The sequence below is a fragment of the Diceros bicornis genome, chromosome 6, assembly GCF_020826845.1.
Source record: "Diceros bicornis minor isolate mBicDic1 chromosome 6, mDicBic1.mat.cur, whole genome shotgun sequence".
In the NCBI taxonomy this organism is placed as follows: Eukaryota; Metazoa; Chordata; class Mammalia; order Perissodactyla; family Rhinocerotidae; genus Diceros; species Diceros bicornis.
The window spans coordinates 24,098,434-24,642,967 of record NC_080745.1 but is presented as its reverse complement, the minus strand read 5'-3'; the positions used below and the strand labels follow the sequence as shown (position 1 = coordinate 24,642,967).

The 544,534-nt window shown below is 41.4% G+C and overlaps 2 protein-coding genes, 1 long non-coding RNA gene and 2 other non-coding genes across 5 annotated transcripts; 3 read left to right on the top strand and 2 right to left on the bottom strand.

Annotated features, from left to right (window-relative positions):
• The first annotated feature begins 67,364 nt into the window (after nucleotides 1-67,364).
• Nucleotides 67,365-406,698, top strand: DISC1 (DISC1 scaffold protein). The gene is made up of 14 exons (XM_058543022.1): nucleotides 67,365-67,691; nucleotides 111,990-112,987; nucleotides 120,646-120,715; nucleotides 157,264-157,411; nucleotides 170,497-170,626; nucleotides 173,924-174,159; nucleotides 193,180-193,234; nucleotides 205,260-205,362; nucleotides 218,581-218,769; nucleotides 334,577-334,637; nucleotides 379,697-379,973; nucleotides 395,399-395,516; nucleotides 404,024-404,188; nucleotides 405,720-406,698. The coding sequence occupies exons 1-13, from the start codon at nucleotides 67,421-67,423 to the stop codon at nucleotides 404,161-404,163; spliced, it is 2,796 nt and encodes a 931-aa protein (XP_058399005.1). The 5' UTR covers nucleotides 67,365-67,420; the 3' UTR covers nucleotides 404,164-404,188; nucleotides 405,720-406,698.
• Nucleotides 283,727-284,212, bottom strand: LOC131407028 (low molecular weight phosphotyrosine protein phosphatase-like). Its single transcript, XM_058543021.1, is given in 1 exon segment — nucleotides 283,727-284,212. A coding segment is annotated over 1 exon segment (480 nt). The 5' UTR covers nucleotides 284,207-284,212.
• LOC131407751 (U6 spliceosomal RNA) lies at nucleotides 327,736-327,842 on the bottom strand. The gene has a single exon (XR_009220619.1). It is a non-coding gene; the product is annotated as a U6 spliceosomal RNA (small nuclear RNA).
• Nucleotides 351,205-351,328, top strand: LOC131407766 (small nucleolar RNA SNORA25). Its single transcript, XR_009220631.1, has one exon. It is a non-coding gene; the product is annotated as a small nucleolar RNA SNORA25 (small nucleolar RNA).
• Nucleotides 406,699-429,183: 22,485 nt separating the features above from the next.
• Nucleotides 429,184-446,979, top strand: LOC131406780 (uncharacterized). Its single transcript, XR_009220350.1, has 3 exons — nucleotides 429,184-429,210; nucleotides 443,086-443,161; nucleotides 446,210-446,979. It is a non-coding gene; the product is annotated as an uncharacterized LOC131406780 (long non-coding RNA).
• Nucleotides 446,980-544,534: the final 97,555 nt, after the last annotated feature.

Genomic DNA, 544,534 nt, shown 5'->3' with positions numbered 1-544,534 from the left:
CAGTTTTAAAATGGTTGCTCTGATAGCATCATCTGTTGTAATGTTTTTCATCTTTACTATAAAAAGAAACTGGTTCTAGATCACATGGCAAGTTGCTGACAGAATTCTGAAGTAAAATTGGATTGTTTCCTTCATAAGTAATTCTTGCATGTATTAAGTCAGTGGTTTTCGAAATACACATTGCAGAGCCCTAGGGCATTTCAAAGGTTCCCCCAAGAAAGATGCGATTTATTTATTTATTTTTTGTGAGGAAGATCAGCTCTGTGCTAACATCTGCCAATCCTCCTCTTTTTTTGCTGAGGAAGACTGGCCCTGGGCTAACATCTGTGCGCATCTTCCTCCATTTTATATGGGACGCCGCCGCAGCATGACTTGCCAAGCGGTGCGTCGGTGCGCGCCTGGGATCCAAACTGGCGAACCCCAGGCTGCTGCCGCGGAGCGTGCGCACTTAATTGCTGCGCCACCGGGCCGTCCCCGAAAGATGCTATGTAAATGAGAGATTTGCAGAATGGATTTAAAAACTTGATCCAAACTCTTTGCTGTCTACGAAAGACTCACTTTAGATTCAAAAACACAAATAGATTAAAAGTAAAAGGATGGAAAAAGATATTCCATGCAAACAATAACCAAAAGAGAGCTGGACAAAATAGACTTTTAAAACTAGTTTTTTTGGTGAGAAACAAAGAACAACCTGTAATGGTAAAAGGCTCAATCCATTGAGAATGTATAATAATTATATAGTTAACAACAGAGCCTCAAAATACATGAACCAAAATCTGACAGAATTGAAAGGAGAAATAGACAATTCAGCTGTACTAGTTGGAGACTTAAGTACCCTACTTTCAATAATGAATAGAAGAGCAAGACAGATCTGTAAGGAAATAGAGGACTTGAGCAACACTATGGACATATACAGAACGCTCCACCCAACAGCGACAGAAGACACGTTTTACTCAAGTGCACGTGCAATATTATCCACAAAATGTCAGGCCACAAAACAAGTCTCAATACATTTAAAAAAGATTGAAATGATACAAAAATGTTCTCTGACCACAAATGGAATGAAATTAATAACAAATAAATTGGGAAAATTCACAAATATGTGGAAATTAAGCAACATACTCCTCAATAACCAGTGGGTCAAAGATGAAATCCACAGGGAAATTAGAAAATACTTCAAGAGGAATGAAAAAACAATATACAGCGTAAGAGATGCAGTGAAAGAAGGGCTCAGAGGGGACTTTATAGCTTTAAATCCCTACATTTTAAAAGAATGATATCAAATCAATAATCTAAACTTCTGCCTTTAGAAAAATAATAGCAAACTAAAGCACAAAGCAAGCAGAAAAAAGGAAATAATAAAGATTAGAGAAGAAATAAATGAAATAGAGAATAGAAAGGCAGTCGAAAATATCAGACCAAAAGCTGGCTCTTTGAAAAGATCAACAAAATAACAAACCTTTCCCTAACCAGACCAAGAGAAAGAGATGAATCAAATTACTAAGATCAGGAGTGAAAGAGGAGACATTACTACCAACCTTACAGAAATAAAAAGTTTATAAGGGAACACTATGAATAATTGTATATTAACAAATTACATAACCTAGATGAAATGGACAGATTCCTTGGAACTCACAAACTACCAATCCATCTCAAGAAGACATTGAAGAGCTATATAGAACTGTAACAAAGAGATTGAGTTACTAATCAAAACACTCCCAATGAAGAAAAACCCAGGACCACATGACTTCACTGTTAAGTTCTACCAAACATTTAATTAACACTAGTTCTCAAATTCTTTCAAGAAAAGGAGAGAACACTTCCTAACTCATTCTGAGGCCAGTATTATCATCATACCAAAGCCAAAGACATCACAAGAAAAAACTATAGACCAGTATCCCTCATGAATATAGATGTAAAAGTTCTCAACAATATACTAGCAAACCAAATCCAGTTACATATAAAAATGTGTATACACCATGACCACTTGGAATTTCATCTCAAGAATGCAAGGTTGGTTCAACATGAAAATCAATCAGTGTAATACACCATATTAATAGCATGAAGAGGAAAAATCATAGTTTATCTTAATAGAAACAGAAAAGTCATTTGACAAAATCCAACACCCTCATGATATAAACACTAACAAACTCAGAATAGAAGGGAAATTTCTCATCCTGATAAAGGGCACCTAGGAAAAACACACAGCTAGCATTATACTTAATGGTGAAAGAACTGAAAGCTTTTCGTCTAGCATTGGAAGCAAGGCAAGTCCAATTCTAGTCAACATTGTACTAGCTAAGGCAGTCAGGCAAAAAGACATCAAGCCATCTAGACTGGAAAGGAAGAAGTAAAACTATCTCTATTTGGAGCTAACATGATCTTATATATAAGAAATCCCTAAAGAATCCTCAAAAACCCAGAAACTATTAGAACTAATAAATTCAGCAAGGTTGCAAGATACAAGATCCATATACAAAAATCAATTATATTTCTATAAACTAGCAATGAAAAATCTGAAAAGAAAAGACAATTCCATTTGCAATAGCATTAAAAAATAAAATATATAGGAATGGATTTACCCCAAGAAGTACAAATTATACACTGAAAGGTATAAAAACATTGCAGAAGAAATTCAGACCTAAATAAATGAAAAGGCATCCTGTGTTTATGGAATGGAAGATTTAATATTAAGATAGCAATATTCTGAAAATTGATCTATAAATTCAGTGCAATTCCTATAAAAATTGCAACTTCACTTTGCAGAAATGAACAATCTGAACCTAAAATTCATCTGAAGATTCAAAGGACACAATAGATAATAAAAACTTTGAAATGAAGAACATAGTTGGAGGACTCACATTTCCTGATTTCAAATCTTATGACAAAGCTACAGTAATCAAGATAGTGTGGTACTGGCATAAGGATAGATATATAGATCAATGTAATAAAATTGAAATTCTAGAAACCCATGTATCTATGGTCAATTGATTTTTGAAAGAACCCGTATATCTATGATCAGTTGATTTTTGACAAGAGATTCCAAGACCATTCAATAGGGAAAGAATAAATAGTTTTTTGAACAAAGGGTGCTGGGACAGCTGGGTATCCACATGCAAAAGAATAAAGTTAAACCCTTCAAATCATCTACAAAAATTAAAAATGGATCAAAGACAAATATAAGAGCTAAAACTATAAAATCCTTAGAAACAAGGTGTACCTTTGCTTGATGTTAGATTAGGCAATGGTTTCTTAGATATGACACCAAAAGCACAAGCATCCAAAGAAAAAAAATTGAAACTTCCATCAAAATTAAAAACTTTTGTGCATCAAAGGACCCTAGCAAGAGAGGGAAAAGACAACCCAAAGAATGGGAGAAAATATTTGTAGATTATATATCTAATAAAGGTCTAGTATCTAGAATATGTAAGGAACTCTTAGAACTTAACAATAAAAAGACAACCCAGTTTAAAAATAGGCAAAGGATTTGAATAGACAGTTCTGTAAAGATGTCATACAAATGGCCAATAAGCTCCTGAAAAGATGGGCAACATCACTAGCCATTAGGGAAATGAAAATCAAAATCATGAGATACCACTCTACACCCACTAGGATGGCTATAATAAAAGAGAGAGAGGGAGAGAGAAGGAGAGAAAGAAGGAAAGGGGAAAAAAGAAAAAAGGGAGGGAGAGAGAGGGAGGAAGAAATTCGAATTTGTATATGAATGACTAAAAACTGGCATATGAGTGTTTGCAGCAGCATTATTTATAAGAGCCAAAAAGTGGAAACAACCCAAATGTCCATGAACTGATGAATGGATAAACAAAATGTTATACCCCTACAGTGAAATATTATTCAGCCATAAAAAAGAATTAAATACTGACACTGGCTGCCTCATGGATGAGCCTAGAAAATATTTTGCTAAGTGAAAGAAACTAATAAAAAAGGGTACGTACTGTATGATTCCACTGATGTGAAATATCCAGAATGGTGGTTGGGGGGGGAGATGGAGAGGGAGAATTGGAAGTGACTGCTAACAAGTGTGGGGTTTTTTGTTGAGGTGATGGAAATGTTCTGGCATTAGTGGGAATAATTGCACAACCTTGGGAATATACTAAAAACCACTGAATTGTACACGGTGAAATTTATGTTATGTGAATTATATTTCTATAATAATTTTTTAATGGTTTTTAAAAAGTGGGTTGATTGATTCCTTGAAATTTTGCTAGAAATTGCCTGTGAAACCATTTAGGCCTAGTATTTTGCTTGTGGGAAGATTTTTTAAAAAAAACTATTCAGTTTCTTTAATTGTGTAGGACTATTCAAGCTGTTCATTTTTTGATGGTAAGTTTTGATGTTATATTTTTCTCAGGATTAGTCCATTTTATCTGTTTTCAAATTTTTTGATACAAAGTGTTAGTATTATTTTATTATGTTTATATTCTGGCTATATCTGTATCCATAATATATATTTGTATTGTCTCTCTCTATATACATTTTTTAAGTCAGTTTTGCCAGATGTTTCTGCATTATGTTAGTCTTTTCAGACAATTAACCTTTGTTTTATTTGGCTTTATTTGGTTTTTGATAGTCTGTTTTCTGTCTCATTGATTTATACTCTTATTTATTATTTCCTTTCTTCTTCTTTCTTTGAGTTTATGTTCTAGTATTTTTTATGAAATATATATTTTTTACATTTTTGTTTAGTTCTTTTTAGACTTTTTTCCACTGGATCTTGAACATTGGTTTTATAATTAATTTCAATAATATTTATGGTGTGCTTATTAGCAAGATATTGTCCTGACTAGTCTACTTTCTCTATAGCCCTAGATTGATCCACCTTGATCTCTTATTTTTAGAGAACTGAGAGTCACCCCCCCCCCCGAATTGGGAATTAGTAGGTACCTGATTATCTTCTGTTGGCTGACTTTTATTGTTTTCCTCCCCAATTTAGCTGTTAATTCTATGGTTTCTATTGCTATCTTCTATCTTTTGGCAGTCTTTCCAAAAGTCTAGTCAGAAAAATAACCATTGAATTCTTATAGAAGTACTGTAGTTTGTTTTTGAAGAAACACTTTGATTCTGTCTGTCTTTGCGTGCACAGTTTTTTGCATCCAGAATTACGAAGGTGTTTTTGGCAACTGTTGCAGCCCAGAGGAATATTCATTGCTACCAAACCAGAGATCAGTTGGTCTTCCAGATGATCTTACACATAAGCGCCTGTCAGTTCCTAGTTTGGAGTGGCTCTCCAAACAATAGATAAGATCCTAATTTCCATCAGAGTTGGTAAGGTTTTCAGTATCACTGTTCAGCACACTCATTTTGGGCTCTGGGGATCCCCAGAGGGATTATGGACAGGATCAGTGTCCTGAACCCATTATACTCAGAGCCGCCCAAAAGTCTAGAACGTACCTCATGGTCAACAAACTTGTTCAGTATGATAGGTGTCACATTTGCAACTTGTAATGTTTTTTTTAGCTAAGACTTGAAAAGTTTTTAGATCATTTGTACATTAAATTCCAACCCACAGGTTAACAACAACACTACTTTTTGTCTAAGGGTGCATTTATATAAATTCATTTGATTCTTACAACTCTGAGATAGGCAGGGAATGGTAATATCTCCTCTCATGCACACACCTTCCCCCTGCCACCTTTATAAATAATGTAACTAAGACTTAGAGAGGTAAAGTAACTTGCTCAAGATTATCTACCACGTTAGACAAGGATTTGGGATTAGAAACCACATCTAATGAAACTTAGATTTCAGCTTTTCTGCAATAGCACACTACTTTTTGTGGTTCTTAATATTACATGTGACCTTGAGCAGGTTTCCCTTGAGCCTTAATCTTTCTGAACCTTAGTTTTTCTCATCTGTAGAATACTATCTACTCTACCTTTCTCAGGTGTTTTTTTTTTTTAATGATTAAACAGTATAATCTATGTGAAAATGCATTACAGGGCATGAAGAACCCCGGGATATAATTTATTGCATAGACTGTACCTGCAAAATTTGGCATGTAACTTAAGGAGATTCATGGATCCTCAGAAGTCCATCTATGGATGCTCTAAAACTAAGTCCCTGAAACCTGGATTAAGAAAACATGTCATGAGAGGAATCCAAAAATGTCTTTCACATTGTACCCTTCTATAAGCATATAGCTTTCATGGTGATATTTTGAAAGGGGCAGAACTCAATTTTGTTATGTAAGTTGTGTGAGTGAAATTCTGATATTACGTTGGAGTGTTTCTCTAGCGAGAAATGGCCGTGGTTTCATGTCATTTCTCAAATGGGTCTTTGACCTTAAAAAGCTAAGAATCACTGTCTAGATGATATTTGAAGGTCCCATGCACCATCAAAGGCTTTATCAATCTAAGGATCCTAACTAGATGAAGCAATTCTCAGGATTTATGAAGTAGTGGGATTTTCTTTTGTTCATTTGTTTTTTAAACAATAAATGAAGTTCTGTTGAATGAATGTTTCACAGTTGTAGCTTCCCTTGTCCCCTAATGAAAGTTCTCATTTTGTATAATCACATTGATATTTTAATTTAGGGATTATTACCTGTTGTGATTGTTCCCTATGTATATATAATTTGTGCATCTCAAGAGAAAGGTTTTTTGCCTTTGTAGAATAAAATCAATCTACATAGTTAATCTTCAGTCATACCATCTTCAAATTTGGGGATACAACTGTTCCTTTTTTTTTTTTAACTTTTATTATCATTCAGTATTTTTTTCCAGCTTAATTGAGATGTAATTGACACGTAACATTGTGTAAATTTAAGGTATACAACATGTTTTGATACATTTTTAATTGCACAATTATTACCACCACAGTATCAGCTACCACCTCCATCTGGTCACATAGTTACCATTTCTTTACCTTTTTTTTTTTTTTTAACATCTGTCACCATATGTAGTTACAAACCATTTCTTTTTTGTGGTGAGAACATTTAAGCTCTACTCTTTTAGCAACATTCAAGTATATGATACAGTATTATTAGCTATAATCACTGTGCTGTACATTAGATTCCCAAATTTGTTAATCTTATCACTGAGAGTTTGTACTCTTTGAGCAGTATCTCCCTTTTTTCCCCCACCCCAAACCCCTGGCAACCACCACTCTACTGTTTCTCTGAGTTGGTCCTTTTTAGATTCTACATATAAGTGAAATCATATGGTATTTGTCTTTCTCTGTCTGATTTATTTCACTTAGCATAATGCCCTCAAGGTCATTCCACGTTGTTGCAAATGACAGGATTTTCTTCTTTCTCGTGGCTGAATAATATTCCTATATATATATATATATCTATATACACCACATCGTCTTTATCCATTCATCCATTGACAGACATTTAGGTTGTTTCCATATTTTGGCTGTTGTGAATAATGCTGCAATGAATATGAGAGTGCAAATATCTTTTCAATATCCTGTTTTCATTTCCTTTGGATATATACCCAGAAGTGGGATTGATGGATCACATGGACTTTCTATGTTTAATTTTTTGAGGAACCTCCGTACTGTTTGCCATAGTGGCTGCACCAATTTGTATTCCCACCAACAATGCGCTAGGGTTCGCTTTTCTCCACATCTTCACCAATACTTGGTATCTCTTGTCTTTTTGGTGATAGCCACCCTAACAGGTGCAAGGTGATAGCTCATTGTGGTTTTGATTTGCATTTCCCTGATGATGAGTGATGTTGAACATCTTTTCATGTACCTGTTGGCTGTCTGTATGTCTTCTTTGGAAAACTGTTCAGTTCCCCTGTCCATTTTTAAATCAGGTTGTTAATTTTTTTGCTATCAAGTTGTATGAGTTCTTTATATTTTTTGGATATTAACCTCTTATCAATTATCTGATTTGCAAATATTTTTTCCTAGTCAGTAGGTTGCCTTTTCATTTTGTTGTTTGTTTCTTTTGCTGTGCAGAAGGTTTTTAGTTTGATGTAGTCCCACTTGTTTATTTTTGCTTTTGTTGCTTATGCTTTTTTTTTTTTGTGAGGAGGACCAGCCGTGAGCTAACATCCAATGCCAATCCTCCTCTTTTTTTTTTTTTTTTTTGCTGAGGAAGACTGGCCCTGGGCTAATATCCGTGCCCATCTTCCTCTACTTTATATGGGATGCCACCACAGCATGGCTTAACAAGCAGTGCGTCGGTGCACGTCTGGGATCCGAACTGGCGAACCCCGGGTCGCCACAGTGGAGCGCACGCACTTAACCCCTTGCGCCACAGGGCCGGCCCTATGTTGCTTGTGCTTTTGCTGTTAAAAGTATTTCTTTCTTTTTTTTTTTTTATAATTTTATTTATTTATTTTTTCCCCCCTAAGCCCCAGTAGATAGTTGTTTGTCATAGTTGCACATCCTTCTAGCTGCTGTATGTGGGACACGGCCTCAGCATGGCCGGAGAAGCAGTGCGTCGTTGCGCGCCGGGATCCGAACCCGGGCTGCCAGCAGCGGAGCGCGTGCACTTAACCGCTAAGCCACGGGACCGGCCCCAAAAGTATTTATTTTTTATTGGTCTACTTTTTCTGGAAAAATCCCATTTGTAACCCATCTCAGTGATTTTTAAATAGTATAAACAATTGCATACGCCAAATCACAAGTGTTGCTTTAAGAAACATGACAGAACAGTATCCAGGCAACACAAGAACACAGAACTCCAAGTCCAGAACTTCTTTCCGTATTCATAGTGCAAATAAAAGCCTCCAAAACTGCCTTGTCTACCTAATATAATACACACATGCACATGCATGCACACGTGCACACACACACCCACAGCAGTTTCTCTGAAACACCTCTTAGTACTTCCGTGTGTGGAGGTAAAATGGGTAGAAGGCTATAGCAACCTCAAACAGGCAGAACCCTAATGACACTGACCATTTAGGAATGAAGATTGGGGTCACCCACCAGGTAAAGAATCTCAACTGAGGTTTTGGCTGAAGGCACAGGAAACAGATGAGTAGTAGTAGAAGAAAATTATAAATATCAAGTATCATCTTGGGAGGAGTTGCAGAAACAAGAACTTTAGTGAAAATTCGTATTTTCTCCTTGCTTTGTAATGTGTGTAGTTTATACGTTACTCAGTTGTCGTTTTTTCTTCCTCTCCTTTAAATTTATTTTATGTAGGGTGTGTTATTGTTGGTTAACCTTTTAACTTAGGCTTCAAGTTACAGGATAGCCAAGGCAAGTTGTATTTGAACTAAAAGAGAAATGAACACCAGAAATGGTTAGTGACTGGAGGGACTTCATCTCTCCCCTTTGAGGAAGAAGGGGAATACACCTTGATTGCATGAAGAGTAGTTGCATCAGTTGCTACATGGTATTCTACTTTTAGGGATAAACCAGTTTATCCCTTTTCCTTCTGCTGTAGTCTGCTATTCCCCAGACCACTCCTCCTTGTTTCTTAATGAGTTTAGCTCCTGGTTTACTCTCATTCTAACATTAGACCCATTTTAATTCAATGGCAAGTTCAAGACACATGAATGATAATTCTTCTAACATACTAGCTTCTCACTTATTTGTATTGTATTTCCTCCACTGTACATGATGCTTTTGGAAGTTTAAACCTAGCTGAAAGGGTGTGTGTGAGTGCCAAGTAATCAAAGGAGTGGACTGTGCTGGGCATTGCCTGTTGAAACTCCATATTAGACCTGCTTTTTAAACTCTCTGTATTGTAGGGGCTGGAAGCCTGGAAACCACACTTCCTTGATTCTCTTGCTAAGAGGGTTTTACTTGCAGTCTATCAATGAGGGGCACATGTAATATTTGACAAACAAAAGAGAAACAGAAGCCATTATTGTTCTTCTAGCATCAGAGGGCAGTCGTAAAGGCTTGGTCAGACGGCATACGTGAGGTTTTGCAGGAGCTTCTGCATTCTGTTAATCACCTGCTTCAGTGCTGCAGGCAGCTGAGATCATCAGCTGTGGTTTCCTGCAATTGCTGTGACTTCTTGATTTCCTGAATTCCCTGGCAGCTTTCCCTGACCTTCCTTTCACCCAGCCCTTGCAAGGTTTTGGAAGCACCTGTATGAAATCCTTTCCTGCGTGTAATACCTAGAATGCTTTTTGTTTTTCTGACTGAGTGCTGACTAATAGAGACAGTTTTCAGATATGAAATACAAGTAGTTCTTAAGCATAGGAAGAGATGCCCGATGTCTCATAATAAGAGAAATATCAATTAAAACTACAAGTTATCACTTTTCACTTACCAGATAGGCTGAGATTTGAAGATTGATAACACTGTGTTGATGTGGAGGAAATGAGCACTCATGCTGCTGTGAAAAGTGGACATTGATATCTCCATGGGGGTATTTTGGCAATATCTATCAAGTTTATTCATACATTTGTGAAACGACATGTTCAGAAATACTCACTACAGCATTGTTTCGAATATAAAAAGGTTAAAACCTGAGTGTCCTTCCATGGAGGCCAAGTTAAATTATGGTACAACCATACAGTTAAATGCTAAAAAGCCATTAAAGAGAATGAGACAGACAGCTCTGCATGTGCTGTTATGGAAAGATATCCAAGTTATTTTAACTGAAAATAGCAAAGTGTAAATATGCCATTACTATGTGAAAGAGTTAAAAAATGCACGGAATATCTCTCAGAAAAATATACGCAAAATGACAATAGTGCTTGTTGGGTGTCCTTTCGGATGTGAATCAGTGGGCAAGGCTGAAAAAATAGGTGGCACGTTTGTGAGCTTTCTATGATGTAAAGAGCTCAAAACCAAGGCTAATCTTGGTATTATTATTTTTTTATTAACTTTGTTTCTTTTATTAATTTTGTTTCAGTCTTCTCTAAAGAAGATTTGAGATGTAAAAAGATGTGGGTTTGTGGAAAGTAGACCAGAGAAGCCAGAAGCTTTGTCTTTAGTAAACAGTGAGAACAGCTGCTGGAATCACTTTTTGGTCCTGAGTTTGATAGAGTACACATGAAGTCTTGTTTCCTGAGGGTCCACAGGTAGTTGCTTTAAACTTTTTAAAACCACATTTGCTCTGGACTTTTTTTAAAGAATTAAAATGTTATAGTGTTTCACTCCACCCCCAACATCCCCAGAGGCAGCTACCAACTATAAGATTGGAATATATTCTTCTGATACGTATTTTTATGTTGTTACTACATATGTATTGATCCATAAACAATTTATTTGCTTTTAAAATTTATTTAAATAGTATCATAGTGTACATATCTTTTTGTAACTAGATTTTTAAAATTTAATATTAAGGTTTTGAAATTTATCTTCATTGATACATATTCTAGTTAATTCCTTTTAGTTGCTACATAGTGTTATACTTTTAGGGATAAACAAGTTTATCTGTTTACCTTCTGCTGTAGTCGGTTGTACCCCAGACTAATCCTCCTCATTTCTCAATGAGTTTAGCTCCTAGTTTACTCTTATTCTCTCTAACATTAGTCACATTTTAATTCAACGGCGAATTCAGGATAATTCTTCTAAGGTACTAGCTTCTTGCTTATTTGAACTTCTCTTCCAATTGTGTTTCCTCTACTGTACATCTGCCACACACTCCCATAGTTTTACCCAAAACTTTACTGTTATCCTGTCATTACTAATTCATGTTCTCAATTTTATGCATCCTATTCTTTTCTTGCTGCCTGTCTTTTGATCATTTTGTCCCTTTTTAGTTATCCTAGCTTCAACAGTTCTTAGACCCCACTGGGACCTTCAATTCATTGATCCAATTACCTTTCCACTGCTCATTAACCCCTTGGTAGCCTCTTTTCCTTTATTTCCCAGCTTAAATTTCATTGCTAATTATTACCGCTCCCTTGCATACACCTTCAGCTCTCTCACTCCTCTCTTCATCATACTCATTGGCAAAACTAAAACCCAGATTAAATCCATCTCTAACAACTTCACACCTGCCCCTATGACACTGAAGAAAATACAGGAAAAATAGACAACCATACTGACTGGTCTCAGTTTAAGTTTATAACCGTGAATTTCATGTGGGTCTTAATACTGCCTGGCAATCGTACTATGTTTCGTTAGTCCATTCATTCTTCCTGTCTCATAGATGACTATTTCACATTGTCTCCTCCTTCCTTTAACTCTCATATCACCTCCCTATCCTTCTACTTGGCCAAAGGTTAAGAAAGTTGAAGTAAACAGTTGAAAATTTCCACAGTCTCATAACATTTCTCCACCATCGCTTGCGTTCACATACTCAGCCTTCCTGCCTGCTGCTATCTCTGCTTTTCTCGAAGGTCAGAGGTCAGCTTCTCCACTTGTGTACTAGGTCCCCTCTCATCTATTCAAGGGCTACTCCAGCAATTTTCACCTGTATCCTGAATGATTAATTTTTTCCTTTCTACTAGAGCTTCCCATCAGCATACAAATATACTTTTATTTTGCATATCTTAAAAAAACTCTTTATCCCCACTTCCTGAAAGAAATATATATGCTTTCTGAATCTAGTTCCCCTCCTCTCATTATCTCTCGAGCCCACTCTGACTTTTGTTTCTAATATTTCACCAGAACCGCTCTTCTCCAGATGTCCTGTATATTGTTTAGTTCACTATAAACCTTCTGTCCTCATCTTACTCAACCTGTCACAGCACTTGACACAGGGGATCATTCTCTCCTCCTTGATACCCGTTTTTCCACTTGCTTCCAGTCACCACACAATTGGTCTTCCTCCTGTTTCACTAGCTGTTTCTCAGTCTCCTTTTCTGGTTCCCTCTCATCTCCTTAACCTTCTAACACTGGTGCCTATGGCTCATTCCTTGAACCTCTTCTCTAACTACATTCATCCCCTTAGTGTCTTATGCCGTCTCATGGATTTAAATACTATCTATATGCAGATAATTCCAGCCCACACCACTCTTCTGAACCCACATGCATATGTCAACTCCCAGTTCCACATCTCCACTTGAATGTCTAAGACACATTCAAAGTTAACATGTCCAGGACTTAGCTTGTCTTCTCTCAAACCTGCTCTACGTGTTATCTGCTTCTTCTCAGTTGATGGCAACCTCATCCTTCCAGTTGATCAGGCATAATAATAGTCATCCTTGACTCCTCTCTGACTCACATTCCACATCCAATCTATCAGGAATTCTGTAGGCTCTATATTTAAAATATACCCAGAATCTAACATTTTTTATCATCCTGGTCTGAGCCATCACCATCTCTCACTTGGATAATTGCAATAGCAATTGGAATATGTGGAAAGAAATATTGGATATGGCTTCCATCCTTGCTTCCCTACAGAGTAGCCAGAGTGATCCTTTTTAACATGCAGTCAGATCACTTTGCTTCTCTGCTTAAGTCTCTGCAATGGCTACTAACTCATTCAGACTAAATGCCCAAGTCCTTGCAATGGTCCACAAGACTCTATACAATCTACCCACCCCCCTTCATTTTAGTCTAAGCCTTTCCCTTTTTTTTTTTGTGAGGAAGATCAGCCCTGAGCTAACATCCATGCCAATCCTCCTCTTTTTGCCAAAGAAGACTGGCCCTGAGCTAACATCTGTGCTGATCTTCCTTTACTTTATGTGGGACGCCACCACAGCATGGCCTGACAAGCGGTGCTTCGGTGCGCGCCCAGGATCCGAACCCGGGCCGCCAGGAGCAGAGCGCATGCACTTAACCGCTATGCCATGGAACCAGCCCCTAAGCCTTCCCCTTTGACTCACTTCACCCCAGGCTCACTGGCCTCCGGCTTTTGGATCTTTACAAGGTCTGTTTCTTCTGCCTGGTTTGCTCTTTTTCACCAGATATCTGAGCACTAGTTTTTAATTTGTGCTAATATGCCACCCTACCTTGATCTATTTTAAATTGCCATTTGCCACTTACTCCCAACCCAATACTGTTGCCTTACACAGAATATAATATGAATGGTATCCTTGAAGTTGTGGAAAGTAGCATTCCCTTATTACATAAGTAATACATAACTTATTTATTGTGCGTCTTATTTGCCTCCCTTCACTAGTAGGCAAGCTTCCAAATGAGAAGAATGCTTGTCTCTTTTACTCAGTGTTGTATCCCAAACATATCGAACAATACATGGCACATAATGCGTACTTAGTGAATGTTTGTAGAATCAATAGACAATTAGATTATTTTCATGTTTTTGATATTACAAATAATACTGTAGTGAATATCTGTGATGGTAAATTTTTTGTGTCAACTTGACTGGGCCATGGAACACCCAGACGTTTGATCAAACATTGTTGGGGTATGTCTTTGAGGGTGTTTTTGGATGAGATTAACATTTGAATTGTTAGACTGAGTAAAGCAGATTGCCTTCCCTAATGTGGGTGCACCTCATCCAATCAACTGAGAACCTGAATAGAACGAAAAGACTGAGTAGGAGGGAATTCCTCCTGCCTGTTTGAGAGATTGTTTTTTTCTGGCCTTCGGACTCAGATTGAAATATTAGCTTCTCTTCGTTCTCAAGTCTGCTTGCTTTTGAATTGGAGTTTACACTGTCGGCTCTCCTGGTTCTCCGACCTTCAGACTAGGACTGGAGCTACACATTAGCTCTCCTGGGTCTTCATTTTATTGACTGTGTATTTTGGGATTTCTCAGCCTCCGTGATCACACGAGCCAATTCCTTATAGTAAATCTCTTTATAAACACACACACACCCACCCACACACAACACACACATACACATACACACACGCTATTGGTTCTGTTTTTCTGTAAAACCCTAATATAATATTCTTAGCTTATCTCCTTGTGAGCATGTGTAAGAATTTATCTAGGTAGATTACAGAGGAGCGAAATTGCTTTGTCTTAGAGTATATGGATGTTCAATTTTATTAGATATTACCAAAGTCTTTGTTACCAATCTGTGCTTCCTTCTGCAACTAGAAGAGTTTGTGTTTCCACATAATTTTGCCAATCCTGATGACTAATCTGATGGGTTTTAAATGGTATCTTTTTAAATATTTATATCCCTTACTGCTACTAGATTTACCTATATGAATTACATTTTTTGTAAGCCAAAAACTAGTGAATATTGACAATTTAATGTGGTTTAATCTAGCAGTGAATCTCTACAATTATAACTCTTTGCCATTCAGATTTGTTCTTTTGTAAATTACTTGTTCATGTATTTTTGACATTTTTCTATTAGATTATTTTCTCCCAAACCCCTCGTGGCCTCTCCCCCTTTTTGTAGTTCTTCTTTATAAATACCTTCTCTTGGTCTGTGGTTGGGAGTATGTTGTCTTTTCTCATACAGAAGTGTTTTATTTTGATGCCATATCAGTCTTAATTATTTGTACTTTTATTGTCTTATTTAAGAACTTCCTCAATACCCTGAGGTCATAAATATATTATACTTTATTTTTGTCTAGTATTTAGAAGTTTTAAAGTTTTGCTTTTTCTATTTACATTTGGAATCAATTTGGAATGTATGTATATATATATATGTATATATTTGGTATTCCAGTGTATGGTGTGTGGTATGGAGAAGAAAGTTATCTTATTTTTTCATGTGGATTGAAAACTTTATCCTTTATTCATCAGTTTGCAATGCCATCTCTATTATCTTAAGTTCTCATAAGAAACATTGATTTCTTTCTAGGCTCCCTCTTTCCTATCACATTGGTCTTTTTACCTATCCGTCTACCAATAACACTTGTTAATTACTATAAATTTATAATGAGTTTTGATAAATGAGAGGACAACTACTCCCACCTTGTTTTTCTTCAAAATTGTCTTGATGTTCTTGTATTATTTCTTCTTTCAATATTTGGTAGAATTCTGCATTGTATTTTAAAGTTAATCTGCTAGTCACTTTATTTTTGCTTGAAATATACCTTTTCATAAGGAGGAAAATATCTTTAGTTTTGTTCCTTTTGTACAGGTTGAGTTAGAGTGAACTGCGTGGAATCATAGTGAATTAATTATCACCAAAGTTGGCAAGGAAAAATCAACCTCCCATGACAAATAATGGTTACAACATTAAGTGATCCATTTTCTACAGCAAACATTGTAACTTTCCTATAACTAGCATGTTCCACTAGCAGAGTTATAAATCAACAGTCCCTGGAACAATTAAAATAAATATTAATATTACAGGACAACTCATGATGACTTTATGATGTCAAGGTACAGAGTAAACATAGATTTAACATAAATTTTATGGTCACAGGCCTGTAAGTTTTTATTAACCTTTTCTTTACCTGCCTAACAAGATGTCAGGGCTAATTCAGGGCTTGTCTTTTGAAAGCACCTTTGTCAACAGACTTCCCTGCCCTCCTCTACCCACTCACTGAATTCCTTGTTAACAATTGCTAGCTATTGCTGGCAGCCTCTGATTCTAACAAGCTTTGCTATCCAGGGGTAAAGCAATGAATTTAGGAGCTACACATTTCTTCTTTCCACATATCTTTTATTTTTCTTATCTTGTGCTGGATAGAACCTCCATTATAGAAGCATAATGTGTAAGGATCTTATTTCTGGTTAAGTGGAACACTTCAAAAATTTTACATTTACTATGATGTTTGCTGTAGGTTTTTGATACACTCTTGAAAGAAGTTCCCTTCTCTTCCTAGTTTGATAAGACTTTTTCTTTTTAAAATCATGATTATGTTAATTCTATCAAATCTTTTTCTTGTATCTATTAAGATCATATAGTTTCTATACTTTAATCTGTTTATATGGTGAATTACATTAATAGATTTTCTAATGTTAAACGATTCTTGTATTCCTGGAATAATACGAGGATGTTTTCCTTTCTTTCTTTCTAAGAATATACACATCTGGTTTGGTTTTGCTAATATCTTATTTAGGATTTTTGCATCCATGTTTACAAATGACATTGGCCTATAATTTTTCTTTCTTGTGTTGTCCTTCTCTGGTTTTGTCGTCAGGGTTATACTAGAATTAATCAGTGGGATAGGAAACTTTTCCATTATTATTTATAATAATTTTGGGAGTGGGGTTGTGCCTATGAATCTTCTTTGTTTGGCATTAATTTAGCCATACCACTTTATTGTATTTGCTATTAGATTTGGATTTTTTCCTCTTCTTACTCTGTATTTTCTATTTACCAAGTCTTCCTGTGTAGTTGTTTTTCTTATTGCTTCTTTCCTGTCTTCTATTGGGTTAATAGAGTTTTCTTTCTTTCCCCTTTCCTTCTAGTGGTTTAGAAGTTCTATATTATTCTATTGATAACTCTTACATTTAATATGCATCCTCGACTTAAAGTCTAAGGTTAATTAGTGCTTCTCTCATCCTCCTGAATTATATAAGACCCTAGAATACTTTAACTCTAATAATCTCTCATCTTATGTGTTGTTATTGTTGTCCAGTATTTTAGTTACACTTTGTTCCCTCCCACTCCTGCCATCCCCTATATGTTTTTGTTGTTTAATAGTCAATGTTCATTTAGATTTACACATAGGTCACCAGATTCTTTGTGTACCATTGCTTCTTGCTCTCATTTCTTTCTTCTAGGGTTGATTTCTTACTAAGTTCTGTAAATGTTAAACTGTTTCAGTCTCTTTATCTTAAAGCGCCTTGATTTTGTTCTTCCTCTTCAATAACAGTTTAATTTGATAGTAATTTTCCTGAAGCACTTTGAAAATAATACTCCATTGTCTTCTGGTCTCTAATGTGCTATTTGTGTTTTTCCTTTGTAGAAATTGTCTTTTTTCCCCCAGCTATTTTTAAGATTTTTTTCTTGGTATCCTGCAGTGTCATTACAATGGATTTAAAAATATATTTCTATTTATTTATACTCATTGGGCCTCATTGGGATTCATTGGATATGTGGATTCATGTCTTTCATCCATTCAGGACCCCTCTATGCATACTCTCTTAAAATATTGCTTTTACTCCATCATCTATATTCTCTCCTTTCCCTTTCTGTATGTATCTTTGGACTTTTTAATTTTTTTTTTTTTTTGAGGAGGATTAGCCCTGAACTAACATCTGTTGCCGATCTTCCTCTTTTTTCCTTTTTTTTTTTCCTCCCCAAAGCCCCAGAAGATAGTTGCATGTCATAGTTGTACATCCTTCTAGTTGCTCTATGTGGGACGCCGCCTCAGCATGGCTTGATGAGCGGTGAGTAGGTCCACGCCCAGGATCTGAACCAGCGAACCCCGGGCTGCCAAAGCGGAGTGCATAAACTTACCTGCTTTGCCGCTGGGCTGGCCCCTGGACTTTTTCATTTTATCCATCATGTCTCTTAGCCTCCTTTTCACATTTTTCTTTATCTTCTTGGTAACTTTTCTCAGTGCTATCTTGCAGATCTCTAACAGTCTCCTAATTGGAACTTTATTTAATCCATCTACTAAACTTTTTAGGGGGGAAGAATCTATCTATTGTGTTTTTTGTTTCAATAACTTTTTAATTTCTGTAAGTTTTATCTATTTTTCAAATCCTCCTGTTCTTTTTTCATAGTCTTATTCCTTCCTCATAGTTTCTATTCTTTTAAAAATCTCTCTAATAATTTTAAACATACTTATTTCTTAATCTCTTTCAGACTATTCTGTTACTTATGTTCTTCAGGGGTTAATCCTGCTGCATGAATGGGGTTCATTTTATTGTTCAGGTATGTTATATTTTTTAATTTTGAGTTTACCACTTACCCTAAAGTTTCATCTCCTATCCTTGTGTGGCATTAAAATCTAAGCCCTTGGTGTTTAGTACCTGCTGCTGGGTCCTATCTCTACTGTGCCCTCAACTGTGAGCATTGTCAATTTATGTGGATTCCAGTCTGGATGTCTGGATTTCAGATCCCTCTATGTTTCTGAGGGATTTTTTTTTTTTTTTTTTTTCCTGTTTTCCTTTTATGTGTCATTTTTCTGGGTTTATAGTATGTAGCATTCTACTTTAGGTGCGTCTTCCATGTTGCCAAATCTGATAGTCAAATTTTTGAAAGAGAAAATATTTTTTACATAAGTTTTATATGTACATTGTAGAAAAATCTAGAGGCAAAAAAAATTTTATATTTTACTTAAAGAGATGATTACTATTAGCATTATGTTAACTCTGTATCTTTCTAATTTTTTTTCTCTTTGCATGAGTGTATGTGTGTGCAAGTGTATGTATACGTATATAATTATAGTTAAACTAAAGAGGAAATATGCTCTTTGTAGTATTTTATAACGTGATTTTTTTTCACTAAAGATAATGTCAAGACCTTTACATGTTAATCAATGTATTCTTACCAGGTGCTTTTTAATTGCTACAAAGTATCCCATCATGGCGTTATCATGCAATTTACTCAGCTGATCCTGTTGTTGAATATTTAAGCATTATTTTAAAAACATTTGTGATTATAAACAATACTGACACAAATGTCCTTATAACTGCATCTTTACCTGCGTCTGTGTTTATTTCTTTAGGATAAATTGCTGAAAGTAGAGTAGCTGGGTAATATGAATGTTTTTGTTATTTACTGACAAATTGAGTTGTTTTCTTCTGGAACAATTATTAACCAGACTCCCTTTTGTAAATTCTTGTTCCCCAGATATCTAAGATCTAAATGACATGAACATATATTTGTATGTGTCTCTTGCCAGAGCTGTAGGCATCACACTTATAATTTTCTCCCAAGATTACTCCCTCTTAGTAAGAGGTAGTCTCTGGCATGACTTTCCTACCTAACTCCACCCAATCATAGCTAATAGAAATTCCATGTGTCACACGTGCTCTGAAGTATCAGTACGTGCACTGAAGGAGAAAGGGTTCTCTATGATTACTTTTCAACATGAAAAAAAGTGTATATGCCTCACATTTATCTGGTCCATTTACCAGCATCCAGCACCATCCTGCCTCAGTGAACTTAATGAGATTCACAGATGTTATTTTTTTAATCTTCATCAGAGTACTGACAGGTAACAGCATTGTTCTGGGGTTACTAGAACTGACGCATAGAACAGTGATGAGATGAACTAAAATTTATGGGAAAATATTCCTCAGGTCTTCCAGCTTCCAATTACAGTCTATCTATACTCTTCTATTTTTTTTTTATTTTTATTGCAGTAACATTGGTTTATAACATTGTATAAATTTCAGGTGTACATCATTATACTTCTATTTCTGCATAGATTACATCATGTTCACCACCCAAATACTAATTACAACCTATCACCACACACATGTGCTGAATTATCCCTTTCGCCCTCCTCCCTCCCCCCATCCCTCTGGTAACCACCAATCCAATCTCTGTCTCTATGTGTTTGTTTATTGTTGTTATTATCTACTACTTAATGAAGGAAATCATACGGTATTTGACCTTCTCCCTCTGACTTATTTCACTTTGCATAATACCCTCAATGTCCATCCATGTTGTCACAAATGACTGGATTTCATCGTTTCTTATGGCTGAGTAGTATTCCATTGTGTATATTATCTATACTCTTCTAAAGCCATTTATATAACAGTATGCTATATCAGAAATCTCCAAAATGGAATTGGTTTATTATTCAAATGTTATTTTTGTTAAATTGTAAATTATGTAAAATATTGCCATTATTTGTGCCTAAAAACATTGAAAAGAGACATGATATCCAAAAAATTATTATTAATTTTGCTACGTTCCATAATGGCATTATGATTATGTGAGACTATGCACATATTTTTTAGATATGCATATCAAAGTAGATAGGAGTGAAACAACATGAAGTCTGGGATTTGCTTTAAAATTCAATAGAGAGGGAGGGAGGGAAGGAGAAGGAGAATGGATAGTTGAAGCAAGTATGGCAAAACTTGTTGAATTTGTGTGATGGATTTAATGGGAGCCCATTGTATTATTCTCAATTTGCGAGCATTTGAAATTTTTAATAATTTAATAAAAAGGTGGTTTCTTTAAGTTAGGGGGAGAGAAAGAGTGAGAGAGAGAGATTGATTGAGAATCCTATTGAGTCTCTGAGTTAGAAAAAGCCAAGGGAAACCTGTCTGACCAAGGGAGAAACTTGGCTGAAGCCAACTTTGTTATGAATTAGCTTCCTGCTGCCATCTAATGGCGCAAATATAGATATGGATATGTATGTGTGTATACATAGATACCCCCCCACACACACACATACAGTTTCCCTTGCTGTAAGCCTGTGTCTGTGTTTCAATTAATTATTTTAATTTCTTTGGTTAGGATTTAATACTGGAAGGGATATTAGAGATCACATAGTCTACCCTTTTCATTCTACTGTGAAGAAATTGAGTAAAACACATATATTTCCCTGCGTAAGCATCTTTTTATCTCATCTCATTTACCCTTAGTACATTTTTGAAAGATCAAAAAATGGAGAGGTTCTTCATTTTTATACATGAAACTGAGGTGGGGTGGGGGTGAGGGGTGGCGAGTGGCTTTGCCACTTTTAAAAAGCTAGATTGAAATGACCTCTTTCCTTATATCTAGACCTTTTGACATCCATCCCAGAACTGCTCCTGTTGTATTTTCTACTGTTAGCCCTTAAAACAGAATTAAAAATTATTAATATTACTGATATGTGAGTAGGGAAACTATTCTGAAACCAACTTAATTTTAAAATTTAAGGACTAAATTTTACTTCTGATATCACAGATTCCATTCAATGGTTGTAAAATTGTGAATATTCAAGTTCAAAATTCAGTAGTAAAATATTTAAAGCTGGGTTCAGCAGTTACGTTATACTATATATAGGAAATGAGATTTTATTTATAAGACATGCATAGTGGGGGCCTTATATATAGATTTATAGAAATACTTTCACAATTCAAAATATATTTTTTCAAGCCTGGTATACTCATCCCTGACAAATGACTCCCACCCTACCTCTCTAATACTACCTCTGCCTGCTCCCCTGGACCCTCTCTAGGTTCTAAGCTAATCTCAATTTCCCAAGTACTCTCAATGCTTTTCTGCCTTCTGTTTTTCCTAATGCTCTTTCCTTTTCTTTGAGTACCCTGTCTTTAAGGCTGAGCTTGAATTCTATCTTCTCCATTTTCCATGAAATCTTCCTTAATAGCCTCTAACAAGAAGCCTCCCAGTTTCCTAGGGATGCCATAAAGTACCACAACTGAGAGGCTTAAACAACTGAAATTTATTGTCTCACAGTTCTGGAGGCTAGAAGCCAAAGATCAAGGTGTCGGCAGGGTTGGTTCTTTCTGAGGGCTGTTAGGAAGAATCTGTTCCATATGTCTCCCAGCTTCTGATGGTTTGCTGGCAATCTTTGGTGTTCCTTAGCATGAAGAAGCATCACCCCTAATCTCTGCCTTCATCTTCACATGGCCTTCTCCTTGCCTGCATGTCTGTCTCCAAATTCACCATTTTTATAAGGACTTCAGTCATATTGGATTAGAGCCCACCCTACTCCAGTGTGACCTCATCTTAACTAATTATATCTGCAAAGACCCTATTTCCGAATAAGGCCACATTCTGAGGTACTAGGGGTTAGACCTTCAACATATGAATTTTGCTGAGGGGAGGGGGAACACAATTCAACCCATAAAATTCCTTCTTTTGAATTTTCTTATTACTTTATTTGCATTTTGTTCATGGAATGTATCACATTCTATACAGTTATCTGTCTTGCCTCTCCTTCTAGATTTTAAGATCTTTGAAGTCTGATTCGTCTTTATATAACCTATAGTGCCAAGCACAGAGGATGGATAAATGTTTGCCAGGGGCCTTGAATATTTTTCACTATGGCTACCTCTGGACCCCAGGTTAGACTATACCTCCAAATGGCAAGAGGCAGAATTTTATTAAAATGGAGGCAAATACAGACTTTTTCTGTGTACCTATCTGCATGCAGTTAAGTTTGTGTACCATTGTTGGAGTCAGGACAAAGTGATTGGGATTTGAAAGTCAGGCTGAGAACCCAGGGCTGTGATAGTCCACTTTATGGAGTCAACCAGGATTGAGGAATGGATGAGAGAGAGAGAGGCTATCAGAAAGCCAGGGAAGACTCTGAGTGACTGAATAGGTAGCATGATGCCAGAGAATCAGAAAGATGCGACAAAAGAAGTGAATTAGGGTTACAAGAGCATTCCAAAACCTAATGCTAGTGTTCAGAGGACAGAAATCCTGTAGGAGTTGAAGGCGGAGAGAAAGCATGAAAACAAGACCAAGCACCAGTATCCAGGTCATATGGCAAAGGGGCAGCATATCTGTGTAAGGGTCTATGCCCAGGCCAAGGCTCTGGCCAACACAAGTACGGCTGTCAGAAGCAAGAAACTAATTTGATGATGAGCCAGGCCATCGCCTTTTTCCAGGGAGCTTGCATCACTGTGAAGGCCAGGAATAGATCACTAAATCCAGCCAATCTAGGCTCCACTTGGAGAGAGGAAGGGAAGCACTTGGCTGGAGCAGGGGATCGTAGGCTTGCACAGCCCCTGCAGCCACTACCGACAGTCACAGCACGTGAGTGCCTGTCTCATAGAAGGCCAGCCTTCCTTTGCTGTTCATTCAGTCGAAATACTGAACTAGACAACTAGAAAAAAGAGTACTTTCTCTGTTCTCAAGATATTTACAGATTTGTGGGGAAATAAAGCACATTCAAGAAAAAGTAAATGATCCAAATGCCTGGTAAGTACTGGAAAGTTCCAAAGTGCGTGGGAAAGGAGGCTTCTTTGGAGAGGGAGATTGTATCTCTAAGGCAGTGCTCCTCAAAATGTGGTCCTTGGACTAGCAACATCGGCGTCACCTGGGAGCTTGTTAGAAATGCAGATTCTCAGGCTCCCCTCCAAACTTACTAAATCAGAATCTCTGGAGGTGGGACCAAGGAATCTGTGTTTAACAAGTTCTCCAGGGGATTCTTATGCATATTGAAGTTTAGGAGGCACTGCCCATAGGAGTAGAGGGGAGGATGGGAATCATACCAGGAGGCAGGAAGGAAGGGGGAAATGTCGGTAGGGAGTGAGCGATGTAGGAAAGACTGTGGAGATGGATTATGAATTTATGACTTTCAAAGCCTTTAGTTAGGAACTAGGAGTCTGGAGGTGTGGAGAACAGGGCAAGTAGGGAAGTAGTACATACACCTGGAATGCCAGAATTGACTTTGTCATTTAGACTAGCATTTCCCAAAACTGTATTCCTTAGAGAAGCTCCATGAGAAAAGGATTCCAAGAGCAAATATGTTTAGGAAACATTAGATTCTGTTTACTCCTCTTGGAGATTTACAGTGCACATGAACACATTAAAGGCATTAAAGGTCTTTTTTAAAAATGTATCTATTTAACTTGGACCCTTTGCTAACTCAAGAATGTGGGCCACAGACCAGCAGCATCAGCACCACCTGGTAGCTTGATAGAAATGCAGAATCTCAAGCTTGACCCCAGCATCAGGTTCTTCGTTTAACAAGATCCCAAGGTGATTGATACACACATTGAAGTTTGAGAAGTGCTGGTTTAACCTGTGGACCTCTTTTCATGGAATATAATACAGTCGTTCTGTGGAACTCTGGAAATGTTATTTTAGGCAATGGGAAGCCAGTGATTTTGAGCACCATAATGAAAGGGGACTTACCCTACCACCCTCACTACACAAAGCACTCTCAAAAACCCATAAAGAAATCTTTCCCTGACTCTTTGTGCTTGCTCCCAGAGAAAACTTCCAGTCGTTCTCTTCCACTGCAGGAGGTCTCATTCAGTCACTGAACTCAGGAGAGAGACTATTCTGGCCAGAGCCACAGCAGCAGCCTGTACACCACTGATCCATGAGATCTTTGGTCTCATGGAAACTCAAATACCTGTTTGTTAACATGGGGGCCCAGCCGTTGTTCACACTGATGATCATATTCTAGCACTTCATCCAAGTGTTTATAGTATCTTTGGATCTCTGTTAACTGAAGACCCAGTCATTTAATGGTCTACATTTCCCTGCAGTTTTTAGCTGAGACATACCACAGTATCCTTTTCAAACATGGTTAATTACAATTTATTTTATTTTAAAAATAACTTTAAAAATTATTGTCCTAAAATGTCATTCTGAATTATTCTCTAGTTGTTCTAAGTGTGTGCTAGTCTTTTTGAAAGCGAATATCTTGCTAGTCTTGTTTTGAATCACCCAACAAGAACTTAGGGGTTTACTGATTAACAATAAATGGTGGGAAAGCACAGGATTTCCTGGAGCCATGTGACGTAGAGATTTGGTGGTGGCACTCACAAAAAGCCTGACTGTTATTACATCCCAAAGGTGTGACTGAAGCAAAACCTTTTTGTCACGGGGGTTAACTGAGAAGGTGACAGTTGAACTGTTGAAAGATACTGCGAGGACAGACATTGTGGGCACATGGTAGCCCTCAGGAGAGAGTCCAGAAGATGACTGAGGAGGCACACAACCAGGACTAGGGACACTGCAGACAGGGACTCACAGCAAGGAGAGCAAGGATCAGGTCGAAGGACCAGCACAGGGAGTTGTGTGACAAGTACTGATAAAGGTGACATGGAGTTCAACCTGAGACCAGGAAGTCAAAGACTTCAGTACGTCCCTCCCCTCCAACATCTGCCAGCGACGCCTGCCTTTGTATTAAAAGCAGGCCAGAGCGGGGAGCAAGCTAAAGAATGGGGACCAGTTTCCTCTCTTTGTGCCCCAGTTCCACCGCCCCTCCTTTGTATACACCCTCCATCCTGAATAAACTCTGGTTCTCAGCACTAAAATGGACAGCATTCATCCTGAGGAGAAACAAACACTGCTCAGAAGGGCACAGCCAAAGGACAGCCAGAGAGTCAAGAGGCAAGACCCCCTAGGTAACACTTGGGGGTAGGGAGAAGGTGAAGTCCATATAAAAGAACCTGTGCAATATCAGCCTAATGAGGCCCATACTGAATTTAACAAAGGTTTTTTTTCCCATCATGAGGCAGTACTTTGAAAGACGAGTAAGTCAGTGATAAGGTTTTAGACACTTATGCCGTAGTGGCCACAATCGGATGTTTCCTTCGTTAGGCATTTTTGGAAGCGAGAGTCTGACTGTAAAGATTTCCTGGGAGCTTCTGCCATCTAGTGCCTGGCATGAGAGCTTGTGTCACCATGCCTATTTATCCTTGCTTCCTTTGTAAATGTATGCATATTGATTCAGTGTGAGAAAATTGTAAAATCAGCAGGATGGAGCTGAATATAGCAGATATATGGCAAATTCTATGAAGATTGATGAAAGAGAAGTTGGGAGCATATATATAGTTAAGTAGACCCCAAAGCATGTACATACCAGCTATTCTGTCTCTGCTTTCCCTTCACTGCCCCCCCTTCTTTCTTCCCCTCCACCCCAACCCTCCCTCACCAGAAAGGTGAAGCTAAGGTTTCCCTCTGTTTTCTCTTGTTCTGTCCTTGTAGAGCATGTCGGTTACACTGTAGGAGCAAAGCCAATCTGACTGAAATTCTCTGTAGAATCTAGTAGACATCATGCCTTAATAGAGATACACCTATATTGATGATTTGTCTTTTTTTTTTTTTTTAGGAAGATTGGCCCTGAGCTAACATCTGTTGCCAGTCTTCCTCCTTTTTTCCTTTTTTCTCCCGAAAGCCCCAGTAGATAGCTGTATGTCATAGTTATACATCCTTCTAGTTGCCCTGTGTGGGACGCTGCCTCAGTATGGCTTGATGAGTCCTCCGTAGGTTGGCGCCCAGGATCCAAACCAGCGAACCCTGGCTGCTGAAGCCGAGCGCGGAAATTAAACGCTAGGCCACCAGGCCTGCCCAGGTGATTTGTCTTTTTAAACAGATTTTCATGATGATAAAAATAATGCATGCTTATTGTGGAAACTTTGGAATGGACAGAACACTAAAAAGGCCTCACTGTCTCCGCACCCGGACTATTACCTATCTTAGGGAGTACCTGTTGGAGAGTGGGTTTAGGTAGGAGATGCTGGCATGGGAAGGCAGATTACTGGAAGAAATGATAAAGGAGCTTCTGAAAGAACCCAGTTAGGGATCGCGCAGTCTCCTGCACCCCAGGGCTCTCCTCCAAACGCTGCTCTTGAAGTGCTTAGACTTTCCTTCCACGCGCAGTCGCAGTCAATTCGGCCGCCGACCTGCGATCGCTTGGGGCTGCGAGGATTGGCTGCGCTGAGACGGTGCGCGGGCTGAGCGAGGGCGGCGGGCGCCCGCCCGCCAGGGCATGAACCGGAGGACCGCTGCTCAGGCCGGCTCAGGTGTACGTGCCGCGGCAGCACCCCTGGCTGCGTCTCGTATCGTCTTTGACTACATCTGGCATCTCTGAGACGGGATGTCAAGCATAAAATAATAACCTGTTTAAATAGCAAGTCCATTAAGTTATTTTTAAATACGGAAAAGTGAAAAATAAGAAAACAAAAATGGTTCATAATCCCACTGCCTAGCTAACATCTCTCTGGACATTAAAAAAATTAGAGACAGGCTTAAAAGATGCAAAACAGCATAGGAAGGTTCAAGATGAAAAGTGAATAGCCTTCCTTCCTGGGCGTCCCTCTTTCCAAAGATAATCATTGTTAGGTACCCCCCAAATATATGCATATTTATATACGTATCCTTTTAACATATATACAACATGGATTTTTAGTATTCATTCTTGTGCTCTTTTCTTTTTTCACTTCATATTTCTTAGAGATATTTCCACATTGGCATATCAGATCTAATACTTTTTAAGGGTGCAGAGGATCCCGTTTGTAAGGTAACATAATTTCTGTACTTATTGCCCACTCATGGACATTTAGGTTTCTAGTATTTCACTATTCCAACATTGCAGTGAACATACACTTATATCTGTCTGGGAGTATTTTTGCTGGAATAATCTATAGGGTAAATTCCTATAGATTTTTTAATCAAATGAATACTTTGAGTCATAATACATAAAATAATTTTTTTCATCATCAGATTTTAAAACCAATCAACACTTTTTTGTTTTTACAGCTAAGATATATACAGAAATTCTTTTTTATTTATTTATTTATTTTCCCCCAAAGCCCCAGTAGATAGTTGTACGTCATAGCTGCACATCCTTCTAGTTGCTGTATGTGGGACGCGGCCTCAGCATGGCCGGGGAAGCGGTGCATCTGTGCGCGCCCGGGATCGAACCCGGGCTGCCAGCAGCAGAGCGCGCGTACTCAACCGCTAAGCCACAGGGCCGGCCCCAGAAATTCTTAAATGCCATAATTTTTGTTCAAGTACTTTGTCACTCAACTCACAAATCTTGAACACTATTAATCAACAAATCTAAGTAGTAGTCGCAGTTAGATGGGTGTAGGCTTGGTTCTTAATGATCTAGAAGCAATCCATTTACAAAAGTGCCATCAAAACATATTCATGAAATCATTGAATTTAATGCCACCAAGCATGGACCTGATATACTTTCAGAACAAAAATAACCTTCCTAGGAGTGGAAGTGCTAAGTCATGCAGTGTAGAACTACTCTTAAAAAAGGTATTAGTAGATTTTGTCAAATGGCCCTTTAAAAAGCTCACAGATTTATACCATCACCAAAATGTGAATGACGTTGAACATTTTTTTGTATGTAAAATGGCAGCCAATGTTTCTTTTTCTGTGAATTGCTTGTTCCTATTCTTTGCTCATTTGTCCACTGGGTTCAACTTTTTTCTTACTGATTTGGCTGGGCTTTATAAATAGAGGAAACTAGCCTTTTGTCTATCATTGTGTTTTGCAAATGTTTTCCCCAATTTGTCCTCTGTGTTTTAACTTTGTGTTTAGGTATTGGTTTTATTTTGTTTTGGTTTGTTTTTGTGACAAAGAAATTTTAACATTTTATATGGCCTATTTGGCAGAGTTGCCTTTAGGCTTGTGGGTTTTCTGTCTTATTTTGAAAGGCTCCCCCACTGCCATCAATCATTTAATCAATTTACCCATGCTTTCCGTTTAAGACACATATGTGCACACCACACTTTTTGTTGTTAGGAAAGTCATATGTTCAATGAAGAAAGTTTGTAAAATACATATAAGCCCAAAGGAAAGATCCTATATCTAATTGCCAGAGATAGTCACCGTGACCATTTTGCCATAGGAAGTTTCAGTCATTAATTCTATGCAATAATTAATTAAGACTGTGTTTTGATTATGTCGTGAACTATATTTGTTAAATATTTGAATTATATTTTTCAAAAACAGCTTTATTGAGATATAATTGATATACCATAAAATTCACCTATTTTAAGTAAATGATTTTTGGTAAAATTACAGAGTTGTGCAATCATCACCACAATCTAATTTTAGAACATTTTCATCATCCCTGAAAGAAGCTTTGTGTTTATTTGCAGTCACTCTCCATTCCCACCGCACAGCCCTAGGCAGCCTTTAATCTACTTTCTGTCTCCATGGATTTGCTTTTTCTGGATATTTCATATAAATGGAATCAAACAACATGTGGGCTTTCGTGTTTGGCTTCTTTCACTTAGTATAATGTTTTTGAGGTTCATCTGTATCATAGCTTGTATCAGTACTTCATTGTTTTTATTGTTGATTGGTCATTCATTGACTGAATATACCACATCCAGTCTATCCATCAGTTGATGGACATTTGAGTTTTTCCCACGTTCAGCTATTCTGAATAATGCTGCTGTGAACATTTGTCTACAAGTTTTTGTGTGAACATATGTTTTCATTTCTCCCAGGTATATACCTAAGAGTGGAATTGCTTTGTCACGTGTAAACTCTATGTTAACATTTGGATTACATTTTTTGAGGAGCTGACTGGGACCAATCTGTATGGAAAACTTCTGCTAGAAAATGGAGTCAGAGCCTCCAGAGGCACCTTTCACTCAGGCCCTTTTCCCTGAGAGACAAGACCTGTCTGGAATAATGTCTAAAGTTACAGGACTTTGGATAGAGCCTAAGGTTACCTTTGCGTCTTGCTCTAACAGAGTGTTAAGATGGGTTTCTTCATGAGTTTTGACTGAGGTACTGATGTAATGGACATCAAATACCAAAATGGATGTGAGAATGAGATCCACATAGACAAAATTTAGAAAAGATCAAGGATGTCAAAGAAGAATCAGAGCAGATATTTGTACATCACGTTCATAGCAGCATTATTCACAATAGCCAAAAGGTAGAAGCAAGCCAAGTGTCCAGCAACAGATAAATCGATAAACAAAATGTGGCCTATACATACATTGGAATATTATTCAGCCTTAAAAAGGAAGGAAATTCTGACATATGCTACAACATAGATGAACCTTGAAGATATGCTAAGTGGAATAAGCCAGACACAAAAGGACAAATACCGTATGATACCACTTATAAGAAGTACCTAGAGTAGTCAAATTCATAGAAACAGAAAATAGAACAGTGGTTGCCAGGGGTTAAGGAGCAGAAGGTGGGGAGTTACCGTTTAATGGATACAGAGTTTCAGTTTGAAAGATGAAAAAGTTCTGGAGTTGGGTGGTGGTGAGGGTTGCACAACAATGTGAATGTACTTAATACAATTGAACTGTACATCTAAAAATGGTAAATTTTACGTATGTTACAATAATTTAAAAAATGAAAAGAAGAGAGAATCAGAGTGTAGTGAGAGAAGGGAGATTTATGCCATGCCCTGTCTCCAAACCTGCCCCATCCAAGGCTAGGGAAAGGAGCTTCAATGGGGTCACTCTGAGAGCTCCATATGTGTTTACTGAAGTTGGGGCACATTTGGAATAGGGTCTGACACTAGGAAACGCAGAGGGTTAGGGGCAGGTTCACTAACCAGCGATGGAGTTAGGCGTGTGCTGCCGCCTTGGGAACATCAAGGCCAAGGATCCCTGAGTATTTCCTGTTGACTAGAGTAGGCTGTGCAGGGAGAGAGCTGTCTAGAGTTGTTGACAAGTCCTGCCCGGGAGGACCACCTGGAAAAGCAAAGGATTTGCAATAGCAAAAGGCTGTGCCGAGTGGACAGGCAGGCAAGCAGCCTGGGGGAACAGAGTGCAGTGTTCAAAGCCTGAGAATTAGGTGAGAGGCCTCAGTGACTGGGTAAATAAAACAAAAATTTGTGAAATTGCTTTGTGGAAGAAAGCGTTTGCTTTCACTATATGTCAGGCCCAGAGTACAGGAAGCCGCTGAGCCAAGTAAAATCCACTCCCCTCCCCAGACAGAGCTCCAAACTGCTGCTAGTGAGTGAGGGGGGAGGAAGAGAAGATTATCACACCTTCTCCAAAGGCGGGCAGTCTCTAGGCCTTGCTTGGTTAGCAAGGGAGAAAGGGAGGACTTTGAATGAGGACTGAAGGATTTGTTAGTATCTTGGACTGGACACATACAAATTACTACACTAATGTTGGTTTTGTGATGTAACAAGGTAGAACGATCTATAATGGAAAAGTGAGCAAAGAAGTCGTGGGATCTGCCCAAGCCTGCATTCAAGGACAGGGAAAGTTACCTCCATAAGTATATTTTGAAGGCAAGATGGGAGACAAAGTGAATAAATGAAATAAAGGTGTATATTGACTTTGCTACACATCCTGTTTAGTCAATAGTACTGGTTGTACTCTCAGTCTTTTTTTTCCTCCAAATATATCTTCATATATATATTCTACATATGACCATTTATTCCCATGCCTCTGGAAAGACTTGTATTATAGGCATGAATGTGCTTTAACTTGTATATATGAAGTAATATGGAGCAAGAGTTGGAAATCTTGGATTCTAGTCTGTTTCACAGTCTCAGTCTTTTCATCAAGGAAAAAAAAAGGAATAGCAATACATCTCTTGCCATGTTACAAGGTTATTATAAAGATTGTGTAATATAAGCACCAGAGAGTGGTTTTTGGGGAGAGGTGGTGGGAATAAATGCTATATTCATACTTTAAAAAATTGTTATATTATACTTCTAGTCTTAATGTTTGAGCTTTCTTTCTTTATTTGCTTTGCACATGAAATAGTTCTGAAAAAATGGATCACTGACTACAGTGGCACAACCATCGTCTTTCTTAGTCAAGGTTCAAATAGCAGAACCATCTGGACATATTTTAATCAGAAAAGGGAATTATTAGAAGAATGTTGGGCAAAGATAGCTGGATTCCCAGGGCTGAGACCCAGGGAGCAGAAGGCGGTCATGAACTCTCAGGCCTTACCTTTCATTCTTCCCTTTCAAGATTAAATCATCTTAGTTCCAGCCACACACAGAGAATCACAATTCTGTATTCTCTGAGAAAGAGCTAGGGTCAGAGAGACGGGTCCCTTAATACAGGCAGGGCTGCCAGGGGCTCAGCCAGTGGGTGGGGACGCAGCCAGAGAAAGGATGCCATGGTGGGCTGGATTGACTCTAAAGGAATGTCCGCTATGTAGCTGCTTGGAAATGAAGCTCCAGATAAAACATTCCTGCTTACCCACCCAAATCCCACCAACCCCCACACAAGCCAAAAGCAGTCAATAGAAACTTCAATAATAGCAAAAGCAGTCAAAAGAAAGGTATTACAATTTCTCTCTCCTGAGTTTAGAACAATAGGCTAGAAATTTAGTATGTGGGTGAATTATAATCTAAAGCCTTGCATATGCTCAAGAATGTATTCAGACATAGAACTGAACAAAAAATAAAAATTAAAGAAACTCTGTATTCTAGATAACTCCATGATATGCAATCAAATTCTATAGGCTACCATATTTATCCTCAGAGAGAAACACTCAGAAGCCTAACCAGTTTTTAAAGGGAAGAACTATTTGTACATAAACTTGGAGAAACAAACAATTTAACAGGAGAATTGTCCTGTAGTGCCTTTAGTCGCACCTCATTTAAAATTTTGAGTAAGGAAAGTTCTAGAACCTGTAATGAATATACTTATTCAAATATAAATTCATTTATTCAAGTATATTTAATCTAGGAATATTTTATTTCTACCTTTTCCTTCTATTCTACAACTCTTCAAGGACCTCTCTAGTATTTTGGGATCTTGCATCTCCTGCTGACCGGGGCTCTTAGTTGCACAGAAACATTTTGTTCTTTGTCATGGGGTATAAAATTTATTATTTAGTAGCCAAAGATAAACACAGGTTCAGGATCCTAAACAAATTAGACAGAGGTCTTAAAAAACATAGATATATCCTGCTTATATTTTTATTTCTCCTTTTGCTGGGTGTTCACTGACATCTGCATAGGGAAACTATTGCTGTGTTTTTTTCTTCTTGTGTTCTCGTAGCCAAGTACTGCGTAACCAAAATTCATGATCTGACAGGAAAGAGATGGTGTGACGAATGTGGGTAGGCCCAATGCCAAGGTAAAAGATATAATTCCTGCGGTCCCTGTGATTTTTGGAAATGTTTCCAGAGCATCCAAAGGCAACTGCAATAAGAAACGTCTATCCTAGTAGGGAAATGTATTCCAGCCCAGGAAGAATCCAGCCATGCCAGACTGTTGTGCTTTACACAATTGCGAATGTCAAATCGCAATTAAAATAAGATCCACAAAATGGAAAGATACTCCATGCTCATGGATTGGAAGAAGTAATGTAGTTAAAATATCCATATTACCTAAAGCAATCTATGGATTCAATGCAATCCTTTTTAAAGTCCCAACAACATTTTTCACAAAAATAAAACAAAGAATCCTAAAATGTATAGGGAAGAACAAAGGACTCTGAATAGCCAAAGCAATCCTGAGAAAAAAGGACAAAGCTGGAGGCGTCACACTACCTGATTTCAAAGTATACTACAAAGCTATAGTAATCAATACAGCACGGTACTGGTAGAAAAACAGACACACAGATCAATGGAACAGAATTGAGAGCCCAGAAATAAACCCATACATTCATTTATGGACAACTAATTTTTGACAAAGGAACCAAGAACATATAATGGAGAAAGGAAAGTCTCTTCAATGAATGGTGTTGGGAAAACTGGACAGCCACATGCAGAAGAATGAAAGTAGGCCACTATCTTATATCATACACAAAAATTAACTCAAAGTGGATTAAAGACTTGAATGTAAGACCTGAAACCATAAAACTCCCAGAAGAAAACATGGGCGCTACACTCTTTGACATCGGTCTTAGCGATATCTTTTTGGAAGTGTCTCCTCAGGCAAGGGAAACAGACAGACAAAAATAAACAAATGGGACTACATGAGACTAAAAAGCTTCTGTGCAGCAAAAGAAACCATCAACAAAACAAAAAGATGACCTACTGATTGGGAGAAGATACTTGCAAATCATATATCTGATAAGGGGTTAATATCCAAAATATATAAAGAACTCATACAACTCAACAACAAAAAACCAAACAACTCAATTAAAAAATGGACAGAAGATCTGAATAGACATTTTTCCAAAGATAGACAGATAGCCAACAGGCATGTGAAAAGATGTTCAACATCACTAATTATTAGGGAAATGCTGATCAAAACCACAATGAGATATCATCTTATGCCCATCAACATGGTTATTATTAAAAAGACAAGAAATAACAAGTGTTGGAGAGGATGTGGAGAAAAGGGAACCCTCATACACTGCTGGTAGGAATGTAAATTGGTGCAGCCACTATGGAAAATAGTATGGAGATTTCTCAAAAAATTAAAAGTAGAACTACTATATGATTCAGCTATTCTGTTTCTGGGTATTTATCCAAAGAACACAAAAACAGTAATTTGAAAAGATATATGCACCCATATGTTTAGTGCAGCATTATTTACAACAGCCAAGGCTTGGAAACAACCCAAGTGCCAACTGACAGATGAATGGATAAAGAACATATGGTACATATATACAATGGAGTACTACTCAGCCATAAAAAAGATGAAATCTTGCCATTTGCAATAACATAGATCTACCTTGAGGATATTACGCTAAGCAAAATGAATCAGCTGGAGAAAGCCAAATACCATGATTTCACTCATATGTGGAAGACAAAACAGCAACAGCAACAACAAACAAACATATAGATACAGAGAACAGATGGCTGGTTACCAGAGGGGAAAGAGGTGGCGAGAAGGTGAAAGGGGTAGAGGGGTACATGTGTACGGAGAGGAATGGCAACTAGACTTTTGGTGATGAACACAATGTAGTCTATATAGAGGTTGAAATATAATGATGTACACCTGAAATTTATATAATGTTATAAACCAATGTTACCTCAATAAAAAAAATCTCATAAACAAGGAAAAGAATTTGTAACTACATATGGTGATGTTAACTAGACTTATTGTAGTGATCATTTCACAATATATACAAACATTGAATCATTATGTTGTATACCTGAAACTAATATAATGTTATCTGTCAATTATATCTCAATAAAAATAAAATAAAAAAAAACAATAAGATCCACAAAGTCCATTTCACCTAACATGTTTGAGCCTTGGCCAAACTGCAGCTTTAACAGTGACATATAAACATATAATGTACATGAGCAAATGACCCATAAACTTCAACATCTGTTTTTTATCTTAAGTGTGTTTCTTTGTCTTGTCACTGTGGAAAAAAGTCCCGGAAAAGTCTTGAAAACTAATTAGCTCCAAATTTACTTTAGGAAAGAAGGGCCAAAGAGTTTTGATGACAAATTTTTCTTTGTTCCAGCTACCAAGCTGGTCTTTGACCCTTTAATTTAATGTTGGCGATTATTTATTTACACATAGGTCCTTTGTTTTTCTCAATACAGAAATCTCTTTCCTGGAATAGGCACCTGGCTTCTGATCCGTATTTGCAAAGAATTTGCCATCTCAAATAAGCTTTAAAGTACTGTACTAAATATCTCTTTCAATACACTATATATAATGTAATATATATTTCAATGCACTAAAAATATATATTTCCTTTATTAAATTTCTAGGCATTGTAAGAGGGAAATGTATTATAATAATAATATTTTTTTTTTTTTTTGGTGAGGAAGATTAGTCCTGAGCTAACAACCGATGCCAATCCTCCTCTTTTTGCTGAGGAAGATTTGCCCTGGGCTAACATCTGTGCCCATCTTCCTCTACTTTATATGGGACGCCACCACAGCATGGCTTGACAAGCGGTGCGCTGGTGCATGCCTGGGGGTCCGCGAACCCCGTGCCGCCGAAGCGGAGCATGAACACTTAACCACTGTACCACCAGGCCAGCCCCCTAACATGTGCTGTTTTTTTGACTTTATATTTTCCTCTAAATTAATGCATTTTCTTAAAAAACTCTAATTTCCTGCCCAGTTTACATATTCTTACTACACATACACATACTTTTCTATACTCTTGTCTTTTTCATTGTATTTCAAAATGTTATTTTGATACAGGTGGAGATGAGAAATTAATCATTTAAAATTGAGCTTTTAAGATTATCAATGATGGTCCACTATCTTGGAAGACCAAAATTTGACTCAGTTCCACCTCATTCTATTGTAATCACAAAGCTTCTGATGAGCAAGCTCATTTTTTAAAGCAGATAGCTTTTTATAAATACACACATAGACACACATATATTTGAGAACTATATATATAATATATTGTTATATATACGAAGGAACCCACTGAGCCGCACACATTATATACTTTTCTTTCTCTATATTTTAGAGCAAAAAGTTTTCAGGGGGAAGTGAACAGACTCAAGTGAAAGATTTGGGATCTCAGTGGCCCCTTCAAGGTGCTGATCTGATGATGATCCCTGTCAGCTTTCTGCCCTCGCAGGAAAGCTACAGAGGACCCCTTAGGATTGTTGGCTGATTTCTTCTCAACAGCAACACTGGCCTCCTCCTCCTCCTCTCTGCGCACTGTGACATTTTGTAGGATTCAGAAGGCTGTCTGCGAACCAGCCAGGAAATAGAACTCTCTGCTCGGCTTAATCAACCTCTGCTGCCCTTTGGTCTTTGTGAAGGTCCTGGGATTGCAGGTTCTGGCCCTAGTCCAAGGAAGCTGGGTTTCCTTGCCAAAATCCATGCAAATGACAACTAGAAGACGATCACTTTTCCTTTTTTTTTTTTAAGTATGAATTTGAGTGTCACTCCTTCTCCCACGTAAACATTGGTATAAATAGCTGATTTTCTCCGTGGAGAGCATGCATGCTCTATCCTGTGTCTGCCAAAAGAACCTGGACCCTCTCGTGGGTAAACCAGCGCCTCTTCTTGCCCAGGAAGGACATTTATATGTTCACAGACATTTTATTACAGACTGCAAATTTGAAGCAAAATGTAAACACTGTGGTAGCATTGTTGGCAGTAAATTTGTATTGCTATGCTTTCAAAACAAACAAAAATATACTTTAATTGGTAAAGGAAAACAATAATTCTATTAGAATAAAATTCACTGCTGTGGGAACTGTAAAACACAAAGATAATAAATAAAAGATAATCATAGTGTGACACTGTATCACATTTGTAGGTGACATGTGGGCTGAGAGATTGAATTCTCAGTAATTGTAAAGAAAACACAGTGCTTTGGTCAACTTTTGGATCTCACTATTGGCATCCTGTCATGGAGAAACATTATCTTGCTTAGCCAGCTTTGCCTTTTAGTCAGCCTAGTTATATACATATCTAAAAAACCTGTAAACCTATAAGGCATGACTTTATCATTTTTCATAGTCTTCAAAACGATTTTCACTATAAATAATGATCTAGTAAATTAATATGTTATAATTAACTATTACTCAATCATTGGATATTTAAGTTTGTATTTCCACTTTTTTCTTTTCCTTTTGCAATTTTTTGCCTCTATTGAAATATTTTCTTAGGATAAATTTCTAGAAGTAAAATTCTTCGATTAAAGGGTTGTTCATGCTTATTTATTTTTCTTATTTGAATTTTTTTTTCTTTTACTTGCTTGACTGTTTTTGTTCTCAAATTTTTAGAATCATGAAATATTTTGGTCATACAGAAAGTATAGAGAATGTTCTCATTTAATTTATCTTTAAGCCTTTTTTTTTTTTTCCTGTTGTTTAGGCACTCTTGTTAGCTTAGGGAACATCTGATGAATGAAAAGTTACTCCTTCAGTGTTTTACGAATGTGGTTTTGAGATCAAGTCAAAACAATAGGTCTTTATCGAGCATTTTTTGTGTGTGTGAGGAAGATCAGCCCTGAGCTAACATCGGTGCTAATGCCCCTCTTTTTGCTGAGGAAGACCGGCTCTGAGCTAACATCTATTGTTAATCCTCCTCCTTTTTTTTTTTTTCCCCAAAGCCCCAGTAGATAGTTGTATGTCATAGTTGCACATCCTTCTAGTTGCTGTATGTGGGATGCGGCCTCAACATGGCCGGAGAAACGGTGTGTCGGTGCGCACCCGGGATGGGAACCGGGCCGCCAGTAGCAGAGCGTGTGCACTTAACCGCTAAGCCACTGGGCCAGCCCTGTCGAACATTTAGTATGCACAAAGAACGCAGACCAAAAAGCAAACGAGATTCTGGAAATTTTGACTTAAATTAACTCACTGTCTCCACTAGTCCAGAAGCTGTTGTTCAGAAGTTTCCTTCTTCCTGGGCCAGAGGTGGGCCTGCATCAAGAGCTGGTCTCTTAACTGGCGGCACCATCACCCTGGTAGGATTGAGGGTGGGATGAAGTATCTAAAGCAGAGTGTAAGGCCATCATTTATACAGAAGCACACAGACATCTGAATGTCACGCTGAGTGTGACAGAGTGCCTGTCTTATTCTTTCACTTTGAAAGATCTGCCTTCATAGCATTATCCTGCTCCCAGGGAAAAGTGAGATGTTGGTGCTCTTGTCTCTGTTTGTGTACAGTCTGAAATGGCCACAAGGCAGCCTCAGCAAGGAATCTGGAGGAGAGGATGTTGGATATACCAGGAGAGGACCTGGAAAAATCCTGTCTTTCTCACATGAACTTCTCCCTAAAGGAAAAAAGATAGACGGAGCAATTGTGGTGGAGGAACCTCATATACCATTATTTATCAACTTCTGCCACCTAGTGGCCATTTCTGAGAAGCTTTTTTCCCCTTTATTTATTTATTTTAAAAAGTATTTTTATATATGCAAAGACATTTGTATCTGTCAATCCATGCTTTCTTTAAAATGTTAAGAGCAAAATAACACAGTACCACAAAGGGATGTAACCATTGCAAGCACTAAAACTCAGAGAGGCTCAAAGAGGCTTTCAGTTTGTTTCCTTCTATATTATTTGGGTTTTTATTGTCATGTGTGTATAATACTTTAATAATATGTATTTTAAGTTTTTAAATTTAAAAAGTCTTGTTAAAAATATAAATTGGAAAACTCAACAATAAGAAAACAAACAACCCAATTAAAAAATGGGCCAAAGGCTTTAACAGACACCTCAGCAAAGAAGATATATGGATGGCAAATGAGCATATAGAAGATGCTCCACATAATATGTCAGCAGGGAAGTGCAGATTAAAATAATAATGAGATACTGCTATATACCTATTCGAATGGGGAAAATTTAAAACTCTGACAACACCAAATGCTGCCGAGGAGCAACAGGAACTCTCATTCATTGCTGGTAGGAATGCAAAACAGTGTAGCCACTTTGGTGGTTTCTTACAAAACTAAATATACTCTTACTGTATGACCCAGCAATCGCATTCCTTGGTATTTACCCAAAGGAGTTGAAAGCTATGTTCACATAAAAACCTGCACATGGATGTTTATGGCAGCCTTATGAATTATTTTTAATTGCCAAGACTTGGAAGAAACCTGCACATGGATGTTTATGGCAGCCCTATGAATTATTTTTAATTGCCAAGACTTGGAAGCAACCAACATGTCCTTCAGTAGGTGAACGGATTAATAAACTGTGGTACATCAGACAGTGGAATATTATTCAGCACTAAAAAGAAATGAGCTATCAAGCTATGAAAAGACATGGAGGACTTAAATGCATAGTACTAAGTGAAAAAAGCCAATCTGAAAAGGCTACATGCTGTATATTCCAACTATACGACATTCTGGAAAAGGCAAAACTATGGAGACAGTAATAAGATCAGCAGTTGCCAGGGGTTGGTGGTGTGGGGAGATGAATAGGCAGAGCACAGGAGATTTTTAGGGCAGTGAAACTACTCTGTACCATGCTATAATGGTGAAGACGTGTCATTATGCATTTGTCCAAACCCATAGAATGTACAACACCAAGAGTGAACCCTGCTATAAACTATGGAGTCTGGGTGATCATGATGTGTCAGTGTCAGTTCATCGATTGTAACACTCTGGTGGGGGATGTTGTTAGTGGGGAAGGCTGTGCATGTATGGGGGTAAGGGGTACATGGGAACTCTGTACCTTTCTCTTAATCTTGCTGGGAACCTAAAACTGCTGTAAAAAAATTGTTTTTAAAAAATATATATGAATAGGGGACATTTTGAGGGAGAATTATTTTTGGCAATTAATGCAAAAGGAGTATTAAATATGAATGTGAAAAAAGGCTAAAAAGGAAAATATTTAAAATGATTATTTTTTAAATAGCCTTGTATAACATGAAAAATAAACATTACTTAGAAATTCAAATCACTTCCCCTACTTCAACAAATCAAATTCTTTACATTTTTCAGCCCTTTTCATCAGCTTATCCATATGCAAACATGGTTTTTATCTAACTAATACAACGGTCAATCTGGACAACTTATCTTTATGGGAACATCACCATCTACAAAGGGAACATGAGTGAAATCAGTAGAATTTTCTTTGCTTGAAATATCTGTTGCCAGAAGGGCAAGTTACTTTTGTAAAATTAATTGTATTTTAATTAAGCAGCGTAGCTGATAGTCAGAAGCAGCCTGGGGCAAACCTTATGGTACAGCAGAGGGTCTTTCTCTTCCGGTGTCTCACAGGCTGAGTTCTCAGCTCGGCTCTGACTTGATCTTTGTGATCTTGGACAAGAACTAGGCTCCCCAGCCCCGATTCCCTGGTGTATTAGTCTGCTACGTCTGCCATAACAAGCACCACAGACTGGTTGGCTTAAACGACAGAAATTTATTTCCTCACTGCTGTGTAGGCGGAAAGTCCAAGATCAAGGTGTTAGCAGGGTTGGTTTCTTCTGAGACCTCTTTCCTTGGCTTGTAGATAGCCGTCTTCTTTTTGTGTCTCTTCACATTATCTTCCCTCTGTGTGTCTGTGTCCAAATCTCATCTTCTTAAAGGGACATCATTCATATTGGATATTGGTGTTCTGGGCCCACCTTAATGACCTCATTTTACCTTAATTACCTCCTTACAGGCCCTATCTCCAAATATAGTCACATTCTGAGGTGCTGGGGGTTAGGACTCCAACATACAAATTTTAGGGGATACAATTCAGCCTATAACACATGGTTTGGGAGCATGGCTTATAACCTCTGCCCCGCAGAATTTTGTGGTTTTGAGGTCATGTTTAGAAAGCTCCTGGAGCAACGCCAGGCACACAGTAGATGCTCAATTAGCAAGTTATTATGTCTCCTTCTTAAGTTGGATTTTGAATGTCAGATTTTCTTAAAGTGAGAGGTGCCTATAACAGAATCTATGGGTTTTCTATTTGGATCAAAATGCCATTCAGTCAGTTAGGATCCTTCATCCTCACATTGTCTCTCCTCTGGCCTCAACGCCGTTGCACATGTAACTCGCCTTTAGTAAGATACCCTCCAATAGCCTTTTCCCTGAAATATGCCCTTCTTCACCTTTCACACCACAGCACTGCATGTACTGAACACACCACTTTCAGGAATGCTTCCAGACTGACGTGTCTGGTTCCCATTGCTCTGGTCACTCCAGCTCACCCGAGAGGCAGTAAGCCATTCCAAGCACAGCTGTTATGATCATGGGTTCTGGAGTCCCATGGTGTCCAACTCCATTGCCTACCTCCTGTCCGTGGGTGCAGTATTTAGCTTCTCTAAAGCCTCATTTTCCCCATTTGTAAAATATGTATCCAATGTCGTGAATAAAATGGTCAAAGTAAAGCCATGAACATAATGGCAAGAAACCATAGTTAAGTTCTTCATCTCTGTCAGCTTTTCTTATTCTTTGTCTTTGCCTCCCAGCACCCATTGCTCTCCAGGTATGGAGTTATGAGAGGAACATCCTCTCCGTGTGCCTGTCTAGACTATTGCAGTTAACTGGGCTGTGCCTGCAGTGTTCCTGAGAAAGGCCAGTTGGGTGACTAATGTCACCTCCCCTGCTCCCCACCTCCACCCTGTGAGGGAGGAGCCCAGCAGCCGATGGCACAACTCTCAGCCTGCACACCTTCCCATGTCTCCTCAGCTTCCAGGTCTTCCTCACCTCCAGTGTCCCTCTCCCTGTGCCTCCCCTGGTCATTCCTATCATCCTTCCTATTCCTTCCTTGAACTGCTCTTTGTTTTACCTCTTTGCTTTCTGATTAGTTAAAGCCTGTTTACCTCATTCTGGAAAAACCTCTTTTTCCCATGCTTCCCATTGAAAATTCCTTCCCTAAACTTTCCCTCCTTTCTCTGCAAAAATTCTTGAAAGAGAAGGTTGTATGCTGCACTTTTGTTTCTGTGCCATTCACACCCTCCTTAGTTCCTTAACATTTTGGTCTTACCCTGGAGCTCTATTTGAAACAGCTCCCTCAAAGCCATTCTTCTCATGCTCAACATCCCTAATCATCAGGGAAATGCAAATCAAAACCACAATGAGATATCACCTGTTAGAATGGCTATTCTCAACAAGACAAGAGATAAATACTAGCGAAGATGTGGAGAAGAGGGAACAATTGTGCACTGTTGGTGGCAATGTAAATTGGTGCAGCCACTATGGAAAACAGTATGGAGGTTCTTCAAAAAATTAAAAATAGGGGCGGGGGCCGGCTCCGTGGCTTAGCGGTTAAGTGCGTGCGCTCCGCTGCTGGCGGCCCGGGTTCAGATCCCGGGTGCGCACCAACGCACCGCTTCTCCAGCCATGCTGAGGCCGCGTCCCACATACAGCAACTAGAAGGATGTGCAACTATGACATACAACTATCTACTGGGGCTTTGGGGGGAAAAAAAAAGGAGGAGGACTGGCAATAGATGTTAGCTCAGAGCTGGTCTTCCTCAGCAAAAAGAGGAGGATTAACACGGATGTTAGCTCAGGGCTGATCTTTCTCACAAAAAAAAAAAAAAAAATAGGGGCAGGCCCGGTGGCGCAGTGGTTAGGTGGGCGCGCTCCACATCAGCGGCCTGGGGTTCTCGGGTTCGGATCCTGGGTGCGCACCGACGCACCACTTGTCAAGCCATGCTGTGGTGGCATCCCATATAAAGTAGAGGAAGATGGGCACAGATGTTAGCCCAGGGCCAATCTTCCTCAGCAAAAAAGAGGAGGATTGGCGTCGGAAGTTAGCTTAGGGCTGATCTTCCTCAAAAAAAAAAAAAATTAAAAGTATAACTACCATATGATCCAGCAATTCCACTTCTGAAAATATATCCAAAGGAAATGAAAACACTAACTTGAAAAGATATATGCACCCCCAGGTTCACAGCAGCGTTATTTACAATAGCCAAGACATGGAAACAACCTAAGTATCCATTGATGGATGAATGGATAAAGAAATAGTGGTATATACATACAATGGAATATTATTCAGCTATAAAAAATGAGGAAATATGCCATTGGCAACAACATGGATGGACCTTGAGGACATGCTAAGGGAAATAAATCAGCCAGAGAAAGACAAATACTGTTTTGATCTCACTGATATGTGGAATCTGAAAAACAAACAAAAACCAAACTCATAGAAAAAGAGATCAGATTTGTGGTTACCAGACACAGTTGGATGGGAGAGAGGGGATTGGAGCGATGTGGTCAAAAGGTACAAACTTCCAGTTACAAGATAAATAATTACTAGGGATGTACTGTACAGCATGATGACTATAGTTAACACCGATGTATGGTATATTTGAAAGTTGTTAAGAGAGTAAATCTTTTCAATTCCTTCCATCTTCACATCTCTGTGACTTTGGTCCTCCCACCTCTCTGTCTTCCTCTCCCTGCTGCCTCTTGTTTCCCTCAGGTCCATCCTTCCCAAAAAGTTTGCTTTGCACAGATCACTGTCTACTCCAAAATCTTTAAGGCTCCTTCTTACCAACAGGAAAAAAAAAAAAAAATCAAGAGTCCTTGGTCTGACATTCCAGGCCCTTTACAATCTGGCCTTAATCCCATCTCCTAAGTTTCCTCCTCCGAATCCTCAGCGAGATGAGCCCTCAGCTCCAGGTGGGTGGTTCTATTCAACAAGCTGCCCAGCTTTCTCACTCTCTTCTTGCCTGGGAAGTTCTCCCTCTCCTCTCCCTTCTTTTAGGAAAACTTCCCCAGCCATCTGAGTCCACAGTGCTTCTCTGACTCCCCTGAACTTCTAACTCACTTTTTCTTTCTGTGTCCCTGCATATTCCCCAAAGAGCTAAGACCCCTGCGTGCAGAACCTGGGTCGTATCTGGCTGCAGAAAGTGCTGGACAATCCAGGACTCTTGGATGCGCTACCGTTTACTAACCACAGTGGTGGGCAACTCTCTGCACCACAGTTTCTTTCTTTCTTTGTTTTTATTTTTAAAATAAAATTGGAATGATTCCTTCCTGCTTTCTCATATGGTTGTCGTAATCATTGAAAGAGCTAAAGTATGAGAAAATGCTTTGAAACCCTAGGGATATGCAAGTGTCAGCTGTTGTTCATTACCACTTCAAATCACTTCAGACCCCCTTATTTTGTCTGTCTCTCCATGTCTCTTTCTTGCTATAAACATTCAGGTCTAAACCAGACTGTGCAGCTTTAAGTTTTGCTTGGAAGGAACAATTGCAGGGGGCTATTGCTCCTTAAGCCCCAGGACATAAGAAGATTACCAGCTGGGCACTGGGAGCCAGGCTCCTTCTGCCATGCTGCTCAGATGGCTCGGTGCCCGGGAGGAGTAGGGTCTTCCCAGCTGTCAGGGCTTCTGGCTCAGGCTCAAGGACGCAGCTCGGTTTCTCAGCTGACAACACACATCTTACTCAGGGCATAAACCTGAGGCTCTCAGACTTGCGTGATATAGGATGGTTTGCTTCCCTATGTGGTCCTGTGAGAAGGGCCTAAACCTTACACATTTTCTATCACTATTAGAGGCACCAATGGGATGCGGGTATTCAGTCTCTGCTCACTCCATTTGCCTCCGCTGCCAAATGGTCGGCATTGTTGAAGGCTTTTCTCAAACTGGCAGACGTGTTCTCCTCTTGCTTTCCTCTTATGGCTCTCATTTCCTCCAATTTAGGATTACAAACGACAGACTGATTTTATTTCATTTAGATGTGTACAGTGCTGGATAGCTCTCAAGCCAATTTTATAGGCTTATTCTTAGTTAGTCCTCACTGCTATCAAGCTCATAGTCCTAGAATTTAAAATGCGTAGAATTTCAAGAAGAGGAGGAAATGATTGCACTTGGCGCCTGAAACATGTTGCTTCATACCTACTCACCTACTGCCTTATCACACGTCCTGTTCGTTTTGTGTGGGCCAAGCTTGTCTCTTCAAGCAGCTCGTTAAATTTTTTTAAATTAATGGGCTTCATTTTTGGGGGGGGCCGTTTTAGGTTTGCAGAAAAATTGAATAGAAAGTGTACTCCCCTGCCCCCAACAGTTTCCCCTGTTATTAACATCTTGCACTGCTGTGGTACATTTGTTATAATTGGTGAGCCAATATTGATACATTATTATGAACTGAAGTTCATAGTTCACATGAGGGTTCACTCTTTGTGCCGTCCGTTCTATGGGTTTGCCAAATGCATAATGGCATGTATCCACGATTACAGTATCATACAGAGTAGTTTCACCACCCTAAAATTCTCCTGTGCTCCCCCCTATTCATCCTTATTCCCCTTCTCCCCTCCCTTAGCAGCCTTTTTGTGTCTTCCACAGTGTCTAGCACTGGGCTGTGTATCCAGGAGGTGCTAATTACATACATATTGGCTGGTTTATGGCAACAGTAACCAAATAGATGAAACCATGGATTTAATGTCTTTGTGGATATCAATACACACTCCTGGTGTGTGCTCAGGCTCTGACTGGAACCATGATCTCTAGAAAATCATGGGATATTCTCAGTCAGCTTTTTATGAGCAGGAAGATGGGAAGCGTCTGGATTAAGACAAAATCTTCTGGATGGGTCAAGTGCTTTCGTCACTGTCTCCTAGGAAGGTCTGTGGTTTGATCGTGGAGTGCTGCTTTGCTGTTTCAAGGGCCCAGTGAGGAAACTAGTCAGGTGAGCTCCTGGCATTGGCCATGGGCCAGAGGAGCACCTAGAATTGTCAGTGAGCATGCACTTTTTCAACAAGGGCTACAGCAAGTGCACAGGGCCCTCGAGTGGCTCCTGGCAGATGCTACAGGAGTGAAGCAAAGCCTCTTTCTAAAGCAGCAATGAAATCTAGCAACAATCCCCCAGTGGTGTCATTTTCTGGTAAGTCAGTTAAAGGAAATGGATGATTTTCATTTTTAGGGATGACTTCCTTTGAAGAATGAATGGATTGAAATATCTTGCTGATAAGATGGTAGTCTCCTTGTAATACTTCATGTGAACTACTGGACCATCTTAGTTCTCAGTTGGGGTAAAGAATAACAGCAGAATAGGCAAAAGGAAGGTAGAAACTAGCAATGATTGACAGCTACTACATACCACACACTTCAGATAAATTACAACATTAGAGTCAGTTCTTGCATATATGCATGAATGGAAGGAATCTTTTACACAGGTAATTTTTAAAAATGGCTATTCGGCTATAGAATTCACGTTCAGTTTTTTGTTTTTTAATAGAGGGTGGGCAGCTGCAGATTTACTGCAGAATTCTATGTGGAACTAGAGCGGTAATAGAGTCAATTGTTGATCTCTAAGCAAACCCCAGCAGGTGAGTGGTGGAAGGTGACTCAGGAGCTGGGAAAATCTTGGGAGAAATTGGAAGCTAATCCCAATGATCATCACTAGGTCTCTGGTCTCCCTCTTCCTCCTGAGGACCTTATCTACACTGTGGATTCCAAGGACTGTCACACCATAACACAACCGAAAGCCCCTTTCTCTTCTCATCCTCTCCACCAGGGAAATCCTTGCTGAAGCCTCTGTAATCCTTGGAAAGGTATAATTGCCAATCAAATTATATCTTGAAGGATTTAGAGCCTAGAGGCTAAACAGGTCCCAAGAAATTAAAACAGAAAGTTGCTTAATATTGACTCAAGGTTTTATTAATTTAGCACGGATATTCTCAGACCTTTAAGTTTCCTCATGTACTTCATATACCTACTATGCACACTTCAGCTCAAACTCCGGATGTATGGAAGGGTGGTTGAATTTTAATGGCTAACTGGCCTTTGAGAAAGCACAAAAACCTAACCTGAGTCAGAGCAAGAGAAGCAGAGGTTGTTTTGTAAATGCTTTCTGCTCTTGGGGAAGGAAATGGGAATCATATCCTCGGAAGTTTCAAGCCAGAGACGTGAGATGCCAACCCATTTCTGAGAAGAGAAGTTGAGTAACAAAAGCCCACAAAATCCTACCAAGAGGATCAAAGCAAAAGTTTCTTAGCTACCCCCCCCACAAGAAACAAAAGTTTCTTGTGCTACCCTGTGCACAAGAGAGCTGAGCCTTGGACACCTGAAGGAGAACAGTCGGGAAGCCAGGTAGCTCATAATGCTCCATTTCCCACATTGGTGGGCTCTAAGCTCTGATTGTTCACCCATTAATAAAAAGAATATATCTCCTTAAAAAATTCGTATTTCTTTAAAATAAATTATATACGTTATTTTTTTTTAATTTTATTTATTTATTTTTTTCCCTCAAAGCCCCAGTAGATAGTTGCATGTCATAGTTGCACATCCTTCTAGTTGCTGTATGTGGGACGCGGCCTCAGCATGGCTGGAGAAGCGGTGCGTCGGTGCGTGCCCGGGATCGAAGCCGGGCCTCCAGCAGCGGAGCGCGCGCACTTAACCGCTAAGCCATGGGGCCGGCCCTATACGTTATTTTTCAATTGTACATTTCCTAAAACCAGAAATTTAAAAAGAATGAGATATACATTTTTCAAATAATTTTTGAAAACTTATGGTATATAATAGTTAGATTTAGGTTTGGCTTCATATAAGAAAAAAGAAAACTGATAGTAGCGTAAACAAGATAACAGTTTTTCCTCTGTCATATAAAGGAAATCTTAAGGAAGGCAATCCAGGGATGATATGGCAACTTCACAAAGTCATCAGGGAACCAGACTAATTTCACTTCTCTCCTTTGCCATTTCTAGCCTCTGGCTCTTGTCTTCATGGTCCAAGATGGCTTCTAGAGCTCCAGCCAGCATATCCATAATCCAGGGTGCAGGATGTGTCAAAGAAAGAAAGGTCTTCCCTTCTCTTTTTAGGAGATTTGCTTGAAGTCCCATAAAACACTGCAATATCAGATTGGAAGTTCTTTTAGCCTTCTCATTCCAATCCAGAGCAAGGAGGTCCACCAAGGGTGTCTCTACCCTATGAAACCACCTCCTCCCAATGTTGTCATGAGACCATTCTTGTGTGCTCTTGCTATTGCCAAGACTTAGATGTCATTCCTGGAGGAATGTCTTGCTAAATATTACAACAAGTTTAGTTAGAATTTGGGGAAGTCCACACAATTGAAGAATGTGAATATTGTTGGTGACAGTCTTCAGATTGACAAATAGGCAAACAGTTTTCATAACATAAAGCCTACTTGTAGTCGTGGGTTTATTGTTGTAAAACTGTGCATCACACATAAAAGAGAGGCCCAGTTCCAAAGCTCATGATCTGAGACATCATGTTGCCATTCAGGTAACAGGCTTTCAGAATTGGGAGCACTTTAGTATACTTAGTCTATCTTGTGGCAACAAATGACATCCAAACCTCAATAGCTTAATTCAACGTAAGTTTTTTTTTTCTTGCTCATGCTACATGTTCCATGGTGGTTTACAGGGGAAACTCTAGTCATGGAGTCACTCAGGGATCAAGGCTGACAGAGCTCCATCTCAAGACATGCTTCCACTAGACCAGGGTATCACAGAAGAGTCATGAATCAAGCATTGGCTTCTAAATCTTCCACCTGGATGTGACACATATCACCTCTGCTCATATTCCGTCGACCAAAGCAAGTCACACGGCCTACCCAGCTTCAGAGGGGCTGGGCAGGGCATTCCTACTGGAAGGCAGCGAGTCAGAAATATTTGGTGAATGCCACTATGACTGGTAGTTTAGTTCTAATTCCCAACTATGCTCCAGTTTTGTCCCCTGAAAACCCAAATCCAAGGTTCGAAAACTTATGAACAGTTGTGTACCTGACAAATAGGCAAACAGTTTTCATAACATAAAGCATACTTGTAGTCATGGGTTTATTGTTGTAAAACTGTGCATTACACATAAAAGAGAGGCTCTCTGGGCTCCTGGGCTCAGAGGCTGTCTCATTAGTCGGCCTCTAAGAGCCCTCTGGGAGACTGATCCTACCTACCATGCAGCTTTCACTGGGTCACGGCAAAGTGAGAAAAACAAAACAAAACAGGATAAAGTAAAATTTTTCAAAAAGCAAAAATTTATTCCATTTAAGGGAGTGTCCTTTATTTTGATATCATGTCTTCATTATTTTTTGAGGTCAAAAAGGCTTTTCTTTATGAAATAGTCGTGATGGAAATGGGTGAAAGTTTTTTTCTTTTAAATAAACTTCCTTGGCATAATAAAGTGTTAGTAATGTTATATATCTGACCCTCTTATTTTTTCTTAAATTTTTACCAACGACCTGTGAAATCTGACAGTCTGAGCCACTCATCTGGTTTGCTTCTTGTTTTCACATCCAATTGGAAAAAGAATACTCAATTGATTTTTGGATTCAAATTTCAAATTGGCTAAATGGTGTGAACCTTTTTTCGCAAGGAACAGCCTTATAGAGATGTGACCATTGACAGTGTTTGCCAGAGAAGATTAAAGATCATATTTTCCTTACTCACTGTGAAACACACGGAGAGAAAGGGCTAAGTGGGAAAACATTTTGTCGGTAGCTTAACTGCAGGCACTTTATTAATGAGACTGCCTCAGGCCCTTGGACAATTGTCCACTCAAGTTGTCTGCTTTGGAACTGCCTGTCTGGCTTCCTGAAATTTGCTAGTCTGCGTTCTCCACAAGTGTGACTTTGTTGAACTGGGGCATTTGCAAGCTCCTGATGCAGTGTGCATCAGTTTTGGGGGGTCACCTTTCTCACATTAGGAAAAGGCAAGTCAGGAATGTACGCTGATCAGACAACATGGAAATCACCTGCGAGAGAACTGGAGCAGTAACACAATGAAGAGGGTTGGCCCAAGTTCTCTTCATCACTGAGAGGGAAGATTGAAAATTAGAAAAGGAGGCCTGAGGTTGCTGAGCTTTTTAATGGCAACAAGGTTGCCATGTATTATTATGGTGATTAATGCTGTCCCTTGTGTATGAGAACTGTGAGAGCAACAAAGTGTTGTTATCTGTCAGGGGTGGCACGCGACAGTCAACATGAAAGATGGAAAGAGAGATGAGGGGATGATTCCTATTTCGTGGAAGTGATAGGTGATAAGGCTGAGGGGTTAAACTGGATGAACCAATGAGAGTCAGTGAGAGGGGACAAGTGTCTCTGTCTGGGTGGAAGTTGGAATAAGTGTAGATACTGAATTTCTAATAGAGAACAAAGTCTATTTATTCAGAGCAGAGGGAGCAAGGGCAGGAGCACATCTTGGCTCTCCCACAATGAATAATTTAATTGTGAATGAATCTCTAAGTGGAGAGATTCTTGTCAGTGGTATTAGCTGTCCCTACATTGTATGTGGTAAACCCAGGCAAGAACAGGTAAAAAACATTGAGTGGTGGATCTTAATGCAGAAGAAAAATTAAGGCACCCTTCCTTAATGGCTTTAGCCATTTGATCATATAAATCCATTTTGAATGCCAAATCTCTAGCAGACATGAATCACTGGGGGATAAAGATGTGCCACAAGTTAGGGATGTCTTGGGATTGCATGTCTAGAATGAAAACCCACACCTTCCCATGTGTTATCTCACTATCATATCTCTTAGACAATATGCACTGCAAAAGGAGGATTATTTATATTATATATTTAGCCTAAAACTATGATAACATCCTTTGGCATGGGCATTATCTGATGGTATTTGAAACTGTACCAACTTCCTATTTCCAGGCATTAGCAAATGGGAGTCATCATGTTGTCTGATGTTATTTCCTGAGTTTAAGACAGATTTCTTTTGTCCAATTCATTCAAGTTTTTTTTTTTTTTTAGAGAAAAGATCTCCTTTAGACAATTAAATTTCCCAGAATTGTTTAAGCACTGTTGTTGTTCTCAATAAGAATATTTCCTATTTAACTCTAGCTGTGTAACTTGATGGGAATTCTCGCGAATATCTATCATTGCCATACTCAGAGAATTTGCAGGAGACTTGAGAAATAAATCAACTAGCCCGTCAAGTATCAGAATCCCAGTTTAGAACATTCATTCTAATAAGCCTCTGGCCAGATGATGCAAGGATGAACAAGGCATGACATTTGCCCTCAGAGAGCTTACAATTTAGAAGGGGAGATGAAAAGGTACGTTAATTATATAGAAGTCATGATTGCATATCCTACCTTCTCTCCTCTCACTTTTGGGAATGAAACTAAGGGAAAGTGTGTGTGTGTGTGTGTGGATATTATGCATGAAAATCCATCAGCATGAATGACTTGTTACCTAAGTATAAGTCTCATTATATGAATGGAGAGTGATAGTTTGTACTCAGGCATCAGAAAATGCCATTTTTGTCTAGTGAGAGGAAATATATCACTGTGCTTAGGAATATGGACTCTCCAGCCAGATGGCCTTGTTCAAATCCCTCCTCTGCCACTTACTATCTTTGTGATCTTGGGCAAGTTCTAACCTCTCTGTGCTTCAGTTCTTTAGTTTGAAAATGGGTGTAATATTGGGTTGTTGCAAAGGTGAAATAAGTTTAACAAGTTTAAATTGTGTAGAACGGTGTCTGGCATGCAGTAAGTGCCCAATAAACATTAGCCACTATTAGTAAACTTCTAAGAGATCCTCATATTCTTAAATACAATTTTTGAAATTCACTGTCCTGGCAAAAGGGTTATACATTTTATTCCTCTGAGCTCCTAGCTTCTTGCTGCAAATTTACACCTATAGTACTTAATGTTCATTGTCTGTGTAAATGTAATCTGTAGGTATGCATAGTTTCAATATGGCAGAACTACTGCTGACCCTGCTGGCGATGCAAGGATTCTAAGCTACAACCTCAGATTGCATTGGCATCTATGATGTTACTTCATTTCTGCTCTCATGAAGATCTTAGTAGTATTCATGAGGAAAAGCTTCCCCAAAATTTGAATTAAAAAATATTGATAGAATAATTATCCTTTCATCATTTACTCTTAATTATCTTTTCTGTACACACCTTTTACACATCTCAATATCCAGAACTTAAATCCATGGCAAGCACTGCTAGGTAATAGCCTCAAAGAGAACTATATTAAAAGCAGAGGGAAACTAAAGGTATCACGTGTTTGCTCATAAGCAGCAGGATTCTTGGTGCCTGACCCTCCCATGACATTTAAAGTAGACACATTTTGGGTCAGCTGTCTAACTTTCAATGGTCCCCTACCTGCCTGTTACCCCTGTGTTCCAGGGTGGTTTCCAGGGAGCTGTGTTTATCCTATGTGGCTCCACTTCCTTGGCTACACCTGATGGCATGAGATATGGGCTCCTGAACTACTCTGGTCCAATCAGGATCTCATTCCTAGAGATTTAGAATTGGCTCCATGAGGACCAGGCTTTCCATGTGGCTGGCTTAAAAACATGTAAACTTGGGACCAATGGGAAGCAGATGTGCAGAAAAAAGCAGGAAGAATGAAATTGCCTGGGTCCTACTGGCTTTCCAGAAGGTAGCTCTCCTCTTTCCAGAGGACCAGCTTCATTATGCCTCTGGACACCGTGAAACATCCCCTGTATCTTCACCAAAATTCTTTTTACTTAAGTTAGAGTATATTGCTTTTGGTTAGTTGCAATGAGAAGAGTCCTAATTAGTACAGCATTGTGTTGGAATGAGAAAGCTGTCATAAGACTAAAGGAATACTTCTGTAATATTCATGCCAGAGATTCGGAATCAGTAGGTTTATAAGTGATGGTTTAATTGGAAAGCAGAATCACTATGAGTATTGTGGAATAAAGAATATATTATATCATAGAAATTAGACCCTATACAATTGTGGGAGTTGCTGGAGAAGCAAAAGTCTAAAAGGGAGAGTTAAGGAATCTGAGAAAGGTCTTTAACTGACTCTGGCATGGGTGAATAAGCTGGAGCTTGCAGGAAACCTGGAAGCTCTCTATGTCCAGCTGTTAGAGTCAGACTGCGAAGGGGGCTGATATGGAAGTCTATGGAAGGTTGATGCCTTTTTGTGTCTACTTTCTCTGCGAGTGTGCAGAGAAGCATCTGGTGGTGAGCCTGGGGTTGCTAGTGGTCAGCAGGATTAGTAGTTGGGAAGGATACCTGGGCATTGGGCAAAGAAGAGAAAGGACAAACTGGAACCCACCAGCACCTCCACATCTGTCTCCACTGCCTCTAACCAATGAACACCTTTCAAACAAAATGGCTCCTGCTTCACTGCAACCTCCCAAATATCACACTTTTGGCCAAGTGTAACTGGTAACTATCCAGGGAAGGGGATTCTGCAAAACATGATTCCCAGAACAATTAAGTTGGCAATAGAACAATCATGTACACAGGTCTTTGATAAGACTAGGAATATGCAGTCCAGTACAGTAGGTAAGATATAAGACTAGGAAAAAACTGTAAATTTCCACAAGTGATTATGAAGAACAAACATATTTGGGAACCATAACTTTATGGCATCACCATCTGCTCAGCCTAGTCAACCAAGTTAAAAACTGGAGTCATCTTAGATGCTTTCCTCTCAATTACCCTCAACATCTAGTCACCAAGTGGTTTTATATAATTTTGCTTCCTAAAGTATCTGTTGAACATGGCCCCCTCTTCTCTATCCTCATTACATATGCTTAGATCTCTTACCTGGACTGTTGCCTCTTTCCTAACTGGTCTCTCTGTATCTACCATAAACTCATCCATACTACCACTAATCAGTGGCATTAACCCTGACTGCACTTTAGAATCACCTGGGGGACTTTTAAAGAAACTCAATGCCTATGCCCTACCCCAGACCATACATTAGACCCTCTCACAACAACTTTATATAGTACATACTATTATTAATTGTTTTGCAGATGACCGAATTGAGGCTTAGCTGGGTTAAGTAAGCTGAGAAGTAGTGGAGCTTGGATATGAATGCAATTATCTGAGGGCAGAACCTATGATCCTAATTGTATGGTAGAACGCCTTCCAAACTGTGCTGCAGGGTTGATTAGATGGATGGTGGGGCCAGCAAGTGAGGTGGGGAACACAGTTGGAAGTACAAGATTGAGGGGAAGTTGAAGTGAACGGCTTTGCGCTTTGTTGGTTTGAATGGTTTCTTAGACAACCAAGTGGTGATGTTCAGGCAGCAGTTTAAAATCCAAGGAGGCCCAGTCTAATTCAGGGGTAGCAGGGAAGAAGGGGAGGGGATGGACAGAAAAGGCAATTTTGAGGTAGAATGGACAGGATTCAGTGATTGAATATAAAGGATGAGGTGAAGGAGTACATAGCATTGTCTCCCAGGTTTCCAGCTTGAGGGGAGGGGGACAAGAGGAGAGTAAAGCTATCTTGGAAAAAAGGTTAATACAGAGAAAGCAGCAGTTTTGGGAATGTGTGGGAGAAGACAGTGAGAATCCTTTTGGAGATATTAAGTTTGAGAGACCAACAGCACCTCTAGGTTGGAAATATGAATCTGGAGTTTGAGAGAGAGGTTGCAATCAGAGATACCGATTGAGGTCACATCAGGATAGTTGAAACCTTGGAAGTGGATGAGATAGTCAGGTCTAGTATGAGGGATGCTCCAGAAGAGAATAGGGCCAAGGATGCAATTCTGGGGAAGACTAACATAAGAGATGGGGAGAAGAGGAGAAGCCAATGAAGGAGACCCAACAGAAGGAGCAGACAAGTGGGAGGAGGACAAGAATAGCTAGCTAGCTAGCTAGCTAGATAGACAGAGATGGATAGATAGATAGATGGATAGATAGATAGATAGATAGGTAGATAGATAGATAGATAGATAGATAGATAGATAGATAGATAGATAGATAGGAGAAAGAGATTTGTTTTAAGGAATTGGCTCATGCAATTGTCAGGGCTGACAAGTCTGAGATCTGTAGGGCAGGTGGGCAGGCTGGAAACTCAGGCAGGATTTAAGGCTTCAGTCTTGAGGCAGAATATTTTCCTTCTCCAGGAAACCTCAGTTTTTACTCTTAAGGACTTCAACTAATTGAATGAGACCTATCCACATTATCAAGGGTAATCTCCTTTACTTAAAGTCAACTGACTGTAGGTGCTAACCACATCTACAGAAATATCTTCACAGAAACACTTAGATTAGTGTTTGGTTAAATGTCTGGGTACTATAGCCTAGCCAAGTTAACACGCAAGACCTACATCACAGTCCACCTCTTGTCGATTTAGCCCTTATACACATCACCTCAAACCATCCTTAATCTCCAAATAAAGACTACAACAAAGTACTTCCACTTAACATGAAACAACTATTCTGAGTACAACTGAAAATGCCCTAACCTCCCTAGAAGAAGATGCTTAGTCCTTGGGTGATGTTCACTCTTCTCTTTCAGATCCTATAACTTAAATACTGTGTTCTAAATTTAATTATTATTAACACATCTTATGTTACATGATAAGCAGATAAAGAAGGGAAGAAAATAAAGACAAAATATAAAGAAATATGTCAAATATCTTTGTTTTCTTCCCTTCTTTATCCATACATAAACAGTCATAACAAAATAGGGAAGAAATTCTCTTGACAATTACAGTCCTCAGTTCTGTAGCTGGTCACAAGGTCATAGCTGATATTTGTAACTACCTTCTTCAACTACTCATTCCCTTTGCTCTCAGCAATCATCTCAGCAAGCATGGTTCTTTGCCTGGTGTGGTGAACCAAACCTTCATTCTTGGAGAGTCTGGGTCGTTAGTAGCCCTGCCTGAGTTGGGTTGTTATAGTTTTTCATTCACCTTAATCACAGGGCAGGGTAATACTAAGAGATGCCCTAAGGGGTCTCCTATATTCCTGACATATTCTTCCTTACCTCTGTTGTGGAGTAGCAGCCCAATTTCCACTTGGAAGTCAGGATCAATCACCCCAGCCAACAATATAACTCCCTTCTTTGCCTGTTGATTCAGAGACATGAGGAGGCCAAAGTTGTCAAGTGGCATTCTTAACTTCCAGTTAAATGGAATCACTGTTCTGTCTCTTGATGGAAGCATTCCTCCCTTTGGACTGACATCTGTAGGCCATCAGAGCATAAACTTGTGGGAAGAGGAAGCAAAGCTTTTGCTAGCACATCGCTAGGGCTAATAATGAGTGGTGTCACTACCATTTCCATCCCTTGATTCCTGAACCCATGAATTCTGGCTGTGGGAGAAACAGCATCATATATTGGACACTGATTCAGAGCACATACAGAGAGCCTCCTGGAGAACTTTGCCCCAGCCCTGCAAAGTACTGCCTCCTACCTGGCACTGTAACTGAGTCCTCAAGAGGCTGTTCCATTGTTCTATCAAGCCAGCTGCTTCAGGATGATAGGGGACATGGTAAGTCTAGTGAATTTTGTGAACATGGGTCCATTGCCACACTTAATTCACTGTGAAGTGAGTTCCTTGATCAGAATCAATGCTGCATGGATAAGGCATTCTGTAATTCCACAGATAGTAGTTTTTTTTTTTTTTAATTTTTTGTTTATTGCAGTAACATTGGTTTATAACATTGTATAATTTCAGGTGTACATCATTATACTTCTATTTCTGCATAGATTACATCATGTTCACCGCCAAAATACTAATTACAACCCATCACCACACACGTATGCCGGATTATCCCTTTTGCCCTTCTCCCTTCCCCCTTCCGCTCTGGTAACCACCAATCCAATCTCTGTCTCTATGTGTCTGTTTATTGTTGTTATTATCTACTACTTAATGAAGGAAATCATATGGTATTTGACCTTCTTCCTCTGACTTATTTCACTTTGCATAATACCCTCAATGTCCATCCATGTTGTCACAAATGGCTGGATTTCATCGTTTGTTATGGCTGAGTAGTATTCCATTGTATATATATACCACATCTTCTTTATCCATTTGTCCCTTGTTGGGCACTTAGGTTGCTTCCAAGTCTTGGCTATTGTGAATAACGCTGCAGCGAACACAGGGGTGCAGGTATCTTTATGCATTGGTGTTTTCAAGTTCTTTGGATAAATACCCAGCAGTGGAATAGCTGGATCATATGGTAGTTCCAGCCTTGATTTTTTGAGGAATCTCCATACTGTTTTCCATAGTGGCTGCACCAGTTTGCACTCCCACCAGCAGTGTGTGAGAGTTCCCTTCTCTCCACAGCCTGTCCAACACATGTTGTTTGCTGTCTTGTTAATTATAGCCATTCTGACGGGCGTGAGGTGATATCTCATTGTAGTTTTGATTTGCATTTCCCTGATAGTTAATGATTTTGAACATCTTTTCATGTGTCTGTTGGCCATCTGTGTATCTTCTTTGGCGAAATGTCTGTTCAGGTCTTTTGCCCATTTTTTAATTGGGTTGTTAGTTTTTTTGTTGTTGAGATGCATTTTAAGCCCTTATCAGATGTATGGTTTGCAAAATATCTTCTCCCGATTGTTAGGTTGTCTTTTTGTTTTGTTGATGGTTTCCTTTGCTGTGCAGAAGCTTTTTAGTTTGATGTAGTCCCATTTGTTTATTTTTTCAATTGTTTCTCTTGCCCAGTCAGACATGGTGCTTGAAAATATGTTGCTAAGATCAATGTCGAAGAGCGTACTGCCTATGTTTTCTTCTAGAAGTTTCACAGTTTCAGGTCTTACATTCAAGTCTTTAATCCATTTGGAGTTAATTTTTGTGTATGGTGTAAGATAAGGGTCTACTTTCATTTTTTTGCATATGGCTATCCAGTTTTCCCAACACCATTTGTTGAAGAGACATTCTTTTCCCCATTGTATGTTCTTGGCTCCTTTGTCAAAGATTAGCTGTCCATAGATGTGTGGGTTTATTTCTGGGCTCTCGATTCTATTCCATTGATCTGTGTGTCTGTTTTTGTGCCAGTACCATGCTGTTTTGGTTACTATAGCTTTGTAGTATATTTTGAAATCAGGGAGTGTGATACATCCAGCTTTGTTCTTTTTTCTCAGGATTCCTTTAGCTATTCGGGGTCTTTTGTTGTTCCATATAAATTTTAGGATTCTTTGTTCTATTTCTGTGAAAAATGTTGTTGGAACTTTGATAGGGACTGCATTGAATCTATAGATTGCTTTAGGAAGTATGGACATCTTAACTATGTTAATTCTTCCAATCCAAGAGCACGGAATATCTTTCCATTTCTTTGTGTCTTCTTCAATTTCTTTCAGCAATGTTTTATAGTTTTCCTTGTACAGCTCTTTCACCTCTTTGGTTAAGTTTATTCCTAGGTATTTTATTCTTTTTGCTGCAATTGTAAATGGGATGGTATTCTTAATTTCTCTTTCTGCTACTTCATTGTTAGTGTACAGAAATGCAACTGATTTTTGTATGTTGATTTTGTATCCTGCAACTTTACCATATTCGTTTATTACTTGTAAAAGTTTTCTGGTGGATTCTTTAGGGTTTTCTATATATAAAATCATGTCATCTGCAAATAGTGACAGTTTCACTTCTTCCTTTCCAATTTGGATCCCTTTTATTTCTTTCTCTTGTCTGATTGCTCTGGCTAGGACTTCCAGTACTATGTTAAATAGGAGTGGTGACAGTGGGCATCCTTGTCTGGTTCCTGTTCTTAGAGGGATAGCTTTCAGTTTTTCACCATTGAGGATGATATTAGCTGTGGGTTTCTCATATATGGTCTTTATTATGTTGAGGTACTTTCCTTCTATACCCATTTTATTCAGAGTTTTTATCATAAATGGATGCTGTATCTTGTCAAATGCTTTCTCTGCATCTATTGAGATGATCACGTGATTTTTATTCTTCATTTTGTTAATGTGGTGTATTACGTTGATTGATTTGCGAATGTTAAACCATCCCTGCATCCCTGGGATAAATCCCACTTGATCATGGTGTATAATCTTTTTAACGTATTGTTGCATGCGATTTGCTAGTATTTTGTTGAGGATTTTTGCATCGATGTTCATCAGTGATGTTGGCCTGTAATTTTCTTTTTTTGTGTTGTCCTTGTCTGGTTTTGGTATCAGGGTAATGTTAGCTTTGTAGAATGAGTTAGGGAGCTTCCCCCCCTCCTCAATTTTTTGGAAGAGTTTGAGAAGGATAGGTATTAAGTCTTCTTTGAATGTTTGGTAGAATTCACCAGGGAAGCCGTCTGGTCCTGGACTTTTATTTTTGGGGAGGTTTGTGATTACTGTTTTGATCTCCTTACTGGTGATTGGTCTATTCAAATTCTCTACGTCTTCTTGATCCAGTTTTGGAAGGTTGTATGATTCTAAGAATTTATCCATTTCTTCCAGATTGTCTAATTGGTTGGCATATAGCTTTTCATAGTATTCTCTTATAATCCTTTGTATTTCTGAGGTGTCTGTTGTAACCTCTCCTCTTTCATTTCTGATTTTACTTATTTGTGCCTTCACTCTTTTTTCCTTGGTGAGTCTAGCTAAAGGTTTGTCAATTTTGTTGATCTTTTCAAAGAACCAGCTCTTGGTTTTATTAATTTTTTCTATTGTTTTTTTGGTCTCTATTTCATTTATTTCTGCCTTGATTTTTATTATTTCCCTTCTTCTACTGATTTGGGGCTTGGTTTGTTCTTCTTTTTCCAGTTCCTTTAGGTGCATTGTTAGATTGTTTATTTGAGATTTTTCTTGTTTGTTGGATAGGCCTGTATCGCTATAAACTTCCCTCTTAGAACCGCTTTTGCTGTATCCCATAAATTCTGGCATGTCGTATTTTCATTTTCATTTGTCTCCAGGTATTTTTTGACTTCTTCTTTGATTTCTTCGTTAACCCAGTCGTTGTTCAGTAGCATTTTGTTTAATCTCCACGTATTTGTGGCTTTTCTGATTTTCTTCCTATAGTTGATTTCTAGTTTCATACTGTTGTGGTCAGAAAAGATGCTTGGTATTATTTCAATCTTCTTAAATTTATTGAGACTTGTTTTGTGGCCTAATATGTGATTAATCCTGGAGAATGTTCCATGTGCATTTGAAAAGAACGTGTATTCTTCAGTTTTTGGATGGAATGCTCTGTATATATCTACTAGGTCCATCTGTTCTAGTGTGTCGTTTAAGGCCAATGTTTTCCTTATTGATCTTCTGTTTGGATGATCTATCCGTTGGTGTAAGTGGAGTGTTAAAGTCTCCTACTATTATTGTGTTACTGTCTATTTCTGTTTTTATGTGTGTTATTGCTTTATATATTTAGGCACATCTACATTGGGTGTGTAGATATTTACAAGTGTTATATCCTCTTGTTGGATTGTTCCCTTGATCATTATGTAATGCCCTTCTTTGTCTCTTTTTACAGTTTTTGTTTTAAAGTCTATTTTGTCTGATATGAGTACTGCTACCCTAGCTTTCTTTTCATTGCCATTTGCATGGAGTATCTTTTTCCATCCATTCACTTTCAGTTTGTGAGTGTCTTTAGGTCTGAAGTGTGTCTCTTGTATGCAGCATATATATGGGTCTTGTATTTTTATCCAATCAGCCACCCTATGCCTTTTAATTGGAGCATTTAGTCCATTGATGTTTAAAGTAGCTATTGATAAGTATTTACTTACTGCCATTTTTTAACTTTTTTTCCTCAGTGTTTTAGTAGTCCTTCTCCGTTCCTTTCTTCTTCTATACAGAATTGATGGTCTCTGTAGTTTGACCTCTGTCTGAAAGCTCTACTCTTTAACTCCCCTCCTCCCTCCTTTTATGTTTTTGATACATATCTAACCTCTTTTTTGTGCATTGTATCCATTACCCTCTTATCATGGAAATAGATAATTTTTCCTATTGGTGGTCTTCTCTTTTCCCCTTAAATCAGTCCCTTTAACATTTCTTGTAGCACTGGTTTCTTGGTGACAAACTCCTTTAATTTTTGCTTGTCTGGGAAATTTTTGATCTCTCCTTCCATTTTGAATGATAACCTTGTTGGGTAGAGTATTCTTGGTTGTAAGTTTTTTCCTTTTAGCACTTTAAATATATCATGCCATTCTCTTCTAGCCTGTAAGGTTTCTGCTGAGAAGTCAGCTGATAGCCTTATGGGGTTTCCTTTGTATGTAACTTGACTTTCTCTTGCGGCTTTTAGGATTCTCTCTTTGTCTTTAATTCTGGACATTTTGATTATGATGTGTCTTGGTGTGGGCCTCTTTGGGTTTATCTTGTTTGGGGCTCTCTGTGCTTCCTGTACCTGGATGTCTGTTTCCTTCTTTAGGTTAGGGAAGTTTTCATCTATTATTTCTTGAAATAGATTCTCTGCCCCTTTGTTTCGCTCTTCTCCTTCTGAGACACCTATAACATGGATGTTAGTGCGCTTGATGTTATCCCAGAGGTCCCTTAGACTGTCCTCACTCTTTTTAATTCTTTTCTCTTTTACCTGTTCAGCTTGGGTAATTTCTTCTAGTCTTTCATCCAGCTCACAGATCCGTTCTTCTGTATCTTCTACTCTGCTTTTGAGTCCCTTGAGTCCCTCTAGTGAATTTTTCATTTCCAGTATTGTATTCTTCATTTCTGATTGGTTCTTTTTTATATCTTCCATTTCTTTGTTGACATTCTCACTGAGTTCATCTATTCTTCTCCTCAGATCAGTGAGCATCCTTAACAGTCTTTGTTTGAACTCTCTATCAAGTAGGTTGCTCATTTCTCTTTCACTTAGTTCCTTTTCTGGGGTTTTGTCCTGTTCCCTTACTTGGACTGTATTCCTTTGCCTCCTCATTTTGCCTCTTTCCCTGTGCTTGTGTCTATGTATTAGGTAGGTCAGCTACGTCTCCTGCACTTGGATAGGTGACCTTATGTAAGTGATGGCTTAGGAGGCCTGCAGTGTGCTTCCCTCAGTTCTCAATGTTCCAGGGGTGACCGCTATGTGGGCTACGTGTGTCCTTCTGTTGTGGCCTGTTTGCTCTCCCTGTAGGTGCTCGGGGAGGCCGAGTTATGCTCCTGGCCAGCTGTTGTAATGCTCAGCTGCTTGTAGTTGTTGTGGGCCCTTCAGTCTCTTTATCAGGTGTGGGGAGCCCCAGCACAGTTGGCTGCAAGTTCTAATACCACATTTGCGTTGCAGTATTTCTTTTAAGTGAGTAGGCCCCCATTGTGGCAGGTTGTTAGGCTCAGGGCCTTACAATTGGTATATGCCTCCAGCCTTTAGGTCTCTTGTCAGCTCTCTGAAGATTGCAGCTGGGTGGGGCTGGCCTCAGGCACGGGAGCACTCAATTGTTTCAGGTTTTGGAAGGTGGGGCAAACTCCCTATGTGGGTCTTTGACAAGCACAAGTTTTCTGCAGCTGACAAGCCCTGCCGCCCACAGGTCCACAAACATAGTCAACACAGTCCTGCCCCGTGTGTGTGCCCTGACCTCCCAAAGCGGACCCAGTCTCTCCACAGCGGGAGCCCCACACACTCCACCACCGCCCCACACTCTCCATCCGCTCCTTGTGCACGCCCTGCCCCACCGAAGTTGGCTCAGTTGCCAGGGTGCGGAGAATCCAGTCACCAATCTATGTAGGCCCACAAGTTGCCTGAGGGCTTGTTGTTGGGTGGGGCCAGTGTCTAGGGTGGGCTGCCTGCCCTGGCTGTGCTGGATTAAATCGGTGCTCTGGCGGGTGGGGCAGACCCTGGGCTAGCAGGCCTCAGGGAGAACTCCAATGGTTTCTGTGTCAGCTCGCCCACACCAGGCCACAACAATGGCCGCCGCCAATGTCCCAGTCCCTGGAGAGGTCTCACCTCTCACCGAGACGCACACAGGGCCTATTAGGTCAGTCTCTTTTCACCAAAGCACTGTGCACCTTTCTTTCTGGTGATTTTAGGTTGCTTTCTGAAACGGGTGCGTTTGCGCGTGGGCCCTTTAAGAGCGGGTTTTAGTTTCTTTGTGAACCAGCTTTTCTGGGGGTGCTCCCCAATGTTTTAGTAGCAGGCAAAGTCAGATATTATGCTACTCGTCTCGATTGTGCTGGGTCCACAAAATGCCCACAGCGGGGGCGTTCCCCTGCTCAGGGCCCTGCGCCTCCAGGGAGGGCTGCGGACCTTTGGGCTGCTCCCGGGTGGCCGTGAGGCTCTGTGGCTTGTGAAGGCGGCATTTTTCCTCTCCTGAAGGGAGTGTCTGCCTCTTCCACCTCAGTTAGGATTGTCCGTTGTTGCAGGAGTTCCTCTTATCCAGTTTTCAGTTCTGTCTCAGGGGTAATTTTTCCACGAGTAGTTGTAAATTGGCTGTGTCTGCAGGAGGAGGTGTGTTCAGAGTCTGCCTACGCCGCCATGTTGACTTCCTCTCTCCCACAGATAGTAGTTTTGGCAGAGCATTGTGTGCAGGGATGGGAAATATGTATTCAGTGTGTCAATTCCAGTAAAAACAAAGTGCTGCCCCTTCCATGATGGAAGTGGTTCAATGTAATCAACCTACCATCAAGTAGCAAACTGGCTGATTACCCTGGGGAATGGTGCCATATTTTTGGTCTCTGCTGTTGCAAGATTGGACACTCAGCAGTGGCCATAGTCAGATTGGCCTTGGTGAGTGGAAGTCTATGTTGCTGAGCCCATGCATAACTTGCATCCCTGCCACCATGGCCACTTTGTTCATGAGCCCATTGGGCAATGTCAGGAGTGGCTGGGGCAAGAGATTGACTGGTATCCATAGAATGGGTTATCCTATCCACTTGATGATTAAAATCCTCCTCTGCTGAGGTCACCCTTTGGTGAACAATCACATGGGACACAAATATCTTCAAGTTTTTTGCCCGTTCAGAGAGGTCTCTCCACATACCTCTTCCTCAGATCTCCTTGCCACCAATTTTCCAATCATGTTCCTTTCAAATTCTTGACTATCCAGCCAAACCATTGGCCACAGTCCCCGAATTGTCATACACTTGTACCTCTGGCCATTTCTCCTTTCAAGCAAACTGAAAAACAAGGTTCGCTACTCAAAGTTCTGTCCACTGGGAGGATTTTCCTTCACTGCTGTCTTTCAGGAATGTCCCAGAAAGGAGCTGTAGTGCTATGGCTGTCTACTCTTGGATGGTGCCTGAACATTGTGCAGGAACATCTGTAAACTAGGCCTGAGTTTTCTCTTCCTCAGTCAACTGATCGTAGGGAACTCCCTATGAGGCCATAGCTGCAGGCTGGGAGAGAGAAGGTGATGTAGCAGGAGTGGGGACCATGGGCATTTGGGTCACTTCCTCATGTAACTTACTTGTGCCTTTAGGGTCTGCTCAGGCAGACCAGTCTCATATATACTACTTTCATTTGATGGAGCACTGCTATGTTCGCCCAACTTTGCGGCTTGTGGGTCAGACAACACCCAGTTCATGATGGACAGTTCAGGTTGCAGGGTAACCTGATGGCCCATGGATAAGAGCTCAGTCTCCACTAAGGCCCAGTAGTAACTCAACAGCTGTTTCTCAAAACGAGATTAGTTATCCACAGAGGATGGCAGGACTTTGCTCCAAAATCTTAAGAATCTGTGATGTGATTCAACTATAGGGGCCTGACAAAGCCTCCATCAGCATCTCTATCACCACTGACACTTCAGGTACCATTGGATTGGCCGGATCTTATGGCAGAGAAGTGGCAGAGAAGCTTGCATGGCAGCCTGGACCTGTTGCAGAGAGCCTTTTTTGTTCTGGGCCTACTCAAAACTAGCGACTTTTTAGGTCATTTGGTAAATGGGCTTGAGTAGCAAGCACACCCAAATGAGAAATATGTTGCTTCTAAAACCCAATGAGGACCATTAGGTGTTGAGCCTGTTTTTTGGGTTATAGAAAGGGCCAAATACAACTTATCCTTCACCTTAGAAGGGATGTCTCACACCACTGGACCTCTAGAAAATCCACTGATGGAAGGCCTCTGAATTTTTGTCAGATTTATTTTCCACTCTCTGACATGCAAGTGTCTCACCAATAAGCCTAGAGTAGTTACTACTTCATACTCACTAGGTCCAACCAGCATAACGTCACCAATGTAATGGACCAGTGTCAGAAAGGAAAGGCAATAAGGTCCCTGCTTGACTGAATTATGAGGTAGGGTTGATATATCCCTGAGGTAGGACAGTGAAGGTGTATTGCTGGTCTTGCCAGCTGAAAGAATGCTGCTTCTGGTGGTCTTTACTAACAGATATGAAGAAAAAACATTCACAGATCAACAGCTGCATACTAGGTACTAGGAGATGTGTTAATTGGCTCAAACAATGGAACTACATCCGGTGTAGCAGCTGCAGCTGGAATCACCATCTGGTTAAGTTTATGATAATCCACTGTCATTCTCCAAATCCATCTGTTTTCTGCACAGGCCACATGGACACGCTGAATGGGGAAGTGGTGGGTATCACCACCCCTGCATCTTTCAAGTCCTTGATGGTGGCATTAATCTTTTTTATCTGTCTTCGCATGCAGAATTGCTTTTGGTTAACTCTTTTCCTAGGTGGAGGCAGTTGTAGTGGCTTCCACTTGGCCTTTCCGACCATAATAGCCCTCACTTCACAGGTCAGAAAACCAATGTGGGGATTCTGCCAGTTGCTGAGTATGTCTATTCCAATTATGCATTCCAGAACTAGAGAAATAACCACAGGATGGGTGCAGGAACCCACTGTGAGAGGGAACTGAGCTAAAACTCTGTTGATCACTTGACCTCCATAAGCCCCTACTCTGCCTGGTAGACCATAGTGATGTTTTAGGTCTCCTGGAATTAGTGTCAGTTCAGAGCCGGTGTCCAGTAATTCCTGAAAAGTCTGATTATTTCCTTTTTCCAATGCACAGTCACCCTGGTAAGAGGCCATATGTCCCCTTGGGGAGGGCTAGAAGAAAGAGTAACAGTATACATTTTGGGCAGTGTTGTAGGGTCTTTCCTCCTTCATTCAAGAAGTTCTGGGTTGGTAAACTGCCTCAAGTCTGCCAGTTGATCGAAGGGCTGAGTCTCTCTGTTCTGGTAATTCAAGTTAGGCTTTTGTTCACTTGACCTAGAACTTTTCTGCTTATACAGATCAAATAAGAATTTAGTAGGCCTCCCATCTATTTCACTTCTAGGAACGCCATGATCAACTTGCCGACACCGACACTGTAGGTCTGTGGGAGTCAGACTATTCTGATTGTGCTTTGACTCTGTTGTCCATTACAGAAATCATGCCCACCTTGCCTTGGGTGATTCATTGCCACCATTTGACCCCTGTCAACTATAATCCAATTATCCCCGTTGCATTCAAGGATCCTAGTTCAGTGGCTGCAGTTCCCATTGTAATGTCTGACAGAGAGAAGAGTGACCAAGGATGCTGGGTCACAAGGTTATTTCTGAGTCACAGTGAAAGGTGTGTCCTCTGAACCCTCCTGGAGTGGAAAGCAGGTCTTACATGATAAATCCACTCTGATATTCCAATCCCCCTAAGCCTTTGGGTACTTCCTTAGCAGTATAGCAAGGCAGTTCTCGCATTTCCAGTGTAGGACAGCTCTTGGTCCATGTTTCAATCTAGAACCAAACTGTTAGAGCCTTTTCTAATCTCTCAAACTACAGCTTTGAATCCAGTTCTCTTAGTGGTATATATCATTAAACTCAGCCAGATCCAGCTTTATGCTCCTTCCATCTTCCACACATCCTTAATATCCATTCTCATATTCATTCTGTCCACAACACAACGACTTGGGAGTGCGTTTTCACTCCCAAGATTCTTATCTTTTGAAGGACCTTGGCCCTCCTCTAGTTCTAGTGACATCCTGCCCACTCCTCCAGAAGGTCTCCCTGACTCTTCACAAGACTCCCTCTTACCCTGGAACTTCTGCAACACTTTCCGTGCCAAGACTCTTGTGCCAAGACTCTGGCTCTTGGCATATCCTACCATATGTTGCTATTTAGTTTTATATGCATCTGTTTATCTTCCCGACTGGAGGCGAGCTCCTTAAGGGCAAGAACCATTTCTGGCAGGTGCTACCTAAGGGGGTGCTCCAGTAGCCTTCCTGAATGAGCCAAAGAGAAGAAGTGAAGGAGGTGAGTCAGTAGCCTAGGAGCTCCGCACGGATCACAGCTTGCGTCCAAGATGGGGAGGGGGCTCTGGGACCAGTCCAGTGCTGCCTGAAGATTCAAAAAGTTGGATTCACATTTCATTTTTGAACAACTGCTCCCATTCATCTCTTTCCCAGCGTCATCTGTCGTCTCCCCGCTTTCTCCTCACCCTTTCATCCCCTCCGTCTCCTCACCAACCCTTTGGTCACTTCCCTAATCACGCGTGTGGGAGGCGCCCTCGTAGACCCACCCCTGGTGGCCTCGCCGTCTCTCCTTCCCTGCGCTCCCGTTCGCCCCACCGCACTTCCCCTCTCATTTTCGCCCACAAATGAGCGAGAGTGAAAAGCGAACTTTCAGAGGTCTGGGAGACGGGCTGTGGGCCTGCCGGGCCGCCCGCCCCAGCCGCGTGCGTGCGTGTGTGTGAGTGTGTGTGTGTGTATGTGTGTGCATAAGGGGCCGAGGCTGGAAAGGAAACCGCTCGCCTCGCCGGGGAGAAGGAAGGAGCCTCCCTATTCCTCGCCGGCCCCCTCCCCACTTCCCGTCCGGCTCGGCGCCTCGCTTCCCCCTCCGCGGGCCTCGGGCGCACCGAGCCTGCTGACCGCCGACGAGCTGGAGGCGGCGGAAGCGGAGCGGGAGGAGCCGGCGGGGCGCATGCTGGGCGGGGGTCCCCAGGGCGCCCCGGCCGGTGGCGGCGGGGGCCACCGCGCAGGTAGGGTAGCTGTCACCGCAGGCGGGCGGGGCCGGGGGCATCCGGGCAGGGAGGGCGCGCTCTGCCCCCTGGAAATCGTGTGGGTCTGGGTGTGCCTCTGTTAACAGCTTGGGTTCTGTGCACCCTTTTCGAGGTGAGGGAAACTGAGGCAGGGCGCGTGGCGTGCGGGGTTGGGGGAGGAGTCCGGTCTGGGGCTGCCCGCCTGCGCCGAGCCGGGCCAGGTCTCTCCCCTCCGACTGTACTGAGATCCCGGCGAGCGGCAGTTTTCGAAACAGCGCTGGTAGGACCCGCCCCCGTGGCGGGTCTTGGTGGCCGAGGAAGGCGGCAAGGGCCTGCCTGGGGTTTGGGTCAGTCCCGGGACCCGGCGCCGCCGAGCCTCTCGTCGCTGTGCGCCCTCACCCGCTCACCTGTGGGACAGGGGACGCCCGGCTCGCCCTCGTCCCGAGACCCCGCTGAGAGACGGGTTCCACCCCGTCGGGGACCCGGAGAGAGGAGCTGGGGGTGGGATGAGGAATGTGGTGCTGGCACCTGCCCAAGGGGCTGCTCTGCAAACAATTTCGCCTCCCACTTCCGACTTGGCGACAGCAACGCCCACGGCCGGGCTAAGGAGAGACCGCTCCGTTTCCACTTCCCAGAACACGGGTCACGCTGTCAACTCTCAGTGTTGACACCGAAGCCATTAAGTTGATGGTTGCTTTTCAAGAGTGACAGGACGTGTCCTACCACCTTACTCTTAAAATACCTACAAAGGCATTTGAGACTTTCGGACGAGAATGCGGGTTGGAGTCAGGGAGTGCTGCCGTTGCGTCCTTGCTGGGCCACCAGAGGGCCGGGTAATTTTAGACACAACGCTTAGCATCTGGGAGCCTTGGTTTCCTCAAATGTAAGAGAGAGCACCCATTACCTCGCCTCCTTGTCTCACACGTGTTGTGCATGAAGGCATTTTGCCAACCGAACTGTCAGTTGGACAAATGCAATTTGGGTAGTACCAGAGAACTAAGAGTTGGAATTTGGAGATAGTCTGCCTGCATCTCAGTCTTGGACTTAGCCATGCCTCAGTTTCCCCATTTGTTAAATGGGGACAATGACAGTGCCCACCTCATAGGGTTGTTACGGGGTTTAAATGTGGCAGTGGCTGTGAAGCACTGAGCCCAGGGCCTGAGATGTGGAGTAAGCTCTAAATAACCTTAGTTGCTATTTTTACTAAGCAAAACCTAAATGATTTGGAGAGATGTGGAAATACCAGTTTGATTTGATTAAAGTATGAATAGCAGAGTATTTGAGAAGAAATTTAGTTTTATTCCATTCAGGTACGGCACATAAAGTCTTTTGGGGTTCAGCTGAGAACTGTGTCACTGAGCAAAAAGCGGTCTGGAGTGCTTTGACCCTGAGCCTCGGTTTCCTCATCTGTTTACACAAAAGATAAAAGAAAAGAAAAATGCGGACGGTAATTATGGCTTTTTGTACTGACAGAGCTGCCTGAGGATCAAATGAGGTAAAAAATCTGGAAGCACCTTGAAGAGTCTGAGTCACTGGCTAATATGAGACGTCACTGCTACCAGGAGGGAAGAATAACAGGGGCAATTTTTTGAGAGCTTACAATGTCAGGCCATCTGTTAGGAATTCTTCTGATGAAATCCGCCCCAAACCTTTGTGAGGTAGATATTTATAATCCTCATTTTCCCTGTACAAAGCTGATAATCAAGGTTACTCTGCTTTTGTCCCAAGGTCACATAGCTGTTAAGAGTAGAGCCAGGATTAAAATCCGGTGTGGGTGCCTCTCACAAGTGTGTTCTCAACCGCTGACCAAACTGAAGTTATGGAGATGAGCCATGGTTCAGAGTAGACCAATGTTAGATTACAGTTAATAATGTCTTGCATGTTTACAGACTCTAAAATATGAGTGAATTGTTAGCCCTGGCAGAAGAGACTTTGAAATAATCTTAATTTCTTTCATCTCTATTTTAAAATCCCATTTTAAATTATTTTCTTGCAAAAATAAACAATGAAAATTTGCAATAAAAAAGGTATTAAAATCTTGAAAGAACGTATTACAATAACTCATTGCAAATCTCAGACTAAATGGAATCGGAATTAATTTTATTTTAACGCTTAAATTTGCCAGAAACCTTAGAATGGCACAAGAGGTGTAACTGGGATTGAGGCTTTTGGTGTCATGGTTACCTTGCAGGGCTGGGACCCAGGACATTTCTGTAGGGACCTCACTGCTCACTGAGATGACCTCAGAGGGACGTGGACCTTCAGAGAAAGTCTGTGCACCTGAAGGGGGGTGAATGCCAGGTCTACAGGCTGCAGAAACAATTCCTAAGTCATTTGTTTCCTAAATGAAATTTCTCTTATTCTTTTTTCTTTTTCCAAAAGCAATGCGTGCTCATTACAGGAAGCACAGAAAACTATAAATAAGAAAAAGAACATAAAAAAACAACAGTGATCCTGAGCCACAGAAAGCAAGTGGCCAAAAGGAAGGGGAGTGGAGTGTCAATAGAGACAAATAGCTTGGTGTCTCTGCTCTTGTAATCCATTTCTGTGCTATGTCCATCAATTTATATCTGTTTCAAAAATGGGATGCAAACTATTATTGTTTTAAATGAAAAAAATAATATTTGCTTGTTGCTTGAACATTAAGACATTAATTTAGAAAAAAAGAAGCCAGAATTTATTATGCTCATTAAGCCTTTTCCATTTAAAAATAAACCTTAAACGTTTGATTGGAGGATTAGAGATTAAATTGTTGATGTCTGAATTTTATTGTGGTTTTGGTCAAAGTTTCAGAGCAAAGAGGGGGTACAATGGTGATCTTTAAATACTGAGAGCTAAAGACCAGCACAGAACAAAGTTTCTAGGAAAAATAAGTAGCATTTGTACATTAGGGTCATTAGACTAGAATTAGAACCATTCTTTTGATAATGATGATAGTAATTCAGTTTATATGCTGGGTTCTCATGCAAAGCAAGCAGAGAGCACTGCTGCCAGAGATGCCCTTGGCAGCCACTCTGGGAGTGAAGAGGGTCCCCTTTGGCACAGCTGGGGCCAGCCATTTTTCAGCCAGCACCATTTAGTAATGCAAGACGTTTAGCCTTTGGGAGTCTACCCTTGCTTGTTCTTGACTTTAATGACTGTGTGGTAAAAATTCCTTGGCGAATGTCTTTTGTGCAACAATCAGGCAATTTTTTAAATACCTGCCACAGATGCTTTAACCATTCTGAATCCCTTTTCTCTTTTGAAATGAGAGTTTACCAGGTGCTCCTTGAGCACAGACTTTGCAATCAGCTCCCAATTTTTGACACCTAGTGGAAGTGGGAAAAGAGAACTGTGGCTGACCAATGAATGAAACATTATTTATATTTGGCTTTGGAAGGCAGTCAGGAGCCCACACGATATGCTCATCTGCTGAGATGACCACTGGTTTTGAGACTGCTTCCTTTACCAGCCCTCCCTCCTTTTGGCCACCTGGCTCCCGTCATGGCTCAGAAATGGATAGTAGAGGTAGTGGAGCTTCCTCTAATCGCTAGGGTCGCTGGTCATTGTAAACAGAATTACAGAACTTATTGCTGGATGAAGTTTCAAAAGATCAATTGGTTAAACCCCTTGAGTTCTGGCAGGTGAGGCATCGACAAGTGCATTTACCAAGTGCAGCTGCTGAGAACTCTATATTTAGTCAATATAATGGTAGCCGTAGGTGCAGGAGACCTGGTCTCAAATGAAATAATTGGAATGAATAGCCCTAGATTATCTTTCCCATGTCAACTTCAGGTTAATTTCCCAGCCATGTTGCTCATCCATTTAAAATACGTGGATAAAATTCTACCCCTACTCTGAGAGTTCAAACCCATCTGCAAATAAAGGGTAAAAGTCCTACTGTGAGAGGCTGATGTTTATTTGCAGATGGGTTTGAACTCTCAGAGTAATGCAGTGAAGATAGTAAACTCCTTGAGGTGAGGGACAGCAGTCTCTGAGGATAAATTGTATATCACAGAGTACTGGCAGTTGTAAGTGGCAGTAAAGATCACGGAATCTGGCCTGCTTATTTTTCAGGTGCGAAAAGTGAGGGATAGCAGTAGAGTGAGTATTAGAATCTGGGTTCTCTTCTCTTACTTAGAGCTGTTCCCATTAAGCTGTGCTTCATTCCTTAGTTCTGCATAATTCATCCCTGCTTAAGAAATATTAAGTGAGTTGAACCAAATCCTTATTTTTTTTGAGTCATCATGCTCTTAAAAACTTAAAATTTCAAGCACTTACTTTTGTCATATCATCAATTGATCTTTAAGAATCCATTTGTTCATTTATTCGTTATTCATTCTTTCAACATCGATAGAGTGCCTTCTTGGCCCAGAATTAAAATTGGAGCCACACATTAATAAGGTATCAATTTTTGACTTAATTTAGAGAAAAACTTGCTAAAAATAAAAGTTGTCCATCAATGGAATAGGCCGCCTTGAAAAGCAGTGAGCTCTTTGCCATGGGAAGCGTTTAAGTTAGTGCTGGCTGATTCTGTGGTGAAGGTAATGGGGGAGTCTGCATATGGAGAGGGGGGCCGTATTGGACGACATGTGGGAAAACTTCCAGCTCTGTGATTTTTGTCATGGAGGATTGGGATTGTCCAGGATTTGAGCTACTGTGTCAATTTCCTACTCCTGGCTCATTGGGGTTTCACGTTTTGCCTCCTCCCTCCACCCAGGTGGTTCCATTTCCAGAGGCCTAGCAGGCTCCCTGCAGTCAGCTGGCTGGATGCAGTAGGTAATTTAACTTCCCAGGGTTACACAGATCTGGGATTGATCGTAATCATTAACATGATCATGTTCACCCAGGCGAACAAATCGACCAGGAATAGAAACGTGTATTTGACAGGTGGCCCTGCCTGGAGACTAATTGCTGTCACAGGTTGACAGGTGAAATATCTCAAGTTTAATGAGTGAATTGTGTCCTGAATATGGAATCTGAGTTTAAATTTAGTTTTGTGACATGCACACTGACCTAACTTTTCTTTTTCCTACCTGTCATCTCTTCATTTGTGAGTGGATTGATAAGATGGTTTGGCATAATTCTTAGGCTTTTTTGTTGTTGTTGTTGAGGAAGATTGGCCCTGAGCTAAGATCTGTTGCCAGTCTTCTTCTTTTTGCTGAGGAAGATTGGCCCTGAGCTAGCATGGCTTGACGAGTGGCGTGTAGGTCTGTGCCCAGAATCTGAACCTGCGAATCCTGGGCCGCTGAAGCAGAGCACATGAATTTAATGACTACACCACTGAGCCAGCCCCTAGGCTTTTGTTTCCCACAGGAGAATGTATGTGTTTTGCATTTATAAATGAAAGCATGCCACATCTTAATACTATAGGAAAAGGAGGACATTTTACAGTGGTCAAATGAGAAAAAGTAAATATAGAGATAAATTGAGGTTCTTCTGTTTCTGATGCACTGGAAACTTAGAACTGTGAAAGCTGTTTTGTGGTTATAAAGCCTCTGATGAAGGAAAAAAGTTTGTGTATTTCAGTACGATTCTTTTTTTAAATTGAGGTATAACTGACAATAACATTATATTAGTTTCAGGTGTACAACATAATGATTCAATATTTGTATGCATTGTGAAATGATTACCACAATAAGTCTAGTTAACATCTGTCACCTTACCTAGTTAAAAAAATTTTTTTCTTGTGATGAGAACTTATAAGATCTACTCTCTTAGCAACTCAGTATGATTCTTAATATTTTCCTAATGTTTTTCATTATAGCTACAGGCCAGGCATTATGAAATGTGAGACAGCTGTCTTAGGGCTTAGATAATCTGCATTCAGTTCAAACAGTAGATTTGGGGACCTTAAATTACCTTGACTTTTATCAATCCTTTTGTTTCCCTTTGTCTGGTTATATAATTCTCTTCTAGAGATATTGTTATCTATTTATTCTTTCCATTATATTTATTTGTCCATTCAAGAGTATTTATGTAGCACCTACTGTATACATGGCCCTGTGGTGTGCACAGAAAGGTGTCTAAAGATGTATTAGTTTGTCCTTGAGGACCATCTAGTCTGAAGGGAAGATCTAACGAAGCCTGGTGTTCTTTCCAAGTGATTAAAGGCAACCCTTTGAACTTAACAGCCCCTCTTAGGATGCTTCTTCCGATGGTGTCTCAAGCCTTCCTTATGTCCTCCTGCTCTTGACACTTGATTGAGTTGGTATTTCTCTGCTCAGTCAGGCCTGCACACTGCTGCCAGGATAACTTTCCCAAAGCACGGATCTGATTAGGTAATTGTTCCTCCGTGCAGACTCATTACTGTCCTGAAAGCAAATTCTCGGCATTTCTTTCTAAACCTTCCGTAAATTGGCCCCTAAATCCCTAAAATGGATACTCTGGCTCTTTTATTGCACACGTTATTCTGCCCACCAAGAATATAGTGGAATCTGTCCTTTTTGCCCTCAATCTCTACTCATCAAAATGTTACCCTTCACATAAGATCTAGCCAGTAATACTTCATAGCCTTCCCTGGTCCTCTGGAATCATCTTCTCATTCCCTCTTCCCCTTCTGTTATAGTTCTTTATGTATTTAACCTGCTTTTCCAACTCCAGTGTAAACTCTTTCAGCTCAAGGAAGCTGTGTGGTTTATCTCCTTACCTCTCATCTATGTCGTATGCTTGTGGTTTTCTCCACTCTCACTGAATTGAATTAGACTCTTCATTATGTTTTAGATTGAGTAATCCAGTGTGTAGATTAACCACATCTGTTGTTTTTATGTCTTTCAAAACTGATCAAGAGTTCTAGAAGTTCAGTTCAGTTCAAATGTCTATGGAGATGCACAAACCACATTGCCAGATACCGTGGTAGCTCTTTAAGATAAAAAACAAGTAGACTGTTATCCATACTCTTGAGAAGCCTATAGTTCAGTGGAGAAAAGAGAATTCTTATTAATTTTCTGGAAGTTTCTGGATGTTGTTTCATCAGAATGATTGGGCACATTGGGATACACCAAAATCATTAAGAAGTAACTAGCATCTAATAGATGCCCAGTGAATATTTTATAGGATAGGTGGAGGGAGAGTGGAAGAAGAAAGAAGGAATCCTTGAATTCATAATTTATTTATTGCAGTGTTTACTCCTAGGCATAATAATGTTGGAGATAATTTACTCAAGTATTGACTTCCACACAGGTGTATAAAATGTGCTGCTCTTCATCTACAAAGAGAGATACTAGTTCTCCATCTGTAGGAATTCTGAGTTAATTTCCTGGTTGTGGTGTTGCATTCGCTTAATTTCATTGACGTTCTCTGCTCAGGCAGCTCCGTAGAGCAGGACCCACGTTTCCCAGGCTGGGGGAGGCCTACAGCTGTCTGGGGGCCGTGACGAGGGGACTGCCTTGCACTAATTCCACACTCACGATCTCATCCTCTACCCAGCCCGCTAATTGGCCTTGGGGGCTGTAGGATGAGTTCTGAACTAGTTCCCAACCATGCAGCTTTTGTGTGTCTCTACTTGACTTAAATAGTAATTTGAATGGAAAAAATGGAAAAATTCTATCATTTTAATCCAACTGTTACTTTTTTTGACTCTGATTTGGGATTATCTAAATACATCCATTCAAATATTTATTGTATGTAAATGTTTTGGAAACTTCTTTTTCAAAGCATAAGGTGATATGTAAGAAAAAGTATTGATATGACCCCTGTTTTTCCCATTTTGCTGAGGCAGAATAGGGCTCAGTGAAAATAAAAGGAGATGTCCCAAGGGAGTTACTTTACTTTAGGCTAATCTTGGGATGAATTTATATTGACATTGCTTTTAAAATTTTATGCTGCTTCTTAATGAGCAAAAGATCCCCCCCACCTTTTTGTTTTTTTTTTTACAATATCATATCCAAATTAGAAGACTGGCTTTCAATAAAATGAATAATTATTAGTCATTACAGAGCTGGGAAGGGGTAAGTGGAACAGAAATTTAGTGGAGAGGAACATTCTTCTGGATATGCATTTGCATTAGTCTGGGCTGAATTTCTTGAGGGCAGACCTTGTCTTATTTATCTTCTTATCATTTTTGTTAGACCTGTAGTAAGAATAAAGACTTATTGAATTGAATTGGTTTAAAATAACATGTGTAATAGAGCCACCATGGCACACAGGAGAATTGCTTCCCAACCAGCGGTGGCTCCTGAAACGCTGCCTGCAGAGGCTTAGGCAGCAGTTGGGTTAGGACAGTTGCTTTTGCGTGCAAGCACACTCTTTATATAGACTGCACATTCAAGATCAATACAAGTGGCAAACATTTCTAAAGGAGCTGCCGTTTGCACATTTCATAAGAGAAAAAAGTCAGCTGCCCGTGTCAAAGCACATTCTCCTGATTTTCACTTGGAGTGGCTTTAGTGCACTGTGAAGCAGGTGCGGCGCTGCAGCCCCCCCAGGCCAGCCCTTGGCACTGCTACTGCTCCCGGCACCTCCTACATTCTACCGCTCATGATGTTCATCGCTTGTCATGCTGCACTGTGAATTCCTGAAACATGCGACAAATGCGTCTTCAAGTGGAAGCTCAGAGACACAGTCCAAAGGCAAATTTCATTTAAATTGTGATCAAAATACTTCACCTTACTTGTTATTGTTGTGGGCAAATGATGGTTAACCACGATTGGCTGAGAGGCCATATGGAAAGGACACTGGTCGGGGAGTGAGGACCCTACGAAAATCCTTTAATGTCGCTGGATCTCAGCGTCCTTCCTTGTACAAACGGAGATAATGTCAGCCCTCAATGTCGAATTGTGGTCAAGATCTAATACGATCATTTATGTAAGAGCTCATCATCATCTATAATATTTATGTTAAAGAATTGCTTTTATTATAAGCTTACTGATATTGTCCCTAACATCAGTCCTGCCTGCAATCTCAGTTTGCCTTATAGCTTGTCCCTCACACCCTCAATCTGGGTCCCTGGTCTCTTATCTGAATCACATTCGTGTTTCTGCAGCAAAATAGATGCTGGTTCTCTGAACTCAGTGGCATAAAGACTCTCCGTTGCTTTGCATCTCTGCACGTGAGGTTTTGCCACCACACGAGTTCAGTCAGGTCAGACTGCTGCTAGACGTATGAGGGAAAGCCTGTGGTTCTCAGACAGAGACTTTTGGTGCCCCCTTAAACGCCCACCACCACTGACAACAAGGTGAGCGATTCCTTTGGCACATCTGGTGCTGCCTTGGGCTCTGAGTGTTCTAGTGCTGCTTGTGATGAGCAGGTTTCATGCGATGATTGATACCAGATGCATTGTGGAGAGTGAAGGGGGCTTAACGGGGCACATCTGGGTTGGCTCTGTGACGGGAATTCGGGTTCTAGACCCAGTCAATCTTTCCTTTTTCAAGAGGTAATTTAATTTTGGTTTCGTCTTTATAAAATTTTCATCTGTATGAAATGTAAGCTCTGTAGGATTGTTTATTAGGACACTGTTTGGATTTTGGTTTCTCTTAATCCTCTCTGACAGTTTGCCTCTCCTGTCTCAGAAAATTCACTGCTCTTGCTGGTATCGTTTCATACCCGAAGAGGGCATTCTAACCTTAAAAGAAGTTCAGCGCAGCAGAGCGCCTGCCACTGCCTTTCTCTCTACGCACAGATAGTTTGCCTTCTCCCTTGGCGTCTCAGGTGTTTGGGCTCAAGGGAGGAAATAGTTACAGTTCACATTTATTTAGTAAAACCATTATGAGAATGAACCCAACCTGAGTGCACACTGAGACAGAGGGGGGGCCCAGCTGCTTGCTTTCCCCAAACCTTGCCGGGTCTCTGTACATTTTTGGAGCTGTTACTCATGAGCTGTTTTCACTGAGGGAGAACTTCTGTGAGGTTGGGACTTGGCAGGCCACTTGGCTAATCTTTTGGGTGTTCTTTCAGCATTGTCTGCAGTGACTGTGGGAGTCAAAGACCCTTCAGTGTAAAGATAATGCCAGCTTGTTCCCTGGAACCCCAAGGGAGCCAGAGTCAAAGGGGCTTTTTGTCTCACCAGGAGAAAGACCCACAGGAAATCCCAGCTTCAGATATTCCTCTGCAGTCTCATTGTCCCCTCAGAGCTGACTGTGCTTGGGCTTCCTTTGAGTGAGGCAGTAACTAGTACAGAAACAAAGTAAATGAAAGGATGCTGTTCATGGTGGCTGGGGTCCAGTGCACATGCGGGTGCACCAGCATGCAGGCTGGGCGCGTCCCCAGACCCTGGTGCCTGAGTCCCAGCAGTGAGCACTGGGCTGGTGCCTTGAAGGTAATACCAGCGACTTCATACTGTTAAGAGAATCGATTGTGGTCATCTGAGTGAAGATCCAAGTGCAGCATCTGCCTTATTGTAGGCACTCAGCATTATTATTGAGGGGCTATTCTTAGACTTCAAAACTCTGCTAGCAATTCTGTCACTTACTAGGTCTGTGACTAGGAACAAGTCATCTAATTTCTCTTCATCTGTAAGCTGGGCAATTATAATGCTTATTTCATAGGACTGTTGTGAGGATTACAGAGACAATATATATGCAAAGGCTTAGAAAACAGCAGCACATTAAAACAGGTGGGCTTCGTCCTACAACTCTGGAGGTGATGTCCTGCCGAGGGTCCCGGTCTAGGGGTCAGTGGGGTCGACATCCAGGCTGGGCTCCAGTGCTAAGGAAGGCGTATCTTTTTCTAATTCCTCAGCTCAGAGGGGCCACTTTTTTCTAATTTACCTTCCCAGAGGGGACATCTTTTTATAGTTCATCACCCCAGAGGGGGTACCTTTTAAAAAATTTGCCCAACAGTACCATATGTGCTAGCAGCAGCCTGTCAACAAGAGAAAGATGGCATTATTAGTGTGGAGGACAGAGCTTTCTTGGAGAGAGTGCATGCATGCTTTACCTGGTTCCAACTTGGTCATTTCTCTTTAATTTCAGTGATACCATTACCATAGTCAGAGGAGCAGTTTTGCTATTTCCTCAATTCTAAATTTTCTCTAGGATTTTCCTTGAGGCCAAGGGCTGTAATCCCCTGCCTTCCAGGGGCCCCCTCCTCAGCACTGCCCTGCACGTGTCCTCCAGAATGGACATTTGTTAACACAGGTGGGAAGAGAATGGGTCAGAGGGTAGGCTGGGTGCTGGCTGTTGACTTGGCCTCTCACCACCCTTCTGTGCCTTGCTCTTTACTGTTGGGTCTGAGAGTCAGAGAACGGCACATCCCTGGCTCCCTTGCCAGCTCCCTTCCTGTTAAATTCTGCCGATAGAAGGCACTAGTGGAAGACCAGAGGCAGGAGGAAGAGAAAATCTTTTTGATTCTGGGTTTTTCAGTGGGTGGCTGCAGGCAAGGATGGTTGATTTGGACTCTAGCAGCCCCGACAGGTGGCCCTTTTCCCAGGCTCCAAAGGACACAACCTCTTCAACTGTACCCAGATTGAGCAGGCTCAAGGGCACAGCCCAGGAACATTAATGCCTGATCCTAGCTGTTACCCCGTCTTCCTCTTTGCTTCTGCCCTCTCCTTGCCATTTGTTTTCTTCCAGCTCTTCCCATACCTTTGTGACCAAATCTCTGTATTAAATGTCCTCTGTTTGGCATACCTGGAGTGGTCTCAGTTTTCCTACATTTTGTGTGTGGACTCTGTGGATCTGTTGAGTGCTTTGGGGGCTGGGTACACTCCCCAGGATCTCATGGCACATGGACGCCTCATTTCTGTTTCCATCTTCATCACGCATCTTCATCTGTGATAGCCTTTAAATAGGTTTTCAGCCTCTGGCCTCTTAATCATGGTGGAAATTATGGTCAGATTAATTTTTGTAAAACTCTAGTTCATCTGGCTCACACCTCTGCTTGAAACCTTACGATTTTTCTGGCAGCCGTTTAGCAAAAGTATAGTCACATATGACCTAAACCCTAATGGTGAGAATCATAACCATAGGCACCTCTCCCACAGTCTTCACAACAGAGAGGTCTGTGTAGTCAGAGGGTCATTGTTTCTCCCTGGCTGGGAAGAAGGCATTTAGTTCAGTGACAGGCACACCAGTCCTCATTCGGGTGTGAGAAAGATTTCAAAGCGTGGCTGTGGCTCCCCTCTGCATCTCCTTCCCTCCCCTCACTGGTTCCTCGTTCAAGTCAAACTGGGGCCTTTAGGACGGGGCCCTGCTCTGCATCGGTCCCTCCTCCTCCCCTCGAGGACAATGGTCAGCTTACAAGGCCTGCCCAATGTCCCAGGATTAGGGAGGGCAGAGACTGGGAAGGTTAAATCATGTCACTTATAAATTGATGGAAATCTGTGTACTGTGAAAAGTGCAGATAAGATGTAAGCCTACATAAGATTGTTATCGTCTTGGGAGGGGGGTTTCTCACACATAGGTTTTCTGACTTCCTTGAAGTAACATTTTTAAGAACTTCCATATTGAAGGGGGTGGGGAGAATCTCTTAAGGGAAATGAAATGGACATTACAGGGTCAACTGGAGTAAAAATAATACAGTTAATGTTCAAACATAGCTTTATTGTTTTTATATAAAAATCAAAACATAGGCATTGTGAAAACAAACAAACAAGCTTGAAAAATATATGGTGGAAGAAGAAATGATCACTGAAGTCCCACCTCCCTCACTGTTAATTCTTTTGTGAACATCCTTCTAGAGGGTTCTCAGAGCCTCTGTTAGACACACTAATGATTTTATGGAAGTGGAATTATGTTGCATCTTGTTTTCTAACCTAATTTTTTTTCACCTATTGTTACAGCACAGAAATGTTTTCATGTCAACAAACATTATTTTACATCATTATTTCCAGTGGCTACACAGTATTCCATGTTTGCACCACAGTTTACTATCCAGTCACATTAAATTGGAATGTTTACAATTGTCACCATTTAGAACATGCTAACTTTTATTAAGTTCTTGTATTTAAGGTGATGCTAGTGCTATAACAGTTATTCTGAGAAATCAGTGGCTTAGAACATTAGAAGTTTATTTCTCTCCTAGGTAAAGTTCAGGTGCTCCCTCCATTTACTGGTGAATACCTTGAGGCACCAGGCTTGGATGGAGGAGCTGCTGTACCTTACATGGCCATTCAGGGACTCAGGCTGACAAAGGCCATACCATCTTAATGAAAAGAGAGAGCAGAGGACTTCAAAGGAGGTTTTTATGGATCAGAGCTGGAATTGGCAGATACCACTTCTGCCCACATTCTGTTGTCACATGGCTACACAAAGCTGCAAGGGAAGCTGGGAAATGTTACTTAGCTGTGTATGCAAGAGGAAAAGGAAATAGGCTTGATAAACAGTGGCCAGTCTCTCCCAGAGCTCCTCCTACTGGTCACCAAATTTCTGCTTCATTTTCCCTCTCACATCTAGAACCCAATCACTCCTCGCGGAAGGAGACACAGCTAAGTACCATACAGTCATTGCATCTGGCTCACTCTTCAGGATCTCTGGCTGATGTGCAGTCTTCTCATCATGTCTAAATAAGGATCCTAATGGTTCTGTGACTTAACAAACTAAAAAAGAAAAAGTTATTTGCTTCCTCCCTAGCCTCTCCCAATTTTCTGTGGTGGAGCAAAGCCAGCATAACAACACCAAAAAATTCCATTTAGAACAGAGTAAAATAGAGATGCACAGTAGTTGCAGGTTTAAAGCAATCATGGAAGCCACTGAAGGCCTCCAACCAGGGCTGGGAGAACTTTCTGCACTAGACCTTGATTCTGCTCTTGGAGAGGAAATCTCCTGTCCATTGGTCTCCATGGCCCTTGGCTCTGTCGCGTCCTTTATTCCTCCTTGTAGGAAGTTCCTTGTAGGAAGTTTCTCCTTGTCCTCATTCTCCATGGCAACATTTGAAGTGGTTGCTGGGGAGTCTGCCATCTTTACCAGGACATGCACACTCTGTATGGGGCCTGAGATTTGTTGAAGGCTCATATAGACTTTTCCTTTTTTAAGTCCAGGCTTATGGTTTCTCAGGCCATACACTTCTATTAAAAACTTAGTAGGGTTTGCTTCTCTCTTCCTCCATTATGTTCCTTATACCAACAGCTAATCCCAAAGTTTTTTTCTAGACATTATTATCAAACTTGATTTATTGTATTACTCTATCAACCCATGCCCTTCTTTCTCCATTAAATGGTGGTTACTTGAGGCCCTCAGGCTCAGACGGGAAGGCAATACTCTTAATCAGTTCTTTGCCACAGGGCTGAGTCTTTGGGCCTTTGTCACTCAAAAGCTTTTTCAATCTTATTTCCTACTGTTTCAGATTTAGAAGCAGTCAGCTTTTCCAACCCTTTAAGCACACAAATTTCTGGATTCTATCCCCTTTCATTTATGGCTTCCAAAGTCTCCCAGAGCATCGACATCTAATCAGTAGACAGAGGAAGAGCGAGCGTGGGATGACTGCAAAGAGGTTTTTATAGGCCAGGCCTGGAAGTGGTGGATGTCACTTCTGTCCAGTTTCATTGATTAGGACTCAGTCATGTGGCTACACATAATTTCAAGGGAAGCTGGAAAATGTAGTCCAACTGCATGTGCAGGAGAAAAGGGAAATGGGCTGGTGAACAGTTCTCGGTTTCTGCCTGGGTGCCCGTGTAGCACAGACTCTTCTAAGAGCCTTACAGACACAAACTTCTTTAATTCTATGAGGTAGAAACTGTTGATATCCTCATTTTACATATGGGAAATTGAGGCACAGGGAAGTTAAATAGCTTGCCAAAGGTCACACAACTAGTCGGTGGTGGAGACAGGATTTGAATCCTGACTTCCTCACTTCAGGGTCTGCAGTGATATTCACTACTCTATACTGATAAAATAGAATACCGTTAAAACATAAATGTGAAGTATAAAAAGTGGTGGAGAAGATCACAGATTCAAAGATTAAAAAGTGAGAATTAGAAGTGATAAATTTAAAAACTACATAAAATAAAAGAAATTGAGAAGCAAAGAATACAAACTTAAGAGAATGATGCACAACCTTCCATGTAATATAAGGATAAGTGTGATAAATGAAACACAGTGGGTAAAGATTAAAGAAAATAGAAATTAGGGAAAACCCCAAAAATATTGATATAACACATGTAAACTGAAAAAAGCATAAAGATGAAATCAAAAAGTAGTAAAATATTACAAAAGAATAAAAATATTAAATGAGTGAAAATAAACAGTTAAATAAATGAAAATCAAAATATTAAAAAAGGCAAAGCGAACTCAAGACTCAATGTTCAATAAGACATAATACAGCTAAGATTCAAAACAAGGAAAATAGAAGCTTCCTCTATGCCAAATAAGAAAAAGGTTAAAGTAAACTAAAAACACAAAATTATAAATGGAATTAAAACAATATAAGAATTACAAACAAGACTATGGGATTTTAAAAATAAATTCACGAAACAAGTAAAATAAGTAGCAACAGAAATCCTGTTCTCACAGTGCTCCAATCTGAATCAATGCCTCTGTTTAGGGGTCCCCAGTAGAGATTTTCAGAGCTGAGGGGTATAGAAGGGGACCTTTGATCTCCCCTCCTTTGCAGCCCCTAAAATGCCTGAGTGGCATTTGCTGATGTCAGTGAAATGGTGCAGTAGGAAGCTCCAGGCCCTCATTCCCCCATGGAAATGTTAAAAAAAAAACAAAAACCAAGAAACGATTAGAGACTGGCTAAAATAACTTTACAGGAACTCTGGAAAATAGTCAAAGGTCTACAGCAACTAAGTGAACCCCCAGTTAAGAAACAGCCACATTCAGAATGGTAGGTTCTACAGAATTTAAATGATCAGTGCATAAAAAATAATTATAAATTTATGTTAATGAGTACAGAATGTATAAAGATGTAATTTGTGACATTAATAACATAAAGGGAGGGTAGGGCTGTGTAGAAGTAGAGTTTTTGTATGCTGTTGAAGTTAAGTTGGTATCAATTAGATTATTACTCTAACTTTAGGATACTATGTAATCCTCATGGTAGCCACAAAGAAAATATCTATAGAATACACACAAAAGGAAATCAAAATATGCACTATAAAAAATCAAGTAGAGGGGCTGGCCCAGTGGCGTAGTGGTTAAGTTCACGTGCTCTGCTTTGGTGGCCCGGGGTTCACAGGTTCGGATCCCAGGCACGGACCTATGCACCGCTTATCAAGCCATGATGTGGCAGGCGTCCCACGTATAAAGTAGAGGAAGATGGGCATGGATGTTAGCTCAGGGCCAGTCTTCCTCAGCAAAAAGAGGAGGATTGGCAACAGATGTTAGCTCAGGGCTAATCTTCCTCACCAAAAAAAAAAAAAAATCAACTAGACACAAAGGAAGGCCACAAAGGAGGAAATGAGAGACAAAAAAGCTCTGACATGCAGAAAACAAATAGCAAAAGGGCAAAAGTAAGTCACTCCCATCAGTAATTACTTTAAATGTGAATAGATTAAACTCCCCAGTCAAAAAGCATAGATTGGCAGAATGGATAAAAAAAGAACTGTGATCCGACTACATGGTGTCTACAAGAGACTTACTTTAGCTCTAAGGACATGCATAGGTTGAAAATGAAAAGGTGGAGAAAGACATTCCATGCAAGTAGTAACCAAAAGAGAGCTGGGTAACTATACTAATATCAGACAAAATAGACTTTAGGTAAAAAACTGTTACAAGAAACAAAAAAGGACAGTATATATTGATAAAAGGCTCAATTCACCGAGAAGGTATAACAATTATAAACATATATGTACCAAATATCAGAGCTCCAAAATACATGAAGCAAACACTGACAGAATTGAAGGGAGAAATAGCTCTACAATAAAATGGCTGCGTAATGCAGTGTGAAGGCTAGTCCAGCTTCCTCCATGATTCCCATGTCACGTGATGTGGACATCTGCAGTCTTCAGTAGCTCCCTGTTGTCTGCTGGCATTTAAGACCCTGTACTTCATGTGAATACTGACTTCAGCTACACTGCCCCTACAACTTGGCGATGAGCATCCCCACCTTGGTTGTGTTACCTCCTATCTTCCTGCCTGAAAAGCCTCTCTTTCCTCCAAACTCCATCCTTTCTAGGAAGCCTTTATTTATGAGCCCAGATTAATGACTTGCATCACTTGCCCTTGGCTGATGGCACATATTATCTTTACCACTCATTTGGCATGTCACATTTGATATTTATTTGATACTTGCATTTATATTTTGTCTATTTGTTTGCTCTCCCCAACCAGGTTTTCAGTTTCTTGGGGGCTAATGCTCCTTTCAGTCACTGGCATTTAGCGCCATAACCTAGATGTTGAATCTTATTTTCCTATTGAATCAATAGATATCTCTTTAAATTAGGCTCAAATACTGATTTCAGCCCTAAGGATTAGCTAATGGAAGCATTATAGGTATTAAGTTGGGCAAACATGGCTAAGCTACTTAATTTTGTGAGCTTCAGTTTCTTTATTTTTAGATCTGGGCTCCATTTATTATGCCTCCACTATGTGTCAGGCAATGGGCTAATGCTCACTTAACCATCACAACAACCTAAGGAGGGGCGTACTATTCTTATCCCCATTTTTCAGTTGAGAAAACAGGCCCAGAGACATTAAGTAACTTCCCAAAGTTACCCAACTCATAAATGGAAGAGCTGAAATTGAACCCAGATCTCTCTGACTCCTTTGCTTGTTATCATTTTAAATGTCCACAAATACTGTCCAATCCTTTAACTTCTTCATCTTGCCTGTGATCCAAGTACAAGCCCTTCCTCATTTCTCCCCCTCCCCCAGTGACAGTTGTGGTAGGCAGAATAATGCCCCTTCAAAGATGTCTACATCGTAATCCTGGGAACCTGTGAATATCTTACCTTACATGGCAAAAGAGATTTTACAGATGTGATTAAATCAAGGCTCTTGAGATGAGGAGACTATCTTGGATTATCCCAGTGGTCCCAAAGTACTCACAGGGTCCTTTTAGGTGAAAGAGAGAGGCAGAAGTCCAAGTCAGAGAGAGATTTGAAGATACTAAGTTGCTAGTTTTGAAGACGGAGGAAGGGGCCATAAACTAAGGATTTCAGGCAGCTTCTAGAAGCGGGAAAAGTCAAGAAAACGGATTTTCCCCTAGAGCCTCCATAAGGACAGTAACCCTGCTGACACCTTGATTTTAGCCCAGTGACACCTGTTTTGGACTTCTGACCCAGAACTGTAAAAATAATAAGTTTGTGTTGCTTTAAGCTATTAAGTTTGTGGTAATTTTTTTGCAGCAGCAATAGGAACCTAATACAATAGTTTTTCTGCTTTCCTTACCCTTTTGATGATTTCTAAACTAGAAATTCTAAAATTCCCTCTTTTCCTTCACATCTCTCACTGCCTCTGTCACCATTCCAAGTCATATTCCGGAGCTCTGCTTCACCAGCTAGGGCATCACTCTTGTGGGCGTGGAAAGTTGCTCACCTCTGCTTAAGGCCATGTCATGCCAATTACCTTCCTGGATGCTTTCTCTTAAAAGGTGGTGCCCAGAAAGAAAGAAAGTCCTTATGTGTTCTTAGCAGAACAGGGAGCCATAGGTCTCCTACCCCCCTCAATCTGAATGCTGGGTCTCTTCAGTGCAAGCCAAGATGATGCTTAGTTTTTGGTGCACACATCACATCACACTGGCCACTCAGGTTGAGTTTATTGTTAACTTCAACACCTAAGCTTTTCACATCATATAAAAGCCAAAGACATTATGAATAGTTCTTGTATCTTGTAGAATGTCTGCCATCTTGAGTCATGTAGCTTTTGGCTCAAAGAGGAAAAAAATGTACTGAATTAATCTCTCCAGGGAAAGATTTAAAGACTGGGCTAATGAGGAGAGACAGACGGAATTCGGAGAGAAAGATGGCAAATTCTAGAGCTAATCAAATTAAAGGGCTATGGGAACTTTTCATTGGTGCGTAAATAAAATATGACAACCAGTGTCAGCTAAGAAACCCTCAGCAAATATCTAATCTCATTTTTTTTAGCATCACATAGGTATGTTGTTTTTTAGTAAACAGCATTATGATATGAAAGAAGCTGAGAGAAGCAGAGAGACACAGGGAAGGCCTCTGCCCATCCTCTATGCTTGCTCTCTCCCTACGTCCTCTTTAGAGGGCATAGAATCTCCTAACCATTTCAATCCATGACACATCTGTGACATTGCCAGCTTGAAGGGTAAAGTAAAATGCTCTTAGGTAAAAGAAAAGGCTTTCATCCTCTCCCAAGTCATCCCAGGCTTCTAGGATGACTTGGAACCTGAGAATCTGGAGAGGAGAGTTCAGGGCTGGCTTTAGAGGAGGCTGTTGAGGTTATTGAGAATTGTCAGAGATGGAATAGTTCTTTCCTTTTAAATGCAAAACAGCTGTGCCCCGAACCCTCTGGGCCTCCTAGAATTTGTATTTAAGTGTTTATGCATTCCCAGGCAAATATTTCAAACAATGCACCTAAGATGCAGTGCTTCCAAAGTGGGTCAACCAGCTGGCTCCTCTGCTGTGCTCGCCTTGCACAGCCTGGCCTTGGAGCCAGGAGCCCGTATCCTGAAGGAAGTCCTTACAGAACAGCTACGATTTAGTGCCCCCTAAAAGAAGGAGGAAAGCAATTGCTGAGATTATTTCCATTAACTTTAACGTACCCAAGGGGACCACGGAGGTCTCATTCTCTCTGGTTTGGATAAATCTGGGGCTGTCCAAACGTTGCCAAGGGAAGTAGGAAGAAAGTTTTAATTTGCACACTTGAGCTTTGCAGCCTGTCTGACCCCTTTGGAGTATAGCTCTCTTTAAATGGCAGAGTCAGAGCTTCAGTGCTTCCTTACCTGCAGTGACCCTTCCTCAGCCCTCACGTCCCTGATAAGCTACAGGGAAGTTATTCTGCTCCTGTGATCTGTTGTCAAATTAACACACACAGAGTGATTGCCATTTTAACTCTCCTTGGGTGTGCTTCATCCTTGCTGAGTTCAGATCAAATTGCTTTCTACTTCGGTAAATCCAATTCAGATTTCTTACTGACCATAGGTTAAAGTTTTTTTTTTTTTTTTTTTTTTTTTTTTTTTTTTTTTTTTTTACATTTTTATTGATATTTTAATGGTTTCTAACATTGTGAGATTTTGGGTTGTACATTTTTGTTTGTCCTTCACCCCATATATGACTCCCTTCACCCCTTGTGCCCACCCCCCACCCCCCACCCCCACTTCCCGGGTAACCACAGTCCAGTTTTCTCTGTCCATGTGTTGGTTTATATTCCACATATGAGTGAGATCATACAGTGTTTGTCTTTCTCTTTCTGGCTTATTTCACTTAACATAATACGCTCCAGGCCCATCCATGTTGTTGCAAATGGGACGATTTTGTCTTTTTTTATGGCTGAGTAGTATTCCATTGTATATATATACCACATTTTCTTAATCCAATCGTCAGTCGAGGGACACTTAGGTTGCTTCCACTTCTTGGCTATGGTGAATAATGCTGCAATGAACATAGGGGTGCATAAGCCTCTTTGGATTGTTGATTTCAGGTGCGTTGGATAGATTCCCAGTAGTGGGATGGCTGGATCATAGGGCATCTCTATTTTTAATTCTTTGAGGAATCTCCATACCGTTTTCCATAGAGGCTGCACCAATTTGCATTCCCACCAGCTGTGTATGAGGGTTCCTGTTTCTCCACATCCTCTCCAACATTTGTTGTTTTTTGTCTTGGTGATTATAGCCATTCTAACGGGCGTGAGGTGGTATCTTAGTGTTGTTTTGATTTGCATTTCCCTGATGATTAGTGATGTTGAGCATCTTTTCATGTGCCTATTGGCCATCTGTATATCTTCCTTGGAGAAGTGTCTGTTCATTTCCTCTGCCCATTTTTTGATCGGGTTGTTTGTTTTTTTGTTGTTCAATTGTGTGAGTTCTTTATATATTATGGAGATCAACCCCTTGTCAGATGTATGTTTTGCAAATATTCTCTCCCAGCTGGTTGGTTGGTTGTTCATCTTGATTCTGATTTCATTTGTCTTATAAAAGCTCTTTAGTCTGATAAAGTCCCACTTGTTTATTTTTTCTTTAGTTTCCCTAGTCTGGGTAGGCATGTCATCCGAAAAGATTCCTTTAAACCCAATGTCAAATAGTGTGTTGCCTATATTTTCTTCTATGAGTTTTATAGTTTCAGGTCTCACCTTCAGGTCTTTGATCCATTTTGAGTTAATTTTTGTGTATGGCGATAGCACATGGTCCACTTTCATTCTTTTGCATGTGGATGTCCAGTTTTCCCAACACCATTTATTGAAGAGACTTTCCTTTCTCCATTGCATGTCCTTAGCACCTTTGTCGAAAATTAGCTGTCCGTATATGTGTGGTTTTATTTCTGGGCTTTCAATTCTGTTCCATTGATCTGTGTGTCTGTTTTTGTACCAGTACCATGCTGTTTTGATTACTATTGCTTTGTAGTATGTTTTGAAGTCAGGAATTGTGATGCCTCCTGCTTTGTTCTTTTTCTTTAGGATTTCTTTAGCTATTCGGGGTCTTTTGTTGCCCCATATAAATTTTAGTATTCTTTTTTCTATTTCTGTGAAGAATGTCATTGGGATTCTGATTGGGATTGCATTGAATCTGTAGATTGCTTTAGGTAATATAGACATTTTAACTATGTTTATTCTTCCAATCCACGTGCATGGGATATCTTTCCATTTCTTTATGTCATCGTGGATTTCCCTCAATAATGTCTTGTAGTTCTCATTGTATAGGTCCTTCACCTCCTTGGTAAGATTTATTCCTAGGTATTTTATTCTTTTTGATGCAATTGTAAATGGTATTATCTTTTTGAGCTCTCTTTCTGTTAGTTCATTATTAGCATATAGAAATGCAACTGATTTTTGTAGATTGATTTTGTACCCTGCAACTTTGCTGTAGTTGTTGATTGTTTCTAACAGTTTTCCAACAGATTCTTTAGGGTTTTCTATATATACAATCATGTCATCTGCAAATAGTGAGAGTTTCACTTCTTCGTTACCTATTTGGATTCCTTTTATTCCTTTTTCTTGCCTAATTGCTCTGGCCAAAACCTCCAGTACTATGTTGAACAGGAGTGGTGAGAGTGGGCAGCCCTGCCTCGTTCCTGTTCTCAGAGGAATGGCTTTCAGTCTTTCCCCGTTGAGTATGATGTTAGCTGTGGGTTTGTCATATATGGCCTTTATTATGTTGAGGTACTTTCCTTCTATTCCCATTTTATTGAGAGTTTTTATCATAAATGGATGTTGTATCTTGTCAAATGCCTTCTCTGCGTCTATTGAGACGATCATGTGGTTTTTATTCTTTGTTTTGTTGATGTGATGTATCACGTTGATTGATTTGCGGATGTTGAACCATCCCTGCGTCTCTGGTATAAATCCCACTTGATCATGGTGTATGATCTTTTTAATATATTGTTGTATTCGGTTTGCCAATATTTTGTTGAGGATTTTTGCATCAATGTTCATCAGCGATATTGGCCTGTAATTTTCTTTCTTTGTATTGTCTTTGTCTGGTTTCGGTATCAGGGTGATGTTGGCCTCGTAGAATGATTCAGGAAGTGTTCCATCTTCCTCTATTTTTTGGAATAGTTTGAGGAGGATGGGTATTAAATCTTCTTTGAATGTTTGGTAAAATTCACTGGAGAAGCCATCTGGTCCTGGACTTTTATTTTTTGGGAGGTTTTTGATTACTATTTCAATCTCTTTACTTGTGATTGGTCTATTCAGATTCTCCATTTCTTCTTGGTTCAATTTTGGGAGGTTGTATAAGTCTAAGAATTTATCCATTTCTTCTAGATTGTCCAATTTGTTGGCATATAATTTCTCATAGTATTCTCTTATAATCCTCTGTATTTCCATGGTATCCGTTGTAATTTCTCCTCTTTCATTTCTAATTTTATTTACTTGAGCCTTTTCTCTTTTTTTCTTAGTTAGCCTGGCTAAGGGTTTGTCTATTTTGTTTATCTTCTCGAAGAACCAACTCTTTGTTTCATTAATCCTTTCTACTGTTTTTTTGGTCTCAATATCATTTATTTCTGCTCTGATTTTTATTATTTCTCTCCTTCTGCTGGCTTTGGGCATAGGTTAAAGTTTTAATTTAAAATTGCTTTTCTTTTAAAAGTTAGCAATTCAAACGACAAGGTTGGTAAGGCAGCCCAGACTCTGAGATTGTTGGTATCAGAAGGGGCCTTAGCTGTCATCTGTCCTGAGGGATGCTTTGTCAAATTCTTCTGGGGACAGAAGAGCCATTACTTTAAATAGATTACTTGTAACGATGTAAATGAAAGTGCTTTGTAAACTGTAGAATGTTCAACAATATTAACTATTATTAGCATTTGTAAAGATGCTTTTTCCATTTTTGCCAGCTTTACTTATTATATGTGTTTCCATATTGAACTTCTATCTTGCTTTTTGTGAATATAAGTTAGAATAACTTTATAAATCATTTAGTAACATTTTTTACCCTGTGCACTCATTCGTGTACAGGTGAGGGATGTGTCCTCCAGTGGAACAAGAGATGATTTTCAGAGTCACAAAACGTGACCTGGAATACCGTTGACTTACATTCTTACATTCTTCTTCTGCCAAGGATAAAGTCTCAATTTGCTGCTAGTGTGTCTTTAAAACTCACTTCACGTTGTGATAAAGATGGAGCCGAGCAGGCTTCCGTCTCCCAAATCTTTGGCCAACGACAAAAAATGCTGTTTTGTTTTCATTGTTTTTATTTGTATGGCTGTCTTCTATTTATGGCAAGTGACTGTCATATCCCATTTATGGTAGTAATGACATAAAAATATTCTTTAAAATATATTTATTTAAGCAAAAGGAATGAGCCAATTTAAGCAAAAGTATCAAGAAAATATTATTACAAGTGGTGTTCCACTGTGACAAGCACCATGAAGTGGTGTTGGACCAGCTGATGTTTGGGGGACACAGCTCTCTGTGGCCCTTCAGAGATGGGCCATTGATCAGACTACTGCCCTTTATAACAGACAACACACAATTTACTCTGTTTCACATGGCAGCCTTTTAAATATTTGAAGATGATCCTCATGTTCTCCTTAAGTCTTTCCTTCGTTAGGCCTCACCTTTCCAGTTCTTCCCAGGTTCCATGTATGTTGGCTCCTGCCCTAGGTATGTGTGAGTCTGTCAGATTCTCTCTTGGGGAAGCTCCCTGTTCATCATGTGTCTGGAAGCAGTCCTTGTTCTGATATCAGGGAGCAGTTGCTCAAATCAGATGAGAAAGGGAAATCGGGGACCAAAGGAGGTAATAGGGTTGACATAGAAAGAAGAATCACAGTGAGGGAGACGTCTGGGAATTGTTAGGAGGGACAACTGGGTAGAGATTCAGGGGTGATATTTACATCCTCACATGTATTTATATCACTGCACAAGAGAGAGTTTGTAAGCAAAATGAAATTGAAATATTTATATCAGGCGGTGAATGTGGATAGACTTTTAAGTTTTGGGTTGGAAAGTCTCACACAGAGCGTCTGTGGCTTGCTTCTCTGAGCTTGAAGTTTTCTCATTTCTAAGATTGGTTGGTTGATTTAATGAGAGATTGCATGGAAAAGGCTTTGATAAATCAGGAAGTGCTATACGAATGTCAAAAATGATTGTTTTTTTCATTAGTTATATTATTACTTTATATTGTCACCATTATAACATTTATATTATATTCAGTATTAATACTTTTCATAGTTGTCTGGCCTTAGTGCTTTATTTAAAAGGATCTGATGCTCCCCAGTAATCCTTTCATGAACGGGCTTTACTGTTCCTGAGTCCTGTACCTTGATTTATTGCTTGGTTGTCTGGATTTCACCATCCAGAGATTTTTACCAAGAGGCCCGTGGTTGTTACAAGATCCAAATCCGTGCATATTAAATAATGACTTTTTGTTGTCTTTATAAAGTTTAACAAGTTAGCTGGGTGTAAAATTCTTGAGTGCCCCTATCACTGGCCCCAAACCATATTGACAGTGTCACTTGGCATTGAATGTTACTTTGGAAGCCAGCTTGAGTTTTGCTCTTTATATATGTGACTTGAGTTTTCTCTGAGATTAACACAGGATTCACTCTTTTTTTTTTTTTGGAGTTCAGTGGTTTTACCAGGATATCTTGGTGTTGGTCATAATATTTCAAATTTTTTCCTGAATGCTGTGTATACTTTTTATCTACAGATTTAGACTATTTTTTTATTCCATAGATATTTTCTTCTATTATATCTTTGGTTCACTATTTCTTTTTTCTGGTCGAGGGGCACCTATCATCCATATATTTGTTGCCCTGTATGTATATTATCTTCTCTTTAATTAATTTTTCCTTTACCTTTTCCTTTGCATTTTGACATTTTTTCAAGCTGATATTCCAAGTTATTGACTCTGTTTTCAGATGGAACTGTACTTCTTGCTGCTTCTGAGATGGCTTTGTTTTATGAATGAACTGAATAGAACACCCAGGCAAGCATCAGTGGCCTATGGTAAATCTTCTGAGGTTATTGTTTTCTAAAAATTTTAATGTTAATGTTTTTCAAATTAGCAGTTGGCCAGCAGCTGCCTTCTTCCCAACTCATGCCTGCACTCTTTGTTCTTCTGAGTGAAGTATCTTGGAAAAAAACTTCTTTCCTTCTCAAGTACTGGAGAGGAATGTATTGATTTTGGTGTCTGCTATTAATTTCATCCAAATTTTACAGTATTTGGCAGATAAGCTTCATAGTTTTGAGAAGGAACATAGTGTTGAAGGCACGGCTCTGGAGCACACTGCCTGGGTTTTAATTCTTTTGGCAGTTACTGTTACTGCACAAAATTGGGGTTCTCTGCCTGGTGCACATAAAAAAAACAATTAATTAGGGAATCAGCCTTTGGGAAAAGAGATCAGTTTTATTCTGCAAGATGGATCTTCAGGGAGAACAGGGGGCGTGATCTGTTTCCCCAGTTAAGGAATTGGAGCAAAATTTAACAGGTTAGGGAGAACAGGCTGGCATGTGGAAATGCTGGTGGGATGGGCTTTGATTGGTGGGCTTCAAGCATTTATGGTAAGGTTTTAAACATTTATGACAGGGGCCTAAACATTTATGATGAGGTTCTAAACTGTTATGATGAGGTTTTAAACATTTTTGATGAAGCGAGGAAGGAATTTTAACACTGGATCTTCCTGAATGAGGGACCCCTGCTTCTGATAAGAGTCCAACTTGCAAGTTCCGGTCGTTTCTTGGTCCTTGGGTTCCGTGGGAAGGAGGATCTTTGGTTCCGAGGTCATTTCAGGTCATGATTTCTTCTTTTGCGCATGCCCTGGTTATGTGACTTTGCAATTTTTCTGAAGGACAATCCTTAATCACTTTGTTGATAAGAGATGGGGTCTGTTTGAACTGGCTCTAAGTGGGCCTGTTGTTAACATTACCAGCCATGTGAGGTTGGGCAAATTACTTAACCTCTAGACTACCCAGTTTTCTTCATCTGTAGAAAGAAGCTAGTAATAGGTTTGTTAGGAGAATGGAATGGATTGATAGTTGTAGAATGTTGATAACTGTGCCTGGCACAAATAATAAATAGGCACTTTAGAAGGGCCTATTAAATGAATATGCCATATGATAGTGCATTGTCGGTAAAGTTTTCTCCCCAGCCTCTCACACTCTGTGCCTTTCATTGGGCTTCACGGAGTGCGATTAACTTTCCTTTATTCCATTCTCTTGCCTCAGAGAATGGGGTTGCCTGATGTGTTTTGCTCATACCATGTTTGTTTGAACATTCGTCTAGGAATCGTATCCAGGATATATATCTGGCTGAGTAATCTGAGTTACAGATTACTCTTAGATACTCCTTTTTCCCTTCTTGAAACCAGAACACTTGCCAGTCCTTGGTCTTTGGTGGGTCCATGATTTCTCAGAGCCCACTAAAGATTTCTGCGACCGTGTCTGTGAGTTCCTTTAATACTGGGTCATAATTTATCTGACCTCATTTGGGGGCATGAACTCATTTAGGTATTCTCTTTCTTTTTGCCTCTCTTGGGCTTCAGTTCCTCCTAAATTATGCCACCACTATCCTTTCTAATCTGAAGATCAATTTCTTTAATTGAGATGAAGGCTGAACATTTGAGCTGTGTAATTCTGCCTTGTCTTCTCCCTTATCTGTTACCACTGTGCGGCAACCAGGGGGCTGTCCCTGCCTGCTTGACTTTCTTGTCCTGGCTTGTTTATTTGTTGGCTTCTTGGTCTGTTTGAAGTACCCCTTTTTGCTGTCCTTAGCATATTTACAGAAGGTGTATCTCCTTCTGGCCTTTAGTCTTTTTGACATTTTCCTTATTGCTTTGTGACCCCTTTATCCTTATTCCTTGTTATTTCCCTCTGTTTATCTTCGCACATGCCCTTTGAAAATTTCTGCCTTTCAGACAGATTCCCTTGCAATCTCAGAGGAGCTTGTAGATGCCTTACCCACTTTGCCTGCCTTGGAGTTATTGTGCTAATTAGGTGCCTTGGGTGCTTATGGAAAGCACATGTTCCTTGACTTCCTGCCCTAAGGATTCTGGTTTGGGTGGGCTGGGGACAGGCTCAGAAATCTGCATTTTCACAGGCCTCCTGGGCGATTGTGATGAAAGTGATCCCCAGACCACACTCAAGCCCAGCTATTTTGGAGCAGGAGCTCCCAACCTCTTTCCTTCTCAAGCCAGGAGTGAGGATGACTGGTGAGTGTGGTTCTCCCTGGGGCTTACCCCGGGATCAGGAGCATGGTCTTGGCTTGCCAGCTTTAATTGTGTCCCATATTTTCCATTAAAGAAAGATAACTGAATATGTGTGAGTGAGAGTAGCATGGCTTTAAGTATGAGCTTGAGTCTGTTCTAATTATAATGAATTAAATAGCTCACAGCTTTAGTGCGTTATTACTACTCCCAACCCATCTCTTGTATGTTGTCATCTGATGGTGAGAACCTGACCCACCAAACACCCCCTTTTTGAGCCAATTTCTAACTTCATCTTGACCTGATCACTTTCTCCAGAGCTTTCCTTCCCTTTCATGTAACTGATACATTTTGTGTTGCTGGCAGATGAAATCTGATCCTACTCACTGGGGAAGATCTTTCATTAGGAGCCTCTGCTTCAAACCAAATTGACTTCAGCACATCTTCAGTTTGGAACCTTTTGTGTAAAGGACTTCATAAATCATGCAAGGTGGTTATGTTTGGACATTATTGCTGGGTCATGTTTCTCTAGAGCGCTCCGTAATCTCCTTATTCTGGAATATTTTATAGATAATCAGTAAACATCTGAGTGTTAGCGAATGTGAGAACAGGCCACATAGACTCTGTAGGAGTCTAGTCCCACCATCTAAGACATCTGTACTCATCCCGGACTGTCTTACACAAAGTCAGTGCCTGTTGCTGCAGGATAGGATTGAGGCCGAGCAGGAGGCCAAATTCCTGGGCTCCAGTCCTGGCTCAGAACTAACCAGCTGTGTGACTTTGGACAAATTCCTTGTCTTCCGTAAGCCTCAGTGATCTTTTCTTAAAAGCAGGGTGATAGTAATCCACACCTTAATTGGTTTTGGTGAGGATTAAATGACACAAAACATGTGACGAGCTTCAAATGTGCCTGGTGCTCAGTAGATGCTCAAGTGAGTGTTGGATGAGGAAATGGACATCAGATTGTCAAATTCATCAGGCTAGTTTTTGATGTTTATTTTAAATTCTTGCATTCTGAGTTGTTTTCTAGATCACATCAGTTACATGTATCACAAAGCCTTATAATTTTGGGAAGGAAGCTGGTGGTGGGGACTGAATATTGTGGGAAGTAACCAGGCTGTTACAAATGACAATATTTGATCCATAAGCTATTTGATGACTGGGCTATCAATCTTAAAAAACAGCATTAGTAAAACTTTTCATTTCTATAGTACTTTACAGTTTACAATCTGTTTTCTCATGTCCTGTCTCATGTAAACATAGAGCAAAACTGAAGTGCAGGGAAACAACTGATTTTCTTTACATTCTCCCCTTGGGCTGGGTCTGACCCAGGTGTGCAGTCTCAGATCAGTGGTCTGGGATGCCATCGGAGCCCTTCTTTGTGGTAGATTGGAGCAGTAGTTGGCTATACAGAGTACTCAGCACTATACTAAGCACCCAGGACGTTATAAGGAAAATAGCTTTGTACCTTTGGGGCCACATATATGTAGTTCTGCTTAGGAACATAGTTAAACAAACTTATAGCAAATATAATGACCAAGTCAGAAAACATCCCCCAAATAACCTCAAAACTCCCCTTCTAGATGGAGTGAGCATTTATGTGGTGTCCCTGATGTCCCTTTGTTTCCGGCTCACCCCTCTTCCCATCCAGACTCACCCCCTGAGTTTAATCCTGTCTGGTCCTCTCCCAAGATTAGTTGTATAATTGAAAATGTGCCCACAAGCATAATCTCTGGATTGGTGGATTTAAAACAAAGCTGATTAGAGATTTCCAATTGTAAGTATGTGAAAAGAATATGTCTCTTTAAAAGGTGTTATTGATAATGAAAAGCTGAGAACCTTGATGCTCTGCACACAGCTTGTGTGGACTTTATGTAGAATCATATGCATCTGTGTGTATCCTGCTTATTGGTCATTAGGCTACTCCTGACCACAAGGTATGGCGCTGTCTTGGTGTATCTTGCGAAAATGACACATCTCTTTTTCCTTGGGATGACTGCTGAGCCCTGGGATTCCTCTCCTGCCCTCTTGCCCCATCCTCATCCTATCACGCTTCTCAGTGTGGCCTCACTCTGGTGCCTCTGTGGTTGCTAATGCTCATTCTCAGAGATGGGAGATCTAGGCAAGAAGGAGGATTTTATGTGAACACAGTTGTGGGTTGATTTTTGACCCCAAGAAAATAGTTCATTTTAGAATCAGATATATATGTTCTTTATAAACTTTTCCTTCATACACACGTTTACTCTCAGAATTTCCTCAGCTAGTAGGTCTCTCGAGGTGGCTGAGAGTTCCTAGAAGGTACCTGTTGTGTCATTGCCTGCATCCTTAAAGATGCTGCTGTGAAGGAGGACTGCAGAGAGGCCCATGCGCCATTGGCCCACATCCTTCAGAAGCTAACTATTGAGGTCTTGCTCTGTCTTTGTCTTGTCTTCTATTTTAAGGGCGCTTCCTTGCTCCCTGGATCACTGTGCAATGTCTTTTCCCCATGAGCTGGATTTCCCTGGTCCTGGGAGTTGTGGGTGTTCTGCAGGTATGCTATAGTCCTTCCCACACCCCCATTGTTTAGTTGAATTATTTCTCCTTTGTCGTAATATTTAACAGTCGTATAGGAGTCTTGTCTCTTTCAGAACATTTTTAGGTCTTGATGCTATCATCCATCATATTGAAGAGGACAGGGCAAAGGAAAGAGCCCTGTGCCAGGGAGCGGGGCCCTCCCTCTGGTCAGCTGTCCATTCAAGATTCAGGACCCTTTGTCCTGGAACTGTCATTCGCCAGCTACGAATCCACCTGCCTAACCTACCTGTTCTGCCTCCAGCCTCTACTGGTACACAGGGAAATCGGGAGAGACCTTCTCAAATCCTTTGGGTAAAGTCCAGATAGTTACGTCCATCACCCTTCCCCTGATTTACTGAACCTAACATGTAGTAGAGTTCTCAATATATGCTATTTCTTTTCCCCTTTATTATTTTCTGTTTAAATAAAATGTTAGTTTGACATGATTTATTTTCAATAAACCCATGTAAGCTCTTTCCATTTGTAAGTGCTCACAAGTAACCCTATTATTAATCCTCAGAAACTTACCTGGTGTCTGTGTCATGCTCATTGGTTTGCAATTACTGGACTTCAATTTGCAGGAATGATCTGTTTCCCTTTTTAGAACACAGGAGGGTATTTGTGTGTTTCCAATCTGTTGACATGTCTCCTATTCTCCCAGATTCCTCAAAGACCACCACAGCAATTTACCAATCTCATTTTCACGTTCCTTCAGTGTAATAAGGGAATTAAAGCCCATTTATTACTCAGAATTGCCTCATTTATTTCAAAATAGTCTGTGTGCAAAGGAAGCTCTATTCCCTTAGTGAGAGCTAACTTAAGTTTTAAAGCCCATTCTAGAGAAAAGCCGACTTATCTAGTTTGTTTTAGCTATTAAAAACCTTTTTTTAAAAAAGAAATAGGCCTTTGGATGTTGCCAGAGGGTGAGAAAAGTAGCCTAAAGACTGAAATGGTAAATGAAGAGAAAGGGGAAAAGACCCTAATTTTAAGTGTTTAGAGTATGTGCAATGTCACTTTTTTCCTTAACTGCTCCCCTAAGGACAATGAGGAGTTTTTTTTGGGGGGAGGGGGAGTTCTTTTTTTTTTTTTTTGAGGAAGATTGGCCCTGAGCTAACATCCGTTGCCAATCTTCCTCCTTTTTTTTCCCCAAAGCCTCACTAGATAGTTGTATGTCATAGCTGTACATCCTTCTAGTTGCTCTATGTGGGATGCTGCCTCAGCATGGCTTGATGAGCGGTGCATAGGTCTGTGGCCAGGATCCAAACCAGTGAACCCCAGGCTGCCAAAGCAGAGCGTGCAAACTTGACCGCTACACCACCGGGCCACCCCCTGAAAATGAGGAGATTTTTAAAGCAGTGTCTGGTCATGGCATGTACATGCAGAGGATTTCTGTAGCTCTGGGAGAAAACATAGATCTATTAAAATTTTCATGAGTTTCTTATATTTGTCAGAAATTGCTTATAGGCTGTCTGATATTTTTCTGATAGTTTGGAAATGTCTATGGACTTCTATGCCTTTATGTTCACCCATTCATTCTCTTAGGAAGATAAGAAGACAGAAAAAAAAATCTAAAACAAAACTAACTCTGAAGCAGATCTTTGAATAACATATCTATAACAGATTACCTATGATTAGCAGATCCCCCCCCACCTCCCAAAAGTGGGAAAAGGGAGAAAATTAACAACTCCTCCCTCTTTTTAAAGACTGTCCAGGAAAATTCCAAGTTGTTACCAGAATATAGTGATGACTTCAGGTGCCTGGAAGAACTTGGGGAAAGACTAAAATTTATTCAGCATATATCACCACTTGCCACCAGCTCTTGTGGGCTTTTGAAAGTACATGTTAGTGATTTTATTGTAGCCTCAGAACAGTCCTTCAAGGTTTGGGGGTGATGCCCATTTTATACATGAGCAAACTGAGGCATGGGCGGGCTAAGTAACTTGCTTAAGATACCCAACAGGAATTGACAGAACCAAGATCCAGCTCCTTTGTGCTACACACCCTCTTCTGAATGTGAGGTCAACCTTGTACATAACAGATGAGATTAGTCATCTATAGAGGTAACTCAGGGCTTGTCTGTAAACATCCCCCACTCCAAGGTGACTTTGGTGTAATCTCAGGAAGGCAGGACCTCAAGAAGATCGTAAATAAGAAAACTGACATCTCATACATTGTATTGGTGTTAACTGAAGAAAGATTGCTAACAGAGAGGCCTGGTCAGCATGGAGCTGTAGACAGGAGGGCAAGGAGGAAGAATGTGTTGTGTATGCCCTCCTTGGGCCACCTGGGAAAGGGTGGTGAGAACTGGTAGGAACTCTTCTGTCTGCTGGGCAGGCGGGCAGCTCTACCTCGTGGAGACATTTGCTCTGCTGTGTAGTTGATGTCAGCAGCCATGAGATCACGGATATGCTGAGAGAAGGCAGTGTGGGGAAGTGGCTCAGAGCACAGGCTCTGTAGGGGACCACCTTCAAGGAAGAGATAATTAACATCCCCCAGATGAGAGAACCGAGGCTCGGAGAAGGTATACTTTGACAAATCTAAGGGGCAGAGGTATGTTTAAACCCAGTCTAACTTCAGAACTCTCTTGAGAATGTCATTCTGCCTCCTTAAAGTCTTGTCACCCCTGCGATGCTGAGTGTTAGTTTCTTTTCTAACGGACAGTTGATTGTGAATGCTGGTTCACAAGGGTAACTTGAATTTCTTGGAGCAAGGCAATAAGTCACAGCTTACTGGCCAGTGTGTGCCCACTGGGGGGATTCCATCCCTGATCGACGTGCACTCACCTCTCCGGTAAGCACAGCCTTGGACCGCGTGAGTGACTTCCCCCTGGTTGGTTTCCGATGGACAGGTTGGGTGACCTAGCTCGGTGCTGATCTGTGCCCGGCTGTGACACCTAAAAGTGTGTCATTACCATATCCTGAATTCTAGCCTTTAGGGGAGCAGCCAGCACCTCTGGCTCTTTGCCTCCTCTGGCAGATGGCCCTGATCTGAGAGTTCCTGTGATATCTATCTGATAGTAGTGACTGGTTGAGACACTAGCATCTCATTTTAATAATTTAAAAATCGTAAAATATGCCACTTTGGGAACAAAAGCTTTCAAAAGGAGTTTAGTGAGGATATTCAGTTGCTTTCCACAGTGTGGAAACATATCGATATACCCAAAGCACACTTCAGATATTTAAGCATCAAAGCGTCCATGGAGACTTATTCTTAGCAGTAAAATGTGTTGCTTTGTTCAAGATGATTCCATAGTGAAGGGGCACTATAAAGGCAAGAAGAGACGAGAATTCTTTATAATTAGTTTGCACTGTTTGAATGTAAATGGGTACTTGAAAACAGTTTACTCTCTTAAAACTTCCTAAGTATTCCCCACTGTAATCTTCTGTAAAGTATTAATGTTTAAACAAACCCTTTATGTGTAGGCAGTGCAAAGGTTAGCTTCAGTCCAGCCCTGCGTAGTGATCATCGACTCCAAATGCTAGTGGTGTTTGAATCAATCAGAAAGATTTGCGCTTTCCGGATGTAGTTGTGGCCTCTTAAAACTTGGAAGCTGTATGTAGTATCTCAATATGAAGTGAGACTAGAGACGTTTTATGAAAGAAGGGCCCTCAAGTGTAGACAAAAGACAATCATATTCTATTATAAAATGTTTCCTTACATCTCAGACCCAGTTAAGTTATAGGTCACCCTCAGCATCCACTCCCATGCATACAGCAGCATAGAGTGCGGATCTTTATAACATAGGAATTGTATAATTCTGATTTCTTTCTTATTCCCTCATACTAGTGCAAGTTCCAATACTAGAATGTGGAAAAGAATATTGAATTTCCTCTTGTTTTCTAGTAGGACATTTGCAAAGCTACAATTGTATCATTGTCAAGGTCAGACATTTAAAGTGGCACAAACCTTTGATGTGGGCTTAAATTCTGAGTACTATAAAAATTTAGTGCAAAGTAGGGACTTCTTGAAAGACACTCCAATCTCTAGGGTACTACTTATATGTGAAGTGCGGACAATTTGGGATCATCTTTTAATAAACATATCTCAAATTTGGCATGCAAAGTGGGGCATTTAGAAAGCCATGAAAATAAGCCCATGCATAAAATATGGCATTAAAAAGGTGACTGTGAACTTTATAGATCGACCAGCACGAATGAAAGCTATTTTTTGTTCGGGTGGATGTGAGAGCTTACAGCTCTTTGCTGCAAAAATAAGAGCAGAAACTTAAGTTGTTTAGTTGTTTTGAAATAACAGCTACAGAGAGGGCTCCTTCTGGTTCATCCATATTTCATTAGGGCAGCAGTTAAAAAATTCATTAGAGACACCCATCTGTAGCTAGCAGCACTCTTGAGGGGGATTCAGATGGCAATCAGACTTCTGAGTAGCACTTTACATGAAAAGAAAAAGACAATCGTTTATGAGAATTAATAGCACCGTGGAGAGAGACTGCTCAGAAATTTTGGAGCAAACTCTTTTACGTGGTTTAGGAATCTTTCTCTGCTCAATTCCTCAACTACCTGCTTCAACTGGAGGAAGGATATCCAGGCGTAAAAAGGAAAGAAAACAGAACCCAGAAGATTGAATCAGAGAGTTGGGAAGGTATTGGTGTACAAGAGAGCATAGGTTGAGTGTCCACATGATGCTGTGCTGGGCGCTGTGTGTGTGTGTTTGTATAGATCCCTGCTGGCCCCTAGGAGCCTTGTCAGTACAGAAAAAGTCAGAGCTGGGGCTGCTTTGGTTTATCTTTGCCTTGAACTCTACCTGTGTTCAATGGTATTGTGGCCATGTCCAGGTGCCTTTGCTTCAGGATGATGTTCTTGTCTTTATTCCTAAAATGAAAATAAAAATAGTTTTTGAATGGTTACTCAGTGCTGGCCATGGTCTAGAGCAGTGAAATTCGTAATCTTGTCTATCCTCCCAGCAATTCCATGAGATAGAGCCCCATTTTACAGACCAGCTCTGCAAGCTGCAGAGAGGCAAGTAACTTAGAATTCACTCAGAAGTGGCAGGGCTAAATTTTAAACTCAGGCAATCTGTCCCAGTGCCCATACCCTTTCCTACTGCAAAGTACAGGTCCTTACATTGTGTGTGTGTGTGTGTACATGTTTTTAAAATAAACTTTGAATATGTATAGGTTTATAGAAAAGTTGCAAAGATAGGACGGAGTTCCCTTCACACAGCTTCCGCTGATGCTAACGGCTTATATAATCATGGTACAGTTATTAAAACTCAAAAATAACATTGGTGCCGTGAACTAAACTATGGATCTTATTTGATTTCAGTAGTTTTCCACGGATATCCTTTCTGTGTTCCAGGATCCAATCCAAGATTCCACTCTGCATTTCGCATGCATGGGTTTTGACCCTTCAACACCAAAGTGGGCTAAATGTTGAAGGGCTGTTTGGCCCACTTCTCTTCATTGCAGGCTAGGGAAGTGAGACAGTGCACAGCAGCTGCCTGCCTCCTGCCCGTTCCTCGTGGGAGGTCATGTTGTGGGGCCCAGGACTCCCATTGTCTGACCGAAAGCGGAAACCCTATGTGGGGCAGAAGATTTAGAACAGACGTATAGGAACCAATTTTAAGTACAGACCACATTTTGTCCACATGTAGCAGTTAGCAGAGAACGCCACATTTCAAGAAACAAAAAATGTTGGGGGAGGGAAAAGATTCTGCAAAGAAACAACCTCTGCAGTCTCATGAACGTTATGTTTATGATGCGTTTGAATTCTCAGTGTGCTAGGATGTGAAATAGGACTGAAGCAGAGGTTCCCGGTCCTAGCTGCTCACTGGAATCACCTGGGGAGCTCAAGAGGCACCGGCCTGAGTCCCCCTCTCCAACACTGTGATGTCATCAGTCTGGGGTGTGGCCTGGACTTTGGAATTTTTAAAAGATAACCTGGTGACTAATGTGCAGCCAAGTTTGGGAACCACCTCTGCAGTCTCAGCATTGCAGCTGAAGAGCTAAAGCTGAGGACAATGGGTGACAAGCATCTACACACTTAGAAGAATGGTGCTGGTCACATGCTTGCTGCGTGTGGCGTGACTGGCTCCCACAGCCAACGCCTCCTGGAATCACATATGGTTTCCTTGGGTCATTTCTGGCCACCTCTTTCCCGAGCCCTTCTCTCCTTTCAGAATTCCTCCTTAGGTGGCATCATGGACTCTTCTGGCTTTTCCGCTTGCATAAGTGTGCTTCCAACTCTCTTCTCTCCGGGGCAGGGCCCTGCCTTGGCCTTGTCCTCCGCCCCCACCTGTAAACTCCCTGGGCCTGCTCACAGCCCGCTGTCCACTTCATTCTCCACAGCTGCCTTGCCCTGCCTGGATCCTAGCCATTCTGAACTTCTTCGAGCCGTCACGCCTCCATCCCCATGTACTTGCTAGTCCCTCCACCAATAATGACCTCACCCTCCCTTATGGCCTCTGTAGCCTCATCCTTTCAGTTCAACTTCAGGGTCAGCTCCTCTGTGAGGCCTTCCCTGCCTCCTGTGGTGGAGCTGCTCACAGCCTGGTCTGCATCTGCTTGTTGATGTATCTGCCTTCTCCATGGAGCTGTGAGCTCCTTGAGATTGGCTTTGAAAAATTATCATCGGATATCTCACTGTTATAAAAATTATACATCTAATTACATATTTATTATATAATTATCCGTAGGTTTGCATATACTGTTGAGGATGGTAATGCAATCAGCACCAGCGTAACCACCACCAGGCTTAAGCAACGGAACGTTACCCTTGAAATCCCTCTTGCTCATCATGTCCTCCTCCCTGGACCAGTTTATGCTGTGTTTATCATTCCCTTGCTTTTCTTCATACTTTTAGCACAGGTCTGTCTCCTGTGTTCTAAGCAGAACAGTCTTTCCAGTTTCATTGATTCAGGGCTGACTCTGTGGTCAGTTAAATCACTATTCATTGCCCGATTCATCCCTTCTGACTGTGAGGCTGTTATGAGAAGTGCTGTATGCAGCCCGGGAGTCAAAGCTCTTGCATTTGGGTGACCAGGAGGCTGACGGGAGAACAGACAGAACTTTGCTTTTATGGAACTCTTGGCCGCCAGCTGAGAGGGCCGTGCCCTGCAGACCTGCTGGCATCTATACCTGCAGTGCACACTGCTTTGAAGATTACGGAAATGCTAGATCAGGGTAAAGTGGCTCTGCTGGCCAAGAGCAGCTGGTGAATAATCATATCTAGGGAAACAATCTGCCTTTCAAAGGGGTGGAGAGTGTCAGTTTGTGAATGCGAGATGTCAGCAAGCCCAGTGCAAGGTTCTGTGGCTACTATGTTGGCCTGTTTGGTAGGCAGATTTGAAAGGGAGTGGGAAGGACTGCTTTACTTGTATAACATTCTCTCTCTCTCTGTGCATCTCTCTCTCTGTATGTAGATCTACATTCCGTATAAATGTGTATATGCACACACACTTATGTTCGTATTTTTATGACACTTGGCCATGTGCATGCACGTGTGTGTGCACAGCCCCACACCCACACACCATGCTCCTTCATGCACATAGATGGCACTGTTGAAAATGTACTTCCTGTTGGACTTCCAATTTTAGGCCAGATTTAGGCTTAGATTGTTGAGGATGTTGCTGGCTTGTACTGAGTATGGGGGTATTATATGGGCGTATGTGTAATAGTGGAAGATAAGTAAAAAGAAAGACATTGCAGACTAAGCAATATTTTAAAAAACGTAGATTTGGGTAACTAGTTAGGATGACTTTGGAAGGGGTTCTTTGTAGAGACATTAATTGAGAATATTACTTGTTTGGCCCCAAAGTATTTAGGTGTCTAAATATGGCTTGGGGGAGGGTGGTAGAGGGTGGGAGATGTGTCCAGAATGCTAAGAAGGAACTGTGCTCCTTGCACTTCATCACGTAAAGACCTGGAATCAATATGACGTGTGGAGCAGAGGATGGACCTAGATGTCAGAAGAACAATTTCCTCCTGACGTGGTGACCTCACCTCTGTAAAGTACTGGGATGATCATGTGTGCTACAGGCTTACTTCCCCATTTTCACCCTTGGTTTGGTGCCTCCTGACTGTTCTCCTTGTGCCCTCTCTTGCTTCTGTTTGGTCTGTTCTCCACAGAGTGTTCTCTTGAAACGTGCAGATTGGATCGTGCCTTTCCTCTGCTTAATGTCCTTCAAAGGCTTCCCATCCCTCTTAGGGCAAGGATCCAGCCTTGATACGGCCTATATGCACTGCAGTGTCTGGCTCCCTCCTGTCCCTGCCCATCACCAGTGTCCTCCAGCTGGCCTTGTTCCTTCCTCTTTCAGGCCCTTCCCAGCAACATCCCCTGTGATCACTAAGACTCCCACTCATCTGTTGGATCTCAGACATTTGGCAGGTGCCCTGTCATATGTGGCTCAGCACCACAAATCTGTCCTTCATCACCCATTGGTATTTCTCTGTGTGGTTGCTTGATTACTCTCTCTGCTCCCCCAAAGATGGTAAACCGCCAGAGGGCAGGGCCACCTGTGCTTGCTCGCTGTGCTTTCTCTAGGACAGGGTTTGGGTCCTCTGAGAGGCAGATGCCAAGATGGAATGAGACAGGCAAGAGATTGATTGAGGGAAATGCCTGTGAAGGACAAAGAGGGGAGCAGGAGAAGGCGGGGAGAGCCGCAGAGGAGACAGGGAGGGAAGGAGGTCTCAGGCTATAGTGCAGGTGGAAGAAAGTTTTGGCCAGGCTGATGGGGAGTTCTTGAGCCAAAGTTGCTTGTGAGAACTGTCCTGTGTCCCACGGAATGGGCCTGCATCAGCACCATTCTTCCCTTTAATCCTGTGAGGTGGCGTTTTGGGGTGGCACATAAATGAGGGAGTACTCTGAAGCTCATAGAGTCTTCTGCTTTGCTGAAGGGCAAAGAACCGTTGGGTTAACCAACTGAGCCAACTAGGTTACTCCATTAGTTTAATTTCAAATTGAATTCTCCTTCCTCTGGATTGAAGTAGCACATTCCATCCTGCGACACTTTTGTGTGCATGACTTACAGCCCCGCTAGAGCATAAGAAATGTGGGGGCAGGGATGGGGTCTTGCTTACGTCTGCATCCCCACACATCATCCCGTGTTCAATAAGGAATTGTTTCATTGAGAGGAATTGCACAATTAAAATGGAAACACAGTAAAGGCTGATTTATTCTGCACTAACACTTGCCTTGCTCACTAGATGCTTATGACAGTGACCCTCCGAATCCTCAGGTGCTCTCTGAACTATCGACAAAAGATGAACTCATGCTCAGTCGAGTGTTTGTGCTTAGTTATATTATTCGATTCTGATTCTTTGAAAACAAGTTAATCCACAGGGATGTGTGGTTTCTTTATGATTCTGAATCTTTGGTTAACCTGAATGTTTTATAAAAGTCTTATGCCCAACCATGACAAACAGGATTAAAATTCCTTCCATGCAAAGAATATATTCGTTTATGCTTCCACTCTATATTTGTACCCAAGTCAGGTTCTGTAAAGCCTTTATGTGCCGGTTCTTCTCTATTTATGGGTTCTCAGCCATGGCCTCAAGTCCCTGTATCTCCCCTTCAGGAGGCAGACAGGCTTTCCCCACGAGGCCTGAGAATCATGCGGTACAGGGCAGCCAAGGGACTTGCCCAAGCCCATGTGAGCATTTTGTGTAGATTTTAACTTTGGGTCTTGGTATTAAGATCTTTCAAGTAAATTCATGGGTATCATCTTTTCTTAAATTGCACATTTTAGATTTCCTATTTAAAAATGGATATTATATAGCCAATGTGTATTGGAATGCTTTCTCTGTATACTAGGATTCTTTTGGAGGAATTGTAAGGACTTCAGGCAGCTTATATATAACATAAGTTGGGAACAATTTAGATACACCAAAGAAAATAACTAACAGTGTTGGGTGTTAATAAACAGGAGGAAAGGAGTGATGTGGACAATTGGTGAAGCCCTGTGAACTGGGTGATCAGGACAAGGTAGTTGATGGGGAAGGGAGTTGGAAGCTGAAGGTTGGGAAGGATTTGGATGGATGGAGGGAGAGTATTAGAGGCAAGGCAGACAGGACTCTTGCTGATCTGGCTGGTTAACATTGGCTTCCCCCAATTTTCCCCATAAGTTAGGTAAGCAGATATTTCTGGGCACCTTATCTGGACCTTGTATAGAGGTCCTTTGACATTTGGGTCTACTCTAAGTTACTGTCTTTCACTTCCCTTCAATCTCAGAGCTCACTAGGCTGGATGGGGGTGGAGATGAGGATCCTGTATAACCAGAGAACAGAGGTCTGCATGATGGAGAGGAATCTATTCCTCCCCTCTCTAGAATCTGTTATGGAGTGGGAGGCTGTAAGAGATGAAGAAGGCTGAGTGAGGCTTCCTTTTCCACCTTTCTGGGGCCAGATGGCCGTAACTAAGCCACCCCGGGGTTTTACAAAGAACAGAGGGCACATCTGGTTTCTCGGGCCAGCTCTCCAAGCCTGCCTGCACTTCGGGCCCTCCCTCGCCATGCCACAATCTACTTCCTGCTCGCTCTGATCTCCATTCCCTGAGCTGATTGCAGTTAGATGTCAGGAAGGACACTTTCTCTCTAAGGTCTGAATGCATCATAACCCTTCCTTAACTTCAGGGCACGATGTCAGGGCTTGGATTTTACGCAAATCTGATAGGCAGATTTCAGGCAGAGTACGTAAGTAATAATTGATTTCTGGTCAGAGGGGACATCATAAGCTTCCCCAAAAAATAAAAATAAAAAAAAAGTGAAAATAGGGGACTTTGGTTACAGGGAACAGGGGTCTTCCTTGAGGTTTCAGAGCAGACGTCTGCCCAACATGAGTTCCTTCCAATCCTTCTAGCTCATTCCAGAAGCGCCCTCCAGATCCAGTTCTGTCAGCTCCTCTGCCCTCGCTTGAGGGTTAGGATTAATAGTGTGTGACAGTCTCTACTTCTCGGGCCACGTTCTGGGACGGCCCAAGCCAGGAGTTAGGATGTTTGAGTGCTCAGGTGGGTGCATGGGTTGGGTCCTTGGTTAAATGGCTTTAGAAAAGGCTGCTCAGGCCGAAGTGCCCTTAAGCATTTGAAAAGAAATGAAATTTCAAACAAATATTTTCCACTTAGCATTGTTCTTATAACTTTAGAAGGGTTATTTGGGTGACTGGTACTTGCATAAAAAAATAGTTAAATATCTTTTTAAGTCAAAAGACAATATAGATTTCACAGGACCCCGTTCTCAAGATATGAAGTTGCTGAATTGTTTTCTTTTGGTAATTGAAGCCAGAATTCAATGTTCTCCCTACTTCCTTTTGGATTCACTGTTCTTTAAAAACTATTTTGCCAGTTTTACAGGGCATATGAGAGTTAGTCCTTCTTCCTGGCCTCCCTCTGCTCCCTCTTGAGCTCCCATAGCCCTCTGCAGACTGCTCTCCTTGTAGTCAGGATTCTGACGTGCAGGCTACATCCTCAGATGATGAAGTCTCTGAGGGAAAGTACCGGGTCTCCTTTGGACCAGAAAGCATGTGGATCCAATTTGGTCTATTGAAATTTTTAAAAAAAATTTTAATTGTGGTAAAATACATATAACACAGAATTTACCCTCTTAACCGTTTCTAAGTGTACAGTTCAGTGGCATTAAATACATTCACATTGTTGTGCAACCATCACCACCATCCATCTCCAGAACTTTTTCATCTTCCCAAACTGAAGCTCTGTACCCATTAAACACTTAGTCCCCCTGCCCTCCCCAACCTGCCTGCCTGCCTCCAGCCCCTGGCAACCACCCTTCTACTTTCTGTCTCTATTAATTTGACTCTTCTAGGTACCTCATATGAGTGGAATCAAACAATATTTGTCCTTTTGTGACTGGCTTGTTCCACTTAACATAATGTCCTCAAGGTTCATCTATGTTGTAGCATGTGTCAGAATTTCCTTCCTTTATAAGGCTAAATAACTTTCCATTGTATGTACATCCCGTGTTTTGTTTATCCATCCATCCGTTGATGGATACTTGGGTTGCTTCCATCGTTGGCTATTGTGAATAATGTTGCAATGAACATGAGTGTGCAAATATCTCTTTGAGACCCTGCTTTCAATTCTTTGGTATATACTGAGAAGTGCAATTGCTAGACCATGTAGTAATTCTATTTTTAATTTTTTGAGGAACTGCTATACTGTTTTCAGCTGCACCATTTTACATTCCCACATAGAGTACAACTGGTTCCAATTTTTCCATATTCTCATCAACACTTTTTTTTTATAGTAGCTGTCCTAATGGGTAGTCCAATTTGGCCTATTAATGATATTAATGATTCCTTCTGTACATTTTTATCATGTCCTTTTCTACTGATTCCAACTTTGCATGGCTTTTGCTGTGAAGGAAAAAGAAAAATAAATCTTTCTTCTGATTTCTTGTCATTTCAAGTTATCCTAAGTGATATACTTGGAGGCAAAGGATATAGAAAGAGCATGTGTTTTGGAATCAGGTAGGCCTCAGTTCACCCACCAATCCATCCATCCATCCTTCCATCCATCCTTCCTTCCCTCCATCCATCCATCCTTCCTTCCCTCTGTCCCTCCACGCATCCATTCATTCATTCACGATTTATTAAGCAACTTAAATGTAAGGCATTGTGCTGTTCAGTAATGAGCAAAACAGGCTTTGGTAAACTATGATCAGGGAGTTCTGGGGCAAATTAAAACCTTCTGAGCTTTAATTTTATTATTTATAAAATGAAATGGTACTAAGCTCCTGGGGTTGTAGTGTTACATGCCTCCTTCCCTTCCTTCAGCCTGACTTCCTCTCCCACCCCCTTGCTTGTAGCCCTTGCTTCCGTTCCTCCCTTCACTGCAAGCTTCCAGAATTCTGTGTACGTGGGGTGGTATTAGCCCTTCTTGGGGTCTCAGCAGTTGGCATGCCCGGTTGGCAAGAGCAGGCCACTGGGTAAACACATCTTGGGCTCTCTTGTCCTCAGATGCTCAAATTCAGGGAACAGGTGGCCCATGGGTCATTGTGCTCATTTCCCCAGGGATTATCAATGACACTCATTCCAGAAACTGGTGTGTGCCATGATCATAGCACAGTGGGATCCTAAATGCCTAGTGCCTTATGTTTACCATGACCATCTCTATTCTGGGATGTGGAGGAAGATGTGTGTCAAATCTCTGAGCCTCAGTTTTCTTAACTATAAAAGGAAAGTTATGATTCCTGGTCTGATTGATTCACATGATTTTGGTAGGGAGCAAATGAAATTATGTAGATGAAAACACATTATGAATAACATGGTGCTATGCAATGTAAAAATAATAACTAACACTTTGATCACATTTATTACGTGTGCCAGGCACTGTTCTAAGCTGTCTACATATAGAAACTCATTTGGTTTAATACTCAAAACCACCCTATGAGAGAGGTAGTGTTAATATGTCCATTTTACTGATAAGCAAACTGAGGCATAGAGAGGTTAAGTAACTTGCGGGTGGTCACACAGCCAGCAATGGCACAGTTAGGGTTTGAATCAGGTAATGAGGTGCCAGAGTCTATGCTTTCAACTGCTGTACTATCCTGCCTTTGTGAGGTATCAATATTTTTTATTGTTTCTGTTCCTCTTGCATAGCTGGGAGGAACACAGCTCCTGGTTTGGAGAACACATCAAGCAGGGCCTCCTGTAGTCCACTGTGTGAGATGAATTAATGGGCATAAATTCTGTCACAGCCAGCTCTCCATGGTCCACGGGCATGCAGGGACCCAGATAGTTCAGATAATGAGAACTCACGTATTGTTCGACAAGTACCTAGAATTAGTGACTGGGTCTCATTTTGAGAAGTGCTCTGGCGTTCGGTTTCAAATCATTTGCTTTCCAGGCCCACCCCAGGATGAAAGTGCTGATGTGCCTAAAAGACTAACAGGCAAGATGCTGGAGGGTTCAGAAGGAGCTGCCGAGGTTGTGTCTCCATTGTGCATGCTGATGTGTTGGCATAACTCATAGCAACGCTAGCTGCTCTGCTCATTGAAAGAGTTGAGATGCTGTGTTGTTTCTACACATTCAAGGCAAACACTTCCCAAGGATCATCAGAATTTTCCTAACGGTTGGCCCCGTGAACACTGAGCCAGCATCTCTCTTTGGCAGATGCACTGAGAGATGACCTCTAAGCCGAGGATGTTCTCCAAACGCAGTTCCTGCTAAGCCAGTGAGATCTGTGTGTTTACGGTGCTGTTTTCTCTTTTCTTTCCAGGCAGCTGGGATTGCTTACCACCTGCAGCATCTTCTCGGAAGAAGCGGCTGGCACGGAGGCCAGGCTACATGAGAAGCACAGCTGGGCCCCGGATTGGGTTCCTCTCCCCAGAAGTGGGCACTCCATTCTGGGTCCAGGGAGGGGCGTGTGGTGAGGAGTTCCACCACTCTGAGTCCAGGACTGGACCATGTGGACTTGACCCAGGAGGCCAGTGGCAAGTCTCCTCCGTTGGGAATCCTGTTCCCAAGACAACAGCTGTGACATCTGTGGACCGCCCAGGCCTGCCTCTGACCCCTGTGAGAGGAACCTCAGGGATCTTTGGAATTCAGCTCCGAGCTGGCACCAAACTGCCTGATAGGCTACCCAGGTCTTATGGTCCTAGGGACGCTGGGTGTCAGGGGGAGCTTCCACCCATGGACAGTTCTGAGGCCCTGGGCCCTGGCTGGGATGCAGCCTGTGGTGAAGGAGCAAGGGGCACCTGGACGAAAGGCTGTGTGGCCCCAAAGGAGGTGAATAGCAACAGCTGCAGCCTCCGAAGTGGCCCGAAGATTCCCTCAGCCCCTGCCGGCTCTCAGGATGCCTTCACCTCCAGCTTTAGCTTCATACGGCTCTCACTTGGTTCTGCCGGGGAACGTGGAGAAGCGGAAGGCTGCCCGCCATCCAGAGAGGCCGAGGCCCTTCATCAGAGGACTGAGGAGATGGAACCCAAGGCTGCCAGCTTGGACAGGCCCCACGAACACCCTCGACTTCTCTCTCCCCTCTTCAATCTCAAGGCTACTCAGGGCCTGGCAGACTCTCCCCAGGCTGCAGGGAGCAGCTCCGGGCTGGAGTGTGAGATGGCATCTTTGCCAGACACGGGCACTGCCTCCTCCTGCTCCCCGGATTCCTCATGGATCGAGGGCAGCAGCTCGGCAGACGCTCACCGTTGGGATGAGCTGCTCAGGAAATGTGAGCCCGTGCTGCTGGACTGCCTGCTGAGTGACCGGAGGCAGCTGGAGGTGGGTGTCTCCCCAGCCTCTGGGGCCCCGCAATTGTCACAGCTCAGATTAGCTCTGGGCAGAGGGCAGGAAATGAGTGGTTCTGGGGTTGACTGACATCCCCCCTAGAGGCTGCAGCAGCTCCTTTTGTGGCTGGCTGCAAAAAGATGTTACTGCACAGATTTCTGCACTTCTGTGTCTTCTCTTTCAGTTTGAACACAAATCTGTTCTCATTTTCGTCTTTCGTTTTGTCTCGTTTAGTTGGTCTGATTTGCTCTCTGTGGGGCCCCCGGCTCCTCTGCAGTTCCTGACCTAGGTGATGCGTGGTTAGCTCTGCTTTGAAACAGGAAGTCAGGGCCAGGGAGCAGGGAGATGGAGCTGGCTGGGTGTGGACGGGGTTGAGGGATATAAAGATGGTGATGCCCTACACTGGGGGTGATCCTCAGCCTCATTTGTATTACTGCCCTCATCTCATTTCACCCTGCTGTGGTGGGAACTGCCTGACACAGAGTCTGGAGACTTTGTTTCTGGTCATTCAACCTCTCAGGCCTCAGTTTCCTTATTTAGAGGTATCAACACCACACAGGATTGTCTTTGGCTCAAATGAGTATGACAGTGCTTTGGAAATTGGGGCAGACTGTGTAAATATAAGTCCTAGCATCATAACAGTGCTGTCCACCCAGTAATTGAGAGGTGGGTACAACTGGGAGAAGGCAAGATTGTTCTACTAAAAAGTTCCCAGAGAAACCCAGGTAGAGATGCTTCATGGCTGACCCATTGGGCTGTGTACCCCATCATGTTGAAAGACTGTGTTTTCCTTCTGGGGTGTTGTTTGTGTATGTTTGTGCACATGAGTATGTGTGTATGTGTGTATGTGTGCACGTGTGTACATACGTACATGTAAGTGGGAAAGTAGAGTACCCACTTATCGGCATTTGGTAGAAGTACCTGAAAATGTGAAGTTCACTTTCCTTCCCAGCAATCGCATCTCATTTACTTTCAATGATGTTTGGCCCCTGTTCTGGCCCACAGGGACCTCAGCTCAGCCATCTGATTTATAACTCAAGGAGGCAGCAAAGCCACGCCAGACATGCAGGTCTCTATTCCCAGGTGATGCATGGAATCCTCAAGTTAGACGCGCCCAAAACTGACGCCATTGTCTTCCCCACCAAACCTGTTCTAAGAGCCTCATTCTTGATACATATTTGTTGATTTGAATTAACAGAATCCATCCAGTTCCTTAGAGAGCAATCGTCCTTAATACCTCCATCTCTCTCACTCCCCACATCCAGTCAGTCTCCATGCCCTCTCTGTCCTACAGCTAACCTGCATCTCATGGCCACGGTCACTGCCCTAGTTCAAATCCTTGTTATCTTTCACCTGGGTTTTGTAAGATATTCTTGACATATTTACCTTCCGCCAGTGTCTCTCTTTTCCTATTCGTCTTCTGCGTGGCCTGCACAGCTATCTTTCAAAACACTGGTGGGATAGTGTTATTCCTTGGCTTAAAACCTTTGTGGCTCATTGCTCCTCTCAGGATAGTGTCCAAGCTCCTTATCCTGATCACTGAGACTTTTCCCAACCTTCTCCAGCCTGTCCCAATGCCTTACTCCTGCCGGCTCAACCATCTGGGGCTGCTTCCTCTTCCTGTAGACACCAGAGAGAGCTGTGCTTCAGGCCTTTGCTTAATGTTTCCTCTCTGCCTAGAATGACCTTCCTGCACCCTCCCACCTGCCACACTCCTACTTATCCCTTTTGGTGTGGCTCCAAAGCCTCTTCCTCGTGAACCATTTCCTACCCCTGCTAGAACAAATGAATCCCTCCTTCCATTCATCCCCATAGCACTTTGGACATGCTCCATTATAGCAGTCACCACATGTAATAAAGATTTGTTTGTGGGTCCAAGTTCCACACTTGACCACGAGACCCATAACCATAGGTCACTTCTAGACGTTTTTGAATGCCAGACGCCTAGCATACTTCCTGGCCCTCAGCAGGCGCTCGACTAGTTTTTGTTTTCAGTGAACTAAATCTTGTTAACATGGGCTACAGATATCTAATTGATGGATTTCCTGGATTAACTGTCTAAGGCAGAAGAAGAGAATCTGAGAGGCAGACACACAAAGGACGAAGGCACTAAGTAGAGGTCGGGGTAATCCTACTTTTCTGACTTTAAATACCAGTTTTCAACACTTCATTTCTAAGATCTTTTAAGAACATCTTGGCAACATATCTGCATCTCTCCGTCTCAGAAATCCAAATTTTGACTCAAGTGAAGCAAAACAGACCAGCTTCCCTCCCTCCCGCATAACCAAACAATCAGAAACTTGCCTTAGCAACGATTCCACAGGATTCGGCCTGCTGGGTTTTGGTAGCCACAAGAGTTTTTTTCTTGCTTTTAACTCCTCTTACCTGCACATAGATCACGTCCTCCTGAGAACCTAGAGTTTTTGATAAACTGAAGTCTGTGAAACCCTGAGCAGATGTGGCTTTCTGGGGGCCCCAACATGCACGGGCTCACCGTGCTGTCTCTCTGAACCACTGGGTTGTTGGAGGGCTGGGAGCTGGAATTCCAGGGGCTGTGGCTGCGGAAAGCCACCTTGACTCACCTTTTGGATTTCATGATTTTTTTTTTCTTGTGAGGAAGATCAGCCCTGAGCTAGCATCCAAGCCAGTCCTCCTCTTTTTTTTGCTGAGGAAGACCAGCTCTGAGCTAACATCTATAGCCAATCCTCCTCCTTTTTTTTCCCAAAGCCCCATTAGATAGTTGCATGTCATAGTTGCACATCCTTCTAGTTGCTGTATGTGGGACGCTGCCTCAGCATGGCCGGAGAAGCAGTGCGTCGGTGCGCGCCCTGGATCCGAACCCTGGCCGCCAGTAGCAGAACGTGTGCACTCAACCGCTAAGCCACAGGGCCAGCCCCCTGGATTTCATGATGTTTAGTTTTAAAAAGAAATAAAACCAACCCTAGCTGCATTTCTTCCTTTCTCCTTTATCACCCAAATGCAGCTTTTAAAAATAAATAATTGGTCATAACCTACTAGAGGGTTGTTCTGTGGGGATGAAGGGCATGGTTGCTGCTGGTTCACCCATGGGGTGCCCGGCCTAGTGCCTGGCACGCGCTTCCCGCACTTCCGGAATTCTGGAGGGGTGAGCCCTGCTGCCCATGGGCGCCTGCTGGGGTGGGTGTCTGTTACCCACAGAGCTCTGCAGCATGGCAGGTTAGTGGAACTGCCTGCATGGTAGCCTCGTGCTTTCCCTTTGTGGCTGTGTGACTTTAGGTAATCGGCTTAACTGTTTTGTGCCTCAAGATGCTCTTGCAGAAGGTGGAGATAACCACAGCACCCACCTCATTAGACTCTCTTGAGGATTAAGTGTGCTCCTACATGCAAAGCGCATCAGATGGAGTCTGGCACCGAGCAAGTACCCAGAATATTGCCCATTATTATCATTAGAGAAATAGTTCAGAGTAAGAGAATCTGAGTCAAAGAAAAATAAATTCACCCTTCTCCCCACAGTTCAAATTAAACTCATGTCTTAAATGATAGGATCTGGACATCATTTACCTCTAGTTTAAGTGTCTTTGTTTATGGTAATCTACCTGGACGGGGAGAACATGATGCTATTTTCAGTTATTTGAATGCCTGTTGTGTGGAAGAGGGATTAACTTTATACAGTGTGGTGGGAGTAACGGAAAAGAACTCTGACCAGGACTGATAGAAAGGCAGGCTTTGTTTCAAGACCAGGAAGAGGCTCCTGACACCTGGAGTCATCTACCACGATGGGGGCTGCTGGGGAGCCTCTGCTTTTTCCACTGTGTTTGTGCAGAGGCCCTGGATTGCTCCTTCAGGCTCTTGGGAAGGCCTTCAGGAGTGGGGAGAGGATTGGCCTAAGGATCTTCGAAAAGATTTTTTGAAAGATTGGGATTCCAGTGTTCTGGGGACTTTTAGATATTATATTTCTAATTCCTTAACCTCTCTCCCTTCTCCTTAAGTAAAAATGCAAATCTCAGGGACTTGAGTTTTAGCTCCTTTTAAAAGACAGTCGCTCTTCGGTATTCATGGATTCTATATTTGCAAATTTGCTTACTTGCTAAAATTTATCGATAACTCCCAAGTCAACGCTCACAGTGCTTTCCTGGTCAGTTGTGGACATGCACCAGAGTGGCTAAAAATTTGAGTTACCTGACGTACACTTTCCCAGCTGCAGGTGAACAGGTGATGTTCTGCCATCTTGTTTCAGCTCTCATACTGTAGACAAATGTCCTTTTCATGGTCTATTTAGTGCCTCGTTTTTTGCATTTTTGTTGGTGATTTCTTGTTTTAAAATGGCCCCCAAGCATAATGCTGAAGTGCTGTCTAGCGTTCCCAAGTGCAAGAAGGCGGTGATGTGCCTTTTGGAGAAAATACATGTGTTAGGTAAGCTTCATTCACACATGAGTTGTAGCGCTGTTGGCTATGAGTTCGGTGCTAATGAATCAGCAATATATATTTAATAAGACATCTTTAAACTGAAACTCATATAAAACAAGGTTATATATTGATCAGTTGAGAAAAATGTTGTGACCAGAAGCTCTCAAGAGCCTAACTCTGTATTTCCCCCAGAAGCCAGGGTTCAGTATTTGCTGATTTATGTTCCCAGCAACTTTATAGAACATAACTACCACGGATGAGAATCGACTATATGTGTTTTTTGTGCTGTTTAGAAATAGCCACCCAGGGACTATTGCCAGGGATTGGGTGGGGCTGAGAAAAATGTGATAAAAGGAAATGCTAACTGGATGTGCAGAGGAGGGAAGTAGGCAGAATTCTGCAAGTTAGGCCCCACCTCAGGTTGTGGAAGCCAGAGGAAAAGAAAGAAATTGCCTGCCTCCCATGGGCTGGGTCACTGGATAAGACATACCCATCAGTGGTTGTGCTTGCAGCAAAAATGGACATTCAAACATATCCCAGGGCATCAAGTCAGGGTCTTACAGGGATAATTGGATGAGAGGGGTAAGGTGAGGTGGGCATTGGTTATAGATGTTTTCTTTGACCTTCTTTTCTGTAGTTCTTCTGCTCCTGCTCTAGTAAGTATTTAATAATACCATCATTTGGGTGTGGTGATGGTAATGTTACAGCTTTATATGGCAATTGAACCACCATACAGCCTTTCTTCTGTCTCTAATATATAAGACTAAGTTACCAGTAAAATTTGCACTTGTCATGTGGAGCAACTCAAGGATAAAGGGGTTAAGGTGGTCATTCATTCACTCTTTCATTCATTCAGGAAGTATTTACTGACGATTACTAGTATAACACTTTATGTCTGGTTTTGGAGACTGTATTAGGTGGAATAGGTTAGTAACAGACAGTAACGCAATATCAGAGGCTTAACATAACCAAATTTATGTTTCTGGCTTATGCTTCAAGTTCCACAGAGATGGTAGGGGGCTTCTTTCCATAGAGTCACTTAGGAACCCAGACTGCACCCTCTGAATGTATGGCCCACTCAATCACTGAGACAAGGAAGAGAACATTAAGGGATCCTACAAGAGCAATTAAATGCTTCAGTGCAGAAGTGACCTCTGTCACTTCCAGTCATGCCCCGTTAACCAGAACAAGGTGGAGAGGGAAGTGTAATCCTTCCATGTGCCCAGAGCAGCGGAGAAACAAATAAGGGTGAGTGCTGCCATTTTCTACTTGGATACAAAATAGTTTTTGCCCTCTAGATGCTCAAGAACAAATGGAGTTCACAGACAAAACACAACAAAACGATAGCTATAACATGGTATGATAAGTGTTCAGATAATTCCTTGCAACTTCATTCTTCCAGTGGCTCAGATCAAAAACCTGGCATCATCCTGACTCTTTCTCACCCCCCACATGTGATTTGTTAGCAAATCCTATTGGTTCTATCTGCAAGCAGCCATCTTCTGAATATACCCAGAATCAGATCACTTCCCTCCATCTTCACTGTTCCCATATAATCCAAGCTACCATCACCTCCTTCCTGGATTATTTTCATAGCCTCCTACCTGGCCCCCGTACTTCTGCCCTTATGCACAGCAGTCAGAATGAAACTGTTCAAACATGATCAGATCAAGTACTCTTTTGCTCAAAACCCTCCAGTGGCTCCCCATAACCCTCAGTAAAATCAGAACTTTTCAATGGTTTTTATGTTTATTCATGATGCATTCCTCATCACCTCTCAACTTCATCTTCTACAATTTTGCGCTTAATCAATCCACTCTAGACCCAGTAGCCTTCTTGCTTTTTCTTTGCAATGCCAAGACTGCTTCTGCCTGGAGCCTTTGTGCCAGCTCTTCTGTATTGGAATGTTTTTCTCCCAGAGAGCCTCCTGGTTCGGTCCCTTACCACTTTTAAATCTTTGCTCAAATGTCCCCTCCTCAATGATATCTTACTTAAAATCTCAACCCCACCATCTACCAGCATTCCTATCCCCCTTACTTGGTTCTACTTTTTTCTTCTTTCATTGCACTAATTACTTTCTAAGGCTCCATAAAACTTACGTATGTTTATTTTTTGTCTTCCTACACGAGGATGAAAGTCTAAAGGGCTAAGAATTTTGTGCTGTATCCTTAGCACCTCAAGCAGTGTCTGACACCTAAGAGGCACTCAGTAAATATTTGTTAAATGGATGGTATGAATAGAAGCAAGTAACAGGTCACAATGGCAGTATGAGAGAAGGACATTTAACACAGACTGGAAGAGGTGACACCTGAGCTAGGTGATGAAGGAAATGTAGGTATAAGCCAGGCAAAGGATGGGAGGAAGGTGTTTTTCAGGGAGCAAGCCCAAATCTATCGGTTCATAGTCTAAGAATCCATCTTCAGAAAATCCATGGGCCTCCCGTTGAGAAGAAAAGTACAGTCATGCATCGCTTAATGATGGGGACCCATTCTGAGAGACACGTTGTCAGGTGATTCTGTCATTGTACAAACATCAGAGTGTACTTACACAAACCTAGATGGTATAGCCTACTACACACCTAGGCTATCTGGTACTAATCTCATGAGACCACCATCACATATATGGTCCGTTGTTGACCAAAGCATCATTATGCAGTGCATGACTGTAATTACAAATGAAAATATTGATAATTCTCAGACAAACGATGGGATCAATGATTGTATATGCAGGTTAAATAAGACAGTGCCCTTTTCTATAATGGCAAGTATGTGAACCTGAGGACTTCTTACAAGGGTTTTATGAAGTCCTTCTCGTCATTCTTACCAGCCTTCAGGACAGCCTGCTGAGTTTAAGTTCATGCTCTTCTTCTTTTGGTTTCTCTTCCAATTTTGGTGTGTTTAGCTTCATAATTTTAATGTGATTTTTAGAACAGAGACCATTTGGTCAGGTCAAGAAATTTGTACTACTTTTTATTATGCATTTTTTTCACTCAGATAATGGTACAGTGTGATATTTTTCTTTAAAATAACATTCTAACTCTGTGGATTTGATGCCCAAATTACACTTTTTCTTCATAAAACTTTTTTTTTTTTTTTGAAACTGATGTATCTGGCATTGGAAAAATGTACCCTTGTAGTTCTTTTTTAAGAGGAGAATAAAAAAGTTCAGTTTTGAAATAGTTTCTAAATGTTCTTAGCTTTAACAAAATGTTTGCTTGAATGCTATTGTAATTTGGTTTTCATTTTCTCCCCTTCAAACCAACATAGGTAAAATCCTTAAGATTAAAGCTTCAGAAACTTCAAGAAAAAGCAGTTGAGGATGATGATTATGATAAAGGTGAGTTTTAATTTGTTTATTGATTATTTCCTCTTTTTTCCCACAATGTCCCATTTCTCTTTCCCTCCTTACTCAAATCTATCTTCTACACCCCAAATGAATTGTGCAATCTGCTCTCTGATCATCTCCACTCAGTTTTAGTTGACTATTTTACAGCACTGTTATTTTGTGGATTTCAAAGCACTTTATGAGCATTAATCCTGTGGATTATAAGTATGACTTTATTGATTGTCCAGGAACACTTGGAGTACTTGCATAATTAAAGTCTGTTAACTCACCATCTGGCTGCCCAAGGTGTGATATATCTATAATTTATTCATTCATCAAAAAATATTTGTTGAACACCTATTATGTGCTAGGCTATGTGGCAGGACTGGGAAAGTAAGGTAGACACAGTATCTGACCTTGTGATGCCTGTAACTATAAGACCTCATGGAGATTTTTGACTTTATTCTCTCTGGAACCAGAGATAGGAAATGGGATGAGTCCGAGAGATGCCAGCCTGTGCCAAAGGGGTCAAATGTATCAAATCCCCATGAAAACCACCCAAAATATCCAAGCTAGAAAGGAGAAGTAACAACACAAGACCAGAAGATAGAGGAGTTGGTCAGAGACCAGAAAAAACAGTTAAGATGAGGCACTAAAATAGGAGTCGGACCAGAAACGGATAAGGGCTGATATGGTGGCTGATTGGACACAAGGTAGAGTGTGTCAAAGCAATGATTTCTGGAATGGGTGGCCTGTGAAGAATCTTAAGGACTTTGAATGCTGATTATAAGATTTCACACCCATTTCTGCCTGATGTGGGGAAGAGAAAGGGCTTCCAGGTTCCCCAAGACACTTATGAACTTGATAGATACTCCTGGTGATAACCAAGTTTAGCACAACCAGAATTGGTCTGGAAATAGCATGTAGATTTAAGGATTCTTCTGGAAGCTGGTTAGCCTTGAGGCTTGAGTCTTCAAGCTTACTGACCCATATTCTGGTATTCCCAATTAATACGTCACAGACCATTGCAATTGGGGCACTACAGGAACAGGGTGAGTGATTTCCAAAAGTAGATTGCAAATCCTAATCTAAAAAATACCCAGAACTGATGCTGTCTAGAGTTCTCATTAAATATACCACTGAGATTGGGTTTAGAAAGTGACAGGAGAGTGGGAGGAAGGAGAAGAATTTGGGAATGGAGGTGGAACTCTCTGGACTCGCCCATTCCTCTTTCTACAGGCTGTCTTGATTTCATAATGATGCTAGGTAGAGGATGAGGTATGTGAGAGAGGAGGCAAGTCTGAGGCGAGAGAAGGTACTGTCCTTAATCCTGGGTACAGCTGCAGACAGAAAGCAAATGAGCTATTCCTGGACCAGGATGTGCCCACTGACTTTTGCCTCTAAAAGATAATTAAACCTAGTTTTGAAGCTCCCCACTATTGCACAAATTTATTTTCTCTACCATGGGCTGAGTCTTTGTCCCTTTACCTTTGACAACACATCTCTGCTATAACACACAAAGCTTATGACATAAGTGGAAACCAGGCCCTCTTTTTCCTATCAAGATCTAGGGTGCTTTCTGAACTTGGTTTTCTCAATGGGCTTCATTTAACGAAGGCCTTCCTTCTTTAGTCTTTTCTCCAAATATCTCTGAAACGCCTAAGGGAACAAGGTTGGATAGGATACACCTCATCAGGGAAGCTAAAAGAATAAAGGCAACTCTATTTAGTGTTTCTGTTTCTTTTCTTGTTTGTATGTCATTGTCTACTGAATCAGAAGTTTTGGGGGTAGGCCCAGTGTTTTGTGTTTTCACAAGCCTTCCAGGTAATTAGAATGCGTGACGATGTTTGAGAAAACACTGTTGCAGGGCTTTATACCACGGAGAACCAGGCCATGGTGCAGCAGCCAGCTGAGTCCTGGAGGTGGGCCACGTCCCTGCTGATCCACCAGGAGTTTTTGGAATGGACAAGCACCCTGGTAGCCACTTAACACACCAAGTCACATACCACTCTCATTCTATTTAAACTCCCTAAACCTGGAAACCTAGTTCAGTGTGTTGAGAGGTAAGTGTTCTTATGAAATGTGCAAAGTGCATGGCACATGGTAGGTAAGCACTTAATCAATGTTTCACGAGGGAACGAATAAATGACTTGCTGTGAGAATACATAGGGGCCATGGATGGCAAGCTAGAGTGAAAGCAAGGAGAAATCACTCTTTCCACCTCAAAATGGGATTACTCCCCAGCTCATCTGCAGTCTACAGCATGGGGTGGGTGAGGGGGAAGATTTTTGTGTAGAAATTGGCTTATTATGTAAAAAATACTATTGAGCATCCATTGTATATAACAGTGCTTCTCAAATTAATGCATATCTGAATCACCTAGGTAATGTGTTAAATGCACATTCTGATCAAGTAGTTCTGGGGTGGGGCTGGAGACTCTCCATTCCTAATGAGGTCCCACATGATGCTCATGCTGCTGTCCTGAGAACTACACTTTGAGTGGTGATGGGATGCAAGGAAGTAAACAAAGTAAAAGACTGAGAGCTGTCACGCCCTGACGGCTGACAGCATTGAGTGCTGTCCTCAAGATTTTCATCTCAGGGAATTTATGGCCCAGGAGGGGAGATATCAGTAATGGTAACCAAGTTATACATAATATGTCTCTTAAAATATGGACAAAGAGAATTCTAAAAGAGGAGAAATTACTTCTGCTAGAGGTTGGGGTGTGTGAAGGATCAAAACCTGGTGGAGGAGGTGGTGATTTAGATGGGCCTTAAAGAGTTAGTAGGATGCATCTGGAAGGGCATTTTAGAGAAGGCAAAGAGGTGGGAAAGCCACTTTTACTACTAGCCACCATCCAAAAGTTTGGTCGTCTTGAAAGGACATTTGAAACTGGCTAGTGTCTGCAGTGGACCACTGGGCCCAGTGCGCGGACTAGCACATAGTAAGTGATCAAGAAATTCTCGAGAGTGATGTCAGCATCATGGCAGAGTGAGTTGTTTCCTTTGTCTCTCTCCTCTAAGTTACAATTAAATAGACCTTCATTAACCAGCAAAGGATTCCCTGCATAGCACAACAGAATGTCTGAGAGATCCACATAGCTGTGCATCTGAAGGTGGGTGAACTGGATCCCTGGGAGGCAGTGGAACTAGGTGAGCACATCCGTACCCCTCCCCAGCAGCAGCGAGCCGGGTCGCGGATCCTCACACAGCAGCCGGCGCAACTGTAGGAGGAGGCAGGGGCAGCCTGGCCCACATGAATGCTTTCAGAGTTGTAGTCGGGCCCATGGGAGTGCCCACTGTGCTGCAGTGGCCCCACTGGTGGGAACGTTCTACACTGAGTGGTAACAGCTCAGCTCCTGTGACGGCTCCTGCCCACTGAGCACAGCACAGGGGAGAAGGTGCCCTGCCTGCTCAGAAGGTGCACTGCCTGCGGAGCACAGCAGCCTGCAGGACCCACTGAGTGATGGCTCAGCCCCTGCCTGGGTGCCCCTTCCACCTAGTACAGCAGCTTAGCCGGTCCCCTGCCAAAGGCAGTGGCCCTGCCCATGCGAGAGCCACCTGTCCACCCAGCACAGAGGCCCTGCCCATGTGAGCACAACCTGCAGAGCAGCTGCGGCCAGCCTGTGCAAATGCAGAGCAGTCCTACCTCCACAACTTGTAGCAGGTGACATGGGATCAGAAAACACAGCTCCTGCTGTGGTGGCAGGTGGAATCTGCAACCTGATACTACCACTATGTGCTGGCAAAGGAACAATTCATCAAATACCATGAAGAACTACAGTAACACTTCGGAGCAGAAGGAAAGTGACAAGTCTCCAGAAACCAATCCTGAACTCACAGAAATTTACAATCTAAATGACAGAGAATTCAAAGTAGTTGTCATAAAGAAACCCAGTGAATTACAAGAAAGTTCAGAAACACGGGTCAATGAGCTCAGGAATAAAATTAATAAGCAGAAGGAATACTTCACTAAAGACATTGAAACTCTAAAAAAACCCAAACATAAATTCTGGATATGAAGAACACAATTAATGAGATAAAAAATAATCTAGAAACCATAAAAAATAGAGCTGATGTTATGGAGGACAGAATTAGTGAATTAGAAGACAGAAATATAGAAATGCTTCAGATAGAGAGGGAGAGAGAACTAAGATTTAAAAAAAATGAAGAAATTCTTTGAGAAATATCTGACTCAATTAGGAAAAGCAACATAAGGAAGATAGGTATTCCAGAGGGAGAAGAATGGGAGAAAGGAGCAGAGAGCTTGTTCAAAGAAATAATAGCTGAGAAATTCCCAAACCTGGGGAAAGAACCAGAATTACAAGTACATGAAGCCAGTAGAACTCCCAGTTAATACAAAACTTCTAATCAATACAAAAAGACTTTCTCCAAGGCATATAATAGTAAAACTGGCAAAAGTTAGATAAAGAAAAAATATTAAGGGCAGCAAGGCAGAAGAAAATAACCTACAAAGGAACCCCTATCAGGCTTTCAGCAGATTTCTTAGCGGAAACCTTACCAGAAGAGAATGGAATAATATATTCAAAATACTGAAAGACAAAAACTTTCAGCCAAGAATACTCTATCCAGTGAAGCTATCCTTCAGATACAGTGGAGAAATAAAAGCTTTCCCAGATAAACAAAAGCTGAGGAAGTTCATTGCCACTAGAACTCCCTTACAAGAAATGATGAAGGAAGTCCTCCTACCTGTAACAAAAAGGCAAAGGTTTATAAAGCTTTGAGCAAGGAGATAAATAGACAGAAAAAATCAGAAAATTGCAGCTCTCTAACAGAACAGGTTAACAAACAATTATACCATAAAAGATAAAGAGAAGGACAGCATCAAAAATAATTATAAACACTTCAGTTTAGTCATAAACTCACAACACAAAAAATAATAGTTTGTGATAACAATAACTTAAAAGGGAAAGAGGTATGGGATGGAACCTGCTTAGGCTAGTGGAGATAAGAGGCTATCAGAAAAGGGACTATCTCGTTTATGAGATCTTTTATACAAATCTCATGGTAACCACTAAACAAAAAATCAGAGCAGAGCCACAAATCATAAATAAAGAGAAAACTGAGAAAACCATCACAGAAAAGCACCAACCTGAAATGGAAGTCAGAAATACAAGAGAAAAGAAACAATGGAAATATAGAACAACTGGAAAACAAGAGATAAAATGGCAGTACTGAGCCCTCATATATCAATAATCACTCTAAATATAAATAGATTGAATTCTCCAATCAAAAGACACAGAGTGGCTGGATGGATTAAAAAACAAGACCAATAATATGCTGCCTCTAGGAAACACATCTCAGCTCTAAAGACAAACATAGGTATGTATAGAACATTCCATCCAAAAACAGCAGAATACACATTCTTCTCAATTGCACATGGAACATTCTCAAACATAGACCATATGTTGGGAAACAAGGCAAGCCTCAATAAATTTAAGAAGATTGAAATCATATCAAGCATCTTTTCCAACGACAATGCTATGAAACTAGAAATAAACTACAAGAAAAAAACTGGGAAAGGCACAAATATGTGGAGATTAAACAACATGCTACTGAACAACCATTGGATCAATGAAGAAATCAAGGAGAAATCAAAAAATACCTGGAGACAAATGAAAACACAACATACCAACTCTTATGGGATGCAGCAAAAGTGGTGCTAAGAGGGAAACTTATAGCAATATAGGCCTACCTCAACAAACAAGAAAAATCTCAAATAAATAATCTTAAACTACTCCTAACAGAACTGGAAAAAGAAGAACAAACAAAGCCCAAAATCAACAGAAGGAAGGAAATCATAAAAATTAGAGCAGAAACAAATGAAATAGAGACTAAAAAAATCAATAGAAAGAATCAATGAAACTAAGAGCTGGTTCTTTGAGAAGATAAACAAAACCCTTAGCCAGACTCACTAAGAAAAGAAGAGAGAAGGTGCAAATAAATAAAATTAAAAATGAAAGAGGATAAATTACACTGGATACCTCAGAAATATAAAGGATTACAAGAGAACACTATGGAAAACTATATGCCAACAATTGAATAACCTAGAAGAAATGGATAAATTCTAGACTCATACAACCTCCCAAAACTGAATCAAGAAGAAACAGGGAATCTGAATAGACCAATCACAAGTAAAGAGATTGAAACAGCAATCAAAAACCTCCCCCAAAACAAAAATCCAGGACCAAATGTCTTTTCTAGAGAATTCTACCAAACGTTCAAAGAAGATTTAATACCTATCCTTCTCAAACTATTCCAAAAATTGAAGAAGATGGAATGCTTCCTAACTCATTCTATGAGGCCAACATTACCCTGATACCAAAACCAGACAAGGACAACACAAAGAAGGAAAATTACAGGCCAATATCGCTGATGAACATAGATGCAAAAATCCTCAACAAAATATTGGCAAATCGAATACGGCAATACATTAAAAGGATCACACACCATGACCGAGTGGGATTTGTACCAGGAATGCAGGGATGGTTCAACATCCACAGATCAATTAATGTGACACACTACATTAACAAAATGAGGAAGGAAAATCACATGATCATCTCAATAGATGCAGAGAGAGCATTTGACAAGATCCACCATCCATTTATGATAAAAACCCTCAATAAAATGGGCATAGAAGGAAAGTACCTCAACATAATAAAGGCCATATATGACAAACCCACAGCCGACATCATACTCAATGGGGAAAAACTGAAAGCCATCCCTCTGAGAACAGGAACAAGACAAAGGTGCCCACTCTTGCCACTGTTATTCAATAAAGTACTGTAGGTTTTGGCCAGAGCGATTAGGCAAGAAAAAGAAAGAAAAAGGATCCAAATTGGAAAGAAAGAAATGAAACTCTCACTGTTTGCAGATGACATTATTCTATATATAGAAAACACTAAGCACCTACCAGAAAACTATTAGAAATAATCAAAACTATAGCAAAGTTGCAGGATACAAAATCAACCCTCAAAAATCAGTGGCATTTCTATACACTAATAATGAACTAGCAGAAAGAGAAGTCAAGAATACAATCCCATTTACAATCACAACAAAAAGAATAAAATATCTAGGAATAAATTTAACCAAGGAGGTGAAAGACCTATACACTGAAAACTATAAGACATTATTGAAGGAAATCAAAGAAGATGCAAAGAAATGGAAAGATAGTCCATGCTCATAGATTGTAAGAAAAAACATAGTTAAAATGTCCATATTACCTAAAGCAATCAACAGATTCAATGCAATCCCAATCAGAATCCCAAGGACATTCTTCACAGAAATAGAGCAAAGAATCCTAAAATGCATATGGGGCGACAAAAGACCCCGAATAGCCAAAGCAATCCTGAGAAAAAAGAACAAAGTTGGAGGCATCACAATCTCTGACTTAAAATATACTACAAAGCTATAGTAATCAAAACAGCATGGTACTGGCACAAAAACAGACACACAGATCAATGCAACAGAATCGAGAGCCCAGAAATAAACCCACACATCTATGGACACCTAATCTTCGACAAAGGAGCCAAGAACATACAATGGAGAAAGGGAAATCTCTTCAATAAATGGTGTTGGGAATACCGGACAGCCATGTGCAAAAGAATGAAAGTAAACCATTATTTTATACCATACACAAAAATTAACTCAAAATGGATTAAAGCCTTGAATATAAGACCTTAAACCATAAAACTCCTAGAAGAAAATAAAAGCAGTACACTCTTTGACATCAGTCTTAGCAGCATCTTTTTGAATACCATGTCTACTCAGGCATGGAAAACAAAAGAAAAAAATAAACAAATGGGACTACATCAGACTAAAAAGTTTCTTCAAGGCAAAGGAAACCATGAACAAAATGAAAAGACAACCGGCCGACTGGGAGAAAATATTTGCAAATCATATGTCCAACAAGGGGTTAATTTCCAAAATATATAAAGAACTCATACAACTCAACAACAAACAAACAACCTGATCAAAAAATAGGCAAAGGATATGAACAGACATTTTTACAAAGAAGATATAGATGGCCAACAGGCACATGAAAAGATGTTGAACAGCGCTAATTATTAGGGAAATGCAAATCAAAACTACAATGAGATATCACCTTACACCCATCAGAATGGCTATAATTAATGAGACAAAAAATAACAAATGTTGGAGAGGATGTGGAGAAAAGGGAACCCTCATACACTGCTGGTGGGAATGCAAACTGGTGCATCCTCTATGGAAAACAGTATGGAGATTTCTCAAAAAATTAAAAATAGAAATACCATATGATCCAGCTATCCCACTACTGGATATTTATCCAAAGAACATGAAATCAATAATTCAAAGAGATTTATGGACTCTTATGTTCATTGCAGCATTATTCACAATAGCCAAGATGTGAAAGCAACCCAAGTGCCCTGCTATGAATGAATAGATAAAGAAGATGTGGTATATATATACAGTGGAATACTACTCAGCCATAAAAAAGAAAAAATCATCCCATTTGCAACAACATGAATGGACCTTGAAAGTATCATGTTAAGTGAAATAAGCCAGACAGAGAAAGACAAATACCATATGATTTCACTCATATGTGGAAGATAAACAAACACCGGGATAAAGAGAACAGATTAGTGGTTACCAGAGGGGAAGGGGGTTGGGGGGTGGGTGAAAGGGGTAAAGGAGCACATATATTTGGTGACGGATAAAAACTAGACTATTAGTGGTGAGCACTATTAGTCTATCAGAAACTGATATATAATAATGTACGCCTGAAATTATACAATGTTATAAACCATTATGATCTCAATAAAATAGTTAAAAAAATAATGAAATTCTCATAAATCGATTGCTAAGTCATTAGGGAAGTTTGGGCAACACTGAGGCAGAGAATTTGTTGTAATGAGATTTGTCAAAATAGGATTTGAGTTAAATTTCCTTTCTCATCTAGTTTATCCAGGGTTACTAATAAAAGTTTTAAGAATTATTGAGATTTTCTTTTTACTCAGCTTTTACGTTCTTTATGTGGACTCACTTCTTTTTCTCTGTCAGGAGCAGCTGTGCTTTGTCTCAGAGGAAGCAGTCTGCTGGAGGCCGTGAGGTTTGCCAGGAGAATCTAGAGGGTGACCTTATCTCCCTTGGTTTTTGTTGCTTTTCTCTCTTTCTTTCTAGTTTCACTCATAAAAATGACCTTGTGTTCCAGAGAAAGGAGGAATTGGCACAGAATAGAATGTTCCATGTTTTATCTCATCAAAGTGCTGGCAAATTTACCCACTGATGCCTTGTGGGAAAAACTTCTCGGGGCTCTAATTACATCTCTCCCTCACTCAGGAAGTAAAGTTAATATTTCCTTATATTCTTGCATAAAGCTGGGAGGGCTGAGGAGAAAAAGAATAATACTATTTGGTATTTGCTTAGGGTCTTTCTCCAAGAGGCTTGAAATGCTTCATTGGTTTCATTGCATTATTGCTTGTCCCATGTCTGTGGTCAGTTGAGGGGCAAGTATGAGACCTCACAGTCCGACGGAGGGAGAAACTGCAGCCCAGAGATGGGAGATGAGGGGTCAGGATCTGTGACATGCTGGGAAGGAGAAAAGGAGAGTGTGGGCAACAATTTTCAATATGGTTACTGTTCTAGTTGCTCCTGCATTGATTTGTGGCCTGTAAAGTCCCCCTACGTGCCCACATCCACCAGTGACCATGTCCACCACTTCACTTCTGAAGTGAAGTGAATAGAAAGACGTCCTGTGTTCACAGATGGGAACATTTAATATTGTCAAGCTGTCAGTGCTACCCAAAGTGATCTACAGATTCAATTCAATCTCTATCAAAACTGCAATGCCCTATTTTGGGGAAAAGCTGATCCTCAAATTCATATGGAATTCCAGGGGGTTAGAATAGCAGAAACAATCTTTAAAAAGATGAACAAAATTGGAAGACTAAAACTTCCTGTTTTCAAACCTACTGTAAAGCTACAGCAATGAAAACAGTGTGATACTGGCATACAGATAGATATATAGACCAATGGAATAGAATTGAGAGTTCATAAATACACTCATACATCTATGGCTAATTGATTTTGACAAGAGTGCAAAGTCCATTCAATGGGGGAAAGAATGGTCTCTTCAACAGATGGTGCTGGGAGAACTGGATTTCCACGTCCAAAAGAATAAAGTTGGATCTCTACATCACATCATATATAAAAATTACCTCAAAATGCTTCATTGACCTAAATATAAGGGCTAAAATCATAAAACTCGTAGGAGAAAACATTGGAATAAATCTTCATGACCTTGGGTTTGGCAATGGACTCTTAAATATGACACCAAAAGCACAAATAACAAAAGAAAAAATGATTAAATCATCCTTCATCAAAATTAAAAATTTTTGTATTTCAAAAGACATTGCCAAGAAAGTGAAATGACAATCAATAGAATGGGAGAAAATACTTGGAAATCATATATCTGATAAGGGTTTACTATCTGGAATATACAAAGAACTCCTATAATTCAATGCAAAAAGATAACCCAATTAAAAAAAGGATAAAGAACTTCAATAGACATTTCTCTAAAGAAGATATATGGGTGGCCAATAAACATGACACTCAACATCATAGTCATTAGGGAACTGCAAATCAAAACCAGTATGAGATACCACTTCACACCCAGTAGGATGGCTACTATCAAAGAAATGGAAAATAAAAATTGTTGTTGAGGATGTGGAGAAATTGCAACCCTCATACATTGCTGTAGGACTTTAAAATGGTGCAGTACTATGGAAAACAGTTTGGTATTTCCTCAAGAAACTAAACATAGAATTCCCTTATGACCAAGCAATTCTACTCCTAAGTATGTTCCCAGAGAAATTGAAAGTGGGGACTCAAACAGATATTTTTATGCCAGTGTTCATTGCAGCATTATTCACATTAGCCAAAAGGTGGAAAAAACCCAAATGTCCACCAGTAGATGAATGGCTAAACAAACTGTGATATATACATATGATGGAATATTATTTAGCCACGAAAAGGAATGAAGTTCTGATACCTGCTACATCATAGACAAATCTTAAAAACATTATGTTAAGTGAAATAACCCAGACACAAAAGGACAAATATTGTGTGATTCCACTTATGTGAAATACCTAGAATAGGCAAATTCAGAAACAGAACGTAGATTAGAGGTTAACAGAGGCTGGAGGGAAGGGGAAAGGGGAGTTATTGCTTAGTGGTTACACAGTTTATGTTTGAGATGATAAAAAGTTTTGGAAATGGAAAGTGGTGATGCTTGCACAACATTGTGAATATACTTAATGCCACTGAATTGTACACTTAAAAATGGTTAAAATGGCAAATTTTATGTTATATATATTTCACCACAATTTAAAAAATTAATAATGTAATGTACCAAAACCCTTTGAACTGTACTCGTTGGATGAGTGAATTGTATGGTATGTGAATTATACTCAGTATAGCTGTTTGAGAAAAACAATGACAACATTTATTTTGCTCGTGAACCAGTGATTTGTGTAAGGCTGAGTACAACTTGTCTCTACTCCAGGCATCCACTGGGGCAGCTTGAAGGCTAGAGGTTGGAATCACCTGTGGTCTTGCTCACTCATATGTCTGGTGCTTGATACTGATTGTCTACTGATAATTGTTTGGGGCTGTGGCTGGAACGCTTACCTCTAGCCTTTCCATTTGGCTCCTTGGCTTCCTCATAGTATGGTGATGGCATCCTGAGGGAGAAAGAGGTAGGCAAAAACTGTCACTTATGGACTAAACGTGGAAGTCAGGCAGTGATACTACTGCTGCATTCTATTTGTTGAATGTGGTGACCCATACTCAAGGGCAGGTAATTATACTCCATCTGTTGATGGGAGGAGTGTCTAAAGAATTTGACATTTTCTAAAACCAACACAGACTGCCTTCTATTCTCATATGTGTTTACATTCTTTCCACATGTAAAATATACTCAGCTGCTCTCAAGTTCCCTCAGAAGTCTCATATATTATGGCTTGGGCTTGATGTCTAGGATCACCACATCTAATTCAGGTGCAGGTGCAAATAAGGCTCCTCAGGTGTGATTCCTCGAGCACAGCTTCTTTTTTTTTTTTTAATTTTTTTTAATTTATTTACCTATTTTTTCCCCCAAAGCTCCAGTAGATAGTTGTATGTCATAGCTGCACATCCTTCTAGTTGCTGTATGTGGGACTCGGCCTCAGCATGGCCGGAGAAGCGGTGCGTCAGTGTGCACCCGGGATCCGAACCCAGGCCGCCCGCAGCGGAGCACGCGCACTCAACCGCTAAGCCACAGGGCCAGCCCGAGCACAGCTTCTTGAGTACAGTTTCTCTCGATGATCTGAACACCTGTGTACTAAAGAGACAGGCCATCAACCCCCACAGTCCCAACATATGATGGTGGAAAGGGATAGGATAACTGTTATAGACACTTGCTCAAAAAGCAGAGAAATGGGAGTCACACAGCAGCCGCTGGTGCATAGCAGTTCTGAAATCCAGCTGGACATCTGTTGTCAGTTCCTTGATTAGGGCTTAGCCCCACGGTGTGGAAAGGATTTTTCTGTGGAACTTAGCTCTGACCTATGGGCTCTTGGTTTTATACTCTGGGTCATCCTTCCTTTTCCATAAGAAGTAGCCTGAGTTTGTAGCCAAGTCGTTTTCTCAGCCTACTTTCCATCCATACAAGTTTGGGGGTTCAAATGTCTTTCTTCCTTTTGTACTTTCTCAATTCTTTTCCAATTTAGCATAATTCTTCTTAAAATATTTTGGGTTTCATATGTATTAATTTATAATCTACTCCATCAAACAAAAGCTGTGTCCACAAATCTCTTCAGGATAACCCTCTTTTTCAGGCTTCCTCTATGGCTTGCAGGGGCAGGGGACAATGCTCCTAAGATTCTTAAAGTGCCGTTTGACTATTTGAAAGGGTCTGTATGCACTACTTTAAATTTTTCTGCGATCTTGAAAAGGGTTTTACAGTTTATGTCCTTGGCCTCGTCTTTTGACTGTCTTTTCCTGGCAGTGTTCTGGATTTGATCTTTGCCTGGAAGCCATTTCTTAATCTTAAGTTTGTTTGTCATCTGGGGAGGCTGGGAATAAGAAATAGTTTTAATTTCAGTCCCAGCAAGTCCTGGCTCCTTTGTATGAACTGTTATTTCTTGAGCTTATTTCTCTCTTCTTAGATTATACTATAGGTAATGAGAAGAAGCCAGGTGGTCCCTTCAGTACCCCGCCTGGAAATCTCCTTAGCTTGACCACACAGCTCAATAGGCACAGTTTCTATTTTCCATATCACTTCAGGTGGCAGTGTTGCCAAACTTTCAGCTGCTAAGCAAGGATCCTTTCTTCCAGCTTCCAGTGACATTTTCCTCTTTTTCCTTTAAGTCCTCATGAAGAACATCCTCAAAATCAACCATACTTCTTCTAACTGTTTCTTTAAGGCCCTTCCAACTTCCATGCACCACACAGTCCCAAATCTATTGCCACATGTTATGGGCTTTATTATGGCAGCACCCACCACCCCCTGCCTGTCTTGGCACCAAAATCTGTTCCTGTTATCTATTGCTGCTTAACAAACTACCCCCAAGCTTAGTGGCTTATCAAAATGACAACATTTATTGTGCTCAAAATCTATAGTTTGGGGAAATCTCAGCAGAGATAGCCCTTCTTTGCTCCCTTTGGCATTAGCTGGGTGGCTCGAAGAGCGACATCTGTGATCGTCTGAAGGCTCGCTCTCACGTCAGGTAGTTGATGCTGGCTGTCCACTGGGGCTCAGATGGGGCTATGGCTGGAACACCTATTTGTGGTTTTTCCATGGGGCTGCTTGTCTTCCTCACAGTGTGATAGTGAATGTACTAAGAGAGAGAGAGAGAGACAGAGAGAGAAGAGGAGAGAGAGAGAGAGAGAGAGGAAAGGAAGCTCTATCATCTTTTATGACCTTATCTAAAAAATTATGTAGTGTTAATTCCACCACATTCTGTGCCTTTGAAGCAAATCATCGAAGTTAGCCCATCTTCAAGGGGAGTGGAATTAGACCACTTTTTGATGGAAGAATGTTTTAAAATGATCACACCAGTTTATTCCATGTGGCAATTCAAGACTTTTGTGCTAACATGACTGTGCTATCATGACATGTGCTATCATGACTGGAGAAGAAAAGGGACATCCCTCCTTGGCTCCAGTATGAAAACTTTCAGGGAGGGCTTGGGTCATGTGCCAACTCCTTGGACCAATTACTGTAGCCAAAAGGGTGAGGTATTGTAATTAACCAAGCATGTTTACCTGTCTGTCTCTGTGATGAGGTGGGACATGTCTGTTATGAGAAGATGGAGGAACTGGTGCCGAGCAGATAAAAATAGTAGCCAGTACACTTACTGCCTCGTGAAACATGCACACATGAAGTAATTAAGAATGATTGAGAGCAACATATGAATTTCAAAATGAGGGATGTTAAGAATATACAAGAAGATTAAAATGAAAACACTCTGTGCAGAGTTTATTCATTCAGTCAGGAAACATTTATTGAATGCCTGCTGTTTTCGAGCACTCTGCCAGACGATGGGAAGCCTCAGTGAATTAGACACATTCTTTTCCCTCCCCAAACCTCCTCTCACATGTGGCTTGAAGTTGCCTCTTGTTAGAGATTTTCCAGAGACTTTTGTCCTAATCCTCCCTAGGAAGCAAAGTAAACTTTGATTTGTCTCTGACTGTGGCAGTGTCTAGCAGGCCTTTGTGTGCTAGACTCAGGAAAGTTCAATCCATCAGCTGGTTATTATAAACATATAATATGGGGCTGACTGGCCCACGTCCTGTCACTGAATTGTCTGATGGATGAATTCGATTGGCAGAATTAACTCTTCTATTTCTACATGAAGTGATAATTAGAAATAATTAACTCTTATTCAACCTGAGATAGTCAGTACTTAAAAACACCTTCGTGAGCTGTGAAAAATTTAACAAGTGTTTATTTACATATTTAGTTTTAATTTTCTATATATTTTTAGTTGAGGTATAATTTCTGTACAATGAGCCGTGAAGTGTTTAATAACCCCCTCCCCACCTCTGGGTGAGGACAGCTTGGCAGGCAGAGTGGAGAGCCCCCGGGCTGGGTGAGGAGACCGAGTGACGCAGTGGCAGTGCCCTTTAGTCCTGTTGTCTGTTGTTGAGCACTGGTTTGCTCCTGGATAAACTAGAAATAATAATTTATTTCTACTGTGTGGGTAGAAGGTGAAATGTGATAATGGTGTATGTGAGGTGTCTGCAAGGTGCCTGGCACACAGGTATTAAAGGATTATTTGTTCTCTTTTCTTTCTTTACCTACCCCTCACCTCCATCCCCTATCCGCAGGTACTGCATATTAGAAAACACTTAGAAAGGGTGGCTGCTGCCTCTGAATAATCTCGCTGCCAGCAGTTAGCATCAGTAGCAGGCAGAAAATAAGATCGAACGATTTGGCTTCTTATTTTGTATTTGGCAATAAGAAGCTTATTTGCACATAGTCTGATTTCTTTCAAGGTGCAAAAAAATTCAGAAATGAGGTAAAGCAATATATATTAAAACATGCAAATTATAATGAAGCATTTAAAGCTTGAGTACTCTTCACATCTTCCTATGGGAAACCATTTTTCTTCTCTGCAGTCTAAATTTCATGACCTTGAGTCTCTCCTTCTCTGCCTCAGTCTCTGTTGCATGACATTGGATGACATTGAGAAAATGAAATTGAAACGCTACTTGGGCTTTGAAAGAACTGGTTACCTTGGTGTTGAGGGTGGATGGAAAAAATAGAAAATGAAGAAAATGAGACCTAGATGGAGTGCTAAGACAAGACCAAAGAAGAATAGATTGAAAGACCTTCTGTGTTCTTGTCATTTTTCTGTGGGTCTCTGCTATTTTGTGACCTGTACCTTCATGGGTAGAGAGGGTTAAGGTGCAATTCCCAGGCAACTATTTAATCCATCCATTTAAACTGGTTATTTACAAACATGGTGTCCATTACCTCTGCATAATGGCGATGATATGGTGCCCCTCCTCCTTCGTGGGTCTCCTTACACTGAGTGATGCATCATTGGACAGCTAATTTGTTTTTATAAAGTGTCCAGGCACTTAATTAAATCTTGCATCCTGTCTAATAAGAAATTGACAGCAAATATACTACCAACACATTCTGGATGACAGAAAGTCACACCAGAATAAAACCTTGAGTGGCTGTTCCCTCCAGATTTAACAAGCTCTGCAGCCTGTCTTCTGCTGCTCCCTGTGCCTGTTGCTCCAGCTCCCAAATCAATGAGGGCTGAAAGCAAGGCATGAATATAGCAGTTGCCCTGGAGGCCCTGTCTTTGGGAGATGAATTCTGACCCACTTTTTTTTTAAAGTTATCTAGGGAAATTTGAATAAGTTTCCCATAAGACTCAGAAACAAAAACCTTTATGGTATATAAGTTTTTGAAGTTTTACCGAGATCTTCAGTTGGAAGGAGGAAGACACTCTGCAGAACCAAAGGGCATCTTATGGGTTGTGGGTAGAAAGTTATAGGAGGAATTGCTCACCTCTACCTTGGTGCTGGTGGCTGAGGGTCATGACCTGGAGCCTTGACACAGTTTTGAACCAGCTCCCCCTGCTGCCTCTGTCTCACTGAGCCATTAGTGTGGGATTCTGCATTGTCATTTTGGTCTTATTTATCAATAAGGAAAGGAAGACCAAGTGAGTTAAGGTGGCAAGGCACGTATTTGGAGTAGGGACTGAGTGGAGTCATAAACTAAAGCAGTAAAGAGAGAGACCACTACAGCAATCTTCTGGTTGCCAAAAGTCTCCAAACTCCATAAACCACACACCTTTCAAGTCTATATGTTCTGTGAACATGTTCACCAGACAATTCTGTGACCTCCTTACTTTATTTCCTTGTTCATCCTAGCCTGAGAATTGTTTTCATTGTACATTTGTTTCCTGATTGTCAAATCTCTCCATTAAAAAGAAAAAGGACTTGAATTTGTGACATCACTTTTTTCCCCCAATACTATTGTATGGAATGTCCAACCTAAGACCCAAGGACTGTATTTTTCCTACCATCCCTCCCTCTATAAATTCCTGATCTCAACTGTGTCTCAGCCCAGCTCCTCTGGCTGTGTTTCCACCTGCAATGAATGGCAACTCAAGCAAGAAGAGCTGGGAGTCATGCTGGGCTCTCACCTGTCCCTGGACGTTGAGCCACTATGTCTATTAGATTTTCTCTCCTAAATATCTCTTCCTTCTGTCCTTAGATCTCATCATTTTTTGCCTGGACTAACACATTAGTCTCTTAAAGGGTCCCTGCTTCCATTCTCACTCCCTCCAATTCATCTTTCACATTGTGGCCAGTCTTCTTTCTTAAATGTATATTGGATCACTTTCCCATTCACCTCGCTCCATGATGGACAGTTTAGGATACTAACTTAGCCCAGTAACACCTTCTGGCCCTGGCCCTTGCCTAGTTTTCTAACTTCATTTCTTGCCACTCGTTTTCCACCCCAACCTACTTTCTCTCTAGTTCTTCAGAAGTTCCTGAAGCCATAGCCTTTTCCCGCATGGATTTATACCTCTGCCTGCACTCACGACTCCCTTTTCCATCTTAGATCCTAGTAGGCCGTCAAGACTTGGTTTCAATGTCCCTTCTTTTGGCTACTCTGCACATTTCCCTATCCTCATACACATTATGTCTTAATATAGCTGTTGACTGTCCCCTTGACTGAACTGTAAGCTGCCTGGGTGAAAGAAAGAGACCCTGTCTAATTTTAACTTTTATCCCTAGCACCTAGCATAGTGCCTGGTCAAAGTATACTCTCAAGAAATGGTTCTTGGATGAACAAATGAATGTTCAAAATACATCTTATCTACAAATGATGATTATTATGTTATTAATAATTGGTAATTCGACTAACAATAGAATCATAAAATATTAGTGCCTTTCAGGTCAACCTAGTTAAAAATTTGACAACAAAGTCAGGTTCTGTCATTTACTAGCTGTAAAAGCTTGGACAAATTACTTAGTCTTTCCAAGCTTCAATTTTCCCATCTGTAAAATGGGATAATAGAGTTGTTTTGAGAATTAAATGAGAAGATGTATGCTAAATATTTGGCTTATATATAATGCTGAATGAATGTCAGCTGCTACAATTATAATCATCAGTAAAATACTTAGGTATTATGAGTCTATGTAGTCTTTTAAACCTGCCATCTTTGTGTTTTTCTGCTCAAATTTGTTTGCAAACAGGTTATTGTCATAGCAGCAGCTGGAATCCCTTGGAGTGCCTCATTTAATGCCTTTGGAGAGTAAAGAGAAACCAGAAAGCCCACAGCAGAGGGACTTTTTAATATTTCATAGTAGACAAACAAAGTTGTTTTCCGTTACGGCAATGTATTGGGTGGAATGACCTTTATCAGTTGATGACAGTGATGTAGCAGAAGGGACAGTTTTCCACTTGACCTTTATACAATGTGCCAGCTTGTCTCCTAACACAAAATAAGTTACAATTGACAGGCTTGATAGAACACTAACCTGACAGAAGCGTATTGTTCGGAAGGAGCCAGGCACTGAAGCAGCCCCATTAGCTGTAGAACATGGTAACTTTCGTCTCCCCAAGGGTGGCTTAGAAATGACTACTACCTAAGTCACTGCCCGCACATTTAGTGTAATTAGTTCCTCTGGGAGTTTGTTTTTAAATGAGATTTGTTCATAATGAATTTTTATTGCCATGGACTTGATTACTCTGCACGGACCCAGTAGATTCGTTTGACTTTTCTGTCTTTGTTAGCTCTCTTCCTCGCTTCTTTGCCAGAACATCTGGCAAAGATTTCTTCTCATCTTTTCTTTGCTTCATTTCTGCCATTCCCTGAACTTTGCCACTTCCCTTTAGTTTTCCACCACTGGTGGAAATCACCCGGTGGAAACCACTGGGTGATTTCCCTTGAGGCTTTCCTCCATAAGGGCTAGCAGGTGAACTTTGCAAGTTCGCTCCTTTTCCCAGAAAGCGGTGGGGCAGAAGTGGCTCCGGGAAGCAGGCAGAAAATGTGTTGGGGTTCAGCCTTCCAGGTCTGGTGGAGGAAAGTGTTACTGGGAATCAGTTGACTTGGGTTGTAGCCCTGGTTCTGGCACTAACTGCCTGGATAACTGCAGGTCATGTACTTCCCCTCTTTAGGAAGCCAGTGGGAGGATTACATTTTTATTTGGCGTGAATGGCAACTGTTGGTCCCAATCATGAAAATTAAGAGAGGAAAATGGGCATGTCATTCTGGAACTTTTCCAAGAGCCAGATCTGTTGTGATGTCAGAAATCATGTCTTTATCTGCGAAATGGGTAGAATAACATCTGCCCTATCCACCTCGCTGGGCCAGTGTGAGAAACAAAGGGAATAACAGATACAAAAAGTGTGCTGATTGAAAGAACTCTGCCAACATATTAGCTAGGCCTGTCTTTGCTTGGGGAGCTGTGGAAGTTTTCTGCTTTTTAATCTTTTCCACACTACAAATGAAAAAAACAAAACAATTTTAAGAGAGAAAAAATTAAAAGGAAGTATACAAAAAAAATGCTTTGGAAAGTTAGAAATCTAATAAAAGCCTCAGTATCACAGCTGAGGATTTGGCCTCGTGCTCCAAGTAAGTACATCTCACTAAGATTAATATTTTATGATTATCTATGGAATCAGAAATTCACTCACATCTTTGAAATAGGAGTCTGTCTCCATCAAAACAGTGGATGAAGATATAAATCTTTTGTTTTTCTTAAAGACTTTATACAATGAAATGTTCACTTACGTCCTATGGACTTGAGGCAGCAACAAAAACTTGGCAACTTGGGGCTGGCAATGTTTACCGATCCTCGACATTTTTGAAGCTATGTATTTTCTTCAGAATGCTAGAAGACTGTAATTTTCAAACTGTGTTCTGAGGGGTCACAGGGATGCGCTGGGGGAGGCTGGAAGAGAGTACCATGTGGTTTTCCAGAGAACCTTGGCTTTGATCTGTTGTTAGTATTCCTATAAGATTTCATCTCAAAAAGGGTTCCATTGCTAAAAACACCAAAGCAAAACAAGACAAACAAAAAAACAAGAAGTAAACAAAAATACTTGATAAGCACTGCCATAAGGACTTAAAAATGATACCTCAGAAACCCTGAAACTCTGTTGTAAGGAAGGAAGTGATTCCTTCCAAATCCAGTATTCTTTTTCACCTTTAATGGAAGCTTGACTTTTGTTTTGCTGAGGAAAATTTGTGTTGTGCTAGCATCTGTTGTCAATCTCCCTCTTTTTTTGCTTGAGGAAGATTAGCCCTGCACTAATATCTGTGCCAGTCTTCCTCTACTTTATATGTGGGTTGCCACCACAGCATGGCTGGTGAGTGGTGTAGGTCCATGCCCAGGATCTGAACCTGTGAAACCGGGCCACCGAAGCTGAGTGCACTGAAGTTTAACCACTTTGCCACGGGGCCGGCCCAAGGCTTGACTTTTGAGTGTCCAAAAACACAGTGTGCTAGAGTGCTGAGCCTAGAAGGACGATGGCACTTGACTCTAAATGGGTCCTGAACAGTAAGGACAGAACTGTCTAGCATGCTTTGCCGTGAAACAAATCCTTCTGGTTACCCCACGGGCACAAGTGCTTCTGATTAGCTTATGCGAATGTGGTTTTTCCAGCACAAACAGCAGTGTGCTTCACTCACTGTTAGTCCCAGTCAAGGATGTTATTCTGTGTCCATTCCGCTTAGAGGTATTCATTTTCTTCTTGGCAGCTGGAACCAATTGCTTTGGATCCACTATGTAAGCCTCAACATCCTGAACCAAACTCCTATTAATGAAACTCTCAAAATTTGAATAAAACAAAACAGTTATCCACAGAGCCAACTATTACTTCTTTAGACATAATGGAAAGAAAAAGAGGATTCAAGTGGAAGAATAAGCTCATTTAAGGTAAAAGTGGCATCTTGTTCCTCCCTCTCTCTCTCCCTTTGTTTTTTGGGATAGCAGTTGTTTGGATGCTGGCTGTGGGCTTGGGAAAGTCAACTGGGCATTTCTGTCCACGCTAAGACTTCTCCCACTGATGTCCTCGTCCCCTATCATGGCATGAAAAACCACTATTGTTCAACATCTGTGTTTGAACAATTAGATTTTTGTAGGGAAAAAAAAAACCTACCCAAAAGTGAATGGAAAAAATGCTATGACTAATGTCAGTTATGGGAATTAAACTTTTGGGGCCTTTAGGACTGTAATTAAGCACTCATTCTCCCCTTGGTGGCAGTACGTACTAACTGCAGGCAGAACATCTGGGCAGGAAGTCGCTTGCCCTGCACACTCAAGTCCGTCACATGATGACAGCCTTTCTCTGTCTCTTCCAGAAATGTTGCTGTGAGGTCAGATGCACTGGTTGTGGATTTCCTCTTTTTTACAGAACTTATTTCTGGTCTGGCTTGAGAGAGACTTATTCCCTCTGTGCCATCTCACACTTACATCAAAGGTTAAATTTCTTATAACATGTCTATTGTATCAGACTTTCTGATAATCTGCCCAGAGCAGACATTTTAAAATATTGATCCCATTCTGGTTTATAACTTTATAGTGTATAGTCTGCTCTGGAGATTTTTGTCTCATCAATTTGTTTGTTACTCCCTCAGCCATTGTTCAGTGTTATTCTCAGACTGAGGCTTCCACCTTCCTCCCCTCTCTACCCCCAGCAGATAGACTACTGCAGCCACTGGGACCCACTGGGGTGAGGAAGGGCAAGAACTGATGTTTCATCCTCTCCCTCCCCTCTTCTTCCCTCTTTTGGGGTTGTGGGGTGGGTTACATCTGCTTACCTGAGGAACTCAAGTGCCTGGTGGTGTTTGTTGTACCCAGTGCTGATGTCTGGACAATTAATTCTCTAGGTTGGTGGCTTTCACAGCTTTTGACAGTGACCCACACTAAGAAATACACCATGATCCTATACATACACAGAACAAAAATGCAGCCCACTCTGGCATTGTATTTGTTCTATTCTAGTTCTTGAAAAATGAATATTGGTCTCCATCCTTTAAATTGATATTGCCACCCACTAACGGGTGGGACCAGCATTTTGAAAAATACTGTTCTGGTCCTTCAGATGAGTTTGAAAACTCAGCTGGCACATCCTTTGCTCCTACACTCTGTTTTATCCCCAAGGACTTCTTACCATGTTTGAAGGTGGCACCAGAGTGGCCTGTGGGTTCTAGAACTCGAAACATTTAGCCCCAAACGAGATGCAGTTTACCCTTCGTTCAGACATCCCTCAACTTCAAGGTGGTTTTCCTGAGGCCTTTGACCTAGGGGAGAGAAACAGTGTGCTGTAACTCCTGCCCTGTGGGAGAGGGGAGGGAAGGGAGTCCCTACCAGGCCTTGAGTTCTAGTCTTCCCTCAAAGAGAGTCTTTTCTCTTTGCTTTTCTTCGTTAGTCTTCTGTGTATAGACACAGGGGCAGACTGTCTCAGGAATTCCTTCTCTTAGCAGTCTATGGTAGGACAGCTGGCTCCAGAGTCTGGCCTTAAAGATGAGGCATCTAGTGTCTTTTGTTTTTAACTGTGTCCTGTCTCCACTGTAATTTTGGTGTGAATCTGAACGTTTTCACCTCTCCCCAAGAAGAGAAGGTTCTCGATGATTATTTCACTCTCTCAAGTCTCACTCTTGCTGGGTTTGGCTAGTCGTCAAGGTGACTCTGAGTGCCAAGGGCCTAGCATAGCTTTGCTCTTACAAACAAAATGGCCAACTGTCATTTAACCAGATACAGTTGGTTTTCTGTACAGAATTTGGTCCCCATCCATTATGTTCCTCATTGTCCACTTCACCATAGGAGAAATTCCCAATTACCTATGGGGTCACTGTCTGTTTCTAGAAGCAGTGAGTCATGTCCCTAATGGCCTGTTTTGACTCCAGGCCCTCCACTCATGTTGCTGCTGGTCCTGCTCCCAAGTGACCACAGAGAGGGCTACAGTGGTGCAGAAATGGGGATGGGGAGTCAACCCTAGGTCTGCACCAGCCACGATGAAGTCCCCAATGATCAGGTTCCATGGAGAGGCCACAGTCAAGGGGAACCTAGGTTTTCTCTTGGCTTTTGGTTACAGTAATTCTCATATTTCACATCTGCAAAACACAGCCTAGAATAATGGTGGTGTTTTCCCAGTGTGCTGGAAAAAGTCAAGTGTGCACTGCCTGAGCCGGCTGAGGGTCCCTATATCCATACCACTGAGAAGGTGGCTATGGCCCTTTGGGGCTGATGTCTTTGAGGGGATGAAACTGGTTCTGTGGGTGCTGGAAAAATTACAAACTAGAGTCAACTGAAGCTTCTGAATGAAATACTGTAGCCTAACATTGCTAGGGTGTCACAGACAAGAGCAGGAAGGCAAGAGCTGGGGTCAGATGGGAAGAAGCAAGTCTCTTCCTCCTCCAGCCTTGCAGCCTCTCTCTGTTTAGCAGCCTCTATTGGCAGAGCCTGATAGGAGCCAGCGGCAAAGTCAGAAGTGTGGTTGGTCTGCAGAGGTCCAGCTCTGGCACCACAGAGCAGAAGAAAAAGGATGAAAGCTGAGAGATAATACTTCATAACTGGCACATCCTCAAAATATCATCTTGCTTGTCCACGTTATGAACCAATTAAGAGAAAATATAAAAGGGTAAAGCAGATGGAGATCTCAATATCAGCTCTGTAACTGATAAAGCCGATATTGCAGACTGTGGTTTAGGTATACCCCTCCTAATACCAAACCCCAGAATAGGAATTACCCACCCAGCCACAGGCAGTGATAAGCTGCAGGGTCTTCCTTGTTGGAGGTCTGCCCTTGTAAACCTGAGTTCTTGAAGGAGCAGAGCAGAATGAGTGCTTCCCAAGGTCATCTGGCCTCCAAAAACAAGGGAGGGAGGAAGGGGCTGAGCTCTGCCTGCTCAGTCTTGTTCCCAAACTCAGCAACTAGGAAACTCACTCCATCTCCCTGGGCAAGCATAAGGGATGGGGCGGCAGGGAAAATCCTCCTCATGGACACATAAGGAGTAAGGAAGAAGCATTTCGTCCCTACGTGATGTAAGACAATATCCCCAAAGCAGTCGACTCAGCAGGGGCCAGTGCTTATAGGTTGATGGTATCACCCCAAAATGCTTTTAGCCAAAAACAATTCTGTTGGTGGTCAGCGATATGGTCCCAAGTCATGTTGCTCTGCTGCTCTGTCCTGATTCAGGAGGTAGTTTCAGGATACCAAGAGAAGAGAAATGGATGGACTGCATAATCCTCCTGGAAATACCTCAGACGTATTCTTTCTTAGCCTTTGATAGATAAGGGTCAACAGTGAGATTTTACTCTCCCCTGCAAGAATCTGGTGTGCCACTATTCAGGATTGCTGATTAAAAGAGGATTTGCGTGCTGAATAGAATCAACGTAGGAGTAGAGCTGGCACAAAAATGCAGTCAATACTTGGTAGTTAGTTAATTATATGTAATTTTTTCTTAAAACACCAGTGCATTGGCACCTGCTACCACTTGTTTGCCAGTGTCTACGAGATAATAAAATGGATGAACACGTAGCAAAAGATTATCTGTGGAAAACTCAGCAACTCTTCCTCATGCCCAGTCTCACAGCTTGTTTTTTTTCTCTTTTCTTCATGGATACCCGTGCCCCTCACTGTAATTTTATATTGCATTTCTGTAGATGTTTCCCTTGCTGATATTGTTGCTAATGTGTATGATGGAATTTAGTGGGTCAGCGTGTCACAGTGTTCCTCAAAGGGCTTTATGACTTCCAGGTGGTTCACAACCGCCGGTACCTAGGAAGCTAAAGGTAGCCTATGCTGCCTACATGTGTGAACGGAGGACTGGGAGCGAGGCAGGAGAAGGGACGGGAAGCTGTTGTACATGTTACATTATGTAAAAGGAAGCACAGAGCGAGACTGGCCATAAACTCCTCTGAATTTGACAGTCCTCCAGGTGTTGGGTCACATTGAATATATGCTAAATTTTAAAGAGATGTCATTTAAGTTGCATTAAATCTGAATCAACAAGCTGGGGCCGTCACAACAATCTCTTTGAATTAGTTTTACTTTTTGTAACAACACTGCCACTTGTATTTTTCAAAACCATTCACAGACATTCTTTTCTTACCATTTCACAATAATCCAGTGGCGCAAGTTGGACTAGTATTATTATTCTCATATGTTAGATGAAGAAACTGAATCTTAGAAAGGTTAAATAATCCCAAGATCACAAAGTCGGTCTCAGTGAATCTAGGACTAAAATCTGGGTCTTCTGATCCTTAAGCAAATAAATCATTTAAAAATTTTGATTTTCTTCTTATATTAGAGGATCTTACACACAGAGAGAAGAATCACAGCACTCCTCTTTTCATTATTTACTTGATTATTTTATACATCCTTAGATATTTATCTTTAGGATAACTTCTTATACAATCTATGACGTTTATCTTTAAGATTCTAGTTTTAAGCATTATAAAGCCAAGATTGGTTTTGAGAGCGTGCATCTAGCACTCCTCACTCAGTCCATAAATATTGATTGAGTGCCTTTTATAGCACACACCGCATTAGGTACCGGAGAGTCAGCCATCAATATCGTCTCTGCCTTTGGGAGCCTCTAGCTCAGTCCCCCTGCTCCTGGAAAGCACTTGCCATCCCCAATTCTCCATCTGGGTCCAGGAGTTACGCTTCTCCACCGAGTAAGGGTCATTGAACTGTCAACTATTCTTATTTTTGTAGCTCAGGTGTTTTGGAGCTCTGTCCTCAGAGTTATGCTTAACCGTAGAAGGGCCTAACGGCTGGGGACCGTGACTTCATGCCATATGAAACGACATGGGGAATTTAGTTGGTTCTGCAAAGGACCCGAGGTGTTTCTTGCATCTGCTTTCTATTACTATTGTACTCCTGCTCTGGGAAATGTTCCCGCTAACTCCAGTTTTATTTCTAAAATCTGTATGATATCTAAGGACTCTGGGAAGATACTTCTAAAACTAGTCCTGCAGAGCCTTCTAGATCCTTTAGCTTTTCCTTACTACTCTATAAGTAAGTCTCTTTATTTATAGAGGTGTTGCTTGAAACCAGTACGTATGCAGTTCACAGCGTGCTAAAAGCATTGCTCTTTGTTAGTCTTTCTTATCATTGGTTGCTGTTTTGTGATTTCTCTCTATTAACATCGCCTTTGAATTGAAGGTCACTGTTTTATTTGTATTCTGGTGCTTCAGCCAAAAGAAAACAGCTTAATTCAACTTTGTTCCAAGGAACTAATATTCTAACATGCTTTATTCCTTCTGATTGGATTTCATCCTAACTGGAATGGCTCAGGCTAGTGGAAATAATTTATTTAATCTTAGTTTTTTTGGAATATGCCATTGTATCTAGATCCCTTTATGCCACTCAAAGAATTTAAGCTGTTCGTGCTGCCTTGTCATTAGCCAGAGACCAATTTAGTGCAATCCTCTTGGCGCTGAGTATCACACTGGTGTGTTCCACTTGTCCGCTGCAGAAAGGGATATACACATCAATATGGTTTGCATTATATTTTTTAAAATAATGATGATCGTGGTTGCTCAATAGTGCACTCCTAATATCTGAATTCCATTAGAGATGAATATGTTAAAAGATGTTCTACAGAAAACAATTAAGTCTTAAAAGATTACTGGTAGCAACGATTACCATTAAAAGGGTGAGAGAGCCTGTGGTTTTGAGCACTGACAAGAAGATCTGTCCAGCCAATTTTTTATGAAAACACCAGCAGAGCAAATTACTCATGAAAAGTCTATTCATAGGAACTAATTGAATGCCATGTCCAGTTTAATAGTGAAAACTGAGTGCAACCAAAACCAAGAGAGAAATAATGAATAGGCATTTGAATTCTTTCACTTGTATAATTTCTAAAAATAGCCTTGGTGCCAATAGCATATTTCCATGTCTGAGAGGCACATCCATCTATTAAATGGTCCAAAGCCCTTTAACACACATGGAGAAAGACAAAGGAGCCCATGAAGGAGAGACTCCAAGGTGACCATTTGGATTTTTAATAGAGTCGTTCTACGAGGTTACTGTTGATGTGGAAAAGGCCCAAGAATCACTGGCTGAATCTTTTTGTATTTTTGCTTGCCAGAAATTTCCCATGGCCTGTTGGTATAGTCAGTCTGCTATAAAGAATTGTTCTCGGGGCTGGCTGGTGGTGTAGTGGTTAAGTTCACACGTTCTGCTTCAGCAGCCCGGGGTTTGCAGGTTTGAATCTTGGGCACAGACTGACACACTGCTCATCAAGCCATGCTGTGGTGGCATCCCATATACAAAACAGAGGAAGATGGTCACAGATGTTAGCTCAGAGCCAATCTTCCTTAGCAAAAAGAGGAAGATTGGCAACAGATGTTAGCTCAGGGTCAATCTTCCTTACTGAAAAAAAAAAGAATTGTTCTTTTAATTTCTCTCTTAACTAGACTATACCTAACAAACTTCAATATTCAGTATACAAGGAGTTTCTCTTTCAGAATTTACACATTTTTAAATGGCTGAAAAAAGCATCACACCCAACTGTGTTTGACTCCGTAATCTGTGCTAGTTGACCCCAGGTAGGAACCCCACTTGCTGTTGCCTGAATGTACCAGCTGATAATTGCCTTTTATTTCTAAAAATGGATTTTTTTTTTACTAATTATTAAAGCAATACACGATATTGTAAAAACATTTAGAAAGTTCAGAAATATAAATAAAAGAAAGAAATCACCTTTATTCTCGTGGCACAGAGATAATCACTGTTAATATTTTGGTGTGTGTCCTTTCTGACATTTTTCCTTGTCCTACTGAGTGGCTTTTCCTCCTCTGTCCTTTCTTTTGAGTTTTCTGCATTGTAGCTATTTCAAAGTGATCTAAATAATGTTTATCCTTCTTGGATAAGTGCTTTTAACTCATATCTCCTAATAAACAGCTGGCAAGTTGGATGGGTCTCTTAATGTAATCAGCAGGGGTGATGGCAGTGGTGGTAGGAGTGGTGACAGGGATCGTGCTGGTTCTGGTGGTGGTGATGGTGGTAGTGGAGGAGATGGTGGGAGTAATGTTGGAGGTGGTAGGCGTGACGGTGGGGCACCTTCCGTGGCACTTAAAAAGAAGTGGGCAACTGACAGTTGCCAGTGGGGATTCAGCCACCCCAGAATCTGAATGATGAACATGGACTACATGTTTACAGTGATCCAGTATTCCACAGCATCTGTGAAAACATGCTTTGGAGGAGGTTTTTTATAGTTCTGAAAATCTGAGGCCTTTATAAGAAATAACCAAAATTCAGTTGGCCAGTTACTTCCCTAGGACATTTGGTGATTGATATTGGTGAAAGGAACATTTTCTTCATAATTTAGTTTTAAGAGTTGACGCAAAGAGTATTTTGGAGTGACTGATAACCAAGCCATCCTTTCAGAAGCTCATGATCTTGAGGAATTTTGTATGTCTTCTGACGTGTCTGAATACTGCAACTTGCAGTATTGTTTGCAAGCCTATTGACAGCACCTGTGTGCACCCTCATACACACACTCATTTACACACGCACATGTAGCTTGCTAGTCATGTGACACATCCAAGACCTGGAGAAATACCTAGAAGTTTCATTATTTTTGATATTTTGATCACTCACAATTTATTTTGCTTGCTAAATTTTTGCTGAGAGAAAACAGATGCTCCAACCCAAATATTCTACTGAAATACTTCAGAGCAAATCAACAAATATGTATGAAGAACAAGGTGATCAGCTAAGGGCTCAGTGGGCAAGTATCACAATTAAATTATTGCTTGTCTTCCAAACTTTTTGTATCTCCCCCCAATGTTTGTTTTTCCTTTTATACCACAACCAAAGTGATTTCTCAGTCTTGTCTCCACACATTGGCGAGCTTCAAATATAACATTTCCAGAAATCCTCTTTGGTGTACACTGAAAAGCTCGATGACCCAGGGAACCAAGCTTACCCTAAGCAGTTTAGCATTAAGAATTGGAGGAAACCAAATCTCCATTTTTATGCAGAAATCAAAGAGAAGCATAAGTAATCAGTAGACTGTTTAAAAAATATAATACTTTTCTAAATGATAAACAGCTCAAAATTTTACAGTTGATTTTGTAAGAAGAGAAATTGAGAAAAAGTCACCCACAATCACACTGACTGATGCCAAAACTCTTAGTTCGTTCCAGGTTTTTTTGGTCTTTGCTTTAAAATATGTTTGTAATCATAAAGTACAGATAATAGGTATATGTATCCTGTTCATATTCCCCACATTTTTTCTCATTGTTTTTTGGCTTGCAACATACCATTCTCTGAGTGGATATACCATAATTTATTTAACCATTCCCCTAGAATTGTATCCAAGCTGTTTCCACTTTTGCAAATTTTTTTGCTTGTTTGTTTTGGCTACTGAATGCTTTCTATGAGAAAGGAGTGGATGAAGTGGAAAATGGGTTAGTAGAATAGTTTGCATTTGTATAATGCATTCAGGCGTGTATTTCAGGATATGGTGTACACTCTAGGATGTGATCTTCCTGTAGAACACAGTGGTTAAGAATACAGATTTTGGAGTCAGACAGACGTTGGCTTTATTTCTATATCCACATAGCTGTGTGACTAACCTAGAAAAAGTTCTTAAGCTTTCCATGAGCTTCAGTCTTTTGGTCTGCAATGTGGGAATAACTACATCTCCCTCATGAGGTCATTGTGAGGATAAAATGATTGATATATAGCAAGGTGCTTGCCGCGTAGCAGTGCTCATAACATGGTTGCTATTTTTCTGTCTACAGTACACCTTGTCCAAATAGAAACAGCCGTTCCTTTATTCAGTGTTTACCCAGTGCCCACTGTGTGTCTAGGCCTGAGCTAGACAGTGGATCTACAGTCTCCAGGGACTTAGACAAATAAAGAGACAGACAGATCCCTGCGTCACTGGGGAGACGATAGGAGCAGGGATGGCTCCTGGGAAGTGTAATAGAAAAAGCCCAGTTTGGCACCAGAAAAGATCAAGGTTCAAATTCTGACTTTGCTACTTACTTATTTTGAGGCCTGGGGCAAATTATTTAAATTCTGTGAATTTAAGTTTCTGCATTTGTATTCCTATTCTACAAGTTGTTGTGAAGCTCAAAAATAATGTATATATAATGTTGGGCATGTAGTAGATGCTCGAAAAAGATTATTATGCTTGAAGTGTTCAGTGCCCCAATAGTGGCTGATTTTTATGATAATAAATCCAAGAAATTCCAGTATTCTGAAATGTCAAAGACTGGCTCAGTTGTGCTCAGGTTAGTCTGAAATACATTTTATTACAGTCTAATTCTTTGTAAACTGGTCACCTACACATGATGTATATGGTAATGTGGAATTATTAGAATATTCAGCTCTCAATGAATAGCACATCTTGGCCATTATGTAAAAACCAAGGAAAATGACTTATGAAGACATTGATTGCTTCTTAACTGTAAAGGGCCTCCTTAGGATGTTGAATGGTTGCATGGCCAAGAAAATGGTTCACACCATATATTCTGTCATCCCGTAGATGGAACAAGGCAGTGGGAATCAAATCTATTTAGCAGAATGTCTTTATGTGTGAAGATTTCTTGCTGCTCTGTAAATGCTTATTTGCTTCTTTATTCATAGATGTAGAAAGTACTTTTCCTTCACTCTGTTTCCATATTGTAGCCCAAGTAGCAGGCACTTAGTATGGTTGCACAGAGGAATAACAGATGAGCACTGACCCTCAATTAAACATTAATAAATGTGTTGTAGTAGCATCAGAAAATACATTTACTTGATCCAAAATGGAATGAGATGATGGTTAGAATTTATATTGCTGAAGTCCTACAGGCAAGCGTGTTAGATCCAGAAATTGAATATATAATACCAATTAGAACATATTATTCAGTGCATCGTTTTACTTAGTGCCTGGTAATACCCTCCATGTTAAATTGGAGTTTGTTTATTTGTTTTTACTATTCACCTATGTCTACAAAACGCAACCAAAATTTCTAATATTATTGCTGCCAGTCAGGTGGTCAGTCAACCACGTTTATTCAGCACCTGCTGTGTGCAGCACTCTCTACAATTCTGGCTTTAAATCTTGAGCTACAAACTGAAATCAGATAAACAATGCCTACAGGAAGCTTCCAAAGGTTTAAAAGAAATAAAAGCCAGAGAAAGTGAGTTGTGTTTCCTCAAGCACTGGGATGAATAGAGAGAACGATAGGAGAGATTTTCTTACAGGCACAGCAGGATTCACACAAATAAAGGGACAAAAAAGTCACAAATACAGCATTTAGCAGTGCTGTGGTTATCTGTTATGATTTAAAAAAATAATTTATTTTGAAATAATTTTCTACTTACAGAAAAGTTGCAAAGATAGTACAAAGAACTTGCATATCTCCCTTGCTTCGATTCTACAACTGGATACACATATCCGTTATCACTAGCCTTTTTCTCACCGCTGGAGAGCGAGCTGCAGACATGATGCCCATCAGCCCTACATACCCCATTGTGTATTTCCCCAAACAAGGACACTCTCACATGCCACCAACCTGCAACTCTCCCCATAAAGAAATCAACATTGATACACCACTCCTACCCAGTCTACAGACTCTGTTCACATTTTACCAATGATCCCAATGTTATTCTTTGCTCCTTTCCCGTTCAGGAGACACATTGTATGTAGCTGTCATGTCTCTTTAGTCTCCTCCATCTTAGAACGATTCTTCAGTACTCAGTCTTTCTCTGTCTTTCATGTCCTTGAAAGTTTTAAGGAGTGCAGACCTTATACTTTGTCGGACGACCTTCAGTCTGGGTGCATTGATGTTTTCTCATGGCTAGATTCAGGTCACGCAGCCCTGACAGGAACGTTATGGAAATGATACTGTGTGCTTCTCGGTGCATCTCATCAGGTGTCACACAATGTAGACCTGTGCCACTACTGCTGATGTTAACCTTGACCCTCTGGTTATGCTGGTGGTTTCCAGGTTCTTCCACCACAAAGTTACCATTTTTCCTTTGGAAATTGACTAGTATACTGTGAGGGAGATATTCGAAGATTACACTGGTATCCTGCGCCCCACCAAACCTCTATTCCATTATTCCTTTTTATTAGTCGGCATCTTATTAGCATGGATGCTTGGGTTTTAATACTATTCAATGGGTTGTACTTCATTAATAGTATTATTTATTTGATTCTCAAGTTATCCCAGATTTGGCCCATGGAAGCTCCTTCAAGATGGCTCCTGTTGTTCTACTGACATGTCCCCACCAGTCTTTGAGCATGTCCTCATTTTTAAAAATTTTTTTTTAGTGAGGAAGATTAGCCTTGAGCTAACTTCCGTTGCCGATCCTCTTCTTTTTGCTGAGGAAGATTGGCCCTGGGCTAACATCCGTGCCCATCTTCCTCTGCTCTATATGTGGGACGCCTGCCACAGCATGGCTTGATAAGTGGTGCGTAGGTCTGCACCTGGGATCCAAACCTGCGCACCCCGGGCCGCCGAAGTGGAGCACGCCAACTTAACCACCATGCCACCGGGCTGGCCCCTCATCCTAATTTTTCTGTACGAGATATTCCAGACTCATCTTGTAGTGGCCCTGCCTCAGGCCTAGAGTCAGCCATTCCTCCAAGGGGCTCCAATTCCTTTCACGGAAGATGGTGTTCAGAAGTCAGGATCCGTGTGATTGGTGTGCTCATTGCTACTGGGATATTGTTGCTTCTAGGCTTTCGCGGTGGATAAAGATAAGAAAATATACATAAACGCACACATAAACACACACACACATATATCTATGTTTTCATATCTATCTGTGAGTATCTGTACTAAAACCCATTCGTTTATACCAGCACTTCCAGTTCCTTTATAGCACACCTAAGTTCTTTCTGCCTCTACCCCTTTCCACAGTTGTAAGTAAATTCCCCAATACTGAGAAACTGGGCTCTCTTTATCCTCCATATATTTACTTACTTGTTCCATCAATTTAATTATTTAATTATTTGCTTATTTCTCAGTGTAACCTATCTCCCACCCTCCTGGCTGTCTGCTGCACCTGCTGCCCCTTTCCCCTCAGCGTGCCTCATCCTCTGGCACTGGTGGGCACATCACCAAGCATGCCCCCATATGCCTCTTTGTGGCTTCCTCAGCATCCTGGGTGCTGGCGGGCAGAGGGGGCTCCTTCATGCCCCCCCTCTAGCAACAAGGCACAGGAAGACAAGAGAAGGCCTGTTTACAATTTTGATCCCTGTCCCCAGTCACTGAGTTTATTAAGAACCAGGAATGTGTCTTGTTCATCTGTGCAGCCCTACAGCCTAGCAATATTGAGTTACCGGAAGTATTTGTTAATTGAATAAATACATGAAATAATAAATAAGCATGACATTTAGAAAGTGAAAAATACTATTTTCAATCATTTTTCAAACACTCATCCTTCCCAGAGGAACCATTTTTCTGCACCATCTATATTAATGGATAAAGTGGGCCACTCTGGTTGAAACTTCCCCCTGCCCCCTTTGAGGTGGGCAATGGACTGAATGTTTGTGTCCCCCAAAATTTGTATGTTGAAACCCTAATCCCAATATGATGGCATTAGGAAGTGGGGCCTTTGGGAGGTGATTTTTATGAGCTGGACCCCTCGTAATGGGATTGGTGCCCTTATAAGAAGAGGCCAGCTTCCTATAAGCAAGAAGACAACAGCAAGAAGCTGGCTGTCTGCAGTTTTCTCTCATTCCCTGTGTCCAATCTGTCAGAGAATATCCAAAATCTGAGCACCTTTCACCATCCCCACTTGCACTTCTCGGTGGCCACCATTAGGTCTTGTCTAGGGGATTGCAGTAACATTGTGACTGGTCTCTGGGCTTCTGCCCTTTATGGTCTCTTCCCAACAGAGCATCGGGGTTTTCCTGTTAAACGTTAAGTTGATCATGTCCCTCCACTGCTCAAAACCCTCCAGTGGCTCCCATCTCCCTCAAGGTAAACACCGAAGTCCTTACAATTATGCGGCCCTGATGATCAATCCTCCATTGCCCTCTCTCACCTCATCTCCTACTACTCTCCCGTTTGTTGGCCACCTCAGGGCCTTTGCCCTGGCTGGGAGCTCCCACTGCCTGGGATATCTAATTAGTGAATAGGGCTGTAATTTGGAGGAACCAGTAGAATGTACCCTAATGCCAACCAGAGGTGATGCTGGCATGTGAAATGGAACCCCCTGTAGCTGATAGCCATTTGGGAGGCTGGAGTAGGAGATCATTTAGAAATTAGAGATAATGATAAGCTATAAAATTGATGATCACCATCCTAGTTCACTTTTCTAATCATAAAATAGAAGTACCTTTAGATATCCACAATTTTGAAGGTGAGTGGCAGCATAGAACATAGCTAATCAGAGGTATTTCCTGGGATAATTCATATTTTCCTTTGGGATTTATTGTGAATGAGATTTTTGGTAGCTGATTTACCATTTCTGGGGTTTTATTTTGCTGGATCAGCTTGCGTTCTCTGAGGCCTTTTCACCTGGCGGTGGGAGGGTATGATTTAAAATATGGTGGATGCAGGGGGAGGCCAGACTGGGTTTCTAACTTTCTTATGAACACTCGACGGCCAGTCCCTCATGGAGCTACTAATAATAGCCAATCCTTTTGGACACAAGCTAGGTGCCAGCCTTGGTGCTAAATGCTTTGCATAGATTATCTCATTTAATCCTCAGAAAACCGTACGATGTAAATACTATTATTAGCCCCATTTCTACAGATTAGGAAACTGAAGCTTAGAAAGGTTAAGTAACTGGAAGGTCAGACAGCTAGAAATGGCAGAGTTGAGGTAAAAACTCAGGTTTTCTTCTAATCCCCATGTAATGGTGTCTTGACACATCTTTACCACGACATTAGGACTGCATCAATATGTTGTTTTAAAGCACATAAAGTAAGAACTTGATTGCTTTTCTCTGATGTTTTGATGTTATATAGCAAGAAGTAAGTAAACAACTACATAACAAAATAAATAAATTAATAAAAAACAAAAATATTAATTAAAATAAAATGAAATAAATTAAAAAAAAAATTGAAGCATGGTGTTAGGGAATAGGTACTTTTTGGCGTTATCCTAGAAGACCTGTCAGGCCACACTCCACTGTCTATTGTAAGTGTGGTGTCAGAATTAGCTCCAGCTTGTTGATTTGAAGAAAGCTGTATAAACCGAGAGCCCTTGTTATTAGTGACTTGGTTTTGAACAGTAAATAAATGACCCTTTTTGGTATCGTTAGAATGAATCCTTGGCAAATTCTCTTAGCAAGTTTCTGGCTGTTGGTCCCAATGCATATGGCAAGTTTATGGGGAGGTCTCTCGATTGACATCCCCAGAGACACGAATTTGCTGCCCATGGCACCTGAGGCCCGCCTTTCCTCCACCCAAGTGTGTGTCCTGGGAGTGGGCTAGCATGAGAGAAGTGTCATGTGAGGAGTGTGCTGCTATTAGTTTTGACCTCTGCTGGTATGTGATAAAAGTTTTTGTTCAAAGTGCTTTAAAAATAACAATCTTGTTGAAATAGTGTTTTAATTTAAAATTGAGTCTTATAGAAATGGCCTACTTGGAAAATGGCCTGTAGGGCCATACAGATGTCAAGGAGTTTTTGTGATCTAGGGTAGAGCCTCCAAAACATCTTCTCCTCATGGCACACATAGAAAAAGATAATATTTGCATTGCACACGTGGGTAAGCAGTGGGCACTCAAGGCCAGAGGTGGCTGCCTGGGACCTTGGGTGGACCCAGGACCCACCTACTACCCAAAGGTGGAGGGGATCAAGGTTTCCGCCCACCTGCCTGGCAAAGACCGGCAGGAGGGAAATTTTGATGGATGGTATTTTTAAACCCAGTCCTTACATTTCTGCAAAGATACCTTTATGGGAAACTTCCCAATTCTTTAAGGTGTTTGATTATGAAGGTAAGTTCTCATTTGAGGGAATTCCAATTTCTGCAGTTTAATTTTTTAAAGAAAAATTGTTTACAGGGGTTCTATATTTATATCTGTCTTAGGAGACTTAAGATCATTAAAAAAATTAATAGGACCCCTACTTTCTAACAGAAGTGGATGTATGGTCATCTATAACATGATAGAATCTGAACATCACTTCTATGACTTTGGTAACTGTGACTGGTTCTATCTTGATGGGCAATTTCTAAGGAAGCATTTTTAAAGTCAACACTTGGGCATTGATTATATAGAACTCCTCAAAATTAGCAGATTTTCTCCCAAATGATCACCATCGTTTTAAAAATAATTAAGTATCCTTCTATGTGATGATCATAATTATGACCATGATGTAAATACATAAACTGCACCCCCTGATAGTTGGAAGAATGACAGATAGGAGGGCTGTATTGTCAGTAAAAAGACAGAAGATTCTTAAAAGCAACAACTGAGAGATGAAAGTGCTGGCCTGGAAACCACTAACCTTTGTACTGTGTCGTTAAGGTGAACACTGTCTGGGAGTGGAGCTAAGAGGCACTGGATCATCTATTTTGAGTTTCATGGTTCTTTATTCCTCTCTCTCATCATTTTGTGTTTCCAGCTGAGATGTTAAAACAGAGATTAGAAGACCTGGAGCAAGAGAAAAGCAGCCTGCACTTTCAGCTTCCTTCAAGGCAGCCGGCCCTTAGCAGCCTCCTGGGCCACCTGGGAGCACAGGCCCAGGCTGCCTTGCGCCGGGCCACTCAACAGTAAGTACCAGGGATTTCCACCACCTTCCTCTCTTCGGGGCTCTTCCTCTCTTGGCTCCCATGTAGTGAAGAGCTGGGAGGGGCTTAGCTGGAGAGACCCTCAGCTGCTTTTTCCTGGGAAGCATGCTTTAGTTGGTTGGGCAGGGGGGATTCCTTCCAGAGTGAGAGACCAGTGTGGCTCATGCTCTCCTAAGAAGCCGTTTCTGTTAGTTGACAGAGAGACCCTCCACAGGCACAGCCACGGCCTGGGTGTTAAGCTTCCCCTGGGAATCCAACCTTCTGAGGAGGTGGGGGTGGATTTCCTCTTGTCAAGGGCAGCTCAGTCTTCTGTCATTGCGTTAGCCTGTAAGATCCACAGATGATCCCCTCTGACTGAGGGATGAAAACACATCCTCCTCCTGACTCTACCTCCAGTTCTTGAACAGCTTTTCCGGTTTCTGCTACCTGAGGGTCTCCTGGGATGGATAATATATAGAGAGCAATCCTGTTTCTAATCCAGTGGCTCTCAATCTTGGCTGTGTGTTTGAATCCTGTGGAGAGTTTTTAAATGTCCAGGTTCTACCCCAGACCAACTAAGTCAGGCTCTCTGAGGCTGTGTCCCATGTGCTGGCATATTTGAAAAGTCTGAGAAGCACTGCTCTCATCTGTCTGCTTGCAACCTCTCTCCTTCGGTGAGGGCTTGAGAAGAACAGGTTTTTGATGAATACTATCAGCCTAATCACAATTCAGGTCTGCTTCTACTTAGGGGTAAACACAGCCATAGCAATTATACTTCATTTCCAGCTTCCAGTTGGCCCTGACAGTACAAGATTGTCTGGCCTATTCCTGTTAAGTATACACGGCATTATACATTTGGTTTATCCTGGTGTCTCCCCACAGCGTGTCTTAACAGTGAGGCCAATTCTTTTCTCATGTGCTGGCTCTGCAGATCTGCTGGGAGCACGCAGCATGGTGCCTGGCACCTGGTAGGTGCTTTCTTATAAACGTTTGTTGAATGAACTTTTATGCGGTCTTCTTAAAGAGCAGGTGACTTCCACCTCGCCATTTCTATTCTTTTTTCATCTGACATTGAGGTATCACCTCATTTCCTCTCCTTTTCTCACAATGGGATCCTTCCCAAATTGACTTTTCATGTAATTCTTTCTTTCTTTCGTTCTTTGGGGTTATTCTTGTCCTCCGCTCCAGTCTTGGCACATTTTTAGCATCTGCTAGTGTATTCTGTTTCTATTTACTTAACAAGTGCTTGCATAACAGTTACTAAGTGCTTTAACAAGTAACTCATTTTTTTTATTTTCATAAAATGTACCATTTCAACCATTAAGTGTACAGTTAAGTGGCATTAAGTATATCCACATTATTGTGCATCTATCACCACCATCCATTTCCAGAACTTTTTTTTATCTTCCCAAACTGAAGCTCTGTCTCCATTAAATACTAACTCTGCATCCCCCCCAGCCCCTGGCAACCACCATTCTACTTTCTGTCTCTATGAATTTGTCTCCTGTAGGTACCTCATATAAGTCGAATCATACAGTATTTGTCCTTTTCTGATGGGCTTATTTCACTTAGCATAATGTCCTCAATGTTCATCCATGTTGTGGCATGTGTCAGAATTTCCTTCCTTTTTAAGGCTGAATAATATTCCATTGCATGGATGTACCACAATTTGCTTATCTGTTCTTCCTTTGATGGCCAGGTAGTAACTCATTTAATCCTCAAGACAATTCTAGGGGGTAGTACTATTTTATATGTTGATATCCGTGTCTATATGGAAATCTACATCATCATCCTCTATATCTATATCTGTACTTAAAGATGGGGAAACGAGGCCCAGGAGAGGTGAAGGGCCTTACGCAGACCACCCAGTGGTGGGTACTAAGCCCAGGCACAAACCCGGCCATCTGGCTTGAAGTCCCTGCTTGGAAGTAGCACACTGCACTGCCTTTCTAAGTCTGAGCTGGCAAAGGCTTTTCAGTTATTGTCTCTTTAGTCTATATGTGATTTGGATGGAGAGCGATGCTTTTGTTATGGTCTTGGCTGAGTTTCTCATAGAACACGATGAGCAAAAATAAAGGCAATATCATGCATTCTCACTCAATTAGGTTACACCATCTGACATTTCTTATATTTGACTGTTTGTGACCTATCAAGATAGCAGTTTCATAGGGCTCAACCTAATAGGGTCAACCTAATAGTACAGGTCTTTGTTAACCATTTGTGAAGCCAATGTAAACTGTTAGCTCACCTTGTTAACTATTCTCCTCTCTCCTTTTCCTCACAGGAGGTACCTGTACAACATGTTTTTAGTTCCCATTCACTTTTTGAGCCCACTGTGATCTGCTTTCTATCTCTATCACTACCAAAGTCAGCAATGATTTTCTAGTTGTTACATTTAAAAGGCATTTTTCAATTCTTGTTCTGCTCTACATCACTGCATTGTCTAGAACTTTTAATCACTCAAATTCATTCCTAAAACTCTCTCTCTCCTTAGGTTCATGATTCAGCCTTTCCTGGTCTTCTTGCTACCTTGCTGGCCAGTCTTCTCAATCTCTTACAAGCTCCTCTTCTTCTCCCTGTCTCCTTAATATTTATGTTCCTCTGTCTTCTGTTCCAGCCTATCCTCTCTTTTCACTTTATGTACTCTTTCCGGATGATCTCAAATACTCCCATGCTTCAGATACCATTAATGTACTAATTTCCCTCTGATTTCTGTCTCTAACCCTGATCTCTCTCCAGAGTTCCAACCTACAATTTAGCTTTCTATTGAACATTTCCCTGACCTTTACTAAGTTCACTATTTTTATCCTTATTTTTTCCTAAAAAGTTTACCATCTTTTCATCCTTGCCTTTATACTATTTTCAGAAACTATTTATTAAATTTACTATCATTCTCCCCAGTCAGCCCCGTCTTCTATGTCCCAATCTCAGTGACTTATGCCACCATCAACCCAGTGACCCAGGCAAGAACTTTGAGACATCCTTGGCTCCTTCCTTTGCCTTACTCCCCGATGTCATTGGTTACCAAGTCCTGTTGGTTCTACTGTCTACCTCTATCTCATTCCCACTCAGTGTGCTCACCTCAGGTCAATGCCTTTGTTCTGCTTTAAAATTTGTAATCTGGATTATTGCAGTAGTCTCCTTGCTGGTATTCCTGACTCCAATATTATTCCCTCTAATTCATCTTCCACAATGCCACAGATGGAAATATCATGTCATGCTCAATGGCCCTCTCTTCTTTCAGGATAAAATCCATTCTGCTTAGTATGACAAGCAAAGATTGTCCAATCCAGCTCCTGCCCAGCTTCCCAGCAGCCCAGAATTCAACTAGCTGTTACCAGCACCTGCAAGCCACACATACTAGAGTATTAGATGTTACCTAAATGGTCTGAATATTTTCTAAATTCTATGATCTTGCACATGCCCCACTGTTGTCACCTAACTGTTGCTCATTCTTCAAGACTCAGCTCAGCTACCATCCTTGTGAAGCCTTGCCCATAAGTCACACCGTCTCCCCCTTGAATTACTGGAGCACCTAGAATGGCCTCACCCCTGTCTTGGCTCTTAAATCTGTTTCCTTCAATATCTGTCTGCTCTGACAGACGAGAGCTTCTTGAGGACAAAACTGTACTGTATTTATCTTTTTATTCCTAGAGACTAGAACAGTGGCTGACCCATAATAAGTATTCCATAAATATTCACTGAATAAATGAATGTGATACATATGATACATATGTGTATATATCCATCTGTGGGTTCACTTTTGTGAATATCTATTGAGAGAGAGAGAGAGAGAGAGAGAGAGAGAGAGAGAGAGAGAGAACATTCACTCTAATGTGGTTCAGTTGCCCTAGAGAAAATCCTCCTTCAGCCTTTCTTCTGACACCCCAGTGAGAAGGACTTTCAAGTATCTTGATAGAACCCTGGACTGGAGGTCAGGAAACCTGGGTTCTGGTCCTGTCTCTTCCACTGACCAGCTGCATATGACCTGGCGTAGTTTCCTAACTTCTCCACACTTCACTCTCCTCATCAGAAAACGAGAGGATTGAATTGATCACTGTTTTCCAAACTCCAGTTATTTATTGTTATCTTAGCTTTTCTTTTGCCAAATCCACCTGTCCTATTATTAACACAATTAGAAAATAATGACTCAAAATCAACTTCCTTCTTATATTTTTCTAATGTGTGTTAACATAATTATACAGTTATTAATAATTTTTGAAGAATTGTCTTTCACTGTGCCAACTGCCCATCTAGCCTATGACATTTGTCATCAACAGGGTTATCTGGACTTGCAGGTCTCCCCTGAATCAGGGGCTGTGGCTACAGGTCTCACAGCGGCCAGCAGGGGAACATGTGCCGGGCTAGAGCTCACAGCCCAGAGCTTGGACAAAAAGGTTTCTCACGGGCCAGGGGCTCTCTCTGACTCAAGGGGGAAATAGAATACTTTCTAATGAACTGTACTTTTCCTATAGAAATAAAATGGCTGTATTGACATGGAAAATTTTCATTAGTAATTTATAACACAAATAAGTGCCTCCTAACCTTTTTGGGATCAAATATTTCTTTGAGAATCTGATAAAAGCTATAGACTTCTTCCATCCCCAAACCACATGTGTACAAACATACAAACCATCGCATGCAGTTTCAGGAGCCTCACAGATCTTCTGAGGCTTATCCATTTGCTCTTTAGGGGGTCTTTGTATCTCAGGTTAAGAAAATTTGGTTTAGAATAAGATTTAAGGAAGTGGAAACACCCAAGTACAACCAGGAACTTCATTTTTAATTTTTACCGCCACTTTCTTCTTAATAATCCCTGTTTAATTCAGCTTTTATAAAAGATGTTTAATTCTCTGAGTCTTGTGTAGAATACCACCCTGAATCACACTTGACTTGTCCAGGTCCTTCTGGCAGCCAGATTGTTTAACTGCTACCTTCAAGGGCTAACCGGGCTCCTCTAATAGCAGATATGGTTACTCTAATGGTTTGGCACCCCATCCCTCTCTGTTTTTGAGTTCCCCACTGCACAGTAATATAACTGATTCACTGGGGTGTCTCCTCCCAGTGGGGGCACCATGATTTTATTATTTTCCAATCTCTGTTGTGCTCTGTTGAACACATCTTTCCATTTATTTTTGATGTCTTGGGCAGATAACACAAACATCTGGGTCATTTTTGGTTACTGATGTTCATCCAGTCTAGTTTGAAACTTCAATTATACATCCAATTCAAATCTTTCCCTCACCAGTGTTTGTGATCCTCTCCTTGTTGGTCATCACTGCCTCCCTGGCTAATAGAGGCTGGGATACGCCCTGTATATAGATGTTGACACGCTCAGTCTCCTGTGGGACTCACGTTTGAGTTCCCCAGAGGGCACCGCAGGGCCTCCCCACTGCCCAGATCCTGTTGTGGACACAACCTCCTCCACCTGACCTGGGCAACTACCACTTTTCACATATCACTCAGCCTCTTTCTGTGGGGTCCTCTTGCTCAATGGGCACACTTTTTGGGAGGATAACTTTTGTGATATCCACTTGATTAACTGGAAACTCACATGTCTTTGCCACACTGAATGGTGGGCATTCAGGCTGCCCGTTACAGATGTTCTCTGCCCTGCCTGGCTCTCCAATTCCTTTATCCCTGCTCGAGGGGCTGTGATACATCAGAAAGCTGATTGCATAAGCAGATGTTGCAGCAGACACTTGATGCCCTGTGTCCCAATCCCTTGGCCTTCCTCTGATTTCCACTCCAGCCGTGGACAGTTTTGTGCTCACTGATAACTTTCCACCTCAGGCTCCCAACAGGTTCATTTGCCACAGGGCCTTCTCTGAAGCTTGTGAGGAAGGGGATGGATAATCAACACTCAGCCACTGGGTTGGGAGTTGGTGGATAAATGCCCAGCCTATCCAGCTGCTAGGGGGACAATTCCAAGGCCTCTTCCACACATTCTTTCCAGAAGGTTCCTAGTAGGATTGAGCCCCAGTTGCCCATGTGGTGATCAGCTCAGTAATGCACCGTTGATTGACTTTTCCTCCTTCTCACTCCCTCACTCCAGTTTCTTGGGAATCACTTCTCCAAAAACCAGCCCAAACTCAGATCCTTGTCTCAGACTCTGCTATTAGACAGATATCCATGTTGGAGGATCAGATGTCAGTCTTTCCTCCTTCAGGGCACTCCCAATCTTTACAAGTGAGTCTAGTGGGTTTCCTTTTTTTTTTCACTTGGTTTGAATGGGAGAGTTTACTCCTTTTTTGCCGCATGTGGGGCTGGGGGAAGGGGAAGGAAAAGCATCTCTCATGAAGATTCCATTTCCTACTCGGGCAACGGGTGTGTGTGTGTTGAGAGTGGTGGTTGATTGTGGTAGCATTGCTTGTGCAGCCCCTAGGGTGGGGCCTCCTACCCCCTGTTGGAGGTTTAGAATGGAGGGCATTTAGGCCTGTGTCCTTCAGCTTGAGCTTCTAATTCTGGAGCAACCAGAAAATTCCAACTCAATATCCTGTCACAGCCATGATCAGAAGAGAACAGAAAGGCATCTCTTCTTGCTGTGTCTTTCACCCCGTCAAGAGAAAGTTGTTTTTTCCTTTCTCATAAGAGAGGAATTTATCCAATTATTGTACATATGACTGATAATTTTCTCATTAACACTTTGCATTTCTCTGATTATATGGTTTTTCCCATTGGACCTTCACCAATATGTACATTAAAACCGATCATGTTTACAACCTAAATTGTGTGTGTGCAAAGTGTCCTTTATCAAAGGCCCTTTCCCAATGGATAACTTAAAACACAAGTAAACAAAATACAACAAAGTTTAGAAACAAAGATATATAATAGTCTACCAGTGGGGCTTGTCAAGGCAGAGCTCTGGTTTGCCTGTCACATGTTTCCTGCTCCTGTCCTTCCTTTCCTATGGGGACAGAAGAGGGGACTGTCTTGTGGCTCGTGATGCTTCTGGATGGAGTCATTTTTCTTCTGACTTCCTCTCTTCTCTTTGAAACATGTGTTTCTTTATTTCCATTTAATTGTCGCGTTGGGACCATCACACCCTAGAATTCAGTGACAGTCAGCTCTAAGTTCACAGATTGGTGTGAAGATACACTGCATAAGGCTAGGAAATAACTATTACAGACACATTTTACCAGAGTCGTAAAAGGAGATGGCTACGTTACGGTACAGCATAAAAATGATCAGAATTACCAACGTGCCAGAATATGTTTCTGAACCCTGCGTCAGAGCTTGAGTTGAGGAGGCAAACAGGAACTAGCATGGCATGTGTCCCACTCCCAGGAGACCCACTGCTGACCCTTGTCATTGCCTCAAGAGGAGAAGGGAGGAAGGAAGAGAGAGAAAAATAAGTTGAGGTGACCCACAGAGGACTCCTCAGAACTTGTTAGAATTAGAAGATTATAAATAAAAGCTTCCAAATAAAGGTCTTCCATGTCATCCTCTCTGCTCAAATTCACCTGAAGTCTGTCTTGAAGTCAGTTGCATCGGCACAGCTATTATAAACCCAAATTAAACTCAAATAAATATTCGTGTGTCCCTTTTGCAGAGCAGTCATTGCTATGAGTGGGATAAGACTAAAACAATGATGTTCAGTTTCCTGAGGAATATGACTTTTACTCCATTCTCCTTACTTTCTAGACCCAAATCGTACATATAAAGGAAGAACTATAAAGCTACCTGTATTGTGCCTGGCAATTGTACAATATTCGATTATGCTATCAGACTGGCTTCGATAATTTATGACACTGTTGGATGAGGAAGCTATTTCTAGATTTAAAGCACACTTCAATGATTATATGACTGGCCAAAACCGCTTCTTTTTCAGCATCTTCCCAGAGAGGGAGAGAGGGAACACATAAGTGATGTGACATAAATTTGGTAGACTAGTCATCCATAGAGAGCAGCGATTAGCAATGGTTTGCAGAAGGGCCGCACTTAACTCTTGTTGCCAGAAAGTCATCTCAACTGAGGTTTTCCCAACTGTGACAATGAGAGCATTGGCCTTGATAAATTTTGGTCCTTTCCTTGACTGAAATTCTACAATTCCAGCAGTGGCACAAAACAGCAATTTTTCTGGCACCGTGAAGACTGGCATTCCCGTCTGGGAAAGGGACCCTCTGTGTTACACATACGACTGTGTAAACCACAGCAATTGCCATGAGCCATTCTGGCATGGGATGTCCTAGCAGGGGGATTGTCTGGCCTCTCCTCTGCCCTATTGGTATTCTCACTCCAGACACTTCTGAGGTGGCCCCGTGAGCAGAGGGAAGGCTCCGGAGGGCCCAGGACCCTGGGGTGCTGGCTGGGGAGGAAGGTGGTGACGTGGGTGCTTCACAGGCAGACATTCATTAACCACCTGGCTCAGGAAACGTCGACACCCAGAAGGTGTTTCATTCTTTTCTCAATATTGCTAGACTAGGGCACTCACAAAAGTCACGTGATGAGTATTATCACTGGGATGAAAATGTTCTGCTGTGTAATTTGGAGCTAAACTTTTCAATGGTGTAGAATCTCATTTTACAAATATGTTTTATCCTTCTTTAAATGATGGATGGGAAAGACAAAAGTAGAAAGGCCAGGACTTTTCCAGCACTGGACAGCCCCAGATGGGGGCCTGCAGGAAACCTCGGGGCCGAGGGTGGGGTCTTAGACCCCTGAGTCCCTATTGGCACTGTGTACTGTTCTAACTTACCAACCCTTGTGTTTTTAATTCTTGCCCCTGAGGGATTTGCTCATTTTACATACTGATTAGTTTATAGCAGCAATGCTAATTTGCACTGACATTAGGGATTACACATTGAGAATTATTAAATGTAAAGGGAACAACATTGTAGAAGGAAGAGGGAGCATGGCTCAGAGGAATGAAGATTTGAAAGATGGAAACCTGTCCCTTGCTTCATTGCTGAGCACAGTGTGTCCTGGGGCGATCACTCAGCTGTCTGTGATGGCTTTCTATACCCAGAGTCAAAGTCTGAGACAGAGAGAGGAGTTTCGGTTAATCACACAGGCTTTTCTTATGGATTAAGTAATGAGTGTGATTAACAATAATGTGGAGAATTCCCAGTTACCCACCTGTAGCTCCTCTGTAGCTAATTTTCAATTCTATGTTGATTTCCTTCAATAACTTCCATCCTGACCCAGATGGTATCTATTTAGGAAATTCAGGAAACTCTTAATATTTGCATAAGCAGAGCAAATTGGGAAATAAATTAGTGCAAAGCAATGATCTAATGCAATAGAAAGCTGAATATAAACGACTTCTGGATTTCCTAGGCCACAGACTCATTAGATCATTTAACAAATATTTGCTAAGCCCCTACTCAGTGCTGGGCACTGGGGACAACAACATGAGATGAGCTTGGTCTCTCTCCTCTGAGGCTCACTGTCTAGAAGGAGCGGCTGTGTGAACAGGCTGAGCCTCTGAAGCCCATAAGAGGAAGCGTGTCCCGTTCCCACAGACGTCAATAGCTGATGATGGTTTCATTCCAGAGACTTCCTCTTCCAATACATGTAAAGATCCTCCGAAACATTTCTTCTTCAATTTCTGTTACTCTGTATAGGACAGTGTGTCCACAGGACATGAGCACAGCGTTCATTTTCCTGATGCAAACTTTGAGACACGAGGGATGGTAAACCAAGCTCCCGGAGGACAGAGGTCTTCTGTCTCCTTCCCTCTATGACCCCAGAGAGAGGGTGGGGAATTCGGTGCTGCCCAGTGGTCATTTGTTGAATAAATTTGATCCCATAACCAGCCATATACGGAAGGCATTGTCATCATCATTCTCATTTTAAAAATGAGGAAGTAAGGTTCAGAGAGGTTAGGTAAGTCCAAGGACACACAGCTAGGAAAAGACAGAACTAAGGCTCAAATCATGGTCGTCTGCCTCCAGGTGCTGAGCCCTCCCTGTCATTCTCAGCTGCCCTTGTTGAATAGTGAGCAAGGGGGCTTAATCAGTGGATGTGGGTGGCACATGACTAGATGCAAGGAGGAAACAGGAATGTATAATCTTGCTGTGAGCCTAAACGGTGTATGTGTCCAGGAAAGGGCTAGAAAGTGGGAATCAGCTTGATGCATCACTGACTCCTCAACTCTGCTTCTTGCTGCTATGTGACCAAGAGCAAATCACTTAATCTCCCTGACACTCTGCTTCCTCACTGACAAAACTGTAATAATATCTTCCTCTCAGGTCTGTAATGAAAAGTGAGTGTGATAAAAATGGTAATGTCTGGTGTACAGTAAATTCTCAATACGTACTAGTTTTATTTTACTATTATCAGTTTAAAAATTTTTATTAGTGCTACTCTTATTATTTGCCTTTAAGCACATGAAACAGAGAGAGTAACAGGTCTTAAAATGTTACAAAATTGTGTGGTATGTTACAACAAGTAAGCATTTTCCAGGATTATTCAGAGAATTCCAGGAATAGAAGCAAGGCCACTTTTCCCATAGCTGCTGTTCTAACTCAGAAAAGCTGAGATGACACATTTTCTACCATTGTCTCTAAAAATATTAGGGCTGCTTCAATGCAGGGCTCAGTTGCTCACTTATTTCATAAGTGCCGCGTTAAGATTTGGGAAGTGGGAGAGTCGCTTCTGCCTTTCAGCTCCTTCGGTAATTGGTTGGAGCCTTGGGCTGAGCGTTTATCCACTGCCTTGTATTTTCCTGTCAGTGAGTTTGTCTCCCCTGTTCTGTGCAGGAACCAGGCCTTCTTACTGCTGGGTCCCCAGCACCCAAGCACAAGCCATGGCACATTGTAAGGGGGCTTAGTGATGACTTTTCTTTTTCTGAATGAAATGGGGTAGGAGTGAAAGGAAATGAACAGAGCACAACACGTATTAGGATCAGTTACTCATTTTCTTTTCTAGGAAACGTGGAGGGAGTGAGACCCTGTGCGAATGTACAAATTAGAACATGCAGCTTCATGCTTCTGCTTGATGAGCCCTGGAGTCAACACACATGTGGCAGCCAAGTTCTAGCTGTGTGGAAGGAGAGGAGGGGACAGGTTTAGTTTATGCCACAAACTGTCAGCAGCTATAGATACCTGTGTCTCTGCAGGGGAAGATGCCCTTGATCATTAACGTATGAGTGAGATTCATTTCCGACACAGACATGTCCATTTTGTCCAAGGGCTATAACAGGTTGGCTATGTTAAAATATTTAATAGTATAGCTACTTAGTGTATGTAGTAGAAAATATTTTTATTATAGTTATAAAAATAATACATGCTCACTATAGAAAACTTAGAAAATAAAAGATGGGCCAAAAGAAGTAAGCCCAGCACCCAGAGATAAGAGCTGATAGCATTTTGGTGGGTATTTTCATATCTTTTATTTTATATGTGTGTTATTTTTATAATAGTTGTTCATATTACCATAATACCCGCTTTAAAAAACAGCACTGTATGGTGAACATTTTCTATGCAGTTATGTCTTCTTTGGTGACCTAATTTCAGCGGCTGCATGGCTCTCCTGACGGTTGGCTGTGCCATGGTTTATTACTCTAGTCCTCATTTGGGGCTGCAATTACTGTGTTTTCAGTTTTTGGATACTAAGAAAAAATGTGGTATTTTCGTAGCTAATCTTTGTGTGCATCTCTGATTATTTATGTACAATGAATTCTTAGATGTGGGAATGTAAGATCCAAAGTTATGTTACATTCTAAGTCTAGTTCCTATCCTCTACGCTCATCAAGGAATTATGGTTTATGAAAACTTTTGCCAGTTTGCTAGGTGAAAAACGATATTTTATATGTTTTGAATTTGCATTTAAAACCATTTTTGATGATAAAACATTTTCCTTAACCTTTTGTAATTCCTTTTTATGAATTTCTGATAGGTGTGCTTATCTTTTTCTTCTTAGTTTGATGGAACTCTTGAAATTAGCAATATTTTTCTCTTTTCCTGACCCATAAGTGGCAATATTTTTCCCACCTTGTCGTTTGCCTTGTGATTTTAATTGATGCTGTTTTCTTAGACGTAGTTTCCTTGAATTGTTGACGTAGTTTTCTTAGGGTAAATTTTTTTCTGGCCACTGCATTGAATTAGAAATTGAGTACCTTAGGGAGGAATGTATCAACCTTTAATGATCAAACCTGCAAGTTTACAAAGACAACTCACCAGCATGAGGCTCCAGCCTGCGCTGCATTTTCACCAGCACGGCTTTCACCAAATATGCCATCTCCTGCAAGAGTAAGAGGAAGCCAAACAGGTGTTCAGTGGTTTTTCACTGTCTTTTAGCAAAACCTTTGCTGAGAAGCTTAGACCCACGCATCTGCAAATCTGCAAAAGTCAGACCTCCTTTTAATCTCCACAGCCAAGGTCAACTCTGGAATTTCGCTCTCTCTGGGTGGTCAAGGCAGTGCTGTCTAATAACATTATTTTATTTAATTTATTTATTTTTTTGCTGAGGAAGATTGGCCTTGAGCTAACATCTGTTGCCAATCTTCCTCTTTTTGCTTGAGGAAGATTCGCCCTAAGCTAACATCTGTGCGCATCTTCCTCTATCTGGTATGTGGCATAGCCACTGATGAGTGGTGTGTGTTCATGCCCAGGAACCAAACCTGGGCTACTGAAGCAGAGTGTGCTGAAGTTAACCACTAGGCCACGGGGCTGGCTCCCAATAACATGATTTTAAATTATTTAGTAGCCACATTTAAAAAAAGTAAGAAGAAACAGGTGAAATTAATTTAAAAATTATATTTAATTCAACCTAGTATATCAAAAATATCATTCCAACATATAGCGATCATGAATATCATTAATGAGATATTTTGCACTCCTTATTTTCATACGAAGTCTTTCAGATCTGGTGTGTATTGTATACTTTCAGCACGTATAGCTACGTGTGGCTACAGTACTGGACAGTGCAGGCCCAACAATAGCAAGTTGGCTATGGGAAAAAGCAAAAGCCTCCACAGACTGTCATTAAAACAGAAACTTACATTAGGGACCTCATGCCTATGATCCTCCTAAGGATAAGAACAGCTGGGGGCCCCTTTGTGAAATTTCTTTCTCTTAACATTCTTGTACACCTGAGGATTTCGCTTCTCCGTATCTGTACCAATAGGTATGTTTTATTTTAAGCGCTGGCAGTGACGAGCCCCAAACCCCACGCAGAATGGAGCCGAACACGTTAGAACCCACTGCTCAGGACAACCTGCGTGTGTCCATCACCAGAAGAGACTGGCTTCTTCAAGAAAAGCAGCAGTTGCAGGTAAGCAGGTGAAGAATCTTCAAGAAATAGGACAGCATTTTTCTTACCCATTTTAGCCAAATGCAGCAAAGTGGGTCTTGGCTTTGCCTGAGTGTAGCAGTTAGAGCTTTGGCTGTCCAGCCATGCGGTACAAAGTGGAGACATGGGTGGAGATGACTAGAGGGCTTGTAGGAATCTCATGACAAACGAGGGCTGGAAAGCTCAGCAGCATTTGCTCCTGCTTTCGATATCCCTCATTACCTTTGAATATGCTTTTCTTGTCTGCCAGGCCAATTTGTCACCTCTTATTATTTTGACCTTTAGAAGGTTCTTTTGCAAGGCTGAAAGAAATCTGTGCCTTGAAAATTCTTTATGGAAATTCCTATCAAGTCAGACTGTGAGTAGCAGTTGTTGGGGGCAGAGCTGAAAATACAGACTGGGTGAGGCAGGCGCATCTGGGAGTGACCAGCAGGCATCGCATGGGAGCTCCAGACTGGCCCAGAGCAGTGGATGAAAATTGGCCAAGAATCATCGAGGGGCTAGAAATCTAGGTGCAGCCCCGAGTTGAAGCCAGGAGGCAATTAGGATCTCCAGAAGTCAGCAGGACCCCTGAGGCAGGGAACCTTGAAGCAGCTCCACACCTGCTTGAGCCTGGAGGCCTGAGGTGGGAACAAGGAACAGTAAGGAAGCACTGACGGAGGCAACAGGACTTCTGGAAAGACCAAAGGTCTTTAACACCCAAGTCCAAATCCTGGCTTAGGTTCTAAATAGCTGAACGAATAGACAAGTCTACCGGGGCTTGGACAAGGTACTGGAACCACCCCCTATCCCCACCCCCTCATTCAAGTATTCTTGTTATCTGAGTGTGTCCATCCAAGTCCCTACAATAGCAAAGTGGCAAAGGGAAGCGAAAGTTATCACAATTTGAAAATATTCTCCAATAAGCTGAGCACTTATATATTCAATGAGGATCATTGTAAAGTTTAGATAGCTGACAATATGAAATCTGGTTTTTGGTTTTGGACGATATTCACCAATTAAAGATCTACACAATTCCTGGTGATGTCAGAGCATAAAGAAAATAATTTTAGCCCAGGGTACTTACTGTTTGAAGGGCGCTCTGGGGGAACTCTGGGGGAAGGTGGATATTCGTTTGTTCAGCAGGGATTTATTGAGGGCCTACCATGTGCCAGATACTGTTTGAGTTGCTGAGGATTCCTGTGGAGTTTATGCTCTAGTGAGGGTGGGAGTGGGGAGGTAGACAAGATGTGACAAACGTAATAAATACCTAAATCATAGACCTACTATGTTGTAGGGTGGTAAGAACTAGAAAGCATAGACTAAGGTTGTGGGGTAATGGGGTCAACTAATTGAGAAGCGAGGTTGAAGCAAACACTGAAGGAGGAGAGGGAGTAGGCCTCAAAGAAATCCCTGGTCAGAGCGTAGCCAGCAGAGGGAGCAGCCGTGTGAAGGCCTGCAGTGGGAGTGTGCCTCACGTGTTCACAGGGCAGCCAGGAGGCCAGGGTCAGGAGAATAGTAGAGGAGAAGGTCAGAGATAAACGGGGCCTTGTAAGGACATGGGCTTTTCTCTGATTGGAATGGGGAGCCATTGGAGGGTTTTAAGCAGTAAAGTGACATAATCTGAGCATATTTTAAAGAATCACTTTGACTTCTGTGTTAAGAATACAGTGTAGGGCCACTGTGGAAAACAGTACGGTGATTCTTCAAAAAATTAAAAATAGAGTTACCACATGATCCAGCAATTCCACTTCTGGGTGTATGCCCCAAAGAACTGAAAGCAGGGCCTCAAAGAGATGTGTTCATAGCAGCATTATTTGCAATAGCTAAAAGGTAGAAGCAAGCCAAGTGTCCATCAGCTGGCAAATGGATAAACAAAATGTGGTCTATCTATACAATGGAATGTCATTCAGCCTTAAAAAGGAAGGAAATTCTGACACATGCTACAACATGGGTGAAACTTGAAGACATTATGCTAAGTGAAATAAGCCAGTCATGAAAGGACAAATACTGTATGATTCCACTTATATGAGGTCCCTAGAGTAGTCAAATTCATAGAGACAGAAAGTAGAATGGTGGTTGCCAGGGGCTAGGGGAAGAGGGGTAATGGGGAGGTGGAGTTTAATGGGGACAGAGTTTTAGTTTTGCAAGATGAGTTTTGTGTATGGATAGTGGTGATGGTTGCACAACAATGTGAATGTACTTAAAGCCACTGAACTGTACACTCAAAAATGATTAAGATGATAAATTTTATGTTATGTGTATTTTACTATGGTGAAAAATAACTGAAAAAAAAAAAGAAAACAAAGGAACAAGGTGTGGGAAGTCAAAGGTGGAGGTAGGGAGGTTAGTTGGGAGACAATGTCAATAATACTGTAATCTTGGACCAATGGGAGACACATGCCATTTTCTTCTTACAGTGTCTTAGCAGTGGGTCTTCAGTACTTCCTCAGTCTCCTCCCTCCCCTGCTAAAAGTTGTAGGTGATGTGTACCTTGGGGTTGAGAGAACATGAGAGATGAGGAGACACCCAGGATTAGAGCTGTGCTCTTATCAGCCAGAAACCAATGCACGGAACATGGGGGTATGTTAATTAAAAGAGTCTCATTTTAAATTCAGAATCCTATGGGCAGTGAGATGATTATCTGCTAAAACACTGTGCACACAATGGGTGTTCAATTACTGCTGCTTGTTTTATTCATTGACCTCAATTTGATGATTCTCTATGGATTCTTTGGATTTTGGTTTGCTATGTTAGTGGAAATTAATTTATTTAATATTTTTATGAACTTTAGACTGCATAATACTATCTGCAACATCTCCTTGTTCTTTCAATCCTGTAGACTTAAGAGGTTATGATTTTTAATCTTTCTCTACACGCTAAATTTTCATGTTTGGGGACAGACCAACCAAGGATTGTTCCCTTTTCTTTTTTGGTCTGTGGCTAGTGTTACCTGCAGGCCTAATATCTCAAGGACATGATGTTTGCTGCCCTGTATTCTAGCTCTTCCACCTGAAATGATGTAAGTCATTTATATATTTGCTGGGTTCTTCCAAGTCAGATTCTTGGCTCACCCACCATAGTTATTCAATGCTTGGGAAGGAGTGTTTTTCCTTAAGCCAACTGATCAGAAATATAAAGCTGACATGATTTTTCCAGTTCAGCAAACCTCCCAAAATCTGCCTGCCTCAGAAGGGGAACTTCATGGCTCGCGGTACACATGGCCGACTCTCATTTAAAGGACTCAGTATCAGCAGAGCAGGGTTAATTTATAACATCTTGTCTCTCTGTTCTCTACAGAAAGAAGTTGAAGCCCTCCAAGCAAGGATGTCTGTGCTGGAAGCAAAAGATCACCAGCTGAGAAGGGAAATAGAAGCTCAAGAGCAACTCCTTCCATGGCAGGGCTGCGACCTGACTCCCCTGATGGGCAGGCTGTCCCTGGGTGAGCTGCAGGAGGTCAGCAAGGCTGTGCATGACACCCTGGTCTTAGCCAATCAGATTCCCCTCCGTGCAGAACCACCTGAAACCATAAGGAGGTACTGGTGATTTCCTAACTGATTTTGGATTGCTCACCTCTTTTACCTGTTTATGGGATTGATTTTGTCTGCTGTCCCTCATATATAAATATTTTCCAAGCAGTGCTGTATTTTTTCAATGGAAGTACTATCATTATTTTGAGTGAGGAGGTTCTTCATTATGTGGGGCACTCTTGAGCATTGCAAGATATTTTATATCTTGGCCAACCAACCGACTAAAGACCAGTATTTCTCTCCATTCTAATAGGCACCCTGCCCATTTCCAAACACCCCTTTGAGATCCATTGGGGCTCAGTTGGTTAGAGATTCTGGTGCCCACCTTTGCTGAGGATGGTCATCTGGAGAGAGGTGAACTATACCTCTTGCCAAGGAAGGGAAGAAACCATTAAGAGAGGGAGATTCAGTCGATGACAGGGTTTCTACCTGGAAGAAGGAATTCTTGTTAATGATAGCTAACATTTATTGAGTGCTTCCTATGTGCCAGCTCTACTATATGAGTTGCCTCTGTTATTATATCCATTTTACAGATGAGAAAAAGGAAGTTAAAAAGGTTAATAATTTGCTTAAATTCACAATTAATAAGAGGCAAAACTGATCCTTAAACTCCTGCTCATTAATTCAAAGCATAGTTTCTTAGCCACTTATCATGGAGTGAGACTCTTCCCTGCTTTCTGTGTTGTGGAATATCCACAAAACACACTTCGGCCTCCTGCCCCTCGGGAGATCATAATCTTATTTTGGTGAAATAAAGAGCCCACACTTACATACGTTAGACAGAAAGTGAGTAGCACCCGAATGACTATGCGGATGGGTAGGAAGGATGCAAGTGCTGTGGGTGTAGAGCAGTGAGAGGGATTCGCGTTCGGCTCATGTATTATCCGGAGGAAAATACTTCATAAAACTCACCACCTGTGCTGGTTGAGACTGTGGATTCTGCCACCTGATTATCTAGGGTTGAATCCTCACTCAACCATTTGTTAGCTGGGAACCACTTATTATTTGGGAGAGGGATGGTGATAATAATGCCTACCTTACAGGGCTGTTCTGCAGATGAACAGAGTTGATACACATAGAGCTCTCATAGCAGTGCCTGGACGGGAGCACGCACTTGACTCTCCTTACTGCTTGTCATTTTTGTCACGGGGATTTCAGTCTCCTGAAGGCCTTCAAACTGCCCGTCCAAATGTGTCTTAGACTACTTAGTGAATAGCTGTCCCCTCTTACACATGTGTTACATCTATCCAGCCTATAAAACAAGGCACAGACGGTGTTCTAGGGAGTTGCTGAGGAGTTCCTCTCATTCCCCTCCCAGGCCTAATATTTCCCTGCAGAAATCTAACACCATGGCTCATGCCCATGGTGAAGGGGAAGAGATTTGGAGTGCTGCCAAATTTCAGCCAAAGGAAAGTGATCATTGCATCTGCCTTGTGCTCTCCCCCCTGCTCCTTCATATGTGTCCTTATGCTACTGCCTCAGCCTCTCAGGATCTTTCGGGCTCCTGCTCCCTTCTTCTCCTGTGGAAGTCATTCTCTCTCTCTCTATGCATACATATTTATAAGTACATATAATATGTATATTACACATCATATATCATGTAATTATACATACATATAATATATGCATTATGTTATACATTATATGCATATATGTAATGTGTATAATATATAAGATGAAATATACATGTAAATTTATTTTTTATAAATGTATATATTTACATATGAGGCTTAAAATGAGGCTTTTGTGGTCTCACCATCCAGATGTGTCTTACTTATTTCTCCTTTTGCTTTTAACAGCAGAGGATTGTTATACTCCCCTCATCTCTCCACAGGCTGATGGCTCGTTGAAGGAAAAACCTAGGGCATGCTTAACTGAGAATCGACTGCAGTATTTAACAAAGCCTCTATGTTTCGAGCTGGATTTCTGGGAAATGTCCCTGCAGGTGTGCCCTGTACCTGTACAGAGACGTGCAGGTTGCAGAGTGAGTGCTTTCTCACACGCTGAGTCATGGTGTTCGGAGCAGCCGGTGCGGGAGGCAGGATCTTCTTGTTATCCTCATCTGAGAGATGAAGAAACAAGAACTCAGAGGTTTCCCTGGTGATGCTGCTAGTAAGAGAACTTCTTATACACATCTGTAGCTGCCTTTGGGTCTGAACCAATAAAAGCTAGTTTCTGCCTGGAGATCCAAGGAAGTTATTTCTCTTAGTCTAAAACAAAGAACTCCATAGTGTGGTTGGCTGATAGAGCTGGGCCCTGAACTTGGGTCTTATTATTCTAGTCTATTATTCTGCCCGTGTGTTCCAACTTGCCTTTTCATCAGGATGAGATGCAGACAGGCAGTAAAAGTGTGACTTTTTCCCTGTAATCCAGTGCTCTAATCAATGGACTGAGCTTTTGAAAGACTTTTCAAAGTTTGTGGCCATCTGATTTTATGATGCTGTTGGGGAAATTGGACATGAAGATGGCTCTTGGGCACAGCACAGTGCTGTTGGGGGGCTCCTTGGGGGGGATCCATCATCCCCAAATCTAATTGCTCCCACTGAGGTTACAGAGTTCAGGTCAAGAGCAGGCTCTCATGTTTTGTGCTGAGATGACCTTGGGAAAACCTGGGTGTCTCAATGACTCAGAACTCCTGGGGCCCTGTGTGGGAGGAAATCTTAGGAATGTAAGGACTGAGAGTTGCATGGGGAGGGTGGAAGGAGGAAGGAAAATACAGGAGTGGTTCAACGATAAAAAGAAACACTGGCAATTGGATGGCTAGTTTATAGTGTGGCCTTCCCTTGTGGTGAGGTCATTGTGGGTGCAATCAGCGTGTGACGCTCTTTGTGAGCACACCTGGGAGGATCTTGTGCTGCTGGAGAGCTACCACCTTGAGACATCCTCACGATCTGGGTGACCTTGCAAACCGCAACCCTTGGCATCTTCTTTATTTACTTGCTGGTGCAGGGAGGCAGCTCCCTTCCTTGGGCAGTTTGGGGTGTGTAGGTGCAGGTTCTGAGTGGTCAGCTTCCTTTCTTCTACCTGGGAGTTGAGGCATCGTGCATTCCCTGCCATAAATATAAATTGGAAAAACCATCCTTGTTATGTGGGCTTTCCATTTAAGAAGGAGGACACACCTTTTCCAAGCTGACAGACTGTAGCACAGACTCCCAGAAACAGAGCATTTGAAAGAAGCCGACGTGGAGTCTTAGGGCTCAACAGATCAGAGATTGCTTGGTCTGGTATTTTTAACTAATTGTACATGATCATGTTAACTTAGTTTTTGATATGAGATATTGGTTGTCTTTTAGAAAATGCTGACTTGGGGTGTATATCCCATAAGTGCCCCAGCCAGAAGAATGCATCTTATATACATCAATAACTGTCTTTGTTGTTAGGTCAGGTGGAGAGATCTAGACAAATTGTGAAACAGGAAAATCTTGAAGTCTTATGGACAGTGGTTGCAGAGACTAGTATTGTTACAAAAATCTGGAGAAACAGACTGCTCAACATCGTAACTATTATTATCATCATCTATAGAGATTTTTCATAGAGGCCAGTTATAAACTCAGGGTGCTGTCTGGGGAGAAGCTGCTTCTGATTTACTCAACTCAATAACGTGTAAGTTCAAAGGGAAGGCTATGCTTCTTTCCCAAGGTAAATCACACGTTGAGTTTGAAAAGGAACTTCCTAATAGGACTTGGCATTTCTGAGCAAATCACTGGTGCAGACTCTCTACTTGCCTGGGTGCCATCATTTCTGACCATAGCTTGTTGGGAATTCTCTGGCTGATATTAGACCGGGGCTGGAGGTAGAAGGGCCTGTGTGGGGACAAGAGACCCAGTGGCTCTTTACTTGGATATTATAAGAGAAATCAAAGCAGTGGTTTGAATTTTCAAATTTGGATCAAATATCTTAGCAGGGTGGAATGAAGAGGTGCCTTCTCAGAGACATCATAGCTGCCTTTTGATTAGAGCCAACAAGAATGGTTTTCTTCCACTGAACAAGAGGAGAATATTTTTAAGCACCTGGGGAATCAGGAACTCCACAGCGTGGAAGCTGACAGAGCAGGGATTTGCGATGGACAGGAGCCACTTGAAAGAGATGTTCATTTGAATTTCCCTTATCCCTAGGATTCCAATCCCTTGTCTTTAAAACAAACTCCTGGTTTTCTCCTGCAAGTCTTCCTTCGATGGAAGAGATCTAGAAGGATGGCTTTCATCCAGTGAGCTTGGTTCTCCCCCAACATTAACCGATCCTTCTCCTTCCATCCCACACGGACTCCACTCCCATTCTCAGTAATGGGATTGGAGTGTGGAGGTGAAGAGGGGAAGGGTGGGGACACAGGGAGGAAAGAGGTGACAGTTTCTGGGGTTTTCTGTGGGCCATATCCCTGCATGTGGGGCATGAGATTTCATCTGTTAATTTGGTGTAAGACGAGGAGGGGAGTGATTTGTAGCTCATCTCTCTCCAGTGCCATTAGCTCATCTCCCCCAGCTGTGTGCCTTGAACATCAGCAGAGGGCTGGGCTGTGACCGTGTCCAGCATGTGTGGCTAACTGTAAAGTGAAGTAGGAATAATCACGGTAATAACAACAGTGATGATGTGAGGGCTACGCACGATACTTTCCAACATTCTTTAGAACCACTTGACTGGTTTGTATTAGTCTGTGGTTGAGTTCTTCATTCCTCAGCTCCTGGAATTTTTCATGCTTTGGGTGAAATGTGTTCTGGCAGCTCATGGATGAATTGTCTCTTATTGTGCATTTGGAAGAAACATGTCACATCTTTTTACAAACCACTGGCACAAACTGTGAAACAAACTCAACCGTTGCTTACAGTAAGGCTGGCTGGATCTTGGTTGGTGCATCTGGGACCTCGGTCAGCATGCCTGGGCTGCTGTGGGGGGCAGTGGGCGGCAAGCCAGGACCGCTCCCCTCTCCCTGTTAGCTTAACTGCCCAGGGCTCCCCAGCAAGGGTGGCTGACTGTTCAGGGCACTCAGTCCACAATGAGCAGTCCAGGCTGATGTTAGGGCTCCTCTCAAGTGAGATTTGAAATAATAGAATTCAGTAGTTCACAATCAACTGGAAAAAAATCAATGGTCCCACTTTGCCCTCAGATACATGTCTTAGAGTAAGAAGAGACAGAGAAACAGCAAGGCCTGGTTGGCCAAACAGACTCCTGAGTCTGGGAGGAGCATGGCAGAATCTCGGGGAGTGTGTGTGGGAAGGAGGCTGTGTGCGTCCTGTTAACACGCCTGGGGTGACTGAGCAACGTGGTGCCGCATTGGGACAATGCAGGGATTCAAGAGAAACGCCTCCTGACTCCAAGGCTTCTCCTCCATTTGTGGTGATTGTGCTCTTTAGTCTTCATGCTGGTCTTTGATTTTTTTCCTTCTCTGTCTTTGTCTTTCACTGGCTTGGTTTGTCAAAAACAATGGCTTTATGGGACTAAGGGCATTAGAAATCATCTGAAGGAGGAGGAGAGCCTTGTGCTGCTAAAACTGCTATTCAAGGAGATTTTGACTTTTCTTTCTTCCTTTATTTTAAAGGATTCACCTTGCTTTTCCTGGGAATTCACGAGGCAGACAGATATTTGCCCCGAACGTCAGTGCAGTGAGGCAGTAGCTATGAGCATTGCGAGAGTGATGCATCCTGGCAGGCAGGCTCCATCGTGTAGACGGTCTCCTCGGTGTTCGGGACCCTCTGCAGATCTGCCCTCTCAATTCTCACGTTCATCATGTCTGTTTTTCTCATTTAGATTTGTAATAATAATAATACATTAATTTTAATCACTATTGTTTACAAAATGCTTATTTTTGCTTACAATGACCCTATAAGGTATATTGGACAATATATTGGTTTTATGCCCATTTTGCAGATGAGGCTGCTGAGGGGTCCAAATTCATGCAGCAGTAAGTGTCCTGACATCTTTGGCCAATTTTTGATACGTAGGGAGAGATGGTTAACAGTGACAGCCTGGGAGAGACCAAGGCTTGGAACCAAGTGCTCAGGCAAGCAATGGAAGGAAGTCCAGCAAGGCAGAGTGTGGATCCCTGTGTCCAAGCAAAAGAGAACAGATGTCACTCCAGGCCAGTGATGGGTGTCTCTGTGCCCCACATATTGCCTGGTGTCGCCTGAGAGGTGTTGGAGCAAATGGGTCTCTAAACACAGGCAGCTGGGGAAGACCAGGCAGGCAACTGGTTCAGGTTAGAGAGGTCTGCGAGCAATTCCAAAGGAATGAATGCAGGAGGAAGAGAAACTGAACGAGCAAGGCCTGGTGCTAGAGAAAGTTCATAAAATCAAGGTTTGAACTAGATGATGTTGTAGGTCGCTTCTGGATCTAGAATACTTTGTATTTTCAGATTTTGAGAAATAAGTTGAAATAAACTGCCCCAGTAATTCTGTTCCTAATAGCCCCCAAATAAGTTCCCCTGCAAAGTTCCCTGGGGAGACTATGACCAACCATGGGCCACAGGGCTCGAGTTCTTTCTTTTCTAAATTCATTGCTGTGACTAGCATGTCACTACACGGATCAGAACGGAAACTTGCACTGCGAGACTGTTCAGAGTTTGGAACTCGCCCCACCATTATATCCTCCCATTTCCTTTGGAAGGTCATCATTACAGGCAACAAGAAAAGTTTACCAAACCACAGCTTGGAAAAAAAAGAAAAGGGTTGGAAAAGAGGGAAGGGATTTGAAACTACCGCCTACCTGGGTGGGTACAGATGCCACTTGCCCCAAGAAAATAGGACGCTGACTTTTGTTTTTTGTTGAATGTGTTTGAGAAATTCGAGGGAGAAATCTCATCTTACTTACAGGTTAAAAAAACCAGACTTTATTTTGTGCTAGAGTAAATTTACTTTGATTTAAAAAAAAAAAAAGTAGTACAAAGGAGGAAGAAAAAGTGGCTATATATTTTAAAATATTGCATTTTAATATTTTTACAAATTCTCTGTGCTTTGTTTTCTTCAAGGAGTTTACAATATGGGTCTATTCTTCTTCTTATTATTATTTAGGTAGTTCGTCTTGGGAGACTTGCAATTTGCAGATTTTTCCATTCTTCTTTTATAACTTAGATATCAGGTTAATTATTTTCAGCTAGAGCCCCATGGATCATCAAAGATGGGAGATAATCATCTTAAAATGATTGTAGCTAGTTCCCCTAATATTGCGACTGCAAGTCAACTCTCGGCATACGTGAATGCACGTGGCCTATTTTTAAAAGTTTTTCTTCTAGTCAATTTCAATTTTTGTTTTCCATTATTTTTCACCTTGAGAACTGTTCTGTACTTAATTTCTTTGTAATTTGGGTGTCTTCTACAGTCCTCTATTTCCTTTCATCAAATTTTCTTCTTGACATATCCCAAGAATGTTTTCCTGTCTATTAGGTTGTATGTTCCTATTCCCTGTTTTAACTCTGGATGTTAATTTAATACATCAGACTAAACTGTTCTTCAGACCTTGAGCTGAAAGTTGAAAGCTCTTCCAGCAGAAGGTAATTCAGCTCTGCTCAGACAGAGCCTTTTCAAGTGACTGCAGGGAATGCCAGCTCATTGCTTGCTGGGAATGTAGTCATTGAAGACCCACTTCTTTTCCGAGCTGCTGAAGGGGTGATTCATCTCTCCTGTGCTGGTTCCTAGGCTGCTGGGAGGACGTGAGCCAGAACCTCAAAGTTTCCTTTAGATGCTGGCAGGGGCCCTGTGCCTTCTACTTGGGGTCGTTTTTGTTAAGGTGTTCATCTTGGCGGCCACTATCATTACTACTTTGTACTTCTTTGTTGGCAAATGTCCTCAGCCTCCTTTTTGAGTCGTGCTGCTATTGGTGTTTGATTTCTTATTCAATTACTTGTTGAGTCAACTGGATTTTTTCCTGCTGTTCATTCATTTTGTTCATCCACGGTCTATTTTTGCAATCTTTATCCAATAAAATGTGTAAATCTTAAGTTTACCCACTAAAACATTTTAGGAAATGAAATTGGTAATATTCCCCACTTTCAGGAATCTGACTGATCTGTTGCTTTGTCAACAGATTTTGAAAGAGCCTGAGAGACATGTAAGGTTTAAACTGTTTCTGCAGGCCTTAGCTGTGCACGTGCTTGTTCTTAACCAGACGGCAGGTAATTAAAGATGATTCAGAAAAGCATGATAAACCCCAAACAGAAAGTAAAACCTTTCGGGCAAGCTTCATAGTTATGGAAAGTATACATGTTTAGAAATTTAGGAGAAACAGCATACATTTAAAAAAATTGTATTGGGCCAGCCCCAGTGGGCTAGTGGTTAAGTTCAGCATGCTCTGCTTTGGGGGCCTGGGGTTTGGTTCCCAGGTGCAGACCTACACCTCTCGTCTGTCAGTGGCCATGCTGTGGTGGTGGCTCACGTGCAAAAAGAGGAGGATGGGCAGCAGATGTTAGTTCAGTGTGAATCTTCCTCAGAAAAAACACATTAGTATTAAATGGAAATGCAAGCAGTTCAGGGTAGTTAGTTTTAATTAAAGTATTAGTGTTAAAGAAGTTTAAAAAACTCTGGGAACAATGGGACATTACTTATTAAATAGTCAAAAATAGAGGAAGAGTGATTGAAATGGAAATCTGAAGTTGCCTTTGGATCACTTCCTAGAATAAACGCAGAGGCAGGATCATATCCTCCTTGGATCAAACTGTAGTATTTTAAGAATTGAACTCATAGGATTTTTGTGGAGAAAAACTCTAGAGCCCAAGAATTGAAATTTTGTTTGAATTTTTAAATACATTTGGGTTGTGACAATAGTTGAAAATGTGGAGCCAGCTTGGTTACCAGTCTTCCAAAAATAAGAGGCCAGCAATTTTCCTTATTGTGTGTTAAAAGGTATCATTAAACACCTCGGGAGGAAGGGGTGGAAGAGAGAGCAATTATGATCCGAACATGAGGCTGTTCATATTTTTGACTCCTGCTCTCATTTCTTCTTTATTAAACGACTAAAATCTCTTACAGACAAACGTCTGTAAGTCAAAATGTTTTTGGCACATGAATTTTCATTTCAGTTCGGAATAAGTTTGTTCGAGAGGCAGTGAGAAAGATCTGGTTGAATTAACACTTGGAGTATTTGGGCAAGCCAAACACCAAGTTAATCAGTTGAAAATAAAGCTGTGATTTTTGATGGAACTGGACTGAGATGCAAGCCGTGACTCTAATGTCAGGCAGAGTTTCCCCGCGGGGATGGAAATTGGCAAGAGATGGCATGAGGCAAGGATGTGTGTGTATGCTTGCGCACACCAGCAAATTCATACCAGCAAATCTGGAAAATTCTGCAAATCCAGTAAATTCAGTTTTAGAGTTATTTTCCTCTGCTCAGTATCTTCCTGTTAGCACCTCGACCCCAGGAAGTCTTTTCTAAGAAATTGGAAATTCTTGTGTTCCCCCCACCCCCACTGCTATTCCTTTTAGGAGTACTTATATAAGTTACATAGATGGATTTTATTACACAGAGTTTATAGTCTTATGAAATATGACATCTCAATCTCAGTTGGCTGAGGTAGGTGGAGAGGTGGACTTTACCACAAAGACTCAAGAGTGACAGAGTATAGTATCCTAGTTAAAGTTTGGCCACAGGATCCCTGAAATTCAGAGAAAGGTTCAGTAAGGATATGAGTCACTAATGTGATCCATATCCAGAGAAAGAATCAAAGGGCTATAAGTCGGAATATTTCGCTGCCCTATTTTGCTTTGGTTCTTTCATTTAATCTCCTTTGATTGAGCTAGAGAAGAAAATGTCAAATATATTTACTTCACCCTAGTTGAAAATTCATGTGCTCAATTTCTGTCAGATTACTCTAAAATATTTTCTTATTCTAATAAAGATATGGTTATTTGTATGAATGATTTATTAAAAATTTTTCTATACTTCATTTTGCCCAAGATCTTCCACAGATGAGCTAGCTGTTTGACCAGCACAAATGTAAGTGTCTGTCATGTGTGCAGCTCTACTGTCATGCTCCCATCCCGCCACTGGACAGGAAAGAGATTGCGTGCTGTGCCGAAGGTGGCGAGGGTGGCCAGTGGAGGTGCCGGAGCTTCCGCCTCTTGGTATAAGTCTCTCTCCATTGCACCATGCAGCCTTTCCCAGGAGTGACTGTCTCAGATAACCAGCTCGATAGCTTTTATAGGCATGTGGAATGGCTTGCTCCTGATGAATATATGTGCCCCCTGTGAGATCATCTGAAGAGGAGGAATTCTTGGCATTTTTGTGTTCTGTGCCTCATGTATGTCCCACCAGTGACATGTGACATTATCAACTGTGAGGAGAGAAGGGTCCAAGGAAGGAGAAAGGCCAAGTAGATAAAATCCTGCATTTCCTAAAGCTGTTTTGTTTTTTTTTTTTCGTGAGGGAGATCAGCCCTGAGCTAACATCCGTGCTAATCCTCCTCTTTTTGCTGAGGAAGACCGGCTCTGAGCTAACATCTATTGCCAATCCTCCTCCTTTTTTTCCCCCCAAAGCCCCAGTAGATAGTTGTATGTCACAGTTGCACATCCTTCTAGTTGATGTATGTGGGACGTGGCCTCAGCACGGCCGGAGAAGCGGTGCGTCGGTGCGTGCCCGGGATCTGGACCCGGGCCGCCAGTAGCCGAGTGTGCACGCTTAAGCACTAAGCCACTGGGCCGGCCCCTAAAGCTGTTTTTGCTGTCATTTTCTTAACCACTTGCCCCTGACAGAAGGTTAGAGCACTGAGCAGTAATTGGCAAGGTTGTTAATGTCAACGGATTCCTGTATTTTTAAAATTTTTTATTTCAAGACCTAAGTAGCGCCTATGCTAGGGTAGCTGTCATTTTGCCCTTTATATTATTTCTGGTTTGCTTTAGTAATAGTCTCTCATTCTTAAACTTATTTTTACTAAACAAGACAGAGGGGAGGGAATTGAGAATGGGGAGAGAGAAGGGGCAGGGAGAAGGCTGTTTGGAGACGAAATTGATATTCCTCTGCACCCATAGCTTTTTGCTAACATGGGACTTCAGCGTAAGGCTACGTATGTGCAGGCAGGGAGACGGATGAGCAACTACCAGCAGATAGCAGACTTTCTGCACCACTCGTTCTGAGGGCTGAAAAACTCGTTCCTTCCTTGCTTAGTAAAAATGAGAGATCTGGCCTATATGTCAGCCTTGGTCACTAATGTTATCTAGCACTTTATATAACCTATGTGTTTTTTAGATTCTCTAAATCTCTACAAATAAAATGATATTAGCAAAAGAATCTTGATTGGTAGAACAGTAAAAGAATCTTGGATGGTAGGACTGGAACGTTCATAGAAATAATGTGGTCCAACTTCCTCACTTTGCAGGTGAGGAAATAGAGCCCTGGAATAAAGGGACTTGTTTAAAGTCTTGCAGAAAGTTCATGGGATGGTGGTGGAATTCTCTGAGTGTCATTAATATTCTTGTGCAGCAAAGGTCCACATAAGAGTAGAGACAGAGTTTTTTCTTCAAAGGCTCGTCTTTGGGACGGGTGCATGGTTGGCACCCTGGGTGTGAGTCTACTGCCAAGGGCCAAGGCTAGTGCTAAGGGCAGTTGTGGCTGGGTTAGTGGTGGCAGGAGGAAGCATAATAAACACGTAGGGTAAGACGTAGTTTCTCTAGGTCATGACCACAAAAGTGTCCTTCCAGGCCTGCCTGACATCTGACCTTGTCTTTCCACCTGGGATCTGTCCTGCACCTTGATGGGTTTTTACATGTGGACACCTCTCCTGCATGTCCAAGAAATATCCACACCTTCAAAGTAGCCGCTGCTTGACCACTGCTCACTGGAAGTATGCTCACTGCAGCGTGGTCCACCCTTGGGCAGAATGTCCTGAGAAGAGGCCCTGGCAGGAAGCAGGCTCTCGGCTCTTTGGGAAGGCACTTCTGGTGTGGGCTGTTGGGACCAGCTCTGGGTGGGCATGGACCTTTGGCCCTGAAGATGCTTCATCCAAGAGTAAGGAAGATCTAATCCCTGGATCTATGGGAAGATTGAAAGTATTACTAAGAGAGGGTGCAGATTCAAGTTTGTCATAAGGCTCTTAAGTTATGCCTCCCTAAGTGACAGCATGTGGAGAAACAGGGAGTAAAGTGTTGTTAGTTGCTATTTGACTGGTGTGTGGGATTCTTTAACTAAATAGATGCCTAATCTAGCTATAGGTTTTTGAAAAGGGTTAGCAAGATGCTCTAAGCACAATCACTCTGAGTTTTATAGAGTGACCCTCGGGCCTTGGCACCTTGTTGGCAGTGAGGACTCATTTGGCACTGGCTGGAGGCAGGCTCCAGGCTGAGACTTCCGGGTGCCCTTCGTGCAGTCCTGGACCTCACTGCCAACCTTCTAGCTCTCCACATGCCTCCCTTCCCCTGCCAGTCTGTATTGGTTTTTTAGGGCTGCATTACAAAGAACCACAGGTGGGTGGCTTCAGCACAGAAATTTGTGGTGGTTAAGATGTCCAAGACCAAGGTGTTGGCAGGGTTGGTTCCTTCTGAGGGCTTTGAGGGAAGGATCTGTTCCAAGTCTGTCTCCTTGGCTTGTAAACAACCATCTTCTCCCTATGTCTCTTCACACTGTCTTACCTCCATGTGTGTTTCTGAGTCCAAATTTCTCCTTTTTATAAGGACATCAGTTATATTGGAGTAGGGCCTACCCTAACATCCTCAACTTATCTAATTACATTTGCAATGACCCTATTTCCAAATAAGGTCACCTTCTGAGATATGGGCGGTTAGGGCTTCAACATATGAATTTTAGGGGGATACAATTCAACCCATACACCGTCTGTGAAAAGAAACCATCCAAAAGAGATACATCAAAGAGAGCAAGACTTCTAAGAGATGGAATTTAGAAAAAGGAGAGGAGATTTTACTGAGGAGACTGTAAGTTTTTCACCTCTTCTTTCCCACATGAAGCTCCACCTATAGCAGATGGTAAAGAGCAGTCCTGGCCTTTCGTCCCCACTCATGCTGGGGCAGTGGAGGAAGGGGACAAGGATGGAGCCTCTCATCATCCTGTGGTTTGAGCGTGCCTCTAAGAGAGGTGAGAATGTTGCCACCATGCCCCACCTGTTCCTTAGACAGAAGACAAGAAGGTGAGCATCCTCATTAAGGAAGTGTTAACTAAGTACTGACTATGTGCCAGGTACTTCTCCATGAATGATCCTTGCTCTTGTGGAGCTTTCTTCCTAGTGGGAAAAGGCAGAAATAAACAATAAACAACAAATAAGTAAATATACAGTAGGTTAGTAGGTAGTGAATGCAATGGGGGAAAAATGTAGAAGAGGATGTGAAATTTGCAGTTTTAAATAGAGCAGTCAGGCTGGGCTCCCTGAGAGGGTCAAGTCAGAGTCAGGACTGGAAGGTAGGAGGGAGTTGGCCCAGTGTGTGTCTTGGGGAGAGAGCATCCAGGCCGAAGGGCCTGCACCAACCCAGGAAGATTTGGGGAGCTGTCAGGAGGCCCATATGGCAGGGCAGAGTGAGCGAAGGAGGGCATTGTAGGAGAGGAGGTCAGAGATGTGATGGGAGACCGGCCGTGTTGATCTCTGTGGAGGCTTCACCTGGGTGTATTGGAGCAGGGATTTGAGCTGAGCAGTGACATTTTATCTGATGTGCTTGAGAAGGCTCACTCTGGTTACAGTCTTGAGAATAGACTGGAGAGGGGTGAGGCCAAAAGTAGGGGACCAGTTCAGAGGCCACTCAGCATTTGAGAGGACGGTGCCATGGCTTGGAACAGAGTGGTGGCAGCAGACGTGGTTCTTCCTTAGAACTGTTTCTCACCCCAAGTCATTGAACCCAAATTGCCTGGCTGTTATTCTCTTGGATAAATGTCTCATTCTGGCCCTTGACCAAGTCTTGGGTTGTACTATTTAGATTAGTTACTGGGATTAACTTCAGCTCCATTTTCCCTTCTAATTATTGCTGAAAAGCAATCTGTCCCTCCCCAAATGGAATTTTGTATTACTGATATTTTTTTTTTTTTTTTTTTTTTTGTGAGGAGATCAGCCCTGTGCTAACATCCGCCAATCCTCCTCTTTTTTTTTTTTTTGCTGAGGAAGACAGCCCTGGGCTAACATCTGTGCCCATCTTCCTCCACTTTATATGGGACGCCGCCACAGCATGGCTTGCCAAGCAGTGCGTCGGTGCGCGCCCGGGATCCGAACCAGCGAACCCCGGGCCACCGCAGTGGAGCGCGCGCACTTAACCGCTTGCGCCACCGGGCCGGCCCCTGTATTACTGATATTTTTGACATCAGTGGGAGCATTCTTCTTGATGTTTCAGGGGTATTTAAGGGAGCCGCTTTTCATTCCTGACATGAAGCTAAGGCGTTTGTGAGCTCCTATACTAACCCAAGGGTCCCATAATCTTTTTTTTAAAGATCAAAGACATTTTCACGTAAACTTTTCTTATAGCCACCCCTCAGAATCCTTAGCTCCTACACTACAGACAAGAATGTTTACATTCTGCACGGATCTATTGTCATGGCTGCTCTCAGTCTCCCATTTGGGGGGGTTGAAAATGAAACCGTGTGTAAGTTGAAGCAAATACAAGAGCTGTCGTGTCTCCCCTTGTCTGCCGGCTGCCACATAGAGTAGTGACTTTTTTTTTCTTGGACCCTGGAGCACCAGTACATATGATTAATCATACTATTAAAAATTGAAAATCCCGCATGTATTAGTTTGCTAAGGCTGCCATTACAAAGTACCACAGACTGGGTGGCTTGAACAACAGAAATCTATTGTCTCACAGTTCTGGAGGCTCGAAGTCCAAGATCAAGGTGTCAGCAGGGTTGGTTGCTTCTGAGGGCTTGAGGGAAGGATCTGTTCCAGGCCTCTCTCTTTGGCTTGTAGATAGTGGTCTTCTCCTTGTGTCTCTTTACATTGTTTTCCTTCTGTGTGCCTGTCTTTGTCTCCAAATTTCCTTTTTTCATAAGGACACAGGTCATATTGGATTAGGGCCCACCCTAATGACCTCACGTTAACTTGATTGCCTCTGTAAAGACACTATCTCCAAATAAGGTCCCATTCTGAGGACACCAGCATAATGCATTGGGGTGGGGGGACATGGTCAATCCGTAATGACCCCTTTGTACTTGACTTCCTTTCACGACTGCCAGCCCCAGTCCCATCTGCCACTGATGGGCTTTCTCTGCAGCACTTTCTTGTCCGTAGTCTCCACTTTTCTAAGGCTTCATTTGTCAAGGGTGAATTTTGGTCATATAATTTAAACACCAGTTTGTGAGTAAAGAATAATATGCATTTACAAATAATGACATTGATTGTATTGTAAATTTAACATAATTCTAAAAATAAGTCTGGTCAATGACAGCATATTTGGAATAAGTACATAGCTTCTAGCAGAGGTAGTATAGTTCAGTAGTTAGGAGAACAGACAGCTAGACTGCCTGGATTATCATTAACCATTTGCCAGCCGATTAATCCCAGGAAAGTTACTTAAATCTCTCTTTGACTGAGTTTTCTTGTCTGCAAATGTAGATATTATAGTACCTACTTCATAGAGTTATGAGAATTTCAAAGGCTAATCTATGTAAGGAATATAGAAGAGTGCCTAGTACACAGTAAGTACTCAATAAATGTTTGACACTACTTTTCCTGGGGTAGCTGCTTTGAATGAAGATACTTGAGTAAATTAGGTCTGGTGTGTTTGTTAAAACATTATCTGGTAATTGCGGAGACAACTTATGTGTTTCCAGGGTATAGTATAATTTGATCTGAGAGGACAGTTCTTCTTTGTCATTAACAATATGCAAGCTTCAAAGAAACATGAGGGTTAGTTTTATCTATTGGAGTACACGTAACTCCTGTTTATAAACATTTAACTCATCTAATTTGGTGGTTTTCAATGTATATTCCTGTTCCTGGAGTCATCGTTCAGGGACCACAGTGTGATGGTGGTGGCATTAAGTGTGTGGGGTCAATGTAACATCAATTGTACCCCAGGCCAGATGCCCCACCTCAATCAGAACAAATCCCCTATTATCTATTTTATAGATTATAGTTCTGTATAAAATTTTCTTTGAGAGTTCTACTACTAAAAATAGCTTGAAAACCACTAGCATGGTATATAGATTATTCATATTCTTTTGCCCCCTGTTGCTTTCATTCTGTGTATACCCTAGGGATGCAACTAATGTTAATATTAGCCTGAGCAAAACATAATTAGGAAGATAAATCTACTGCAAAAAGTAATATAGCATAAATTAAATAAATTAAATATAAATCAAATCAAATATAAAACAATGCATTCAATTATCTGCATCACTGCCTCCCTGCTCTAACATGGATGTTGGAGAGGAGACTAATTTTTTTTCTGGGATAGGGCCAGAGCTGAGCCAAGACCAGTGAATTGTGTCAACCCTTGGGAGGATGGCGCTTGACCTATTGGGCGTTAGCTAAAGGTACTGCCGTTTTTGTCAGCTAATTTTCAGTGTCAGTAAGTGGACCCACTACCTATCTATCTTAATTGTTAATGCATGAACTAGTCTTTGTGTGTGGCTCGGAACACCTCTTTATAAGATACTATTAAATGGTCATAGGATCAATTTTGTGGTGAACCATTTATTGAAAAGTTATTGGTTGAATGGACTCCCATGAGCCTAGAAAGAGAAAGTGCATTTCTGCTCAAGGAAGGTTTTAAGTCTGGAGAGCAGACATTAGCAGCACAAACTGGTGCTGCTGCTAGAATCAGAGGCAAAACCAACAAACCCGTCTTTGACACCCTCTGCCCTTCTCTCCCCAACATCTCAAGTCTGCTCCCCACTCTTCAAAAGATCCGGTCTCCATCCAGCCAGTGTCTAGAATTCTCTAGGCAGGATTCCGTGTGCTGTTTCCCACTGTTCCCATCGAGCACACTGATTTTTTTCATATTGTGACTCCTGAATTCAGAAAAATCTGCTGCCACATGCCCTGCCGTTCGTCACCTCTCATCTCCTCCATCTGGGCTGATCTCAGCTCAGCTGGGACACCCTCCTCTGTTGAATGTAGGTCTAAAGTGGGGATGGTTTTGTTTAGAACGTACCTGCACCAGCTCCGGGGTATTTTTAATGGAAACGAGCTCACTGTACTCAGAAATCACAGATTGGCGGAGGTGATCACATTCAAAACCAGTTCTTACAGTTGAAGAGCAACAATAATCAGCAAATTGGCGACCTTGCTCTGAGACTTTGCAACCCCTGCTGTGGAAGCTTTTGCTGACCCCCTCCCCCACATACCCCAGAAACCTAACCCTCCCCCTTTGCAGCTCACCATTTAACCAAGTGACCACTTCTCTTCTAGTACTTGTAACTTTTTTTTTTTTGGCATTTTGGGCTGCTGTCTAGCAGCAGTGAGCTGTTGAGGGCAAGAACCGTGTCTTTATGCTCCAAGTTCCTAACTTACTAGGTGCCCAATAGATACTGGAAGAATTAATGAGATTGTGAATGAATGAATAGATGAAAAGCTCTAGAGCAGATGCCCTTGCTGCTTTTTAGCTTCAGCATCATCAAAGGACCTCCCCCCCGTCTTTTCCTTTCTGACTTCTGTCACTCTGTGCAGGCCCTTGGACCTCACAGCTGGGTTTGTGCTGAAGGTGTCTGCCTGGTTTGTCACGTTCAGTGTTTCCTCCGCAAAATCATCTCTCATAGTGCTGCCCAATTGATTTTCCAGGAAAAAACCCATTTCTTTCATATTGTTCTCCTGCTCAAAAATGGAATGATTTCCCATTGCCTGTTGGATAAAGCTCAGAACTCCTTAGCCTGGCACTCAATACTGACTATAGCTTGTCCTTGACATTCCTTTAAAAATTGTTTTAATTGTAAAGATTCCAAACACATTGAAAAATATAACAGATACTCATTTTCCTGCCACTGAGATTAAAGAAATATTAGCATTTTTGCCATTTATTTTCTTACATAAATAAACAAACATTACAAATACAGGTAGACCTCCCACTCCTATCCTCTCCACTCTCTCTGTATTAAAAATAATCATTCCCCTTTTTAACTTTCTCTCTCGCAATTCACCGTGTGAACCATTTGGTCCAGTTGGATTCATCTTCTGCCTGAAATTGCATTCTTCCTCCTTTTTTCTTTGAGGCCCAGTTCGTTTTCCACCTCTTTCAGTAAGCTTTCCCACCAATCCCCTGGTTTCTTAATTGCTGTGAAGTTATTGTCTCCATTGCTCACCTGGAGACAATATTCTGCCTGTGACAGTTTTTATGCAGCAGTTTGATCCTGGCGTTGGGTTTTTATTCCCCTTATATTAATTTTTTCATCTTGCTCTATATTATAGTTGGTTGTCTGCATGAACTTCTTCTCCATTAGATAACAATGTTGAGAATAAGATCTGAGTCTTAGTTTCGTTCTTTCATTCACTCTGCAGATACTGACTGAGGGCCTAAGCTCCAGGAATTGTTTTAAGCACTGAAGATACAGGAGTGAACACAATAGACACTTGCTGCAATTGTGGAACTTATATTCCAATGGGGGGAGAGAGAAATTATGTGAATAAATGAATATGCCAAGGTGAATAATGCTAAAGAGAAAAAAGAAGCAGGGGAAAGCCTCAAGAGTAAGGGAATTCTATTTTAGACGTGCTGTAAATATATGTGTCTCCTATATGCTTCACCTCGTTGCCAAGCACAGAAAGTGCGCAGGACATATTGGTTGAATTGCACAGTAGACCCAAATAGGTAATATTTGATTATTGCCTGTGAAACACCACTCTGTGTAGACCATCCTTATTGAAAGGTAGTTACAGGAGTCTAAATTTTCATCCTTTGCTGCCAGGGAGCACATCTGTGTTGTTCCTTCACCCTATCCGTAGATGTCTGGAAATGATAACAGATTTTAATACTACCTAAGTAGAGCATAATTAGGGAGGGGAAATCTGCTTCCCAGTAGCATATTGATTTCACTGTCAAATGCAACCAATTTGGCATCATCTTTCCTGCTGTTCTTCTTTAGCCATTGGGCTGATGGAAGGTTCATGTTTCGCGGTGTTCCTATATGTGGTGGTATTGAACTATGATACCAAGAAGACCAATGTCCTCTTTCTAATTCTTCTAGCCTCCAGGAAAGGATAAAATCCCTCAACTTGTCACTTAAAGAAATCACGGCTAAGGTAAGTACCTTTATATGCTCATTTTCTATCTCTGATGTTTTCTTTTGACTTAATTTCATGTCTAGCTCACAGAACACCTGGGCTCTGGAAGCAATGTAGACTTTGCAAGGCTATTCTACAGGCCAAGCAAAGAGCCAAAGAGCCAGGGCGAGGACTGCTCCTATGGTGGAGGTCCCAACTTGTGGTCCCCCAGGAATTGATTGGTTTGGCCTTTGCTTCTGAAGGAGCTGTCGATGTGGGGTGGAGATGACTGTGCTGTGCACAACCAAATGTCTTTGCTTAAAAAGGCTTTCAGGTTGGGAGTAATCTGAGAAATTAATTACTTTTCTTCCTAAGAGGGCAGGGTTCAGGTTCAAACATACGGAAATGGTACAATAGCTGTTTTATTTATTTATTTATTTATTTAATTTTTATTTATTTTTTTGTGAGGGAGATTGGCCCTGAGCTAACATCTGTGCCCATCTTCCTCATATTTTGTATGTGGGACACTACCACAGCATGGCTTGATGAGCAGTGTGTAGGTCCGCACCCAGTATCCAAACCCACGAACCCCAGGCTGCCGAAGCAGAGCATGTAAACTTAACCACTATGCCACCTGGCCGGCCCCAGGTGATGGTTTTTTGTGTTTTAAAGTTGACTTTGGAATGATTTTGCCTATTTTATCTGTCATTTATACTTGGTATCAGGACCTTGGTTTGTGTAGAGATAGAGCACTCTTTCAATATTCCCTGGAAGCACATAGTCAATTCAATTAAATAGGCAATGTCGTAGTTAATTAGGATAACCACAGTTTACAAAATAAAACCACTCCCTACAGAGATAGTTCTACCTGACCAAGTTATTGACAAACTGTGTAGTAGGATCCATTACTCTGAGAATTATTACTAAATGTGTGGCAGAGAACTAGGTATGAATCATTAATTATTTGCGTTAGGTCTGGGAACCAGGGGTGGTTATAAAATGATCAAAATGTAAAAAGAACAGGTTTCTGAGCAGAAAGCAAAGCAGAGGAGAGTCCATTGGCCTGGAAGGAATCTTTTCTTGTTCTCAGTGTCCAGGGAAAGAGATCAGGAAGACCTGCTGTGGTCTTACGGATCACCACAGCTAAGCTTAGACTGGAGATGTGTTGTTGGCAAAAATGTCCACAGTTCCTCTGACCTTTTTTCCAGTTTTTGTGTCTAATTCATTTCTGAAAACAACGTTAAATGATTTTGCTAAAAATCACACGGCAGCAGTTTGATGGGCAATAATGCCCTGCATAAAAGGAGAGCTTCCTGTTAGGATTAAGTCTTGCTCATAAGATGGCATGGAGGCCAGGGACCCAGGAATGCTTGAAACCTCCTCTGCCTTCCTGGAGAACTTCCCACAAACGTTCACCTGAAGAAGAAGAGCAGGATGAGACGCAAGGTGCTGCTTTACTTGGAGCAGTGTGAGGACCTGAGTCCCAGGAGGGACTCTGGTAAAGGACTTTTATCTTAGGCTCCCATGCAGGGCAGGGCTGAGACCTTTCCCTTGCCCAACTGTAGGGACAGGGGAGATGGATTTGGTTTACCAGTTTTGTTATACGAATCAGGAGAGGGAGTGTTAGAGAGGAGATGTGAATTTCTTTCTTGTAAGTCACAGTGATGTCGCCCAGTAGTATCCATGGCCCTATCCATGTCTGCACTGTGACCTCCAGGCGGAGCCACTAGGGAGGTGAGGAGAGGCCAAAGCGTCCTGGATGGGGGAGGTGGTAGAAGTATTCCTTCTCCTGTATTTTCTACTGTAAATATGTGCCATTTATCAGTGTGTCCTAATTTCTGTATAGAACTAAAAGGTGGAAAGACTTTTGAGTTTGGGTTTATTGAGTATCAGAAATACTGTGTGTGTCGTATGAATGAGTTTGTATCCCAGAAGTGAGTATGCAGGTGTCCATATTACATAATACAGATGGTGTTTTTATGTGTGTGTTTTATATGACATTTAATATTGTGTACACACATATACACTTATCCACATGACACTGGGATTTGCTGATAATCTCCAGCTACTGTTAAAGCTGTTGGATTTGCCCAAATGCCAAAAGTGGTTAGCTTTGTTTGCATACCTTCTCTAATACATTTACAAAAACTTATAATTCCCTTCTTTTTCCATGAGATTAAGGAATTCATAGCTAAGATTTTAAAATGTAAATGTAAAAGCTCCATTTGATAATGAGTTCCTTAGGGTCTAATTTTATTTGAAAATAAAAAGGAGATGCAGATTTTCTGGGGCGTGTGTGTGTGTGTATAGATGGGTATGTATGTGTGCACATCCATGAATGTGTGTGTATATGGGGGGCACATATTAGTCTACAAAGGATTAAAGCGAAACTGGCCAGTCACAAAAAACAACTTTCTGCTTTGGACTTGATTGACTGGTGACCTTGAGGTAAAAGTTGCAGCTTGGCAGTTTTCTTTCTTTAGTGTATTAGATATATAGATCTGATATTCTTTCCACTCCTCCCTCAAAGAGAGATGGAACCTTCCTTCTACTCATTACATTTCTTTGACTCTTATGGGGTTACCCAAACCAAAGGTAATTGAGGGATAAATGAAATGGAAGAAATAGTTGGAAATAAATGGGATATCTGGAGATTGGTAGATATTAGATTACATCCAGCGATGCCTGAAAGAATGTACGTTGCAATTTAATAAGAAGATTTAGAGAGGTTGTTTCATATTAATAGTGACAGCTTGAACGATAGATTTGCTCAACAAAGGAGAAACTGACCCAATTATGATTAAGAGATACTGTTAACTGATATCAGAAATACAGGACATGCATTGGTTGAGACATAAGAATTATGGCTGGTGTTATGGAGTTAACAGAAGTGTTCTCAGACTTCCGATGACATTCTTAGATGAATGGGAGGGGACATGCCAGTCATCGGGCATTAAGCCAACTTGAGACAGTGCTAGTGGGAAGGTGTCCAGAGTCTCTTCCTTCTAACTCCCAGTTCTGACTTCCTGACAAACATCACGACTGTTGAAAGGGTCTTGGAATTAATCACTTTGGACGTGTAGCTGCTCAGCAATGCTGGTGTAAGCTTTGGTTTAGAGGCCACCACACTGTCACCTTCATCCAGAGAGTGAGTTTTATAAAGAGATTTGGGAAATTACAGCTGCTTAATGGAAAAGAACATGTTTAAGGCCCTGGAAGAAACGGCATAGCATTTTAGGCAGGATGGGTGAGGTCTGCTTTGATTCTAAAAACAATCTCAATTTCAGTGTGAGATAAGCAAAACATTTCAAGCTGATGGTAGCTAGCAAGATCTAGATTCTTCAGGGGAAATTAAAGTTTATATATTTTCTTGGCTAGGTGAACCCATCTGGAATCTTAGACTTTTAGCAAAAAAAGAGGGATGCTTCCAGGTAACATGCTTTGTGGATCACTCCAAAATGTTTCCACAGATATATTCATTCTTATTCAACTGTGCTGTATGCTTTTGTTGAACTGGAAGGTTTTCTAGGTAGCCCGTTAATCTGAGTATAGATATCAACTGAATATGTGGTTTTAGCTTTAAACAAAAGAAAAAATTTGTGATGTTTTAGCTTCAAAGTGAAAGATATCCTAAGACAATTGAAAAAAAGAAACTGAAATTTAAGATTTTTGCTATTTTTGTAAAAGCGAAGAAAAATGTAAGAAGTGTTTGGAATATCCTGGAAAAATGAATGATAAAACTTGCAAACCTCACTGAGATCTACTTGTCTATTTTTCAAATCTGACTTGCCAGCAAGTGTTTACCCTCAAAGTTTCATTAGACAGCATCCAGGAGTAATTCAACCTCATCTGCTGCTCTACCTTTGATCTCAGCGGCTGTGCACCTTATTTACTGCCTATTACATACCAGACACAGAGCCAAGTCCCTGCTCACATTGAGCTTGTGTCCTAGTGGAGACAGACAACAGAAAAGCAAAGGAATAAAAACAAATAGTGTAGAGTGACGTCAGCATCATGGCGGAGTGAGCTTCCCCCATTGAACTCTCCCCCTCTAAGACACAACAAAAAGGACATTCATATTCCAACAGAAGCTATTCACACAACCCAGGGGACGTCTGAGGCACACAGGCAGCCATACACCCGAGGAGAGAGGTGCTGGTATCCCCAGAGGAAGTGGAAGGAGGTAAGAGGAGCTCCTTTCCTTCCCCAAGGACTGTGACCCAGAGACTGAGACTACGCGGCTCCCAGAGGAGGGGGAGGGGTGGCTGGCCACGTGAAAACCGGCGCTCTCCAAGACCCCTCACAGCCTGAGGGGATCCCCCTATGGAGGGAGCGGAACTGTTGCGAGGGTAGTTTCAACAAAGCTAGCCCCTCAAGAGAGCAGAGAGTGACAGCGAGGTGAGAAACCTCTGAGATTGGGGAGGTGAAAGTAAGCGCCCCTCCCCCACCCGGCCCGCCCTACTGGTGCCTCAGCTCAGCCCCGTCCCCAGAGGCAGCGGCCCCCAGGTGCCCAGGCCGACGAGCACCGAGGCGAGCCTTTGCCCCCGCACCAGAGGCAGCAGCAGCTCAGGCCCCACCGCGCCACAGCCCCAGCTGCTCAGGCTGGACCAACCCACGGCCCCAGCTTCCCCAGTTCGCCTGTGTCACGGCCCCAGCTCCTTTGGCTGGACCATGCCCCACCCCCAGCTCCTTCAGCTTGACCCCCCCCCGCCCCCCGGCTCCAGTGGCTTCAGCTTGGCCTGTGCTCAGGCTCAGCTGACTTGGCACCAGCAACTTCAGCCCACCGCACTCCAGTTCCAGCCTCTTTGGCCCAGAGGTGCTCCAGCTCCTCCTTCTTTGGCCCAGCGCACTCCAGCTCCTCATTCTGCGGCCCAGTGCACTCCAGTTCCAGCTTCTTTGGCCCAGTGGTGCTCTAGCTCTTCCTTCTTCGGCCCAGTGCACTCCAGTTCCAGCCTCTTTGGCCCAGTGGCGCTCTAGCTCTTCCTTCTTTGGCTCAGCACACTCCAGTTCCAGCTTCTTTGGCCCAGCTGCACTCCAGCTCCTCCTCCTTCTTCGGCTCAGCGCACTCAAGTTCCAGCTTCTTCTGCCCAGTGGCACTCCAGGCCCTGCTTCTTTGGCCCAGTGGCACTTCAGCTGCAGCTGCTTCAACCCACCCACACCTGAGCCCCAGCTGCTTTGGCCTAGCTGTGCTCCAGTCTCAGCTGTTCCCGTGCTCCAGCTCCAGCTGTTCCCACACTTCCCCCCTAGCAGCCTCCACTCAGCCACACCTCACATCAGCCAGGGACAGATGAGGTGCCCACGGATTGAGGCGGGCCAGAATACACAGCCCTTGACCCCCACCCACCGGCAGCAAGAGGAAACTGTGACCATATATTTTCACAATGAGGAAAAGTAAGCCAACACCGACAGGCACCATGCAAAAATATATTAAATCTCCAGACCAAAAGGAAAATGACAAGCACCCAGAAGTCAACCCGGAAAGCACACAATGTATAACCTTAATGACAGAGAATTCAAAATAGCCATCATAAAAAAGCTTAATGAAATACAAGAAAACACAGACAGACAATTCAATGAAATCAGGAGTTTCTTCACAAAAGAGATTGAAACTGTAAAAAAAAACCAACCAAAAATCTTAGAGATGAAAAACACAATAGAGGAGACAAAGGCAAATCTGGAAGCCTTAAGCATCAGAGCCAACAATATGGAGGAAAGAATTAGCAATATTGAGGGCAGCAATGCAGAAATGCTCCACATGGAAGAGGAAGGAGAACTAAGACTAAAAAGAAATGAAGAAACTCTCCGAGAAATATCTGACTCAATTAGGAAATCCAACATAAGGATTATAGGTATTCCAGAGGGAGAAGAGAGGGAAAAAGGAGCAGAGAACTTGTTCAAAGAAATAATATCTGAGAACTTCCCAAACCTGGGGAAGGAGGTGGAAATACCAGTGAATGAAATAAATGGATGTCCTAAATATATCAACATGAAAAGACCCTCTCCAAGGCATATAGTAGTAAAGCCGGCAAAAGTCAACAACAAAGAGAAAATATTAACAGCAGCTAGACAAAAAAAAAAATAACATACAAAGGATTTCCTATCAGGCTGTCAGCCGATTTCTTGACAGAAACTGTACAGGCTAGGAGAGAGTGGAACAATATATTTAAAATTCTGAAGGACAAAATCTTTCAGCCAAGAATACTCTATCCAGGAAAAATATCCTTCAGATATGATGGAGAAATAAATTATCCCAGATAAACAAAAGCTAAGGGAGTTCATTGCCACAAGACCCCCACTACGAGAAGTGCTCAAGAAGGCCCTCATCCCTGAGGAAAAAAAGAGAAAGGGGATTCAAAGTTTTGAACAAGGAGGAAAATAGGTCAATAAAACCAGAAAAATTGCAGTCCTCTACCAAAATAGATTAGCAAACACTTAAATATAAAACCAAAGATCAAGGGAAGGTAAGCACCAAGCATAAATATAACCTCATCATGTTAAACACGAACTCACAACACAAGAAGGAATAAGATGTGACAACAATAACTTAGAAGGGGAAGAGGAAAGGGATTGAATCGACTTAGTCTAAGGGAATAAGAGGCCATGAAAAAATGGACTATCACATCCACGAGATTTTTTATACAAACTTCATGGTAACCACTAACCAAATAATCAGAACAGAATCACACACAATAAAGAAAGAGAAAACTAAGAGAACCCCCATACAGAACTACTAAACTAAATTGGTAGTCCGAAACACATGGGACGAGAAACAAAAGAAATGCAAAAAAAGTGGAAAAAGAGCAATAAAATAACAACAACAAGCCCCCATATATCAATAATTATCCTAAATGTAAATGGACTGAACTCTCCAATCAAAAGACACAGATTGGTGGGATGGATTAAAAAACAAGACCCAACAATATGTGTTTCCTCCAGGGAACACGTCTCAGCTCTAAAGACAAACACAGGCTCAGAGTGAAAGGATGGAAGATAATACTCCAAGCTAATGGCAAACAAAAGAAAGCAGGTGTTGCCATACTTATATCAGACAAAGTGGACTTCAAGATAAAACAGGTAATGAGGGACAAAGAGGGGCAATATATAATGATAAAAGGGACACTCCACCAAGAAGACATATCACTTTTAAATATATATGCACCCACTACAGAAGCCCCAAGGTACATAAAACAACTGTTAACAAACCTAAAAGGAGATATTAACAACAGCACAATAGTAGTAGGGTTAACACCCCACTTTCATCAATGGACAGATCATCCAGACAGAAAATAAATAAGGAAATAATCAACCTAAATGAACAACTAGATGAGATGGACTTAATAGACATATACAGAGCACTCCATCCAAACACAGCAGATTACATGTTCTTCTCAAGTGCTCATGGAACATTCTCAAGAATAGACCATATGTTGGGAAACAAGGCATGCTTATATAAATTTAAGAAGATTTAAATCATAACAAGCATCTTCTCAGACCATAATGCTGTGAAGTTGGAAATCAACGACAAGGAAAAAAACCAGGAAGTGACAAAGCTGTGGAGACTCAACAACATGCTACTAAACAACCAATGGATCATTGATGAAATTAAAGGAGAAATCAAAGCATATAGGGAGACAAATGAAAATGAAAATACACCGTACCAACTCATATGGGATGCAGCAAAAGCGGTCCTGAGAGGGAAACTCAGTAATACAGGCCCAGCTTAACAAACAAGAAAAAGCCCAAATAAGCAACCTCAAACTACACCTAACAGAATTAGAAAAAGAAGAACAAACAAAGCTTAAAGTCAGCAGAAGGAGAGAAATAATAAAAATCAGAGCAGAAATAAATGAAATTGAAATTAAAAAAAAAAAAACAGTAGAAAGGATCAATGAAACAAAGAGCTGGTTCTTTGAGAAGATAAACAAAATTGACAAACTCTTAGCCAGACTCACCAAGAAAAAAAGAGAGAAGGCTCAAATAAATAAAATTAGAAATGAGAAAGGAGAAATTACAACAGATAGCACAGAAATACAAAAGATTGTAAGAGAATACTATGAAAAACTATATGCCAACAAATTGGACAATCTAGAAGAAATGGATAAATTCCTAGACTCATACAATCTCTCGAAACTGAATCAAGAAGAAATAGTTAAGCCGAATAGACCAATCACAAGTAAAGAGATTGAAACAGTAATCAAAAACCTCCCAAAAAATAAAAGTCCAGGACCAGATGGCTTCTCTGGAGAATTTTACCAAACATTCAAAGAAGACTTAATATGTATCCTTCTCAAACTATTCCAAAAAATAAAGGAAGATGGAACACTTCCCAACACATTCTACGAGGCCAACATCACTCTGATACCAAAGCCAGGCAAAGACAATACTAAGAAGGAAAACTACAGACCAATATCCCTGATGAACATAGATGCAAAAATGCTCAACAAAATATTGGCAAACCAAATACAGCAATACATTAAAAAGATCATACACCCTGATCAAGTGGGATTTATACCAGGGACGTAGGGATGGTTCAACATCTCCAGATCAATGTGATACACCACATTAATAAACCGAGGCATAAAAACCATATGATCATCTCAATAGATGCGGAGAAGGCTTTTGACAAGATCCACCATCCATTTATGATAAAAACTCTCAACAAAATGGGTATGGAAGGAAAGTACCTTAACATAATAAAGGCCATATATGACAAACCCACAGCCAGCATCATACTCAATGGGGAAAAATTGAAATCCATCCCTCTGAGAACAGGGACAAGACAAGGGTGCCCACTTTCATCACTCTTATTTAACACAGTACTGGAGGTTCTGGCCAGAGCAATTTGGCAAGAAAAAGGAATAAAAGGAATCCAAATAGGCAATGAAGAAGTGAAACTCTCGCTGTTTGCAGATGACATGATCTTATATATAGAAAACCCTAAAGAATCCATTGGAAAACTATTAGAAATAATCAACAACTACAGCCACGTGGCAGGGTACAAAATCAATTTACAGAAATCAGTCGCATTTCTATATACCAACAACGAACTAACAGAAAGAGAACTCAAGAATACAAACCCATTTACAATTGCAACAATAAGAATAAAATATCTAGGAGTAAATTTAACCAAGCAAGTGAAAGACCTATACAATGAAAACTATAAGACATTACTGAGTGAAATCAATGACGACATAAAGAAATGGAAAAAGATTCCATGCACTTGGATTGGAAGAATAAACATTGTTAAAATGTCCATACTACCTAAAGCAATCTACAGATTCAATGCAATCCCAATCAGAATCCTAAGGACGTTCTTCACAGAAATAGAACAAAGAATACTAGCATTTATATGGGGCACCAAAACACCCCGTATAGCTAAAGCAATCCCGAAAAAGAAGAACAAGCCTGAAGGAATTATAATCCCTGACTTCAAAACATACTATAAAGCAATGGTAATTAAAACAGCATGGTACTGGTACAAAAACAGACACACAGATCAATGGAAAAGAATTGAAAGTCCAGAAATAAAACCTCGTATCTATGGGCAGCTAATCTTTGACAAAGAAGATAAAGACATACAGTGGAGAAAGGAAAGTCTCTTCAATAAATGGTTCTGGGTAAACTGAACAGCCACATGCAAAAGAATGAAAGTAGACCATCTTCTTTCGCCATACACAAAAATTAACTCAAAATGGATCAAAGACCTGAAGGTGAGACCTGAAACTATAAAACTCCTGGAGGAAAGTATAGGTAGTACACTACTCGTCATCGGCCATAAAGGGATCTTTTTGAATTCCATGTCTACTCAGACAAGGGAAACAAAAGAAAAAATAAACAAGTGGGACTTCATCAGGTTAAAGAGCTTCTACAAGGCAAATGAAACCAGGATCAAAATGAATAGGGAACCCACCAGCTGGGAAAAAATATTTGCAAACCGTATGTCTGACAAGGGATTAATCTCCATAATATATAAGGAACTCACACAACTGGATAACAAAAAAACAAACAACCCAATCCAAAAATGGGCAGAGGAAATGAACAGACACTTCTCCAAAGAAGATATACAGATGGCCAATTGACACATGAAAAGATGCTCAACATCGCTAATTATCAGGGAAATGCAAATCAAAACCACACTAAGATATCATCTTACACCCGTTAGAATGGCTATAATCACCAAGACAAAAAGCAGCAAATGCTGGAGAGGCTGTAGAGAAAGGGGAACCCTAATCCACTGCTGGTGGGAATGCAAACTGGTGCAGCCTCTATGGAAAACAGGATGGAGATTCCTCAAAAAATTTAAAGTAGAAATACCTTATGATCCAGCTATCTCACTACTGGGTATCTACGCAACGAACCTGAAATCAACAATCCAAAGAGGCTTATGCACCCCTATGTTCATTGCAGCATTATTCGCTATAGCCAAGACATGGAAGCAACCCAAGTGTCCCTCGACTGATGATTGGATAAAGAAGATGTGGTATATATATACCACGGAATACTACTCAGCCATAAAAAAAGACAAAATCGTCCCATTTGCAACAACATGGATGGACCTGGAGGGTATTATGTTAAGTGAAATAAGCCAGAGAGAGAAAGACAAACAGTGCATGATTTCACTCATATGTGGAAGATAAACCAACACATGGACAGATAGAACTGTTTGGTGGTTACCAGGGACTAGGGGGGTGGGGGTGGGCACAAGGGGTGGAGGGATGCACTCGTATAGTGACTGATAAATAATAATGTACAACAAAAATAAAAGAAAAAAAATCACGTACTACCTAAAATATACAATTTTTATTTGTCAATTATACCTCAATAAAGCTGGAAAAAAATAAATGCACCAATTAAAAGATAATAGATAAATAGCATGAAATGAAAAAAAAATAACAATTCCTAGGCCCCACCCCAAATCAGTCAAATTAGAATCTCTGGCAGTGGGACCCAGGCCCTAGAATTTTTAAAGTTTCCTAGATGGTTCCAATGTGACCCACAGTTGAGACTTCCTGGTCTAAATGAAGAGTCTTCAGATTTTTGCTCGTATTTCCGATAAAACAATTTTTTAAAACTATGTGCCTCAATTCATATTTTTAAATTGGCATCCAAAATTTTTCATCATAACTTTAAATAGTTGCAATGACATAATTTCTTGCAAGGAGTAAATATTGACATTTAAAATAAAACTGTTGTATCACTCATTTATCGCCCACTATCATCCGTTTTTAAAAGTACATGAATAAATTCTTAAACCTCAAAACAAACAAGCAAACAAACAGTGTATCAGCTGGAGAGGACGCGATGGAAGAACATTGAGCAGGGTAAAGGCAGAAGGGGAGAGTGGGCCGAGGGGGTTGCTACTGTACGTACGTGATCAGCAGGCCTTTCTGCCCAAGTGACGTTTGAGCAGAGCCCTGAGGGGGTGAGTGGGCTAAGCCACCTGGGGCAAGAGTGTTTCAGAAGAAGGGAGTCAGAGTGCAAAGGTGGGAGCAGGCACAGTGCTAATGTTGTTTTAGTTTGTGGTTGTGCCCCTTTGTGTTAGCTCCTGTCCGTTTCGTGTTTGGGTGTGGGGGAATGCATAGGACCAATGCTTGGAATATGCCAATGTCACTTTATTGGTCCTTCGTTCCTTCTTTCTTTTTCGTCTTTCTTTTTGCATTGTTTGCTTCTTAAGAACTCCCCTCCACTTACTCTTTATCACCCCTCTTAATTCCTTATAAACCCAGAAATCTCTGACCTGGCTGCTCTGTTGCCTTCCAATTTTTTTTTTTTTTTAGGTGAGGAAGATCGGCCCTGAGCTAACATCTGCCAATCCTCCTCTTTTTGCTGAGGAAGACTGGCCCTGGGCTAACATCCGTGCCCATCTTCCTCCACTTTATATGGGACGCTGCCACAGCGTGGCTTGCCAAGTGGTGCGTCGGTGCGCGCCCAGGATCTGAACCGGCGAACCCTGGGCCGCCACAGAGAAGCGCGTGCACTTAACCACTTGCTCCACTGGGCCGGCCCCTGCCTTCCAATTTTTACCTGAATAAATGAGGATTTGTGGCTGTTTCTCTCCCTCTAGGTGGGTGTCAGTGAGAGACTCTGCAGCACTCTGAGGAAGAAAGTTAACGATATCGAAACCCAACTCCCAGCACTGCTTGAAGCCAAAATGCTTGCAGCATCAGGTAACTGGAAATAGAGGAGACATTGAAGCAGTTGGAGTGGACTGATGACAACCACCACCACATCCATGTTCTCTCCTTGATGAACATTCAACTATTCCTTATGTCATACTCAGACATCTCAGAGCTTTCCTGGGGACTTTCACTAAAACCCATGGAATAAATGGGCAGTGTCTCCTTATAAAGTGATGGATAAGGCTTTTAAAAATACCTATGTACACACAATATAAAATAAATTATTTTTGTAGGTACCTTATTTTGGACTTACAGTTCCTATTTCTTTAAGAGTTTAGAGGTTAGATGTACTCTGTATGCCGTATAATTCTAGCCGATATTTATATAGCATTGTGTATCTGTAGATGCTCAAGGAGGATTATTGGATGTGACCAACCCTTCCTCCAGGGGGAAGGAATGATAGCATGAGACAAGCTGGTGTACTCATTTTAGCAATCTAGTCATAGGTTATAGATTTTTGAAGCATTTTCCATGGATCATAATCCCTCCTTAATCTGGTAATTATTAAGGGGTATATTTTTCCATTAATCTGTAGGTTGAAAATATGAGTCTCTGAAAATAGTATCTTATTCTTCATTTGAACAGTGCTTTTAAACATTCCTCAGCATTTGTTACTTTATTTTATTTTCACAACAGCTATATTAGGAAGGTGGGAGAGCTGCTGTGATCCCACGAACGGATGGGGAGATCGAGGCCCTGGGGTACGTCCTTTGGTTGAGTTCACTCAGTTAGCTGAGTGGTGGCAGGTCGGGGTGTGACAGAGTCCAGGTGTGGTACCTGGATTTTTAGCTCAGTTATGAGATGACATCCTCGAAGATTCTCTGAGTTTTATGGGTTGAACAAGCCCACAGCTCATCAGCTTCAGAAGAATAATAAAAATTTAACAAAAAGGTATAATAATTACATGAATGGGTTTTAAATGGCATTTTAAGAAGGAATACAATAATTGGCAGCTTCTGCTCTTCAGATCATTAAACAACTAATGTTCGCAGCTAACGAGCAATTTGGTTCCTGGTGCAGTCAGGCATGTTATTTACAACCAGTAGAACATCGACATGTGAATGTGGGGCTTGGCTCTTAACAGCTTCACATGCCATTTACTTGGAATTATGGCCCTATTTACTGAGAGAAAAAAAGAAGATTGAACATCATATTACTTCTGAGTTAGGGTTTTTGCATTTCTTAATCAATATATCTTTCCTAGGAATACAGGTGGATGTGTCTCTATTAAGCTCAGGGGAGGAGATGTATCATTCAGGCAACAGAGAGATCCCTCTCTGAGATGTGAATAATCTGTTTTTAGAATCCCAGGGAAAATTTTTAAGACAGTATATTGCGTATGGGGCCTGGGTATTCTGTTTAGTTTTTTGATCTGCTGAGAAAATCAGTGAGGCCTGATCAGTGAGGGATGACCTGAATTAACTGAGATGGGAACTCACCTCCTGACCTCCTGTTTCCTGATTCCTCTTTAGGCACCTGGTGAAGGGCCTTTCAGTCACTGGGCTATCCCCGTGGGTTGTGCTCATGGCAGGGGGTCATCCTTCTGCAACTTCTGCACATGATGTGATTTCTGTTTCCTTTTGAGCCATACTCCACAGCAAGGAGGGCCTGAGGAGAGAAAAGGTTCTGCCATTAGGAAGGATCCTGATGGGCCGATTTGAGTACATTCAGAATGGCAAGCCCTCACTCCTTTAGACAAAAGCCACAGGACAAACCTCTCCAAGAGAAGCCTTTCTCTATTTTGGGCTCCCTGGGAGGATGCTCAGGGACAACGCCCTTGAGATTCTGAGAAGCCCTATTGAATGGGGAGGATCTTAAGGGATGCCCTTAAGATTCTTAGAGGGCCTTTTGTCTGTCTGGAAGTTTCTGTGATTCACTGTCTTAGATCTCCCATTCTAGGTTTGATCTGTGGACTGGGGCCCTTTCTTAATTTGAGAGTCATTTGCTAGCTACAGAGGCTGGGAATAAGAAATAGTTTTATTTTCAAACTCAGCAAGTCCTAGCTACTTTATATTTAATAGTCTATTCTTTAACTCATCTCTCTTTTCTTGCATTTTATCATGGGCAGTGGCAAGAAGCCAGTGGGCACTTCTGTATTCTGCTTGGAATCTCCGTGGCTATGTGATTAACTTCATGAGGAACTCTTTTCTACCTTATTTCAATTGATAAGGTTACCAGACTTTCTGTCACTACGTTACAAGGGTGCCCTTTCCTCCAACTTCCAATATTTTTCTTCTTCTTTTTTAGCCTTCACTGAGGCCTGTTAGGCTTCTGCCCGCCACCTGGTCCCAATGGCGATGCCTCAGATTTTAGGGGTTTGATACAAGCGACACTCCACTTTCAGATGCCAAAATCTGTTCTCATTATTGATTGCTGCGTAATAAACCACCTAAGACTTAGTGACTTAAAATATCAGCAATCGTTTATTCTGTCCATGAATCTGCAATTTGGGTAGGGCTTGGCAGGGACAGCTGGGGTGACTCAACTGGGGCTGGAGAATCCACTTGCAAGATGGACGCTTGTATGACTAGCAGGTTGCTCTGTCTGTTGGTTCCTGTCTGTGTGAGCCTCGCTGTAGCCGCCTTGGCTTCTTTACAACCTGGCTGCTAGGTTCTAAGAGTGAGTGTTCCAAGAGACAGGAAATGGAAGTTTCTTATTTTTTAAGGCCTGGTCTCAGAAACTGGCATGTGTCTCCATTAATGTGTGATAAATTACCCCAAAACTTAGTAGCTTAAAACAATAAACATTTATTATATCACAGAGTTTCTGGGTGTTAGGAATCCAGAAGCAGTTTAGCTGGGTGGTTCTTGCTCAAGATCTCTCATGAGCTGCTGTCAAGTTGTAGGGCAGGAATGGAGTCATCTGAAGGCTTGATGGGGGCCAAAAGATCTGCTTCCAAGCTCATTCACAAGGCTGTTGGAAGAAGGCCTTGGTTCCTTACCACATGGGCCATGCCATAGGGCCACTCATCATATGGAAGCTGAATTCTCCCAAAGTAAGTGATCTGAGAGCAAAAGCAAACAAGGCAGAAGCCACAGTGCCTTGTTAGGACTTAGCTTCCAAAGTCACACACTGTCTCTTTTGCTTTAGTGACTAAGTCCAGCTCACACTCAAGGGCAGGGAAAGTGGTTTCCACCCCAAGGGAGGAGTGTTAAACAATTTGATGGGCACAACCATAAGAGTGTCACTTCTGTTGTATTTATTGGCCTAGCTGTCCTGGGGTCCGATTCAAGGGAAAAGGGACACAGATGACGACTCTCAATGGGAGGTATGCCAAAGATTTTTGGGGCCATGTTTTAAAAAGTGCCACTGCAACTAAGGAGCCAGTAGGATTTTGTGAACTGAAGATGTGGACAGAGAGTTTTTCAGGCATGAGTAATGGCATCCAGCACCTACTATGTGCCAGGTGGCTCTCTGTACTGAGGGTGCAGTATTGGACAGGATAAGATCCATTCCCCTATCATAGTGATGTTCTGGGCTGGCCACAGTGGAGTGGAGCTAGATATGCCTGACTGTGGATGACAAGCATGACTGTGTTTTGAGGAAGAGGAGTAGTCTGGACTAGACTAGAGTGTAGGGTCAGTATTATGGTAGGAATAAGCTTGCCAATATTGAGCCCAGATGTGCAGGGCTCTGAATTGCAGGCTGAGGATAAAAGCAATGGGGAGCCATTACAATTTGTTTTTTAAGCAAGGTATTGACGTGACCAAAGCCAGACTTTAGGAGGCCGAATCTGGCAGTGGGGTACATGATGGGATAGAGGGGGAAATGTCTGGAGACTGGGAGTCACTGACTTAACCAGTATGCAAGCAATAAAAAAGGAAAAAAAGAATACTAGTATATAAAATCTTCTACAGATCCTTGGAAGAGCCATGGTGGTATTAATATGTCCAGCTGAGTGTGGTGTAATGTACACTAAGAAAAATAGCCTAGGAAACCCACCATTTCTTCTTAAGTATAGGTCATATGAGATAAGAAAGTAGACAACGGTTATACATCAAAAGCAACAATCCCTCCGATTTTATTTTGCCATGCACAGTGGATTCTTTAAATAACCATCAGTCCATTCCTTAGCTACTGCTCCTGTGGCTTTCAAATATTCCATAATATAAATATATATTTCTCCCGTCTTGACCGACCTATACCATCTTGACTTAACTGTATCTTATTCATCTCTTTTATTTCTGCCTTAACTCTTGTGATGTTTGGCAGAGAATGATTTGGTTTAAAGCACACACTCATCTTTCATCACTGTGTACAGCTAGGTTCTGTTTGTCCCTGTCCTTTCTAGAGAAGGAAAGTGCATCCCTCTAGCTCTGTGCATAGTGGCTTGTCATGAGAAACTGAGAGGGGAAGACAGACATCTTGGTTTTTGAGAGCAGAGGCCATACTGTGTAGTAGATAGAAGCTTAGGCTTTGGAAGCTGAGAGGTCTGTGTTCAAGTCCAGCTTAATCACCACCTGGCTGGGTGACCTTGGACAAATTATTAAACCTTTTAAAGTCTTGTTTCCTCATGTATAAAATGAGGACTATAGTAACACTTGTTACATTAGTTTGTTGTTAAGAATTAAATGAGGTCGTGAATTAGAATAATGTGGTGTATTAGCATACTAATACGTGAATCAGAAACATGAGTGTGATGTCTCCTTGCGTAAAGTGAGTATATACTTGCCTAGCAATGGTTAGCCATGTGTCTGAGTGGGAGGTGAGTGGGCCAGGAGCTGACTCCTTGACCAGCTGTCACTCACTGATGCAGGTTCCTGGCTAGTGTACCTGTAGGTAAAGCGCTGTGGTGGCGTCTAAACCCCTTATTGCAAGGTGGCTCTGGTCCCAAATGTCTGTGCAGTCTCCTGCCTACTGAACTAGGCTGGGCCACTCACTGATGGTGAGGATTGTTTGTCCGTTTGGTTTTCAGTGCTGAGTTCAAAAGCATGGAGCCTTGCTGGGGACTCTCCCCAGGCCGTGTATTAACCTTAGCCCTGGAGGTCTGGTCACTGTCATGGCTGGATCCCGCCCGGTAAGATGAGCCAAGGAGAAGAGTGTCTCCCTGCCACCTGGAGCAGGTCTGATTGAACTGCCCACTTCAGGCCTCTTTCCCTCAGGCCTCACCAAGGTTTTTCTGGGTCAAAGTTGAGAGGCCTCTTTCCACAGGCGGCAACCCCAGACCTACCTTGTTGAACTGGCTGTCTGGAGAGCAAATGAGAACAAAGATCTCGAAAGGTGCTCCATAAAAGGGAACCCAACCTGGACAAGGGCTCCTTAACCTCTTTGCTGCCCTCACTGAAAGCTCTACCCTCACCAGGCTGTTGGCTCTCTGGGGGCAAAGTGAGGGGACTGCCCCGGGGCCCTCTAGAGACTGTGTGGTAGGTATGGCTGACAGAAGCTCTGTGGTTAAGATGTCAGCATTGGAAGTACAGGCCTATCTCTGCCCGAGAACCATTCTGGGCCTTGCTCAACCATTGACCTCTAGTGGTGAGCACTTGTGTCTTGAGTTCAAGTTTGGTTCCACCCTCTGCGTGCCATGCCCTCCTTCTCACAGCTGTGTCCTCCTCAACCCTTCTCCAGTTCCCAGGACTTTTCCTGCCCCGAAACAGAAGATATTTATGTGGTGGTAACTGGCATCTATGGCTCAGCAACAAGCATCCCTCCTGCATATCGTTGGCCATCCATCTTGAACTCTGGGTCTGCATTGTTGTGGACACAGTCCTGAATGGGGCCCCAGCTCCTGAAACTGGCTTCTACCTCCGTCTGTGCTCTGTAACCTGGCTAATATCCCAGTATTCATCTGGCCTGGGGCCTGCCATTCTCTGGCCATTTCCTCTCCTCTAGGATCAAGGCCCAGCTCTCTGACGCCTGGCCTCTGATATTTTTCTGATATTGACATTGTGCATGCATTTCTGGCTCCAGCTTTCCCTGCTTGAATCATCTACCGTTATTGATCTGGTCCATCTGTTGAGTTACTCTGCTATTTTTTTCTTGGGCTTTGCCTAATGCCTGGCACTCAGGAAATAGTCAACGAAAGTAATTGTTTTTTTTTTTTCAAGAAATGGACCCTCATTTGTTGATTGCTGATCCCCAGAATCTGTTATTTCCATACCTCCTTTGGGTCTCCCCTCGGTTTGTGGTATATTTTCTTTCTCACCTGTCTCCCATTATCTGTTTCCAAGGAACAAACAGTTCAGATAATCATTTACTCTTAAATAGCATATCAAGATGTCTCTGGTACTCCAAGCCAATTCTTTTTTAAAGATGGTTGTATCCTATTTGACTTTTTCTTTATAGAGAATAAAAATTATCTACACTTAAAGTACATTAGTTACAGACAAATGTGTCTAAATGGCAGCCTGAATCTTTTTTCTTAGCTTATGATTGGGGGGAAATAAGAACATTCTAGAAATAAGCTACATTTTCTAGATAAGCACAAAATGTTTCCTTCTCTCTAAAAAAAAAAAGACTATGATTTAGATCAATGGCTGGGGGAGATGATAGGCCCAGTAAAGATTTTTCAAAGATGATGTCTATCCAGTGTGGAAATAAAGACCCACCCATGAGAAGAAGCAAAGGCTTTTTATTCAGAGTTTACTATAGCGAAGGAGTTCAGCCACCATCACTGTGTTTTGGCAGAAAATGAAAGGCAGGCAGAGGAGTGTGAAAGCTTTGTAGTGGAGGAAAGGAAGGCTTCAGATATGACTGGAGGCTGCTGGCCTGGGGAAGCTGGAGGAGGGCTGACTAGAGCATCTGATGTGATTGCTTAGGGGAGCATTTTGGCTTTCTCTATTTGGTCCTAAGTTGGAAGGAGGGACAAAAATCAGGGAAGCTGTCTGTTATTAATCAAGTCCTGGCTATTTTGGGCCAATTGTTACAGAAGTTATTGTTTAGCTTCCTGGATTGTCACTAGAGACAGCAATCTGGCTTCCTACAAGTCTGCCTTATAGCCTGGCCTCCTGGGCTGGTTATTGTGGATATGCGGGTTGGTTTCCTAGGCAGGTTGTGGCTCAGGGTTCTATTCTGTATATGATCTGGCCATTGTCTGTTTGTGCATTTAGTCTCTTTCCAGGCACCACATTTTCTCAAGCTGTTAGAAGCCGTCTATGTCTTATGTAAAATCCGTGGGTGCCAGTGCTGCGTTTCTCCTTGCCTTCTCTAGGAAATGCGTGGACGTCTAAAATGTTTGATGTGCAAAACCAGTCATGGGGCCCTGCTCACAGAAAATGCTTTCGCTATCTCAAAAAATCATGGTGACTGGAAGAAATAAACAAAACTGACAGAAAATGGCAAATTCCAGCTGCAGGAGCTTCCGTGGAGAGGTGGGGGGCAGTTGGCTGTGCTCGTCTGTTGCCTGTGTTCAGCTGCCCCAGCTCCCAGCAGGTGGCCCTGACAGCACTGAGGGGAGGCTTTGAATGCAGTCTTGCCCAACCATGTGGACTTGAGCTTGGAGTTCCTCAAAAGATCTGGTGTCATGCCAGGAAAAAGATGCAGGACTCTTATTTTTGGAGTTGGATGGTTTTCAGCACTGGCTTTATTTCTTTTTTCCCAGTAAAGAAGTATGGATAATTTTGGATATAGATATGGATCTATAAATATAGATCCATATAAATATGGATAATTAAAGAAATGTATAATTTTAGGAGGATCGCTACAAATGAAAATGTCTGTGGGCCCAGGCAGGTACCATATGGATGAGTGTCCCCCTAGGCAAAAGGCATGGTGAGGCCTGGGGACTGACCGGGTGAAACAGCCCACCTGAGCACAGCATCCATTCTCCCAACCCCTTTGTGCTCCCTCCCTTTATGGATGTTTGTGGCCACGTTTCAACCAGGTCACTGATGGAGCTGTATGTGGTGGAGTAGGCACCTAACATGAGGTTGGAAGAACCAAGTTCAGGTCAGTGACCTCACATGGGATCACAGAACTCCAAAACGTTGTGACCTTGGGAAGGTCCCTTTCTGGGTCTTAGTTTCTTCACCTGGAAACCAACCACAATCATAAGACCCCCTTCCTGGACTGTTGGGAAGACTAAATGAGACAATTCATACAATGAGAGCCTTGTAATCTATAAAATCAGACTCTCAAATAATGACTTCAAAAAATGTAGCGGGGGAAGGATATTGAAATTCAGAGATGCTGAAGATAAAGTTAGAAAGAGCAGAGTGGGTAAAATCAGCTTCGGCTTTGGCATATACCTAGAGGTTTTTAACTGTGTTATTTGTAGAATAAAATATTTTGACAGGTGCTTTAAAAAACCGATGTGAACGCTCAAGTACGATTCCCTTGCTGCAGAGAGGCAGCAGATGTGCAGCACGATGGCAAAGGGATATTCATCTCTCCGCAAATCCTCCCGTGGCATTTAGGGAAGGGCCCATTAGAGTTACGGAGATTGGGGTCACTGATGGGACTTCCTTCAGGGATCAGCATTTACTTTTCTGAATTTTCATCACAGAGCTCTTGGCCGGTTTCAGCAATCAGGGAGGGCTGCATCAAGCAAGATTTACCTCATGGGCTTGGATCTGAGGCCAAAATGCTTATAAAATATTAACCGAGGGTAGTGTAGCATTTTATCATGGCTTGAGTTTTGATATTAACTGTCTCTTTGGGAATTCACGCTCATTCTGCATATATAACACTTCCACATTTATCACTGTGCATTTTCCCAAGCTGTATGCCTTAGCATCAAGGAAGGGGCCCAGGTTTTATTTAATGATCTCTCTCATGTTTTATTTAGGGCCCTGATCTCTAGAGCTTGAGATGAGTTGCAGGAGGGTCTGAGGATGTATTTGCAGGAAATCTTCTGTACAGGCACTTGCTCTGCATATGTAGTCTCTTCCAATTTGTTTTTAGAGGTCTTTTCTCTCTGAACTATTCTCAGGAGGAGAGTGTACACTGTGGCATATTTTGCCTGGTGTCTGTGGGGGCACAGTTGGTGCCTACCCCAGTTTTTGTTAAATCTCTTGCTTGAAAACATGGTCCAGCAGAAAGGTGGGGGCTCCCTAAGCCCAGCCTGAGAAGGGACATTTGAAGGCACCAGGTTGTGCCCGTGGCTGCTCTGCCCAGAGGCAGTCACACCTCTGCGGCTGGGCCTCCTACAAGCTCCCGAGAGCATGGAGTGTCCCTTGAGCTTCTTTGTGGCGCTACATAGGCAGCTCCACCAACAGCGGCCTTGGTCATTGTTCAGGTTGGAAATCACAGATCTGGGAAATATTTCAGTTGTGTTTCTATTTACAACTCAAAGCTTATGGAAGTCCAGTCTGTTCTACTTGTTAAGACTTTGTTTTTCCTAAATGGGTCCAAACCCACTAGCTTGGCATTTTGGGCCCTCTGCCATTTGGATCCGACTTTGTCAGTCTAGTCTCCACCTCAGCCTCATGCGTCCTACCATCCACTGAAGACAGGGCCCTTTGCTCTCTAACCAGGTTTCCCATTTCTTCTTTTGGAAACTTTACATTCTTTCCTCATGTAACCTGCCTCTGTCTCCCTTTCTGGAACTCTCTCTCTTCTCTGAGCTCACCTAGTGCATGTTTGCCTATTTCTTACGAGACATCTTATCTCCTTTATTTAATGGGAACCTCCTGGAGAGCAGGGCCGGTGCCTCATTCCTTTCTGTATTTACCTGCTACAGTGATAGATGGTAAATAGAGTCTCAAAAGATGTTTGTCCAATAATGGAATTGAAAACTATGGATTTCAGTGACAGAGATGATATGTGCTGGGTGCTCAGAATGCCTTTAAAGTGGGAAAACATTTTGTAACCTCGCTCGTGTTTATTTCAGGTTGAAATCTGCCTATTAAATAATAATAATAAAGAAGTAAACAGCACAGTTTAGTACTTAAGAGGCGAGATTCTGGAGTTATGTCCGAGTTGGAAACTTGCCCTGTATTTCATTCTAGGTAGTCTTCAGTGGGAGATTTAATTTTCTTAGTTGTAAAGTAGAGATAACATCATGTATTTCAGTGAACACAAGATGCACTATTATTTTATATGCTACTAAGAAAGAAAAATTGCTATCAATTAAACAATGATACAATGCTTTCTGTGACTTAGAATTTTTATTTTGTACTTATTGCAATAGCTCTTTTAGATATATTTAGGCTTTTGAAAAATCACGTATCACTCTTTAAAAAGGAAAATATAAGGAAAATGAATTGGTCATTTTCTGAAAATGTCTTCATATTCAGAGTCTGAGTGTTCTGAAACACACGAAGTAGTCGAGGATCATGTTTTTCCACACATTATCATCCTCTGCATCAGTGAAGCTATTGGTGATGTAACTCTTTTTTTTATTTTCCTCCAAGAATGTACTACTGTTTTCTGTAGAATTTTCTGCCAAGCTGCTAACACTGTTCTTCAAGTTTTAAATTCTGGTGCTTTCCTGATCCTACAAATCCATATCACCGTAAGGTTTTCAGGCAACAGCCAGGACTCAAATGGTCCTTAAATGGTTTGTACATTGAAAGACCAGGAGGTTGCAGATGGTCAGTTAGGCCCCCAAGAATAACAATCACCTAATAACAACTTCATCCAAGATACATCCTGGCTAATAGCGAGTGTAGATACATCCCCATTTCAGAGATGTTAACACGTAAAAAAAGTACATGTTAGAATAGATAAGACAGGGTATAACCTCTGTCTCAGGGTTGCGGTGAGGTTTAAAGGAGAGAAGGTTTATAGCTATTATCGTGATTATGGTTATAATAAAGTCTTAGGAAACAATATGGAGCCCTCTAGTAACAATAACTATTTATGGAGCACTCATTAATGTGATATATTTATTAATTTATGGTATAATTTTCATATTTAAATTTTCTCTAATATGTTTTTTACTTTATTGAGGTATGATTTACATTTAATGAAATGCACAGATATTAAGTGTATAGTTCTATGAATTTTGACACTTTTGTTATCAGCAGCCCTATCAAGATATTTTCATCACCCCAGAATCATCACCCTTATGGCCCTTCCCATTCATCATCCTCCCTTCCTTAGACAGCCTCTGTTCTGATATCTTTTTACCATGGATTAGTTTGACCTGTTCTAGAACTTAATATCAATGGGATCATGTGGTATGCACTCTTTTGTGTCTTGTTTTTTTTGAGATACTTCCATGTCACTGTGTGTATGAAGAGTTTGTGCCTTGTTCTTGCTGAGTAGTCTGCCACTGCGTAGACATACCATTGCTTCTGCATTCTCCTCCTGATGGACATTCAGGTTGTCTCCAGTTTTGGGCTATCATGAGTAAAGCCACAGTGAACATTCGAGTACAAGTATTTTTGATTGCATGTTTTCATTTCTTGGGTAAATATCTAGAAGTAGAATACACATAAAAGGTGTATGTTTAACTTTATGAGACACTGGCAGAACTTTTTTCAAAGTGGTTGTACCATTTTACACTCCCACTATGTATAAGAGTTCTGGTTGCTCCACATCCTTGCCAACGTAGACAGTTTCACTGTAGTTAATTCGAGCCGTTTGAATGGTTTTGTAGTGGAGTCTATATGGCTTTAATTTGCATTTTTCTGGAGACTAATGATCATCAACACTTTTTCATATACTTATGGGACACTGGTATATCTTATTTTGTAAAGTGCCTGTGGAGTCATTTGCTCACTTTTCAATAAGGTCATTTGTGTTTTAATTTTTGAGTTGTAGGATTCAAGTCCTTGTCAGATATACGTATTCTAAAACATTTTCTCCCAGTCTGTGGCTTGCCTATTCCTTTTCTTAATGGTATTTTGTTGATGTGTAGAGGTTTTTAATTTTGGTGAAGTCCATTTATCCATTTTTTTCTTTTATAGTTAGTTTTATATATAGTTTTCTGTGTCCTATCTAAAGTTTTTGTCTACTCCAAAGTCATATATTCCCCTATATTTTCTTTTAGAAGCTTTATAGTTTTCACTTCTACGTTTAGGTCTGTTATGTTTAGGTCTCCATCTCTAATTAAATTTTGTGTATGGTTTGAGGTATGTATCAAGGTTAATGTTTTCCCCATATAGGTAGCTAGTTGTTCCAGTACCGTTTGTTGAAAATACTCTCTTTTCCTTATTGACTTGCTTTGGCACTTTGGTTGAAGATCAACTGGCTGTGTGAGTGTGGGTCTACTTCCGGACTGTCTATTCTAGTCCATTGATCTGTTTGTTTATCTATTCATATGCCAATGCCATACTGGCTTGATTTACTGTAGCTTCAGTGTTGGTTTGAAATCAAGTAGTATATGTCCTCTAACTTTGTTCTACTTTTTAAGGATTGTTTTGGTTTATCTAGGCCTTTGTATTTTCTTTTACATTTTAGAATAAGCTTGTCAATTTCTACAAAAGACCCTCATGTGATTTTGATTGGAATTGTATTGAATCAATAGATCAATTTGAGGAAAATGTAAATCTTAGCAATATTCAGTTTTCCAATGTAGGTATATATAGTATATCTTTTTAATTATTTAGGTCGTCTTTATAATTTCTCTCAGAAGTTTTAAAAGTGGTTTTCTGTGTAGAGGTCTTGCACATGTTTCTTTATCTAAGCATTTTGAGTTTTAAAATATCTTGCACATGGTATTTTTTTTTAATTCATCTTTCAATTGTTTGTTGCTAATGTTTAGAAATACAATTGATTTTTGTATATTGACCTTGTATCCTGCAACTGTTCAATGTGCCAAATATTTTGCTCAGTGCTCTACAGAATTTCATGTTTATTCTTGCAGCCATCTATGATGCAGGTGTTAGCATGATCATATTTATAAGAAATTTGGCCTGAAATTGCATATGATAAGTTCTTTGCTCAAAGTTAGGCAGTTCGAATAACAGGGAGCTAGGATTGAGTTTACATCTAGTCTGACTTCAAGGCCCAGTCCCTTTCCACCTTACTATAATATTTCACCTCTGTGACATTTAGATATTTGAATAGAGTGATGCCACATGGCTTCCCTGGGTTTCACTGGGACATGTTTGTGTCATCAAGGACATGATTTGGCCAATGGAACTCTTAAAACAGAACATAACAAGAATAAGGTGAAGAGACGGGTGGTTTCCTAGCTTAAGGAGGACAGTCAGTGTTTTTCCAGATTCCCCCACAGAAGACTGTTGTTGCAGTTGGATGTAGTTGCAAAGTTCAGTCCCCTTTACCCACACTGTTAGTGCATGTTAGCTGTTGCTAAATCTTCCATGTGTGGGGGTGCTGTAAAGCTTACTTTCCCTCCTTCTCTCCCACAATGTGCTGCAGGAAACCATTTCTGTACAGCGAAGGAGCTCACAGAGGAGATTAGATCATTAACTTCAGAGAGGGACGGGCTGGAGGGACTCCTCAGCAAGCTGTTGGTGCTGAGTTCCAGGAATGTCAAAAAGTTGGGACGTGTTAAAGAAGATTACAACAGCCTGAGAAGAGAACTGGAACACGGGGAAACTGCCTACAGTAAGTAGTCACAACTGTGGCCTGGTAAAATATTTATTGTATTGTGTGGCCGGGCAGGACGTTCTGTACTTTGTGTGAACATCACTATGAAGGGCGTCCTGGAGCACACAACGGTTTTCCTGGAGGACTTTTTTGGCAGGAGCCTTGGCAAATGGGGTAGAATTTCTTGTCAGCTTTTGTTTTGCTATCACATGTGATATCTTTTCTTTTTCTGTCTTTTTCCCCCTCCTCTACCCTGAATTTGCTAATGGCCTTGTGATTCTTTAGAGCAATCTCTCCCTTGGCACAGGTCTTGAGAATTTTCTGTTTGACAATTGTCTTCCTTTAGTTTGTTGGCTCAGTCTTCTGGCTTGCACAATCACAAATGAAAGCAGGCTGACTCTGAGAAAACTGAGAAAAGACCATGAAGTGGCTTTTCTGTGTGTGAGCTTTTCTGAGAGCTTCTTTCCCCAGGAAGAATGATGTAGAGATGCCAATGCTGCCTTAGCCCAAGTATCTGCTTGTCAGAGGAGTTCAAGTATTCTTGTGTTCTTTTCCTGTCCAGTTAAGATAGCTGAGGTCACCTTGAGGTTTGCTCCTCGAGGGATAGTCTCAGAAGATGCCAGTTCAGTTCAAATTGATAAAGTGAAAACTTATTTCTTAAAAAAAAATGTAAAGAATTTCTGATGATTCAGTTTCTAGTATGCGGAATGAAATCATAAGAAACAAATTCAGATTTAAAATATATTAGACGCTGGAACCTGTTTCTTTACCAGTAAAAGCAGAAGAAAAATATCCATATCATAGGCCGATTAAGTGGTACAGGTTAAATGAGGTAACTTACAAATATTCTGAGGGTGTGTGTGTGTGTGTGTGTGTGTGTGCATATTTGCCCTTGCATTTCCCCTAGGAACTAGATGTTGCTGGAGGGCAGAGGTCATACATGAGTATCTCATGGTCCCTAAATAAATCTTGTTTACTAGGAAAATGAAAGACAGATGTACTAATAAATGACTATATGTACAAAGTATGCTTATTTAAAAAGAAAGAAGAAAAAATGGGGATATTAGGTAGCCAGATTTGAAATAGGGCTATTTGAAAATACTCTACAAACTGAAGTAAATGAATGTTAATATTTAAAACCAAATAAATATGAAATCAGCTGGCAGAAATAGGTGTGTCATTTCACTGAATACATTTTGTTTTAAAGGCTTACTAAATTGTGTAGAGAGAGGTTTCTCCCCAGAGTTATTTGAATCACAGACGGGATATTCATTTGCTCTTGTGTCTTCTTAGTAATGGATACCTCTAAGTTGGCTCAACAACTCAGAGCATCTTATCTTTTGTTTTTTCACTTTTGCAGGTCAAGCTTTGTTTTTGCCAAATATGTAACTAGAGACTGTGCATTTGAGCCTTAAAATATAACTATAGTACTGAGCAGTGACAAGTTCCCCCAAGATGTAACAGTGTGGGTGATTCAGTTACAATGGGAATGAACATTACATGTTTTAAATGAATTTTTGCTATTGAGTTTTTTTTGTGTGTGTGTGAGGAAGATCGGCCCTGAGCTAACATCTGCCAATCCTCCTCTTTTTGCTGAGGAAGACTGGCCGTGGGCTAATATCCATGCCCATCTTCCTCCACTTTATATTGGGACGCCGCCACAGCATGGCTTGCCAAGCGGTGCGTCGGTGCACGACCAGGATCCGAACTGGCAAACCCCGGGCCGCCGCAGCGGAGGGCGCGCACTTAACCACTTGTGCCACTGGGCCAGCCCCGCTATTGATTTTTTAAATGTATAAACAGTGAAAACTATGAAATTTCTCATGTTATCACCACATAATTTTTGGCACAAAATGGGGAATCTATTATATCTAATAATGAAGATGTGAACAAATTTTGACAAATGTAGTCCAGCAATATTTTCATTTGAACAGTTGAGCTCTTGAAAGCCATTAATATCTCTTTAAAAAAAAAAAGCTGTACAATATTTTTTGAATCTCATCTTTGTCACTCCACTAAGTGTTTTCAAACCAATGAATAAAACATAAACAAATGGAACGAGAGATTGTTACCATGAATGATTCTAAACTGCAGACGGCTCATTACTGTTGTGAAGGTGATCTTTATGTTTTATGCTTTGATTTTTCTGGATCAGCTGCCCTTTTCCCTAGGCTTTAGGCTGAAGATAGTTTTTAACCAATCTGAGATGATTTGGCTTCAGGTGAACCAAATTAATAATCTTGGGTTGGTGAGAGTGTGGAAGAAAATAAATAAATAATGAATTCCTTAGTAAATTGAAACTTATATATTGAAATGTAATAAAACTAGGCCCAAACCCATATTCTGTCATTTGCTGGATTTTGAGAGTTAAAAATTCAGGAGAAGCTCTGTGCTCAAGTTTAACTGTAGAGCAAATACAAAGGAATAGCATGCATATGCATGTATGTACTATGAGCTGACGCCTTTTACTCTTTGATAAAACATTTTAAAATAAGAATTTTTAAGAAATGAGCAATATGTAGTGTTATTAAAAACAAATTTTGATTTCCAGCAATGGTTACAGAATGAAACATTCAGGGGAAAAAGCAATTCAGGGATGGACGAGCAACTCCATAATGATAGGGACCCAGCCTCTTCTATTTTGTTCTTCTGTGCCCCTCAACATGTGATGTTTGGTCCAAGATGGCTGACCCAGCCACGTGTAAGTCCAAGTCCAGCCAGGGACTCTGTTTCTATAGCAGAAGGGGAGATGTGCAGTCTTAGTAAACAATTAGCAATCTCTCTCATACAGAGAACTCATTGACAGGAAGTGAGTATGTCATGACTCATCACAGATGAAGTTGCTTTGCTGATCACTTACAATATCATTACATCTTGTGTCTCTCGCTAGATTGTAAGTGCACTGAGGTCTAAGAACTGTGCTTATGTTTCATTTGTATTGTTGCAGGCTCCAGCGTGGTGTCTTTAAAAATTGTAAATATACTATAAATATTTGTCCGTTTGCTGGGGCCAGATGTTACAATGAAACGTTAGTCCTTTCTTCCTTTATTTTGAATTACAGACCCAGACCTTGGATCTCCTTTTTAAAAAATTTTTAAACTTATTTTCCAATTTAATGAGAGCAGCGATAAGTTTGATAGACTTTTATGGAAGATGCTTGAGTATCTGAGTCGGATATTCAGATTGGCAGACAGAACAATATGATGAAAAGGGACTGAAATATGCCAAAGTACTCAAGGGTGAAAGGAGACAGAAATCACCGAATCCATTGACTTTTGTCACAGTGACACAGTGTCTATGAAGAGGCGAGAAAGGGGTGTGTTTTAAGCCCTATTGGCTGTTCTTAAGACTTCAGGAGAACACGTTTGAATTCTGAGCAATTTTAAGTGCAGTGAAATAGGATGAAAAGCTAAATCTATCTTTCGACCCCTGAATACTTATGGAAATTAACTATAAACGTTTAATTATTGTGGATTTCAATGTTTTTTTAAAGAGAGAGTAGGATGAAAAAAATCAGTAACTTTTTTACAGTTTGCTACATCTGTTTTTCAGAAAAAAGACAACCCTGAGATTTACATAACTGTTTTTCCATCCCTTGTGTATAAGTTGGTAATCTGTATTGTACTTTATTAATATTGTCGATTTCGCACTGTAACTCAGATATAAAGGAAGCAGACGTCAAGGGGAGAGATTTAATCACAGAATAATCAGGGCTGGAATTTTAAATAGGACATCATTAGCATGTTAATGAATTTTCCCAAGTTATGCCAGCTGCCTAAGTAGAAAAGATACTGCAGATGTAGCTCAAAAATCCTGCCGGGGCTGTGGCCCAGTGAGCTGTCAGGAATCCGTGTTGAGGCTCTGTAAGATGTGTACAAAGATTCTCAGGCCGAATGTCAAATGGCAGGATTTTGTGTTTTCTGGGAGTGATGGCTGGCTGTGTCCAGTTCAAGCTCATTTGCCTTTCAATGAGTATGGAGGAAGTGGAAAGCAGAGAAGGGGCAGTTTCTAAGGGTAATAATGTTGGAGTGGAGTCAACTTTTCAAGTATGGTTTGGGGCTAGCACCTACCTTTTCCTTTAGATTAGAAAGGCCATATGTCCACGCTGACAGGATCCTGCCCTTATTTTTGGACGACCTCCTAATTTTTGAGTTTGAAATAGCTAATAAAAGGAAGTATGACGTCCTTTAGTGAGAGTTTAATTTCTTTAACTCTGAAGTCCACGGGTGAAGCTTCTTTTGTCAGTCACTTCACATCTATTAAGAAAAGGTTTTCAATTTAGACATCCTGTGCTTTACAAGTTCTGCATTTATGGGCAGTAATTCCCCTTCTACCTTTTTCAGGTATATTTAGAAGAAATTTTCAAGAAAAATTAGAACAGAAGAATAAAATCTGTGTCTTTTTTTTGTGTAGGGGGAGGAAGGAGAACTGGAAAAAAAGCATAACAGATCTAAACAACAAAATTAACAAATAAAAATAAAATTTAAAAGTTGAGATAGAAGAAAACGCTAATGACAAGTGTTAATTATTTTGGTTGAGCCTAGAAGCCAGAGCAAAAAAGACAGTTGAAACATCATCCCTCTTCCTCAAAAGCAACTTAAAGCACCAAGTTTTCAGGAGTGTGGAGTGGTGTTAAATTCAAAAAGATAATTTTTTTGAGAGCATAATGGAAAGTCCTCATGAACAGATTTATAACAAATGCAAAAGCACTTTTCATATGGCTGTTACCCACCACGTGTGGGGAAAAAGGAATTAAAGGATGCGTTCGAAGGAGGGGTTCATAGATAGATTGTGAAACTATACACAAATTTCAGATCTGTGGGTATGTACATTTTTTTCCACAAAAAAATCCAGATTAAGAATCAGTAGATTCTTAAAGGAGTCATTCTAAGTTCTCCCAAATTTTAAGAAACATCGTGTTAAAGTATAATGCCAGTGACGTCAATTCACCGATGGAAGTGAATTAATAAGAGCTCAGACTAATTAAGCTAAAATGTGGAATCTTCCAGTGATCTAATATGATTCAAAACTGAGACTTAGAACCTAAAAGGGTGGCTAGAGATCATTTCTGTAGACTCACCAAATGTCACTTCTCTCCTCTGAGCTCTGACTAAGATCTGCATTGTAGGCAACTTTGCTCTTTGGGTCAGAACGGTGATAGAGTTCCTGGTAACTGAGAACCAAGCGATTTGTCTTGGAACCAGGTGAGTGTTGCAGGTTCTGTATGTGGAGGAGCTTAGATTGTTATGGGAAATATCTTATTTGTGTCTGCCTCTCTAAACTGGAAATTCATGTTTGTTTAGATTTTAAAATGTATATAATATAAACCTTTGGAGGAAAACTTATTTTAAAATATTCAAAATCTTTTTTTCTCAGGTTTTTCCATGGGCTGAGTTTTCACATCTCTAATCATTCATCTTTGATTCAGCTTATTAATTTATTATTTTATCAGGATCCCAGTTAATTATATATTTGCATTTTTAATTTCCCTCCATGGCTTTTCTTTTCTTTGTATCCTTGCATCACTATTAGTATGGTTATTTCTCTTCAGCCACTTTTGCCTGTGAGTTTGTGAGCTTGAAATTTGCAAATATCTTCCTTCCTTTTTTTTATTAACTAATTGAGATAATTCTTTTGGGAGGCAGGCATCTTTACAACAGCATAAAAAGCCTATATGAGGATGTAGGAGGCCTCAGTTTTAATTTCAGTTTTGTTTTTGCTAATCATCTGCATAGCACCTGGCATATAAAGGCATCACAATATGAGGTCTGATGATGAATGATCTTTAGCAAGTCACTGAATTTTCTCTGCTTCTCAGCCGCTTCATGTATGACACAGTAGAACCAGATATCTACGTTTCATCTTCATCCATCAAGCCATCCCTTCAATAAGCATTTATTGAGCACTTACAGTATGCCAAGCATCATGCTAGCCTGCGTGATCCAGAATAAATCAGACAGTCCCTGAGGCTGCTGAAGTCACCGTTCACTGTAGTTCCTTCTGGTCTTAAATTCCCATTAATTCAATTCCCATAATTCTATCTAACTGTGTTCATTTTCTTCTTGCTCTCAACTATTTCTGATCTCCTTCTCCTTCTCTATTTTTATCCACGTAATTTTTTTAGAAGTCTTTGTTACCTCCTTTATTGTTACCTCCTTTTCCACCTGTCTATTTGCTTTCTATACTCCCTTAACAATACTTCAGTCACGCATCCCCTGGGTGGGACTGCAATGATGATTTTAATTGTGTTTCATACCCAGGTGCAATGAACAGGTTTTTGGCATGCTAATTTGTTTGGAGCAGGAACTTGATTCTTTATAATAGGGTGGGTACGCGTGACTCTTAAGTATCTGACAGACATTCCGCTTTGTAGATCATTCTTGGCAACCAGTGCCTTTCCTAGTCTCTTTTTACAGTTCATTTGGACTCTGGGCTTTTGATAACTTTGGTGTGTACACACACTTACTCATACACTCTCTCTTGAAGATTAAGGGAAGAATGGTGGTGAGCGAAACTCCTTGATTCCTAGAGGAGAGCCCCTTGGCCATGGTCTGGATGAGGGAATTATTTCTTGCATGGGACTGTACCATGTATTACAGAACGTTTCACCCCCCTGATCATTGTTTTTGTGCAACTCTTCCTCCCACCCCCACTTTTAACTCTGCCTGGGTGGGAGCAGTACCACTCTCAGTTAACTGAACAACTTCAGTGTTATGTTATGATTAGAAAATATATCATTAATATGATTATTAGAACTTAATTGGAATTAGTAGAACTTAATTTTCTTATTCTTATTATCTTTTATATAGACCCTCACAGGTTTAAAAATGAGTTAAGACTTCTTCTTCCTTTGCTCTTTATGGTATATATTCAGCGTGTATTTATTGGGCCCCTTGCTGTGTGCACAGATTAGCTATGGCTATAGTGGATTTAATATGTTCTTTGAAAGGAAGGCATGATCTCCTGTATGTTGTCACTTTCTCTTCAGTAACAAAAGTTGGTTGTGTCCTTTTTGTTCTTAAGCCCTTTCTCTGGGCCGGGCACTGTGCTAAGGCTCGACATAGGTTAGTCATCTAATCCTCGGGACACTGTGTGGCCAGCCCCAGCGCAGTCTCCATTTTACAGAGGAAGATGCTGAATCTTAGAGTGGATCAGCACCTTGTCCAAAGTCACATGGACACGAGCGGTCAGGGCCAGGATTTGAATCCTTTATTTCTGCAATTTTACCTTTTATGTTGTTTTATGTGGTTTATGAACTTGATTCCTAGCACAAACTTCTCCACCCATCCCTCAGCTGCACTACCATACCTACAGGCTACACCCATGGAGTCATGATTATGAAAGAAAAGTCCACTAAAAATCGTCTCTGGACGACGTTGAGTGCCCTGAAAAGAGAGATTTTTTTTTTTTCATTTTTGAAATTTCTAAGTACACTCTCTCTATTTCATGCCTGAAATGATGACCCCACTATCTGCAATTTTACGATACCAGATGCGTCATCTAACTCGATAGGAGGTTCTATAGGTTACCATCCTTATGACAATCACATATTTTATATTAAAACACAAATTCTTTATTGTTGAAGGGTGACTAAGAGAGACTTAGCATACTACAACAAATGAGAAAAAAGCTGAACTATAACAATTTAATTGGATACATATTTGTTAACTTCAAACCACTTTTTGATATTTTTTTCAAAGAACTGTTGATAGTTCTGCTTCCTGTTCTAAAATGCTTAAATGTCAATGTTTTCCTTTGTATTCCTATAAGTATAGACATTAATAAGTAGATTGATTCATTATCCAGAGTTTTTGGTAGAGGACTATTACAAGCCCTGTTTACCTATAAGAATTTACTAATATGTCATCCTATTGATTACAAGGAATTCAACTTGCAAAATGTGATGGCTGTGTTTCTAGGCTTCTTTTGCGTGAGTTTTTGAACTTTAAGTAAAACAACATTTAAAAAAATTTATAATTCAGGGCTTTGAGGAATTGACTGATTTTTTTTTTTATTGAGTCCACTTTTGTGAGGTTTTGCAGAATTCAATTGTATTGGTTCTAACTATTATGATATCTTTTATGCTGTCACAGTTTTTTCAGTGATTAATTTTGTAAGAAATATTTTGTTTTCCTCTTTGGCATTGCCATGAGTGATGGCTTCCTGCCATTTTTGCCATGCACTTCTTCTTCTTTGAAGCTGCCATGTGTTTAGCAATCCAAGAGAGACAATACTTATTTGAGAGCACCATTTGTTGCTAATCTGATTTTTCAGATTTTCTTAGCTCTTGTAGAGGAGAGAGGGTATGCTGATAAATGTTTTCCTGCCCTGACAGCCTTACTGCACCAATTTTTGCTTCTCTGGGCCCACCGCACTTTGGTATTTGGGGATCGCCATCCTGCTTCATCCACCTTCCTTCCAGATTTTTATTAATTGGGGAAGGTTGGGTCACTGTAGGGGTGGATAATTCTAAGCCAATGCACTACAGTTTAATATTTGTAGCATGGCAGAAACCATCAAGAGTTGCTTAAAGATCTACTGACTTGACATCATCAAAAATTTATAAACCAGGTATGCTTGTATTTCACATGCTCACAACGTTATAGAATGCAATTTTTTCTTTTGACATTATACTTTCCAAAGTCTTTATAACTCGTTAACAACTGATTGCATATGTTGCTTTTAGATTTAATTATAACCAAACTTTTTTTTTCTCTTTTCATTTGCCAAAATGATAAACTTTTGGCTATTTTAGCCTATTTTGAACATCTCTCTTTTCTAATGTGTTACTGTGGCTGCTTTGCCCTTCATGCATCCCCAAATATTATATTACCTTCCTTAAGAAATAATCTTATGAAAATATAGGTTGATTTCAGAGTATACTTAATGAAAGGAAACCTGGTCTTGCTCAGACAAGGTGACTGGGGTTTTGAGCTTCTTTTTAACTGTATCTGACCCAGCATTTGATGTTAGTCCCTATGTCCCAATTGCATTGGCAAATAGAATTTGGCAAATGTTTGCCCTTCACTCAACCCCATTTTTTTTTTCAGACACTGTAGGGGCTGTCAGTAGGGGCTGAATACCAAATTCTGTGTCTGCCCTGGGAAGATCACCAAACACTGAAATTCCCCAGTGGTTTAGAATCCTAAGAATGCATCAACTTTTAGAGGCAAAGTAATTTCCTGTATGGATTATACAGGAATCCTCTGAAGTTGAAGCTTATGAAATTCCTGGAGTTACTTGTGGTTTTTTTTTTTTTTTTCAATTTCTAATATATTCCACAAAATATCATAAGAATAAAACACATTTTTAGAACTGAACAAAAAATGTCCATCATACAGCTTCCATAACAGAGCTCCTGGTTTCATTTTTAGTGCTCCTCTCAGTGCCTGGAGCACATGCAGACCTTTTACACACTTGTACTCAGGGCGTGGACTCAACTGTACATAGTCTCTCCTCCCATAGCCTTACACGACAATAATGAAAGCATTACATCACTTTATCATCCCCATTCCACAGATGCTGAAACTGAGGCTTAGTGAGCTGGGAGTTGTAGGTGGGGAGTAAGGAGCTGGAACATGGCTCAGACCTATCTGGCTCCAGAGCCATGCCCCCCCTCACACACTTACATCTCCCTGTCTCAGCATAGTCTTCCAATTTATTATTTATGATCTTTATGACATTCCAAGAGCCATTATACCATGATTTATTTAACTATCCTCTTATTTTGATGTGTCTAATGATCATTTTGTGAAATCCTTTCTGAAGATAAAGTGCAGATTTTAGATTACTGGGCCAAAGAGTGGAATCAATTTTATGGTGTGGTACATGCTGCAAATTGACTTTCAAAAAGATTATACCAGTTTAATTGATACTACCAGTCCATCCTTTCCAATACTGGCTGTTATTTCTTAAAAAATGACTAGTATAATAACAGTAATAAAATGGTATTTAATTCATGACTTCTTTTTGCCTGCATTTGACAAATAATGAGGTTGAATTTGCTCCTTTTTGTGCTTTTATAATTTTTTTCATTGTGTATTGTTCATGTCCTTTGCCCATTTTTGGGTGGGGGAGGGGAACTTGATGGTTTCTTCATCTTTACATGATATGGTTATTATCATTTTTTTTCCTGTGTGTGTGTGTGTGTGTGTGTGTGTATGTGTGTGTGAGTGAAATTAACCCCTTATCATGGTTAATAATGGACCAAAAAAAGAAATCTTTATAAACAGTGATAACAAGTTGAGATAACAGTTTAGAATGAATTCTGAAGCTTCTGAAGGCATTAGGGTGCCAATGATTTAACAAACAACAACATAGGCAGGTCTTTCTAGTAAAAGCGTTCTGTTTCCATCTGTGCATTAATATTCGTCGGGCCTGGCCTTTCAGACAAATGCCACAGATAGGGAACTGCTGCCTTTGGGACCCTAATAAACCCATTTTGTCTTTTACAATAAGTCTGGGAAAGGTATTATTTTACATTGTCATGACTGTTAAAATCCAGAGGCTGAGAAAGGTGTGCAGCATCAGACCCATTGCCTTATTTTTCTGCATGATCCATCTCAGGTTTAGTACTTCACCGTCTTTTTGGCCTTCTTTTTAAAAAACTTTCCCATTTTCTTAAATAGATCCATTAAAAAAACAGCTCCTGCCCATAGGAATTTTTTTTTTTCCAAAGCAGGCTGTTCTTTCATGGATGGGAGGAGAGTGCCTATTTATGGTGCGTGAGGCCGCTGAAGCTGCAGTTTGAGGGAGAGCGTTAAAGGACTCGGTAGATGAGAGGCGTCCCTGTCCTGGAAGAATGCCCAACGGAGTGACCTTTTAAACTGTCACCAGCTTTTCATGGAGAACAGTTGGGTTTCCAATAGCTCCCTCCCCTTCTTTTAATAGACAATAAGCAGTGTTGGGTATTAAGGCAAAGATCCCTTTCCATCGATGGTGTGTAATCATAATAAATTACTATGATTTGGGCTTCATAAAGGCACCTTCTTGCCTGTTGACAGCTCCTGGGTATCAGATTCTCCCACCACTCCGACCACGTCTTCCCATGGCTTTTTGCTGCTCCCCATTGGCTTCTGTATTCTTTTCTGCTTTTTTCCCTCCACCTTTGGAATATCCCGTAACTTATCCACCCGTGTGCCCACTCCCTACATTCTTTCTGAGCTTCACCCTGACTGCTCCCTCTGACCTTCTAAACTTCCCACCATCTCTGTGTGCTCTGGATGAAGTATATGAAGCCTCCCCCACATCTCTCCAGGAGTGGCTCCCCGTGAGGTCTACGTCAGGACGAACCCACTGACTCCCTGTATGTGCATTCTGTGTCCTCCTCATACCCATATTTATAGTCCAAGTCTTTTTGTTCTTGCCCTGCCTGGAGCTTGGCTTGATACTGTGAGAGTGATTGTTATCCTCCCTTAACGTTCTAGGATTATTCATTCCATTGTGATATGTTTAATGGGATATTTAATGGCATCTATGAAGAAGCCTGAATACTATAAATGAATGCTCTCTTTGGTATTGAAAGGTTTTATACAATATAAAATTTAGAGCACATTTTTCTCAGGAGCTCTGACATTAATATTCATCATGGGCTCTAAAGTAGAAGCTATTATATTTTAGCATAATGAAGTTTACCATATGTTTCAAAGTCACTTGCAATTGTGCTTCTCATAATGACAATTAGAAAGGTCATCTTGTCTTTCCAGGCCCTGTTAGATATGTCAACCAGCTCATGGCTGTCAGTGTGAAGTGTATGAGTGCACTTGTGTGCTCATACAAGGAGAAGACATGATACTTCTTATCCCAAAGTGTAGCTGTTTACATCTAATTACCAAACACGGAACATGCCTATTGTTTAGCCTTAGATGATATTTGGACATAGAAGTCGAAACTTCTAAAGTAAATTCTCCTCTGTGTTTTCAATGACTACATTGTATGAAGTTTTTTTTCCCACCCATGAGGCATGATGTGATAGGGCCCATAAAATATTGGATAGAGAAATTTGACAATAAGAACACTGGTTTGTTTCTGATCTATCTTTTTGTCTGCCTTAGTTAAAAAATTGATTATCTGCATTAAAGTATGGGAACAGTATTGTATTTAATACTCCATGTATGAACTTTGATGAAAGGATGGGGAGAAGGTGAGGAGGTGGCCATACCTCAGGGTAATGAGGCTTCTTATGGGGCTTGTAGAGGGAAAATTCTACATTAGAACTAAATCAGGTAATTCTTGGGAACCTGAAACATGCCATTGGAGGAGTGGGTCCTGGGAGCTGATGCAACATGAAAGAGGTGCCTATATCTGCCTTGGGAACAGCAAATTAGGTTGCTGTAGTTGAAATATTAATATATTTCTATTTATGAATACCCCTTCATTTTCTTTCTTTCTTTTTTTTTTGTTCCCTAGGCTGCTGTGCTCTGAATTAGGAGAGGCTAACCTTCTATATTCAAGCCTTTAGACTTTACAAAATTTATCGATAGATGGGATAAATAAGAAAGTCTAGGGTTCATTAGTGCATGCACATGATCTCCATAGTTTTCAAATTCCTTGCTTGGGAGAATACTGGAGAAGATTCTGTGGCCCATGAAACATCGAACTGTTGCCATTTGATACTCTTAAATGCCTCAATTTAAAGAATAATCTGTTAATTCAACATACATTCATGGAATGCAGACACTGCAGAGAGTTGCCTCTTCCAGGCCTTCTTTGGGTTTGAGCTGTGCTCTGGTGGCTGAATCTCCATCTGTCTGCAATGGTTTGTGGTCAGATTTGCCAGAGGCAAAGAATTAGTCCCCATCCCTAGAGGTGCTTTCTGGGCTAGTGAATTGATTTGAATTATTTTTACTATTAAAAATGATCTTTCTTAGTTGAGAGTGATGAAAAGAGAGGAATAAAAATTTTGGTAGCCCTGCTACACATAAATGGAGGAAAAAAAGCCACAATGCTTATGTAAATAGGGAAGAAAACAGCTGTAGCATGAATATGAAAAAGGGCTTCTTCCTTCTTTCTTCCACTTTTTTTTCCCCTTTGGCCTAAAGCTGTTAACATTGGGTGAGTGTCCCTGTTGTCATCTCCTATTATATCCCAAATTCTGTTTGATGCTGATAGGGATGGATATCTGAGTCTATCTCAAGAGTTATGCATGAGTTTGTTTAATGGCCTTTCTTTTTGTAAGTTTTTACTCAATATATAATGCTCTTATATGGATGTATTTTGAAGGACTATCAGCTTATGTTTAAGATTCCTGTGCAGCAATCGTTCTTGTAGGACCTGCCTAGTCTCATTCAGAAGACTTAAGGGGCACTTGACACCTGTAACAGGTGTTGAGCACCTCCTAGGTACCAGGCACTGGGGAAAGAAGGATGAAAAGATCTGATTCCTGGCCTTGAGGGGCTTGCAATGGTTGGTGGGGGTGGCAAACATGCTTAGCAAATAGAATACCATGTGGTGAAGATGAAATAAAAAGCAAACAAAGGGTGATGAGAGCAGAGATGAGGACAGCTAAGTGTGCCTTGAAAGAGCCAGAGAGAACTTCACGGAGAGGGCCAAGCAGGGGCTGTGGCTTGAAGGTAGATGAGAGTGGACATACTCTAGGACTCTAGCAAGAGGCGAGTACGGACTCAGAGGTCTGGGGGACCTGGCACATTGGGGCATGATGAGACCAGAGGTTGAATCCCAGCCCTGCCATGTAGCAGCTGTGTAACTCCGGATAAGTTTCTCAATCTCTCTGAGTATTGGTTTCCGTAACATGGAAATACGATGACTACTAATATGGGCCTTACAGGGCTGTGAGAGGATGAAATGAAATAATACGTGTGACAGGCTCGGCTCAGTTCCCTGGCCATGATAAGAACTCAGTCAATCTTACTTAACATTATTATTGATGTGGCAGGATTGAAGGATCCAAGAGTGAGGGTGATAGGAGATGAAGCTCAAGAAGTGGGGAAGAACCAGATCGTGAGATGCCTTTTTGCCATGCTGGGGTACTCAAGATTTTTCAAAGGTGGTGGTTAGCTGTTAAAGAAACTTGATTTCTGTGACCTCAGCCACCCCTGAACATTCTTATCTTATAAAGTAGATGATTAGATACAATCTCATACAGATGTTTCTATCTTAAAAAATAACTAACATTACATGCCTATTATGGCTAAGATAAGTACTGACAATGCCAAGTGTTGGTGAGAATGGGGAGCAGCTAGATTTCTCATCCATTGCTGGTGGGATGTAAAATGGTAGAGCCACTCTGGAAAACAGTTTGGGAGTTTCTTATAAAGTTAAACGCTGCGCTTGCCATGTGACCCAGCAGTTCCATTTCCAGATATTTATTTATCCTATAGAAATAAATAGTTATGTCCACACAAAAAAACATAATGAATGTTTATAGCAGCATTATTCATGATCATCCATAACTGAAAACAAGCCAGTTGTCCTTCAGTGGATGGATGGAGTAACAGGCTGTGGTATATCCACACAATAGAATGCTACTCAGGAATAAAGAGGAACAAGCTATTAATACACACAACTTGGGTGCACCTCAAGTACATTATATTGAATCAAAGAAGCCATACTCAAAACCCTTTATCCTGTGGGACTCCATTTATGTGGCACTCTGGAAAAGACAGACCTCCAGGGACAGGGTTAAGGGGTTGGGGAGGGTCTGACCACAAAGGGGCTGCAGGAGGGAATTCTTTGGGGTGTCGGGATTGTTCTTTATCCTGTTTGTGGTGATGATTACAAGAATTCACCCATGGATTAAAATCCATAGAACTGTACACCAAAAAAAAAAAAAAAAGTAAATTTTATTGTATGTAAATGAAAAAAAATTTAAAATCTCTGAAATGTAAAGTTCATTTACTGCATGCATTACGTTTTTTATTTTGTTGGGGAAGAGGGAAAATCCCCCCTGCCCTTTCCCTTAAGGTTCTTATGGCTGGCCAAATAATTAACAAGACAGGTTAGCAGGAGAAATAACACCAAGTTTAATAACACGTATACATGGGAGACACCAGGGGACACTGAGTTTCTCAACACAATAGCGGCGATTCTCATCTTAAATACTATCTTCAGCTAAAGACAAAGGAGGAGGATGGGGGTGGGTGGTGGTTTGGGATTTCAGAGGGGAAGAAGACAATTTACATGAAGAGGGAAATGTAAATGTTTGTCAGACAATGCTTTGCAGGGCCACCTATAGAGCATGTGGCCAGAGAGACAGGAATTATAGTAATCAAGAGTATGTAGATTTAAGTCTTCTACCGTCCTGATAAGAGTTTTCACAGATAAGGTCGTCCCCCCCTCTTCCCACTACACAGAGGGAGATACCTTTACAAATGTAAATATTTGGTAAATAGAACTTTGAAAAGCCTGGGCTTAGTGAGGACCCTGCCAGTCTGTCCATACCCAGAGTTAAATTCCTTTAGGCAGTTAGTGGGGGAGGTCAAATGTTCATCAGAGAAAATAAAGTGAAGAGACATATTTCAGAGTGGCCAAATTTTGATCTCCCACAATTTCATTTAATCCTCCAACAGCCCAATGATGTTGATGTTATTATCATCTCTATTATTATATTATCTGCCATTATTACTATTGACTGAGATGAGGCTTTGTGAGGTTCGGCCCAAGGTCACATACTTCCAGAAGGCAGAGCCTGGCACAAGTCAGGTTTGTGTCACTGTCTAGGCCCACAGGACTGCACGCTACCCTCAAGGAGTTAGAGAGGGGGCGGGAGCCCCGCGTCCAGGCTGCACCCCAGTTATCCAGCTGACCGATCAGTCTGTTGCTCTGTATGTCCTGCTGGTTCTACAGTTCAGATTTTGCAAAAAAATGGGCAAAAGTTTTAAATGACTTTCCTAAATGCTTAGTCACAGAGAGGGAGTTGGCTATTGAATATTTTATCCTAACTTCCTTACTTGTACTGTTGGCTAAGTTAAATTTGGCTTCTTTTCAAGGAACTACTACCTCCCTGTAGGGTTTTTATGGTGACACCAGTGAAAACCTTGTTCAATTCACAGCATTAACTTAGTTTCCTTAAATATCATCCAGGTTGTAACCCAAGGCAGCTCTGAGACTGAGTAGAGCTGTTAATTAACTAACATAGTCAACCTCAGACCAGAGAGTAGGAGATAATAACTCCTTAGAGAGAGACAGAAAAAGCAAAATATTAAATAAAGGGAAATAGTAAAAAAGATGAAAATATTTAATTCTTTTTACATATTTTATAGTTATTTGTTTAAATATCTATTTCCACAACCTCTGTGATAGGTTTTTGAGGTCATTAGTCTTCTGCCAGCCCCCCAATCTCCCCCACCCCCCCAACCCCCCTGTGTCTATGCTCTGCTTATGGAATGGGGATTTGGTAAAGGCTCACTAAATTAGATGGATACTGAATTTGAGAACCGAATGAAATTTGTGATGTGTGGTATTTCAAAGTATTATTCACCCTTCAGTCCTATATTCACATTCATTCATGTGCCACCTCCTGGGTAGGAGCTTTTAGAGATGTTATATGAATTATTTCTTGTAAAATCCTGTGACACATATGTTCTTCCTGAATGAGGAAACTGAGGCTGGAGTGAGGAGCTGACTTTCTCAGTGTGCACACTGGACAGAGCGTGAGCTGTGTGGTCAGACACACGCACATTCAGATCTCAGGGTGCTGTGTTATGAAGCGGAACATGAAATGGGGAGTCATATAACTTCTGTGAGCTTCAGTTTCTGCCTCACTGATTCATGTAACCAGCAGTGGGTCCAGGTCTTGTGGGCCCTGAAACTTATACAATTTGGAGGTAGGTCTTATTTAACAAAAAGCATATAAAATTATTAATCAAAATTAGTTATAGGTCTTGGAAGGGGCTCATGAAGGTGAGGGGGCCTGAGGCATATGTGTCATTAGATTCGTGGTGAATCTGCCCTTGCTTTCAGCTAATCTTTCTAGCTGGCCACTATGTACCCAGCCCTCAGAGGCGGGAAAATGGCGAGGAGACACCATCAGGAGCAGACAATTGCAGTGCAGGGTGAGAAGTGCTGTGATGGGGAAGCACAGGTGCCAGGGAAAGATTTCTGGAATAAATGATAGCCAAGCTGTGACTTAGGACATAGAAAAGTTAAAACAGAGGAAAGTGTGGAAAGCACAATTGAGGCAGGAGAAAGAGCAGGGCTTGGAGGTGAGAAAGGAGGCGCTTCGTGTAGGGACTGTGAGAAGTTCAGTGTGGCCGGTTGTTTAATGTGATGGAGGAGTGGGGAGAGCTTAAGCTCCAGAATAAGGCAGGGCCAATCGACCTTGTGTACTGTTTAAGGAGCTTGAAAATTCTCGTAAGAGCAAAATAGAGCAATTGAACAGATTTAATCAAGGAGAGATTTGATCAGATCTGCATTAAAAACAAAAACCAAAGACCATGCTGGATCTGGCTGCAGGCTGCAGGGGATCCATGCTGGGCACGAGGCCACCCTCCTGTGGGAGACTAGTGGGGGCTGGTGCAGCATCCTGGAGAGAGAGGAAGGCGACTGGAAATGGGACTGTGGTCATGAGGACTGAGAGGGGTAGGCGGATTGCAGAGATGTTTAGCAGTTAGAACCAACAGGACTTGATATTGGCTATTTAAAGATAATGAGGAAGGAGTTGAGATGGGAGGTCAGGTTCCTGGCCTGGCCCGCAGGTGGGTGGTGTCATTGGAATCAAGACTGTAAGAACAACAGATCTGGAAGAGGTTGTACATTTCCTTTTAGCCAGTTGAGTTTGCAGTGCTTGTGTGACATCCAGGTAGAGACGTTCAACGGACAGCTGGTGGTGAGAAGCTGAGGAAGGAGAGTTGGATTGACCATGTGGTTTATCGGCACATGGATGATAATTACAGCCGTGGAAATAGCTGAGAGTGCACGGGAAAAGCGAGTGCAAAAAAAAGAAGACATAAGGGAGGATTCTAAATAGCACTAACATTTAGGGGACAGTCAGAGGGGAAAGGGAGCCACAAAGAAGCATGAAGGACTGTGATCAGAGAAGAGAGAGGACAGGCAAGAGGGGGACATCCCAGAAGCTCTGAGGGGCACAGGTTGCTCTGTTTGTTGGGTTCCCCTTCCATTAAGGACTCACTCTTGCCATTTCCTGCAGTCCCAGTGAGCTTGACCATAGTGATCAACCCTGTGGCCATCAATGTGGCCCAGCATGGGCCATCATAGAACTCTCACCACTGCAGAGATTGTTTGAGCGGTAGAACTTTGACCTGAGCAGGGCCCTTCAGAGCCCCCTCCTGGTTTGACACACAAACACCAGAGTAAGGAAGGCTAAGAGGATGGAGATCCGGGTTGGATGTGGTCATTTTCTCACCTTGTAGAAAGGTCATGTGCCCCCTGAAACCATGAGGGAACAAGCAGAGATGAGAGATGGATGGGAGGGGAGATGGAGAGTCCTTGCATCTGCAAAGCTCTCGTTCCTTTTTTCCAAGAGTCTGGGCCCTAAACCCTTTCCTACCTCTGGTCCTGGAATGACCCTATTATCCTTCCCAGTTAGATAAACCAGTAGATTCATTTTTGCTTAAGCAGGTTTGAGCTGGGCTGTGATATTTCTTTTTTAGCCTCTACAGGGTAATGAAGGAATTTTGACTAGTAGAGAAGCGAAGGGAAGACATTATTTTGGAAAAGGAGGGTGGTGGTGGCAAATGTTGCAGAGGGAGCAGGTGTAGTGGAGCTTGGGTGTGTCCACTGGCGTCAGGAACATGCAGGTCCAGAGAGAGAGAGAGGGATGGAATCCGGTTCACTGGCTGGTGAGTGAGGAGGAAAGATGGAGAGACAGTGAGTAGAGAGCTCATTCCACAAGTTCATTGTGAAGGGAAAGGAAAAGAGAATGGGGTGAGGAATTTCTCCTCTCTTTCTTTTCTTTCCTTCCTTCCTTCCTTCCTTCCTTCCTTCCTTCCTTCCTTCCTTCCTTCCTTCCCTCCCTCCCTCCCTCGCTCCCTTTCTTCCTTCCTTTTCCTTCCTTCCTTCCTCCCTCCCTCCCTCCCTCCTTCCCTCCCCTCCCTCCCTCCCTCCCTTCCTTCCTTCCTTCCTTTCTTCCTTCCTTCCTTCCTTCCTTCCTTCTTTCCTTCCTTCCTTCCTTCCTTCCTTTTCTTTTCTTTCTCTCTTTCTTTCAGATGGTGAAGATGGGGTACATTTGAATACCACTGGGAGGGAGCTAGTGCAAAGTTGAAGAGAAAGCAGAGAAAGGAGATAACTGGCTGAGCAGGGTCACTGGTGCCAGCCCTAGGCTGGGCTCAGTGTTCTGTTCTCTATGAACATTTTTGAAGGAATACGTGAGTGAGTGAATGAATGAGGAGGAAGGCCATGGGGTAGAGTTTTGAAGCAAATGGAGAAGATTTGCAATGGCCGCTTTGGAGACTGGAGAGACTTGGAGTGTGAAACAGTAGAATTGCCAGGTGTAGTCGGGGGTGCCCATTTAGGATCTGACCCAATGACCAGCGTCTTGGATTGTGGCATTTTCTCCAGCCATGCACAGCAGCCTGGCTTTAGGGAGTGAGAACGTGGTCAGCAGGCTTGCCAGGCTGGACCTTTCCAGGCAGGCAGAGGAGAAGGGCAGCTAGATTCAGGAATGGAAGATAGTAACAGGAGGGTGGGTGAAGTGATGAACCATGGAGTCTAAGTTTGAGGCTGATAAAGGGGGGAAAGTGAAGGGATCAAGGGACAGATGGCCTGATGCAGCCATAAAATTGGGGCAGAAATAACTGAGGTGGAAGAAGGAGGTGGCTGGAAGGGAACGAGCTCATAAGTGGCAGAGTCCAGGAGTGGCTGGGAGCTGGGTGGCTCATTGTGGGTGGAGGCAAATGTCACTGGGAGATGAGGCCAAGGAACTGAGAAGCCAAGGTGTTGACCTGTTGATCCGAGGATGACATCAGGGCTTGGGGTAGGGCAGAAGCTGGTGATGCAGGATCAAAGTCTCCAGAGAAAGAGGCTGGATGCTCTGAGCCTCAAAGGAGCCCAGATTGTACATGACATAGAGCCACACTAGGAACCTGGGGGACACTGACCTCTTAGGAGGGGTGTGGTGGTGGGATGAGGGGCCTGTACTTGAGTAAGCTGCCAGAGCCGTGAGACAACCTGGGACAAGCAGGTCACTGTGAGGGTAAAGAGGAAGGGGAAGCCTCAGGAAGGGCCTGAGTATGCAGACTTGGTAACCAAGGGATGGAGATCCCAGACAGCTCAGCAGAGCCCTGGAGGGAGGGGCCCACATAACAGGATGGCTGTGGGGACACTGCCCAGCCCCACCCCAGTCCCTGCCCTAGAAGGGTTCGAACCCTGGCCTTCTGAATCAAAATCTATACTTTTTCCATGATCCCTGCTACTACATTGCTGCCAAAATTTGGAAAGGAAAAAGGGCCTCTGTACTGACTGGCTTTTCATTGACCTTTTCAAAAGAAACAGAACATTACTGCATCCTTTTACTTCCACGATGCTGGCAATTGTAGGATGCACCACGGATCTGACCATGGCTTTCGGGGGGATGGACACTAAGGCTGCACGTTCACTTTAATTCTAGATTGCCTCTTGATTTTTAAAAATGTTAAAAAGTGAAGAAAAGGTACATCTTAGAATGTAAGCAATAATCACTAAATTGATGAGTGAATTTTAACTGAAATCAGAGGGAAAAGCATGAGTGTTTTTTAGCTGAGCGAAACTCAGGTAGGAAAACTTGAGAGGAAAACTCAAGCATCCCCTGTGATTAGTTTAGGAACTGTTGGGAGAGGCCTCTGGGAATCACGCAGGACTAGGAGTTTAGATCATTGGCCTGAGGGACTTTTAAGGCCAATTTAAGATTCACAGAGAGTTATGAAGGTTAATAAGAATATTTATAAGAACATTCACCAATTAGAGAAGTTCAGGAGACTTTGCTGTTTCCTTTGTGTTATTATAAAGGTCATTGTTCTTAAATTTACACTGGGTGTGTATTAGTTCGCTTGGGCTGCCATAACAATATACCACAGATGGGGGGTGTAAACAACGGAAATTCATTTTCTCTCAGATCTGGAGGCTGAAAGTCCAAGATTAAGGGGCTGGCAGAGTTGGCCTCTCTCCTTGGGGTGTAGATGGCATCTTTTCCCTGTGTCTTCACATGGTCTTCCCTCTGGGTGCATCTGTGTTCTCATTTCCTCTTATAAAGACACCAGTCTTATTGGATTATGACCTACCCAAATGACCTCATTTAACCTTCATTACCTCTCTAAAGACCCTATTTCTAAATATAGTCTCATTCTGATGTGGAGGAGGGGATGAGGACTTCAACATAGAATATGGGGGGACACAATTCAGGCCATAACGGGTTACTCAATACGTTTTATAATAAGAGAATTTAAAGATCAGATCGTTGCCTACCATTCTCCTGGGTTTCTGGTTACACAAAGCAATAATCCAGATCCTTGCCTTGGCTCATTCTCCGGTGGCTGGGCCCTCCCACACTGTTAGACCACACCTCATGTTTCTCCCTCCTTTCTCCTCCACCCGCCCAGAACCTTGCTGACATCTTACATGCCTGGATGCACCAAGCTCGTTGCACCGTCAGGGTCTGTCTCTTCATCCTGAAATGGTTTCCCCTGTTTTACACAGCTCTCTCTTTTTGCCATTCGGGTTTCGGGTCAAATCCTGCCCCTCTGAGAGGCCTCCCTGACCATCCCGCTGGAGCAGCTGCCAGAGACACCAGATCTCATTACCTGTTCCAGTTCTCGGCATGGCACTTATTGCTAGCTAGTAGGGCCTCGTTACCTTGTCACCAGTGTATTCCCAGCACAGAGGTAGTCCCCAGCACAGAGTGCCATTCAATTATTTACTGAATGAATGAATAAAGTCAGATAAGTTAGGAAAAAACTGAGAAAGCTGTGCAGAATTGGAAAGTTCCTGAAGTTCAAGACTCCTTTTTCATAGGGGACCCATCACAGGGAGGCAACTTGCCCAAGATCCCATCCCTGGGGATAGACAGCACCAGGGCTGGTCTGACTCAGGTGATAGGCCTTTCTGTGACCTTGATTATTTTAACTAGCAGATGACATTTTTGTACCCAGGTGCGACTTGGAGACATGTATGAATGCCCCGTTTCTCCCCTGTCCCCTGCATGTCATGCCTGGTATCTTGGATGAGATTTTGGGCAGCATCGAGCTACAGCCACTAGACTATGTTCTGTGATGCAGGGAATATGTTGTTTTCATACCCTGCAGTGTCTCGCACATAGCAGGCTTACCATAAATGTTTGCAGAGTGAAACAATGAATAAGTGAGAATATTTAATGATAAGAGCTGACAGTCTTTTGAAAGTCCCCCAGGGCAGTTGCTTCTCAAACTTTGACATATATCTGAATCATCTGGTGAGCTTGTTAGAATGCTGATTCTGATTCAGGAAAGCATAAGGGGCCTGAGAGTCTGCATTTCTAACATCTTCTAGATGCTGCTGCTGCTGCTGCTGGTCCTGGCACCTTCCTTTGCATGCCAGGCTCTGGTATGTGTGCTGGATGCTCTGCCTGCAGGATCAGAGACAATCTTGTGAGTTGACTGGTGCTATCCTAGTTTGTCCGAAAATGACATATGCAACTTTCGACCTCTCTTGACCTCGGTGACTGCTTCTGAGAAACCTTGTCTAGATATCAACCCATATTACTTGTTGAGCACATACCACTTGTTGGGCTCTTGATGCGTGTTACGTCCACTTCTCACAACAATCCTGCAGGGAGGAATCATTGTCCTCATTTTACAGAAGAGGAAACTGATACTCAGAGAGGCTAAACAACATGTCCGAGATGCCCAAGTCAACAACCCACAAGGCTCCAATGATGTGTGTGTGTGTTTTCCTCCTGTCACTTTGTCAAATAACCATTTGGGTTCTTTCCTGTGTATGATTTTAAGTCAAAAACAAAGTATGTGGCTAACTATGAGCTTGCAAAGGAGTCCAGATACTTTTTTGATCCCCAGTGTAATCCTTATCTTTTAACCACCATAGCCCATTGACCTTCTCTTCAGGTGCTAATTCATATGCACATATGCAGTTTTCTCCTATAGGCTGGAGGCTATTTGAGAGCAAGGACTCAGTCTCATTTTCCATTTTATTCTCTCCAGTACTCAATCATTATTTTTCTGATGTGGTTTAAATTGAGTAGAATTGGGCAAGCGCGGGGCAGGCTCTATACCTAAAAGACCTCCCCCAGCGCTCTGATGGTATTCAAAGGTTATCAACTCTCTGGATGCTCAAGTTTTCTCTATCTTGCTTAATTTTGATTTACGGAATTTTTTATGAAAAACTAAATGCCAGTGGGAGGGCCAGGCCCAACGTGCAGAGGACTCTGGCAATTTGCTCAGAGCAGGAGTTGCTAGGACTGGATTGGTGCATGCTGTGTGCTCCAGGCAGGGTACGGAGGGACAGGGTAGGGGTGGGGGTGGGGCAGAATCCAGGGGTAACTGTCAGGTGCTTCAAGGCAATGAGGGCCTTTCCTGCTGCTGTGTTTATTCTATCCCCACTGACATCACCGATGGCTAAATCAGGGGACAGACAGAGGCATCAGGTAAGATCCTATGACAGACAGCCCTTACGGAGTCAGGAATGATGGCAAAGTTTACCATCAAGTAAATCCATTGCCTTTTGAAAGATTTGCCTATCTGTGAAATGTGTGTCCCAAACAAGGTTGGGCTTGAGTTATTTAAAATTCCAGTAAACAATAAATTTCTCTCATATGTTTTGGGGTGAGGAAAATCTTCTACAGTTGTGCAGAGCACAAAATTGAATCCCTGCTTTGACCCTGACTGGGAAGATTCTGAAAAAACTGTGTTACCACCAAAACGGGTCTTTTCTACTCACTGCAAGACAAGCCAACAGTTGAGAGGCAAGGTGGTAGGAGAGAAAGGGCATTTATTAAGCAATAAACTGACAGATTGGAAAATAGGGGGACTAATGTCCAAAAGAACCGTGTTACAGAGCAAAGACTACAGGCCAGTTATATAGGGGCTGGTCTCTGGGTGGGGCAGACATCTGGTCTTAGTTCTTGATAATCTTTTGTTTTACTGGATATGCATCAGAGACTGGAGCAACGCTGTATACCCTGATTTAGTTTAAAGATAATAAGAACAAAATCTTTAATACGTATGATAAAGATTACTATTTACGTGAGTGGCACCAACAACTCCCCACTGTCAGTTGTAACCCAGCATAATCATATGCTGGTAACAGGTACAGGGTTGTCATTGTCTGTCTGGCTACTTCCTGCTGAAAGGGGTTGTCGTACGGGTACCGTTGACTGAAACAGAGTCACTTGTGTTTTGCCACTGTGACGCTGGAGAGGGAGTTGTTGAGTCACTAATGCAGACAATTTAGAGACTAGTTTACAAACACATTTGATCCCCAGTTTAACTATAAGGAATAGCCAGAGTCGCCACACTAGATCTTTCAGTTGTCATTGATGGTGGCTATCAGCAGACTCTCTGCCCAGGGGTCATCACATTCCTAAGGAACTCTAAAGAACAAAGTTATCAACTTATCGCAGCTGGGAGGGGCCATAAAATCTACACATCGTGTATGTCTCCTGGAGGGTGCACATCCAGCTGGGTTAGTTAATCAGAGGTCATTGAAAGTTACAATATGGTTTCTTTTCTACAATATGGCTTCCCTTGTGTCAACTTTGTGTTGAGCCAGTATCAACTGTGTGGACAGTGACAGGCGAAAAAAATAAATGGTACATATATTGATACTATATGAATGCAAAGTACATTTTCACTCTATTAGGAAATACACTAAAAAGAAAAAAGAAAAAAAGATCTTTCTCTGTCTTTTATGAAGTTGCAAAGGACTAATATATCAGAATTGTTTTAAATATGGTACAAGTAGGGAAACTTCTATTTAAAGGGAGCATGTTTGGTTTATTTTTTATTTTGAATTGTTCTGATATCTTTCCCTTTTGGAAAAATTCGAGGCCCGGGCTTTTTGCTCTATTTCAGTCAGTCATCAGTAGGAGCGGGAACCACAAATAGCTCATTGTTTTAACTTTAGATCTCCTTAGGCTATTACTGTCACCTAGTCATCTCAGACACCCTTAGAGGGAAACCAGTGTTAGTTGTGTGTGAAGGTCATAGCAAGGGCAACAGTGCTTCCCAAGAAGGGAAGCACTCACGTGCTGGTGAGGTCTGTGTATCCGCTGACTTTCCAAGGGGCCCTGCATTCAGTAGGGTAAGACTTCCTGAGTGCTTCTTCTGCACCTTCCATATATTTCACTACATACGTTTAGTAGTTGTTACTGTAAATTTCCTTACATGTCTATGGTGTTTTGGATTACAAGAGCCTCTGAGTATATTTTTGAACTATATTTTTTTGAGACAAATTTAAGTGCATAAGAATTCACTTGCATGTGGGTGGCTATCTACTTTTAGATCCTCAAGTCTTCTGAGTGAATAGTTCTCTGCTTTTCCTCAATTCTGTGTCCTTGAGAAATGGTGAACACGCAGATGACTCCCCTTGCCTACTGAGCTTCCTCTCAGATCTGGAAGATAAATATGCTGCAAAACTTGGTATCAAAGGGAGGCAGCCCTGAGCAGCAAGCACCTGAATCTAGTCCCTCACATGGCAAACCCAGGCTGCGGGAGACCTTCAACTCTGTTTGAAGTGGGCAGAAATGTGACCCTTTTATACCTCCAATGGAACTCCAAACCTGGAAGAAGAGTAGGGTCTCGCCCAGCACAGTTATGCCTGCGTTATAGGTTTTAAAGGACATGGGGAAGAGGGAGACTGTGAAAGGAGAACAGAGCAATAAAGGCAGCTGGCCTTAAGGCAGACTGGGTTGCGTGGGAGAGCAGGGTCAGGGTGAAGGAACACACACACCTTCAGACCATCATTTGAGGAGAGTGAATCCTCTAGTCTGCTGAGCCCCCTTTTACAAAAGGCATAGAATATAAAATTGGGCATTACATTTGAAGAGGGAGCAACAAAATTTTAACCTGGGGAAAGACTGATGACAGGCAGCTTGGGAGGACAAGATTAAAACATTACCAGGGGCCCGCCGCGTTCTCCTATGTAGGAAAGGGTGCCTGGGAGGAGATCTTGCCCTGTAAGATGTGTGGCCTGTCCAGAATGTCCTATTGGTGTAGTAGCAGCAGCACGATGAGGGAGAGGGAGGGATGATAGTTATTCCTATTTACAGTAGTGAAAACTGAGGCTTAGGGAGGTTCAGTAACTTGCTCAAGATCATACGGCTCATAAGTGGTAGACCCTCCAAAGGCTGGACAGACAAAACCATTCCAATGATTTTCCGTTTCTTCTGTAATAGGCTAGGGATGTCTCATTTCATAGTATCCAAAGATTACGTTTGGAATTGATCATTTATCCAGTTATTCCAAATCTTTATTTCTGAGCTTTATTTATCTTAGGTTTTAGAGTTGGAAGGCTCTAAAAAGCTGTTGATTGGTTTTACTTTCGTTTGCATAAGTCAAAGAAAAGTAAGAGAATTACGCACAGGGATGAACGCAGCAAGAGTTCAAGGATAGAAAACCAGATGCACCTTTAAATGCAGCTTCCTTAGACACATTAGCTTTAACCAAAAACAGTATCATCATTAATTTTTCTAGTATTTTATAAAGCATCAAATCCTGACATTTGGGGAAATGAGATGCTCTTGGTCTTGTTTAAGTCAGGGGCAAGGCTGGTAAGAGAGGCCACTTCTTCTAACTCCCCAGGCTTCCGAGTTGAACCAGTCATCTTTGCTTTTCAATTTAGGTTTCCTCTCTGCCTGCTCCGGCATTAGCATCACGGGCTGCATTTAGCCCATCAGCTTGGTAATAATGAAGATAGCCGCCAATTCTGCCTCTCATATGGGATGAAGTCAGGAGCAAGATTATAGAGGAGAATGCATTTGTCAGACTATCAATGATAATGAGTAGGAAGAAGTTGGGGACTTTTTTTTTTCAATGTGAAAGGGAAATAGAATTGTAACTAAGTTTAAGTTTCTCTGCTGTGCAAATCCCATCTTAAATGACAAGGGATTATGCCAGATAGTTTTGGATTTGGGCCCAATATTTGACCTTAGAGCAACTCTAAAAGATTAGACTGCAGTTCAGTGGAGAATGCCCTCTGGATTTGGTTTTTAAACAGAACCAAATTAATTCCACTCTTTTCTGCTTTTCAGAGTCACGCTGTTTGGGGATGCATGAAAGCTGTGCTAGACATCTTTGCTGATGTTTGCCTTCAGCATTCTTTCTGGAGGTATTTAGACTTCTTTAATATAATGCTGCTGTCCTTGGAAAAAGGACTGGAGAGAAAAATATTTGTCAGAGACAAAATAATCAAACACTAGTATTGAAATGCTTCTGAACAGACAGGGTGGAGAGGAAACAGGCACAGCTTCATGTTTTAAAGGCGACTGAATGGGGACGGGCTGGTCATGCAGAGCCAGGCTGGACATGGGCTACCGTTGGGCTCTGGGCTTGACGAGGGGCCAATACAGCAGCTGCCCTGACTAGCTACATGCTGGCTCTCTGTCTTCTTGGCCTGCATCCCTGAATTTATGGTTGAGCTTGAAGTTTGGGGAGCCTAGTGGCCCTGATGGGACTAGAGAGGCCTCCCTTAACAACCTCTTTAGGCTGCTAAATTGACAATATAATCTGCTGTCTGTTGCAAAGCATTGGGATGAGTGTAGCAACATTCCAGAAAAGGAGCCAAGCTGCCAACCCACATGTTTAGGGTGGCAGGCCTGGGGTGGTGGTGCTTGACACAAAGGCCCAAGCAGCCTCGTGAGGTAATTACCTTGGGGCTGACAATCAACCCAGAAGCTAACAAATAAATTTAAAAATGAGGCCAGCTTCTGCTTTGTTGCTTGGTGGACCCAAGTTTTAATCCTGGCTGGCCTCTTACTGGTTGTTTGATGGTGTGTAAGTCATTTAACTTCTTTCTCTCTGAGCCTCAGATGCCGCACCTATAAAATGAGGATAAATCAGATTATAATCATTGTGAAGGACATCTGAGGTAATGTCTGCGATAATATAAAATATAATAGAGGTGATAATATAAAATGTGTAAAACTTTTCGGAAAATGCCTGTTAAATTGCAAAATATGTGTATGACTCTTGGCATATGTAGCTACTAATGTCCATGTTACATATAGTACTACATATATGTAATATACACATAATATGTAAATTACACGTGTATATTACATATACTACTACATATAATTCTGTTATGTAACATATAGAGTAATATATATAAACTTCTAATAAAATACCTGGTTACAATTATGAATTTTCACACACCCTTCCTGCTCCCAGTCTCCCATCATTTTGTCAATCTTTGCAGGAGTGTGCTATATTTGTTTGTACTGAAAATGTTCGGCTTAGTATCCTAGACTTCAAAGTTGTTTCTATAATTCCATGTGGTACGTAGTATATCACCATATACTTGGCCATATGTGATGTAAGAGTCTAAGGAAATTTGCTAGATAAAGAAATTTATTGAGTAGGTTTTAAAATGTTGGAGATAATTGTGGTTTTTGATGTCAATGCAGCTTGCTTGGCAAATTCTTAAATTTGTGAATGACACATCTGAAAACTTACACCTTATTCTAGGCTTCTTCATTAATTTTATACTATAGTGTAAAGAATCACAAAAGAATGTCATACATTTAAATAATACTTTTCTATTAATGAGCTCAAGTCACCCATGGTGATAAGATGTGCCCCATTTGATACAAGCAAACTTAATTTTCATCAAAATGAACAAATAATTTTCTCTCCAAAACTTGAAATTCCACTTCTCCTTTTGCTCTCTCTTCATAAAGAAGTCCCTTCTCTTGTTTCATATTGTAAAACTTAAGCCACAAGTGTTGGAGGGCAGGGATTGGGATAGAAATATAATTGAGACGTTATTCGTATCCTTAAACCAAAACTCTTGTATGCCCTCTATTTCCTGAGTATGATTTATTTTGCTAACTGGGAGATTACTTTGTGGATGAATGTATCCAAAGGGAAGTGCCCCCTTTCCTTCTTTTTCTTCAATTGGTCCATTTCACAGTCCACAAAAGTGAGCCTCCAATTTGGAACTTGATTTAAAGTCTAACAAACCCTGGGTACATCTTTCTTCACTGGGTGTGTTTACGTGCATATTCTAAGAAGGCTTCTCGTTGCCAGGTCAGCAGTTAGTTTGATGTAATAACTAAATCAGCCACCCTACTGTTTAAACTCAAATCCTAAAATTGCCCTTAGAATGTGAATGTTGTGAAACTTAGGCTGTAACTCTCCTTTGATTATCCAGCTATTATGCTCATAGCTTTGTTTTTGGCTGGGCGGGTGTGTGAAAAGATTTGGAGAACATAACTTCATACAAGTGTTTGTCAAGCTGTGTGAGCCTAAACAGTTCATTAGCTGCTGGAATTATTGGGTGGGAGATGCGTTGCCCAATTTGGATAGTGACCTTTATGAGCTCTTAGCTGGATTGCATATTTATGTGCCACAGTGTATTGAAATTTAATGAATCCTGTGACATGTGGGATGGTAAAAGGCAGGGCAGAAACTCCACGCAGTGAAGAGGGAGGAAGATGGTGGCAAGTCTGGGAGCCTGAGAGCAGTTAAACATTCCCTTTCCCTACTCTGCATTCCCCTCTGCTTCTGGGGTTACCTCTGCCGTTGACAATGCAAAAACTGTTTCAAAAGCAAAGTTGTTCAAATAACTTTGTGGAAATCTGTCCTTATTTTAATGATGAATTTACTTACATGTTCTTTTAGCAGCTGCAAGCCCAGTTAGTTCCCATGCACTGATTTTCTCCCATGTTCCTGCTCTGGGTTAATTCCCCTGTGCTCAGAAGCAGGACCCTCTGGTTGAAAACCTGCCCACAAAGGCTGCGGGGTCCTCGTATAGACACGGCCCGGAGGCTTGCCTAACCCTTTGTGAGCAGGTTGTGGTAGAAGTTCCTAGTTCTGCTCAGTGGGGAACTGAAGACAGGCTATTTCTCTTCAGACATCCTCTCGGAGCTTTATTTCCTGACTTAGGGACTCCAGTGTCAGCCACAGCTTTTCAAGCACAAATCCAGAATTTCATTTCAGAACTGAAAATGCTACTCTTACTATTTTACAGTTTTCAAACAGTCATTTGTTGAGCAAATGAAACAGTTGCTAGACTCAGCCTGTCTAGCACGGGAACACTCTGATCTATTTAATTGATTTTAAAATTTTATATTTGATTACCTGGATTGTTGTCATTGAATCCACTGAATCTGGGAAATGGGAACTCAAGGCGTCAATTCCCCTGATGTGTGGAGAGGCCACCAGCTTGGGAACTGTGACCCGTGGGTTTTGTCCCAGGTCTTTCCTCAGCTGAGTAGCATTGGCCCTGTCATTTAAACACCCTGGGCCTCGGTGTCCCCATGGCAAAGTAAAGGTTTATGTTAGATATTCTGCAGGGACCTTGGCAGTATTCTTTTGTGATGCTGTGAATTTATAACTAACATGGGCAAACTAACTAGGATTGTAAGCTAGAATCTTGACGTCAGCTGAAGTCTGTTTACTTTCTTCTGGAACAGGCACAGCCCAAATGCAGCAGTGGTATCTCCTTGTCAGAACTAGATGGGCCACACCGAGAAAGGGTGCTGCAAGCAGGGCTGCGGGGAGGGTCGCCTCACACGTTCAAGAATGCCACTTGGTTTCTGTGGTTGTATTTTCCAAGCACTCTCTAAAAGGTGTATGAAGAGAAACCTAAGTGCCCTGTGCCTGCCACCAGCCCACTTTGAAGTCACATTCTTCCTACAGCAGTTGAGCAGAGTGAGGGAGAATGTCAACTGCTCACTCAGCTATAGGCCCAGGTCAAATCCCAAGGGGAAATTCATTCTTGTGGCCTACCGTGCTCCAGGCAATTTTAGGTTGAGCCCGCAGGAACCACTTACGTCAATTCAGATGTTGCAACAAAAAGTGAAACAAAACAGATTTTGCTAACTCAATCAGTAATTCAGTTGCCCCGTAAAATAGAGCCTAACTGACTTTCCTGCCTTGTTCTTCCGAGCCATGGGGTCAGTGCTCTCTGTGGCCATGGCTCTCTCCCTGGCTGTGCATCAGAGCTGCCTTCCAGGCCCTGGGTCTGTGATGGTGGGGGCCCGGACTCAGCATTTTTTTCAGAGCTCTCCAGGTAACTGTAATGTTTAGTCAGTTTAGAATTAATTTATAACTGATCACCAAACTTCAGATGGATAAAACCAATTCACTTTCTTTGGATTCTTTTTGAACGGAAAATCTTGGTCAGAGGGCGGAGTACTGTTTTGAATATAAGCAGTGTGTTGTGCTTGCCTCTGGTTACCAAGAGTCGCTCCATTCTCGTCTGTTTGCACGCTGTCTTCCTGCTTCTCTCCATTCTTTTCCCAGCCTTCCTACTTACTATTCCACTCACCCTCTGTTTTAGAGTTTTTTGTTGCTGTTCAACTGAAGGTTATAATTTGGAGTCAGTTTCTGTCCTTTCCCTTTTTCTATTTACTTTCAAAACGATGTTGCAAAGTCTAGGTTTCCTCCTCATGTTCAGCCTCTCTGGGGAATGCTGTAGGAGTGACCTTACTCTCATGCTTCCGGCCTTTTCATATCTCCTGCTTGCTTCTTCGGGATGTTCTTGTGCTGGGTATCTGGGGAAGTGGAAATGTCAGCAAAGGAGCCCTGGACGTAAGACGTTAATGAGCTGAGGAGTGACCTTGACAAATGGTATTGATCGGTCAGTGGTATTCAGGCAGTCTTCTAAATCCAGAAGATACTTCCTATTTTAAAATACATTCTATAACTCTTGAGCGCTGCTCGCTCACCATCACGTGGCCCTGGGGAATGGTGTCTGAACTCACTGTCTCGTCTATGGAAGCTGCATCTCTTTACCTGAGACATTTGGGAAACCAGCATACTTCTGGGAACTCAGCTTCTGTTTCAATCTTCTGTTTCCTCTACAGTATTTTCCTCCAAGATTTTTGCAACATGTGCTATGTCTACCTGACATATTTTCACTTGTTTCTTCATCAATTATTGAGATCTGTCTTCCCTGTGGTATTTCTTTTTTGTTTATCTCCATTTTATGCCAACTTCAAAATTTTTTGTTGTTGCATCAAAATCACTTTTGGCTCATTCTGAAAGCAGATTTCTATGTAACTGTTATTTCTCTTTTCTTTTGCATTTTGCTTGAGTTTTTTTTCCTTCTTTTTTTTTGTGAGGAAGATCAGCCCTGTGCTAACATCTGCCAATCCTACTCTTTTTTTTTTTTTTTTTGCTGAGGAAGACTGGTCCTGGGCTAACATCCATGCCCATCTTCCTCCACTTTATATGGGATGCCGCCAGAGCATGGCTTGCCAAGCAGTGTGTCGGTGCGCACCCGGGATCTGAACCGGCGAACCCGGGGTCCCTGCAGCAGAGCACACGCACTTAACCGCCTGCGCCACCAGGCTGGCCCCATTTCTTCTTCTTAAGAAAACAAAAAACACCATTAGATGTTGGAGTGCTCTGAGCAATGGGGAGCCAGGAAGTGGGCTCTCCTGCCAATTCTGAGTTAGTCAAAGACTGAGGATCCAGAAGGGACATGAGCCGAGCTCCTTGTCGGGGCTCCTCCCTCCTTCTATCCATCCATTGCCTCCACAGTGGATAGTATTTCAGTCAGAGCATGTGTGGGATTGCATGGCAAGGTGACTGCCTGCTTTCATAACCTGGAGCAGGCTTGGTGATCAAGGAGCTTAAATTTAGTGCTTTAACCTGGATTTAGGTAGAAGTCTTTTATCTGTACCACAGAAATTTGGAAATCAAGGGTGAAATGTAATGGTGTCTTTGAGAAATTGTCAAAAACAATGACAGGAAAGATTCTTACAGAACCTAAAAATGTAAGTGCTTACATTAAGAAAGGTAGTGGTGTCTTTTACTTCCAGACTATTTCATATTTGCAAACTAGATTAATTTTAAATAGTTTAAGGTTTTATTACGGATTAATTTATAAAGCTAACAAACTTTAAGGATTCTGGGATCTGATTTATTTTTCTAGTTTATGAAAAACTGATAGTCCTCTAAGCCAAAGACACATTCAATGTAATAACATTCGAAAAAAGATTTTTTTGGTAATGTCTCTGTGGTGTGTGTGTATGTGTGTGTGTGTGAGAGAGAGAGAGAGAGAGAGAGAGAGAGAGAGGTAGGGGCATCTTTGGAACCTCCTCAGAGTCAAGCAGGTATGAAAAGTCCACATTCTGAGGAAAAAAAGAGCCAGTTTTCTTCCCCTCCTTGCTCTAAAGTCATAACATTTTTGCCCACTGAGCACGGTATACTCGTTTCTGTCTTCAGACTTATCACTACTAGGCATTTTATATTCCTCATTTTTGTTATCTTTGTGTATACTTATAAAAACTGAAATTTGGCTTGAATGAGACTCATTTTTCTAGCCCTTATCTCTCATCAGTTAATTTCTGGAATTGAGGCAAATCTTTCTAATCATAGTTTCCTGCCCCATGCCATAGACAGTGGAGTCACCTGTGCCTGGTGAAGAGCTAGTAGGAACAAAGTCTGGCCTCCGTAGAGGGCAGACCACAGGATGCGGGATGTCTGGCAGAATTCTAGATGGCATTCTTGGACCAAGCATCTGAAAACGGTTCTGTACATTGTCAACATTTTTTTTTTTTTTTTTTGGTAAGGAAGATTAGCCCTGAGCGAACATCTGTTGTCAATCCTCCTCTTTTTGCTGAGGAAGATTGGCCCTGGGTTAACATCCATGCCCATCTTCCTCTGCTTTATATGTGGGATGCCTGCTACGGCATGGCTTCACAAGGGGTGCCTAGGTCTGCACTGAGGATCTGAACCTGTGAACCCCGGGCCACTGAAGTGGAGTGCGCGAACTTAACCACTACACCACCAGTCCGGCCCCTCATCAACGTTTTTTAAGGGGCATTTTTGCCTTTGAATGATGTTAGTAAAAACAACCTTTTCCTGTTTTCTGTATCTTAGGAAAGTCTTCACCTTCATTTTCTTCTGTTCCTGTAAATATCTGCACTTGAAGTCCAGAACTGCAACGTTAGCAGTAGGTGTTTCATCCGGGCTCTCTGGGGAAACCCCTGTGTGAATCAAGATCCTTCAGGGTGGAGATTGGCTATGTGTCTAACAAAGATCCAATGACCCATGATGAGATTGTCTTTCAGGTGGAGTGTCTGTTACATTTTTGGGTTCTTTAAGATCCTTTCCTGTCATTGTTTCAGACAGGTTTTTTGTTGTTGCTGTTTGGGAAGCTTCTCTCTCAGAAAGGGCATACCTACTGAATTTTTCTCAGAGCCTAATTATTATTTACTTCTTTGCATTTATTTTTTCCTGATTTCACAACAGTAGCCTCTACATCTTGTATAATATTGACCTATCTTTTAAATTGTTTTACATTTTGGTAGATCTTTAATGATTATGCAGCATGATGATGCCACTCGAAATCAAGTTCAGACTACAGGATGTACAAAAGATTGCAGTAATTTGTGTTATTTTTCCATTTTCGTCCCCTAGTATGCTCTTATATTGCTTGCATTGTTAATAAAGTGAATATTCTTCTCTCATCTTTTAACTCGGCATGTCTAATTGTGTGCTACCCTATGTCCATTCTCTCTGAATACAATGCTTCTTTAACAGATATATCACCTCACAATAGATTCCTTTTCCCTGAACTTTTGTTCACTCATCTGTAGAGTTAGGAAACTTCATATATATTTACAATATTGACCAGAACCAGTGATGTTCTGGTAAATGTTTAATAACCAGCTCTCCAAAAACAGAAAAAAGCACTGATTTTCAATGTCTGCCCATTTCCATGGTGTAAATGCTCCCATCATAGCTGATTTCAAGACACCAATGGTTTAACACGTAGCTTTAAAAATTCTTGAAAATTTATCACTTGGCTCCCTTGCCAGGTGGTATTAGCTGGCCACAAAACTCTCTTACTGGCAACGGTTATATCACTTTATAGATTATCAAAAGCTTTACAGTTGTGATTTCATTTCTGATTTACAAAATAACCCTGTAGTGTAGGTAGTAGTATGAGGGAGGAATCTGAGCCTCAGAGACCTAAAGGCTGGGAACAGCTCTGACAGCTATTATTAGGCAGGGCAGGGATGGAATTCTGCCCTTGAGCTTAGCATTCTTGGTGTTCGTGTCACTCATGGCAACTGCTTCCCATTATGAGGATTCTCTGAGAGGTGTCATATTTTAACCCTAAAGATACATCTCTTTAGATATACTCAAGAAATATCTATTTAGTTTTCCATTGTTTTAGTAGATTATTCATTTTTTAGTTATTTGAGTATAACCTTCAAGAAAAATAGCCTGTTTATAAAAAAGCTTGGTGAATTTTTTCCCTCTGATCTTTGGGCATCATTTTTGTCTTCAAATAAAGTGTTTTGGGTATGATTGCTTTATCGTATTTTATTACTTAAGGGCAGTATTCAGGCAACTCTTAGTTAATGTTGTAGAAGCAGGACCAGGACCTCTTCATTCCTCTTTTCTTATAGAGGATTTAATAAATGTCTCTGAGCCATTGCAGGTGACCCAGGAAACATTTGGACATCTTTGTTGCATTTGGAAAAGCATTTAGTATGGCAATATTTTCACGTCATGAATGTGACCCTCTTAAAATGACTTGCGCTGTGGCATGATGATGGCAGCAACTGTCATTTATTGGACATTACTTCTTGTGTGCCAGACACTGTTGGGAGTACTTGATAAATATTATTTAGTTTGCTTCTCACCATGAAGGTGGACACTAATGTTTTCAATTTGCTGAAACTGAGACTCGTGTAGGTAAAATGTGCCCACATTCGCATAGCAAGTAAATGACAGAGCTAGTATTTAAAGCAGTTTTGCCTGACTCCCAAAGACAGATGTGGTTTTCATATGATAAAGCTGGTCACCCCATTTTGATAAGGAATAATAACAAACATGTCTTCATTAGCTTGTAGACAAGCACCAAGCAGCAGCATGTACAAAGTTTGTAATGATGTCCCCTTGGGGCCTGCAACCTCATTGCCACGAAAATATTGGATTAATAAGATTTTGGTTATGATTGACATAGTTATAAAATGTTCTTTTCACGCAAGTATAGTTTCATGTCAAATTCAGATAAATTTGACCCATTACTTTTAATAAGACAATATGGTTTCTTTCAGACCCTTTGTATAGATTAAACTCATAAAACTGTCAAGAGACAGATCGCAACTTCTTTTCAATAGCAGAATCTTTAGACTAGTTCATCTGTTTCTTTGTCCTGAACTTTTTAAGAAAGTAGGGTAATGAGTCCCTTGTTTCCACTCTCCGTAAGAATAAAAAGATACTGCTGCCAATGTCTAGTCTATTCCCAGTCCCCCGAGGCAAAATGGAGAGGGAGAGAACCACTCTAGATCAGAAGTCCATGAGAGGAAACTCAGAATCAAAGAGGGTATTCAATTCTTCCTCTTCTTGGGGAAATCACTGTCCCCCCTGCAGAGAAGAATGCCCTTTGCTCTTGCACAGGGGAATTCTGCTTTAGTACCTGTCCTCACAAAAGGGCTGCAATGGCTGATACTGTAGATGTTTTTTAATGAAAATCTTTTTCATACATTCTTTTGCAGAGTAGAGCCAGCTAGCAATATATGAACATCTGAGCTTAAACATAGTTTTTGTTATAGAAAATTAAAATATAAAACGCATGCAACTCACCATGCTTATAAAACGATACTCATAATTTTTCATTAATTTCATCTCTGGGGGGAAATTTTCAGATGAAAGCAGGAAGAAATTTTGGAAGTCTTCATTTTTTCCCCCCTGCATCATGCTCTTATATATTTAGTCTAGATTTCAAGAAAGTCTTGTTCTTCCGTGTATATAGCTAGTCAGAGTTGCCTTTATTTTCTACATATTGGTATTGTCATCAGAAAATCTAAGGGGATGTGACACCATTTTCGGTACTGGACTGCACTGCATGAGTGTTTAAAAAGAATGGGTGGATGTTAAGAAGAATATCTTAAACAACAATCTTGTACATTATTCCTCCAACTTTCTTTTGTTTTGAAAGAAAGAAATTTTATTTTGTTTTGTTTGACATCCTATGTACCATCTTTCATTCTACATTTGCAGATTCCACAAAGAGAAGGTAGAATTTTTTTTTATTTGGTGCATAATACTGTAATCTTAGCACAGTTGAGAGTTTTTTGGAAGTTTTTCAATTACATAGCTGTGGATAGTACCCTACACTATTGCCATAGTAGACTCAAGACCAGTTTTTGGCCCAGATCGCAGAATGATGGCTGAAAGCCTTTAAAGACCTAGTGAGTCCATTGCAGAGGAGCAAGCTGAGGGTCAGAGAAGTCATGCCACTTGCCAAGGTTCTACAGCTAGTGAGTGGGTGAGCTGTGACAAAAACCTGGTCTTCTAATCTCTGTTCTAGAGATTTGTTTTAATACAAATGTGCTGACATGGTGAATCTGGTAACTGCCATATGCTGATATTTCATATTTGAAGTCCGCATGTCAACTTTGTCTGCTTTGGAAGAGAGTTTTCCAGTATCATTCATTAATGGGCACTCGTTATGCTTGCCAAAGACCACCAATACATTGACCAGTAATTGTGCTTACACCTGTTGGTTTATACATCAGCACTATGTGTTGTCAGGAAATCAAAGGGGCTAAGAAATCTCAGAAGTTCACCCACAAGGGGAGGTTGTATTTCCTCGTTAAGCCTTTGTTGTACTATGAGTCTTAATCCAAGATAAAATAATCTTTGGCACAGAAAAGTAAACATTAGGTTGAGATTTAAAATTGTAAGAACTAACCAATCCACAGATTAGCATACATTTCCTTGGCAATATTGTCCATATCCATTAAACAATAACTCTTCATTCCGCTGTCCTAGCCTCCGGTAACCTCTGTTCTACTTTCTGTCTCTATGGATTTGCCTATTCCAGGTACCCCATATAAGTGGAATCATACAACATTTCTCCTTTGTGGTACAGTATCTTTGTTAAAGGAAAATGAACAGAACCTTTCGTAGAGAGAAGACAGTTCCATAGCCAATGTGCCTCTTGGTTCCACATTTGTACAAGGCCCTCTGGAACCTTGGCCGTTGGAATCAGATATTATCTCGAAAGATGTGGAAGGTTGGGACTCTAGTACTCTGGAAACAGATTTACAGGTAGTAGATTTTAATTTTTGTGTATGGTCATTTTAGGCTTCCTGCAAGTGTGTGAGCCAGTACTTGTAGTTAGATTAGTTCACATCATCCTGTTCTTTCTCAGTCTCAGATGATAGATCTTATCATCTTGACATTCTCCTAATAAAAAATGGACGCAGATTACTTATTACACCCATGCCCAGACCTCTGGCTAGTATTTGAGGCTCATTACTGATCTGTCAGTGTCCCACGTGCCCCCAGCAGCCCTGCTCCAGCAATCCACACCCTGCGCACTCAGAGCAAAAGGAGCACTTCCTAAGGGGGCCATTCTGCAGGGGGCCAGGGACCTGGATCTTGTCGAGCCAGAATTGAATTCTCGTTTCAGCTCTGCCGTTGAATCTAGGTGACTGTGGGCAGGTCACTTTTCTCCTTTGGACTGGAGATTTTTCACTGGTAAAATGAGGAGATTAGACTTAATTATCTCTGAAGTCACTTCAAGCACAAATGTAGCAATTCTCTGATTTATTAAAAAAATAATGACAACAATAACAACAACAACCAACAGCTAACATTTATGACAGGGTCCCAGGCACTTTCAAAGCCCTTTACATTTACTGTTACATCTACCTTAGGAGACAGATACTGGACACACAGAAGTTAGTAACTTGCCCAAGGTCAGCCTGCCAGACAGAGAACTGTGACTTGAACCCTGAGGGTTTGACTCCAGAGCCCAATTCCCAACTACTACTAAATAGAAAGAGCATCGAAAAGAAATGATGTCACAATAAGAAGAGAAAAAGCAAAAAGCACGTCTTCTACTCTCTAGCCGTCATGCTTTGTACGGATTTGTCTTCTAACCTTGATGAAAGGGTGTAATTAATCTGTAATTAAAGTAATAATAGGGTTTCTTAGGGAGGGGATTAGGGAATAGCGTCATTGCAGTTCTTTGGACACAAGAGGGCGCCCTGGCAAAGCTTACTGTCTGTGCATCTTCTGTGGTGTAGGAGGGCCCAACTTCCTGGGAGGAACTTCGGAAGAAATAGGGCATTTCTAGGACTTCATTTATCAACATGGGTTAACCAGGCATTATTCCTGTAAAATTCAGAATAAAAATAACATATAAATCAACACAATCACACTCCTCCTTGATAACATCACCAGGCTTCTGAAGGCCTGCCTTCAAATCTCTGGCTCTGTGTTACGTTGTGGGGTGCGTGGCTCCTTAGAGGCCACCTTGCTGTAACGCTCCAGATGGCTGTCTTCTTAGCAGTAGATAGACTTAAGCCCGATAATGAGGACTATTTTATTTAAATCTGTTTTTTTCCCCTAATCTTCATTACTTGTTCACATGTATGGTTAGCCTCACACTGCCTTTCCACGTGATTGGAAATGAGACAGATTTAAAGAAAGTAATTGTTTAATATTCAGCTGATAGACCTATTTTGCTTCAGATGAGAACAGGCAGCACTGAAGAGCTGGGGCTGCTTCGTGCAAGGCGGCCCGTGGTAGACGCTGGAGGTGGTGAAGGGCAGTTTGGAACTGCGTTTAACAAACAATAATAGAGGGAACAGCAAGGTACCCAGGAGAAGCTGCGAGCGCCTGTTCAAGCCAGGGGAGCGTCTCCGTCAGATATATAGATGCTTTTAATTAGTTGGGCTGCTAGTAAACCCTCCTGAGTGTGCAGGCCAGGAAGAATTCATTTTCAAGCCTTGAGAAAAGATGAGGCTCCGGCACACAGCCCTGTGGCCATATGGTATTGTCGTGTTAGCCATCAGTCAGCAGTTCTCCTTGCCGACTGTGTTGATACGTAAAACAGATCTTGCCATACAGTTATATTTGTTTAGGAAAAAAAAATGTAAGTCCCTGCAAGTGATTATAAACGGGTAAACTGGAAACCCTGGTTAGTAAACAATCAGAGTACTGTGTTTGGCTTAATACCAGGACCCAGGCTCTTTACCCCACTAAGCTTGAGTCACTCGTTTGGTTAAGGCCATCTCTAGTAAGTGAGCAGGGACTTGAAACCGCACTGTTGGGAAGGGAGAGAAAGAAGCCTCGACCCTCGTCTTAGGATTCCTGTGCAGATACCCCACTTGTTTGCAACGAGTGTGTTTCGGTACTGAGTGAACTTAAAGCTCCTGCTTAGCTGGCTAGCAGATGAGGGGGAAAAAAAAACACGCTCAGAGGACAGTTGTCTCTGGAGGAATAAAAAATAGTTATTTCTGCTTTTGAAAAAGCCGTGTGCATGTGGCCGGGATTCAGGGTGGGCAAGGGGGAGCTCTGATGAGAGCCTGGCTCCAAACCCTCCACTCTTCTCTCTGTAGATCCTACTGTTCTGCTTCCCTCCCGTCTCTCTCATTGTTACCTGTTTTCTCTTTTCTCCTTCTCCTTTTCCACCCCTTCCTTTATTCCTCTTTTCCCTTTCATCCCTTTTATCCTCCTTTTATTTAAAGAATAAATTTTTTCCCCAAAGTTATCTTATTTTTTGAATATCATGACTTTAATTTGCTCTCGTAATCCAGTTTCCTAGAATAAACCTAAATCTGATGTTTTGTGATATGAATCCAGCATTTTTCTTCTGATTGCTATTGGGGAGGTGCGCTGTGGGGGATGGGGTGCGGGCCATGCCTGAGTGGACCAGAGCCGACGCCCCTTTTCAGAGGCTGTCAGAGCTGACTTTCTCGTTGATGCAGCAAGCCCAGAGCCTGCCCAGCTTCCGTTTCTTGATGGGTGGTGCCTGAAAGTCCAGAGTCTTAGATTCCCTTTACATTAGGCTATACAGTAGCCCCCCGGTTATGTGAGGTTTCATTTACCCGAGGTCAACCATGGTTCGAAAATATTAAATGGAAAATTCCAGAAATAAACAATCGTAAGTTTTAAATTGCTTGCCCTTTTGAGAAGCGTGATGAAATCTTGCGCTATTCCACTCGATCCCTCCCAGGACGTGCATCATCCCTTTGTCCGGCATTTCCACACTGTGTAAGCTGCCTGTTAGTCACTTAGTAGCCGTCTCCGTTATCAGATCGCCTGTTGAGGTATCTCAGTCTTGTGTTCAAGTCACTCTTATTTTATTTAATAACAGCCCTAAAGCACAAGAGTGGTGATGCTGGCAATTCGGATATGCCAAAGAGAAGCCGCAAAGTGCTTCCTTTAAGTGAAAAGGTGCAAGTTCTCGACTTGATTAGGAAAGAGAAAAATTGTACACTGAGGTTGCTAAGATCTACAGTAGTTTTTATTACAGTATATTGTGATAATTGTTCTATTTTATTATTGGTTATTGTTGTTAATCTCTTACTGTGCCTAATTTATAAATTAAACTTTATCATAGGTATGTAAGTACAGGAAAAAACATAGTATATTTAGGGTTTGGTACCATCCGAGGTTTCAGGCCCCCACTGGGGGTCTTGGAAAATATACCCCGCAGATAAGAGGAGACTACTGTATATGCTTTGCAGAGTGTTGCCAGTTAGTTGTCATTTTCTCCTCAGAGTTTTGCTAGGTTCTGAAGATAGCACTTGGTAGGGGTAAGAGAAGAATAGAAAGTTCTGGGCCTTTCTAGAGAGAGGAGATCCAGTCTTCTGCCCACAGTGGTGAGGTGGTTCTCTCTTTGACCAGAATCATGCCATTCGTGGAGAAGTACAGTTGAGTTCAAACAGTTTGTGGCTGCTGGTACCTTCCTGTTGGTGAGTTCTACTGCAGTTAGTCAACTGTGTTTTAATCTCCACCTCTCTGCCTGATGGACTGCCCCATTTCTGTCTTAAAAGAAATCAGCCCACCCTAAATTGCAAGCTTTGCAAGTCTACCTGTCCTCTCCTGGTGTAAATTTCTAGCAGCCTCTGGATCTGCCATAAGATTTGACTTTGCTTTCAGAGTGTCCTTCACGTCTTTCTCATGTCCAATATAATTAACTCACCTCCAGTCTTTATTTTGATCTCTGGTTGTTGACGATCTCGCTTCCTTGTCAGGCTGTGCTATAACAGGATTTTGCTTCTGAGTTGTGGGGCTGACTGTATTTGAGGACTCATGTAACTGAAGGTCATCTCGTACATTTTTTTTCTCTCTTCCTTTTTAACCAATAGATTTGTTTTTAGGTAACAGAGGCGTAGTCTTCTGAGTCCAGATTGAATGAATGTACACCAAGATTCATACACTAGTTGGATGATACCACACACTGACAGCTCACCAGGGCCACCTCTTCCTCCTGCTGGTCTCCCCACAGGTGCCCTGGCTTTCCTGTTTCATTTTGAATCCTTTGTTCTTGAGGTTGAATACTAACTCAGTGACTGATGAAAACTTTGTGTATCGTGTACTACCTGAAACACGCAGCACGTGACGTAAGCCTTCTACAAGCATGTTGGTGTAGAATATTATTTTGATCTGGAGAAATAGCCCGTAATATTCTTCATGACTCAGAGTGCACACCAGCAGAGCATTCCCTCCATATCAGGCGATCCCTTTCTGCCTACACCCTGCTCAGCAACTGCAGTTTCCTTGTGGCCCAGGCCCTGAGACGATGAGGATGGGCCTAGCATTTGCCTCCGTTGTTGAGTAGGGTCTAAAATAGTCTTATATCTGGGGTCACGTGCTTGGTGAACTAGCCCCAGATGCCTAAGTCAGCGCTGACTCATAGACTACCAATCTCTCATCCTGTTGGAATGATTTTCCATCCATTTCTCTTGTTTTAGGGGCCCGATTTTGTGCCCCCTGGGAGTGGGCAAGCCCTCAACTGTGGCTGAGTCTCCTGAACAAGGAATGTCACATACCATTGTACTGGCTGGTCATTGTCAAAGGCTCCGACCAAGAGGGTGAGTGGGGACTAAATTCAGCCTGTAGCCTGGCTCAGGACCACCTCTGCCCGCTTTGCCATCAGGTCCCTAAGCCTTCACCCTCAGGGTGGCATTGTGAGAGGGAGAGCCTGTTTCCTAATTGGTCCTGAGCCCGACTCCTCACAGGGTTCCTGCCAGACTCTTTCTCCAGGGACTGACTCCATTGATTCCCAGCCTCTTCTCTCTCAGTTGATCAGACGTAATTGACTTGTAACCTCGGCCCCCTAACCGACATGGGTGGAACACGGTTGTGCTGCCGTGGCCAGCCTTGCTCTTGTAAGATCAGACACCATCCCGGTTGATGCTGGCTTTGCCAGCTCTGAACGATAGACTAACTGTGGTTTCTTAGACTTGAAATTTGGGGCTGCTGGGGGATCTGACCTGGCCATTGTCCTGTACCACACCCCTGGCCTGAACTCCAGCATTTAGTCAGGAAATATCAAGTGTGACATAGTCACAAAGACTTTTGGTATTAATAGCTAACGGAGTTGAACAAAATGTCTCTCCTATACCACCCTCTTCCGAAAAAGCAGCTTTTTTAGTATCGAGTATATGAACATAGAACATGTGAGCAATTCCTTACTAGATTTCTGTATCGATCATGCCTACCTCCTATTTATGTTTAATAACAGGGCTGGTCTTAATGAATCTCTATTTCATAATTGATTTAAATATCACCTTATTAGGATAGCCAGATTGACCTTTAGGAGTTTTATCTTCCTTCAGAGCAGGGCGTCTGGACGCTGCTTAGGGGGCGGCCACCCTGGACTCCAACTTTCTCCAGACGCACGTCTGTATACTGAGAGCAAGACTCAGGTCATCTCCCAACCTGATGACATCAACAGGACCAACTGGTGCCTATGAGGATTGTCCACAGTCTAGAAGTCCATTTGGGGTGGGGGAAGGCAAGAGGTGGTGACAAGAGAGAAAAAGAGAGTAGAGGCAGTGAGAAGATAATTAGAGCTGGAAGAGGAAATTAAGTGTGTGTGCGTGTGTGTGCATGTCTATGGTGTATGTGTGTGTGGTGGGCGTGTATATGTGTGTGGTATGTATGCACATGTATGTGCACCCCAGTATGTAGTATGTGTCTGATGTATGTGTGTGGTGTGTGTGCATGTGTGTGTGTTGCGTGGGGTCGGGGGGCACGAGAGCAGCTCTGAATTGATTTCAGGGCCCCTCAGTGGCACCCTGGCTAAACTCTGCACACGGCATCTGCCAGCAGCTCTTTGTGGTCTCCCTCTTCTGTACCACCTGTTGTAATCCAAAAGGAGAACCGATGGTTGTTTGTAGTAGATTCTCTTTCAGAGGTTTGTGATGTCCTGTTTCACGACCAAAGGGGAAACCTGGGCTTTCCCTGGTTCTCCTGTGGGATTGTGCTGTGCCGAGGCCCTCACCCGTGTAGCAGGAGAGTTGTGTGGGTGGTGTTTTGGAAGCCTCCTCCAGACCCCTGATTACAGCATGAAGACAGCCTGATTGATGCGATACGTGCAGACGTTATTGTCTGGGCAGATCAATCATGTCTCAAAAATGAGAATTTTGCTTTGGTACTTGATCATCTACTCTATTGAATTATGTAGACATTTTACTCCTTTTAACATTGGCTTTCTTTCATTCTTTAAAAAAAATTCCCCATTTTAGTAATGAAAAAAAATGTATGTGTCATACCGGTTCTTGCTGTAAGGTTATTTCTCTCTATTTGCTTGAAAATTCTTTCTTATTACTCCCAGCACCTTTTATTGATTTAGCTATTCAAAAAGCTCCTGAAATTCTGACTCTGGGCTCCTGGTTCCCACATGTTGGGCCCTGAGACCCCCCTCTCTCCCGAACAGACCCGCAGTCTGAGACGTTGCCCGAAGACAGAGGAACAGAGATTCTTCATCTTGAAAGTGTCTACATAATAGGTTGGAAAATGTCTTTCTAGGACTGAAGTTGTAGCTCTCTCCTAGACTTATGTTTATTTTTCATTTCTTTACCCACTACTGTTTGAAATTCTGCTGTTGTTTGCATACTGTTCGCCTTTGTGTCCCTCGTTCCATCTGTTCTTAAAAAAAAACCAAAAAACCAAGTGAGTTTTATTTTAAACCAATCCAGATGACAGGAGCACAATCTTGACAATGTTTTGGATACCAGTAGAAGAGAATTCTCATTAAATTACTCATCTACTCAACTCATTTTCCATATACAACCAATTGTTGGGATTACTGCATATTTCAAGATAAGTGCGTATTTCTGAGGCAGGTTCCTTGTACCCTAGATAAGCAATTATTTAAGGAATTGGTTTTGACATATGCTTTCGGTTTTAATATTTCCTTTTACATTCTAAAATAATCTCCCTTTGCATGTAATTTCCCACTGCCACATATAAAGACGTATTCCAGTCATCCCCTCATGAGCTTCAGTTTATTTCATGCAGAGATGGTTGTGGAAGAAGATCGTGAGAGGGGCCCTGGCATCCTCCACATGTGGCTGTGGAAGGGATGTCACACCCAGGGCCCAATCCCACAACTGCCTTTCTGTGCCCAGATCCTGATAAGATTTCCTGCCATAAATTATGATTTTAAGGAGACTTAGGAGGAAAAGCTCATTATCTACTGAGTCACCGTGAAAGATTTGGGAGTCCTTTCTCATCAGGGCCTGATGAGAGAGGGAGAAGGACGATCAGCTGTGGTTACTGATTATGATTTAAAGCCAAGAACAGGTAAGCAATTTATAATAGGGCTGCAGACGGGAAGCAAAGCTGAATTAAGCCTGATGAACAGTCAAAGGACTGGGGTCTCAGCACCTTTCTGTGATGTCCCTGTCCAGAGCCCTGCCCTGCGTCCCTCTTCAGTGCCCCATAGCGTCAGGTCTTAGACAACAGTCCATTAATGATTTGAAAACTCGAGTGAATAGAGTATCATAAAATTTAATGGGGCATTCATGTAAGGAACCAAATTGAAAGGGTTTTGAGTTATAAGGACCAGTTTTGCCAATGAAAAAGCATGTTAGGAAACCCATTAAGGAAAATTCAAATAATAGATTTCAAGCTATCAAGGAAAACAGGTTCACCCTCACAATCAGGTCTTTCCTGCAGAGGTCCTCTCTGCGTGGCAGATGGACTCCCAGACAGAAAGTCAGAAAAGGGGTTCTGTGGGCAAAATGTAACTGAAATGTCAAAATTCCAATTTCTACAACCGGACAAGGGCATCTTAAATCATCTTAACCAGCGATGCTCAAATGTGCTTTGGCCTGGCCAAGGCCTTAGTAGCTAAGTCACTTCCATTGATTTTGTCTCTTCCACTCAAAAACTTTGTTTTTCATAGCCCTCCAATTCAAAAAATTAAACACAATTCATCCCTTTAGTAACAATCTGAATTATTAAGAATATTCTAGTTTGAAATGAGGTATTAATGAAGGCACTAAAACTATTTCCTTCGGAATTTAGAGCACAGATGTCATAAGCCCTCAGGACCCATACAAAGCATCCTCTGGATGTGACCACAGGAGCTTAGCTCTCTCTGACCCCACTTTGACCTCAAACTTATCTAATAGCTGGATATAAACACTGATAGAGAAATCAATGTACCCTATCTGGTGGCAAGCTGAATTTTCCTGAAGGCTGTGGCAAACTGTTACAGCTGCAATATTTGGAGGAGATGATCCAGAATGCTGCTAGTGGTAGGGAGAGGAGTCGCTGCAGCTGAGCCTGGGGGGCAGCAAGCCACCAGGCAGCCGTGGGCCTTGGTGACTGAAGACCACCTGTCATTGAGTGTCTGCCATCCTAGGACTCCTCACACTGGAGCCCAGGTGCACTGGCTGAGTGTGTCGGCCTGTATGGTGATGGCCAGCTGCCTACCCAGGCTGCAGCTTTGAAATTGTGAACAGAATTAACCACTCAAGGGCTCTTGTGCAGTTCGCTTTCTTGGTCTTGACCTCACTGTTTTCTCGTTTGTGAATGAGCAGAATAGCTGAGAGGATCAGTTAATTCCCCTCTAGCTCATCTGGGTCTGTCATGATCCAAACACATCGGTTTGATGTAACCAGACTGTTCTCACTCTGAACTGCAAAGGAGAAGATACCACAGTCATTCCTCCTCCCCTTTGACACCGGAAAGTGCTGCTTGGCTTTGCTCTTCTTCCTTCTACTTTTCTCTTAAGGTCCTTAGTGGAGAATTTAGGTAGTTCGTGGTTCTCTAGTACAGTTTGGCTTTGGAAATGGAATCACAAATAAATAGAACCAAAGAAGAAAAAAGAATAGAGCAAACTACACCAGAAGATATGTAAACGGCTAGGTCACATTGGCTAATAGGACCCTTTTGTAGTCCATTAGTTGCATTTCCCAAGCATGCTCCTGAACTGGTTCCTGGTTGAAAATGATGTGAAATGTGGGCTGAAAAAGCCCTGTGAGTCCTGGCGTGTAGTGGCATACTCTGAAGGACCTTCTCCCATCTCATAGTTCTTTTAGTGCCTTGAGTTCCTAACTATATGTAGCAATAGTGGTAGCACCTAACTGTCCCGGCAGTCATGAAGAGCAACCATGCCTTTTGCAGAAACTATAGCTGTCACTGACCCACAGCAGGTGCAATCTGGGTTTTAAAGCTTTGTGTCTGAACGTCCCCCCTGGTTTCAGCATTCCAGAGTCCAGAATTCTGTGCAGCAAATGAATGTCTAGAGGACTCGTGGTTTTCAGGGGCCATAGCAAGCTGTTTCTGAAGCCCAGTCAGGGGTACACAGGTAGCTGTGGTGAGTCATGACGCTGTGATTCTTTTCTGCCTGCTGCTGCCTCAGACCAGTGTGTGGACTTCTTTTGTCCCTCCCACCTCCCTTTGTTCCCCTAATGTTAATGGTGAAGTGTGAAGCCTTGGGACATTGTGGGGTGTGTACATGGCGCCCACAGCTTAGGAGAGATGGTTCCACCTGAATGGAGAATGGTCCCAATGGGAGCCATAGAACAGGTCCCGACAGTATTCCCAGCTGAAGGGCCACTCTGGAAGGAGAGTGGACTCGGGGTTACGTGATCAAAAGACCATGTCAGCAGTCACAAGGCAATCTCCCCCACAGGTGATGAATTGAAAATAAGAGAGGGAACATTTAGTTTAATATGAGGATGCCCTTTCTCATCCAGAGGTCTGTAATACCCACATTCTGGGGAATGGCTAAAATGAGTCTGATTGCAGAGCCCAAACTTATACAGCCAGGAGGATTAATTGGATGATTCCAGATGTCTTTTTCATTTACAATATTCCTGATCTAGGTTATGGACAAGCTATGTTATAGCTCTGAGTACTAAGGGCATAAGATCATGTTCTACTTAGTGAATCATCATGAATTTAATGGCTAAATTTGATGTTTGATGGGCCTATAGCTTATCTCTATTACTGTTTAAAGGAAAGTTTTGCATTTTTATAGCTCATTTGTTGGCAGAGGGAAAATAATAAGTATTACTGTCTTCTTACTGAGTAAAGGTTAAGATGCTCATGCTAGGCGGCTTGTGTTCCAGTCCCGTCTCTGGTTCTTAGTAGCTAGGTCACTTTCAACATGTTACTTGAGTGCTCTGAGTTTCTGGTTCCTCATCCAGTTGGTGCTCAATGGACGTTAGGTGTGAATGTTATTTCAGCAATGTTCTACGAGGTTGTGTGATGCAGCTGTCACTGGTGAAATATGTATCTTCAGATCCACTTTTTCTCTCCATGTAACTTTGCATGGCTGAGTTTACATTTAAACAAAACACAATTAGAGAATGGAAATGATTAACTGATCTGCATGGATTAGCTTATTTTGACTGAACAGATGAAAATCAAAAGTGACTTAATAGCTAACTTCAAAGATGTAAGAAGAGTGCGTGGAAAATGGAAATTCAGTGGTAAGTATCTCAATTCATTTTCACTGAGGGCAAGATGACGATAAATGAACTCAAATTGCAGTAGAAAGGAATTAGACATTAAGAAGGAAACTTCAAAACTTTGGAGGGTAGTCTTTTGAGTTTTCTGCTGCAAAGAGATGGCACTGCTGTCTTATAACGGCTCACTCTTGCATCCCATAAATATTTATTGAGCATATACCGCAGAGCAGGTGCTGGGCTTGCTGCTACAGATACAGCAATGAACAGGCAGATCTGCACCCTGACTGCACGGCCCTTAAATCTAGTGGGGGAGACAGACATCACTCAAAGACACAAACACATAATTATAAATGGTGACAAGTACCATGAAGGAAAGTACAAGAGTGTACAATGGGCACCTGACAGGTCTGGGGACAGGAGACAGAAGAAGGTCTTTCCAAGGAAGTGAAGTTTGAGTTGAGATCTGAAGGATGAGTAGAAAGTAACAGGTAAAGGGAAGGGAAGGAGAGCCCAGGGAAGCTGAGCAAGCAGCCTGTGCAAAGGCCCTGCGGCCAGAGGGAGCTGGTGGCTTCAAGGGATGAAGAGAAGGTCAGTGAGGCTAGTATAGTTGAAGCTCAGGGATGAAGAGAGGAGAGTGGGGACCCCTGGGCTCAAAATGTAGACACTAACCAGACCAAGAAGGTTTTTGAAGCAAGTGAAGGACTTTGATCTTTATATAAAGAGCAACGGAAAGTTGTCGGTGTTGTCGCTTTTTACTTTTTTTTTTTTAACTGAAGTATAACATGCCGTCCTAGTCCATTTGGGCTGCTGTAATAAAGTAACACAGACTGGGTGGCTTATAAACAACAGACATTCATTTCGCACAGTTTTTGAGGCTGGAAGTCTGAGATAAGGATGCCAGCATGGTTGGGCTCTGGTGGGAGCCCTCTTCCTGGTTGCAGACCAGCACCTCCTCATTGTGTCTTCACGTGCCTGAGAGCAGAGAGCAGCTAGTGCTCCCTCAACTCTCATAAGGGCACTAATCCCCTTTGTGAGGGCTATTCCCTCATGACCTCGTCTAATCCTAATCACCTCCTAATACCATCACATTGCAGGGTAGAGTTCAACATACGAATTTGGGAGGGACACATACATTTAGTCCGTAACACACGCACACAGAAAAGTGCCCGTACGGGTCAGCTTATTGATTTTCACAGTGTGGCCAGCACCCAGGTCAATAAGTAGAACATTATTAACACCCCAGAAGTTCCTCTGTATCCTTCCCAGTCACTAGCATGCTCCCAAGGTAACCCCGTTCCTAACTTGGCACACTGCAGATTCATTTTGACCATTTTGAACTTCACGCGGATGGAGTATTCTTTATTTGCCTTCTTTCATTTAACAGTATGAGACTCATCCACTTGCTGCTTGTAGCAATAGTTTTCTGTGTGAATACAACATAATTTACTTATCAGTTCTGCTGTTGATGGACAGTTGGGTAGTTTCCCGTGTTTGGCTATTTGGAATAGTATACTACTGTGAACTACTTGGTGATTCCATTTCACCTTTCTTTTGGGTGTTTTCCTAAGAGTAGAATTTCTGGGGCTTAAGGTCTACATATGTTTGACCTAAATGGATCCTGCCAAGCAGTTTTCTAATGTGGCTTTTCCGATTTGCACCCCCACCAGCAGTGCGTGGGAGTTCCCATAGATTTCCTGCAGACAGTAAAAGATCAGAAGTGTGCTTTTCAAAGACCATGTGGGCTGCTATGAGGAGAATGGACTGCAGAGGCAGGAGTGCCTGGAAAGACCTGTGGGGGGCTGTTACAGTGGGTCAGGCGAGGGGCAGGTGGGGAGAGGGTGAAGTCGGCTGGGATGGAGAGATTCCTGAGAGTCTGGCGGGGAAAATGTTGATGGTCCCAGGGGATATATTGGGTGAGGGAGCAGGGAGAGGAGACAGGAAAGACCTTATATTGTTGTCTTGCAAGACTGGTTAGATGGTGGTGTATGTCTGAACTCTGGTGATGGACCAGGGGTGGCGAGGTATGGATCATAATTCTAGTTTTGGACACGTTGATGTCCCGGTGGGAATCAAGGAGGCCATTAGACATAGACGCCTGGACCCAGGGGAAGTCCGGTGGACATGGAACGTTGAGAGTCGTCACAGCAGCGTGGGCGAGGGAAGCTCACCTATGAGAGTAGTGAGAGAAGAAGGTCCAATTCAATTCTGCTACTTCTTAGTTTGAGAGCAGTTTTTGAATTGAAACTTTTGAACACTTGAAAAAAAATTTTTGCCGTCAATTTTATTTCAAGTTGAGGATCATTGGACAATGGTTTATTTGGTAGAGATGGTAACACCATGTTGTGGCCAGGAGAAGAGTGGGAGACGGTTGTATATCCTGTAGGACACCACAGTGGCCAAGGGTGGAGGTTCTCTGGCAGGGGGATCCATTTACCCTCTGTATTAGTTTCCTGGGACTGCTGTAACAAAGTACCACAGATCGGGGGCTTCAACAACAGAAATTAATTTTCTCACAGTTCTGGAGGCCAGAAGTCCGAGATCAAGGTGTTGGCAGGTTTGGTTCCTTCTGAGGCCTCTCTCCTTGGCTTGTCGATGGCTGTCTTCTCCCTGTGTCTTCACATCATCATCCCTCTGTGTGTGTCTATGTCCCAGTCTCCTCTTCTTATAAGGATCCCAGTCATATTGGACTAGGGCCCATCCTCATGACCTCATTTTCACTTGAGTACCTCTTTAAAGACCCTATCTCCAAATACAATCACAGTCTGAGGTGCTGGGGGTTAAAGACTCCAACATATCTCTCAGGGGAACGCAGTTTAACCTGTAACACCCTCTCAGCCTCAGTCCTGCTTCCAGGCAGTAGCTTCCCTGTCCCTCCCTATGTGCACGATCAGAGAACTCTAACTGATACCCACTTTGTGTCTTGTCCTGGCAACCAAGCTAGTCACTTAAAATTTTCTTATCATATGAGGCCCCCAAACAACCAGAAATTTTGAAGCAAAACCACAATAATAACAATCACTCCCGTTTTTTAACTCCCAGGCTTTTTAACTCATATCCTTGCAATTCACGTTTAACCCTCACAAAGCCCTGTGAAGTGCGTATTGTTTTCCACCCCATTGAATTGATGAGCAACCTGGGACTCAGGTCACACCCTCAGGTCAGTAGAGACTCTGCACCCAGGCCTGCTGGCCCATCTCCTCTCCTCCCTGCTGCAGGGTCGGGCCACAGTGGACAGAAGGGGACTTTGCTCTTCCCTCCAATTTTACAAATACAGTTTAGCAGGACAGAGCAAATACTGACATAGTGATTTTAATAGTTACCTTTTGGGTGAATGTCTTCTTCTCCTCAGCTCAGGCTGATTGATTTGCAGGGCTCGCAGTCAGGGTCCCCACAGCTGGGAAAAGAGATAATCTCTAAATACCCCCCAGAGCCGTGAGAAACGAGCAGATAAAGGAACATCTTTCTTTCAGGGTGGCACATGGTGATACCTCCTTTCCCGTCATCTCAAAATAAGTGATCTCCGGATTCCCCAAATCCTGTCTCATTCATTCATGAAAAAGAGAGAAATGGACTTGACTAGAATTAGATTTGGATATCGTTCAGAGAAAATGTGTTTGATTTTTCTGTTCTATGCCTCAAAGCAGTTTATTTCACACTGCTCTCATCAGTCTATTTGTCTCACTTTCTCCATATACAAATCTTTTGTTTGAATAAAGAAAACATATTAGACAGGAAATATAATGTTTATCATGTCCTAGCTCACTATAGTACCTGTGCATTGTGATTTGTACATTACTTGTTGTCTGCACCATGAGGTGGCTTTACATTTCTGAGTGAGAAAGGTTCAATCCCTGTCCCTCCTCAGATTTGCACCATGGAACTGATGGATGGTGTGTATTTGAATGTGTCCTTGATAACATTAACCCATGAATTAGCTAGGAAGAAAGATTCCTTATCTACGTGTGAATGTGGAATGGCCAAAATGAATGGATAGCCCATTAAGTATTTGTCACTGTGCTTAATGATGGGCCTACAGAGATGCTTATAACACCCAGGATACAGGGCCCAGTACCTGGTTGTTTGTATCAGATGTGCAGGAGAAGATGGATTGGGGTGAGAGAGAGAGAGAGTGGGGAGAGAGGGAGAGACAGTGATAGAGAGAGAGAACACTAGAGCAAAAAGACAGCTCTGCTCCCAAGAAGCCACGCGTAGTACTGAAGACACAGGGGACACTGAGCAGTCAGAATAGAGCAACAGATGCTATGAGACAGGTACCTGCAGGATGATGTGGGCAGAAAGAGACACACAAGTGAAGGATAACAGATTTGGTTGTTGAGATTAGGAAGAGGCACCAAGAAATGCTCCCAAGAGAAAATGATCCTTACTCTGAGTCTGGAATAACTGTTTGTTCATTCTTTCAACAATATTCATTAGGTATCTGCTAATATGTACCAGACACTGCTCTAGGTACAGAACATAGAGCAATGAATGAAAAAGACATCTCCATCTACTCCTTGTCCTCGGGAACTCACATCCTTGGTAGGTAGGTGGTAGCCAGGCAGCCGGGCAGGGAAGGGTTGGCATAGTGCAGAGATAGGCCTTGTAGTGAGGTTGGTGTGAGTGGGTGTGGGTGGGTCAGAGGGGAGGGAGGTAGGGGCCAGGGGCCAGGTCACAAATGAGGAGTCTGTGTGCCAGTCAAGGAACTTGAACTTTCTTCTGAAGGCGGCTAAGAGCCACTGCTGGTTTCAGCGGGGGTCACGTCGTCAGTGTTAGATGGAACACTCAGCAGAGGGGGCAAGGCTGCAGGTAGGGAACCCACTTAGGACACAAGCAGAGGCCTGATGAGAGCTGAGGGGACCCAGCCTAAGGAGGGAGAAAGGCAGTGTGGACGCACTCAGCAGACGCCAGGGAAGGAGAATCCATAGCTCTGACGATCACTTCCACAGTGGGTGAGGGTAGGAATGAGGATTCTAAGATGACTCCTTCTTCCTGGCTTTCAACTTGGTGACAGTGCCACTGACTGAAGGATCGCGTAGAGGAAGAGAGGCAGGTCTTGGGGAAATGGACAAGATCAGGTTTGGCCACCTTGCTTGTGAATTCCAGAATTCTGCAGGCTTTCCCTGAGGGCACATCAGAAGTAAGAGTGTCTTCCTACTATGGAGGAAGGATGAACCCAGACCAGAGGGCTTCAGGTGTTTGTGCAAGCTTGCTTCCAAAGTGGATTAACCAAAAACGTCGAATGTCTACAGTGTGCGAGGTGCTCACTATGAACATCTCCACTGTGAGGAAAGGAAACCAAGACTCACGCTTGTTAGGCAACACTGTGTGGAGAACCGGAGCTGGAACCCAGGGTTAGTGCTCTCCCATTAAGGTCCACCTAGGGCTGCACCAGGGTGGCCCAAGCCCAGGACTGGAATGGTTGGTCATACCAGCTCCCGCCCTCCTGTTGTAACACGGCTTCAGAATGCCGATGGCAGAGGGTCAGCCAAATAAATGACAACACCTGGTGACCTAACACATAAAATTCTGAGGGTCCCTTGTCTAGGAAGGGTGGCAGGGGTAGGGCAGTTCCGGATTCAATATCAGAGTTTCGACGGGTGAGAAATAGTCTCTCTTCTAGAGTGGGGATGCTGCGTTCCGCATATGGTGTCCCAGCCGCTCAGTGAGTGAGCTGGTGACTGAGTTGATAGGTTCTCTGTTCCTGCTCTGTGCAAAGAGCCTCTAAGTGTGAGAGAACCTGAGTCTTTTCTGGGATGTTTTGTGTCTGACATGTACGGTGTTGGTGTTTGATAACATATGTTATGATAATATAACAAATATGGTAATAGGAAAATTGGAATGCTATTCTGGGATGTCTTTGTGTGATCCAGGTTTATGGAAGGAATTGGTCCAGGGTGGGGGACAAAGTGTATCTAAGACAGGAATATGTGACTTTTGAGCCTCCACGCTGTCTCTTCCTCTCCTCTGTCTCCCAGAGTTCCTGCCATCCACCTGGCCCACAGCAGACCAGCTTTAGAAGTTGTTATTAATAGTTTATGGTGCTCATCTTCATGAAACAGAGAGAATTACAGGCTCTTCAGTTGATGCCTAGTTAGCAAACCAACAGTTTGACACCAGCTGGCTGTAACAGGCGTTTTTAATAAAATTTACCTCTGAGTTAAAATAAAAATGCCGCCGCAGAGATTTTGTACTGAAACATATGAAAAACTGACAGGTGGGATCTTTCATGCAAAACTTCTGCTAGGGCTAAAGGAAAATCTCTGCTAAGGTTGTTTGCCCCTGGGGAAGGATTAATTGGATTTTCTCTCTTGCTCCCTCGAGTCTAGCCTGCTGTTATTATGACAGGACCACAGAAGTTTTCAAAGCTGAATCATAGTTAATATTTTTAGCATTTTTGGACTACTGAGATAAGACTGAGGGAAGGAGTACAGTGGGGGGAGTGAGTTTCTGTAACGTTCCTGTGATAATTATTATCTCTCTGAAAATGAGAGGCCAGATATTTAAGCCTGATTGAGCCTGTCCAAGCAACCCAGCGGGAAGCGAAGCCTCAGCTGAAGATCACAGGATTAATTCCAGGCTCCCCTCTCTCCAAAGCTTAGAACAGTCTTTCTCACACTACTGTGTGGGGATGGGCTGGGATTATGTATGTGGTCTGTTTCACTGTTTTCTGGGTCTCTCTTGAACAAGTCAGTCTATGTGTCGATCCTGTGGAAATGCATTTAGTGACTGAATGAGGCTCTGAGGAATTTTCTTTCTCATGGAGTGTATGGTGGCCTCGGAAAAGGAGGAGGAGAGAGCAAGGGGAAGAACTGTGGGAGCTTGAGCTAAAAGCAGAGGAACGGAGACTGTATAGTCAAATTATTGTTACGCAGCTGTCGCACTCCTTGTAGCAATGAGTAATAACCTCATGGTGATCTCACTTGTTAAACAATATTGTCAAGGCTCACTCTTTATGGTTTGCTTGTGGTATGTCTTCAAAACCCTTGGGTAATTTCTGTGGGTTAAAAGTTCCAGGTGAGGTTGGTGATTAAGGAAAGAATTTTCTTGAAGGAAAGGTGTGTCTGAGTTTTCAAGAAAAGAACACAAACATGAGGACAACTGAAATGTCCTTTTCTCCCCCTTCCTTCCTCAAGGTGCCAAATGCTGTAGCTGAGTCAGTCCAGTTTGCACGTGTTATTTCCAGACATGTGTCTTATGAAATACAAATAATATAGATTTCTCAAGATTTCTGGCCATTTATTCCCTTTAGCTAAATTTTGCAAAATGATTTAACATACCCAGTACTAAGCTCCAAAAGCCAATAAAACAGGATGAAGACATTGGATGTGATTCGGAAACAAGCAAAACAGAACAGACTTGTCTACTCTCTAATATAATTTTATTTTAAATGCAAGTTATTATTCTACTTTCCCCAATATCAGACAGCTGGTTCCTTCTTGAAGCAACTCTTAAAGACAGATGGACCAACCATTTCTTCACATTGTTGGCTTCTTCTGTGGCTGCCATTTTCCATTCCTCTCAGCACCTCAGCTTCTTCACATGCCAACCTCAGTTCTCCCTGGCACCAAGCAGTTGTCTAGAGTTGACTTTTTCTTTTCCATTTGATGATGGAAAGATGAACATAAGGTGCCAGACTGGATTATTGTATTCATTGACAGATGGACTTGCTCCATTCATGTGGAGAGCTCCTTTTGCAGAATATCTGAGCCTTGTACATCTTTAGAAGGATGTGTAATCCTCCCCACAGCTGTTCTCTCAAACTTGTGTGTTGTGAGCTATGCATTAAATCCACAGGACCAGGTAGTTATTACCTGGCCATTGGTCCCATTTTTCTGTATTCGACTACAAATACCTATTTCTGTTATTTAAAACATGGGATTATTTGTAAGTAATCACTTTAGAAGTAAAAATAACTGAAGTTGCTTAGCATTTAAATTAATTATAGATATCAAATTGATGTGAGGGGGTGGGGAAAATAAAGCAGAGACTGACGACTACTCTCTGTCCCGCTCTAATGTTAGGACTCTTCACATGTAAAGGTGAGCTACTCCTTGCTTTATAGTTGGAGTATTTCTTTTATGAATAAGTGACTTACATAACAAAATACTATACAGTTGTGACAGAGAATGGACTATAGCCACACATATCAACATGGATGAATCTCACATACATAATCTCAGTGAGAAAAGCAAGTTCCAGAAGAATGCATACAGTACAATACCAATTGTTTAGTTTAATAATACAAAAAACAACATTCTATATGTTTTAAGGATACATACATATGAAGGAGAAGGATAAATCCGTGCTTGGGAATGATAAACACCTAAAGATCTTCACCTCTGGGGACGGCATTGGAACACAACACAATCTGGGGGCCTTCAACAGTTTCAGTAAAATTTTCTTTTATAAACTGGATGCTTGGCCCATGGTGCTTATTTTACAATCTTCATCCTTGTGTATTTTCAGTATTGCATAACACATTTAAAGAAGAGGAGAAAAGCTGTGGCAATGGACGCGGTCTGGGAATGGTCAGGGGTGCATTTATGAGTCAGGAAGAGCAGTTCCAAAGCATGCAAAAGGCGTGCTAGCCCAGGCTCCCAGGCACACAGGCAGGTGCCACAGACAGGAAGGCATGGGTGCTAGAGCAGGCAAGACAAGAGGGAAGATTCCTGGTGGAGAAGGAGATGAGGGATGCTAGGAAGCCCTTCTCTCGTGGGGAGGTGGCAATCCACACGGAGGCAGCTTTGCCTTGGCCCAGGACGCCTGGAGAAAAGTGTCTCCCTAGGTCCCCAAACTACTTAGCTACTGTGCATCCTCACCCTGGGCGGCCCACTCAGGGGCCTGGAGGGTGTTTTCTTCCTTCTTCCGTGGTCCAGCTGTGTGATGAGTTTTGGTTTAGAAAACAGAATTCCAGTTGACAACAGGGTGTGGCAGCCCTGCAACCTCACATCCCTGTATGGGATCCTCTGGGAGAGGCTGAGCAGCCTCACATCTCTGAACGTGGGAAGTGTCTCCACCGTGCCTCGGGGCCCCGGGGCCGTGTTCCTGGTATCTTGAGCATCTCGCTGCAGAAGGGGGCCCTGTTAGATGGCAGGTTTTGAGGACTTCAGTGAGTAGAGGCCTCCAAGCTTCAGATGTAATGCACCTGAGTTGCCAGCAAGGGCTCAGAGTTCTGGGTCTGCCTCTGGTGGCTGCTTTGTCTCTCCCAGCCTCAGTGTCCTCATGTGCAAGGTGGGATGATGTGGGCATGTGGGCAGGACAAGCCACCCTTGTATGGAACGTGAGGTACACGCCACCAAGACTGAGGCTGAAGCCTGGGCAACCCTGAGAGTGTTTGCGAGTGCAGAGAAACATGACAAATCGAAGGGAAGAAAGAGAGAGATGCGAAATCAAAGCCAGAGAACAAAGCATTGTGTATATAGTCTATCATTTTCAAATCACCTTGAGCGTGGTAAAATGTCAAAACTCATTGCTTATGAAAGGGTGCTAGGCAGTGTGTTTGGTGAATGGATGATGAGTTTTCCTTTTAGATGAGGAGAATTTCTCCCTGTTTCTGGAATCTTAAGGAGCACCACTCCCTGTTTTGCAGCTGAGGGAATGGAGGCCCTGCGAGGTGAAGGGGCATGGCGGAGCCGCAGAGAAAGTGACAGAGCTGCCTCGGAAACACTGGGTTTCTGATGCTCTACCTCAAGTTCCTCTTACTGTGCACATGCACACTTCACTATCAGCAGTTTATCCTCTTTTTCTTCCATCTTTTGTCGCGTCTACTGCCCTTAATGTCTCTCTGTAAAGCACGCAGGGGCCGTCATGAAGACATGACGTGAACCGAACTGATTATGAGAAATATCAGCAGCTCCTTTTGAAAATTACCTTCTCAAAAGCTTTTTGGAAGATCAGTGTTGCTTATCATGTGTAGTCCATAATTCAGGTTGGGCTCAAAAGACTGAAATTGGTTAATCCTAAAGGGAGCTGTGGTTTTGTTCTGTATTTATTGTTCTAGTACTTTTTGGTTTTTGGAACTGTTGTTATGAGAAATTGTTTCTCCTAGATGCCCGAATTTGCTTAGGGAGTGTTTTTCTCTTTGATTTACTAAAAATTTCATTTCCTCTCACGGATTTTTCAAGGTGTGCCATGGCTTGTATATTTGCTCTTCTGTTGTGCAAAGCTTTATTTAGGCTGCGCGTATTTTAACTTTGTACATGTGAGTCATCTGTGCCTTCGGTGGCTCTGATCTTGTGTAAGCAAAAAGCCTAGTGACTGCTGAAATGTAGTGATGGAAATTTCTTTTTCAGCAAAGTCCCTATGAAATTATGTATTGAACACACACAAAATATGGAATTATCTGTACAGCATTCATTAGGCACAAAGCTACCTTCACAAAGCAAAAATAAAAATCAAAGAAAGAAGTCATGTCAGTTGCGTATTTTTATTTTTAAATAATATCACGCAGTGCTTGGAATTCCTTAAAAATGACTCTCTCTATATAAATTCCACTTATATGAGGTACTAGAGTAGTCAAATTCATAGAGACTGAAAGTAGGATGGTGGTTGCCAGGGGTTGGAGGGAGGGAAGAATGGGGAGTTAGTGTTTAATGGGTACAGAGTTTCAGTTTGGGATGATGAAAAAAGTTCTGGAGATGGATGGTGGTTATGGTTGCGCAACAATGTAAATGTAGTTAATGCTACTGAACCATACACTTAAAAATGGATGAAATGGTAAATTTTATGTTATATTTTACCACAGTAAAAAAAACATTAAAAATGACACTATATTCTTGTAATTTCAGACAAATCTCCTATTTACTCCTAATTCCCCCTGAGAATGTATTCTCTTTCCATACTGAATGCATTTTTCATTCTTTTCCTTTAGGTGCTATGTTCAGCATTTGTAATTTTTTCAATAGCTAGAGCTATGCTCACATTTTCCCCCCATGACAAGAGTGGGAATAAGTGCAGTGCGTTTGTCTCTCACCATCTGTTTGATGGCCTCACCAGAGCCTTATGAAGATCGAAGGGTAGAGATGCTCACATAAGTTATCTCAGGGCTGCTGCTCCCTTGTCCCCTGGCTCAGGGGAAACCTGCCTTCTATTGTTTTAAAATCTAGTCTATTAGTAGAAAATTTGAGGTAGATTTAAGGCAACAGATCAGGAGATGACTGCCATTGAAGAGAGAGTTTGTTACTCATAGACTCCAAGAGGAGGGGACTTGCCGTGCCGTGGGGGGCCACATGGAGAAGCTCCAGGGTCAGTCGGGAGGCAGAGAGAGGGAGGAAACTGTGGGCAAGAGCCTTTACTGTGGTTTCTGTGGGAAGGCACTGGAGAGGCAGGGTCAGCAGGCTTATGATTGGCTAGTTTGAGTAATTTCAGAGCTCTGGGGCATAAGGGCTGTCCCTGATTGTCTGGTACCTGGTTCTGGGTGATGAGGGTAGGAGGATAGTGGCCCCGAGTATGAGAGCCAAATAGGGGAGGTGGGAGGTGTCTAGACTTAATTGGCTGCTCAAGAAGGGGAACTGGCCAGCCTCCAGCCAGGACTTCAAAATTAGGTCAAAAGAACATTTTAAAAAACTATATTACATCTACCAAGCCATCTCTTCCCAGCAAAAATTCGTCATTTCTGGGTGTTACAGCACCACAAATCCGCATGGACTTGAGTGTTCCACGTTTGTGAAGTGGCTGTAACCTATGGCCTCCCCTTTCTACAATGCAGACTCAAGCCTCAGCTCAACAGAGATTTCCCACCTATCTTTAAAGGGGTTTCCCTGAGCCAGCTGATCCAGGTGAGTTGTTTGACCCAACTGCCACGAATGTTTCTGGCTAGAGGTTCCATACATCATAAGAGGAAGTCCCTGTTAGAAAGAGACCTCCCTTACCTCACCTCAGAGCATTTTCTAGGCTTAGTTGCTTTACACAGAGAAAAATGCTGACGTTTGATAGAATATTTACACTCCTGGGAATGACCACCCAAAGGTAAACAGTATTAATGCCTCGCGTGGAGGACACAGATGTCAGAAACAAGAAGCAGGACTGTATTGTTCAACAGAAGTAATTTCAGTTTATCAATTTCCGTCTCTTCTCCCCAAATGATTCTTCAATAACATTGATTCCATTAGAAATGATTTTTTCTGTTAAACATGAAACAAAGAATTCTTGGTTGATCTGTTCATTTGCAAACATTTCCATGGGAGGCAGCATGTATGATGGTTAAGGGAATGGAATGTGAAGTCAAAATGGTGTATCAGTGGCTCTCCTTACTTACACACTGTGTCCTTGAGGAAATTCTAAACCTCGCAGTGCCTTGGTATCCTTACCTTTAAAATAAAGACAATAATACCAAGCTCATAGATTTCTTGTGAGGACTAAAGGAGAACACTTGTAGATAGACTAGAACTATAAATGTTAGAGAGGATGCTGGTGATGGTAAGTTATTATGTAATCTGTCTTAAAACAAGTGAGACTTGGGGCCGGCCCCATGGCTTGGTGGTTAAGTGCGCGCCCTCCGCTGCTGGTGGCCCAGGTTCGGATCCAGGGTGCGCACCGAGGCACCACTTCTCCGGCCATCCTGAGGCCGAGTCCCACATACAGCAACTAGAAGGATGTGCAGCTATGACATACAACTATCTACTGGGGCTTTGGGGGGAAAAATAAATAAATAAAATCTTAAAAAAAAAAAACAACGACAGGTGAGACTTGGTCCCCACTCTTGTGTGACCCACTGAGAAAATGAGTACAAAAACTGGCAATTAGAGAACAACGTGATGAGTTTGCTCACGTGGAGCAGAAACAAGGAATCCTCTCACTTTTTGGAGCCAGAGGAAACATATAATAGTGATCAGAGACTTCACTCCCTGAACATATTCATATCTAATTTATTTCATTACACTTAATTGTTAACTTTTAATATGAAATATTTCAAAAATATAGAAAGGTACAGAAAATGACATAATAGACACCCATTTATTGTAGATGTTAACATTTTACTACATTTGATTCAAATCGACCTCTGTTTTTATCTTTCAGTTTTTTTTAATTAAGAAAATATTATAAAAAAACTAATGTCACGTATCTTGCTCTGTGGATAGTCTGGTTTTTATTCCCAGTGTCTTCATCACATAGATTCTTAAATTTTAAATTAGACAACTTTATCTTTTCCTTTATGGTTTGTTCCTTCTATTTCTTGTTTAATAAATTCTTTCCTACCCCAATATCATACAATATCTTCTATATTTTCTTCTAATTTTTAAAGTTTTGCTCTATACTTTTATTTATTTTTTTAAATATATATTTTTATTTCCATCTGGAGCTTAATTGTTGTGTTTGGCGTGAAGTAGGGATCTAATATTGTCTTTTTGCATATGAATACCCAATAGCATCCTGATCTCCACTGATTTGTGTGCCATTTCGAAGTGTGTGTGTGCACATCTTTTTACAGGTCGTTACACTATTCTATTGATCTGTTTGTCTTTCTCTGCACTAATACCACACTGTTTAATTGCTATAGCTTTATGGTTTATATATGTTTTGGTATGTGGTAGGACGTAACTCCCCCCCTCACCCCCACCCCACATACACGGCTAAGCATCCTCTGCCTTCAAAATTGTCTAGGCTATTCATGGCTCTTTAGGATCAACTTGTCAAATAGAGATTTTAACTTGGTTGCATTGGACTTATATATTCAGTTTTTTTGAGGAAAGCCAAATTTATATGATTGACCTTTCCATTCATGAACATTTCATATGGCTACCCTCATATATTGTTTATTATTTATACAATTTTGTCATGGTTGTTACATTTATACTATGTACAGTTCAAAGTTTTTTTCTGTTATAAATGGTAACTTAAAAAAAGCTTCTCCCATTTAGTTTATGTTGCTTTACACTGTGTCTTGTTTCCAGCAACTTTGCTGCAATTGTCTTGTTTTTTATAGATTCTCTTTGATGTTCCATGTAGGAATCATACCCTTTGTAAATAATGGTATTTCATTCTTTTCTTTCTATTCTTTATTCTTTTCATTGCTTTCCCCACTTGTCTTATTTTGAATAGATGTAGTAATACCTGACGTTCTTGGTTTTTATCTGATATTAAAAGGTAAAATTCTAAGGTTTCACTATTATGAATGATATTTGCAGTTCCGAAAGATACCTTATTAGGTTAAGGATGTTTTCTTTAATTCTTTTTTATGCTAAGAGCTTTTTGGGTATTGGATTTTTATCAAATGCTTTTATTCATCTTTAAGATGAATATATATATTTTTCCATTTAATACATTGAAATGATGAATTAAAGCCATAATTTAAATTTTTGTTTTATATTCACAATATAATCTACACACAGTAAAATCTGAAGTGTACAGTTTGGTGAGCTTTGAAAAATGCCTATATCTGTGTAACTTATACCCTGTGAAACTATAGAACATCTCCTCCACCCAGGAAGATCTCTGGTGTCCTTCACAGTTAATTCTCTCCACTCCCTGGCCCAGACAAATATTAGTCTGATTTCTATTAATACAGGTAAGTATTGCCTATTCTAGAAACTCTTATAAATGGAATCATGCTGTATACATTCTTTTCTCTCTGTCATCTTTTATCCAGCATAATATTTTAAGGGTTCATCCATGTTGTGGTTATCAGTAGTTTATTTCTTTTTTATTGCTGAGTAGTATTTCATTATATGAATGCACTATAATTAGTTTATTCATTTTCCTGCTAATGGACATTGGAGTTGTTTCTAGTTTTTGACTAATATGACTAAAGCTTCTATGAACATTCTTGTCATAAGTCTGTTTGTGTTTTCATTTTACTTGGGTAAGTATCTAAAAGTGTACTTACTGGGTCATTGTGTAGGCATATGTTTAACTTGATGAGAAACTTCCAGAATTGTACCATTTTATATTTCTACTAACAATGTTGGAGAATTCTAATTGTTCTATATCATTATCAACATTAGATGTTGTCTGTCCTTTTTATTTTAGCCGTCCTAGTGGCTATGTACTGATGACTAATGATATTGAGCACTTTTTCATGTGTTTATTAACCATTCATATACCTTTCTTTGAGAAGTACCTGTTTAAATCTTTTGCTCAGTTTTTTGTTGGGTTGTCTTTTAACTATTAAGTTGTGGGGGAACTATTTATATATTTTGGAATCAAGTCTTTTGTCAGGTATGTTTATTACAGATATTTTCTCCTACTTTGGGGACTTACCTCTTCATTTTCTTTTTTCTTTTTATAATTTCTCCAGTTTATTTTGAAAATAATCTTTTCTGATATATATTCATATGAATTTTAGATTATTATCTCAAAGTACACAAAAATTACCTATATTTGCCTATAAATTAAGGACTGATGAATGAATATTTATTAACATGTCAATATTTTAGCATTCCAACATAAAAGAACTTTTCCCAACTTTTTAATTATTTTTTCCCACCTAAGCTAATTTATATTTGACATTTGCATTATGTATGCATATAAAAGGAGACATATTCCTCAAACTGACCATGAGATAAATCAGCATACAAGTATCCTTCTTTCTGGATATAATTAAATTTCCAGAGGCAAAGTGGATCAGATGGGAACAAATAAACTTGCCTCCTTATGAGATAAATTAGATACACAACAACTAGGAACTAGTTAAAGATTAGTTCCATAAGTGTTTCTCTTTTTCCTGTCTTTTAAATATACAACTTTGCACTATGAATTAACACTGTGTGAATTAACACTTCTCATCTAGTTGTGAGCTCCTGTGGATGGGGTATTGTTATTCGATGAAAGGCACTGGTGTAGAGAGTTAGTGCTGGGGAACAGAGGGCATGCGTCCTCATCAAGCCGTCCACAAACTTAGGGAAGAGGTAAAGCAGATTACTTAGAAGACTCCATGGGCTCAGATATTGACCTGGGCCTTAAAGTGATGTTTTACTTCATTATGTTCTATTTTGTTGTTCTACTGCTTTGTTTGTTCGCCTATTTTTGTAACTGGAGCAAAGTGGGAGGTTCAACTAGTCCAGGAACTCTTAATGTACCCTGTAAACTGAATCAAAAATTTTTATTTATTCCTCTGTGAAACACAGCAACTGATTTCCATCTACAATTATTTTTTTAAGATAAGAACAGTCAACTGAAGAGACAGCTGTGGCCTTGAGCCATGGAACGTCATTACACTTGGACACATGGACTGAGAAATGCGGAGCCTGTGGGGACTAGCCCCGTTGGCTGCAGCGAGGAGTAGACACAGCATTAGCGAACCTTGTCCAAGAAGGTTCTGCAGCACCTCACACACTGCTGGTAGATGGTCTCAAAGTCGGAGTCATTCCCATAATAGAGATCTTCAATAATATGTTGTTTCTGTGGATCATAGCGCCCAAGTAGTTCAATTTTAGCTTTGCAGTGTTTAACTTGATTACATTTTCTATTCAGATTTCTCAGATCACTTTCGTCTATACATAGTATATAATTAAATGTGGAAAAGTCTTCTTTGGTAATCTGCTGGGCAATGTGATTCGTAGGAATACTGTGCTTCTTCATGTAGTTCTGCCCTCAATAATGGGGGGGGGTGGGTTCTTATTTCATATGTGATGTCACTGCACTGTCTTTCCTCCAATTATCTGAAACATTTTGACCCGTTACAAGTTTTATGAACACTACTTCTGCACTGGGTGATCGATAGCTGTTACCCAGACACGTTAACAGCACCAACTTGGGTATCTGCTTGTCCATCTCCCCACGCGCACACAAACACATCCACTGACCACATCCAAACTTTTCTGCTGTTCATTTTCTTAGTAGTGTCTTTTGATGAGTAATAGTTTCTAATTTTGGTAAAGTCCATTTTGTCTATTTTTTTCCTTTATTATGTTAATATGGTTAATTACTTGGATTGATTTTCAAATGTTAAATAACATTGTTTCCTGCATAAACCGTACTTGATCATGAAATATTATGTTTTTTACATATTGCTGGATTTGATTTGGTTAAGGATTTTTATGCTTATGTTCATGAGAGAAATGGGTCTGTATTTTAGATCAGTGTTATGCTGCCCTAGTAAAATTATTTGAGAAGTATTCTCTTCTTCTGAAAGTTTCTGTAAGATTGGCATTTTTTCTTCCTTAAATGTTTGATAATTAACAGTAAAGCCACTTGACTTTCGAGTTTTTGAAAGAAGCTTTTAAATTACAAATTCAATTTCTTTAATAGATATAGGACTATTCAGATTTTCTATTTCTTTTGTCATTATTATTTTTTTTGGTAATTTGCCCCTTCAAGAAACTTCTCTATTTCATTTAAGCTATTGAATTTATTGGAGTAAAGTTGTTCATAATATTCCCTTATTATTCTTTTAATGTCTTTAGGATCAATAGTAACATGTCTACTCTTTTTTTTTTTTTTTTTTTTTTTTGCTGATGCTGTTTTCTTTAATTTTTTGTGTTTTCTCTAATTTTTGCTTGATCAATCTAGCTAGGATTTTAACAACTTTATTGATCTTTTTAAAGAACCAGTTTTTTGGTTTCATTAATTTTTCTCTGTTGTTTCTCCATTTTATATTTCGTTGACTTCTGTTCCTGTCTTTATTATTTCCTTACTTCTAGTGACTTTGGGTTTAATTTTCTCTTCTTTTTCTATCTTCTTAAGGTCAACACTTATATCAGTGATTTTAAACTTTCTTTTCTAAAACTACAAATTTCCCTCTAAGCACTGCTTTAGTTAAGGCCTACAAATTTTATGTTTTTATTATCATTAAAGTCAAATTTTTTTCTAATTTACCTCGTGATTTATTCTTTGCTCTATGAATTATTTGAAACTAGATTGCTTAATTTCCAAATGTCTGGGAATTTCCCAGATATCTTTCTGTTATTGCTTTCTAATTTAATTCTGTTGTGTTAAAAAAATATTCTTGGTATGATTTATGATTTTAATCTTTTTGAAGTTATTGAGACTTGATTTATGGACTAACATATAGTCTATTTGGGTAATGTTTTATGTGCACATGAAAAGAATGTAAATTCTGTGATTATTGGGTGTAGTGTTCTATAAATGTTGATTAGGTTATCTTGGTTGACAGCGTTCAAATCTTTATCCTTACTGATTTAATGTCTACTTGACCTATTAATTATTGAGAGAAGTGTGTTGGAATCTCCAACTATAATTGTGGATATGTCTGTTTCTCCTTTCAGTTCTTTCAAATAATATATTTCAATGCTCTATTATTCAAGTATTTTGATGCAAGTATTTTCATGCTGTTCTAAAATATATATTTAGGATTAAGTCTTCTTGACAAATTTCCCACTTTTTTATGATTAGTGTTAGCATGATATATCTTTTTCCATTTACTTACTTTCAACCTATCTGTGTCTATAGTTAAAGTGAATTTCTTGGAAACATAGTATAGTTTGATATTACTTTTTTAACCAGATTGACAGTTTCCTCTTTTAACAGGGATCTTTAATCCATTTGTAGTTAATGTAATTATTAATATGCTTGAGTATAAGTCTACTGTAACTGTATGTAATTTTTTATTTTTTATAATTTTCTGCCTTCCTTTAGAATTGAGTATATTTTAGTATTCCATTTTTTCTCTTCTCTTGGATTAGTACTATTCCACTTTGTTTTATTTTCTTCAATGGTTGCTTTAGGGTTCACACTATACATCTTTAACTTATCACAGTCTGCATGCAAGCAATATTATACCACTTTATATGTATAAATATACATGTTTATATATATAATACCACTTTATATATATATATTTTATATATGTATAGTAAGAGTTTTACTGCAGTTTACTTATATATGTCCCCTCTTGTCCTTTGTGCTATTGTTGTCATTCTTTTACTTCTACATTTGTTATAAACCCAAATCAATAAGTTTTTGAAATGAAGTTATTGTTCCCTTTCCTGGGATAAACTCTATTATTTTTAATATTGTGCTGGATTCTTACTAATTTTTAAAGCATTTTTGCATCTATATTAATAACTGAAATTATCTATAACTTTGCTTCTTCATACTACCTTTCCAGTCTTGGTATTGACCAAGTCTCATGAAATGACTGGGAAGCTGTCCATCTTTTTATATTCTCTGGGCGTCATTCTCCTCTACCTGGACTACTGCAGCAGTCTGAGAGCTGGTCTTTACCCGTTCACTCTTGCCTTTCATACACCTCTGCTCTCAAGTTCATTTCCCACAGTGCAGTGATTCTTCTAAAATACACAATCCTTGCCTAAAACATGAAATAGTTTATGGCTCATTTTAACAATTCAATAATAATTTGTTTTCTGGGGTTTCTCTACCATCATACAGGCTGAAATGGTGTCATGTGACCAAAAGTCTGGAACTGGGTCACAGCAACTTTTCTACCACCCTATTCCCACTTCCTATGGAGTTTCAGCTGTACCGATGGTGCCTATTAACAGCTAACTCCCCATCATCATTTTTCATGCAATTACTTGTGTGGTGTGACCTGGGGTCTAGTTACATGGAAAACATTTAGGGAATGGTCATGAGTGTGGCATTGCAGAAGCAGTGACCTGACATTCTGTGCATTTTCCCTGAATCTGGGGACTTGGGCAGGCTTTTACAACAGGGATATAGTGTTTAAATAATTGGTATAAAAATCTGCCCATTTTAAAGCTGTCTCTTCATAAAGTTCAGGACAAACCTCTAAGGTATAGTTTCTACTGAGAGCTATTCCTTCAGGAAATGCAGATTAGGTGCCATTTCTGAAACTTTTGGAAAAGAAATATGTCAAGGGCAATATTTTTTTCATTTTAGTTTTTGCTTTTCCTTGTTCTCCCTTCTTCAGTACATTCAGTAGAACATGAGCTAAAGCACTAAAATATAATCATTCCAGTTTTGTAGAGGAAGACTTTGAGGCTAACAGAGGTTAGAGGTTGTATAAGTGGCCTGGGGCACATGTGGCCATACAGCAGAGCGGGGACGAAAAATATGCCCACGGTCAGACTTGGTTTGGAGCTCGGTGTCGTGGTTTCCTCACCTCTCTGAGCACCACTTCCTCGTAGGATTGACGTGAGGATTAAAGAACATGATACGTAAAGCACCAACATAGTGTCCCATGCTGAGTTGTTCAAGAAATATTACACCTGTAATATACATCAAATAAAGTTTCCAGCCCTGGGAGTTGAAGTACTCTCTATAATTCAGTTTAACAATTCAACAGAAGATTTTTTGAGGACTGACTTGCGAGGTGCCAGGCCCTTTGTCAGGTTCTGTGGGCAAAACGAAGGTGATCGAGGCATAGTTCCCACCCTTCTGGCATCACTGACTGATGTGGGATCCAGAATCACAATGCTACGCCAGGAGCGCAGTGGGAGCAGGAAGCGGGAGGTGATTGCTTTTGCCTGGCAGGGTTTCACTAGACTTCAGAGAGGAAGTGATATGGGAAGTAAATCTTGAAGGATGTGTGGAATTTCATCAGACAGAGGCTGTGGGGCAGGGCACTTGTGATAGACGGAGGGCGTATTGCAGCCAGACCTTGGTGAACTGACCTGGGCATGCTGCTGCCAGAATCACAGAAGGTCTTGGATTAATAGTCAACCCTGCTGTAGTTTCTTTGTCACTGTTTCTTTTCTTTGAGATGAATGGAGCTTTTTCATGTTTTATCCTTATTTTTCTCCTCTCTGGGTTGCAGTGGCAGGCTGTTTTATTTTCTCCTGATAAATTGACTGGTCCAGATAGTATTTCAGTTATCATTTATGGAACAAGGCCAAAATATTTCTTTCATATAGCACTGACTAAATTGTCCTTTTCTTTGCCTTTTCCTTTTTCTGCAACAACCTTCAGCCTATTTGTAACATCTGAAAAACTGCTTTGCAGTGACATTTTGCAGTTAGTTATTGTAGAGTCTGCCGCCTTGGGCTGCTGTCAGTGCTTGAAAGCAAAGTTATTGGCTGATTTTGAGCTGGTCGCCGTGTGCTGGTGTAATAACCCGGCCCCCCGTGCGTTGTAACACCCTGTTTACTTCACACCCGATCACTGGCATGTTCAGGAACAGATACAGCTGTATTTGTCAGTTGCTCCTTTAGGGTTATCTTAAGCCAAGGGTGTTTTATTTTTTGTTTTTTTCCTAAGATCAGAGAAAATCTAGTTTCTAGTGGTAAACCACCGAAGTAGGGTTTTATAGGCTCATTCCTGGGGCAAGGGGGAGAGGGGGCACTTGATAAGCAAATGTTTGTTGACTCTCATTACAGGGGCATTTCTATCTCCAGAGAAGTGGGAGGTGTGGTTGCTGCCCTCAAGGAACTTCTAATAGAATCATGGAGAAATGTATATATACATTAGATAAAATAGCAAGATGTCACCAATTAAAGTAGTATAAAATGTACACAGGAGTATGAGCAGAGAAAAGGTTAAATCTATATATACTTGACTAGGTCAGTCACGACTTTGACCTCCAGCAAATGTTAAATAATGGTAATAATAAGATTTCTTACAGTCACACATAATAATCCAACCATATACATGTCTATGTACTTAGGATCAAAAAAGAAAATAACATACTGATTCTAGAAAAAAAGAATTGCATGTTCTTGTTTTTCCACTGTTTCCTTGTTCAGGAGGAACTGCCATCCACTCAACTGGACAGCTTATCCAGAAGACGAGGCATGCTTGGCCAAGAAGGGCAGGGTGACTGGTGGGAAGGATATTTTGACTGAACACAGATTTTCTGCAGCTGAATTGCAAGGGAGGGCAAAGAAGAGAAAAACCTGGACTCTTACTCCTTTACTGTGGAAAGTTTTGGAGTAAATAAAACAGCTTAAAACAAAACAAAATTTGTGGATTGATGTTGAAAGTCAACAAGAAAAGTTGGAAATAGTTGCCGACCATTCTACATCAATAAATAACTAGACTAGATGGAAGGGCAGGTGACAAATATTACGAAAAAAATTCTCGTAGCACTGGCTATACAGCGTGGGCTTTCCCAATCAGGAAGCCACAAGCAGCCAACTGCTTGTATGTCCTGAGGATTTTCAGACTAGTTTCCAAGGAGTCAGGAAAAAGATAGAATTCTGCTGTATGCTCCCCATCTGAACCTCTTGGGCAATGGTTCTCAAACTCCAGTGTGCATTGGAATTACCTGATAGGCATGTTAAAAACACAGATTGCTTGGCCCTCGGAGCTTCTGATTTCATAGGTGTAGGGTAAGGCCTAAGAATGTACGTTTCTAAGAAATTCTCAGGAGATACTGATGGTACTGGTCTGGGGACGACATTCTGAGAACTGCTACTTTCTCAGTAGTGAGTGTGACCCCTGACAGATTTTGAGGTTCCTTGCATTGGCCCCTTGCTTCTTATCAACAGTGAGATAACTTTGGGAAAATCAAACTGTGCAGGAGGATCTTGGTCTACTACTTGATCGATGCCTTTCTTTTGTTATTCAGTGTGGCTATAAGTTTTCCCTTTAAAATGCTGCATCTGGTTTTGGATAGTTTGATTAATTTTGAGGATGAAATTACTCTTATAGCAATAAGTATTTATTTAGAGCTTTGCTCCCTTAGCTATTAAAGCCTGAAGTTTCATTTCTTTATACATTATTTAATAATCATCATCACTAGTGCTGAAATAAGAGACAAAAAGTCCCAATTACCTCAGTGTATTTTTAGTATCTAAGCATGAGCATTTGACTATTGTTTTCTGTTGAGTTTGTCATATGTTCCAGTAATTGCCAATAAAAGAGAAATGTACTTTTTTTTGTACATATAGCACCAAATAGGTTTGTCCACAGTGACCAAACGTAGAGACTTTCTATGTTATTTTATACAACTTACTCCTCTGCTGCTTCCGAAAATAGACACGTACTGTATAAGACTAGATTTATTGGATTTTCATAGTTTATACAGGAATGTATAAGTGATTTTAGTGTATCTAGGATAAAGATTTTGTTCCCAGAGTAAAAGCTTCTGAAGTTGTGCAATGAAAATAAAATTATTTTATTTATTACAGCATTAACACAAGATGCATTCTTCCGAATAGTCCAGGCTGTGTTTGGGATTTAAATTTCTCCTGCCCCCTGCTGCCTTTCATGTCTGTTTTTGGCAGGAGCTATAGTGTAATCTTCTTCTTCCTCTTGGTCCCTCAACAGGGGATGACATTGAAACTCCTAAAAATCCTAGCTCACATTCTCTTTGTCCATAGGCAGGCTGGCAAACATTCTCCAGTCAGGGAAAAATACCATCACTGGTCTGCTGGAAATGAGTTTTATCTCAAGCACCAGTAGGTGCAGTCAAATAACTGAAAGAAGTCTATAAATAGTACTTTTAATTGGCCTAAGTGCTTCAGTAATAGAAGACCTTTATTTACGTCCTTCAGAAATAAGACTGGGGCATGAGTTTGCTGAATGACTTGCCCAAGGTCACCCGGTAATATGACCAGGTAAAGAATTATGGCTTTGTGATCCATTCTTTTCCTTATAGAGCCACATCCTTTAGCTACTTTGTTAGGAACAGAATCAATGGTTTGTTCATAAGCCTTGCAAAGAGCCACTCACTCTTCTGCAAAAATTGCAAAAATGGCTCATGCCAGAAGAGTTTATTTTGTTCATTTTTAAAGAGTTCTTCAATGTTATTGCTGGTCTCTTGGGGTGAGAGTTGGAGGGCAAGGAGATTAGACAAGGAAACTGGTAATCTTCTAGTGCCTACAGTAATTAAGGATAATATTCAGAGCAATTTTAGTTTCATTTACCAAAGTGTTTAAGTTGAAGAATTTTAAAAATAGATATATTTTCTTAGATGCAGGCAACACAGTGTACTCCAGCTCATTGAGAAAGATTTCTCAGAGATATTAGTTAGCTACAAAATTTCTGCGAGGTCCGGAGAACCAAACTTGGATGCTTCATGGCCGGAAGTGACATAGCCAGGAGGAATGCCCATCCTCCCCATGCAGAGAGTGCTGCTGCCCTCTGCTAGTTGAACCTCGCAGACCCAGGCACCAGACAGAGAATATCGCGCCCCAGCAGCTTCAGAAATGCCCGATGCCTCTGACCATGCTCCTGGAAGAGCCTGGGGCAGCTGCCTCTGGATGTCGGTTATCGCCTTCTTGGTCTCACCTGGGAGTGGCAGCAAGGTGGAGGTCAACCACAGGCAGAACCTTAATGGCAAGGGGGTATGGGAAATGTAGTTCTTTGCTTTAACTCTCTAGTGTAGAGGAAAATATGTTTCAGGGGAGCTGGAGTGGTTTTGAGTGAATCAACTGTGGTAACTGCCACAGATAGTTCTAAAACTGTGTTACTTACAATTGTGTATATTAAGTCATGCAGCAAATGGCCGGCCTATCTTCAAACTGGCTATGAGATAAAAACTAATTTCAGAATTTAGTTAGATATAGTATATGTGGGTAATTAGTAGATGGAAAAGTGCCATATACCTGCTATTTTTCTTCTTTAGAACTGAAGTTTGAGTACATTTAATTTGGAAAAAACTCCATTTCACTGACTTTACTTGCTTCTGGTTTCCTTAAAATTTGCTCAAAGATGGCAGCATGACATATGACAAGTGTGGGCTTTATAGCCAGGTAGATCCAGGTTATATGTCAGTGTTGCCACTTCCTAGCTCCCTTATCTTGGGCAGGTTACTACACCTGACTGCTCTTCACTGCAGGGAGCCCTGGAGCCCAGGAGCCCAGGAGTGTTGTGAGCCTCAGTCCACAGAGCTCTGTGTACCTTCAGCGGAGCGAGGTTTGTCTGGCACATGGCGGACACCGATGAGTAGTAGTTCTTCTTCTGACCTAAATGCAATGATGCCCTCGTCTTCTGATCCTTTGTTCTTGTTCACCTGCACATTTACTTTCCAAACTCTATCATGTATTTAATCGTGCTGTGTATTGCTTTCATATTGTTCTTAGGTTATTCCATGTTTATTTTCTCCCTTAGAGTGACTGGAGAAGAAAGGGTGTGGCTTGCTGTTGCCTTTGCCCTACATCTTATACCTGAATTCTGATTCCTACCTAAGTACTTGAATGAATGGAGATTGACCTATATCAGGGCCACTGTGTATGGCTGTGCAGGCTGTACAGTGAACAAGAGTCCCACATCTCATGGGATGCCAGTCACATTGAATATTTGTTATCCTTATCATGTATATTATCATTATTAATCATATTATATTTATTATCTATATTAAGTCCCATCCTAATAAAATCAGTATGTATGGAAACTTTTCAACAAAAATAAGTGAAGTGTCTTGAAGAAGGGCACCTCTTTCTAATTTGCATAAATGCAGGATGTAGGTACCATGTAGGCTAGCAGTAGCCCTAGATAAATTGATGATATCGATGGGTGACAAGATAGTTTTGAAAGTTGTTCACTTATGCATACAACAATTATATTTTTACTGCCTAGTGTGTAGCAGGCACTGTTCTAAGCAGTTGGAGACATAATAGTGATAAAATATGGACAGTCATATTAGTTTCCTAGGGCTGCCCTAACAAATTACCACAAAGAGAAATTTATTCTCTCACAGTTCTGGAGGCTAGAATTCTGAAAGCAAGGTGTCAGCATGGCCATGCTCCCTCCGAAGGCAGTATGGAAAAATCTTTCCCTGCCTCATCCTACTTTCTGGTGGTTGCAGGCAATCCTTGGCATTCCTTGGCTTGTAGACATACTGCTTTAATCTCTGTTTCCATCGTCACATGGTCTTCTTCCTTGTGAATCTCTGTGTCTTTGCATATCCTCTCCTCTTCTTATGAAGACACTGATCATTGGATTAGGGTACACCCTAATCTAGTATGGCTTCATCGGAACTTGACTAATTACATGTGCAAAGACTTTATTTCCAAATGAGGTCACCTTCACAGATCCTGGGGGTTAGGACTTCAACATATCTTTTTTGGGGACACAATTCAATCAGTTATAGTCCTGGAGCCTATAAGATTATAGCCAGATATGGAGGAAGACAGACAAACAAATGAACAATAAATACATAATATGTGAGTGGTGTTAAGTACCAAGAAGAAAAATCAGCCTCAGGGCATAGGAGTGGTGTGTGTGTGTGTGTACACGTGTGTGCGTGTAGTTCTATTTTAGATTGTTTGGTCAGGGAAGGCCTTTCTGATAAGGTGACATTTGAGCAGAGACTTGAATGAAAGGAGTAGGCAAACAGTGTGGATTCTGTGGAGGCATTTTCCAGACAGAGGAAACAGCAAAAACCTTGAGACCAGAGTATGTTTGGCATCTGAGGAGCTGCCAGGAGGCCTGTGTGGGAGAAACTCAATGAGGGGAGGGCAGTGGGAGGTGAGAACAGGGAGGAAAAAGGGGACAGTTCATATAGGGTTGTGTATAATAGTATGTTAAAACTTTTCTGATTAAGATGGGAAACCGTTTCAGAGTTTTCAACAGAAGAGTGACATGATCTGATTCAGGTTTTAAAAGACTGTTGCTGTCATGAATACCAGACTATAGAGAGTCAAGCTGGGGGTAGAAAGGGCTACAGATGCAGTTACTGCAATAGTGCAGGCAAGAGGGGATGGTCATTCAGGCCGTGTGGGGTGAGGACTCTGGCCCCTGCAAGGAGGGAATTCCCGGGTACTCTTTCCTCCTCGATCATTGGTTCTGCCCAATCTTTTACCATCTATGGCAGCATTGAGGTAGGTATTGGATTGGAGGCTTTGCTTGTCCTGTGGGTACAAGTTTGGGGCTCAAAAATGATTTTAGGGATTAACAGTCACACGTTGTTGCAGGCTGGACTTTAACATTATATTTTCCTCAAATATTCATTGGAGGTCTTCCTCTTTCTTTTCCCTCCCTTCCCTTCTTGAAAAATTTGGTCCTAAAGACATTTGAAGAGGTGGAGCAAGCAGGCATCCCTGATGGGGAAGCTACAGTGTTCCTTCTGTGATGTCCCTTCTAGAAGCTCAGTCTCTCGTTGTTGAAGAAGGGAGTTACAAATACGGATAGGGAGAAAACTAGAAGAAACCTTGTGGTATTGGAGCAAAACTGGAGGAATCATTGTGAACTGAGTTTTCAATCTGCATAGATAGACACAGAAATTCCAAGGTAAATGTGTGTGTATACACATGCATTCCTCTAGAGATCTTTCAGCTCTGTCACTGAGAAAGCCTGGGAGCGTTGACACCCTGACAGCAGGAAACATATCCAGAATCCAGCTCTTGGCTTCTAAATACCTTTTTACGCTGAGAGGAAGCAGGTCTCTTTGGAGCAATTGCTAAGTACAGTCAGGGAAAGCCAGAAGGTGGGCCTGGAACATGCTAGCAATGGAAAGCAAGGAAGAAGTCAAAGAATGGTGGGACATGGCAACAGGACCCAGAATTCAGCTTGAATGGGCTCCCATTGGCCAAACTGAGTGTAATTTGAGCATCAAAATAAGTGAAGATGATATAAGTGGATTATAACCCAAGAATAAAATAGAAAAGAGAGATTCCACATACATACAAATAAAGACACTGAAAGCTTCATGAGGAATGGGATGTTTATGTAGTTTCAATTACATTCCTTCTAAATACTTAATAAATACAAAGATGAAAAGAGTGGCTTTAGGGTAGAGGTGTCCAGCAGAGCCCATCACAATCATGTGGTCAAAGTTGACATAATCAGTAACTGCCAAATTGAAATCCTGTGCCACCTGATAGGAAGCAATGAGACGGACCTGACATAGAATCTGTGATATTCCCACCAAAAAGCAAACCTGAATCTAATCATGAGGGAACAACTGACAAACTCAAATGGAGGAACATTTTACAAAATAACTGGCCTGTCATCTTCAGAAGTGCCCAGGACATGAGAGTCAAGGGAAGACCAAAGAACCGTGCCATCCTGAAAGAGGCTAAAGAGACCTGAGAACTCTATGCAGCTGTGATTCTGAAGGGCGTGGGGAATCCTTTTGTTATAAAAGACATTACTGGGACATTTGGCAAAATTTCCTGAGAATTAGATGGTCATAATGTATCAGTATTAATTTCCTGATTTTGGTGATTGTCTTGTGGTTATGTTCTTGTTTGTAAGAAATATCCACTGAAGTATTTAGGAATGAAGGGGCATCAGGTCACCAACTCTCAAATGGTTCAGGAAACAAAAAAGCTGTTTGTACTGTATTTGCAACTTTTCTGAAGCTTGTGATTGTTTAAAATAAAATAAATTCATTGAGGGCATGAATTTTGATCTGGGAATCAGTGGAGACACAGGTACAATGTCCAATTATTTGGCCTGATCTTGAGGTTAGCATCTCTACCAGTACTGAATGCTCTTACACGTGCATGGGTTTGGAGATGGTAAAATATTCTAGGTTCCTGATGCTTCCTGCAAGTGGGATGTGGGGTGAGTTCAAGATGAACACATGCCCTCCCCAGTGAAGTTGCAATGGTATGTGAAAACAAGGACTAAAACGAAACAAAACAATATAAACGCTGACTCTGGTCTGCCAGAGAGCCATAGCCGAGCTCCGAGAGGGAGCTGTGCCTCCTAAAGCTTAGTGGTAGATTAAGCAGAATCTCTAAGCTGTTCAGGCGAGATGGTGTCTTGACGTTTTTCCACTGTGCTTTTTGGCCGATATTGCGGTTGTGTTTATTAACTATATTTGACTCCCTGAAGGCAAAACATGAGCCGCGTATGTATTGGGGAAGAAAAAAGGAAGCACAAATAGAAAAAAAATGAGTGAGCTTCTGTTTTATTTCTTTCTAGTCTATCCCATGAGTGAATAACTGCATTCAAACATTCTGTCTGGATGCAGTTTTTTAAGCTGAAGAGTGTTGTCTTTTACTTCTGTGATTTGCCCCTCCCCCAGGGCAATATCTGTAGTCCCATCTTTGCCAGAGAACTTTTCCCTGTGGCTGGTTGGTGGGGCACCAGTTTATCTCTTGTTAAGGCTGCCATTTTATGGCTTATGCTTATTAATGCTTAACTTTGGGTTAGAGAAGAAACTGGACCTTTCAAAAGGCTCCAATTATGGGACTCTCAATTTGTATTGCAAGCTTTTGGCAGAGGGCCTCTCCTAGAAGGGCTGCATTTCCTTCCTTTCTTCTCTGCTTGCAGCATGGCAGGCCAGGACTAGGGGTGGTGTGTGAGACCCCCTAGGACATAGAATTTAAGGAGGTGTCACTCTCAGGGGTGTGCAAGGGCGAGGTCAGCACCTGACAGTGGGCACCTTCTTAAAGGTGTTACAGACGCGTTTCCAGACAAGTAGCATTTCCAGAGTAAAGTAGGTGACAGGTGACAATTTCATCACACTTTTGCCACCACACAACACAAGATACCAGATTTCTAGCCACACACCCAAAGCTCCACCATCTGCACTTGGCCAATTTCCATTTTGGTTCTGTTTCTTGCAGCATCCTGCTTCCAGGTAACAAATTCTGTATCGGTTAGGAATTTCACACAGCTGTAAGTGACAGAAGCCTCCACACAGTGGCTCAAATGAATTTGAGGATTTACACTTGTCTTGTAACAAGAAGCCTGGAGACCAGCAGCTCAGGGCTGGCAAGGTGACTTCCTGAGACTCAGGATCCTTCTATCTTTCCACTCAGCCATCTCTAGCATTGCTTGCGTCCTTGTATCCACAATATAGCTGCCCCTCCTCCAGTATTACATCTGTATTCCAGGCAGAGAGAAGACAGTGAGCTAGATGAGTCTACTTCTATAGTATGTAGCTTTCTCACGAGGCTGGCCAGTAGCTCATGCTTCTATTCCACTGGTCACTATTGTGTCCTCTAGCAACCTCTCTGAAGACAAGCTGGAATCTAGTTGTTATTGTTTTTTATTTTTTTTTAGTTTTTTAAATTTTATCTAAGCACACTGCTCCCCAATGATGGTTATATACGGAGAATAACTTTTGAGTGGGTAACTGGTAGTCATGTTACAGCTCTGCTTGGCTTCTTTTGCAAACATGTTACACCATGCGACAGGGAAAATGGCCGTCAGGATGGCCCTTGGCAGCCTCCAACTTGTATCCCCTGCCTTATCATCCCTACCACAGAAAGGAAAATTTTTCATTTCCATTCCTGTATGTCAATCTCAGGGAAGACTCTGGTTCATCTTGGGTGGCATGTCCATCCCTGGGATCACCGGGGACGTGAGCCATGCTCGTCATCTGCTCCTTGTCACACCTGGCAGGGGGTAGCTTCCCCGAGAATGGGACAATAACAGATGAAAACAAGTGACTGCAGGTACACTACATCTCTGTCCCAAGTTTTGAAAGATCCGATCAATATGTATTGGCAAAGACAAAAGGAGAGGCCTGTCTATGTGGAGAGAAAACAATATTCAAGGCAGGAGTGTGAGAATCGTGTACACTGCTCTATAGCGGTCGGGAGCCTGGCTTAACCACAGAAAACCGGTAGTGAAGGATGGAATAGGTAAGGCACCAAGGGGTGGGTAGTTGAGAACATTTATGTTCTCTCTAGTAAGGTTGTTTAGATTCTTCTGCCTAAAGAGGCCACGTGTTACACTGACCAAATACCCACCTCAAGCTGTCTCTTCAATCCTACTTGTTTTTAACATTACATAAGCATTAGGTTCTACTGTGACAGAAAATCTAAAATAATCATTACTTGTAGTTGCTTAAAATAGTCATGATTTTTTTTTTGCTCTCACATGAAAGTACAGGTAGGCAGTGCAGGCTGGCATGGTGCCCCGCGGTTTCAGGGACCCAAGCTGCTGCTACCTTGCTTCTTCGTGTGTGGCTTCAACCTCATGGCCTATAGAAACTGGATAATCTAGGCAGCAGGATGGAGGCAGGGACAAGGCATAAGGTGCATATGCATGCTGTCCCTTAAGGAGGGACCCCAGAAACTTCCCAATGACACTTCCACTTATGGCCCTTTGTCCAGGTCTTAGTCACGTGGCCACATCTAGCTGCAAGGGAGGCCAAGAAATGTATTCCAGGAAGCCCAGCTCAAAGCTCTATTCTAGATGGAGAGGAGAATGGATACTGGGAGGCACTTAACAGTCTCTGCCCAGGCACAACCCTCTTCTCAGCCACTCTATCTGAAGGTCACTGTAGCGATTACCCAGCCGCGGATCCTGGCAGGACCCGTTGGCATGAATCTGTACTTGCCCCTCACAGCAGCCCACAGGCATTTCCTACAAGGGGGGGATTGTACCACTGAAAACCGCCTGGGGGAGCTTCATCAGCAGCTTTTACAGAGTTATAAAGAATAGCTCTTCTTCACGAAAAAATTTAGAATCTCTGCAGCAAGAGGAAGTTTCATGAATTTTTAGTTGAGGGAGAAAAGAGTAGTAGAAAGTTTTTCAATGGAAGTTACCTAACTGAATTCTTCAACGGGGCATCATAGTTTCAACAGGTCGCAATTTCTTAGAAGGATTCTGAGTTCTTAGATCTCAAATCTCTGCCATGTCTCCCACGTGGTATTTGCACGGCACAGCATGCTTTCTGTGACCCACAGAAGCATATTTCCTCTAACCTGAGGCCTCTTATTTGATGCTACATTCTTCTTTTCTTTGGACATCTGCAATATTTCCTGTGTCTAGACAAGTTGCCAGAGCTATGTTTAATCCATTGCTCTTATTAACGATGCAAATACTGTGGACGATGAATTTATTCTCTTTGAGAAGATAAATTCAGTTTGGTTGTAGTGGCTGAACACTGTCAGACAGGTTGATTACCAGGGGACACCCACCCGGTGAGCATTTGAACTGGTAGGTAGGTTTCTGTGTACTTGCTCTCTACCTACTGGCATCTTCACAGGATTTGTCTTTGTATATTGATTCCATTGTGCCAGAAATCCATTGTGCCTTTTCTCAATGACTAGTGGGGTTATCCACACCCTCTTTTGGTGTGTGACATAGAAATGGAAATGGATAATCTATAAGGAATTATCATAATGTTAAAATGCAAATACTTGTTCATTAAATCATTGAAAACAAGGGTAAAAAAAAAAGCTGCAAGAGTTGGAAGTATTAGGGTTCACAGGATCCTTCCACGTCACGAAGGACACCTCTCTCTGTTATGCCTGATAAAGGATCATCCCATCTTTATCCTGCAGCTTTACTGAACAATTCTAATTGTTTGAAAGGCTTCTGTTCTACTGAGATTAAATTGAATTTGAAAAGGGGCGTATTTCATTCTCACTGAATACAATATATCTTACTATCCCTAAAGAAAGTACAGGTATGTATTACTGCCTTATGCCTCGGATAACACGAATCAGAGGGATCTCTCTTACATTTGACGAGTGTTTTAGAGCTTCCAAGATGCTTCATGTAGTACTGTGGGCTCCAAAGAAGATAATGGACAATTAAGAATCACATAGGCAGCCACGTTTATACTGAGGAAAATTGAAGTTAAGAGCTTTGTTCGCTTCCCTTAGGTTACACAGGAAGATGGAGACCAGGACCGCACATGTTCCTTCCTACTCCTCTTCTTGTAGCTTCCTCCTCTAGCAGGCTGCAAGCTGGAGGAAGCCTGGGACAGCACAGGAGTGGGGGTGGGAGGGGTTGGGGCTGGAGGAGCACAGGGGCTGCCCCAGGAGAGATGAGCGGAGATTCTACCCTCTACCCTTCCTGCGCGGCTGCAAAAAATAAGTATTTGCTTTCCAGACGCAGACTATAATTTAACCTCTTCTTGATGACTTAGGATTAATATTACGTATACTAATTATTAATTAAATAATATTCTTCGGCTGTATATATTATCACACTATAATTCTTAGACTGTTTTCATACTCAAAATGAAGATCAGGAAGGGCAGCGTGATTATCTTCATTTTGTGATTGAGAAAGCTAAGATTCAAAGAGGCTAAATTACTTGTGCTTATACTTGTAACAGCAAAAATTAGAATTAGAACTGAAACATCTGATTCCAAGTTTGTGACTTTGTCTGCACAGTAATGTCCTCAGGGTCTGTGGAGTGGAGCATGGCCGTGGGCCCCGTCATTAAGTGGCCACGGGGATGGCTGGGTTTTGAGCTGTGCATTCTCTTCGTCATTTTCCTTTTTCTGCCCTCTCCCCCCATCCAGCCTATGAGCTATGTTTGTGCTAGTAATGTTCCTGTCTTTTTCAGCTCTTTCCTCTTTTGTTTGTTTTCATCTGATAGGACCTAAGAAATGAGAGAACCAAGTGGATTTAGAACCTTATGTGTGGTGAGAGAGAACAGACAGCTGCATGGGAGCCTGTCAACAAAGTTCACAAACTCTCTAAAGTCCCCACTGTTTCCTAAGTGACCGTTCAGATTTAATTCCTAGTTCTGGGTTGTGTTCCAGGTACCAGGAGCTTGTTGATGGTTGCATTCCCATGCAGTGAGGTCATGGCCCTCATGGTGCTCTGTGCATGCACGTATGTGTTCTATGTGTATTTGTAAATACTGATACAGAGCTGGTGTTACATTTGTAAAATCCAAGGATGGTTTTAAAGTTCGATTTTTACCTACAATTATCTTGTAGGACCCTCAGTTAGGAGAAATACATCTGTCTTACTCTGAGGGTTCCTTGGTATTTTTAATGGCTCTTTGAATGCTTGCAAGGGCTGTGAGACTCAGGCCAGCAGGAAGGAAGAGACGTTTGGGGAAGGAAGGAAAGAGATGGGAGCAGCAAGAAAGAAACAAATGCGAAGTTCCTTTCCCGGGAGAGAGGCGGTGCAGCAACGCGCCTCCGGAAACCTCGGGAGCAGCTGTCCTATTGTGACCTAATTTTGGTTATAGATTTCCTTTCTTATTTACATGTTTTCTACATTCCATTCTCTACACAGTTTTTTCCTTGTATAACTTTTCATAAAGCCCCTCAATTTTAAAGAATTTATGATTTTCCACTCCTAGTGCTTAACTTGTCCAACATCTATTTTCCTTCAGATTTTACCCTTTTGGTTGCACTAACAAAGTCTTTGTTGATGGATGAATCTTGATGGTTTTTAAGAAGCAGGAAATACCGTTTTTGCTCCTCACTGATTGATTTTCTTGATGGATCATGGATATAATTTATACAAAGCTCCGTGGCACTAATCTTGTTTTGTTGTTGTTAAGACAGCTTTCACAATAAGCTGCTACTTTGTCTTTGATTCTTAATTTAGCATTAATAAAACACCATTTGTTTGTGTTTTCATCAGTAACAGTGAAAAATATGCTTAAGACTTCACCATGCTTGTTTTCAAATTCTTGGAGGATTTCCTTTTCTTCTTATGCTTAAAGGTTTAGCAAGTGAATTTAGTCAATGGGACAGCTAAGCTTCTCTCTGGCACACAGGCCTTCCAGTGGGTGTTTTCATCAGTGGCCGAAGTGCAAATTTCTGGCTAAAGTACAAACTTTGCTATGGGGATTTCGTTTAAATTCATCCTTAGCTAGTCTCCTAATTTTATTTTTGTGGCTAAAGTACCTCACCAAGCATATTGACACTAAGACTAGACAGAAAGACCTTTTCTGATAAGCTCTTAATCTTCGTTGGAATGAGTCAAAATGAGTTTTGTGAGGGCGACTATTTTTGGCTATGTGTAATAGCTATTGCAGTCTCTGTCACAAACAATTTTGTGTAAAAAGGAATGTGCGAAGAAATTAAAAATAATTTTTAGGTGGGCCTAATACAAATAGGATTTGTGTACTTTAATTTTCCTGTGGGAATCTATTGTTTGTAATCAGTGGCTAAAGTTTTAATTTCCAGTCCCTAGGCAAAATCTTGTGAGGGTTCCCTGCCATCCCCTAGGGCGGGATTCCTCAACATCGGCACTATTGACATTTTGGACCAGATAATTCTTGTTGTTAGAGGCTGTCCGGTGCATTGAACGATGTTTAGCAGCATCTCTGGCCTCTACCTGTTAGATGTCAGTAGCGATGTCTCCAGCGATGACCATCAAAAATGTCTCCAGACCTTGCTAACTGTCCCCCGGAGATAGGGCTGCCAGAGTTTAGCAAATGAAAATGGGGGCACCCGGTTAAATTTGAATTTCAGATAAACTGTCAATTTTTTTTTTTACTGTGGTTAAATATATGTAACATAAAATTTACCATTTTAACGATTTTTAAACATACCATTCAGTGGCATTAAGTGCATTCACTTTTTATGCAACCATCACCACCATCCATCTCCAGAAAATTTTCATCTTCCCAAACTGAAACTCTGTCCCTATTAAACACTGACTCCCCATTCCTCCCATTTCTTACCTCCCCAGCCCCTGGCAACCACCATTCTGCTTTCTGTCTCTATGAATTTGACTACTCTAGGGACCTCATATAAGTAGAACCATACAGTATTTGTCCTTTTGTGCCTGGCTTATTTCACTTAGCATAATGTTTTCAAGCTTCATCCATGTTGTAGCATGTGTCAGAATTTCCTTCCTTTTAAGGCTGAATAGTGTTCCATTGTATAGATATACCACAGTTTGTTTATCTATTGGTCTGTTGATGGACATTTGGGTTGTTTCCACCTTTTGGCTATTGTGTGTAATTCTGCTGTGTATGCTGGTGCTTATGAATGATTTTTTAGTATAAGTATGTCCTATGCAATTTTGGAATATACTATATTAAATTATTTATTACTTTTATGATATTCAAATTAACGGGGCATTCTGTATTTTGTTTTATTGGATAATGCTACCCAGTTGAGAACCGCCCCATAGGTGCTGCCTTCCTTCCCTGGGCCCTGGCTTGGGGCTGCATGGATGGCAGTTGTGCCTGGGATTGTCACGTACCACTTGCATGTCAAATCCCTGATACCCCAAGACTTCCAGTATAGTAGAGCACACACAGAACGATGTGGGCACTGTCACATCTACGTTCCTTAAACTGTGAGTCAACAACCATTTGTTTGCAATTTGGGAAAGGTGATAGATCTGTTGACCTTTCGTTTCGATCTACTTCTCACCCAGTTTATTCTGGTAAATTAATATTTATTAAGGTGTTTGTAGAGAAAATAATATCATGATTGGATTCTTCAAAAAGTCTACTTAAAGAAACAAGTTGGGATCCTCAATGCCTACTCGTCTCCATTTCAAATGATTTCTCTTTTCCCATTTGGCTTTTTCTACCACCCAGAGAAAGCTACTTAATAGATTATTTCTACCTGGTTGAAGACAGTCCAGTGTGGCTGTCTAGAAGTTTGCCTCTGAGGCACAGGGGCTTGGGTGAATCCTGGCTCTGCCATCCACTTTGGACAAGTCACTTACCCCCCTCAGTTTCCTCATCTGTGATAAAGGAATGACACAAATTCCCTGCTCTATGGGGTCACCCTGAGAGGTAAAGGAAATAGTGCAGGTACAGCTCCTGCCATGGGAATACCCGGCACATGGCAGGTGCTCAACTAGACTTAGCTATTGAGCCTGGGTGAGGTTTTGATGGCACAAAGAGCGATAGTCGCTAATGTTTATTAAGTGCTTACTGTGTTCTGTGTATAAGCCTAAAATTTTTACATGTATTGTGGCATGTATTGATCCCAGAGGCTTGTACCATTATAATTCTCTTTCCTGGATGAAGAACGTGAGGCACAGAGAAGTTTAGTTTACCCAAAAGCAAATCTAGTGGGTGGCAGAGCTGAGACTGGCATTGGGGCATCCTGTTACCAGAGTGAATAGTCGTCCTAACTACTTAGCTACACTGCTGCCTGGGGGATGGTGCTTCTGGAAGGAACACAAGGTGCATAAGTGACACATGTGGGGAGCACTGAGGTAGGAGGTGACACCAGCCAGCCCACCAGGTCAGCCGGGACAGCCCTGGAGGTCCCTCCCTTTATGGTTCCAGGAGAGATGCTTTACAGCCCCTCAAGCCCAGCCCACAGGGAGGATGTTCCAGAACACCTTCTGTGCTTCCAACCTACTCCTTCTCAGAAAATCCAACTTGCAAAACATCCAAGTGGACTCAGGACTCAAGTCACCAACCCCCAACTTGAGAAAATGCAATGTTTATTTTTTACAAAAACCAAAATGGTTTTAATTCTCCTATACTGACTCAAATACGAAGTCAGTCGGTTACCACTTAGCTCTCCTGCAAAGTGGGAAACCTTGGACTTGGGCTCCTGGGGCTCCTGCACATTTGCTCTCCTGAGGATTCCTTCTTCCCAACTCACTCGTTCACCAGGTGTTCAGAGGTGTCGACAGTTTAAATGTTTGATTGAAAATTTGGTCTCGTCTTTTTTTTCTTCTGCAGTGTGTTGCTTCGGGGCCTAGAGAGGACCCTTTAGTCCCTGACTGCTGCAGACAGACATCACCTCACCGGGTATGGTTTTCTTTGCCGGAAAACCTCGCACCAATGCATGCACACTTGCAGACTCACCCTGTCGGGTGCACGTCAGCCTGTTTCGTAGGGCTCAGCCCGAGAAAGCATCTCTGCCGGGGTGTGGATTTGGTCAATATGTGTTTCCAGTGTTACATCACGCGGACAGGATGTTGGCAGTTAGCTCTGTGGCTTTCGAGATCCTCCTAATACGACTTTATATAGGGTGTCAGGTGCTGAAAACCAGAGCAGCCTGAGAACTGGAAAGCAGAATTCTGCTTCTGAGCAGCTCCGTCTTCTGGCTAGAGCACTGTTTCCACGAAGAGGAGGCCTGCCGGGACCTCAGGGGACACGTGCGTGGTTCTGAGGTTATAAAACTGAGCAATCGTTTGTATTTACTGGATGGGTCCTGCTGTGTCCCTTTACTTGTTCTTTCCTGGATTATAGGCTTATGGATTGCTTATTTCAATGTCGCTTTATTTTCCCCCAAAGCTCAATAATGATTTAATCATGGAATTTAAGGAGCTTGTCACATAATACATATAAAGTGAAAAAGATGAACTTTTTTCCCCCATAAGTAAGGGCAACAATCAGTCAAAGCATGAGAAAGGCAGAGGGAAAGGCCTGTGTCCCTCACTGTTCCATCCATCCCTGGGAAGACAGCCCACACGGGGTGTTCGGGGACCCTTCACAGCAGAGCACACACAGCTGTGCATACAAGGGAGGCTATGTATTAGCTCACATGTTGGGGCCAGGAGGGAAAGGAGCGTTCTCGTCAAAGAAGGTGCATGTGAGCACCATAGTTACAGGACGGAAATATTTCTCCTGGAAAATCTATTGAAACGTTTGTGATGTGCAGCAGAGTGTGTTGGGTGGGTGTGAATATATCTGCGTAGGTGAAATGAGGATAAAGTGGTCACATGAATAATCCAAGGGAAGAAGAGAAGGGGTGACATTGGGAGTCCTGATTCTCCTTAGAGATGCACGTGAAGGTGTGCGCTGGCCAAGCAGAAGAGTCAAGCAACTGCTCTGTTGATACCACAGAAGGACATTTGCAAAGGTTTTTTTGGCTTTTTTAAAAATGATTCATTTGTTCTGATTGTTGGCCTGGTACCAGTTGGTTCAACATTTGTCTTATGGATGAGGTGAGGTTGGGATGGCATTATGTATGGCAAGGTTATTCTGGCACTTTGAGGTTCATCTTTATAGTGCTATTGAGGGCCTTTAGAACCCATCTGCAGACTTTGCCTCCTCCCCTGCACTCTCCCTGCAGAATCAGAACGGTGTACGCTTAAGAGCATGCGGGACCTAGATCCTGGCTCGCTATTTGTGTGACCTTAGCCAAGTCACATACTACTGGCCTCAGTTTCTTCATCTAAAAAATGGTAATAATAGAATTTCCCACTCCACAGTGAAGTTGTGTGCCCAGGAAATCTTTAGAACTCCTAGAGCAGTCAGAAGCTGGCATGGCTTCCATCCCGGAGTCGGAGTTCCCTCCTACTGGAGCCGGTCATGTTGCAGCTAAATGGCTGCTCTCACAGGATGTTCACAGGGGGAATGTTCATGGAGGTAGGGGACAGGATGACCTCACAGGTTCCCTCCACCAGTGAGATAACAAGCAAAGTGCCTCCTTTTACACCTGAAACGGAATGAATTGTGTCCCTCTCAAAAGATTATGTCCATGTTCTAATACCTGGTACCTGTGAATGTGAACTTACCTGGAAATAGGGTCTTTGCAGATATAATTCATTTAAGGATCTCGAGATGAGATCATCCTGGATTTAGGGTGGGCCCTGAATCCAATGACTGGTGTTCTTTTAAGTGAAAGGAGAGGGAGATTTGAGGCACAGAGATACACAGAGGGGAAAGCCATGTTAAGGTGGAGGCAGAGATTGGAGTGATGGATGCATCTGCCAGCCAAGGAAGGCCAAGGGTTGCTGGCGACCACAAGAGCTAGGAGACAGGCCTAGAATGGATTCTTCCTCAGAGCCTCCAGAAGGAAGTAACCCTACCACACCGTGATTTTGGACTTTTGGCTACTGGCACTGTCAGACAATAAGTTTCTGTTGTTTTAAGCTACCCAGTTTGTGGTATGTTGCTATGGCAGCCCCAGGAAACTAATACAATGCCTTATCCGTAAAAGCACTCATGATTCTTAGCTTGATTATGAATTACAACCGCCACTGGTGGCTACCAGCATTGGGACTACGTGTTCCTGCAGAGAATCAGTTACCCCACTTCCAGGAATATTCCCAACCCTAGATTGTTCCTGTCAGCTAACTTATTAAAAGTAATAGCTCTTCCCCATATCCTGTCTGTGTATGGACTTAAAAGAACGGGATACTTATTTAGGAATAAGCAATTTAATACCTTTTGGATCAATAGAATGTCTCTACAGTCCAAACCCATATCAAAAGTAGGTTTATATCAAGAGCACTAGTGTGTTATCTACATTAGGTATAGAATATAAAATTCAAGATAGTGAAATTCAGAACACTAGATCAAGTGTTACAGCACCAGCTATGGCAGGGGCAGGGGCAGGGGCAGCGGCTCTGACCAGAAGTCTGTTTTAACTATGCATTCCTTCGTCCCTATAGCTTGCTGTACTCGTGGTACAGGACAGCTGGATCTGGAGATTTAGCTGTTGCGACTCAAAATTTCTATAAACTTGGGGATTGGTCTCAGGCTCTCGTATCTGTACATGACCCAGTGTCAGGGCTACCTTTGAGTCTGTATGTTAAGAGATCAGGCTGACAGGAGGGCTGGGGGAGTAATAACACTTTTACACACAGTAGGAGAAGAGCCAAGGGGAACAAAAGGGAGAGGAAGCTCCTTGGATCTAAAGACAGGGCAGAGATTTATCCTCCACTAAATCTGGGGACTGAAAGCCTGGATGGAGCAAGGGTTCAAATGTGAATTCAGTTCTCATGCTCCCTTCATGACCTCCTTTAAGGAAGGCCAGATTTGAGGAATGAGGCTTTCCCTAGGGGATGATACATTGTCTTCATCACTTCATGTACTTTTCTCAGAAGTCCATTGGTTTCCTGGAATTTTTACTTAGAATTCCAGATAGTCCAACAATGGTTTTTAAGTACTAAGTTTTCACCAATAACACTAATGGTGACTGTTTTTGCTGCAGTGTGTTTCTATAATCTCATCACAAAGCCCTTGGGGGTGGTGATAGAATATGGATTGTCCTTCCAACTCAATGTTCTCCAACTGCAAAAGAGAATCCTCTTTTCTTTGAGACACAGAGGATTGGAAGGCTCAGCATCCTCATTTGCTGTCTGGATTTCCACCCCACTGTAGTTGGGGCCACCTGAGCTCTATTTATAGCCTTTGTTGGCCTATAAGTCCAAGACTAATCCTGATCCAAAGCATGAGCTATGTATGCACACTTCTAGGTCAGGAACATTAAAATACACAATCATCAGGGTTTTTTTACTGTTGATATATCTCTCCATAACTTGACACTTCAACTTCCCAAGACCTAGTTTCTACCCAAGGTAGTTGAGGGAGTTGGAACCTTATCACGTTCTGGATATCAAATCCTATCTTGGGAACATGTCTGGTGCCCCAAGAATTAGGGAATCCATATCACTCTTGCTGTATTGCCATCCTGCATCTTGTGGGAGCCTGGCTTCCTGGAGACTCTCCACCCGCCTGTCTGCATTGCCAGCATCCCTGCTCCCAGGTTGCCCTTCCTTGTGCTCCACCGCTGGGTCACCATTCTGTGCCAAAAACTGTGTCAAACGTGTAGAATGGGAAGGAGGTATAAGTGATGGAGAGGACGTACAAGTAAGTAGACAGCCCTAATAAAATATGATGAGAGTTATGTAGGTAGATTTCTGTGGGAACAGATAGGATGGGCAAGTAGCTTAGTAGCTTGTTTCCAAATGCTGGACCCCTGTGGTAATGGGCTCTGATGAGCAGACTCAAGTTCCTCCCTGCCCCTTCCAGGCCACTCCATCCTTTACAGTCCCATGCTGGTGCCTGCATTACCTCCTGGGCCCTAGGGACTCCCTGCAGCAGTTCTCTCATGGGTCTGTATACAAACCACCCTACATGGGAGCAGGTGCTCTGGTTTAGGGAACTTTTTTGGGAGGAGATTTATTCTATCATCTCTGTAATATCCCATTCTTGTGTTTATTCAGTTAAGTTGGGGACAGCACCTAGTAAGTGAAGGCGTCTGAAAGACATAGAAAAGTGTGAAGAATAAGACTTCCTTCTGCTCTCAGGATATTGAAACTGGAGAGGCAAAGCACATGCAAAGAAGGGGATGATATGATGACACAAAGCTTCTCGAGATACAGGGAAAGTAAATGGTGTCATGGAAAGGACAGCGGCATTCGGAGATGATCCTTTGGTTGTTTTCGGCATGGGTGTCCTCAGTATGGAAGGCTGTACCCTCCTGTGCTTGCAACGTGCTAGCCTTTCACAGAGCCACTCTCGAGTAACGTTATTGTTCTCTTCATCCTTCCTCTCCTATTCGCCTCCCCCACTCCTGACAAAATATGGAAATCCTGTCCCCAAGTAATCTTGATCACAATACACAATCTCACAGCCAAAAGAATGTATTTTTAACCCCAAGACTTCGAAAATGGCTTAAATCATTCGTGCTGTCGTCTATTAGTCTGCTGCTGTGTTGTTATTTTTCCCAGGCTTAATGAGCCCTCGTGGTGCCCGCTGCCAAGGAGCACACCATGGGCTTCAAGCAAACACAAGCCCACTCTAAAAATGTGCAAGTCATCAACCTTTCGCAGAACATGCTACAGGGAAGGTGCTCAGGACCAGCGAACGGATGCTTTCTGCAGATGGTTCTTTAGCTGATCTGGGTTATGAGGCCCAGTGTGGCTTAAGGAGTTCAGGGGCCAGAAAATGGGCTTTTCTTAAAACCAGAGAGGAAGAAAAAAACAAATGAAGAATAAGCCTGGTTTCCTCTGGAGACTGATGGAAGAAAGTTGTTTTAAAAGAGGGCACTCTACCATTGTCTTTTCCATAAGGAGAACTACTTCTGATTTTCCCCAGGTCTTGTATTTAAGGGGCTCTGGGTGAGGGAGTGGTGGGGGCAGGGGCTGCTCAGACCTGACTGCTAATACAGAGCCAGGAGCCTGGTGACAGGGTGGCCTGTGGAGCCGGCTGCAGGCTCTGGGCGTCAAGCCTGGAGTGAGAGGTTGCCTGGAAACCTCTGGGACCCATCACAAGCAGGGCAATTGGAGATCAACCAGACTCGCACTATCAGCATCACTGAAAAAGAAAAGATAATTTTTTTTAAATAAGGAATTTCTGAAAACAAATTGAGAAAATGTTCCCAATATTATTATTCTTATTTTTTTTTCATTTTTTAATTGAAAGGACCTCAGAGAGCATATAATTTAACCCTTCTGATTTACCGATTAGAGATGTGAGGTCAGAGAAGTTTAGGTCATGGGGTTTGAGTTCACAGGGAGCCCACGGCCACGTGGACTCTTCTAGCTGCTGCTCCGTTGTTCTTTTCCCTCTAACATTTTCTGAGTGTTTACGTGTGGCAGGCATCGCTGTAAGTGTTTTACATGTTAATCTTCACCATAACAGTGTGAGGTTACTGCCAGTCTTTTGATCTAGATTTAGACAGCCTGAGGCACAGCAAAGTTTAGTCTGTCCCAGAGTCCCACAGCCAGGAAGTAAGTGACAGTCGGGATTCCCACTGAGCGGTGAGCCTCCGGAGCAGCGCCCTGAGCCACTACCCCACGCAGGCAACTCAGCCTTAAATAGGTTTTGGTAGCTGGTCTGATCCTAAACAGCATTTATAACATTGTATCCCTAGGGGAAAAATGTGTTCTAGGGTACTGAGAGAGAAGGGACCCATCAGCACAGACGGGCGCTGAGGGGACACGGGAACTCAGGGCTGTTGCTCCCTGCAGCTGTTTAGCAGAAAGAAAACAGAATGATGTCACATGTAGTGCTGAAGGCGTGGGAATTGAACGTAGGAGATTGTGAGCCTGATGCAAGTCTAGTTGCAGGGTCCACTGGTGAGCAGAAGTCTGGATGGAGGCCCAGAAATCTGGCTGCTACTCAGATTTACTCCTAGTTCTCTACATGCTGCTTGAGTGGCCGGCCATCACCCTTCCTGCACCTCACCTGGTAAACTCCAGGCGCGGCAAGTGTTTTCCCTTTAGTCATTCTGATTTTGGTCTACTTCTGAATATTGGTTCCCAAACTAGGCTATGCTGCTGAGTCCTGGGGTTGTGTTTTGTCCTGGGGGCAACCTGGAGATTGAGGTAGTTCTTGGTTGCCAGAGTGGAGCTGGACCACCCCTGCCCACTTTAAGGTAGTCCTGATTTCCTGGTAGTCCCTTACATGAAAGAATCCAGAACCAGCCTGGACTCCTCACGATGTTGAGAGCCCGCGTTAGGAATCGTCCTAATCTCAGGCAGAGGAGTAGGTGAATTCGCACAGCATCTCTCTGTTCGGATGCATGTGTGTCTGCCTGCAGATCTATAGAAGATGCCTTGCGGACTTGCTCATGACAGAGTGACCAAGAGAGAGTTTGTTTACAAACCTTTAACTGGATGCAGCAGATCCTGGCGGGGTCAATAAATGATTGTTGATTCAGTGAATGAATGAGTGAATGAAAGAATGAACCATAGTCTGCTAAGAAGTGTTTCCAGAGCAATAGGATGTCTGTGCTGTTCTGACACATGATGACCCTACCATCTACTGAGGACCCACTGTATAGCTCAGTTTCAGCATTAACCTGTGTATCTATTGCTCCTGGTGGTGGGATGCCAGACTATCTGTACTGTGTGGTTATTGCTCAGCACTGACACCAGATGGCAATGGCCTTAATTGCAAGCACAGTGCCTATTTAATCAGTGGCAGTGTCATGGCAGGGTATTTGGTGAGACTGATGCCCTTGGAGTTATGCAGAGTGATAGCCCTACCTGGGAAGATGTAACCTTGCAAAAAAACATACCAAATGACAATGAGCCTCTTGTCTTCCCTTAGGGCTGCATAATCAGAACCATCTGATTAAATGGTAAGAGGAAAGATGCTGGCAGGAAATGCCATTATTTAAAAATCCTTGGAAACTACTGATCTAGACTAAGACTAATGTTTGCCCTGCATTTAGTATTAGAAATAATAGAGTGACAGAAGTAATAGCTATGGTAATATTAATAGCTGCTCTGTATTGAACACCTGTTGAACACACAGCTAGGGCCAGTATATTTATTATTTCTAATTCTAATAGTAGCCTAACAAATAGGATTAATTTTTCTCATTTTACATGTGAAGAAGTGAATCTGAGTTTCAGTAAGATGCCTGAGTTCATGGCAGGGGCTGGATTTGAATCCCATTTTGTCTGACCTTAAAGTCTATGCTCTTTTTCTGAGCCTCAGTGGCACCACCTACCTCCAGGGGCACCGTTCGCATGAGAGTTCGTGAGCACGGTGCTTCTGGAGCTGTGCAACACGCAGCTGTTGTCTTTCTGCTGTGCTCTACTGCCTCTCCAGGAGCCGATGCTATGTCTGTTCAGTCTAAGCTCAATAGGTAACTGAGATAATGAAATAATCCTAAATTTATCCTGTACTAGATGTGTTTAATATTTACTTAATATTATAATTCAAAATTTCTATTCTTCTTGAAACCTGTGAAAAATCACATCATGCCTCTGATTCTCAGTCTTGAAGGGTACCAATCAGACTGTGAAGCTCTTTAAAAATTATGATATTTTTGTTGTAGCAGCCTGAATGGAAGTGGGGAAGACTTGGTGTCATAAAGTAAGAAGGCATATAGTTACAATCTGAAAGTTTAGGACAAAATTGAGAAGTTCCCTCTTTGGCCAGAGTTCTCTCCTTGGCTCGGCCTCCCATCCTCCCCAAATCTGAGTGAGTGTGGATCACCGAGAACCTCCCCTGGGACATATACCACTTTGAAGAGTCACTCGCCATTTCCTCTACAGCCTCCGCTGTCCAGGCTCCACAAAATTCTAGTTGTGAAAATGAGACTTGAGGAGGAAGCAGAAGGCAGGAAGCCAGTGTTAACCTACCTTTTCAACTTTCAACACAGCTGAGGTTTATCCCATGATATCTCTGGGGGGAAAGATGGAGGAAAGAGACAGAAGAGAAAATTGTCGGGGAGGAGAGAGAAAGGAGGAGGAAAGGAAGTTACAGCGTGTAGCAATGGCTGTGAGTGCCACCCAGTTGCAGTCAGGCACACCCTCTGGTCTGGATGCATTTTTGTCTCCATCCTCTTCGTCTCCCTTTACCTAGCCTCTAATTCTACCTTGCTTGGTAAAGAGTGAAATAAACTCCTTTAAAAATGTAGTGGAGGGCCGGCCCTGTGGCTTAGCGGTTAAGTGCGCGCGCTCGGCTACTGGCGGCCTGGGTTCGGATCCCGGGCGCACACTGTCGCACCGCTTCTCCGGCTATGCTGAGGCCGCACCCCACATACAGCAACTAGAAGGATGTGCAACTATGACGTACAACTATCTACTGAGGCTTTGGGGGAAGAAATAGGAGGAGGATTGGCAACAGATATTAGCTCAGAGCTGGTCTTCCTCAGCAAAAAGAGGAGGATTAGCATGGATGTTAGCTCAGGGCTGATCTCCCTCACAAAAAAATAAATAAATAAATAAAAAATAAATAAATAAAAATGTAGCGGAAGTCTTAGCCACTCAGCTCATGTTTTATGGGCATAGTTTTCAATCTCATTATATATCCATGGCCTGGAGGCCATGCTGGCAGAAACAGTGTCTTCTTACTTTTGTAGTCAAGGACAGGTCCTCTTAGAGTGTCTGTGCTGAGTTTTAATGGGCACCACATAGCACAGATAAATGAAAGTAAAAGGGAATGATTTTTTCAAAGTAACACAAATCCCATTAGAAATATTAAACTTATAAGGTGAAATCTTTTTAGTGTTGATTTTTCTTACATATACACTCCTTTGTAGCCGTAAGATGTGTATTTTATGTGTTGTTACCCAATTAGATGAAAAACAGCTAAATCAATTATTGTTGTGTCTTATGTGAATGATCTGATAATATTACTGGAATATGTAGTTCTTTATTTTGATCAGATGGGAAATTGTTCAATTTCATAATTGAAGCTTGCCTGCTATTTCTGAGGAGGTGATTCGAAGGTTTCTGGTGGTGAAGGAGGTGTCCCAGGCCTCACCATCTGAGGGGCAGAGCTTACGCTGGGATGTGCGTCTTCCAGTGGAGTTGATTTAGAGAGAGGTTTGGTGAAACCCGAGGAAAGGGTTTATCTCAGAGCCTCCTGCTCTTGTTTGAACAGCCTGCAGGGATTAACTTGTGGTTGGGTCTGAGCCAGAGAGGTAAATGACACAGCCCTTGTGTGCTCACATTCAGAGGGAGCTCTTGCCAAAATGGGACAAGGAAGGATTGTGTTAAAGAGACTTCAGGACATCTTAATACAGCAGGATGATCCAGTCTGCTCCCTGGACTTTACGGGAGCACTGAGCTGAGCCTCAGGGGACTGCAGCTTATCCTGAGTGTTTAATATGCATGTGGCATCTACCAGGGGAAGCCAAGCCACTTGGGAACAATGGTGGGTGGGTCCCCTCTTTTCCCAATGCTTTTTTTTTTTTCAACAACTTCATGAATACAAAGGAAATAAATCCACAAAAGGGTATGGGGAGGGGGAATCATTAAATGTTATTAAAGTGGTTCTCAAAATTCAGATCCTGAATTATCCAAAGCAGGAAACTTTAGATTGAAAGTTGGGAATGTCTCCCAAAAGTACATATTGTCCTTCATGTGCAATATAAGCTTGCTCAACAATACCTGATTGCAGAGAACAGAATGAGTGTAAAGCCTTTTAAGAGGAAAACCAGTAAAACACCTTTCAAACAACTTGCATCCCTGAATAATCCTGGTGTTCACTGGGCAGCCTTTAAAGCCAGTTCAGTTAGTAGAAGGACTCTTACCTTACATGGGGGTTGGGCTCTAAAGGTAACACTTAAGGCAAAGATTAGGCACGTTTAAAACTGCCCTTGAAAATCTCTTAAATTGCCCATAAAATAAAATGTACTAGGTTTTATATATATGGGTTTTTTCACGAATTTGAGTATGTATATGTGTATAGTGCACAACGTTTAATAGAATATGCATGCAAAATATAATTTTCCAGTATGTTTATTGCATCACACAGTCACACACAGTTGAATGTATGGAAGTTACATGTATCACCTTCAACTCGCAGCCCATCTGCCCTCTGCTCCCTCCACTTCTTCCACGCAGACTACCTGTGTTCATCCTGCCAGTGCTCTCCCGGCATCCAGCCCCACCTAGCCCCAATGTTTAGTTCTGCAACCCACTCGGAGCGGCTCCTTATGCATTGTTGTCACTCCCCAGCTGAGAGGGGATGAGGTGGGGGTGTCGCAGAAGGGAGAGCAACGCACTCTGTCCAGGCGTCCAGCCACTCATTTCTGGGCACCATGCAGCCACATGCGATTATGTGGGGTAGATCTTGTCCGTCTGCGCCCTTCCACCCAAACCATGAAAAGCAGTGAAAGGATAGCATTGCATTCTTCATTTTGAGTGAGTTTTTTTAAGGTATTTATTGGTGGAAGGTCAATGGCAAAAAGAATTACGTAGTTAAAATGGTGGAGATGAGAAAACCTGCAGGGCTGGGTTTATGCAAAGGCTGACAAACGTGTCTCAAAAAATTTGGCAACTGTTGTCATCCTGGAGGCTGAGGCCACTCTCCTTTATGTCTCTGTGTCTCAATACCTGTAATTAGGAACAAGCCAATAGGAGTTTCACCCACATCATTTTCTGACACGTAAACAAAACAAATCTATTTTTACAATCCCTTAAAACTAACTCCCTGTTAAAACTTTAATGGGATTCTGAGATGATAATGGGGGCTTTCTGATATTATCTGTAAAATCAAAAATAAAGCTTAGACTTCCTAATTTTTTCTTTTTCATTTCAAGAGGTCACCATCCAACTCACATATTTATAACGTGGCCCTGTGGTAAGGAGAAACTCCACTTCTCTCTGAGTCCGTGACAGCAAGAGTATCCGAAAAAAGACACCACAATCCTTCAACCACACAGCAGTGTGAGACTAAAATTACACTTTAATCTGCGGTCTAACAGGTTCTGTCTTCCATTAAACCTGTATCTCCGTTTTATTATATAGTTGAGCCAGTTATATATGACTCACTGGGAAAGTGCATTTTATGATCTTGTCAGAAGAAATGGTTTCACTGGGATCGTTTTAAGCCAATAATTTTATACCTACCTCCTCCTAAATATCTAGGACATTAACTTATTAACTATTCTAGTGTCAAGCCTAATGCATTTTAAATACTTAAAACAAATACCAGGAAACTATGGGGATTGGAGACTAGATCTTCCGTCAGCATTTAGTGCTTTCACGTGTCAAGGATCAGTCTCAGCGGATTTAGTAGGAAAGGGCTCTATTCTTTGCTTCCTCCGCACACGGAGCTTTCATATTGTTCCACGGGAGGGAGTGTGCATGTGGGATGAAAGTCAGGCTGATTATTTCAAAACCAGGCTCATGTCTATTTGACTGACAAGGTCCTGGCACCCAGCCCGGGTGACAACATGGAAACGTTGTCCCCACCACACAGCTCTGCCGGCTGGTCCTGAGTGGATATGGGTGGACTGCAGGATGTCCAGGCTGCGGTTGGTGGGCACTCAGGAGATCATTGAGGGAAGGAAAGGCTTTGGGACTGAAGGGAAACTGGTTCCAATATGGCGGAGAAGCTGCGAGGGGCTGGGGTACACAGCAGCCTGGTAGGAAGCAGTGTGAAAGAGGAATTTCTGCGTGTGTGTGTGTGTGTGTGTGTATGTGTGTGTGTGTGTGTGTGTGTGTGTGTGTGTGTGTGAAGGCAGCGGCAGATCACTAAGAATCCTTTCTATTACAAAACCCAGATGATCCTTTCCACCCCTCTTGGCATCATCTAGTCCTGTTGACCACTTTGGGAACACTTTATTCTTCATTTGCTTCTGCAGGCCCTACCCTTCTGGGGTCCTGCTACTTCTCCTCCACTCCATCTCTGTTGTCTTTGCCAGCTCCTCTTTCTCTGCCCATCTTTTTAAGGTTTTGTTCCTTGGAGTCTGTCCCTAGCCACCTTTCCTTTTTTATTTTTTGTGCGGAAGACCAGCCCTAAGCTAACATCCAATGCCAATCCTCCTCTTTTTTGCTGAGGAAGACTGGCCCTGGGCTAACATCCATGCCCATCTGCCTCTATATGGGACGCTGCCACAGCATGGCTTAACAAGCGGTGTGTCGATGTGCGCCCAGGATTCGAACTGGCGAACCCCGGGCCGCTACAGCGGAGTGTGCACACTTAACTGCTTGTGCCACCGGGCCAGCCCCTAGCCACCTTTCCTTTTCACAGTACATGGCCAGTGTGTTGGGTGGAATAGTGGCCCCCAAAGATATCCACACCTTGATCCCCAGAACCCGTGAATATGTTATGTTACATGGCCAAAGGGACTTTGCAGACATGATTAAGGTTAAGGATCTTGAGGTGAGGAGAGCATACTGGATTATAAAGGTGGGCCCAATCTAATCAGAAGAGCCCTTAAAAGCAGAGAACTTTCTCAGGCTGGAAGCAGGGGAGAGATGAGGCAGAAGAGGAATCAGAGAGATTTGAAGGATGAGAAGGACCTGAAATGCAATTTCTCGCTTTGAAGATTGGGGCGGAGGGGATGAGCCAGGGAATGTGGGTGCCTCTAGAAGCTGAGAATGACTCCTGGCTGACAACCAATAGGGAAGCAGGGACCTCAGTGCCAAGGACCCGGATTCTACTGACAACCTGAATGAATTTGGGAGCTGATTCAACCTCTGAGCTTCCGGAAAGGAACATGGTCCTGTGTACACCTTGATTTCAGCCTGTGAGACTGTGAGGAGAGAACCAGCTGAGCCATGCTGTGCTGGACTTTCCACCTGCAGAGCTGTGAGATGCTACGTTTGTGTTGTTTTAAGCTGCAAAGTCTGTAATACTTTGTTACAGCAGCAATAGGAAATGACTACATCCATCCTGAATGATTTCATCTACCCTCACAGCTTCAATGAACCATGTAAACAATGGTGAATCCTTGATCTCCACCTTGCTGAATTCCTTCCCCTCATGACCACGTCCTATTGGGCAACTGTACTTGGATATCTTAAAGACGTGTCCAACTCTACGTGGTAGAAAGTGAACTCATTTTCTTTCCTCCCAAATTTTTCTTCTCTGGTATTCTCCATTGACAATTGACCAAGCCAGGAACCTGGCATCAGGCTGGATTCTTTCCTCTCTGTTTTACTCCTTGTGTAGTCTCACCTCTAGCGGGTCTTTGTTGAACCGAAAGGTCTCCTCTCACCACCCTATTTAGATGGCAGCCCTCCCCTGATACACACATGGTCCCTTTTTGCTTATCAGCCTCTGGTGTATTATACTTACTTCTTTGTTTGTCTGTCTCTTGCTTGGAATGTAAGCTCCATGTTGTTTTATTTTATTCGTTCTATTTAGCAAGCAGTAACCCAATAATTCCCAAACATCAGGCACTGCTCTAAGCACTTTTATAAGTATCGACTTATTTAACACTCTTTTTCACTGCTGCATTTCTAGCTTCTAGAATAGTGCCCAGCACATAGTAGCTGCTCAATATGTCGTTGAATGAACGAACGAATAAATTCAACCTAGCATTAAATCCTGTCAATTCTGTTTCCTTAATATCTTTTATATCAACCCACCTTTATCCATCCCACAAGTACTTTCTGATTCCAGGCCTTGTGCATCACAGCGACAATATTCAATTAATCCTCTTACATCAAATCCCATTCCCCTCACAGTCCACTCTCTACATTGCAAGGAAGTATTCTAATGGACTAGGAGCCTGGCCACGTCCCGCTTCTTTGTAGAACCCTTGAATGGCTTCCCTTTGTTTGTAAGATAAGGTCCACATTCCCACAGGGACTTATAATGCGCTTGTTGACATGCTTTCTCTCTCCACCCTCATTTTTCACCACTGTCCTCTCACCCCCTCTACCCTTCCTTATACTTTAATCTTCAGTTGGCCTGAGTGTTCAGTTTCCCAAATAGGCCCTTTCTCCCTTTACTTCCAAGCCTTTGCATATCATTCCTCGCTCCTGCTCACTCCTTCTTGCAACCTGCCCTGTTCCCTGCTCAGTCCTCATATTTCAGTTTAGTTGTTCCCCTCCCCCAGGATATCTCCACTGTGTGAACTGCTGTCTTTGTGCTCACTAGCTCTTCTGTCTTCGCGTCTCTCCTTCCCCATCTCTGTGTGTTGTAAAGACCTCTCTTTACCTGTGCAATTCCCTCGGTAGTTCACAAGGTTCTTGAGGCCACCGGCTGTGGAGTGCACTATACTTCAGCACCTCGCTCACCAGCTGGCACCTAGCAGGGGCTCAGTAAATACCCGCCCAGCGAGTGAATTGGCTTCCTCAGGCGTGGTGAGCCCAGGCCAGGCCATCTCACCAGCCAAAGGGACACTTGTTCTGCCAGTATTGATTTGCAGGCACAATTATATGTGTAAATGCATTTTCACTGTTCTGCCTTAGGACGCAGTTTTTGAAAATTAGATTTTAAAGGTCCCATCCTCCTCACTTACATCTTATGCTTCTAGACATTTAGCGCATAATTTAAAATGAAAGGCATAGAAAATTGGACTCATTTAGTTTACTCTACTTGAAATCCATGTTAGGCTATTTTTAACTTCTCATGGATCTTGTGCTCTTTAGGGTGTGTTTGAGAGGGAGGGAGGAAGGCAGGAAGGAGGACACTCGTTGCGAGCTGTTAGAGATGCTGCATGTTATTGCACTTTGTTCTAATCCATTCAGTTTTCGCGTTAGCATTACCCCAAATACAATTTCCAACGTCAAAGACTGAAAATGAGATGCAGCCTCAACATTTGCTACATTATGTTCTCAAATGGGACGAGGGGCCATGGCCAGCTTGCACCCTGAGTTGTAGTGGGGAGTTTCGACATTCTTTCTTCTCCTTTCCAGTTGACATGTTCCCCTGCCTCCGCCATGCCCACTGCAGATAGCAGATGGGGAGCAGATTAAAACATGGGCATTAGCAGGGAGTACAGACCCCCTGACTTACAAACACTGCTCTCACAGGCACCCATGTGAACAGGTGGGTGGAGGGGTTTCTCCTTCACCTACAGTCCTGAATCCTCGCTCTCAGGTTAGGAGTTGGTACAAAACCTTCCGATCTCGCATATATTCCTCCATCGAGCTGCTCTGCACACCAGGGGTGTGAGTTTGAGGGCTCCTTGCAGCCAGGAGGTGCTGAGTGTTCACAGCCAGGAAGCTGAGCGTATGAGGCACCAATGACCCCTGTGTCTCCTAGTGCATCGCACACAGCTGCCCTCACACTTTCCCCAGGGATGCCCGAGTGCCCACTGCCTGTGCTCATCACTAAGATGTTTCCCCACGAGCCATTCTCTGCTTTATGAAGTGATAGTGAGACTTACCAGCAAGGCCAGGAAAGTGAAATCAGGGACACTTTGTTAGAGAGCTTATTAATAAATAATCTAGCAAACGCATGTGGAGACTCTACTGTGGGGTGCTGTCCTCCTGAAACGTGAACTCTAATGGGAGAGACAGAAAAATAAAAACAGAAAACAAGGACAACATGTAAAGGAACCCATAAGTAAAAAAATTACAAGATTTATAAGGCCTACGGAGGATCAAGGATCAGAGAGAAAATAATCTGGATGGCAGGCAGCCAATGACTGTAGGGGGAAGTGCCCTCTAAGGAGGTCATATTTAAGCTTAGGCTTAAAGGATAAGAACCCACCCTTGCAAGGTGTGGCAGGGGAGGAGGATGCCAGGCAGAGGATGGGAAAGGGCCCGGTGTGGTGAAGATGAGGCCAGACCAGGGTGCGAGGGAAAGTGGCTGCGACTCAGGTGGGGAGACCAATGAGGCCGACCATGCAGTGCCTGCGGGCTTTGTGGAGGGGTTTGGACTTTGCTCCAAGTGCAGAGGGAAGCCAGCGCAGGGTGTTAAGCAGGTTTTTGTGGGCTGTCTCTCCAATGAGAGGGGCCAGTGTAGAAAGGTTGGGCCTCGCGTCTCCTCCCCCGCCTGGAGAAGACAGCGCTAATAGCTTCCATCAGAGTTCTGCATTCAGCCTTCTCTGCCTCCCAGCTCTGCTGAGGGGAAATAGAAAACACAATGGCCAGACGTGCCGAACCTCAGTTCAAGGCGCCCTGTCGGAACCCTCAGCAGGGCAGCCAGGTGGGCACTCTCGGCCCCCAGCTAACTAACTTTGTGCTAAGCACCCAACACAGCCTGCATTCCTGATGCTCATCCCAGGACGGTGCCTGCTGGGAGTCTCCTAACACACATCCTTGCCCGGCTGTGGAAGATTGAGGATTATGTCCCCTGTCAGCTGTTCTGATAAGACTGAAATTCAGCTCTTTCATAATGTTGTGTTCATTGCTGATAAGGCTTGTCTCTTTCTCTTCCCTCGTCCGTTATGGAATTAACTGCAGGCGTTGCTGAGAGCAAGCTCATCACTGATACACGTGGGGCTAGGCAAAGATACAGCACGAGGCCCACATACCGTGTCTCTGAATGTTTAAAGTTATAAGTCAGTCTCGCAAATGGCTAAATATAGCATGTTCTATCGTCCTAACTTGGGGTTTTAAAATGTAGGTTTTAATGTTATTCAGGTAGGGAGGCCAACAGATCAGGAGACAAGTGCCATAGAAAAGAGTTTGTTATTCACAGCTCCCAAGTGGAGGGGCATGCCGTGTCATATGGGGCCACAGAGGGAAGCACCAGGGTCAGTCAGGAGGCAGAGACAGGGAGGAAAACTGTGGACACGAGCCTCTATTGTGCTTTCCATGGGAAAGAATGGGAGAGGCAGGGTCAGCAGGCTCAGGATTGGCTAGTTTGAATAATTTCAGGGCTCTGGGGAAAAGGGGCTGTCCCTGGTTGTCTGCTACCTGCCCTGGCTGATTAGGGCAGGGGGATAGTGGCCCTGAGTGTGGTTGGGGTGTGGGCTCTGCATTGGTTGGTTTTCATATGAAAGACTTGCTCTCAGGAGAGTTGTTTGCTCTCTCTAGGAATTGGCTAGCCCTGGCCAGTTCCTCCCAGGTCAGCAAGGCCCAGATGTCAAGGCACCATAAAATACAGAAAATAAAAAATACGATTAATACACTCGACGAGGATAACTTCTTAATGGCTAGGAGATCATGTATGAATTTAGGATTCTTGGATCCCTTGGATTCTGTGCCAGAAATCAGAGGAACAGGAGAGTTGACCTTGGCCCCCAGCCTCTTCCTCAAGGGCTGCCTCCCTCCTCTGCCTGTCTCTGTCTGCCCTCACCGTGAGTGTCTCACATACAAGCCTGTGGACACCCCAGCTTGTGTGTCCAAGCTCTGTCCACCCCTCTGTTCTGAGGCTTGAATGTACTACCCAGATCCCCTTCTGGAAGGAGGGACCTGCTTCCTCTGGATGAGACAGCTGCATCTGGGCCCCCTCGGGCCTAGGGGCGCACACGCTGGCAGCGCTGTGCTGCCTCAAGCTGGGGAAGAGGATTGCTTGAGTTTAAGAAGTGGGCCTGGGGACATTTGGGTGTGGAATTTCACCATCCTGGGTCCCAAGAACATGGACTAGAATGGAGCAGGCAGGTGCTAGCAGGGCAAGTCTCTTCACCTTGTGGATCCCTCACCCTGTGGGAAGGGGCAGTCTAGAGGGGCCCAGAATGGGGCCACTATAGTGTGAGGCCAAGGGCAGGGGCCCCCCTTGCGTAGGTCGGTCGTTGGGCAATCCTGGATTAAAGAGTTTTGGAGGATGAATCGCTTTGGGCAGAAGCAAGAGGCTTCGTTCAGGCTGCTTTCCTCTAAGGTTTTGTATTGCGTGGTCCTTTCCCATCTGGCATATATTTGTCCTGATGAAGCAGTTATGCAATGATTCATATTTTTCCTCTGTTAATTTTTTAAAGATATTTGTTTTGTCGCCCATGTATCACCTGCATGTTGCAGGAAAATACGGGCACGTTGGTTTGGCATCCGGTCTCTAACAAGACTTGGTCTACAAGCAAGAGGTGCCCAGCTATGTGTGGCCCAGTTGTGGGGCCACGTGGGGGTGATGGCAAGTACCTGGATGTGGGCACAGTGTGCGTGTGCCTGGGGGCGGGTGTCACTAGTGGTGGAAGGAACTTCATAGCTGACTAAAACCTATACTTTTATGAATGGCCAAATGGAAAATTGGTCCTGTCTCACTATGTGCCTCAATGTGGCCAATTTGGTCTTTTTTCCCACTTCTTCTGTAAAAGGCTTGAGAAAATAAGTCAATGAGAAAACTTTCCAAAGTGCATGTTTATCAGTCTAATCGTTGCATTTTACCATGACTTACATTTCAATTCACAGATAGTTTGTCTTCTTGGGGATGTCTTATTGATATGCCGCTGTCTACTTGCCCATTTGGGCTCATGAGCATAGAGGGAAAGCCTGGGGATACTGTGAGCTGGATCTTCTGGGCTGAGTTTGCTGTTTTCACACCGTGGAGGTAGGTAACATCTACTGGTTGGGAAAGGCATGCCCTTTGTTCAGAGCCTTGAATGAACCCAAACTCTGGGTTCTTCACCTCAGGTGGGGGGACCATTTTGAAGTGGTGGCCTCTGTTTGGATCTTATCAAAAAAATAAGAAAAGCCAATTCACTTTTGGACTTTGTCATAGCCTGTAAGAGGTTGGGAAACTCTGTGTAGGCCACATGTAAACCAGTTTCATCTGGATTTGCACTGTTTGGGGGCCACCAAAGAACATCAGAAGCAGGGACGAGCAGGAGGCCATCAGCTCTGTGATGCTGGTGGCATTCTTGATCACTTAGTGTTTAAAGATGGGAATTTTGAAATCTCCTTATTTCATTCCTATCATACCTCTTCCTCCTTTTCCTTACACTTCGCTTTGTTTGTAATAGAAACTGAAATATATCCCTGTATTCATTTCCTTCTCAGGTCATAGGCCCTCTTCTCCAGGGAGCCCACAAGGTCCCCTCTCTCCTCCTCAGGCCGGGTGGCATTTGTGTCTCTCCTCTACCCTCCAGTAATTCATTCTTTGATGACCTCAGTTATTTGGCATCCTGGTAATCTGTTCTGATTTCTTTCTCCTCATCAGGTTGTCAATTCCTTGAGAACATGAACCATGTCTTCTTCATTGTGGCTTCCCCAGTGGCTGGCATAGTACCTGGCCTGCAGCTGGTGTTGCACAAAGTACTATATACTCGGGTACCTTCTCTTAGTCCAGGACTGTGCTAGGCACTAAGGGTTCAAAGAATATTTGAGCAGAGAGGATAAGCCCTGCGCTAAATGAACTTGATGGCTAGAAAGGTCTGAAAGGTCTGTAGAAGCGTAGAAGAGAGGAAGCACCATGGGTAGAGGGGCTGCAGGGCAAGAAAGCAGGGTCTTGTAGCCTGGAGAGCATCTGGGTGGCAGAAAGGCGGAAGACATTTAAGGAGGGAATTCCAGGTGGAGGGAGGAGTAGGAGCAAAGGCTCAGAACTGGAAAAGGCACTGGACTGGCTCAAGTGCCCACCCTGGAGGCAGAGGTGTGACTGGCAGCGGGAAGCTAAGCCGGGGACCTTGGAAGCTGTCAGGACTCTCTCTCCTTCCTTCTTCTCTGTTTACCTTGGGGTGTCAGCTTCATTCTCACACTGTGACTGGACTGTGGCTGCAGGCAGGCAACTCCCAGACCTCCTTTTCCAGGGCTTGCACTGGAGAGGGAAGGGCTTCTTCAGTTAGTGCAAATCTGAAAGCTCCGGGGCAAGGAGCCTGATTGATTCTATCCGTGCCCACTCAATCTAGGACAGACTCAGCTAGGATATGCTGGCAAATGGCAGGGTTGAGGACGATCAGCACCCCAAAAGGGAGGGGTGTTGGGCAGATAATCCCTGTGTTAGAAGTGGTGAACATGGGTGTGATATACTATGGGACTGATAAGTAGAGCAGTTGGTGATGTTGAAATCTTTCCCTCCCCCTCCTTAGAGCCACCCTGCCAAAACCTGCTGGGTGCCAGGAGCAGGCTGTAACTGGGCTGGCTGCTTAGTTACTTCCCAAGATGGTTCAGGAGGCACCTCCAACATGAGAGAGACCACGTAGTGAGGGATCTCATTAGCTTAAAATGCTTGCCATTCCTTGCCCTTGAGCACATTCTGAGTGTTCCTGCCAGCATTCCAGGATCTCTCTTCCAAGGACAATGGCTCAGACAGACAATCACACCTAGGATGCTTTTGTGTCAAGTGGAGAGATTCCAGTTTCAAACCTTTAACAGTTACATATGTAAAGCCTCTGCTTTAAGGGAAAAGTAAATCCTTTCCTTCTGTGAAATATAGAATTCCTTCAGTGAAATTCTGAAATTATGTTTCATAACAGTTGGGCAGCAGTGTTGTGTATTTGAAAAAACATAGACTTTGGCATGAAACCGAACTAGGTCTGAATTTTTTATTTACTCCTTGAATTAACTTCCCTGAGCCTCAGTCTCCTTATCCTCAGAAGGGATTTAGAGAGTTATTGTGAGAATTAGACGTGCTCATGTACACACAGGACAGCATCCTGCCGGCACGTAGCACGAGCTCTCTTTCCTTAGCTTAAGTAGATCAAGTGTGGATTTGGGCATTTTTTTTTTTTTTAACACAAATTGTTTAAGGAAATAGTATTGCACTTTAAAAACAAAGTCCTAAGTTCTATTTTTTGTTCTGTCTATCAAAAAGAATGAGGAGAAGTAAAGTGTGTGTGTATGTGTGCACGTGTATGTGTGCATGTGTATGTGCGCATGTGTGTGCGCTTGTGTGTTTGAGGAAAGTAAGGACAAAGAATCAGAGGATGACAGTATGTGTTCTCAAATGTACACTACTAGGCAAGACAAATAAATAGACACTGAGCAATTTTTAAAATATTATAAATGAATCTCCAGGTCACAGCTCTTTCAATTACATGTTCTAGAAAGCAAGAAAGCAAACCAGAGCCTGCTGCTGTCAGCAGGGAGAGCTGGGGGGATCAGCCTATCTTCTCATTTAGTAGACACATTGGGCTGGCGAGGACGCCTGAGTGGGGGGCTGCGGAGTGAGGCTGCTCGGAACTGAGCGCGTTAGCTTTCTTTCTGACCTGCTTCCCGTACCATGAGCACTTGGTTTTCTCTTTGTCATTGAATAGTGCTGATTTATTAGGCTGTGCGCTTCAAGGGCACGGGGAGACTGCATGTAGGAGCAGGTCTGAACTGGGAAAGTGAGAATTACTGTATCAGATGATACCCAATTAACTCGTGATAAGCACAGCGGGTGAAATTGGAACTCTAGCTTTATCTGTTATGTAGCGTAAGCATTCACTCCATATCAGACGTTTTTAAACCCGGTAGAGCTTACTACTCATTTCTCCTTCCTTTCCTCCTGCCCACTATCTCTTCCCATCGAAGCAGGCGTGGTGTCTACTGACAGGAATGTCAAGACAATCCCTGAGATGCACTCTGGGTTCAAGGGCACTGGGGCAGGGCTGGTGCAGGGCGGCTGCAGCCACGCACCGTGCGGCAGGGCAAAACGGTGGAAGCGGAAGCGGAAGCGTAAACGCGGTTCAGAATAATTAGTTTTACTTTCTTCATCAGGGACAACTGAATCCTATGATGATGCTCCAGTTCTGAAAAAGCTTTCCCACTCTCTGCCCTTTGGGTGCCTCTGCCAGCGTGAAGTTACCATCACACAACATTCTCTCTCACTTCACCCAAAGGAGAAAGCCGGCATGAACGAGTTAATCTCCACATCCGCTTCCAGTGTGGCCATGACAGTGGTGATGGAAGCTCAGGGCCTGGGTTTTGGACCAGACCATTTCCTGTAGCGCCCTGTCCTCCCTTGGTGTGAAGTCATGCACTACATCAAGTAATCTTAATGTAAGCTTAGGGAAAAAATGATTTGGAAATTATTGGGAAGGTAAAATGATATGACATTAAATACTGATATTCTAAAACACAAATCTTATTTTATGTGCAACTGCTGTTTTGGATTATCCATGCCTCCTCTGGCTTCAGCCAGCATGGAAAATCCTTTAAGATCTCTACTTCAGTCACTGCCTCTGGAAGTCATTTTTTAACCTCCTCAAGCTGGGCTGAATCTCCTTCCATGATGCTCCCAGAATGACTGCTGCTTTAAGTTTCTGTCACTGAACTAAACTCATTGCTTTTATTAGTCATCCCTTTATGTAACTGTCTCTGTCACCACACTTAGTTCTATGGGCTAAGGGCAGCATCATGTTTATCTCTGCAGCCCCAGTGCCCAGTGCACAACCAGGCACATGGCGGGCATTTAAGAAACGTTAGATGGATGTAAGAATGAGGGTCAGATACAACCCCAGAAAGAAACCTGCTCTTTGTCACCGTTTATTAATTCTGTAGGATCCATATCTGATCATTTTTCGTCTCTACAAATCTCTTATCAACGTCAGAGGAAAAGAGAGAATTAACAACAACACAATGAATTATGTCCTGCCAATGAGAAGTGAATCCATTGCTAATTTAGCGACGGCATATTTATTTGGTTCTGACCCTAGAGAATTTACAATGACCTGTCTAAAGCCTACGAAGGATTGTATCCTGTTTAACTCAGGAACCCTCTCTTGAGAGATCTGTCTAAATGACCGCCTCGTATAGTGGTAGCAGAAAAATGCTGTAAATAAACAAATCTATAGATGCAAATATAAATCTGTAAAACTGCATGAATTTGATGTCTTCTTATGTGGAGGAGTGAACCAACATGAACATAACTCTTAGAAAATTATTAATCATTTTCTTGTTGCAACCAACTTTGAAATCACCTTGGCCCATACCCTTTATATATATATATATATATATATATATATATATATATATATATATATTACACACATATATATTTATATATTACACATATATATGTGTGTATATGATATCTATATGTATATATCACGCAGGGGTAATTTATTTTATGCTGATTTGTTAGCAACATTCTTTCCTATAGTTTGCATATGATTCAGTTTTCATTTGTTAATGGCTTTTCTTTGCAATTGCCAGTGTTCTTTGTAACTGACTTTTTTTTTTGCCAATCCTCCTCTTTTTTTTTCTTTTTTGTGCTGAGGAAGACTGGCCCTGGGCTAACATCCATGCCCATCTTCCTCCACTGTATATGGGATGCCGCCACAGCATGGCTTTGCGTGTCATCCTTGCACAGGGGCCATGCTAATCTTCTCTGTATCGTTCCAATTTTAGTATATGTGCTGCCGAAGCGAGCACTGTAACTGACTTTTTATAGCACAGTCTTTGGCTTCTGAATTTATGCTTTGAACACCTGCATCGTTTTGTTGGTGGCTGACATGTCACATGCATTTATTCAATGTGCATTTCCTAAGTTCCTATTGTGTTATTTAACACTGAAGTCATGTGTTCTGTAACAATGGACTCTGGGACTGTCCTTTCCTAGCTAGGTGACTTTGATCCTTGCTGCCCCTCCATTTCTCCAACTGTAAAATGGGTATAATAACAGAGCTACTTCCTAGGTGCTATTGTTGTTTGGTGTTTAGAACAAGGTGTTTAGAACAGTTTCTGACGCATTGGAAGTGCTCAGTAAAAAGTTAGCTAAGTTGTTATAATTGTCTTGGTATCATGTATTTCCACACATTGGGTTTCCAAGGTGACAGTCAAGATCTCTTTGGTACCAGCAAGGGTTCATGGCTGGTGTTTCCATCTTGCCCCTCAGTGTAAAATTTGACTTGTGTGGCACTTCATATCATGGATTCTGCCAGCTTTCAAGGTCCTACGCAATCTTATTCCATCCCTCCTATCAAGACAATCTAACTGCAAGTCCATTTTTCTGAATCCCTGACTTCCCTGGCTCTCTGTTAGCACTCTGTTACCACTTCATCTCCACGCGTGGCTCAATCACCCAAATACACACAAGTTCTTTCATTACTTCAGACAGAAGAATAATGCTATAGATGTTCGAAAATTTCTCAGAATTCTAAAATTTCTCCTTTGCTATCACATCTTCCTTCTGGAAGATTTTACTAATGGGAGTTAATCTTGTCTAAATTGATCCTTGAATAATGATCTTTCAAATCTGATGACTTATTTTTGTAAAATAAGGCCAGGCCTCACTTGGTACTTATTTTAGAAAATTCCAGTAAAATGGTTCATGTTAGCCAAAATTTTTAATTGATGCTAAACTGATGAGATCCCTTTGGCTTCTGTTTTCAAATTTGAGATCAGGTACTGATCTGATGATGCCCTCCTTATTAATTGAGGGTAGTGGGACTGAAGTTCCTTGGAATCACTGCTTCATTCAATCTGATAGCAAGTCTGCCTGGGTGTTACTCATTTCCTGTACTATTATCATGACAAATACTGCTGTCCTTTTATTATGCAAACAAAGGATATAATGCAGTGAAACCTAGTTAGACTTGCTTCCACTTAACATTCTCTTACCTTTCTTGTTTATGCTGAAAAGAATATTGTTGGGTAGCTTGGTAATTTTTTTCATCAGACTCATAGAGACATTTCTGGATTATCAGTTGTCATGAATATTTATGGAAAATGTTGCTGTGTGCTCCAGTGAGAAATCAGTGTTAGAGTCTATCCCCACCGCTCTCTCTGTGTCCCTTGAAGCCAAGTCTCATCTATACTTAAATAGTGCCTAGTATAGTGCCTTGCATGAAATAGGACCCAGGTTAAATTCCTGTAACACTGATTTGTGTTTGTGCCGTGCACTCTTGCTAAATGTTTTCACAGACTTACTGCCTTTAATTATCAATCAGATTTTTTAAATTGGATTAATAAGACTAATTATATGAATTCCATTCTGATATTATGGCCCAAATCTGGATATCAGATTCCCTTAGCAAATGGGGAGGAGAGGAAGTATTGTTACTGCACAAGGATGAGGTTCTCCTATCCAACGCGCATAAGAAAAAGCCAATTATTACGGCATCAGCTTTTGGGAAAAGGAAACAGCTTTATCGCTAGATCAGTCTGCAAGGAGACAGGAGGCATATGCTCTCAGATCTGTCTCCCAGATCTAGAGCATGAGGCAAAATTTATGGGATGAAGGGCAAGGCAGTCTGGGGTGAGGAGATAGAAGATTGGAGATAAGGAGACGTAAGGTAATTGATGATTTGTGCAAGTGTAGTCAAGCTTCATGGCCCTTCATAGGAAGCATGTTCACAAAATGGTGGTGTTAGCATGATCTGAGTGTGGAGTTGTCAGCCATTTGACGTCAAAAAGTTCACTTATTGGACATTTGTGTGGGCCCAGTTGATGGGTTTGTTACCGGTGCCCTGGGTTCTTGTTGTCCCCCAGGATAGAAATCAAGAGAGACAATGAGCAGGAGTGAGGAGATAGAAAGTTTATTAGCTTGTGCACAAGGGAGCCAGTCATGAAAAAGAGAAGAAGAGAGAGAGAAGTGAGCGGCTCCCTGAATAACTACATGGTGGGGTTTTTATCAGGCTGGGGCTGGGGATGTCTTCCATCGTGGTGTGTAGAGGTGGGGCTGTGCTTGCGCCTGCACTGTTGCGCAGCATGCTACTGCATGCCTCATGTTTATTGCTAGCATGCTAGCTCTCCACCCCTGGGTGTGATTTTTAGTATGGTAATGAGACAAAGGTCACTTTCAGCCAACTCCTGGGTGCTAGGACGCATGCGTAAGCCCACGAAAGTCCTGAGGCTGCGGAATGTGGCTCTTGGTGGCCTCTACCTGATTCTCCTAGCTTGTGGATTGGTTAGGGGCCTTATATGGTTAGGCCAGGGGCCTTGCGGCTTCAACGGTGGATGACCCTATCTGGTTAGGCTGGTTCCTGTCTCAGGTTAGTGGTCTCAACTGGCCTGAACTGGACAGGGTGTCTTAGCTTCTGAAAAACCACTCTTAATTACTCTGTTGATAGGATGGGGTCAGTTGAACTGGTCCTAGAGGGCCTGTGGTTACAGTATTCCTGCCTTTTCCCAATCAGGAGGCCTGGTGACCCCTGATCTCCTTTTTCCTTTAGTATTCAGCTTCCTTCAGCACCATCCTTGGTTCTTGGAACCTTGCCTCACTACCACCACCCTTCTCTTGGTCTCTGCTTTAAGATGGTGGGAAAGGGAAAGCAGAGGAGGGAGGGTGAGAAGAGAAGAAAGATGAGCTCTACTCTCAATCACTGTGTCTGTGGGCAGATTACTTAGGACGTTAGAAACCTCAACTCCCTTTTGGCAGTCCTGGCCTCTCTGGAAGGTTGTGAGTCAACCCCACGAATATGTGCAAGGCATTTTAGGCTGCCTGACTAGGAAAGGGGTCAGGATCCAGTGAAGACAATATTTCAACACAGCATCCTCTTCAGATGGCAGCCTCCAGGCAAGTGGGAAAGCACATGCAATGGCCTGGATGTTCCTGTGTAGGTCCAGCACGTCCCTGACGGGAGCTCCAAGTGCTTACCTTCATCAAGTATCTAGCATTGGATTTCTGAACAAAATCGTTAAGATGGTATACATCTGAATTATTTTTAAACATAAGAATATGGCTTTCTTTTCCTCAGGGGCGGTGCTACGCATTTTTGTCCTTTGAATGAAAGTGGCTATCATAACATAATCATAGTTCTACGTGATCACCAAGGGCTTCCTAGTTCCTCTCACTCCCTTAGTGATATCATCTAGTCTCATTGCTTCAATGCCAGTGTCTTCCAAATGTCCCTCTGCACTCTAGACCTTTCCTAGACTCAGATATCCAACTTCATGCTTGACTTCCCCGCTGGATGTCCAATAAACTCAATTTTGTCAGATCCAGAATTGGACTCTTTTTTTTTTTTAAGCTTCTCAATTGCTTTTATTTTTTCTGGTTTTGCTGAGGTATAATTGACAGATAAATTATAAGATATTTAAAGTGTACAATGTGATGATTTGATATATACATATGTTATGAAAGAATTTCCCCCCATTGGGTTAATTAACACATCCATCACCTCATATATTTACCTTTTTGTGTGTGTGTAAGAACATTTAAGTTCTACTCGCATAGCAAATTTCAATCCAAAATTGAACTCTTGCTTGTCGCCCCAGACTAGTTTCATCTACATTCTTCCCATCTCTGTTGATGGTAAGTCGATTTTTTCAGTGGCTCAGGGCAAAAACCTTGTAGTCTTTCTTGACTTGTCTCTTTTTCACACACCTGAATTCAGTCCATCAGGAACTCCTGTTGTCTCTTTCTTTAAAATGTATCTAAAATCTGCCTCTTATCACCATCTCCTGCTGTCACCCTCGTCTCAGTCCCATTACCTTGTCCAGGATGATTGCTCTAACCTCCCTATGTTTCTGCTTCTCTCATGTCCTGCTACAGTCTATCTCAACACAGCAGCCACAAACCAGTTTGTGGTCAATCTTCTGCAATGTTTTCCCATTTCACTCAGAACACTCAAAATCCTGACATGGCTTTCCAGTTACTACAGCTGTATAACAAATCATCCCCAAACTTATTGACTTACAACCATTTATTATGTGCACAAATTCTGTGATTCAGGAATTGAGACAGGGAACAGTGGGGATGGCTTGTCTCTGTTCCATGATGTCTGGGTCCCTCAGACTGCAAGGCCCAAATCATCAGAAAGCTCACTCACTCACATATCTGATGGTTGATGTAGGCTGTAGGCTGAGACCTTTGCCTGGGCTGTCATCCAGAACACTTACACATGGCCTTTCCATGTAGCTTGGGCTTCCTCACAACATGGTGGCTGGATTCCCAGGAGAAAGAGCCAGGCAGAAACTGGACCCTAGCCTCAAAAGTTATATGGCCTCCTTCCTGTCATACTCAACTAGTTGAAACAGCCATAGCTTGTGCAGATGCAAGGGGAGGGAAATAGATTTTATCACTTGAGGGAGAGTGGCCAAGTTCTGGAAGAGTATATAGGACCGGAAATATCACTATGGCCATGTTTTGGAAATACAGTCTGCCACAGTGGCATACATGATTGGACCTGTGCTATTTCTCTGCCTTTGTCTCTTCTCCCCAGAGAATGTTCTGCTCCAGCCACACATTGCTGGAGCACTCAGGCATGCTCTTGCCCTAGGGCCTTTAGACTGGTTGGTCCTTCTGCCTGCTCTGCTCTTCCCAGCATGCCTGCTTGCACTCCCCTTAACCTCTCCATGCTTTTACTCAGATGTCACCTTCTCCATGGTGCCTACCCTGACCACTCTGCAGCCCTATTCTGATCCCCTTCTCTTGTTTTATAATACTTACCAGCTTCTAGTATTCTATGGAACTTTTATGTTTATTATTTATTATCTGCCCCTACCAGAATTAAGCACTACATATGCAGGAATCTTTATCTCTTCGGTTCACTGGTTCATCCCAAGGGCTAAGAACAGTATGTGGCACATAAATATTTATAGGATGTGAAGTAGAGCATGTCTGGTTGGGACATTCTGAATTTGCAGGACTTGCTCCAGATGCTCTAGTGAGCAGATCTCTGCTTTCTGGAACCGTATCACCACAACTAACTCCCTGTGCTAGCATAGTACCTGCCACATAGTGGGGGCTGAGAACAAATATTTAACTAATTTATTTGGAGGAAAAACTTAGCACAACTTAATTTGTAGGTTAGGCCAGAATAAATCGATAAAAGAGACAAACTTAAACAGTTGCTTTCATTGTGTAAATTTCTGTTTTTGTCTATGATAAATGAAGGAACCAGAACTTTTGTTCTAATTTCCATCTAAATATTTGGTTTCTTTATGAGGAATTTCAAGGTCTTTTTTCAAATTTCGAATACACCTCCCTGCCCCTCACCCCAAAGCATACATGTTGACAAAAATAGGGTCCTAAGAGTGCCCCGGGGAGAGACCCTGGTTGAGAGTCAGGCAGCATGGCTTCTGCTTTCCATGTATCCCAAGTTGAGAGTGTTAATGTGCCCTTTGGCATAAATTACCTTTGAGAACAAAGGTTGGAATAAAAATGATAAATACCACAATAACATTAATAATAGTGAGGATAGGAATGGCAAAACATCAATCATGACAACCACCATTTGATGGAAATTTCTCTGCTGCCTCCTGCTCCTCTGGGCACTTCACATTCACATCTCCGTCAGCGATCACCTTGAGAAGAAGGCACTTTCATTGCTCAGAGGAGGAAACAGAGGGTATCAGAGTTTGCCCAAAATGCACCAAATCTTTTTTTTTGTTAGTAAAGTAACTCTTTGATTTGTTGAACCGTAAAATCATCTACAATCATGCCCTGCATAACGATGTTTTGGTCAACAATGGAACACATATCCGACGGTGGGCCCATAAGATCGGTACCGTGTAGCCTAGGTGTGTAGTAGGCTATACCATCTTGGTTTGTGTAAGTACGCTCTACGATGTTTGCACAATGACGAAATCGCCTAACAACGCCTTTCTCAGAATGTATCCCCCTTGTTAAGCTATGCGTGACTGTACTCCTTCAACGTTTGGTGATTATGGGGCACTGAGTTTATTATCTCTACTGTAGAAGTAGCTGATCTCGCAGCCTTGGAAGCTGAGCAATTGATGTCTACTTACTGGCAGGATCATGTTTTCATTTGTTTTTCAATTAAAGGATCTGCAATCCCCTACTACCACTGGTGAGGTTCCTCTGGTTCATCATAGGGTGGGAGTTGTTCCTCTCTCTGGTTCTCTTTCCCATACTCTACAACCAAGCTCTTGGCTACCAGGTGGGAAGGGTGAGAGGCACAGAGCACAGTAGGGCCCATGCCAGACACCCAATGAGCTGCCTTTGAGAGCACAGAACAGGGGCAGCGTAGTGCTCTGTTCCTTGGCTCCAACTCCTGCAGAGACACCGGAGGCATCAGAGCCTTCCAAAGCGTCACTCCAGGCAGCCACCCCAAAGGTTTCGAGTGTTTTCCAAACACTGGATGTTATCGTTATTAGCAACTTGACGGTGATTCTTTGATTTTTGGCTTTTAGTTGAGCAGTTCTGGGTTTTGTTCAGCCTTTGACTACAATTGCATCAACTTTGGGTTTTTGTTTTGCAGAAACAAGTGTGAAGGAGAATACTGTGAAGTACATGGAAGTGCTTGAAGATAAACTGCTCAGGTAAAGATGACAGTTTCTTCACTATAGACTCCACAGCACATCTGGATTCTTTATCATAACACAATTTAGTGAAAGCAAAGAAAAAGGCTAATTAATTTCTGTAATAAATTAACAAAGAAAAACACAAAAAGAAGTCCTTTGAATCCTGTAACGAAAGAAGCAGGTGCCACACAAACATCTCCTAACCCTTTTCTCCTCTTATAAAAAGTAAATAGATTAAGATGTTTAAAAGTGTCTGGGGCAGATCACAGGATAGTTTTTATGTTCCAGAAGAAGAATCTTCTTTGGTATGTTAAATTCAGAATTCATGCCTTGGTCTGTTTTTCTTTTCTTTTTAATGTCTGAAAGGAGTCTTACAGATTTTGACCCAGCTTATATATGTTTTAGAACAGTATAAAAATGTACATCTTAGGTTCTGTTTTGAATCCTGAATCAAAACCAGCGTGAAAATTCCTGGGTGCTTTTGTTTTTTTTTTTTTAAAGCCAATTAGGAATTCAGATTTGAGAAACACTAGGGATGCTGCAGCATGTCAAGATGTTTCTGGTTTTTGTGGATGTGTACTCATGAAAATAAATCCCAGCCACCAGGATCTGTGCCTAATTAAGGAAACAAGTACGAGAATGTAATATGTGCTTTCTTCCCTGGAAGTCATTTAGCTTTATGAAGACTGTTTTGCTACTATTTTGGAAATTGTTAAATAGCTTTAAATAGGCCATGCCTTAAACCTTCATCTGCTAAGATAATGCCATCAGCTAAAATACTGCTTCTCCCTTAAGAGATGTTATGGGGGCTGCCTTGCCAAACTCTACTCTGCAGAGCAAGCAAGGTACAACAGGATTTATTCTAGTGCAAGGAAAGCAAGTTCTTCCAAGCACTGACTGATATTTCCCTGCTCCCCCATGCCCCAGACTTGGCGCGGGACTATGTTGAAGGTTGTCAGTAGAGTGTGGGGTAAGGAGTGCATGCAGGTAAGAGGCATCCTCTAAGGAAATGCCTCTCTTTAGAAAGTAGGATACTCGTCTGGGTCAGGTGTGCTGCTCTGAGTGGGGCCTCCTCCTCTCCCATGTGTTCCGAGGCAGGTTTCAGCATATACCTCTTGATCTTAACTCCAGCTATCATTTTTTAGTGATAAGGACCACACACATCATACGTTCCAATAGATTATTAGGCAGTTGGAGTTTTAAGAGCATGGATATTGATAGAGAGATGCTCATGTAAATTGTAGCTCTATCTCTTATCAACTACCTAACATCAGGTAAATGTTCACCTTCAGTTTCTTTAGTTATAAAACTGAAGGAAGGATACCTACCTTCCAGGGTCACTGTGTGGATTTTATTAAACACTGGATGTAAAGCACTCACATCATTGGCAGTCAGCAAATGTTAGTTCCCTTCAATTCCTGCTTTCTCTGATCTTTGCTCTCCTTATCATCAGACTGATGGAACAGTTATGCCCAGAACTCATCCTTTTCCCTCCAAGCCAGCTCTTCCTGCTGTGTATCCAGCCCAATGAATGGCCCATCACCCACCTGGTCAGGCCCTCTCACTGGCTGCCTGTGCAGAACCATGGACTCAGGCTCACTCCCCTTTCCCTCATCTCCCACTTAGGGTGAGTTACTGAGTCCTGCCAATTCTCCATCTTTAATAACCTCCAGCCCACCTGATTTCGCCATGCTAGTGTGGGTCTGTCTTCTCTCACTGAACGACCATAATAGCTGCTTTTTATGTTTTCCTGTCTCCAGTGTTGCCCTTTCACTCCATTCTTGAAGTAGTCTTAGTGAGCATCTTCAAATCAAATCTGGTCATTGTGAGTCCCTATCGTCCTAAGGATAAAGCCTAAACATCTTAGCATGGCTCTTGGCATTCTTCCATGTGACCTCTGTGTGTCCTTGAGCATCATCCATCACCACACTGTCACTGCCCTTCTCCAGTCTTACTGATGCTCTTATGTTTCCCAATGCTACTGTGTTTTTTTCTGGAGAGAAACTAATTTAGGAGGGGAAATGGTCAAGGGATATTTTTCAGGAAAGTATTAGGTTGAACCATATGAAATTACTGATATTAGACCTTTTTTGTGTGTGTGTGTGTGAGGAAGATCAGCCCTGTGCTAACATCTGCCAATCCTCCTCTTTTTGCTGAGGAAGACTGGCCCTGGGCTAACCTCCGTGCCCATTGTCTTCCACGTTATATGGGATGCCGCCACAGTACGGTTTGCACGTCGATACGTGCCCAGGATCCGAACCGGCGAACCCCAGGCTGCCACAGAAGAGCGCACGCACTTAACCGCTTGCGCCACTGGGCCGGCCTGGATATTAGACCATTTTTGACAGGAAAATGGTCTGTCATTTTGTAGGAAAATGACAATTTCTTATGGTTCAACCCAATACTTGGAGATTTGAAGTAATCTTCAGGAGGGGCAGATGGTTTGGCCTGAGACTGGCCAATCTCCTTCCCCGTGCACACTGACATATGCCCTAGATGCCCGCTCTCACCTCTCCCTTTGTGTCTGCTCCAGTGGGCCTCTCCCAGTTCCCACCAGCCCTTGATCTAAGCCTTTTTCATCCTTCAAGTTTTAAATGTCTGCTATTTGAAGTCTTCCACAAGACTGAGTAATGTGCTCGCACTGAAATATTCTTCTCACTTTCAAAGTGCTTAATATCAGGTATTGAAGGTTATGTGTGTCTTGTTCAGAATGTATCCTCAGTGATTTGATAGTACTGAACAGTGTAGGGGTGCCCTAAAAATATTTGTTGAATGAATCGTTGAGTAAATGAATGCAGCTAGTTTATAGATATCCCAGTCTCATCTTACAGCACCTTCCACCTCTCTCCCTTCTCTCCAGCTACACAGATGCATGACCCACACGCATTTATTACTTAGGATCTTCAACAGTCTCAGATGATCAGAATGGTAACTGGCCTATCCTACAGCCTACTTCCTGAGGGCTCTTTCCATTGCTATTTCAAGCTGTTAGGGGGCCTGGCTCAGATTTGTTTGAACCCGTAGGGCAGAAACAATGAAATAGAGGGGAGGAAAAAGCAGCTAAGGGTCTGTAGCCCCCCTGGCAGTAGGCAGAGTGGCAGCGAGGGTGGGAACTGGTACATCTTGAGGTACGTGCAGATAGTTTTATTGCTGCCTCAGAGCAGGGGGTCAGACTGAATACTGTGGAAAGTGTGGTAATGGTCAGGCTCTCCCTCCTGTGACAGGACTGCCCTCCCCACCATGCCTGAAGAGTGATGGTTGGATTATCCCATTACAGTCACGGTTCTTTCCAAGAGAATCAACATCTCAAAACACAAAAACAGTTTTTACCACCTGGTACAGTTTGCATCATAGTGGCTGCTGAATTAATATTGCAAGATATTGACTAAATCCAGGTGATAGATGCTGATGAAAATCTTTGTTATTTATACCCACTGTCTGTAGCATCTCTTGGTCTTCCAGGGGTTTAGAAAGAAAGTAGCTGAGAACTGAATAGATTGCCCATTGCCCAATAGAATGTTGTAGGACACACTTGATGATCAGAGAAACAGCGAGATTTGGATCTAGCCAGTCATGATTTTGGAGACAAATGTAAATGGCAACAACATCTGTGTTCCTATCTCAATGTACACTGAGATCTGGAGACCCAAAAACTGAGACACACTAGGGCGGGCTCAACATCCCACTCTCTATCAAGAAAGTCAAATGAATTGGAAAGTTAGGAAGTAACTGATGCTGTCAGCAGTTCAAAGGGATATCCTGCATCGGACAAAATAAAAAATGGGAAAATTTTAAATGGGGGCTTTTAGTATATATTTAAACAAAGTTTTGCCTTTTAATAACCTGAGTTATAAGTTAGATGTGAGTATCAGGAATGTCCCTCCTTCCCCTCATCTATAGTCAAATAGCCGGGAGGACGGCTGCAATCAGAGTTCCATGGTCATTCCACAGACCCACTCCCTTGCTGCTTTCCTTTCGTCTCCATCCCCACTGCTGCTACTTTTGACTTGGCTTGTTAAATAATCTAACAGCCTCGCTCCCTCTGGCCTCAGCCATTTCCGTCTACTTTTCTCCCACAGCCAGAGGTACTTTATTACTGTCATACTTACAATCCTTTTAGGCTCCCTTTGCATCCAGCATAAATTCCACAGTCCTTATCATCCTCCGGGGGCTCTCCATAGGTGGCTCCAGCCTACTGCTCCAACCTCATCGCTGTAATCTCACCTGCACCCAGTGCCCAATGCTCCACACTAGCCAGATGCTTGCAGTTCCCACAATGCACCTCCCGAGCAGCCAAGCAGCACCTTTGAGGAGCCCTGCCCCTACCTATCCCCTGGATGCACACTCACCCTCACCACTCAGCACAATATTCCTTCTCTATAAAGCCTTTCTTGTCTCTTCCTGCTTCCTTCTTGGTACCCACAGTGGGAGACACTTACAACCGTTTGTTGCAATGACTTCAATCTGATTTCATTAGACTGTGAGCTCCTTGAGGACAGGTTCCAGGCTTTACTTGCTTTGTATTCCAAGTAGCTGCCTGCTGTTTGGCATGTGGTAAACATTCAATAAAATTGTGTTGGATGCAAGAATGATGGATAAGTAATAATTGTATCTTGAAACCTTATTCTCAACTATTAGATTCAAATAGTCAAGGCAGCCTAAGAAGATATAATGCCCCAGAACTCCATTTGTCTTGCCATCAAATCTTAGTGGTATATAATAGAATAGAAAAAAAATCTACTCTTAAAGATCTTTCCCCACTTATTCTTACTCCTTCAGGTTTATTGCATGATATTTTGGCCTAGCTCATTTTCTCTTATGGCCGAACCTTGCTTTAATTTCCATTTTCTCAATTATTATTCTCTGTTAGCTGTCTTTCTCAAAGAGTCTAAAGAAATATTCAGAAGTCTTGTATATGGGCTACATTTGTTATTGATCATATTATATCTTATATCTCTAACAATTGTACAGGAGAAATTCATTATTGTCCAATGGCAAACTCATGTCTCTGGCTCATGTGCACCCAGCCCTCCACCCTAAGGCTATGAGTAGTGGTTCCATTTAAACTCATGGACTCTCTTGTTTGCATGACTAATGGGAAAATATCTCTTCTTTCTAGCACCTCTCTGTCTATCTCTACTCTTTTTTTTTCCTGAAGTTGAATATAAAAACTTTGCTGCAAACTATAGGTACAGTTTAGTGGATTGTAGGTTGATTTTGTTTCCTTGTGCTCTTCTGTGTTTCTCAAGTGTTTTTTTTGAATGGGCATCATACTTTTATAATCAGAAAAATCATTAAAATCTGTTTTGAATACAGAAAGTAGTTAGATACCTTCTTAGAGGCCCTTTTTAGCTTTAGTAAGAACTATCAAGAACTCCTTGGTTTTGTTTGAAAGTTACTTTGAAATTTAGAAACTGACGTATTTTTCTAAAGGTGACTTGGTTTTTTTTGAAAAATTAATGTTTAGTTTCTAATTACCTTGAAATTTCAATGTGGACAGCCTGATAGGAAATGGTAGCTGGGAGAACTCACTCTGCTAATGAACATCCAGAGGTGGCCCTCAGGGGTGAGCAGGGAGGGAAAAGTCATGGTGGCTTCTGCCTGGGCCCCTACCACCTTCTCAGCTTGTCTATCTGGATAGCTCTGCCTTCATTCCAGAAATCTGTAAAACCTGAGAGTTAGACAGCTTACCTGAGTTGGAAAGTACTCATTTGGTAAAATTGTATTGACCTTCTATCTAAGCCAGCACAGTGCTAGACATGAAGGACATAAGAAGACCAAGGCAATGTCCCTGTGCCCAAAGGACATGCCATCTAGTGGAGAAGCAGTACCGCCCACAGACCTGTGCCAGGTGAGGGGACACTCCCAAGTGCCTCTGAGACCAAGGTCTGTCCCTCACCCACTGCTCCCAGAGCCTGTCAGTCATGGCCAAAAGCAATTGTGCTGATGACCAGCTGCCCACAATCTAAGGAAGATGGGAATTAGGGCTGAAGATGGGGTCTCTAGAGCACTTGTTTCCAAAGCAGCTGCACACAGGATGCTCCACTAGGATATGGGAAGAACATTTTAGAATTTCTGTTTTACTTTTTTGTTTCACTCATTTAAAATTTCTTTTTGAAAATGCTTTAGATGTATATAGTACTACAATTTATGAAACAAATATTAGATTAATGTTCATAATTTTTTTCCTGATGAGTGTACACAAATAAAAAATATCAGAGACAGTGCTGGAGATAATATTCACTTACTTACTTTCTAATACCGAATCAGATATCACATTCAGCCATGACCACACCATCTAGCAGCTGTCTTTGTCTTCACATCCACAAAGAAAAAAAGGAGTTAATTCTATAACAGAAGAGTCAGCGTTCAGACCACACAAAGGAGATGAAGGAGACAGAAACATGAAGACTGAAAGGGCAGGATTACAAAAGGCAGAGGAGAGGGAATTTAAAATGTGGGACTGTCGGTGACTTCAGGCAGGAATTCATGAGCCTTATTCAGGTGTGTGGCCCTTTACAGCATAATAACTGAAAGCCTGGGAGTCTGCTTTTCCTCGGAGTACTTTCCAGACTTGACTGAGCAGTGCTAGCTTTCGTGGCGGGCACGGAGGCTGCCCACTCACTTCCTAGCAGGAGTTTAACAATGAATGGAATTCTTAGAGGTCCCACATATAATGCTCTTTATTCTAAATTATGCAAGGTAATTTTGAAGCTCCTGTGGACCTGGAACAATCCATTTTCAATCCACATTGAACTTATTTCAAAAGCTGTTGAGGGAAATGAATATAAGAAATGGCAGACAGCAAATAAGCAACTGGCTGCCATGGGAACCCCGTTCCCCCTTGGTACATAGAAAAGGAAAGCAGACACACTTGGACACCTCCGTTTGTTTCTCGTACTTTTATTTTATTGTTTTGTCGCCGACACTTGCCTTCCTCCTCTCCCTCTCAACAAGCACAAGTCACACATGTCATTGCTCTCGCGAGGCCTCAGTTCTTCACGGAGAGCTTCAGTGCCTTTGTCTCTGCTTCTTCATGACCTTGACCCCTTTTTGTTTTTCTTCTGCAGTCTCAGAAAGACAGAGATGCTCAGCTTCTTTCTTTCCCCTCCTCGATTTGGCGTGACCTTCATGCGTCCACCTCCATTCCCAGCTGGGGGCGATTTGTATCAGCTCCGTCTCGCTCTCATTAGCAGGAGACATTCAGGATGCAGAGACTGGGAAGTGCACGGCTCCTTTTCGTCCCTGCCTGATAAGCGGTCTCTCTACTGAGTTGAATCCTGTCTATCCTTTCAAATTCTATTTAAGTGGATGTGGCCCACGGAGATTTCTCCCTCTTCTGGCTCCTGTCTTGCCTCGTGTCTACCTCTCACTTGCTCTTTGATCGCACAGCCTTGGGACATGAGTTTTCCTTTTATCTGTCCGTGTTTTGCCTTCTCACCTCAAATGCCCACTCAGGGCTGAGTCCTCACACATAGGAAATACTTGTGACTTCATCCATTGGTTGATAGAGACATTTGTAGCAAGCCCACATTTCCCCTCTAAAACCAGATAAATTGATCCTACACATCATATACATGAAAGCCTTTGTGAAAATATTCGTTGTTAGATTTGCCCACTTTTGAATATTGAAACAATTTGGCTATATTGTCTACTTTTCTCGGAGACACTGATCTAAAATACCTTATTATTTTGAAATTCAAATTGATAAGAAAATGTAAAGCACTTAATTCTACAAAGATCTACATAATCATTAATTTAATGTTTAATCATTGATTGTTTACATGGAATTTTTAGCCTTATTTCATCTCCTACCAGAAAAACCTTAAGTATACTTAATAATGCTTAAGTACATAAAGACACATTCCTACAGAAAAAATAATACATAAAATATAACAAAATGGCATGAATTAACAAAGAGTAGGGAAAAAAGAAGGAAAAACAAGGGTAGGGAAAATACTGGTAACATTTATATGGGGATTAGGGTCACCATCATAGTAGTTTACTATTCTAGACACTGAATTAAGGATGACTGATATGTATATAAAACTAAGTAACATTTTTAAAAGTATATGTAAATGGTATGATTTATAATAAACTTTGTAGGTCTGCATTTGCCTCATGATTCACTACAATACTTTCCATTCTCTAAGAACTTTTTCCCTTGAAATGTTCAGTTATGATGACTTTAGTTTCCAGAATACTCAGCTCAATTACAAAAGGCCTACATGCAGTTCTTCAGCAAGAGAAAGCAGAGCTCTTGCCCTTAGAACCCCACCCAACTCCCCCAATTAGGCAAGTCTTTGCTTCAGGGCAAGAAAAGAAGCCGCCACTCCCTGAATCCCATCTGCCTCTACAGCTGGTCCACAAACGGGAGACGGAGTCCAATCTTTTCTTCTAGGTATGCTGAGCAGCAGCGCCTGGACACAGGAATTACTATAAAGGGTCTCTCTCCCCTCAAGGTATTACTATTTTTAAAAAAAAACAAACTCTCAGACATATAATCTCTTTTCTGACGATCATGGAGAAACTGAGACATTTAGATAAAGTGCAGGCTCTGGAATCAGATTGTCTAGATTCGTGTGCGGCCACTTCTGAACCGTGGGGCATCACTAGGTTAATAAGTCTCTTCAAGACTCAATTTCCCATCATTAAAATGGGCCAATAATAAAGAACGTTTCTTGTATACAAAGAGGGCTTAATAAATGCTAGCTATTATGACCTTAGTAGCAGCTGTGACACCATGAAAATTGTGGAACCAAAAAATCTACGTTAGGGGGCCGTCCCGGTGGCGTAGTGGCTAAGTTCATGCGCTCTGCTTCGGCAGCCCGGGGTTCGCAGGTTCAGATCCCGGGCACAAACCTACGCACCACTTATCAAGCCATACTGTGGCAGGTGTCCCACATATAAAGTAAAGGAAGATGGGCATGGGTGTTACCCCAGGGCCAATCTTCCTCAGCAAAAAGAGGAGGACTGGCAACAGATGTTAGCTCAGGGCTAATCCTCCTCACAGAAAAAAAAAAAAATCTACATTTAAAAAAAAAAAAACCTTATTTTATAAAACCAGAAGAGAATCTCTTATCTTCTTGGTGAAATTATGGGGACAGAAGAGATGTTTGTTTGTAATTAATAGCCTCCATTAAGGGTCTGCCAAACCTTGTTGATTATCCAAACTCTTAGCTTTTTCTGCTGCGTGCCCTTTGGCCAGCTGTTAGCATCTCCCGCAGAGGGTGGAAAGGGAAAGAAATGAGGTAATTGCGTTCTTGTTAATGGCTGTGACAAGGTTTAGAGCTTCCCAGGGTTTCTATGACCAAATGGCTACGATCCTAGAACAAACTGCTGCCTTTAGAACCAATCTTTAGAGTGTTTGAGAGAGACCTGAGAGAGAGAAAGACCTGAGCTCCCAGGCTCCAGAGCTCAGGCGCTGGGAAGAGTTTATCATCTCTTCTGTGGTTCACAGATCTCTAAGGCCACTCACGTTGACCTTCTGTGGAGCTCAGCGTACAATCACCTCAACCTCAGAGAAAGCATTTTCAGGGGGAAAGTAACTCCGATATACTTGCTTCTCTCCCTCTGACATCTTCCTTTGAGAAAGCAAAAATGTTGCCCTGGAGAAGAGGGTGGCGAAGGAAAGAAGAAGAAAGACTAGATGGAAGCCAGCTGGGTTTGTCTGGGAGGGGCTTCAAAGAGGAGGGAGCTCTTCTTCCCAGTACGAAGTGCAGTGGAAGACTCTGGGTAGCATAAGGGGTGTGGTACAAGGAGAAGACAGAGTTTTGATTACCACGTCAGTACTAACAGGTTGCAGTACATGTGAGGAGGAGGTCTTACTCGCTTGTCATCATTTTCTGTATCACTGATACTTCAACATTTAGTTGGATGTGCTGCTGGGTTTTGTGTGTGTGTGTGTGAGGAAGAATCAGCCCTGAGCTAACATCCATGCCAATCCTCCTCTTTTTGCTGGGGAAGACTGGCCCTCAGCTAACATCTGTGCCCATCTTCCTCCACTTTTATATGGGACGCCACCTCAGCATGGCCTGACAAGTGGTACGTCGGTGCGCGCCCAGGATCTGAACCCGGGCCACCAGCAGCGGAGGGAGCGCGCGTACTTAACCGCTATGCCACGGGGCTGGCCCCTGGATATGCTGCTGTTTGTAAAAGATAGCTCGAAAAAGAAGAAAGATAACTGTGATTTGGGCTAATAGAATAGAAAATAGACGGGAGATTGGCTACAATTTAGAACGGAAGGCTCTGTTTGCTGACTCTGCTGTGGTTTGTGCAGTTCAACCCAAAGTTTCTCTGCTTTAAAGCAGTGAAATGATCATTCTCCCCACTGAGATCAATTAAGAAATCAACCAATATTTAAGGAGGCCTGAGGCGTGGCAAGATGCCCAGTGATTCTTCCTTCTTTATTCTGTTGTGTGTAGGTGGCAGAAAGACATTCAGTTGTGATTGCATTAGACTGAACTAAGGAAGGCAGCCGAGTGGGGGTTATGTCCACTGTGCTCCATGAGCCTGTGTGCCCATTGTCCCTCCACATATGCCAGTGTGCTGCAGAGTGTGCACATTTCAAGGTGCCTGTCACATTTTGAAAAAGGCAATTGTAATTAATCAATAGAGAATGTCCAAACTAAGGTGATTTTTACGAACTCAAGAGAAGCCATTACAGCTTGAGTGTTTTTGATGCATTTTGGCAGGGAGTTGAGAAATTGTAAAGAAAAATTAATTGCTGTATCAATGGAAACCCCAGTAGGTAGATATCCAATTTGTCATTAATTAAAATGAGAAGACTTTTAACGATTCAAGGAAGCGTTGTCAAGATTGTGTGATAGTTTAATTTGCTAACATGGTATGAACCTGTTAGCTTCAGATGCATGATTAATACAAGTAAAACTCCTCTTGGAATTTCTCAGACGCTCACTTCTAGCATGCAGTCATTTTTAAGACTCTGCTCAATGCCCTTATCTCACGTAAAGCGAGATGACAGCTCTGCGGCAGCCTTGGCAAACATAGGTTAGACAAAATATTACACACAACATGTTCTGTGACTCATTTTGCTCCTTTCTTCCTCCCCACCCCAGTGCCACCCCCACCATCTGAGTCATACAACAGCTGTATGAACCTTGGCTACAAAGCAGTGAGCTGCAGACACTGTGTGCTGGGCTGCATCGCATTACATCTGGTAGCTCACACCAGGATGGGTTCTAAATCCCTTATCACAACCGCCTCAGGCGGAAAACAGTTTTTTTCCTTCTGTTGCTGCTGATGTAAAGATGACATTTCTTGAGCTGGGAGAATTTTATGGGATTGTATTGTATGCTAAATCTCAAAAGATAATTCTGTAGCTCCCATTCATCAAAAAAAAAAGGGCATTTTAGTTTTGCTTCTTAAAAATAAAATCCCCAAAAGAAATCATAAAATTATTTAATGGACTAAAGAAGAGAAGAGAATCACCAAGACGATGACTTGTGACAATTACACAAAGCAATTGGACTGAGTTATTTCCTCTATTATTCTGTAAATGGGACAATAAGCGAACACCCTGGTTAGAAGCTGCAGTTTTTCGATAGATGTGTTCCGTGGGCACAGATGGGCTGCTGCACTATCCCACTTTTTAAGTGATTTCAAGCCTGTCGTTTTTAATTGACACCCTGTCTCTAGAATTTTCTTGATTTATTGCTATTTAGTGGAACTTATTTTTGTTTTGATGATGGCGTTTGTCAACTCTTGTAGTTACAGAATGGACATTGTTCTAGAGTGTTGCTTTGGTGCCAGTGTGCTCATTTGTGAGGCTTATTGGAGTGTGAAGGCAAGATGTGTTTCTGTAAGTTGTCTTGCCCTCCTGCTTGCCAAAGGGGCAGAGTGTCACCTGGAATATGTTTCATCTGATTCTGTCCATCTATAAGTGACTATGGATCCTTTCACTAGAAGGGTTTCATCAAGTGTAATTGTACGACTTCAGAATGAATTTGGTCCCATCTTTGTTTTCTGGGTTGTCAGCATTTAGACCTTTATATAGCAGCTGAGACAAGGGAGCTTGGCTTCTCGTCTCAAGCTACTTTAGTCCATCTAAGAGGAAGGATTCTTCTCTAAGATTCAGTGGGACAATATCCAGAGATTCAAATCCTGAGAGATGGACTCATGAAAGCAAATCAGCTAGTCATGTGGCTTCAGACTCTGCGCTTCCCTCTCTAAGTTTGACTCTTATTAACAGCCACCATACCTCATGACATGAGGATTTTGGAAATAGATGAAGAAAACGGCAAATGATATATCAGCCTGTTGCTACCATAGTCTATGCTGCGATGTCAGCACTGCCTGAACTCAAGGGTAAGAAAGGAATGAGACCGGCTCCAAGGTTTAGGCAAAAACAAACAAGCCGCTCCAGAGAGCAGTGACCATACGTTGCTTATGGGGCGTGCGGGCCCTAGTTCCGGTGTGAGGCCTGTGATACTGGGCTCTGTCTCCTCCTCATGTGCCTTTATGGTACCATCAACAACCTGCCCCCACTCGCCTCATTTGATGCATCCTGTCTATTGTAACTTTGGGGATTGTGATGCTAACCCGGTCAATGTCTTCCTCTTTCAAGGAAGAATAAATAAACATTATGGAGATGGCCACAACTTTGTTCAAAGGTCTAGAGGCAGGAATTCCTGGGACAAGGATTGCTGGTCCAGGAGTAATTTCAATCAGGATAGGCTTTTCAGTGTCCTTCAAATCCACCACATCAGGTGGATCATGGACACTGCTGTTCTAGTTTCCACACATAGGAGCAGGCATCTTTCAGGATGTGATTTACAAACGTCGTCAACAACCCCTCAACACCTCAGCCGATTGCTCTTGCCTCCTGACGTCCTGAATTCTGGTCTGGGTTAACTGTGTAATCACACGCATCTTTCCCAGCCCCACAGCTGCCCTCCCCCACGCCCCAAATGGTGGAGTTAGCATTTCCTTACCAACAGAGACTGTTGGTTTCAGGTGGAAAGCCAGGCATCTGTTTTAAAAAAAATAGCTGTATTAATAACAATAAGAATGAGACACTCTTGACAGTACTCAGTATTTTCAGGGCTCAGAGGTCAAAAGCTAGAAAAGCCAGCTGTTAATCATTAGCAGGCAAGTTCTGAGGTGGAGGACCCTCGTCACTCCCACCCCAAGCTAACATTATTTTTCTCTGAACCTATGGCTGTTCCTGTGGTTCTGAGTTAGTACTGATTTTTTTTATCTTACAAGCATAGATATTGACGTCTGCAACATGGTATTTCCTGCAGCTGTGCCCCCCAAGCTGCCATCTTCACAGCTCACAAACCAAGTGGAGTGACAGCAGGAGAGAAGCATGACTCAGGGGTCTGTAGGGCAGGATCGGGAGGTGGCAGGTTTGCATGCACTGGGCTGGCCTGCCTCCCCGTGGTCTCAGACTGGCACAGGCCAGCCTCTCTCTGCATGGTGAGCCTCTGCATCTCCTCAGAGTTTGACTGAACAACAGCAGCAAAATAGACACTCCAATCATGACAGCCCCATGAAATAAACTTAACCACCTTTAAAATCAACGTTATTGTTCATTTTTTTATTGGACCATTTTATTGGTCTTTTTTCGTAAGTCATGAGGATAAATACCATCCCTATTGTTCAGGTCCTCAAAAAATGTGAAAAATGAGTCTAACGAACACTTGGTAACAGGCATTACTTTACCCACCCCCTCACATCTACGTGGATGGAGGGAGGCACTTGTACCTGCAGTTTGGTGGATACTTCTGTCCTCGTAACTTCCTTAATAAGAAGCCCAAGAAAGATCTAGAGAGAATTAGAAGGGTGGCAGCATTGATTTAAAGTCTCATAGCCATACTTCGTTTGGCAACCAGTGATTTTTCTGCCAGCAATTTTAAGTCCTATAATAAAATGAACCAATAATACTAATCCACATAGTAATTTTCTTCAAGAAATTCAAAAGCCTACAGAGTAATTTGAAAAATATTTTAGGCTTTGCTCATTAGTGTACTTATTAAGTGTCTAAATAACCCTCCTTGGCTCACTGCACGTCCCTCCTAAGTTCTGTGGCTTCTGAAACAGGAGACCAGGCCAGGCTGCAGGGGACTCTGCATCCCCCTTCTCTCCCATGTTTCTCAGGAGCAAACGTTCTATTTTGCTGCAAAGTGTGTAGTGGGCCTGCAAGTCCCATCTCCAACTGGTCTGACTTCAGGGCCCTAGGTGAACTTGAGACATCACAGTGTACAGGAAAAGGGTGTTTTACAAATGCTGATTATTTCCTAGCCTCTGGGTGTCAACCTTGACTCTAGCTTTAAGCCCCACGGGGAGGACTGTTGTCACCAGTTAGCAGAAAACAGTCTTCTTAAAAGGAGCAGGGCACAGAGTAGCTGCTGCAAGTTTGTTCATGAAAGAGCTGGTCTGCCCTTTCTTGCAGCTGCTCCAGAGGAAGATGTAACTTTGGGACAGGACAAGGAAGATCTCCCTTCAGTGTACGCAGGATAAGAGTTCTAATTCTTAGTGCCAGGTTGAGGAATAAACCCAGGAACATAGACACTCACTGGGAGAAAGGACTGTCGAATATTTGGAACCTGAGAGGCCAGCCAGTTATTTTTCCAGGAGAAGGATGTCTTTACAGCCTCCCTGCTCCGCTTCCCCGTTAGCTTTGGTTCTGAGTTGCTCATTATCTCGGGAGACCGTCAAGACAAAATAATCAAACAAAAACAAGAGCTTTTTAAAACACAATATTGGTGATTTAAATAGACTCTAAATACTTATGTCGCAAATACATTTTGGAGGATTGCGATAATCATGATAGAGACTGATTTGAGACATTTTTCAAATGTTTGTTGGAAAGCTGGAAATGGCATGGAATGATAATATCAATAGCTAACCTTTATTAAGAGATGCTGTGTGTCAGATAATTCACTGAACATTTTAAATGAATTATTTCACTTAAGCCTCCTAACAACCCAATGAGATGCAAGCTCTGTTATTAACCCAAATATATAAGGCAGTTGAGGCTCAGAGAGAGAAAGCCCCTTTCACAGGGTCCCTCAGGGATTGCTCAGTGGGTGTGGTAGTCTGTCTGTCCCAACCTCCCTTAAAGCCTGGTTCTCCAAGACTGATGTTGGCACAACATTCTGGAGTTGGGTATGGGACAGACTTATGAAAGTTGATAATTGTACCTTAAAAATGGACTTTTTGATTTAAATTCCCTTAGTAAGACTTTTTTTTTAAAAAAACAAATTACTATGGACATTTTCAAACATACACAAAATAGAAAAATTATAATGAACCCCCATGTACACATCACACAAATTCAACAATTTTCAACACATGGCCAAACTGATTTCCGCTATACTCCCATCCACTTTCCCACTGTAGTAGTTTCCTATTGCTGCTGAAACGAATGACCACAAACTTAATAGCTTGAAACAACACAAATTTATTCTCTTCCAGTTCTGGAGTTCAGAAGTCCATAATCAGTTTCACTGGGCTAAAGTCCAAGTAATGGCAGCCTGGCTCCTTCTGGAGGCTGTGAGTGGAGAATCTGTTTCATTACCTTTTCCAGCTGCTGTGGCCGACTATATTCCGCTGTGTTCCTTGGCTTGTGGCCCCTTCCTCCATCTTCAAAGCACATCCCTCCAATCTCTGCTTCTGTCATCGTGTCGCCTTCTCTGACTCTGACCCTTCTGTCTCCCTCTTATAAGGACCACTGTGATTACATCATTGGGCTCACCAGATAATCCGAAATAATCTGCTCATTCCAAAGTCCTTAATTCAATCACATCTGCAAAGTTTCCTTTGCCATATGAGGTAACATTCACAGGTTCTGCAGTTTAGAACATGAGCATCTTTGGGGAGCCATTGTTCAGTCTACCACACCCACTCTACCCTCAACAGGAATATTTTGAAGCAAATCTTAGACATTTTATTTAATCCATAAATATGTCATTACATATCTTCAGAAAGATAAAGACTTTAAAAAAATAACTATAATACTATTATCACACCTAAAAACTTACCTTCACAATATCATCAGGTGTCCAGTCGGTGTTCCAATTTTCCCTAATTGTCTCATAATTTTATTTTAACAGGTGGCTTATTCAAACTAAGAAATGTGTTTTAGGTCTCTTTTAATCTGCAGGTTCCCTCTCCTTCTACTTTATTTGCTTGTTGTTGAAGAAACCAAGTTGTTTTTCCTATGTAACTTGGCTAATTGTATCCTTGTGGTCACTAACATGTTTTTCCCCCCCATGTATGTCCCATAAACTGGTAGTTAGACCTAGAGATTTGATTATATTGAAGTTTGATTTATTGTCAAGAGTGCTTCATTGATAGTGTTGTAACTTTCTGCTGAATCACGTAAGGAAGCCAATAATATCTGTTATGTCTCTCCTGTGGAGTTAAGATTGATCATTGGGTTCAGGTATTGGGAGTGCTCCCCTTTTTGTATCGAATTCCCCATCAGCTTTTTACCTACATTGGTGATTATTGACTAGATTTGTTATTTCATTAGTGGGTTGCAAAACAGTAATGTTCTAATTCCATCACTGTCCTCATTTTTTACCTAGAATTCCTCTATAAAAAAAGAAATTTCTTTAGGTCATTTCAAAGAGGGCTTGTGAGTCTGTGAAACCAGAGGTCTTAACACTATGACCAAAGAAATTCTCCATAGGATGACACAGTCACTCAATAGTGCTATCTTTCCCTGAAGAGATGCAAGATGCGGCCACTCAGTTCATTCATAATAATCCATGACTGGTGATGTGGGAAAGTAAATAAATATCTCAAATTTTAAAAAATAAAAAAATATAAATTTCTTTCAATGTCTGTTGATTGTCCTGAGCTACAATTTATGAAAGAAAGACAGGATAAATGCTTGATTCTTTTTCTTTATGCACCAATAAATGCATAAAGAGTTTTCAGAATAAGAATTGGTTTTCTAGCATCCTCCAAAGGTGAACAAAACGTCTGTGGGTGTGTGTGCGTGTGTGTGTATATCATTAGGAAATCATGGATTTTTAACATATTTGTTATGTTTCAATTCTTTATAGAAACTATTCTTTTTCAAATTCTCCTATCTTTGGCTGAGAGCCCTTTCAAATTGGCTCCTGAATCTTTTAACATCAACCCAGAATCTTCCTTGTTTTCTGATGTCACAAGATGTTTCAGGCTCATCTTGGACATTTCCTGGTCCAGATTTGGAATCGGCATTTTCTGCAAGCAGCCGTTGTTACTTTTAGTAGGAAATGGGATTTAGAGACCAAAGTCTGGGCCCTGGGGGTCCTCATAGCTACTGGGTTGGTTATTATTTCTTGGCCTTTTCAGTAGACAGAGCTAGTATAATTTTAGACAAAGAAATTATATCACAAATTTATATTGTTATTTCTAGTTCAAATTTAGGATTCCATGGTTTTACTTAACTTCTTTGATTTTATATTTGTATTTCTTTTCTCTTATGCTGAAAATTTTCGTTCCTAGCATCATTAGTATAATTTCTTATATACATGTCTATCTCTATATATGAAATAGTATATTTGACTACACATATATAGTGTACCATACTATATATATAATATATCTCTATATGTATAGTATATCTATATATAATAGTATATTTGATATATATAGCTGCAGAATAATAATACTGATATTATTATTAATAATGTAATAACTAAAAACAACTTAAGACTTCTTTGCAGTTCTGTTTGTTCTTAGGATATGTCCACTAGGGATGCACAGTTAAATTATAGAGTTTTAAAGTCACTTTAATTAATTCCCCTTGGTGTAGCACAACCATCAACCCAATGCATAGCTAGCTCAATGCACAATGGGCTTATCTATTTTATTTTGACTTCTATTTTAGTAGTTGTTGTTTTTAGAAATATATAACACAAACCTTATGGTTCAAAGTCAAATGTACAGAACAAGGTATATTCAGAGAAGTGTGGCTGTCATTTCCTCTCTCCAACCTGTTCCTGACTTCTTACAGGAAACCATTTTTATTCAATTTTGGTTTATCCATCCACTGCTTTTTTATAATGTACCCATATATATTTATAGTCCTCCCTTAGACGAAAGGTTCTGTACCTGGCAATACAACTTTTGAATGTAAAATTTCTTAGGCATAGGAAATAGAACCCATTGTATTGTTACTTACCTTCTTATTGCAGGCCCATCAGTCCATTTAATCAGAAAAGCGTCAAGTCCTAAAGAACTGGGAGCCAGAATCTTAGATTTAGATTTTGCAGAGCGCAGTGACCCATTCTGTGCTGACAATTATATTTTACTCCTCACACTTAGAGTATACCGCCCCAAGATCTCCCAGGACTGACAACAGTTATAATTAATTATATGTACTGATTTTGGAAATACTGCTTTTTTCAACCAGGTGGTTTGTAAAAAAATATTTTTCCTGTGTTACTATATGATAATTATAGCCATAATTTTAATAGTAATTAATGTTCCAATAAGTGCACACACTACACTTTACTAAACTGTATTTCATTGAAGGGCATTTCACTGGTTTCTAACTTTTGTTATATAGTAATTTAAAAAATTAATTTCTCTTTGCTCAAGAGTCTCGAGGCCTTGAACTGAGGGGGACTGACATCATGTAACTAAGAGTCACCAGTCTTCTTTCCTCCAGTCCTTTGTCCCCAGGGCTGGAAGTGGGGGGAAAGATGTAGCTCGTCCTGAAGAAAGTCTTTTTTCTTAACAATTTCAAAAGCAGGAAAATATGGAAAGTACAAGGGATGAAGATAGACAGGAGGAAGCCCTTTTAAAAAACAAAAGCCTCTGTGAATAATTCTTATTTCTAATTGTTTTTCTAAAATAAGTTTTCCATACAAGGTACACACAAAACGTGTCATATCAGATTTAATGTTTGAATAATGAGAAAGACTGTAATTTTGGTCAGACAACTGTCTTGGAGCATTCTAGTGGAACAGGATCTTAGATTGCCACAGGCACGTCCTCTGGGACCTAGAACTCATATTGATCCTCTACGAGGAGGCTATCAATTGCTTATCATTATTTATCTCCTCCTGCTTGTTCAACACACTACCTGAAATCACAGAGAACTATGGAGCATGCACATTTTTTTGATAAGATGAGGAAAAGACAACATACATTTGTAAAAAAAAAAAATTCCAGGTGTTTTCTGGAGCATAGGAGTTGAGAGAAGCTGATCAGTGAAGGCAGTGGTTGCTTTGTGGGGCGGAGAGTTTGAGATTCCCCCTTCCAGAATACCAGGAGGCAGAGAGCCCCTGTGAGTGAATGGGGATGGCATGGCTCGTTCATCGGTCTGGGAGAACCAGTTTGACCAGACAGAACGGATTATTGTGGCTCTATGGGCAGTGCAGCTTGTTAGGTAACATGTGGCCCGTGTAGGAGGGCCTTAGAAGGTTGATGGATGTGTTTAGTCTGGATGAAAGAAGTAACAATTGGTCTGTAAAGGAGAAGTGGAGAAAGGTTTGATGAAAAGCAGTGTTTTGGAAAAATTGGTTGACAACGCTATTCAGAACAAATTAAAAAGGAGAAGGAACTTATAATTAAAGAGGCCAGTAAGGAGGCGATTAAGATAATAAAGTCATGATTCCATGGAGACATGACTGATGTCTATGGAGAATGATGAACACCACTAAGAAGCAATTTAAAGGAAAAAAATCTATGGGTCTTGGTGACTGTGTGTGGAATGAAACAGAGTGGTGATTCCAGGATTTTAAATATCAGGGAGTAGAAGAATGGGTAATGACAGCAATTGATTAAATTAGGGGCATTAGGATTGGGAACTAGATTAGAATAGGGGGAGATGACATGATTAATTCCTTCCTCCATCTCTCCCTTCCTCCTTTCTCGCCTTCCTCCCTCTTCTTTTTACCTTTCTTCTTCCTTCTCGTCTTGTTTATCCCACTATCTATCAAGTCCTTTCTTACCTGACAGCTGTTCCCTGTAGCTCTAGTAGTAAACAATATAGGCACCATCTTGGCTCTCATAGAATTTGCATTTAGTTGGGGAGGGAGGCAGATGAAAGAAGAAGATAATTTGGGCAATAATAAGTGCTGTGGAGAAAGTAAAACAGGGCTATATGCTAGGTGGTGGTTGAGGTTGTAGGGACTGGGCAGGATGACTTTGGATTGGAAATTCTGGAAAGTGACTCAGAGGAAATGCCCAAGGAATCAGCCATGTGAATATTTGGTTGCATTTCAGTACATTCTGGGCAGGAAAAAACAAATATCCTAAGACAAGAATAGACTTGGAGTGTGTGGAGAACAAAAAGAAGGCAGAGGGTACTGGAGGGTTCATAACAAGGGGTACAGAGATGAGAGCAGAAAGCATCACAGTCAAGGTCTCATCAGGAGATGGAATCCAAGCAGTGATTTGAACAGGGACAGTATAATACAAAGAATTATTCATTATGCTAGAGGACTGGAGGAATGAGGGAATTCACCAGTAAGAAGTAAAGAGAGGGCCGGCCCCGTGGCTTAGCGGTTAAGTGCGTGTGCTCCGCTACTGGCGGCCCAGGTTTGGATCCCAGGAGTGCACCGACGCACCGCTTGTCCAGCCATGCTGAGGCCGGCATGTTGCATGTGTACAGCAACTAGAAGGATGTGCAACTATGACATACAACTATCTAGTGGGGCTTTGGGGAAAAAAAGGAGGAGGATTGGCAATAGATGTTAGCTCAGCACGGGTCTTCCTCAGCAAAAAGAGGAGGGTTAGCATGGATGTTAGCTCAGGGCTGATCTTCCTCACAAAAATAAATAAATAAATAAATAAATAAAGAAGTAAAGAGAACTCTAAAGAATATAGGAGTAGTTAAGGCAGAGCACCCCCGCCTCCAGGCTGAGATGTAGACCTTGTTAGAAAGGGATGACCATGGCAATCTGGGTAGCCAAGAAGTTGCTGTGGTGCCACACCAGTGTAACTTACTTGAAGTCCTCTCTCTGGAACTTTCTGGAATCCACCTTCCAGGGTGTCAAAGAAGACTGTTCACAAGGAGTTGTCTCACCAGAGGCAGTCTGCTAGAAAACTGCTTGAGGGGGTTTTTGGGGGAACTGTTGGCTTCTGGGAGCTGCTGACATCCAGGTACTCGAGCAGCTGTGCATGCTGCAGAGGCGTGGGGCTAGAGATGCTGCCTGCACAGCAGGAGCCAGACACTGGGGAGCCTGTGTGCCTGAAGGAGCCCGGTGCTGGAGAAGGCGCAGAAGCTGCAGAAGCTGAGCATTGCAGAGACCAGCCACACTGCAGGAGTTGGGAAAACCACGTGTGCTTCAGGAGCTAGGTGCTGGAGAGGCTGTGCATGCCGTGGGGGCAGGGTCTAGAGAAAAGCCACCCACTTTTCAGGAGCCTGCTGAGAGCGCTCTGGAACCAGGAAGGAAACCTCCTCCTCTTGTAGTGTCTGTCCAGCTTCCTCTACTGACAAAACTTAATCTTGTGCCAGCTGGCAAAGGAAAAATATTTAAACAGCCCAGCTAAATTTTTGTAAAGCAGGCAAGGAGGGATAAATTTGGAGCTGAGAGGCAATAAACTCATAATTGGCATATAGAGATAGTCAGGGTCCTGATCCTGGAGGGCCTTGTAGTAGTAGTGATGATGGGGGTGACACTAGAAGTATTGATGGTGGTATCTATCATGTGCAGGCACTGTTCTTAGTGCTTTACATATTAACTCATTTTTATCTTCACAATCGAATGAGGTAGATACTATCATTATCCCTACTTGACAGATGAGGTAACTGAGGCACAGAGAGGTTAAGTCACTTGCCCACAGTCACCTGCTAGTGGGGAGGGAACCAGAATTCAAACCTGAGCAGTCTGACTCTAGATCTGCCTGCCAGACTCCATCAAGTCCTTACTGCTCTTTGAACAGACAAATAAATATATCAGGAAAGATAAGTCCTTAGAAGAACTTTGCAGTCAACCCTTTTAAACCAGACACTGCTATTCTAATGTTTTGTAAATTCAGAAATTTTAGTTACTTTTAAAATAAGTACAAATGTACCAAGAAACATAAATTAGAATAGAACATGTGGGACAGGTGAAGAAATTGGATGACTGTAGTGATGAAAATACTGGAAAATATTATTTTGAGTATGGCTTGGTGGACTTTGGGCTTCTTTAGCTTAACAATAACAGAGAAGAGGGGAAAGTTCAAAATTATTATCATAGGTATGAAGGGATGTCACTCAGAAGATCTTGATAAAATGTTCCTCATTGCTAATGGGTGGGGAGGGGGCACAAAAAACATGGACCCAGTGAATTAGTTTGTAGGCAATTCTATATGGGGCATTTACCGTGCATCAGACACCGTGCTGGGCAGCATGGGAAAAGGAAGTGTAAGGCACCTGGCTTCCCTTAAGGAGCTCGCTGTCTCATGGCAAAGACGTGGCTTCTTCTGTATATGTCTAAGGCAAGGTGGTAAGTAGCAACCAGTTCTGCCTGAGGAGGATGTCAAGGGAAGGTGCCAAGAAAAGCTAGGATTTGAGCTGGATGAAGAGCTGGCCAAGACAGCTGGTGAAAAGAAGACATTGTAGGTTCGGGGCCAGCCCCAGCAGGGGCCAGTGATTGGACGGACCTGGCCTGATGGGACTGATGGGAAAAAGTGTAACACAAGGCCAAGAATATTGGTTCTGGGGTCAGATGATCTAATCCGGGCCTCCTCTATGCTTTCTGATTTTGAGACCTTGGGCAAATTATTTAATCTAAGTTTCAGTTTTCCTGTCTATAAAAGGAAATGTAATAGTATCCTCCTCACAGAGCTATTATGCAGATTAGAAGAGATACGTAAAGCATGTTTTCACGAATAATGGCACATGCTCTGTAAAGGTTTGCTGCCATTATTATTATTATTATCATCATCATCATCATTGAAAAAGGCTGAAGATTAGAGTCCTGGGAAGAATAGTAAAGATTAGATATAAAGTGTGTCACGAAATGTGTGTGTGTGTGAGTGTGTGTGTACATAGAATTTTGAAATAGTTTTCAGTTGAAACCTTTGTTTTTGTAATAAGCAGCCTAGGGAAATGTTCAGTTTTGCACATAATAATGAATGCCTGTTTTGTCTATTACTGTTTATGACTACTGCTGTTTCTGTCATCTCAAGAGAAATTTTCCTATATTTGCACAAAAATGAGCAAGATCTACCATAAAAAAATTATCAGGTAAGGGTGGCTTTATGGGTCTCATGCTGTGTATTTGAGATCAGTCGCATGAGTTCCTAAGAGTTTGGTTTGGTTTTAGTACAGAATAGGAAATTGTGTTTCCCAGGTGGAGAAGACGACTAAGTATTTCTCATAAAATGAGTGAAAATCTGGCGCCATCAGATCATGGTTTTGTCATTGGGATGGGATTCAATATCTCAGCTCCAGCAACTAGCTAGCTAGGTAACTCTGAGCAAACACCAGAATCTCATGAGCCTATGTCCTCATCTGTAAAGTTGACATCATCATCGTAATTATACTCACCTCACAGTGAAATTATATGGTAGAATGGGATGACGCGTGAAAAGTGCCTACTACCCCACCGGACACATACAGCATGATGCACATCAGTTTCCTCACCCAGCGTCTTCTAATTCTGCCCTCCCTGTTCCCAGCCTGCGCCTCTGGGGATCTCCAGCGCTAATGGGCAACTTTGGATGAAGCTACCACGTTTATGTGGACCTTGGGGCAGACAGTAATTGGAAATTCAGTGGGCAGGTAGACAGTATAGGAGAACTGGTTTTCAGGGTGCGATATATAGTCAGAGAAATCACACACTCTCCTCTCTACCTACCTCCCTCATGGTCTCTCATATTCTTTTATGACAAGTATACTTCAAGCTGCAGTAGTGTTTTCTCCAGGGGCTGAAGGAATTGATGGCATTGTTTTCTTTAGAATGAGCCATAACATCCCTTTGTTCACAGAGCTTGTAAATCCAGCATCCTCCAGATTAGATAATGTGCGTTCAATATCAGTAGGAAAGAAACAGAGAAGTAAATATTTGCTACAAAATGTCTTTCTGATGTCTTGAAAATTAGTTAATTTCCTGCATCTGACAAGTCAGTTCCCTGCTACATCCGCCTCACGTTTAGAGGCAAAAGGAAAACAATCCTCCACAGCAAGGAGCCTGTCACTTGAGTATCCAGGGGAGATAATGTGACCATAGTGCAGTGTCATTGAATATTGATAAGGATGTGACAGGCCATGCTTAAAGTTTGGTGTCACATTCGAATGACTGGCTGAGAGATGAAAAGAAAACAAAAAATTAATCCCCCTCTTGGAATCTCATGCAGATTCACTTACTGGTTGGTTGCTGCTCAGCGGTCTCTCTCTTTTTCTCCCCATTAATAATCATAATCAAATATCCATTATTGGTTTTCAGCAACAGTGTAATTGCCTCCCCTCCTTGATTTTCTGGGGCAGTCGATCTGCAGGCCAGAAAGGGCAGTTGTGTAATCGTTCCCTCCCCGGAAACCTGGAGAAGTCGGTTGTGCCCTGCAGATATTGATGTCAGCCAGCTGGCTCTCTAGTGGAATGAAAGAAGGAAATAATTTTATCGTGCTATTTTTAGACTTCAATTTAGATTTCAGCCTTTATGATACTTTATGTGCTGGGGATAGAGCTGTTGATGCACCATGTAGCTGTAAGCCAGTCCACTTTCCACCTGCCGCTGACTGACTTCCTCTCTCAGGACCGGATCTCAGCACTGCACAGTCACAGTGCTCTCCTTGGCTGCCAAAGCCAAGAGGGCGGAGAGGGCTAAGATGCACTGTGCATTGATAGTGTTTGCCGGTGCCTTGCTGCCAGCAACTGCCGGGTCTTCAATCTGCTTGTGAAGGTTTAATCTGATCTTTCACGTGCATAAATATTCAGCGCCATGTAAATTCTCTGTAAACAAAATGAGTTCACTTGACCATCTTTGCTTTTCTAGCCAGTTTCCCAGGGGTGGTAAATGAAAGCCAGAAGGAGGAAAAACTCTTTCTTTGCTGGATTTCCTTCTGAACAAACATGAAGGGCCCAGATGCCTGGGACTTCAGGTTATCTTTCTTGCAGCAGTGATGGAAAGCAGTCTTCCTAGCTCTTCTGTTAGTAATGAGCTCGTCCTAAACTCCAAAGGATCTTAGAAAGTGCCAGTAATACTTGCCTGAGCTTGTCTTGTGTCATGTGTATCTTGTCACATGTACTAAAATTCAGATTAGTTTGTGTTGCACTGAATCCCTTGGGTGCATGTGACTTGGCAATACAGAGGCTATCGGTTTTAGTATGTAAGGCCCACCGCTTGGTCCTTGCTACTCAAAGTGTGGACTGCGGACCAGCAACATTGACATCACCTGGATGTGATTAGAGCACAGAGTCCCAGGCCCTACCCTGGCTTATGAACCACAACCTGCATTTTAACAAGATCTTCAAGCGATTGATATGCACATTAATCACCTTTTCTTATCTTTTTTTAAAATCACAAGCCTTTTTTAGAATCTCCCGAAATTTGTGGACCTTATTCCTGTAAAAATGCACCTACACATGAGATTTTGCATATAATTGCAATGAATGCAGGTTCCATGGACTTCAGTAAGACTCTTCACTTATGGGAATCTGAGGACATGCATGGTGGAGCCCCCAAATGCCGTGGGCCCCCCGCCTTGCTGACCCATGTTGCTGCTTGGTTGTTGTATGGAACTAGTCTTCACTTTGATGCCTGGATCTTGTACGTTTAAGGAGCACCAGCCCCAGGGGTCATCACCTGTCGGCCTCTCCAGTCCCTGTCATCCCTGAGGGTCTCATTGACCAGTCTTTGCTATCATTTCCCTCACTTGACTACTCTGCCCTTTTGCTTTCTCCTTCCTCAATTTAGAGATGGGGGAGGGGGTACCTGGTGTTTTAGAATGACGGTGTGGCGAGAATGGTGTCAGCACCAAGTTCTCCACTCCCATCAGGCTCCTGAGAGGAAATGAAGGGCCTAGGTCTGCCTGCTCCTTCTGCTGACAGCACTTCCATTCTGTAGGTCCTGCTGGCAGCTCACCTCCACGTTCTGCGCTTTGATTTCTTGTAAGTCTCGGTGGTGGCCTGAGGAGACACAAGGCCGACTGAAGCAAACCCTATGAGAAATCCGTTCACTCACTGACTAATTTATTTGTTTATCGAGGGCATGCTTCAGCCTTGAAGAGTCCTTACTTTGGTGGGGAGCAAATACACACGGATGATTACAGTAGATGATACACGTTGAAGTAGAGGTGCAGAGAAAATGCTATGGCACTAGAAGGGAGGAATAACTGACCTTTCCAGGAGGAGTGAGAGAGAGCATCAAAGAGAAGACGTCTTTTGAGCTGGGTTTTGAGGGATGAATAGGACAGTGCCTGAGATGAGGGCTAAAGGATTGATTACTGTGAGAAACGACAGAGTTGGGAAGATCAAGTGGAGAGAGTCATATGATCAGAGGTGAGAAAGCGGGTAGAAATAGTAGCTCGCCCTTAGATGCTGCTTGCTGTGGGACAGGCCCAGTGCTGAGTCCTACACATATAGGACCCTCTATAGGGTCCTACTGAGAGGACATATAGTCCTCTCAACCCAACAATCCTTCCTTGACGGGTGAGGAAACAGATGCACAGTCAAGTTAAGTAACTTGCCTAGGATTGCACAGCCGTATGCGGCAGAGCGGGGCTTTGAATCTACCCAGTGGCTCCTGCACTGGACTCCCTCACAGAGAGCGCCTCCCTTTGCTTAGAGGATGGAACTTTCAGCACAGCCCCGCCTAGGACTCAGGACGCACTGTTTTCTCCTCCCCCACTCTCCTACTGTGCTCCCTTCGTCAATGAACAATATCCATCCTCAATCACTATGTGTCCGTGTAAAACTTAGGGCCCGCGAGTTATGGGGGAAAAGAGAAACGAATATTTCTAGTAGTTCTATGCTCTCACATTTGTGGGAATCTGATCACACCACACACAGCCATTCCCTTTGTGTCTCTGAGGGGCCTGCCACTCCACTGCAGACGAGGGGGCCCTGGCCGCCAGCGAGGTCCTTGAAAGATGCCGAAAGGAGAGCCAATGTGTGGGCAGCCTGACAACTTCTCCTTCTTGTCAGCTGAAGCCCACTGTGCCCTGTACCCCTCCCAACACCACTGTCCAACCCGGGACGGTGTTTCTACCGCAGGAATCGTTGGGGGGTGAATAGGAGACAAGGCTGCTTGGGAGGGAAATGTGATTGGTGTTCCCGGCTCCTTAGTACTGTCGTCACAGTCCTCCCCGTGCCTCACCACCTCTGAGCACATGCTGTCAGGTGGGGCGCTGGTGTCTCCCTTCTGCACCTCTCTTCTTGCACCTGTGGCCTATCGTTCGTAAAGAAGTTGTGTTTGAGCTCCCTTTGCCAGGGGTAGACACTGGCCACGTCCTTTTTCTCGGGCCCTGGAAATAGCACTGCTGCAGCACTCAGCCCGCGGACACACCCTCATGAAGGAGCAGCTCACTTACCGGGCTCCTTTTTCAAAGTTAGAAACAGGCTCTGCCTCTGCAAGCAGGCTGCTCGCTGTCTCCTGGGCTGTGATGATTGTCTGTTTGGAGGTAACGTTACCACCTTCCACAGTTTGTGCATAGGAATGGCCAGACCCCAGAGAAAGCACAGCTAAGACGTTCAGAATGACAGCACCCCACAGCAGTTACATGCCGCCCCAGTTTTCTGCAGTTCTCACACTGAGCTCCCAGCCTCACCGGGCTGGACGCAAGCGCAGAACAGCGTCGCTCATTCCTAAGGAGCTTTCACTGTTCTCACAAAATCGTTTGGGGACATTTCTACATATTTTTTTCCAACCACCAGATATACGTGTCCACTTAGCTGCAAGGCATCCCTGCTCCTGAACTCTTTGGCCTGCACGTTTGTCAGGTAAAACACCTGGCGTGTGAGGTCTTAGCGGGTCATCTTCCATTCCATTCTCTTGGCATTCGTCAGTGAGCTTTCTTTGGAAAGCCGCATGTTCTGAGAAGTGAGGAGAATACTGCGTTTCACCTGCAGTGCCCGGTCTGGCCAGCACCTTTTCTTTCCGAGTTGAGCTACTGGAATGTGCCCAGGAGATGAGCTGTGAGGCAATTTACGAGGAGCGCGCGCTCTCTCTCGTCTTGCTCCTGTTTTCCCTTAAAATTCCTTGGCTGCCCTCTGTGTGGGCATGTGTTTCCATTTATCCTATAGCTCTCAGGACTAAATGTAGCTCTTGTACTTCTGAAGAGCTCTGATTAGGAAGCCATTTCCCTGACTTCCAGCTTGCACTGATTAAAATGTGGCTGCACAAACCACGACAAGGACTTTGTGCAAAGGGGAAAGTTTAGCACCAAGGTTAAGGACTGTGCAAATTTTGGCAAAATGGCAAAAGCAAAAGAAGTGGACACATTTAAAAATTTTTAAGTTTCTTTCTTGTTATAAAAGTAAAAGATGCATGTGGTTTATTGAAGGAAAAAAATACAACAGAAAGAGGTAAAATGTAAAGTAAAAGCCCCTTGTCCCTCCCCCAACATGAGGAAACAGTTTCAACTATATCCTTCCAGAAATATTTCACTCATGCATGGGCATGTGTGGATACATGTGCCTGCCCTTTTGTTATATTTTAAAAATCCAAATGAGATCAACAGAATACTATCTGTTCTGTGTTTTACCTGTTTTCACTTAGTTTTTCTTGGAGGTCTTTCCACTTTAAGAGATACAGCTTAGCCTTCTGTTGTAAATGGTTGCAGGGTGTGTAACAATGAATTCCGTGTTTCCAGTTGTGTTTTATTGTTCTTTTACACATATTTCTTTTTCCTTGTCTGAATATATCTGGAGAGTAAATGCTTGGAAGTGGAACAGCTAGCTCAAAGAGCATTTGCATTTTTAATTTAGACAAATATTTCCAAGTTACTTTTCTAAAGAGCAGTACTGATTTATTTCCCTCCTCCTCAAACAGTGAATTATGCGACTTTTAGTCTTTCATTTCCCAATTTGTACGTGTTTACTTTGAATGTGGCTGATCACCTTGTCATGTATTTATTGGCCGTTTGTATTTCTTCTTCTACACAGTCTGCTTATTTTCTCTTGGGATGTTTGATTTTTTTCTTATTGATTTTCAAAACTCTTTGAAGGTTAAGGAATTTGACTCTTGGACTGTGCTACATGTTAGGAATACCTTTTCCTAATAGGTCATTCATATTTTGACTTTCATTTATGGCATTTTTGCCATGTAGAAGTTGAAATTTATATGTATCCAGATTTATCACTTTTTTTCTTTTTTGACTTCCGGGTTTTGCGTCTTGCTTATAAAGGTCTCCCTCCTTCAAAATTGTGGTCAAAGAATTTAAAATTTCCACCTAGTCATTGGACAGCTTAGAAGCCAATACAGCACAGGGGAAGTAGAGTGGCATATTGAGATTTACTCTGAGATTCTAATTTTTAATGTAGTCAATTCACTGGGATCACTTATCAGGAAAGCTTTTCCCCTATTAACCTTCGTTAGGATGGATATTTTTTAAACTTAATTGTTTTCTTTGCTTCAAACTGGAGGAGTCCTTTAAATATGACTTTCCTGAAAGTTTATTCAGTTAATTAAATACTGAGTTTCTATCATGGTTAATACCTTGCTAGACTATATGCTTCATAGAATTAAAAAAAAATGTGTATGAAATATTCTCAAATCTCATTAAGTACAGGGAGTAGAAGAAGGTATATGTACACAAAACCCAGATATTAAGGCAGAATGTAATAACTGTCATAAGAGTACTATAAAATGCCATGTGAGTTCAGAGAAAGGAGACATTTTATATGGGATCAGGAAAGAGTTCTTTATTAGGGGATCAGGAAAGAGTTCTTTATTAAAGTGACATTTGAGATGGGCTATGATGAACTGGTTGGCTTTTAATGGGTGGGCATTTTAGAGAAGAAAGGACATGAGAAGTAGTCTTTTGTTATTAGAAACTTATGCACTTGTCCTGGGAAGAGTGAGTGGCCCACTTTGCTGGCATCTAGGAACACACAGGAGAGCAATGGGGAGGAGTCCAGAGCAGGTCTGGGTCATCTTGGGAAAGGCCTTGAAGGACTTTGCTTTCCTTTTGGCAAGCAATGGGAGCCACTAACATTTTTGGAACAATAATAGATAGGCTAGATAGGAAGAGTGAAATATTTGAAGGCAGAGAGGCCCATCATTAATTGCAGTTTTCCAGGGGTAAAGAAATGAAATGCTTAATTTGGGGTAGCACTTGAAAAGAGGAAAAATAGACCTGAACAATATTCTCAATTTATAATCTATAGTTGGATATGGGAGTTGAGGGAAAGATATTAAAAGTGACCATGATTTCTGGCCCTTGTTTAATTCACTCTCTTAACACGTGTTGAGTGCCTAGTATGTGTTGCACTGTGCTTGGCGCTGGGAATGGAGCAGTTTGTGTGACAGACAGGGTTCCTGCTCTCAAGGGATTGAATTCCAATGGAGTGAGAACACTGAACAAGCCAGGATGAGGCAGGATTAAAGAGACCATGAATATAAATAGAGAAATTAAGAGGAGGAGCTGGTTTGATGGGGATCCCTGGTGACTTTGATTCTATGTCCTAAATCAGAGTGTTCAATTGTTGTTCCAGATAATTATCTATCTAATTATTTCTGGTGGCATTCTCTTTCCTTCTTCACTTGATGTTTACCGCTGAGTGATACAGGGGAAAAAAACTAACTGGTTACTTAGAGTTTTAAATAGGCTGCAAAGATGTAGGCATATTATGGAAACTTCATTTAAAAATTAATAAATGTGTAAAAAAATAAAATAAATAGGCTGCAAAGTTGAAAAAGACTTCTAAGATGATTGGCTTATCCACAATAGGAAAGAGAGGCTTCTGATCAGAATACATCTCTGATTTCTGAGGATACCTTAATTTTCTCACCTGTAAAATAGAGGTCTGTCTCAGCACAGTCATTTTACTTTGCTCACAATTTTGTGGGTCTAACTCGGGAAGGGCTTGGCTAGGCTGTTGTTGCTTGGAGTTGCAGTCATGAGGTGGAGGTTGCACTCATGTCAGCTCAGCTGGGCTGGACAGGCCAGATGGCTCACTTACATGGTTGGCAGCTGATGGTGGCCATCAGCTGAGATCACAGCTGGTGCCATTGACCAAGCGACTGCATGTCATCTCTCCAGCATGGCGGTCTCAGGACAGACTTCTTGCATGGCAGCTGGCTTCCCTGAGATCAATTGTCCTAAAACACCCAGTGGAAACTGCATTGCCTTTTCTGACCTAGCCTTGGAAGTTAAGTCATCACTCCCTCTGTGATCTACTGGTTACAAGAAAGTCACTAAGGCCAGCCCAGGTTCAAGGGGAGAGAACCTAGACTCCACCTCTCTATGGTAGGAATGGTAAAGAATTTGAATTATGTTTTAAAACTGCCACAATGTAGCAATACTACCTATATCATAGAGTTTTAAGGATTAACAACTCTTAGAACAGCTCCTGACTAATAACTGTTAAGAATAGTTATGATGGTGGTGGTGGTAGTGATGGGAATGATGAGAACGATGATGATGATGATGATGAATAACTTGCATTACCCTTCTGAAAAATGCCTTTTATTCTTGCTGGCAAGTTGAATCTTGGGTGGAATTAATCATTGGTCTCACCCAATCTATATCTCTTACCTAATAATAGGAGAGTCATAAACGAATACAGACAACAATGGTGACATCTTGCCCACCATGCATGCGTATTTAAGACTGATTTTCATTTCATCAGTGCCTCCTACTGTTTAAGATTTTAGAAGTTATGTACTTTTTCCACTACTACTGCTCTTTCATATATTGTATATATCATTTTGTGTCTTCCTTTTTACAATTCATCCTCTGAGATAGGCATGAGATATTATATTACAAATGTAGAAACTCAAATTGAGATAGATATTTTCCAAAGGTCACCAAACTTTGTAGTAGAGGCTAAACTCCAATCAAAGGCATCTGATTTCGCTGAATCAGCTTTGTGTTCAGCCACAAATAACGGGAACACCAGCTCTAACTAGCTTAAACAAGAGTGAGACGGGCACTGAGGTTGGTTGATTCAGCGACTCAAACTTGTCATTAAAAACCTGGATTCTTTCCATTTCTCTTTGCAGCCATTTCCATTCATAATGCATCAGCTTTGGCTCCATTAGGGTCTCAAGATAGATGCAGTGGTTTCTTTGTTCATTTCCGTTGGGTGAGAAAGTAAAAACTACTCCCCACCCATCACGACCCCAGCATGGAACACCAGACCTGGTCTGATTGAGTTTAGTTTGGTTATCTGGAGTTGCTAAACCCTGGACTATAAAGGCTTGTCCAGTGGAATGTCATATGTTGATCGCTTTCATCTGATCTCAATCTACCTGAGGAGCTAGGAACTGGTTACCATCCAATATGTCCCAAGGAGGGAGAATTGGTTACCTGACTGAATACTACCTGAGTTCAGTTAGGAAGGATGAAAAGAGTAAAGGATGCTGGCTCAGCAAACAACAGTGTCCACTACAGTTTCCTAGTCAAAGACTCTTTCCTGTACTACTTTTCCTCTTGTCATATTATCAGATGGCATTTTGGGAAAGAGTTTAAAATGTCCAAAAGTCTTTGTTCAGTGTAGAATTGTGTTAATTTTTCTTTCTTGACAATTAAAAGACAAAGGAATAAAATTTAAATATTTCTAATGACAACAATTTTTTTGAATTGGAGATTAAGTCATTGTTGCACAAGGAATGAAGTGCTTTCAGAAACATGAGGACATTAGTGTTTAAGCAATTTGCAGTCGAAGGTTTAGTACCATGGGCATTCACATATTGCTTTGATGTTTCGCTCCATCATGGTTCTATAAAAACACCTGGTTATCATCATAGTTTCTAAAGCATGAGGTAGAATGCTAATCCCCTTTAAGTGAAAATGTTAACAAGTCAGGTAAGAGAGTTTGGTGACAGAGCTGAAATGATAGGTATCTGTGTTAGAATTCCGTATTTCCATTTCTAAAATAGATAGAAGCTTGCCTTCAAACTTCCTGCCTACTTTCTCTCTTACCACCATTCCCTGTAAATAACACACACATGTCTCAGTTCCATGAGGATTCAAGCCATAATCACATGGTCTCTTAGAACTCATTTTACTTCCAACTGGCAGGAGTAACAGAAATGATGAATCTCAATTCCCTTTTCAAGAACTTTCCCCCAAACACCGAAATTGTATCTTCAAATTGCCTCATTACTGGTTGTAAAACATCACCAACGATCGCACATAGCTCAAGTAGCTTTGAGTCATTCATTTAAGGAATTATTACTAATGACCTAATTACTCTCCTGTGCAAGAATAGCAAAGCATCTCAAGACCTTGAAATCAACCACTGCTCTCTTTAGTACAAATGGATTCAATAAGAGGATATTTTAAAAATCTAAAGCTTGATGAAATTATTATGTGGCCCGTAATGAAGCACTGCAATTTTACACTTACATGATTTACTCACCATTCAGCATGCGTCTCTAAAATTGGCTTCCGGGCTTTGACAAGTGCATTCTAAAAGATATTTCAGGACAAGCCCCACTTTCACTCAAAGACTGCACATACTATATTTTTCAAATAGCAAGCAGACACAAAGTTATAGTATTCAAATCACTATAGTGTAGAAAATTGTCTACAGAAGCAGCAAACTTTTTTCCGTTAGGCAAGTTGTGAGAGCTGGGCTGCTGGCTCTTTCTCTTGACTCCAGCCCTGCACTCACCATTAGAAGCCAGAGAGATGCTGATGGATCTGTCAAGTTAATAACAAAAAATAACCAAGAACCCCTCAGGCAGCTGAAGGTGATTTGGTCCCCATGTGGGGAAGAAACAGGTGATAAAGTGGAGGAGAAGTGTTCAGGCATGCCCTTTTCTTCCTCCCACATTGCCTGGGAAGGCCAGTGCCCACCACATTGCCTCTAGAAACAGACAAGCACTTGCTTGCCAGTAGGTCAGAGGAGAAAGGACTAGAAAACCAGCATCAGAGGAGCACTGCCATGGGAGGGTATTAAGCAGACAGCTTGGATCTGGAGCATCCTCCAGGCCTCCCTGTTCTCTGAGGGGTAGATGATTACAACTGAGGGAGTCTATGTATTTCTGCAAGCACATAAGTACAGATTATTCCACCAGAGGCTCTCTTCCCTGAGATGGTACCCCACCCTCCCACTACCTAAACCTAATAAGATGGGCATAAGTTAGGGCTTTGGCATTATCTCTCCTCCAAGGACCCATCAGCAGCCAAAGTAGTCAATATGCCCAAGGAAATATGAACTCACATGGAAAATAAATGAGGCTTCTTAGGAGGACAGCTGCTATAAACAACAACAACAAACAGAAAGACGTATAGTTGATGAAGCATAATTACTGAATTAGATACAACAAGATGTTCAATAAACATATCAAATACTTCCCAAAGATAAAGGAGGATATGGAGACATGAAGTCATAAAGAAATCCAAGTGAAAATTGAAAGAATGCAAAATATAAAAATTGAAAATAAAAAGTCTCAGTAAATGGATTGAATAGCCAAATGGATTCAGCTGAAGAACCAATTAGTGAGCCAGAAGATCATGTCAAAAAATTCCGAGGGCATCAGGAGTAGACAGAAGGAAAACATAAAACATAACTTAAGTAACATACAGAAAAAAATTGTTTGATCAAGGTTCATATGAAAAGAATCCCAGAAGGAAAGAAAACAATTAATAGAGGAGAAGGAGGAAATATTTGAGAGCCTAATGACTGAAAATTGCCCAGAAAAATGAAAAGATGTAAGACCTTAGACTGATGGGCTTAATGGAGTACAAAACAAGATATAAAAATGGGAGGGACCTCGATAGTTTGTAATTAAAATTTATATGTAACAAAGATAAAAAGAAAATACTAAGAGCAGATCAGCTATAAAAGAATTAGATTGATCTCAGACTCTTCAATAGCAACATAGAATGCAAGAAGGCCATGGAGTAGTATATTCAAAGTGTTGAAATCAGATTAAGCTAAACTATTATTTAGTGTTTGAGCATGAAATAAAGATGTTCTCAGACCTGTATGTCCTTAAAAGTTTTACCACCCATGATCTTCTTTGAAGCATTCTTAGAGGAAGTGTTTCATAAAACTAGATTCAGGACTACAGATATGTGAGAGAGTACGTGAAAAAACCTTAGTAAATTTTAGTGTTGATGAAATAGAGAACTTACAAATAAAACAAAAATGTATCTTGGTAAAAATATAGAACAAAAATATAGGCTCAAAATATATATAAATATATTACCTTGGAGATGGGGTGGGGGTAGAATGAGAGGAGGTGAAAGTACGCTAAGGTGAAGCCCAGGTAGGCTCATTCCTCCCCTGGATCTAAGGGAGTCCCTCAAACAACACCAGGTGACCCTGGCACCACCCACAAAGGGGTAGCCTGCTAACAATGAGCACCCCAAGGAGTGCTCTCCCTCCCTGCTGGCCTGAGACTCCCCTCTCCTCCCAGAGACCCCCAGTGGCCTGGCCTGGGGAAACGTTTTTGCCCCTCAGGCAATCCAGCTGGGACCAGTGGAAGCCCTTATGGGAACAGATAAATAAAGCAGAACAAAAACAAACAAAACAAAACAAAACAACCCTCCTCCCACAAACAAACAGACTCACTGCAAAGCCTTCTAAAATTAAAATGTCATTGGAGCCATAGCCCATAAAAGTAGAACAGGACCTGTGTGATAAACCTAAACAGAGTTATTGCCTCCTAAAATAAAACACTTAAATAGGACTCAGAATCCCTAACATAATTGCCAAAATATCCAGGTTCCAATTGAGAATCACTCATCATAATAAAAACCAAGGAAATCACAGCCTGAGTGAGAAAAAACAATCAACTGGCACCAACATGGAGCAGAATCAGATGTTGGAATCATGTGACAAGAATGTTAAAGCAACCATCATAAAAATGCTTCAATAAGCAATTGCAAATTCTATTGAAATAAACGAAAAAAATAGAAAATGTCAGCAAAGATGTACAAGTTATAAAAAAAGAAACAAATGGAAATTTAGAACTGAAAATACAAAAACAGAAATAAAGATCTCACTGGAGAGACTCAGTAGCAGAGTGAAGGTGACAAAGGATAGAATTAATGGACTTGAGAACACATCAATAGAATTTACCCAATCTGAACAAGAGAAAATAGACTAAAAAGAAAAATGAACAGAGCCTCAGAGACCTGTGGGACAACAACAAATGATCCAACACTTAAATTACTGGACCAAGAAGGAGAAGAGAGAGGGGGACTGGAACATCATTTGAAGAAATAATGGCCAACACCTTCCAAATTTTGGTGAAAGACACAAACAGAAGTTTAGCAAATCCTCAACAGAATAAATCCAAACAAATACAGACCAAAACATATCAGAATAAAATTTCTGAAAACTTAGAAGACAAAGGAAAAACTTTGAAATCACCCAGGGAGAAATGATGCATTATCTATAGGGGAACATCAATTTGAATAACAGTGGATTTCTCATCTGAAATCATGAAAGCCAGAAAGAAGTGGCACATTTTTCAAGTGACAGAAGAAAACAATCAACCTGGAATTCTATATCCAGCTAAACTATCCTTCAAGAATAAGGGGAAATAAATTCTCAGATGAAGGAAACTAAATGCATTTGTTGATAGTAGATTAAAGATTAGCTAAAAGAAGTTCTCGAAACAGAAAGGAAATGATAAAAGAAAGAATCTTGGAACTTCAGGAAAGAAGACAGAACAATGGAAAGAGCAGAAATATAGTAGACTATCTCTTTTCTCATGAGTTTTATAAAACATATTTGATTATTAAAACAAAAATTATAACACCATTATACTTAAGACAATGATATTTAAAAATGGGGAAGGTAAAGAGACTTAAATGGAAGTGAGGTTTACACATATTCTTAAAATAGTAAAATGTTGATGCCAGTAGATTGTAATAAGTCACATATGTATATTGTAATATACATAGCAACTATTATGAAAACTATGCAAAGAGATATAATTAAAAATGTTATAAATACATTAAGATGGAATGCTAAAACGTAGGTCCTCACAAATATGTCAAGTGATTTTTGACAAAGGTATAAAAGCAATTCAGTGGAGGAAAGATAGAGTTTTTAAGAGATGATGCTGGAGTGATTGGATGTGCATAGGCAAAAAAATGAACCTCAACCTAATCTCACACTTTATACAAAAATTAACTTAAAATGGACCATGGACTTAACTGTAAAACATAAAAGTAAAAAACTTTTTGGAAAAAAAGTATGAATAAGTCTAAGATTAAAGAAAGGTTTCTAAGATTTGACACTAAAAGCACGATTCATTAAAAGGAACCATTGATAAACTGGAGTTCATTCAAGTAAAAAACTTTTGCTCTGCAAAATCCCATGTGAAGAGGATGAAAAGACAAGCCACAGACTGTGAGAAAATATTTGCCAACCACATGTCTGACAAAGGACCATTGTCTAGAATATATGAAGAATACTTAAATGGTAAAGAAAAATCAAAACAACTAGAAAATTGGCAAAAGACATGAACAGACATCTCACTGAAGAGGATATACAGATGACAAACACTTAAAAAGATATTCAACATCATTATATATGAGGGAAATGCAACTTAAAACCACAATGAGCTATGACTACACACCTATCAGAATGGCTAAAAAAAAAAAAGTAATAACACCAAATATTAGTGAGGATGCAAAGTAACTAGATCATTCATACATTGCAGGTGGGGAATGTAAAATGGTATGGTCACTCTGGAAAACAGTTCAGCAGTTTTTTACAAAACTAAATATGCAATTACCATACAACCCAGCAATTGTGCTCTTGGACATTCCAGAGAAATGAAAATTTGATTTCATGCAAAAACTTGTACACAGGTATTCATAGCAGCTTTACTCATAATATCCCCAAACTCGGAACATCACAGATGTCCTTCAGCAGGTGAATGGTTAAACAAACTGTGGTCCAAACATGACATGGAATACTCCTCAGGAGTAAAAAGGAGTAATAAACTATTGGTACATGAATCTCCAGGGAACTATGCTGAATGAAAAAGGCCAATTCCAAAAGCTGCATGCTTTCCAATTCCATTTATATAACACTTCTGATATGACAAAATTTTAGAAATGGAGAACATTAGTGGCTCCCAGAGGCTAGGGATGGGGGGCAGGGTGGGAAGTAGGTGAGTAAGTTTATAAAATGGGACATAGGGATCCTTGTGGTGGTGGAATCGTTCTGTATTTGAATGAGGTGGTGGATACATGAACTTACACAAGTGATAAAATTGAATAGAACATAGACACACACACACACACATAAATGAGAGGAAATCTGAATAACATCAGTGGATTGTATCAATGTCAATTCCCTGGTTGTGATATTGAACTATAGTTTTACAAAGTGTTACTGTTGAGGGAAGTTGGGTAAAGAATACATGGGATCTGTCTGTATTCTTTCTCACACTTGTATGTGAATTTAATAAAAAGAAAAAGGAAGGTAGGAAAAATGAAATAAAGACACAAAACTTTTAAAAAATTAAAAATCTTTGCTGTAATAAATCAGAAAAATGGCAACAATTACACAATAATTACAGTAATTGTAAATACATTGGTTAAATCTGCCAATCCCAAAGACAAAAATCCCAGAATAGAGTTTTATAACATTCATCAAAATGTTTTGTATCAGATTCATTTTTGAAAAAAAGTTGAAAATAAAAGGTGGTAAAAATATAAGCCAGGAAAAATTGGACTAAAAAGAATATTGGAGTAACAATAATAATATCAGACAAAATAGGTTTGAAAGCTAAAATAATCATATCAACAAAGAAGATCATCGTATACTGAAAAGATGCAGTCAAAAATGTAATGATTGGGGGGCCGGCCCCGTGGCTTAGCGGTTGGGTGCGTGCGCTCTGATGCTGGCGGCCCTGGTTCTGATCCCGGGCGCGCACCGACGCACCGCTTCTCTGGCCATGCTGGGGCTGCATCCCACATACAGCAGCTGGAGGGATGTGCAGCTATGACATACAACTATCTACTGGGGCTTTGGGGAAATAAATAAAATTATTAAAAAAAAAAAAAAAAAAAAATGTAATGATTGGAACTCACGCATCTAGCATCATAATCTGAATACATAAAACAACCAATAAAACTGTGCGAGGAAATAGATGCATCAAGACTTGTAGCTGGAAATTTAAAACACTCATCTCAGAAACTGGTATACAAAGCAGACAAAAAACAAGGAAATATATAAAAATTTTAATAACGTAATATGCTTTAACTTTAGACTCAATGAGCAGAACGCTCATTCCTTTTGGACACATATGGAACATTTACAAAGAGCAATCAACTCAGGTGATAGAGGAAGCCTCCATTAATTTTATAAAGTATATTCTCGACCATTATGCAATAAAATTAGATATTAACCTAACATAAAGGGAGCTGAAAAATTATCTTCTATCTAGAAATTGAAAAAAATTCTGCTAAATAGCCCTTGAGTTAAAGAGGTAACCATGAGGAAAGACAATGAAAACACCATAAAATTAGTGGGACGATAATGTTGTAAATTCTCTAAATAAATCTGATGCAATTACAGGAAAATATTAAAAATTGATAAGTTTGATGGTAGGTATACAAGTGTTTGTTAAATTAATTCCCATATTTTTCTGTGTATTTTAAATATTTAAGAATTTAAAAACAAACATATTTTATAATAAATAAACATAAAAATATTAGACATGGTTAAAATATTACTCAGACAAAAATTGAGAGCTTTAAATACATTTATTAGAAAATTAAAATAGCAAGAGAGGAAACTAAAAGAAAGGAAACAAATGAGTTCAGTGTTTAACAGAAGGAGTTAGTAAAAAGATAATAAGTCCAAAGAAATGAGAAAAAGGGAATAAAAAGATAAGATCAGAAATCAAGGAAATAGAGAACAAAAATCAATATCAAAGATAAACAAAGCAAAACTTGGTTCTTTGAAAAGATTAATAAGATAGCAAACCTCTGATAAGACTGAACAACATAAATCAGAAAAGAGGTAAATAAATAGAACAATGAAAAGGAGAAATATCTATCAACACAAGTGATTTTAAAAATAATTTTTAAAATTGTGAACAAAAGTTACAACATATATGAAACCCATGAGAAAATGGATTGATTTCTTTGAAATATATAAAGTGTTAAACAGGACACAAGAAGAAATAGAAAATTGAGTAGACTATAAAAATTAAAGATATTAAAGTGGCAATAAAATATTTTCTTCACCAAAAGCCCAACAGGACGATGGGGCACCCAAGAAAGGAATAATCAGGCAATGGATATGAAGAGACAATTCGCAGAAGAAAATCTGAGTGGCTGTGGAGCGATCCTAGTGGAGAAATGCAACCTCAGATAACAGGATGCCACTTTACACCTATCAGATTGGCTACAATTAGGAAGCTGGAAAATACGAGACCAGTGTTCCTCACTAACGATTATTGCTGCTCATGTTACCAGACCCCATTCCCTGCTCTCCTTTTCCAGGATGTGGCGTAGAAAACGTGTCTTCTCTCTTTCTCTCTTTTTATTATTTTAGACCAGCATATAACGTAACCAGAAGGTGCACACATCATGAATGTACTGCTTGATGAATTTTCACACAATGAGCATACTCATAACCACCACCATTGAGAAATAAAACACTTCTAGTACACTAGCAGCCCTCCTTATGCCTCTCTCTGTCATTACCCCCCTTCTCCACTAACCTGATTTCTAACACCATGGATTAGTTTTGCATATTTTAAAATATTAAGTAAATGGAATCATGGTGCCTCCTCTTTGTCTTTTTGTTTTTGCCCAACCTTATGTTTATGAAATTCATCCATATTGTTGCAGATTGTACTAATTGGCTCATCTTCTTTGAAGTATAATATTCCAAGGAATGAATATTCCACAATTTATCTATTCTTCTATTTCTGGACGTTTGTTTTCCCTCCCAGCTTTTGGCTGTTACAAATAATGCTATATGATCATACTTACAGTTGATCTTCATTATTTCTGGATTCTGTATTTGTGAATTGGCCTACTCATTAAAATTTATTTGTAACCCCCAAATCAATACCTGCAGAACTTTCTCTGTCATTCATGGACATGCACAGAGTGGCTAAAAATTTGAGTCACCTATGTGCATGTTCCCAGCTGAGGTTGGTCAAGGCAATGCTCTGCCTTCTCATCACAGTTCTTGTTCTGTAAACAAGTGCCCTTTTTGCTATTTAGTGCCACGTTTTTTGCATTTTTGTGCTTTTTCTTGGTGATTTTGCTGTTTAAAATGGCCCGCAAGTGTAGTGCTGAAGTGCTGTCTAGTGCTCCTAAGTGCAAGAATGATGTGATGTACCCTGTGGAGAATATACGTACGTTAGATAGGCTTCATTCAGGCATAAATTACAGTGCTGTTAGCCATGGGTTCAGTGTTCATGAATCTACAATATATATTGAATAAGGTGCCTTTAAACAGAAACACACGTAAAACAAGATTATATATTGATTGGTTGATGGAAATATTGTGACCAGAGGCTCATGGGAACCTGATCCTATATTTCCTTTGGGATTGTTCAGTATTCACTAATTCAGTGCTTGTGGTGACTTTATGGAATATAACTACTGTGAATAATGAGAATTGACTGTCTATGCATTTCACTGAGTATGTAATAGGCATACTTCAGAGATGTTGCGGGTTTGGTTCCAGACCACTGCAATAAAGCAAATATCACAATAAAACGAGTCACACGAATTTTTTGGTTTCTATAAGCCAACATATATATAAAAGTGCATATAAAAGTATGTTTACACTGTACTGTAGTCTATTAAGTGTGCAATGGCATTACGTCTAATAAAACAATGTACATACCTTAATTTAAAAATACTTTATTGCTAAAAAATGCTAACCATCATCTGACCCTTCAGGGAATGATCACCTTTTTGCTGATGGTGGGTCTTGTGAAAAACACAGTATCTGCATAATAAAATGAGGCATGCCTGTACCTAGGAGTTGTGTTGCTGGGTCATATGATTGACATATTTCTGACATTAGTACAATGTCAAAGAGATTTCAAGACATTGCATTCGTGTACACTCCCACCAGCAGTATGTGAGAGTGCGAATAGCTCCATATCTTTTCTGACACTTAGTATCATCGAGCTTTTACATTTTAGCCATCTTGTTGATGTATAGTACATCACACTGTGGTTTAATATGCATTTTCCTGATGATTAATGGTGTTAAGCATCTTTTCATACGTTACTTATTGGCCATTTAGAGGCCCTCTTTTCAAAGTGCCTGGTCGTGTCTTTGCCCTTTTTTAAAACTGGTGTCTGTCTCTTTCTCACTAACTTGTATGAGTTCTGTTTATATTCTGGAATCAGTCCTTTGTTGGTTACATGTTTTACAAATAATTTCTCCCACTCTGTGGCTTACCATTTCATACTCTCAATGGTGTTTTATTGATGAATATAGTTCTTAATGTTAATGCAGTCAAAGCTATAATTTGTTTTCTTTATGGTTAGTATTTTTTATATCCTGTTTAAGAGATCTTTCCTTACTACAAAGTCATAAAGATATTATCTTGTATTAATTCTGAAGTTTTATTGTTTTATCTTTCACATTTTGATCTACAATCCATCTGAAATGTGTGAGCCAGTAGTCATGATTTGATTTTTTTTCTTATAGTGACATCCAATTAACATAGCACCATATGTTGAAAAGACTGTCCTTTCCCCACTGCACTTTATCTCTAATAATGCTTTCATGACATGTCATTGCATCCTTTTACTTGCAACCTGTTTGTATCCTTATATTTCATGTATGTCTCTTGTAAACAACATGTAATTGGATTTCCATTTTTTATTCTAGTCTAAAATCTCTGCCTTTTAAATACAATATTTATCTATTGATATTTAATGTAATTCCTAATATATTTGGGTATAAATATTTCCATTTTACCATTTTCCCATCTCTGTCATGTTCATTTGTGTCTCCTTTATTGCTTTAATTAAAGCAATACTTAACTACTTTTGATTTTTAAAATTTCTCCCATATTTTCTTGTCAGCTATACATTCTTTTAACCTCTCTGTTTTATGATTGCCATAAGGGATTCAATATGAATACTTAATGTATTATGGTCTACTATAAATGAACACTTTTACTACTTTATGGACAACACAAGGACCTAAGACTATTTTAATTTTTTTTTTTTTTTTTTTTTTTGTGAGGAAGTTTAGCCCTGAGCTAACATCTGATGCCAATCCTCCTCTTTTTGCTGAGGAAGATTGGCCCTGGGCTAAGATCCGTGCCCATCTTCCTCTACGTTATATGGGACGCCGCCACAGCATGGCCTGACAAGTGGTGCGTCTGTCCAAGCCTGGGATCCGAACCTGTGAACTCCGGGCCGCGGAAGCGGAGCGTGTGAACTTAGCCTCTACACCACCGGGCCGGCACCTACTTTAATTCTTTTCCCTCCCTCCTTCTTGTGCTGGTTGTCATGTATTTTAATTTTATATTATTTATAAATAAATATATTTATATTTATTTTCTATTTATATTTATTTACTGTAAATAAATATATAAATATATTTTAGACTTCAAAGGAAATTATTATTTAATATTCATATTCACTTAGATTTACCCACATATTTGCTCTTCCCACTGTTTTTCATTCCTTTATGCATGTCCTTGCTTCCAGCTGGGATCATTTTCTTTATTATGGATATGCTGCCAAGGAATTATTTCAGTTTTTATTTATCTGAAAATATTTTTATTTTACTTTTATTTTTGAAGGCTATTAAAAATGAATGTATAATTTCAAGATTGGCAGTTATTTTCTTTCAGCATTTTTAAGATGTTGTTTTATTGTCTTCTAGCTTCCACTGTTTTTGTCACCCATATTATTGTTCCTTTGAAGTTACTGTGTTTTTTTCCTCTGACTGGTTTTAAAAGTTTTGTTCTGTCTTTGGTGTTCAGCAGTTTTGCTATGGTGAACCTAGGTATGTTTTTTCCTTTGATTTTTCCTGCTTTGAGATTGTAGTGCTTCCTGGGTGTGTAGTTTGATGTCCTTTGTCAATATTTGAAATTTCTTAGATAATGTCTCTTCTAATATTGCTTCTCTCTCATTTTTTCTTTTTCCTTCTGTATTCATCATTTATAGACACAGGCTTTAAATAATTATAAGTATGTTCAAGAAAATAGAGGACATGATAGATAATTTCAGCAGAGAACTGAAATATAGAAAAGAAAATCAAATAAAACTTATAGAACTGAAAAATAAAGTAACTAAAACTTAGAACACAGTAGATAAATTGAACAGCAGATTAGAAACAGTAGAAGAAAAGATTATTGAATGGAAGGTAGATGTGTAAAAATATCCAGCCTGAAGCTGAATGGATAGATGAAAAATACATATTTTCATTTAAAATCCCAGATTTTTGGCTTCCATGAAAAATGAAAATTTTTGTCAACATTGAATCTATATTTCTTTAGTTGAATTTGAAGCTTTAGTTGACTTGAGCTTATGGACTCCCCTGTAGAGGGATACATCCTTCCTGCTAGCCAGAGTCTGCTCCTCTCTATTGCTTTCTGCCACTGAGGCTGAATGTCAGCTGTTATGGTTTATATTACCCCCGCACTGCTTCATTCATTTACATTACATGGGTGAGTGCGTGTTGGTAAGGGGAAATGGCGGAGGAGGGACAGTCTCAGCAGATGAAACAGCACACAAAAAAGTATTTAGCCAGGGAGAGTTAGGTAGGTCTGGGGACTCAAAGAAAGCCAGCAGGGCTGCAGAACAGACCTGAGTGGGAGCTGTGTTATATTGGCCCACTGAGTCTGGAAAAATACACAGGATCTTGGACGTCCTTGTAGAACAAGTAGCTAGAAGGACCAATACTTATTTCATTGTTATTTGATGGTATACAAATTTGACCCCTCTGAAACTTCTGGTTGAAATAATCCATAACTATGTAAAATTAAGTAGTTAACTAGCTAACTTTTAGCCAGGTAAACAAGCTATTGACTTGGTACGATGAAACGTCAATGAATTAACTTTTATGCTTTTGTTTCCCCTTTGTCTTAGCTGCAAGTGTCCACTGCTTGGGAAAGTGTGGGAAGCTGACTTGGAAGCTTGTCAGTTGCTTATCCAGAGCCTGCAGCTCCAGGAGGCCAGGGGCAGCCTGTCTGCAGAAGATGAGAGGCAGACAGATGACTCAGGAGGAACTGCCTGTACAACCGTTCCTGCTGTCCCCTCCAGGGCCCACTCTGAAGATGAGAGGAAGACCCCTTTGCAGGCATTCGAAGAGTGGAAGGCTCACCTGACCCTGTCTCCTCACTGTGCTGGCAGTGAACAGAAAGAGGTCTGTCCATCCTGATAGCCTCAGCAGGGCCCTACTCTGATGGGAACTTTGGGGTCACATTCCAAATGGGGGCAGTGAATATTGGGAGGGCTTTGCATTGAGTCATACAAACTTTCAAATGTTTTAATAACTCTTGAATATGATTACAAAATAATGTAGAATTTTTGTAGAAGAAGTTGAAAATATAGAAGAGCAAAGACAAAAACTTTTGGCATATTTAGTTCTACTTTTGTTCTGATTTAGTGGCTAGAGTTAGAGTATATAGTCTAATATATAATTACTATATATAGCATACACTATATATGTCATATGTAACATAGAGTTATTGCATATACTATGTATTATGTGTCATATATGATATTTAATTATATATTTAGACTCTATATTACAATATATCATTATTTATTGGAATCAAACATTCAAATATATATATCTCCCATTAATTGTTTTTGCTAAAACAAGATCATAATGGATGTTTGTAATCTGCTTTTTTCATTTTACAAGAACTTAAAATTTGGCTTGTGATATATATATATATTTTATATATATATATATATATATAATATATATATATATATTAAAAATTCAAATGTGGGTTTTATTTAATGCTTTACCCCAAGGCTTATCTAGATTAAAAGAAAAGAACTCCCCTGCCCTCCCCTACCCTGCTCTCCTCCACTCTCTTCCTCTCCCTTTCCCTGCTCTCTGATCCCCTCCCTGGTTCATCTCTCCCCTCTCCCCTCACCCCTCCCCTCTCACTCACTTTTCTCTCTAACCCTAACAAGACTCCTTTTAGTGAAAGGGCTCTAGGAATTTTTTCCCAATTTCAGTGCCATGATAGGAGGCTTTGGAGCTTTTTTTCTGGCCAGGTTCCCAGGTATTCTGAATATTAAAAGAAAATAAAAGCGTGGTGAGGCTGGAGGAACCTGTCACACGTTTGACGTTAGATGTGCCCTCTCCCAGGGCCTCTACCTCCCGCCCTGTCTGCAGGACCATGGTCTTTACAGAGCAGGCACTCGCTGACAACATGTGCTTACAGTCTCTGCCTTCTGAACCACTTAGAACATGGATACTTGATCCTATATTTGAGTTGAATAATCTTATTCAAAGCAGGCTGTTGTCACTCTCTGGAATGCCACTGGCCTCCTGAAATCAGGCTCTAAATTGAGCTGTGATGACCTCACCCCTTCGTCAGCAGAGGTGCTGCGGGTGGAATCCCCCCTGACAGCCTGGCTGCTGCCAGCGCTCTGGGTAGAGCTGTTGAAGCCTTGCCACCTGTTGCAGCTGGCCTTGAAAGAATATCCTGGTGTGGAGGGAAGCTCCCCCTAAGCAAGGGGATGGGAGCCCTCGGTGGAAGAAACTGCGGGCTGTGGGGCTGAGTCTTTGAAGGTAGGGCTGGCTCTCCCAAGTTGGCTCCCGCGAGCTCAGTGCCAGGACAGGCAGGAGCCGAGCTAGGTATGTAGTGGGGTGTGCTGTGACAATGGACACCTCTGGAGGTCAGGACTGATTCGGCAGATTCCACTGTGTGGGAGAAGTCTCCTTCCTCCTTCCCTCCCTCCCTCTCTTCCTTCCTTCCTCACTGTGCCCATGTGTCCCTCCAGGCCCTCTGGGGGATGACTTTCCTAGGTTTAGGAGGATTATTCTTCCTCCATAAAATTAGAAGCACCTGCCAATTTGCATAATATAATAAGGACCTTCCAACCTGGCTATAGGAAAACAGCTATGTTTGCCTAAAAGTAGGAAATTCAGAGTCAAGGGTGAATAGAGTAAAGCCTTATCATAGAATGATACTTGAAGTTTCTGGGGAGGAGGAGGCCCAGGCTGTGACCAAGAGAGCAGAAGAGCTACAGTGACTGCTGCTCTGAGCTCCGGGACTTCCCGCTGAGCCCCACAGCTCCTGGCCGCCAACTGAAATGCTGAGGACATCCTGTAGTTTTTTGTTGCTCTCTTGGGGGTTGGGGAGAGCAGAGGGGACTTTAAAGCTTTGCTAGCTTTCAGGACCATCTTCCTGCCCTGTGCCCCATCAGTCCTGTGTGTGGTTCCTGCGTTGCTGTTCTGGGTTTACATCCATGGAGGAGAGTGGGCATCTTTTGAATTCCTGAGTGGCAGGAATGTTAAGATGGTAGATATTTTCTATAAAGGGCAAAATTATGGGAACAGAAAACAGATCAGTTGTTGCCAGGAATTGGGGTTCAGTGAAGGGATTGATCACAAAGAGCATTATGAAGGAATTTGGGGAGGGGGGTAGAACTCCTCTGTATCTTGATTGTGGTGGTAGTTACATGACTGTGTGCGTATGTCTAAATCTATAACTTTACACCAAAAAGAGTGAATTTTACTGTATATAACTTTACAAAAATGACTAAAATCTGTGAAATACCATCTACCTATTTAAAAGCAAGGCTATAGATGTTGGAATCAGTTGCAGTTGGTTCAGGGCTATCAGAAGCCAGCAAACCATGATGAAAGGAGCCTGAGTCTCCGAGGCCAGATACAGGCTGCATTTTCTCATCTGCCAAAAAACCCCAGAAAACAAAAAATGAGCATGATGAAAACTATCTCGTGAGGTTGTTGTGAAGATTTAAATAAAATAATACATCTAAAAGTGAGTGACACATACATAGTGGAGGCTTTCAAATTTTTTGTATGTATGTTTATCGCTCTTTCGGGCAGTCATAAGTATCTCTAAGAACTTTTTTTAGTAATATGCCTGGCTTCCTTTATCAAGAAGCAGAAGCAAGCAATGAATTAGTGGAATTAGTGGAAGATAGCCAAGAAAAGGAGGGTTTGATAAAGGAAAAATCTTTTTTGTATCTGGATGGAGGATTTCAGACTACTGAAGGCACAGAGAAATGAGAACCAAAGGTCTCATCAGGAAGGTGTTTTTGTTTTCCTGCCTAGGTTTTCAGGGAGTCGCTGAAGTCTGGGTCCTTATGTGTTTATCCTGTGGCTAAAATGTCTCTTTGCGTTGCAGCTCTGAGTGGGTTCTGGTTTGGAGCTCCCTGGTGGGCCTGGCCATCCCACGCGGTTCTCTATTGAAACGTGCTGCCCTGAAGGGAGTCAATTTCTTTTTAACCCAAATCTTCCATGAAAAATTGCTGACTTCTTGTGGAGGTCCACAGGGAGATGGATTTTCAAAGCCTCCGCTGTGCTTGTGGGGTCCACGTGGTTCCGTGATTTGGGTTGTACTTGGTTATAACAAGTGCTTTGTCATTAATTAAAGCTTTCGCTGTGGTTATGGTCCCGCCAGGCAGTTGAACATCATTTCCCCCATTTTACAGCTGGGCCCATTAAGGCAAAGTAATTTGCTTTGGGCTTTGTTACAGAGGAAGTCAGCAACAGGGCGAAGGGCCAATTTTAGCACGAGCTTCCTCAAATTGTAAGAGCCCTCTTCTTTTTCAGTTTCATTACAGCTCTCCTGCAAGCCTTTCCTCGGACTCTGGAAACAATCAGCTGCTGTTGGCCCTGGTTTATAGTCATTACAGAAATTGCACGGGGGCCAGACAGGAGCTGGGGAAATCAGTGAGCCAGCTTCCTCCGCTGTGAAGTTGCTCCTTTGTACTTGCTGTTCTGGCCACAATACCTGCGTAATTCTTTCTTTCCTGTCTGCAGCCTGTCCTGCTGGAATGCTTTCTGTTTTTACTACAAGAGGGCTCCCCTCCCACGGAGCTCCCTGGACATGTCACTCTCCCCTGACTTCTCACCCCAGCTGCTTTCCTTTGGAGCCAGTAGCTGCCACCAAAGAGGTTTTAGGGGCCAAAAAAAGCACCAGCACCTTTGAGCCACCTCCTGCAGTACTTGAGTAGCCAGTGTGTTAAGATGTCTGTGATGAAAGGAATGAGCAACAAGACATAAGCAGACAGTGTAGCTTTGTTTATTATGTTACATAGGTCTCCAAAAATTGTTGTCGATATCTCCCAATTCCTTTTTACTCAATTTCATGTGAAAAGAAAGCTGGAGAAAGGGAGCTATGGTGAAGACGTGTGTCCTCACCGTCTTAAACTGATTTCTAATTCTAGAAACATCTGTAGTGGTCAAAAGGGCTTCCTCTTCAGTATTGGCAGATGCAGACTTGATTCTTGCTTTTCTCTATCACTTCCTGGCTCCCTCGAACACTCAGAGGATCAGTTGCCTCACCAGTGAAAAGGGGTAAAAAGAGTGAGTCCTGAACCACTTGATGTCTTGATGGTTCTTCCACCTCTGAGTTTGTAAGACGAAACCCCGGGAAAATGCTCACTTACCTGTCAGCTGCTTTTACTCTTCTTGTCTAATGCCTTTGGAGAGAAAGCAAAGAGCTAGGGCGTGATGAGAAGTTCTATCTGTATTCCAATTTAGTATTTCGTACCACAGACCCGGTGGTCTTACCCCAAGAGCAGAGCAGTAGAAGTAATCAGGATACAATCAGGATTGGTGTCTGGTTAATTAATTAAAAAGCCAGAGAATCATAAAAATTGATACATGTGCAATTTAAACTTTTTTTGTTTAACTGAACACATGCATTCATTTACTAATCATTTGCTAGCGGACCGAGGCTTTTTGTTTGTATAGGTCTGCTGAATGGCTTTTCACATGGCCCTTCTGGCATAAACCTCAGCAATACTGCGTCATCTACAAGTTCCAGGTTGGGTTTCTTGAAAGTGGACTGGAAATTTAAAGAGCGGTTGCAAAGCAATCCTCAGTCTCCTCCTCTCCTCTTCAATGTTATTGAATTTTTCTAAGGTTTTCACCTTGGTTCTGTGGAGATAAGAACTCTCTTTTCACACTAATATTTCTTTGCTTTACACAGTATTTATTTGAATTATGTAATTAGAATTTTAAGTACAACTGGCATAAGTAGGTTTAGAAACAATGGTGACTCAACCAATAGGAGGGGAAGTGTGCAGGCTCTGCCCAGCCCCTGCTCCGTCTGGTCCCTGAGTCAGTCTGAGAGGGAGCAGAGCCACAGGACAACCTGGCAGGCTGTAAAAAGAGGCATCTCCTGTCATCAGTGAGCTGGCTCCTGCTGGTTCTCTCAGTTAATTAATGTTGTCAGCTTGTCAGCCTCCTTCACCTGCCCGAGGGAAGGAAGTAGACTCCTCTGATCTGCCTGCTGTCCCTCCTTTTGGAAAATTAGGGATCAACTTTCTGTGCTCCAGGGCATCACCGTGCCACTTCTTCCCCTAATTAAAAATAGTTCAGTGCTTCTGACGAAAACAACCTTAGAGATCTTGGAGTCTCTTTCACCTTGGAATTTCCTTGTCATTCTCTGAAGAACACTAAGGGATCGATAGAGAATAGAGGATGGTCACTGCCTGGACGGCAAGGAGTAACTTACGGCATTTGTGACATAGGAGGCTCATCTAAAGAATATGCAGAGGTTTCCTTTGAGTAGTTAAGAGATTTTTAATCCTGGGTTTCACATTTCTGGAAAATGAACTAACATTCTGCCCCCTTGTTATACCGAGGCTGCATCTGATTCCCTCACCTCTTGGGGGCTAGGGCCGTTAAAGTCAGGAACTTCTTGTCCCCCAAAAAGCTGGTTGTCAGATCTTCCTGCCCATTTTAGCTTGGAGCAGGCGGGAGGCCTGCAATGAAGTTCTTTGAACCTCCTCGTAGAGGGTCAGCATGCTCTACTGGTAAAGGGTAACATCCAGAACCGGGGTTAAACGTGGGCATTTAAAAACAATAATTCTAATAGTCTCATAGTTGCACAGTTTACAAAAGACATTTAGAAATTCAAAATTTCTTTAATTTAAAATGAACACAGACGAAAGTTGGCATTTGGTTCTGTTTTCATAGTCCCTCTTTACTCTTTGTAGTTCAGTATTTCTTACAACAGGCAGCTTGCAGAGCACATTCCCCTTAAATGGAATCCTCCCAACTGAGTTCTATTTTCATTTTCCTATACAAAAGAGTCTTACGGTTTGATGTCACTATCCCAAGAATCTGAATCCTTGTGTTAAGCAGAGAATATTTAGGTACTTGTTGATGCTCTGAATCTCATTTACAAATAGATTTTTCCTCAAAGGTTCTAATAGAGTTCAGCCTTATTCAACTTTGATGTGCTAAAAGGAAAGCAATCCAGATTCCCTTGAATGATCATGTAATATAGAATATAGCCTTCAGATTGCCCTTCATGTAAACTAGAAACCATAGGCCAATTAACATACATGAATTATCAGGCAAGTTCTTTTATCAATTTTTTTGGTCTGTTAATTGGTTATGTTTAGAACTTGTTTCTCAGTGCCTTCTTGGTAACGAGCATGCAGATACTTGAAGACAATTCACACTGGCTCTGACCTAAAGACGTCTCAATATTTCAGATGCTTTCCTTAGCCCTTACGACATCTGGATGCTTTTAAATGAAATACCCACTTACTTAGGGTGTGGCAATATAATTTGGATATTTGGATGAATACTTCATGATGTAATAAAGATCTACCTTTAGTGTCAGAATTTGTGCCTTTCTGCTTGTTGACATTTGCACAATGACTGTAGAACAGTGTTTATGTGGAAAGACGAATACTTATAAAATCTACTTCAAGTAGATGTGAAAGATATTCTTTGTGGTGTGGACAGGAGTTTGTCTGAGGTAAATATTCTTTATGTGGACAATAAAAAAAAAGAAAACCATATAGCATTCCTGGAATGTATTTACCAAGCAAATATTTTGGAAAACAGCCCAAAGGAACACATTTAAGGCTGTGATTTTAATACCAAGAGAAGGAAATGCTTTAATGCATCAGCTAAGCTCACGGATGCTGGAAGTCACATCTGGTTTACCTCAAGCTGTAGGAGAGGGAATGAAGCTTAACAGCAGAACAGACATCATGAGGCTCAAGCCACATTTTCCCTTTGTAACTATGTGTATACGCGGTACAGGGTTTTAATTTTTTTTTTAAACTTAAATACTACTATGGCTCAGCAATCCGTAAACGCAAATGGCTTGACAACCATAAGGGAAGGCTGCTCTGTCATCTATCCTGTCTTTGTTGTGTAGCCTTCAACTCTCACTGCAGAAATGAAATATTTTTATAAATAGGCAACTGTTGCTGATGCCTTATTATGTGTCCAAGGAAAATAGGGATCTGGATAAGCTGAGTTAGAGCAAAGGGTAGAATATTCAAGATGGGGGCTCCTTCCCACCCACCACCGATCCTTAGCAAGGGTGGAAGCAATGGATGACTAAATCACAGCACCCAGCACAAGTCGTTTCCCGCATCAAGTATAAACCTGAAAGGTCCTTGTTGATCTTCTCAGATTAATTTTTAAATCAGAGCGATACTTCTTATTTTCTTGTTCTATTACTTGGTACCATTTCAGATCTCATACTGCCTCTCCCTTTAGAATGACTTTTGACAGCATTTTAAAAAGTCAGCTATTTCAATATTCTTGATCTAGTGACTTAACCCAAGGAGTAGGCCATCTGCTCAAATTTGTGGCAGATCATCACTGATGAAAAACATTTCTGAAAATGTATGCTCTGTGAAGTGTGGAAACCTTTCATAAGTAAAATTGGCAGCTACAGCAGTACTCGCCTAACTAGCAATTTAACCTGAACCATTTCCTGTTCCAAATACATATTCTATTCAGAATAAAAAGAATCAATATGATTTCCCCATCACTCTAGATGTAACCTGATGAGATTTTGGTACCAGATACTTGCTTTTATCAGAACAATTATTGTTATTATATAATGTATCTCCTACCCTTTGAATATGAGCTCTAGTTTTAAAACTTTAAATGTCGATATTTTCCAAATTTCATAGGAAAGGACTTAGCCTTGGTTAAGGGAAATATCACTGAGTAAAAAAGTCTTGGGAGACTCTGGCCATGGAGTTTGTAACAGTGTTTTTCACCAGTGTGTGAGGTTTAGGCATCTGCTCAGGGTAGCAACTGAAATGCAGTTTTGGACCTGAGTCTAAACTTTCACGGATAAATGTTTGTAGAAAGTCATCTTAATGGGAAGATCCTGCCCAACAAAGGAAATCCTATTTTCTGTTTTAAATCACACTTCCCAAGTTTGGTGAGTAGGACAGAAATTTGACATCAGCTCTAATTCTGCACAGCTGAAAATTTCTGCCCAGACACTCAAGTCTACAGGTTCTGATCACGAGGTGAGTTACTCAAATTGCATTTGAAATATCGCCTGGCTGAGCTGGTGCTACCAAATCACACCTGTGTGGAGGGACAGTAGGAAGATTTAGGGCTTCATCTGAGGCTGATAAAAGACACGTTTGTATGGAAGTGCAATGGCAGGCACACAGGATCCACTGGCTGTCCTGGCAGCAGGAGAATTATCCCAAGCAAGGCTGTTCTTGGCTGCATCGAGGCAAAGGAGCTGTGTTCAGATAGGTCTTCTCATCGGTCTTCTGCCTGGTTCTTCACACGCTGGATGAGAGGATGCCTTGGATAATGAAGCCGGAGAAACAGCGTAGCTTCCTCAAGACCTGGTGAGAAAGAAGAGTCTCCATTCGTTGCTTCAACAAACATTTACTGAGTGCCTTTTAAATGCTAGGCAGGTTGTTAGTCACTGGGGCTGCGGGGATGGCAGGAGAACATTCTGCTACCGTCTGGTAGGGGAGACAGACGGGTATATGCCCAGTGAAGTGCTGTGCTCGAGGGAAACACACAGTGCTGGAGGAACACCCCCAACCAAGAGTCGAAGTGGGGTAGGAGCTTCAGGGATCCAGAAGAATTCCTGGATAAGTGGAATCTGCAGGGTTTTGAAGAAAGGAGGGTTGGTATTAGTTAAGCAGAGAAGGGAAAAGTCTCAGTAATAAGGCCATTTATCTGGTGCAGTTCCTTTCATTCTGGCCCATGGGGAAAATAGTGACTCCTAGGGCTAAATGATGGGATGGATGTATAGAAAGAAAAAGTCATAATTTGAATTGCTGAAAAGACTGCCTGATGGGGCAAATTACTGGAGAGTTTTCAAAGACACTTTGAAATGCCAAACAACCTGTACTTTACCCATTCAGAATTGCAAATCCTACAAAACTCCATTGCAGCTAGGAATACCAGTGACTTTGTAGTGGGTGATATTTTAATTATCAAGTATCAATCGTGTAGTCATGTAGGGTTTTTTTTTTTTTTTTGCCACATTTAATTTAATAATAAAAATGGAAGCCAATGTTACAAATTTCACATGGAGAGAAGCCCAGTGCATGAAGAGCTACTAGACATGGTTCAGGGAATGTTCACTTGGAATCTACCAAGGTGATGGGAGAGATGGGAGATCAAGGCTCTCATATTCTAGACAGAAACTCTTGCTGTCCTTCCCATGTGACTCACCTGGTGTCCTTTGCTTCCAGCCTTGTGTTTTATGGACATGGGGACTAAAGATCCCTAGCTCACCATTGCATCCCAGGTTATCCTGGTTGCCATCATCTCCACCTCCAGTTAATAGGTGTCTGAGTCCTAGAGAGAGTACTCCTCGCCCCCGTTTAATGAGGATGAGCCCTCTAGGAATCAGAACAGACTTTGCAGAGTTCCAAGGGTGGAAGGGAAGAGAGGTGACATCTTTAGGTGCTGTTTGCTTCCCTGATTTATTTCTGTCACCACTTTGTAGCCGTGTCAATCCCACTCCCTTTCTGTGTTTTCTGTCAGCGTGGCTAAGTCAGATCCAGAGGAAAGAACTGGCTAAATATGAGGAGACCTGCATCTTACACCCTAACCTACCACTTTCTCATTGTGTGACCTTCAGCAAGTCACAGGACTCTTTGTGAGTCTTTCCGTGTGTGTAAAAGGAGGAATTGAACTAGATGATTCTTAAGACCCTTGCCAGCTCCAATGTTTTCTTCTTCTAGTATTAAGATCCTCAGGAAAGGGCTCATGACATTCTTAGCAGCCCTGACTGAGGTGGCCCTTTGGAAATGCTTGCATTTGATGTCCTGGGAAAGAAGGTGGGTGTTAGATGAGGGGCTCCACTGCTCACACAGTTATAGCCCAAGCTGGGGCCTCCTGAACAGCACACCTGACTCACAGTTCACTATTTTGGCTTAAACAGAAATGTCAGTGCTTCCAAAACTTTTATTGAAGGACAACTTTGAAAAGAAGTTTCCTTTCTTTTAAGACAGACAAGCAAACAAAACCACTTCAATAGCTCCTATTCCCTTATTTGTTTTTCACTTTCCACCAAGATTAGACAAATACAACGGATAAAATTAGGAATTGGGGTAGAGTTGACAGTAGAGCCCCTGCTCTCCTGCCATGGGATCTCTGCAGAGTGAAGCCTAAAACCCACTGGCTTAAAAGAACACTTATCTCTTACCCTCTGCCTCCCGCCATGGGAGCACCTTACTATGCTGAGTGTCCACTAAAGAAAGAGCCATTTTTCCCAAAGCTAGAAGGAAATGAGGCCCTGTTGGTTGTATTATGAGCAAATATGTTGCTCAGAATACATGCCTGCACTGTTTAATAGCCTGCACATTCGACCAGGAGCCAGGGATCATCTGGGGACCAGTGATCAGCGGCAGCAGTGGCCACTCATTGACATCTCTTTCTTGCACTTCTCAGCCTCATAACCACAGTTCCCAGCATGGCTAGGAGCTCCCCACCCTGAGACAAGTCTGGGCATTAGCACTTCAATGAGCTTCAAGATACAATCAGTCTTGGAAATCTCTCTTTAGCTCGGGACCAATGAGGGTGCACTTCCCGCTAGCATTTGGCAACAGTCCTGTCCACCCACGCAGGATCCTGTGTAGGGTATAACCAGTGTAGCCTGCTGTTTTAGCTACTATGGCTGCAACGAATCACCCTCAACTTGGTGATTTAAAACAACCATTTAATATGTGAATGGATCTGTGGGTCAGGTATCCAGACAGAGCACTGTGGAGAGGACTGTCTCTGCCCCACTGTGTTTGGGTGTTAGCTGGATGACTGGAAGGTGGACCTTGGAATCATCTGAAGGCTCAGTCCCTTCTGTGTCTGGCTGTTGGCAGGGGCCCTAGCTGGGGGTCTCGACCACACACCCACACATGGCCTGTCTGTGTGGCTTGGCTTCCTCACAACATGGAGGCCAGGTTCCAGGGCAAGTGATATGAGAAGACCTATCACCTATTGTAATTGGGCTTTGGAAGTCAGGCATGTCAGCTTTGCTGTGTTCTGTTCATTGAAGGATCCTCAAAGGCCCACCCAGGTTCAAGGGGAAGAAATAATAAATTGTCTCTTGAGAGCAGAGAGGCAAGGTTCTGGAAAGCCATATTGCTGTGGCCATACATACACTCTGCCTTACCTGGGCACAGCATGGAGATGGACAGGGACATTCTGCCTGACCCCTCAAGTGTAGGGTTAACAAGCAGGACCTCTGCAACTTTGTCCAGCTGATACCCATGACTCTGGTCCTGCCCTGCCCTCTCTGGGCAAGTAGGATTCCTTTGGACAGAGCAGAATTTTTCATCAGATTGCTAGAAATGTGTAAATCTGCCCTTTCCTTAGCTGTCACTTCGCAGTTTAGGTCTTAAACCAATTCTATTCCCAGGATTGCAAATGTGAGCATTATAGGAAAGCCATAAACCCCTCAAATAATACTCACCCAGGTCACACTCAGCATCTTTTCAGTTCAAGATCAGAATCTGTCAGGCCAACAAGTAGTGGTTTGTTCAGGAGCCTGGTAGGGGTTCTATAACTTGGAGAAACAGCCTGTGAGAGAATGCCAGTCAGATCTTCTATTACAGATCGTAGAACCTGGAGCTCTCTGAGGTCGTTTCCTTATGCCTCTTTGTCTTTTTAATCTTTAAAGTTGTATTTTAAATATTTAGGTGTATTTCTTCCATACTTTTCCATTATGGTTTGAATTAGTGTTCTTGGTAATTTTTTTTCTTTACTATATTTTAGAGGTGTGGAAAATACAACAAAGTGTAGAGAAGAAAATAAAAATTTGCTATAATACTGCTCCTCCAAATAGTAATGGTTAATATTTTAGTGCTTTGCCTATTTGAGTGTTTCCTCACCATTAAATATTCTTGTATTAAGATGAGTTAATGGCTAAATATGAATTGAATACGCCAGAACTTATTTTAACTATGCCTTTTATTGGACATTTAAGTTATTTATTTATTTAGATTTATATATGTTTATTTCCTCTTTCTCATACTTTTAATGCAATTACTTTTGCATTATTGAAATATTATATTTCTATTTAACATATATGATAAACATTTTTCCTACTTAAGAGGCTTGATAAAAATTATTTAAATTTAAATATATAAATTTTCTTTTTGATGTATTCCAGGAAGTGGAATTACTGGATCATAGACTATGAACAATTTAAAGTTTTTGCTACATGGTCTGAAATTGCTTTCCGAAATTCACACAATCAAAGTGTGCTATCAATCTATACTTAATTTTAAAAGGAAAATAGGCGGGGATTATATATTTGGGGGGAAATGTAAAGTCATATTTTGAATGGATTTAATTTAGCTTTGATTTATAGTTATTTTAGGCTTAAGATGAAGATCGAATCATTTGATTCCATCTCAGAGTGCTTTAAATTCCTTGGTTCCACGTTCTGATTCTGTGTTTTCTCTCTTTAAGTGTATTCTCAGTCATACATATTTCCCCACTAACACCGTATTTTTCTCCTTCGTATATGACTTGTGGTTTCCCCACTGTCAATCATTTTTCTCCAGATGTTCTTTTTCTTACTGTCTCATTTATTTTATGCATGACTACAGCGTTACTCATTGCCCATTGTCTCAACTTCCATGTAATTTGCCTACTCTGTAATTCTACATCTTTGAATGATAATGTTACTATTTTTAGGATCAGTAAAATATATAAGTATATGTGATTTTTACGTATTTGCTGTCTTCTCATCATCACTGCTATGGTCAATTAGGAGCAAACCTTCACGCATGCTTCACATACCTTCTTGTTTAATTGTGTCCCTTTGTCCTCAAAGCTGTATGTTGTTGTCACTGGATTTCTTTTGTATGTACATTTACTTGCAGCATATTAGACTTGTGCAATATTTACAATAGTTATTTATAGTTCCTATTAGCACTGTTTTATTCTAAGATGGCTGACCATTTGGGATTTAAACTTTAAAGCGTTCTGGAGTTAATACAGTGAATGTTAAATTGTATGTCTGGATTTAATGGTTATTCATGGACTCCAATTATTATATAACTCATGATCTCTAGAGACTTTTTAACAGTAAATATCACCACACCTGGGCATTTTGGGTTTTTTTAGGTATTAATTATAGCTTTTGTAGTAACCCTGTGGTGTAATCCGAATATATGTCTTAATTCTTTCCCTTATGCAAAATTCTTTTTAGTATCCCTTCTAAGACTTTCACTATGAGTTGGGAAAATATTACTTTTACCTTTGGTTAAGTTTTAATTCTGAGCTCACTTTTTGCTGCTTCTTTATTTAGTATGTTTTTTATTGAGATATAAGTGACATATAACATTGTGTAAGTTTAAAGTGTACAACGTGTTGATTTGATACGTTTATATATTGCAGTACAATTACCACTATAGCTTTACCTAACACCTCTATCACCTCACATAATTATCATTTCTTTGTTGTGGTGAGAACATTTAAGATCTAGTCTCTTAGCTACTGTGAAGCATATAATACAGTATTGTTGCCTACAATCACTCTGCTGTGCTTAGGTCTCCAGATTTTATTTACCTTCTAGTTGCAAGTTTGTACCTTTTAACAACATCTCCCCAATTCCCTACCCCTTCAGGCTCTAGTAACCACCGTTTTACTTTCTGTTTCTACAAGTTCGGCTTTTTTAGATTCCTCATGTAAGTGATAGCATACAGTATTTGTCTTTCTCTGTCTGACTTCTGTCACTAAGCATAATGCTGCTTTTTTCCTTATCCTTTATTCTAAGATTCCTGTTTTCTTTCCTCATTTTCTTGACCTTGTTTATTCTTTTCTTTTAAAAATCGGTGGCCTTCTGTCTGCCAGGCATTACACTTGAGGCCCTGGGTTGAATGAGTCACCGTGGCCATGCCCAGAGGGAGTTTACATTCACTTGAGAGGACATAACACATATCAGACTGCTGCACTACCAGGTGGAAACATTGTTTTGGGGCCTTGAAGGAAAGGTTGGGTTTCAGAGAAGGATGGAGGAGAGGGGACGGGCAAGAAGAACAGTGCGACAGAAGGCAACAGGGTCAGTCCAGTTGGCAAAGGTTAGGTTGCATATAAGAGACTAGCACACAGTCTCTTAGTTGTGGGGACACAGCTGAAGTGCGGACCTAGTGCCATGCTGTGGAAGGGCAGAGTTTGGACTCTGCTCCGTGGTGGTTTTGTGCAGGAAAGTGACATGAAGAGGGCATTTTTTCTGGCCCATGTCTGGGATATAAGTTTGAAGGGGAAACATTTGAGAAGGAAGGAGCTCCAAGACTCAGTTATTCCTTCATGGAACCAATGAATGTCATGTGTCTGCCATGTGTCTGACACTGCCAGGAGCTCTGGACCCAGCAGCGAGCAAGACATCATTGTCCCTCCACTAAGGGCTTGACATTCATCATCCCTGCTCTTATGGGTCTTATGCTTCGGTGAAGGAGAGAGAAAACTAACATCTATGGTGGTGGCTGCAGTTGTTTACATAACACACACCTCATGGCATTTCAAGTCTCCATAATACTCTAGCTTTCAGGGATTGTGACCAGCATGTAAACAAATGTTCAGTGCCCTGTTACATTCCTGTACCCGTAAGGGAATATCTCTTTGTTCTTACAAGTCAGCCTAGTTGCTCCTGTGACTGGCCCCAGACTCTCTGGTTAGAATTCCTGTTATATTGTGACTTTGCCCATGGATGCAGCTGGAAGACTCAGGCTTCCCCTTTGATAAACCCACTTTAGGAATTGACATACTAGAAATAGCACTTTAAAATGACCAGATAAGGGAGGTAACCTGTAGAGCTGTGTAGATACAGCTCACCATTGAGTAATAACCTGAAATCAGTTCATGTCTTCTCAAGAATGACCTCCAGGGCTGGCCCTGTGGCTTAGCAGTTAAGTGCGCGTGCTCCGCTACTGGTGGCCCGGGTTCGGATCCCGGGCACACACCGACGCACCGCTTGTGCGGTCATGCTGAGGCGACGTCCCACATACAGCAACTAGAAGGTTGTGTAACTATGACATACAACTATCTACTGGGGCTTTGGGGAGAAAAAGGGAAAAAAAAAGGAGGAGGATTGGCCATAGATGTTAGCTCAGGGTCAGTCTTTCTCAGCAAAAAAGAGGAGGATTGGCATGTATGTTAGTTCAGGGCTGATCTTCCTCACAAAAAAAAAAAAAAAAAAAGAATGACCTCCAGGGCAGACGAAGGTTCTGGTGTGACTCTACTGAGCTGCAGAAGCTGGGAGAGCTCTGTTGGGAAATCTTCCGTTTGTGTACCGCTGGGTAAATTACAGATGTGTTCGTGGCCCTGAAAAAGCCTATAGCTCACAAGTAATCTTTTTCTTTTTCTCCGGGCAGGAATCTTACATCTTTTCTGCAGAACTTGGAGAAAAATGTGAAGCCATAGGCAAGAAGTTATTGTACTTAGAAGATCAACTTCACACAGCGATTCAGAGTCATGATGAAGAGCTCATTCATATCCTTTTCATCTTGCAGATTAAGCACCTGCTAGGTTGTTTTGTAAAAGTCTTTAAAAAATATACATCTTTTCCATGCCTCAGCAGATGAAAACAAATAGATACTGCTGTTATTTGTAATACAGCACACCTCAGATCTCTGAGATTATCCAATATGCAATGTTTTCTCTCTAGGTTTTGGTGAGTAATTCATCATTTTTTCTTATTAAACCTGACCACTAAAAGTTACCCCTGACATTTAGGCATGCATACAATGACATAACACAGTTTTCAGGGGATGTGAAGCGGGGTTTGTGTGGCTCAGACAGTTATGGATCTGACTGGCTCCGTTTTCTGGGGACTTTCTCCATACCAAGAAACCCAAATCCATCTTTGGTTTTCTTTACCATGCAGTTCTGCAGTGTAACTGGTGGTGGAGTACCATAACTAACAAGTCTTGGATCACTCCTTTTCAATTTCTTCTCGCACAAGGCAATACACTTGGTGTCACATCTGCAAATATCTTCACCAAAATGAGCTGCCAGTGAGCAAGATGCATGAGAACATGTTGGCTTAGGTCTGCATCCATAGGAAAGCACTGTGTCCCATGTTGATCTGTGGATGCTGTCAGCTTGTCCCTGGTTAGTTCTGTTGAGGGCAAGCGGATGGATGCACAGATGGATGAAGGGATATGCAGCCCCGTCCTGTATCTTTTCAGTTATTTAATCGCAAGTTGACGCTTCCCTAGATGAGAGCACTTCTCTGTTCATTCATTCTTTCTATTTAGTAGGATGACTTTTATTAGATGTATTTGTGGGAAATGTAGCTATTTTGGTCTTTGCTTCTCATTGCTGTCTTACTTTTCAGAATTTTAGTTCTTACAGACTTTATCTTGAGTGTGTGTTTGCGTGTGTGTGTGTGTGTGTGTGTGTGTGTGTAAGTAGCTTTCAATGGTCAAGGATTAATCTTGATCACAAGTATTCAGATCCACAGTTTGATGAAGGATTCAACACTATGTTTCTTTTCTCATTCTAACCTTAAATCTTTGACCTTGCTTGTTAAACTTAGCAGGAAATTTCTTCAACTTAATCAGCAGATATTTTCACATTGCTCAAGGTAGATTTTTAAAAGTAGACATTCTGTTCTTCATAATTTCCTGCCTCTTGCAAAACTAGTGTTCAAGCTATTATTAGCCAGTTGGCCAAAGAAGCAGTAGAAGAAATTTTGTTTTGCATTTTTGTTTATTCGATGTTCATGGGTTGCACAGATTTGAGCATTTATAAGGGGGCTTGGCCTCCAGCCAACGGGCAAGTAACTGTTTGTGGCTGCACTTGGGGACAACGCTGTGCATAGAGGCAATGCATATAGAGGGGTTCCCCAGCAGGTGGGGTCATTCTTCAGTGGGACATACCTCAGGCTTGTGGTGGGTTCAGGTAGCAGTTCTGAGAGCTGCTGTCAGGGTCTGTGTTGATCTCTTGTTACAAATTTTCTAGAAGGTTAGTTTGATTCTAGGGTATTGGGTTTTCTCCTTAATAAGGTTGGGTGGTGGGGAGGAGGCTGGGAGGGGGCAGAGCTGTGTGTAAATAAGACCCTTTTAGTTTTCCCACAGCCAATCCAAGCCAGATTCAGTAGCAACGAGATCACAGACTGTTGATAAAGCCCCTGTAAGCATCAGCTTCCTTGTCTGTAACATCAGATAATAACATGTACGTCTAAGGTTTCCCTGGGGGCTAAATGGAGCTTTATTCAGAAAGTACGTTTAGCATGGTTCTTATGTGTGGTAAGTGGTTGGTTTTAGGTAGAAAACTATATTCTTCGAGTCCGTTTGCCTCACCATTCTCAGTGTCTGTGTCACAAGCTCAAACCACATCCCATTTACACATAAGAGGTTTCGAGGTCAGTTGATTCAACTATTCTGTAATAACTGCTTGAAGGACTTGATCAATAACCACACAATGGCTTATATGAAAAGTCATTTAATTCTAATAAAACTGCTATAGATGGATAGAGATTACTATCCCTACTTGACAGGTGAGAAACTGAGGCCTAGCAAGTACATGGCTGGTCCAAGGTCATTTCTAATGAGTGGCGGAATCTTCCAGCCACAAGCCCTGTGGTCCTTCTTTGCTAATCAGGAGGCAACTATGCCTATAAGTCAATGGACAGGCCTGTTCTGTGGAACATAGAGTTACTATAAAAATTTTATGCTATAATAAAAGTGTTTCATTGAAATTATGTTTTTTGAGAATTTTGCTGATCCCTGCTGAGGTAAATGGAGACATCCTGGGGACATGTAAACAGGGAGTTGGGAAGCACCTGTTTAGGTACTGAATTCAACCCCCTATCCCTCAAATAAAATCTACATCACAATATGGATTTTAACCCAGGCTTTCCTCTGAAGCCCAGGCTTTGTTCTGTGTCTCTGATTGAGGGTAAACACACAGAGGTAGCTTTAAACTCCTACAAAGCGGCACTTAGATTTGAGTGGAACGTGGTGCCCTGAGATAGAAAGACGTATTTACAAGCCTCTGCGGAGGCTCCCTACACAAACCAAAGCCCTTGTTTCAAATTAGAACTTATCTAGAGATTCAAAGAGGCTGCCAGAATCCTCCAGCCAAACTCTGACTGGTGTGTGTTTCCATCCTTGATCAAAGATACAAAGCTGAGTGTGGATGAAAGAAACAGCTTGCCAGCAACAACATGAATGTAATGTTTTTGAGTCCATAAAGCACTCTGCCAGAGCCTACTGTGCATATGATATGGAGACAACATGATTAATGTGAGTCCACATCCAGAAGATTCAAGGCTTGGATGCTATGGATGCTCATTCTTTGTGTGGAGTGCACTGAGCTTCTGCATAAGCCATGTGTGTGGGAAAGCATTGTTTATGTGGAATCAACAGAGGATTGGGCCAGTGACCTATAGTGGGATTGAGTTTCCAAACAGGGCCTCTGGGCATCCTGACTTCATATCAGTGCAACGGGCAGCCTGCTGGGAGTTGCCTGCTTTTATGAAGAAGACACTTGATTGACAGATTGGAAGAGGGGGAGAAAACTGACCATGTCTCTTCATCATCCGGACAGGCTCACTAAATTACACGTAGCATGACCAAAAAACACAAACCTGTCAGCTACCATGGCGGCGAGTCTGGAGTCTGCACCATTAATTGGAAGAGCCGGCGTCAGAGAGGTGACTCACGCCCAGTGTCTGAGGAGAGGACAGGAGGTGTGACTTCACTGCCAGCCAAGTCGGGATTTCCAGGAGCGTTAGTCTGAGTCTCTAGTACAATTTCACAGTTATTTTGGGTCCTAATTAGCAGTTGTGTTTTGAAAAACGTTTTGGGTGTATATAATGGTTCCTCCAAGTTCAAAATGCTTTAACTGAAAACCATCTAGGTTGGGTGAATTTTTAAGCAGGTATTTTTCTCATTTTTTCCTCCTTCAACTTCTATAACACACTTTCAAAGGAAAAGAAGTACACCCAGGATCAGAACACTTTTGCATGTTTCAAAGCCCCCAGGGCAGTTCTGCCTTCCTCTGAGTCATAGATGAGATGGGGACAGACTGATTCTATTTGCGATTCTATTTACATCCATGTCCAGGAAACCCTCATGGAATTCTATTCTCTCTGCTTATTTGGAATGCATGGTTCCCAATCAATTAGTTTTGGTGGTGCTAGGTGGCATGCAAATACTCTAAATACATCCAGGCACATGCGCAAACATCACATCTCTTTACGAACCCTTGTTTGGTTCAGCTTTCAAATTTGTAGCTTGAACAGAGAAAAGTAACAGGAGATTTGGGAGATTGATCCATCTCCATGGAAGTGTTTTCTGCTTCTAGAGCTAAAGAGCTGGAAGAGGGATTATGAGGATCAGGGAGCTCCACTCACAAGTTTTATAGATAAGAAAACTGAGACCCTAAGAGGTTGTGGTTTAAAGTATTGTGTATGCAGAGCTGATGCAGGTATGGTGGCCAGGGCTTTTCCCTTTGGCTCCCACCAAAGGGAGTAGGGTGGGAAGAGGGAGAGTTGGAGCACCACAGTGGAGGAGAAGAGGAAGCCTAGGAGAGGGTGTGGACGCCAGGCTGTCCTGCTGCTGGGTTAGGACCAGGTAGGCACCAGCAGGAGTACCCTGTACAAGCATCAAATCCACTGAAGCAGAACATGTGTGGGGGCGAGGCTTTCCTCTTTACTCTTTAACAACTGTGTTCCTCACCTTTGGCTTTTCCGGGAAGGTAGATTTCCCAGTACTGGAGACCGTAGTGGCTGCAGTGGAACACTGTTGATATGAAGAAATACTTTAGCAAATGAGAAGCAGTTTCAAAGGATCTGCTGTAGTTTCTTTCTGAACCAAAGTAGGTCAGATGAACTGAAGACCTACTTTTGATGCAGCTGCTAAGATGATCACTTGGAATCCCAATTGACTATAAAACACTCAATTGTTTTCATACATAAACAGAAGACTCCTTTGAAAAAAATTTGAGGATCTTTGCAAATGGCTGCCCTAAATGACAATATTGCCTTACCACTGTGTTCCTCATCGATATCTGTGAAAGGTGTCTTGCTGTCTTACCACTGCACTAATTGTAAACACAGTTTGCACAATTTTACTATCAAGAAGTTATACACTTGCTTGATATGCGTGTAGTTTGTTTCAAGGTGGTAAAGAATGGTCTTGGGTTCCAAAGGTGTTTTTAAGATGTTGGCATGTCACTCCTTGTGCCATTATTGTGATTAATCTGCTGATTTTCTTAGATGCCACAGATATCTGGTGGCACATCTGTTGCAGGGGAACTTTATACTTAGTTTTGATGGCACAGCATCACAAGAATCATTCTGCTCTTTTGAGACCTTTTCTTGTACTTAGATGTAGTGAGCACCTCTATCATACATAGCTAAAATTCCAATACTGGAGTTTTACTTTATTTGCTCAGCCCTTTGACAAAAAGTCAAGGTCAAATATGTCAATGGGCTTCATCTATGAGCCCATTGGACTAGCAATCAGAAAATCTGATTCTGGTCCTGCTCTACTACTTGGTAGCCTTAAGATCTTGGTTAGATGTATCAAATGGGATACAGTGAGAAAATGTTGTAAAAATATTTTTAAAACGTATTTTTCAATATAACCTCCAAGTACATATCTGCAGCCTGGATCTCTCCCTGAACCTCAGACTCATGTCTACTTCCTACTCAACATCTCCACTTGGCTGACAAATAGGCTTTTCCAACTTAACTTGTCCAAAATCAAATTCCTCCCCACCCTCAAAAAACCTGACTCATTCCCAGTCTGCTCCTTCTTGATAAGTTGCAAGTCTGTTTTTTCCAGTTCATTCCTTAGATAAAAAACCTGGGAGTCATTCTCAATGCCTTTTGCTTCTTTCGCATTCCACTTCTAGTCCATCACCATATGCTGTTGGCTCTATCTTCAAAACATATCCAGAATCTGACCACCTCTCACCACCTCCACTGCCACTGCCCAGGTCCAAGCCATGATCTTTTCTTGCCTGAATTATTGCAATGGCCTCCTCTCATCCCCACACTTCTGTCCTTGCCCCCTTTAATTTATTAAGAGTTAAAGCAGCCAGAGTGATCATGTCGCTCTCCTGCTCCGGACCTTCCCATGGCTCCCATTTCACGGTCTATGTATGCGCCTGTGTGTGTATTTTCTGCTCCACTCACTGGCACTTAAGCTCCGTGGCAGCACTAATGTAGTTCGGTTCACTCCTGTACATCTGACATCCAGAACATTTCTTGCACGTGGGAGGAGCTCGAGAAATATTTGAATATTTGAATGAGTGAAGGAAAGAATGAGGATTTCTATCTATACTTTCATTTCCCCAGTTGCTTAATGGGGAAATGTTTCAAGTGGTTTCTTCTATAAACACATCGATTTAAATACGAAAGTATGCATGTCCATTGTGAATATTACAGAAGTATGAAAAAAAGGCTCCATCTCCCTCTCAGTACCAATCCTAGAAGTCTACCACTGTGTCCTCCTAAAGCACTTTTCTAGCTAGAAATGGCTTATCTCTGTAGTCTTTTTTTTTCTTTTTTCTTTTTTTTTTTTTGAAAATTAGGATCTTTCCATACAAGTTGTTCTGCAATTTGCTTTTCTTCCCCCCACTCCACATTTTATCCTTGACTGTCTTCCATTTCAATACATTCAAAATGTTTTGGAACTCATATTAAATAAGGAATCATACAGGCAGGTTGGCTAGAGAGAGGTATTTTATAAATAAAAACATGGTTTTAATCATATTGGGGATTATTGCCCCACAGGCTTACTAAATGAGGTTTCCAGGATTTCTAATGTCTAGCCCTGCTTAGAGCCTAAGGTATTTGCTACATCTGCTATATTAGTAAATAAACTTTAAATCTCATAGTGCCTCACAAAAGGCACTGTACTCTCACAAGAAAAGAGTATTTCTTTTAACTCCAGCCCTGTGAAGAAGGTATGAGAATCTGCATTTTTACCTGTGAAAGAATTAAAGCCTTAAATGATTTGCCAGCTTCCCATAGCTGTTGATTACATCCTCAAATCCCGCCTTCTGACTCCTCCATGTGTCAGAGGAGATTGTCATGTGAAGGGCTGATGTGTTATTTTAGTTACATAACTTAGTCTTTTTCCTTTGGGGCTTCTCAATCACTCTCTTCTTAAAAACCTGTTCAGTGTGTCCTGCCAGAAATTTTACGAGTTCTTTCAGAAGCATCTCATTTTGGTTCAGTTTCTCTCTCTAAAAACCTTTGTCATCATTTAGCATGTTACAAATAGGGGCGTGTAGTCCCAGGCTGCATATCAAAGGTAATTAAATCTCAGGAGTTGGTCAGGATTCATAAACTGCTTAAGCTCCATGCTTACTCTTTATAAATGTAGCATAACTTGTGATTAAATTGCAGCTTGATATTCGATCTGGGACCACTTATGCTTTTGCTTGTATAAAGTCATATGTGTTTTCACTAAAGATTAGCAGAGCTGTCCAGAGAAATGGAGAAAAACAAAGCCCCTTAGGAAAAAAAAGACAAATATTGGATTCTCTTTTCCCTTGCACCCACCAACCGCACCCTCATTCCCTCGAGTTCAAGCGCAAGGAGTGAACCATCATAGAAAATGTATGTAAATTACAGAAATGATGAAGTCTGGTGAAGCTTCAAGACGATGAAAAGCTGCCAAAATCTTTCCAGGGTGGTTCAACATTTTTGCTCAAGAGAGGTTCATTTGTATGATTCCCAGGATCCTCCAGAGTTCCTTATTTGAAAAAGAAAGAGAAAGCTTTCTACAGTCATAACCTAAGGGTGTCTTTTTCTCTTGACATTGCATTGACATTGTACTGCAATAATACAACATTGTAGCATAGACAGACTGTGAGTGGTAAGATCTCTGTGAGCTACTTTCCCCAAAACTTTCTGTTTTCTCCATATCTGATCTAGTAATATTCAAGTGGTCCAACCTCATGTGATGATTTTTAGTGGTATTTAAGTAGTGTTGACATATTTCTTGTTTCGCCTTCGTTCCTGTTGGATGAGGTTAGTTTCCCTGTTAAATTAAGAGAATTCAACCCATCACTCATCCTGTGTTTACCTTAGAGTTGTTCTGACTACAAATACAAAAGGAAAGAGCAGTGGGACCTGACTATGGATAGACAGAAGACCATTACTGGGTAAACGTTCTGCAGCTCAAACACCCAGAAGAGAGCCCATTTCTTGAGAATGACAGTCTTATTTATCCCATATAATTAAATGCTAAGTTCTCTATGATTGTTGTCTCTATGTGAGAAGCAACTTTACAGATTAGGAAACTAAGAACCCAACAATTTAAGGAAAAACAAACAAACAAACCCAGAAAAGGCAAGCTCTCTGCACTCTGTCAAATCTTCAGTCCTTTGAATGGCTGTTCTACAAGTACCTGGGACTATACCACATGACAGCAGATTAGGACCTACAGGGGTTCAGAAGTCATTGTTTGATAAGAAAACTGAGGTTCAGAGTGATTTGCACAAGGTGATAAGTCCAGCTAATGACAAACAGGGACCATAACTCATGACTCTGAGTCTGGGCCAGAGTACCCCTCTGCACCTGTGGTGGCCCCCAAATCCTAGATGGCTCTGATTTCCAGAGGAGGCTCTGATTTCCAGCCTTTTGCCCTTTGTGCTGTCGGAGCAGTGGGATGTGACAGTTTCCCCGCCCCAGCTTGGGGCTTAGCAGGAATTACAGTCACACTGCCCATGTATCATGGAGCCTCCCAGTTGGCCATCTGTCTCAGTCTAAGAGCTGACTCTTTCCTTTTCCTTTCTAAAACCTTACTTGAGATAGTTAATAACCTCAGGCCTCGTAGAAATTGCAATCGCTCTTAAAAGAAGTGTAAAATTAGTATTAATATTTAATTCCTACAATTTGGAAGAACTTGAAACTGCAATTAGATGGCAGTGCCCATCTGCTTCCAGCAGGCATGCGTGCTCTTATTAGATCCCTCGGAGGCTGCAGAGGGCCGCCCATCACCTTTGCATGTGTTCCTTAACAATGTGCGCACAGTCTCTCAAGAGGGAGCTCCAGATGGTGAAGGAAACTCTGCAGGCCATGATCCTGCAGCTCCAGCCAGCAAAGGAGGCGGGAGAAAGGGAGGCTGCAGCTTCCTGTGTGACAGCTGGTGTCCGGGAAGCACAGGCCTGAGGCATGACAGGATGGGGGAAGGCGGGTGAGTGACCACATCATCAATATGGATGCTCAGGGGGCCCCGCTCACCTCCCCCGCATAACCAATGTGCCTGAATCGATTACGGAGACACAGAGCTTCAAGGTCTCCTGGTAGAAAGGTGGATCACGTTTGCTCTCCTGAGGCTGAATCGGAAGTCTGCACGTTGGAACACGGAGCGGGAAAGGATCTGCTGAATCTCCTTCTAAACGTCAGTCAGAGGCAACTTTACTGTGTCATTAACAGGAGCATCCTGCTCAGGACTTGAAAATCTTTTCATCTCAGCCCCCATTAGAGAGAAGCTGGTGTGAATTCTGCTAGAAAAATGTCGCTTTTCCTGTACCATCTTGCTTTTTGCTGCAATTAAAGTATTTCCTGATTCAAGAATCTATAAAAAGGGAACCTAACATAAGTCTCTCTCACCATACCTATTACACTTTCCTACAGACGTGTGGTATAAAGGAGCTAATTAACCCTAGAATCTGGAATTAACAGCTTTTCACCTTGCTTCTCCTGTGATTCACTATAATCTCAGAAGAATTAATATGAAAAATTCCAAAAGATATTTTTTAAAGTAACAGCCTATCGGTGATATGCACCTTTTGGTTTTCCTATAGTGGCAATGCCTGTCTCCGCAGAAAGGGTCCCTGATGTTCCATTGGGATATTCTGAAATTCACCTACAAAGAGAGTGGGCAGTGGGTAGGGGGCATGAATGGATCAGGTGACATGTTTAAACTTTTGAACCTCTGTTATGTTCTCCCAAACCTGTTCCACTCAGTGTCAGGGAGGACATGGATGTGGAAACCCCAGTGCAGTACGGTATTCAGCAAGGCAGTACATACTCAATGAGGCAGTGCAGTACTCAGAAGGTAGTACTTAGTGAAGCAGTGCAGTACTCAGTAAGGCCGTACAGTACTCACTAAGACAATGTGGTACTCAGTAAGGTATTGCATACTCAATAAGGCATTACAGCCTCAGCAAGGCAGTGCGTACTCAGTACAGCAACGCAGTACTCAGTAACGTGGGGCATTGCAGGCCCCTCCCTGCTGAGGCAGCTGTGAAACAGGCTGAGTTCAATTAGGCAGCACTTCCCAAAGTGCACTGAGGAAGGCAGCCTCCTAGAGATGCTCCACCAACAAAGGGGTCCCACGTAGGTCAAGTACGTTGGGAAATATGCCACGGCATAATTTCCGCTTGGAGATCCATGGTGCACATTAGCATATTAGCCTGTGAGAGAGCTTATAGTGAAGAAACCTGCTTAATTTTCTCTGACTGCAAACTTCCTAACTTTAGTGGATCAGAGATTTTTTTTTCACTTAAATCCTACCAGTATTCCACCAATCTAGTGTTGTGCGGCACTGCACTTCTGGGGAAGTTGTGGTCCCAATCCTGGTTTATGTCACTTGTATATGTGTGTTAGAGAGCAAACCCCAACTTTTGCAGAGCGTTGAGATTAATGACTACGTGCCGCGGTTTGTTGAGCTTACTGATTACTTGCTCTTTTTGAGCTTCTGTTTTCATTTATACTTACAGAAAGAGTGCTGCTCCCGCCTTCGTTAGGATCCATGGATGTGAGACAATTTTTGCCATTTCCTGAAGTCATGCTGTCATTTTCAGAAGACAGCTGGCGCTTCGCTGAGGCTCCCGTGCTGTGCAGTACTGCTGTCCTCAGTCAAGGAGATGCCCCAGCTTAAGCCAGCCGTTGGCCAGGGTCCAGGAAACAGAGTGAAGCACAGTGTTTGAATTGGCTGGTTGTGTTCGCTACAGTTTTATCTTGAGCATTTTTGAAAATATACTATACATATTTTAATAATAAGTATTAGTTTGTTCCAGGAATTCTTGGTTTCTTAATGATGGACCAAATTCCTGAATTATTTATAATCATAGCTAAAAATTATTATATACTAGTCATAAGGCACTTGAAATCCTTGAATCCTTAGATTAATTCCAGTAAAGCAAAACTTGGGAAGAGTCAGAATTGATCATACAGTCAATAAGACCTCCCTACTTTGATGCGTGTCATTTTAAAAAGCCCCCCAGACACGAGACATGTTAACAGTCACTGACCCAAGTGTTTTGTATTACTCAGACATCATCATGAATAATTCTGTGAGGTCATGATGTATTTGAAAATCCTGGAGGCTAATAACTGCTCTGAGTGGGCCCCCAAATAAGGGTTCTCTGGTACCTCCCCTAGGCGCTGTGTTCATTTCCTCGTTGAGAAGCCTGGCTAAGTTTAAGTACTAGGGCAGGTGAATGATGCTTTAGCCACGTGCTGCAACTCACCTCTGGTCTATGCGGTTGTCAGAGTCAGCCAGGAAGGCTGCTAAAGGCCAGGGGACTTCCTCTGGCCACAATGCCTTCTCAGGACAAACCCCCTCCTTGGCCACTGTGACCCTGGAAGACCCAGGACCATTTATCTCAAACCATAATTTAGGGCAGTTTTTGTCAGGGCAACAAAAAAAGAAATTAGGGCTTGAATTTAAAAGCAATAAAACAACAACAATAAAATTTTAAGAAGACCATGAGCCAAAGGGCAGATTGAAAATCATGAGTTAGAGGCTGACTTCACTGTGACACAGTGTGAGAGAATAAATAATATATTACACTGCCCACTGTGCTGAGATGCTGGCATTCAAATGGCTGCCCATTTATCTTTCAGCAGCCTGAGTGAGGGCATGTTCTCAGTTTGGAACAGTCTCAGTTCCTTCCAACTTCCTAAATTTCAAGATCAAAATGATCCTTCCCCAAATCAAATTAATATTGGGAACTTGTCTTCCTCTGCAATCAGGATGGTTTCCCTATCCCAGGAACATGTAAGGGCTGTCGTGTATGTGCTGGGACCGTCCTAAGACCTTTGTAATCATTATCACCTTTAATTCCCATATCAACCTTATGAGGTAGGTGTTTGTAGATGCCAAAACTGAGCCTTAGGAGACTAATTAACTTCACCAAGGCACAGAGCTGGTAAGCAGTGGCATGACAGTAGCACTTAGAGACAGGTGGAATACTCTTAAATGGTGCTCTTCCTAAAGTGCCTTTAATGTCTTTTTGGGACTTTGAGTCTTGGAACTTATTAGTTCACTTAAGAATGCATGGTAGCCTTGGGAGTCCTGCCTGAAGAGTCAGAGAAACTGAGCCTAGGGAACCTTGGCTTCCCTCTCCCCCAGGTGAGCTCCACAGTTCTTCGGCCATTGAGTCTAGGCTCAGACAGGCTGAAGCACACCTGCCCACCCACCACCGTCCTAACCAACCATTCATTCCCAATCCACCACAAAAGCCACGCCAGGGACAACCACTTACTGCCTCACACTGGGCACATTTTCTTGAAAATCCCCATCCAGTTGGTGTTTTTCAGAAAGCATTCGAGAAAGCAACCTTACACTCATTGGTCAATGCCTTTTTGTGTAAGTGATTCAATAGTTTTATTTTTAATATCCTCACCTTATCTAATCTTTGAATTTTGTCATATAATTTATTGCTTCATGAAGTTTACTTTTTGTTACATGAAATTAAAACTGATATCTAAAACATGGTGCATCTTTAACATTTTTTGTGTGTCTTCTGGAGTATGGATGATAGGAAAAATTTATCAGGTTTGTACATCTCATCTTTTAGTTACAGGATGATTAATTGTATAGTTGCATCACACAAAACATTTATAATAAAACAATGCTTTAAAATTGTGTATGTATTTACTTTCAGGTATCAACCAATCAGAAAACAATAGAATTTTCTATTCCAGACCCCTTGGTTGAGGACATTGAAAATAACATTACCACTAAACAAGACAAAAGTGCCACCAACACCACTGGAAATATTTTCATGAAGACACTGGCTAATTCAGTTAGGCAAGAAAAATAAGTGAGGGTTACAATTTGGAAAGGAGGAGATATAGCATTAATATGGTATAGTGATAGACAGATGGTATAATGATAAGATAGAAAACCTAAGAGAATTAAGAGAAAAATTTTTACACAATTAACATACCAAAATAAACAGGCTTTACATATCCAAACAATAATCAGAAAAGAAAGTATAAGAAAAGACCACATTTTCAATAGCAACAAAAATAAAGAGAAAACAGGTAGGAATAAAATTAAATAAGAAATGTATAAGTCATAGATGAAGGAAATTTTAAGATGGACATAAGAGGAGAACTGAATAACTAGACACATTATACTTTTGGATAGGAAATCCTCATAAATTGTCAACTCTCTATACATTATGTAATTTATGAATATTCCCTGATCCCAGTTGAGTCATAGGTGTCCACTCCCCGCTTCACCCTTCTAGCAGTTCCTCATCTAGGTATTTAAACTACAGACATACACACGCATGTGCAGAAATGTACGCTTGTACCATTAAATTAATTAAACAAGGAGGCCGTTAGACAGAGGTGGCTCTAATGCCGTGGAGGCCGACATAAGCAAACCTAAACCTAAGCCTGTAAACGCTTCAAGGTTATGAAATCAATACCTAAGGACAATCAGTCACAAATAGCCAACTAGGCTTTAAGCCATAGCCAATCAATAGTGCCCTTGCTTTGCTTCCACCTCTTCTCTATAAAAGTCTCCCCGAACTCCTGTCAGTGGAGCGCTCCTAACCACTTTCAGTTTGGCACTGCCCGATTCGAATCGATTTTTCCTCAAATAAACTCTTAAAATGTTTAATATGCCTCAGTTTATTTTTTAACAGTACCATTATTTGTAAAAGCAAAAATGAGAAACAACCTAAGTTTTCGTCCATAGTAAACTGTTTAAATAAATTATGGTATATCCACCCTATGGAATGCTTTGAATTTCCAAAAAAGCTTTCGATATATATATGCTTGTATTTGCAGAGATATCACTAGAAAGGGGCGCAGTGACTTAGGGAAAAGGGGACGGGAAGGAGACGGGAAGGAGATTTACTTTTCCTGTATGCTGTTCTTCTTTTAAAAATTTTCTAACAAGTGCTTATGTCTACTTATTCAAAAAATAAAATAATTTCTTTAAGAAAAAAAGCCAGATTCATGGAGACTGAGAGTGGGCCCTGGGGTAGAGGGGAGCACACAGGCCGGGTCACCTTGGTGCAAGGGCAGGATTTGTTCACTTCAGCACCCATTCTGTGCCGAGCGCAGTACTAGAGAGTGTGCCAGGTACTGGTGATAAAAGACAACTGTGACATATTATGATCCAATGATTTGAAGGAAAGTAATTACCATTGTCATTGTAATTATTATTTTAAAGACAAGAAAAGAATTTTGTTCTGACACTTTCTTGAACTATGTCGAGTGGTTTAGTACCCAAAATTCAACCCCCTCTGGAATCCCAGTTCTCGTCTGGCTTAGGTAGTTCCATAAATCCTCCTTCCTTCGAACACTGGGCCAAAGAGACCCATGTGTTGGTTGTGTGGGCAGAGTAGGGAGTGCGGGCATGGAGTCACATCGGTCCCCCATTGTCCCTTAGGAGCTAATTATGCAATCAATGTTTTATTCAAATAGGTATGCTTTTAAATGTACATACGACACACACTTTCACACTGTAGAGAGGAAGTTGTGACAGGCGCCAGAGTGAAGGACAGTCCAGAAAATATCCTTACCTCCCCTCATTGTTACGATAACACAAAAGAACTTCCTGACATTGCTGCTCCCTTTTTCAGGAGTTTGAAAAGCGTGTGTTAGAAACAAGGCTCCTGTCCATCACAGGGATCTGATCTCTTCCCATTGCTTATGTATTCATTCACTCAGGAAACATTTATTGAATGCCTGCTATAAAAATCGTTCTTCTATAGATGGATGAATTTACGACTACAGAGGTTAAAAAGCTTAGTAATGAAAATGTTGAGTGTTGACTCTCAGGAATCTTGGCTTTAAATTTACCTGATAAATTGTTAGACTACACACACACACACACACACATACAGAGACACATACAACAGCAGTTCAGTTAATGTTGAACAACAGTTATTATTTTGTGTTTTCTGTACGATTTTTATTTGTGAGAGCAATATTTAAAAGAAATTGTTTAAAAAGATTCATGTATAACTCACTATCCTTATTTTTTCAGTCTTGGTCCTTGCAAAAACATACTTTCACCAAACTATAGCCAGCGTATTTTTTCTTCTTCTTTTTATGTTTAGTATTATGGTCTTTTGATTTTTGCTATATAATTGTTATAACCCTTGTATTTATTGTTGCATAATATTCTATCAAATCAATCTAGCATAACTTAAATATTCCATGTAATTGGGCATTAAATCTTTCCAATATTTTGCTGTTATAGATAAAGCTGCAATGACATCTTCATGCATATAGCTTTTTCTTCCCTTTGAATTATGTTCCTAGGAGAAATTCCCAGGAATGAGAAGAGTAGAAGAAAAGGTAAGAAAGAGCGCCACAGTTGAAATGAAACTGGCATTAGGGGGTGAGTTGAAGATAATAACCAGCCCTGCCAGCTGCCATTCCTCTGCTGGGGGAATTCCCAACCAGGTATTGATTGGCTAAATCGATTCTGTGGTGTCCCCTCTCATCATGAACATATCTGAAATAACCACATCAGGCAAATCAGTCAGACAATTCCTACCATTTAAAATGAGCAGTGTCAACTCTGCAGCCGTATTTCACCCATCTCCTTTGATACTGCTCTTGTTGGTCTATGTCCATGCTACTTTGTCTTCAGATAAAAGGTGTGGGGTTGTGCAAGAATCCAGCATTTAAAGACCAAAGGTCCGGGCTGAAGTTGTTTTCCACTTGCCTGCTGTGTGGAGGCTGGCCTCTTGTCTTCTTGATTCTTCATTTGAACATCTGCAAAATGAAGTTGCTAATAATAAAACCTGTCTTTCAGGGTTGTGGAAAAACTCAAAGAAGTCAATATATAGGAAAGGTTTTTTAAAAATAAAGCAACATATAAAGTCATTTAAAAATAAGGAAAACTTTTAGCATAGGGAGCGAACAGAATCAATCTAAAGGGGCATGCAATCCAGTCAAGACCACTGTGCCCATCCTAAAGAGACTAACTCCTGAGATGTACTGGGCAATTCACGTGGTGGTGGTGGTTGCTGCTGTATCAAAAGGAGTGTTTCTAATTTGTGGGTCTGTCCACTCTCCTTCCCCACCCCCCATGGTGGTCTCAGACACTCGGGAGAACGTGAAAGTTTGAAAGAGAAAGTGCTTTGGATAACTTTTATTTAATCTACTCAGCCCAGCATAGCTGAGGGGTAAATACTCATAAACACCGAAGGATTTTTCCAAAGCATCCTCCCCAGCATGCAGAGTTGCACACCCACCTGAACTTAGCTTAGGATGACTATATCCAGAGCACTGTCTCCATGGCCCGTCCCCGACCCCCCCACATTTCACATCTTTGGCCTCTGAGCAATGTGGGAATGCAGATTCCAGGCCCCTGTAGGTTACCCCAGCTTTTACTCTCCTTCCCAAAGGTGCACTCTGACATTTTTTTTATTGAAATATATTTGACATATAACATTGTGCAAATTTAAGGTGTACAACATGTTAATTTAATACATTTATATATTGTACCATGATTGCCATTGTAGTGATAATTAGCACCTCTATTACATTACATAATTATCCTTTCTTTTTAGTGGTTGGAATCATTAAGTTCTAGTTTCTTAGCAAGTTTGATGATTATAATACATTATTGTCTATATTCACTATACTGTGCACTAGAGCTCTAGGACTTATTTACTACCCCTTACAAGTTTGTACTCTTTAACAACATCTGTCCCAAAGGGGCATTTCAATACCTGTCCCCTTGATTTGCCTGCCATTCTCTTTTACCTCCACCCAACTTCAATGACCTATTTCCTTAATTTTTACCAATACTTCCCACTTGGGGCTTTTATTATTTAGATCTCTTTTTCTGACCTCATTTATTTGCATTTCCTCTTGCAAGAAGAAAGGAAAAGTGGCAGTTCCTGATTACTGAGAGCTCCAGGGTGAACTCATAGTCATTCTAAAGCACTCTCTTCCTTTGCTAACACTGAACCAAGGCTGGACTGGGGCATTTATCTCCACGGTCAGTGGGGGCTCCAGCTCTCAGCAGGACAATAACACCTGTAACAACCACACAGCTGGGGACACTGGGAATAGAGGCTTTACTCTGCTTTCGTGTAAGCTTTCAGTAAATAAAAACCCCATGCCGCAGTCTTTCTTCACTAGGATGGAAGCGTCTGATGCTTTGTGTGGGCCCAGAGAGTTCTGTTCTTTACAAGTAGGATGAGTAAGAACTCCTTGACAGAGGAACACGAGGAGAACTGGAGAGCAGTTGATAATACACTCTGTGGGCAGAGACACTAGTGGAGGTATGACGAGGATGTTTAAAATAATGGAGATGACAATAAAACAATGCACTCTTACAAAACATAGGAAATGATAAAAAAAATAATCACGAAGTCCAAGAGAGGTAAATGACATGTTGCAACCTATGGGAAAAAAAGAAAATGAAAAAGACCTTTGTGCAATGGCAAGTACCACACAATGCACAGAAAATAATCTCTGATTTATTACTTTTCACACAAGGCAAGTCGGAAAGGCAGAGGGCATGTGCCGAGCAGTGTCCTGCTAAGTTTTGATTTTTATGGGCGAGCATAGAAAGGCATCTTCTCCAGGCTTGAGGAGCTGGCAGTTACCATGGAGACGCTTAACCTCGAGGGATTTGAATGGAATAAGACTTCTGGGTATTTTGTGCTACGAAGATCCTGAGTCCTTTACATAATGACACAGATGTACCACGGGTATGTCTCAGCTGTGAGGAACATTCTCAGCTAGTCGACAAAGTCACAGTGAAACTGTTTATTTGGTGTTCCAGTGTACCTTTCAGGTTTCTGTTCCACTAGGGAGCAGTAGGCCTGGGCAGCGCAGTGTAGAGGCATCAGGCCTGGTCCTTGCCCTCAGCATCTGTGCTATGCCAGGAGGCCAGGGTAGAATTCCAAAGGCAGGCAGGGCACAGGCCAGTGGAAGGATTGACCTAAAGCAAGTGTCCTTGGGGGTGATATTAGAGTAGCCACATGGGGATCTGAAGGTGACTCAGTCAAGGAGGATGGAGGCCAACACTGAATCACTTACTTGCTCTCCCCACTGCACCCCCACCCCCATTCTCTCTTTCTCTCTCTTGTTAAACCTCTTTCTTGTTAAATATCTCTTCATTCTTGATAGTTATGGCAAATCTGAAGTGATAGTCACTAAGAAGATTGCTATAATCTCTCTCAACTTGCTTAGTTCTTATTTTCATTTTGTTATGCTATCAAGAGAATATGATTCACTCTCCCATGATGTTTTTCTTCAATCATAAAGAGATCCCTCTCTCCTGTAGAGGAAGTAAAGGATTTTCTTGAACTACTGAAAGACTTCCCAAATTAGGAAAAACATTTATAAAGGCACACAGAATGAAAGCTTTTATTCCCCAGACATTTCCTGGGGCAAACATGTGATTCCCCCAAGACAGCCAAACAATGTTGTTCGGGTAAAATTTATGCTTTGGTTTTGAACCATGATGGAAAGCTGAATAGAACTGTCATAATGTGCATATTTCACATGCTCATAACAAATGGTTATATGCTTGGACAGAAGGACTAAAAGAGTCATTAATGCCCATACAACTACCAGAGAGCTATGAAATTTGACCATGGAAACATTGGTGATATTTTACAAAGAATCAGTACTATCCAGTATTTCTGCATCATTGTGCTCTCATATCACACACTCACTCTGTAGCCCCTGTGGTGCGGTTTCTGTTCCCACCACTTCATTAAAACTCTTTTTGCACGTGATCTGCCAAATTCAACGGCATTTTCTCAGCCCTCATTCTACTCTACATTTTGGTAGCTAATGTCCAGTGTGAAAACAAACCTCTTCCTTGTTTAACCTCCCTTCTCTCTTGGGCACTATGACACTACATTCCCCAATGGTCTCATCCTACATCAGTCTTCCTACATGATTGTTCTTTCTCATACTTAAAAGATAGATACCCACTGGAGCTAGCCGGGTGTTAAGTCCACGTACCCAGGGTTCACGGGTTTGGCTCCCAGGTGGGGACCTACACACCGCTCAACAAGCCATGCTGTGGCAGTGTCCCATGTACAAAATAGAGGAAGATTGGCACAGATGTTAGCTAAGGGACGATCTTCCTCAAGCAAAAGGAAAAAAAGATACCCCCAGGCCCTGTCCTCAGATCTCCTTTCTCACTGGGCAATTTTATCTACTACAACAATTTTAACATCATCTTTATAGTGATTATTCCCAATGGTATAAGATTCAATTGACAATATTTATTGAGCACCCACTATATGTTAGGTACAGGGTTAGGCCCAAAATTCAACATTGTGTATAGTTCAGTACCCTCAAATCATTCTCTGGTTTTGCCTTCTTTTCTGAGCTTTAGATTCTGCTAGACATTTCCATCACTACAATCCAGACAATTCAAAGTCAACATGTCTAGAACCAAACTCCCTTTTTTCCCCTTCTAAAAATCTGCCTACCATTCAGCTGTTCTTTGCCTCAGTTCCTAGCACTTCCATCTTCCAAGAAACACTGACTAAAACTCTCACAATTACCTATGCTTCTCCTTCTTCCTCATCCCATATCTAATCAGGCAAGTCTTATTGCTTTTAGCATTGTGAGTTTTTATATCTGTCTCATTCTCCCTATCTACTGTCTAGTTCAGATTCTCGTCATACTTACTTGAACTATTGCTATAGGTTTCTACTTGGTTTCTTTGTCTTTAATTTCTCATAAATTAAATTCATGGTCAAAGTTATCTTCCTAATCCAATGGTCAGATCAGGCTCAAAATCCTTCAATGATTTGCTGTTGTCCAAAGAATAAAGTTTTTATTCAAGGATGAACATTGTCTGTTACCAAACTATCCTTGCAAACTCATCCTGAGCTACCTCCTTCCAATTGCTCTGGTTTACTCACCATTTCTCAACTGTCCATCTGTTTTCACATGGGCCTTTGCTCATGGCTGTGCTCTTAACCTTGAATCATGGTCTTTACTTACATAACTTATACTCACTTGGGTGAGGGAGGAAAAGCAATCAAATATGAACCCTAGGTTTTGGGCCTGAGCCACTGGGTAAATGGTAATATCATTTATTGAGAGAGAGAAGGCCTTGGAGAAGAGAGGATATGTTGTGGGGAGTGGGGGTGAGGAAGGGGATAGGATGTCAGTAGTTTGGACATGTTGAGTTGAGATGTTTACTAGACATGGAAGTGGAGAGGTTGAGTAGGCAGTATGAGTTTAAATTGGATTGAGGCCTGATATCACATAGATCGTATTTAAAGCCACAGAACTGTGTAAGACCAAGTATGACTGGAGAAATATTTAAGAGACGTCTAAGAGGAGAAGAGGAGAGGAAGTCACGAGAAACTGCAAGAATTAACTCCCCTCAGGAGGAGTTTTGATGTGAAGAACAGCAGAGACATGGTGCAGTAGATGGCAGAAAACTTAAGGTCAGGAACCTTCCAAATGATTTGTATACATAATCTTAATCCTAATAACAACCCTGAAGTTAGTTACTATTATCTCTCTTCTACAGCTGAAGAAACTTAAACATACGGATCGCTACATAAAAGGAGGATATATTGGATTCCCTCAGTCCAGACATCAAACAGTGATGTTAACAGAAAATAAAAACACCTTTCTTCCCTTTTCACTTTGTCTTATGATCAAAATAGAGCAACTTTTAGCTAACACACAAGCAAATCTGTTTCTCTTCTTATTGCATGTTATATAGTATTTATGTAGATGCAGAACTAATATAGCAACAGCTTGTAATTTACATGACCAAATTATCTCAGGCAATCCTTGAAACAGTAGGGGCTGATGAGCACCCCACCGTTAACTGGTAAATAGTTTAATTGGTACTTGGCAGCAGAGTCCATCTTCAACAAGATTGCAACTTCCTCGAAGCTTGTACTTAGTGTCCTCCTTCTTCTTTCTACGTTATTTTCTCTCCCTTTAGGCCTTTTTATTCCTCAGCCCAGGTACTCGGTCATTTGTTGGAATCAGCTTCTCTGGTACTCCACATTTATGGATATATCACAGCCTATTCTGCCCTTAATGAGGCCAACTCTACTCCCCAACTCCTTTCCTTGTTGTCTAGGAAGACTGAATACCCACATCAAATAGAAGAACGTAAATCCCTTCCCAAGATGCAAGTAATGGCTGGGTTTTTGTCTGGTGTTGTCGAGTCTAAGGACAATAATTATGGTAAATAATTATAATTATAAGGTGTTGTTCGATTCAATTCTTCCCTGTACCTGGGGATTGAGGAGGAGGAGAAGCGCTAGAAATGACAGTGGTAGGAGCTTCTCTTCTTCCCCTGGCTCACACCCCTTATATTCCCTGGCACAGAAGGGAGATCTGAGCAGAATACTCCAAAGCGTGGTTAAAAATTAATGAATTTTATAACAACCAATATATCTAAACTTATCCATCCAAGTGACTATTGTTCTTTATAAAGTAGGGTTTCCAGAAGATGATAGTTTTACTTTAGTGAGTCTAATTCCTCTTTTGGAATTGTCTTCAGATCCACTTTCTACACCATGTGTGAAAACCAATTTCACCTAGATAGCCACACCTGTTTTTTGACTTAAGGGCATATTACACATTTTGATCACCTTCCTAATCGTAATAATACCTCTGGCATATTTTGGGGCACCGTCTTAAGCATTTTTAAATATATTATCTCATTTAATTTATTCAGCAATCCTATGACAAATCAGTTAGTGTTCAGTCAGAAAAACAGAAACCTTGTTAAGTATTCTAAGCAGTTTGGGAATTAATATAAGAAATTAGTCATTGGAAGGGCTAGAGGAGAAAAAGTTACAGAAGGTCACCACTAGCTTTCAGCTTCACCACCATGGTTCAGAAAATTGCTGCTACAGTCCACGTTAGGAGACTACAAGAAACCTCCACAATGTCATAGTCCACCTACAGCACAAAGGTGAGTGAGTACAGAGATGCCTGGGGGCCACTGCAGAATCTCATAGTGCCCGGGCACACATGTCTGTGCACTATTCCCCATCACCAGAGAAGTAATGTGGATTCAGCCTCCCTGTCTAAATTTCACATGAGAATATCTCATTCCGTTAAGATGCCTGGAGGCGAGATAGCCTGGGAAACGTATTTCTCTCCTGTGATACAGTAAAGAGATTAGAAGGGAGTGGGAATGAATGCTGGTTACCAAAAATATCCAGCATTAGTATTGTTCCCATTTACAGAGGATTATCCAAGTAAACTGCCACAGAAACTAAAGAGCAGAGCTCTGATTTGAGTACAGATTTATCCTAATCTAAACTCACACTCTTAACCATTCCAATGTACTTGGCTGTGGATGACTTTAGGTTGTTCTCAAAGAGTAAATATGCCTTAAAAAAATGAAGATCTGACACTGTTAAAGATTTTCAAAGACGACTCTGATGGCAATTCCAAAAGAGGAGTTTCAAAAATGTTTTGCGTTATAGCAGTATCAGAAAAAAGTAAAAGCTTCCCAAGGAGTCAATACCATTTTGATGGTTATATAAATTCTGAAATTCACAATGACTCTTAAAGTTTCTGCTCAAACATGGCATATATCACCTCTGCTTACAATCAATTGGACAAAGCACATCATATGGCCAAGTCCGACATCAGTGCGGTGGGATGGACACTCCTCTCATTGGAGGCATGCAGGTCCTGTAGCAGTGGGCAGTACAGCAAAGGGGGAAGTAAATATTTGGCAAAAATAATCTACCTTATACCAGCACCTAAAGGGAGGAAAACATTGTACATTATCACTTAATTCATTTTTTAAAATTTATTTTAGTGTTATGGATAAATTTACATAGTAAAACCCGTCTGAATGTTTGTTCCAGAAAAATATATGACCATGGAATAGTTCCAAGAAAACGTAATAATACATTTTGGTCAAGTGGGATTTACTCCAGGAATGCAAGTATGGTTAAATAGCTGTAAATCCATAACGTGAATCCAACATACTGCTAGATCTGAGGGAAAAAATCATGTGAACTTCTCCATAGATGCTGGAAAGGCATTTGACAAAATTCATACCCATTTATGATTAAACACCCTGAAAAAGTAAAAGTCAGATAGTTCCTATATATAAAAAATATACAAGTATCTCAATGTCTGTCTATCTCAGCCCCCAAACTAGCATCTTATTTATTGAGGAAGCACTGCCAATCCTGCTAAAGTCAATGGCACTGAAGTCACTACTATTTCATGCTGTATTTGAAGTATTAGCCAACAGTCTAACATAGAGAACTTTAACAGTCTTTATACACAGAAATAGGATACAGAGAAATAGACTAGAATAGAATAGGACACCAATTAGAAGATATGATGAAAACAAAGACTTCATCTACAATAATGATAAAACATTTAAAATACTTAGGGATATTTTAACAAGAAATGTCTAAGAACTATGTATGGGAAACACTCCTGAAATACATGAAGATCAAATCAAACAATTGGAAAAGCATACCACGTTCTTGGATAGAAAGACTCCACATCAATAGAACTCTGGGAGGGAGACCAACCCTGCAGTGAGGTGATGAGGGAGGACAGAATTCCTTTACTGCCCTTCATTAAGTCCTGTGACTCCACCTGTGCAAGTCTTCACATGTAAGTGTAGGGTTAGGGATAAGGGATGGAAATACTAGCAAAAAGTTATCTGGATGTTAAATATGACTATTCCTGGAGTCTAAGAGAGAAGATAAAGAAGTTAACATTTTTATGTGGGTGCCCGTGTATTGAAATCTGCCCTCTTTCCTCTCCTTAGAAAGAGAACCACTTTCCTCTATCAAGTAATATAAATTACATTCTCCTTTTGGAAAAATCCCACTACATTCTCACAGGATTAGGATCCTACCAACTTCTACTCTCAGGGTTACAATGCATTCTACTCCCAAATTTTGAACTATTCAGTCAAGAGACTGCCATGGGAGGTGAGTAGGGATGGCAAGACTTTCGGGAAAATACTTGGGTTTTGTTACCTCAAGTTCAGCATTGCCTCTCAATGAGGTCCCTCATCTGCTGTGAGGTGTACATATGTCTCTCTCTTCCTGTGACCCTTCAGTGGCTATCTATTGGACAAAACATACAGGCTTGCAACTCAGAGTCCACAATTTAAATCCACAGCAAGGAAGAGAGACGGGTTTTTTTCACTGTAACATAATCTCTCAAAGTTCCCTTGCCCACAAAGGAGATAATGCTCATGCAGAGGAATGTATCAGTTCTACCTTGTTCAGCCTCCTGCTTTCAGACGCTGCCAAAGCTCTCTTGGTGCTCAAGAAACAGTATCCAACACAATGTCTTTTCTAGCAACAGAGCCATCCACATTGGACCACACATAGATGGGGCCAAACTTTGAAATGAAATGACCCTGAGCTGGATTAACTCTTGGCAGGATATAGGCCCCCACTCATTTCTGTAAATTGACAATAACCAGCATAAAGATATATAATCCCTTACTCCTGGTAAGGGAAAGATATATATATCTTTAGCCCCTTCGGCCTGAGTTAGAGACATTTTGCTCCTCCAGTTACGCATTACAAAAGGTGTAAAAGTAGATTCACCAAAATGTTTATACTGTTTATTGCTGGGTGGCAGAAAAAAGAACAATTTTCCTTTCTTCTTTTTGTTGATATTTTCTGCAATGGACTTGACTTATCTTGCAATTAAAAATAAGTTTTAAAAGGATAAAATGAGGAAAAATTAAGCTAGGAAATAGAGAAATGCCTCACTGTGTATAAGAATAGCTCCTGTATAATCATAATCAAAGAATTTGCACAAACCAGTGAATTAAACAGCATTCAACAGTAAAGTCCTAAGGATAAAAAATTAGCTGTAATACTAGCCCTATATTTTAGGTTTTTCAGCTTACCAAATGTTTATTGAGCTCCTACGAGGTACGAGGTACTAGAGATAGAAAAATAATTAAGACATAAGCTTGGGTCCCAGGGAATTATGGCTTGGTAGACTACCTCTGTGGTCTCTACTCTTTTCTCTTGATGGCCTTGTATGGAAAGATCCACACCATGAGACATTCCCTTCATATGTCATCATAACTCCTTAGTTATGATTTAACAGTGCACAAGATGGTCAAGGCAGTGCTCAGAGCTGGTGTGTCTAGACTTCTCTGGGTCCAGGCACTCTGACATTGATAGGCTCCACCCACATCACTAGGCAATTATACCCCAGACTGAATATTGTTTTATATTTGCAAGAATTTTTTCACAGGGGCAAGGACTTTGTCTTTTCAAGATTGAATCCCCAGCACCTAAAACAATGCCTGGCATGTAGGTGATCAATCAATGCTTGTTGAATGGAAGAATGGCTAGCTATAAGTAATGCCTTCAGTTTATGCTTGACTGTTTTATCCAGTATCATTGGGGTTACTTAGGAACTTGTAAAGTTAGAAATTGTAACCTGCAAATTATTTTTAAATGTATATTTTTAAGACTAACAACCTAAGTGTGTAATTGAATTGACCTCATGTCACGTGAATAATCCTTTGTTAATTCTGACATTGTTGGAAGTATTTTCTGTGCAATCTGGAATCAATTTCTTTTCATATTTTAGATACTTTTATAACCTAAAAGTTTGTCGTGTGTGCACTCTCTCTAAAGAGTCTGATGATACAGTGGCCCTGCAGCAGTGTTGGGTGTAGAGAGGCAGTGAAGGTAGACTACGCGGAGGATGAGGAAGGGAAGCAACTTCTTCTTGATGCTACGATCCAGCCAGTCTGAAGTGCCGAGTCCTGATGGGCTGGGTCCCACTCTGCGGTGACGGCCTGACACTGGTTTCAAGCCTGCCACACGAGTTGCTCATGAATCTTTTGTTCACAACCCAGATCAGCGGAGAGAGGAAGTCCTCTTTCAGCTCCCCTCCAGGATCCCCGTGGGCGGCTTCCTTCTACCGCATGTCCCCCTGAAACTGTGCTGCTGAGCTGCTTGCTTTGGGACTCCTTGCAAACACATCTCTGAAGGAGCGTGCTGGGGAGGGCGGAAGTGCTGTTTCCAGATGGCACCAAATTAGCCTTTGGAGATCAGCATTTGCGAGGAATTTGCTCATAAACAGAGAAAACAAAGGAGATTTTAAAGGGGATTTTAAACAGTCTAGGGCCTTGGATGGGAAATGGGGAGGTTCCCCAAGAAGGGGCTGTAGGAAGGCGGTGGGTCAGGAGAGGAGGCAGGCAGAGGGACAGTTAGAATCTTGGCCAGTAGAGGTCATCCATCCCAACCCCGCCCACAGCCGACTCTCCATCCTCCTGGCCATAAGGAAGCCAATCTCATCACGAGACAGTATAAATTATTAGGATGATTTAAAAATGAGGATCACACCTGATTAATTTACACCTGAATCTGACTGCCTTTAATGTTTAAACATTGTCTCTAGCAATGCCTTCAAGCGCCAAAAAAGACATGTTATTTTTCTTAGATATAGCTAGTGTTGATTTTGCACTTCCTGTGAATCAGGCATTCATCATATTTAATTCAGAAAGTTACACTAAGAGGTAGACACTATTACAATTCCTTTTTTATGGAAAAGGATATTAAGGTTTAGAGAAGTTAAAAAAAAAAATTAAAAACTCATCCAAGATCTCACATCTAGCAGGTGGCAGATCTAACCTGTATACCAAGGATTGTGAAACCAAAGTCAACGCTTATAATCTCAGTGACAAACTACCTTCATACCATTGAAGATCTGCCCTCTCTATTTTCCAGACTCAATGCCTTGTTTTATCTGAGCCCTTCATTTTTGGCTGAGAGACACCAAACCCTTCACAATCCTGGTCTCTGTCTTCAGGTTTTGTCCTGTTCTGTCAGTGATCTGGTGCTCAATACTCTACTCTATTGGGTCACCTGACTGGTGCTGGGGTCAATATTATTTTCTTTGTTCTATCAGGATGGCAAATATGTAGCTGTCTTAGATGAGCTTCCCCGGAAGCAAATCCTGAGATAAGGATTTGAGTGCAAGTGGTTTATTTGGGAGGTGATTCCAGGAAGCACCTGTAGAGGGTGAGGAGGTGAGACAGACAAGAAAGGAATCTAGGCAAGGGTACACTACTGAGCAGGTTACTGCTGTGGACAACTGAGACTTGATCCTGCTGGCCAACTCTGGGAGAGGGTATAGAGCACACTCAGAATATTCCCCTCCAAGGGGCACAGAAGTGAGACATATTTATCCTTCAGCTCTCATCTATCATCTATCAGAGGAATTTACCCCATGGCACTCCAGACTGCCCCAGGTGGAGATCAAGAGGAAATGCCCAAGCAGAGATTGTAGGTGCTTGCAGCAGGTCACGATGAAGCACATACAGGAGTGGTGAGCTCCACGGTGCTGAGGAAGTAGGTGCCAACAGTGTCTGCATCAGCAGCCCTTGGGCCTCTCTGCAGACTGGAGCAGAGTCACTCAACTATCATAGCCCTCCTTGCTGCTGAACCTAGACAAGGATTCAGAATCCTTCTCAAAATCAGCTCTCCAGGCAGTTACTGGAGAGACCCATTGATTAGAGTTGATACCCAAGATGGAACCCATCATATGTCCTTTCTATCTAGTCTTCTACATAACCTCTAAAGACTTCAGTTCCATGATGAAATGAAGAAGGTGTATCAGATGACCTCTAATGTCACCAGTAATAATTTTCTATAACTACATGACCATATATGTCCATGAACATGGCTTTGGTCACATTAGCTTTATTGGAAGTTTTTCTATAAACTTTGGAGCCAACTAAACACTCCAGGTGATTTTCATGGAGATTGCTGTTACTGGTGTCTTATGTCATGTATCAGTGCGGTTGACATTGCGGTTGACATTCTCTTTTTTTAATTTTTTGTTTATTGCAGTAACATTGGTTTATAACATTGTATAAATTTCAGGTGTACATCATTATACTTCTATTTCTGCATAGATTACATCATGTTCACCACCCAAATACTAATTACAACCCATCACCACACACATGTGCCGAATTATCCCTTTCGCCCTCCTCCCTCCCGCTTTCCCCTCTGGTAACCACCAATCCAATCTCTGTCTCTATGTGTTTGTTTATTGTTGTTATTATCTACTACTTAATGAAGGAAATCATACGGTATTTGACCTTCTCCCTCTGACTTATTTCACTTTGCATATTACCCTCAATGTCCATCCATGTTGTCACAAATGTCTGGATTTCATTGTTTCTTATGGCTGAGTAGTATTCCATTGTGTATATATACCACATCTTCTTTATCCATTCATCCCTTGATGGGCACTTAGGTTGCTTGCAAGTCTTGGCTATTGTGAGTAACGCTGCAATGAACACAGGGGTGCATGTATCTTTATGCACTGGTGTTTTCAAGTTCTTTGGATAAATACCCAGCAGTGGAATAGCTGGATCATAAGGTAGTTCTATCCTTGATTTTTTGAGGAATCTCCATACTGTTTTCCATAGTGGCTGCACCAGTTTGAACTCCCAACCAGCAGTGTATGAGAGTTCCCTTCTCTCCACATCCTCTCCAACACATGTTCTTTCCTGTCTTGTTAATTATAGCCATTCTGACGGGCGTGAGGTGATATCTCATTGTAGTTTTGATTTGCATTTCCCTGATAGTTAATGATTTTGAACATCTTTTCATGTGTCTGTTGGCCATCTGTATATCTTCTTTGGAGAAATGTCTGTTCAGGTCTTTTGCCCATTTTTTAATTGGGTTGGTAGTTTTTTTGTTGTTGAGATGCATGAGTTCTTTATATATTTTGGAAATTAAGCCCTCATCAGATGTATGGTTTGCAAATATCTTCTCCCAATTGTTAGATTGTCTTTTCGTTTTGTTGATGGTTTCCTTTGCTGTGCAGAAACTTTTTAGTTTGATGTAGTCCCATTTGTTTATTTTTTCTATTGTTTCTCTTGCCCAGTCAGACCTGGTGCTTGAAAATATGTTGCTAAGACCGATGTCAAAGAGCATACTGCCTATGTTTTCTTCTAGAAGTTTCATAGTTTCAGGTCTTACGTTCAAGTCGTTAATCCATTTGGAGTTAATTTTTGTGTATGCTGTAAGGTAAGGGTCTACTTTCATTTTTTTGCATGTGGCTATCCAGTTTTCCCAACACCATTTGTTGAAGAGATTTTCTTTTCTCCATTGTATGTTCTTGGCTCCTTTGTCAAAGATTAGCTGTCCATAGATGTGTGGGTTTATTTCTGGGCTTTTGATTCTATTCCATTGATCTGTGTGTCTGTTTTTGTGCCAGTACCATGCTGTTTTGGTTACTATAGCTTTGTAGTATATTTTGAAATCAGGGAGTGTGATACCTCCAGCTTTGTTCTTTTTTCTCAGGATTCCTTTACCTATTTGGGGTCTTGGTTGTTGTTCCATATAAATTTTAGGATTCTTTGTTCTATTTCTGTGAAAAATGTTGTTGGAACTTTGATAGGGATTGCATTGAATCTATAGATTGCTTTAGGAAGTATGGACATCTTAACTATGTTAATTCTTCCAATCCAAGAGCACAGAATATCTTTCCATTTCTTTGTGTATTCTTCAATTTCTTTCAGCAATGTTTTATAGTTTTCCGTGTACAGCTCTTTCACTTCTTTGGTTAAGTTTATTCCTAGGTATTTTATTCTTTTGTTGCAATTGTAAATGGGATGGTATTCTTAATTTCTCTTCCTGCTACTTTGTTGTTAGTGTATAGAAATGCAACTGATTTTTGTATGTTGATTTTGTATCCTGCAATTTTACCATATTCGTTTATTACTTCTAAAAGTTTTCTGGTGGATTCTTTAGGGTTTTCTATATATAAAATCATGTCATCTGCAAATAGTGACAGTTTCACTTCTTCCTTTCCAATTTGGATCCCTTTTATTTCTTTCTCTTGTCTGATTGCTCTGGCTAGGACTTCCAGTACTATGTTAAATAGGAGTGGTGACAGTGGGCATCCTTGTCTGGTTCCCATTCTTAGAGGGATAGCTTTCAGTTTTTCACCATTGAGGATGATATTAGCTGTGGGTTTGTCATATATGGTCTTTATTATGTTGAGGTACTTTCCCTCTATACCCATTTTATTCAGAGTTTTTATCATAAATGGATGCTGTATCTTGTCAAATGCTTTCTCTGCATCTATTGAGATGATCATGTGATTTTTATTCTTCATTTTATTAATGTGGTGTATCACGTTGATTGATTTGCGAATGTTAAACCATCCCTGCATCCCTGGGATAAATCCCACTTGATCATGGTGTATAATCTTTTTAACGTATTGTTGTATGCGATTTGCTAGTATTTTGTTGAGGATTTTTGCATCGATGTTCATCAGTGATATTGGCCTGTAATTTTCTTTTTTTGTGTTGTCCTTGTCTGGTTTTGGTATCAGGGTAATGTTGGCTTCGTAGAATGAGTTAGGGAGCTTCCCCCCCCTCCTCAATTTTTTGGAAGAGTTTGAGAAGGATAGGTATTAAGTCTTTTTTGAATGTTTGGTAGAATTCACCAGGGAAGCCGTCTGGTCCTGGACTTTTATTTTTGGGGAGGTTTTTGATTACTGTTTCGATCTCCTTACTGGTGATTGGTCTATTCAAATTCTCTACTTCTTCTTGATCCAGTTTTGGAAGGTTGTATGATTCTAAGAATTTATCCATTTCTTCCAGATTGTCGAATTGGTTGGCATATACCTTTTCATAGGATTCTCTTATAATCTTTTGTATTTCTGAGGTGTCTGTTGTAATTTCTCCTCTTTCATTTCTGATTTTACTTGTTTGAGCCTTCACTCTTTTTTTCTTGGTGAGTCTAGCTAAAGGTTTGTCAATTTTGTTGATCTTTTCAAAGAACCGGCCCTTGGTTTTATTAATTTTTTCTATTGTTTTTTTGGTCTCTATTTCATTTATTTCTGCTCTGATTTTTATTATCCCTTCTTCTACTGATTTTGGGCTTTGTTTGTTCTTCTTTTTCCAGTTCCTTTAGGTGCATTGTTAGATTGTTTATTTGAGATTTTTCTTGTTTGTTGAGATAGGCCTGTATCGCTATAAACTTCCCTCTTAGAACCGCTTTTGCTGTATCCCATAAATTCTGGCATGTCGTATTTTCATTTTCATTTATCTCCAGGTATTTTTTGATTTCTTCATTGACCCAGTCGTTGTTCAGTAGCATTTTCTTTAATCTCCACGTATTTGTGGCTTTTCTGATTTTCTTCCTGTAGTTGATTTCTAGTTTCATACCGTTGTGGTCAGAAAAGATGCTTGGTATTATTTCAATCTTCTTAAATTTATGGAGACTTGTTTTGTGGCCTAATATGTGATCAATCCTGGAGAATGTTCCATGTGCATTTGAAAAGAATGTGTATAGTTTGGTTTTTGGATGGAATGCTCTGTATATATCTACTAGGTCCATCTGTTCTAGTGTGTCGTTTAAGGCCAATGTTTCCTTATTGATCTTCTGTTTGGATGATCTATCCATTGGTGTAAGTGGAGTGTTAAAGTCCCCTACTATTATTGTGTTACTGTCTGTTTCTGTTTTTATGTCTGTTAATAATTGCTTTATATATTTAGGTGCACCTACATTGGGTGCGTAGATATTTACATGTGTTATATCCTCTTGTTGGATTGTTCCCTTGATCATTATGTAATGCCCCTCTTTGTCTCTTTTTACAGTTTTTGTTTTAAAGTCTATTTTGTCTGATATGAGTACTGCTACCCCAGCTTTCTTTTCATTGCCATTTGCATGGAGTATCTTTTTCCATCCATTCACTTTCAGTTTGTGAGTGTCTTTAGGTCTGAAGTGTGTCTCTTGTATGCAGCATATATATAGGTCTTGTTTTTTTATCCAATCAGCCACCATATGCCTTTTAATTGGAGCATTTAGTCCATTGACGTTTAAAGTAGCTATTGATAAGTATGTACTTACTGCCATTTTTTAACGTTTTTTTTTCTCAGTGTTTTAGTAGTCCTTCTCTGTTCCTTTCTTCTTCTATAGAGAATTGATGGTCGCTTTAGTTTGACCTCTGTCTGAAAGCTCTACTCTTTAACTCCCCTGCTCCCTCCTTTTATGTTTTTGATATCACATCTAACCTCTTTTTTGTGCATTTGTATCCATTACCTTCTTATCATGGAAATAGATAATTTTTCCTATTGGTGGTCTTCTCTTTTCCCCTTAAATCAGTCCCTTTAACATTTCTTGTAGCACTGGTTTCTTGGTGACAAGCTCTAATTTTTGCTTGTCTGGGAAATTTTTGATCTCTCCTTCCATTTTGAACGATAACCTTGCTGGGTAGAAAAACTTGCTTGCAAGTTTTTTCCTTTTAGCACTTTAAATATATCATGCCACTCTCCTCTAGCCTGTTAGGTTTCTGCTGAGAAGTCAGCTGATCGCCTTATGGGGTTTCCTTTGTATGTAACTTGACATTCTCTTGCGGCTTTTAGGATTCTCTCTTTATCTTTAATTCTGGACATTTTGATTATGATGTGTCTTGGTGTGGGCCTCTTTGGGTTTATCTTGTTTGGGGCTCTCTGTGCTTCCTGTACCTGGATGTCTGTTTCCTTCCTTAGGTTAGGGAAGTTTTCATCTATTATTTCTTGAAGTAGATTCTCTGACCCTTTGTCTCACTCTTCTCCTTCTGGGACACCTATAACACGGATGTTTGTGCACTTGATGTTGTCCCAGAGGTCCCTTAGACCATCCTCACTCTTTTTAATTCTTTTCTCTTTTACCTGTTCAGCTTGGGTAATTTCTTCTAGTCTTTTGTACAGCTCACAGATTCATTCTTCTGTATCCTCTACTCTGCTTTTGAGTCCCTCTAGTGAATTTTTCTTTTCCAGTATTGTATTCTTCATTTCTGATTGGTTCTTTTTATATCTTCCATTTCTTTGTTGACATTCTCACTGAGTTCATCTATTCTTCTTCCCAGATCAGTGAGCATCCTTAACACTCTTTGTTTGAACTCTCTGTCAGGCAGGTTGCTCATTTCTGTTTCACTTAGTTCCTTTTCTGGGGTTTTGTCCTGTTGCCTTACTTGGAATGTATTCCTTTACCTCCTCATTTTGCCTCTTTCCCTGTGCTTGTGTCTACGTATTAGGTAGGTCAGCTACATCTCCTGCTCTTGGATAGGTGACCTTATGTAAGTGACGGCTTAGGAGGCCTACAATGTACTTCCCTCAGTTCTCAATGTTCCAGGGGTCACCGCTATGTGGGCTACGTGTGTCCTTCTGTTGTGGCCTGTTTGCTCTTCCTGTAGTCGCCCAGGGAGGCCGAGTTATGCTCCTGGCCAGCTGTTGTAATGCTCAGCTGCTTGTAGTTGTTGTGGGCCCTTCAGTCTCTTTATCAGGTGCGGGGAGCCCCAGCACAGTTGGCTGCAAGTTCTAATACCACATTTGTGTTGCAGTATTTCTTTTAAGTGAGTAGGCCCCCAGCGTGGCAGGTTGTTAGGCTCAGGGCCTTACAATTGCTATAAGCCTCCAGACTTTAGGTTTCTTGTCAGCTCTCTGAAGATTGCAGCTCGGTGGGGCTGGTCTCAGGCATGGGAGCACCCATTGTTTCAGGCTTTGGAAGGTGGGGCAAACACCCTATGTGGGTTTTGAGAAGCACAGGTCTTCTGCAGCTGACAAGCCCTGCTGCCCACAGGTCCACACACACAGTCAACACAGTCCTGCCCCGTGTGTGCGCCCCGACCTCCCCAAGCGGACCCAGTCTCTCCACGGCGGGAGCCCCACACACTCCACCCGCTCCTTGTGCACGCTCTGCCTCACTGAAGTCGGCTCAGTTGCCAGGGTGCAGAGAATCCAGTCACCAATCTATGCAGGCCCACAAGTTGCCTGAGGGCTTGTTGTTGGGTGGGGCCAGTCTCTAGGGTGGGCTGCCAGCCCTGGCTGAGCTGGATTAAATCAGTGCTCTAGCAGGTGGGGCAGACCCTGGGCTAGCAGGCCCCAGGGAGAACTCCAATGGCGTCTGTGCCAGCACGCCCACACCAGGCCACCACAATGGCCGCCGCCAATGTCCCAGTCCCTGGAGAGATCCCACCTCTCACCGAGATGCACCCAGGGCCTATTAGGTGAGTCTCTGTTCACCAAAGCACTGTGCACCTTTCTTTCTGGTGATTTTAGGTTGCTTTCTGAAACGGGTGAGTTTGCGCGTGGGCCCTTTAAGAGCCGGTTTTAATGTCTTTGTGAACCAGCTTTTCTGGGGGTGCTCCCCAATGTTTTAGTAGCAGGCAAAGTCAGATGTTATGCCACTCGTCTGGATTGTGCTGGGTCCACAAAATGCCCACAGCGGGGGTGCTCCCCGGCTCAGGGCCCCGCTCCTCCAGGGAGGGCTGCGGACCTGTGCGCTGCTCCTGGGCAGCCGTCAGGCGCTGCGGCTTGTGAAGGCGGCGTTTTTCCTCTCCAGAAGGGAGTTTCTGCCTCTTCTACCTCAGTTAGGATTGTCCGTTGTTGCAGGAGTTCCTCTTATCCAGTTTTCAGTTCTGTCTCACTGGTAATTTTTCCACACGTAGTTGTAAATTGGCTGTGTCCGCGGGAGGAGGTGAGTTCAGAGTCTGCCTACGCCGCCATCTTGACTTCTTCCTCCCCCCGGTTGACATTCTGAACCCAACTCTAGGATTTCCCATTGATTTCTTTTAAATTTTAGTTTTTGGGTCCATCATTCCAGCTTTCAAAAAGTTGTTCAAAATGCAATTATGTTATCCAAGAAATGAATCATCTCTCCTATAGCTTTTGGCAGCTGCAAATTTGATAATCAGGTGGGTTTTGTTTTACAAAAATTCTTAGTAATGTTTAGCAGCATGGGCCGAAGACAAAGCCTTGACTAGGGACCTCCCTTCCTGTGGCATGTGATTCATTATTAATGGAACATAAAGTCCTGCAACCTGGGGTCACTGGGGGTGTCCAGGTAGGGAAGCTTGGGGTCACTATGCAGTCTGGGTTCCCAGCTATTTCAACCAATCAGTGGAGAGGGCGCCAGAGCAAGGGCTCTGGGCACTTTCCCCATCAGGATTGCTCAATGCCCTTGGTCAAATGGACCTGGTTCTTTTCCTTTAATGCATTCCCATAGCCAAATGGAGGTGACAGCTCCTCTCCAACGATGCTAATAAAGCCCTCTGAGATCTGTGGCTCAAAGCTGGCATATAACCCAGATTCAGGTACCACTTCATGATTGCTGCTACAGTTTCTAAAGCATCTTCCTCCCCCCTCTCTGGCTAGGCATGTCCTTCTGTGATTCTCCTTCAGCATTTTCCTGTGGCTAGCATCTGCTCTGTTCTATTCTGACTCTCCCTCCTGAGAGCTAGCCAGCTGTCCACACCAGGTGAGTCTTTGGGAGGACACGAAGCCTGAAAGTGTTTGCATGTGTGTGTGTATCTGTGAGTGTGTCTATGTGTCTCTGGGCTTGTTTGTGGAAGGGGGTGAGGTGAAGAAGAGGGTGTAAGGTGGCTCCAGCTGACCTGTTCCGCATGAGGGTGTAAGGTGGCTCCAGCTGACCTGTTCTGCATGAGAAGCATATTTGTGCACAATCGACAAATTTCCAACAAGTGCTATCCACGTCAGTCCGAGCAAGAGGGGCCCGGCCCCTCCTGCCTGCACACTCTGGGCCGTCGTTCCATGCGGCACTCTTTGTGCCTCTTCTGAGGTCAGCAGCGCCCTCCAGACTGCCCTGTTCCTCTTTGCAGCATCTGAAATGCTGTCCCATCCTCAGCAGCCCTTCTCAGAGAGCGGTGCCCACCCCTTCAGGGGAGGGTAGAGGCTGCAGTGGGTTGGGGGAAGAAGCAGCAGCAGGAGGAGGGAGTCCTTCTCGGGTCTGATGGCCGTTTCAAGACAGACTAGGTTCCTTTAGCTAGTGCTTGTGACCTGAGACCTCAGATACCTATGCGTTCCCTTGCCCAACCCCACAGACTTATGATGTTCATCAAAATGCATAATTTATGAAAGAACACATAAGAAAGAGCTTTGAAAATTTTAAGTCTTTGTAAAACATATAAAGTATTCTTGGTGTGATTTGTGAAGCTTTTACATACCCCATACATATTTCATGTACATTTACACACACACACGCAGTCACATTTTCTTCACTTCACATCTGTTGTGCTGGTCCTGAAGGACACAATCTAATTACCTGCTATAACGAATAAATAATGTTAGCAGAACAACAAAGAAGAATGGGAAAACACCACGTGTCTGTGCACATGATACTCGGGATCTCTTTTCATAGTCTCTTCAGTCTCCTTCCATTTACCTGTCCGAGCACCAGAGGACTAAGCGATGGACGTGAGGCCACATCTCTCTGTGCCCATGCACGCCACTCTAGAATGGACCTACTCTGGTGGGCTGACCTTCCTAGAGTGAGACGAGAATATTAGATATGATTACATTCTCATCCATAAAGTGTGATGCTGCTACATATAACTATTTTGTTCTTTCTGAGTAATGCAACCTGTAATAGGTCTGTTTATGTGCAGTTCTTCCAATTCTTCCAAAGCTACTTGACGTGGAAGAGGACTGTGCTTTCCCTGTCCAGCCACATGGGCTGACAGTGCTCACTGTCACAAGCGGTTATTTTAAATACAAAGAAAATAAGAGTGACTCCGGCCAATGACGGTGCCTGCAGCCGGCCAGGAAAGCATCCACCTGCTGTTTCCGTATCCCCTGTCTCTTTTCTTCTTCTGCCAGGTACCACCCAAATTTTGTACAACGTGTTTACGTATCAAGAGCTTTTTAGCATCTCTTAACTCATTTAATCCTCACAGCAACCTTGTAAATTCTGTAAGGCAAGGGTTTTATTATTCCCACTTTAGAGATAATGGTACTGGTGTTCCCTGGCACCTGGAACATAGCTCCTACACTCCCTTTTATGACAGGATAAGTTACTAAAAAATTAATAGTCATGCTGTCATTTTTGCTGTTTTGACTTATCAGCAAAAAAGAGAGAGTATAGAATTGCTTACTTCACCCTCACAGGAAGAATTGCCGGGCCACTGTGAGCTGGGTTCTGGATTCTGAATGCACCCCCTGGGAAAGTCGACAGCTACAGTGCGTGTAAAATGTTTAATTTGTTGCCAACTTAAAATATTAGAGAGATTTTCTATAAATTAGAGATTTCTGGTTTCTCTTGGAAATGGTGGAAGATTTCCCACCCTGGAGACAGCAGAGCTTCAAGGCGGATGGTTGCTACAGGGGGCAGGAGGCAGCACATGTCCCCATGGCGGAGTCTGATGACAGGAGAGAGGCGGGAGGGAGAGGACACGAGCGGGCTCTGCCTCCCAGCTGCACATCACCCAGCTAGCCCGAGCACTGGCCGCGCAGTCTCCAAAGAATGAATACCAGAAGGCCTTCTGTAATGTCATGGGCTGCGTTAGCCATGAGGATTTTATAAAACCCCAAGGTGGCCAGAAGCAGGGAGGAGTCCCTGAATATGGCCGAGATTGAATCTTTTACCGAAGTTGATGAATTGAAGGCTTAGAGCCAGATAAAACTTGATTGAAAATGAAAAAAATTAAATAACATGCCAACATAGAACTATTGGTACATTGTAATAGCCTAGCTTTCCTATGAAGAGAATTTTTCCTGTAGTGACTCCTCTGGGATCTCTACTCACAGAGAGAAAGTCTCTCCACTCCTAACACAGTCTCCCTACTTGAAAATGCAACACTTCCTGAGGATTCATTTTTCTAATCAGTAATTTTCTAATTTGATTTATATATTCTTCTTTTTAAAGTAATACCTTTTCATTGCACATAATTTAGAAGATTCAGAGCAAAAAAAAAAAAAAGGGAGAAAAAAACCCACATCTAATTTCCTATTATCTCAGGGATACTGTTAACATTTTGGTACATAGACTTATAAAGAAGCTATGGAGAAACTAAATAGTTTCTCTTTCTCTCTCTGTCATACACACACACACACACACATACACATAAATATATACACATAATTATATTCATGTGTACATATATCTATGTACAACCAAATAGACATAGTTTTCTAAAACCAAAATCTTCCTTACTTTTAAAGTATAGCTGAAGGCCTCCTTCCTCCAGGGAATCTTAGAATCAGTTTTCCGGCACATTCTTTGTCCTTCCTCTTTACCTCAAGATATTCCTTCGCACTGATTACTTCTTTTTGAACCTGGACTTGCTTCCCATGCCTCTCCTATTTGTATATGCTTCAAATGAAGATGGTAATGTTTAAGACACAGCATGTAATTACAAAGGGACTTCAAATACTGCACAGTCAACTTCTAAGCAATGTGAAAAGCAATGCCCTCAGCTGTCCCAGGTCACATCCACAGAAAATGAGACCCTTCGAGGTGTGGTATTGCAAACACGGTTATCTGCCAGCCAGTGGTTCCATTTGGGCCACTTTGCCATCTTTGCTCATTGGTCTTGGCTCATGCAATTATTTATTTATTTATTTTTTGCATTTTGCCATTTTTTATTTATAAAGTAGGTAGAAAATGGACAGATAAAAGCGGTGATATTCCAGAGATAAGAAGGCTAATTGAACTGACACAAAACTGGAGCATTTAGATGGGCCCAAAGTATCATATCTTCAGCCTCAGTGAGATATTTATGGGACGTAAGCCAGTCAATAGCATGTTCAGTTAGGAAAGAAAGGAACAAAAGCGATTGTGTTAGATACTAGATAAAGTACCAATCACTAGACCTCAAGTGTATGCTGTAAGTAGGGATTTCAAAATATTTTTTAGCTCTCTGTGAGTGAAACATTTACTGGCACCTGCTATATATAGCAGGCACAAAAAGTCACTTCCAATTCTAAAATACCTCAAAATTCAAAGTTACATTTTTATGAAGTTACTATTCTGACTGTACCTAGAGGTTTGTGATTCTCAAATTCCAAATTATTCTCCTCTCCTTCACCCATCATTTCATCTCCCTGACCAAAAAAATATTCCTTCTTTAGTGATTTAATTTTTCAAATTAGGTGATTTATATTTCAGGGAAACAGAAGCAATGAACAATGCTAGACCTTTGGAACTTTCAACCTTTGACAGACTTTTTATTCAAATGCAAACGAATAGGAAATAATATGAACAAAGACATCTAATAATAATCCACTGAACTCATTTTGGTGGTTTGTAACCAACTCGTTAGCTAAATCTTCAACTCTAAGTAGATAGAATGAGTCTATCTCAACAAACCTGTACATATATGGACACTTGATTTATGACAAAGATGTTCCTGCAGAGCAAGGGGAAAGGATGGTCTTTTCAATACATATGCGTGTGTGTGTGTGAGGGGGTGTTAAATGAATACCTGTATAAAAAAAAAATAAAATTTGAATCCTACCTCACACCATACACAAAACTGAATTCCAGGTGGATTGTGGATCTAAATGTGCAAGGTAAAACAATAAATTTCTAGAAGATAACATAGAATGACCCTGAGGAAAACAAAGATTTTTTTAAGAAGGACACATACACAATAATAGCACAAAAGACTGATAAATTAGACTTCATTAAAATTTAGATCAGCTCTTGATCAAAAGATACCAATAAGAGAGGGAAAAGGGAACTTCATTTGGTGAGAGAACGATATTCACAATATACGTAACTGACAAAGGACTTATAGCCACAATACTTTTTAAAACTCCTACAAATCATTAAGAAAAAGACAGTCAACCAATTAATAAATGAGCCAAAAGATTCAACGGATACTTCACAAAAGATGACACCAAGCAGTTCAACATCACTATTAATTGAGGAAACAGAAAATAAACCCACAAAATATTACAATACCCCTGTCTCTCTGCCCTCCCACCCACAAACCTTGAATGACTGAAAAAAGGTGGCAGGAATACCAAGTATAAAATATGGAACAATGAGAACACTCATACCCTGTTTGATGCATATTCCCAAGCAGATCATATATATTCCCTATAAACCACTAATTCTACCCTACATGTATACCGCAGAAGTACATGCATATATGCATCAAAAAGCATGTCTGAAAATATTTATAGCAGCATTATTTTTAGTTCACTAAAGTTGCAAATAATAGAATGAATACTATCCAGCCATTGAAATGAATGAGTTACTGCTATATGTAATAACGTGGAGGAATTTCACAAATTTCAAAAATAATGTTGAAATGAATGAAATAAGTCGTTCACAAACTAATATATACTATATGATTTCATGTACATAAAGTTCAAAAATAGTCAAACTTAATCTGTGGTATTAGAAGTTGGAATATAGGTTACTTTTAAGTAGAAGTTAACAACTGCTCACTTATGATTTGTGCACCTTTCTGTATAAACATTATACTTCAATTCAAATTAAAATTTTATTTTAAAATAATCTTTTCCAGGGGGCCACCCTGGTGGCATAGTGGTTAAGTTCACGTGCTCTGCTCCAGTGGCCCAGAGTCCACAGGTTTAGATCCTAGGCGTGGACCTACGCACCGCTTATCAAGCCATGCTGTGGCAGGCTTCCCACATATAAAGTAGAGGAAGATGGGCACCGATGTTAGTCCAGGGCCAATCTTCCTCAGCAAAGAAGAGGAGGATTGGCAACGGATGTTAGCTCAGGGCTAATCTTCACCAAAATAAAAAAAACGCTTTTCCATGGCAAAACCTGCCTCTTGCTATCATCTTTGAATTTATGATCAATCAGCAGAAGCTCCTCATAATCTAACAAATCAAGAATTCTACATCTATTTCTTTCCTTGAAGATGTTTTTCAACTGCTTCTGTGCCTAGAATGTTAACCCTAGATATTTCATTTGTATTTGATACTGTTTTCTTCTAGTTTTCTGTACTTGTAAATATTTATATCTAATCTTTATCCTAGTGGATGGTGTGGTGAGGGATCTAAATAGATGTTTTTCCCCCAAATTACTTACTTGTTATCCCAATACCATTTATTAACTAATAGTCTGCATCTTTTTTAAAACTCTATATACAAAGGAGGTATCTATTCTGTCCCAATAAGTTGTTTGTATATTCTTGCACCAATACACTTTAATTGTAATTACATTGTAATGTATTTATAACTTATTGTCCTCTGTAAATTTTTAAAATCTTCTCCCAGAATTGTCTCCATATTCTTTCATATCGAATGTTCTGATAAAATTCAGAATTACTTGTTTGTGAGGCAAGAAGAAAAGAAAAATTCTGAGTTACATAACCATGTAATTCATTTTGAAAGAATCATTATTATTATAATACTTAGACTTCTCATGCCCTTAAATGGTTTTAGCATTTGCTGACATCAATCATCATTCCCTTGATCAAATATAAAAGGAATCAGGAGATCTAAATTTTAGTCCTTGTTCTTCCCCTAAATTCTTGTGTGACTTTGAGACAGTCACTTCACCATACGGATATTGTATTTCTCCTTTTGTGGATTGATTTCTCATATCTTCTACTCATTTTTTATTTGAAAGAGTTTGCTTTTATTGATTAACTTTGATACATCATTATTTCGTTGTTTGCTTTTTGTGTAGAGAGTGTTGAATTTCCTTTTTTCTAGTTTTATTATTTTACTGGAGTTTAATTACATATAACGACATGTACAGGTCTCAATGATTTCTGAGAAACCACATACTTCCTTGTATCACACACACCATCAGAATACAAAACACTTCCACCATCCCAAAAAGATCCTTGATGACACTTCCTAGCCAATCTTTGGTCCCCATCCCATCAGAAGCAACTACTGTCTGCTTCTTTCACCATAGAATAGAGTTGCCTTTCCTAGAACATTATATATATAGAATCATATATAGTCAATCCTCATTTTTCACAGATTCTGTATTTGTGAATTTGCCTACTCCGTAACATTTATTTGTAACTCTAAGTACTGGATTCTTGTTTGCTTTTATGGTCGTTTATGGACATGTGCAGAGCAGCAAAAAATCTGAGTCGAGTTGATGTGCACATTCACAGCTGAGTCAGAACAAGTCAATGCTCACCTTCTTGTTTCAGCTCCCCTACTGTAAACAAGTGTCCTTCATGTGACTTTCATTTTGTGCTTTGCATTAGTGATTTTGTTTAAAATAGCCCCCAAGTGTAATGCTGAAGTGCTGTCTAGTGTTCCTAAGTGTAAGAAGGCTGTGATGTGCCTTAGGGAGAAAACATGTGCATTAGATAAGCTTCTTTCATGAGTTAGAGTTGAGTTCTGTTGGCCATGAGTTCAATGTTAATGAATCAACAATATACTATATTAAATAAGGTGTCTTTAAACAGAAATACATGTAAAACAAGGTTAGGTATTAATAGATTGATGAAAATGTTGTGACCATATACTCTTGGGGACCTAACCCTGTATTTCCCTCAGGAGTAATGGTTCAGTATTTGCTAATTCAGTGTTCACAGCGACTTTACAGAACGTAAGTACTGCGAATAACAAGAGCTGACTGCTGTGAGGTTCAAGTTGTTGTGTATCAGTAGTTTGTTTCCATTTAGCGCTAAGAAGCTTTACATTGTAGAGAGATATAACACAAGTGGTTTTTTCATTCTTTTGTTAATAGAAATTTGTGTTGTTTCCAGTTTGGGGCAATTTTGAATAAAGTTTCCAGGAACATTCTCATATAAGTCTTTTTGTAAACATCATATGTTTTCAGTTATCTTAGGTAAACACCTAGAAGTGGAATTGCTGAATCATAGGGTAAATATACACTTAAATTTAGGAGAAACTGCCAGAAAAATTTCCAAAGTTGGTCAAAGTGCTTTACTCTCCCATCAGCAAGTTATCAAAATTCTAGTTGCCCCACATCTTGGCCAACATTTAGTGGTTGTTTAGCAAATCTAACAATTTGTCTAGCAAATCTAAATTGTGGTTTTAATTCGTATTTTCCTGATGAAAAATGATGTTGAGCGCTTTTTCGTGTGCATAGTAGCCATTTATATATCTCTCTTTGTGAAATCCCTCTTTAAGATTTTTGACAATTTTTTTTTAATTGAACGTTTGTCTTTTTATTATTGAGTCACTGGAGTTGTTAATATATTCTAGATACAAGTTCTTTGTCAGGCAAACATATCACAAACATTATCTTCTTGTCTGTGGCTTGCCTATTCATTTTTAATAGGGTTTTTTCATGGGTAAAAGCATTTAATTAAACTCCATTTTTATGAGTTTCTTCTTTCTGAGTTCTATTTAAGAAATCTTTGCTTATCTTCATGTTGTGAAGATATTCTAATATGTATTTTCTGAAGCATTATTGTTTTAGCTTTTACCTTTAAGTCTCTGATCCATTTTTAAATTAACTTCTGTATGGAGTGAGGTAAAAGTTGAGTTTTTTTCTCTTATAGAGATGACCAGTTGTTTCAGAATCATTTATTGAAAATCCTTTCTCCACTGCATTGTTTTGGTAGTTTGATCTAAAACCAATTGACTGTATAAGTGTGTATCTATTTCACACTTTTTTCTGTTGTTCCATTTGTCCATTTTTATGCCAATAAAACATTTACCTCATTATCATAAATTTATATGTCTTGAAAACAGGTAGTGTAAGTTCTTCAACTTTGTTTTTTCTTTTCAAGATTGTTTGGTCTATTTGAGGCCCTTTTCACGTACGTGTAAATTTTGCAAGTAGCTTATCACTTTCTGCAAAACAGCCTACTAGGATTTGAGTAAAAGTGATTTGATACATAGATTGATTTGGAAAAATTTTTTGGTATTATTTCTTCTTTAAATGATTGATAGAATCCTTAGTGAGGCCACCTGGTCCTAAATTCTTCGTGGGAAGATTTTTCAAACTATAAATTTGATTTTTAAATAAGTATCGGGCTACTCAGATTTTCTGTCTTTTCTTGTCACTTTTGTTGTGTTTTTTGAGAAATCTAATTTAAATTATTCAATTTATTGTCATAGAATTGTTTATAATGTCTGTGAGATCTGTAGTAATATCCCCTCTTTCATACCGATATTAATTATTTGTGCTTTATTTCTTTGTCTTCTTGTCCATTCTAGCTAGGAGATTATCAGTCACTTCATTTAATAATTTCAGAGAAGAAACTTTGGTTTTCTTACTTTTTCTCTATTAGTTTTCTGTTTTCTATTTCATTGATTTCTTCTTTTAAATTTCCTTCCTTCTGCTTACTTTGGTTTAATTTGCTCTTTTTCTTGCATCTAAAGATGGCTTTTAAACTTTGCTTTTTTTTCTAATATAAGCATTTAGAGTTATAAATTTCCCTCCAGCTGCATCCTACAAATTTTTATATGTGATATTTTTATTATTATTAAGTTTAAAATAGTTTCTAATTCCCTTTTAATTTTTTTCTTTGACATTAGTTGTTTAGATGTGGGTTGTTTAATTTCCAAATATTTGAAGACTTTCTGGTCTTCTTTTTGTTAATGGTTTCTTATTTAATTTCCTTGTGGTTGGAGAATGTACTCTGCTTAATTTCAATCCTTTTAGGCTTGTTCAGACTGGTTTCATGGCCCAACGTATGCCCTATCTTGGTGTTTGTTCCATGTGCACTTGAAAAGAATGTGTTTTCTACAGTTGCTGTATGTAGTGTTTCTTATTAAACATCAGTTAAGTAAAGTTGGTTGTTCAGTAATTGTTCTGGATGATGGTAAAAGGTCTGGCTTTCCATTTGGCCTCCTCTGACACTGCTCCAGGCAAGAATGATAAAGGTGGAGCACTTTATTACTACTAAATGAGGGTCCAGGTCTTTACTAACACCATGTGTGGGGATGTGTCATTACTAATCTGCTATTAGGCCCATGAAGTAAATTTTTTATTTTAAATATTGTATCATTCAGTCCTAAAATTTCCATCTTTATAGATCCTAGTTCTCTATTGAAAGTTCTTATTTGTTTCCTCATTATGTTTATGTTTATGTCTAAATCTTTTAACATATTTGTAACAACAGTTTTAAAGTACATGTCTGTTAATTCCATCATATCTGTCATTTCAGGATAATTTTTGTTATCAGATTTTTCTCCTGGTTATTTTTCACATTTGTCTGCTTTTGCAAAAATCTGGTGGTTTTTTTGTTATATTCTGGGCATTATAAATGCTCTGGTGTTTGGTGTCTAGATATTTTTTTCTTCCCTGATAGAATGTCAACTTTTGTTCTGGAAGGCTATTAATTTACTTCCAGATAAGCTTCATTCTATTAAGGAGCATTTTAAAAGCTTTGTTAGAGTGGGTCTAAAGTAGCTTTTTCTCTAGGGCTAGATTAGCCTACTCCTATGGCATGGTCTTGCTGGGGTCTCTGTTGAAAGCTCAAAGTATTCAATGAGGTATCTACGCTTTGGCTGGAGGTCTTGAGTGTCTTCTTGCTTGTGCAAACTCTGATAGCTTCCAGGTAGCTGCTCTTTCTCCAGTAATTGTTCTACTGCCATTGGTTGTTATTTGCTAGTGTTTTCTTGCTCTGTATAAGAAAGCTTAGTATTTGGCCAAAGCTTCAGGAGTGCTCTTATGCAGGTTTCTAGAGCCCATTCTTTTCACAGCTCCCTTCTCTCTGCATCCTGCTCTGCAAATTCCAGCTGGAATTTAGTACCCCAACTCCAATGTGCATCTTCTCAGTGCAGTGAAATCACTGTGCTCTGTTTGGGCTTTTTTTCCATTTACCACCATCTAGAAAGTGCCTCCCAGAAGAAAATCAAGGTGATTGTGGGACTCACCTCACTTTTTTCACTTCTATTAGAAATCACAGACCTGTGCTTCCTATTGTCCAATGTCTGAAAACAGGAATTTTGTATTTCTGTCAGTTATAAATTTATAAATGACATGAGGGATAATCTCATTTTAGTTACTCATCATGGCTTATGGTACAATCATTTTAGAAAAGTTTTGCAATGTCTATCAAAGCAACAAAAACATTCCTCTCTTCTGAACCAATAAAATACTATTTCTAAGAATGTATCTTAAATAAATCATCCAAATATAGAAAAAGTATATATGTGCCAAGATATTATTATAGCATTATTGATAATAGCAAATAAAAATTAGGAGCAACCCGAATAACTAAAATTCAAGAGTAGTTACATAAGTTAACTAGCTTAACGGAATATTAATATGAATACAGAATATTACAAATTATGATTTACAAACTTTGAAATAACATCAAAATGTTAATTATAAAATATTAAATGAAAAAAGAAATACTATTTGTACACTATGATTATAATTATAAATATATCTACATATGAAAACTGTCTCAATGTGTACAAATTGAAGTCACTGTACTAAGATGATGAGGTTTAGAAAATTTTCTCCCATCTGATTTCAAATATTTTATTAAGATGAACAGATCTTTTTCTATACCCTTTTAAGCTGTAGAAGTTGAGATGGGGTTTAGTGAGCATCTGGGTTCAACACTGAAGAGATTCAAGGTTCTGAATTTCTAGAAACATTGTCAGGTAAGTAAATAAAAAGAAGGAATTACAAAATTTCATTCATAAGGATAAATCATGTGCAAATTTGAGGATGGGTCATTAAAGCTTAAGAGTTTTAAGAAGGATAAATACTGGATAGAGACCAGGTGTATTGCTGAATGTGCATTCATCAGAGACTAGTCAAACTTTTCTACAGAGCTATTTTGTTGTTGGTGTTTGGTTTATTTGTTTTCTTTTTACTCAGAATTCAAAATGAGGAAGAAGGGATACGGGAGGCATATCAAAAGGAAGTTATAAAGCCTTAAAGAATACGTTAAGAGTTAAAACCAGCCAGGGACTAAGAGGAAAAAGTGGCTGTGATAGCTTCAGTGGAAGGTAGCCCTGGAGGGAATCCATCTGTAGGACCACGTGATCCCAGAAAAAGTGTTAGCAGGATATGTTCAATAATACCTAATATAAAGAAAAACATTTGTACGTCCACACCCACGTGTTGCTCTATGATTCACTTTCCATGTAAATACAAAAGGTGCTGCATTATGAGTTCCTATGGCTTTTCAGTAGCCCATTGGAATTATTTAATCATTTCCTACTGTTTTTCCAATAAGGGCTCAAGAGAGCACTGCCTTTTAACAGAGTTTTATGATTATGGGTAATATTACAAAGTTCCAGGAAGAAAAGGGATCCTAGAGAAAATAGGCTGAATAATCAATGAGGAGGATGGGTGTTAATGCACCAAATCAAATCTTCTAGAGCGTAAATGAAATAATTTTGCCATTTAGAGAGTAATACAGACAGTGGAGTAAAGTTTGTGTTAATTTTGAACTTAAGTAAACTGTGCTTGCATGAAGTAGCCTATTGTAACTATTTTGAGGCGACTCATTGTCCAATTGTTAAGATTAGCTGAACTCAGAATCATGAGCCAAGATCTTTCTGCAGAAGTGGTGGGGGTGATCCTCCCAGCAATCTTTATCTCCTATATTTCAGATTTTTATTCCCATCAGAGTATGCCAATCCAGTATCCCATTCTCTTTTAAGTAACTGTCAGTAGGATAATTCTTGTTATTAAATATCTTATAAGCATGTAACCTATAAGTAATGACAATTAGATGACTTGCATTTAAAAATTAAATATTTTAAAGTACAAAATCAATCTTTGTTTGTAATAGAATAATTGGAAAGTACAATAAGCAAAAAGAAAAAAAAACAGAATTCAGTTGTAAATTTTCAGATCTACGTAATTTGAAGACTTTTCAAGCAAAGGTGGGGTCATGCTTCTGAAACTTTTTTTTGACAATATTCCCTGAATATCTCTCCATGTCAATAAATATAGATATCCATTGTCATCATCTTTAATGCTTATGTAGTATACTAGTGAGTGGACACACCATACTTTATATAACCAATGTGCTACTGTGAGTCATTAAGCTGCGCCTCTTTTATCTTCTATACGGACAACTCGATGCATGCTTTTTAACAAATCTTTCTAACTGATGATAAAACTTTAACTCAAAGAATAAATCCCTAGTGCTGGGATTTCAGATACCAATGCAGGTGGGAGAGAGAACACAATCTGGGTGGGAGTTTTTCAGTGACTTTAACCCCCCTCCACGTTTGCCTTTGAAAACCAGGTCCTCTCTGGCTCTCTTCTGTGGGTCCTTCTCAGAGCCTCGGACTGCCCGCAAAAAAGGACTGACCTGTTGGCAGGTATGTCCACACTTATGTCATTGCCCCTGGTTCTCCTCCTTCATTACCCTGTCTTCTTCCATGCTGCCTCCACTCGCATTGCTATACTTACCCTTCTAAAGCACAGCAAAGGTTGCTTTCTCTGAAATGTTGCTGCACAGGTTTAGTGTTGTGGGGCTTCCACTCTTTGGAGAGGCCCTACTTAGAAGGAGTCTCTAAGAAACGCGCTGAAAGGCAGGCTCTTGCCTTCTTCGTCCTGGATCCTCCACGGAGAGGGGTAACATAATGGACCTGCTGACGCACTGAAAAGACTAGCGACTTTGAGCTGACTTATTAGAGGTAAAGTAAACTAATGACGGGACCAAAAGCCATGATACACTTGGCATGGGCTCTCACAAAACTGGGTTCCAGCTTTCCAGGGAGAGAGAATAAAAAAAGAAAGGGGGGTGCAGCAGGTACTGTATACAAACCCTTGAACAAAAGAGAAAACTGAACCAAGAGAAGCCATCTGACTTACACACAGCGGGTACCTGGGGCAGCTGCGATTTTGCCCCAGGCCGCCTGACTCTCGAGTCCTTGGACTTGACCTTCCCACTCCGCGTGATAAGGCACCTCATGCAGGGCTACATACGTAGGAGAGACTAAGAGACTGAGCTCCCTTTCTCTTCTAGTGCAGTCATCTTTCAAATCCGCATTGGCTTCTGATGTCAGGACCATATTCCGATTGTCTGCTGAGGGAAAGGGAAACTGAGAAGAAGGAAGTCTCGTGGGACCACTGCATTCTCCTCTCATATTCTTGTCACCCTTCCACAAAAAACTTATCCTCCTTTGATTAGTTTTCTATCAGTTTGAAAACATAGCCTCCCCCATTCCTGAATTTCTCTATATATTAGGGTCTTTCTCCTGCTTAGGAAATTCCAATAGCTCTCTACTGGCACTTTTCTCTGCTTGTATACGGAAGTTCTTTCCACTTAGATTCCACTAAAATTATCCAAATTCATCTCCTTTCATGCTGGAGCATCAGTGGTCTCCCAGTGGTCTCTGCATCATGCATTATCATTTCATCTGTCCCCCGGTGGTCCCTGTCCCCTGGTGGTCCCTGTGTCACGCGTCCTCATTTCATCTCTAGGCCAGCACTGCCGATAGAAACAGGCGGCAAGCTGTGAACGTAATTTTAAATGTTCTAATAGACACATTTAACAAAAGTAAAAGGAAATGGATGGGACTAACTGGAAGAATCTATTTTATTTAACCCAATATATATTATCTTTTCAAGATGTAATCATATAAAATTATTAATAAGATATTTCACATTGTTGTTTCATAGTAAGTCTTTGAAACTTGGTGTATATTTTGCACTTCCAGTGCATCTCGATTTGAACCAGGCACATATCAAGAGCCCTATAGCCTCATGTGGCTGTGGCTACCACACTGCAGAGTGTAGGTCTGGGCTCTAGTTCAGGCTCATTTCCCAGTGAAAAGTCTCTCCCCTCTCCTCCAGCTGATTTAATCCTAACCATGGCCCACAGCCCAGCTCAGGCTGTGCTTTTTAAGGAACCTTCTCCGTCTCCCTTGGCTCACGCTCTCCCCTTGACTGTGAGCAGGCATGCGGATTATACTTCTGCCCCTTCATAGCCAGCACTCTTTAAGAGTTGCCTCTACCTCCTCTCCTCATGCAGCCCAGCTTCCCACACTGCACTCTCTGAGGCCGCTCTCACCAAGGTCATTATCACTGCTCTGGGCTTACCTTGCTTAGCTCCCAGGGTCCCCACACCTGACCTTCTCTCCTCAATATTCCTTTGCCTTCACCCACATGATACCACATTCTCTTGATATTCTTTCTTCTACTCTGACCACTTCATAGTATCACGTAGGGTCTTCTATTCTTCCGCCAGCCCTTAAAGATTTTCCGTAGGATTTTGATCTCTACTCTTCTCTTTCTACTCCTCACTCCTCAGTCTCTGCTTGGACAATTTCATCCACTCCTAGGGTCTCAGCTATGATAAATAAGCCAAACGTATCTCCATCTTTAGCTCCAGTCTGAATTTCTCGCTTTAGCTTCAGGTCAGAAAATACAATTGCATACTTGACATCTCCTGGGATTAATCAATCCAACCCCAATACACACACGCACATATGCACAGAGCAAACCTATTCTTCCATTCGTCTTCCCTCTCTCAATACGTGGCACAAACATTCACACTGTTGCTTTATCAAAAATCCTATTCAGGTGCCGGCCTGGTAGCGCAAGTGGTTAAGTGCGCTGTGGCGGCCCTGGGTTCGCCGGTTTGGATCCCGGGGGTGCACTGAGGCACCGCTTGACAAGCCGTGCTGTGGCAGCGTCCCATATAAAGTGGAGGAAGACGGGCATGGATGTTAGCCCAGGGCCAGTGTTCCTCAGCAAAAAGAGGAGGATTGGCAGATGTTAGCTCAGGGCCGATCTTCCTAAAAAAAAATACCCTAGTCACCCCTAATTCCTTCTTCTCTCTCATTTCCCATACCCAATCCATCAACATGCTCACTCTTGAATCTGGCCTCTTCTCTCCATCTCCTGGTGGCCACCTTGGTGCAAACCAATACTTCCCCTGGACTTTTACCTCTGACTGCTCCCTTTGTTTCAAGTTCAAAGTCTTGACCATGGTCCTTGTAATCCAGCCCCTGAGCCCCTCTCCAACCTCATCTCCTGCCTTTCTTCTTCTGTTTCAGAACACTCCAAACCTGTAGACCTTCTGTTATTAAAGCAATTGGTTGTAGCACAATTTATGATAAACAAGAATCTTCTTAATTTCAAAATGGTGGAAATTCATTGCTTCCTAGAAAATCAAAGTGCTAGTCCTCAGAATTGGCAACAGAGCCCTGGGCAGCCTCAGATTTGTTTTTATGTGCTCCTGGGTGAGACACTGGGGGTAGAAATAAAAGAGTGAAAGAGATTTTAAATGCATTTATAGTGTTTTGGCCTGGATTACAATTTATTCTATTCCCTAGAATAAACTAAGTTTTTTTTTCCCCAAATCTCTAGAGAAGGATACTCCATAGCCACTTTTAAGATCTTTTCACTTTTTCTGCCAGGAAATGCTGTCTAATTCCTAACTCGAGTCCCTTCAGTCTTAGTTCAACGTTAGCAGAAGCTGAGGTCACATGAAGCCCTGCTGACTCTGTCCTTCTCTGAGCCCCCACTACCCCGACCCATCTTCAGACAAGCTCTGGCAGGCACGCTCGGTCCCAGGAGGAATCTTGCATCTGGTAAGCGCTGTGCCAAAGCAGGAGGACCTCGGCGGTGGCAAGTAACTTGAAGGCTTCTTCGTGTCCTCCTCCTGGACTCGACAGCTGGACAAGAGGCTCTCAGTATGCTGTGGCTTCCGAGGGGGTCCCATCCCTGCATTGCTCGGCTGGACATGGAAGATGCTCAGTGTCGCCAACTCTCCCGCCAAAGCAAGCCCTGCAGGGCCGCACACTGACTCAGGGTCAGCACTCCAGACCCTCCTGGGACAGCTTCTGAGAGCAACGAATGAGAAGTACGGGGATTCCTGCTACCTCCCAGACAGAGCCCAAAGGCTGCCTGGTGCAGAAGCGTCTTTCTCTCTCTCCCCAAGGCAGTGGGCTCTGCAGATGTTTCCCAATAATGACTACCTTAATCTCTGGATCTCTGACATCAACATGTAGCCATGTAGAATCTTATCCGACCTGTCTTTGCCCGTAAAAGAGAACAATAGAAGAGCATAGATGTGCAAGTGCGTGTGTCTGTGAGTGTGTGCGTGTATGTCTGTGTGTGTGTGTATGTGTGTGTGTGTGCAGGGGAGGTGGGATACCTAAATCTACCTTCATGGATTTAATTTAAATACTGCCCTTCATGTTGTGTATAAAAATAATCAGCAAGTTAATATAAATTTGCAAGATTTTTTTCTCAACAAATAAAAAAATGCTTCTAATATTTCTTGGAAATACAGAAACTTTTTGTTCCTGGCAAATAATAGAGGCTCGATAGATATTATCAAGTGAGAAAACATTATAAAATTCAAAAATGAAAGCAATTCCTTCTCCTGTTTTCCTACAGTAAGGAGTACTCATCACTCCCAAGCCACTTACATCTGGGGTTCAGAGTGAGTGTTTGTCAGGATGAGTCTGGACCCATGGCCATCTTGGGAAACATTTATAAACTTTGGAGATTCTCCTTTCACTCACGTAATGAATTTTTATTTACCTGAATTTTTACAGACAACTGTGGGAATTTTGATTGTTATATGGATTTATTCTAATTCTCCTTTAGTGGTATTTAGGACAAAGGGATTTCCAGCCCTGGTGGTCTAGTGGTTAAGATTCACTGCTCTCACCACCATGGCCCGGGGTTCGTGTCTGGTCAGGGAACCACACCACCCATCTGTCGGTTGTCACTCTGTGGCGGCTGCATGTTGCTGTGATGCTGAAAGCTATGCCACCTGGAATTCAAATACCATGATGGACAGGTTTCAGCAGAGCTTCCAGACTAGGAAGAAGGACCTAGCCATCCACTTTTGAAAAAACTGGCCATGAAAACCCTGTGAATAGCAATGGAGCCTTGTTGGCACGGAAAGGTGAGAGGATGGTGCAAAAAGACTGGGCAGAGTCTGCACGCAGGGTTGCTAATTGCAGGCACTAACAACTAAGAACAAAGGATTACCTAAACCTGCATTTTTCAAACTACAGCATGGAGACTTGAGGGGGATCTGCCAGAGTATCTGGGGAAATCAAATTAGCAGCATGGATATACTACGTCCTCCTGGGGTTTCAATTTTGCTCAAAGATTAGGGGGACTATTTTAATTTTGTGCAAACAAAAAACATTTCAAAGACATGGCGGGTGCCTCTTCAGGCAACCCCCAATGAGGAGGCGGATGCTATAAAAGTGTGAGGAGAGGTCTTAAGGAGAACCTTGAAATTTTGGGTGTATTTGAGAGAGTGTGGGGGGGTGGTGGTGAGGAGGACTGGGTTTGAAGGACAGACATTATAGTTTGGGTTTTATTTCCCTTGAAGTTTGAGACTTGCAGATTAGTGGCTATAATTGTAGACTTACTTTAAATACCTTTAGGAAAATAAGAATTACTTAAGAAGCGAAAACATATAAGAATTACCTGTAGGACCTCATGGTAAACATTTGATTCACGAGAAGATCCAGAAAGGTCAAATAATGTATATGCCTTTTTCCATTTTCCCTATCCAACCCCAAATTTGTGTCAGAAAATACCAGAGGCGGAATCACAGAAGGGTAGGGATTCATATTTTATATCCATAAACCAGCGCCTCTTGTCTGCGCCCTGCCACCGTATGACCTCCCCAGGGGTAAGGAGCAGGAAGCCGCCTCCATTTGGTTGGCTGGGCTTCCATTCCGCCATCTGCAAGACAGTGCCCATTCTTCCTGGGGATGACATTGTATGATTATAAATTTCCATTAATCAACAAAGTCAGTTGGAGTTTTGTATTTCTCCACTCCAGGATAGAAGCTTCATCCTGAAGACAAAGTTTAAAAGATCATTTTGAGGGCCGGCCCCGTGGCTTGGCGGTTAAGTGCGCGCGCTCCGCTGCTGGCGGCCCGGGTTCGGATCCCAGGCGCGCACCGACGCACTGCTTCTCCGGCCATGCTGAGGCCGTGTCCCACATACAGCAACTAGAAGGATGTGCAGCCATGACATACAACTATCTACTGGGGCTTTGGGGGAAAAAACCAAATAAATAAAATTATAAAAAAAAAAAAAAGATCATTTTGATGTCTTTTTACTTCCACTATTTTTCAAAAATAACAATTGTCCACAAATGTACCAGTTTCCAGCTGTTCTCTTTCAGTCTCATTCACAGCCACACAGCATTAAAAATGCAAGTTCAATAAAGATGGTTTCACAGCATTGTCCTGTCTCCGTATTTTAACAAGGATAAAATATGAAGTTTGAGCTGGGAGCAATATTACAATTTGATATCAGCTACTCTGCACATGTGGTTTTACCTCCCACGTCCTTCCCTTCCTCCAGAGGAAGTTTTCTTAAAGATTTTTCAGGAGGCAGATTTATTACTTGTCATGATTCTGGGATTATCTGTTGTACAGTTCTGCTATTTTCTCTGATACCAGCAACTAAAAAGAGCAGATAATTTGGCTTTAGGGGACATATATTGCATTGTAATCACTTCCATACTGTGAACCAATCCGCAGTAACACACGTGTAATTCCTGTCACTAATTGAAAGACTTTCTTTTCATGGAGCTAATATAGAAGTATCAGATTGTTGTCTGTCTTTTGAGGCTATTTTTCACCAGATGCTTTGTGGATGTGAGGAGATTAGTGAGGTTCTCTAGTCCAATAAACTGTTATCTCAAAGGAATATTTCTGATGGGGCATCACAGTGACATGCGTCATGTTTTAATTTAATACAAAGGGCATTCTGAAAAGTGCAGTCTGTCACATGGAGGAAGATCAGAACCCTAATGCCAGAGAGAATTTGGCACCTTTATCATCATTTTTCAATTACGTGCTTGTCCCTCCCCCTCTCTCTCCCCTCCCTTCACCATTTTCTCCATTTTTTAAAATTCTGTTTCTCCTTCCAGTTCTCTTTCCCTCCATTCTTTCATTTAGTCCTATTTCTAATTCTCTTCATATTTTCCATCCCTCTTTTGTTCTATCCTCTGTGAAAGCCTTAGTTAGACTGCCCATAAGAACCTAGCATTGCTTGATCTCACAGAAAGTAGGATCTGAAATAATGGGATAGTGCCACATTTTAATAATCATTATTTCTATTGTAGGACATTGCATTGCAGTGGTTATGTCTGGATATGAAATAATTCTAGCAAGATCCTAGTTAAAGCTCCAAGGACAGTAAAAACAAAGCTTTGTTAAGCACATAGTATTTACAAGTTTAAGAAAAATACCTACCCATTAGGAGAGCAAGCTTTTTAAAAACCCTATACAAACCAGAGATAGGCTGATTACCTTGCATTCTTACTTTTCACTAAGGCAAGTCTCATTATAACATTTTATGGTTGATTCATAATTATTATTGAAAAAAATGAAACAAATTAAACTATGCAAAATTCTTTACAATTTAGTATATTAACTATGTAATTTCCCTTACTATGTATTTCCCTTAAAATAGTACAAGTACAAACAGTACAATTTTGGGTTTTTACTGTGTTAGTTTGCTGCTTTGCTATCCCATCCCTCAGAGTAATGAAGAATGAAATCTTGATTCAGAGAAACCAAATGGTTGAAGATAAACTCAATAGGAAAGAATAAAAGTAGTGTCACTTTGTGCACAGAAAAAGTCTATGAAATATCTTAATGTCAGGTTCAATTCAGCAAATATTTATTGAGAATCTACCTTGAGTTTGGGCTGTGCCCAGCCCATGGATACACCAGTGAACTGGATTCAGTATTCATCCTTGAGAAGTCACAGCCAAAGGAGGTGTTATGGCCTGAATTGTGTCCCCCAAAAAATCATGTTGAAGTCCTAACCCCCAGCACCCCAGAAGGCAACCATATTTGGAGACATTGTCTTTAAGGAGGTGAGTAAATTAAAATGAGGTCATTAGGGTGAGTACTAATCCAATATGACTGATATCCTTGCAGGAAGAGGAGATTAGGACACAGACAAGTACAGAGGGAGAATGACGTGAAGAAACAGGGAGAAGACGGCCATGGACAAGTCAAGGACAGAGGCCTCAGAAGGAATCAACCCTGTTGACAACTTGATCTTGGACTTCCAGAATCTAGAACTATGAGGAAATAAATTTCTGTCGTTTAAGCCACCCAGTCTGTGGCACTTTGTTACAGCAGCCCTAGAATGTTACTACAAGGGGGAGCCAGAGCCAGAGATTAAGAGAAGACATGAAGGTGACCATAAGCTGTTTGCTCTGGGCTTGAAGTTTTCCATGGCTTTCCTGACTATGCGGGCTTTGAGAAACTGGAAGTAGATGCCAAGTACGACTATAGATTTACATTTCTAGAAATTTTAAAGTAAACACATATTCAGTGAGCTGGGCTGGCAGCAGCTGTATACACGGTGTCTTGGTACAATACCTACTCCTCCTCCACGGGGTCAGTAGTAGCTTAGATTTGGCAGGCCTTGCTACCTTTTCTAACCTGGATGATCTCTTTTTTACTCTGAATGGCCCATCGAGCCATCAAATTCCACTGTTTGGCCTACACAGCCTGTTGAAGATGGCAGGGATGAGTCTGGGCTAACCAGAAAGTCCTATGCCTGCTTGCAGATGCCCAGCGGTCTGTGCTGGCTAGCAGGAGTTCCTGGAGTCAGGGTCAAAGAGAAGAGCATCTCTTACCTCAAACTGCTGTATTGGGAACTGCAGCAAACTGCCAAATCATGTCCAGATGGCAGTGTCCCGAGTTACAGCCAGAGACACGTCATAAAAGATGCTTCAGAGCAACGTGTGTATGGGAGTGGGAGGGAAGGGAGTCAAGGGTATATGTTTATCCAAGAGACTCAGAGAGCAAGGTAAGATGACACAATGTAATAGTAGACCAGAACGAGAGCATGAGAGATAGTTTAGAAAAATCCCTGAGGCTGGATGATGAGTCTTTTCATGTTCAGATTGCACTTGTGTGAGTGAACTAGGTTCATTCAAAGGAGATGGGATTAAGTAGGCAGCCCCCGTCCAGTTGTGTCCATTGTCCATACTCCTCTGGTAATTTCATCTAGGATTTCATTATGGGTTGAATTGTGTCCCCCCCAAAATTCATATACTGAAGTCCTAACCCCCAGTACCTCAGAATGTGAACTTATTTGGAAATAGGGCTTTTGCAGATGAGGTCATACTGGAGTGGAGTATGTCCCTAAGTCCAATATGACTAATGTTCTTGAAGAAAGGGATATTTGGACATAGATGTGCACACAAGGAGAAAGCCACATGAAGATGAAGGCAGAGATGGGGGTGATGTGTCTACAAGCCAAGAAATGACAAAAATTGCCAGCAAACCATCAGAAGCTAGGGAAATGGCATTGACTAGATTATCCCTCACAGCCCTCAGAAGGAACCATCCCTGCCAACACCTAGCTTCTTTAGCTGCCTATAATAAAATGAGAGAAGAGACAGATGAACTAAAGAATGAATTCATCAGTTTTTGAATGGAATTTGGGGAAAATATAAAGGGCCCAGATCAGTCCTTTCAACCAGCAGAGTTGACAAATTTAAAAAAGTTCTCAGAGGGGCCTGCCCTGGGGTGTAGTGGTTAAGTTTGGTGTGTTCCACTTTAGTGGCTCAGGTTCACAGGTTTGGATCCCGGGCACTGACCTACACCACTTGTCAGCCACGCTGTGGCAGCAATTCACATATAGCATAGATGAAGATTGGCACAGATGTTCGCTCAGGGCTAATCTTCCTTAGGAAAAAAAAAAAGTCCTCAGGCCAAAGACCAAATCCAGAATGGTACTATAAGATACTTTGTAAGGACCATGGAAAGTATAAAGGAAGATAAAGAAAGGGTGAACTTTCAGACAGAAAAAGCCTTCTAGGATTTTAACAGTGTGGCTGGCAGATCTTCTTCATTAAACAATTGGCCTTTAAAGAATCTTAAGACTATTGTCTCAGGGAGCCTCACAGGTATCCCAAGACAGTGAAGGGCTTATCTTAAAGAAATTTGTCTAATGGAGTGAACCACCAAAATCTTTATAGACAACCCATACAGTGTTTAAGAGAATTTTTCTCACAGAAACAGTGCCAGCTTGAACTAAAAGAGACAAAGAGTTCAAAATGAAAGAGACCTTCAGAGCTCTAAAAGTCACAGGCATGAAACAGGCTGGGAAGCCACTTGGTCACACATTCCATTTTCTTATGGAAAAAGAAGGATAATTCAAGGGGCAGAACCGAAAGCTCAGAGAGCAGACTGAAAAGCCACAGAGAGTAACTCCTAGGGAGAAAGACTGAACTTCAGTCAGGAACTGGCAACAGGAATCCAGCAGGATTTCGGAATTGCTGTGGACCAGTGACTTCCGTGTCCTTCCATTTTCCCGCGTTTTTGAGCAGGAGTATCTCTAATGGTTATCTTATGCCTGTCCAGTCATTGAAAGTTGGGTGTGTCCAGGCCGACGGCTTGACTGGTCAGTTCACAGGTCTTCAGATTTAAGAGGAACCCAACACAAGCAGCTCAGCCTAAGAAAGTGCACCTTCAGGATCCTCATTTGCGAAAGGACCTGACTTGGATGATAAGACATCCAACCACAAGCCCGAGCCTGGGGCCACATAGATGAGACTTTCTGGAAGGTTTGGGAAGGGTTAAGTATCTTTTGCATGTGGGAGGAATGTAAATAATTACTGTCCAGAGAATAGACTTTGCTGATTTTAAAGCATGTTTCCAAACTATTTGGGACTCCTCCCACTGAGAAGAGGGATCTATGTCCCTTTCCCTTAAATATGGGCTGAACTCAATGGCACCAAGTGAATGCCATATTAAGTGATGCTACAAAACTGAGACTAGGTCAGAAGAAGCCATGAAGCTTCTATGTGTTTCTCTTGGGACACACAGTTTTGAAACCCTGATCCACCATGTGAGAAGTCTGACTACCCTGAAAACACCATGCTATAAAGAAGCCCAAGCCCCGGGGAGAGGCCATGTGTATATGTTGACAGCCACCACTGGAGGACCTGGCTGACTGCCAGCATCACCTACAGACATGTGAGTGAAAACATCTCCATGTGATTCCAGCTCCAGCCACTGAAGCAACCCTAGCCTTCGAGTCTTCCATGTTGAGACCCCAGGCATCACAGAGCAGAGACAAGACATCTTTGTTGTGCCTCGTCCGTATTTTGACCCACAAAAATCTGTGATAGTGATAATTGTTTTTTGGGCAGCAATATTAATAGGGACACATGATATTATTGTGTGAGAGTATAGGGAATTGGTTTTATTGTGAAAAGTTAAAAAGATACAGAAAGCTATAGAAAATTATGAAATGAAAATCTTACAGCTACCATCTAACTTGATCTGCCATATTTACTTTAGTTTTTTTTAAATAATAAATTATTATAAACACAGTTGAAGCCCCTTCTTTACTCTTTGCAGATATCATGCCCCATCTTTCTCCCTAGAGGCAATTGAATTTGCTCTTTGTCATTTCCATGCAGTTTTTATGTTATTATTACATAGAAAATTATCAAAAATAATTTGGAATGTTTTGCTTTATTTTAAACTTTATATAAATGGTATCATACAGTGTTCGACATTTTGAAACTAGCTTTTCACACTCAACATCATCTTTTTTGGAGTTATGTTTACATCTTTAGCTCTTGTTTATTAATTTTCATTGCCGAGTAGTATTCCATTGTATGCATATATGATAGTTTGTTTATGCAATCTATAGAAGATGGACATTTAGGTTGTTTGCAATGTTTTTCTGTTAGAAACAATGCTGCAAAAAATAGTTTTGTGCATGTCCCTTTGCACATATGTGCAAACACTTACCTCAGTCATATACATAGAAGTGGAACTGCTGAGTTGAAGGATACTCACATTTCAGCTTCACTAACTTTATCCCAATTCACGGGCTGTGGCCAATGGTTTGACTGGATGGTCAGAAATTTGGAAGGAACATGACTGGATAATTTGTGACAAGAAAATTTGGGGAAGTGTATGGATAGACCTCTCTGAATGGTCAAAAAATGTGAAGATATTTGTGTCCTATGTGAATCTTACCAAAGGGTGACCTCAACAGAGGAGGATTTTAATAATCAAGTGAGCAGGATGACCTGTTCTATGGATATAGACAGCCTCTTTCCACAGCCACCCCCTCATCGCCCAGTGAGCTCATGAACAAAGTGGTCATTGTGGCAGGGGTGGAGACTATGCACAGGCTCAGTAACATGGACTTCCATTCCCCAAGGCTGAGCTGGCTATGGCCACTGCTGAGTGCCCAATCTGCCAGCAGAAGAGACCAACACTGAGCCCCCAATATGATGTCATTCTCCAGGGTGATCAGCCAGCTACCTGATGGCAGGTTGATTATATTGGACTGCTTCCATCATGGAAGGGGCAGCATTTTGTTCTTACTGGATGGACACTTACTCTGGGTACAGATTTTCCTTCCCTGCATGCAATGCTTTTGCCAGAACTACCATCTGTGGACTTACAGAAGGTTTTATCCACCATCATGGTATTCCACACAGCATTGCTTCTGATCAAGAAACTCACTTGAGAGCAAAAGAAGTGTGGCAACGCAACCATGCTCATGGAATTCACTGATTTTGCCATGTTCTCCACCATCCTAAAGCAATTGGTTTGATAGAATGGTGGAATGGGCATTTGAAGACTCAGTTACAGTGCCAGCTAGATGGCAGTACATTGCAGAGCTGGGGCAAGGTTCTCCAGAATCTATATATTCTCTGAATCAGCGTCTAATACATGCTGCTGTTCCTCCTATAGCCAGGATTCGTGGGTCCAAGAACCAGCGGTTGGAAATGGAAGTGACATTACTCACAATTACCCCTAGTGACCCACCAGCAAATTTTCTGCTTCCTGTCTCCATGACATTATGCTCTGCTGGCGTAGAGGTCTTAGCTCGAAAAGGAGGAATGCTTCCAGCAAAGATACACAACAATAATTCCATTCAACTGGAAGTTAAGATTGGAAGTATCACCTGGCCACTTTAGGCTCTTGATGCCTCTGAATCAACAGGCAAAGAAGGGGGTTATTGTGTTGGCTGGGGTGATTGATCTTGACTACCAAGGGGAAATTGGACTACTATTCCACAATAGAGGTAAGAAAGAGTATGTCTGGAGTACAGGAGATCCCTTAGGGTGTCTCTTAGTATTACCATGTCTTGTGGTTATGGTCAACGGAAAATTACAACAACCCCACCCAGGCAGGACTACTAATGGCCCAGACCCTTCAGGAATGAAGGTTTGGGTCACCCACCAGTTAAATAACCAGGACCAGCTGAGGTACTTTGCTGAAGGCAAAGGGAATCCAGAAAGGGTAGTGGAAGAAGGTGGTTATAAATACCAGCTGTAACTACATGACCAGTTACGGAAATGAGGACTGCAATTATCCTGAGTATTCCTTCTTGTTTTGTTATGAATGTTTGTGTGTGTGTATTATATATTATATCTTATATATTATTTATGTATATTTATATATAATAGCCTTGTTTTCTTCACTCTCTTATTCCCTTATCATGTAACATAAGATATACTAGATTTATATCATAGTATTTAAGTTATGGGATATCAAGGAGAACAGTAAACATCACACAAGGACTTTACCTCCTCTTCTGGGGAAGGGGTTAGTGTGTTTCCAGTTGTACGTAGGATAGTTGTAGCATGTGTGGTGGAATTATGACCTTGTTGTATTTATTTGGAGATTAAGTACGGTTGCAAATTGACAAGAGATTGACTTGTGATGGTTAATTTTAAGCGTTAACTTGACTGGGCCACAGGGTGCTCAGATATTTGGTAATATATTATTCTAGGTGTGTCTGTGAGGATGTTTCTGGATGAGATTAACATGTGAATCAGTAGAATGAGTAAAGCAGATTGTCCTCTTCAATGTAGGTGGGCCTCATCTAATTGAAGGTCTGACTAGAACAAAAGGCTGAGTGAGAAAGAATTCTCTCTCTCTGGCTGTCTTCAAGCTGGGATACATATCTTTTCCTGCCTTCAGACTAGAAATTACACCATCAGCTTTCCTGGTCTTAAGGTCTTCGGACTTGGACTAGAACTCTACCATCGCTCTCCTGGGCCTCCAGCTTGACAGCTGTAGGTCTTGGACTTCTCAGCCTTCATAATCACATGAACCAGTTCCTTTATAGTAAATCTCTCTCTCTCTTCCTCTCTCTTTCTTTTTCTTCATGTATGTGTATCCTTATTGTTCTGGTTCTCCAGAGAATCCAGACAAATGCACTAGATATTGCCAAATTACTCTCCAAAGTAGTATTGTGCCAATTTACAGGTCTACCTGCATGAGAATTCCTATTTTTTTACATCCTCATTGACGTTCAGGCTTTCTCCCTCTGTGAAGCATTTGTTTTGTCCTTTTTTTTCTATTAGATTTGTTCATTTCTTATTGAACATACACATACAAACATACATCTTAAACTAATTTTATATTTGCTTAATACCTTACTTATATACTTTGTATATCTTAAATTTTATGTATATATCTTAGGTTATACATGTGTGCATAGATACATAGAGGTATATGTGTATACCTCTATGTATATGTATATCTTAAATACTAATCTTTTGCCAGTTGTATGACTGACAATATCTTCTTACAGAATTTGGCCTATCTTTTTACTTTAATTATGAAGCTTTGTAATGTCAATAAATTTGAACTCTTTAGTGTGGTCAAATATCTCATTTTTTTTCATTTTGTTTTAAGAAACACTTCCTTACGCAGAAGTGACAAAAATGTTCCCCCATATTTTCTTCAAAAGTTTGAAGTAAATGTTTCATATTTGGTCTTTCATATATTTAGATATGCATAGTGTGAGATAGGAAATCTAAATTTATTTTAGTCCACAAGGATAACCAATTGTCACAGCACCTTTTTTGAAAAACTCATTCTTCACCTATAAATTATAATGCTACCTTTATCTTATATTGTGTTTCAATGTATGTTTAGGTCAGTTTCTGGGGCCCCTGCTGTGTGACATAGGACTATTTGTATGTAACCATGTTACTGGACTCATACTAATTTGCACAAACTGTCTAATGTTTCTTTAGATTGTCTATGTAGATGTTTTACCTGAAAATAAGGATAATATTTTTCTTTCTGTCCAATTCTTACTTCCTATTTCTTTTTCTTTTCTAACCATAACCATCAGATCCTCTTAAGGACAAGGCTCGTTAGAGGTGGTGGTAAAGGAGTATGTGTTCTCCTGGCCTCTAAAGTCCAACAATTCTGCATGATGGTTTTATAGATTTTTGATGGATATAATTTATCATAGTAAGACAGTTCTCTTCTACTTTGCCAAAAATTTTTGTAATGAATGAGTTTTGAATTTTATCTAACACTTTTTCCATATTCTTGAGATAATTATATTGTTTTTCTCCTTTAATCTACCTAGAGCAGGGACTTAGTTTTGTTCACCACTTCATATCCAGCACCTATTAACGGTGATAACACATAGTAGCTACTCAATAAACATTGGTTTAATAAATGAATAAAAACATGAAAACTTATACTCTCGTGATTGACAAGGGAAGTAAAATGTCTTTGTGGGGATGGTCATGTGAATTATGTCACTCATTTCTAGTCTGAGATGCACTTTCCCCTTCTGACCTCTCACCCATTATCCCTCCACCATCCTGATGGCCTCGGGGAGGACACTACACCTCCTTCAATGTTGTTCTCAAATAGGAGGAGAGGAAAAGCTGCTCTCCCCTTTAGCACTTAGTGCCCGGCATGAAATGCATACTACCCTTAATTCCCTGCAGTGCAACTACAAGTATATTTTAAAAACTCTGCCAGGCACCTATGTAGGGAATTGTAGGATAATGAGTGACTTGCAATGAAAGCCCCCAACTTTCTATCCTCCTTGAGTTCTCTTGTGACAGCAGACTTTCTCCTGGAACCTTGGTCTGGGCTTCTGAATGTCAGTTGCTTTGTGGAATTGTTTGCACAAATTTATGTGCACATCTCCACATTTCTAATGTCAACATCCAATGCCAAAGGATGATCAAAAGGACCCTCTTTCCCTACTATTCATGATTTGCTGAAAATTATGCCATATTTGGACCATATCTTTCTTTTACAGTTTGTCATCATTGTTTCCTGTAGTTTTTGATGCCGATCTGATTCTGTCCAATATCTTTTAACAAATATCAACTTGATTCTCATTTCTTTGTAAGTGGTCTATTTTTTCCCTCTTTCTTTCTCAAAGCTTTTATGATCTTATCTTTATCCCTTGTGTCCTAGAATTTCACAATGATGTTTGTAGATGTGGGTCTTTTTCATTTATATGGCTTTCATTTGGGAGATTTATGTCTCTCTTCAGATCAAGGACTTTTCTTATACAGTTGTGTGTCACTTAACAATGGGGATATGTTCTGAGAAATGTGTCTTTAGGCTATTTCCTTGTTGTGCGAACATCATAAAGTGCACTTACACAAATCTAGATGGTATAGCCTACTACACACCTAGGCTATGTGGCACTAATCTTATGGGATCACGGTCGTGCATATGGTCTGTGTTGACTGAAACATCGTTATGCAGAACATGACTGTGTTATTTTCTTGAAAATGTATCTGTTTTCTTGGTTATCTCTTTCTATCTGGAGTGTTGGGCCATCTCCAAATCTCTTAATCTTTTCTCTTATTTGTCCCATCTCTTGATATTTTGGGTCTCTATTCTGGCAGATTACTTTGAGTTTATCTTCCATCCTTTGTACTGATTTTTTCTTATGGTAGCAATCATTTTTTGTTAAATGTTAAGACCTTTTTCCTACTCTTTGGTTGTTTTTTTCTCCTCATTTTATAGATGCAGTAATTTATTGAATCTCCAGAAATTATATTTATTTTGAAGTTATTTTCTATTTTCTCCATTGACATATTCTTTCAAAGTCAGTTTTTTGTTGTCATTGTTGTTTGCTTGGCTGTTTTGATTCTCTTATTGTCTAGGCTTTCCTTGACTATCTCATGATGCTAAGTCATCTGGTATTTCTGTCCTTCTCAAGAATGAAGCAAGAGAAATGCTGACTAGTGGCTGTGTGCATGCAGCAGGCTTGTCAACAGTGCCAAAACCTCAATGCCCGAATGCCTGAATGCCAAAGGCTTTCGTCTTGGCTGCCAGCGCTCCCAGGCTGTGCTCCCTCTGCAGTGAGTCCTTCCTTCCTTTCCTTCCATCTTCGGTTGGGTCCTCCCAGAAGCAGACTCTGAGGCAAGGGTTTGTGATGATGCTACTGTTTTATGAAGAAAGTGCTCCCAGGAGAAACCTGCAAGAGAGTGGGGGAGTAGGGCCGGGAGGAGGAAGAGGCCAAGCACAGGTTGCTCTCAGTTAAGCCCCAAAGTCTGCCTGAGTCCTTATGGAGCTCTGGTGGGCAAATGATACCTCAAGGTTTGTCCCTCATCAAGGTGCTCCCCACATAAAACTCCCAGGCACTTGCAGGCCTCTGGAGAGCAAGGCTGCCCCAGTGCCCAACAGGACCCTCTTAAGTTACAGTGCTGCCTGTAGCAGCAAAGCAGACAGAAACGGGGGTTTGTGGGGCATGCAGCTGTGCAAAGGATCCAAGGGGATCTGGGCAGAGAGAGCAGCAAGTGTGCCCGTGCCAAGCCTTCATGATGCAGCAATCCACCCTGTAGCTCTGATGGCCTTTTCTCAAGCTCGCTGAATTTCCATTTCCTCATGGACAAGTCAGGCATAAGGAGGATATAAAGGTTAGTTTAATTTATTTTTGTAACATAGTGAGACAAGAGAATTATCTGAATGACTGACTTCAGCATCTACTTTGGGGGAGAGTGTCTTCAAGAGCACTCATTGGGTGTTAGGGAGGGATTAGATGCTGAGTAAACCTATGTCAGTAAGCCCCAAACCTCCAGAGGGTAAAGGGACTCTGCATGGGAAAGGGGTAAATTACTTGATATTTTGTTACTAAGAACGAACTGAATAACAAGGATGTTTGCAGCAGCTTTATTCATCATTGCCAAAACTTGGAAGCAATGTAGATGTCCTTCAGTAGGTGAATGGATAAACAAACTGTGGTATGTCCTGACAATGGAGTAATATTCAGCACTAAAAAGAAATGAGCTATCAAGCCATGAAAAGACATGGAGGATCCTTAAATGCATATTACTAAGTGAAAGAATCCCATCTGAAAAGGCAAAACACTGTATGATTCCAACTATATGGCATTTTGGAAAAGGCAAAACTATGGAGACAGTAAAAAAGATCATTGGTTGCCAGGGGTTAGAAGGAGAGAGGGATGAATAGGCAGAGCACAGAGGATTTTTAGGGCAGCGAAATTATTCTGTAGGAGACTATAACAGTGGATATATGTTGTGCATTTGTCAAAACTCATAGAATGTACAACACCAAGAGCGAACTCTAATGTAAACTATTGACTTTATCAATAATGATGTGTCAATGTAGATTCATAGATTGTAACAAACATACCACTCTGGTGGGGGACGTGTAGTGAGGGAGGCTGTGCAGGTATTAGGGCAGGAGATATACGGGAAATCTCTGTACTTTGCTGAATTTTGCTATGAACCTAAAACTACTTTTTTTAAAAGTCTGTTTTAAATAAATAAATGAATAAAAGTGGAACTGAATGGAGGAGAGAAGGGGCGATGTGAAGAGAGGAGCTTGTAAGATGAATGAGATGGAGACTAGATAAGGGGGGGCGAATCTGCACAGTGATGGGGTGGCCCAGGGCACAGAGACCTGATTCCTCTGAAGTGTTGTTGCTGTGACGTCAACTTCTCTTCCTCCCAGAACTCAGTTACTCCAGTCTACACTTGGGTGCTCTGGGTGTGTCAGAGAGAAGGAGTTTGGGTTCCAAATCTGAGTTGAAAAGATGCCAGTGGAGGCAATGTGCTGGCAAACAGAATCCAACATAGTCCAGTGTAGCCACAAGAACAAAAGCTGCTGGAGAAGAGGAAGAACATTTGGTGAGGGCTTGGGGAGTTTCAAGCCAGTGTTATCCAGCCCCTCAAGAGGCACTGAGAGTCCCCCAGGGACTTTCATGTGGTAGATGTAAGAACACATTGTAAACCAGAAGGGGCATGCAGAAACGACCGTCAGGATTAGAAGCTTTACGAGGTGGCAGTGATCTTGAGAGTCTGATACCCTCCATCCTTCTTCTGTACCCCAGAGGAGTGACTAAAAGGGAGCCAATCCACCCTCATTGATCCCCCCAAACTTCAAGGAAACAGGGTTAAGTAGGGCCTGGGTCAATTTGGCCCGTAACAGAGATGTCTACTACCATCTTTGAGGTGGCTGGTTAGGCCACCTGGCAGTCATCCTTTCCATAATCTGCACCACCATGCCTGGAAAAGAACAAAAAAGCCATTGAGAAAATATCTCGTTTTTGTAATCCAATCTCTTTTCTTCAAAAGTCTCAAGTTGCATGTCTCTTATTTGATCTTTGATATATCTAGAATTGCATGGTGTAAGATAGGAAATCTAAATTTATTTTAGATTTGGATGGATTTTAGATTATTTTAGATTTAGATTTGGATGGACAACATGGATAACCAGTTGTCACAACAGCTTTATTGAAAACTTCATTCTTCACCTATAAATTATAATGCTACCTTTATCCTACATCACTTCAATGTATATTTAGGTCAGTTTCTGGGTTTTCTACTGTGTGACATTGGACTATCCATTAGACTATGCTTACTTCTATTTCCCCTTACTAAAGCTCCTTGGTGGGTGCCTGGTAGGTGAGAGAAGGTAACTGAGAAGTGGACAGAAAAGATTTTGGAAAGAGCACCGGAGGCACAGGGACAAAGTTTGGATCCTTGCCCCCCAGGTACTAACCCCATGACCTTGAACAAGTTAGGTGACATCCTGCGCTTCAGTGTGAACTAGAGAATGGAATAATAATACCTACCTTGTGGAACTCTCGCGAGGATAAAAACACAGTGCCAAGAACAGACTAGCATAGTAGGAAATGTTTCCATAATGGAGACACATCAGTTGTTCTACTTATACTCTTAGTATTGTTTAGGCAGGAGAATTCCAAAGGAGACTTAAGCCTGGGACCTTGTAACGAAGATTTCTCTGTAGAAGAGAATTTGTCCCTTGGTCTTTTGTTCCAACTGTAGCCATAAAGCCAAGCGCATTGTAGCAATGATAGTCACGTATGTGTTTATGTCCTCTGACTTCTGATTTCTCTCATTTTACCAGTTCCTTCAGTTGATATTGTGCCTTGATACATCCATAATTATTCCAAACAGAGCTGTAACTAACATCGGACCCAAAGGGAAATGCAGCTGTCGGGGTCCAGAGCTGCAGAGCGGAGATGGGTTAGTGGCAGGCCTTCGATCTGTACTTGAAAGCAGAGGCCAATTGTTTTCTTTCAGGGACCTGGTAAATTCAAAGAGTTCTTTTCTAAATTACCAGGACATAACAAGAGAATTTTCATGGTAAGTCTAGGATATTGGGATAAAGGGCTTTCTTCTTCAGTATTTATTATTTACTTATTTGTTTGTAGAATAGACCTAGTAAGGTGGACCTAAAACAGTATGAAGAACGTCTACCCTTATGGAACTTATAAACCAGTAAGGAAGATAAGATCAAATGCGTGAAACAATTATTAAAGAATGTGGTACAGTACCTAAGTTCTAATTAGCTTTGGTAGCATTTACCAAAATTATTCACCATAAGCTCTATTAAGACTCTCTCTTATTACTAACTCTAAATAATGTCTTCATCTCAGTTGGTATTTGTTATGTATCAGGTATCATACATGTTTTTTTGAGACAATCAGAAAAGCACATGACAGGCTTCCTGGAATCAAGAGGCAATTATTGGGGACTATATTGGGGACTATAAAATTATACTTATAAAGTAGGTCAATAAACTCTTCAAGTTGGAGTGCTCAGTTTGGAGGGAGATAGTAAGTAAAGACAGAGGCCTAGGAAGATTGTGGTTTTATTGCTACTGTAACAGTGTACATGTTTAGTGAAGAGCTTTTTCTGACAAGTGGTGGAAACTGTTATAGCTTTACTTTATTTCAGTGAACTTTCTAAATAATAATAAAAGGAGAGCCAATATTTACTGAGCATTCTTTTGTGGGTTCTTGACTGCTGTGGGAACTCCTTGGCTAGTTGGACAAATGTGGGTGGGTGGGGTGACTTTTCTCCAAGGTTAAATATCCAGGCATAAATTTCTGTCTTTTGTGTGTAAAATACTGGAAATTACATTTTAAAGGAATGAAGATTTACAATCTTCCACATAAGGTGTATGAATAAAAGCCCATGAGAAGGAGAGCATTCTTCTGGGACATTGTTCTGGATCAGCTGTCTAATGTCTAACTGAGCACAGCTCTCCTACCTGGTAGATGAGACACTGCAAGGCCTAGGTCCTCTGAGTCTTGCCCCTGGGTATAAGGATAGCAATGCTTGAGAAAATAAGCTGTGGGTCTGTGTTTTCTTTAAAGTATTCTTTTTTTTTCCAGACCTGAAATTACAATGAAGTTGTCACTGGAAATATTTAAATATCATTCGCACATCTCTAACAAGAGGTGTTAAGAGATTTCTGGGAGTAGTTCCTAGGTTATATCCACTCTGTTCCCTTTTGATGTTTTGGTGGACTCCAAATTCCAACAAAGGCTCCTCTGTCTGAAGTTAAAGTGGTTCACTGATTTCAGAAGAAAACTTTTTCAATCAACATAGTCCTCTGGAATATGGCTCTTCTTTTAACCGATCTATAGTGTGTATCAGCAATCTTTCATTCTTGGAGGAAGCCTGTGAGTCAAAATTAACTTAAATTTAAAGCTCATCTGACCTCTACTACATCCCCCTGACCCATCAAACTTTGACCAAAAACAAAGAAGAAAACTGAGCCTTGGAGAGATGGATGGACTTTCCCAGAGGCACACAGATGGTGGCAGATCCCAGGATCAAGTCCAGGTGAGACTGACCTTTAGATGTCCTAGCCATCAAAAAGCTTGTGTGCCACCTACCAGTGCTCCACTACCGAGCGCACAAATAAGCATAAATGCAATGCAAAAACCTTAAAGTAAGCGTGAGGAAGTACAACACAATTTTTATTTTTTCCGTGGCAATAACTTTGATTCTTTCATTTTTTGAGATTTCAACTATCAAATTCTTAACATTCTTTGAGTGATCTTGCTTTGCAGGTGTATTTAGCCAACCCAGGGACTGCTGAGCACCAAGTAAAATTCAGGTCTTTTGTCTCTTAGTCCGTTGTTATTCTTACTGCAATCCGCCACCTCTCACCCTCCATACCTGGGGTACCCTTCATTATTCCTGGTCGTGGCGCTGGGGCTGACAGCAAGGGTGTGTCTCACTGTGAAGTGTCCTGCAAATGGTGGTTGGGTTGCCTTTCCTTCCTCCATTGTAATACTCCAAAGCATGCGTCCTGGGGGCAGTCCTCCCAGGCTTCAGATGTCCTTATAGTAAAATATTGTGGCCCTCTACCTGTCACCGGACTCCCTAATTAGCAGAAATAGCATAAGATCTCCATTTTTATTGGAAAAATTGTTTGTCCCCCTAAGTTTCTTTATGGTTGTTCCCCTTCTCTCCTCCTTGAATGTAACTTTGTGGAGGATGGAAGAGACAAGTATCATGGGGGACATAGAGACCCTGAAGAATTGGCTTCTTAACAGTTCTGTATCGCTGTCTGTCAAAATAAAAATAATGAGCAAGAAAGAGGTAAATAAAAATATTTAAATCCCTAGAAATTTTGTACAGTATTTTTCTTTCCTTCTACTGAGGCCTACATGGGGCTAGTTTGATCTGGGGCAGGTGCTGAACACTAAGATTGCCCGGGCCTGCAAGATCAGGCAGTCCACCGTCGTGGGGGAGAAAAGATAATCCACCTAACCCTCCAGGATGTTAAGCAACCAGAGAAAGAGCAGGCGAAAAGAAGCTTGAAGTCCAGTCTTCTGAGATGATGTCACCCTTTGAAGATCCTTTCAAATACAAAGCACAGGGTCTTAAATGATTCTGACATAGGCAAGGAAATAAATATCTACAAACACACACATCGGGCAGAGCTGCGCACGTGAAGCGCCCAGCAGAGTGAGATTTTCGAGGCTTAAGTTCGTCTATTCCTCAAGTCCAAAGCACTGAACCATAAAAATCCAAATAAATAATCCCACTCTAGCTTTGTGTGTGACTTCCGGACACTCTTTTGTCACTCGGTAACAAAAGAAAATGAGACAGCACAGCAAATGTGGTCTAACTAATGATTTGCTGTTGATGGAGGGCCCAGTGAAGGTTTTAGACTCCTTTTCTGCTCTTCACCTGGAGGGCAGGTGGGGCAATGGAGCCATGTGCCTCCACCAAGAGCTGTGTCCTGCAGCATTTTTCAAGCAGTTAGCAATAGTAGTAGAGTATAATGGTTAAGCATGAGGCTCATATTCTGGCCCGGTCACTACCTGGATAATCTTGGGCAAGATGCACAACTTTTCTCAACTGTTTCATCTTGTGTAAGGTACAGATAATAAGGGGGCCTACCTCACAGGTGAGGATGTGTGAGGATGGAAGGGAATCTGATGAGGCATGAGGACTACAGGACACACAATAAGCACTCAAATGCTCACTGCTTAAATGTTGGCTGCTATTGTCTGCCTTCTTTCCTCCAAATCAAACTGCATTGATTCAATCAGTGTCAACACAATGACTTAACAACCTATTGATCTAGTCAGGTCAGTAAAAACAATCAGTCAAGCTGGTGGCTTGACATTTAGTAGATGAAAATTGACCTTTTCCCTCCCACATTTCAAGTCATGATGTCATCTAGCTACAGATTTCAAATCCATGATTTTGGCTGAGATCAGATGGAATGATTCATCTGAAAACACCTTGGGGGTGGTAAGGGGGGGGCTGGACAAGCAGAGCGTATAGCCGTGTGTACCAGGGGCAGTGCCTGGAGAAGACGCTCAGAAGCAATGGTCCAGCTGAGGGAGTGTGCTTGGTAAGACCCCACTTCACAGACATCTTCCCAGGCCAGAGGGTCAAGGCTTCAAAGGCCAGGCTGCTAATAAAGTTAGAATGTGTTTTCCTTTAAATATAGCACCAAATTTTTGGTTTCTGCTTCAGATGACCAGTCTGCACTACTTTTAGACACATCTCTGTGTAGCAGGCAAAACTGTGGGAAAAACTCTGAAGGGAATTTGTGAGATTGATAAAGCCTTTGCAGGCTAGACGGAGGGCTGGGAGAGGCTGTGCTCTACACTGGTCACTGGCTGCCTAAGTTAGGGCAAAATTGCTTTACAAAGGAAGGCAAGACACAAAAGGTCTGAATCCCGATTTATAAAGAGCCTTGCCCATCTGATAGAACTTCCAGGTGGGAATGAATTATAGGACTATAAATTATTTTCCAGCTACAGGATTCCATGAGTGTTTATGCCAAATGTTAATCCAATGGGCTCAGCTTGAAAGTCATATGTGTATTGCATTGAAATCTGGCTTGTAACTCTATGGCTTTAAGCAAGGGAGTTATTCCACTAAACCTTAGTTTCCACATCTATTAAATGGAGATAACAGCACCTACCACACAAAGTTATTGTCAAGTTGCTATATGACAAAATTAGTTAAGGCTATCTTAGACTGCATTCTAGTACAGTTATAGTCAAAACAATAAATATAGGTATAAATGCTTAAAAAATCATAAGATACCTGAATGTGATTTAGGGAACTTGTTAAATGTATTAGGTACACCAGAGAATGGAATATAGTGCAGTCATTAAGGGTGAGATTGGGGTTTATCTACATAGATTGACATGAAAAAATGTTTAAGATATATTAACTGAAAGAAAAGTAGGTTACAAAATAATGTGTTTAGTATGTGACCTCTATGAAGCGTTTGATTCTTGACCACTAGGCTCAAGACCCTTACATACAATGACCATACCATTACAGCAGCCTTCCATCTTCATTCCCCCTCCTCCAACCTCTCTTGACATAGTAGTCTATCCGAGAAATTTAAGTATGATCACATCACTGTCCTGCTTAAAATCAAATCAGGGGCTTCCATGAGTGGCCTCAGCTCATTCTCTACCAAATGCTTACCTTTCCCATCCCACCCCTTACTCCTCCTCTATGGGACCTCTATGCCTTTGCCTAGGATGTCATCCTTCTTTGTCAACCTATGGATTCTTACCCATCTTTCCAATCACAACTGATAAATTTCCTCTGTGAAGTCTTCTTGAATTGGTTCTTCTCTCCACCCCCATCCCCAACTTTCTAGCTCTCATATCTCACTCCAAAAGAGTTAGGGACTCATTTCTCTGAATCTATATACACCTCTCTCTATAATACCTACCTCAATGTCCTTCACTTATTGGTTTACAAGTCTGTTTCTCTAGGAATCATTCTTATTAAACTAGGAATTTCTTGATATTAGAGAATCTATTGCATTTACTTTTTTTGTATTGCTAGCATTTAGTGAATGCTCAATAAATGTTTAATGAATGGATGAATTGGTGCATGAATGAATTTTAATTGACTTCCAGAGCTGAAAGAAATTTTTGAGGTCATCCATTTTATTTTCTCCATTACTTTTGTAAAAAGGGAGAATTACAAACTTTCAAAGAGTTGAGATTTTCAAAAGATGACCACTTATCAATTTATTCAGCAAATATTTATTGAGTCCCTCCAGTGTGGTAGCACTGTTTCAGCTGCTTAGGATATAACAATGAACATGACAGACAACAAAAGTCTCTGCCCTCATGGATTGGACATTTTAGTAGAGGACACAGACAACACACATTAGTAAGTCACTTGCATGGTAGATTAGCGGTGAGTGCTGCGGGAAAAGAAGAGCAGGTTAAGGGCAATCAGGAGTGCTGTGAGCTAAGGCAGATGCTATTTTAAAGAAGGTGGTCAGGGTAGGTCTTTTGACAAAGTGACATTTGAGCAAAAGTGTGAAAGAGGTATGGGAATGAGCCATGCAGATCTGGGTGGGGGGTGACCCAGGGAGAGAAACAAGCCAATGCTAAGTCCTGCTGTGAAACAGGCCTGAGGAATAGCCAGGAGGCTCAGGGTTCATGGCCAAGCGAGTGGAGGGAGGGTAGTGAGAAGTGTGGTCAGAGATCAGAGAAGTCAGGTGTACGGGCAGGGGAGGGGAGGGCAGGAGGTGGGTTAGGCTGGCCCGTGTAGGCCACTTTAAGGATTTTTGTTTTCACTCTGAGTGAAGTAGGGACCTTTGGAATGCTCTAGGCAGAGGCGTGGCATGGTTTGAATTAAGTTTTAAAGTGTTATGCTAGACACCAAGTTAAGTAAGGAAGACAGTCATATATATATGTATATGTATACATATACATGTATACCTATAAGTATAGGTCAGGGAACAAACAAGGATCCTAGTTTGGAGGCTATAGTCAGTAATCTGGGCCAGAGATGGTGTGTCTTAGATCAGATGTAGCAGTGGGAATGGTGAGAAGGGGTTAGAATGTACAGTAGTCACCCCTTATCCATGGGAGAACATTCCAAGATCCCCAGTGGGGCCTGAAATTGCAGATAGTACCAAACTGTGTATATGCTATGTTTTTTCCAGTACATACATACCTATAATAAAGTTTAAATTGTAAATTAGGCACAGTGACAGATTAACAACATCTAATAATAAAATAGAATAATAATGTTATACTGTAATAAAAGTTATGTGAATGTGGTCTCTCTCTCAAAATATCTTATTGCCTTGTACTCACCCTTATTCTTGTGATGATGTGAGATGATACAGTGCCTCTGTGATGAGACGAACTGAGGTAAATAACATAGGCATTGTGACATAGTGTTATTTTCAGACTGCAGTTGACTGGAGTCAACTATGGAAAGCAAAACTGTAGATAAGAGGGGATTACTGTATATATTTATATGTATATATATATATACACACATATGAATATATATAAATATATACAAATATATAAACTATTGGGGTTGGGGGAAATTTCCTCCTACCCCTCTTTGTTCTTTTGGCTGATCTAATAATTAAATTGATACAAGACAGATTAACAGGAGAAAAATAGATTTAATTTCATACATATGGAAGATCATAGAAATATGAGGCTCCAAGAAGTGACCAATGCAGACAGCTTTTATACCTTTTACACAAAGCAACAATAAGTTTGTGAAGAACTGACAAGACAAAGAAACTTGGGCTTGGGTACTAATTAGTGAGGAAACCAGGCAGAGTTAGTTTACATATCGTTCTTGGCCATGAATTCCCTATCTCTGGTGATAAAGATGTCTCTCTACATCCTGGTGCAGAGAGGATACCTTTAATGTGGGAGATTTATCTTCTGCTTTTAGGGGGACAGAGAGGAGGATCAGAGTGTTGTTGCACCAACGATTTCTCAAGTAACTTTAATTTAAAATAATCAATATGCCACTTTGGCATATTTTGGGGCCACTGCCCCGAGCCCCATCAATGCATATGAATATATATATACACACACGAATGTATCTAGGTGGTAGAGCCAACACAATTTCTATCCAACTGAATGTGGAATAAGAAGGAAAGAAAGCTTAGAGATTGTATATTTGATATACAGTCACGCACTGCATGACGACATTTCAGTCAACAACGGACTGCATATATGCCGGTAGTCCCATAAGATTAGTACCGTATAGCCTAGGTGTGTAGTAGGCTATACCACCTAGGTTTGCGTAAGTACACTCTATAATGTTCGCACAATGACAGAATCACTTGACACATTTCTCAGAAGGTATCTCCGTTGTTAAGCAATGCGTGACTGTTCTAGACACTATGCTAAGTACTTTATGTGAATTATCTCAATTAATTTTCTAAACATTTTAAGAGCTAGGACAAATCAGAGTCTCTTTGCTCCACGCCGTCGTGCATTCTATTATACTGCAATGTTTCTTTGAGCACATTTTGTTTTAATTTGCGGGCTTGGGGACAACGGATCTCAGTAAGCAATTTCGGTTTGGAGTACAGAGTTGTAAGTGACATTAGATAAACTTCCTCAAACATAAAATGGGGTTAGAAACTAATAGCTACCTTTTTTTGAGTGCTAATGCATGTCTCTTTTAAGCCTTCCAACAAAAATGTGGAATGCACATTGTTTTCCTCCATTTAGAGAGAAGAAAACTGAGAATAGTCAGAATTAAGTAATTTGCCTTAAATCACACAGGGAGCAAGTAACGAAGAGCAGATGTGGGCCAAGGTCTGTCTGATTCTCAGCCGTTGCCTTCTGTTCCTTTTCTATGAGCCCAAAGATCTTTCTGAGCCCTGGATGGGGATGGAGGACTGAAGATGGTAAATGAGATAATGCATATGAAAGCCTATAGAAACAAGGGAGAAAAGACCCCTTAAAAGTGGGAGTTCTGAGAAAATGTTTATTGCTATCACTCATGTTACTGTCGTTGCCATTGTCCACAGTGGGGAGAAGATGACTGATGATTGTGCTTACAAGCTGATTGAGTTCTCTTGAGTCAATTAAAATATTTTTTTTCCCATCTTCCTATTGAGTTGATCACACAAACAGCGGACCAAACCAAGGCTCTTACCAATTCAACCCTCAGTTATTTCCTACTTGTCTTTGTCTACTCTCTGTGAAGCCCTCAGAAATATTTTCAGTCTCTCTTTTTTTTTTTTTTCTTCACTATTTGACTTGAGTCAGCTCAACTCCTTTACAAACTCTACTCCCAATTCCCAGGACACTCGTACATTATCATGAAGTGCTAAAGAATGCATATAAATAACCTGGAATCTGAAGTAATTTTTCTATCCCAAAGTCTATAGAAAAAAAATTTCCTTTGGCCATGTACATCTGGGCCCTACATGGGCTGAAAGAATGATGCCCACAGTTCAGGTGTAGCAGCATGAAACACAACTAAAGAAATCACTTGGCCCCAGGACTGAAGACTCACCATTGCCCCGTACCATTAATTTAGCTTGAGTAAGGGACTCAGTCCCACAGCTGTGGTCTCTTCCTTAGCATCAATACCATACCCTCTCCCCTCCTAAGGGGAGAATGCCAATACTCTTCCCCATCACCCACCAGCTGCTCCTCTCATAACTGCACCTCTGAGCAGTTGGGCAGTGTGGTCACCCATCTGCAGTAAATGCAGACTCTAGTCAGTGGCAATCACCAGTGGAGTCTAGTGTTGGCAACAGACCCCAGAGGAGTGGAGCAGGAGGAGTGTAATGGGACATGGGACATCTGGGAACCCTCCACAGACACTACTCTGCCCTTTTCCCTCTTGGCCATCTGAGCAATTTGTAACCCCAGCTCCCAGCTGTGAATCTCTCCAGCCTGCTGCAGAGTGCTGTGCATAAAGAGCCAGAAACCTAGCAGGGGGGTGAGAAAGGAAAGACACTTTGTCAACTCCACAACTCCACATCACTCTGTGTCTGTGTTTATGAAAGGAGGAAATAAGCACTAACACTCAGGGTGACCTAATGATTGGGGTTGTGGGGCCTCAGAAGGGGCTGAAATTCTGCCCCACGCCTTTCATGGACTCATTACAAGAAATTTCACCCAGCAGAACCACTTCAGATAAGTTCAGTTGTCAATAAAGCAGTGAAAATGATCAACTAAATAAACGCAACTGTTCTGCTAGGAGGTCAGGCCAGAATGGGTGATTATTATGGCGGCAGAGGAGTTGGGTGTGCTTAACGCATGACTTGCTTCCTTTTTGAGTTTCTAGGGGGCCGTTTAGCCAAGTAGACTATACAGAAGGCAGTAAGCACTACCAGAGACTCTGGAAGGTGAATAGAGAAAGTGGGCTTCACTTCTAGGGGGAAAAAGCTAAGAGGCTGGCCTTCTTCCTGTCTCAACTCTTTGATGTATACCTGCACGATTAAAACTCAAACCCTTTCTTCTCCAAGGCAGATTGGAGCGAAAGGAACTTTAATTGTTAGCAAACTTGTTAACACTTGAGTTGATGATTGATATTTGCTGTCGTGGAAGATCATTCTAAGTTTTTCCTGCACAGTTTTTTTTCAGGTTGAAATTTTTTTCTGTTACCTTAAGAAAGAAATCTTGAAACCATGTAGGCTGCTCACTTGAGACACCCTCAGTTGCCAATTTAACTTATAAAGTCAGAGACTGTTTATCCCAGTGAAAGCTTTGGCTTCTCTACTAGTCCTAATTGTCGATATAAAGCTGGTAAGTGGTAATGAGGCAGGAAGCTGTGGACGAGCTGTAACATCCCAGGAGGGTATCACCCTGTCCGCCAAATATTTGGATCAACAACCAGCCATCAGCCGCAGTGTGATGTAATTATGTTGGAAGAGCTTCGTACAGATGGCTGAGATGTTTCTGTTTACAGTGTAATTCTTTCCCCCCAAAATATATATTTATTTGACATCAGGCTGAGCATACTGAGATGAATAGCCTGCTCATCTTTTTTTCTTTTTCTCTTCTGGATTTTTTTTTAATCCATTTTTTCCCCTGAGTTTCTGTTACAAGAACATGCAAAGATGAAAAGGCCTGGAAATTAGTTTTGAAACCTGCCAGTAAACCCTATAAGCCAACCAACATAAAGAGAGAGGGCACGAGAGCATTGCCAACTGTGACAAGATAATCTCAGAAGCAGATCCCACTCAAGTACAAATTCAATACAGACAGAGATTTTAAAAATAAAGTGGGGTGGGAAGTAGAACAATTTTAATTGACCTAACTCCAAAGCAAGAGGCATGATCTGGCCCAAATTTTAAAAATAGAGAACTTTCCAAGAATAATAATAGTATCTTGCTGGGAAACACTTTTTATCTTGGCTTAGTTGGAAAAAATAGAATGTAAAAGTTTTCCCAGTCTCTCCAGCCCCATATTGGGAGCCCAGGGACTTGACTAGTCTGTTCCTAAGCCACTAGTAGGTATGAATGGCCGTGGGTAAACTATGCCCAGGAGGGAGTGTGGGTAGATGGAGACACAGATGCAGTGGAGAGTAGACCAAAATTGAGGCCACAGGGATGGGTTAGGACCATGTGAACGAGATCTTTTCCAGAAATACTTATAGTTTCCTCAACAGCCCTGCTATGTCTCAGCACTATGTTCTTTCTTTTGACCACGCCATTGCCTCCGACAAGCATTGTCTCCTTGTCCATCTATGAAGTCTGACATCCCACAAAACTCAGTTCAGTGAGGGCCTTCTCTGGAAATCCCTACTTTTTTCCTGGTTGAATCAACAACCACTCTTTCCTTTGTGTACCCTGCCTCTGTCTTAGCTTCTGTCTCCCAGAGTGGTCTTTGTGTTCTCATGTCTTGGACACTTGCCTGTGAGTTCTTTAAGAACAGGGTCTTCTTTCTTATTATATCTGTGTCCCACATGAAGTCAAACTCTGGTAGGCACACAGTGAATGTCTACTGAATTGGATTGGATTAGAGTGGAGTTGAATTGAATTAAGAATTAGATCCCCCTTTTCAGTGGCTTCCATAAAAAAATGCTATAGTGATATGTTGATGTTAAAGTTGTTCTTTGTCCTGCCTGAGTTAGCCAGGGAGCGAGATGACTTCAGGCTATACCTAAAACCCCAAATTAAAGTGAACCTCTTTCCTTTCAACCAACTGAGATGGTAGAGCCATGTATCCCAAACTGGAAGGTGGTGGTTCAAAATTGACTGGAAATAAAGCACATGGATATATCAAGGCCAAACTTTTGATGAATGAGAGACTCAATTACCAGTATGTGTTAAAGATTTTGTTTTTCCCTGCATTCACACTTTGTCAGGAGCTTGGTGAGTAATCTTAGAGGTATTTTAAAAGTTCTAGCTAGTTGCAGAGAGTACCCTTTCAGTTCCCAGTGATCTTTCATTAAATCAAAGTGAAACTGGCCAAAGAGAAATCTCACTCCATTTCACACTGGACCTCTCTGGGGACTCAGAGCAACATTGTGGTTTGAGAGGCTCTGGACCATGGTGATAGTAAAGCATTCAGACTATGGAGTCAGACTGACCTGGGTTCAAATCCTGGATCTGCCATATAAAAGTAAAGCATTTAACCTTTCTGTTTCTTTCTTTGTAAAATGTAACATGTGGAATAAATCATTCAGCCTAGGGCCTGGTACAAAGAAAGACTTTAATAAATGGTCATTATTGTTATTATTATCTACGACCAGATACTCCAATCCAAGTTGGTGAGCTCTGGCAATTTGCTGAGCATTTTCATTCATCACCATCTTCTAAGTAAATTCTAGCCTTTTGACTTCTAACATAATACTTTCAGTGCGCTAATAATAAAACATGAACTTAGCGTCTTGGCTACCAAGTCTGGTTTTTTTTTTTTCCCCACCATCTTGAATTTGATTATGACATTTAATAGGGAAACAATTGGAGAAGACCAGTTGTTTCATAAAGAGATTAAAGAACTATCATTTAAAAAGATCGAATTCATGATTGGCTTGGCAACAGCATTAACTCAACTCTCAATACAAACAGCAGAGCAGGTTCAGAATGAGAAGACAAGATGCCAAAGATCTGAGTATCTATTTACATGTCAAGGTTTCCCTACATAAGTCATTCTGCTTTGTGTTATACAGTTATAATAAAGTTAGGATATCTCTCTGCTGATAATATGTAGCAAACATTCATTTTTATACCATACAGTCTAGAGAGAACATACAAGATGAAAATGATGGCTAAATTCACAAAAGATTTCACCAGAAATGAAAAGGCACATGGCTAATGGATTTTCCTGGTTTTGGATAATTATTTTGAGACACAGATTATGATACTCTGTGCCTGGCCTAGACCTAATGGATTATGAAATAAATAGAAGACATGATGGGGCGCCTGCTGTCTAAATAACACTGTGAAACCACTGTAAGTATCAGCAAAACTCATTACATATGGAAATGCTTGATTAATGGCAAGATTTAGCTACCATCTAAATGGTACCATCTACCATTTAATGGCAAGATTAAAACTATCATTTAGTTACCAGATGACCGTAACCAGGGTTATCTGGTTAATCAAAATTATTAACTAGAGTCCCAAATAATATTAAGAAAATATATTCCCCAAATAACCAAATAATGTCCTCTTTGACTAAATAGATAGTGAAGCACAAATACATATACTTGTTTGAGTACCCATTTTCAATTTTTGGGGGGATATATATGTAGGAGTCGAATAGTGGGGTCATATGGTAACGCTATATTCAACTTTTTGAGGAAACACCAAACTGTTCACATTAACCAGCTAAATGTGAAATTATTGATTTCTTTTTATAGATTGGTTAGAAACAAAAGTACAACTGATTTTAAAATGAGGTATTAGGAAGAGTGAAAATTTTTTTTTGACTAATTTATTGAGGTAGAATTTAATAACATAAAATGAACCATTTTATAGTGAACAATTCGGTGGCATTTTATACATTCACAATGTTGTGTAACCACCACCTCTATCTAGGTTCCAGAACATTTCCATCACTCAAAGTAAAATGTAACCAACGAGCAGTTTCTCCCCATTCTCTCCTTCTTCTACCCCCTGGCAACCACCAATCTACATTGGTGATTTATCTATTCTGGATATTTGATACATAAATGGAATTAAATAATCATGCAATATGTATGATCATACAATTAGTGTCTGGCTTCTTTCACTTAGCATAATAGTCATCCAAGTTGTCACATGTATCAGTACTTCATTCCTTTTTATGGACAAATAATATTCCATTGTATATACCTACCGCAAGTTCTTGATTCATCCCTTGGCGGGCATTTGGGCTGTTTCCACTTTTTGGCTATTGTGAATAGTGCTGCTATGAACATGTGTGCACATGTACTTGTTAGAGGACCGGTTTTCAATTCTTTCGGGTATATACCTAGGATTGGAATAGTGAGTCATACGGTAATTCTATGTGTACCTTTTCGAGGAAACACCAAACTGTTTTCCACAGCAGCTGCACTAGTTTACATTCCCATCAGCAATATATGAGGGTTCCGATTTCTCCACATCCTTGCCAACACTTATTAATTTCTTTTTATTTATTTGTTTGTTTGTTGTTATAGCCATTCTAGTTGGTGTGAAGTGGTACCTCATTGTGGTTTTGAGTTGCATATCCAACTAACGATGCTGAGCATTTTTTGTGTGTACTTATTGGCCATTTGTGTATCTTCCTTGGAGAAATGTCTACTCGAATCCTTTGCTAGATTTTTAATTGGTTGTTTTTTTGCTGCTGAGTTGTAGGAATTCTTTAGATATTCTGGATATTAAATCCTCATCGATATGTGATTTTCAAATATTCTCTCCCATTGTGTAGATTGTCTTTTCACTTTCTTGATATTACAAAAGTATTTTGATGCAGTCCAATTTACCTAGTTTTTCTTTTGTAGCTTGTGCTTTGGGTGCCATACTTAAGAATCCATTGCCAAATCCAAGGCCATGAAGACTTAACCCTATGTTTTCTTCTAAGAGTTTTACAGTTTTAGCTCTTATATTTAGGTCATTAATCCACTTTGAGTTAAAATTTGTATATGGCCTAAGGCAGAAATTCAAATTCACGCTCTTGCATATGGATAAGCAGATCAAGCATCATTTGTCAGAGACTATTCTTTCCCCATTTAATGGTTTTGGCACACTTGTTGAAAAGCAAATGGTCATAGACGCGTGGGTTTGTTTCTGGACTCTCAATTCTATTTCATTGGTCTATATGTCGATCCTTATGCCATTACTTATGCCATTACTGTTTTGATTACTGTAGCTTCATGGTAAGTTTGGAAACCAGGAAATGTAAGTCTTACAACTTTGTTATTCTTTTTCAAAATTGTTTTCACTATTCCAAGCCCCTTGCAATTCCCTATGAATTTGAGGATTATCTTTTCCATTTCTGTGAACAATGCAGCTGGAATTTTGATATCATTGCATTGACTCTGTCTTTGGGTAATATCGATATCTTAAAAATATGAAGTATTCCATGAACACAAGATATCTTTCCATTTGTTTAGGTCTTCTTAAATTTCAATAATATTTTGTAGTTTTCAGTATATGTCTTTCACCTCCTTGGTTACATTTATTCTTAGGTATTTTATTCTTTTTGATGCTATTGCCAATAGAATTTTTTCTTAATTTCCTTTTCAGATTGTTCATTGCAGGTATACAGAACACAGCTGACTTTGTGTGTTGATGTCTTTCCCTGAAACTTTGCTGAATTCATTCACTAGCTCCAGTAGCCTTTTTATGGATTCTCTGGGAATTTTTACATAACAGATCATGTCATCTGTAAAAAGAGATAGTTTTACTTCTTTCTTTCCAATTTGGATGTCTTTTATTTATTTTTTTCTTGCCTAATTGCTCTGGCTAGAACTTGTCTTGTTCCTGATCTTAGGGTAAAAGGTTTCAGTCTTTAACCATTGAGCATGATGTTAGCTGTAGGTTTTTCATAAATATCCTTTATCGTGTGGAGAAAGTTCCCTTCTATTCCTAGTTTTCTAAGTGTTTTTATGAGGAGAAAGTGTTAACTTTATCAAATGCTTTTTTCTGCATCAATTGAGATGACCCTGTGCTTTTTTCCCCTTCATCCTATTAATGTGATATATTACATTCATTGGTTTCTTATGTTGAACCACACTTGCATTCCTCGGATAAACCCCACTTGGTCATGGTGAATAATCCCTTCAATATGCAGTTAGACTCAGTTTGCAAGTATTTTGTTAAGGATTTTTGTATCTATATTTATAAAGGATATTGGTCTGTCAATTTATTTTTTTGTTATATATATCTCTGGCTTTGGTATCAGATTCATATTGACCTCATAGAATGAGTCAGGAAGTGTTCTCTCATCTTCTATTTCCTGGAAGAGTTTGAGAAAGACTGGTGTTAATTCTTTAAATATTTGGTAGAATTCACCAGTGAAGCCATCTGGTCCTGAATTAGTCTTTGTTGGGAGTTCTTTTTTTTGTTTTTTTTTTTTTTTTGATTCAATCTCTTCATTTGTTTTTGGTCTGTTCAGATTTTATATTTTTTCTTGAGTCAGTTTTGATAATTTATATGTTTCAAAGAAATTGTCCACTTCATGTATATTATCTAATTATTGGCTTATAATTGTTCATGGTATTTACTTAAATCCTTTTTATTTCTGTAATGTCAGAAATTCTGACCTTTGCACTGCAAAAAAATAAATAATCACAAATAATACCAGGATAATAAAAGAATTTAAACAACAAGAAGACAGCTTATGATAGTTGTTGGGATATGGAAGAGTATGAAAAACTCAAGAAATGATGGGTGGTTAGTAATGAATCCAGAGCCGTAGGACCTCATTCCAATTCTTCCTTTAACCATCTGGGTAACCTGAAGCACAACCCAGTGACCTCTCCCTGGCTGTTTCCTTGTCTGGCAAATGAATGAGATGGACCTCACCAGTGGTTTCCAAACTGAGTTCCAAGGATGTTGGAAAAAATTCATGGGGAGAAAGGGGGAATTAAACAGATTTCCAGGCACCCTATGCCAATCTGAGGTGCTCCACTTTTAAACTTTTTGTATATTTGAGTCCTATGTAAGATTTTATTTGACAATATGATTCTGCAACTTTAAAAGTTTGAAACCACTGGGCTGGCCCTGTGGCTTAGCAGTTAAGTGCGCGCGCTCCACTACTGACAACCCGGGTTCGGATCCCAGGCGCGCACCGACACACCACTTCTCCGGCCATGCTGAGGCTATGTCCCACATACAGCAACTAGAGGGATGTGCAACTGTGACGTGCAACTATCTACCGGGGCTTTGGGGGAAAAAAAAGGAGGAGGATTGGCAATAGATGTTAGCTCAGAGCCGGTCTTCCTCAGCAAAAGGAGGAGCATTGGCACGGATGTTAGCTCGGGCTGATCTTCCTCACCAAAAAAAAAAAAAAAAAGTTTGAAACCATTGAATTACATAATCTCTAGGCTTTTTCAAATGAAAAAATCTTTTCTGGACTTCTGTGAAGTGCATAGCCTAATTTAGGAGAGAAGTAGGAATTATAAAACAGATTCTAGGTTGGCTCTTTTGTTTATAGCCCTGAGATTTTAATAATGTTTATCGTCATCTCTTCTTCATTTTCTTCACCTACAAAAAGGAGGGAATAACAATTCTCTATGCACTTCCTGGAGCTATACAACAAATAATAGAAGAAAATAGACATAAAGTACCGTGAGAAGTTAAAAGTGTTAGGCAAATGTAAGATATTACCAAATGTTGTTAAAACTCTTGACTATCTCAACCACAATAAGTCTGAAATCTTGAAAGATTAGGCAGAGTTTCATAGGAAACAACAAGAAATAAATTCTCAGTTTCCAAGAATGAATCAATAGAATGTACCATATCAAGCTAGCTCTAGTGTATAATTTCCCAGTGACCTTCTTTTGCCATGTCAGCCCACCTGGCTTAGCCATTCAAGCTGTTTGAGAGCATGTCTGTAGGTAAGGGAAGAAAGAAAGAAGGAAAAGCAAAAGAAAAACCTTGCCATGCAAGTGTTTAATGCCATCTTTCACTAGTGGGACTCTGCTGACATCTTGGGCACACCTGGCTCACATCTGATCTTGACTCTCATTCCCTCTTTGTCTTGACAAATTACTCCCCAGTCTTTCTGATCTTTCATTGGACCTTACAACCAAACTACTTTCCTCACTCAGCAGCTGAGTGTCCCCATGAGATCCCCATCACCAGCTACTCTCTTACATCCTCTTCTGGTTGAGCTTTCTCTGATCTTGGCAACAAACTTTCTAATTGTATTTGTAACCATATAAATGGAATAACCAACTCATTCTGGTTTATCTAGGACTTTCTCAGTTTTAAAACTGGAAATCCTGTGTCCTGGGAACCTCTTTAGTCCCAGGCAAACCAGGAAAGTTGGTCACCCTACTTGTAAAGATATTTTTTAAAAACTATTAGTTCTATTCTTGATTTCTTGAGGAGTGTCCATACTGTTTTCCATAGTGGCTGCACCAGTTTGCACTCCCACCAGCAGTGTATGAGAGTTCCCTTCTCTCCACATCCTCTCCAACACATGTTGTTTCCTGTCTTGTTAATTATAGCCATTCTGACGGGCGTGAGGTGATATCTCATTGTAGTTTTGATTTGCATTTCCCTGATAGTTAATGATTTTGAACATCTTTTCATGTGTCTGTTGGCCATCTGTATATCTTCTTTGGAGAAATGTCTGTTCAGGTCTTTTGCCCATTTTTTAATTGGGTTGTTAGTTTTTTTGTTGTTGAGATTCATGAGTTCTTTGTATATTTTGGAGATTAAGCCCTTATCAGATGTACAGTTTGCAAATATCTTCTCCCAATTGTTAGGTTGTCTTTTCGTTTTGTTGATGGTTTCCTTTGCTGTGCAGAAGCTACCATATGATCCAGCTATTCCACTGCTGGGTATTTATCCAAAGAACTTGAAAATGCCAATGCATAAAGATACATGCACCCCTGTGTTCATTGCAGCGTTATTCACAATAGCCAAGACTTGAAAGCAACCTAAGTGCCCATCAAGGGACGAATGGATAAAGAAGCTGTGGTATATATACACAATGGAATACTACTCAGCCATAAGAAACGATGAAATCCAGCCATTTGTGACAACATGGATGGACATTGAGGGTATTATAAAAGTGAAATAAGTCAGAGGGAGAAGGTCAAATATCATATGATTTCCTTCATTAAGTAGTAGATAACAACAACAATAAACAAACACATAGAGACAGAGATTGGATTGGTGGTTACCAGAGGGGAAGGGGGGAGGGAGGAGGGCGAAAGGGATAATTTGGCACATGTGTGTGGTGATGGGTTGTAATTAGTATTTGGGTGGTGAACATGATGTAATCTATGCAGAAATAGAAGTATAATGATGTACACCTGAAATTTATACAATGTTATAAACCAATGTTACTGCAATAAACAAAAAATGAAAAAAATAAAAAATAATAAAAAACTATTAAAACGAGAGATAGAAGTCTAAAGATCAAAGTCTTCTAGCCCTTGTTATGAAGATTCTGCTTTTTAATAAAAACTCTCTGGTTGGATCTAATTGATGTAGACATATGTACCGAAAAAAGTCATTGCCTGATTCACTCCTAATATTACACTTGTTTCCTTGAGTGGCCAGGAGCTAGAATAACAAATACATACCATTGTTTGGGGAGTGCCCTTTCTTGGCTGTGGTATACCATACCCACAGCACTTCTCAACACACATTTGAGCCTGCTGTGCATAGAACACACGTTAGAATGCTTTGTGGATTTCCTATATAATAAGTTGTAAGAACTTGAAGAATCTCAAATCTATTAATTTTTTCTTGGGCTTTCTTTTTCTGAGAGCCTCATGGATGATTTAATGAATAAAAAGTACAAATTAAATTTAAAATTGAGGTAAATTACATGTTCAGAAAATTTAAGAAAAACTTTAAAAACTATTTTTAAAATGGATATATTTTGTTTAATTCAAATGAATTTTGAAATCCTCCACTACAATAGGAAAAATTGAATTTAAGAGTGAGGAAAATTATATAAGAGTGAAGTTAAAACTTTGAAATGTTTAAACCAAAAAGTAAACCATGTGTATTTATTATTTTCTAATTGCCCTAACTTTTTGTTTCAATGAGTACTGAGGGAGTGATCAACAGGCAAAAGTCCCATTAAATCTTTTTTCTGATTGGAAAGAGAGTATCTTAGGGATTAATATAATTTTCTTTTTTAAAAAGAACCTAAATATTTTTGTCCTTCAAGTTTGCCTTAACCATTAGGGTAAGAATAAACTAGAAAATCTCAAAGGGTAATTTAAGGGTGAGGATGAGGAGTGAAACAAACTATGCAGTGAGAGCTCATGAAGACACAATGTCTCAAAGCTCAAAGTGGCCACAGTGGCTAAAACTATAGAATGAGGTGTTGACAGAAGCTTCTAGAAGTGAATCACTAAAGGGCTGTGTATAGTTGTGAGAACTAGGAACTGCAAATGCCATATGTGACGTAGAGAATGGAAAAGTAAGGATTTTTCCTTAAAGCAGAAAGGATGGAAAACCAAATGTTAGTGACATGGTTGTGGATAAGAGTTGAGGGCAATGGCAGGTACAATACCAAGCTTTTGTACAGCTTCAGACCCCACAGGGCGCTGTATCTTGACATAATTTTATGCAGTAAAAGGTACTGATAATAACTTGTTAATGTTTTGTGTCATTATTTAGTAAAACTTTGGAGTTTAACAAACTTATCTGCTTTTCTCTCCTACTTTTCTAAAAACTTTGGAGGCTAACAGGCTGCTTCAAATAGACATTTATCTTGCAGCAATTTCATGGAGAAAGAAAAGACTAGCACAACCCCTTTGGAGAGAAATTTGACAGTATCCATGTAAATTTAAAATGTGCATAATTTCAGACCCAGCAAACTCAAGTTCTATGAATATACCAAGAGAAACTCTGCCATGTCTGCCTGAGAGACACCTAAAAGAATTTTCCCTGCAGAATCAGTAGAGAATTGCTAAATAAATGTGACAATTCATATGATGGAATACAATATACTCATCAAAACACTACTGAGAGATGATATAGACAAGTAGATCTTTAAAAACGAAACAATACTGCTGACAGCGTGAAACCATTTACGTAAAAGTTTAAAGCACAATGCTTCTCTTGTACAGGGATTCATGTGTGGCAATGTAAAATTATAAAAAGTAGACTAGAAAAACATACATAAAATTGATAACAGTAGTTAGTTTTAGGAAGAAGGGAGGTGACTGACCTGGGAATAGGAGACAAAGGAATCTGAAGTTTTACTTGTAAATGTTTCATTTCTTTTATTTTTTTAAAAAGACAAACATGACAAATAATTAGCAATTATTATTGTTAATCTAGGAAGTAGACTTACATGTTTATTTTAAGATTTTCTATACTTTCTAAAATTTTTCAAGTTTGCAAAATTAAAAAAATCTTGGAAAGAAAGTAAAGAAAAAGTAAAGGAAGGAAGAAGGAAAGAAGACAACCTCCATGGAGCTGGTTTTATAAATCTAAAGATCAAACTAAGGAAGCCACGGTAAACATACCAGGCGGCCCAAGTTCACTTAAAAACACCCAAAGTGGGGCTGGTCCCGTGGCGTAGTGGTTAAGTGCGCAGGTGCTGCTGGCGGTGCGGGCTCGTATCCCGGGTGTGCACCGATGTACCGCTTGTCAGGCCATGCTGTGGCGGCGTCCCACATAAAGTGGAGGAAGATCGGCACAGATGTTAGCTCAGGGCCAGTCTTCCTCAGCAAAAAGAGGAGGATTGGGGGGCCGGCACGGTGGCACAAGCAGTTAAGTACGCGCGCTCCTCTGCCGCGGCCCGGGGTTCGCCGGTTCAGATCCTGGGTGCGCACCAACGCACTGCTTGGCAAGCCATGCTGTGGCGGTGTCCCATATAAAGTGGAGGAAGATGGGCATAGATGTTAGCCCAGGGCCAGTCTTCCTCAGCAGAAAAAGAGGAGGATTGGCAGATGTTAGCACAGGGCTGGTCTCCTCACCAAAAAAAAAAAAAAAAAAGAGGAGGATTGGCATGGATGTTAGCTCAGGGCTGATCTTTCTCAAACAAAGAAAAAAAAACACCCAAAGCAACAACAGTAAACCAAACAGCAAATTCATATAAATAAATTTGAAAATAATAATTAAAAGCCTTTTTATTAATAATAATAAAAACTTTTTGAAATATTTTGCTTGGGAGCCTGGGGCCATCAAGGGTAGGTTGGGCCCCATGAATAAAACATGGGTCCTGCAGCAGAGACAGAACACCCACCACAGAACTGGACCCTGATGTGCAGACTGGCTGGTGCTGGGCCCCTTCTGGGTGCTGGGCCCTGATTACTGGCCCTCGTTTCCTTCTCCCAGTACTGGCCATCCAGAGGCCCAGATTTTAAACCTAAGGCACACTGAGACTAGACCCAGCTCTGCCGAAACACTGCAGCAGTCCTCAGGGATATACTTTGGCTGATATTCATTCTAAAATATAGTGTATTAATAAAAAAAATTGAGGTACAGTAAGGCCAACAGATGAGGAGAACTGTTACTCACAGTTCCCAAGAGGAGGGAGCATGCTATGCCATATGGGCCACACGGGGAAGCACCAGGGTCAGTCAGGAGGCAGAATGAGTGAGGGGAGCATGGACAAGAGACTTTACTGTGGTTTCCATGGGAAGGAACTGGCGAGGCAAGGTAAGCAGGCTCAGGATTGGCTAGTTTGAATAATTTCAGTAGACTGTGAGTTTAAGGGCTGTCCCTAGTTGTCTGGTACCTGGTCCTGGGTGATCAGGGCAGGGGGATAGTGGCCCAGAGAGTGAGAGCCCCATAGAGGAGGTGGTTGGGGTGTGGACTGTTGGATTTGTTTACTATCTCCAGGAATTGACTAACTTTGGGAGGGACAATCTCTCCAGGGTCAACAAGGCCCCAGATGTCAAATCATCAGAATACATAAAATAAAAGGCATGGTTAATACAATATTCTTCTGAGATGCAAGTAAAATCCTGAAAGAAAAACTTAATAAAAATGATCATCAAGATCTCTGTTATCCTTGCTTGGCACCTGGGCATCCACACGAAGCCAGTTTCGGGGACTTGAGGTCCCATTGCCCCACACTGTCAGTCACTGCAGGAGGACCTGCAGGCTGCTGTTATGCAGTGGGAGGTGAGCTCTCTGGGGGCCCACCAAGGCAGAGCCTTTGTTCCTCCTGTTCTACCAAACCCAACTCTTGTTGGCTGGCACACATCTGCAAGGAATGCACGAGGTCCTGTGTGCTGAGATGTATTACCAGTGCTGAATGAAATCATTTTCTATTATCTTGGGAGAAAGAGGAGGATAGGGAGGCAGGCCGATGACTTGCCGTGCCAGCAACTTAGATTAGCCACACTCTCCCTCCAAGGAACTTAGCCGTAATTACTGTCTCTGGGGTTGCCATGCTGCATTTTCAGGCCCGCCTCTCTCCCTCTTGTGTGGGCTCTTGCCTCCCAAACCTGCAATTTTCAGCTATTGCCATTGAAAGTGGTGTCTAATCACTATGATTTGATCACTGGCTGCACAGAAGTGCCACCATGTTTATTTTCCCTTGGGCTGGCCTGGAAGGGAGAAGGCCTTTTGTTTAATTCTGTTGTTCCTCCATCTCCTGGTGAGCATAATCCTAAGCAAAGTCTAAAGATGAAAAGAGGGAAGCAAAACCCACATCCAAGCATAAGTATGCACGGGACACTGGAGGGTTTAAGAAAACAAACACTTCTTCCTCCTTGCTAAGACGCAGCTGAAGTCTTCACATTGGAAGAACTGGAGAGAGAGCCGAAAGTTAAAACTATGACAGTGAAGGACTCGTAAAGTGAGACGAGAGCGTTCTACATGCAGTGTGTCCACTCACAGCCTTCTGCCTAACATTTTCTGTAGGATATTACATGTTTTCTTTGTGGATTATGGTTTCCCAAAGATTCTCATTATAGAGATAAAAGAAGACCTGCCTGTTTAATTTCATTTAATTTCTTCTTTTTGTCTTGAGTAATACCTTGATAATCTATCTGTGATGTACAGAAAAATAAGCCTATGAGTCAAGTTTACATAATTGCACCTAGCGTTTACTTGGGAAAATGTTAATTGCTCTACAATGGGGGCAGAATGAAACGGATATAGAAGCTGGCAGCACCTTCTCTGTTTCTTTTATTTCATTGCTCTGGTGCTGAGTCAGTTGCCATCAAAAATCAGCTGACTGGGGGCCGGCCCGATGGCGTAGCGGTTAAGTTCATGTGCTCTGGGGTTTGCAGGGTTGGATCCTGGGTGCGGACCTACACACCACTCCTCAAGCCATGCTGAGGTGGCGTCCCACAAAGAGCAACTAGAAGGATGTACAACTATGACATACAACTATCCACTGGGGCTTTGGAGAGAAAAAAGGAAAAAAGGAGGAAGACTGCCAACAGATGTTAGCTCAGGACCCACCTTCCTCAAAAAATAAATAAATAAATAAATAAAATAAAAATCAGCTGGCTGCGCTGTCTAGTTGTTCTGTTTTCAGCACTTGACTTGCAGGAGCAATTTCATAGAATCCCTGTTCCCCGTGTCCTGCCTGCTCCCCGCTCCTGCCTCTGCTGGGTGTTTCAGGGCCCCTGTCTTTGGGACTTCTGTGTAAAATCGTCCGCAGTATGGAAGTCCTAGAGGGAGTGTGTATGGGTACCTGTTTGCAGACCCAGCTGAGGGAGGGATGGGCGTCTGCTGATGCCCGCTGTGTTGGTGGTCCTGGCCAGACTCATATCCAGTAGTTTTGTTTGCTTTCTGCCTAACTCACATTGGCCGACCTCAGAACACTCGTGGACCTTGAAATTTCTTCACAATTTCTAGATTTCTTTTCTATCCATGTATCTAAATAAATACTTCTAATTTCATCCAGGAAGTTCTTAATTTCCTTTCCTACATTCTTTAAACAAAAAAAAGTTATACTTTGTTCATTTCCCTGAAATAAAGGCCATCGTATTTTCTAAGAAAACTTTATAATAAAGGATTAAAATGGTAACTAAAAAAATTTTAGAAAGAACAGGAAACCCTCTGTGAGGAAATGGGGTGTAATTGTATACCATTTTTGGCACTAGATACGTTTCTGAAAAAAAGCAGTATGTAAACTATATGAAGTAACGTTCTTAATGCGCCGAGAGGCTCTTTTCTATAAACATCCTTTGTAAATTGGTTTTAATAAAACAGTATAACTTCGTCCAAGTGTTTTGTTTTGGCAAAGTATATGTGTAGAAAAGCCCGTGGCTTTAAATACGGAGATTCTTACAGAGTGGCAGAATAAATAACGTCCGTGGTTTGTAACATGACTTGCTATGCATTTCGTTTTTTTCTTCAGCAGATGGTTATCTAGTGCCTGCCTACTCTATGCCAGGTGTTGCTCAATGCCTCGATTGTTCTCTCAGCCTAATGGACCTTATCTCTGTCAGGGTGCTGTTAACAAGACTTACGAGGCAGCACCTGTAAAAAAGCTTGAGATTTAAGGACAGCAAAAAGAGTGTAAATAGACCTCCATTTCTATTCAGTTATCTCTAAAAAACAATTTTCTTTGCTTTATTTAAAAATTAGATTTATTGGTTTCCCTCATGCAGCAGCTGGAATACATTTGCAATTTGTTTTCCATCTCACTTTTGCCATTTATTAGTCTGATAATGAGGTGGAGTTGGCAGTTTGGGAGGCAGTAAGTAAGAAGGAATCAAGACTCTCTGTTTTATAACTATCTGGGAAGGAAAGCTTTATTTAAAAAGAAATCAATAGAAGTTATTCAGACAAAATCCTGCAGGAATTTTGACAAAATGAGTTCCCCAAATCTAACCCGACAAAGTCATGTGGTAGCTTAAGCCCCAGCATCTCTCTGAAGACAGGTAAAGGGCTCAAAATTTAACTGCATGTACTTCGACAGCATTCTTAAATTTCTCTGCAAAGTTTCAAAAAAAATAAAAAAGAAATTCACAAAGGTATAATGCCAGAATAATCACACTGTTCAATGATCTCTTCTTGAGTCTCAGCAATGCCCCTGATGTGTTTCTCTGACTGGGTGATGCGCGTACTACGTGGGCCTGGGGTGAAGGCAGAGTCCTCCAGTTCAGTGAGGAGGGTGGTGATGGCACCTCCCATGCGAAGGAGTCTTCCAGAGTTACTTGTGTGGGAAAAGGGCAGAGCTTAGGCACCTCCTCACGTATAAGGGGAGGCAAGGGGACTATAGACCTACGATTACATTGTATATGTTTTTCTCAAATTTCTCCACTTTAAAGTAGACTGTTGAAGTCTCAGAAAATTTGCAACTAAGCGAGTGTTAAAATAAACATGAGTCCATCGATGGATGAATGGATAAATGAATGTGTCATATCCATATAATTGAATATTATTCAGATTTAGAAAAGAAATTCTGACACATGCTACAATGTGTATGAACCTTGAGGACATCATGCAAAGTGAAATAAGCCAGTGACAAAAGGACAAATACTGTATGATTCCACTCATATGAGGTCCCTAGAGGAGTCAGATTCATAGACAGAAGGTAGAACGGTGGTTGTCTGCAGCAGTGACAAGAGGGGATGGGGAGTTAGTGTTTACTAGGTATAGTTTGAGTTTGCAAAATAAAAAGAGTTCTGTGGATGGATGGTCGTGATGGTTGCACAACAATGTGAATGCACTTAATGCCACTGAACTGTACATTTAAAACAAGTTAAGAAGGTAAATTTTATGTTATGTGTATTTAACCACAATTTTAAAAAATTAAAAGTACATTAAACATAATTCTCAGTGCTGACAGGGATGATGATTGGTGGGAAGGTTAAGGTGAAGTTTTCTCCAAATGCATTTGGGTGACGTTTAGTCAATTTACAACTCGCATACTAATGATCCCATGGCTAGAGATTTACCAATTTGCTAAGATTGCTAAGTATGAAGATGTTTACTGAACCACACCGTCATAGAAAAAACCTGGAACAACCAGAATTTCCATTAATATGAGGCAATTCAATAAATTATGGTGCTTCCATAAAACAAATGCTGTGCAATCATTAGAAAGGCAATTGTGCCAATGTGGAAATAAATGCAAAGTTGAATGTGCAAAGTAGAAAATGCAGATCAGTATACATAATAAAATCCCACTAAAAATGGAAAAACATAAATAAATACAATAAATATGTAAATATATGTGAATGTATGTATATGCTTGGGAGATTTCTGGAAGCATATCTAACAAAATAGTAGTAGTGGTTACCTCATCTGTCTTAAGTATGACATAATAAACTAACATAAAAAGAGAAATAAGACAAATCAAAGCAGTGATTAACTCTAAAATATGTGAGTGTGGAAGGTGTCGTTGGTTGGGAGACTTTTACTTTCCATTTTCCGTGCTTTTGCATTATTTAAAATTTTTCATACTGAACATGAAAAGCAAATAAAAATAATTAAAACATTCAAAAACCAAAATTTTACACATACCTTATTATTTTCTAAAATATATATACATGATAACAATAAAAGAAAGAAAAAAGTAATACAAGCAAATGTGAAAACAAGTGTCTGCCAGGGAACAGCCCATGAGAAAATGACTCCAGCCAGACCACAGGGAACGGAATCAAAGACCTCAGTGGTTTCCGTGCTAATGTCTGTGATGCCGACGGATCCTGTGCAAATCAAGAGGGTTTGACCAACAACCAATTGAATACTGGCTCTTGTTTCCCATTGTCATGGAATTTGCCGACTCTCACTCTTGGCCTTACAGAGGACTTTGTGAACTCTGCGCATGAAAAGTGACATTTATAACTCCCGCTGGAATTTCCATGTACCCAGGACCTTGCCAGGCCGAAGAGTGAATCACAGCTTCTTAGAATTGTGGAGACCATTTTGGGAACAGCTGCCAAGTAACTAATGCTATTAAAAATAGCTCTCACTCCCTACAAAAATGAATTGCTTATTTTAAGAAGACAAGAGTGGCTTGAATCTGTCCTGCTTGCATTTTTCATCTACTGGGCATAGTGCCAGTGGGTTGAAGAAAGCCCTGCTTGTCAGTTGGGAATGCCATCTGTACCATGATGCCCTGCCCGTGAAAGAGCCTGGCATTTCTGGGCTAGGGGGCTAACTGGGGTAAAGTCTGAATCACCCTGTGTAGAATCCATTTCTATGAGGTGTGGACTGTGGGGCATGAATTTTAATTCAACGTCCCTGCACAGAAGTTTACTCTTCAGATCAGTGGTCCTGAAAATGCTGTGTGTGCACTGGGGGATGGGCAAGATAGTCCACTGGAGTGCAGAAGGAAAATACTAGAAGATCAATCTACATTTATTTTTTAGTCTAACGAAAACAAGAAGGAAATTAAGCTTTACTGATATTTAATATGCAGATCAGCATTGGCATCTTGATGCAGTCTGTATCAGGCAATTATTTTTCCCAGGAAGGTCCACATGGCAGCAGGATCGACGGCGGCAACATCTGTGTTTATTTTTTTCTGTGTTGTGATCTACTGCAGTTAACCTATTTTTGGCTTAAATAGTGTCAAAGGTAATTAAAGCTGGACAATAAAGTGGCAAGGACAGATTTTGATCAGTAATATATTACAGTGGTAGTGAACTGAGCTCAACTTCGATTTGCACAGAGGTGACTGGGCGTTCTAAGGGGAAAATGAGGGAATAGGGATGGGGACGGGCAGGGGCCAGGCAGAGTCAGGGAAGGGGGAAATTACAAAAAACAAGAAGGAGGGGACTGGATCCATACGAAAACCACTGGATTTGCTAACTGGCACCTATCAAGTTAAGCTTTTACCCTCCCACAGAGGCTGGAAGGCAGGAGCCTGTCATCAGGTGTTTGCCGGAACAGTCAATTCTTTTGGTAGGCTTTAGCTTTCTCAGGCAGACACTCTAAGAGGGGCTAGGGTCATCCTAGGGATGTGGCCTTGAGCTGTTAGAAACTATGTTAGCATTTTGTTCAAGTCTTTATAGGCCAAGGTTGAAGTCTAATTGAGAAGAGAGTTCGGAGGATTCTGGCGAGAGTTTGGTTGAGGAGAGAATCTTTGTCAATAGTCCTACAGATACTATCTTAGAAAAGAGAATCGTTGTAATATTTTGTAATGAGATGGGAGAATGACCATGAAAATAATTTATGCTTAGAGATTTATAAGTAATCTCAGGATAAATAAATTGGAGTTGTGAAATTTAATAATGAATTAGACATTTTTGATTTACAAAAGACAAGTGGTCCAAATTTGGAGAGTATTTGGTGATGACATCTTTGTCAGTAGGATGCTGATGTTTTTGAAAACAAAACAAAACGTGCACACAGGAGTGCACATCCACACACAATGTGGAGGTGACAAATTAACTGTGAGAAAGGAAATGCTTGTCAGGAGTAACATGGTAGAGAGAGGGCAGTTTGCAAATATTTCTGTTGGTTTTGTGATTTATTTTTCCAAAAATTATATGTCTCTCTCCCAAAACTCCATTATCTGTGATGACCCCAAATGCATCTTCCTCGAGGCATTCAGCACACGCCTCAGGTCTTGCTCTGTGGAGGGCCCTGGCAGCCCCCTGCCCCCATTCCCAACACTCCTTGCTGTCCCTCTGACCCCAGGGTGCGGGTGCCAGGCTCTGGACAGCCTCGCCCCAGCACAGTGGGAGCTGTGGCAGAGCCCAGGTCCAGCCCAATGGTTCCCCCAAAACATATGGCCTCCATGGTCTCTGCCTGCAGCTGGGGAACATAACCCAGAAGATAGGGGAGTTGAAATGGTTCGTTTCATCTTTTCCCATCTGTTCCATTTTACATTTTTGAGCAAATATACATAATGTAATATATTTGTTTCTATTTGTAATAATACATGCTCAAATGTGTTTCACTAGTAGGGCTGCACAATCAGAAAAGTTGGGAGTCCACTACTTTAGGCTGTGCCCCGAAATATACTCACCCCTTTGGGTGGAGGCAGGGAAAGGGAGGCATGGCCCACCTGCCATACCCCTGTGGGTAAGAGGGCAGATTCTTCGGGCCTAGAAGGAAAGGATGGGATGGTCTTGTCTAGATGTCAAGTCTTTGAGGATTCAACTCATAATATTACCCAGAATATTATCTGATGGAGATCTTCCCTTTAGATGTGACACCATAGTAACACAGAGCATGCTCAGTGCCTTAATAAATGTCCTTTTGGAGCAATAATAATCTAAGTATTCACCCAAACCTAGGCCATCGCTTGCCTTGCTCTGCCATTCCATTCACTCTGGCGTTCTTTTCATTCTCCCTGGGGCCATAATAAGCCTCCATAGGTTGTACACTTAGAAAATAAGGTGGCAAACTACCCTATCCCTCAATTGTAATTAAAATACAGTGCAAAAAATTGAACACAATTCTATTTGGTGACTTTGAGGTTGTTGATTTTTTGAATATTTCGCATCAAATTTTCCTCCAAAAATATTGACTCACTTTGTTTTGGTGTCCCTGATTTGCTATAAACCTTGTTTAGTCCGCCCAGGGTTAATCTAGCACAGGTTCTTCTCAGACTGTTGTAGCTTTAGAAAGTAAGCAAGAAGCAAGGCTGATGAGCTGGGGAGCGCTCGTGAGATCAGGGCACCACGGCCTCCATATTTCTCCTTTTCTGCTCACTGTTTTTACTCTACTTTTCCCATGCATTAATCGGTGATGCTGTGCTTCCTGCAAAGTTTTTCTCCCCCATGTGCACTCTACTCTATTTATTGCCATGGATACCCATCTACTTGTGTCCAGTGATGACAATGCCTTGACATTGAGAAGATTAATGGCTCAAAAATTGCCAAGACAAGATAAACGTGAGGTTAAACGGCTTCTCCCAATTGCTTCTTTGAGAGCTGGAGGAGCATCTTGCTACACTTCACCCTGGTGTGGACACCTTAGGTGATTGCATAGGGGTGGTCCAGAGTCCCATTATGTTTATAGTCATTGGCACATTAACACGGTTTCTTCTTTTCCCTGAATATTGTTTCTAAGATGTAAACCAAAAAATAATTCTTTTAGATTACTGGAACCAACGGTTAATGAATGAGTTATTAAGGAGTTACAAATGACGTATCTGTTCGTCTAATGATCATATGGTCACTCTCTGCTTACAGAGCCATTCAAAGATTTCAACCACATATTTCTCTGACTCTATGAATGGAGTAAATTACTCCTCACCAGGGAAATGTGCTGTGTGATATTTTTAATTGAGTGGAACTTTGGTAGAAAATACATTTCAACTTTGGAGCAAAAAAGTAAAACATGATAAGGAAAAGGTGATCCAAAGGAGAGCAATAGAAATGTGTATCTGTGTCTAAGTAAGTTACAGAGATATGCAGAATTCTGAATCCAAGCTTCTCTCTCAAAGAGGATTCCATGCACGCAGAAGCAGTGGAGAGAACAAGATTTAGAGAGAGAAGACACAGCTCCTTGATCTAATTCTGTTCTTTGCTACCCCAGCCAGTTCACTTAAGTGGGCAGCCCGTTTCTCCCCCTCCAGCAGTGATGATGATGTGCTCTTTACAGTGTAACTGGCCCTGCCCCCATTTAATCCTCACAATAACCAGAGGAGGCAAAAATACCTGTTTGGAGCATCTGGACTAAACTGAGGCCCAGAGAAGTTAAATGCTGTACCTGAGATCACACAGTTGATAATCGGAGGAGGCAGGACTTGAACTAAGCAGTTGGGCCCCAAGAACTATCTGTAGTCAGTGTCCTATGCATTTTGCTATTAAAGCAAGTGTTTTAAAATATTTTATCCTTCCTTTATATCTCTTCTGTTTTAAAAGTCCCCCACCTCACTTCCAAATATCTCCAACTGAAGAAGAAAAAGGAGGGATTAAAGATCTTTCACTGCTGAAGTGGGGCAATGGAGAGAGAAGAAATAACGTCAAGGAAACTGAGAAATCTTATTCATCCAAAGAACTCCCTCAAGATTTTTATGCCTCACCTCTTGGCCTGTCTGCATAATCTCTTGTAGGCCATTTTTGAAATATTTTGGGTGAGAAAATAGAAGTTGAATATTTTCAAGTAGGAAAAAAGTACTAAAACACCATATCCTTGAAAAAAATATAAGAAAAGAGAAAATGATGGAAAGAGAAAGAGAAACAGAAAGAATGAAGAAGGAAGGGAGGGGGGAGGGAGAGAGGGAAGGAAGAAGAGAGGAAGAGAGGAAGGAATGGAGGAAGAAATGAAGGAAGGAAGGCAGGAAGGTAGAGGGATCCTTTGGGCATTTGTTCAAGTTTAGGAAAGCTAATAAGGGGCAGATGGAAGAAAGAGTTGGCCTAGTTTACATTTGTAGGCACTCAATAAATACTTGTCAAACAAACAACTCCCCCGAAAGCCAAGTTTTGTACATTTAACGATTTAATGTATTTTTTACTGGAGATGAATAGACACCTTTGCAGGTGTATAATTTTGGTTATTCTTTTGATTATTCAAAAGCTTTGCATTTGTTTTCATACACCTATTGGCCCAACTTAGGAATTTTTCTTACAAAATCTGAAATTTCAGATGGAAATGATTCCAGTCTTGGGACTGTGTCCTCTCTCCCTCCTCAGTTAAATGTGACCTTCTTCCTTCACCTAGGACTTTGGCACTCCTCCTTGCTCTCTGTGAAGGCTAAAGTGTAAAGAAGAAAAACACTCTTGAGGCCAGTTTTCTTGACCGGGGGGTGGGGGGCGGGATGAGGTGGAGAAGTCAAGCCCAAGAAAAGCTGGGGAGCTTTCCAATTGTTTCATCTGTCTTAAAAAATAAACACACGAGGACATGGCTGTGAGAAACAGTGATATTATTCAACGAGTCATGATAGGCATGATGGACTCCTGAATGTTCCAGTGCATGGACATACAGGCTACTCACTAAAAGAAGTTATGTGAACTGTGAGCTCTGTTTGAACTTTCTGCGAGACAGCATTCATGACACTTCTGGTGAGAGTCAGGTCTAACTCTGTCTGGGAGCTCCTGCTTGCCTTCCAGCTGTGCCCCCTTCCTGCTGTCCCAAGGTGGGTTCTGTTCCTCTTTTACTCTCCCTCATTTGTCTCGATTTCTTCTCATCTCTATTGACCCCCAAAGTTGCAAACACATATTTCTACAGTTTGTCTACTTTAGATCAACTTCCTACATCGACTCTCAGCCATCTTCAATCCATTCTCCACACTGCAGTAAGAAAGATCTTGTTAAAATGCAATTTGAGCATGTTTCTCCCCCTATTAAAACTACTGTTGTGGCAATGAAACAATTCTGCATGGTACTATCATGGTGGATACATGTCATATGTTTATCAAACCTGTAGAACGTACAACACCAAGAGTGAACTCTAACGTAAACTATGGACTCTGGGTAATGATGATGCGTCAAGGTAGGTTTATCAGTTGTAACAAATGTACCACTCTGGTAGAGGATATCGATAGTGGGGGAGGCTGTGTGTGTGTGTTGTGGAGGAGTATATGGAAACTTTCTGTACTTTCCACTTAGATTTGCTGTGAACCTAGAACTGCTCTAAAAAATAAAATCTATCAAAACAACAACACTCAGAGGCTTCCCACTGCATTTGGGATAAGTGCATTATCGTTGCCATTACCATGGAGGGCCAGGCACTGGGCCCTTGGACACGCTGCTTTCTCTACTTGAAATGCTCTCCTCCCTCCTCCCACTTCCACCTCTAATTCCTACTCATCAGCATGCACCCACTCAAGAAAGTTTTCTCTGACTCTCCGGATGGGGCCAGGTTAGGTCTCTTGGTAAAGGCTTGTTGTTCAATATCTGTCTTCTACCAGAAGGAAAGTCCATCAGGGCAGGACAATTTCTGACCCATTCACAGCTGTGTCCCCAGCATTTAATGCAGAGGCACTCAATACATACTTAGGGAATGCCTGAATAAAGCAATTTAGTATTTACAAACAGTGGCTGCATTCATTTCCTATTTAAGCCACTGAAACTTGGAAGATAGGCATATTTACCTCATTTTATAAATAAAGAAAACTGAGACTCAGGAAAGTTAGATGACTCTTTAGAAAGTGGTAGAGCTAGGATTAGAATTTGTATATTTTAAGTTCAAGTTCAATATTCCTTCCACTATTCCATAGTGCCAATCTCCAACATTTAAAATTTATCAGTCACTTAAATGTATTATACACATTTGTTCAAAGCTTGTGTGAGCGTTAAGGATTTTACTACTCATATTATTAACTAAGACACTATGATTTCAGTGAAGTGTCAACTTCATCCATGCAAGCTTCAACCACTTTATTCCTAGTTGTATGCATATAAACATCCAGAATTTCACACATAGTGTACATATGTGTGAGTAAATACACATGGTATATCAGCTACATGGTTTATAATATACAAAAATATCTTAAACATCCTGTGTATATTCTACAGATTAACAGTTGGCTTGCAGAACGTGTTAAGTATACTTAACATGGCAGAGGGCCCATTTTTTACAAGGTAAAAAATGATAGTCTGAGTATGTTTAGACATACTGGAGAAAGAGGGAATGTCTGGAACTCTGGCCCCATCCAGAAGAGTTCAAGGAGAGACCAGAGAAGCAGGACCTCACCCTGGGTCCCTCCCTGGAGGTTGTTGTAACTGAAAACTATCAAAAGTAAAAAACAAGACTGTTGGACTCAGATTTAAAAATAAGCTAGTATTCAAAGAAGACTGACTCCTAATGATGGTGACTTATATATTTGTTCCAAAAGGTATGACACAAACCAAGGCAGGTGTAAAACCAAAAACAAAGTCAATGTATAGGCAAATACTCCAAAACAAACGATCTTTGAAGGTAAACAGATAATAAATCATTAAAAAATCTATTTGAGAACCTATTATGAGTCTAGTTCTGTGCTAGATATCTTTGGTAAAGTATGAGTCATTAAAATCCACTCAGGAATTTTATAAATATATTACCATTTCACTAATTTTACATTTTATTACAAGCCTTTGAACTCAAAAAACATTTTCTCATGCTGAAATAAGTGCTTGTTCTTCATGATGTCAATCTAACCTATGCAGATTTCTAAAACTCCCTTACTCCAGATATGACCAAGCGTTCAGATCAGAGCAGCTAAGTTGCAAAAAACAAAAATAAACAATGGAGAGCTCATCAAAATAGCTGCACTGATTGCACTTTTCAATAGAACCTCAAAATATAAAATGTCATAGGATGTTTTCTGGTAGCTGAAGATGGCATTAAAAACTTTTTAGTATAGAACTTCAAAAACTGCATTTCAAACAAAAAAGGACTTTCTTTTCTAATGTAGATACCCCCTAGGGTACTCTTAGGATGTGTAAAAATCTTCCCCTACCTGGTCTTCTGAAAGGTCTAGCCTCCAGATTCTATGATCGTGCAGGGGTTGGCCTATCGCTGCTAATACATGGAACCTGCGGGAATGAGTAAGAACGAAGGTCAGTCGTGACCGCTCACAGCTCGGAGCTGATCTCCCCTGGTCTCTGTGAGAGCCGCCATCAACCCTGTAGCCAGTGATGCTTCCTCACCAGGCATTTGGTTCCTCTTGTATAGCTCTTTCCGGTTATGCTTTTTAAAAATACTTCTAAATTTTAGTTTTTCATTTAAAATGATTTCAGATTTAGACAAAACTTGGCCAAAATAGTAAAAGAATTTTTGGTATAGCCTTCACCCAGATTCCCCAAATGTTAATGTTTTACTTGATCACAGGATAATTCTCAAAATCAGGAAGTTGAGATTGCTCCAATATTGTTATCTAATCAACAGAAATTCAAATTTCACCAATCGTCCTATGAGATTTTTCTAATCCAGGTTCCAACTCAGGATCCCATGTTGCATTTAATTGTCATTTTTCCTTAGTCGCCTTTACTCTGGGATAGTCCTTCAGTCTTTCTTTTGTCTGTCATGATCTTGACACTTTTCAAGATACTGGCCAGTTATTTTGGATAATATTCCTCATTTTGGATTTGCCTGACGTTTCCTCATGATTAGATTCCGATTATGAGTTTTGGGTAGACACACCGTGGAAGTAATGTGTGCTCTTCTCAGTGTATCACTTGAAGAAGCACACATCAATGTGTCTGTCCACCCCCCATGGATGGTACCTTTGATCACATGGTTAAGTTGTGTATCTGCCACCTGCTTCACTGTAAATAGATTATTTTTCTCTTTGTAAGTACTAAGCGTCTTGTGGGGAGATACCTTGAGACTATGTATCTTGTTTCTCATCATATTTTGCCCATTAATTTTAGCCTCCATTGATGATTCTTGCTTGAAAGAATTATCTCTGTGGTGTTTGCCAAATAGTTATTTTCCATTTCTTCTTTTCTTCTACATTTATTAGTTGAAAATCTACTGAACAAAGAGCTTCCCCTTCTCCACTGATTTCTTTATTCAATTATATGTTTATACCTATATGGAATCATGGATGTATGCCTAGTTCCATTCACTGAGAGAGCCTAGAAGCAAAATGGCACCCCAATACCAATGAACATATCTAGTGCCTAAAACTTCTGCCCCATTCTGATTCCAGGTCTGGGGCAGGGAAGGTAGCAGAGAAGCCTAGAACATCTTGAAGTGACAGAAAGTAAAGAAGATCTCAAAAAATGTTGGGGACATATCAAAAGTACATAGACCCAACTTGAAGGTGCTCCTAAGAGCCAAATCTGGGACAATCTGCAAAAACTAAAAAATAGCAATGAATCATAACCAATAATAAAATAAGATTCCCAAAGTAATATAAAAATTGGACGTGCTGTTAAGTGACATATCTCACTAATTCATATTTTCAGTAGCCATGGCATTTTAATGATAAAATATTTGTATTCTGGGAAAGTTTATCTTCTCAATGACACTAGCAAAAAGCTACTTATGATTCTTCTAGTATAAGATGGCAGATGGATCTCATCCGTCTCCCCATCTTTGTAAGGTTCGTCTTAATAATGATGGAATGTAGGGTTGTTTTTTTTTAATTAAACATAACAATGCTAGAAAACACAAAAAGTCCCAGTAGTGGACTAGAAACTTTGAGGAATTACTGACGATATTAGAGCAGATGTGAGATGGCTTAAATGTGGTGGAGGTAGCTGAGAAAATCATACTCCTTATCTTCTGAATTTTAAGTTGAAACAAACATCACATTTACATTATATACTTATAGTGGTATGAGTCTATCAAACTATGTTAAGTACTTTAAATATTTAGACAAATCTTAATTGTAATAATTCCCTTAGCATTTAACTTAGTCTTATGTAATCCCTATAAGAAACATACCTAAATTTAATTGCATCTAATATTTCTAAATGTGGAATCATACATCCAATAAAGAAATTGGTGCCCAGATGGAGAACGAAAACTCTTGATTTTCTAGTTCTCATATCATGCCTTGAACTAAGAATTTAAAACGCTGTGTTTATTTCCTTTCATTAAGCTTTCCAGCAGAGTGAGAATAGCCAGACCGTCCCACGGTGCTAAGATTCCTCCTGCCATCGTGCTGGTCTGTAGCATAGCCTTACCTTCAATAAGCTCTTAATTTCAGATAAGCATAAATAATAATTTAAATGTGATGCAATGAAAAGAATACAGGATCTGAATCCACAAATTTCTGTTTGAACCTAGTGTCTATCACTTACAGTTTTGGCTATGGATAAATCTTTTAATCTCTCTGAGCATCTATTTTTTCATGTCTTTCTCTTACCCTCACACTTCTTACCCTTTGTCCTCCACTCCTGCTCTGCTAGATTCATAGAGGCAACATAACAAAAAGGACAGTAATATGGGCTTTGGAGTTAAACTACTTCAATTTAAATCCTGCCTTCCTGCTTGGGGATCTTGAGCTACTCTGTACCTCTATATCTTCATCTGTAAAATGACAGCAATGATAAAGAACCTTCTTCACAGGGTCACTATGAGGAATAGTTTGAATGGAATAGGGCTCTTAGTTGTTACCCATTCTAACTAGTTTTAGCATAAAATTGGTTTGTTAAAAGATGTTAGGATTCCCATAGAATTTCTCAGAGAGCCATCCAGGGAACCAGGCTTAGAAGTTACAGAGTGCAAGCAGAGCATCCAGAGAATATTCCCAATCATATCATATGCATAAACACCACTGCTGTACTAGGGATTGGATACCCAAAACTGCATTATAATTGCCACCATGCATGTCAGGTGATCAAGTCTCTCCACGCACCATCTTAGGTTGCAAGATTTCTTGGAAAGCCTAGGTCACAGGTGAAATTTTAGCTGCAAGAGAGTCTGGAAATGTGTTTTGTAAGCTTTCCTGTCTCTAAATTATAAGTAGATAAATTAGAAGGGGGTCATAACGATTGCCAAGTGAGCAGTATCTGCCACAATTCGTACTTTTGGGTTCTTAATATTAATGCTCATACTCTCCTTCACATACTTAAGATTACAGACCAATATGCTCCCACTTGACCATCCCTAATATGAATGAAAAATCTCTCAACCTTTCCCTCAAAAAAGGAACCCAATGTATCCATAGTCATTGTATCCATATCTGGATGATGTTCATTAGTTCTCTAATGTAGCCATGATCCCTACTTGATATCTTGTAACTATGGGCAAAATTGATAACTGAATCACTGCTGACATACCACTAGGATACAGTAGGGGGAAATGGGAGGAAAAAAGCATGAAAGAAAAGGGGGGTAGTTTTTACAGTCCTCATTTCTGTAACTGGTGGCAAGCCTCTCTTTGGAATTTACAACTTCTTCCTCTGCTATTCATTCCATTTTCTCTTTGCCCTCAGCTGTCACTTCAATTGGTTGAGGTTTTACCTAATGACCCAAACTTTGCTTCCTGAGCGCTCTTGCCCCTTGGTCTTCTTGGTGGTATAAGTTGCTGTAGTCATCTGTTAAATTTCACAACTCAACAGGGCATTGTAGGAGGCATCCTAAAGGACCAGTTGGTTCCACACACTGGCCCATGTCCTCATAGCTGAAACCTCATTTTCCCTTAATCATCAGGATCCATCATCCTATCCTTTATTGCCTTTCATTCCATGGCATCAAGAAGGTCAAAAGACTTGGTAGAAGTCCCAAATTCTAGATCAACAGAACCAACATTGTGATCCAGAGTATAAATTCCTTCTTTTTACTCTAATCCAAGAGTGCCCAAAGTCCTGGGAATAGGAAATGACCATTTTGCAAGTGGGTCATTAATTGTAATAGTGCAAAAAGCCATTCCCACTTCCAACCCTTGGTTTCTGGACTCTTGTATTCTGGCAGTGAAAGAAATAGCAATAAAGAGCATATACTACATCCTGTAGAACAATGCTCCAACTTTGCAAGGTGTCTCTCAGCTACTGTGATTACTGAGTCTTTAATACATTAATTTTTATGTTCTCTAAGGCTTTCTGGGTGAAGCAATGAGTGCTGGAGCAGAGAATCCTATCTATATCAATCATGCTTTTTATTTTCTGAATTCTGATGCTTTGACATCTGAGGCCTTGCTGACTCCGGAGGGACTTCTCCCAGATTAGCCCTGTTCCTGGAGATAGTAAAAGACTAGCCCTTGAGCACACTTTTCATATGCAAACCAACAAATCCAGAGCTGACACTCCCACCACCTCCTCTATCTGGCTGTCACACTCCAGGCTACTGTTTCCCTGCCCTACACAGCACAGAGCCAGGTTCCAGGCAACTAGGGACAGCCCCTATGCCTCAGAGCCTGCTGAAATTATTCAAACTAGCCAATCCTGAGCCTGCTGACCCTGCCTCACCTGCTCCCTCCTGCAGAAACCACAATAAAGCTTTTCAACCATGTTTTCCCCTCACTCCCTCTGCCTCCTGACCTGCCACCTGCCCCCCTGGTGTTTCCCCATGTGCACTCCATGGTGTGGCATGCCCCCTTCTTTTGAGAGCTGTTGGTAACAAGCTAATTTTTCAATGACAATTGTCTCCTGATCTGTTGGCATCACCATACCTGAATAATAATAAAACTTACATTTTAAACCACCATCTCTATCAGCTCGTTACCTTAATTTGCTCACGGTACAATCAGTTCCTTGAATAGAAGAAATATTGTGTAAGATACTATCATGGTGAACAATAACTGCAGGGATTGTGTTCCTTGCAGAAGCCTGGCAGGCAGATAACACAAATTTAAATCTAGAATATATGTCCTTTCCATGAGAACTAATCCCTTCCTCCTCAATGCTAGAAGGGGTAAAGAATAAAAACCTACCTCTAGGTCAGCTAGGTTCCCATGGAGAATGGTGTTGTATTGGGGCTCAATTTTGTTTCTTTTGGGAAGTAGATGGAGAGGCTTGGTGAAGTTAAGATCAGTTTTAGAGTCCATGTAAGCTCCTGTCCTTGCCTCTATGGCTGCTTTATTCATGAACACAATGAGCAAGCTCTAGAGTGGCTGGGGAAAGAGACCCTGTAGGGCCTGGGCCTTGCTTGCTCAGCAGGAACCCACACGCCCATTGCAACCAGGTGTCCTTCTGGCTCCCTTCTGGGCAGGACACCGAGCTGCTGGGACTGGTAACAATCCCGGGCCTGGCCAGCCTGGATCTTAAAGATCCACTTAAAGAAAATCATGTCTTGAAGGAAGACAGAGCCCCTCCATGTGAGGTACTGTTCCTGGGAACACTAGTCGTATCAGGGACAGCCCCTTGGCAAGCACATAGTCTTTGTGTCCCTTGCCTATATAAGTAAGCTCCTCCCTGCTTGCGGGTTGCGGGTGCACATTGCTGTCCAGTCAGCACCCACAGGACCTCCCTGAATTAACTACTAGTGAACCTATATGTCTCGTTCGCCATCTCAGGGTCTTTTCTTTGGTCTCTCTACAACCTATCCCACACTGCTCACCCAACTACGCGTGCAGCCAGACAGACCTACTGGCATTCATCTTGTCCATCTGATTACTGGGGGCTCCTCTGCGGATGAGGACTTTGGCAATCCATTACCCTGCAAAATCAGATTCAGAATCTGATTTTCGGCTATGTCTTCCACCTGGCGAAAACAGGTAGGTGATTCTTTTAGGACCATCAAAGAACCTTCTGACTCTTCAAAGAAATCTGCACTAGTTATCTATTGCTGTGTGACAAACTACCCAAAACTTAGTGGCATAAAGCAACAAACATTTATTACCTTACAGTTTTTCAGTGGGTCATGAATACAAGTGTGGTTAGCTAGGTGCCTCTGGCTCAAAATCTTTTATGAAGTTTCAGTCAAGCCGTGGCCTGGTGTCACCTGAAGACTCAGTTGGGGGTGGGGGGAGGCATTTGCTTCTGAGGTTACTCATGTCACTGTCGGCAGGCCTTGGTCTCTAAACATATGGGCCTCTCTATGGGACTGCCTCATGACACGTCAGCTGGCTTCCTCCAAGTGAACCATCCAAGACAGAGCAAGAGATTGAACCCAAAATGGAAGCCAGAGTCTTTTTATAACCTAACTTTGGAAGGAACATCCCGTCACTTTTGCCATATTCTGTCTGTTAGAAGTGAGTCAACAAATCCAGCCCACACTCCAGGGGAGGGATCATGCAGGGTATAAAGACTAGGAGACCGTGAGGCTGTCCTAGAGGCAGCGTACCTCACTGTGCCTTGAAGTGAGAGTTTAAAACCTTGAGTTTGTTATTTTCTTTCATTAAGCCTTCCAGCAGTTAGAAAGAGCCAGTCTATCTCACAGTGTTAATATTCTTCATGTCCTTCACATTGGTCCATAGCAGGAGCCTCGCCTTCAGTGGCTCTTCATTTCAGGTGAACACAATGATAATTTAAGCAACTGTTCCACCATTGCATCCCACGGACTATCATTGTTCCACCTTCTAATGTCAGCTGGATCCTTGCATAACCAATCCTAGATCCCCTTATTCTCAAAGCTCTACTACCTACAACTACTTCTGATACTAACTCTAGTACTAGTTAGGGTTTTCAGCTGAAGACAACAGAGTAAGCAAATGGGAAGTAAAGATATTTATTGGCTTTGAGAATTTCTGGGAGTGTCAGAGAACCAGGCTTGGCTGGGGAAAATGCCCAATGTGACACAGGACCGACCTCGTAGTAAATTACCATCAGCTCCTGTCATTCAGCAAATTTGACACAGCACACGGCACATCACAAATTCTGCCATGCCAGTCCAGAAAGGTCTGCTTGCTCCAGCACACAATGCACTTTCCTTGCCCACATTGGCCATGACCATCTCCCAGACTTACCTGGCACATCTGTTCATGGGAACCCAGGTCACAAATAGCACCCTACCTGCAAGGAAGTTTGGCAAATACGGAGTTTATCTTCCAGCCTCTATAGTACAGAGTGAAGTTGGAATGGATATTGAGTATATCAGTTTACAATATTTACAGCAACATGCATGGTATCTAGAATAGTGGCTAGCATGTAGCAAGTTTTTAAGATCTAAAATTTTTTATGTGCTATTTTTCCTACTTGACTGACCTGACCTGTTTCACTGCTACACACTTTCTTAAATCATTGAGGACTCTAAGACAAAAGTTGCATTTTTCTAAAAAAACAAACTATGTAAGGAAGGCAGGAAAGTTGTATTAATAGAGTGCCCTATTAGGGGCTATGCATCACGCTGCATGTTTTCACATATGCTGTGTCTTTTAGGACGAGTCAGATGAAATCCCCAATACCTCACTGGCGTCTTTGGCTAGACTCAGCTATGAAAATACCTAAAGATATTGTCTTACCAAAAGAATCAAGAGAGTAATGTAATAAGTCTTTCTGTGGCAGCTCCTTGTCCACCTCTGCCCCTACAGGGTTAATTTTTTGTGTTCTCACCTGGCTGTCATTCCAACATACCCAAGGTCATTGTGAATAATTAAATATTTAAATCTACTCGGCCTCACAATGGTATTTTCTACGTGACCACATGAGGTGTTCAGCTGCTTAGCTCTGGTTAAGCAAAGATTACACTTAAGCCTTAATTCAATTTCTGATCACTAACTGTGAACACAGAGGGAACAGGAAATAAGTTCCTACCACATACGTCTCAAAGAGCTGGGTGTCGGGGTGACCCCTCAGAACTGGGGCTCAGTTATTGGGGCACATTTATTGGCTGTACCTCACATAGACTCAAGCTGTCCAAATGGTGTTTCAGGAGCAGGTCCAGCTGTGCTGAGATGTTGATCCTCTGAGCCCTTGGGGCTGCCAGGTGGACCCTGGGGCTGCTGGACCCCCAGAATCCTGCCCTCAGGCTGGAGCAGCCTCGTCAGCATACTCCAGTGTGTAATATATGGCCGTCTACATGACACAAGATGTGAAAGAAGTTGGGAAACACCCCTATAGGAACCTGTTGATTTCCTTCCCCTGATGAACTCTTTCCATAAAGTCTGCAACCTCAGACTTAGTTCTCGACTCTTTGAGGGTGTCAAAGAGAGATCTGGTAACTTTGTCTGGCAAATTAGCCTGGCAGAGGCAAGTAAGAGAGAAGCACCGTGTAGTACCACATCAAAGACATTCATTTGGCTAAAGATTAATTAACCCAGAGAAAACATTTTCTTTTATGATTGCCAAGACCTTTCATGACATATGTACCAGTAGAAGAAATCGATTCTCTAAATACTTTTCCCTAAATTGTGCCATAACGCTCTGCTCTGCCACTAGTTACCTGTGGGGCCACAGACAAGTTATTTAACTAATGGGGCTTCTGTTTCCTTGTCTGTAATAGCTATTGGACTATATGCCTTCAGTGGTTATTTCTAGTTCTAAAATTCCACAAATCTACTGAAAGCTTAAGAACATTGTCCCTGTGCTAAAACTGGGTAGAAGGATGGTTTTTAAAACGGCACAAGGGCCTTTAATTGAATTTATTGTGTTGAATTGGGACAAATGATATCCTAGGAGGAAATAGTAGCTTTCTGCTTACCCCAAGTGAACTAATCATTATAAAAAGCATTAATGTCTTCTTGTAGTTTCCTTCTTGAACAATTGCAAGAAATTAAGGGTTCATTTTAATCATTCAGAGTCGTGTTTATCACATTATTCATTTTGTTTTTAGCATCTAAATTAAAGAAAGGCATTATCACAGGTAAATGCATTTGTTTTACAATGTGTATGACATACTATGGTATTAGCATTATGAAACATAAAAAGCAATGACATTAGTGTTCATTTTCTTGAGCTCAGAAAGGAGATATAGAAAATGAAATGAGATTTCAATGCACATCCTCATCTGGGCCTGCAACAAGACCACCCGCAGAACTGCGAGCCTTCGTTACTGTGATGCTTCATTACTGTGATTTTAGTAAGACTGGTAAAGGTTTCTGGACTTGTGGTGAGAACACACTAACAGGCGCAAGCCAGACCCTCTCTTCTTCTTGGCTAATATGAAAGAATCACTGCCTGAGAGACCACAGGACTCTATTCCTTACACTACAACTGGAGGGGGAGTTCTGGTTCTGCATGGCAGTTCCTCGGATTTCTCATTACGTCCACACTTGCCATTCCAGGGACAGTCTACTTTCAGGCCTTCTCCAAAAGCCACTGGGTACTGAATTTGAGATCACAGGTGGTTCATTTCTTTTCCCGACAACCATTTGATTGGCATCTGCTATGTGCTACAAAGATCAGTAAGGGGGGTACCCTCCACTGGAGAACCTATTGCCAAGTGCAACAGGAAAGTGGTGCAGAGTGGGGGAGGAGGTGGCTAAAAATGTAAATTAAGACAAAATGTAACAATGCCTCAAGTCCAGGTGCAGTCATTAGGACATTATCACCTACGAAAATCAGGAGTCAGTGAACATTTTAAGCAACAGAGTGAAATTTGAAAGGCAGGTAACTAGAAATGCCAGTTTTGTAGGTCATTAGCTTCCATCTACCGCAGATGTCTCTCTTTCTCTGCTCCTGGAGCAGAAAGAAGGCTGGTTGGGGCTGGGGGAAGGGTGGGCATGTAATTTATTGCAAAGGTATAAAGTCATAACAATGACACAGAGGCTGTAGGACAGGGGGCGGCAGCTACCGCTTGGCTTGTCTGTTTGTTAGGGTAGACCCGGGGTAATGGATTAGGCAGGTTGTCTGGTTTCCATCCAGCTTTGAAGGTGCTCACAGTTCAGGCAGCTGCACACTCCAAAGATCAATTTGCGTAAATCTGAAAAATAAACACCTGTAAGAGAAATCATAAACCAAGCTCTATCCTCTCAGGGCCAGGGCTGGGGCAGTCTGTGGGAAATCTCCCGGGTCCATCTTCGGAGGTCATTTGGGATGCCCCTCCTCTAATCTCATGTAAACTCACCCATCGCCTACAAGGCAGAAAGCCTGCCTGGCCACTCACGTGACTGGATGGTCAGTCCCTGGAGGGTGGAGTGTAACCTCATCTCTGAGGGGAAGTGAGGAACAGAGAAGAGATACACGGACCATAAAAGAAACCTGCCTCCCATTAGATACAAGGAGAAAGAATTTTCTGTTCGGTTCCCAGTTCCTTTGTTGTTGTTTTTTCTGATTCAGCTGCTTTGCAAATGTCACCTCTAAGGTTTAATCTTTTAAGCATAAAAAATGTGGTGATGTGTAATATAGAGAGGCAACCCTCCTGCAGAAGGGAGAGAAAGTGTGTGTAGCACACTGGCTCCCCTGTCGCGAGTGGGGGTAGGAAGGAAGGAGCCTTGGGCATGTCATGACCTGAGTTGTCCCTGATGGATACAGTCTGTGGTAAGGAGTATTATCCCAACAGTGAGACAATATTCTTTATTCAGAGTAGTGTTTCACCAAAACCGAAATATTTTTTTTTCAAACTTTGTTGTTGTTGTTGTTGTTGTTGTTGTTGTTAGGAAAGATTCGCTCTGAGCCAATATCTGTTGCCAATCTTCTTCTTTTTTTTTTTCCTTCTCTCTACAGTACATAGCTGTAGATTCTAGTTGTCCTTCTAGTTCTTCTATGTGAGTCATTGTTACAGCATGGCTACTGACAGACGAGCGGTGTGATTCCGTGCCCAGGAACCAAACCTGGGCTGCCGAAGTGGAGCACCCTGAACTTTAACTGCTAGGCCGTTAGGGCTGGCTCAAAACCAAAATATTTTTGTGTAGCATTTTATTCTTGTTTGAGCATGCTTCTGTCTAGAGTAATCAACCTAGAGCCTAGATCTGAGAACCAGAAAGAAAAGGCATTTTATAGAGAAGAAACCTTCTGACTTTTCCCAGGGATGCTATATAGTTAGTAACATGTGAAATCAGGGCTAGAATCCCAACCTGACTGCATTTTCATACAACTCCAGGACCCACAGTGTCTTAGTCCCTTTACGCAGGGAGAAAGTAATCGCAAAAGCATCTTACGTTAAATTTGGCATTGAGCTCCTGCCACAACTTAACACCATTTTTTTCCTCTGTGGCCCCATCAGGGGTGAAGGAAAGCAGCGAGTACTAAAGAGTTAAAGCAAGGAGTGTTGAGAGACCGAGGAAGAAAGAAGAGGTACTAAGAAAAGGGGTACCAGACTGGCTTCCTCTGAGTCCCGGAGATTTGGTGTAGCCACTATGGAAAACAGTATGGCTGCTCCTCAAATAATTTGACATAGCATTACCATACAACTTAGCAATTCCACTTGTGGATATATACTCAAAAGAATTGAAAGCAGAGACTTCATCAGATATTCCCACATGCATGTCCACAGCAGCATTATTCACAATAGTCAAAAGGTGGAAGCAACCCAAGTGTCCATCAACAGATGAGTGGATACACACAATATGGTATATACATACAATGGAATATTATTCAGCCTTTAAAAGGAAGGAAATGCTGACCCATGGAAGAACCTTGAACACATGATGCAAAGTTAAATAAACCAGCACAAAAGGACAAATACTGTATGATTACACTTATAAGAGGTACTTAGAGTTGTCAAATTCATAGAGACAGAGGTAGAATGGTGGTTGCCATGGGCTGGGGGAGGGAGGAATGAGGAGTCAGAGTGTGATAGGGACAGGGTTTCCATTTGGGAAAACGAAAAATTTCTGGAGGTGGATGGTGGTGATGGTTGCGCAACAATGTGATGTACTTAATGCCACCGAACTATACACTTAAAAATGGTTAAAATGGTAGATTTTATGTTATATGTGTTTCACCACAACAAAAAAAAAAACTTTCAAAAAATTTCTGGGCCATAGACTAGACCAAATCAGTGCAGTTCTGGGGAGAATAAGTTATTCCAGGTGTAGGAATCTCAGAATGGTTGCTGATGGACACTCTGGGTAATAGTTGTACCCACCACATAAGATCGTGGTGACGTTTAAGTGGAATAATGCATGTGAAGCACTTACAACACTGGCTGTCACATGGTCAGCATTTGATAAAATTTGTTCATATTATTGTTCTGGGGTCTATATTATTGTTATTTTTACTTAGAAAGTAAACTGCATTTGATCCTTCGTACACAGACTATCATTTAAAAATAAATTGCCTTTTTAATTAAAAAAACATGGTTGTTATAGGAAATTTTGAAAATATAGATAAGCAAAAAGAATAAAGTCAAAATCACCCAAAATCTTATCAACAAGTCACAGTTATTGTAATATTTTGGTATAAACTCCGAAGTCTTTCTACTGTGTATTTATTTAGAAAATAGAATTATATAGTATGTATTGTTTTACAATTTGCCTTTTTCAGTTAATTCACTCATTCAACAATTATTTATTGAGTAATTTCTATGTTTCATGTTTTTCAAGCGAAGGACGAGCACATACCAAGGCCCTGGGGCAAACATTTACATTGTGAATATCTTTCCGTATTTCTATGCATTTAGAAGCTTTTCTTTTTGATTTGTTTAGTGTCAACATTTTATTTCCCTGCATAGATATAGCATAATTTATTTAATAATATCTTATTTGTTGGAGATATCCAAGTTGTTCTCAGTTTTTTCTTGGCACAAACAATACAGCAATGAAATTCTTTTTACAAATCCTTGGTCACATCAGTGTTTTACTACTGTTTAGTTAGTGCCTATCAGAATATCTGGCAGATGGTTGGAGCTGCCTAAATGTTTGCTGAATCAGTAAGTAAAATCTATGATTATGACCTTAGGATAATACTAGAAGTGGAATTGTAAATTCAAATAAAACTTAACTTAAAAAGTTAGATTCAAGTACCTTGAAGCCTACCTAGCTTTGTTCTAAAAGCTTTACAAATATTAATTCACTTAATCTTCACCACAATCCTTTGAAATAGGTATTATCGGAATACCTATTGTATGGGCGAGGAGACAGAGGCACAAAAGGACTGAGTGACTTGCTCAAGGTCACACGTAGTACATGAGGACATCCGGCTTTGGAGCCTGTTCTCTTAACCACTCTGCAATGGATCAAGTGATATGGCAGGTGGTAAGGCTTGTGATATATTTCCAGATTACCCTCTCCAGGACTGCCGTGTGTCACAGCTCTAAGGGGAACAATGTTTTCATTCATATAAAGTCCAACTGGCAGCAGAGAAGGCTCTGCTCCAGGCAGGGACCCAGATTCCTTCCATCCTGTGATTCTATGTCTCCAGTGCCTTAGATTTCCGTGCTGGGTTCTTTGCATGCACCTGCTGTTAGGGGAAAGAGAGTTAGGAGGTCAGGCCAGAGCTGGAAGTTGTATGCATCTTTTCAACCCCGTCCCTTGCCTGAACTCAGACGGTCATGCCTGTTCCCAGTGGAGACTGAGAAATGTGGATTAGCTGTGAGCCCAGGAAACAGGGGAAGAATCTTGGAAAGAACTTAGTAGTCTAGGCCATGGTCTGCCTTTCTGATCACCAATTATTTATTTTCCCTTTCCTTTTTCTTTTCCACATGGAACAAACTTAACATCCCCATGGGGAGCAACTCAAAGACCCACCCAACCACGGAAGTCCAGGAATTCTGTGTAACAAGCCTTCCTCCCTATCAGGACGCTATGCAGCTCTGCATGATCCAGCAACCTATGAATTCAAGACAAGTTGTCTTCCCCTCCTCATACCCATTATACATTTGTGGATCAGGGATAAGATAACACAATAAAACTCCCATTCAGGAGAGGGAAGAACAGGAAACACAGAGCAGCCGCCTGTTTATAGCAATGTTGATATCCTGCCAAGCAGGCATTATAAAGGCTCCCTACCCTGGGGATAGGGGAGATGCCTCAACTGGACCTGATTCTGTTCATTGGGAGGAACTCATATGTCCATTTTTCTCCATGGCAACATCTAAAATGGATATTAATGAGTTTGCCTTACCTGGGGTTTTTATTTAAAATATAGTATCTTAATAGAAAATTTGAGGTTCAGTAAGGCCAACAGATCAGGAGATGACTGCCATTGAAGAAATAAGTTGTAACTTCCAGTTTCCAAGAGGAGGGGATACAGCATGCCATATGGGGCCACATGGGGAAGCACCAGGGTTGGTCAGGAGGCAGAGGGAGGAGGGGAAACATGGGCAAGAGCCTTTACTGTGGTTTCCACAGGAAGGAACAGGTGAGCAGGCTCAGGATTGGCTAGTTTGAGTAACTTCAGTGGACTCGGGGTGTAGGGGTTGTCCCGAGTTGTCTGGTTCCTGGCCCCAGGTGATTAGGGCAAGGGGATATGTCCCAGAGAGTTAGAACCTGACAGTGGAGGTGGTTGGAGTGTGGGCTCTAGCCTGGATAGTTTGCATTTGAAAGGTGCACCCCTGAGCTGTTTGTTCTCGCTAGGAATTGGCTAACCCTGGGAGGGGCAGTCCTTTTAGGGTCAGCAAGGCCCCAGATGTCAAAGCATCAGAATACAGAAAATAAAAGACATGGTTACTACAAGAGACTGCCCAGCTCTTAGAGTCTACTACCTGCTCAAGCAAATTTGGGCACCCAAGTGTTGTTTTAGTCTCAACAAATGAAAGACCTTTATGGTCTTGTCTTCTTGTTTCCATGGCAGTATAGTTACCAAATATTTAGTAGCTTCTTGTCGTCTTTCCCAGTCAGTTCCATGGGCCAGCAGCCTCACTGAGGGCCTTTCCCAGCAGAGTCCTCAAGTCTGCCTATTCTCTGTGCTTCCTCACTCCGGCTGCCATCTCTCAAGTTCACGGTGATTACCTGGGTGGAATTTTTAAAAACAGCTTTGAGTAATTGGATCATTGCCACAAGCCAAATCTCTTTGTTTAACCTAGAAGGTTGACTAGACCTTTCCAGTCTATCTCTTATTACCTGGAGTTCAGAAGCAATCAATTTTTCTACCTTTAAGGTTTTTTATTTGTGGACCTTCTCATTCCTTCTGTCTCTACTGGAAAATCAATCAATTGTTGCTAGAGGCCATTTCATTTTTTGTAATTCCTTATTAAAGGAATCCAATAATAGATTTAGTAGGTCACTTTAACTCCTCCCACCACTGTTCCTAGAGCTGTGGGCTCAAAGGCCTGAGGTCTCCCTTCTAAGACATTAGAGGCAACAGATCTACCAAATATTTGCCATGACTTAACTTGTCTTGCTAACCATCCAGCCTACTACTTCTACTTCCTTCTCCATCCGTCACTCAACCACTAAGCCATCATCACATATTTAAGTTTTTCATTACAGCACCTGACTTTGAGGCACCATGTATTCATTTTTTCATCTCTGACAGCAATGCTCACTAGTTGATATAACAATAAACCTCCATCCTTGGTGCTTTAACACAAAAGGATTTTATTCCTTGTCCATGAGAAAAAGATGGCACTAGGATGGTGAGAGGGAGCTTCTTCTACTCAGGCTTTTTCTATCTGTGGCTTCCTATGGCCTTGGGGTCCTCTGCTGGGTCCTCTGTCTCTGGTCAGCAGACAAGGGGAAGGAAGCTGACTGGGTCACATGCCTGGCATTAAGGGCAGGCTTAGAAGAACTGGGTCTTACTTCTGTCTACATCCCTTTGGCCAAAATTTAGTTGCATGGCCATACCTCTCTTCAAGGAAGGCTGGGAAATGGAATCTAACTATAAGCCCAGAAGAAAGCAAAATAGGTTTGGCAAACAGCTGGCTAGTCTCCACCCCAGGGTACCAGTCTATTCCGTGTGAGTGCAACCCAGGGTCCCTGACTCCCAGCAAACAATGCATTCCGAGTCGGCTCACTCTTCCCTCAAATCTTCACCAACACTGAGCACCATTTCAAGTAAAATCTTTGATGGACTCAAGTGCTATTTCAAATGTTTCAATTTACATTTTCTTTGATTTCTTTATGAGGTTGAACACTTTTTCATCTGCTCATTGGTCAACTTTATGTCTTCATTTATGAGTTGCCTGTTTCTGTTCTTCATTCGTTTTTTTCACTAGGGAATTTTTTTTTAATTTATTTATAAGCAGACTTTATGTATTAAAGATATTAAATTTAGTCTCCAGAAATAACTCAAAAATTTTTTTTCCAGTTTGCCATTTTTTTTCACTTAAACATTTAATTTTTTTGGAATTTATTTTGGCATATGATATGAAGTAGGGAATCTAATTTTTTTCCAAATGCTTAGCTTTTTCTCTCCCAAATCTTAACATCATTTATTGAATAATCCATTTTTCCCTCAAAAGACTAGTTGCGAAATATGTGCCCTTCATTAAGGAGAACTGAGTGATAGTGCCAGGTTGCTTTAGCCAGCCACCAATGCTGAAATCCACTCTGAAGAAGGTCTCTGAAAACCCTGGTTGGCGTTGCCTTCTGGATTTCAAAAAATAAGATATTACTGTACAGCACCTGCAATTCTATTAAGAAGCGATGTCCATGCCAAGATAACCAACCTGGAACTGCTTAAAGGGGGCCCAAGGGAACACCTATCTCGTGAGGTCTTGGTCTGATCCACACTCCTGGAGTTGTTTCTCAAGCCTGCAGTCATCTTTCAGAGCCTCCCAGCTCCTGACCCATTGCCCAGGTTGCCCTTCCACCACCAGGTTTGATTTGCTGCTAAGTGTGGATTTTCTCATCAAAGCCTTGGCTCCCCTTGATAACAATTCTAGTTGTCCCCTATTTGTGAGTCTTCCTGATTTAGCTTGTCCCCGGGATGTTCCCACTGTGGCCAGATGGCTCTCTTACTCAGCTCTCCCCAATCCCACAAAAGGAAGTCAGTGACATTTTGCCACTATTGATTTCTCCATTACCCTCCCATTAGAACTTCCGTGCCATAGGCACATAAAATGTTAGAGCTATACGGGGTCTTGGAGACTATAGAGTCCTGTCCTCTGATTTACCAAATGAGGAAACTGAGATGACTTTATTCAGACTCACAGAGCTAGTTAATGGTAAGGCCAGAATTCAAACTTGGGACTCTTGTCTCTTAATTTGGCTTTCTTTGTGAGTCTCTGTCATATTCTATATCCTGAACTGTCTTTTTGGTACAAAAACCTAGCTGATCCAGCAGGAGATGCTACATAAACATCTGTGTGCCACTGTTATGGTTGCTACGTCATAGGAGCTCCTACATCATATGGCTCCCCATGCTCCTACGTCATTAGAATTATACATAGTATAAAGGAGGCAGTGTACATTAGAGTATAATCAATAAATGTATGTAAAAAAGGAACCTACAGTGCCAATGCTAGGATTCTCCACTGTTATTACATTATAGGTCTTTGAGATCAAGGAGAGACAGTTGGGAAGAAAGGACCCAAATTCAATGCCTATGAAATATAAATGAGGTGATTTATAAATTCATTACATGCCATCCATTTTGAATATCATTAGCATTTTAACTCTATCATACAAATAAATGCACCAATTCAACAATTATGGACAAAAATCTGATTAGCTTTTCTATCCTCATATTCAGAACATTATATTAGAAGCCCTCAGGGAATCTTTCCTGATGTGCAAGTGAGAAAGTGAAAGATTTTCCTTCCTGCCCTGAGGATTATGTGACCCTGGGCTTCTTCCCCGTGTTGGTTCATGAGAGCTAGCTGGAGCTGGCCATTGTGATCCTTCTCTGGTGCAGACTCAGACAGAGGTGCAGAGCAAGCTGACATCACTGTACATTATTCCATGTAGTGCATATCTCTTCCCCGGGTGTGCCTGTGCTTCTCCATTTCCATTGTAACTTTGAGCTTCTTTGCTCATAAACATCGTGATTATATTTTCCAAATCTCACATCAGCGTATATGATATAAGAGCTTCCTGGATTTCAGATCATTGGTAACCACTAGGAAGTGTGCTGTTAGAAGCTGTGATAACCAACGCAGAGGGCATATGTAGGTAGACGCGAAAGAGCAAGATGACATTTGGGGCAATGGCAAATGTCACCATGGATGGCCTTTTGTGGTAATCAACAAGAAATAACATGTAGGGGGAGTAATTTAATTTAGTGGGAAGAAATTATCTTTCAAAGGACCAGAGACTTCCTGTCCAGAGAAAAGCCAAAGAGTGTTGCCAAGATATTAGCATTAAAGTCAAGAAAGAAATAAAATGAAATATCTAAAAAAGGAACTAGCCGTTGCTCTTCTTTCCTCTACTGACTTTGTGATTGTCACATAGCATTTTCTGTAAATTAAATATCTTAATTCTATGGTAAGAGTGTCCGTAAAACATATTCTTATATAGCAGTTACAGCCAGCCCAGAAGTTACAGATGTTTCACATTTTTCAGACTGTGAGTTTTTGGACTTGCTCATAGAAACAGCAATAGAATAAAGTAACGGTCAGTGACCTACAAATACAGTAAGCCCAGATAATAAATTACTGGGTTAAAAGAATCTGAAAGCCTCTGTTCAGGAGGCTGGGCAGGAAATGGCTGTCAAATCTATGGGGTTACAGTCCTCCCTTTTCTCAACCAAGCTGAACCAGCAACATTTCCATCTGAAATGGTCCGCTCAGGTCTCCCTGGTTTCAGACAAAATCAGAAGCAAAATAAGAAAAAAATTTTCAGAGAAGGAAATGTTATAACAAAAAGACTCAGTTTCCAGAAGGTCCTAATTTCTTTATAGTTACCTACCATGGGGAGCAATATTGGTATGTTTGCATGACCTGGCTGACAGGAAGCATCCTTACCATGGAAGGTTGATGGGCCAACTACACTGGTCTTCAGTAGGGCCCGAATTGTTCATAGCTACAGATTAGGGCAGTAATAAAAAAATGCAAGACCCAGGGGAGAAACACTGGTTTAAGTCTATGTAGTCGCAACATATTCCATATTCCATACGCACACATATGTATACAGTTATGGCATATAAGTGTGCATGTTCAAGTAATCTGTACTATAAATAACAGCCTAAAGATTCTAAATGTAGAGGTGATTAATCATTTTACAAAGAATCTTTATTTTATTTATTTATTTTTTTTAAATTTTTTATTTATTGCAGTAACATTGGTTTATAACATTGTATAAATTTCAGGTGTACATCATTATACTTCTATTTCTGCATAGATTACATCATGTTCACCACCCACATACTCATTACAACCCATCACCACACACATGTGCCAAATTATCCCTTTCGCCCTCCTCCCTCCCCCCTTCCCCTCTGGTAACCACCAATCCAATCTCTGTCTCTATGTGTTTGTTTATTGTTGTTATTATCTACTACTTAATGAAGGAAATCATACGGTATTTGATCTTCTCCCTCTGACTTATTTCACTTTGCATATTACCCTCAGTGTCCGTCCATGTTGTCACAAATGGCTGGATTTCATCGTTTCTTATGGCTGAGTAGTATTCCATTGTGTATATATACCACATCTTCTTTATCCATCCATCCCTTGATGGGCACTTAGGTTGCTTCCAAGTCTTGGCTATTGTGAATAACACTGCAATGAATACAGGGGTGCATGTATCTTTACGCATTGGTGTTTTCAAGTTCTTTGGATAAATACCCAGCAGTGGAATAGCTGGATCATATGGTAGTTCTATCCTTGATTTTTTGAGGAATCTCCATACTGTTTTCCATAATGGCTGCACCAGTTTGCACTCCCACCAGCAGTGTATGAGAGTTCCCTTCTCTCCACATCCTCTCCAACATATGTGGTTTCCTGTCTTGTTAATTATAGCCATTCTGACGGGCGTGAGGTGATATCTCATTGTAGTTTTGATTCGCATTTCCCTGATAGTTAATTATGTTGAACATCTTTTCATGTGTCTGTTGGCCGTCTGTATATCTCCTTTGGAGAAATGTCTGTTCAGGTCTTTTGCCCATTTGTTAATTGGGTTGTTAGTTTTTTTGTTGTTGAGATGCACGAGTTCTTTATATATTTTGGAGATTAACCCCTTATCAGATGTATGGTTTGCAAATATCTTCTCCCAATTGTTAGGTTGTCTTTTCGTTTTGTTGATGGTGTCCTTTGCTGTGCAGAAGCTTTTTAGTTTGATGTAGTCCCATTCGTTTATTTTTTCTATTGTTTCTCTTGCCTGGTCAGACATGGTGCTTGAAAATATGTTGCTAAGACCAATGTCGAAGAGCGTACTGCCTATGTTTTCTTCTAGAAGTTTCATGGTATCAGGTCTTACATTCAAGTCTTTAATCCATTTGAAGTAAGAATCTTTATTTTTAAATAGGTTTCATTATAGGCTTTTTTAAAATAGCAGGATCCCTTACTGCATTCTAAAATGGTACACATTTTTATTTATATACTACTTTTCAAGAGTACATCTGTTACATACAATAATTTTCATCAGTACATAAACTCCAATGTGTGTACAGATTTTATATGTACACCTAATTATGTTTTAGCAAAATTAATTCCATAATTTATAGTCAAATAAACATATTACCTAACAGTAGTTTTTGGTGATAATATGTAGGGATTTACAGAAATGAGATTATTTCACTGCCACCTCTCCCTTTGAAAGATCAGTAATGAGACAATTGAGATATTAAGTGGGACTTAATAGAGATACTGAGTCAGACTTCCTCTCTGTGTCCCTAATATATATACATGTGGCCCCTGACTAGAAAGCCACAATTCTCGCCCAGGGTCCAACCATGAGTAATGCCTGTCATCTGAGTAGGATCAACCCTACTCCTCAGCAACTGTTCCTGATGGGACTTAAGAGATTACCAGCAGGTTCTCGTCCCTAAACCATCTCCATTACCTTGTCACAGAGCCTGAATTAGCACCATGAATTATTTCTCTGGATTAAGACTTTATCACTTAAGGGGCCTTGCTAATGCTGGCACATTAACGCACTCACTATTTAACATAATTTAGCTTGTCGCCCCATAGAAGGTTGGCCCCAAGAGGACAAGACTGGAGAAAGGCCCAGCCTTGAGTGCTTTGCAGGGATGTGAAGGGAGACCTGAGGAAGTAAAGGGTGTGGGGCCCTGGGCAGGGGACACAACTGAGAGCAGTGGACGTGCCTGCATATAGGGGAGAAGAGGGAAACCAAAATAATAAGGTGGAAGGACCTCTATAAAGCCCTGACTCTGACCAGGGCCAGGACCTGGGGCGGCTGTCCTAATGGTAGGACCCTCGAATTCGGGTTTTTATCTCATGGGTTTCAGGCGGGAGCGCAGGACTGCCCTGGCATTCTTCTCCTGCGGTGGTCTGTGAATTGTGCAGGTACAGAGACACTGAAAACGCGGGGGATCCAGTTAGCAGCACTTTTCTTCACCAGTCTGGCATTTGGGATGGGAGAGAGGGGGTATGAAACACACAACTTGATTCAAATAAATGTAATGGTTGTTTAGCCTTTTGAGCATTTAGATGACCCTCAATGTGTGTGTCATGGTTTTACCCAACAACAGCCATCAGACTTGACAAACAAGATCACAATTTCTTTTGACTCCCTCCTTTCCTCTCCTTTTAATTTTTCCACCAAAAATATTGGACATCTTCTTTCAGAACCACCTTTAACTTTATTTAAAATAAAAATAAGATAGCAAAGCCATTTTCCAGGCACTGCTTTAAATGATCCAGTAGATACTAATCAATTCTGCATAATCCCCAAGACGCACACCTACACTTGTTCAGTGCAGTCCTTAGATGCTTCAAGGGTCCTGCATCTGCTTCTGCCAGTAGTTATTTTCAAATGGTTTCTCTTACTCCCTCATTGTCTGTATTTTCCCTTTCATTTCTGTTGCTAAAGACAGTTTTGAAGAATGAGTTCAATATCTCTGCCGTTTCAAACCCATCATTAATTTCATGCCCAGCCTGATTGATTATTGGACCTATGTTCACTTCAGGATCTCTTTCCCCTGATGCATTAATAAAAAGCTCTCCTAGTCCTTTAACCCTTTTTACTAGCATTATCTTTACAACTTCCTTGCAAGCCACATGTGATATTATTCTGTTCATAGTTCTTTTCTCTCCCTCTAATTCTCAGCATGGATTCCCTTTACTAAGAAAACTATACAGAATCATTCCCCAAATCACAGCACGTATTTCAAGACTCTATGTTTTCTCTCCTTGGTAAAACTGTGATTTTTCTGACACTTAATTATTTCAATAGACAATTTGGTCTTCTCTCACAAGCGTTGGTTGCTTTCTTTGCTTGTTTGGAGTGTGATATGTACATGCTTGCTTCTAATCTGTTTCCACCAAGCGGGAGTTGAACCTATGGTACTGCATCCTGCCACCCATGCTCTCAGGGCAGCCAGCAATCTCGAGAAGTCAGCCCTGCTCAGTGTTGATAGAGCAGGGCAACATTGACCTGAAGGTCATTACGGAGCATCTTCCTTCAAATTCTGAAATCAGCAAGGCCTGAGCAGCATAGGTGCTTGTCTGTTTGTGTCCTCTGACGCACAACTGGTTACAAGGATCCAGTTTCACTTTGGGTGTTCCTAAGGCAAAACTGAGAGAAATATAGATAAACGCCACTGTCAGCCTGGCCCCCTTTCCTCTTCAGGCATCTCCCACTCCCAGGTATCCAGCATCTTGTTCTGGTCCTCTAGTGCCTTATGACTTTCTATAAGCACATCATGCCCATATCTGCCCTCCTAGGAACGTGTACTCTCAGGGACTGTCTCTCTACTCTGTCACCATCACTATTTGGAGGTGGCATAGGGAGTTGAGCTTAGTTGTCCCTCAGAAGAGATTGACAAGCCCACAATGATGCTGCCTAGTGGTTCTGAGCCTCCTTAAATGCTTCTTAGAGGAATAATGGTGTCCTTGCCACCCTCCCCAGGAATAACTGTAGACAGATAGTGGGCTCTTAATTTACTTAACAGAATAAATTCAAAGAAACAAATTAAGCATCAGCAACAGGCCAGATTGGGTAGGGGGCAAGGAAGGGAGAGAATTCTTGCACTGCTATGATTACAAAAGAGGAAGTGGGGAGTAGGGAAGATAAAAAGAGCAGTGAAGTGGATGGTGTTATGGGAGGACGTGTCTTGTCTTGTAGATGACAGTGAAAGCAGAACTGACTTTTGGCCTTTGTCCCTCCAGGGGTGGAGGGGATCTCTGCAGGGCTGGTCCTCCTCCTTCACCACAGGCCCTCTCAGGGCTATGAATGGGTCACCTCTACTTCCAGTCTTCTACATCCTCTACTGGCCTCCCCCTTACTCCCCAAGACTGGCCTCAAGAAAAGCTTCCTGTTTCTCTGGATGCAGAAGCCTGGGAGAGATGTGGTTTGCTCCCGAGTGTCAGCACTTCCAGCACGGTCCCACAGGGACCTTTCCTGTTGGACATACATATGCTGAGCACTCTAGATTGTTAAAGAGAAAGCCACAAAATTGCGTCATTTGTGCTAAAGCCCATGATACCAACCTAGATTTAATACATAACCAAATTGCAGTTTCAGCCTCTCCAGAAATGTTATCTTAATCAACCAGTCTGGAATTTTCTGTTTAGTACCAATGAGGTAATCTATCACTTGGGTCCTCTCTATCCCCTAGAGGAAGAAGAGGCAACCTGTGCAATAAAACCCTTGCCATTCCCTTCTTCCCAAAAAGAAGATGTCCTAGCCCAAAATAATCCTTTCTTTTCTTTTCTATTGCTAATAACTTCCTTGCCCTACCCTCCTTCCTATAAAGACCTTCCATTTTGTACAACCTCTCAGAGTGCCCTTTTAGTTGCTAGATAGGATGCTATTCAATTCATGAATAGTTGAATAAAGCCAATTAGATCTTTAAATTTACTTCGTTGAATTTTGTTTTTTGATTAGATCCATCATCTCATTTAGTCCTCACAAACGAAGACGACACTATTTTAATTTGCCAGAGATCAATCAGCTGGTAAGAGGTTAAGCCATTGTTTAGAACTCAGGAATGTGTGTGTCCAAAGTTTAGGATTGCAACAATTCTATTGTCAATCTCCTTCGGTGTGTTTTGGCATGATGTCATCATGGGCAGGAGATGGCGTTCTGGCTGGTGTACTCAGGACTGGGTCCCTATTAACAATTCCACCTAAACGGATCAAGACATGTGAGCAGAAAAATCAGAACTGACATCTCGATGATTTTTCAATCATAGACACACATTACCAGCCTGAGAGCTTTAGACGAAAGACGGGGAACTTTGATATTACTTCAAGGAAGACAGCCATGGAGGTAGTAACCCTAAGAGGAGTAGTATCTGTGTATGGCAAGCTTCAAAAGGCTAAACTGTGCATATACTAACTGGAATCCTCTGGATAATCTGGCGAGGTCAAGATCATTACCTCAGCTTACAGCTGACCAAGCCTGGATTCAGAGAGGCTAAATTCCTTGCCAAGGCCACACAGCTAGTAAGGAGCTGGGCCTGGATTTGGGCTACGCAAGTGTGGAGAGGAAGAAATTTTCCTCTACTCTTCTAGCTTCTTCTGGCTAGTCTAAGAATTAAATTAACACAAGACAGAATAACAGGAAAAAATCAAATTTAATTGCACATGTACAGGAACCCTACATACACGAGAGGTTCAGAGAGAAAAAGGTAAAATGAAGTATATATGCCTTCTTGAGCTAAGGAATGGGGTAGAGGCCTGAGGCTTTGCAGGAGAGGAGGGTAATTCAAGGATGATAAGAAGAGCAGATGTTCAATGATCAGATGTTTGCCCTACCATACAGATAGGTCATAAAAAGTTGTTTCTGGTAATAACACTTACTATGGGCAAGGCCCCCAATTTAAATTCTTTAAGAGAGAGATAAAAGGTTCTCTTGAGCCCACAGGGTCTCGATGGCCTTCACCTCAAAATAATCCACATGCCAACACAGCACATTTTGAGGAGGCCTGTCCTGAACCCCTTCACAAGTTTAAATCCAGGCGAACAACATTTTTTTCCTACTCTAGCTATTAAAGTGGCAGAATCTGGTTAAGGAGCTCATATGGGAAATGTGCCTAGATGTGCACAGTTGCCCAAGAACTGGAGGGAAGAGGAAGAGCCCTATGTTGGGGGTGGAGGTCAGGAGAGTGGAGAGGTGGAGGCATTCATCGGAGCAGGGTGGAGGGGCCTGTAAAGTGGCCAGAGCAGGGGATGTGCCCACTGGGCAGCACCCGAAGGCACAAAGCCTCTGCAAAATAAACCTGGCCTACCCAGGTCCCCAAGCCCCATCTCACCTGTGTGGGTACAAATGGCTCTCACTCTGACCTAAGTGGGATAAGCTGGAGTGGACATTTAAAAATAAACAAGGAAACAAAACAACAGCAAGAGAAAAGAAAAAGAAAGAAGAAATTCAACAAATTTCTCACGCAGGCAGACTTTCCTCCTCTGCATGCTCATTATATTTAGGTGCATTCATGGTCAGCTGAAAGCAGACAGATACAGTCAGTTGAAATTTTGAAAATGAATCAAGCATAGCGTGGTGCTATGTATTAATAATGAGTTTTGTTTTGTTATTTAAATTTTAAACTCTTGTGTATGCCTCCTAAGAAGTTACTTCCTTTCAGAAACTACAGGAAAGACTGAAAAAAGGAGAATTCTCAGAACACAATGAGATGTGTTTTACCAGATATTTGGCTTTTTATTTTTTAGAACACCAATTCTTGGGCCAGTGGGAATGAATGATAAAGGAAATTTATTTTTCTAGAATCATTAACAGAAAATCAATATCTCTTTGATCCTACTAAATTTTTATTGAACAAATATTTAAAGTGCTTTATCTTGAAGGCGTGCCAAGTTACGAGCCCGCCTAGGGTGTCCACATGCCTGTCTGGCCCCAGTTTCAGATAGGAATTGGAGCCAGCACTGCAAATCTGGCTGCGAGGACAGAGGGAAGGTCAGAAAAGGTCAGCATAGGGCCAAGCTGGGGGCCGGGCCACAGCCAAGCCTCTTCCAAGAGGGTCTGGATGCCAAGATGGAGTTTCATTGCCTCCTGTCACTTTTCCAGGACAGCTCGAGTTGTTCCCAGGTAGTCAGCTCTGGGGGGCTCATCTGTGTCCTTTGTGAAGCCGAGTCCCCCACAGTGCTCTGCCTCCTCCCCAACAAGGGAGGGGTGCACAAGGGAACCCCCCACAGAGACTGGGATGGTGGAAGAGGAGATGGACATTTCCTTAGCCAGATGAATATGCGCACAGGCAGCAGATTTGCTAGGTGAGCAGGTGCAGGGGAGATGTGGGCCAAAGGGCAGGGCAGAGAGAAGAGGCATGGATGGGCGTCAGTGCTCCCACACATGGACATGGCGAAGAGTGAGAGGGCCGCTTGGGCCACGCAGCTGCTGCAGAAGGTCACTGGTTTGGTTTACTCTCCGTTGTCCACAGGAGAGCCAGCCTCTGCCCCCTTTCCCTCAGGTAAGGCATCCCAGCCGGAGAGGTAGACCTGCCAGACACATAAGGGCTCCGGTCCTTTCCCAGTCCTTCCTTTCTGAAGGAATTCTACAGGTGAGACCCAGAAGACAGAGGGAAGGAGGAAGGAGAGCAGACAGGTTCCCTCCCGACGCCAGTCCCCCCGCCGGAGTGTGGTTGTGGGTGGGAGGATAGGGGGGAACGGTCGTTAAACTGGACATGAAATTGACATGTGAAACTGGGCTGAACAGTTTGGGTTACTGAAAGAGACTGGAATGTTATGAAATCTGCCCCTAATGTCATTAATTGATGGGAAAGTGAAGTGAGTGATTAGAAAAACAGAAAAAAACATTTCATATTTGAATTCATATTGGATTCAGACAGTTCAATAAACTAGCTACTCATGTCACACAAGGTCTGTCCCTTGAGGGCAGTGAACTGTCTAGGCGGAATTAGAGGTAAGGCTGGGAGGGCTGGGAATACTGTAGCAGCAAATAAATACACAGCCACAAGCCACGGTCAGACCAGTGGGCTAGAAAGCCGGGGGGACAAAGATGAGGGGAGGAGAGAGGGGCCATGGAGAAGGGGGCACCAGGACAGCAGACACGCCAAAGTCTTTGTGGGGCAAACACAGAAGGCACATGTGGGGCACTACACGGCAGGAGCGTAGGATAGCCAGGTGTAGGACCCACATTCATACGGAGGCCATTAAAACTACTTCTTTGTATGGGGCTTTGCACCTAAATTGCTTCTTAAACCCCAGATCCCAGCCCCCACAGGTATCTGGATTCATCTTCAAGGTGCAGCCTTTCAAATTTCATAAATGATAGCAAAGTCTAGTTTCTAATATTAACAATAGCAGCTAATAATCATTGTGTGGTTGCCATTTAGTCTTCACGCCAACCATAGGAGCTAGGTATTATTATCTTTCCCAGTTTCCTGATGAAGAAACTATGGCCCATGGAGTGTGGCAGATAACTGTCCACCAAAATTCGTCTTCCCCTTCTATGATGGAGTTCTCAATTATTGTGGGGAAGTGGCTGCCTGTCCAGGGACTACATTTCCCAACTCTCCTTGCATTGAAATGTGCCTTCTCCACTCTTTCCCCATCTTCTCTGGATGCTGAGAACTCTGAGGTCCTAGGGGATGGTAGGGGCGCAAAATGGAGGGAGGCTGGGTCCCTAAAACAGCGTGTGGAGGGAAGCTGTGCTCCAACCAGGAGCACTTTCAGTGGAAGACAAATGTAAATGAAAAGTAAACTTCTATTTTGCCCAGCTACTGAGATTTTGAAGTTTATGTGTTATGGCAGCTAGCATTATCTCAACTAAGACAGAGAGAGAAGTGAAGTAACTTAGCCAAGTTCACACAGCCAGTGAATGGGAAGACTGGCAATAAATTCAGATCTGCCTAACGCTACAGGAACACCTGGGCTGCTCAGGTGTAGTTTCCTTCAATGCAAGTCCCATCTACGGCTCCTGCGCCCTCTGCCCATACAGGTTCCATGGCTGTCTCTGCTTCAAGTGCTACTCATCACAGGTCAGATGTCTCTGAACCGCGGAATGGACACAGGATAACTCTTGAGTCTGTGGAGTTCCCTGTGGGCTAAGAATCCAGGTGCAGGGTCCGAGCTCCAGCTGAGCTTGGGAGCCATCTGAAGGGCTGTAGCTTCTAACGCTGGACGAAGATAGACCTGAACGGTGACAGTAATAATGATAGCTGACCTTATCCAGAGCTCCCACATTCCAGGCACTATGCTTGTGCTGCATGGTCTCGTTTCAGCCTCACAACAGTCTCACAAGTGAGGGTTTTCTGTCAAGTTCAGTCTATAAATAAGGAAACAGGGGTGTTGAAAGGCTGAGCCCCTGCCCAGGTCACACATGTAGAGAGCAGCAGAGCTGGGACTCACAGCAACCTCTCTGACCCAGAACAGCTTTGAAGCACTGGTCTCCAGATGTTTTGGACTGCACACTCCTTCAGAAAAAAAATAAAACATGAGAGCATTTTAAAATTCATTTTGTTCATGTACTATGGTCACTATGTACATCAGTATCAGTAAAGTATATTTCATTTGACATATATTAAGATAGGAAAAAAATGAGTAAATTTCTGTATTTCTTCCCTCCCCCTGGTGGATTTTCTTATGCACCCTTGGGGTGGGCACGCTCCCTATGGGGACCTGCTCGAGACTGCGCTCTAGATTGTCTCCAGATGCTGGGCCAGATGCACTTCAATGACAGGGTCCTTTTCTCCAGCGGGCTGTTCTGCTCCAGGAGGGAACTCAGGGCATTTGGGAAGGCTGGGAAGCACTGATCCCAAATTTTGTCCGTAGCGTCACCTTCATCATGAGGGATTGCACGCTTCTAATGCTTTGTGGTTTCAAAGGCCTCGTGAGATTCAGACGACCACTAGAAGGCATACTTTTTCTCTAGAAACATTTAGTCAGGGCTGAGAAGTGGGGGGGTTGATAAAGGCCTGTGGATCCCAGGAAGTGTGGGAGCCCAGGAGCTCTAGTTGGCACGCTGTTGGCTGAGTTTGGCATTGACCAAGTGGGAGGCCAGGTAAATGTTCCACAGAGAGATAAAATTCCCCGAGAATCCTACTTCCATGAGGTCAAAAACCTGCATTTGTCTAGCTTGGCAAGGAGTTGGTGCTAGTGGAGGAGAGCCAGTGCCATCTGGACCTTCTCAGCGTGCAGAGCCCCTTCCCGAGAGCACATCAGGATGTCAGTGAGGCAGGCGGTCCCAGCGTGGGCCAGCAAATCTTGGAAGGTGTCATTCATAAAATATTGAAACACCGAGGGTGCAGAGGACACACCAAATGGCAACGACAGGTTATGTGTCGGGGAGCATGTGCTGGAACCCGATCTCCATTCATTCCTGACTCTCATCCGGCTCAGGCTGTCCGCAGCCTGGGGTCCAGTTTGTGTGGACTCCAGCCAGGGGAGCTAACCCAGTTGGCTCTGAAATCAGCAGAAGCCAGCACTCACTGGTCGTGGATGGTCACCTGGTAAGGGTACTATGTGCATTTTTAAAACATTGTTCCATGTTTCTTTGATAAAAATAAAATATAATGGGGTTTCAGCCAAGTAGAGGATGGCAGATAAACCTTTGTCCTAAAGCTATTTTCTGTGAACTTTGAGAAAACATTGGGCACAGAAAACCAGCAGACCCTACTTCTGACCATACCCAGGACTTCAGGTTAATAGTGCAATCCTGTGGGGAGTGGTAGGAGGCAGGTGGGGAGAGTAATGGGCTGGAAAGAGGGGTATGATATGACATTAGAGTCTACGAAGCACACATGTCCTAACATTTGTGAGGACTGCAGTGCAGACTCCGGCTGCCTGTCCTCTGTAGAGTGGTGCTGGTGGCAGCCAGGACTAGAGTGGGCTCTACTGAGAGTCACATCCATATGTGAGTGTCCGAGAGATGCTATTCACTTTCTCAAGCAGCTTGCCCCCTTCTTATAGCATCTGCCACATCCCTTTTCAGTGAGTCCTCTGCACCCCAGCGGGATGGACAGAGCACAAAGGGAATCTGCCTCAGGCCACTGTTGGTTAAACCCACACCGGACCTACATTCCCCACATCCCCACTAAGATGGGCCTATAGCATCTTTTTCTTAGAATTTGGAGTTAGGACCACGGGACTTTCATAATTCCCTCTGGGGTCTTGAAATATGAAGTGATTTAACACTGAGGCTGAAGCAGCCATGTATGATCCACACATAGAGCAATGGAGACATTCAGTTTGCAGAGAGAGAGAGAGGCGCTTAAAGAAGATGGGGGTAGAGGTGTGCAGAGATGAGCGAAGCTGCCGTGGAGAAAGTGGGTTGAGAAACCTCTGTTCTTGAATCTCCGGATCCTGGATCCAGCCCCTGATGGGCCCTGCTGTATGCCCTGCCCTTGGGTTCTGTGAGTTACCCTTATAGCCTCCAGTAAATGCCCTTTGACCTTAGCTAGTATGAATATTTCTCATGCCAAGTGATCCTAGACTGAGACAGAAGGTTAACCTTTGTAACCTACATCCTGCCAACGTGGCTATGGGATTCCAGACCCAGCTTTCCCCTACCTTCATCAAGCACACGTTTATTGAGTCCCTCCATGTGCCAAGAGCTGAGCTAGGTGCTGGCACTCAAGGAATGACAGACAGTGCACTTGCGTGCACCACATGCTTTCTCTCAATGCCCATTTAAGCCCCTAAAGAATGAGAAAATAGCAGAATCCCTTCCCTTTAACCAGTTGACATCAATGTTCATGCTTCAGTGACATTGTACGTGTCTCCAACATCTGTGATGGCAGCTCCCCAAAAGGGGATGTGAGTTGGGAAGTGGGCGGAAGTAGCAACAATAGCATTTATTTATATGCTTCTCTCTTAAACAGGTGGATCTGGGGGAAATATTTTGAGCTTCACTTATTGCAGAGCTAAGCTGGGATAATTTGCGTCCCTTTGCTTCCTCAGATGCAGAGCTTGAGGAGGGAACTTCACAGGCTCCCTAGGATTGCTCACACTTAGCAGCTAATGCAGAAAAACAAACACAAAATACCCACCCCAGGCACAGCTCTCATGCCCCTGGCATGGCCCTGCATTACCATGGTCTGGATTGAGGAATGGAAGACAAGGAGATTTACACCAGGGTTGTGACTTGAGACTTGCCTACTCCCTAAGCAGAGCTTCTCAGTCCTGCGTGTGGGTTGAAATGCTGCTCCCTGGGCCCCACCCCCAGAGCTTCCAATTCAGTCCAAGTCCCTGAATTTTCCACGTCCAAGTGATTCTGATGGTGTGCTCCATGGCCACACTTTGAGAAACAGATAGAGTCATCCTACATCTTCCCTGTCTTCAAGAATTAGATTAAAAAGAGGCACCAGTTCAAATATTCCGTTTATTTGTTCAAAGCTCTAACTAAGTTCAAAGTCCCTCTAACTCTCAGACCACAGAAGAAGCAGCTGGATGGAAGTGACTCCCCCCTCTCTAACTGCAGGCAGGGCCTCCACACCTGTAACCTCTGGGCTTGTCCCACGTGGGAAAAGCCTTTGATTCTTGGACCGCTCCTCGTGTCTAGAGGTGATAGGCAGCCTGCAAACATCCCAGTTTGGGTCTGCAGCAGCTGAATTCCTGGGCAGGGGCTGTGTGATGTGCTGGGTGTGTCCCAGAGCAGCCACCTGAATTCGCTTGCATGGATCCTTGCCTCAACATCCCTTTTCCAGCTGCGGCTGGGGTCACATGCCGCAGTGGTTCAGCTACTCGGGGATTCAGCCCCGCCTTCATTTTGCTCCTAGGCCTATTCTGAGTCTTACTTAGCTCAGCCAACAGGGCTCCACTTGTGTTTCCCTGCCTTAGGTCAGGGCTCTGGTAAGTGGGTCCTTCTTTGTTTCTGGCGCTCCGGTTTCTTTCTCAATAATCTGCTCATTCGTTGTTTGAAGCTAGGATTTTACCTTCTCGTCTTCCTAGAACTCCTCTCTGGGGGCTGAGGGTCTGCCTCTTGTGGACAGATCTCAGTGGCTTTGGGCCCTGCTGTCTGTTGGGTGTCCCTGTCACCAGACTCTGCCTATGTGCAAGGACACCCCCTGTGGGCCCCACAGTTCTGACCGCCTGCCTGGATGGCCCCCAGTGCCTTCACGGTCTCTGGAGCCACACTCTGCCTGTCTGGCCTCACTTCCTGCCGTGCTCCCCCCACCCCGGGGCCGTTCAAACTTGCTCTCGGCCAAGTGGGGTGTTGAGTTTCTAGATCCCGGACCTTCCTCACCAGCTTGTCGAAGATCTGGACCTGGCAGAGTCAAAGCCAATTGGAGACGTCACCTCCTAAGAATATAATTATTGTTTCTCATTTAGCTTCTGAACTGGATTGAAATTTCAAGGTCAGAGCTCTTGGTTAGGAAACTGGCACCAATGTTGTTTAATCAAAAAGTAAGACCTTGTGAAGGAAGAAAGCATGAGGGTGAGGAGCAGGGAGGGGTGAGCAGAAATGAGGGGAATCCTACATTCCACTCCACCCCCCCATCTTTTGTTGTATCCTGGAATGTCTTTCCTTTGAACAAACTATTTACAAATGTTTATATGCAATATGATCCTTGGGCACAAAGTCACTACATGTCAGAGAAACGCTGGGTTAACCTGCTCCACTAAACGAGGAGACAAGGGGAACTGTTTTGCCTCCAAGCCCTTCTGTGGAATGCACTTCTTATTTTATTTTGGAGGTCTTTTTAAGGAAGTAAAGGGACACTCCTTAAAGGGAAAGAATTCTTCCGTGTTTACACCATCTGAGAGTGCTGCTTATGCCTCTATTTAGCAAGTGCATTGTTCTTTGGCAGGTAACTAACACTTGCTATGCATCTACTCTATGCTGGATATTCTAAGAATTAATAAACAGTCCCTAGTATTTATTACTGCCTGCCATGATGTGAGCACTGTATTAGTCATTTTAAACATATAACTTCACACCCGTAATAACTCTCCACATTGCACGGTATGATCCATATTCTACAGGTGAGGAACTAAGTGGGTATATAATGTCAAAACTGATTGTAGTGGAGGCATTTTTAAACAAAGTCAGAGCTGCCTTTCCGGAGAAACTGCTTTGCTGTCTTGAACCTTTGGACTGGGCCAAACCGGCAGTTGTTTTACAAGTAATTGTTTGGGAAGTCAGCAGGAGAACAGATATCCTGATTGCAAAGACTGAGGATTGTGGACTTGCTGAAGATAGAATCAATAGTCAATCAATGTTTAGCCAAGACCAGCTCTCTGCCTCCAACTCCAATTAAAATTCTTTCTAATACAACCTCCCATTTTTGCCTTTAAAAGCCCCTGATTTTACTCCCTGGCAGAACACGTTTTGGGTTTCTACCTGAATTTGTGTCTCCCAAATTGCAATTCTAATTGTCCAAATAAATATCTGCTGCTTAAACTGCAGTGATTTTTCCTCAGTCAACAGTAACTTGTCCAAGGTCACCTGGCTTGTCAGGGTCGAGGAGGGAGACTGACTCCCCACTTCTATCTCTGACTCTGTTCTCTTTCCATGCTGCTCTGTTAATTATTAAATGATTGCCAACTGGATTTAAGGCTCTTAAAGACAGAAATGTCTTCCAATTCTTACGTTATTGGAAAAGAAATTACTTCTCTAGATTCTTATTCATAGCCAGACAAGGAAGGAGGTGCTTAGTTTGAAAATGTAAACATTCACTTACAAGCAGTCATTTCTAAGCTTGAGCTGATCAGAGTCCTTGAGAACACAGAGAGGCTCTGAGCAGAGCACGAGGCAGGCGAAGCTAGGGAAAGACAGGGAGGGCTCTGAACGGGAGAGGAGGGGGCTGAGACAGAAGACGGGACTGACAAAGCTGGGTTAAGACTCCTGAGGCCTAATATGTAATTTTAAGTTACTTATGTTGCCACTACTGAAACCCATCCAGGCAAGTTCACCTTCTGCACAAAGGCATTGGGTGAGGGTCTTTGAATGATTCAAGGAAAGAATCTCGGACAGCCTCATATTTTTGTCTACACCAGGGCAGAAATAAAGAGCTAAATGACACGAAGTGGGTGATGAGAATTCAGTGGAGACTGGCTGCCAGGGCCAGAGCCATCTGAGAAGGCAAAATCCCTGGGAAGCCACAGAAATTTTAGGAAGATTCTGTGGGGCATGAAGAGGGCTTTGAGAGGATCTCATCAAAATCTCACAAAGAGGCTGCATTTGCTCCGCAGTCACAGGTGCATCCCTCTGATGCCTGTACATCTTTGTTTGAAATGGCCTCCTTCGACCTGTAATTCCATATCCCTGCTGGGCCCCTGGAGTTTTGAAATGTTAATTTTTCCTTAAATGAGTATTGCTAACATTCCCAATACTTGAAAAAGAAGACAGTTGCTCAGCCAGGGTTCCCTGGAAAGAATCAGGTCCCAAAGCCCAGCCTAAGTCATCCTTAGTACATAATAAATTAACCTCTCTGCAAATAGACAATTCAAGTTATGTATTACTCTTGGGAGAACCAAGACTATGGTCAGGCAACTTATCTTCTGGGTTCTGTGCCTCTTGCACAGACACGTGGTTCTAGCAGAGGGTGGAAGAAAACAAGATGGCAGTGCCAGGACTCCTCCAGCTGTGCAAGCCCATGTTTGCATGTGATTTGTATCCTCTCCTCCTGGTGAGGCCTTAACTGGTGCTCTGTCACATTCCCCATCCTTGCTTTACTCAGCGTCCCACCCGAGATGAGGAGTATGTTGGTCAATTCCATCTCTCCTGTTTGCAGAACAGGCAGCACAGTGGAGCTAAGGCCTTGCTGATGGTCTCATTTCCACACTGCCCCCGGGGATGCGGCTACAAGCTTGTGCCAGGGCCATTCATTCCTATTGCTGACTCAAACTTACCTGGCAATGCTTACTTGCAGCTCCCTTGTCAGCTTGCCCCATGGCTCTTTTAAAACTCCTTTATTGGTAATGTTAGGATTGATTCCAGGAATAATACCATTTATTTCTGCCACATACCAGGCAGTCTGAGGATGTATCTGGATGGTCAAAAGGTTTCTTTCCCCATGAGCTCACTTGTTCCCCTTTTGAAGCCACTGAATTTTCTTGATAGTTTAATGTAAAAGGAAACAGAACAATGGACTCTTCAGGCCCAGGCAGTATTGGGAGGATGGATGGTGACGTCCTGAACTATGTATCTGGAGGCCTCATTTATAACTTTGTGATCATCTTACCAGCTAACCCTCACCCCTGCCCACACCTACCTACCCCTTTTCTGCACAAAGGTCTATACATATTGTAACGGAGATGGACTGGCCAAATGCTGGCTGCATTCAGAGGAAGACACTTTGTAAACTTCTTATCAGTGATTATGGGTCAAGTTCAAATACATTGATATCTTCTGAAACAAAAACAAGCACCAAGCAGGAGAGCCATCCAGGACTAGTTGGCCTGGACTACCCACCTACACAGCTCACCCCTGACTCTGGGGCAGGTGCAGCTCCCTGCCCCGACAGATTGCATGCCGCGCATTTGCATGTGTGGGGCTATGAAAGTTTGAACTAGGAGCGGGAGCAGGTGAGGAAGAGATTGTTTTTCATAAAGGGTCCTGAAAAGCCTTTTTGGAGGATGCCAAACCAAGAGGCTGCCCACAGTCTGAGAAGAAGGCTGTCCTAAGACAGCATAGATTTCTCCATTTCACCTTCCTCTTGTGCCACTCACCTCTTCCCTCAGCAGTATGAGAGAGTGGCACAATTTCTAGAGACAGACAGACAGACTCTGCCATTCACTTAACTTTGAAACATCAGTGAATTACTTGGATGTCTTTTTACCTTGTGTCCCCATCTGTAAAAGGGACTTCATAGTGGTACCTGCCTTGCAGTATTTGTGAAGCTTGAAGAGGTAACACAAGTAAAGCCCTTAGAATCAGGATTGGCATTGACAGCTCCTTACATTGTATGAACATCATTTCAGATGTTAGTCTCCTCAGAACTCTTCCAGACCTGGTAAAGATTGTCCTAACGGCTCCTCTCTACATGCTGGTTCCCACAACTGTCAGAACCCCATGGAGAGAATGTTAGGAAACATCCCAAGGGAAGCAGTAGAGGGAGCTGCTAGCTGCTGGTGCTATTTACCCAAATCTGGTTCCTTTCACCATCTCTCCTCTGTGCTCTAAGGTTAATGTTATACGCAACTAACTTTCTTTCCTAAGAGCTCAGTATTTCATACCATCCCGATATACCACCTCAGCCCACACCCAGTATTCTCACTGATGCCTCTACTATCAGGAGGGATTTCCCATAATGCAGACTTTTCCAGAAGCCCAGTAGGAGGATCCAGTCCCAGGAGTACCACACTCACTTCATGACTCCATGCCAGGGGCCCTGCAGTGGATGGGGTTACTCTTTTTTTTTTCTTCTTCTTCTTGTGGTAACATCGGTTTATAACATTATATAAATTTCAGGTGTACAATATTATATTTCGATTTCTGTGTAGACTACATCATGTTCACCATGCAAAAACTGATCACAATCCATCACCACACACGTACCTAATCCCCCCTTTCGCCCTCCTCCTTCCCCCCTTCCCATCTAGTAACCACCAATCCAGTCTCTGTCTGTATGTGATTGTTTGCTGTTGTTTTTATCTTCTACTTATGAGTGACAACATATGGTATTTGACTTTCTCACTTTGACTTATTTTGCTTAACATAGTACCCTCAAGGTACATCCATGTTGTCACAAACGGCTGGATTTCATCGTTTCTTACGGCTGAGTAGTATTCCATTGTGTATATATACCACATCTTCTTTAGCCATTTGTCCCTTGATGGGCACCTAGGTTGCTTCCAAGTCTTGGTTATTGTGAATAATGCTGCAGTGAACATAGAGGGGCATACATCTTTATGCATTTGTGTTTTCATGTTCTTTGGGTAAATACCCAGCAGTGGAATAGCTGGATCATATGTCAGTTCTATTCTTAATTTTTTGAGGAGTGTCCATACTGTTTTCCATAGTGCCTGCTCCAGTTTGCACTCCCACCAGCAGTGTATGAGAGTTCCCTTCTCTCCACATCCTCTCCAACACATGTTGTTTCTTGTCTTGTTAATTATAGCCATTCTGACAGGAGTGAGGTGATATCTCATTGTAGTTTTGGTTTGCATTTCCCTGATAGTTAATGATGTTGAACATCTTTTCATGTGCCTGTTGGCCATCTGTAGATCTTCTTTGGAGAAATGTCTGTTCAGATCTTTTTCCCATTTTTTAACTGGGTTGTTTGTTTTCTTGTTGTTGGGATGTATGAGTTCTTTATATATTTTAGATATTAACCCCTTATCAGATGTATGGTTTGCAAATATCTTCTCCCAATTGTTAAGTTGTCTTTTCGTTCTGTTGATGGTTTCCTTTGCTGTGCAGAAGCTTTTTATTTTGATGTAGTCCCATTTGTTTATTTTTTTCTATTGTTTCCCTTGCCTGGTCAGACCCGGTACTTGAAAATATGCTGCTAAGACCAATGTCGAAGAGTGTACTGCCTATGTTTTATTCTAGAAATTTCATGGTTTCAGGTCTTACATTCAATCTTTAATCCATTTTGAGTTAATTTTTGTGTATGGTGTAAGATAACCTCTACTTTCATTCTTTTGCATGTGGCTGTCCACTTTTCCCAGCACCATTTGTTGACGAGACTTTCCTTTCTCCATTGTATGTTCTTGGCTCCCTTGTCGAAAATTAGCTGTCCATAGATGTGTGGGTTTATTTCTGGGCTCTCAATTCTGTTCCACTGATCTGTGTGTCTGTTTTTGTGCCAGTACCATGCTGTTTTGGTTACTATAGCTTTGTAGTATATTTTGAAATCAGGGACTGTGATACCTCCAACTTTGTTCTTTTTTCTCAGGATTCCTTCGGCTATTCAGGGTCTTTTGATGTTCCATATAAATATTAGGATTCTTTGTTCTATTTCTGTGAAAAATATCACTGGAACTCTGATAGGGATCACACTGAATCTGTAGATTGCTTTAAGAAGTATGGACATTTTAATCATGTTAATTCTTCCAATCCAAGAGCACAGAATATCTTTCCATTTCTTTGTGTCTTCAATTTCTTTCAATAATGTTTTATAGTTTTCAGTGTACAGATCTTTCACCTCTTTGGTTAAATTTATTCCTGGGTATTTTATTCTTTTTGTTGCAATTGTAAATGGGATTGTATTATTAACTTCTCTTTCTGCTACCTTGTTGTTAGTGTATAGAAATAGAACTGATTTTTGTATGTTGATTCTGTATCCTGCAACTTTACCATATTCATTTATTAATTATAAAAGTTTTTTGGTGTATTCTTTAGAGTTTTCTGTATATAAAATCCTGTCATCTGCAAATAGTGACAGTTTCACTTCTTCCTTTCCAATTTGGATCTCTTTTATTTCTTTTTCTTGCCAGATTTCTCTGGCTAGGACTTCCAATACTATGTTAAATAAGAGTGGTGAAAGTGGGCATCCTTGTCGGGTTCCTGTTTTTAGAGGGAAGCTTTCAGTTTTTCTCCATTGAGAATGATATTGGCTGTGGGTTTGTCATATATGGCCTTTATTATCCTTCTATACCCATTTTATTCAGAGTTTTTATCATAAATGGATATCTTGTCAAAGACTTGCTCTGCTTCTACTGAGATGATCATGTGATGTTTATTCTTCATTTTGTTAATGTGGTTTATCATGTTGATGGATTTGTGGATGTTGAACTATCCCTGCATCCCTGGAATAAAGCCCATTTGATCCTGGAGTATGATCTTTTTAATATATTGTTGTATTGGATTTGCTAGTATCTTGTTGAGGATTTTTGCATCAATGTTCATCAGTGATATTGGCCTGTAACTTTCTTTTTTTGTGTTGTCCTTGTCTGGTTGTGGTATCAGGGAAATGTTGGCTTCATAGAATGAGTTAGGAAGCTTCCCCTCCTCTTCAATTTTTTGGAAGAGTTTGAGAAGGATAGGTATTAAGTCTTTTTTGAATGTGTGGTAAAATTCACCAGGGAAGCTGTCTTGTCCTGGACTTTTATTTTTGGGGAGGTTTTTGATTACTGTTTCCATTTCCTTACTGGTGATTGGTCTATTCACATTCTCTATTTCTTCTTGATTTAGTTTTGGAAGGTTGTATGAGTCTAAGAATTTATCCATTTCTTCTAGATTATCTAATGTGTTGGCATATAACTTTTCATAGTATTCTCTTATAATCTTTTGTATTTCTGAGGTATCCATTGTAATTTCTCCTCTTTCATTTCTGATTTTATCTATTTGAGCCTTCTCTCTTTTTTCCTTGGTGAATCTAGCTAAAGGTTTGTCAATTTTTTTATCTTTTCAAAGAACTAGCTTTTGGTTTCAGTGATTTTTCTATTTTTTTAGTGTCTATTTCATTTATTTCTGCTCTGATTTTTATTATTTCCTTCCTTCTACTGATTTGGGGCTTTTTTTGTTCTTCTTTTTCCAGTTCCTTTAGGTGTACTGTTAGATTGTTTATTTAGATTTTTCTTGTTTGTTGAGGTAGGCTGGTATTGCTATAAATTTCCCTCTTAGCACCACTTTTGCTGTATCCCATAAATATTGGCATGTCGTATTTTCATTTTCATTTGTCTCCAGGTATTTTTTGATTTCTCCTTTGATTTCTTCATTGACCCAATCATTGTTCTGCAGCATTTTGTTTAATCTCCACATATTTGTGGTTTTTCTGATTTTCTTTCTGTAGTCGATTTCTGGTTTCATACTGTTGTAGTCAGAAAAGATGCTTGGTATTATTTCAATCTTCTTAGATTTATTGAGACTTGTTTTGTGGTGTAATATGTGATCAATCCTGGGGAATGTTCCATGTGCATTTGAAAAGAATGTGTATTCTTTGGTTTTTGGATGGAATGTTCTGTATATCTCTACTAGGTCCATCTGTTCTAGTGTGTCATTTAAGGCCAATATTTCCTTTTTGATATTCTGTTTGGATGATCTATCCATTGCTGTAAGTGGAGTGTTAAAGTCCCCTACTATTATTCTGTTACTGTCTATTTCTCCTTTTATGTCTGTTAATACTTGCTTTATATATTTAGGTGCTCCTATGTTGGGTACATAGATGTTTAGAAGCGTTATATCGTCTTGTTGGACTGTTCCCTTGATCATTATGTAGTGCCCTTCTTTGTCTTTTGTTACATTTTTTGTTTTAAAGGCTATTTTATCTGACATAAGTATTGCTACCCCAGCTTTCTTTTCATTGCCATTTGCATGGAGTATCTTTTTCCAACCCTTCACTTTCAGTTTGTGAGTGTCTTTAGGTCTGAAGTGTGTCTCTTGTATGCAGCATATATATGGATCTTGTTTTTTTTATCCAATCAGCCATCCTATGCCTTTTGATTGGAGCATTTACTCCATTGACATTTAAAGTAGCTATTGATAAGTCTGTACCTATTGCCATTTGTTACTTTTTTTCTGTGTGGTTTAGTTCTTCTCTGTTCCTTTCTTCTTCTCTTGCTCTTTTCCCTTGTGGTATGATGGCTTTCTTTAGTATTGTTTGTGTTCCTTTCTCATAATTTTTTGTGTATTTCTTATAGATTTCTGGTTTGTGATTATCATGTGGTTCATATGTAATAACCTACGTATATAGCAATCTATATTAAGTTGATAGTCTCTTTAGTTTGACCTCTTTCTAAAGCTCTACTCTTTTACCCCCCGCTTCCCACATTTTATGTTTTTGATATCACATCTAACCTCTGTTTTTGTGCGTGTGTGTGTATCTGTTACCCTCTTATTGTGGAAATGGGTAATTTTAGTACTTTTGTCTGTTGACCTTCATATTATGTTCATAGGTGGTCAATCTGCTATCTTTACTGTATTTTTGCCTTCATCAGTGATTTTATTGCTTTTTTTGATAATTTTTTTTATTGCTATTTGTGGTCTTCTCTTTCCCACTTAAATAAGTCACTTTAGCATTTCTTGTAAGACTGGTTTCTTGGTGATAATCTCCTTTAATTTTTGTGTGTCTGGGAAACTCTTTATCTCTCCTTCCATTCTGAATGATAACCTTGCTGGGTAAAGTATTCTTGGCTGTAGGGTTTTTTCCTTTCAGCACTTTAAGTATATCACGCCACTCCCTTCTAGCCTGTAAGGTTTCTGCTGAGAAGTCAGCTGATAGCCTTATGGGATTGTCTTTGTATGTAACCTGTTGCCTTTCTCTTGCAGGTTTTAAGATTCTCTCTTTATCTTTAATTCTTGACATTTTAATTATAATGTGTCTTGGTGTGGGCCTCTTTGGATTTATCTTGTTTGGTGCTCTCTGTGCTTCCTGTACCTGGATGTCTGTTTCCTTCCTTAGGTTAGGAAAGTTTTCAGCTATTATTTCTTCAAATTCTGCCCCTTTGTCTCTCTCTTCTCCTTCTGGGATACATATGACACAGATGTTAGCGCGCTTGATGTTGTCCCAGAGGTCCCTTAGACTCTCTTCATTCTTTTTCATTCTTTTTTCTTTTATCTTTTCAGCTTGGGTGATTTCCTCTTGTTTCATCCAGCTCACTGATCCATTATTCTGTATCATCTACTCTGCTATTGAGTCCCTCTAGTGAATTTTTCATTTCCAGTATTGTACTCTTCATTTCAGATTGGTTCTTTTTTATATTTTCCAATTCTTTTTTGAAATTCTCACTGAGTTCATCCATTCTTCTCCCGAGATCAGTGAGCATCTTTATGACTTTTTGTTTGAACTCTTTGCCAGGTATATTATTTAATTCTGTTTCAATTAGTTCTTTTTGTGGAGTTTTGTCCTGTTCCCTTCCTTGCAATGTATTCCTTTGCCTCCTTATTTTGCCTCTTTCTCTGTGCTTATATCTGTGTATTAGGTGGGTCAGCTATGTTTTCTGATCTTGGAGAGGTGGCCTATGTAAGAGATGCCTTATGAGGCCCAGCAGTGTGCTTCACTCTTGTCACCAGTTCCAAATGTTACAGGAGTGACCTCCATGTGGGCTACATGTGTCCTTCTGTTGTGGTAGCGTTGCTCTTGCTGCAGGTGCCGGGGAGACTAGGCTGTCACCTGGCTGGCTGGTTGGTTGTAATGCTCAGCTGTGTGTGGCTGCTATGGACGCTTCAGTCACTTTATCGGGCATGGGGAGCCTCAGCACAGTTGGCTGCAAGGTCTAATAGCACATTCTTATTGAAGTTTTTCTGTTAAGTGAGTAGGCCCCCAGTGTGGCTGGTTGTTAGGCCAAGGGGCTTACAATTGCTGTCAGCCTCCAGCCTGCAGGGCTCTTGTCAGCTCTCTGAGGATTGCAGCTAAGTGGGGCTGGCCCTAGGCATGGGAGCACCCAATCGTTTCAGGCTTTAGAAGGTGGGGCTGATCCCCTATGTGACTGCTTGAGAAGCACAAGTCTTCTGTAGCTGACAAGCCCCACAGGGCCACACACACTATCAACACAGTCCTGCCCTGTGCATGTGCTCCAACCCCCAGAAGCAGACCCAGTTACCCCACTGTGGAGGCCCCATATACTCCACCAATGCACTACACACTCCTCCTGCTCCTCACACACACCCTGCCCCCCAGAGGCAGACCCAGTTACCAGGCTGCAGAGGATCCAGGCACCCAGCCAATGCAGGCCCACAAGCTGCCCAAGGACTTGCTGTTGGGTGGGGCCAGTCCCTAGGGTGGACTGCCTGCCTTGGCTGAGCTGGATTAAATCTGTGCTCTAGTGGGTGGGGCAGACCCTGGGCTAATAGGCCAGGGGAAGGACTCCAGTGGCGTCTGCCAGTGTCTGTTTCAGCATGCCTGTACTAGGTCACAATAATGGCTGCCACCAACGTCTCAGTCCCTGGAGAGGTCTCACCCCTCACCAAGATGCACCCAGAGCCTATCAGGTGAGGCTCATTTCACCAAAGGACTGTGCACCTCTCTTTCCAGTGATTTTAGGTTGCTTTCTGAAATGGGTGAATTTGTGCATGGGCCCTGGAAGAGCCGGCTTTTTTCCCCTTATGTCCGTCAGCTTTTCTGGGAGTATTCCCCGTTGTTGTTAGTAGCCAGCAAAGCCATGTATTATGACACTTGTCTTGGTTGTGCTGAGTTGAAAAGGTGCTTACAGTGGTAGTGCTCCCCCATTCAAGTCCCCCACTCCTCCAGGGAAGGCTGCGTACCTTAGGATTGCTCCTGGGCAGCCATGAAGCCCCACGGCTTGTCGAGGTGGCTTTTTTTCTCTCCAGAAAAGAATTTCTGACTCTTCCACCCCAGTCAGGACTGTCCCTTGTTGTGAGGGTTCTTTTTATCCAGTTTTCAGTTCTCTCTCAGGGGTAATTGTTCCAAGAGTAGTTGTAAATTTGTTGTGTCCATGGGAGGAGGTGAGTTCAGAGTCTACCTACACAGCCATCTTGACACTTCTCCTCCAAAGATCACAATACAACTAGTGTCACAGAGTTCTTTTCCCTGGTGAAGATTATCTACACAATATGAGCTCCTCTTACAGCTGAAGGAGGCTTCTCTATCTTCCCTGCATTCCCTTACAGTGGGATCTGCAGTGTAGGCAGAGGGAAACTTTTAGATAAGTGTTTTCCTGCTGTCCTTTAAAGAGCTATAGAGCTTCCTGGGCATTATGCCATTGCCCCCCCCCCCCGCCCCCCCCCACACACACACCTTGTTTAACCAGATCTCAGCTTCTTTCCTCCTTCTCCACTGTACACCTCTGGTAGGAGACCTTGGATAGGTTTTGTATTTAGGCTAAAAGAAAAGGTAAAAGTGGAGGGAAGTGATAAATAGTCACTATGGGTGTAATCACAGTAAGATTTCATTGTGAAATTATTTGAATGTAGAGAAAGAATGTAGAGTCACAAATCATTGTGACTCCAGGCAAATACCTTTGGGATGATTCTCTTGTTTACGCTGAAGGAGGTAAATGATGCAGTCCACTTGGAGATCACTAATGTAGATGGAATAAAGGAATTTGATCATTTGACCTGGATTTAAGCGCACCTTTAATCCTCACTACAACATAACCTGAGAAAATTTCAATGGCTCCTCGTTGCTTACTCAATTAAGTTGAAACTTTTTATATATTATACAAGGCCCTCATCCTCTATCCTTAAACTGTTTTTCTGTTCTTGTCTCTTATGATTTGCCTTACATTACAGTTTCATCCAGCCAAACTGGATTGCCACTGATTTTCCAAACAGAGTCCATATTCCTAACCCCCATCCCACCCAGGACACCACCACAATGCTTTTCTTCATGCTGTTCTCTCTGCCTTGACTAACTTCACTCACATCACTTCATGTTGAAACATGACTTATTTTCTTTAAATAGACTTTATTTTTTAGAGCAGTTTTAGGTTCAAAGCAAAATTGAGCAGAAAATACAGCGATTTCCCATATACCCTCTTCCTCCATGCATACACAGCCTCCACCATTATCAACAGCCCCCACTAGAGTGGTACATTTGTTACAATTGATGAACCTACACTGACATCTCATTAGTCCATGGTTTACATTAGGATTCATTTTTGTTGTTGTGTGTTCTATGGGCTATAATGACGTGTATCCACCGTTGTTGTATCATACAGAATAATTTCACTGCCCTAAAAACCAGCTTATTTTTCAAAGTCAAAAACAAATGCTTCTTTCTTTAATCCATCATTTATTCCATAAGCCTTTAGCAAGTGCATATTCTGTTTTAGGCAATAGGGACATAAAGCCGAGCAAGATCCAAGCTTTGACCTTAGGATATAATAGCACAATAGGAATGATAGATACATAAATGGATAAATGTGACCCATGTGTCTTGGAGAACATTGATTGGAATAAATATTTCTTCAGTAATTTCCAAGTATTTTTACTCTTTTGCACACATTACAACTTTTGATCCATAATTTTATCTGCATCTTGGACCTCCTGCCTGGAAAGGAAATGTTGTCTCAGGTAAACGACCAGCATCAGTTCTTACGTTGATCATCTAATATAAGATAGTAAATTGGTCTTTTGATATCAAATGTTGGCCCTCTTGACTGCTAAGTTCTGTGTCTTCTGAATTGAGACACTAGTCTTGTAACTTGGTGATCCCACCAACAAGCCTGGAGTCCCATGGGGGCACCTCAGTCAAGGTACAGTAGTCCCTTGGGGAATTCTTCCAGGTAAAGACCTAAGGAAGCCTTTGCAATTTACTGCCATTAAAAGTCCCCAAGAGACATATGTACACGCAGTCAGTATGTGGATACGTGGAAAATGAAGGTTCTCCATTAACATGGAATATTCTAGACACAGTTATCAGGGACACTTTCTGTGATGAGAGCTGGAAAATTCTGACATTATCAACAAGGCAAAGAGGGCTTGTTAGCTTCTTAGCCTGTAGTTTAAAGGAAGGCAGTTTCATTAGTCTTTAGGCTCGCCTCAGATCTCTGCGTGAATCGCAGTTCCAACAGAGCAAATTCCCATAATTTCATTTCAGAGTGAGTCCCTGCCTTGCTCAAGTCTCTTCTCAACCTGCTTAATTGCTGCCCCCTGGCAAAAGTGCCGCAGCCTGCCACCACTTTACTCACACTTTATGAAATCGAAGTTAAATTGATGGCCTGTTAACATTCTTGGTTTGGCATTGGCTGCAGAAAAAATATACCTAAAAAAGAAAAGAACTTATAGCTTGCCAAAAAATATTATCTACTACTAAAGACCCAAATTACTGAAACATTGTGGCCTGCTTGCCAAAAAATATTATCTCCCCTACTAAAGACCCAAATTACTGAAACATTGTGGCCTAAAGGGGAAATTCTGCTGAACTGATGTGAATGTTATATTCTGAGGATAATCGCACTTGAGGCTGTGGCTTTATTAAATTTCCCTACTTAACTTTGATCCATAAAGCATTCCAGCAAAGGACCTGGAATTTTGGACCATAGTAACCAGCTTAAGATGGGTTTTTTGCATTTACTTGAGATAATAGATTCTTCTAATGGTATTCCTCATTATAGACACTGTCCCTCTTTTGTTTCACAATTCCATCATGTGGTCATGGCAATCACACAGCCAGGGATTCCCCCATATGATAAGTCCCAGCTATTGACCAGACCATCTATGCCGGTATATACAAAAGACTATTGTGGAGTGTGCACTGAAGGTAAGCAGTGCTTATGAGTGCATACCACTAGCTGCACTAGTACCACAGTGGGGCAGGACCAGAGAAGCATAGAGAAACCTGGGCATTGCCTTTACCTCCAAATCTGACAGGTCAGGTGGAAGTCTGACCAACATTTTGGGTAAGTATAAAATGATTAAAGGCTCATAGCAAGAATCACTACTTCCCGATTGCTATATGTAGGATTCCTTCTTAGAGGAGGTAGACCCAGAAGCGAGCTGAAATTGAGGGATGATATTGTGGTGTTATGAATGGAGGTGAAAGAGGTTATGGAAACCTTATGAGAATATATGCAGACCAGACTGGGCAGTAAAGAAGATGATGAGAAAATTAGCTAGAGTAGAGAGAGAGTAATGATGATAACAGCTGACACTCATATAGTGCCTACTATGGGCCAGGCACTGTTCCAAGGACTTCACACATATTTAATTCATTTAATCCTCAGAGCAGTCCTATAAGGTATATGCTATTCACATCCCCCTTTTCAGATGAGGAAACTGAAGTCAGAGAAAGATAAACTGAGACATACTAAAAATTTTAAGTTTATTTGAGCAAAAACTGATTTAAATCAGGCAGTATCCAATCTAGCAGATAGAGCTCCAAGGAGCTGTACAAAACAAAAGACTTTTATGACCAGAAGGGAGGGGGTACAAGGAAGTTAGACTAGACAAAAACATGGGTTTGTTATTGCAAGGTTACTTTACTTTAGGGGATGGCAGGCGTTGATAGACGCACATTGCTTGATTAGTGCTGATCAGGCGATTCCTCATTGACTGGTTTAAGATTCTATTTCTGAGAGAACCAAAACTGTAATTAAATTAAGTTTTGGTTTGGAGATGTGGGGCTTGGCATAAGCGACTCCATTTTGGGTCTGTTGTTTTTTAACCGTTGTTAAATGACTTGCCTGAGGTCAAACAGGTGATAAATGGTAAAGCTGGGATTTGAAACCACACAGTCTCCCACTGGAGTGTGTGCTCCCATGTCATACTATCTCTCAGAGACCTGAAAGGTGAGAGGTACAAAGAAGCTGTGAGAGTGGATGGCGGAACCAAATTGAGATGCAAGACCTGGCTGAGAGAAGGGAAGCAGCTGAATTGTCCCAATTGCTGAGAACTTAGGGGTGACTAAGGAGGAGGGAGCCCACGGAGGTAATGGTTTTCTAAGAGCAAGTAGCACGGAAGAGTGGGAAGTCATTCATCAGGAAGAGTTGTGAGGTAAAGAGGCAAGCAGTTGTGGAGGAGGGTAGCGTGGAAGTTTAGAAATGATCAGGGAAGGGACCGTGAGCAAACAGAGAGGAAAGGGAAAGAATATGAATGACTCAATGGGCAAGGTGGAAGTGATTCAAATCTAATCTCGTATATTTTCTAAGCTTCTGTAAGAATCGTAAGGAAAACATCCCA

Bases quoted from the DNA above. Each gene is read 5' to 3' on its own strand.
- DISC1 (XM_058543022.1), top strand. From the start codon at position 67,421: ATGTGTGTGCATAAGGGGCCGAGGCTGGAAAGGAAACCGCTCGCCTCG. The intron at 170,627-173,923 runs GTAAGCAGGTGA...TGTTCTCTACAG, and splicing joins AAGAAAAGCAGCAGTTGCAG to AAAGAAGTTGAAGCCCTCCA. The intron at 193,235-205,259 runs GTAAGTACCTTT...CTCTCCCTCTAG, and splicing joins TTAAAGAAATCACGGCTAAG to GTGGGTGTCAGTGAGAGACT.